This window comes from Engystomops pustulosus, chromosome 4, assembly GCF_040894005.1.
Source record: "Engystomops pustulosus chromosome 4, aEngPut4.maternal, whole genome shotgun sequence".
Lineage (NCBI taxonomy): Eukaryota > Metazoa > Chordata > Amphibia > Anura > Leptodactylidae > Engystomops > Engystomops pustulosus.
The window spans coordinates 181,902,385-182,479,100 of record NC_092414.1 but is presented as its reverse complement, the minus strand read 5'-3'; the positions used below and the strand labels follow the sequence as shown (position 1 = coordinate 182,479,100).

Genomic DNA, 576,716 nt, shown 5'->3' with positions numbered 1-576,716 from the left:
TCCTTTTCCACCCCTTTCAGTTAAAATCTGGGGAGAAGAAACACTTTAGAAAAATGAAAAAATCCCTTTAACTTGCTAGGCTACAGATGGAATATACATATAGGATGTTTACATCCTGTACATTTCAGCTACGGAGAAGTTCTATAATTCAGTTGTTTGCTTTTCCGTGGTGAAATGAAAGATTTTACATGTAGAACTTCCCTTGTAACCTGACACACAAGGCCTTACAATGTTCACTGTTTATGGGAAGATAATGGGAATTTTTGCTCTCCTGGAAGAATGCCTACAAGGAGGCGTCAGAAATGTTTCACTGGTAATTTGCTTTGGCAATGTAGCTTTTCAATTCAATTACAGCTTGTGCTGCCTCATTATAATAATTATTATCATCCATTGTTAGACTCCTTTACATTTTTGCAGATCGCTGTGAAAATTTAAGGAGTCGTTCACGGAGGAAAATATATTGTTTTCTTTGCTTTTTTTTTACATGAACAATCGAATTGGCTCATTATGTAAGAGCCGTGAATAAGAATGTGGTATGTCCTTTTTCTAACACTCCATAATGTCAATTGTTAAAAGGTTAGTCTTTGTTCTATATGCAAAAATTGTGTGGATGCATAAACAATGGTGAGGGGAAACAATGTTTAATATGCCTCGTAAGGGTTGGAAACCAAGTGTAAGAGGGGAGATAGGCTCAATTTAGAAAGTCATATCACCTTTCAGACATTTTATTAACAAGGTTAATAAAATGATGGCTTATTCCTTTCTGGCATATACTTTGGAGAAGATGGACACATGCAAATATGGCAGAGAAGTGGAATATTATCATCTCGCGTTGAGTAAGTCATGGATGTTTGGATGTGTTCTGGAGATGAATAAGACTGCTATGGGCCATGGGCTGTAGGAATATTTTAGCCTCTACAAGTCTGGAATTCACTTCCTACATGTGATACCAGAATGAAGCTTCTTGGGGAATGGAGGATGTGTCCCTTCTCCAAACTTTCAATCTGGCGTTTCTGGATCTAAGAATGACCTTCAAAGCTCTTGAAATGACTCTTGTGTACATGTGTATCGAGAGCAGGAACAGATATACAAGGATTTCATGGCTGAAGGGCCTTCTCATTATAAAATTTGTTGGGTGGCCGTGTGCCCCATAAAATCTTGTGCCCGGGGCTACTGCCCAAACCACCTACATTATAATCCACTAATGGCTGTATCTTACCTTTCCTGTTGGCTCTGAGTGGCAAAAGATGATTAGCCTGGAAAATCCCCATAACTCCTTAATAAAATAAGCTATATGGGTGGTCCCCTGTTAAAGTAGACCTGACTTAAAGACGAGCCCTAGTTACAGACGGACCCCTCTTCCCACTGTGACCTCTGGTGAAGCTCCCTGGATATATCACTTTAGTCCCATGCTGCAATGATCAGCTGTAAGGTGTCTGTAATGAAACTTTATTGATAATCCTTTATTGATAGCTTTGATAATGCTTTATTGATAATTACAGCAAACAATATTGAAAATCCAGTTGTCACTGGGACAAAAATAAATTTTGTCTGAATCTATAATTATATACAGTTTTGACTTACATACAAATTCAACTTAAGAACAAACCTATGGGACCTATCTTGTATGTAACCCGGGGACTTCCTGTAAGTGTCTACAAGTGCTCCCCAGTGGTTGCCTTGTCCATTGCAGCCATTGAAGAATTTTGAATTATGTATTGAATGTGAATCAAATGAAGTTGAAATCCGTAATACTTTTCGAAGAAAAGCGTGAATTTAATCGAGTACGATTGCATTATTGGTAATAAGTAAAATATTAAACTGTAGGAAAATGCAGATCCATGTGAATTACTGTTAAAAAGTAGATTTTATTGAACGAGGTTGGTGCCTCAAGAACCAATTATCTCCTTGTATCCTTGTCCATAAGTGGTTTCCTTAAAGAGGGTGTTATCTTAAATTTTATTAAAATGTTGGCATGGACAGGAGTGAATCAGCTCACTGGGACCAGTACTTTAAAGACTAAGCGTCTGTATGCAGCAAATCAGGGCTTAATACTGATATGTAACCAACCAGGTCGGATAACATTTATGCAGCTGCAACACCCTCGCCGATGCAATGGCGAGGGAGGGTTTGCGAATACGTCCCACCTGCATGTAATCCCATTACACTACATGGTCCTTATAGGACATAGGGGTATTGCAGTGGTGAATCCTGCCTGGCAAGGCAGAGGTTAAGTATTTTGTATGATGCAAGATGCTGTTGTCCAATGATATGTGTTACATCCTGTGCTCTGTAAGCTGAGATGTGATTGGAGGAGCAGCCACCACCTGACCAAAGGGAGGTAATAAAACCCCCTGGCCAGGAATGTTCTGGAGTTCTTTCAGAGAGGATTCTAGTGGAGAGAGATTCCAGTGTAGGAGAATCAGTGAGTGAGTGAGTAATCTCAGTCTAGCCCATACCAGAGCAGGAAGAGCCTAGCCCCTGCCTCTGAAGAGTGGAGCTAATAGATTAGAGTTAGTGTAGTGAGGAAAAGGGGTATCATCTTACCTTTAAAGGTGATACCTGAAGCCCTACAGGACAAGCTGAAGCTTCCTACCAGGACACAGCTGCCTCCCAGCCTGCCCTATACATCCAGGCTGGTGAACTATCTCCTGAGGCTCCCTCCAACTCACATCTCAGCACTCCATCTACTTGTTAAAGGCACGTTGCTGCGGTTCCTGCCGGTTCAAATAAAGAACTGTAAGTTGTTTTCTTCAACTTCTGTCTCCGTCTGGTCCCTGCTAATACGGCTGCCTTCATCACCGGCACCCTGTCCATCACCCAGAGACTCACACTCGGAACATTAAGGGGTTGCCCCAGGGAGATCCGCTATAGCAGCCTCTCCCTCATCTTTTCTTGCCAACACCACCCTGCTGGAGACCTGCCAGGCTGTAGGACAGCCCTCCGGTTCCCCCGTACCAAGCACCGTGACAATAGCGTGCTTAGGCCGCAACCGCCAGCCACTCCGGTACCGCGGGCCCCGGCTGACTCCAGGCCTCACCTCAAAGGGCTAGGCCCCGGTGGGGGATGTTGCACAGCCAATCAGAACTGAATGCCCGCATGTAGTCAATAAGGGCTTAGTGACTGTATGTAGCCAGATAGAACTGTTGATATGTTTTATGTGATGTAACAAAACCTGGGTATAAACTTTTATGCCTGCTGGTGCCCCCCATCTTTTTCTGGTCTGCCCATGTTACAAAACCAAGGTTTTTATGATTAGTTATAACCCTTTAAAGTGATAAGCAGACCCCTTTGGGTCCAGTAACAGGTGTTAAACCTTTAAATGCTGCCAGCAAAACCACCATTTTCCCTAGGATCGTCACTGCCCATGATATCATCATGGAGCAACAATACTAAATGGCTAGGAATGGGTATTACCTGTGGGTACCTGAATGCTGAACTTATGGCTAAAGTTCGGGGACCTGAACCTGCAATCTTCAGCATGGACCTGAACATTGTGGGTTGGGTCTCCTCAACCCTAATTTTAAACCAAACCAAGAAGGGACAAGAATAAATACTTTATAAATTTGAGTTGCAACTAGTGATGAGCGAGTATACTCGTCCGAGCTTGATGCTCGGTCGAGTATTAGCATACTCGGACCGGCTCGTTGCTCGGACGAGTATTTGCCCTGCTCGATAACGAGCATTTAATTAAAAAAAAAAAAAGTAAAGAACAGTAAAAAAATACAATTAAAACATTTAATTTAATCATTTAATTGAAGAACACAGTGAAAGAACACTGTGCAGAATAGATTGCAGATGTTCGCGAACATCTGCGATCTGTTCCGGAGACACGCGTGCAGAACGGTGTTCTCCGCAATAGTATTCGAAGAACAATATTTGTAGAGAACAACTTGCAGATGTTGTCAAACATCTGCAAGTTGTTCTTCACACATATTGTTCTTCAAATACTATTGCGGAGAACACCGTTCTGCACGCGTGTCTCCGGAGCAGATCGCAGATGTTCCGGAGACACGCTTGCACGGTGCAATAGTATTTGAAGAACAATATGTGTGAAGAACAACTTGCAGATGTTTGACAACATCTGCAAGTTGTTCTCTACACATATTGTTCTTCGAATACTATTGTGGAGAACACCGTGTCTCCGGAGCAGATCGCAGATGTCCCGGAGACACGCTTGCAGAACGTTGTTCTCCGCAATAGTATTTGAAGAACAATATGTGTGAAGAACAACTTGCAGATGTTTCCAAACATCTGCAAGTTGTTCTTCACACATATTGTTCTTCAAATACTATTGCAGAGAACATCGTTCTGCACGCGTGTCTCCGGAACAGATCGCAGATGTTCCCGAACATCTGCAATCTGTTCTGCACTGTGTTCTTTCACAGTGCTCGTTCAGTTTTTAATTTTACTAAAAAATGCTCGGGTCTCCCATTGATTTCAATGGGGCTCGTTACTCGAAACGAGCACTCGAGCATCAGGAAATGTTCGGCTCGAGTAACGAGTACCCGAGCATTTTAATGCTCGCTCATCTCTAGTTGCAACCCATGACCATCTTGTTGTGTGTTTGCCTAGCATCAAAGTATTGATGAGCTTGATATCTAGTTACATTTATTCCCCCTCATCCCCAAGTTATGAGCCTGCTGGATCTGATGTTGTTAAATTTACCTTTATCAGGTATGAGGCCAATGCACATAGTAGCACTGAGAACATCCATACCCCATGAAGACTTTGTAGTATACAAAGATATATTTGTAACACAATATACACTCACCGGCCACTATATTAGGTACACCGGTACAACTGCTCGTTAACACTTAATTTCTAATCAGCCAATCACATGGCGGCAACTCAGTGCATTTAGGCATGTAGACATGGTCAAAACAATCTCCTGCAGTTCAAACCGAGTATCAATATGGGGAAGAAAGGTGATTTGAGTGCCTTTGAACGTGGCATGGTTGTTGGTGCCAGAAGGGCTGGTCTGAGTATTTCAGAAACTGCTGATCTACTGGGATTTTCACGCACAACCATCTCTAGGGTTTAAAAAGAATGGTTTGAAAAAGAAAAAACATCCAGTGAGCGGCAGTTCTGTGGGCGGAAATGTCTTGTTGATGCCAGAGGTCAGAGGAGAATAGGCAGACTGGTTTGAGCTGATAGAAAGACAACAGTGACTCAAATCGCCACCCGTTACAACCAAGGTAGGCAGAAGAGCATCTCTGAACGGACAGTATAAGATTGGAAAAACTTTGCCTGGTCTGATGAGTCTCGTTTTTTGCTGCGACATTTGGATGGTAGGGTCTGAATTTGGCGTCAACAACATGAAAGCCTGGATCCATCCTGCCTTGTATCAACGGTTCAGGATGGTGGTGGTGGTGTCATGGTGTGGGGAATATTTTCTTGGCACTCTTTGGGCCCCTTGGTACCAATTGAGCATCGTTGAAACGCCACAGCCTACCTGAGTATTGTTGCTGACCATGTCCATCCCTTTATGACCACAATGTACCCTGTAACATCTGATGGCTACTTTCAGCAGGATAATGCGCCATGTCATAAAGCTGGAATCATCTCAGACTGGTTTCTTGAACATGAGAATGAGGTCACTGTACTCAAATGGCCTCCACAGTCACCAGATCTCAATCCAATAGAGCATCTTTGGGATGTGGTGGAACGGGAGATTCGCATCATGGATGTGCAGCCGACAAATCTGCGGCAACTGTGTGATGCCATCATGTCAATATGGACCAAAATCTCTGAGGAATGCTTCCAGCACCTTGTTGAATCTATGCCACGAAGAATTGAGGCAGTTCTGAAGGCAAAAGGGGGTCCAACCCGTTACTAGCATGGTGTACCTAATAAAGTGGCCGGTGAGTGTATGTGTGACATAGGTCGCCTTTCCAGCAATTCCCCAGACTCTTTGTGCAGCATTTGTTGGCTGTCTATCAGAATAATAGAGAATAAGAGCGTGATGTAAAAGTCACGAAATAGAAATCAGACGGACATATCATCACAAAGACAAAAACACCTTTCTAGGCAAATCCTACCACCACCCATGTCGTAACAGATTGCCAATGTCTCATCTCATGCCATAAATTTATTTGCTTATATTTTGGCTTGTCACTCTCAGTAGAGTACATAGGAAGCTTGCCAAAATCCAATTAAAAAAGAATGAACCTGAGTATTGGACAGTAACTTCTTTATTATAAATTAATGTAAGACAGTTCAACAAAGACATATAATGGCAACAATTCAAAGAAGTTCTCATGAATCAGTCTGCGTACAGATGGAGCATGGTTCTTCCAGGTCGGTGGGTCATCTCAGCACCTGTTGTTTAGTACATTGATAGCATAGCCCACAGCTAATCATGTTTATACATCTATGAGTTATGCTAGAAAGTGGCTGAAGCTAATAAATCCTAAAACACAATGTCCTCTAAATCTTAAAGGGTCCCAGCTCAGATGAAGCTTGCATTATTTCAATAAATAACAATAATACAGTGGGTGTTGGACCAACTATGTCACCAGACTGGTTTGGTTTTGGGCTAAACCTAAGCGTATTATACAAGTTACCATACAAGTAACTCAATTTTCTCCCCTTAGCTGCCAAATGTGAATCTAGAATTTCACTACAGGATCACAAGAGGGCTTACTTTTGGATGAGATCCAGTTCTGGTGTGAGCTAGTCCAAGGAGGATGAAGTTATGTGGATCTTAGGCAACAGGAAGTTGTAAAGGTAATAGTCATAGACAGGCTAGATTCCATTTAATCAAAGAGTATTTCCCATGAGGCACTTCACAGTGACCTTTGTGGGTCCTCGCTCAGGAGGCAGCACGTGGGGAGACACCCAGCAGTCCAACATGCAAAAGGGCAGCAATCTAAAAGCCCAACCTGTGTCTATATGGGGCATACAGTAAATTGTGCCATCAGTTTTATTACTATAGTATATTAAAGTCCACATTAAAAGTATGATGGAGTCTTGTTGCCTTCATATATAAGTTCCAACAGATTATAATATACATGAAACCAAAGGTTATTGCTCTTACCTTCACTCAGCCCGGCTCGGTGTATTCCAGTGCATTCTGGGAAACTTCAGCACAGCAGCGCCACCTGGTGGACGTCGGAGGAACTGCCTTAATGCCCAGCATTCAGAAACGGAAAAAAAAATTCCCACAACTTTTATCCCTGCTTTCTTGTCAGAACTGCACTAAACCGAAGGCGACAATTAGAATAAGTTCATGGAATAGTAATAAATACAAATAAAAAGACCAAAGTTGTGGAAGTCAGACAAAACCAAAAAGGCAGCAAGGTACAAAATTGAAAGGTATAAAAGTATTCCAAGTACAGGCAATAGGTCAGGATCACAGCACAATAAAGCATAGTATACATAAACTGTAGTTGTTCAAATGGGTAGCTTGATTTTCATTTTTATCAGAAATTGATATCAGTAAGATAAGAGCACCACAAAGAACTGTATTGTCTCCTTTCTTGCTTATGTTGTTTACTTTGAATTTTCCTACTGAACTTGCCATCTCCTATGACTAATAATTGTCTCAGGCTAAACTACCCATAAAATGACCCAGTGATAACTGCAATAACAGACATTGGTGGTCATTTACTAAGGGCCTGAATCGCTTTTTTTTCGTCGTGATGCTAAAGCAATGTAGACTGAAGTGCAATGTAAGTGCTATGTAAACAAAAAAGCGATGTAAACGCATGTTCCCCGAAAAATACCGTTTTGCGCCGAATTGCCCCTGGTTTTTGGCGCACGCGATCGGATTTTTGACGCATCAGCGCCGGCATGCACGGCAATCGGGGGGCGTGGCCGTTGGAAAATCCAATGGATTCGGAAAAACCATGGTATTTAAAAAAAATAAATATGTTTCTCTTGACACGCACTTACCTGCGCCCAGGATAGGACGGTGAACTCCAGCGAACTCCGGTGGACTTCAGCGCAGCAGTGACACCTGATGGACATCGGGCGCACTACCTTAGTGAATCGCCGGAAGACGCAAATCTTCGACGGAGAATGCGCCGCTGGATCGCGACAGTACTGGGTAAGTAAATCTGCCCTATTGTCCATAAAGAATGGTGGCACTGTCTTGTATTGCTGTTTTTTGTTTTAACCAATCCTTTTACTAATCTTGAAGAGCCATTTTAAACCACCACTTTTCATCATCTTTATAACAAGGTACAATTTACTTGCTTCCTTTATGCCAATTCCTTATCCATCTATGTGTACGCTGCAGCATGTATGATGTTTTAACATTTATCAATGTAATTTTTTCCTAATACGTAACCTATGCTTATTTAAGCTTGCTTGAGGAGGAGGAGAAACAGGGGTGGTCTTCTGCTGCTGTAGACCATCCATGTCAAGCTCTGATGCACTGACCATTCCACCTGTGTAATCTATTGCACTAGAGACCGGCGATTCTGTGAAAATGAGATTTGCTGACAGCGGATTTCCTTACCGTGGAGCCATATTTCGCAATAATTCAATAAAACGACATAACCCCATTAATCTCATCGTGTTCTTTGTTGTTCTTGTTCCTGAGGAAATGGCCGGTGACCTTTGAAATGTCAAGCTCTATAAATGTTTATCCCTTTCTTTCAGTATATTGTTTTGTTCAAATATTTAGAAGCAGCCTACAATGGATCCGGAGTCATCCCTTGATGTCGGCTTATTCAGGAATATATTTATTTCAGCAAAGATTTGGCTGCTTAGATGTAGCTGGGGCAGGTTTCAAAATTTAGTGAAGCTTAAGATAGTTATTTGGTTTAAATTGTTCCATTTAGTTTCCATTTAAAAAAATTAATATATTTTAAAATTACACAAAATATAGTCTAATGACAAATTCATCCGTGTGACATTGATGGGAATGTTATCTGAATACGAAAAGTGTGTAGTAGGGAAGGCAAAAAGGAAAGACCAGAGAGCGCTCATAGAGTAGTAATGTTCAATTAAAATGGACAATAGGTGAGACAGTAAGAATGGGGCTCACCGATTGTGGTTGTGCTAGATCCAGGCACAACTCTAGTGGGAAGTTTTAAGGAATACCATGTGGTGCCACACCGGTCTGGGTCAGGTATATGGGATTGCAGGAGGGTTGTCAGTACGGCCCACACCGGTATTAAATAGAGGTCAGGGAAATCTTCATAAAGAACCATTTATCAATGTCTCGATAACACAATGCGTTTCGGAATCTTGAAAAATTCCTTTTTCAAGTGGAAGAGACTGAAGCTTTGCTGGTTAGTGTTCCACCTCTGATGATTGCCCTGACCTCTATTTTATACCAGTGTGCGCCATACTGACAACCGTGTGAGATGGCACACTAACCACCCAAGCTTCAGTCTCCTCCCACTTGAAAAAAGAATCTTTCAAGATTACTTGAAATGGGGTTTTCCGTCGAAGGCAAGTTAGGCCCTATCGCAATCTCCGTCAGCCCCATAGAGATTAATGGAGCAGAACGGTCATGCACAGCCATCAGCTCCATTAGTCTGAGGAGCAGCGAGGGGTCGGTCGGACCCCTCGTTCTCACAGTCTGTGGGGGTCTCAGCAATGAGATCCCCACTGATCAGCAAGTTAGGCTTCATCCCATGGATAGGGTCTAACTTGCCTTCATGGGAAAACCCCTTTAACTGTTGATGAACAAGATCAGAGAAACAAACTGATACTTATGACAAACAGAGGGTGATACAGGCATAGATGTTACCTCTTTTTTTAAAGCACTCTTAATTTGCAGCATTTCCAAACCTGCCTTTTCCACAGTGTTTTATAATGTTTTTCTACTTCTAGCTTTTTATATTATCCCCATTGTAGTATCTATCCTCTGTAGGAATCATATGTAAAGCAAAGATATTTTTACTATAAAACTACAATATAAGCAATTGTTAAATTCCAACTTTAGCATATAATTAGGTTTTATTATCTTTTGTACTAGAATCTTAAAGATGTGCATTCAAAATGTTTTAATTTTTTTTCACATGTTGTGAACAAAAGTTGGAGTCTAAATGTTTGAGGCATTGGTTGATCTTTGTCGTTCAGTCCACAGCTTATACTTGTGTGTGAACCACAAAACATGTAAGAATATATCAAAAAAGAAATTCTGCTGACCAATAAACTATAACCAAGGCCATCATATTATGACATGAATTATATTCTCAATAGGGAGAGGCAAAAGTCAGAACTTTATATAGTACAGCTGGAAAAATCTGCATGTTAAAGAGGCTCTCACACTTCTATATATGTCTATTTCCTAACTACTACACTTTTATTACCCTTGAAATCACAATTTTGGGAAGACTTTTTTGGAACTCTTCATTAGGTCGGTTGAACTTGGTGGACATTCCATTTAGTCGAACTAAATGGACATATGTCTTTTTTCAACCGTATGAACCTATTTAAGACAAATATGACTATATTTCTAGGGGAGGGGGGTTTGGTGTGGATCCCAGTCTATTTCAACCATCTAATAACCAAAGAAATGTCTCTAAATTAGGAGGACCCTGCTTAGATCTTTGTTTATTGAAGCACGTCCCAGGACGAAGACTGGGTGCAGGTGATATAGCTGCTTGTGGGGATTTGAGAACAACATAGTTAGGGCACATTCACATGGCCGTCTGCGGGGACGTACATGCGGCCGCAAATTTGCGGCCGCATGTACGTCTCCATAGACGGCAATAGCGGCGCGGCGCAGATGCGGTGCCACACATGTGTGGCACCGATCCGGCCCACACACCGCAAAAAGATAGAGCATGCTCTATCTTTTGGCGTGTGTGCGGCCGTGCGCCGCTATTCTCTATGGAGGGAGGAGGGGCCGCCTCCTCCTCCTCTCCAGCACACGGCGGTATGCCCGCACGGCGGGCATACCGCTGTGTGAATGTACCCGTATATAACAAACATGGAGTCAACAGATATTCTTTATGTATGATAACAAAGATCAAGGGTATACCACTCTCCTCATCCGAGCCAAAAATGGCCAAGGGGGAAGAGGAATCAACATCATTGATTCCTAAAGCTCCTGGGCCATTTGTGCTCTGAATAAGAGGGTGGGATACCTCCAAATGTGTTATCCCATTTGATCAATAATAAAAGCCATTATTGAACACATCACCCCCTGACATGACCATCCTGTAGCACCTTTCCACCCATTTTTGTTTCTATTCATATACTTCTCCACTGGATGGACAAATGCATCCCAGGATAAAAGACGCTGAGCAGCCAATAAGCACTCTGCTTTATACAAGCCCATGACAAGTAACACCCCCCACCCATATTGGATTGTGGACTGGATCAATTCTGGGCCCCACAACTCTTGAATGTACTACTACATAAGAGTACAGTCTGCTTTTCTGTTTCCTCTTCTATAGATTCTGTATGTCTGCTCATCAAGGTCAGCTCACTTTGATTTATAGGGGGGGAAAGTTATGGAGCAGTAAGGTAATTTTCCAGGTTTAATTAAACAGTTTTCTGCCACTGTAATTATGTACTAACTCTTATTATCATTAGTCAATGTCACAAGCCTTTTATTTGTTGTAAGCGATGTGACTTCAACAAGTGAAAAATCATTTTTGGAATATTTGCTGTTTAAAAATCACAATCCATCTAATTTCTAATAGGCGAAATACACCATTGTACAATATTTTATTTCCGTTTGCATTTTAAGTTCAAAGTTGAAGCAACAATTGAGCTGTAATTTGAGATTTTTTACAAAATTTTACAGCTCACTTTGTTACTTTAGCTTACAGGTATAAAGTGTCACCCTAGCATTACCGTTGTTTAGGAGAGCCCACTATCCACGCGCTAGAAGAGACTCCTGATAAGGCTTTCTGTTAGCATTCATGCTGAAAGCACAACTTACCAGCTTATCTCCTCCTACTCTAAGCATCTTGCATGGAGGGCCAGGTTAAGAGGAAGTCATGGGTAGTTGACCTCCGAGGGTGCCATCCCAACATCTGAATTGATGAACTTCCTTTTATTGTGTTTCTGCTGAGATTTTAAGCAAAAATGCTATGAAACTTAAATGCACATAGTAAGTATACAGTGGGGCTCATTTAATAAGGGTCTGCGTAGCGCATTTTCATGGGTTTCCTGACGATTTCCGTTTTGCTCTGAATTGCCCCAGGATTTTGGCGCATGCGACAGAAATGGGGGGGGGGGGGCGCCGTCGGACAACCCGACGGATTCGGACAACGTGCAGGAATTAACAGTTAGAAATGTGTTGCAAGACATGCACTTAGAAGCACCAGGAAAAAGCAGGTGAACTACGGCAGACCTCGGTGCAGAAGCGACGGATGCAAGAACTCGGGCGCATGAGCTTAGTGAATCGCGGCAGACCCAAATCCTAGTCGGAAAACGCACAGCGGGATCGCCACAGCACCGGGATCGCGACTGGGATCCTGGCTATGTGAGGAGGATAGGGTCCAGTGGATATTGACTGTTTATGGAGAGGGATCAGAAGGTGTTGGCTGTGGAAGGCGGAGGGAGACATGGAGTTGCTGGGAATATGAATGGGGTGTTAGATATGGGAGGAGATAGATCTAGGGGTGCAAGCTGGGTTAGAAAGTGGGGGATACAGTGGTTGCTGTTCGAGGAAAAAGAGACCTATGGATCCTGGCTTCTTATGAAGGAGTGGACACTGGGGTACAGGTTGTGTGAATAGGAAGCCTTGGACATTGAATTGTATGTAGCATTAGATACACTAAATATAGAGAGTCACTGCTCTTAATTGCTGATGTCCACAAAGTAAATCCCTACATTCAGTTCCTAATTTCCATTTAGATGTTCACTTTAATCAGCTCCCTTAGTCCATATGGAGGATCACAATCCCAGGTCCTGATGCCATTAAAGAGAATTATTACACTACTTTCATAAAGACATTGTCATCTACTTGTGGTCCTATGGTTGGGGCACAGACAGCGCTGGTTCCTGAGGATAGGAGTAACCAATGGACACAATGGGACACATTTACATAGGTCCTTGCGCCAGTTTTCTGTACATTCTTTCATGTGCAAACTGCTTGTACATGTATATAAGAAGTGTCCATGTCACATATACAGACGGTCCCCTGCTTAAGAACACCCAATTTACAGATGACCCCAAGTTACAAACGGACCTCTGGATATTGTTAAATACTGTACTTTATCCTTAGGCTACAATAAACGGCTGTAACAGTTATCAAATGTGTCTGTAATGAAGCTTTATTGTTAATCCTGGTTTTTATGCCAACCCAACATTTTTAAAATCCAATTGTCACAGAGACCAAAAAAATTATGGCAGGGGTTACAAATATAAAATATACAGTTCCAACTTACATACAAATTCAACTAAGAACAATTAAGAACAAACCTACAGAACCTTCTGCCTGTGGTTAGAAGGCCATGAATATGCTGACAAATTCACTTTAACCTTTTCTGTAGCTTTTCTATCATTATGAACTGACTTTATTACATTTGAGGAGTGAGTAGAAGTTTGTTTAGGGCACCAAAATTTCCTTGTCCTTGCCCTGATCTCATAGTAATGACATATGTTTGGAATGTACTTTATTAAAGGGGTTGTCCGAGAGTTATGAAAAAAACAAAGGTGGTCGGGAGGGGGCTGCTTAAAAAAATAAAGATGTACTTACCTTAAGACACCCTCTTCGTGTCCCGTTCTGCTGTCGCTCCGGTCCGCGCGCCATGTAAACAAACATGGCTGCCGGAGCAGTGCTGGATTCAGCTTCCGGCCAGACCCGACAACCATTTGGCCAGCATATACAGTGCTGTGAATAGGATCGGGTGGGCGTGTCCGACCGCGGCCGGCCAGAAGCTGAATCCAGCACTGTTCTGACGGTCATGTTTGTTTACATGGCGCGCAGAGCGGAACGACAGCAGAACGGGACACGAAGAGGGCGTCTCAAGGTAAGTACATCTTTATTTTTTTAAGCAGCCCCCTCCTCCGGGCTACCTTTTGCTTTTTTTTTTCATAACTCTTGGACAACCCCTTTAATGAAAATGGAAAGAAACACTATGATAAGACTCTTTACTGTCGCCCCCCTCCCATTGTTTAGATGTACATGTAGCAGGAAGGTTGGTACAGTGGGTGCAGTATTAGTATGGGGAGGACCATTGGGAACTAAAATAAAAAGTTCTTACGATAACATTGCATCCTGGGAACTGTAGTATTTGGAAGTATTAAGGACTGCAGAATCTAGAAAATGGAAATACAGATGAGTAGCGCCCTTGGCAATACTCCCATGCACAATGCAATTGAGAAACAAAGAAAAGTTAGTCGTTTGTGTTTATTTGAGCCATTCAGATAGATAGAAAGGGTTTAAGATTTTCAAACTCCTAGAAAATCCCTTTAAGCTCTCAGATATACACCAAGCTTACATATATTTGGATGGTTGCTGACTTTAACTCATCCCACTCTATAATACAGAGACAGCAAAGCTTAACTTGACATTTAGCACAGAAATGTAACTCCACTTGTTTCAATAACATTTCACCAAGTACTGGGAGAAGATATTACGGTAAATGTATCTGGAATTAAAGGAAAGACTTGGTACATTACAATATAGTCACACCCTGAGAACTTATTGCAGAAATATTCAGAACTGTTCAGAACAAGGGGGCACATTTACTTACCCGTCCTGCGCGATCCCCTAAAGTGCATTGTCCGACCGGAATGCACAGGTCCAGTGGATATTGACTGTTTATGGAGAGGGACCAGAAGCTGTTGGCGGTGGAAGGAAGATGGAGAAATGGAGGTGCTGGGAATATACATAGGGTGTTAGACATGTTAGGAGGAGGATCTGGGGGTGCAGGATGGGTTAGAAAATGATTGCAGTAAGTGCTTGTTGTGTAAGGAATGAAGGGACATTTGGGTTGAGCCCAGGCATATTGTCGGGTCGGCGGTCGAACATCCAATCTGGCCATGGCCAAACCTGAACACTGAACCTGGACCCGGTTAATGGATCAGTTCATCTTTTATTATGAGTAGACCCAACCTTTGTATACAGTACAAAATTAGTACAAAGAATAATAGCAAATGCATCATACCATCCAATGAAAAATGTGACAATAGGACCTCACATGTACTATAGACTAAACTAGTTATTACAGTCTGTAGTTTTTTAATTTGAGGGATGAGCCTCCAGCTCCTTATTTATTCCTTCTATAAATATCATCCAACACCAGCAGAGACATCTTGCTTTATGTCACGAAATCTCTTTTCTAAATGGTTGAGCAGTTGACAGCGTTCTCACTTCCTTGTAATGAGCATGTTGCAAAGGAAAATGATATTGAATATTTACTAATAATGAATGTTCAACATAAAACAAGAATATTCTGTCTGTCTCATTCCTCAGACTGCGCTAATGAAGCATTGGCACCAAACGGATGGAACTGGTATACACCACCGGAGGAACAAACTGTTCACACTCTGTCAGAGCCCATAATCATGTGAAAATATTACTCTAAAGTATGTGTTATATTTTCTGTACCTCTCTCTCTCGCTAGAGATGGAGAATATGGTTTTTAAAATTTCGGATTCCATCTGCCACATGTAAACGAGGTGGGTAATTATGAAACCCAAATTTACAGAAATGAAGACACTGTATACATATTTTTGGAATAAAAAGGGAACATTATTTCCCTTTGTACCAAATTGTATTTGTTACAATTTAATCAGTTCATCAGAATACCAAAGAATGGCGTCATGTTCGGCTACATCTGGAACTGTCATAAAGAGTGAATGAAGTTCTGGAGATACCCCAGCGCTGTGTTTAGAAATTTCTGTTACTCCTATAGTATTGAATTGAGCGGAAGAACATCTACTCGACTTGCTGCTCCATCAATTTGTGTGACTGGGATCCCTGCTCTCATGAGGGGGAACAAGGGTTGGACCTCCACAGATCAGATTCTTATCCCCTATCTTTTGGTAGGGGTTATTCTATTATAATAATATTTTTTTTTTTTTATTAATATAGTGCCTTCAGATTACACAGCGCAGATTAGGCAGATATTGGCAAATTGGTCCCTGTCCCCATGGGGCTCACAATCTAATCAACCTACCAGTATGATTTGGAGTGTGGGAGGAAACCGGAGGACCTGGCGGAAATCCATGCAAAAACAGAGAGAACATACAACAAACTCTTTGCAGATGTTGACCCTGGATGGGACTTGAACCCAGGACCACAGCGCTGCAAGGCAGAAGTGCTACTCACTCAGCCACCGTGCTACCCATGCATCATTAAATGGTTAATAGATGCATTTGTAGCTTTTATGACATTTGAAGTAAATACTTTTAATAAAGGATTAATTCATTTCAGATCTACAGAGAAATAAGGAAAAAATATCCTATATGTATTCCATATAACATATAGAATAGTGCCGGGCCCAGAGCTGCTGGGAGGACCACATAAGGCTGTACATAGGGAATGCATGGGGGTGAGGGAGGCTGTATCTAATGAATCAATAGGGATTGAGATGGGCTTTATACAAAATAACCATGAGGGGAACAGTTTATTTTGGTAAACTAGGGAATATTTTAGCTTCTGAATTTTTAATGCCACCAAGGGAGTTCACTGCAAAGTGGCCTACTGAAGCTCTTTCGCCCAGGGGCCTACTGAAACGTGGAGCTGACCCTATGCTTCACAATGCTGGTTCAGCTCCGGTGATGAGCTAAATTAGCATTGCCTCCATGACGTACTACAGTATTACAGCATGGAGTGCTATTTGCCGATACCGTAATAGTATGTCAAGAAGCAACAGGTTAAACAACATACACATTTTAATGTAACCTGTCATGGCAATTCGGGGCACTAAATCACTCACAGGCTGATTTGGGACCCTAAACCACAGGTCCATATAGGTTTAGAGCCGCAAATCAGCATGGCAGGTCATCTGGTCCTCTTTAATAAAACCATTCTAAAATGGATACCCAGATTGATAACCGGTAAAAACTTAGGCCAAGCAGGTATGGACACAATACCTGTCCAAAAATCAAAAACAAAAAAACTCCACCCCCCTCTCAAACATCTATATTCAATAGATTTTACAAGTGTTTTTCAATATACAGGGTATACAAAAGTAAGAACCAATAAGCCAATTTGTTGCAAATGCCAATAGTAAGTAATACTGTATATACTCGAGTATAAACCAAGTTTTTCAGCACAAAAAAATTGCTGAAAAATCCAAACTTCGCTTATACTCGAGGAAAAAAAAAGTAAATAAAGTCCATACTCACCTTTTCTAATGTACGGCAGTGGCAGGTCCATACAAAGGTGCGCCGCACAGGCTATGCCGAACATAAGAAGAGAACCTGTGCGGGTGTTGGAAAATGTGAGCATTGACCTTCATTTTTATGTGCTGGGCATACTGGGGGAAGTCTGGCTGGCTTTATACTGTAGGAAGGCTGGCTATATACTGGGGGTGGCTATATGCTGGGGCTGGCTGGCTATATACTGGGGCTGGCAGACTATATACTGGTGGTTGGCTGAATTTATACTAGGGGCTGGCTGGCTATACATTGAGGACAGGCTGGATATCTTTATACTGAGGACAGGCTGGCTAGCTATATAATGGGGGCTTGCTATATACTGGAGGCTGGTTGGCTTTATACAGGGGGCTTGGTATATACTGTGGGCTGGCTTGCTGAATATACACTGAGGGCTTTCCTAATAATCAGGGCTGGCTGGCTACATACTGGGGAAGGGCTTGGCTATATACTGGGGGGGCAGGGGACTGGATAGCTATATACTGGAGTGCAGGGGGCTGGCTAGCTATATATTGGGGGCATCGGTCTGCTTGGCAATATACTGGTGCACAGGGACCTGAATATCTATATACTGGGTGGAAGCTGTGACCAATGCATTTCCCACCCTAGGCTTATACCTATAGGTTTACCCAGTTTTTTTGTGGTAAATTTAGGAGCATACAGGTCAGGTCAGCATATACTCCAGTATATAGTGATGGCTATAACTAAAATTTTGAGGACGATTAAATGTACCACTAGGCCAAACCTGGTCTAAACAAATCAGACCTGGCGGAGATGGTTTCTGCTTTATTCGAGACACCGTTGCATGTGGGCGCTAATTTTAAGACTGGCGTTTAAATAAATTCCCACAATTAACTTACAGTGGGGTATATCTAGTGTACAGGAGACTTTACTATTCTTGGTGTGAGGATTTAATTAAAATAATACAACATCTACCATTAAATACAATATCTATACAATCCTTGCCTCCTACAATGCTGACGGCAGCACATTCAAAGTAATTAAAAATGCAATTAAATCTTAATTGTTACATAGAAACAAAGAACAAAAACTCACAAATGTAAATGTACCGACAATGCAATATTAATCTATCATTCATTTAGATAGAATATGTATGACTAATTAAAAAGTATGGAAAATATATGTAAATTATTCTAGGACAGGTACAAAGTACAACGTTTAAACAATAAATGTCAGTTTGATAACTACAGAAGAAGTTGATGTTCAGTTAAAGGAAACCTACCACAAGGAATCTACCATCAAAAGTAGACCTGATGGTAGATCCATCCTTCCTGCTTCTGCCCTAATCTGTAATTTGATAATCCTGGAACATAACTTGTTAAAAAACTTTATTTTAGTAATATGTAATTGAATTGTACAGGCTCCTGGGGCGTGTGCTAGCCTTAGCTACCAGTACCTGTCCAGGCTAGTGCACGCCCACTGGCGGCTGCCGTTAATTTACATATTACTAAAATAAAGTTTTTAATAAGTTAAGTTAGGTTCCAGGATTATAAAATCATAGATTAGGGCAGGGAAGTGTAGGGCAATCTGGGGCATTAAACATAGGCAACTGTGGGCAGTGTCTATTCTAGCTTTTTTGCTGCCTGTGGCTAAACTTAAAAATGATGCCCCCCCCCCTCACGTGCCTAATGATGCTACTCTACACACTAGTAGTCAGTGACACAGACATTAGTGACATCCAGAATCTAGCACCTTACAGGTGATGAACTGCTCCATTAAGAAGAGGACTTCTTCACAATTTCTCCGACCCTGGTTTTTCTCTGTTGAATTCACAGTCAAATGTCTTTGGCTCCATGCAGCAGAACTCCACACTGTGCCCCTAAAATACCACAGTCACTTTCAGTATAATGGAACGTGTTCCTAATCTCACAAAATGACTGCTCATACTATTCCCCATATAAAAAAACCTCTATATAGCCACCTGAATAAATTATAGTATATACAGCACCCACCATCTACTGGATGCCATAATTTATTTATAACATCTCCTGTATACATACTCCCAAATTAAATGATTTACAGTACTCCATATAAGGCCACCCAGTTTGATTAAAATCCAGCCCCTATATACAGATACCTACATAGACTGTATATAGAACCACACAACCTCCACCAGTAGCACTTTCAATACACAGCCTCTAGTAAACATTGCCTCTCCCCCAGTATACACAGCCTCCCACAGTATACATAGCCTCTCCCCTAGTATACACAGCCTCCCCCCAGTATACACAGGGTCTCCCCCAGTATATATAGCCTCCTACCAAGTATACACAGCCTTCCCCCCAATATACACAACCTCCCCCCAGCATACACAGCCTGCCTCCCAGTTTGCACAGCAACATCTGTACACACAGCCTCTCCCCCAGTATACATAGCCATGACACCCAAAAAAAACTTGTACTCACATTTGGGCGTCAACCCCATGCGCTCCCCTGCAGCTCCTCTCCCAGTGGCACTGGCAGCTATGTCATCATGCACCCCAGCCCATGTCCTGCAGAGCAGGCAAATACGTCAGCCCCTTAAAGGCGTTGATGTCATTGATGTCCATACTACTGGTGGTGATATGCCACCCCTAAAAGGGGTCCGCAATTTGCCACCTGAGGCGGGGACTTCATTCCACCTCATGGCAGATGTGGTCCTGACTGTGGGTGATTTAGTTTCTGGGAATGCCCTGACACTTTCCCTTTAATAATAGTTTTCAATCTACTAGGACATTGTAGGAGAACTGAGCGCTCTTTTAAATTAAACGGTATAAAGGACTTCCTGATTAATTCTTGAATCCTCATTTAGCTACTGTATTCCAATCCTGACATCAACCAACTTTAATCTTCCCACCTCATGTCAACGATAAAGGGCACAGGACACCCAAGAGTCTTGGTTACTATGACACCCTGTAAAAAGGTAGACTGCGCTGGGCCCGCATCAAATCCATGGCTTTTTGCTTACTTCCCCGCCAATATGTGTCCTCTCAGGATGTCACACAATTATGTTCTCTCTCTCTCCCTCCACCACAGAGCACGACGCATCTAACCTGTGACTAATTGGGTACAAATTCTATCTGCCGTTTCCCAAACCCTGGAATACAAGTCTACGCTCAACAGGAACCCTTCTCCTTAACAAGCAGAATAATGACCTATGATGGGTGACATTAATATGCTGGAGAGGACAAGAAAACAGATATTTGTACACTCCGAACCCAACAATGTGGCAACATGGCGACAAATAACCTTGTTTACAGGGCAAAGAGGTCAATTACGATAATAAAAAAGACTATTTAATTAGCATATTAAGCGGCTAAATTAAGCTGTTATTTTTTATTACAAGATTTAATTTCTTATCATGTACAAAGTGTATGGTATTTACATGTAGAAATGAATGGTAGAAAATATTAGTGCCAATTAAAATATATATCTATTAAAAACGACAGTAATGTAACTAAAGTTTTTGAAATGACCTATCGTAAAGATAAAAATAATGGAAATATACCTCAATTTCTATTAACATTCTCTAATAAGACAGAATAAACAAACTTTTAAAAAGTAATAATATTAATACATATATAAATATACAAGTATAATAATAATAATAATATGACAACAATACATGAAGTATATAAAGAATGAGAAGTTATTATTATTATTATTTCCATTTTCAATATTATTAAATGAAAACTTCCCTGCCAATATGACATCCCCATTCAGGGCTATTTTTTTTGCGTAGATATTAGTTATAGATTTGCGCCTATAAAACTAATAATATTCGTGTGTACAGATAAATCAGCAAACTGTTCCTGTTAAACATTATTATTACAATATATACTCGAGTATAAGCTGAAGCACCTAATTTTACCACGAAAAACTGGGAAAACTTGTTGACTGAAGTATAAGCCTTGGTTGGACAATGTAGCTGCTTTTCTAATAAAGTGACCATGGTCCCCCCTCATCAATAAAATGTCCAGTAGTTTCTCCTCATCAATATAATGCCCAGTAGTCTCCCCACATGAATGAAATGTCCACAACAACCCCTCCAATAATAAATGTCCAGCACAGTGCCCTCATAAATATAATGTCCAATCAGAGTACCCCCATTAATATAATGTCCAGCAGAGTACCCCATATGATAATGTCCAGCAGAGTGTCCCCATTAATATAAGTCCAGCAGAGTGCCTCTACTAATATAATGTCAAGCAGAGTGTCCCCAACAATATGTCTAGCAGAGTGCCCCCATTAATATAATGTCCAGCAGAGAGCCCCATTATGATAATGTCCAGCAGAGAGTCCCCATTAATATACGTCCAGCAGAGTGCCTCTACTAATATAATATCAAGCAGATTGTCCCCAACAATATAATGTCTAGCAGAGTGCCCCCATTAATATAATGTCCAGCAGAGTGCCCCATTAATATAATGTCCAGCAGAGTGCCCCATTAATATAATGTATAGCAGAGTGTCCTCAGTAATTTGATGTCCAGCAGAGTGCCCCATTAATATAATGTATAGCAGAGTGTACTCAGTAATATGATGTCCAGCAAAGTGCCCCCAGTAATATAATGTCAGCAGATTACCCTTGGTAATATAAAGGGGAATGTAAAGGGGAATGCACGTCTCAGCGATCTGCCAGCAGCATAAACTATGAATTCATAATTTCTGTCCTGGCAGATCGCATACATGCGCTGTGGGAAGATGAGGACACCTGGCGCCAGTGTCGGAGGGTGAGTACTTAATTTTTTTATATACCTGAGTATAAGCCGAGTGGGGCTGAAAAGGTTTTATTTCAAACAGATATGATAAAAGGACTACACGTTTTGCATTAGCACTTACCGCTTTGTCAGCTAATACATATGTGTTTGAAATTAAACCTTACGAAATGGAATCTGTTCCTTCAGTGTATTCCGGAGTACCACATTTTTTGGCCAATTTTTTGGAATTCAAGCACCATGATGACATGGGGAGATCCCAGCTTGCTGTAGCCCTATGCAATCAAGCAACATCTATGGAATTAATCAAACAAGGTGAGGACATGTCCCGTCGACTGTAGATTTGACTGTTAATCTGTACTTCCTAATGCATTACCTAATTAAGGCCAATGAGGGAACTAACGGCATAGCAGCCAAAGCAGCTGTTATGAGGCCCACTTGAGAGGGCCCAGCCAGCCAAGTGTCTGTCAACTCTATCTGTGACCTTGGTCTAATGTCATGTGACCATGGTGACATCATCACAGGTCCTTGAGACTCCAAACATTAGCAAACAGTACGCCATGCACATATCTGACCAGAAAAAAAAAATCACAGCCGTCAGGGGTGCTTCTGTGACCCATGTGTGTGGACCTGTGTGCCTTGCTGTGCCCCCTGCGCCAGCAGCAGGTGCACTTACCTTGCCGCACGTCCAAGATTTAAAGGGCCAGTGCAGTGCTAATTGCCGCTGCCCACAAGGTGGTCTATAAATGGCCAGCCTCTTCCCTTATGCCCTGCCGGATCTTTGTGCCTCGTGCCTGGGAGAAATCTTTGTCTCTATGCCTTGTGATTGTTTTCTGAATTCCCATTGTGATGCCGGTTCTGTTCCCGACTTCGCTCCTGTGCTGCCTGACCTTCGGCTATGTCCCCGACCCTGATCCCGCGCTGCCTGTCCTGACCTCCTGCCTGTCCCAACTACGATTCTGGTATACAACGGTGTACTTTGCCTTGGCCGCCACCACGGACAAAGTCGGGCCTGTGGAGCGATCTGGTGGTACCATGACGCAGCAACTCCAACCCACTTTGCGGAGGGCTCTGGGGAAACACGGGTACCACTTAGGCTCTGCTCCCAGGTGTCAGCTTATGTCAACGTCCCTGATGATACAGAGGGTCCACTACCACTGATCCTGACAACAGCATGCCTGCACGGACCTCTACTTCTCTTCTTGCAGGCTGCTGTGATTTCATGTGATATGATATGCTGTGATTTCATGATATATATGCTTGGTGTACAGTTTGCTAATGTTAGGAGACTAAAAGACCTGTGATGATGTCACCTTGGTCACTTGACATTACTACTGCATGAATAGAAAGCATTGGGTGGAGCTGCTGGATTTAGCCCGAGGAGACCACATCCACTTTGACTCACTATAGACATCCTTGGATACCAGGTAAAATTAATGGGAATCTGAGGGGAATCATTTTTAGCTAAAAGAAGGGTATCATTTAGTTACTAGGGCTCTATGGTAACCTGCCACCAGCTGTATTTGTGAAAAATGTGGTGACAGGTTCTCTACAAGGAGTTGAAGGGAAAATCTCTGTGTCATGCACCTCCCCCTCAGCCCATGCACTTGGTATAACCCAGTTTTACAGAGCCTGTTCCTTTTCATAAAATACTAAAACTGCTAAAACTGAATAACACCCTCAAAAATGAAACTTTGCTAAAAAAAAAAAATTGGTCATTTATTCCATAAAATCTCTTCTCATTTCCATAAAAAGAGGGGCAGGGTCCACATCGCTTGACAGTCTCTTGCATTTTTATATTGTAATAAAAACAAGGTGAGAACATTTTGTTTTCCACTAAAAGAATCCCCTCAGGCTCATGTACAGACTTCATTTCAGTAAAATAATAACTAATGCACAGTACAGTTCAATCCGTTTAATATGCAATGTACCTGTAGGCACCGCGGTTTTGTTTGCATTTTCATGACGGTGCATAGAATAACATGTGCACGCGTGTCATCGGGGTTCAGGATAATGTACATACTAACGCTAACATAGCAGCTCGATAGAAATGGCTTCGATTTTCCTAAAACATAAACATAATACACAAGTAAATCATTCTGTAATACCATACTCCATCGATTGCCTTCAACTGTCTGGGGATTTATGAGTAAAAATGACATCTTAGCAGTAATTGAACAGGTTCTGTTATATAGTTAGTAATTGCAGTGCATTGTGGGAAGCAGAACTTGGCTCATACCGTACTGTGCAAAAGTTTTAGGCGGGTGACCAAAAAAATGATGCATAATAAGAATAACAGAATATGTGGAGCAGGGATACCCAAAGATAGATTTAGTAGTAGTAGTAGATAGTAGTACTTTTTCAATTGGTAAAGTAATTCTCCTGATTACATGGAAACATCGCTGTCTATAGTTGGGGATCAGTTCCTGCTGGAATAGATTTACTGGTTTGGCTTAATCCTGCATCATATCATTAGTGTCAGGCTTGCGGGATGTGGATCCGCTGGACCACTGCAGACGATGACTCAAGCCACTACCTTCTAAGTGGTACCCGGTTTTCACCAGAGCCCGCCGCAAAGCGGGTTAGACAAGCTGCGACGTGGTACCACCAGGTCGTTCCTCAGGCGTGACTTGTCTGCAGTGGTGGCCAAGGTTGAGGTACAGAAACAGCATTCAAGCTCGAGGTCACAGTCCAGGCACAGGGTCAGGGCAGGCGGCAGAGATGCAATGTCAGAATCCAAACCGCGGTCAGCAACAGGAGGTCCAAGCAGAAGGGTACGGAACCACAGAACTCACGACAGCAATACGGAGGGACACTGGTACACGGGAACACGAAGGTAGTCAGGCAACACAGGAACACGGAGGGACACAGGAACGCAGGAGACACAGGAACGCAGGAGACACAAATCGCAACAGAGCTTTCTCTAAGGCTGTGAGGCACAAAGATCCGGCAAGAGTGTGAGGAAGGTGCAGGGTTTTTAAAGGGGAAGTAATCAGCCAGTGCACCAATTAGCGGTGCACTGGCCCTTTAAATTTCCTGAAGATACCGCACGCGCGCCCTAGGAGGCGGGGCGGAACCTGGCAGCGATTCCGGAGCGGGGAGAGGTGAGTCGCGCCGGCACCGCGCCTGCAAGGCTCGGGGGGCACGGGTGAGCCCGCGACCCGCGATATGGGTCGCGGGACCACCCGTGACAATTAGCATTTGTGAAAGTCATGCTTAATGGTGAGGAGGCTGCAAAAGGTAGCAAAAGAGGCAATGTTTTCCTTATTCCATCTTGGAAAACGTATTTGCATATTTCCCAGAATCCCCCTGTGGAACATGAATGGCTGTAGGTCTTCACACCCATGCAGAGATGACCTATAATAACAAAGCCTATTTAATAAGCCTGTTTAAGGAAAGTTCTTACCTCTCAGAATTAGTCCCAAGCCTCTCACTCGGCTAAACCAATTCCCTACACTGAACTGATGAGATGCAAAGAAACTGAAACAGTGCTGTCTACAGTTGGGAGTGTGTTTTGTGTGGAGCATATAAAATGGTTTGGTTATTATACCGCATCATGTTCTGAGGCTTCCTGAAAGTGATATTTGATGTTAAGGTAGCAAAAGTGGTATTTCTTTCCTTATCCCATTCTGGAAAATGTATTTTCATATTTGGTAGAGTAATATCTCTGATAAATATTAATGAGTATCTAGATTAAAAAAAAGCTTTTTTTCAAGATTTGCTGTTTTAGACAAATAGCACACAGATGTATACACAGATGTTTTACTATACAAAGAAAAACTTCTGCTATGAATCGATGAAGTGTCAGAGGATTATTTATGTCAGAGTGTTTGCCTTTTTGCTGACATTGATAAGACAAAAATCCTGTAAACGATTGTAAATGCACTAATACCAATTCTTAATTTTTCATCCGTTAAATAATAATGCAGCCACTGAGGTGTAGAAAATGACATGATGGGATTTACACAATCCTATTGTCTATATTAGACTCATTAGTGGAGATTTATCAGGGCTGGTGCACCACGTGCACTCATTTGGAAACATTTACTTACCCGTCGCGATCCACGCCGTGCGTTGTCCAACGAGGATTTGGGTCTGCTGCGATTCACTAAAATTGTGCTTCCAATTTCCTGTATGTGTCGCTTCCCCGCTGAGGTCCGCCAGAGTTAATCTTCTTCTTCCCGGTGCATGTGAGTGCTGATCTTGCGTCACAATTTGCTTTTTAAATTCCGTGGTTTGTCCGAATCAGTTGGGTTATCCGATGGCCACGCCCCCCGATTTGTGTTGCATGCAAGCCGGCGCCGATGTGCCACAATCCGAATTTGTGCGCCAAAAACCCGGGGCAATTTGGCACAAAAAGGAAATATTCGGGAAACCCACCAGGATCGCGGTCTGTGGACCCTTAGTAAATGTGCCCCAATATGTGCTCTCCCTATAGCCTGCCACAATTCACTCCTGAACAGTTCCTGGTAACAGGGCAATTTTACTCCGGGCAGGACCTGGCATAGAATTGTGGGCCAGCGCAGACGGCCATTGGATACTGCAAAAGGCCAGGGCCTCCTGATGTATCCAGCGCACCAGAAGTGTAGGCTTCATCATCCACCGGGGAATGTTGTGCTGTCCTATGATAAATGTCCCCACTGTTCTACCACTGGGGTATCCTCCATAAATTGATGAATCAAAGAGGTCTGTGTGTATCTAGAATTTTTGGCTCCTGTTGACATTTAGATAAGTGTACAGCATAGGTAATTGTCTTAGAAGATTGTGATACAAGAAGTAAAACTAGGAAGGCATACTATACCTGTGTTGGCCAAGCATTGTGGGGCTAAAGTATTAAGAATGACACATTGTGCACCAGTCTTAAAAATCGGCGTACCTGACGCACCCATGCTGGAATTACTAAGAGGTTCCGTCCTCATATACAACAATGTCACCGTACAGGGGTAACAAGCATAATTTCTTTTCAGTTTAGGGATAAATTCAGAATGTTCTCTTGATACTGGATACAGAACAAGTACAGTAGAGGGATATTACACAAAGTAATGTCCCAGTACAGCAATATAACACACAGTGATGGCACGGTAATGCACAAAGTGATGTAACAGTACAGAAATAACACACAAAGTGATGTCACAGAACAGAGATAATACGCAGAGTAATGACACAGTATCAGAATAATAAACACAATTTCATAGTGCAGGGATAGTATGCACGTAGATGTAACAGTAAAAGGATAATACACACAGTGATGTGTGTATAGTAATGATGAGTGATGAGTAATACACACAACAACATCACCAGATATAGATAATACACACAGTGATGTCACAGTAGAAGGATAATACACACTGTGATGTCTCAGAACAGAGATTATACGCACAGTGATACGGTACAGGGATATTATGCACATTTCATGTTGCAGTACACATATAATACACACAGTAATGTAACAGTAAAGAAAAATGCACACAATTATATCACAGAAAAGAGAAAGTACACAATATGATGTCAGTACAGGGATAATACACACAGTGATGTCACAGTACAGGGATAATACACACAGTGATGTCACTACAGGAATAATACTCACAGTGATGTCACAGTACAGGGATAATACAAACAGTGATGTCACAGTACAGGGATAATACACACAGTGATGTCACAGTACAGGGATAATACACACAGTGATGTCACAGTACAGGAATAATACACAGTGATGTCACAGTACAGGGATAATACACAGTAATGTCACAGTACGAGTTAATACACACAGTGATGTCACAGTATAGGGGTATTATGCAAAGTGATTTCAGAATACACAGAAAATACACATAGTGATGAAGCACACAGTGATGTCACGGTACAGGGATGATTAATATATGATGATGTCATAGTACAATGATAATTAGCACCATGATGTCACCACACAGGATAACTTTCCCAGTGATGTCACAGTACTTGTATAATGTACAGTGATGTCACAGTACCTTTATATTATACACAGTGGTGTGTTACAGGGGTAACAAGCACAATGATTTCTTTTCAGTTTAGGGATAGTGGCCTTACATCCAGAAGGCTAAAGAAAAATGAAATGACATAAAATGAAAAATAGATCCCCTTCATTATCTGAGGGTACACACGAGAGAGAACCCCCTGAAATTTATGGAGACAGGTTGATTCTTATGAACAAAGTGCAGCGGCGATTCAGAGCACTGTGGAGTCTCCGCAAGTGATGGAAAAACATCCATTTCCTCTGACTAATTTCTTTGAGCAGCGGTGATTTAGTTTGTGTTTGCCGAATAATTAAATGATAAATCTTTCTGTGGAATGAAACTCAATCCAGAATATGCCAGGTCTGTGGAAAAGTGCACATTGTACAAAACACACATTTCCTGCAAGGGGAAGAGAGAAAAACAAAAAACGGTGGTGCGAGGAGTTTATTAGAGTGTCACAGAGCCAGCATTTACCTCCACAAAGCCAATCAATAGAGAAATAAACAAATGCGAGCGTTATAATATGCAATCCATCACCGCCCTGCCACTATGTCCACTATCTCCTGGATATAAGCCGAAAACACAGTGCCGAGGGCTGGGGATTTCCAGTGACAGACAGGAGTGATGGGCTAGAATCCTGCCTTTGTTCGGGGAGCGCAGCCATCTTCAGTCTATCACACTCTCGTCAGCTATTGATACGTATTTCTCCGCACAGTTCATCATCCTGTGTATAAGGATAACGGCTAAACAATGGGCAGAAGATACCGGCATCAATTAAAATATTGAGAGATAAAAAAAAGCCTTCAAGAGCAGAAAAATAATAACAAAATCACAAAAATCTGAAAGGCAGAATTGAAAATTGATATTTATTGTCATCTTGTTTTACTTTGTTATGTAAATGGACAGATCCAGAAGTGTAGCTTGAAGCACCTGTACCCCAGTGAGAGGACCCGTGACTGACTCCGACATATTGGGGCTGTGTATGGGGCTAATGGACTGCTGGTTTAGTAATCCCATTCGCCCTGTATGATTATTGTTCATAACAACATTAAAAAAATTACCTGCTGGTGAAGCCGGAGTAGTACACCCTGACTTTACTGCAAATAATGTAGGTACACAGTGTGGACTATGTAGCCATAGTAGTACACCCTGGCACCACTGGACAAGTAGATACACAGCATGTACTATGAAGTCAGAGTAGTACATCCTGGTATCACTGTGCAATCGTTGTAGGTACGCAGCATGTACTACGAAGCTGGAGTAGTACACCCTGGCATCACTACACAAGAGCTGTAGGTATGCAGCATGTACTACAAAGCTGGAGTAGTACACCCTGGCATCACTGCACAAGCACTGTAGGCATGAAGCATGTACTACAAAGCTGGAGTAGTACACCCTGGCTTCACCACACAAGAGCTGTAGGTACGCAGCATGCATGGAGTCAGAGTAGTGCACCCTGGCATCACTGTGCAAGCACTGTAGGTACACAGAATGTAGTTGTACAGTGAAGCCAAAGTTGTACACCACGGCTTCACTACACAAGAGCACCAGACTCCAACAAGTTTTCTTCCAGAATGGTCCTGTATTTGGCTCCATCCATCTTCCCATCAATTTAACCATCTTCCCTGTCCTTGCTGAAGAAAAAGCCCAAACCATGATGCTGGATCTGGTATGGACAATGTTTGTTCACACTACAAGAATAGGGAGACACAGGATTTCTCTGACTTGCAAAAGTGAAACCATGATGCTGCCACCACCATGTGACAAAGTTTGATTTTGGTTTCATCTGACCAGAGCACCTTCTTCCATGTTTAGTGTCTCCCAGGTGTCTTGTTTCAAACTTTATGGCTTTCTATGAGTTTTTATGGATTTCTTTGAGAGATGGCTTTCTTCTTGCCCCTCTTCCATAAAGGTCAGATTTGTGCAGTGACTGATTGTTGTCCTATGGACAGACTCTCCCACGTCAGCTGTAGATCTATGCAGTTCTTCCAGGGTGATCATGGACCTCTTGGCTGCATTACTGATCATTCTTCTCCTTGTTTGAGATAAAAGTTTAGAGGGACAGCTGGGTCCTGGTGGATTTGCAGTGATCCGATTCCATTTCAATATGATCACTCGCGCAGGGTTCCTTAGGATGAAAACTTTTTGTATCCACATCCGACTTTAAACTTCCCCTCAACAGTATCAGGGACCTGTCTGGTGTGTTCCTTGGTCTTCATGATGCAGAACCCTGAGACTATCACAGAGCAGGTATATTTATATAGAGACTTGATTACACACGGGTGGATTATATTTATTATTATCAGTCATTTTGGACAACATTGGATCAGTCAGAGATCCTCACTGATCTTCTGGAGTGAGTTTTGGAGTGATCCCCAAAATTTTGTTCCACTTCACAATTGTGTCCCACTTGTTATGGATTCTTCATCAAAAAATTACAATTTTATATCTTTATGTTTGAAGCCTGAACAATGGAAAAAGGTTGAAAAGTTCAAGGGGGCCGAATACTTTCGCACTTTACATTCAATATGAACAACATTCCACTCACAAAACTGGTAAAAGCACAAGATAATGTCATATTTATAATAGCTGCAAATTACCTTTTTTAGAAATTCTCTATTTAAATGAATAAAGACATGTCCCACCAAATATTTCCACACCCGCCTCAAGAAATAAATCAATACAATTAAAATTTGAAAGCTCAGCACAGACCAAACACAAATGAATACAAGATCATAATTGGAAAATGTAGAAGTGGAAGGGGATAATTAACAATTTACGCCGAACATAATTAGAAACAAATAGTTTATTAAGAAAAGGAACTCAAACACAAGGTTCTCGCTATTATGGGGAAAAAATGTAAATGCGACTATGTAAATGTATTCATTGCCTTTAAGCACAGGTGTTAGTGTGTGTTTTAGATTCTATTCCTTGTAATAATAACAATAATCATAATAAAACTAATAACTAAAATGAACAAAACACATGATAATCAAAAACACTTTAAACTTTCAGGAAAAAGCTTATCAGAGTGTTATAGAGCAAGTTATAGAGCAAGAGGAGCTGAACAGATTGTACAATATCCTATCAGAAGCCAACATGTTATAATGCAAAAGAAGGTGACTACATTGTACAGAATGGCCTATTTACATTCATAATAATAATAATAATAATAATAATAATCTTTATTAATATAGCACCATCAAATTCCGTAGCGCTTTGCAAATCATAGGGGACATATACAAATTTTATTTTTCATAACAGAGTACAAGAGATTGTACAACGGTCCAGCCATTCTTTCTAAGGGAACAATATAAAATAATTTAATAATAATAAATAATAATAATAATAATAAATAATTAAATAAATTTAAATTCTGCTGCTTGAACCAGCCATCAGCTGCCATCTTATTTACAGGGTCCAAGGTGAAAGTGACCACAGAGTATCCTGGAGCTTGGTATATATCTGATGATTGCTGAATCATAGATGGGAGGAGGACATAGGATGGATTAGTAAAGAGAGAGTTGACATTTCATGCAGTCCGTGAGTGTGATGAGAAGGGCATGATAAGGGTTTTAAGAGCAGGTTTGAAACTTTGGAGGGTGAATATTAGTCTGAGAGTCCGGGAAAGGGCATTCCAGGGTATTGGTGCAGCTCGGAAGAAGTCCAGGAGACGTGCAGGAGAGGTTTGAATTAAGGTAGAGATTAATCTAATGTCACTGGCAGATCGAAGAGCACGGAAAGGGCGATAGACTGAGATGAGAGAAGAGAGATAGGGAGGTGCAGAATTATTCAGAAGTTTGTTGATGAGGGTTATTATTTTAAAGTGAATTCGGAAAGAGACAGACAGCCTGTGGCACAAACTGGAGGCATGCATGTAGCGTCTGAAAGATGAGGCTCGCCGCTGCCTTAAGAATGGATTGTAGGGGAGAGAGTTTATTGAGTGGAAGACCGATTAGTAGGGAGTTACAGTAATCTAGTCGAGAGTGAATAAGTACAACAATTAGCATTTTAGAACTTTCAATTGTCAGAAATGTGCGGATTCTGGAGATGTATCTTGGATGCATGCGGCAAGAGAGAGCAAGAGATTGAAAATATGATGCAATGAAGAGGTTGGAGTCCAGCACAACCCCAAGACAGCCGGCCTGCTGCTTCGGTGCTATAGTGATCCCACAGAACAAGAGGTCAGGGTTGGGTCAGTTACTAGATGGTGGAAAGACAAGAAGTTCTGGGTGTCATCAGCATAAAGATGATACTTTCAGTGACTGTCTGTTGCTGGCAGTCTCTTTAAGTGACTGTCTGTCTCTGGCACTCTTATTCCAGTCACTGTCTGCCTCTGGCACTCTCATTCCAGTCACTGTCTGCCTCTGGCACTCTTATTCCAGTCACTGTCTCTGTCAATTTGTCTATGGGGAGATTTATCAGAAGGTTCAGAGAACAGAACTCCTCTAGTTGTCTATGGCAACCTATTAGAGCTCAAGTTTCATTTTCCCACAGCCATTTATAAAATTACAGCTGATCTCTGATTGGTTTCCGTGGGCAGCTGAAACAGTTTTACCTCAGACATTTCTGATAATCTCCCTCTATCTCTGTATCCCTATCCATCTTACCTCACGCATGGGCGTCTTATACTCATTGCCTATAGTAACCAATCATAGCTCAGAGCTCATATTAATGATATGTGGCAGAACAGCAACCAATCAGGACTCAGATTACAACAGCCACAGCAGCAGCAGCAGACACTGGCTCCTGTATATGGTGGTTAATACGTGGATTCTGGAAATTGCAGGGTGAAAAATTTGGCTCAAAACCTGGTTTATGACGTTCCCCGAGTCACAGTGAGCAGCTGTGCAAAATTTGGTGATTGTAAACGCGACTGTACAGATTCCTTTAGCGGATATACATATATACACACATACATACATACATACACTCAGCTTTATATATTAGATTTAATCTGTGGCAGTCCAGTGGGAGGTCTGACAGTAACATTATAAATTAAAGAAAAAAAATAATGTTTTACTAAATGTATTAATTCTTTTATCAACTGCTTATATATATAACATTTTATAAAAAAAAACTAAAATATCCGATAATCTGGCACCTGTGATATCCCATTGATGTCGGATGGCAAGTTCTTATTGTATTAAGTTATTAGTATAAAACAAAGGTAGAGATTGCACATAGCACAATCTGCTCTTGTATTGCTTCCCTTTTAATATTGTATCGCCTCCATCATCTCCTAATGTTTAATATTACCCCTCCAGGCCCACTTTCATTGGCGTGTGCCAGGGGGGCTTAATGCTACATTAGGAATGTGCTGCCTTGGAGCATCTGCTCGGTGCTGCTGTCACTTGTGCACTACTTTACTTTACTACTTTGCCTTTTGTTAATTTATTCATGTTTAAAGATTGCAGCTTCTGCTCCCTCTCTCTTCGCCTCTCGCCTTCTTCAGCATTTATTGTGAAAAATGATAGTATTCCCCATGGCTGCTGTAACATTGTTGATATGTAAAGATATTCTGGGTCTGACAAGGCTCACTGCGATTCCCGGGCTCAGCTGTGAACACTTCAAAGCCATTTTTCTAGCTTGTGTGTGTGTTTAACCATGTCAACATGCTGTCATTATCAAAATTTAATTGAATATTTGCAGCTAGGTAATGAAAGATCGCAACGGCTCCCGGTGACAGGGAAGGGAAATGATAAATGACAATGAGTACAGTTCTAGTCCAGGATGCGACTAGCTGGTGTCAGTGCACCTGTTACTCATGAGCTTCTCCCCTGCTGAGACATGTAGTTCAGCAACTCAACATGTCCAAGCAAAGGCTGAGTCGGGAAAATGGTCTAACCACCAACTAACTAAATAAAGCACAACACACAAATGGTAGTTGGAAAAGCTGATGGTGATACAATCTGTAAAATATAAAATAACATAAAATAACATAAACAACATGAATAACATCAACATCAAAAGATTGGTGGCCATGTCCTTGACAGTAAACCCCTTTGGTGTCATAATCAAAAATGTAATCTTCCAAAGCCCTGTATATAAAATAAACATAGTACCAACCAGATCCATTAGCTGAAAACCTCCTTGCTACGTGGTGATCACCATTTGTGACTGAAACGACCAATAGCCTCTCACACAGCCAAACTAGTTCCCTACACTGTACTGAGGAGACCCAACTAGGTCAAAACAGTGCTGTTTACAGTGGGGAGTCTGTTCCTTCTGGAATAAATGTACCGATTTGGCTTAATCCCACATGATGTTTTTAGACTTCTTGTAGGTCATACTTGGTGTTAAGGGGGCTGCCTTTCAAGGTATTGTCTTCCATTTAACACCTTGAAAAACATATTTGCATTCTTGCTAAGATTAACCATCAGCATTCAAAACTTGCTTCTCAGGATCCATCCCTTGGAGAGCATCAATGGCTGAAAGTCTCCACATGCAATTGGCAAAGTCTCCGTAAAGAGAACTCTTACTCCCCAATCTAAGTCAATAGCATCTCCCTCAGCCAAGCCAGTTCCTTACACTGTGCTAAAGAGACACAACCACATTGAAACAGCTCTGTCTACAGTTGGTAATTAGTTCCTGTTGGAATAGATATACTGGTTTGGCTTTTATCCCATGACCATGACCTGAAAGTCATGGTTAATGGTAAGGGTCACCTGCAGGAAAACTTATGTGAAATTTTTTTCCAGAATCCCCCAGTTGAGCATCAATGATCATAAGTCATCTCAGTGAGCACTTAGTCCCTGATTTTTGAGAAGCTGAAACATATAAAATAAATCAAAGTACTTGCCACTGTTTGTTCCATTTTGCCATCAATGTCTGTTGCCAAAAGCTCACCATCATATAGTTCTTGCATCCTACAACTACCTGCACCTAAAACACCCTCTTATCCATCACAGCTATGAAACTTGTTGCATTTGTTCCTCTCCCAACATTTCACATTAGTGAAAGCTAATACAGGAAAACAAAATAACTTGGCGAAGGTGGCCGGGATCAATTTTTAATCTGCCAAAGATGGTGGACCTTCGTTAGCAGACAATATAAACCCCTTATTGCTGCACCGCCAACACTTCAAAACCCCCAATCACCTCACCTCACATCATCCACCCACTATAAAATATCCATCCCTAATTTTTAACCATTCCCAGATATGCTTGTCAAGGCTATACCCCACCCAGCCTTGAACCTGCTCCGCACTCACATTACAGTGGATTAAAATGAATAGATGCACAATTTTCTGTTTGGTGGCTCCCAAAGGGTTTTCCTTGGCTTAAAAAAAATTAAAAGAGTTGTCCAAGGGTTTTTTAAACCCATGGACTACCCCTTTAATAGCAAATTCTTATGACAGGTCCCTAATTTCAGAATGGTGGGATCCAACACCCCACAGATTAGACATTCCCAGAAGGTAGGCAACTCTGTGTATTGGTCAGACTAAGTACTGCAGACTGGATTTTAACTGCAGTGGATTTCATGCCTAATAATAAATAGTGTTGGTGAATTGGGGTACAGACATATTTTGTGTCCAAGATGTGTCCATGGTGCAGTCATGCAATAGATGATGTCACAGTTTATCCCCTCCCCCTCCCTGTACAATGACCTCTATATAGATAACATTTACCCATCATTAAATCACTACTAACAATAGATGATGTCATAGCTTATCTCCTCCCCCTCCCTGTTGTTGGAGAAAAATCTCCTTACTCAGATGTGATGCGGTTTCAAATTAATGTATAGTACGAGCTGCTCGGTGAATCACTCAGACCTTCACAAGTGTTTTAGAGGATTCCAATTTATTTAGGTTGCAGACAGTTTTTATAGGTTCTTGAGACAAAGGAGCCTACTGACCATACCCACATTCCAATAGCCTCTGAAAGATGATCAGTGTCCTTGGGGGGATGGTGCTATTCATAGGGATCTTTTCTATCAATAGAGCCAAAGATCTTTGTATAGATACATGATAGAAGAACAGATTCAAAAATGGATTAGATTCCCTCACACTGTTCAATGACCTCTATATAGATAACACTGACCCATCATTACATCACTACAGACTATAGATGATGTCACAGCTTATCTCCTCCTCCCTGTACAATAACCTCTATATAGAAAACACTGACCCATCATGACATCACTACTGACAATAGATGATGTCACAGCTTATCTCCTTCCCTCCCTGTACAATGACCTCTATATAGATAACACTGACCCATCATTACATCATTACTGTCAATAGATGATGTCACAGCTTATCTCCTCCCCCTCCCTGTACAACTACCTCTATATAGATAACACTGACCCATCATTACATCACTACTGACAATAGATGATGTCACAGCTTATCTCTTTCTCCCTGTACAATAACCTCTATATAGAAAACACTGACCCATCATTGCATCACTACTGACAATAGATGATGTCACAGCTTACCTCCTCCCCCTCCCTGTACAATCACCTCTATATAGATAACATTGACCCATCATTACATCATTACTGTCAATAGATGATGTCACAGCTTATCTCGCCCTCCTTGTACAATGACAGCTGCTTCGGGCCATGATGCTCCTGTAAAGTATGTTTTAGATGCTGTTGGGAAGCTCAGGTAAGATGGAAGTCGACATAATCATGGACAGGAAATAGAACAGTACAATATTCAGTCAGGAAATAAAACGGATTGGAATAAATGGATATACTGTATTTTTCTGGTTTCAGGAAATAAAAATAGAGCTATATATTCTCTTTAAAATAGCATTATATTGCTAATTTGACTTGAAGGACATGTATTTTACTTTGGAAAGTCAAGTCGTGCTCCTTCCCGATAATGTCATGTTATTTCATATTACCATAGCCCTTGTCATCTCGGCTGAGATTGATTTGGATTGTCGGCATTTCTTACCTCCAGAAGTGTGTCCTGGAAGGAGCCTTCATAAATGTCTTAACATTTAACAAATGGAGGCTGGGCTAATAAACGTCGCATTCTAAACAGGCCGAAGTTATCTTCTCCATACCTATTACGGCTGCCATTCTAATCCCGCGCAGGTTCTTTAACTCTTATTCACTTTCCATCCACTTACGAAGAAGAGACAAAGTGACATGACCATTACCGACAAAATTGATTCATTTCCAAAGCAAAAATCCTTCCCTCTAATAATGTTCCTGTGTGCTCCTCCGCTCAGCCAGATTAACATCACTCTCAAAATTACAGATACCATCGTAAAAAAACTTCTTTATGGATAAGCCGAAATCGCACAAGTGTTTAGCCGTTTCTGTGTTATCGTGTTCTTAAGAGAGGCTTTGCTTTTAATTAAAATTGTAAAAAAAAGCCTGAGATCCGCGTCTCGGAGTGGCCTTGCGAGATTGTGTTTGCTTTAAAGATGCAGAGCAGGTTTATCACTTGCTAGAATTACTTCTTAACGACCAGATAGAGGGTCTGGGATGGAAATAACAAGGACATTTTTCATTGTATTACAGCATTGTGCATCCATATCATTTTCCATTTCTTCGTCTCGCTTATGGAGCACCAACATATTCTACAGCAACGTACAGAGATTATACCGCTTCATCAATACATATATAGAAGCAATGTTCTCCATGGCGCTATCCCGCTGTGCAGGGCGATGACAAATTTAGCTTTTTCCGAGGATTTTACTGTAAAAACAAGACTACAGTATGTATTAACCCCTTCCCGTGATGCCTTTTTAGTTTTTTTTTGCGTTTCTGTTTGCATTTTTTAACTTTTTCCATGTAAGGAACTTATTAAGGGCTTATTTTCTGAGTAAGCAATTGTACTTCCCTTTGGCATTTTTTAATATTCCATGCCATGCCAAGGTGGGAAAAAAATCCAAATTCAGTGAACTTGATGGAAAAACGCTTTTGCACTCTGTTTTTACAACTTTCACTGAGCCATTCAAATGACACCTCCTCTATATTCTTTGGGTCGGTTTGATTATGGGGGATACCAAATTTACATAAGTTCATAAGGTTAAAATAAATAAAACCTTTTGTAGAAGAAAATCATAATTTTGGTATATTCTGATGCTAATAACTTTTTCATACATTGGCACATGGAACTGTGTAAAGTGACTTTTTTTGCAGGACATGGTGATCCTTTTTTACTGCATTTCTAGACTCCCTAACAATACACTGCAACACTACAGAAATGCAGTATATTATAAATTCACTGGATCTGTGAAAGAGCAGACTGGCAGCTGGCCCCATCACAGAACCTGTTATGACAGCCACAGAATCCTACATTAGGGTTATGGCTTTGATAGCAACCAGCTGATGCCCACCAGTTATGTCAGTGGGGGCACTGGATGGAAACAAGATGGCACCAGTTTGGGCACTGTCACTTAAGTGCCATTTGATGGGGGCACTTTAGGGGTTAACACCCAATTGCCAGCTTCAGCTGTGGGTGTTAGCTGCATAATGCAGATAACCCTCGCTATATATGGACTGGGATCAACCCATGAGACCACTGCATACATCGTTAACCAACATGTGATGTATAGATATGCCACATGTCGGTAAGGAGTTAATATCAGAATGATACCTTCTTTATGTCAGATAACCTTCAAGTGATTTCAGGCCAGGGTATGATGGGGCTACCAGTGGTGGTGATCTTAAAGGGCCCAAACTCCATCTATAAAAATCCATGTGGAATGTAACATCAATAGGGTCAAATAATCCATAATATTTGTGTATCATCCTATACGATATAATGTGATTGCTCCTCTCACTTAAACTCCATTCCAAATGGTTTTGTCTGGAGCCGGATCTTGGGAGCCCATTATTTCATATTAAAACCTGGGTATAGAAACTGTTGAGGGGAGAACTAACAAACAGACCTATTCCTATTTTTAATTTTTTAGATGAACAAGATAATTCAAGGTCATATTGTGAAAGAGTCATTCTAACAAGTTTTGTTCATATTGTTTAAAATGCTACACAATAAGGGCATAGAAATGTTACATGTACTTTCAAGTATGATGGAAAATGGTTGTATTAGAAAAGTACCTCCAAAGCAGTAGAATAAGTTTAGTATTACAGACAATTGGAAAGACACATAGGGAAAGAAGGGGGGGGGGGGGGTAAAGATTTCACCATGTACAGATATTTTGAAAAACCTGTAACAGTAACTTTGGAGGAGGGCCATCAAATGCTCCATTGAATGGACCTCTTGCATCCTACAGTAGAGGTCCATATGAAAAGAATTGTCCACCTGCTTCCATTTTATCAGAGATGATACATCTAGCCTTTGTCAAGAGGTGTAAATTCAGTTTTGAAGCATAGCATCCCAAGGTTTGTGGGGAAAACATTTAGGAGGTACAAACATGGCTCTATAGGTATGAGGCGATCCGTTACAGAGGATACAACATTTTTCAAAGTTCTCCAACAAGGATTTATTGAAAAACCTAGAAAAAAAATGTGCTACAGTCCTGATCCACATCTCAAGAAGTATCAGATGTAATAACATAATAATGCAGGTATCTTATACCAAAACAGTAGTAATTTAAAGGCAACCTGTCATCAATAAGAGGCACAATAAACCTTACTCACCCACCACTGGGCATAAGTTGAAAAATGCAGCACATGTGTCCTAGCTGAAATCTGCCTTCAAGTCTTCTTTAAAGTGGTTGTCAAATTTTGGGAGGGAAGGATATTAAATAATTTAGCAATATACATTAGTAGTTCTGTACAGTTTTCTTGATATGTAGAGTGAAGCCTCCTGTCTTTTACCTCATCAGCAAGACCTTCCTGACAATAAAATGGCCGCAGATGGAAGGTCATGTGATCTCTGTCCATGGTCCATGACCAATCGCCCTGCCAGGACCTTTAAACTCATATCCAAGAATACTAGGAAAGCATTGTTTTAAACACTAAGCCACCAGTCCATAAGGACTTGCAGGTAGATTATTACCCTAAAAGCTCTCAACAGGTTCCTTGAATTTATAATATAGAATGGTTTTCTTCTGTTACTATACACAGCAATAATACATATTCATTGAAGACAAGTTCAGAGCTCTGCACTTAGCCATTATATATACAGCATTGAGGAAGAAAGTTGTAACACAAGATCAGTACGATGAGTAATACGCAGTGCCAAGAATGTTTCAAACATCACATCATAAGATTCATAAGTGGATTGGAGAATTGTCGTATAAGATACTCTACATAATGCCAGATCTGATTCATCGGACACAAAAAAGCCAGAGAGCCGGAGATTTCCTTTATTTGCTTAGATCTCATCAATGTAATGCCATTTCTATTGACCTTATGAGTCATGGGAAAAAATATAACGTATCTAAGTCAGAAAACCCTGAGGATATACTACTGAAAATTTTTTTAACAGGTCATAAGTGGGGCCCTCTTTCTATATTGGAAGGAAATGTCATGAGTGGGGACCTATCTCTATGATTGAAGGACAGGTCATGAGTGGGGACCTCTCTCTATGATGGAAGGACAGGTCATGAGTGGGGACCTCTCTCTATGATGGAAGGACAGATCATGAGTGGGGACCCCTCTCTCTATGATGGAAAGCCAGGACATGAGTGGGTACCTCTCTTTATAGTAAAAAGAAAGGTCATGAGTGGGGACCTCTCTCTATAATGGAAGGACAGGTCATGAGTGAGAACCTCTCTCAATAATGGAAAGCCAGGACATGAGCGGGGACCTCTCTTTATAATGAAAGAATGGGTCATGAGTGGGGACCTCTTTCTAAAGTGGAAGAATAGGTCTTGAGTGTGGACGTTTCTCTATAATGAAATTCCAATTCATGAGTAGGGACCTCTTACTGTAAGGGAAGCACAGGTCATGAGTGGGGACCTCTCTCTATAATGAAATGCCAGGCCAAGAGGGCGGACCTCTCTCTATATTGGAAGGACAGGTCATGAATATGGACTTCTCTCTATAATGGAAGGACAGGCCATGAGTGGGGACCTCTCTCTTTAGTGGAAGAGCAAGTCATGAATGGGGTCCTCTCTTTATAATGGAAGGACAGATCATGAGTTCGGACCTCACTTTTTAATGGAAGGACAGGTCATGAGTGGGGAATTCCCTCTTGTTCTCTGCGCATATGTTAAGCTTATATGAATAGAAAACCCAAACACAAATTGACAAATTCTTCCCTTTATTTCAGAATTTAAGTCTGGATATTACCAGACTTCACTTCATGCCCCTCCAGCAGATTAACCGTTAATTTCTCCATAGCAAGAGAATGTTTTAGACAAGGCTTTGTGTATCTGAACCTGGATTAATGTATTTATCCGTGATTTAGAAGGCACAATAACAGGCTTAAGCATGCAGCATGCCGCCTTATCAAAGTTCACTTACAATTACCCTTGCAGTAATCAGCCATTACCATTCCCAGACCCTAAATCCTGATACTGATGTGCATTTCCCTTGGTGTTAATTCTGAATGAAAGTAATTTATTTCCCCTGGATTACGTTCTCATTACCGGAGTTACTCAGACTGATAAATAATAGTATTGAGGATGCAGAAATAGATCTCAAAACAAACCAGTGCCATGTGATTCCCTAGAAGTGTCCAATATAGAAGCCATCACAGCTCAAATGGAACATACATGGAGCGTGTGTATGCCATGTATATTCAGTATTTTCTATGTATCTTGGCACAGCAAAAGTGTTGTACAGACGGTCCCCTACTTAAGGACACCCGACTTACAGATGACCCCTAGTTACAGACGGACCCCTCTGCCCACTGTGACTTTTGGTGAAGCTCTCTGGATGCTTTACTATAGTCCCAGACTGCAATAATCAGCTGTAACATGTCTGTAATGAAACTTTATTAATAAACCTTGGTCCCATTACAACATATAAAAATTAGAAAAAAAAAAAAACAATTATTACTGGAACAAAAAAAAAATTGTCTGGAGCTACAATTATAAAATATAAAGTTCCAACTTACATTTAAAAAATGCACAAAAGTATTTAATTCAACAAGTTTATTCATAAATGACAAAAAGAGACACATACAGTATAAAATCACTAAAAATTGCCACAATGAGGCACATGATCCCCCAAGGGGGAGGGGAACCAAGTCCCTATCCCAAGCACCACCCACACCCCAACCTCAAAAACCCTCTGATAACCCCTAGAAAAAAGTAATATGTAGATGAGTACAATATCAATAGATAACAAAGGATAAAGTGATCCAAAAGCAGACCACATATGAGATGAAATAGATCAGACTGAGAGGAAACAGATCAGACGGGGGGAGGGGAGAGGGCTGGAGTGTGGGATCCCATGGCTGTGGGACGTGTCTCCATGACAGCACCTCTCCGATCATGTGATCCGGATGGGCGCGCTCTGGTGACGCGTTTCCAGTGCATGACCTCATGGAATGAGCGTGTCACGCGGTGGCCGCGTCTTCAAGCTGGACTGCTGGCAGTGAGTATATAGCAGTGGATGTTACATTTTAACTCCTGATGAAGCATCAGCAAAATGTGCGTCGGGGTGTATTCTTTGGTCCCCCCCAGAATCGCCCATTGACAGCCTGTTATCATGCTTTCGGGTGAGTGTACTCTGTTTATGTGGACTTGTTGAAGCCAGAAGGTACCTCCGGTCTTCATTCCATACATGCTGTATAAAAGATATTTTCACCGCCGTTTGCTTTACTTTTCTGATAAGACTCTGATTTTGAGCTATTAATTATTTGTTAGTCTCTGGGCCTACTGTGAGGGGGGCTTTTGTACTCCATGGTTGCCCCTTTTCCGTCAGGGGCCACTAGTTTTCCCCTTCCTTCCAATTATATGGTATACATTGTTTATATTTATGTATTAATATTTTAATAAAGTAAATTATTTTTATTATTTATGGTTTTGCAGCTCTTTTTTCTTTGTTTTTTTTACATTTGATTATAAGTATAAATTTGGCAACTCTTTATTACACTACGCCCTTAAGAGATTGTGCATCTATATTTATTGCACTGTCCCTTTAAGGGCGATATTTCTTTTAGTTGGGATTGCATAAAAAAATCCCCTTTTACACTTAACCCTTCCTGTCACTTAGCTTTAGTGATATGAACTACAAACTAGACACACTTAATAGTTATTAATAATGTTTCATAATTGTTACTAGTTGGCAAGAAAAGGGAAGGGACAGGCTATGTGTTGGAGACTCCAGCATCCACAAACCACCCTAGACACGCGTTTCGCCTTTTCTTCGTCAAGAGGAGGGCCAGAAGTAGTAGGCTTTGTGTTCTGTGTAGTGGCCAGAAGTTATATAGCCACAGATTCCCATCAACCACAGCCGTAGTTGTGACTGCCAACTGCTACAGACCATGGAGCCACGTGTGGCCCATGGAGGTCATGATTCTCCTAACACTTTATATTAAATTATACAGACCCTTCAAGAGATCAGTCAACCGTCACTAGAAATACATCAATGATACGTAAAAGTGAGAAGCAAATCAAGACGTAGAAGTGTTACTCATTTTTGTTTTTTGATTTAATAATAGTTGCTGTCATCAATAGAAATATGTTTTTCGGACTCTGCCAAGAAATGCCAGGCCTGTCTCTTCATGTGACAAGTTATAATTTATGTACAGTATATTAAGCATTAAATAACAGATCCAAGAATTAATTTTGCTTGATGTTTTGGCTTAAATACACGTGAAATGTAATCTGCACAGGTGTCGACCGCAAACCTTTACGGCTCTTATAAGTTATGTTTCTGCTGCGCCAAATGTGCCAGGAATCTGCTTCATAGTCACTCAATGGCTATCCCTTCTGTTTGATCCCATTTCTCTGAAAAAAGTGTTATACTTATGAAAATGTTACATCTAACACGACAGAAGATTTCGAGGACCTGGATGGTGTTAGGATACATTTACACCAGGTATGTTATTGCCACAAATATTCTCCGTTAATGCGTTCCATGTTAGTGACACCCAAGAGCGAACCTGCAAATAGGACATGGAAGCTATTTTTGCATACTCTTAAAAGTATTCTGATAGAACAAAGCAAAGATGAGCTTCTGGTCTGTAAGGGTATCAGAAAAACAAATAACCTGTGAAATCATCATTATCTTTAGTTACAAGCCAACACTGATATTCAGGGCAGAAAGACCTCAAAGGAGCTTTCCTGTAGACTAGAAGTTTAAAGAAGTTGTAGGAGTTTGGATTGTTCTCTCCTATGCGCAGATTAGGGGGTAATAATCTGATTAGTGAAGGTTTGATTGTTGGGACCTCCACCAATCATAAACACAAAGTTCTTGTCTCAATAATGCATGGAGTGGCAGGTCAAAGAAGCTTCCTGCCACTCCATTCAATATGTTTTTTTTTTTTGTTTTTTTTAAAGGCCACTGTACATTGAGCTTGCCATTTTATGACACTCCCAGAGCATTGAGTAAAGCTGCAGGACCAGCAGCTCTATTAAAGGGGTTGGCCACTGTTTTACATAAGTTGTGCATGTGCCTTTACTGCCTTATAGATAATCCCTGAATGTTCATCAAGTGATTCAGAATTCCTGCTACTTACCATTGTATTGTGGGCAGACCCTCCATGTTTCTTTTTTTGATCCCTGCTGAATAGGAGAAGAGTATTGACTAGAGATGAGCGAACACTAAAATGCTCGGGTACTCGTTATTCGAGACGAACTTTTCCCGATGCTCGAGTGCTCGTCTCGAATAACGAACCCCATTGAAGTCAATGGGAGACTCGAGCATTTTTCAAGGGGACCAAGGCTCTGCACAGGGAAGCTTGGCCAAACACCTGGGAACCTCAGAAAAGGATGGAAACACCACGGAAATGGACAGGAAACAGCAGGGGCAGCATGCATGGATGCCTCTGAGGCTGCATAATCGCACCATTATGCCAAAATTATGGGCAACAGCATGGCCATGACAGAGTGACAGAATGAAGCTAGATAGCATCTAAAACATCCAATAATTGACCCTGACACTATAGGGGACGGCATGCAGAGGCAGCGGCAGCAGCGGAAGGCTAGAGAGTGGCATGGCGACATACCCTAAATGGACTCAGGCTTCAAACCAATGGGTGGCAGAGAGGAACCAAAGGAGGTGAGCAAGAAGCGCTCAAATAATATCGGTACATGATAAAAGTTTGCCAGTATATTTTGTGGATTACACAGCAGGGTGGCGACAAAGTTAACATGGAAGCCATGAAAACAACCCAAAATTCTGCCTGACACAGCTCGTTTGATAAGGGGACGATGTATGGAGGCAGTGAACTAGTAGTAGATTAAAGGTGCTGCAGTTAAAACTATGTTAGTTGGATCTTGGCATGGAGCTGGCGCTCCGCTGCCAGGCGAGCTTTCGCCAATCCAAGCCCCTGTCTCTAGGCTACTCCCCAAACAGCACTTCTAAGAACCTTTTGTATAAGATCAAGTGTAGTAGCGTTCTTATAAGTTTAGGATATGCCGGGTGAGGGGAATGTAAACAGATGCGCAAGAAGCGCTGAAATAATATCCCTAAATGGTAAAAGTTTGCAAGTATATTTTGGGGATTACACAGCAGGGTGGCGACAAAGTTAACAACTTTGATGTGGAATGCCCTGTAATAGCTCTTGGGCGGTGTGCCTTTTATCGCCTAGGCTCAGCAGTTTCAGCACCGCCTGCTGTCGCTTAGCGACGGCACTGCTGCTGTGCCTAGAGCTACCGACTGATGGCGCCATGCCCACGGATGGTAATTCGGAGGAGGAGGAGGTGGAGGAGGGGTGGGAGGAGGTATAGTAGGCCTTTGAGACCTGTACCGAGGTAGGCCCCGCAATTTTCTGCGTCGGCAGTATATGACCAGCCCCAGGGTCAGACTCGGTCCCAGCCTGCACCAAGTTAAGTGTAGTAGCGTTCTCATAAGTTTGGGATATGGCGGGTGAGGGGAATGTAAACAGATGCGCAAGAAGCGCATGATGCGCATGGAGCTGGCGTTCCGCTGCCAGGCGAGCTTTCGCCAATCCAAGCCCCTGTCTCTAGGCTACTCCCCAAACAGCACTTCTAAGAACCTTTTGTATAAGATCAAGTGTAGTAGCGTTCTTATAAGTTTAGGATATGCCGGGTGAGGGGAATGTAAACAGATGCGCAAGAAGCGCTGAAATAATATCCCTAAATGGTAAAAGTTTGCCAGTATATTTTGTGGATAACACAGCAGGGTGGCGACAAAGTTAACAACTTTGATGTGGAATCCATGAAAACAACCCAAATTTCTGCCTGACACACCTCGTTTGATAAAGGGACGATGTATGGAGGCAGCTATATGGACGACTTTTGGAGGTAGCAATGGAGACAACGTGTGGAGGCTGCTATGGAGACAATTTAATTTGGATAGTGCCTGTATGTGGCAGTCCCAAACATTTTTCAAACCAGAGGAGCAGGTAGGTGGCCCTCCAGTAAAATGGGATAGATTGAGTGCCTGTATGTGGCAGTCCCAAAAATGTTTCAAACCAGAGGAGCAGGTAGGTGGCCCTCCAGTAAAATGGAATAGATTGAGTGCCTGTATGTGGCAGTCCCAAAAATTGTTCAAACCAGAGGAGCAGGTAGGTGGCCCTGCAGTAAAATGGAATAGATTGAGTGCCTGTATGTGGCAGTCCCAAAAATTGTTCAAACCAGAGGTGCAGGTAGGTGGCCCTGCAGTAAAATGGAATAGATTGAGTGCCTGTATGTGGCAGTCCCAAAAATGTTTCAAACCAGAGGAGCAGGTAGGTGGCCCTCCAGTAAAATGGGATAGATTGAGTGCCTGTATGTGGCAGTCCCAAAAATGTTTCAAACCAGAGGAGCAGGTAGGTGGCCCTCCAGTAAAATGGAATAGATTGAGTGCCTGTATGTGGCAGTCCCAAAAATTGTTCAAACCAGAGGAGCAGGTAGGTGGCCCTGCAGTAAAATGGAATAGATTGAGTGCCTGTATGTGGCAGTCCCAAAAATTGTTCAAACCAGAGGAGCAGGTAGGTGGCCCTGCAGTAAAATGGAATAGATTGAGTGCCTGTATGTGGCAGTCCCAAAAATGTTTCAAACCAGAGGAGCAGGTAGGTGGCCCTCCAGTAAAATGGGATAGATTGAGTGCCTGTATGTGGCAGTCCCAAAAATGTTTCAAACCAGAGGAGCAGGTAGGTGGCCCTCCAGTAAAATGGAATAGATTGAGTGCCTGTATGTGGCAGTCCCAAAAATTGTTCAAACCAGAGGAGCAGGTAGGTGGCCCTGCAGTAAAATGGAATAGATTGAGTGCCTGTATGTGGCAGTCCCAAAAATTGTTCAAACCAGAGGAGCAGGTAGGTGGCCCTGCAGTAAAATGGAATAGATTGAGTGCCTGTATGTGGCAGTCCCAAAAATGTTTCAAACCAGAGGAGCAGGTAGGTGGCCCTGCAGTAAAATGGAATAGATTGAGTGCCTGTATGTGGCAGTCCCAAAAATTGTTCAAACCAGAGGAGCAGGTAGGTGGCCCTGCAGTAAAATGGAATAGATTGAGTGCCTGTATGTGGCAGTCCCAAAAATGTTTCAAACCAGAGGAGCAGGTAGGTGGCCCTCCAGTAAAATGGAATAGATTGAGTGCCTGTATGTGGCAGTCCCAAAAATTGTTCAAACCAGAGGAGCAGGTAGGTGGCCCTGCAGTAAAATGGAATAGATTGAGTGCCTGTATGTGGCAGTCCCAAAAATTTTTTAAAACAGAGGACCGGGTAGGTGGCCCTCCAGAAAAATTAAATGCATGAAGTACTATAGCAAGAGCCAGTGGGCCCTGTCAAAAAATAGCCAGTTTCCTCTGCTTTACTGTACAAAGAGGAGGAGAAGGAGGAAAATGAGGAGGAGGAGGAGGAGTGGATCAATTATTCAGGTTGAGCTTCCTTCACCTGGTGGAGATTGGAAATTCTGAGAAATCCAGCCTTTATTCATTTTAATAAGCGTCAGCCTGTCAGCGCTGTCAGTCGACAGGCGTGTACGCTTATCGGTGATGATGCCACCAGCTGCACTGAAAACCCGCTCGGACAAGACGCTAGCGGCAGGGCAGGCAAGAACCTCCAAGGCGTACAGCGCCAGTTCGTGCCACATGTCCAGCTTTGAAACCCAGTAGTTGTAGGGAGCTGTGTGATCATTTAGGACGATGGTATGGTCAGCTACGTACTCCCTCACCATCTTTCTGTAAAGATCAGCCCTACTCTGCCGAGACTGGGGACAGGTGACAGTGTCTTGCTGGGGTGACATAAAGCTGGCAAAAGCCTTGTAAAGCGTACCCTTGCCAGTGCTGGACAAGCTGCCTGCTCGCCTACTCTCCCTCGCTACTTGTCCCGCAGAACTACGCACTCTGCCGCTAGCGCTGTCAGAAGGGAAATACTGTTTCAGCTTGTGCACCAGGGCCTGCTGGTATTCATGCATTCTCACACTCCTTTCCTCTCCAGGGATGAGAGTGGGAAGATTTTGCTTGTACCGTGGGTCCAGGAGAGTGAACACCCAGTAATCGGTGCTGGAATAAATTCTTTGAACGCGAGGGTCACGGGATAGGCAGCCTAGCATGAAATCTGCCATATGCGCCAGAGTACCAACGCGTAAGAATTCACTCCCCTCACTGGCCTGACTGTCCATTTCCTCCTCCTCCAACTCCTCCAACTCCTCTTCTTCTGCCCATACACGCTGAACAGTGAAGGACTCAACAATGGTCCCCTCTTGTGTCTCGCCAACATTCTCCTCCTCTTCCTCCTCATCCTCCTCCACCTCCACCTCCTCCGATATGCGCTGAGAAACAGACCTAAGGGTGCTTTGGCTATCAACAAGGGAATATTCTTCCCCCGTCTCTTGTGACGAGCGCAAAGCTTCCGACTTCATGCTGACCAGAGAGTTTTTCAACAGGCCAAGCAGCGGGATGGTGAGGCTGATGATGGCGGCATCGCCACTGACCATCTGTGTTGACTCCTCAAAGTTACTCAGCACCTGACAGATATCAGACATCCACGTCCACTCCTCATTGTAGACTTGAGGAAGCTGACTGACCTGACTACCAGTTCTGGTGGAAGTTGACATCTGGCAGTCTACAATCGCTCTGCGCTGCTGGTAAACTCTGGATAACATGGTCAGTGTTGAATTCCACCTCGTGGGCACGTCGCACAACAGTCGGTGAGCGGGCAGTTGGAGGCGGCGCTGCGCTGCCCTGAGAGTGGCAGCATCTGGGCTGGACTTCCTGAAATGCGCACAGATGCGGCGCACCTTCGTGAGCAAATCAGACAGATTGGGGTATGTCTTGAGGAAACGCTGCACTATCAGATTTAACACATGGGCCAGGCATGGCACATGTGTCAGTCTGCCGAGTTGCAGAGCCGCCACCAGGTTACGGCCGTTGTCACACACAACCATTCCCGGCTTGAGGTTCAGCGGTGCCAGCCACAGATCAGTCTGCGCCGTGATGCCCTGTAATAGCTCTTGGGCGGTGTGCCTTTTGTCGCCTAGGCTCAGCAGTTTGAGCACCGCCTGCTGTCGCTTAGCGACGGCACTGCTGCTGTGCCTAGAGCTACCGACTGATGGCGCCGTGCCCACGGATGGTAGTTCGGAGGAGGAGGTGGAGGAGGGGTGGGAGGAGGAGGAGGCATAGTAGGCCTGAAACACCTGGACCGAGGTAGGCCCCGCAATCCTCGGCGTCGGCAGTATATGAGCAGCCCCAGGGTCAGACTCGGTCCCAGCCTCCACCAAGTTAACCCAATGTGCCGTCAGCGATATATAGTGGCCCTGCCCGGCAGCACTCGTCCACGTGTCCGTGGTCAGGTGGACCTTGTCAGAAACGGCGTTGGTCAGGGCACGGATGATGTTGTCTGACACGTGCTGGTGCAGGGCTGGGACGGCACATCGGGAAAAGTAGTGGCGGCTGGGGACCGAATACCGAGGGGCGGCCGCCGCCATGAGGTTGCGAAAGGCCTCGGTCTCTACTAGCCTATAGGGCAGCATCTCCAGGCTAAGCAATCTGGAGATGTGCACATTAAGGGCTTGGGCGTGCGGGTGGGTTGCACTATATTTGCGTTTCCGCTCCAGCGTCTGGGGTATGGAGAGCTGAACGCTGGTGGATGCTGTGGAGGATCGTGGAGGCGACGATGGGGTTTTTGTGGCAGGGTCCTGGGCAGGGGGCTGACTAGCAGCTGACACAGGGGAAGGAGCAGTGGTGTGCACGGCCGGAGGTGAACGGGCTTGTTGCCACTGAGTGGGGTGCTTAGCATTCATATGCCTGCGCATACTGGTGGTAGTTAAGCTAGTAGTGGTGGAACCCCTGCTGAGCCTGGTTTGGCAAATGTTGCACACCACAGTCCGTCGGTCATCCGGTGTTTCCTTAAAGAACCTCCACACTTCTGAAGATCTAGCCCTCGCCGCAAGAGCCCTCACCACGGGAGCTTCACTAGTTGACAGTGGCGCTGATGCACCAGCTCTGGCCCTGCCTCTCCGTCTGGCCCCACCACTGCCTCTTCCAACCTGTTCAGGTCGAGGACTCTCCTCCGTCTCAGAAGCACTGTGTTCACCCGGCCTCTCAACCCAGCTTGGGTCTGTCACCTCATCATCCTCCGATCCCTCAGTCTGCTCCCCCCTCGGACTTCCTGCCCTGACAACAACTTCCCCACTGTCTGACAACCGTGTCTCCTCATCGTCGGACACCTCTTTACACACTTCCACTACGTCAAGAAGGTCATCATCACCCACAGACTGTGACTGGTGGAAAACCTGGGCATCGGAAAATTGCTCAGCAGCAACCGGACAAGTGGTTTGTGACTGTGGGAAGGGTCCAGAAAACAGTTCCTCAGAGTATGCCGGTTCAAATGCCAAATTTTCCTGGGAGGGGGCAGACTGGGGGGGAGGAGGCTGAGGTGCAGGAGCTGGAGGAGTGGCGATTTCGGTGACATGGGTGGACTGCGTGGAAGACTGACTGGTGGTGGACAAATTGCTCGAAGCATTGTCAGCAATCCACGACATCACCTGTTCGCACTGTTCTGGCCTCAACAGTGCTCTACCACGAGTCCCAGTAACTTCAGACATGAACCTAGGGAGTGTAGCTCTGCGGCGTTCCCCTGCTCCCTCATCAGCAGGTGGTGTCTCACCCCGCCCAGGACCACGGCCTCTGACCCCTGCAGTAGTTGGACGCCCACGTCCCCGCCCTCGTCCTCTACCCCTAGCCCTCGGGTTAAACATTTTTAAAATGAGAGTTATAACTTTATTTTTTTTTTTACTTTTTTTTGTTTTTTTTTGTGTTTTTTTTTTTTTTTTTGTGTTTTTTGTTTTTTTTTGAGTTTTTAAAACCAAACAATGCTATCCTATTGCTATGGCTATTTTCTAGCCAAGTATCAAAGGAAGCACAGTACTATGCCAGATGAGATGACACTGAGTTATTGCCTAATAGAAATCCAACCCCTACTGAATTTTGCCACTTCGGCCTTTGCTATGGATATGTGCGCCACTAAGCGCAGAACACAGCGGTCGCAAGTCCCACTACAAATTGCTCAGAATTGGCAAGTACATGCACTGCAGAAACTACAGCCACCAGCAGATCAACCAGAAATCAAATATATAGAACGCTACTGTAGGCTTCAAGATCAAGAAGCTGTTTGTATTCTCCTATGGCTATTTTCTAGCCAAGTATCAAAGGAAGCACAGTACTATGCCGGATGAGATGACACTGAGTTATTGCCTAATAGAAATCCAACCCCTACTGAATTTTGCCACTTCGGCCTTTGCTATGGATATGTGCGCCACTAAGCGCAGAACACAGCGGTCGCAAGTCTCACTACAAATTGCTCAGAATTGGCAAGTACATGCACTGCAGAAACTACAGCCACCAGCAGATCAACCAGAAATCAAATATATAGAACGCTACTGTAGGCTTCAAGATCAAGAAGCTGTTTGTATTCTCCTATGGCTATTTTCTAGCCAAGTATCAAAGGAAGCACAGTACTATGCCGGATGAGATGACACTGAGTTATTGCCTAATAGAAATCCAACCCCTACTGAATTTTGCCACTTCGGCCTTTGCTATGGATATGTGCGCCACTAAGCGCAGAACACAGCGGTCGCAAGTCCCACTACAAATTGCTCAGAATTGGCAAGTACATGCACTGCAGAAACTACAGCCACCAGCAGATCAACCAGAAATCAAATATATAGAACGCTACTGTAGGCTTCAAGAAGCTGTTTGTATTCTCCTATGGCTATTTTCTAGCCAAGTATCAAAGGAAGCACAGTACTATGCCAGATGAGATGACACTGAGTTATTGCCTAATAGAAATCCAACCCCTACTGAATTTTGCCACTTCGGCCTTTGCTATGGATATGTGCGCCACTAAGCGCAGAACACAGCGGTCGCAAGTCTCACTACAAATTGCTCAGAATTGGCAAGTACATGCACTGCAGAAACTACAGCCACCAGCAGATCAACCAGAAATCAAATATATAGAACGCTACTGTAGGCTTCAAGAAGCTGTTTGTATTCTCCTATGGCTATTTTCTAGCCAAGTATCAAAGGAAGCACAGTACTATGCCAGATGAGATGACACTGAGTTATTGCCTAATAGAAATCCAACCCCTACTGAATTTTGCCACTTCGGCCTTTGCTATGGATATGTGCGCCACTAAGCGCAGAACACAGCGGTCGCAAGTCTCACTACAAATTGCTCAGAATTGGCAAGTACATGCACTGCAGAAACTACAGCCACCAGCAGATCAACCAGAAATCAAATATATAGAACGCTACTGTAGGCTTCAAGAAGCTGTTTGTATTCTCCTATGGCTATTTTCTAGCCAAGTATCAAAGGAAGCACAGTACTATGCCAGATGAGATGACACTGAGTTATTGCCTAATAGAAATCCAACCCCTACTTAATTTTGCCACTTCAGCCTTTGCTATGGATATGTGCGCCACTAAGCGCAGAACACAGCGGTCGCAAGTCTCACTACAAATTGCTCAGAATTGGCAAGTACATGCACTGCAGAAACTACAGCCACCAGCAGATCAACCAGAAATCAAATATATAGAACGCTACTGTAGGCTTCAAGAAGCTGTTTGTATTCTCCTATGGCTATTTTCTAGCCAAGTATCAAAGGAAGCACAGTACTATGCCAGATGAGATGACACTGAGTTATTGCCTAATAGAAATCCAACCCCTACTGAATTTTGCCACTTCGGCCTTTGCTATGGATATGTGCGCCACTAAGCGCAGAACACAGCGGTCGCAAGTCTCACTACAAATTGCTCAGAATTGGCAAGTACATGCACTGCAGAAACTACAGCCACCAGCAGATCAACCAGAAATCAAATATATAGAACGCTACTGTAGGCTTCAAGAAGCTGTTTGTATTCTCCTATGGCTATTTTCTAGCCAAGTATCAAAGGAAGCACAGTACTATGCCAGATGAGATGACACTGAGTTATTGCCTAATAGAAATCCAACCCCTACTTAATTTTGCCACTTCAGCCTTTGCTATGGATATGTGCGCCACTAAGCGCAGAACACAGCGGTCGCAAGTCTCACTACAAATTGCTCAGAATTGGCAAGTACATGCACTGCAGAAACTACAGCCACCAGCAGATCAACCAGAAATCAAATATATAGAACGCTACTGTAGGCTTCAAGAAGCTGTTTGTATTCTCCTATGGCTATTTTCTAGCCAAGTATCAAAGGAAGCACAGTACTATGCCAGATGAGATGACACTGAGTTATTGCCTAATAGAAATCCAACCCCTACTGAATTTTGCCACTTCAGCCTTTGCTATGGATATGTGCGCCACTAAGCGCAGAACACAGCGGTCGCAAGTCTCACTACAAATTGCTCAGAATTGGCAAGTACATGCACTGCAGAAACTACAGCCACCAGCAGATCAACCAGAAATCAAATATATAGAACGCTACTGTAGGCTTCAAGAAGCTGTTTGTATTCTCCTATGGCTATTTTCTAGCCAAGTATCAAAGGAAGCACACTACTATGCCAGATGAGATGACACTGAGTTATTGCCTAATAGAAATCCAACCCCTACTGAATTTTCCCACTTCGGTCTTTGCTATGGATATGTGTGCCACTAAGAGCTAAACACAACGGTAGCAAGTCCCCCTGCTAATTCCTCACAAAATGGTAAAAGATGCAAATTAAAATAAAAAAAGTAGAACGTTATTGTAGCCCTAAGAAGGGCTGTTGGGTTCTTTGAGAATCACTCCTGCCTAACAGTAAGCTAATAGAACACCCTAACGCTTTCCCTGAGCAGCAGCAGCTCTCTCCCTAGCGGCATCCAGAGACAGAATGATCCGAGCAGCGCGGCCAGCGGCTAGTCTATCCCAGGGTCACCTGATCTGGCCAGCCAACCACTGCTATCGACGTGTAAGGGTACCACGTCATGCTGGGTGGAGTGCAGAGTCTCCTGGCTTGTGATTGGCTCTGTTTCTGGCCGCCAAAAAGCAAAACGGCGGGAGCTGCCATTTTCTCGAGCGGGCGAAGTATTCGTCCGAGTAACGAGCAGTTTCGAGTACCCTAATGCTCGACCGAGCATCAAGCTCGGACGAGCATGTTCGCTCATCTCTAGTATTGACTCATCAGGCTTTCGCCCCTTCCTCTCCCAGGTTCTGTCAGTGTGCATGGGCTATAAAAAGAGATACACAAAGGATTTTGTCACATGGACAATTTGGAGCAGTGAGAGAGACAACAGCTTTCTGTGTGTAAGCATTGGGAAGTATATAGAGAACAGTGAAAGGCTCCACCTTCAAAGGAGCCCAAGACACAGTCAAATATACATGCAGAGACATGTCTAATGGAAGAGATGTATTGAAAAGTGGATAACCCCTTTAATTTATCAGAACATGACCCCTTTCTAACAAATGATTGAGTTCCTACGGTCAGATTCCTACCAAGATGTTTATCTTTTACCATGTCAATATGAGATGACAATACAGCTTGGTAAAACCCCTGTAAGTTGTCTCTACTTGTTGCAGAGACCATTGCTATAAATAATAAATATAGTTGGGGTCTGTACAGATTTGCATCTGTGGTACCTAAACATGTCATCACCTTCAGGATGCACTTAAGTGACATCATATCTATCCATCACATAGGCTGGTTGCTCTTCAGTCCAATCGAAGGGAATGGATTGGAGCTGCTATACCAACCATTGCTTTTGGGAGGAAATAAAGAAGCAACAGCACTTATCTGTGGACTATGGTCTCTTCATTGGCAAGGTCCTGGACAACACCTTTAAAGAAAATTGAAGAATTAAAGTTGATTTCCTATCATAAACACATACCCCCTAGATCAGTGTTCCTCAACCACAGGGCCACCGCCCAAGACCGGCCCGTGGAACACCTGGCACCAGGCCACTGCCGAACTCTCTAAAAAAATCAATGAACAATGGAAGCACTGCCTTGAGAAAGTGGCAAGTGTTGCAAAATGGCCCATCGGCTTAGCGGCACTGCGTACCTCCCTGTGTACCTGCTGTATAAATAAAGAAGACTATTTACACCATGGGTGAGTGCCACTTCGTCTTTTCTCCTCCTTGTGCATAAGTGTGGGGAAGGGGGCACTTCTTTGCACAATATAAGCCATTCATTTTAGGCCACCTACCCAAGCCCAACGATCCCTGGAAAATATCTATGGTCACTGCTGGTCCCTGGTCAAAAAAAGATTTGGGATGGATAGGGGATATAAGTCTGACTGTTGGAGACCTGGACCAATGGGAACCACCATTCCAAAACAGGGGCTTTTAAGTGCCCCCACTGCTTAATATGAATAAAACATTGACTGAGAAGCTAGTTGTTACAGATTAGAAGTTAGTGGTGCGATGGTCACGCATGGGAATCAGCATTTAACTTATATAGGGGACATTGGGAACATTATTTTATACGATTTCTGATTGGGCATACATGTATAGGAAAACTGCAATAACAATAAGTAACATTTATGCTATATAAATGTATAATAATACATGGTAAAATCTTCAGAAGTTTTTGAATTTGGTGTTACATTTTTACCAGGAACACAACTACATCCATTGTTTAAAGACATAGGTGGTATTTTCACCTTACTGGAATTAATCTTAAAGGAGAAATTTCAGGCCAATATTAAATTACATTTATTAATAGGTATCATTCATCAAAACTGTCTAACACAAAAAGTGGGTTTTGTTGCTTATAGCAACCAATCACATCTCAGTTATCAATCATTCTGGAAGAATGGAAGCTGCACTGTGATTGGTCGCTAAGGGCAACAAGGCAATTGTGTCAGCTAGACACTTTTGATGAATGAGACCCACTTGTTGGAAACATGTAGTGTTATATTCCTAATGTTATCAGCAGCTGTGGTCACATACTTCCAGTAATGTAACCCAATGTGATGGATCAAAGGGACATTTAGCCTCATAGAAACCAGTCACTACTAGTAGAGTCAATTGACAGCAGAAGACATAGTACAGATAAGGGTCTTTTGCATACAAATGAATAAAACCTACTGCATACATTACTAAATGCATTATATGTGCTATTCCCATGAAAATACATATGTCATTATAGTATCCGTAAAAAGTCCAACTGCTCCTAACAAAAACAAAACAAAAAACTCTGCATAAGCAGAGGGATTATGGCTGGGATGGGAATAAAAAGAAATAATGCTTACTCTGCTTTCACTTTCTATTTCACTCCAGCGCTTCCAGATTTTGGCACTACACCCAAAGTGAAGTTCTAGGGCAGTGGGAGCTAACCTGTGGCACAGGTTCCAAAGGTGGCACATAGAGCCATCTCTGTCGGCACCCAGGCTGTCACCCAAACACCTGGTTTGCTAGACAAGTTGAGCGACTCAGTGCCTCCTCCAACAGTCTTAGGTTGCCTGGGACTTGCAGGAGGAGCAAGGAGGAGGGGACAGAGCTGGTTTATCATTGGAGCTATCATCCTGGAATTCCTCCTGTGCAAGGAGACCCTAAAAGAAAACTATAATGATAATCCAAAATTTCCCTCCTTTTTACAATGTTATTGGTGTCCTCAAGACGCCAATATGACTGAAAGCTGTGGCAAAACAGTGAGCAATTGCAGTTTTGACACTTGGTGATAAATACGTTTTTGGCCGTAGTTTGGTAACTTGGCCTCTAAAAGGTTCACCATCACTCGTTTAGTGATGTTGGGACTCACTTCAGCTAATAAGTGGCCTCCTCAGACTTGGAGACTCCAAAGGAAGTGACTTCCCACGGTCAACAAAAGTGAGTTCAGAGGAGACCACTGAGTGGTCAAAGTGGGTCTCGTGATTCCCGGGACTTCTGAATGGATGCAATGTTGAAAACCAGAATTACTAAAATAATACAAGTAACAAGAGCTGAAGTAGAGTAATAATAATTTCTTTTGTTCAACAAACTCATCTTCCTAGATGTTTTCCAAATTCAGAGAAAAACACTTAACCCCTACATGCACCTGTAGTGACCAGGTAAGGGGTGGCCCCAATGCTATGCTGGGTCCACCAGACAACATAAGGGATGGTAAGGTATGGTGCACCCCAATGGGAAATACATCCAAAGAGTTAAGGTCTGCAGTGAACAGTTACCATCTTTACTGAAAAAATCAACTGCCAAGCAATACAAGCAAATCAAAAGGCTGATTTCTCCTATCTCCTCCCTGACAGAAGAAGGGTCAATGCTTAGGAAAGGCCTGATCAAGTTGTCTCTCTCTTCCTCAGAAGGCTGGTACCCTGGTCAAAGGCCAGGAGACCAGGGTGTACGGCAGAATATCCCCATCTCAGCTTCTTCTTCTGGTTGCTCGGGTAGACTGTCAGTCTCCCATCTAAGCTTTGATTCCCAACTGCAAGCCTATTCCCTTATTGCAGACCTGTTCCCTAACTGCAGTCACTAAAGACTAGAAATATTCTCCTTATATACTTTCTACCTGAGGAGTGGTTACATTTTACCACAAAATTAATGACAAGGTGTTTTCTCATAGACTTACATTGAGTCCCTATAATGTTCCAGAGATCTAAAGTGCAAACAAGTTTCCAGGATTTCTGGCGCTCGTTCTTCATAATTATGGCGCTCCCTGCACTACTCCGTCAAAGTGCACTACTTTTTCTGGTGCAGCTTTAACATGGGAAGTGCAGCACATTTCTGTCAGACTTTGCATGATAAATCTGGCACATGGTCCAACTGAGCACTGGAACTCCCATTTCAGAGCAGTATAGTTCAGCTGCGACACAAATGTGTCCCCTGCACCATAAATGTGTCCAGGACACTTCTTGAATGCACGTGCAAGCAGTTTGCACTGAAAAGAATGTGCAAAGTCAGACGGAAAACTGGCACAGGGGCTTGAAAAATCTGGGCCGTTATTTTTATTGTATGGTGAATGGCAAAAAAAATGCTAAAAAATCTTAACAAAAATTGATTTAAACATCATCCATCAAGAAAGAGTTAATACAATCTCATTAATTAGCTACAGATGCCCCAAAATGATGTACCGGAAAAGTGCATATCATCTAGCAAAAAATAAGCCCCCCTATGTCCACATTCAAAAAATAAAATCCTGTACAATGTGACAATGCAAAACCTCCTGTGAATGGCGCTCCTTCCATTCTGTGCTTGATGTGCGCCCATACAGCAGTGTACCACCACAAATGGTGTATCAAACTTTGTGGAGCTTTTTGTCATTTAATCCATTGTGAACGGTGAATTTTGGGTCCAAAATTAATGTACTGTCCAAAAAAACCTACAATTTCTCAATCACATCTTCATTTTGGGGGGTGTACCTTCCATAATGGGGTTATTTAGGGGGGTCTTACTATTATTTAATAATTATAATAACTTTATCATCCAGAAGGGAACTTAAAGATCCAGCGGTGGCTTCCCCGGCTCCCTGTGCACGTTCCTGCCGCATAGGGTGCGCGCACCGGCTCTGCCAGATTTAAAGGGCCAGCGCACCAATAATTGGCACTGGCCAGTTGCCCATCTCTATGTATATTCCCAGCCCCATCCTGTCTACCTTGCCAGATCTATGTAGCCTTACAAAAAGCTCCATAGCAATTCTCCTGCGTTCCTGTGTCTTCTGCATTCCTGTGTCTCCTGCGTTCCTCTGTCTCCAGCATTCCTGTGTTCCTGTGTATCCTAAGTTCCAGCCCGTGTGTTGCGCCTGCACCTGAGTTCCCGTGTCCTTTGTCCCATGTGCCAGTGTTCCCGTTACCATCTGCCTGGACAGCCGTTGCTGACCCCGGATTGAACTTGACGTTGCGTCTCTGCTGCCTGCCCTTGTGTCTGGACCTGACCGCAAGACTGTCTTCCGTTAAGGTACCTCGGCTGCCACCGCTGGTTAGTCGCACCTGTGGAATGGCCTGGTGGTACCCTGCCACAGCAAGTCCAACCCGCTTTGCGGCAGGCTCCCGTGAAGACCAGGTGCCACTTAGACTCCGGTTCCAGGTGTCAGCTAGTACCATCTCCTGCGGTGGTCCAGTGGATCCACGCATCCCGAATCCTGACACACATCCGCAATATACAGAATATAAAACAAACATCAAACATAAAATGTATAATTAAAATAGATCATACCCATAGTATAAGATATACATATAGAAAATACATAAATTTCACACATCTAAGAACCTCTCAGAAACTAAAAACAGACATGATGTATCCTGCCCTTCCTGGAACCATTTGCCATTTCTAATACAGATGGTATAATGATTTCTTATATCTCTTAGTCCTACACCTCATAGTTATACCCACTATTGTGAACGCTTTCCGAATAATTTCGGAACGATTCCTTGTAGAGATACAATTGCCCCAGGTTGTTATAGTAAAGGCAAACGGTACTCACCATTATTGTACAATAGAAACCTGCCATCATTATTCGTGATACGTTGAATGACCTTAATCTACGTAAGAAAAGCAGATGACTATTAGCTCTGCTACATACCTTGTCAGTATATTGATGCCAATTGAGTTTCCCAACTATAACGATGCCCAGATATTTGTAACTTATAATCCGCTACTTCCACACTACCTATACACAAAGGTCGATTTGCTTCCCCCTGCTTACGGGAGAAAGTAATTACCAGTTCTTTGGTTTTATAGACATTGAGCACAAGCCAATTATTACTACACCATTCTGTGAAAGCTGTCCCTCAGGCCTCTCAGTCACTTGTTGAGCAGGTGCCGCTAAACAGATTTTGGTGATTTTCATAAAAATGTGAACAATTGCACCCAAATTTTAAGCCTCATAACATTCTAGAGCAATGAGTGGATGCTTAAAAACCATGTCATCATAAAGCAGACATTTAGGAAATGGAAAATATGAATTAATTTGGTTGGTTTTAATATCTCCCTAAAAAGTAGAGAATTTAAAACTTTGAAAATGGAGAGTCTTTTGAGATTTTTGTTCAAATTTTTAAATTAATTTAAAAGTACAACGTACAATTTGTCATAAGTAAACAATCTCAAAATCCCCTAAATATGTTAAAGTGATCCAAATCTATAATCACTTATGCTGACACAGGGCAGGTCTGAAAAATGGGGCCGTGTCCTAGAGGCCAAAATAGTTCCTGAAAACTGATTAATCAACAGCTAAGTAGCAACAGACAATTTTAGAAAAAATATAGTTTATCAGTGCCCATCTGAAACAGACCAAACAGGAGGAACCATGTTTATGATCTCATAGAATCGCTTTAATCAATCAGCATCTAGGGAAGGGAAACTGAATTAATCAGCAACTACCTAGCAACAGACAAAATACAATACAAACACAAATAACTGCTTGACAACATGAGACGATATAGATCATCCTTATTAGTGGGCCGTTGCCACATGCGCAGGCTTCAGGCCTGCTGTTCTGCGCATGCGCAGACAGCAGAATTCTTGGACGAGGGGGTGCAGCTACGAAAAGCTGTGTGCCAAAGATTTTTGGTAGGAGGAACAAAGAGGCTACTGGGGCATGGAGTAGCCGGCGCTGAGGCTACATGGCGTGGCTACTCCATGCCCCAGTAGCTGCTTAAGAAAATGTACATATTTGAGTAATAAAAGTTAGCAAAAGATACCGGGGACATGAGGATTAGAACTTAAAAGGGCTATCCTCACGTCCTATAGATGTACCTACAATCAGATCTACCTTTTTAGGTTGATATGTGGTGGTAGGTTCCCTTTAAGATAAAGTGATCTAAAACACTATTGCAATTTTAGTTATGGGAGATGGTTGACTCCCTTTAAACTTACTTGTTTTCTTGCAATTACTGAATTTTCTGTAAGAATAGAATCAATGTAGTTATTATTTGTGCTGGATGTTTGGTGGATATCTGTCAATAATGTACAGTGTAGCCGGTATCTCATTGTTGTGAAGCTGCGGTAGCTGTGGAGTGCACAGTAATTGTGCCGTTACTATATGTTCTGCCTCTAATTCAGCAGCGTCAGGAGGATTGTAGTCACTTGTTAGCGAGGTAAGTAAAGCTGCACTGCAGGATCGGTTTGATGGTGGTTAGTGGTGCAGGGAATGCGAGGTCAGCACCTCCAATCTCAGCCAGTTATGAAACAATAATGGAAAAGTTCTAAGCGCAAGATAAAATACATCATAAATAGATGTTGCGGTAGACATCTCTGTTAGCAGATGTAGAACAAAGAGTCAAGGCTATGGTTCAATACCGACTGTCATCTTTAAATAGACCTTGCGTTCAGTCAGCAACGGGAAGGATAAAGCAGTGCGTTCATTGCCAACTCTGACACGACCAAGAACTAAAACCTAAGAAACTCGTAGATATATATGAAGTGTGGAGGTTATCCATTGTGTTTGTCACTAATCACTACAATAGATCTGCCCGGTTCAGTGTTGTGCTTCATTGCCTTAAAGTGTAACAAAATTTTAGAAAATGTAACATAACCGAATAGTGCGGAAAATATAAATACTAATAAATTTGGTAATATACTTTATAAATGAAATCTGACCCTTCTTCTTTCCCTGCCTTTCTTCCTTATATAAGCAGTTTCACCTTTTAGTCAATACATAACTGGCATCTTGCAGATAAAGAAACCTAAAAACATAGGGAGGCATTTGTCTTACTGGGGCAGATTTACTTACCCGGTCCTGTCGCGATCCCGCAGTGAGTTGTCCGACGAGGATTCGGGTCTGCCCCGATTCACTAAAATCGTGCGCCCAAGTTCCTGCATCCATCGCTTCTTCTCCGAGGTCCGCCGGAGTTCACCTGCTTCTTCCAAGTTCTTGTAAGTGTTAAATCCCGTGTGTTGTCGGAATCCGTCGGGTTGTCCGACGGCCCGCTCCCCGATTTCTGTCACATGCAAGCCGGCGCCGATGCTCCAAAATCTGATTGCGTGCACCAAAATCCCAGGGCAATTCGGCGCAAAACGGAAATCATCGGGAAACCCACCGAAAATGCACTCCGCGGACCCTTAGTAAATGAGCCCAACTGTGTTGCCTTTTTTTGCACCTGGTTTGTGCCTTTTTCTGTCTTATAATTTATGTTAGTTGTTTTTTGCCTTATTATATGTGTTTTGAAATGTTCATGCACAATTGTTGTGCACAACTGATTCATGTGCACTTAATTTCTCGCAAATTTTCTCCCCCACAAAGTAGATCTCATTTGGGATCAATAAGGGAAGCTGAATTACGAAAAAGGTGTGACAGAACATTCGGGGCTTCAGTTTTGCTATTCATTTGTGTTATTTTCCTAATGAAAAAGTGCTAGAAACCCTAAAAAGCGTACTACAAGTGCAAGTATCAAATCATGGCCAGAGCCAGATAAATAAACTTTCTCTTTTTTTGGAGAATGCTGCAAAACCTCTTTAAGAGAATAATCATCATACATTCTATCTTAAAACCTTGGAAATTCAATGTTTTATAAATCTGTAATATTTTTTTAAAGAATTGCCAAATATAATGGGACATAAAAAAAGAAGCTAGTATATGTGGTCTCTGAATTTTCCAAAGCGGTACCTTGAGGTTGTGATAATACTAGGGCAGCGCAATATGTCACTATTTTTAGCTACTAACCTGCTCATATAAATCACTTTTATTCTGAAGGAGAGTTTATAAATAAGATGATCTCAGGCGCTCGGTTCTTACAACTTGAACACCGTTCAAACCTTTTTGAAAATGAGTTTTTGGAGCAATGATCTCTGTTTTGACTTATGTTGCCCTTGGATTTCAGAAAACATTTAACCATTTTCAAAAATATCAAGTATAAGCCTAGCAGTACCAGTATTTTGTAATTCTTGACGTCTACTTTTAAGTATTTTATATAAAGAAATACAAAGAAATATCACCCCCCAAAAAAAGCTGAACTCGCCGCTGTCATTACTCAATGTAGAAAGCTAAAAGGAAAGGTAAAGAAGGAAACATCTGTTATTATGTCCTGTGACATATGGGGGCAGATTTATCAAGCAGTCTGAAAGTCAGAATATTTCCAGTTGCCCATGGCAACCAATCACAGCTCAGCTTTCATTTCACCAGTGCTCATGAATATTTTAAAGGGGAGCTGTGATTGGTTGCCATGGGCAATTGGAAATATTCTGACTTTCAGACTGCTTGATAAATCTGCCCCATGGAGAGAACACTAACCCAAAACAGCCTTTTTTTATGGACCAAACATGGACATAGACATAGAATATGCTTATTCTGACACAAAATCTGCAGTGAATCTGCATGTAACATATGTGGATAAAGTGCAGTTTTTTCAGCCATATTGAGGCTTATTTACTAACGGTCCTGTGGCCGCATTTTTGTCGGGGAACGTGCCAGGGATTGTGTCTCACACGATTGGATTGTGTCGCAATCGTGCCGCCTTTCACATGACACAAATCTGGGGGTGGGCCATCGGACTATCCGACGGATTCAGACTAAGCGCAAGATTTAACATTTAAATTTGTGTCACAAGCCAAGCACTTACATGCATCGGGAAGAAGAAGGTGAACTCCGGCTGACCTGAGCGGGGAGCGACACAGGATATTGGGCGCAGGATCTACGGGGATCTACAGTGCATCATCATCGGAGAGTCCAGATCAGGGACCATGACTCGGACGGGTAAGTAAATGTGCCCCATTGTATTGCAGATTTCTCTACTTCAGTTGGGAGGGGAGAGCTCCAATGTGAATCCACTGCACGAGTAGCAGATTATTTCCATGCCAAAACTCATTGACCCAGGGGCGTAACTAGGAGAGCTTGGACCCCATAGCGTATTTCTGCATGGGCTCCCCTTCCCCTTAAATAATTTGTACAGACATGATTATATAATCACACACATTTACACAATCAAATATGCAGACATTTATATTATATACACACACACTTACTAAGGGCAATGCGCCAGATTTCTGCAGAAATAGCACATTTTTTTCAGTGCAAACTGCTTGCACTGGTATTTAAGAAGTGTCTGCACCATATTTGTGTTGCACCCAACCGTTTTTTGGCATGGTGGAACTATTCTTCATGTGACACAAATTTCTGCACTGAAGGGGGCGTTCCTGTGCTCAGTCGGACCGTGCACCAGATTTAACATGCACTCGTCCGCGCTGTGCGTAGATTCTCTATGCAGAGCAAGCGGCTGCGCGTACTCGAATGCGAAGCCGTAGATACTGCGCTTGCTTAATAGCTCCGGCTTCGGAGCCAAGTACGCGCAGTCACCGGCTCTGCATAGATAATTTATGCAGAGCACGGACGAGTGTGCTCAGCTACTAGGTGCTGCACACCGAAGATCTCGTAGTAGGAGGATCCAGAGAGGCTACTAGGACATGGAGTACCCATGCCATGTAGCTTCAGCTCCGGCTACTCCACGCCCCAGAAGCCTCTTTCAGATATTTGCATATTTGCAATAAAACATTTAAAAAGTTATAGGCCACTCAAGGATTAGCCCTATAAAGGGCCTCATGTGCGGACCCATACCACTCCTGTACGGCGCCGTTGACCCATTGACGTCTATGGGGGACGTGCGTACGGCGTATATACGTCGGCCGTATATATACATACCCCATACCGTCATGTGAATATAGCCTAAACCAGAAAAACCTATTTCTCATTTATGTTCTGGACCCGCTTTAGGTTTTGGCTGACAAATACTGCTACAAAATACTGACAAAAATACCAAAAAATAAAACATGTATAAAGGAGAAAGTTGGATATTTCACCTCTATTTCATCTCTTTCGTGTAACACTTGTGTGTTCAGCTCAAACAACTACATCAAAAGCTGCCAGAAACCTGCGTGTGTGATTCCAGCCTAATGAAGCGGCCATTGGCGCAGTCATTTTTATTTCCTCATCTGACATTTGTGTTATTTGCTTTTACCCCTTCATCTGTGAACACATTAACCAGCAGAGGGTTTTTTTTTCTCTTTTATATTAATATTTCTACTTGTCGGTTATGTAATTGAGGAACTGGAATTTGTGATCTTTCTCCCGCTCCCCTATGTAGGTGCGAGCCTGTAAAATCACACAGCAGACTGCTGGGTCTTCGCTTGTCTGTTTGATCAAAATCACAACGCAATAATTCAGTCAAACACTTACACAAACAGATTCCGCTCAGTGGGCGGATTTGCTATTTTCCACCCAAAATCTACCACAGCTGTCAAAAGATCTGTTATGAAACAGGCTAATTTGAGCAGAGGAACAGGTAATCATCAAGTCAGCTGCTCCCGTCATGTTAAATACTGACATGTTGTTACAGAGAGCCGCAACGAGTGTGGTGTTGCATTTTGATCATTTCGAAGAATCATTTGAAAAAAAAAATCAACCCGTAGAGTATTCAGGGTTAACGTTGTTTCAGTGGCATAGCTTGGCCTTAGTGCACCGTTCAATGGGGGAGGTTTATCATACTGCGTCACTGTATGATGTGCAATGTATGATGAATCCCAATCCCTCGAGCACCGAAGAAGATATCAGAAGGCTGCCTCTTCCTTATGTATCTGCCAGCCGGCTGCGCTAGCGCACAATTGTACTGAACATAGTCTTAGGCAATAAAGAATGCACAGGTACTGGGGCAGAAATAGCATCCACCTACTCCAGCACCGGCCGCACCCCCTTTACTCCGCTCATCGCCCACTTGACATTGAGGTGGTGTGATTTGGAGAATAATCGCAAAGCCTGGAGTTTCGCTAGGCATCGCCATTATTTCAGGACTTGTATGCCAAAAAACTGATAAAAACCTGATAAAAGTTCTCCAATATGTAATATGGGTATTATAGGTAAGTAGGATGAGAAAAGGAAAACTATTCCTCCAGGCAGCTCCCTCTACATCAATGCTTGACATCCAGGAAGACTAGTTATATGGCATGGGATAATAGCCAAACCAGTAAGATGCTTCCAAGAGGAATAGACTTCTTGAAGAGACTTACTGGTTTGCATATTATCTTATGGAGGCATACTTTTCTTTTTCCCAATGCAAAGGCAATATTCATTAAGAGTTTAATTCTTCTTCCAAATACTTGAGTATTTGTGTAACAACTGTATTTGTCCTAATTTATGATACATAGATATTTTCAGAGGGTCCTGTGCAGGTAATATACAATTAACTCAGCAAGAAGTAGACAATGGGGGTCATTTACTAAGGGCCCGAATCGCTATTTTTCGTCGGGTTTCCCGAAAATTACCGATTTGTGGCGAATTGCCCCGGGTTTTTGGCGCACATGATCGGATTGTGGCGCATCGGCGCTGGCATGCACGCAACGGAAATCCGGGGGCGTGGCCATCGGAAAACCCGACGTATTTGGAAAAACCGCAGAATTTTCTTTAAAAAATGTGTCGCTTGACACACGCTTACCTGCACCCAAGATAGGATGGTGAAGTCCAGCGAACTCCGGCGGACTTCAGCGCAGCAGCGACACCTGGTGGACATCGGGCGCACTACCTTAGTGAATCGCAGGAAGACCCAAATCCTCGGCTGAGAATGCGCCGCTGGATCGCGAATGGACCGGGTAAGTACATCTGCCCCAATATCTCTTTATTGTCTTAATCCATCATGACATATCTGTACGTCATGGTGTGGCTGAGGCTGTCATTAGATAACTATAGCCTACAGGTCAAGTTTCTCCTTTCATATACAGCAGACACCTGTCGCTAACAGCCATGCTGGCTCCATCGTGGCATTACACCTTATGTGACACAATCAAAATCAACTGCAGTTATTATACAATAGTAGTCCATTAGCATTTCTATATTGGTGCCAATGCTTGCGCCCTATTCAATTTTTAATGATATTACAATGTACAAAGGCAACATTTTCCTCACGGAAGTATATAGTACAATCATGAATATCAGACAACCAGCATAAAAGCATCAACATAGGATAATTACATCAGCGTATCCCTTTATTGGTAGCTAAGGGGCCAATGCTGGATTATAGGTGGGCTTCAGGGGCACGTGATCCATGGCCTCCACCACTTTACTTATAAGAGAAATGTCCAATCAGCAATGTCCAACAGTCAGCACACAGCTGTGAGCTGACTGTCTCTGGGAGTGATGCATAGTGGCAATGCCACTGCGATGCATGTGAGCCTACACCCAAGGTGTTACAGTGGCTCACCAGTGAAAGCATGCCTGCCCAGTCATACTCAGTTGCATTGTGAATGCAGTGTACTTTTCACAATCTGCCCTGTATAGAAAGTGAAACCTAATTCCCCTCCTTAGTACTTAACACTGGTTGGCTGAACTATTAGCCAGCCAAGATCTAGCCAAGCAGCAGGGCCGGAGCCAGCACCAGGCATACCTGGGCATGTGTCAGGGCCCAGAGCTGCTCGGGGGCCCACACAGACGAATCTCAGTATATGATAAAACCAGGTGGGGCTTTATATAATTAAACTATGAAGAGGGCTGAATATACATTAATTAGACTATAAGGGGCCTGTATGTAATAGAGCAATGTGGGGCTGCATATAGTATAACCCATGAGGGGGCTGTATAGGCTGCCTGAGGGAACTGTTTGGTATAATAAACTTTCTGTATTTTTAATGCCGCCACTTGAGCTCACTGCCGTGCCAATCCGTGTCGGGTTTCCTTACAGATTACTTGGGCTGATCTATGAGAGGAGGAGAGAGAACTCTCAGGGAAGCAGTGGCATGTGGAACTGGCAATCAGTACTACTAGTACTAGCGTCTAGGCTGACATGTAAGGAAGAGAAAATTTAGAATATCACTAAAAATGTTGAATAATAATGTGTACCACTGTACCACTGACCCTAAAACTGGTATGTTACTGCCTCTAAGTGCTTCTACTACATAGCATTGAACAAATAGATGTAATGAACAGAGGAAAAATCTGTGTTGATGTCTCAGTTGGCCCCGACCACTTTATTAGCAAATGGATAAATAATATTATATATTTATATTTGTTTATTTTGACAGAACATTCTACCAGCGGATAAAAGTTCTTGGCTGGGACGGTAGACTCCCTTTAAGCACCTCTAGAGGACTTTCAAAAGTCTTGGAAGATTTATTTTATGCTTATGTGTCTAAGTATATGTGCATATGTGTCTAATCATATGTGGCATAAGAATCTTAGGGCTGAAGTGCCTCCCTTCATGATCTATCCAGGACACTTTTAACTTGAGTGGTTTCTTGGTATTGTACCCATAGAAGCCTTGGACCCTAGGTTGCCAATAAACCATCCATATTATGAGCCACTACTGAGAGAACCATGTGATCATGTGATTACCAGCCACCTCCAGTATTCCAATACTCCAAATTATGAAATAATATGTGGTTCAGGGCCTGAAGGGGGTATCATGGCAGAATATTACTGGAACCTATAATCATGCTCCTCCCTTCAGGACCTGCACAAAGTATATAATCCAATGAATCATCTTTGACTGGAGTCTTCCTTTAACCCTAATTTGGGGTGCTACCTCTTGTCTCTACTGTTCTTATGTATTACTCTACAAAACTATGTTAAAAATAAACCACAAGGGTCTTCTATAAAGAGTACAAACTCTACCCACACTAATGTAACACCGTAGTTGCATCATTTTTTTGGGCCTAAATTTCAAAACAAAATGACCACAACACAATGAGGAACCTATTATATGACATTATTTTGGGGTCGATTAAAAAACTTAAGTGAAAACTTTCCGGTAACTCTAAATCTAACTTAGGATTTCAAAAATGCAATATATATTCTGTCTAGTGTCAGCTGTTACCGCACTATAGACCTCTCCATCTTTACTTGGATATTAGTGGAGTACTAAACAACAGATTGCAAATGTCTGATATAGAGGGGACACCGCTACCTGTGTTTGTAAAGACAGAGATTTATGACGCTGATGTTGCTCTTACCTGTGTTTGAATGTACAGAGATTTATAGTGCTGATCTAGCGGATAGCCACAAACATGCTGACTCAGCACCACCAGGCTGGGATGTAAACACAGGGCTCCTGGACCGACTCAAATGACCAAAGGTTATGCAAAACCTATCTATCTATCTATCTATCTATCTATCTATCTATCTGTCTATCTATCTCATACCTATCTCATATCTATCTATATATCTCCTATCTATCTATCTATCTATCTATCTATCTATCTATCTGTTCTCTATCTTTCTCCAGCTAAGCCACACAGCTCAGTGTGTCCTCCTTGCTACGTCTCTATACACACAGTACAGTATTCCTTCGGCTGAGCTCTGGTCAGCGTTAAATACCTTATCCCTCAGGTTGTAGCTACCTAGGATGATGCAGATCATTTCTTTGTTTGCTTGTATTTCCCCCAGGCCTCACACTGGAAGCTGCAAATGTTAACAAGGATTAGGAAATGACTACTGAGGATCCCGGCTGGCAGTCCATATGTTTGTATGATCAAATCCAAAGGCAAACACATTTGCATATTTACACAGTTAACCTATGACGATGCGGCACTTGTGAGAATGAAATCAGCCTGTGTTAAGTGGTGCACAGAGAGTATCATCAATTATAATATCCTATGCACTGTAAATTATTCTTTATGCAAGACTCATTGTAATACAATCTTATCTCATCATCTGCTCCAGCTTTATAATTGCATATTTACCGATACTGTAATAGCCGTAATGCAAGAGATTGCACAGCTGGGCCTTGCCTTATCGTTCCTCTTAGATGGACATGTACTGATGTGTGTATGCGATGAGCAGATTTTTAACACAACACTGTTTTGTGGTATAATGTCACAAATCTGATTGATAGCCCGCAGGCGCTTAGCCGTGGGGCTAATGACTGCCTGCAGGTTCAGGCGTGAAAATTTTGCAAGGTTTTCAGCAGGTGCAGCATGGCCCCTTTAAGAAAAGTTTGTTTATACCCTGGGTACATGGTCTACGTGACTGGGGGTGGGCTACAGGTGTGGGTGGTATCTAGGGGTGGGCAAAAGTGATAAAGCAGGCTGCAAGTCTGAGCTCACCCTCTTTCCTGCGGATCTTCCCACCCTCCCTCCCCTATTTGTAATTATATCCAATGTCACAGCTGGCGGTTTTTATTTCGGGTATGTGACCTACATGCCCTCTAGAAGGCGGGCTCACGGGTGCCCGGGTTTATTTGTTATATGTTACAATGCTACTCTACGAGTAGGAGTTACTTATTATAAGTTTAATAAAGCTGTGGCCGACTCTCTAGTCGTCATACCACAAAGTTTAAGGTTAATTATGTGTCTGTGGTCTTTTTGGCTGAGTCAAAAGGGGACATTTGGGTGGGCCTATCTGGGTTTTGGGGAAAGGATATGCAGGCAGTCTTGGTCTATGAGTGTTCCCCCTGTGGTTGTGTTGAGATCTGCAACCATCCAAGAGTTTTATTAGCTTGTTGTAAAGCATCATTAAAACTTAGTGATGAGCAAATCGATTTGTTAATTTGTATATTTGGTACAAATCTGCTGATTATTTGGCATGAAATCTTATCCAAAGTTTTTCGCATTAGTTTTGGATAAAAAATTCTGCTTCTCGAAATTAGTATACATCCCTCTCTAGACCTGAAAAACACATTTTTTTTTATACAAAGGTCCTCTCTTGTTCCATTCATTTTATACAATTCTTTTAATAAGGGTTATGGTTAGGGTTTGTTAAAGTAAATCTACCACCAGGATGAAGGGCTGTAAACCAAGCACACAGAGATACTGGTGTGTGCCCCCTCTGCCAGGATCTGCTCTTATTCTAGTTTCTTATCCCCTTGTATTGACATGAAAAGGCTCATTTAGCTGTGATGTGTCTGCAAATACACATGACATTCTTTAATGTGGTAGGTTGGGTGGCCTGGCCCCCTGACACTCTGGGCCCCATAGCAGCTGCTATGACTTCCACCCCTGTAGTTATGCCCCAGTTTATGATTCTGGCTGTGTTAAGGCTAATTGTACCACACCTAGTACTTTTGCAGCTCTGCTCTGGTTCAGCAATAGTAAATCCACTGTGACTGACTATGTCCCCATCACCTCTGGCAAAGATTTTATCTGTGCAAAAGTATCCTGCCCACAGTTGGTTCATTGCAGGTTATAGATTTCTTGACTTGCTTTGTCTCTGTCTACTGATTTTCCATTCTTGGCATCTTCCGTTTAGACTTTTCCCACTGTTTTGTGTATTGGTACTTTGTAGCTTTCACTATTGTTACCCGGATTGTTGTGTTTTGAGTTGTTTGTCTGGGTTCGTTTTTTCACTCTGGACTCTCTTCCTGGTTGTCCTAAATCATTTACGACACGCTAAGGCAAGCAGGCATGGCTGTTAAGAAGGTGGAACTCAGAACCCACCGTCTTGTTTGTCGAACTTGATCCCAGTCCCTTCATTATAGTTTGATAAAATAACTGAATTCCCAATCAAATAACAAAACTCTATGTTGTGCCATTACTTCACTTAACCTTTGTTATGCCTGGGTAAAGTGTAATTTAAACATTTGTCTGTGAAGTGCTTCACTTTCTTTCATCTGTGGCCAAAGTGCATAATAATCTTTTTTGCACATAAAAATTTGCCTTTCTTTGCACCATGAATGTGGCTGCAATACACCGGACCTCATGGTCACACATAAATGCTCATTTAATAATAATAATTCTTTATTTATACAGCACACACAGATTACGCAGCGCTGCACAGAGCTTGCCAAATCGGGATCATTTACATATAAATAAAATGAAGATTTCTTTACATTCACATCACATGTTTTCTAATGAAGTACATTTCACCTACAGGTCCGTATATTTGGTTTCTATGCTATCATGGTGCTGATGGATTCCCTTTAAGTAGGGGCACCCTCCACGAACTGGTTACAGGTACTCGTGTAACTAGTAATTTCTAGAAGGAATAAAATAGAGTTACAAGAATTGTTTATGTAACTAAAATAGACCTGTCAGGGGAGGTCCCTCACTTTGGGATTTTTAGGACCAAGAAGAGGAAGGATACATTGGAGCAGATGTATTATACTTTCTCCATGTGTTTTATGGCACAGACTTTAGCTAAAATCTCCGCCATGTCTTGGTCTACACAGGTCCGGCCTGGCGGAGATTTCTTCCTGATCTTCAGGAGCCTCTTAGTTGATCTGGGACACCGTACAGCGGACTGGAGGGTAAAACAGCAGTCTTGATAAATTAATAAATTGCCCCTATTGTATCAAATGAAAAAACTTCACTAATTCTTTATGTATAATTAGGGTTTACTTACAATCCATTTTTTAAATTATTTCAAGTACTCTTTATGGCAAGCGCCGCTATGGAAACTTGATCAACGTCATTATAGGTCAAAATACACCCATTATTCCTCCTGTGGCTCTCATGAATGGTCGCCACAAAAGTAATGTGACCATTTTTGCAGCTGTAGATATTACACAATAGATTTTAAAAAATGTAAGAACATGTCTGATACAATGGGAAATTCATTGGTTTTGCAATGGGGGTGCTAGGAATAATTTCTTCTTCATGTTCAAAATATCTTAATCTTTTTGGTATTTTTCCGACATTTTTGCAGCCATTAAACCAGAACTCATGTTACTCTTGACCAATAGTGTTATATTCCCCTGCTGTCCCGTCTGTTCACATCTTTCTTATTGCAGAGTCATAAATATTGAGTTCTTTGAGTGATCTTATGAGAAATTTTGTTACTTCCTGGATGAGTTGTTGCAATGTCCTCGGAGTCATTTTGGCAGGTTGGCCTCCTGGAAAGATTCCCTTTGTTTCTTGATAATGTATTTCATTGTATTTCCATGTAATTCTCCAAATCTCTTTCCTCAGACTTGGCTATGTAACCCTGTATACACCAAATACAAATTTGTCTGATTGGTGAAAATGTAATATGTAAAGTAAAGTAATAAGCAACAATGTATCATCACTCTATATTTGATTACCTATTACTAATTGAATTGAGTTTCACCTAGCCAAATCCAGCAGTCCCAGTCCTGTCTTGTGTCTAGTACCATGATGCCTTTGTTTGGCCTGTGTACTTGTAAAGATATCAGAGTGATATCCTATGTATTCAGAGTTTTAATGTACATCACATATACTCATACAACACATTGCTACATGATTCTTATATTGAAGGCTTAGCATCATGACATCTTTATTTTGAATTTGGAATGTGTCCCCTCCTCTGTAATTGCAGTGTGGTTGCTCTCTTTCTCCCACCCTTCATGTTGAAGCAGCTTTAACCTCTTAGATGCTTTGGTCTATAGTAATGATAGCATCTAAGAGGTGTGGTAGTTGTGCCATTACCCTTATCGGCCCCTGCACTGCATCGTTCTAACAATGGCATCTTATTCTGTTACCTACTATCAGCTTGTCAGTGTGATACTAACAGGCATAACACATAGCAGGAGGTGCCAACATCAACATGGGCCCAGGAAGATTGTGAAACATTTGTTAGTTGTATCATTGAAGATAGATGGCTGTAGGTGAATAAAAGGGAGGGAGGAAAAGGTGGACTGTAAATTGTAACTAGAGTACCTATTGTTCTCCTTTGTAACTGTCCTTTATATGAGTGGTGACTTGTCCTTGGAAACACAGTGTAGAGGGTCTGGAATCCTACTGGGACACCAAGGATTAAAGTATTACAGACCAGATTATTGTCGCCAGAGAGATTTGACTGTGAATCTACAACCACCTTTTACAAGCATATTAATAGTTTGCCGTGATAAAGTATAGGTGGACCTCAATTCACTTCTCTTAAACCTATTAGAATCCCTTAATTTAACATTTGCATCCTAATTATATTAAAAGGCAGTGTTCCTAAAATACTGTTTCCCTTCATTCACGCTGTAACCTTAAGATTGGCCCTGTATGAACAATGTAAACTTACCTAAGATTTTGTTATTATTTTTATCGGGTAACATTGTTCCAGAGTAGTAGTGAATTATAATATAGGTGGTTTGGAGCAGGAGTTCAGTGCCCAAGCTTTCGGGGGAGCCCATGGCCACCCAAACCACACATCAAATTTTATGCTCAGAATGGCATTCACCCATGATATCCTCAAACATATGTTTCTGCTCTCAATTCACATGTACACAAGAGCTATTTTAGGACCTTTGAAGGGCCTCCAAATGTCCTAAAACCACAGATTGAAAGTAGGCAGAAGAGACGCATCCTCCATTCTCCAAGAAGCTTGATCCTATTATCATATGTAGAAGGTGAATTCCAGACCTGTAGGGGTTATAATATTCATAGTTTATATGGTTGAAAAAAAACACTTGTCCATCAAGTTCAGCCAAGGAAGTGAAGGGATTGGATGAGGAAGGGATTTAGGGGAAACAATTCTATATTTCATAACCATCAATGTTATTTAGGTGTAAAAAGGCATCTAGACTCTTCTTGAAGCTCTCTGCTGTCCCTGCTGTGACCAGCGCCTGAGGCAGGCTATTCCACAGATTGAATAATAAAAAAGTTCTCATAATAAAAAATCCCTGTCGCCTCTGGTGATTAAACCTTGTTTTCTCCAGATGTAAACAGTGCCCCCTTGTCTTTTGACAGCTCATACAGCTCATGGCCCATGGTGGTCTTAATCTGCCCCTGTTTCGGAGTGACTCAGATGCAGTACATTATACACACTATGTAAGTATTACTTATATCACAGTGTCCGGTGGTGAAATGTTACGGCAGTCTCATGCAGCTCAATGTATAATTAAAGGAGGGGAATAGTAACGGGGAGCAATTGTACCACATTCTGCTATATTGTGTCAGCGCAGAATAACATGGGTCTCTAATCCTGAAGTGGCAACTAATAAATATGTGACAACCGGCATTTCAGTAAACTAAGTTAATGCCAACTAGTGTGGTGCACCACAGGTAGAAGAGAGAAAATTATGTACTTTCTGACAGCACATCAAGATTGTGCTAGAGTCAGAGATATTTAATATAGCACCAATATGGAAATCTAATATATACAGCTGAGTGTATGTATGTATGTGTGTGTATGGATTCATAAAGTTTAATAACGGATTGGCTCGCCCCAATAAGTTGCCTCTTCAGGTCTCCAAACCCAAACACAATCTTTAGCTACACAATGAAGCACTTTTCCACATGGAAATGAATAGAAATTACATATATTTGCAAAGAAGCACAAAAAAATATGGTCTTTTTCAATGGCAAAACAAGAATCAAACACCAATATTCACCTTATCTGTGCATCAGGCAAAGTTCACTTTTTATTCCATTTTGTGGACGACGGGGCACGTGGGCTGAAAGAAAGGGCCACGCCCCAAAACATGACATAACACATGTGACACCACTCTGCTTAATGGAGTAGCCACACATGTTGTACAATCAGGTACAGTCATGTACAGAAACAGACAGTCAGGTATAGAGAGAGACAGTGACAGACAGTGAAGTACTGAGATACAGAGAAAGACAGTCATCTACAGAGAGACATTGAGAGACAGTCAAACACAAAGAGACAGTGAAAGACAGTCAGGTACAGAAACAGTCAAGTACAGAGAAACAGTGAGAGACACTGAAGTACAGAGAGACAGTGAGAGACACTCAAGTACAGAGAGACAGTGAGAGACACTCAAGTACAGAGAGACAGACAGGTACAGAAAGACAGAGTCAGGTACAGAGACAAACAGAGTCAGAGACAAAGACAGTCATAGACATTTATACACACAGACAGTCAGAGACAGTACAGAGACCAGTACAGAGAGACAGCCAGAAACAGAGAGACATCCAGGTACAGAGAGACAGAGTCGGATATGGAGACAGTCAGAGACAGAGAGACAGTCAGATACAAATAGACAGGTATAGAGAGGCAGCCAGACACAGACTGTCAGAGAAAGACAGTCATAAACAGACAGAGACAATCAGAAAAAAGAGAGAGACATATAAAATATTTTTTCGTATGCTTCCATTATTAACTGTGCAGGAGCAAGCAGCTCCAGCACAGGGTAAGTATTTAAGTTTTTTGCCCTGGCAGTTCCTATTAAAGCCCAAAATTCAATACATCATAGAATAAGGTTATCCCTGCCCTTAAAAAATTTTTGCCAGGAATTTAGGCATAATTACATTTGTAGACGGTAAAAAGATGAGACAAAAGACAGACAATAACATGGATATAGAAAATCATTGCAAACATTTTAGTTATTCCACAAATGTTTCCCCTTTCTTTTCCTAAAAAAATAAGAATATTGTTTTTTTGTTTTAATTCCTTAAAAAGAAGATGTTGGCTCATTTTTGCATTTATGAAATATATAAAAGGGTGATGTGGATGGCTCAACATTCATTCTCTACCAGGGGGAGATGGGATCAGTATCTTTCATTCATTTTGGGCATATCCAGAATGAGATATATCTCCTCCACTTGTTACATGATCAGTAATTCTATAGAATACATGTCATACTATATTTTCACTGTATTTCTGTTACGGGGGGAACATATGAGGTGTAGAACAGTCAGTCCTTCTATACCTTGAAGACAACAGTTCTAAGAGTTCACAGACCTGGCAGAGACCTGTGCACAGAGCCTGTAAGGCAGATCACGGAGTCAGTATATCTATGTATAATACTTCAGAAAAGCAGAGTCTAATGGAGCAGGAAACATCACTATCACTTTATATAGAATCTTTACTAAATAAAACTGTAAAATTGTCTTCTGCAGGAGACTTTTATTTTATAATCTATTCAAAGGGAACCTGTCAGGCCGTTTGGGACCACTAAACCGTTAGCATCATGTTATACACCTGGGATTCATGGTTCAGAACATATTGGGGAACATTTACTAAGGTCCGTGCTCCAGTTTTCTCTTGGATGTGCAAACTGCTTACACATGTATTTAAGAAGTGTCTGCGCCATAAATTTCGGCACTAAAAGGAGTGTTCTGGTGTCGAAATGTGTGCCACATTTATAATGTAAAGTCCCACAGAAGTGTGTCAAACACCCTATGTTAAAGGAGTTTGCCCATGAAAGAAAGTTCTCAAATATCAATCCCCTAGTAAAGATCATTTTTAACCTATTATTTTACATTTTTTTCTTAGTGTTATTGCTATGTTATCTCCTATCACTCAGTGATGGTCAGTGTAATATTCCAGAGTGTGAGCGGAGACTCTTTAAGCAGACACATTATGATCCCTTGGTGCTATGAGATGTGTTCTGAAAATGTGCTAAGATTATCAGGGTACCGGTTTATCTACACTTTCATTTACCTTCTGAACATTCTACTAGTATCTCACACTTGGAAAGAGAGATGATAAGATACATGAGATCCATATTATATATGACATCACATATGCTATCCCTTCTGCTATCACAGCCATTACATACTATCAGATCCATTACATACCTCCTTCTATCCTGGATAAATATCTTATCTGTCTGTTGCTTGTAGCTTTACTTTCCTCACGCTGTTGCTTGTAGAATGTGTGAGCTTGTCCTGGAATGCAATCTTGGGGACTAGAGGCAGAGAGGAGCTCAGTGCAGCATCAGACAGGAGAAAACTATGTCTGCCGACCCTAAACTCAGAAAATTAATGGTTGGAATGAGGGGCAACGGAAATTGTGTAGACCAGGACTAATAGAGACAGGTTGGAATTACACCTGTGAAATGTTGTATTTTTGTTAATAACATCAGATAATGGGGGTCATTTACTAAGGGCCCGATTCGCATTTTCCTGACGTGTTACCCGAATATTTCCGATTTGCGCTGATTTTTCCTGAATTGCCTCGTGATTTTGGCACTCACGATCGGATTGTGGCGTATCGGCGCCGGCATGCACGCGACGGAAATCGGGGGGCGTGCCTGTAAAAAAAACCCGACGGATTCGGAAAAACCGCCGCACCTGGTGGACGTTGGAGGAACTGCCTTAGTGAATCCCGGCCGGACCTGAATCCACCGCAGAGAGCGCACCGCTGCTCACCCACCACATAACCATTTATTTCTTTGCATCTGTTACCGATTAGCCAATTAGAGAAAAGTAATGCGGTTGCGGTTCTGCCAAGGATCCATGGTCCTGCACATACTACACCTTCTTTCTGCTGCCTGTGGGCTTAAGCAGGGGCTAGATACACATTGCTCACAAATGAATGGCCAACAATGTTACATATACATTGTCCCTTTGACAATTGTATTTTCAAAAATGTGTGCATTCATGGGAAGGGTTATCAATAAAGCTTCATTAGAGACATGTTACAGCTGATCATTGCAGTCTGGGACTAAAGTAATAGCATCCGGAGAGCTTCACCAGAAATCACAGTGGGCAGAGGTCCGTCTGTAGCTAGGGATCATATGTAACATATGTAAGTCATATGTACTTAAGTCGGGGGCCACCTGTAATGTAAAAGATACCGTACATACACACAGTATGTCTCACTCAGAAAACTCCATTTAACAGAAATCAATAAAACATGATTATAATGAAATGTCTGCCTCTCTCAGGGTCACATTTCGTGCAGCCCAATCTGGAAACCTATATACACCGCATCTCATATTCGCTCCTCACTAATGGCACACTTGTGTAATTGAGTGAAATTATCATGCCGCCTCTGATTATGGCATCTGACTTTAACAAATGATGACACCTCCAAATGAATAAAACAGAAATCATTATAACACATCAGTTCTCCGGTTTCAAGATGCACTCCGCTTAGAATACGTAATTTCCTTATTACTTGATTCGTTTATCATGGATTAAGACAAGAGAAGACTTTGATTTAATGGCCATTAAAGTCATCCATCATGCAGCCTTTTACAAGAATGTGAGCGTACCTACTAACACTTCCATTGTACACAACATGGTGGAGGAGAAGTGGTAAATATGTGACTTTCTGGTTCTACAGATCAGAAATATCATGTAGCACACATAGAAGATGTTTTCCTTCTAAAAACCCTATTAGTGGGAGTCTTTTACCAATATACATTCCAGCCAACATTGGAATGGCCCACCAGAGTACCAGAGGATCTTTTGGTGGACACAGCCTATTGACAAATATTAGACTCCATAGCAGTGGCAGATTAAATGTCCCATGGGCCCTAAGCTGTTCACATGAGAGCCCCCCAGCTTCCAAACTAGCCTTTTGGCCCAAGGTCTAATCTCCTCTGGCTGATGACAACACCCCAGCCCATACTGGCCCCTCTTTAATGAAATGTTCACAGCAGAGCCCCACTTTAATGAAATGTCCACAGTAGAGTCCACTTTAATGAAATGGTCCCTTTCAGAGGCTTCCTTTAACCCCTTTAATGTAATAGTGCTTCACATGTCGGGTGTGGGTGTACAGAGAGCACACCCCATAAAAGAAATGGTCATCACAGAGCTCCGCCTTGTACACAAAATGTCCACATAGAGCACCTTTGAAAAAAAAACCTCTAGACACACTCCCCACAGCTCTGTCATCTCCTCTTCTGAGGCCCTCTTTACAGAAATCGCCCCAGCAGAGTCCCCCCATAAATGAATTGTCCACAGCAGAGCCCCCCATAAAAGAAATGACCACAGCAGAGACCCCCATAAAGGAAATATCCACTGCAGGTCCCCGCTTAAATAAAATATCTACTGCAGGGCCCCCCACAAATGAAATGTCCACAGTAGAGCCCCACATAAATAAAATGTCCACCGCAGGGTTCCTCCTTTTACAGAACTGTTCACATAGAGAATCCTTGAAAAAAAAAACCTCTATACTGACCTCTATACTGACCTACTGCGGCTCTGTAATCTCTTCTTCTGGGCCGCGAGCAACACAATGACGTCACACGGCCACAACCCCATCATGTCAAAGTCTTGGCCGGAAGAGGAGAAGACAGAGCTGCGGGGTCAGAGAGAAGAACCCGAAAGGTGAGTATAGAGGTTTTTTTTAACCTAGCGATCTTCATATAGGGCCCGGATATGAAGTTCCACCATTGCTCCATAGATACAACAGATAATATCCTAATCTGGAGGCTGGTAGAGGCTTTTTCATATGGGACGAATACTTTGATCTGGCAGGACCAAGTACACTGATTCCAGAAATCCAATAATTGTCAGGTGGAGATGACATAACTATGCTATTGGGTCATACTTGGTCTATTACCCACCTGAATGAGATGGTTGACACCATTCCAGGCTGTTTTGTCCTGTAAGCTGGAGATTCTATATGAAGACATTGAATGGACATAATAAGAAAGGGCTTCACCTCATTGCTGGTTACTTACATTATCGATTTTTATAGGCAACTCCAGATATAGGGGAAAAACTTAATAAATATAGAATTAAATAAATAACACAAAGTTCCCAGAATGTATTTGCTGACATTTTGGGGAATAAAGCAAAGAAAAAAATGCATTTAAAAAAAGAAGAACGGCATTATAACTTTTCAACAGGATAAAATGCCAATATTGCTAAAAAATGGGAAAAAATAATTATACATTTGTGAAAAAAGAATGTCAGTAAAATATCTACAGCAATGCAAAAAATAAAAGCTCAAGACATTAGAATAAGAAGCTAAAAATGTTACTTGTTATCAAGGCTCTGTAAGTTTCTAAGGGAAAGGGGATAATTAAAGGGGTTATTTGGGATCAATTATTTTCTTTCTATCACTGCCATTCTATATTCTATCTTTAGATCCCAACGTGTCTGGCTACAGCTTTTTATTTACTCAAAGATTGTTTTCTAGTCCTTTATTTAATCCAGCAAGTACAGGAGCTGCCTTTGATACTTTGCTATACTTCCTTGGTAAGTTATAAATTTGCCCATAATCAGACCCTATCATTTGCTGCCACAGCCTTTGTTCTCTGCTCTGAGTAAAAGCTGTAGCAGACTCCAGGTTGAATATTTCAGCAATCACTCAGAGGAGAGGGTAGGTGCTGTGAAGCGGTTCATTACAAAGAGCTAAACACAGAGCATGACTAAAAGAAGCAACAATCCTGTAATAAAACCAATCCTATTTCCTGATTTGGTTTTGTTTTATTATTTTTACTCATTCTTAAATGGGTTTTCAGGGTAAAAAAAGAACCCTCAGGAATAAGAAAAAATAAAACACATACAGGCGGTCCCCTACTTAAGAATACCCAAATTACATACAATCCCTAGTTACAAACAGACCCCTGGATATTGGTAATTTACTGTACTTTAGCCCTAGATTACAATAATCAGCTATAACAGTTATCACAGGTGTCTGTAATGAAGCTTTATTGTAAATCCTGGTTCTTATGACAACCCGACATTTTTAAAATCCAATAGTCACAGAGACCAAAACATTTTTTGCCTGGAGCTACAATTATACAGTTCCAACTTACATACAAATTCAACTTAAGAACAAACCTGCAGAACCTATCTTGTACGTAACCTGGGGGCTGCCTGTATTTTTCTTACTACAGATATCTACAAATCTATAATCTTGTGTTACTCAGAAACTTCTTCTGAACACGTGGACCTATTGGAAGTTCCAGGGGATATCTGGGCCCACCTTATCCAATGAGTGGTCTCATTAGACAAGGGACATCACTGGTGTTATTCATGGAGAGATCCTTTAAACCTTTTGTCTTGCCTTTGTTGCCATTAAAATCAATATATTTGCTCTGACTGTAAGGATGGTGGCAAGGGGGTGCAGAATGACAGATAGGACAGTGAGCCCTTAGTTGAACCCGCCAAAGCTGTCACCAACCTACTTGTTTCACGCCCTAAAAGTGGAATGGGACAACCAAAAGGACAATGGGGGTCATTTACTAAGGGCCCGAATCGCGTTTTCCCGATGTGTTACCCGAATATTTCCGATTTGCGCCGAGTTTCCTTGAATTGCCCCGGGATTGTGGCGCACGGGTTTGGATTGTGTCGCGCGCGCACCAGCTTCCGTGCGCCACAAATAGGGGGCGTGGTTTTCGAGCAACCCGAATTATTCGGACAAGCCCCTGAATTTAAAAACCGAATTGTGTCGCATAAGGACCGCTTACCTTCACCTGGTCCAGCTCGGTGCATTCCGGCGCGATGAGTTTACTTTCAGCGCAGCAGCGCCACCTGGTGGACGGCGGAAGAACTACCTTATTAAATCCCGGCCGGACCCGAATCCAGAGCGGAGAAGCCGCCGCTGGAACGCGAATGGACCGGGTAAGTAAATGTGCCCCAATGTCTCCCTAAGCCACAGTGCAGACACAGAACAAGACAAACAAACAAATAACACAGAAGAATCATGAGCTGTCTAGGTCCTAACAAGATAGCAGGTACAGTACAGAATCAGTCCAGAAAGGGATAGTCAAGGGTACAATAGCCGAGATATATAACCAGAATACACGATAGATAAGCAGTGGAACACACAGAGGGAAACAGAGCTAAGGTTTAACCTATTACCAGCAAGGTCTAATGGGAGTGGGCAGGTACATAAGGGAACTCCTAGACTCACTTACCCAAGCAGAGTGGCAGAGCAGTCCATCACACCAGTAACCCTTTGACATGACTAAGCTAGAGGGAGCTGGGTGTGGCTGGGAAAAACAAACAGACAAACAATTACTTCTGATGAGATGATAACACAACAGATATTACACAGACATTTGAAATTATATTTATAAGAAATAACACTCTCCCCTGTACAGCTTCTTAAGTTTGGACAGAACCTCTATTGGAGTCTTAAAGGAATGAAAACTGACTTCCTGTCCATAGAGTCTGTGTCGGGAGAGAATCTAATTGCTGGTCATTAGGATTAAGCAGACCCGAAACTGCAATGTTCAGGTCCATGTTAAACATTGTGGGCTCAGGTCAGCCAGAAGTATGGTTTTGGCGTCACCCAAAGCTTTGCTAGGGAGATTTAATGGGTTACACCCACAAATTGTACTGGGTGTTACCAGCGGGAGTAAACATTCTGGATTGGGTACCCAAATAGAACTTTCAGGTTCGGATTCAGCCAACCTCGACAAACCCCAAACTGAATGGGTCCTCTCATCCCTTCTGCTCACATGAGGATGAGAAGAAACTAATACAGTCACTGGTAAGATGATAACTTTTAAGATGATTCATTTTAATTACAATGTAACAAAACTCTTCACAAAACATGTTTTCCAGAATGAAAGTAGCAGAGAATTACGTTGTCACACCATTGTTCCATAGTAGTTTATTGCTATGTAGATGCACAGTGTTTATCTGCTGTCTTTTGAAAACTTTTGACAGCACAGAAGAAGAAAATTACACAAGGTAATTCTGTAGAAAAATCGATCACAGGGAGTCTGCAGAATGACAGAATAAGGCCATGGGAGGCGCGATAATGTCTCTGCTTAACACAAAGCAAAACCATCAAAAAATGGAGCATACTGTAGAATAATAAAGAAGTTTTGTTATGAACTATATGTCATTCCTTAACTTTCCTCTTGTATGATCATGTCCAAATAAGGGTGTCATCTCAATGATTGTAATCTCAAGGATTACACAATGAGACAGATCTGTTATTATACTGTGTCACAAAGGGATTAACTTTGTTGGCATGTTGTAAATATGTAATAATGTATTGAACTGGTGAAGTTTTTTCTCAGTATAAAACCGCCTGTATTATAATCCACTACTGGACAGCGCCGAGAGAAGGTAAGTATACGTTTTTTATAGCCCCCACCAACCACCTGTAGATTGTTTTTAGAAACCCAGGGCTCAAAAGTACGGGCTGGTATATCTGTATTATTGTGAATCCTACTTCCTAGGCATCTCAGCTTTCTCTGAGAAAATCCCATCATACTCTTCAAAGTTTGGTGGACACCATTTTTTTCCATTTCCTACACTGCATGGGGGCATTTACTTTAGGACAAGTTGTGTTTGAAGTCGAAGTAATGCAATGACATATTTTTAATAGTTTTTAGGGATGGGGTAAAGGAATTTTTGAAAAAGATTTATTGTAGGGACCGGGTTGTTCTTTTTTCTTTTGCAGTATAGCAAAAACCATTTTTAATGCTGTACTTTCTTGCTAAAAGTTAATACTTTTGTGGCCATCCTCTGCAAATCGTTTTGTGGAGTGAAGGCACCAATATTAAAATCTAAAATGCTGTTAGGGCCATTCCTTGCAATCCTCGACCCACCAGTTTTGATGATTCAATCACTTTACAATGCAAAGATTGTAGGGGAATTCACACATGTAGGTTGCATTTAGACGAACGTATGCTCACACAGCTAAGGCCAGACGGGCATATGTCCGCTGGGATGGAGAGGAGGAGTGACCCCTCCCACCTCCATAGAAATGCAAGGCATATGGGCCACATGGGACATGTCCTGTCTTTTCCCCATGTACAGAGTGGTACGGTGCCCTACATACGTCCCACATAATGTTGTGTGAATGTGGCCTTAGTCAGAGATATTGGGGCACATTTACTAAGGGTCCGCGGAGCGCATTTTCATCGGGTTTCCCGACGATTTCTATTTTGCGCCGCATTTAACAGGGGTTTTTGCCGCATGCAATTGGATTTTGGTGCAATCACGCTGGCTTGCACGTGACACAAATCGGTGGTGGGCCGTCGGACAACCTGACGGATTTGGCCTATGCACAGGATTTAGAATTTCGAATTGTGTCGCTAGACCCACACTTACTGTACAAGCATCGGGAATAAGAAGGTGAACTCCGGCGGACCTCGGCGGGGAAGCGACGGATGCAGGAACTCGGGTGCATGAGCTTCGTGAATCGCGCCGGACTTCATCTTCGTCAGACCGGCCGAATCGGGGATCGTGACAGGACCAGGTAATGAAATTTGTTGAAGGCTCTGTTCCAGAGAAATTCATTTAATTGAATGAACTTGCTCATATAATAAAATAATAGAAAATTATACCGAAAAGATTTTTCTTTTTTCGGTAAAAATTCTAGATGGAGCATCCAATTCAGCAAGCATTGTTACAATTTGTTTAAGAAACATCCATTGCAACGAAAAACTAAAGAAGAAATTTTCAGAGTAAAAAGTTTATGCAGTAAATCAGAGTTTTTTGTAACTTTAGAGCTTTAGTGTGGTAAAAATAACTATAATGCCCTCTCGCTCTAAGTATTAATACTGCCTGTTAATGAGGAGAAACTAAGCAGAAACCAAGAAAATAATTGATTTGTTAATGTATTAAAAGACACGGTGCAGGGCATTTGGTGACATTTCTAGTTCATTAGAGGTAATCACTTTGTATATGTTTATCTCTGTATGTTACATAGTAACACATTTCTTTTACAAGGGATTTCACTGGCTATTATGATCAAATCATAAATATGCTCCTGTAAAAGACATAAAAAGTCTGTGTTTTATAATTATGTGACGCCTTTAGAAGGCTGCAGTTTATAACTGTACCTTAGTAGTCCTCCCATGTTCCATAAGGTTCCCTATTATGGAGTCATTCTTTACTAGAAGGATTAATGTAGCAGTATTTTACTTGAATGTAATAAAAAAATAATTTAAAAAATCAAAATCAAGGTTGGACTTGATGGACTTGTGTCTTATTCCAGCCTTATATAGTAGATACTGAGTTAAAGGTTGTAGCATCATCTTATGAGTTACATTTTGCTACATCTGTATCTCTCCTACCAATATAATTGATGATCTTGGGGAGCTTCTTGCAGTTCTAACTCTTGCTCTCTATGGTACGCTGGTGGCACCATGTTCAAGAGTCTATGAACCATCATACTGTGATGGACCATTGCCCATTTTGTCACCAGTTTAAATTTGGGTGATTTCCAAGTGCTCTTCTGGAAGACTATATTTCACCCTTTAATCTATATATTGGAATCTGGACTTTGCTGAAACAGGACAACAGAGCCACTACCATCTCAAGGTAATCTCTATACTAATGAGACAGCGAATCCATTGAAAAGCACTAGTGGGTTAGACAAGAAATGGTCAATGATAGGCTGAGGTCAGTGCAGGCAAAGTAGAGAAGAGGTACAGACTAAAGTAGGTAGCACTCCTGCCTTGCAGAGCTGGGGCTCTGGGTTTTATTCCCACCCAGGTCAAAATCTGCAAAGAGTTTGTATGTTCTTTCTGTGTTTGTGTGGGTGTGCTCCGTTTTCCTCCCACACTCCAAAGCATACTGGTAGGTTGTTTAGGGGACAGGGACCAATTTGGCGTAAATCTGTAGGCGCTATATAAATAAAGAATTATAATGTGGACAGTTATGTTTTCGGTCAGATCAAGCCAGGGTAGTCAACGGAGCCAGAAATACAGAAGCTCATAAATGAGTTATACATAAAGTAATGGCCAGGAACACATGGCCAAGCTGCAGCAGAAGTTTTACGGGACACTAAACAAATGGGGTCTTAACTCTCAGGAACATTGGTGTTTGGACTGGGTGGAGTCCACGGAGTTGTGAAGGAATTGGTCAAGGAGAGAGATACAGCTAAATGATGGTCAGCACAGAGGGTAGGGAGAATACATTTACGGACATCTGTGCAGGCATGAGCAGGTCCCATATGAGTAGTTCTTGTCAGCTTTAAACAAACTTTTGCATATTTTGTTATGAAAAGATCCCTAATCTCTACAAAAACTGCAATGGATATGATTTTGAGGGATTCAGCGCACTGAGCTTCCTAAGAAACGTTACTTAAGCTTTCCTTCTATACAGCCCTAAGTAAAAGTAGAAGAGGCACTCACAGCAGTAATCTGGAAGAATAAAAAAAGATCAGGAGAAGTGTCACGCTGGAGTCGGGGCATTGTATTTCTCCGTGTAATGAAGTGATTAAGCGTGCCGGAGCTTTGAGTCAGTCTAATGAGGATGGTTGTGACGCACCAAACTTTAAGAACCTATTGTATTGTGGAGAGGACAGAAGTGCATAGATTATCGCACTGACAAACTGCGCGCCGGTAATCATAGCTCCGGCAACGTAATTGAGTAATGATAACCCAAGCCATGTATAATTCCTATCTAGAAACTGATGTGCCGTTTCCACATACAAAGTTATTATTTTCATTTGCACTCCCTTCTCTTTATGTATTATTATTCTTCATTTGTTTCTTTTCTCTTTCTTCTGTTTCCATTTTCAGTATTACCATCTGAACGCCCACGCCCCTCGCATCCATGTGTGCCGGGCAGATGGAACGCTTGAAAAAACAGACATTTAAAATGTATTTAAGAGAAGCGAAAATAAACAATCGCTGGAAGCGGAAGACCTGGGGGTGTGCATATCGAGTGGGAACGAGGGGTCAGAACAAGAAGCTGGCAGGACACACCAAGTATACGTTGACAATGATTTGATACAATGTCATGAATAAACATTCATTTATGGGAAGCGACAGCTCCGAATGGTTGAGTTTGGTTTTTTTTGGATGCTGTTCTTAACTTTTTTAACACTTGATGGGCTGACAGGATAATTGGATTTTGAGAAGACAATCCTGTATATAAATTCCATGCGTGCAGAATTATTTACCTGGAGTATACAGCAAGGGAACAGATTTACCAATGTCTCTCCAACACAGATTACATTGTTCCATCTCATCCCACAGATGGGCTGTATTAAGAGATAATTAATAGGGTGATTACCACATTAGGAGAAATTCACTGCTATGTTCCAAAAATCATTGTGGGAAACACTAACATTATGGCATTGGTATACAGAACGGAAAATCTACTCCGTAATAGTAAAATGTTATTCTTATATAATAATCTCGAAGATATAATAATTGAAGGGTATAAAGTTTGTCTCAAGTTATCTTATAACTGATGCTTAGAATCCTTATTGCAGAATCCTGGAGCTAGGATCGATGGCACCGGAGCTGTGAATTGCAGAATTACATATGACATGTAACGACAAAGCGTTGAACTTGTAGCTGCCACTAGTAGGAGCTCTTTTATTAAGTTCTATGAATAAACATTATTGAGCGAGCGCTTACTAGTGATGGATGCAGAGTGCAGAATATCTCTGTTTCATTTGTTTGTACTGCACTTTTATTCACCCTGTGTGGGGCGCTGTTCACATTTTTTGATTGTAAGGAGCTATGTTTGCAATTACTTTTAACTAATCCTTTATGCAAAAGAAAAATAAGGGGCAGACTAAGATCAGAAAGACAAACACAGACTGTGAGCCCTAAAACTCAACCATCCAGACTTTTCCTACCTACTTAAACAAATCCACCCTAGGCGGTGGCCAGTAACTGGACAACAGTCCCTGATTAATTCTAAGTGATAACAACAGGCAAAAAATAGACAAACTAAGAATAAAAAAGTCACCAGAGCTGAGTTAGTTGCCTAAAGGTCAACAAAGTACCAAATCAATAGACAACAGGGATAACCAGTAAGATAAGCCAAGGGGTTAGACAATACCAGATATTATTAGCCAGAATAAACACCCTTGTTAATGACCTTTAATATGATGGCAGAATCCTGGTTACAATACTGATAAGGATAAGGATTCTGTAGGTTAGGAGACTACTGGGTGTGGTGCACAATAAATTAATGCTTCTATGAAGAAATAGACCAGCGTTCAGACAGGACAATAATTAGTGCATCCTCAGCTGAATTTTGTTGACTGAGGATGATGTTGACACAGATATTACACATAATGTTGGATACAGTTATACTCTAATAAGAAGATGTTAGCAGATTTGATCATACACATACAGCGATTAGTAGAAATCCTGGAGACCGGTGTAACTATACCTTTGTTTTTGTTGTTTTTTACAGCAGAATTGTTAAAATTCATTCTTATTCCTGAATTGTAGCTCCTATAAGTGCACTTGGGAGTATCTACTAACACTGCTGGGATCTTTCCTCTTTGCATTGAACTGCTGCACATTCCCTCCCTCTACTGTGAGTGTCTACTTTAGAATGATTCTGGTTGGATACTACAGCAGTCACTTCGGTTGCAGAGCATCACAGTGCTAAGAGCACCACAGGGTTAGGACTCTCCTCCAGTGCACTTAAGTAAACTACATTTCTGAATTATAAATCGTAATTAGAAATAAGTTCTTTGTGTATTTCTGATGTGCCTTTAAAGAGTTTTCTTCCACTTTGTTTCCTTATTTTACTCCAATATGGTTCCCCTATTGCATCCAAACATGACCGCTAACCCCCTGGCTATGAGTACTGTGTTTTAATATCAGCCTTAAGTCCAGTTAAGTCTTTAGTTTAGAGAGCTTGGTGGAGCAGCCAAGCACTGAGCACAACTGTAGTAATCAACAAGGCTGTATAGTAGTCGATAAGTCATGGAATTAGTGGACAGAGAATCAGTCTTGTTGTGCAGTACAGCAACTCAGTGGTTAGCACTAAAGCTATGCAGCATTGGGGTCCTGGGTTCAAGTCCCACCCAGATCAACATCTGCAAAGAGTTTGTATGTTCTCTCTGCATTTGTGCATATTTCCTCCAGTTTCCTCTTACACTCCAAAACATACTGGTAGGTTGATTAGATTTGGAGCCCCATGGGGACAGGTATTGATTTGGTAACCTCTGTGTAGCACTGCAGAATATGTTGGTGCCATATAAATAATTATTAATTATATTGAATACTAAACCCTTTACTTACTAGCCAGCTAAACTTAGTCTGAGCTATGCAATAGAACACTGTTAACCCACTAACAGTAGGTAGTCAATTAACCTTGCAAGCAAAAATAGCTTAATAAGTGAGGGACTAGATGGGAATCTGATCTCCATCTAAGGCCATTTGCCCACCAGCGAGTCTAAGTTCCATCCCAGGATATGAGACTGGGAAATCCTTGCACACAGAGCATTTTTCTTTGACCAAAATGGCTTGGGCAAGTGACCTAAGGCTACCTCCACACGAAGCTGGTCAACTCTTGTGTTTCTAATGTGAAGTCTCAGTACATTTTGAATACGTACATAAAAATGCATAAGGTTACTTGTCCCATGATTGACCTTGATATCTGGTCTAAAAAATTGTAAATTTAAAAAATCAGTGTTCTCACCGCTTTCTCTGGGGACACGTTTTCATCATTTATGGTAATCTGGAAGGTTGCACTGAAATAATTCTCATCATTCAAAAAAAAAATGTATTAAAAGAAATAGTATTATCAGCAGAAAAAATGAACTTGATGCTCCCGATATTCATTGGCAAGGCGTGTGATGGATAATTATACTGGTACTTAGAATATAGTTGTAGGACTTAAATGAAAGATTTAAAATATAGGGACATAATTGATAATTTTCCAGCTTTAATTAAATAAAATGATATTTTATTCATGTATTGAACGTGAATATTTTAAGCTCAGGTCTTATGTTGATGTGATTTAAACTTTGTTACTTTGTTTGACCTGAAATGTACTGTGGGGGATTTTGCTTAAAAACTATTCTGCGATAATAATAAACTAGTAGATCAAGAATAATACAAATGTATTGTCCCTCAACATGTGTGTTGTTACACTAGTTCTTCTACCAATTTCTAGACTAGTTTAATTGTAGTAGTGGAAGGGAAGACAGGGGACAGGACAGTAGAAATGAACCCACCAACTTTCTATACCTACTTATTGGGAACCCCCTAGGTGACAGTTGAGGACAAGAAAAACAAACAAAAAAAGTCACAAGTCAAAAACCTAGAGGACAATGAAGTATCATATCGATAGACTATAGGGATAGCCAGTAAGACAGACCCAGGGCTGATATTTGGGCTGTCCATTACCCTGGGCAGAGTATTGAATTTGACTGCATTTTTACCTTAAATGAACAACCACATTGTTGGAGAGTTGCAGTATGATATAAATTTCAATACACAGAAAAAAGGGTGCAGTTCCTGAGCTCACCCACAGCCCCTGAAGACTATTCCTACTCTGCAGAAGTGCTCAGAACAGATGACATAAAAACACAGAGGAAAAACATCTAGAGCAGTCAGGAAAACCGGGTCAAACCAAGATGACGGGTGAGGTACAGAATTGATAGGCAAAAAGTAAAAAATGTAACAAGATGCACACTAGTAGTAATGGCAAGTAGATGCAATATAGCAGGGGACTAGTAAAACCAGCAAGTTACGTAAAGCAGTTCCTGGAACCGGCCCCCAGCAGCTGACTGGCTTGGCAGTCCATAACTCAACCCACAGCTGAGACATACACTGATCTCCAAGATGACCTCACCCAGAGGGCCATGGAACTTTTACCCGATTTTTGCTGTGGTTGTGAAGTAAGAGGGTTTATTTAACTCTCCCCTTGAGAAAATGTGTCCCTTTTCAGTAGATTTTCAGAATCAGCATTATTACCATTATTATTATTATTACTATTCCCCTAAGATTTCCTCCCATACAGGTTCAGCTCTTACTCTTACAAGCACCTCCAAATATAATGTTTCCTCAAATACTTTGACTTATAAGAAGGGCTCAATTTACAGGGTTTCTCAGGAATCCTGGAAGACTCTACTGGGGCCAGGGCAGGGGTAAGCAAAAATATATACCTTGCTCCAGATCCTGCATCCAGATTTACAGCTCTCTATGGATTTTTGAGAAGTGTTAGGTGCCCCAGGAATTATATGGACTAATTGCCATAATAGCCTTAAACCTTCCAGAAGCACCTATGACTGTAACGAGACATCTACTATTCCAGCCTGCTACGGGCAGGATGTAATAGAAGAGCCTAAGAATGGTTATGTGAAAATGTCAGCTTATCCTGCATAAAATGGAATCAAACTATGTTTTGTATACTGAAGTATAAAAAAGTTACAGGTGTCACAACATGGCAGTGCAAAGATTTTTTTTCCCAAAGGTATTCAGACAAAAATTTTATATAGTATAGTGATCATAATTACCTGAAGGATAAAGGGGATATGGCCTTTGGACAGCACTGTGAAAGCTGTAAAAAAAGGAATTTCCACAGAAAAATAAAAAAATAAAAAAAGATATGGCTTTTGTAAAGCATGAAGTAGAAAGCAGAATCTTGGAATGAAGAAGTTAAAACAAGATTTATTTTAAGATTTCTATATGAGAATGCATCCCATTTTATGTTCACCCTAAAATGAAATCTACCATAAAGATCCATCATGGCCTATTTTCTTCTGAAATCAACTTTAAAAATTATGCTAATGATGGTAACACTTCCTCCCCCACCCCTGCTCCCTCATCCCGTGTCCTCCCTCTGCCTGCGCAGTGGAAGGGGGAACTGCTCTCTTGTAACGCCTTCCAGTGCCCTTCTGGTTCATTAGCAGATTTTGAAAGTTGATCGTAAAGAGACGAAGGCCATAGATAAAAAATCTAAGAAGATTACACAGTCTGATCAGTCTTCCCTTTGTGTATGCTTGATCCTGATGGTAGATTCACTTTAAGGACTGCTCTAAAATCCAGACACATAATGAAATACATGTGTCAGGATCTTCCTCTGTCCACAAATGGATAAGGTGGTGTTAGGTTTTTGCTTGTGTTTCTTGTGTGTGAACTGTGGCTAAGGTTTCTGTTGTGATTGATACAGCCACACCCTGCTCTGTCCACCAATCAGTTACTAGTCTGATGGGCGGCTTATCCAGTCTGCTGCTGGGTGAGTGTCCAGGATGTGCTTTATACACCTTACTATTACCTAGGACAAGCTGACAGTTTAGGGTGCCTCAGTTTATGGCTCACTATCTTATCTGTCCTCCCTTTGCCTTCAGCCGCCCCACCCTGCTTACCCATAAGAGCCATGTTTTGGAAAACTAGCTCAGAGCCTAGTGGATTCAGTCATGGGACTTAACATTTTTTGTGTTTTCCCCTGGTCTAAGGAGGCTGCATATTGGATTCTAGGACCCCTCCCCCAAAACTTCCAGTTAGAACCAGGCCCAAAACTGGATGTACTGGAGTATAGTGGGAATAGGGAGTCAGAGCAGGGTAACTATGGGTTTTTTCACCTTTAAGTTTATATATTCCATAGAAATGGACTATTTGACTGCTGGGTGTGAACCCATGTCTCACATTTTATACCACTGGGTGGTAACAATGTGTGCAGGGTTCCCTTCCCTTGAGGAATTAAACTGTAAGATGTGTCCACCTTTTTCATTTTTTTTAAAGATAAAGAAAGACATTGCAAGAGCCTATGTTGTAGAATCATGTTTTTTTTAAAAGCTGATCATCTTTTGCCACCCAAGAGGAATAGGAAGACTCATGTGATGAACGTAAGACTGGAGAATTGACTCAAAACACATGGAAATGGTGCTAGGAGATGCACAAAGGGACATAAACCTGAGACACATCCTGTTCTGCCGGATGGAAAACTTACTGTACTTCTGTAACTTCTTAATATACTTCAGATTGTTCCCAGCCTTTCTGTTCTGTGACGGAATGAAAGCATATATTAAAAAAAAAGCCTTAATCGATTCTCCATTACTTTTTAATTACCCTTCCCCTTGTTTCTTCACTCACAAAAATGAAACTTGTCAGACAACGAGGTTAATAGAACAAAGGGCTGAAACGTAATGATCCAAATAATTACATTTATAACTTAAGTTCATTGTGGTAACAATGTTAGACTTTGGAAAACAGATTTAAGCGACAATTTATAATGTACAAAAGAGGATTGTGACCAAAACTTAAAGAGGTCTTCCCATTTTACCAATTAATATTATGGTTTAGTAGCTGTAGCTCCCGACATTGTGTGGGATAGTAAATAACTGCACTTAGATATAACAAAATAGAAACAAAAATATTTTATCTGTCACTGACTGACAGTCCCTGTCACATCCTGTCTGTCTATCAGTCCCTGTCACAGCCTCCCTATCAGTAAGCCCCTGTCACAGCCTGTCCATCAGTCCCTGTCACAGCCTGTCCATCAGTCCCTGTCATAGCCTACCTGTCAGTCAGTGTCACAGCCTATCTCAATCCCTTTCACAGCCTGTATGTCAGTCCATGTCACAGCCTGTATGTCAGCATATCTATTAGTCCCTGTCACAGTCTATCAGTCCCTGTCACAGCCTGCCTATCAGTGAGTCCCTGTCATAGCCTGTCCATCAGTCCCTGTCATAGCCTACTTGTCAGTCAGTGTCACAGCCTGTATGTCAGTCCATGTCACAGCCTGTATGTCAGCATATCTATCAGTCCCTGTCACAGCCTGCCTATCAGTGAGTCCCTGCCATAGCCTGTCCATTAGTCCCTGTCAAAGCCTACCTGTCAGTCAGTGTTACAACCTACCTCAGTCCCTGTCACAGCCTGTATGTCAGTCCATGTCACAGCCTTTCTCAGTCCCTGTCACAGCCTGCCTATCAGTAAGTCAGTGTCACAGCCTGTCAATGAGTCAGTCCCTGTCACAGGCTGTCAGTCATTCAGTCCCTGTCACAGTCTGTAAGTCAGGTCCTGTCACAGCCTGTCAGTCAGTCTCTGTCACAGTCTGTAAGTCAGTTCCTGTCACAGCCTGTCAGTCAGTCAGTCCCTTTCACAGTCTGTAAGTCAGTTCCTGTCACAGCCTGTCAGTCAGTCAGTCCCTGTTACAGTCTGTAAGTCAGTTCTTGTCACAGCCTGTCACTCGGTCCCTGTAACAGCCTGTCTGTCAGTCAGTCCCTTTCACAGCCTTTCAGTCCCTGTCACAGTCTGTATGTCAGTCCCTGTCACAGCTTATCTGTCAGTCAGTCCCTGTCACAGCCTGTCAGTCAGTCCCTGTCACAGCCTGTCTGCCTGTCCCTGTCACAGCCTGTCAGTCCCTGTCACAGCCTGTTAGTCCCTGTCACAGTCTGTCAGTCAGTCCCTGTCACAGCCTGTCTGTCAGTCAGTCCCTGTCACAGCCAGTCTGTCAGTCAGTCTCTGTCACAGTCTGTCAGTCAGTCCCTGTCACAGCCAGTCTGTCAGTAAGTCTCTGTCACAGTCTGTCAGTCAGTCTCTGTCACAGCCTGTCTGTCAGTCAGTCTCTGTCACAGTCTGTCAGTCAGTCCCTGTCACAGCCAGTTTGTCAGTCAGTCCCTGTCACAGCCAGTCTGTCAGTCAGTCCCTGTCACAGTCTGTCAGTCAGTCCCTGTCACAGCCTGTCTGTCAGTCAGTCAGTCCCTGTCACAGCTTGTCTGTCAGTAAGTCCCTGTCACAGCCTGTCTGTCAGTAAGTCTCTGTCACAGCCTGTCTGTCAGTCCCTGTCACAGCCTGTCTGTCAGTCAGCCCCTGTCACAGCCTGTCTGTCAGTAAGTCTCTGTCACAGCCTGTCTGTCAGTCCCTGTCACAGCCTGTCTGTCAGTAAGTCTCTGTCACAGCCTGTCTGTCAGTCCCTGTCACAGCCTGTCTGTCAGTCAGTCCCTGTCACAGCCTGTCTGTCAGTTAGTCCCTGTCACAGCCTGTCTGTCAGTCAGTCCCTGTCACAGCCTGTCTGTCAGTCAGTCCCTGTCACAGCCTGTCTGTCAGTTAGTCCCTGTCACAGTCTGTCTGTCAGTCAGTCCCTGTCACAGCCTGTCTGTCAGTCAGTCCCTGTCACAGCCTGTCTGTCAGTCAGTCTCTGTCCACTCTCAGTGAATAATTGCTATTGTTTTTAGAACACAAAAGATAGCCCTTCTCGGACTGCCAAGGCGATATAGTAGTCTATTTACAAAACTGTCCTAAGACAGAATAGAGCCTTATCAGTCAGGCCTAAAACTTAACTTTTATTTCATTAGTAAGAATTCTAACAGCTTATTTATCACACTATGAGGCTGCTATCTATCCTAACTGCATTTAAAATACTGAGTATTCACTCAGCCTGTAAATACATAAGCGGGTCTCTGCAGTGACCCATTAATGAGACAGCCTCAGACGAGTCAAATTAAAAGCCAAACAGTAGCCTCCAGACCCCCCCCCCCCCCGAGATGTTTCGCCAGATAACCAGCTTCATCAGGGGATCGGGGCTAATGAGTTGTGGGAGGAGCTAGTGTAGGTATATATAACTTCAAGGTGGGACTACTTGTGATGGGCACCAATGCCTTTAAGTTGCTATTGGGGTTGCCTAGCAACGTGTTCTATAAAACTACAAGGAATTGATACAGAAGGTATATTGGGAAATTGTCTAATTTTTCATTACACAAATAATATCAATTATTTCCCGAAAGAGGGCAACACCTTTAATAATCAAAGCTCACCAGTTGGTATCACATTATTATTGAACTCAATACAATATTCCAATACTATTACCTGCACATTGTGTGACTTTTAGTCTATTTCATGCAGGGATCCTCTCTGAAGTTTGTATCAGTAGGTTGCAGTCTTCTCTGTGTTGCTGGGAGAAGACCTAGCTGCTGTGACTCACCCGAGCCGTAGGGGAGCCATAAGGTGTCACTTTTCCGTATAAGAGGACTATTACTATAAACCATGTAAAACAGTTGGGAGCCTGGCAAAGACTTTACACTGGGGCCCATCAGCTTCAAGTTACACCCAAGAAGTGGGGGATATGAGCCCTAACACTGTGAGTTATCTGAATCTAAAAACGAAGTACTTATGTAAAACATTCACCCCTCATTTCCCCACATATTATAATTTAGCATGACTCACCCCTCATTGTCAATAAGCTTCTTCCAAAAACCAAAATCAAAACATACAGAAAACAAAACACCTAAAATGTATAAGAGTACAACTATATGGGCCTATAGCTGTAATACATAATGATTGTAGTGTAATTGACAATCAGAGTTTCCGGTTTCATCTGTAAGCATTCAAAGAGTATTATTCCCTTACTTTATATCTATAGGTTTCCATATAACAATTGACATATGATTTACTGACTGGTAGAGAAAACAGAGACAGCCAATCATTAGGGCTAAGACGTAGATAATATAATCTCCAGACAGCCTGAGCTCAGCACAAAGTGCAGAGAGTTCCTTATTAGATAAAGAGGTTATTAAGAGTTTATGTGAGGAGTCATGTGCTTTATCAGGAAAGAAAGAAATTAGATACATAAACTACAGTAGATAGATAAATAGATAGATAGATAGATAGATAATAGATAGATAGATAATAGATAGATAGATGATAGATAGATAATAGATAGATAGATAGATAGATAGATAGATAGATAGATAGATAGATAGATAGATAGATAATAGATAGATAATAGATAGATAGATAGATGATAGATAGATAGATAGACAGTAAGATATAGATAGATCAGAGATAGATCCACTTCATCTATAATGGATTGTATATACATTAAGTAAACTTCTGCAATGCATTTCCATCCTTCCCTCACATATATCATACATCTCTCTTACCATACACCATGTGCCCCCTACTGCTAAAATAAAATATACATCCAAGCATCCAGCACACAACACACAGGTAGTACAGGCAGCGCACACGCTACAGGTGCAGGCAGTACAGGCAGTGCACACGCTACAGGTGCAGGCAGTACAGGCAGTGCACACGCTACAGGTGCAGGCAGTACAGGCAGTGCACATGCTACAGGTCCAGGTAGTACAGGCAGTGCACATGCTACAGGTGCAGGCAGTACAGGCAGTGCACATGTTACAGGTGCAGGCAGTACAGGCAGTGCACACGCTACAGGTGCAGGCAGTACAGGCAGTGCACATGCTACAGGTGCAGGCAGTACAGGCAGTGCACATGCTACAGGTCCAGGTAGTACAGGCAGTGCACACGCTACAGGTGCAGGCAGTACAGGCAGTGCACATGTTACAGGTGCAGGCAGTACAGGCAGTGCACACGCTACAGGTGCAGGCAGTTTAGGCAGTGCACACACTACAGGTGCAGGCAGTACAGCCAGTGCACACGCTACAGGTGCAGGCAGTACAGGCAGTGCACATGCTACAGGTCCAGGTAGTACAGGCAGTGCACACGCTACAGGTGCAGGCAGTGCACATGCTGCAGGTCCAGGTAGTACAGGCATTGCACACGCTACAGGTGCAGGCAGTACAGGCAGTGCACATGTTACAGGATCAGGCAGTACAGGCAGTGCACACGCTACAGGTGCAGGCAGTACAGGCAGTGCACATGTTACAGGATCAGGCAGTACAGGCAGTGCACACCCTACAGGTGCAGGCAGTACAGGCAGTGCACATGCTACAGGTCCAGGCAGTACAGGCAGTGCACACGCTACAGGTCCAGGCAGTACAGGCAGTGCACATATATGTTATATATGTTATGGAGAATATCATGTACATAAAACATAATTTCCTTTATTAGCTTATGAGTGGACGTGTTATGTACACTGTGCAGGACTAGCAGTGGTGTGCAGTTATATATCACAGTGCAGTATATGAGCTGAGACCTATTATCATTCTGCTGGGGTTAGGGTTTCTATTATAAAAATCACAGCATTAGATTTACATTCTTATAAACCCTGGACATCTCTCATCATCTCATCTGTGCTGGACAGCAATAAAGCCATCTATACTAGAGATTAGGCGTCTGCACATTGAGGTTTGAGCAGCAGCTTTGTACCAATGTCTCAGTGCAGTATAGCTCCTCAGTGAACGTTTCATCCCATGGACAGGTCCAGAACATGTTTCAGTCCTGGGCTGGGTAACTGCACAGCTGTAGATACAGGTATTGGAGCCTGATGCTGATATTCCAGCAGTAGACAGTCCAGTATCCAGCCTGAGACATCTCTTTAGATGGAGCACTGGAGAGGATTGTTCAGCTGCAGACTGCTCTCTCTGTAGAGGTGTCACTATTTGAGAGCTCAGCAAGGAGGTTTCAGCTCTGAACAGCTCAATATGCAGGTTCACGTCACTTCTTATGGAGGTTCCAGCAGCAGATAGCTCGATAGCTAGCAGAAGATATCATATAAGACTTCAGACATCCCTAAGGTCTTCTGGACATCGCCCCAATCAGATTCTTCTTCAGACTAATGTCTATTGAGGTCTCACCACTGGACAGCTCTACACCCAGGTAGACATCTCTATTGAGGTCTCACCACTGGACAGCTCTACACCCAGGTAGACATCTCTATTGAGGTCTCACCTCTGGACTGCTCTACAAACAGGTCCTTATTCAGGCGTCTCTTCAAAGGACTCACCTCTGGACAGCTCAATATTCCGATCAGACTTCACACAATAGTCTACTAAGGTCTCACCTCTGGACAGATTTCAGACCATTGTCTAGAAAGGTCTCACCTCTGGACAGCTCCACCTCCAGACACTTCAGATATTTCTACTAAGGTCTCACCTCTGGACAGGTCTTCATCCAGGACAATCAATAGACAGCTCTGCTTCTGGACAGCTCCACATCAGAATATTGTATGTTGAGGTCTCACCTCTGAACAGCTCCACATCCAGGTCCCTCATCAGTCTATTGTGTATTGAGGTATCACCTCTGGACAGCTCCACATCCAGGTCCTTCATCAGAATTTTGTGCATAGAGTTCTCCTTCTTGACAGCTCCACATCCAGGACAAGCTTCATCCATCTCTCTGGAGGTCTCACTTCTAGCTAGGTCTCATCCAGGTCCCGATATCCATTGAGGATTCAGTAGTGGCCATCTCCCCTCCAGCACTGAATCGGATCTAGTAGTGAACTACACTGTCTGCAGCCTATAGCCCTGCATGGAGGTTCAGCACTGGACAGCTCCCTGTTTAGGATGCAGAGCTGGAAGCTGCGTTTTTGCACCTAATACCCTCCTAAAATATTAACCCTTTCAAGTGCACCTACTGGACTGCACCTAGAGTGATTGTGCATGTGTACAACCATGACTGCATCACAGTAATACAAATGTCTCCTAGCACAATGCATCTCACACAAGCCCTGTAGATGCTGACACAAGTCAGCCGGCAAAGACACCTCTTCTACTCCATGGACAGAAGCTATCCTCCAAAACACACCCCCACCCAGCTTCATAGCACCTATTGGCTGAAGGCAAGGGCATAGATCATTAAATATTCAGCAGCTTCTTGTGGTCTGTGGCTGAGAATGCTGAAGCCTGGCAATGCTGCCAAGGGAAGGGAAGAGGAGGGAGGTATAGGAGGAATACACTACAGGGATTGACTGAGCCAGTGCAAGACTAAATCCTGGGAGTATGGGATGCAGAAGGATGTACAGGAACTAGGAGAAGAGAAATACTATTGTTCCAAGGAGAAGCAAGACAAGAAGCATCCACTATAGCAAAAGCAAACTAAGAAGAAGAAACACTTTTCTGCAAGCAAACTACAGGACAGAGAAGAGATGGTCTTCACCGCACTGGGATATTTGGAGTATTATTTGGTCAGCAATAGTCAAGCAGACCAATAAAGACTCTCCAGGGACATCACATAAGAGAGGGGAGAGCAACTCTCCTTGTGTATAATTTATCAGTCTGCAGTCAAGGGATATTGGAAAAACAATGTATCTCTCACAAGATAACCCTAAGTCTATGTAGAACAGATAGACCTAAGCAATGTTAGATATCACCTAAAAGAAGAGAACGAATGTGTATCCAAGGAATGACTCAAGAGATCCTGGAAAACACACACTGCGAGGAATAATCACATGCTTGTTCTGAGAACTGCTACATGGTACATCCAGTCCTGCAATGCCTCCAGCTGAACAATCCCACAGTGGATGAAGTATATTCCATAAGAAGACTGCAGCATCCTGGTGGTTAGGAGACCATCATAGGGCTGCAGTGTTCTAGAGACTGGGGATAGAGAAGACTGGAGATGGCTGATGGTGACCTGTGATGAGGATGGAGCCTCAATATTTCCGGACTTACCTGATACTTCTCTTAGCTGTAGGATTTTACTCAGTGGCAGCTGCACAAAGAGGTACATACGGAACTAAGTATATCATCAGGTGTTTGTGGGGAGGGGGGTCTTATGGGAATTGGAGAGTGTGGAGTAATGCATCATTGTGTTATGTTGTACTAGGTCCCTATATATTGCATTGGATACAGATATACTGTTGATATAGATGTATATCTAAAGTAGGTTTGTGATCATACCCTACAGCATGTGTAGGATTACATATATACCCTATATCCGCAGTCACATGCTGCCAGTTCATAGTGAAGCTTCACTGCAGAGTTTCCAAATGGATCCAAATGGTTAAACACTTTGTGCATCTCTCATCTACCTAAGGCCATGTTTAATTTCGACTTAGGCCACAGGGGAGTCAAAGCAATAAGACCCGGTTATATGTGATAACCGATATTAAACAATTCCTATATGAACCCAAGGCTAATGAGTTGCAGGCTTGACTAGTTCAATCTGTGTGAAACATGCGTGGGAAGTGGCTGCTCCAGTGAATACATTGAATGAGGTGTTGTAAGGACGTAAAAGGGGCTTCAGGTCTTTCCTTTTGAGCTAAGAAATTGAAAATATTTTTTAAAAAAACCTTAAAAAGTTACTCCCGGGATTGATGATCTCCATAACATATCCACCAGGGGCTTATATTGTAGCTCACTTCTTTGTATTGTATATCTGTTCTCTATAAAACTCAGAGAATGAGTAAGATATACATCTATATTCGCCATCTTATGGACTGAATTAGATCAACATTGGCTGATATTTTTCCAGTATACTTGCCGCGATGTATGTATTGGAGCACTACAAGGATCAGCATAGCACGTAATCGCTTATAGAGCCACAGGTCGGTTCTAATCTCCATATGACAATAAAGTGAACCCAGGTACTGAAATGTTAAAGTTCCATGGACCATAGGTGTGTTTCACTGGCTCCTAGATGGAGTGGATGAATATATATATATATATATATATATATATATATATACCGTGATACATATGTGAAAGTAACATAAACCTGATTGAGAGTGAGCACTGAGAAATCTAGAACACTTGCTGCTCCTGAATCAAGTCCGGTCTGTTCTGGACTCCTTGCTGCAGGTCTTTGTGTCCATCTATACAGTTTTCATAGAATTGGATAAATGTAGGGCACTATAGTGGAATGTGATATATCACTGCACAGTCTTGTGTTGTCTCCTGTACCAAAACATCATATTATCTGAGAACCCTATGTATATTATATAATAAATATATTACTTGGGTAACAATAAGCCACAAGGGGGTTTGCAAAAAAAATCTGTTTTAAAAATGATAAAAACTAAGTGCAAGCTCCTCAACTCATTTCTGATCATTTGTATTTCTTGTACCTTCAATAGGATCCAATCGATGGATCTAAAATGGTACATGAGGGATTCAACCTAACATGTACTTTGTTATACATATGATAATTCTACCAGGCTCTGGTGCTGAAGGTCCAGATGACTATATAGACCTATTTGCATAGAATCTGCGCTAATACTTGCTGCTGACTTGTAGAATGAACTAATAAAGGGAGTGTTGTACTTGTAATATTATGAGGATCCACCTATATGATGCAAAACTTACTACAAATCTACCAGCAATAAGTTTGCTGGAACTTGTAGTACTTGTACCTTTCGCTAACAGTGATTGTCTACCTGTGACATAGACAGCATAGTATTCTATATCTTCCCAACTTTACTCAGCAAAATAAATTATTTAGCCAACAATGTGTTCATGTTTCCATAAAGCCGGGATTTGTCAAAAAATTTTTAAACATTTTTTAAAAAATCTTCATTTCATTCCATTTTTTTGAGTTGTGGAGCTTGCACTTAGTTTTTGATTAATTCAAGTCTTAGGAAAGAGAAATTGTCTCAACCACCAACAAGGTACAGATGGTTGGAAATTGACAGAATATAGGATGTTTACTGTATCTCTTCTACACTATGTAATATATATATATATATATATTATTTTTTAATAATTACATCATTTTTTAAAATTTATGATTACATTTTTTATAAGACCTTGTAAGCTGCATTGAAGCATCCACATAAATTGCAGGTACTATGTATTAGACACTAGGGTCAGACAGTGGAGGGCAGCACTGGGCAGTGTTGAAGAATAATGTCATGTCTACAGTGCAGTCCTGTAATATGCATCAGAGAGAAGAACAATACATAACATTAGCAGGGTAACTATACATGAAATCAGACATGTACATTCATTCCTAAAACTTGTTTCTCCTAATTTGCAACTCTTCGTAATATTTGATTAATCGCATCAATTGAAGTTGAATAAAGAGTTTGCAAAGATACTGTTTGTTATAATTTTTTACTAAAATAAAGTCCTAAATTTAGTTCATTACACTATTAGACAATTCATACATAATCTTGTACGTTTAATTTGCATAAAGATTTATTGACCGAACAGGATCCAATGATATTTTCCATTTAACCAGGAGGAGCTTGAATCTGTGTATTTATGGTTCCGTATTTCATATTTTAGTGTTGTCCAAATTGTTGCCTTGCGTAGGGAAATGAACTAGATTGTAAGTTATGATCACTGTTCACATTGTCTTCCATGTGATCTATGGGGCTGAGGAACTACCTTACCTTAGAGTTGAGGTTCCCAAGAAGTATCTGTGCCCATAATGTGCCCTTAGTTTGATAACCCGTCTTTGTACTCTAATCTAACCAATTCCTTTTGTACCTGGTTCCCTTCTCTGCACCCCTTGTAGCTTATCTTTATCCTTCTCTGTAATTGGTGCCCAATATTTGATCCTATGATTCTCTTTCCATTGTCGGTGCTGTTCTAAAGATCTACAACCTAGAACACAATTGGAAATAGTTGGTGACTTTTCATTAGAGCCATGAACCTTCAAGTGACCCTATTTCATGCATATATACAAAGTATTTAGCAAAATGTTAGATACAAAGAATTACCCCCATTTTAGCCATGAAAATGACACATTTAGGACCTCTAGAGGGAGCTTGCAACTTATGGTATACAATATATGTGTGATCCCAATAAATAACCATTAACGCTAATGTATTCATTACATTCCAGAATTGCCACTACTTAGTCAAATATATTACAGAGTAAAGCATTGTTCTAGAGAAGTTGTCTTCTATTAGTAATGTTCAGGTGCTGGTTTTTAAACATATAAATGGTCAGTACAAAGTAATGGTAGCAGTAATGACCTTCTTGACCTAGTGGTCTATCCTGAGAGATGTTCTTCTCTATTCTATTTTTTTTCTCAAACAACAGTTTACTGAAATTAATGGTCTTCTCAATTTACTTGCATGATCTTAGTAATGGTCTTCTCTTATAAAAAGCCTTCTCAAAGTGATGGTTTCCTCAAAGTAATTGTATTGTCTTAGTAACTTCGTAACTTAGTAACATCCTCCTAAAAAGATGTTCTTGTCATAGCGATGGTCTTCTGAAAGTAAAGGTCTTCTCATTGTTATTGAATTGTCATAGTAATGGTCTTCACTTAGCAATGATCAAGGGCGTAACATGAAGCTATAATATATGGTTTATAGTACTAGTCTTCTCATATCGGAAAGTGACACCTTATGTTCCTCTTGGGCCCGGTAGAAAATGCACCCTCTGCACCCCATCAAGTTACTCCCCTTGACAGCTGGTCTTCTCGTAGCAATGTTCTTCTCAAAGAGCTGGTCTTCTTTTAGCAATGTTCTTCTCAAAGAGCTGGTCTTCTCTTCGCAATGTTCTTCTCAAAGAGCTGGTCTTCTCTTAGCAATGTTCTTCTCAAAGAGCTGGTCTTCTCTTAGCAATGTTCTTCTCAAAGAGCCGGTCTTCTCTTAGCAATGTTCTTCTCAAAGAGCCAGTCTTCTCTTAGCAATGTTCTTCGCAAAGAGCTGGTCTTCTCTTAGCAATGCTCTTCTCAGAGAGCTGGTTTTCTTTTAGCAATGTTCTTCTCAAAGAGCTGGTCTTCTCTTAGTAATGTTCTTCTCAAAGAGCTAGTCTTCCCTTAGTAATGTCCTTCTCAAGTGAGCTGGTCTTCTATAGGAATTCTCTATAGAATTTTCCTTTCGAGAGGGTTTAATGCACATAAACTCATCATAAATTGAAGCAAGTTTATTCAGACCTGAGTTTGTTTTTCATCAGACACCACATAGATGGCAGGTATTGGGATCAATGCTCCCGCTGCCTGTACTGTATTCTAAGTGGTGAATCCATGCTGCGTTCTGTCAGGATCCCTGCAGGAGCATCTACTGTATGTGTTCACTATTCCTCATGCACTTGCCTTAGTCAGCCCTTTATAGGCGCAGCAGTAGGACTTCAGTCTTCGTTATTCAAAGTAGGATCAGACACTGTTGTACCCTCTAATGAACGCTACATCTTGACAGCACATATAATATGATAACTATTCATATAGATAATGCAGGGAAGATGTTCTCAAGAAGAAATGACCTACGTTGCTGTCGTTTGTACCCGGTTGGAGTTGTTCTTCGGTGTCACATACAGATGCAACATTTTCAGGGGAATAACAAATTCAGCTACATCTGATTAGAGGGACATTATAATTCCCCTGTATAGTAATGTAGGGGTCCTGTATGTCTTAATCCAATTTTACTCTGATTTGTAATGGTAGGTCCTATAAATATTACCCAGGGTCATAGAGAGAACGGCTCTATAGAGAGTTTTCTTGCCCTCCACATGTTATTCACATGATCTTTGTGCCATTAATGTTTACTAACATTGCTTTACTTATGGTAAAGTTGTCTTTCGAGGATTCTCTTTATGCCATTTTTCTCAAAAAACACTGAAATTATAACCATATATGCCAGAGATATTAAGAAGATCAATGAAAAGGGATTCCAAAGTCCCTGAAATGAGGTACAAGGGACTGAATAAAGGACACAGAAAACGTGACCACTGCATACAGCATCATCTGTCATGGCACCCCAAATTTCATTGAATATTAATTAATTATTTAAAGGGTTTGTCCACGATTAGGAATAGTTTTTTATAACCTAGGGTTACCCTAAAACTACAAACAAACCTATACTGTTCTCTTTCCTCCAGTCCGCTATAGGGCGGTGCCTCCTCTTGTCACTACCAATCTCTTTTAATAAGGTTACAATAGTGACTTCACATTGATGGTGAATACCTGAGCTGTATACCACTGAGGCCAATGACCGGCTGCATAGGTCATTGTAATGTCACAGCTGTAACCTCTGTATACAAATATATACCAGCAGCAAAGGGGGGCACCATAATATACCAAAGGGGATGAGAGAGTAAAGAACAGCCTTTTTTCTTAGTTTATGGCATTATATGAACAAAAAAAATCTACTTTCTTCAACCATAGTAAGATTAAGATATAAAAATATCCCTTTTATACAGTAATGAGGAAAAAAATTCAAATGTAACTTTTTTTTTTTTTAATTAAGGTTGGTCTTAGCTGTATTAATGGCCAAGCTGCTTGCCGGTATATGAATGGGTTAAAAAGATTGAGGGATGTGGAGCTGCACATGCTTAGGCAGTCAGCCGGAGTAGTGAGAGACTGTGCTTACCATTCTGTGTGATGCCTCCTTGTATAAGCCATTAGCTTGGTGTTAGGCATATTGACAGCGACTGGGCGGTGATAGTGTTCTGCGGTAGACTATTTTCAGCAGAAAGATGAATCTGTTCTGTATAAATGAGCTCTTTGTGATCCTTTGGTTTTAACCACAATACACAAGAGCTGTTTAAATCAGCGCTTCTTGGAATTGTCTTAAATGTGTACAGTGCAAAGATAAGAATGAGATTTTTAAGAAATAGGAATGATCTTTGGATGTATCCCCATTGCACCTCCATCTGAAAGTTTGTTATATTTATTGGATAGTGAATTATATTGATTATTATTATTATTATTATTATTATTATTATTATTCAGTGCATTCAGAATATTTTCATAGGCTGGCACATCATGCTCAGGTATGTCACCCCCTACCTCTTCGCTGTGGCTAAAGTCTCCTGATGTATTCATTGGCCCTGGCACACATAGGGGCACATTTACTTACCTGGTCATGCGTGATCCCCGATCCAGAGTGTCCACCGGAATGCACATCTGCCGTGATTCAAGAAGATCGTGCCCCCGATATCCTGCATGTGTCGCTTCTCTGCTCAGGTCCACGTAGTTCACCTTCTTCTTCCCGGTGTATGTAAGTGCATGTCTTGCGACACAAATTTAAATGTTAAATCCTGCGCTTAGTCTGAATCCGTCAGATCGTCCAACTGCCCTCCCCCCATTTTCTATCGCGTGAAAGCCGGCGCCGATGTGCCAAAATCTGATCACGTGTAACACAATCCCCGGTGCAAACCCTGTAAAGTTGGGAAACCTGATGAAAATGCGGCTGCGGGACCCTTAGTAAATAAGCCCCGTAGAATTGTACTTTAACCTGTGGTCCTTTAGGCCACAACAAGCACAGTGTATAGCTAGCACGGAGGCTTGGTACAAGAACCGGCATACAAGCCTTCATAAATAACCCTTTGAATGTGTATTTTTAACTCAATTTATGCTATATGCATTTATAAAGGACCTACAGGCAGTCCCCGGGTTACGTACAAGATAGGGTCCGGAGGTTTGTTCTCAAGTTGAATTTGTATGTCGAAACTGTATATTTTATAATAGTGGATCCAGACAAAAAAAATTTGGGCCCCAGTGACAATTGTAGTTTAAACATTTTTTGCTGTAATGGGACCAAAGATTATCAATAAAGCTTCATTACAGACACCTTACAGCTGATCATTGCAGTCTGGGACTAATGTAAAGCATCCAAAGAGCTTCACCAGAGGTCAGAGGGGTCTGTCTGTAACTATGGGTTGTCTGTAAGTCGGGTGTCCTTAAGTAGGGGACCGCCTGTATATGAAATAAGGCCACATGATGTCCTTGTGGGGCCATGCATGCCCAGCCCTGATGCACTTCTGTTCCTTCATGAAAGCTTTATCTAGTCTACATTTCCTATTTTCTGTAAAACCTGAGTTTTCAAGGTTTCATCACCCAATGGGGAAATCTAAATTGGGCTCATGCAAAAATATTGGGGGAAACATATCATGTCAGTTTTACCAAAGTTTAATTCTATTCCTTTACCTTGGAACAATATTTGTCACAATTTAAACATTCTAGGAATGCGCTTTCATACAAAAAACAGTAAGGGAATCTTACTATGGGTTAAAACATAATGGGGCAGATTTACTTACCTGGCCCATTCGCGATCCAGCGGCGCGTTCTCTGAACAGGATTCGGGTCTGGACGGGATTTATGAAGGTAGTTCCTCCGCCGTCCACCAGGTGGCGCTGCTGCGCTGAAAATCATCTGAACGCGCCGGAATACACCGAGCTGGACCAGGTGAAGGTAAGCGCTTCCCAAGCGACACATTTTCGGTTATTAAATGCGGCGGTTTTTCCGAATACGTTGGGTTTTCGTTCGGCCACGCCCCCCGATTTCCGTTGCGTGCATGCCAGCGCTGATGCGCCATAATCCGATCGCGTGCGCCAAAATCCCGGGGCAATTCAGGTACAATTGGCGCAAATCGGAAATATTCGGGTAACACGTCGGGAAAACGCGAATCGGGCCCTTGGTAAATGACCCCCAATATATGAATTTTTGCATTTTTGCAGGCACCAAGTCATACACATTTTTTCAGCTTTACTGCAGCCACATATTCCAATGGTGGCAAGTTACTGCTGTCATTCATCTTAGAACTGAGTGTAATGGGCAAGAGAAAATTTGTAAAAAATTCTAAAACTTAAATTTATAAATTTAAAAATTCAACGAAGCCTCTATGAATCACATTTTGGATGATTTGCTCATCTCTCTATATAAATATAGCATATAAAGTTTACATAAGTCTGAAGTAGTGTAAGAATAAAGCGCTGATACAGAGCAAACCAATAAAAAAAACATAAACTGAATGCTGATCCGCCCTTAATGAGGGAGGGAATTTCTTCCATTTTACCTATGTGTCAAATAAAGCAAAATAAGAATCTCTCGAAATTTCCAGAAATATTGTTATCAAAAACTTCTGGTATTACAAAATTGTAGAAAATGATCTTCTCTCTCGTATTTTTTATTGTAAATAACTCCAAGTTTGATAACCCGTCCTCGTCCTCTAATCTACCCATTCCCTTCATAATTCTTATACACCGTATTTCATGTGTGGTCTAACTAGTGATTTGTATAAAGGCAAAACTATCTCCATATCAGGAGCGCCTGCGTCTCGCTTGATACAATTTGTACATCTCCCCCTCTCTTTCAGTAAAGTGAAATATTCCAAATATGAAGGAATTTCCGCATTCTTAGTTTTAATCTCTCTGGTTTGAATTATTTTCTTTTGTGTAAAAAGAATGGTAAATCCCATGACAGGAAAATAGAAAAATATCCCTGCGATGTTTTTCAAGGCTATTACAGGAGCCTGGCAGCTACAGTAGGCTTTGTAAATGATAACTCCCAGTAAACATGACGAGGCTGAAGACTATTGCCTCCTCTTGTCATCCGTTCCTAGGAGTCCAAGAACAAGATTATTGAACGCTAATTACAAATGAAAAGACGGGATCACATAGAAGAAGAATCACAGCGAATGTTTTTGTCTGGAGAAATAGACTGATATTAATATGTGTCTCATTGTTCCGAAATTGAACCTTTCGTCAAAGAAAAACTCCAGAAGGGAGATTTCTCACATGACTTCAGCCATCATGTCCTCGCTGATGCTCTCTCCAGTGGAAGAGACGGGTGGCACTCTTCCCAGAGAAATCATCGGAGTGGAAGTGCTGGGAGCATGCCATCATTAAGCCAGGAGATCCAATCCCCTGACTGAAGCTTCTGTTCCAGTCCAATCATTTCTCATTAGTCTGAGGGGGTTATAAATTAATAAATACAATGGGAAACTCCAGATCCCCTCAACTTCCTTAAACAGGCCTTGTCCACCAGATGTCAGGCGGGCAAGCACTGATAAATGTGTTCCTTAGTACAATCTGCTTAGCTCCTCCTGCACTATAACATGTTGACTGTGTATAGAAAACTGTAAAATGTTCTCAGCTCCTCTTGCTCTATAACATGCTGCCTGTAGAAAGGACACTATTAGAGATGAGCGAGTATACTCGTCCGAGCTTGATGCTCATTCGAGTATTAGAGTACTCGAAAAACGGCTCGTTGCTCGGACGAGTATTTCCCCTGCTCGAGATCGAGCATTTAATTAAGAAAAGACAGTGAAGAACAGTGAAGAATACAAAGAAAACAATGAGCACAGTGAACACAGGATCATTTAAGTGAAAAACACATTGCAGATTTATGGAAACATCTGCAATGTGTTCTTCACACATATTGTTCTTCACATACTGTTGTGAAGAACACCGTTCGGCACGTGTGTCTTCGGATAAGTTGCAGATGTACGGAAACATCTGCAATGTGTTCTTCACTGTGTTCTTCTTTCAATGTGTTACTTCAGTGAAAAATGCTCGAGTCTCTCAATGACTTCAATGGGGCTCGTTATTCGAGACGAGCACTCGAGCATCAGGAAAAGTTTGTCTCGAATAACGAGCACTCGAGCACTTTAGTGTTCGCTCATCTCTAGACACTATATATAATCGGCTGAGTTCCTCCTGATCTATAACATGCTGCCTGCAGATAGGGCATTATGTACAATCTGCTCTGCTCCTCCTGCTATTCAACATTTTGCCTTCAAATTGGACACTATATATATTTTGCATCCCATACCCAGTCTATAACATGCTGCCTGCAGATATTACACTACATACCATCTTGTCAGTTCCTTCTGCTCTATAACATGCTGCCTGCAGATAAGGCATTATGTGCAATCTGCTGAGCTCCTCCTGCTCTATAACATGCTACCTGCAGATACAACACAATGGAGCACATTTACAAAGATCTGTGCGCAAGTTTTCTGGCGGACTTTGCATATTCTTTTTAGTGCAAACTGCTTGCACAGGTATAAAAGAAGTATCCGCACCACAATTGTGTCTCACGTGACCCTTTTATGGCACAGCTGCACTAGTTTTCATGTAACACAAATTTCTGCACTGAAGGTGGCACTCCGGTGCTCAGTCGGACCATGCATCAGATTTAACATCCAATAGAATTGTGTAGCTCGCCCCATGTTAAAGGTGCATCAAAAAAAGTGGTGCACTCTGTCCGAGCAGTGCACAGGGCGCCAGATTCATGAAGAACCTGCACCAGAAATCCTGGATCTGGCGCCCCCTGCACACTACACAGGCAAACTGCACATAGTACATGTTCTTAGTAAATGTTCCCCACTGTTCCATCTCTTAAGATCCTCCTGCTCTATAATATGCTGCTTGGATAATGGATGCATTTTCGTGTTGAAGTTAGCACAGACTCTACATATGTCCTTCATATATATTAGAAAATATGATTAGTATTGAAGAAGAAAAACAATGCATTTTTTTTGTAATATTAACTACTTGATAAAAATCTTCTGCATTTTTCCATCATTCACTTGCTTTACTGTTTACCATGTGACTGTCCAGCACTGTAGAGAATATTGGCAGAAATCACTGTACAATAGATAAAAAGCAGAAATATTTCCTGTTCTATGATGTTTGCTTTATGCTTTTTTTTCTAATTATTTTTCTCCATTCCCCTTCTACTCTCTTCCTTCCCATAGATACAACTTTATCTTTTTTAAAGCTTATCTATTCCATATGGTGACTTAAAATTGTCTTTCATTAAAAAGTATATTATGCTCCAAAAACCATCATCATAAAGCTCTACACTCAATGTTACTTAGGAAGATTCTTGTTACTTTTATGCATTTGCAATATACCTTGAGATAGAAAAGCTAGAGCATAAAAGAAATGTAAAAAATGGCAATATCATCTGTAAACAGCCATAAACAATTGGCAAATACGCTTCATCTACAGCAAGAAAAATCTTCAAGTTTACCGAAAAAAATATAGAATTACAGTTAAACACCTTCATCGCAACAAATGATTACTTAAGATTTTATTGTTATCTGTAGTTATTTTATGTTGTATTTTATGTTTTATTTTAAGTCTTACAATAATAAGACAGGAGAAAAGTTGTAACATCTTCCTAGCATGATAAGTGAGAAGTGTATTTTATTTAAAGGGGTTTTCCTTGCTATGAACACTTACAGAAGCTCCTGTACAAAGGATAGGGAAGAGTGTGTCATCTATGGGGATATCATGATAACAGGGGCCCACAAATATCCCCCAGTGCCCCAAATATGATGACCATGCCCTGTCAGCACCATATGTACTTCTATAGGACTTCTATGGTTCCATCGAAATGCATGGAATGTTGGTTAATCATTGGAACCAATGCTACTTCCATATGAAACACCATGGAGCATGGCACTGGCAGCCCCTCATTTCTGTCAGTTGGACCACCAGTGATCAGTCAAATGTCCTTTGTTCTATAGATAATAGAAAAATGTGCATAATAGGAATACTCCTTTTAATACTACTACTTTATCTAGCTGTTGTAATTGTGCATTAGGTGCATTTCCATCCTAGACACCCTTGGAATATCCACTGTATATACCATAAATGTCTTAAGGCCTCTTACACCTGACTACACTCTTCAGCCCAGCCTGGAATATACGGCCAGGTGGAGAAAGGGGAAGGGAGCACTCCTCACCCCTCCCGTCTCCATAGGAACTTCAGTGGCCACGTCACAAATTTGGCCAAAAATAGTACATGATGTATATGTTTCGCTCTGTGACTGAATGTAATAGAACTCTATATAGGGGCTGTGTGTGACTAGATCACAGCCCCAATATGGTTGTGGGCATGGGGTCTAATGAATACTTTTAAATTGGGATCCCAAGTTCCCTTTACTCCCCGAAAGAACTAGCCGTTTGAATAGTAAAGCCGTTCACTTTTATGGGAGTTAGAACAGTAGTGAAACATATTTGATCAGCTATTTTTTGCACTCCCTTAATTGAATGGGGAAGGTTATTGTATAAATAACATGAGGATCTTATGGCATCCTATGACTACCGTACACTTAGGAAAGGAATACTCCTGCAAATGTTAGCTTGAAAGAGTTGGATGACTCTTACTCTAAACTATTCAGACCACTGTATATTCAGAAAAATGAGAAGTTGCTCGGCATTTATGAGGACATGTCTGGGTGAGCTTTAGGGTATGGTACAATATTTTCAGTGTTGACTTCTTAGAGGCAGGTCATCATTTGTGTCAAAGTCACCATTGAAGTCTGGGATCGGCTAAAAGTAGCATGTTAAAGAATAAGGGCAACACAAGAGCTCTAATTTTTATCCGCAAATCGTGATTTTTTGCTATCTGTTTAAGCAAGATGCCTTTAACATTTTTTCAACTTTTCATTAGGTCGGAAATAAAGCCATTATCATGGGCCATTCTTATGTGGGAATGACCGCTCTGATCTTCAGTCATTTTCATTCAGTTGCCAACAGAATTTACTTGAGATTCTGGGTTGGACGTGAATTATAATTATTTGTTGGGAGCTTCAAACTACGTTAATTGATTCACTCATCTCTAATTAAGAACACCTTCGATTCTTCTCATCCTCACTCCTTCCAGGCATCTTCTCGTAAAAATGTATTTAGTGCAGAGTCCATGAGGAGCATCCTAACTACTACAACTGTCAATGTGTTGGCCATGGAGATGGTTACGGGGCTAGCTACACTCTCCTATATAGAGGAGTCACCTCCTCAACTTCTTTCTTACAAACATCTGCTAGAGAAGTTGAACAATTTTCTTTACAGGTTTCACCCTTGAGACAATATATTATTAACTTTATCGTTTTAAAAGCTTACTCAACAAATTTTGCATAGATTATGTGAGCGTTATCTAAGAAAGATGCCTCATTCTCCATTTAACTGGCTCTTTTCCTGCTCCCATTCTTCGTAATTAACAATTTTTACTCTGCTTTATTCCATCTTGCTAACAAGCTTTAATGAGGTGTCAGATTATAAAGCACATGCAGTCCATGGAGAGCGGAGGGTGAGGGGTGCACAGAAAGTTAGCCACAGCGACAACTTTAGGGCCTGTAGAAAACTACTAAAAATACAGAAGATATTGGTTAACAATGAGAAATTGTTTTACCCCCACATGAGCACACTCTGGACTTTTGATTTATGCAAAGTTTGCTGAAAAGTTAACTATGTTTAAATGAATGGCCATCATGTAATACCAGGACAACTTGAGTGTGCCAGGGCACAAAGCTATACATTGTGATCCAAAACAGGTATTATTAAAATGTACCTTGATAAACCAGCATCTCAGCGTGTAAGACCTGAGCAATGATATTGCAATGTTTTACTATATAAAGAAATGTTTTATAATTATGGAAATGAGCCGTGCTTTGAGGGAAGTTGCCAAAGTTTTTTTGGGCTCTGGTTTCACTACATGATATACTTAAAGCACTTCTGCGATGCCCTCTGCCTCCTCCAGACCTTCCCCCCAGCCCCTTCTCCACAATTCCAGCGCATGTTCTGTATCATCTGCATTGTGCAGCCATTGGCTACTCACAGCAGCTGCGCAATCTAACCGCAAAGCAGCTTCGGAGTGAGTAACAGGCGGCAACGCAATGTAGATGATATGGCGCATGAAGAGCCTCGTGTTACCGGCTGTGGGAAGGACCAAAGGAGCCAGAGTGCAATGTAGAAGTGCTTATATTAGTCAACGAAGCCAGAGCCGAGAAGGGTTAAGGCCTCCTGGCTAATTTACATAATTCTAAAATTAGGTAATTCGCTTTAAATGAAAAGCTGACCTATTAGATAGAGACAGGCTATCCATGCGTCTAGGTACCTCTATGTACTTGTTACTCACTTGACATCTCCTGCTCCCCTTAACTAACTCTTCCCCCCAATAATTGGACACAGACGCTGTATGACAGTTGGAATAAATAGGCCACAGTATGATGGTTTATTAAATAACATATTAACAATAAATATTATCAACATCATTAATATTAACAGTATAAAGTGCTTTACAGACCGAACTGAGAGGGGTGATTCCTAGATGTTGGCTACCTGGCTACCCCAGTCGCACTGCACGGCTCCAGGGATGACAACTATGTCACAGTAACCCCCGTCCTACCGGTACCCATTAGTAACCACCGTCCTACCTGTACCCATTAGTAACCACCGTCCTACCTGTACCCATTGCCGGGTGGGAGCGCTATATAACCATCAGCTTTCATCTCCCTGTTAGTTATGCGCTCTGCCCCATCCTTCCATTATGCTCCCCTAAAGATCCCCCTCTGAGGCCTTATCCCATGGCTGCATGAGGAACTCTTCACCCTTCCTTCGTGCAGATGGTCCAAGAGGACCTGGACCTATATAATGCTAAAGGCCCCACCTTATCTCCCACCCGTTCTACTTCATTCTTCTTCCTCCCTTCTTCCACAATTAACCCTTTGCCTGCTTTACCCTTGACCAATGCGGGCATCCAGATAGAAGCTCCGCCTGACCTCCTTCCCTTTTGTAACTACAAATAAAGATAAAAAAACGTCATTGCGATATTGGTGCTTTGATGCTGGTTTGTCAAGGTAAATTTTGATGATAGATTTGATTTTATGTATTGAAAATATAGGGGGGGGGGGATTTATCCGGGCTTGTACGGCAGAATACCTGGGTACAAATAATCACTTAGATGTATTTCTTGGTCAGAGCTGGGAATTGGGACTTATTCCCCCTCTACGCCACTTAGGTATGGAGAGGTTGGTACCGTGCCGTGCCGTGGCATGCTTCAGTACATTTCTACATCCTGGATCCATCGCGGATTGAGGGACCGGCCAACATCAAGTACTGAGGCATGGAGCACCAACACTTGATAAATCTGCCCCATAGTCTGTATTGAAATTTTTGTTCTGGTCGCATAAACTTTTCCAATCTAGTTCACTATAAAAGTAAAGAAAAAAAAAACTACAATCTGTTTTTACTTTTTGAGGAAACCTGAGTTGTATGGTGCTTTATCCAAAACCTAGAATAACTCTTTTGTGTAATTTTCACATCTGTTCTCATCTTAGATGCAGGTGTAAGAATTGCTCATGGACTGCTGTGTCACATTAACCTCATTAACATACTGTTACTATTTTTTAACGTCTGTGTATCATTTAATTGTAAAAAAGGGAGCAGCGGCAAAAATAGCGCTGACTCAAGGGAAACGTTTTGGCTCCAGCGTGCCTGGCACCGAGCACAATAAAATCTATGCTGAGCGTCGAACAGGCCAGATTATTCAATGAACTGAATTGCTTGCTGTGTCGCTATAGAGCCTGGCAAGAATGGGTTAACCCTGCTTGGTCGATGTCGGTCTTATTCAGTGATTTATAGCTCAATAACCTAAAGCATTTTGTCTCTGTTGAAGATTATTTCCAACCGGTTCTGTAGATTGTAGATATTTTTATTAGACTTTATATTGTTTCAAAAGGGGGTCTACCAGTTACAAAACCCCCAAAATCGGCATTGTGCACGGCCCCTTATTTCTTCCAGGCATACATTTCCTGTTTCCCAGCATACTATCATCTCAACAAAAGTATAATTTTTTTATGCAAAATAGCTTTTGGGTGCACTGTGGGTGTGGCTGTGTCATCGGTTCTCTTTACATTATATTTGGTGCACTAGCATGAATGGCCACACCCAAAGTGCACCTGGAATATCATTTGTATCAAGTTCAAAATGAAAATGGCAGATTGCTGGAAACAGAAATGGTATTGGTATAAAGGTTCGGCTCCAGGTTTCATTAGCCCCTTGGGCGGCAGAGCCGCAGTGGGCCCCTTTGCAGTGAACTCACGTGGCAGCATTCAAAATTAAAAAATGAAAACTCCTGTTTCCTAAAATATTCCCTAAATATTCCCTTATTTACAGCTTTATGTGGGCCCCCTCAGCCGGCCTGGGTATGCCGACAACTGGCACTTGCCCGGCTATGCCCACTGCTGGGGCCGGCCCTGCTGGTACATGTGGAAAGCTTATAAAATATCATGCACAGTGTAATTTCTAGGATGATTTAGTTAAACGTACAAAATGAAGTGAATGAATCAACACTGCTCACCCTTCCCACATATGTTGAGTCATGATCCGCTTCGTCTGCAGGTAGTAATTATAGTATGTAACCAAGACTCTTCCGTCAGAGTGATTAAAACTTCATAGTTTATTAAAAATGAATAACATGACAAAGATAGCACTGCTGATGCGTTTCGGGTATAAGATGGCTTGAAACAAGAATTGGGGCCCTCTTTTGCCCGAAGTGAACTCTTCACATGACTAACTAGATACCGGTAGACTTCCATTTTATGAGTGTGCATAGGAATTTTTGCCAAACTATTCGGTAGTATGTGAAATATTAAATCTTTAAAACCTGTGGCATCTGCATTAAACTACTTTCCTCTATAGCCATACAATTAAAGGGATTGTCCAGGTTATACACAAACCTCGACAGGTATTGCCTTTCTGTCCTCTAAATTTCTATTCTTCATTTGCTGACTGCTATAGACAGTAGACTACTTTATAGTCACTAAACTACTGTATAATACAAGTTATACGCCAAATGATTACCAACAGGGTTGGCTGCAGATTCTAGTGGGCCCCTAGGTGACAGAGCCTCAGTGGGCCCCTTTGCAGTGAACTCATGTGGCGGCATAAAAAATTCAGAAACTAAGACAGTCTCCTGTTGCCTAAAATATTCCCTTGTTTATCATCCCAAACATCCCCCTCATACCCTATAGCCTTATGTGCCCCCCCCCCCAGCAACTCTGGGCCCTGGCAATTGACTGGGTATGCCCAGTGCTGGTGCCGGACCTGATTTCCGAGACCATTGATTGGTCGATAATAGAAACTGCCAGGACCAGTAAGTTCTCATTCTGCAGCATTTTGGGATAGCTCCACCTTGTTCTATACCTCTGTTATGAAAAAATAGATTTTGAAATTAATTGGTCCAGTTTGACATTAGCCAATGGGGGGCGCTCTATCCACATTAGATGGTTGCTGGTCACACAGAAAGGTTTGGCTTATGCTAAATGGGTTGGCTACTTATACAACACTTTAACAAAGTAACTATAAAACCATAATAGATTTACCCATATTATACTAACCCTGTTAAAGTTACCACCCGGAATTGCGGGTTGGGAACCACTGAGTAGAAAGACTCCGGCCTTCTTGTAATATCCCATTTCCCAATCGCTTCTGGCGGATAGATGGAACTGTGCAGACCTTACTGTATGTCATGATCCCCATATGTAGGAGGGCTATACAGATGTTATTACAGTGTCGGCGCTGCTGTACAGCCAGCCGGCAGGGATTCCTTGCATCATACATCCCAGTGATGCAAGGATTCCCAATCACTTCACTGTGATTGGTCTGTGGGATCTGACTTGCACACAGGTCTGTTTTCAGGGACCTAGTACATAAGCATAACAAAAATCCACAGGTGAACACATCAATTGTAATACATTTCAAATGAGTTTGAAAGTTTATTGAAGTGGCCGATCTTAGCAGTCAGTAGAAACGAAACGTATAAAGTTTTTTTAACCAAAATTTCTGTTCAATTGCTTTACCGGTGTAAACTAAACCAACCGATTGGAGTTACATTATGTGACAGATTTCTAATCCAGCATAAAATCCAGTGCAATATACCTGAATCCAGTGTAACTTACATTATATTACAAAATCTGCCCCAAAATACTGCACCGGTGTCTCCACACTGCGGCTCTGCGCCAGGCTCTATGGTCGTCTCCTCTCACATCCAGGCAATGGAAGAAAGAACATTTGCGTTTTGGAGAGAATGAGATGTTTCATTATTTATCATCTTCTTTCAAGCCGGTGAATAATTTGGGTCATAAGAGTAATAGATCAATATTCTGTACTGATGCCATTGGAGCAAATTAATAAGGGTATCATTTAATGGAGATTGAGCGTCAGTAAATCGTAGCGCACTGCCTTGAAAAATAGATGAGGTTTGTTGCTGAACAGCCATAATTAAACATCAGAGAACATTGCTATTTATTTCATTTGGTGAAACAGCGTCATTTCTACGTTAAGGCTTCATGACATTCATGACTAATGAAGAGGTCACCAACCGCACGCCGAAGACTTGTCTGTAGTGATAGAGGATACAGAAGAAGCAGGGAGAGGCTTATGCTACACTATACAGACTAAAGGCATATGAGCTACTGTATTGTGTGCTGTATAACATGCTGCCTGCAGATAGGATACTATGTACAATCTGCTAAGCTCCTCCTGCTCTATAACTTGCTGCCTGATAATAGGACACTATGTACAATCTATTCAGTTTTTCCTGCTCTATAATATGCTGCCTGCGGATAGAACACTATTTACAATATACTCAGCTCCTTCTGCTCTATAACTTGCTGCCTGATAATAGGACACTATGTACAATCTATTCAGTTTTTCCTGCTCTATAATATGCTGCCTGCGGATAGAACACTATTTACAATATACTCAGCTCCTTCTGCTCTATAACTTGCTATCTGCATAAGACACTGGGGCACATTTACTTACCCGGTCCAGTCGCGATCCAGCGGCGCGTTCTCTGCTCTGGATTCGGGTCCGGCCGGGATTTATGAATGTAGTTCTTCCGCCGTCCACCAGGTGGCGCTGCTGCGCTGAAAGTCATCTCACCGCGCCGGAATGCACCACCTCGGACCAGGTGAAGGTAAGCGCTCCCCAAGCGACACTTTTTCGGTTTTTAAATGCGGCGGTTTTTCCGAATACGTCGGGTTTTCGTTCGGCCACGCCCCCCGATTTCTGTCGCGCGCATGCCGGCGCCGAAGCGCCACAATCCGATCGCGTGCGCCACAATCCCTGGGCAATTCAGGTACAATCGGCGCAAATCGGAAATATTCGGGTAACACGTCGGGAAAACGTGAATCGGGCCCCAATATGTACAAGCTGCTCAGCTCCTCCTGCTCTATAACTTGCTACCTGCATATAGGACACTATGTAGAATATGCTCAGCTTCTCCTGCTCTATAACATGCTGTCTGCAGATAGAACACTATTTACAATCTACTCAGCTCCTCCTGCTCTATAACTTGCTGCCTGCTAATAGGACACTATGTACAATCTGCTCAGTTCTTCCTGCTCTATAATAACATTCTGCCTGCAGATAGAACACTATTTGCTATCTACTCAGCTCCTCCTGCTCTATAACATGCTGCCTGCAGATAGGACACTATGTAGAATCTGCTCAGCCCCTCCTGCTCTATAACATGCTGCATGCGGATAGTGCACTATTTACAATCTACTCAGCTCCTCCTGCTTTATAACTTGCTGCCTGCATATAGGACACTATGTAGAATCTACTCAGCTCTTCCTGCTCTATAACATGCTTCCTGCAAATAAAACACTATGTGCAATCTGCTCAGCTCTTCGGCCCCATACCATGCTGTATGTACATAGGGCATTATGTACAATTTAGTCACTTTCTCTTGCTTTATATCTTGCTAGGATAATGTCTGTGCTCTGCTTACCTCCTATTAACTATTAATCAGTCTGCTCTATAACATGTTACCTGCAGATAGGAAACTATGTTGGATGTGCTCAGCTTCTCCTGCTCTATAACACTTGCAGATAGGACAGTATGTACAACCTGCTCAGCTCCGCCTGGTCTATAACATTCTGCCTGCAGATAGGACACTATTTACAATCTGCTCAGATCCTCCTGCTCTATAACATGCTGCTTCCAGATAGGACACTTTGTGCAATCTGCTCAGCTCCTTCTGCTTTATAGCATGATTTCTGCAGGTAGGACACTATGTACAATCTGCTCAGCTCCTGCTGCTGTATAATATGCTGCATTGTATTCATCACTAAGCAAGACAAGGCATATTTTTTGCATAGTGTTTTCTTGTAAACATCTCCTTAGGACACTGCAACTAAATCACATTTCCAATTAGTTCATATCTTCTACTATTCACTGGGAGCTTTTCTTGCCCTAAGCGGATAATACCTGGCGTTCGGACACTGATTTCCGATTATCGCTAATCTTCTATTCCTCCGATCACTGTATTAAAGTGACTCCAATTTCATGTCCAGCTTCATTCCCAGAGATTTTAGCAGCCTGGCTGCAGAACGGAGATGGGAAATCTAAAGCGGCTGCAGATAAAAGGCTGGAGAAACAAAGTATTCGTGTCTCCTAGAGATGGATACAGAATCCGATCCCTGAAATACTGCAATCCCGTTCCAGCTAAATCAAAATGCAAATACACAGAGGAAATGTCGGCATTGATAAATCCTGCTGGTAAAACTCATATCATAGAAGTTGTACTGTACCATCTGGTGCCATCGCAATGTATCACCGCTACATACAGATACCCTGGCAACCCTCATTCATCATAACACAGACGCCAAACTCTGCAAGGCCAGAGAGGGAGCCGCAACCACTCATGGCGTTGTCAAGCCAAGTATCTACATTCATGTGGCTTCTGTTTTCCTACTTATAAATGCTCAGCAGGTTGTCACATATACCAGCGCTCCAGCTTTCCTGCGGATTGTGTCTGGTTCCTGGTAAAGTGTCAGGACATTGCGATTTATATTCAGCCTGTGCAGCCTATGGCTAGTGTAGCTGAATAGACGTGCGGTGGGTGCGTCACATATCGGACATTTTTCTGCTTAGGAATTATAAAGCCAAAACAAGGAAACATTAAAAGTACACAATTTTAATGCAGGAAAACACAGATAGTTTACAATAATGTATTTGGTTGGACTGTAGTGTCTAGAGCCCACCAGTATTATACTTAAGCCTTAGAATCAGGGGTGCACCAGCTATTAGCGAATTGAGTCTCTTGCCTCAGGCAGCACTCGGATGGGGATAGCATCAGGGGTGCAGTTAGCTGCTACAAAGCAGGACCTGCAACTTAGAAATAGTGTCTCTTTACATCTGGTGTTATCATGAGTGTAAGACACTGCACGGAGAATCAAATCGCAAAAGAAATACCTGATATATTACTATTGGATGGGGTGGAGAGGGCTCTATGCTCTAGCTCGCCTCAGGCAGTGTTTAGGCTCACTCCTCTTGGGGATTCATGCAAATAAGAGTGATGGGGACCCGAGAAATACAACAATAAGACAGGGGGGCCTAGATGACATCTCAGAATCTCAATGTTGGGGATATATCATAAGAGGAGATACAATTGTGATACTCCCCCTGCTGGCTTCTGATGCACCCGATATACAAAGAGGCTCTAGTCTGATTGTGCACCTGAGAGAAATGCAAAGTCATCCCCAACCCCCTCAATGCGTCTCCATGCCCCCTAATCACCCACTTGAAGTGCGCCAGCAGCGGGGTAATTCTCCCATATATTTATGTGGATGCTTAGGATGCTTGACACGCTAATGCAGCATCTTTGTGTGTACATTGGGGTGGGCTGCTAGGGGCCATTCCCAGTTAAGGGCCCAATTACCAACCTTGGGATTATGTTGCTCCCATGTGAGTCTGATCTTGTATAAATATATAACAAGCACATACACGGACCCATTTACTAAGGTCCTTGCGCCAGTTTTCTGACGGGTGTTGCACTTTCTTTCTAGTGGAAACAGCTTTCACAGGTATTTAAGAAGTGTCTGCACCACAATTGTGTTGCACGCAACCGTTTCGTTGGCACATTTGCACTAGGCATCATGAGACGCAAATCAAGGGGCTTCCGGCGCTCAGTCGGTTCTTGCCCCAGATTTAACATGCAAAGTCTGTCGCAAGCCCAATGTGCACCACAAAAAAGTTGGTGAAATCTGTCGGGCCAGTGCAAGGAAGGGACAGATTCATGATTTCTGGTGCACGTTCTTGATGAATCTGGTGCACCCAGAATTATACACGGGCAGAGCACTTTTAGTGAAGTTTACTAGATTCTTTATAAATGTGCCCAACAGTGTTTGCCCTTGAAATAGAGGACCTGATTAGTCTTATCCTCCAAAGGACGCCAAGACTCTAATGGTCATGGTCATGTACTGGAGAAAAATGTACAGTAGTGCCCTTGTTATTAGTAAATACTCAGTATACAGAATTCATCTACATCTTAAGTTGAATAACTCTGTAAATGCATTGCATTATTGGGTTAAGGTGGAGACATGTATTATAACTCACCGCATTTTCAGTTCTAGAGCGTTGCATTGGAATTTCCCAGGGTTCCTCGCTGGCTTTTTGTCTGAGTAGAGATTGATGTGGTGATTTTATGCTCTGGGAAGTGTACCACTATAGTGTACATGATGTTAGAGCTAACAGATGATCATTGTTCCGGCCAACAGGCTTGTTGACAGTTTCCATTTGCAACCAGCTGAGTATGAATGCTGCAGTGGAGGATGGTCTGGGTTAGGACAATTAACTTAGGGAGAGATTTAGGATATCTCTTTTAAATTGAGTCTCCAACAAAAAGATATTTGATTTCCACTGCGTAGTAGATTTATCTTTTGTTGCTTGACATTAGCGTTAAGCGAACCGCAAAGTTTGGGTTTGTACTGCTCTTAAATATGCAGTCGGTACTGGCACCAATTATGGGTGTTAGCTTTTTAAATGTCGCTAGAAAAGTCGCCAACATCATTTAAATCACTGCGGCTGAGGCCATTTTGGGGAGGTTTACTGCTCCTCCCCAAAACAGTTTCAATAGCAGTGGCATTTAAACAGTAAAAAGCCACGATCGGTACCAAGACTGATCACGGGTGTTACTGGTGGGGGTTCAGGTCTGGGTTCAGTATCACAACCCAAACAGATATTTAAAATTTGGGTATGGCTGAACTTATAAACCAAACTTGAACTTGACACCAAAATTATACTACTACTTGATCACTACTTGATACAGTAGACAATTTTTTCTTCCTTTTGGTTCGCTAACATAAAAACAAGAACTTTGTGTCAAATTTCGATGCCATTTCTATACAATAAGGTACCATTAATCCACTCCACCTTTAAGCCACACCCACCTTCAGAAAAGATCATAAGTCTGTCAAAAAACCCCTTGCCTCTATTTTGGAAAGTAGCAAAGGCTGTGAAAATTAGCCAAAAACTTTTAACACAAATAGAGGAAAAAATATACAAGCCCATGGTTGGCGCTTTTTCTTTTATACTAAAAAGGCTACGATACACACCCCCTACTAAAATATAGAACATTAACATGACTTCAAGTTTTTCCCACGAGAGACTTGTGGAGAACAACTAAAATGGGACACAAGTGAAGAGATATTCTCAAAAAGAATTTCTAAAAATGAAATCACTGAAATGGACAAAAATGATATTTACCTTCATCTACACTTTGTTTTTGTAAGTTTGCAATTTCAAGGAAGATCGAAGAGACATATGTGTCTGCCAAGAGGCGTCGTCATTAAGCGGAGATTGATTTCCTTGATCTAGTTAATGGTGGATTTACCAGTGCTTACAGCCTTAGTCATTACACTAGCTGAATAAGCTTGAGTCAGTTGGGCCTGACATTGCTGATAATCCTCTAACATCTCATTACACAGAAATGAGTTCAATTTCAGCATTAAATTACAGTGCAAACAAGGAGACGGAGACTGCAATGTGTTCAGTCAATGTAGTGGCAAGATGGGAATTGGTGCACACTACAATGAGAATGGAGACGGCTTGTGGATCTTACAATAGTGTTGTATGGAAAAAGCCAAACATTGCAATGTGTACTTTCCAATGTTATGGATATAGTAAAAGGTGGCAGCACTCCAATACAAGGCTTCATTGCTCTCTGGATAGCTCAGTATGCCATAATAGGTCAGTACTAGGTGGCAGCACTCCAATACAAGACTTTATTGCTCTCTGGATAGCTCAGTATGCCATAGGTGAGTACTAGGTAGGTACTAGATGTCAGGACTCCAATACGAGGCTTCATCGCTCTTTAAATAACTCAGTATGCTATAATAGGTGGGTACTAGGTGGGTACTAGAAGGCAGCACTCCAATACGAGGCTTCATTGTTCTCTGGATAACTCAGTATACTACCCAATGTAATGGGTATAGTACTAGATGGCAGCACTTTAATACGAGGCTTCATTGCTCTCTGGATAGCTCAGTATGATGTAATATGTGGGTTCTAGGTGGGTACTAGGTGGTGGAACTCCAATATGAGCCTTCATTGCTCTCTGGATAGCTCAGTATGCAATAATCGGTAAGTACAAGGTAGGTAGTAAATGCCAGCGCTCCAATACGAAGCTTCATTGCTCACTGGGTAGATCAGTATGTTATTATAGGTGGTTACTAGGTGGATACTAGATGACAGCACTCCAATATGATGATTCATTGCTCTCTGGATAGCTCAGTATGCTATTATAGGTGGGTCCTGGTTTTGTACTAGATGGCAGCACTCCAATACAAGGCTTCATTGCTCTCCAGATAGATCAGCATGCTATAATAGTTCACGTATATGTATAGGTTATGCAATAAGCAAAAGCAGTACAGAGAATAGAGCTACGTTTGCCATGTGAAGCTTCACCCCTCTTTTGCTTCAAAGGGTGAATATGTGATATCATATCATTTAAGCCAATGGGACCAACATCGCCTTAAAAAAAAGCTTCCTACTATGTATTGGATTGGTATTAGGAAATTGACCCTTTGCTAAGGTCGATGTAGTAGGTGGGTGTGAGAGATCTGCAGAGCAATGGTGAATAATTAATAACTAATAAATAAGATATACATACAAGAAAAACATAAGAAAAGACAAATTCCCTTTACTGATTTCTTGAAGATCTTAATGTGCTACAAACTACATTCCCTGCTGGTCTTTGCTTCACTTGACACGCAGGAGCCACCATCAATCAGAGGTTTAGTTGGGTCACTGCTGCCACTGATTGGCTGAGCTGTCATGTCCTATGTGTCAAAAGGGACCATAAGGCAGAAACCAGTAAAGACTTGGGCAGCATCTGAACGGGAGCAGAAGGGGATAAATAAATTCCATATTGTCTTGAAATTCCTTGAAAATATGTAAATAGAGGTTTATATAGGGACTCTTCAATACAGGAGGTTGAATTCCAACCATCCCGATCCAGATCTTCCTTGATATCTGCCATGGTAGGAAAGTCATGGAGGTCCTAGACACATTGGGACAGATTTACTTACCCGGTCCTTTCGCGATCCAGCGTCGCGTTCTCTGTCGAGGATTCGGGTCTTCTGGCGATTCACTAAGGTAGTGCGCCCGATGTCCACCAGGTGTCGGTGTTGCACTGAAGTCCGTCGGAGTTCACTGGAGTTCACCGTCCGTTGCTCGGTGCAGGTAAGCGTGTGTCAAGCAACACTTTTTTAAAAAGTTTTTCCCAATCCATTGGGTTTGCCGACATCCATGCCCCTGATTTATGTTGCGTGCATGCCGGCGCCGATGCGCCACAATCCGATCGCGTGCGCCAAAAACCAGGGCATAAGTAAGAGGTGGTCATTTACCCACGATCCCCTCCGCCTCTGTCAGAATCTTACCTACAAGTAACAGAAAGATCTGGTAGTTGAATTCCAACTTGACTGATTGATGGTTTTTTACCATGGTAGCAAGTAAAAAAAAAAGTCAGGACGCCATATCGAAAGCAGATGGTCTCCAGAAATTGTGAATTTGTCCAATTTTTGTTCCAATATGTATAGGGACCTTTCAAGATATAATATATCTAACTATCTATTTATCTATCTATGTAATAGAAGAAACAGCACTCCAATGCAGGTAATTGTAAGGTTAAAAGGTGGTGTCTTTATTCCAGAGTAACAAGTGGTGACGATTCGGCTCGGTATGAGCCCTCCTCAAACTGGAGAAAGTATCTATCTATCTATCTATCTGTCTATCTCTCTAGTAGGGGGGTTACTAATTAAGTTATTTTCACAAAAGTTCATCCCTATGAATCTTTGTGGGAAAGTAAAAGATGACTTATTAATGAGTTTCCCTGCTCCCTGAGTGTTTTATGAACCTCCTGCTCAGCAGAACTCACTAAACAGGCACCTGTTACATGGCTATTTAAAATATACTCAATCTGTTAGTATTTTGGCAGGGAGCGTGCTCCAGCACGAAGAACGAATGAAATAAATAAAGCGCTATTTATTTCTCCAGCACACAGTGCTCAAATATGCCCCGGAGGCACATTACAGACACATTATGGTACATTATCTGCAGATAATCCACCTCGCCTGCCTTAGATCAATGAGTGGCTAGCCCCTCTGGCAATGAAAGGGTAAAGAGGCCCATCTCTTGTCTGCATGGAAAGTGTTAGCAATTAACAACTCAAATGATTTATTAATATTTCAGCTATTAGTATTTTGTTTGAAAGATTCTCAGAGGGGAATGCCAGGCCTTCTGGAGGATCCGGCTGGTGTCCAACGTGCCACAAAGCAAGGGAGTGTCACATTTTATGCTCAATATGTTGAGTCTTTGATGAAAAATACAATGGTTTGAGCTGGGGATCTTCACAAACCCTTTGTATCTGAAGACATCAAGAGTTAGTGAAGAGGCTATTGGTTGATGGGAAACTATTATTAACCAGGACAACTCTGACATTTTGGTCTTTGCCCAATAATCACATTTACTATTATCCTCTCCCAATTCCCTGCTCAAACCATTGTATTTTCCATCAAAGACTCAACATATTGAGTATAAAATGTGACACTCCCTTGCTTTGTGGCACGTTGGACACTAGCCGGATCCTCCAGAAGGCAAGCTCTACACCAGAGCCCTTTATTAATTCTTATGTGGCAAAGGGGCCTATGACCGTCTAAGGTCGAACCGTTCCCCTTATGGCTCATCTCCCACAAACATGCAAGATTCACCTTGAGATCATTAGGATATATAATGTGATATTGGAATGCCATAAGGGCCATCCACCTATTTTGGGAGAATTACTGTGGAATTATTGGTTACAATTGATGGATCTTTATCTTTATTATCTCTTATCTCCTATGATATCAAAAGAACCGTTAGAGTATTCATCTACGAATGATCTGACCACCATAGTGTCCATGATGGATCTGCAGGACCTATCGTTTCATACTTGGTTTTTGAGGCTTCCATAATGGTATGATCCACTAGAGCAGTGATGGTGAACCTTTTGGAGACAGAGTGCCCAAGCTACAACCAAAACCCAATTATATGTTGCAAGCTGCCAACATGACAATTTAAGCAGTATCACAGGTTTTAATCGTATTGGCGTCCTGAGTTCACCAATACAATAGAAAGATGGAGAAATTTGGATTGTAGCTTCCCTCCAGGGTGCCCTGAAGAGGAAGGATCAGGGGACCCAGAGCAGGAGCTCCAATAACAATCCATCTCTATCCACACCTTCTTGCTCCTCCTTTAGTCTTGGCAGCCAAAAAGCGCTGAGCATAGCACGTCCTGGGCTGTATTGGATCACAGAAGAAAACCTTGAGTCCTAGCTGGCAGACTCTGTGTTGGGGTGAAGGCCTGGGTGCCCTCAAAAAGGGCTCTGAGTGCCACCTCTGGCCATAGGTCCGCCATCACTGCACTAGAGTAACAGAAGATTCCTGATGGAATAGAAACCTGGAACCAGTGGAAGCACAGCTTTATCAATGTCATGTGATGCCTTCAGTATTATAGAGAACATTGTTAACCTCACATTGCCACAAAAAAGTTGGTGATTTTGGCACAGGAGACATTTGCTCAATAATTTATGACTTTTTTCCCTCTGGTCACTGAACCTCTGAATGGTTAACTGGATGGGGATGAGCCTGACAGGTTTCTGGCAGATTCATCATTGTTAAATAGTATTCCAGCTGTAATTTACCCTTCTTTAAAGTTGAACTTGATTGGCTGCAATGGACAAAAACATTTTCATCCTGAACTGTACATAATTTGTTAATCCTTTGTTCTAACATCACCTTTATAGTGATTCCTTTGCTGGTTCTAGACATTGGTGAAGAATATGATGTTATTCCTTGTATCTGCTCTGTTATGACTATACTACATCTATCCCCGGATAGATTGCGCTTTGCTACATGTAACATCTGCACTTTCATGGTTTTCCCTTCCTTGCTGCGGGATTTACTATGCAATATGGCATACTAGATTTATTTTATTGCTATAATGGCAGCAGTATAATAACTTTTACAAGCACTAAAAGGTGTTTGGGTATGTAAGCAATAAGAAAAAGTGTGTTAACCATTTACGTGCACAGCAGGAAAAACAGTAAATCAGTTTGCAAGAGACAGACACAGGATTGCTTCTATTTTATTAATGAAATCCATCTATCCTATATTGATCTGAAATCTTTCTGTGTTGTTTCCTTACATATCCTTTACATATATCCACAGTATAGGTTATCAATATTCAGATCAATTGGAGTCTGACCAATGGTGAATATGACATTTCTGGGGCTCTAGGGTAAAGGGAAGTTAAAGGGCCCCAATAATGCAAAGATCATATCTGAAGGGTGGAGAATGGAGTCTATTTCCCCTGTTTAGATAAATCTGATCTTTCTATTATCTATCTCATCTATCTACCTATCCCATATCTATCTATCTATCTATCTATCTATCTATCTATCTATCTACCTACCTATCCCATATCTATCTATCTTCTATCTATCTATCTATCTATCTATCTATCTACCTATCCCATATCTATCTATCTATCTATCTATCTATCTATCTATCTATCTATCTATCTACCTATCCCATATCTATCTATCTATCTATCTATCTATCTATCTATCTATCTATCTATCTATCTATCTATCTATCTATCTTTATTGAACAAGTGGCAACATTTCAGTGTGAGACACCTTCATCAAGGCTTGATGAAGGTGTCTGACACCAAAACGTCAACCCTTGTTCAATAAAGATCACCTTTTTTTAATCTGGAACCCCAGAGTGCTGCCCGCTTTTTACATTTTCTGTCTATAACAGGACCAAACCAGGACCTATGGGGGTCCTGCACTCCTCCTTGTAGGGAGTTTTCATAACTGTGCTTTATTTCTATCTATCTATCTATCTATCTATCTATCTATCTATCTGTCTCATATCTTTCTATCTATCTATCTATCTATCTATCTATCTATCTATCTATCTATCTATCTATCCATCCATCTATCTATCTCATATCTACCTATTTATCTATCCATCTATCTATTTCTCTCCTATCTATCTCATATCTATCTATCTATCTATCTATCTATCTATCTCCTATCTATCTCTCTCCTATCTATGTATCTATCTATCTATCTATCTATCTATCTATCTATCTCCTATCTATCTCTCTCCTATCTATGTATGTATCTATCTATCTATCTATCTATCTATCTATCTATCTATCTATCTATAAATTTGACCTTAATTTTGTCTTTCCGGGACCTGCAGGCTCTGCACCCGTCTTTATCAGGAACTTGTACAAAAGGCTTCCTTGGATTTCTTCTCTTCTCTCATCTTCCATTTCACTCATATATATCTCACATATATCTATCTGCTCCCCTGCCTGGAGACTCCGACCTCCTGATATATCCGCCGGGCGGTAGGGCTGCCCCGGTGAACCCCTTTTACACCACAGTGCAGGCTATAGGCAGTGCACATGCATGGGGCAGGAACGCCCTACGCGGGCATACTGATCCATCGGATGTGCCACCTTCATATCTCTCAACACCCACTTGGCATGTAGTTGGCATAAAGGAGGGAAAATGTGCAATTCCTGTCCATATCCCGGGATATTACACCTATTTTGGGCCTGTATGCCAGAAAGCTGCCACACAAGCCCTGATAAATGTGCTCCTAATTGTCCGTCCAATCTTTACTCTACTATTTGGTGGAAAAGAAATAGCAAAAGTATTGTTTGCCATGGATTATGTCATGTACCTTTGGATGATCTCTCAGGCACCTTTAAGATGTGACATCCAGCGGCTGGTGGTCTTGGATCTTAGTCCACGGTTCTCAATTATCAAAAATTACAGTAAAACATTCAAAAAATGTGAAAGATTAAAAGAAAAACACAACTTTCCATGTTCTCCAAACTACCCATAGTACATCCTTTCCATATCACAAACACTTGATATCTTTATACAACATTCACTTTTTCTTGTCTCTGAACATGTAAAATGTACTTAACAGTAAAACTCCCCATGTTCCCCACTATGACTTATGGAAAATCAGACTTTCTCTTCATTCCTTACTGTTATCTGGAGAACGTATGCCTGTGCTTCTAGTGCAGGTCCTGGACAGGCGACACAGTATTTATATGAAATCCCTGCAGATAGAAAAATCGATGGCAATAAATAAATAACACACTCAGATATGATTTATGGGCAGCCTGAGGAAAATCACCCTGAAGAGAAAACCGAGGAGGCAGCGTTAACCCATTCAGGGGCTGCCGGTTTTGTTAGGTTGGTTAATCTTGATCTTCAAAGAAATAAAAATTGTTCGATCAATTTCCATCCAGAGAAATCTGCAGGTAACAGATAGAAGGCCATGGATTACAAGATCCCAGTATTGGCTACATGGCTTCTGTGTCAGGAACAGTGGACTGTGGAAACCCAAACTAAGACTTATGCTGTCTAAGGCACATGATGTATCCTTTAACTCCTTCTATGACTTTGTAATAAAACCTATGCTGTATCCTTCACCTGGAAGCATTTTGTGGCCAATCACAGAGACTCTAGAGATTTTTGTTGTGAACATAGACCATTGACCTACTCTCATCCTTCCATGGTTCCATGGACGTTTCCCGTACATAATTATATTGCTTGACTATTTCTGTGACAAAACAAAAAGTATATGGAGTTTTTGAGGACTTTCTTCATGGAATTGTTGCTCCCCTAATAAGTATTCCAGTTTATTCAAAACTTTTTAATTGTATAGAGACATGCAAGGACATCCAACCAACATCAAACCAACCACTGATATGTGAGTGGTTATGATGGAGAGGACGTGCAATCAGTCAGGAAAGCCCAGTCTTCTTAACCCAAGGGAATCCAGCAGGACACAGGTATGGCAGGAAGTCCTGAGTCCTGCTGTTGGAGAGTCACATGACCCACAATTCCTGGCAAACTTTAACAGGGTAAGAATAATATGAACAACCTATTAGGGTCTTATATGTACCCTGTCAAAGTATAAGTGTCCAATAACTTTAATATAATCTTGGTTCAATAACCTGTCTGCCTATAGTAGCCCTCTGGTGTGCTACACACGCGGCACAGCTTTCTCTAACTGCACCCCTGAGGGTTCCCACTTATAACACCAGTGGGCTGGTGACTGGCATCTACTGTATCAGCAGAAATATCACTAAGACTTAAGAAAATAAACAGTCATATCTTGTCTTATTAACACCATCTGTTAACAAATCCCCCTGAGGTCTTGAAAAATGCCCAAGAGAAAGTAAACGGAGGTAAAATAACAGGAGCTAGAGATGGAGAACATGGAAACGTCTGTGGTTGGCATCATCTGTCACTGAACTAGCTGTGATTGCCTCGAGGCTTAACTCCTTGACTACCAGAAAGAAATGACATCTTATTTAGCTGATAACAATACAATGTCTGGGCAGTGATTCCAACTTATTGTCTATTTTTTCCTGAAGTCTCTTTGCTTTTGATGGATCTTGTTTTGACTACATTTTTTGCTATGGTTTAGTTAAATACCCACAGCGGCCATACTGAAATGTGTTGTATGAGATAAAAAGAAAAATGACTGCTTTAGTTAATTTGAGACTAGAATGTTAAGCTTCCATAAAAAAGAAGCCATGTTTACTGAAACAGAACCAGTCATGTCCACAACCTATTCAGAGCCACACACCTTAAGCGGCGGTTCTATTGCAGATACTAAAAGTAATTATTAATAATAAAAATATTTATAATTCTCCAATATCAATTCTGTTTCTATTCCACATTGTTTTATAGATCTAAGATCATTTCTTACTTCCAATGGATAAGAATTAGTCCATGGTCCTGTGCTGAACACTTAGGTGCGGTATATGGCTGATTGCAGCCACAGCAGAGTAACCTGAGCTCGGCTTCTTGTATACTCCTTCTTCTTTAAAATAAAAACAAGTTTTTCACAGTGAAATTTCTGCTGAATTCTCTGTTACTACTACACACATTTACTTACCCCGTCCTGTCGCGATCCAGTGGCGCGTTCTCTGATGAGGATTCGGGTCTTCCAGCGATTCACTAAGATCGTGCGCCTGATGTCCACTAGGTGTCGCTGCTGCGCTGAAGTTCGCCGAGGTTTGCTGGAGTTCACCAACCTATTCCCTTTGCATGTGAGTGATTGATTTTGCGACACAATTCGTTTTATAAATTCCACGTTTTTTCCGAATCCATTGGGTTTTCAGATGGCCAAGCCTCTGATTTCTGTCGCGTGGAAGCCATCGTGATTGCACCAAAGAATCACGGCGGAATTCAGTGCAAATCGGGAAACCCGACGAAAGTGCGGCCATGGAGCCCTTAGTAAATGAGCCCCAATGTGTTTTAAGGTTATATGCAATCTAAAAAATGCATTTGTACCAGGCATTTCATGATATATCAGTCAGTCACTACAGGGGACACTGAAACTAATCCCTCTTTCCAGCTATCCCTGCCAGATTGCTTTGCCTGGCCCAAGCAACAGGTGACAACTAGTCAACTTTCCATTCCTCTGCCAAACAAAGTGCAAAACACTAATATAAAGACAGTTAAAACAGAGAATCACTGCCAGAAACAGGTCAGAACCAAGAGGACAATGTAGTACAAAATCACTAGGCAAAAGGATAGTCTGAATACAAGCAATACAATACAAAATGCACTGCAAGCTTGCTAAGTACTAATACCAAAGCAGGCAAAGAACATAGGGCAGACAGACCTCTCATGTGATGTCATGTCTGTCCCAGATTGGATTAGAAAATCCAGATATGACAGAACATCAAGGGAACAGAGTGAGTGGAGGGAGATTTTTTTAGTAACAGAGAGCTGCAGGAGACTGACGGCGTCCTTCAATTATCTTGTCTCTTGTCCACTTTTAGTTCAGCATCACGAATGCAGATCTGTAAGCCACTGCATATTCTCATCAGAGAACATGTGGTAGTCTGAGACACACCTCCAGTCTTCTTATTAGTCCAAGAGCTTTTCTTCTCCTCCTCCGTGGTTCTGCTCTTTAGGAAATGTTGAGTGTCATAAGTTTTTTTTACAAATATATGGAGGATTTTTTGGTAATATATTAGTGTGAATGAGACCTTGAGTTGTTAAACTCAACAAAAGTATTTCAAGCTCTTGTTGTCTTCTATACTACTATTGCCTACAGCTGTGAGCGGAATATTAAGCAGGAATATATGGCGTATTGATTTTTTAAACTGTGTGGTGATCCGTAAACTGACAGCAATCAGGAGGTTTATAAAAATCAAAGAGGATTTACAAACCATCGCCGTACTCCGGACGGTTCTTCATTTTTCACAATTAACATTGTGGGGGGAACAAAGCATGGAAAAGGCTTTTTATGTCAATTTATGGAGAGATTAGCCTCTGTTTAAAGTTATCCCCACTTATTTGGTCTTTAAAAGAGTTTTTTACATCAAATGCATCGGTGGTTATTGGAATCGAGACCTTTATCACGGGAAAGATGAGATTTTAATGATTTAAATATGGAACCTTATTACATTGAAAAAATGTTTACACAGAAAGGGGATTTGGCTTAATACCTTACATATAGCAATTTGTATTTTATGGACTCTGCAAATATGGATTTCATTATGTCTTGTGTGCTGTCAAAGAGATTAGAAAGGAGGTTTATAAAACAGAGGGAGAAAAATTTCATCAACCCAGGCAAAACTACTTAAGACTCCTCGCTTAATGAGAAAGTGTCAATTTTTATACATTGTAGACTAAAAGCACATTTCATGATGACTAATATGTTAAAGGAAATCTACCATTTGTTTTATACATTATGAACCAAACATACATTAAGAATGCTGTAGATACACTGATGCAGAAACATATCTTGTTTAAATCCCTGATACGAGTGGTTTTGCTGAAAAAAAATTATGATAATGAGGCTCTGTCGCTCCTGTCTTGGCACGTCTCCTCTTACCCTAATTATGTTCTGCTCCAGAGAATGATGTAATCACTGCGTTAACCCTGACAGGCGGCAGAAGTAATCAATCGCTGGACCATCCCCTAGCTGCTGTGTATAAGTCGTCCAGCTCAGTTCGATTAATCCTGTCTGGACAATTCAGGAAGCTCCTAAGGTCCTGAATTTTATAATGGTTTACAACAACTATGGTCGGATTGTTCTCATGAATAGCATCTCTTGTCTGCACACTACAGTACTCTCTGCCTCTTTCCCCTCATCCTTGCATTACCCATGTACCCTGATCATCTCAGCACAATGTCAGCACAGAGCGCATATCACACATTTCATAGCACAGTGGAATCATGAAGTGTTTGGTAAGAGAGTCCCTGCCCAAACTCTGGAATTTTACACTGACCAGTGATAGGAGCTAAAACAGCAATAAAACTGAGTAAAAGTATAAAGTAATCTAGTTAAAAATTATCTTAATTGTGAAAACATCACTAGGGGATAAAAATTTTAGACCTTTCTTTCATGGGCAAACCCCTTTAAAAAGGGCGGCACACTTCATCAATTTCTGTACTTTTGGCCTCAGATTTTATTTTATAAAATACAGATATAATACTCACCCCTGTTCCTACCTCTGGTTCCTCCATTCACTGCTGTCCACTGTTGGTGTAATGAGACTCAGCAGTGACGTCATATCAACAGCGGCTACCCAGACTTTAGCAGGAACTCACTGTCAACATAAAATCACTAATGAGCCTGGACTGGAGACATACTCCATGTTAGGTACTACTTCTTTAAAAATGTTTCCTCCACCTTTCCTCCACCTTAGGCCAATAGCACAATTTTAAGAAAAATATATTGCACCACCTTTGCCTACTCCATCTCTGCAACACTGATTCCTGGTTTAAATCTTTACTCTAGTCATTCGTTTCAGCACTTAGTGTAATAATTGGTCTCTCCCCTGTCATGTGGGTGGCACAGACCTGGAGGAGGCAGCACAGAACCACGGAATTGGTAATAGGGTACCTAAGTACCAGATAGGAAGCCAAAACTAGTGAAAAATTCCACCTGCAAAATGATATGTTGATATTAAGGGTTTGAGATAATGGAGGTGCCTCAAATGGGGTTGTCCAGTGACAAGAAATTAGCCCTTATCCACTGTCTATGAAATTGATGGAGATGCCAAGCACAATGGGGCAGATTTACTTACCCGGTCCGTTCGCGATCCAGCGGCGCGTTCTCTGAACAGGATTCGGGTCCGGACGGGATTTATGAAGGTAGTTCCTCCTCCGTCCACCAGGTGGCGCTGCTGCGCTGAAAATCATCTGAACGCGCCGGAATACACCTTGCTGGACCAGGTGAAGGTAAGTGCTTCCCAAGCGACACATTTTCGGTTTTTAAATGCGGCGGTTTTTCCGAATACGTCGGGTTTTCGTTTGGCCACGCCCCCCGATTTCCGTCGCATGCATGCCAGCGCCGATGCGACACAATCCGATCGTGTGTGCCAAAATCCCGGGCAATTCAGGGGAAATTGGCGCAAATCGGAAATATTCGGGTAACACGTCGGCAAAACGTGAATCGGGCCCTTAGTAAATGACCCCCAATATCTGGATATCCCCATCAGTGCCTTAGAGACCAATAGAGCAGCAAGGTATATGCAGACCTTGTGATACATCAATGAGGTACCCACAAATCAGCATATTAGCCCTTATCTTATAGATTGGAGCAAACTTGATTTCACTTGCTGCCCCTTCAAGATGTATAGAGCATATACACACACATACAGTGATAAATAAACACTTACAGTATATGCAGACACCATACATCGTTTACACATACAGCATATATATATATACACATCACAGATGCAGCATATATACATCATATATATATATATATATATATATTATGATACTTATTATGATATATAAATATTTATATTATATACATATTATGATGTACGTATAATGTGCAGCATAATATGGATATAATGATACACCTCCTCTACTCTTTAGTGTGTCAGGTCAGGTGATGGGGCCCCCTGACACTGTGGGCCCCATAGCAGTTGCTATGGCTGCTACCACTGTAGTTACACCCCAGAGTACAGCCTTATGGGCCCAGGTATGCCTAGTGCTGGTGGCAGCCCTGAAGATAATGTTAGACAAATCCGTAAATACATATGGTTGCCTTTAACGTTGCATTCCCTGGTGACTGGTATAACTTACAGACACCCCAGACATGTATCTCATACTGATAAACCGGCGCCTGCAGACAGGGCCAACCAAGTGGAATAATGGGCCCGGATTCTAGAGTGTATACAGATGGCACTGCCAAGGTTTGCTGCACCTATGAGCCGTGAATGCTGAACAGACCCACCTCAGACATCTCTCCTTTTTTCTAAGAAGATCAAGAATACATTAGAGGAGGATTTTGCTTTTAATAAATATTTCATGCCTTTCATCCTCTGGCGCACAAACACCCGTGTACCACACAGCATCGCTCACAGCTGGATTATGTTGGGAAAACAGATTTAGACCAGCTCAGCATAACACAGTGTTCCACATAGAACTAACCTCATGCTCCCTGGGGGCAACCTGCCCCACTAAACCTCCGCATATTACAGGCTCCGAACCATCTTAAAGTAACAACAGTTCATTTCGAAGTTTTAATGAGGCGAGATTCCATTATATATACCTGCAAGGATTTGTACATTTGAAAAATAAGTTATATTAGAATTATTCACAAATCACAATAGCTGTGGGAAGATTGAAAGGAGCTTAAGTCCCACAGCCATCTCATATGTTTGTTCTTGGGAATATCCAAGCTAGTCAATTATTTCAGCAATAACAACAACACCATCAACAGACTTAAGAAGGGATTGCAAAATTATATGGCAATACTGTAAATTCGTGCCATTCGAGACATTTTCTGAAGCAGCGATTGTTAATGGTAGGATTAGATAAAATATGTTCTGCTTAGCTGGTTATGGTGGAATCCCATAGTCTTACTGTGACTATTGACCGACCCAAGGAAAGTTAATGGAAGCAAAGTGATAAATCTGCCCCCAAGTACACCTTTCCATAATATGACAAAGAAGCTGTTGACTTACACTCCAATTGCCCCGAATCTCAATCACATTGTGATGTTTTTGGAGAACAAGGTCTGAACCATAGAAGCTACACTTAGGACACCTTCAAAAGCCACAGTGGGTTGGAGTAGTTTTGGTGGTACAAGTTGATCCTATACAATTTTGCTATAACGGTTGAAATGTACTTTATTGAAAGGGATTATCTGGTGGGTATTCACTGCTTAGTGATACTATTAACTTGTTATTCCTCTCCGGTTTGTCTGGAGTTAAAATTATTATTCTGGTTTGTGGGACCAGGAAGAAGTGTTTTTAAACTTCTCAAATGCTCTACCTTATGAGAGGCAGAATGTCATTGTATCTGGTGAAAGTGGTGAGTTGTATTAAAGACATTCAGTCCCTTCCTTGACAGTAGCTCGACTGAGAGGGTTGGATGTCTAAATTACAGCCACATACATCCCAACCCTGGCCACATGATGCAACAACACTCTAATTTTTTGGAGCAAGCTGTCATGGAACCTAAAGTCACGGTACGATTTAAGGAAGTGTAAAGGCACTGCTTCCTGGTCCCACAAACCTGATAAATTATATTGACCTCAGAGATAAAAGAAAAAGGGAAACAAGTTAATAGGCTGTTGAGTTTATATAAATCACTTGGATAGGTCCTTTAAAATGGGTTGTATGTTCTGTTTATGGATTGAATGTCATATAACCTGCTTGAACCTATAGTATTAAAACTCATATGACCAGATCCGTTCACATGATGCAGTGACACTCTAGGGGTCATTTACTAAGGGCCCGATTCGCGTTTTCCCGACGTGTTACCCGAATATTTCCGATTTGCGCCGATTTTCCCTGTATTGCCCCGGGATTTTGGCGCACGCGATCTGATTGTGGCGCATCGGCGCACGCGACGGAAATCAGGGGGCGTGGCCGAGCGAAAACCCGACGGATTCGGAAAAAACGCCGCATTTAAAAAAAGAAATGTGTCGCTTGGGACGCACTTACCTTCACTTGGTCCGGCCCGGTGAACTCCAGTGCGTTCAGATGCTTTTCAGCGCAGCAGCGCCACCTGGTGGACGGCGGAAGAACTACCTTCATGAATCGAGGCCGGACCCGAATCCAGCGCAGAGAACGCGCCGCTGGATCGCAAACGGACCGGGTAAGTAAATCTGCCCCTCTGAGTCCTTAGAGCCAGCTGTCATGGGACTTTAGAGTCAGGGTGTAATTGTAAAGCAGTGTAAAGGCATTGCTTCCTGGTCCCACAGACCAGAGGAATTATGTTAACCTCAGAGATACAAGGAAGAAGGAAGCAGGTTAATACACTGTTGAGTTTTTATAAAGCCCTTTAAAACATGTTGTTTGTTCTGAATGTCATATAAGCTGTTTGAACATTTGGTATGTCCTCTTACAGTATAAAAAATCCATTGTATTCTTATTTATTATCAGTAGGATATTCACAGCTTTGTAATGGAGATAGAAGCATGGCTATCCAGCTGTTGTATCACCTCATTACCCTGACTTGGGCAGTTTGAGAGATGACTGCTTCATCCAGAGCACACCTCGAAGAATCTCTTATTGCTAATAAACCTTGTGGTTAATCTGATTTTATGGCATTATTTTGCACTGGTTTTAATCGCTGGAATAGATGCGCTAGCTCAAAGGGTTTTCTGTTTTTACGATTATTGCGCGCAATATTTGCTGTTAAATAAGTAATAAGATTATCACCTATTGATGGAATGTGTTGTGTGTGATCTCTTACAGGAGATTAAGCAGATGGCTGTGTATTTTTAACCGTGGCACAGTTCTCTGGGCTTGTTTTGTAGGATCTCGCGTAAAAAAAAAATGGTCACTACTAAAAATAGTTCACTGACACCAGAAGAGACTGATAACAGACTAAGCACAATTGACATACCAGACATGTGATTATTGCATACATAAGAAAGTAATCTAGCTAAATGGGAAATTTATCAAGAAAGGAACTAGGGCACACAATACAGGACATTGTTCATCGAGCACGTTGACCTATTCTATCTAGAGGACCACCTAAGGAGGATGGAAATTATACCTCTGTAATTGGACTGGATTAAAAAAAAAATAACAATCTCAGGGAAAAGTACATTATGATCCTAACCAAAGCATAAAACTCGAGCTTTAAAGAGTTTATGGCAGCAATTTTGAAGTTGTTATAAAGAGGATGTCAGATTCTTGATGTATATAGACATATAGGGGGTTATTTATCATTAGGCGGATCTTTGTGACAGTCTTATGTTTATTTTTGGAGCTCCGCTGCCCATTGGATTCATTAAAGTGGCTTTGGATCTTTAATAAATGTTATTATGGTCTTCAGCCTCGTACCATGCTGACACTTCCACGATGTGCTGATGCACGGTAATGCGGCAACGCGTCATGTGATCAAGGAGTTCAGCAGGTGGGAACGAGCTAGGTGATTCACCCCACGTGGGAGATGGTGTAGGGCCGGGACCGCCGTCCGACTTCTGGAAGGGAGGATACCTTGCGCTGTAGGTCTCACCTGTGTGTTGGGGGATGAAACCGAGTGATTGGTTGAGCGGTGGCGGACCAGGGCGAGTCTTAGCCTTGATGGTATATATGGTATTTGAATTTACAGGTGTTATGCACCTGTTGGATATAGAAACCCCCATAGAGTTTTAATCACCATGCGTGGAGGCCGGAAAAAAAGCGAGTAGCGCGAAATGGCCATTGCCTTTTTTTCCATAAAAAAAGAAGAGATTACTCTCTATGGGATACTAGTGAGTGCCGTCCTTTCAAGTATACCTCTGTTTTCCCTGCTTATGGTCTATTTTCTCTCCCAGAAAAGTCTCAAAATACATAAAACATCCCAGCACATACAACAGCAGATGACTGGAGTGACTATGAGACTTTAAATGAGACTTTTTGCAAAAGTCTCAAGTTATGAATCTGGCTTTGCACAGTGTCGCACCAGCAGTAGTTCTATGTTTACACCAGATTAATGAAGAGGTAGAAATAGACCTGTGAAACTTTTTAGCAGTAAAACGTCTCAAAAAACCCTTTGAGGGTGTTATTTATCATTAGACCAGCTCCTTGGGACAGTTCTATATCTAATTTTGGAGTTACACAGCCCATTATATTCATTAAAGTGCCTTTTGACCTAAATGTCTATTTTATATCTGGGATTTTTTTTAAGGGGCCAAGGAGCCCCAGTCCAATACACATATTGGGGCAGATTTACTTACCCGTCCCATTCGCGATCCAGCGGCGCATTCTCTGCACAGGATTCGGGTCCGGACGGGATTTATGAAGGCAGTTCCTCCGCCGTCCACCACCTCGGACCAGGTGAAGGTAAGCGATTCCCAAGCGACACTTTTTCGGTTTTTAAATGCGGCGGTTTTTCCGAATACGTCGGGTTTTCGTTCGGCCACGCCCCCCGATTTCCGTCGCGCGCAAGCCGGCACCGATGCGCCACAATCCGATCACGTGCGCCAAAATCCCGGGGCAATTCAGGTACAATCGGCGCAAATCGGAAATATTCGGGTAACACGTCGGGAAAACGCGAATCGGGCCTTTAGTAAATGACCCCCATTATTCTATAATTGTTGTTTGGAATTTTTATATCACTTTCTCATTTATCATTAGGCTTAGCATCAAAAAAGTCAACACTTGCCAGCCTCTAAATATTCTTCTCTTGTTTCCTAAATCCCCTCACAGTTGAAGGACCTAACACCTTGTGCAAAACCTCCAGAATTATGGTAATTTGGTGCTTGTCAGTTTCATCTCCCATAAATAAGCTTTCTTTTACTTGAGGAACCTACCACTTTATCACCCACCTCACACACGGGTAGGAACAATCTTAAAGATTCAGCTTGTGAGAAGTATTTCAAGGGTTGCAGGTCTTCTTCTACCCTTGAATTTTAATGCATGTTTCCATTCTCAAAGTAGGATCAAACTCATTACTTTCCTCTGACAAGCCTGTTTGTCTAACCTGAGCATCCACAGCCTTTCCAGTGTAACTAATTCCTCTAAGGAATTAGTTTCAGATCTGTGAAATTCCAATGTATGCCACTTTTCCAATGCACGTCTAATTTGATTTTTAAAAAGTAGCGCAGTCACTCACCTCTGACCCACAGATCCATCAGGAAGGAGGGAGCTACGGAGGAGGGTTACAGGAGCTGCAGTAAATTATGCCGGCTTTTTCCCTTATTTGCCAGGACTGTATATATACAATATTTACATGTGCAACCTGATAACCTACTTCATAGATGAGGCGATGCTGAAACGGGGATCTATCTAGTCTCTCATTTACTGTGAAATATAAATGTTGGCAGGAAAATGCGGTGATTCCTTCTGATGTCTAGTCAAGTAAATGGAAGTAAAATGACTTGTTTGTAGGCAGATTCCACATGTAAGCATGTAAAATATCAATGTCTGCCTTTCTTTACATGTCGCTATTTTAATACTTTGGGATATTATTTCAGTGTTTTATAAGATAATGATCATTTTAAAAATACAGTTTCGCCATTTTTGGGCAAGTGTGGTGATGTGGCATAATCTTATTCATTTACATAGAATGGAAGTGTCAATACTTATAAAGGGTAGAAAAAAATACAATAAGATTCTGGCCCACTAATCAACACACTTAAAGGGGTATTCCTATCTTAAAGGACATCTACCACTAGGATGAAGGACTGTAAACCATCCACATTGACATACTAGTGTGTGCCCCCTCTGGAAGGATCCACTCTTCTTTGAGCTTCTTAAGCCCTTGTTTAAGCTTGATTTATTAACCATTTTTTTACTTAAAAACAAGGGATTAGAAGCTAAACGAAGAGCAGATCCTGCCAGAGGGGGCACACACCAGTATGTCAGCATGCTTGGTTTACAATACTTCATCCTAGTGCTAGATGTCCTTTAAACACTCCAGACTTATCCACATTTGTGTTGAAATGCATGGGTAAGTCCATGTACCTTGTAGCTGAATGCTGTTTGAAACATACATTTATAATCAAGAACTTCCATGTGCTACTGTGACAGTGCCTTCATTTGCCAGAGTTTTGGTTGTTACATAAGTGTGCATCTCGGGGATTTCAACCGAGGGCTATATGCTTGTGGCTATCCACATGGATCCGGTGGGCTAAGCCTTGTGCTTTTCAAAATAAATATATTAAAGGTGTGTGTCCTACTTTTGGGACCTGCACCTATCTTGGGAATGGAAGTCCACTGCCGTCTTTTCCGTAGCCGGGCTGAATGGAGAGGGTACCATAAATGCATGGCCATTCTTCCTTTACTTCTATGAGACTGTTGTGTGTATAGTCTCGGCTCTTGTTGGTGCTCCCAAGTTGAATGGAAATTGCCGCTCATGTGCTGTACGCTCTTTAAGAATAAAATTAAGTTGCATGTATGGATATCTAAAGTCTTAAACAGGATTTCCAGGAATTCTGGAAAATCTCTGTGGGGCAGCCAAAGCATTTTTACCCTTATCCTGCCCCCAGATTCTCATGTCGCTTCCATAGTTCTGCTCTTTGGCACTGGTGCCTGGGCAAAAGTCTTGGGACCTGCTTCAGCCATATTCTATTTTATAGAATATAGATAAAAGCTAAATAAAAAATAGTAAAGGAAAATTTTGTATTGTCTACAATTGTAATGCAGACTTTATTATGTATGTGAGGACAGATCAGAAGCAGCCTCCTCAGGGATGCAGAACTTTTTCCATGGATGTGCATTATTTATATTCACTATCTCTATATGTAGGAATCTCTTATCTGTGTTCACAGAGGACAGTTGCCTTAATACTACACTGTACTACATAGGATGTGTGTGATCACCCGCCAGACAGAATCCATAATCACATAGCACTCAAGAGAGTCTATCAATATGGATGACACCAAAACTATACCCTGAGTAAAGAGAGGACAGGAGGGATGGAACACAGATTACTTTGTATTTGTGAATAAAAACTGCTTGTAGATATACATTGTATATTCTATAAAGGGAATATAGATATCAAACATATTATGGCCACATGGGCAATGTGACTGCAGAAAGAACGGAAAAACTAAATTAAACAATAACATTTCCAAAAGTTTATTGTGTATCTTTTCTTTCCACAGATGTGTTGTGTAGACCTACGATCTTAAAGGGGTATTCCCAAACAGCCTCTTTCAGTTCTGATGTTTATAATTTCGTTTGCCCCAGGATTCAATGGGGGTACCATGCTGACCCACTCTATGGCCGTTCATCCATCCCTTCGAGCCCCTCCATACCCTCTTGCAGGTATAATGTAGGACAGGATGAAAGAAATAGTTTCCAGCTGAGAAGTCATCCAGGCAATATTCAAGCTTTATTAGTTTTATCCACTATACATCTCAATGGTACAATAAAAGCCATGATGTAGGACAGGACAGAACCTCCAGATGGGGAGATGTTCTCTACAACTACTACCTACATAAAATTGTTTGTAAGGGCCAAACCATGCCCCTATGGTACAAAAACATGCCAGAGCAGGTTACAGCTAATCCAAACATCTGTCTAAAAAAGAACTGAAAGACTGGGAAGACTATCCAAGAAGTCCTCTTTCTGGAAAAGTCACACATCCCCTCAATGCTAGTTAGTACAATGGTTTTACAAAGTATTCTGTATCTGGTTTGGTCTAGATACAGTTTGGGGACTGATTAGATTTCGTTCAGAATTGAACCGGTCCATTCATTTCATGAATTGAGGATTGAAGGACAAAAATTGTGTCACTTCCCCTTTAAATGTGTTTGTATTGGTGACAAATAATGGGATATAGTTACAGATGAGCTATCCGGGATACCATTCAATAAGTCTGGGGTCAGTGGATATTATAAGGGGCACTGGACGCCAGTGTTAGAGCTTGATACCGAGCAACCTCCTGTGGAATGACATGCTGTATTCTGTAATGTAATGTGCCTGGTGTTATGAAAAACTAATTTTGGACTGTCAGGGAACTGTACCAATCTGTCCCTTTTCGCAAACAATTTTTCCTGGGAGCTTGACACTCCATCAATACAAATAATGGGAAAAGTCTCCCTGAAGTGAATTTTTAAAAGTTGACATCTGTGTTCTTACCAGTGGCATTCTATGTGGATCTAAAATTTCATTTATCAACATCAGTTACAAAGACAAAAAAAGAAAACACATACTTCTCTGGTGACAGAGCGATGTTTCCCATCTCGGATCGTAACTGGAAGAGTATTGGCACCCTGTAAAACAAGTTAACCGATAATCCTCTGCTATATTCTTCCTGTTCAAGCTCAGATACTTACTGTCTTCATGTAACACTTACATATTATATAGCGTTGTACAATGATTATTTCACATAAATGGGAACAAACCATCCATAATGCCTAGTTTTCGTCATTTTTATGTATCTAGAAATACATGAACATTTCTTGTCAAGATTCCATTGAAAATACTATTTCTTATTAATAAAAATATTGTTGCATAATAAAGTATTTTTTTTTTGTAAATTCTTGTTATTTCTACCACTAATCTGGCAGATCAAGGGGGCTGTGAGCTCATTGCTGAATTCATGCCCCCTTCATAAACACCACTCAGTGGTAGGAAGGATGTGCCAATAACATTGCCTATAACCATTGATATGGGAGTGGTTTCAATGGTGTGAATACAGTAATGACTACATGGCCTCCTCCATACCCTGGAAGCCAACATGACACGTGCCGTCACAGGAAACCCCAAGATCTGCTTTGGCAGGTCACGTGACCAAGGTGAGTACAAAATGTGTGATACAATTAGAATCTTGTACTTACCTTGGTAAACGTTCTTATTAGTGGGCAACACCTTTCTCTGCTCAGGATGAATTTTTGTTGTTTATTAATTGACCAAAACTAAATGGGTTTTGCGGGTGTACATTAATTACACATCCATCAAATAAATCCTCAATATCATCTTGATAATCAGTGTTCCTATAATTATGAGTTGGTTGGTCTAAAATCCACATGACTCTCCTACCACTGATATGAGAGTGGTCACCATGATGGGCATAGAGCAATAACTGTATGGCCTCCTCCGTCCCCTGGAAGTCAGTATGACATGTGAATCCAACCCCTTTCTCTCCTCAGGGTGAATTTTTGTAGTTTATTGATTGACCATAATTAAATGGGGTGGTAACAAATCCATCAAATAAGTCATCAATATCATATTGATCATTACTGTCATTAGAACTATGTTCATGCTTCTTTGGTTTAAGAAAAGTTAATTTTTAGTTCTTTTTCATTTTTATCATCTGTAAAAGTTCAAAAATAAGTTCAAAGATTAATAGTTTTCATATGGACTCTCTTAGGGGACAATATGCAGAAAACAGAAGAAAATAAAAGGTATTTCTTTCAAAGTTTTTTCTCAATTAATACATTTATATGATAGATTGACTGGGACAATAACAATGTGCAGAGAGCAGAACATTCATTATGATATAGCGATGATATCCGAGCACCAGGCTGAATGCTATATGTGTATCTCTGCAGTGCTGTTATTTTCCGGAGGAAGTGTTTAATGGTCAGGCGCCGTAGTCTACGTAAGTAAGTGTGTCTGCACAGCGCCAAAAGAGCTCAATTTTCACAACTCAAGTGCAATTTAGGGTAATTTTTATGTCAGGAGTTCTGTTCTTCTGTTTATCCAAAGATGTTTTAAGCTTTTAACGTAAGAGAGAAAAAGGATGAGAAAAACACCACATTTTGCTGTGTAGGGAATAACTGTGAGGATTTAAGAGAAAAGGGAGACAGTTTAAGGGATCTGCAATGTTCAAGAGCACAGTGTGTGAATTGTGTGAATTCTGTACTTATTTTTAAGTTATCTGTGTTACCCTGTGGCTAATAACAGGGGCATAACAGCTGCTATGGGGCCCACAATGTTAGAGGGCCCCGACATATAACCTGACATATAAAAAAATGGAGGATATGCACTATTATATACACAATATGTGACACATTATACAACATAATATGTTTGTTACAATGCATGTCTTCTACAGTAAACAGCATGAATCGGCTGCTCAGATAAGAAATGTCAGGGGAGGGGACAACAGAATGACAGGACTAGGATCTCTAATTATTGCCGTGTACTTCAATCCATAAAGAACAGAAACATAGGGGCACTATCTGAAAGCCTTCATTTAGATATTAGATGCCTTTACATGACGTCCAGAGATGACGTTTGTCGTACATAGAAGCATATAGGTGGTGCTCTGCGTTTAGCACAAGACAAGTCCAATAAATAATAGAAGGAACGGGAAACGCGGCCACTCAGCGTTTAAAAAGTCTTCTTTATTTCATCATCCATTAAAAGAAATCCAATGGCACAGACCAGTCAGGATAGAGGTGGGAGCAGGGGGTTTGGACAAGGCGACAGCCGTTTCGCGCTCGTCAGCGCTTTCTGTTCAGCGCTTGTCCAAACCCCCCCGCTCCCACCTCTATCCTGACTGGTCTGTGCCATTGGATTTGTTTTAATGGATGATGAAATAAAGAAGACTTTTTAAATGCTGAGTGGCCGCGTTTCCCGTTCTTTCTATTATTTATTGCCGTGTACTTCCCCCATGTGGTCAGACAGATCTGTGTAGATCTGGGACAGATCTGTGTAAGTGTATACATGTGTGAGCATGATTGTATAAATGTGTGAGTATACAAATATGTATATTTTCTGAGGAGGCTCCATGCAGAAGTCTTCTATGGGGCCCTGCCTCTCCTAGTTAGGCCCCTAGCTAATAAACAACTATTATGGCTACCAATCTGTTGTCAAGTTGAGGAGATGATTAGAAAGCTGGGTGATAGTTCTCAGTGTAGAATTGAGGTTTTTTTGGGCCCCATAGATAACATTTTTCTGAGGGCCCACCCTTCATAACACCTTACAAAATAGATTCTAGTATCCTCTAACTTGGGTTGTCATTTGATGGTCCTTTGGGGTCTATTAATGTGATTGAGCATATGTCCTCCTGAGGATCCTCTGTTGGGCCAGTCTAATACTGGTTGTTCTTTTATATTACTGCTCACAATCTGCCATGTAGTTTTTGTATGGGATCTTCAGTGTAAAACTTGGTGGATCACTGAAGGTCCAGTCAAACTCAGGTTAAGGAGCCATTGGTGGGTAATAAGTCATAACATCCCCATGCAAAAAGAATAGTATTTCATGCTACCCATGGAAGTTGGGGCCCTGGCTGAGATTCTGAACTCAAGAAGTTATTGAAAAACTGACGTGTACTACTCTTCTGCCCTTTTCTTCCCTCCAGCCACCCATCATTACTGATCTCTATCTGTAGTATCCTGAGAGGGCGCAGTGGTAACATCATGTCAATTGGAAGTGACCACTGCAGCCTGCGACCGGCCTCTGCAGTGTTATGCTGAGGCAAGTACCTGGGTGCAATGGCCACATGCCACCAGCATTATGTCACTTTGGGAGCCTCTGTTTAAAACAAAAATTATTGTTAATGGGATATACCATATACGTTTTTTTTTTTAACATGATTGCATCTCAAATCATGGTCTTAAGATTTGCTTGAGATTATGCATTTTTGTTTTATTTTTATTGGTAAGGCAACAGACCATGGGGAAGAGTTGCAGTCATCCTTGACTTTAACTTTTTCCAATGACTTATAGGGGTTGGCCAGTTTACCTCATGGTGTTAGTGTGGGGGACAGGATGTGAGGCAATGTCATTTACCAATATACAACTCCCAAGAGTTTTGTTCCGCTTTCTTGATATGCAAAGTGAAGTCTCCTTTACCTCATCAGTCGGAGATTCCTGTCCATAAAATGGCCACAGATGAAGGGCCATGTGATCTCTATATGTCTATGAGAAATCAACCTTTCAAAAATGTAATCTTATATTCATATATACTATCATATGGTCCTGGCAGTTCCTTATCAAAAAGAGACCACATGACCCTCCATCTCTGGCCATTTTATGGTCAGGAATCTCCGGCTGATGAGGTAGAAGACAGGAGGCTTCACTTTACATAACAAGAAAGTGGAGCAGAACTATTAATAGATGTATATTGGTAAATTACCTGATATTCCGACCCCCCACACTTACATACATTACAAAAACATGAGGTAATGTGGCCAACCCCTTTAATGACTTTTGTTGTTTGATATTAAAGTGCAGTGTGCTCACTGCTGGGACCTCCATGATTCACAAGAACAGGAGTAACATTCCCACTAATCGATGGATTACCAAGTCAAGCATGAGTCCTGCTAATCCATTCAATATTGTGGGAACATCCAGAATTGTTTTCCGACACTCCCTAGTCAGAAATTGGAAGTGTCAGAGATACCCAAATGCTATTTTTGCCGATTTCAGATTCTTCCACAGTGTTAAATGGAGCAACGAGACATATGCTCCACCTGCCAGTCCATCAGGTAATGAGAAACCTATTCTCGTGATCAGTGGGGCTCCCAGCGTTAAGACTCCACCTGATCTGATTGTTATCCCCTATACCAGTGGTGGGAAACTTATGGCATAGGTGCCAGAGGTGGCACTCAGAGCCCTTTCTGTGGGCACCCAGGCCTTTTCCCCAACACAGAGTTTGCCATATAAGACTTAAAGCCGCCTCCCGTGGTCAATATAGCCCAGGATGTGCCATGCTCAGCGCTATTTTAAAGCAACATCCTTGGTCACCAGGACTACAGAAGGAGCGAGAATCCAAATTTCTCCATCATCTTTCTATTGTATTGGTGAACTCAGGACGCCAATACGATTAAAGCCTGTGATACAGCAGGGATCAATAAGTTACTGCTTAAATTGTCATGTTGGCACATATAATTGTTATGTTGCGACATATACCGGTAAGTGGGTTTTGGTTGTAGCTTGTGCACTCTGTCCCCAAGGGTTCGCCATCACTGCTCTATACTGTGGAAGGATAACAATACATTTTGCTACAACCCCTTTAAGGATGGCTACTAGCCTAATTTCTATTGCTATATTAGATCAGCCTGCGAATGAATGTCCTTTCACATTTTTGCATTCCCTCTTTGATATAAATGTTTCCTTACTACTTTTGTTTTAGTACCTATTATGCTTATCTGCCACACACTTTAGCTAATTGTAAAATTAGTAAATTTAATGATAAAAAAAATAATCCTGCATGCCATCTATTAGACTCGTAGCGCGGTCATGAATATTTTTAGCTTTCTGCTGTTCGCGAGTTATAGCCCCTGAGGGAAGTTTTATAAAGGTTACGATTCAGGGACAGTCTAACAATTGTTAACACCATGAATTCCCAGGGTCCGGAGAGGCGCATGTAAAATAACAAAACGAACGCACGACACAGACCTGAAATCACATATATGTCAGCCCCCGGGAGTATAAAATGCTGAAGATGGTGCCAAAGCTTGAACGTATTTGCCTCTAATTCCTGTTGCTTTGTCAGCAGCCGGCGGGTATTGACTATACCATTATGACGAGTAGAACGGGATCCATGTAATCCTTCATTCAACCGCCCATTGCAATATCACTAGATAAAAGCTGCTCAATTCCCCTGGTAATTCCCATCCATTCAACTCCAGGAGTAGTCGGAGGGGTGATAGTACATTATATAAGAGATTATATGAGTTTTCAAAGTAGATTTTATTATCCTATACTGAGCCCTTACGGCCTGTTACGCGCCTCGCGTTAACAATGACAATACTGCCCACCTCATTAGCTTTCCGTAGCGCAGAAATGTCTTTTCGCAAGGGATCATATCTCAGCCGCAGCAAAGTATAATTCTTAGGGTTGGTCCAACAAAGGGTCTAACGAGAGATATAGAGAATCCAATTTTCTCTGAGATCAATAGATCTTCTTCTAATATACTGCATCACGAGACATAATGCCGTGAATTGCTGGAACGGGAGAAAGTTGAGCGAGGTAACAAACTGCTCTACAATTCTTTAGTCCCTTATCGGATAACAGTGCGCTCCATAATGGTCGAGGTTTACATTACAAGGATTGGATTAGACAGGTTGACACTTTAACCACTGGTGCTCTACTCCATTCTTTGTTAAAGGGGTTTGTACTTTGAGCAACTAATTGATATTGTTTGTGTAGTGAAAAGTTATACAATTTTCCTGGATACTTTCTGTATCAATATGGGCTTTTCCCCTGGCAGTGCACACTAAGTGGAGGAGTACCAAGTTATAATACTTTCTGTATCAATTCCTTGCTTTTTCTGGATCTCTGCTTGCTGTCCTCCTATAGAAAGCTTCTATGTTTGGATCCAGTGGATAGAAATCTATCCATGGTCATGTGATGTCACACAGGTGCAAGAGCAGTTAGTATCACACAGCTCTGATTACTCTCTGTGATAATAGTAATTATATATATATATATATATATATATATATATATATATATATATAATGATATTATTATTATTAATATAATGTTACTGTCTGTGATAATAGTAATTATATATATATATATATATATATATATATATATATATATAATGATATTATTATTATTAATATAATGTTACTGTCTGTGATAATAGTAATTATATATATATATATATATATATATATATATATATATATATATAATGATATTCTTATTATTAATATAATGTTACTCTCTGTGATAATAGTAATTATATATATATATATATATATATATATATAATGATATTATTATTATTAATATAATGTTACTGTCTGTGATAATAAGGACTCGCGCACCTGGGTGTCTGTCACAAGACACATAGAAGCTTTCTATAGTAGGACCGCTAGCAGAGATCTCCAAAAAAAATGTTAGGAATTTATACAGAAAGTATATAGGAAAATTGTCTAACTTTTCATCAAATTAACAATATGAATTATTTGCTGATAGTGGACAACCCCTTTAAGGACAATGGCATAATTCCTAACAATAAGTGAATTTGTATCATGAGAAACTGAAGTCCTAACAAAATTTGAGAAATTTGTAGTCACTAAATTTCAGCTAAATAATACCGTATATACTGATTTTTATTTAGCTGAAGGAATTGAGGGACAGATTCAATGCCAGTGTCCGACTGGGCACTCTATATAATGTTTTTTTTTTCCTTGACTTCTGAGGTCCACTATAGTATTTATAGTGTGGGCCCAACGGAGATTCTCCAGTTATCTAGGTGTTTATTAGGTGTGTATGTGCTGTATGTGCGTGCATATGCTGTATGTCTGTATATGGTATTGTATGTATGTGTGTATACACTGTATGTATGTATATGTGGTGTGTTTATGTTGTGCATATGCTATGTGTCTATTTGTATAACTATATTAATGTGTGTATATATGGGTGTATAAATGTGTTTGATTGTCACTCATATGTGTGAGTATACAAAAATGTATACTTTATAAGGAGAAAGGGCGACTCAATTCAAAAGTCTGCTATGGGGCCCAGCCCCTCCTAATTAAGCACCTGTTAGCTTCCCCATAAATATAGTGCCATACAATTCAATACCTAAGGCAGCCTTTGATAAAACCTATCCCTTAGAAAACTATCCATGTCTGCAAAAAAAATTACACCCAAGTCGGTTATATGTGAACATCCCCTAATATGACACCTGCACAACTAGTCTTTTTTACAGCTTCATTTGCATGCATACTGAATGACTGAAATATTCTTCCTGAGAAGGATCAGTGCCTCACAGGAGCACCATATGGTGACACACCGGGTCTATAGCCGGTATACAAGCCCATGGAAGAATGATATATTACTACTGAGAATCTGTCACACTCTTCGTAAAGGCAATGAACATTTTTTTTCCTCTGAGGTTTCTAAATAATGATGGCTTTACCTATAATCATGTTATTTTCTTCATCAGTATGTTATATTTTGGGACTTTAGATGTAATTCTGTATATAGCGCTGGTACAGTGCACACTCAGATGGCGGCAATCACAGTGGAGGCTGATTTAATGTTTGCATTACTTTACGTTACATTGTTTTAAGATGCATCATTTTCAGACACATATTCCACGTCTGTCTCAGTTGCTGCGTTTTTATGATTTCTTCTTCCATTATACAGCTCGTAATTGATTTCTCGGATACAGTTTGTCTGGAAGACAGAGCGCACTTTAAAGCAGTAGCAGCACCTGTTACAGAGTTAATTACAACTTCAATAAAGCCAAATTGCTCACACATACAACACTTGCTCTGCTGTCTTAAGCGCAAGGTTCATAAGATATGTTAATTAGCTTTCTTAATATAGGCTAGATGCCAAAGGCCACAATACATGAGGCCGGCGGTGTATCTCGTGGTTTCTGGGGCGGGATAGGACCCAATTAACTTGTAATATGTTATACTCAGATGAATCGTATTGATGCACATAATGTTTTCTACCTACTGTGCAGAATTATGCCTTAACAAAACTAATATATTCAATGTTTTATACCTACTTTATTCATATCCAATTTTTTAACGGAATGTGGCCATTTTCCTATGCATATTTTTCTAACATACAGGGGCACATTTACTAAGAACAGTGCAAACTACACTAATTGCAGTTTGTCTGTGTAGTGTGCAGGGGGCGCCAGATTCAGGATTTCTGGCGCCTGTTCTGCATGAATCTGATGCTCCCTGCACTGCCGCGACAGAGTGCACCAACTTTTTTGGTGCATCTTTAACATGGGGTGTAGTTGCCCAGCAGTCCCGGCAGATTGCCGGACAAGTTGCCGCCATGTTGCACCATTCTATCGGATTTTGCTTGTAAAATCTGACGCACGGAATGATGCCCACAAAAGGGTCATGGGTGACACATTTGTGGTGCTGAAACTTCTTAAATACCTGTGCAAGCAGTTTGCACCAAAGAGAACATGCAAAGTCATAAAGAAAATTGGCGCATGGCCCTTAGTAAATGTGCTCCACAGTATTTATACAGCTTCAATCAAAAGTCCCAGCACACCCATTTATTCCAGAAACCAAAAATTACATATCTGAATAACCCAGCAAGGCTGGAGCATGGTCGCCATCTTGTAAAACAATCATATTGGATCGAGTTCAAGTATTTCCAATAGGAAGGTGGTCATGTAAAATAAGAAAAAAGACCAAAAATTGGTTGCCGGACTCAGATATGTAATATCCCTTGTGGTTTAAAAATTTTCAACATGGAATGTTGCAACAACAAGGGGCGACATTCACTTGAAAGTATGGCTATGTGGCTCGTTGACTATGTTGCTAAACATATGGTGCTAGATTCCATCATTATGAACCCCCAGTAGAATCTGTGAAGGTCTTCTTTGATATCCTACATGACCACCTTCCCATTGAAAAAAAACTTGGCCTTAATCCAAAATGGTGGTTTTCCAAGCTCCAGACTTTGCCTAAAAGTTGGGCTCCTTACCAACTGCTTTCTGGGGTATTCAGAGATGTAGTTTTCCCTTTAGTTTCTGAAATAAAAGGTTGTCCTTTTGACTTGCCCAGCATTTAACTTCCTTTTTGGACTCTAAGGGTCATATTTATCAACCGGTTTACATTTAATATGAAAGGATGTGGCTTCAGAGAAGGGGGTTTAGTGTGACTAGATACATGGCTTAAGCTGCATCGTACATTAATTAAAATGTGGTGAACTTTAATGGGGTGAGAAGGAGTTGAAAAGTAAGACTAGATAGTCTTCAACTATGTAAGATTTATAATTCTGCCCGGACACTAACACTGTCTCAATTTTCGAAATAATCCCCCTGTATAATATTTTTATGTATCAGGATAATGCATTCTACCATCTCAAGTTTCAGATATACCATACTATACAGCCCACTAATTCCAGTTACTTACAACTGGGATGCACCATGATATCTACTTGAACTAACTATGCAATACCTCCACAACAAGTCCCATAATCCTCCACTTTCCTCTTTGCTCAAGGTTCCTGCTGTACACTACTACCAAAGTTCAAATGAGGAGCTCATACTAGTTTTTAGTCTATAGATGTGATAGTGATTCCCATAGGGGTCATTGATGTTTGGTAGAGTAACAGCTGAGAGGAGAGCCTCTCCGAGGTTGGACCCACACATAGATCAAGTATCTATGTGATTTTTATTTTTTTTGAGATGTAAACAAATATTAGCAGATACAGTATGTTAAAAAAATATTATATGTACTACCTAATTTCGGAAGCTTAAATAATACATGAAATGAGCTATGGTCATGTGATGAAATTCCTTTGCAGTCCCCCTGATATATACACTCTCTACTCTCCCCACCACCCGCCAACATCGATTCCATGTCAGCTGCCTCGATATTGATCAGATGGTTAAAAAAGAAAATTGCTTTTATATAGTATGAAAGCAGCGCCTCACAGTTGGAAGGCGTAGCTATTTAGATGGTGTCTCTGAAAATTAGGATTTCTTTTTTCCTATTTTTCCCACTTGGTAGTCAGTAGCTTTGTTTTGACTTTGAGGGAAGTCTATGAGAAATTCTGGAGGATCTTTCCAATTACTTAGTGCTGTACTATACCTATTACTCTCATTAGAATTGTTCAAATAAATTGTCGACAGGGTGGAGACATCAACTAGCAGCAGCCTGATGTCAAGTTAGTCATTATCTTCTAAGAAAAATGGCTTCACACTGATTTACAATACATGATTAGTGTTAAGCAGACCTTAAACAAAGGTTCTGTCCCCCAAACCTGACCCCAAAGTCCTGAGCGAAGGATTGGCTCTCTCCAACTTAGTGTATAGGCGTAATCAACATTTTCAGTGGCAATTAAGCAGTTAACCACTGATCGTGCATGTTACTGTTGGATTTTAACATTTGTCTGAACCCGAATTTTAATTGGTCCACTTATCACTAGACAAGACATGTATTGACTAAAAAAAGACATGTCTAGAGGGATGAAATACTCACTGTAATCAAAAGTATGTGAACGGATGCTATCATAAATAAGGGGTTTAACAAAAGTTAGGGTTGAAAAATTTCTACCAACCCATTCACTTCAAAGAAAAATTTCTAGAATAAATTGAATCTAAATTCCCATTGTGATAGTGATGGTTAGAGAAATAGATCAGGCCTACGGTAACAGAGAAACAGAAGATCCCCATGTGGGCCTGGGCTCCAACTTAATATGAACATAGAGGTCAAGCAGGTGATAACCCAATTTGAAGTCTTACTAGGGTCCAATTCCCAAGCGATGATAAAGAATAGGCTCCCAAAATTCCCTTGCCCAGGAAATTCCATTCTGACACTGGACACATGGCTATATAAATATTAAAATATGATTGAGCCATGTAACAAATGGTATAAGAGGAATCTACCACCTCCATCACTGTAGAGAAATGCAAGGTGATTTCCTAAATAACTTTATTATTTCTGTCCATTATAAGGTTTCCAAGATATGCTCAATTGAATCCATATGCTAATGATGGTGTTGATGCACCCAGGGTTGGCCTATTCTTTTCATAGAGCAAATTTCCTGCTTATCTGCCTAGTCCAGGTAGGAATAGCACTGCTCCAGGTCCTTAAGAGACACTTAGTTGCACCAGCTACCTCATTAGCATGTGGATTCAAATGGGAAATTCAGAGAAATTACCTAATGGGCAGAAATAATGAAGAGATTTTTGAAGTCATATTCCACCTCTATAGAAAATCCTACCAACAGATTATTATGCTTTGGCAGGTGGTAGACTATGGTCCCATGGAAACCAGCTGTCTTAAAAATCCACTTTTCTCAATTCCGGGGTAAATTACTAAAACGTCCTCCAACAAATGATGAAGAGAAGATTCTATAGTTTTACAAATAGGCAGGTATTGGTTTATGAATAAGCTATAATCATCATTTACTTCTATTTTGTTTTCCATGTATTTATACATACTTTTTCTGTAACCAATGGGAAGATAATTTACACAGCTTGTCCAATCACACATCCTCCGCTGTGTATGGTGTAAGTGTATGGTGTAAGTGTGTAGAATTGCACAGATGTCTATAATTGTGAGTTTCATCAGCTACAATGCAACCAATGTTCTTCCACTGTCTCCTAAAGAACAATGATTTCACGCCTTGATCTACCAGGATTATGTATTTTTTTCCTTGTTACTTCTACATTTTGTTTTAGTTTGTTAGAAAACAAATAGCGTTACATGGTTCCGACCACAACCTTACGGCTCTGGGAAATTTCTGCCAGGTGAAGTTATTTAGTAGCTGCAAAGTAAGCTGTAAAAAATAAGCAAATCTCCAGCGTTCAGCTAATGGAAGACAACCCTACAGGATGCAAACACCCATTACGAGTCGTAACGCAGAGCAGTTTGGTAAGAATTGTCTTTCGCAAGGTTATTTCCCTTTATAGAAGGCCGTGTGTCTCTATTATACCTTGCCATATTTCCTGCACATCAGAATACATTACGTCTAGAGTAGATGTTCCCAGAATGTGTCTTTCTCAGCAGTCGGTAATAAAATACATAGTCATATCAGCTCTACATACTGACTTTTATCGGTGTTATGGAATCTAATGTTTGGTATATAATAGAGGGAGATGCATAAAAAAACTCGAAATAATAAATATGTAAAAGCAAACATAATAGACAATCGTATAAGGAATCATAGCACAGAGGGAAAGATCTCTAAGTTTTAGATAAATCCATAATTCTACATCTCAATGAATAACTTAGAGTTGGGCCCTTTCTAACCCCTCAACGACTTGGCAGTTTTTTATTTTTGTGTTTCCATTTTTCGCTCCCCTTCTTCAAAAACTCATAACATTTTTATTTTTCCATATAAAAATGCTTTATGGGAGCAAAAATGCTAATAAAATTGCAAGAATTTGACCCCATATCACATTTGGATGTACATATTCATCAGGAAATGCAATCTGTTGCCACATCCCAACATACATCCTAGCGATCACCTGGGCTCAGCTGGGATCACGATACTTCTGATACGGACTGTTTAACCCTATAGATGCCACAGCCATGGTACCTATGGCAGTACCAGGTGCTGACTGCTTCCATGGCAGGCCTGGGGTTCCATCAGTAAATGCCGGTTAAATTGTGCTTTCAGCACTGTCTAACGGTGCTCCTATCAGCCTATACAAATTATATATTATACATTAGTGATCACTGGTTCATGTCCTACACTGGAACAATATAAAGCAGTAAAAAAGGATAACTTGGGGGGGGGTACTACTATTTGGACCTCTCAGAGTCACTTGAAAGCTGAATAGGTGCCTGTAAATATATGTTTTGGTAAATATGATTTTCATAAAAATTTTAAAAATTGCACCCACAATGCTAAGCTCCATGACATTCTAAAAAAAAAAAAAAAGAGAATGCATTTGGGTGTTATTTGGGTGCCATGACTGCCTGAGAAGCAAAGAACTTAGAATTTGAAAATTGAGAATTTTTTGCCACATTTTTCATTACTAAATGCAAAAGAAATCATCAAAACCTTTCCACTAATTTGAAGTACAATATGCGATGAAAAAACTATCTCAAAATTACCTGGAAATGTTAAAGCGTTCAAAGGTTGTATTCACTTATATTGAAGGGGAAGATTTAAAAATTGGGCTTGGTCCAAAAGCCCTAAAGTGGCTCAGTCTTTAAAATTTTACAGCGGGGAAGACTGAAATAAATTTAAATGCAGTGAAACTGATGAAAAATGCATCCAGCCATTCTTGTGTGCTCCATTTGACACCTATTCTTCATTTTTTGGGTCAGTACAATCACTTCGATACCAAACTAATTGGGTTGTCCACCTTAAGCATATTACAGCATATAATTAATAATGTTTGTCCACCAAATAGTTATTAAATTTTCCAATATACTTTCTGTATGAATTCTTCACAGTTTTCTAGATCTCTGCTTGCTGTAACAAAAAGCTAGTTGTGTGATGTCACACAGGTGCACGGCTCATTAGCATCACACTGCTTTGATTAAACTGTGTGTTATAACGAGCCCAGCACCTGTGTGGAATCACATGACTATGAGTCATAAACCTCTCACTCAGCTAAACCAGTTTCCTATACGGAAGAGATGCAACAACATCCAAACAGTGCTGTCTACAGTTGGGAGTCTGTTCCTTGTGGAATATATATACTGGTTTGGCCTTAATCCCACATCATGCCATTAGGCTTCTTGAAAATCATGCTTGGTGGCTGCCTTACAAATTAGCAAAAGAGGCAATGTTTTTTTTGTCCCATCTAGGAAAACCTTTCCCAGAGTCCTCTAGTGGAGCATCAATGGCAATAAGTCTCCACATGCCTGCAAGGCGGCCTTAATTGGCAGTCTCTGTAAGAACAACTCTTAACATATTTTGATGCCTATAGCTAAGCAATACTGACCTGTATGTACAGACTTGTGTAAGGTACCATTTTTGTGGCATAAGATGACATTTTCATTGCTTAAATTTTTATCTCTACTTATTAAATTTTTATGAGTTACCGAAATGGCAGAAAAGTATTTCAGACATTTAGGCATTATTTTCTGTTACAAGGTTTACTGGCAGATATAAAATCTTTTATATTTTGATTGATTGGGACTTTAGACATGTTTATGATACTTGAGCCCTAGGGTGTCTTGTCGCTTATGCTATATGTTGCTTTACTTCTGTATTGCAGTATATGGCATTTTTGCTCATGATCTGTATCAGTTTGTCCCTGATGGACCATTACAGATCTGATTGAATGACAGTCCCTGTTGTTAGAGTTTACTGCGATATGCAGCATACACCCAGGCTATATGGAGAGGGTTCAGCCTCTTCATTTTTTCTAATGGCCTCATAATTTACTATTATATCCTGAGTGTTTTAGGCCCCCTGAGTGGTACCTCTGAGGATATTCTCACATTTAATATTTATGACTAGGGATGAACGGATCCGTTCAAGTGTTTGGCCGGGTTCTAAACACCAACACTCCACCAGAGCGGTAAAACCCACGATCAGTGCTGGCACCAATCATTGGTGTTCTAGTTTTAATACTGCCGACGTAAGTGGTGCCATTTATGCTCTCCAGGACATCACAGACGAACGACAAACCTAGACTAAGGGGCAGCAAGCGAAGCTGCTGGCAGCAATTATAGATTTTCTACCCATGATCGGCCTTGCACTGAACACCAATACCAAACTTCTGTCGGAAATCATGTCAGAAGCTACTCTCCACGGCATGTGCCTTACAGGTGAGAGTCAAACCCATGCTGCAGTAATGTGGGGCATGCTCAGTGTGCCTTAGAGAAGGATGGGTGGCAAGCTTTAAAAAAATGTGTACTTACCTCTCCCGCGCTGCCCCTGACCCAGAGACGGGTGGGTGTGTCAGACCAGCGGAAGTAGTCTGTGCGGAGGTGCCGTGCCCCTGTAAACAAACAGGAGCACAGCACCAGTGGAGGCCGGCACAGGAGACAAGGAGCGCCGGACGGGGTAAGTACACAATTATTTTTTACAGAACCCCCAAACACACATCTCTAGCTCTTAAAGAAAGTCAGACAATCCCATTTATAAAACAAAACCACAATGTTTAAGTCATCTCTAGCTTAATATTCCATTACGTTACGCCTGTATCAGCAAGACTACAGAACGATCACAAAAGTTGAAGAGGTAAAATGAAAATACAGATGGGGGTCAGGGGCATTATAAATCTGGGCGACGTGCTGCCACTGATAACCATGTCCTGCAGTTTATGCTTCACAGCACCAGACATTACATTTTAAAAGGAAATATCAAGGTGCAGATTTTCCCCCGGAGCTGCATTTCTACCCTCTCACTTCTCGAGTCAGCAGGAAATCTTGTTGTGGCGGTGTTTTTTTTTTTACTTGCTTATTCTTTTTAATTTTATTCCCCCCGGTGTTATGTTTACATCCTTCCCTCTGGAGATCTGATGATAATTGGCTTACTGGGACTGGGGCACCTGCCCAGCACTGCTCCATCAGCACTTAAGTCTTTACACATTGCCGCAGATCATTGCTCTTTTGCTTTGACACATATGGAGTTATTTCTGAAACTCTGCCTCCCGGAATAAAGAACAGATTGTATTTCTTCATGAAGACTTTTGCAGATTCAGTTTTATCATTCGAGCCTCTGATAGAAAAACAACAAAAACAAATGTGGACTTTGACACCCCCCTATTTCACTTAGCAATGGAATTGTCCATTTAATTATTAGCAGGAGGGAAATACCACCTACCACAGAGCCAGGAAATGTCAAACATGATTGATCAGTGTCAAGTTCTTGATAAACAAATCTCAGTATACTCAATAAAAGACTCGCTGAGGCGGGAAACAGAACGCTTTCCAGAGAGGGACTTTCTGACATTTATTTAGATCAGACGCAGGGAACGCTGCCAAATGGAGAAAACTTGTATTGCCATTTACTCTATAAAGTACGGGGAAGGACAGATCAACCCGAATGACACCGATAGATAAAAGTGACAAAACATTTAATCTGTGATGGATTTTGGGATGATCATCTACAAGACCAAGAAGAGTGTTATATTCGGCCTAGGGGGTTAAATGTTTACGAACAATATGAGATTGAAGTTAATTGGTGGATAGGATTGCAATAGATTTTAACTATCTTTTGCCCATATTGGCCCATAAATTTCAGCACAATTGAATTTTAGATTTTAAACAGTCTGAACAGCTATTCTTTAATCTAGCTAGTCTATAAGGACTCTTTCCCATTGGCATTGGTGCTCAGCTACGTTTTGTCTCCGTGTCCACAAAAAAACCTGAAAGTTTAAGATTGCTTTGAAAACACCACAACTGCTTTTTCAGCCTCATCAGTTTAAAAAAATTGGATGTTTCATCAGTTTCTTTGCGCACATATAGACTTCCATTGCTTTTCGTGAATCTGTATGAAAAATAGGACATGATTTATATTTTTCTTAATGGACAGTGAAAATAAAAGCCAAAGTGAAAACACGGCTAGAAATCAACTGCTTTGTGAGTCATCGGTGGAAATCACTGAACCACGGACGTGAAAGAGCCCTTACTCTGTGTGATGCCAGTTTCATATAGAGGCACACTAAAGTATGTAGATTAGTGTGGTTCTATACCAATCCAGTTCCACCAAACTATTTGCAGATACCACATGCCAAAATTATTTTACAACACTGGAATAAATGGGATGTCACTTATTTTGGGCCCTAATGGGATGACAATTGGATAAATCACTATGCAGATTCACAGAAAATTACCAAGGTTTAGCCTCAAATTCATCTAGATGATGTAATAAATATGTAATGATTAGAGATGAGCGAGTATACTCGTCCGAGCTTGATGCTCGTTCGAGTATTAGCGTACTCGAAACGGCTCGTTGCTCGGACGAGTATTTCGAATGCTCGAGATCGAGCATTTACTTAAGAAAACACAGTGAAGAACAATGAAGAATAGAATAAAAACAATGAACACAGGATCATTTAAGTGAAGAACACACCGTTCGGCGCGCGTGTCTTCGGATAAGCTAGCAGATGTACGGAACATCTACAATGTGTTCTTCTTTAGTGTTCTTTCAATGTGTTCTTTCAGTGAAAAATTCTCGAGTCTCCCATTAACTTCAATGGGGCTCGTTATTCGAGACGAGCACTCGAGCATCGGGAAAAGTTCGACTCGAATAACGAGTACCCGAGCATTTTAGTGCTCGCTCATCTCTAGTAATGATCTAATAAGTATAAAGGAAGAGATCGGAAGAGTGGATGCAGGTCCCCCTGTTTATGAAGCCCTATTGGTTCTCTGTTAAATTCTAGAATGGTTTTAATGGGATCATGAGTTGCCCATAGTAGTAATATAGAAATATACTCTATTCATAAGGGATTTCTGTCTCGACGAACCCCAATAAATTGTAAATTACCACCTAATATGTGGATTTAACATTATTATCCAGCCTGGACTCTGGCAAAATGTAAGAAAAAAAAAAGATTTCTTTGTTGTTAGAGATATACTCTGCTTGTTACCGGAGAACCATTTCTGCAAGAAATCTCTGCGCCAGTTCATTGCGTTCCTGTAAAATAGGAGCCACAAGGAATTGTTTCCGAAGAAGAAACTATCAATTGCCCATTTCAAGTCGTCAGAGGATCTTTCTATTCTCCCCAGAAATAGGAGCGATGAAGCAAGAACCATATACTCTAAAATCCCAATTAAGCATTATCCCATTATAAAGGCAGCAAACACCTACCCCCAAACAAAGCAAGAGCAATTAATCACCCATTAAATGATAATTAACTAATTAAACATAATTAACCAATTACATTGAATAAATCAGACATCCAAACAGATAGCGAAGTAGAATCCAGACTGGGAATTTGCTAATAAGATCACGTATTATCGAACTTAACAATGACAATAAACTGAAATGATATCTAAATCAGTATTGGCAGCTGAATGGGGACGAGAGTTGTGAAAATGGCTGCAGACGTGGTCGGCATCACAAAGTCTACGCCACGCTGATAGGAGACATGTTTGATGAAATTACACGCTTATTGTGGTGGAAAGCTTTCACTCTACTTAAATAAAATGGGGCGTCCTTCAACAGATTAAACAATTCTTACCATGTAAAGCAATAAAAGGAAACCTACCACCACGGATCTACCTATAAAGGTAGATCGGGTGGTAGGTGCATCTATTGGACGTGAGGATAGCCCTATTAAGGGCTAATCCTCATGTTCCCGCAATCTTTTTAAAACCTTTATTTCCATAATATGCAGATTTTCCAAAGAGGCTACTGGGGCGTGGAGTAGCTGAAGCTGAGGCTACAGTCGCTCTGGCTTCAAAGCAGTGACCGTGAAGCCAAAGGCCTGCTGTTCTGTACATGCGCAGATGGCAGGCTTCGCGACGAGGGTGCGCAGCTCCTCATAGCAGCGCCCTGAAGATATCTGGAAGGAGGATCAAAGAGGCTACTGGGGGCGTGGAGTAGCCACCATGTGTAGCCTTAGCTCCCGCTACTCCACGCCCCAGTAGCCTCTTCAGAAAATCTGCGTATTAGGGAACTTAAAGTTTTGAAAAGATTGCCCTTATAAATTTTGGCAACTACCCTTATAATATACAAGACATTTTCCTTTTATTTCACTGATTCAACAACTATTTTTGCCTCTTGTTAGATCTTGTCACTTTTGCCTCCTTTTAATCAAATCCATTAAATATTTCAAGCTAAAAAGGAATAATTGAATATTTATCAACATTTCTTTATTTTAAGACCTTTTTAAAAAAGTTAAAGGGGCTTTCCAGGTTAAAAAAGTTGATAATTTACCAGAATAGGTCCCTAATATCAGATTGTCGGATAAGAGACTCCCAAATCCAGTATGTCCACAAATCAGTTGTTCTCAGTAGTTAACAGTCAAATAATGGTATAGTAGGCAGACTATTGGGTATAGTGGGCAGACCATTCTCTGTGAAGTGGCTAAAATGAGTCATTGCAGTTTAGTTCCCAATCATTTGAATTTGATGCGCAGTTAATGGGGCACATGTATTATGAGTCTTTCTTTTTCCATCTGTTTGTTGTTTGTTTTGTGTGATTTTTTTTCTGTTGATCAGATGTATCTTAGCAATTTTTCCTTATTGATACATCTGGTCAGTAGTGGATTATAATATAGGCAGTTTGGGCGGTAGCCTGGGGCCCCAGCCTTTTAGGGGTCCATGGCCACACAAACCACCCACCAGATTTTATACTGAGAAGGGCTTTCACCTAATGTACACAAGAGCCATTTCAGGACCCTTGAAGGTCCCCCAAAGTCCTGCAACCACAGATTGAAAGCAGGTAGAAAGGACACATCTTCCATTCCCCAAGAACCTTGATTCTAGTACCATATGTAGGAAGTGAATCCAGACTTGTCGGGACTATAACATTCATATAGCCCAGGACCCATGGCAATCTTATTCTGCCTTTGCAAGTGGTGTTTGGTTTTGAGTGACTTTGTCTAAGCCCATTTCCATGCCTGGCCAGGGGCAGCCTTTGAATTGCACCAAAATGTACAAGTTTACAACTTTTTTAAAAGCCTTTCACATCTGGATTCAGGTGATAACTCAGGAGACACCCCAGAAATTTTGAAGGGAGACCGTCTTAGACGCAAAAAAGTTGCAAATATGCACGTCTTGTGAAAAGTCACAAAAAATAAAGAAAAAAGCAAGGTGTGACCCATGTGCCTCTATGTATTCACTGATCGATTTGCCATATGTATTCTTATTGTTTAAGCTTACCACTTCCCCAATTTGTCATTGAGTTTTTGGGCCAGCATTGTTGGATTTTTTTTATCTAGTATGGAGTTTGCACTTCTGTTTGTTATTTTATTGTCACCTATTATTTTATAGCTGAATTTATATGACTGAAATTTGTGGTTGTCAACAATATACAGTGGTAATGTATTAATCCCCTTATTCAGACTTTTTGCATAATTTGCACCAAAAAACTATGTTAAATCCCTTGCGCAATGTTTATGAAGGCTTTTAGAGCAGTTTTTGCCACTTTCCCAACTTGTCCGGCTTTAAGGATATGGCCTTTGTGAAAAGGGCATGGTCTCCAGAAAAGGAGATGTGTTTGGGCAGGAAATAGTCTGTGCGCCAAACATGAGGCAGTGAACCAGATTGTGGTGCACAGTTTAGATCATCCAAAAGAAGGTCAACAGTCTTATACGGCACCAGATTATACCATCATAGCTCTACACTGGCGGACCCTACATATTGATACATTGCCCCCATTGTATTGTATGTATGATATTGCTATACCAGTTTTTTTTTTAATAAGAACTGGGTTGTGGGGTAACTTTTTGTATTTTTTTTTTTTTTTGCTTTTCTTTATGTTAGTCTGGAACATTGTAACCTAAGCACGGAGTACGACAAGTACGAGAAGATCCACATCAATTATTCACAAGTGTGTAGAGGCAGCACCGACTATGATGTTACAGTAATTATAACGGTAGCTATAAAAGTGGAATTATCCAGCGGTAGACGGATAAGGTCATTTGTTTTACAATGCTCCATATTCACATTGCTGTACATAAGGTAAGTTGGGGATGAAATGAGGCTTTTGACATATAGTGAATTTCACAGACAGCTGGAAAAGTGAGGCTTACAGGAGCATTAACCTTTGAAGCAAAGCATCCTGCTACCGAACAGATGTAAAACAGTCACTAAGGTGCAGTCCGGAGAGGAAGAGTCATAAATCCCCGACTGCTCCGGCTGAGTGACACCTCTCAATGTGCCGGCAGTGCAGCTGTAGGTGGGAGACGTTTATTCCCTGACCCCATAAATAACATGCACTTAAGCACACGCATTTTTACCTGACATTTTCTCAAAAGTGTTCTATATATTGGATTAGAAATAAAAGTCGATGTGGCAAATCGTTTAACACATTGACTTCCACCTGCTATTAGTTGTGTACACAATATTCTAATGGAGACCCCCTCTACGCAAAGTGCTTTCCAATGGATGACTCATAGGAAATCCATGAAAAAATAAATGATGCCATTTCCATTGGAGTTCTGTTATGCTATACATTGCACATTCAAGGTCTAGGAGTCAATAATCTGTGATAAAAGGAACTTTACGGCCCTACTGTATACAAGATGTATACAACACCATAAACTTCAGGTGTAGCTTCCCCCCTAGTACTGTAGGTGTTAGTAGATGGTTAGAGTCTTCAGTATCTAGACTTTGATATACATTTAACTGGGATGTTGTAGATACTTTACACATTTTGGGCATTTAACTTCCCTTCTTTATGACTTCATACATTGATCGCTCTAAAACTGGCCCCCTTAAATGATATCCAATGGTGCTCTAGCTGATGAAGACAGAATATCCACCAGATCTTTGAAAGGAGTCTTGTGCTATCTGCATTATGGTGGCCACAGTGGATCCTTTATGGTCTGTTAGTTGTGAAATTGAGACTCAAGGGGCAAAGCTTGTTTTTCAATCATATTTTACTGATGTTCATTTGGATTAAGATCTAAAATTTTTGAAGACAACACTGAATAATTCCTAAACACTTTAGTGAGAGTTCCGACATATAAGGCTTAGCTGGCCCATACAAAGAGACCAGTTCTAGGTTGGGGACTTCGGGTAGATGCTGGGTCCGAGTGGTTCCTCTCGGAGGGGGTTAGGTGGATCACAAAACAGAGAAAAAACAAAAGCGCAAGAAGACTCAAGTGTTTCGTTGATATGACAGAGATAGGAAAAAAAGATAATGACTCTCACTTGGTGTTTGGAAGAGTCTAGGCGTATCAGCGAGCAATTATGCTCTTAGATGTTTTTAGATGTTTTTGGGCATCGGGAGACGCTGACAGCCACGAGATTCAGGTTTTGGTCCGTTCTCCCAGGAAGATGGACCAACAAGCCGATACAATACAATACACGTGGAATGGGAGATCTCGTCAGTCACGGCGCTGCGACATCCAGAAGCCACTCGCAAACTATAGGTAGACTTTTAACTGTTTTTATTGGATCACTACGTGTTTCGGCCCCGATCCGGAGCCTTCCTCAGATGTCAAAGAGTATATAAACTTTTAACTGTTTTTATTGGATCACTACGTGTTTCGGCCCCGATCCGGAGCCTTCCTCAGATGTCAAAGAGTATATGTCTTTGACACCTGAGGAAGGCTCCGGATCGGGGCCGAAACGCGTAGTGATCCAATAAAAACAGTTAAAAGTCTACCTATAGTTTGCGAGTGGCTTCTGGATGTCGCAGCGCCGTGACTGATGAGATCCCCCATTCCATGTGTAATGTATTGTATAGGTTGGGGACTTGGTATAGATTTTGCATTGTGTAGTATAATATAAAATATATATTACAAGGCCATAGTACAGAAACTTTACCATTTGTACAATCCCAAAACTCTGTATTGAGCATACAGTTATTATGTTCAGGGATGAGGAGACCCATTCAGGAACCGAAAAGTTCTGACCAGGTCCAGGTACCAAACCTGAACGCTGAACAATCGTGGGTGTTACCCATTAAATGCTGGCATGGTCCCCACCAGAATTTTACCCTTTGATGGTCGCTCCTCAATGTCATCACAATCGTAAAGGTGATTGAGCACCATAAAGGTGTCTGTAGTTTTTCTGATTGGGTTACAACAATAACCAGATTGGGATAACCCACAATAGCAATAATATAGCGGTAGCACCTCAGCATAAAATTTCCAAAAAAAGTGTTATATTTTACTTACAGTCCATACAGGAACACTAAAACCGTATCACACGGAACCCATCGAATGTTTTACCTATGGTTTCTCCCTTTCAGATTCATTTGAGGAACCCTAGGTTCATCCTTCTTCTCAGTTTTCATGCCCGATGAAGGTATAATGGGTATTCCATGATTATATATCCTCTATAGTTTCATAAACATAATGCTATGTCTATTAATTAAAAAAAACACCCTCCTTGATAGGGTATATTTACATGATGGAATTTGGCACTGATTTTCTGCCAGGAAGTCAAAATTCACTCTCAAGCTTTCCAATGCAGATTTTGCAGATCTTCTCACACTTTTTGATTTATGGATTCCAATCCATATAGGAAATGTTGCTGTAGCCTCCTATTAACTCCTATGAAATAGGGAATTGGGATCTTATTGTCAACCATTGAAAATCTGTTCTAAAACTATGCGAATCGAAGACGAACAAATTTATTTGGTGGTCCCTAAATCGGGTTGGAATCTGCCATTTTTTAGGCACTGATATGAATCTGAATATTTTACTTTGGACAAATCTTTCGAAATGGTCATCCATTCCAGAAGGGGGATCGGGGGAGGAAAAAATTCGGAAAGGAAAACTTTTTTAAAATATATAGGCGCTTTTCATGAATAGTAGTTCTCTGTTAAAAATAAAATTAAAAATCTTTTGTATCCTCCAATTTCCGAAAAGAAATTTGTAACATAAATAATAATATTAATAATATCAATAAATGCATTGACAAAGAACAGATAAGCTGCTAGATGGTAACGGTTTTATTTGATGGCTTGGAGGCATCTCACACAACACTGCAGAAATTTTTCATATGTACTATAATTATTATTAATGTAGTAAACCAGTTACTTCCTCTCTAGACAATACGGAGGACGCGCTCAATATACAGATCATGTCTATTTGTAACGGAGCCGTCGTATGTTACCATTCATGTGTTTATCTTCTAGTCTAGTCCTCAAAGCTTTACAACCTACGGCCTCTGCAGTGATTTACTCCATGTGTCAGGCGGGGGAAGCAGAGAACCGGGGAAAACTTTATTTTATTGACAAAATATTCCTGCAAAGTGTTACCCTGCAGTGCGCTGAAAGACTCGGCAGCACTTAGGGGACCCAGACCCTTTTGCCGGCTTCTGATGGAGGACTCAGTCCTTGACACACTCCCGTTAAGTGACTGCAATCTGCTGTCTCAAATTTCTTAGAAATGAATTATATTGATCAATAAATTGCAGCCACTGCACATGGCGGGGGGTTCCCCGGCCCAGCTGGGTTAGCACTGGTGAACAATGCTGCTAGTGGAGGCTAAATTGATTGGTTTCAATCCAATACTCCCTAGAAGCATCTGTCCTAAAAAGCTATCGAACCACTGGAACAACGCGCTCAACGCTGTGGTTTATCTGCAATGACACAGTCTGAGGTCTCATCAGCCCTACAAACTAGAAATAACCAAAATGCAGAATCAACATTGTTGTCCTAATTAACCTGTCATGTAGAACATGTTGTCTAAAGTGCAGTCAGTGTGTTATAGAGCAGGAGGAGCTGAGCAGATTACAAATAGTGTCTTATCTGCAGGCAGCATGTAATAGAGGAGGAAGAGGTGAGTAGATTGTATATAGTGTCCTATATGCAGGCAGCATGTTATGTATAGAGCAGGAGGAGCTGAACAGATTACAAACACTGTTCTATCTTCAGGCAGCATGTTATAGAGCAGGAGGGGGCTGAGCTGAGCAGATTACAAATGCTGTTCTATCTACAGGCAGCATGTTATAGAGCAGGAGGGGCTGAGCTGAGCAGATTACAAATGCTGTTCAATTTACAGGCAGCATGTTATAGAGCAGGAGAGGCTGAGCTGAGCAGATTACAAATGCTGTTCTATCTACAGGCAGCATGTTATAGAGCAGGAGGGGGCTGAGCTGAACAGATTACAAACGCTGTTCTATCTACAGGCAGCATGTTATAGAGCAGGAGGGGCTGAGCTGAGCAGATTACAAATGCTGTTCAATTTACAGGCAGCATGTTATAGAGCAGGAGGGGCTGAGCTGAGCAGATTACAAATGCTGTTCTATCTACAGGCAGCATGTTAAAGAGCAGGAGGGGCTGAGCTGAGCAGATTACAAATGCTGTTCTATCTACAGGCAGCATGTTATAGAGCAGGAGGGGCTGAGCTGAGCAGATTACAAATGCTGTTCTATCTACAGGCAGCATGGTATAGAGCAGGAGGGGCTGAGCTGAGCAGATTACAAATGCTGTTCTATTTACAGGCAGCATGTTATAGAGCAGGAGGGGCTGAGCTTAGCCTATTACAAATTAGGTTCTATCTATAGGCAGCATGTTATAGAGCAGGAGGAGCTGGGCAGATTACAAATGCCATTCTATCTACAGGCAACATGTTATAGAGCAGGAGGGGCTGAGCTGAGCTTATTACAAAATGATGTTTTATCTATAGGCAGCATGTTATAGAGCAGGAGGAGCAGAGCAGATTGTGCACAATGCTCTATCTGGAGACAGCATGTTATAGAGCAGAAGTGGAGAAGATTTCATGTAGAATCCCATCTACAGGCAGCACCTTGTAGAGCAGAGGCAGCTAAGTAGCACATGACCTTGTACAATTGTGCAGATGGGTGGAGGGGACATATTGAAGTGTCTGTCCCTCAATAAGTCCTCAGCCATCATTAACTGTGATCCCTCACCTCCTCCCTTTAATCCATACTTTCCAATCAAAGTATAAAACAACTTGGGCAGAAAAATGGATGAAAATATTGGTATTCAAGTCTTTGGTTGGATTTTATACATATGTTAATTTGTAATACAAAAAAAAAACAACTAATGAACCAAATAAACAGTTTTTTTCCCTGTACCCCATGGAGTAGAACCAAATTCATCATTCAGAAATTCTTACAATTATCCGCCCTGTGATTTCTGTAAATCAAAGATTATTATCATGATTAAAAGTTGTACTATGTGAACATTATTTTTGTAACTTTTCTGTTTATATAATAATTTTTTCTAATAAAATTTTGTTTCTGAAATTGAATGTCTAGAATATAGGTTCCTGTTAATAATTTACACTTGTAAACACATTGCGGCTATGTGAGCCCCATCAATGGCCTCTAATTCAATCCAATGTAGCAGCAGGGGATTCTAATCTGTGGCTGCAGGCTCATGCTGCTGGGCTACAGATGTGCAGCTATAAAAAAATTCCCTTCATTAAATGAAGTTGTTTTTATCTTGCAATACACTATTTATATAATTTCATTATGGGGAAGAAAATACGTTGTAGGCCTGTTTTTCTAATATTTAATAAAATGACTGACCCAATCAAACAGGACCATAGATAAAAATGTTTTGTCCCTGAAGTTGAGCTTAAATCTCTCTTTTGAGATCTTAAACTTGATGTCTGAGGTAAAAGAGTAGTGAATGCTAACAGGATGCCGAGGAAAGAGAGTGAGAGTCATGATTACTCTGCCCACCTAAAGTGATTGGCTGTGAGAGCCATGACTACCCCACCAATACACAGTGATTGGCAGTGAAAGTCCTGGTTGCCCTATCCACACATGGTAATTAACAGTGAGAGTCGTGATTATTCCACCCACACACAGTGATTGGCAGTGAAAGTCCTTATTACTCCACCTACACACTGTGATTGGCAATGAGAGTCCTGGTTACCCTGCCCACACACAGGGATTGGCAGTGAGAGTCCTGATTACCCTGCCCAAACATAATGACTGACAGAGCGAGTCCTCATTACACCGCCCACACACTGAGATTGGCACTGAGAATCTTGATTACCCCGCCCCCACACACAGTGATTGGCAGGTAGAGTCCTGGTTACCCTGCCCACACATAGTGATTGGCAGTGAGAGTCCTGGTTACCGTGCCCACACATAGTGATTGGCAGTGAGAGTCCTGGTTACCCTGCCCACACACAGTGATTGGCAGTGAGAGTCCTGATTACCCTGCCCACACATAGTGATTGGCAGTGAGAGTCCTGGTTGCCCTGCCCACACATAGTGATTGGCAGTGAGAGTCCTGGTTACCCTGCCCAAACACAGTGATTGGCAGTTAGAGTCCTGATTACCCTGCCCAAACATAATGACTGACAGAGCGAGTCCTTATTACCCCGCCCACACAATGTGATTGACAGTGAGAGTCCTGATTACACCACCACACACTGTGATTTACAGTGCTCCAAATATCATTGTGTGTACTGTACATAGATGCCGGTCTCCTATCTTCCAGTCCTGTTTTATATCCTGTACAATGTGGTCTCTAGTTGTTACACATATCCTTGAACATTTGCAGGTTTCCATCTCTTATTCTGTCTGTATAGTAACATGGCACTTGGTTTATGACTTTATCATTGTATCCATGCAGGAACACTAGCAAATAATTTCACATAAAAGGAGTGCAAGACGATAATGGGTTAAACAAGCAAACAACAATAACAATCTGTTTTACTATAAACTTATTAAGGAATAAATTGGCCCATTTGTATTAGAGAATCTGTAGATCCATTTATAGGTGTGGGGTATGTATATATTACATATATGATGCTCATACAATTACTAAACATTGCTACTGCCTATGTGTCTGTCACTCTGTCTATAAGTCTATGGGTCTGTTACTGTTGTAGTATCCTCTTGTCCTATAATTTCATTAGGATCTCATGACTCTATTTCTGTAGCTTCCTACAAGTATACAATGTATTTCTAAACAATGTACTGCTTTGCTGATTTTGGGATTTTGCCCAGATTGGGAACTATTGGCTCCAGTATCTGCATCGTACAACTCATTGCATGAACAGGCTGATAACATCTGATAGGCATCACAGTTTATTTCCACAGAGTCTATGTGAAATCACAGAAACATATTGAGCTATACAAATTCAAGATGATTTTATTGTGGACATGGCATCAAATATTCAAGGGTGAGAAACATTTCACAAGATCTCTCAAGACCTTTATTGTACATAACGAAGCTTTGGATTTGGGAGACTAAAATTTTGGCATGTATTACTATTTCTTGTGGTGGCACAAGACAGGCCTCCACAATAAGAGGCATATGCCATGACTTGTGGTACCTTTACATGCTGTAGGTAACAAGAGTAAAATATTGGCTATATTGGGCAGGCACTGTGACTATTGGCAACTGTGTGAGGGTACTGTGACTATTGGCTACTGGGGACGTGCACTTTGACTATTGGAAACTTTGTGAAGGTATTGTGACTAAAGGCTTCTTGGGGCAGCAAGTGTGACTATTGGCAACTGTGTGGGAGTAATGTGGTTATTGGATAGTGGGGGCAAGTGCTGTTACTATTGGGAACTGTGTGAGGGTATTGTGACTATTGGCTACTGGGGACCTGCACTATGACTATTGGGAACTGTGTGAAGGTATTGTAACTATAGGTTTCTTGGGGCAGTCACTGTGACTATAGGCAAATGTGTGGGAGTAATGTGACTATTGGATAGTGGGGGCAGGTGCTGTTACTTTTGGCAACTGTGTGAGGGTACTGTGACTATAAGCTTAAATTCCCAGAACAACTATAAATGACCCCATATATTTTTCAGTATATTCAGGGCCAAAGGGCTCTCTTTAGCCATGTCTATGCAGCTCTAACTTCCTCTACCTCTCATTTACATGGATTTTATACATTTTAGTCTATAATAAGATTATTTCATTATTAAGTCAATGCCAGCCCTTGACCGCAAAGTTGCTTCTTTTCTGTATCACCCCCCTAAAGCTATTCTAAGCCCCATTGTCACTTCTTCAACCTAAAGGGACACTGGATCCTCTTCGTTATCCCTGTGGGAGCATTGTATGAGTCAGGAATATAAAAAGCACCTATGGGGGAATCCATGCATCATGACCCCCCCCCCCCCTCCATAGGCATTGCACAATATAGCATTTTGGAGTGTTCTTCTTGATTTCTATTTTACTTTATTTTATACATGAAATTTGATTTTTACAGATACTGTATAATGGGAGGAGGCAGAATGGATGTCACCCTAGGAATAACCCTTACAGTCCAATATTTTTGCAGCGCCGAAAAGCAATTCACTTAACCCATTCTTCAGATCCCAGAAGGGTTAATAGATGGCGCCTTAAAACAGCTGACACAAGACAGCCGTAATTTCATTCCTGACCGCGCTAGATGCTATCCATTTTCTAGGGGAGCGCCTCGAAAGCCGAGAACATTTCAGAAAACGTAAATGCTTTCCAGCTTGTACGGCAGAGCATCGGCGGACTGAATTATACCTCTTCCCCGACTCCTTGATTACCATATACTGATATTGCTGCAGGGTGTAATATAAAAACCAATGAAATTGAACTCAATATGAACCATGACAGTCGTCCTTAATGTGCTCGCGCCTCAGCCTTGAATAGCAGCCTAGCACTTTATTACTCTCAATGTGGATAAAGTGATATATAAGGTTTCAAATGGCTGAGTAAGTGAAGCACATTGTCTTATAGCGGCAGGTGACGGAACGGCGAGACGAGTTTATTTGCTTAGTGTACATGTGTCGAGATCCATAGTCATAGACACATATATATATATATATATATATGTGTGTGTGTGTGTGCTCTATGATATGCAGCTCCTCCCGCAGAGATTTACCATTGTGTTTGTAGAACCGCAATAGACCAGATTGTGTTTTCTCTGGAAATACATTAAGTTAATTTCTATTTAATGTTCCCATGATGATAACTCCAGTTTTAATGGAGGAGAATATGCTATGATACAGGCTGAAGCGTAATACTGTACACATGTACATGGCACATGGTGATGGATATCATGATGAGCTCCACATCTCCTCTAATGGCTAATGGGGTTTATAAGCTGCCGGTGTCCTAAGGGATTGTTGTTACACCGTTGCATTGGCTCCTTTGATTTTTACTATTATATTCTGACACCATATGTTGCTTATTATCCAGCGCTTTATATAATCGCTGAAAATTTTTGGAGATATACATAAGAGATCTTGAGACTTAAGAGATGCTTGAACAGAGGGGAGCTGCATTATACGCAAGCAAACTATTCAGCTCTGCACAGCAAAACCAGAAGCCTCAATGGAGGAGCATGTACACCGAGGGATGAAGTGTAAAAATGGATTGTTCACTGAATAGAAGTCGGACCATCAGACATTTCCATCCATCCATATTGCTCCTTTCTTGTATAACATCATGTGAATCAACTTCCCTGCCTGTTTATCAAGTGTGAACTTGTCTTTATGAAAATTCAATGAGATCTACTGGAAGTATAAAGTGGAAGGAGCTAAACAGATTATACATAGTGTTCTATCTGCTGGGAGCATGCTATAGAGCAGGAGGAGCTGAGGAGATTATTTATGGTGTCATATGTGCTAGTAGCATGTTATAGAGCAGGAGGTACCAAGCATATCATACATAGGGGGAAATTCATCAAAGCCAGCAATCTGTGTGCCCCGCACACCCGCCACGGAAGATTCTGAATGTGTCGTTCCCGCTTAGGTCTGCTGGAGTTAACCTTCTTCTTCCCGGTGTATGTAAGTGCTTGGCTTGCGAAACAAATTTAAATGTTAAATCCTGCGCTTAGTTCAAATCCGTCAAATCATCTGACGACTCGCCCCCCGATTTCTGGTGCGTGAAAGCCGGCGCGTTTGCGACACAATCCCTGGCTCGATCCTTGAAAAATCGGGAAACCTGACGAAAATGCGGCCGCTGGACCCTTCATAAATAAGCCCCAGTGTCCTATCTGAGCAAGTTATAGAGCAGGAAGCGCTAAGCAGAATTTACACAGCGCCCTATCTGCAGGCAGCATTTTAGAATGCAGAGGGAGCTGAGCAGATTGTACATAATGTCCTATCTGCAGGTAACATGTTATAGAGCAGACAGATTAATAGTTTTAGAGAAAGCCTTAGCATAACTTTTGCTTTTGGCTTTGGAGTCCAGTGGTTGATACTACTGTATAATTGAAAGCTCTGAATGTATGTTTAATGTACGAACAATGAGTATTACTTACGAATACCACCAAGGAAAAGGCTAAACTTATTTAATTATTACAGGCGGTCTCCAACTTAAGGACACCCTATTACATGTGACCCCTAGTTACAGACGGACCTCTCTGCCCCCTGTAACCTCTGGTGAAGCTCTCTGAATGCTATTTCTTTAGTCCCAGGCTGTGATGATCAGCTGTAAGTTGTCTGTAATGAAGCTTTAGTGATAACCATTGTTCCGGCACAAAATTTTGTAAATCCAATTTTGACAGGGACAAAATTTTTCTTTTTTTCTTGAATTACAATTAGAAAATATACCAGTTCTGACTTGCATACAAATTCAACTTAAGTACAAACCTAAAGAACCTATCCTGTACATAGCCTAGGGACTGACTGTACGAAGCTTGTCTGCTCTTGGTTTACCATCTGCCACCAACAGATCAAAAACAATCGCTTGATGGAGAAAACTATGGAAGTATTTACTAAAGGGACACTCCACTAGGCGGTTCATGGAGAAGTCAGATAAATATTCGCCCTAACCAGTAAAATTGTATATTTGTCCAAAGATGGAGTTGGATCATGGGCTAATGTCCTTTATGCATGGTCCTACAAGTCCTTGGGGGTCATTTATCTTTACTTTTATTCCAGTTTTTCTTTCTTTTTTTGAGACTGTTTTTGGCACATTACAATTTTTGCACCATTTGGGGACATTTTGAATTGTCCGCCGGACATTGTCAGTAAGACACATTTATTTTACTAAAGTAAGCAGCTCCTAGTGCTACCACAGACGCAGCAGTGTTACAATGATAGCGTTATCAGAAACCTCTGACAACGCTAGCAAACACTGCTGCGATGTACACTAGAAACGCCGGACCGCTCTCAAAGCGCATTCATGAGGGGGGCGGGATTAGGGGCTGTGACAGCATGGCAGTCACCGTCGGCCTATGGAGTAGGCGGGGCGGTCCTCATGAATACACCAGACCGCTTTAAGAGTGGTAAAGCATTTCTAGTGTACATCGCAGCAGTGTCTGCTAGCGTTATTGGAGGTTACGGATAACGCTAGCAGTGTAACATTGCGGCATCTGTTGTAGCACCAGGAGCTGCTTACTTTAATAAGCAGCTCCTAGTGCCGTTTTTAAGTGTGACGGGTCCTCTTTAAGGAAAATTTAGAAAATGGAAAAAAACGACTTTATACTGGTGATTTGTGCGATATTTGAGATAAGAGATCTGAAAAAAAAAACATTTAACACAAAGGAAAAAGTGAGATTGATAAATTACCAAAGTAGCAGACAGAAAAAAGAAGGGCAAAAAGTAGCTAAAACAAACAGAGATGATAAATGACCCCCATTGAGCGCATTTTTGATCTTTAGCTTGTCCAAAACTCGTTCTTTTAGAAACTTTCTTTTATTTAACATTTTCCAGATATCATGGGTTGCTCCAGTCCGACATTACTGAATGTTTCTTTCGTATTGTAAGAAGATTTCCATGAAATATAATGATGTAGATTCCTAGTGCCCTGTGTAACCTGCTTCATTCAGCCACCTCTTCCGTTGGTCGCTCACGTCGGCTGCGGTTGGTTTTTTTAGAGACGAATTGCAGATGTTCAGGTTCAAAGTGCTCTCATTTAATGAGCGAAAACAGAACCGTGTGTTCAGGATGTGAAGGACACAACTAGGTAAGGGAATAATCTCTAGGGATGGGAACGCTTGTGTTATGATCTTTTGTTACTGCACAAAATGCTTTAATTTCCTAACTTTTCCATATCCTTTTGTTAATAGAGACTATAATGTACAGTAAGAACTTCTTCAGATGCCACCTACGCGAGAATTGTAAATCAGACTTCTAGAGTTGGTTGTAGGGTCTTTGTTGGCCAAAATCTGGTAGAATGGAAAATCCATTACATGAAATTTGGATTGAAAAAGAGGTGGTCTTCTCAAATGAGTTGCTTCTTGAAGAGATTTCATGGTATATTTATTGGATCTGCTTATCTTCGAAACTTCTACAAGGAGGAGTCTTCTCCAGCTCCCAAGCTACAAGTCATACATCGCTTATTATGGAAGCACTACCTAAAAGCTCACATTTACATTCAATATCCCCATAATAATGTATAATTTCTGCTCATTCACTTCAATTTATAACATGGAGGGACTTGATGTACTTCATAGATGATGAATGTGTTCCCATCCACTTTATTATTATGATTAGAGATGAGCACTTTTTGAAATATCTTCTATATTAACATCTACCACCAGGATTGTAAACCAAGAACTCCAACATACTGGTGTGTGCCCCACTGGCAGCATCTGCTTTTCTTTTAGCTTCTAATGTCTGGTGTATAAAAAAAAAAAGTTTTGAAAATTATGCAAATGAGCCTGAGGTGATTAAGGCTCCATTACCATCTATGGAGCCTTTCAGGTTTATTTCATAATTCTTAAAAAACAAGGGCATAGGGAGCTTAAAGAAGAGCAGATCCTGGCAGTGGGAGCACACACCAGTGTGTCTATGTGCTTGGTTTACAATCCTTCATCCTGGTGGTGGATATCCTTTAACTCCATGGGACACATCAACCTGATTCATCGCCAACCAAGACCCGATGATTTAAAGGGAACCTACCACCACAAATCTACCTATAAAGGTAGATCGGGTGGTAGGTGGATCAATGGGACATGAGGATAGCCCTTTTAAGGGCTAATCCTTACGTCCCCGCACTTTTTTAGTAACTTTTATTAGCCTTGTATGCAAATTTTGTTATGCGGCTACTGAGGCGTGGAGTAGCCGCATCTGAGGTTACATGGCGCGGCTACTCCACGCCCCGGTAGCCTCTTTTCCCCTCCTACTCACCATCTTCGTCCGGCGATCCTGCCATCTGCGCATGCGCAGAACAGCAGGCCCGCGTCTGCGCGGTCACTGCTCCGAAGCCGGGGCAGCACAGGCGCAGGCCTGATGTTCTGCGCATGCGCAGATGACAGGATTGCCGGACGAGGGCACGCAGCTACGAGGAGCTGTGCGCTGAAGATGTTGAGTAGGAGGGGAAAAGAGGCTACCGGGGCGTGGAGTAGCCGCGCCATGTAACCTCAGATGCGGCTACTCCTGGCCCCAGTAGGCGCATAACAAAATTTGCATACAAGGCTAATAAAAGTTACTAAAAAAGTGCGGGGACATGAGGATTAGCCCTTAAAAGGGCTATCCTCACATCTCATTTATCCACCTACCACCTGATCTACCTTTATAGGTAGATTTGTGGTGGTAGGTTCCCTTTAATTCTTACATCAATTTTTCTACCCAACCAAATCTTTGCAGTCAAACTGACTTTACAATTCACAAAGTGGACTGTGCAATATCTATATGAGGTCACAGCTAAGCTTTGTACTGTATGTGGGGACCATCACACAAAGCATTAAGTTACTATTGTGGTAAAAAACCAATGATGCCACGTAGAAATATCAATCTTTCTGTCCACAGGCGACTGGTGAAAAGACCTGATTTACCTCCAGAGAGTTAATGTGGACTATTTCTTTCTCTGGAAAACTGGGTCCTTTAGCCGTAATAGATGTTTCCTGCCAGTATCATGGCTATCTATAGGCTACCTTCCTAGTCGGGCTTCAGGTGCAGCATGCCTTTGGGGCACACAATCAATAGTGACAGCATCATGTGAGATTTTTGTCATTGTATCTGGCAGCGCTTTATGCTCCCAGGAGATTACAGGGTTCTCCCATGGCTTCAATCTAGTATTTCTATTGGGATCTGCCAGAATAGAATGCTTGTATACAGCCTTTTTATTTTCTGGTCGCTATAAGCTGTATGGGGTCTTATTTTTTGGGGAGCGAAATGTAGTTTTTGATAGTGCCATTTTGGGTTACATTTGTCCTACTGTTGAACTTTTATTAACCATTTTTGTGCAGTTAAAATATAAATAAGGAAAACAATTTTTTTTCCAATACAACATTTAAAATTATTATGGAACCTAAATATTGCAAAACCTTTTTTTTCTCTTGGTCAATGAGAAAAGATACAGTGATTCCATAGCTTTAGAGTTTTTTTTTAATTAAATGACCTTCATTTCTATAATCATCAAGATCGCTGCTGTGGGGTGCCGACGGATGCAGAGTTCACTACCTCTGTACCCGCTTAGTCATCGCGGTCAATGTCTGACCGCAGTGTCTTAGGGGTTGAACACCATAGATATCCGGTTTTCTTATTCCTGGTGTTAGTGCCAGGGTTGGGCTGTGATAATGCAGCAGGACGTGGCAGCAGGACACTTTGCAGCGCTGTTAAAAGACGTTGCATCAGATGTACTACCTTAAATGGCTGCCTTAAAAACCTGATACTGCACTCATTAAGGTGATGTACATATATATTACTGTCTATATTACTGTGTATTGTACTAGTATTCCCGGAGATTAAGTCCCCTAGTTGTTTTTTGTTTGTGAATGGAGCAAAATCAATAGCGGTATTGCCCTTCTATCAGAAAATAAAAAAAAAAATATTTTCAAATATATTAGCAAAAATGGTACTTCAAGCGTAAAAGACAGAGCCACACTCATGAGTAGTCCAATAATTCATTAGGTGAACAGGTACAGAGTAGAGGATGCTGAAATGCGGCATCTTTTTCTCTTTATCCAATTACAAAATAAAAGTTTGGAACCCTATAGATGAGTAGCTGTCTCCTAAGGTTCAGGTACCTGTATACAGTTTATTGAGAGGTCCGCGATCACGTTGTGGTGTGTCCTGATGGGGTCCCGTGACAACCTTTAAGCCTCCTGGATCTTTTTGACCTACCCATCTTGTAACATTCCTTATTTTTTATCATTTTTCTTTTTGTTTACTGACTTTCGTTACCATGTACATCAAGGTATTTTCCCTTTTCTTCGATCCCATGTACTAATTCTAATGTTTTAAATATTTGGGGTACTGCCGCATCCCGGGGTGACCACTTTTTTTCCCTTCATCCTAAGCCTGTCTAGTGTTTATCAATATACATCTAGGTCTTATAATTGCACTTTCTGGGCTTGTGTAGATATAACACTAGATAAGATTCATATTGTGTATCATGCACGATTATGCACTTTATATACTTTATTACAAATTATATGTCTATTATGGTTATCATATAACCCTCTTTTACTGGACACTGTATGGATATTGTGAATTCACTTTTTTAACATAGGCGCCGTAATTTGGTGTGATGCCATCCATGCACGAGCGCACATTTGGGCGCAACGGACTCGTATCTATCTAGCTCCTTACAATGTGGCGCACGCGCACATATGTGAAGCTGATGCGCATGCGCATAATTTTTGATTGTGTCGCCACGACTGCGCATGCGTATAATATCGCGATACTTCAGACGCATAGGATTTGGCGCATGGGGTGCGTGGGGCGCCTCCAGCCATTTTTTCTACTTGGTAACCGCAGCTTCCCCTTTCCCTAGGCTCTTGTCACCTCCCTTTGGCTGTTCTTTGAACCTACACAGGTTGTGATCCATGTGCATTACTTTTGACTATATTATTGCTTGTTGAGCATTTTCACCTTAGGGTATTTTTTGGTGACTTATATAGGGACTTCTGCAGGAGTCTCCGCTTTTCCTAGGGCATTAGATACCATACTTTCATATTTAGTGGGAATTGATTACAGATATTTATGGCTGTATGTGGATCGACTCACCTTGTCTTGATCCACTTGTTGTTGTTGAATGTGTGTCCTCACACTTTTTAATTGTTTTTAAGGTTTTCCTTGATGTATGTTATGTGAATAATGATATTTCAATACAATTTGTACATATTTCATTCCAATGCATACTAGCTTTTTTCTCTTCTTATGTCCCGTGACAACTGGTTAGTGCCAGCGTTATCCCTACCTCTTTGCATAAAAAAATGGTTTACATGAAAATAAAATTCCTCTTAAAAAATTCATAAACAAACAAACAAACAAAAAAAAAAACAAGTCCTCATATGATACAAAAATAAATAAAAGTTCCAAGTGAAGATAACAAGTTATCTAAGGGAGTACCGTATTATTCAGACTATAAGGCACAAGAAATCCTATGATTTTCTCAGAAATATAGTCCAGTATGCCTTATATATGAATCATACTTACAGACAACAGCTGCCTTGTACTGTGCACAGGTCTGCCACCTGCTGGTCATTCATCCTTATAATCAGGTGCGCCTTATAAACCGGTGCACCTTGTATATGAACCTAGACATTTTAGCAGGCATTTATTGATGGTGCGCCTTATAATCTGGTGCGCCTTATGGTCCAAAAAATACTGAATATAGAGTTTCAATTTTTTTACTAGGATGAACCAAAGATAACCCAATTATTTTTTGTGTGAATGTGTTAAGTTTCATACAGCGCCACCGCAGGGAAAATAAAATATTACAAGGCTAAATTATTTTTACTGTAAATGTCCTAATAGGGTTTCCTTGACAAACCCTTTAGGCTGTGCTCGATATTTTGTATTTTCCATGTGTCCTTACTTATAATTATTGCTTTGCTTTATGTATATTCACCCCATTAATTAACCTTCTATTCGGTAAGGAGAAAATGTGTTTTCTACTCCTGACCTGCCATCTCATCGCACGACCTTTTACTGCATAACATCCGTCTTTGTGAGTCCTCATATTAACATTCAATTAGGAACTTATAGCTGTTTGTACCCCAGAGAAGCGGAGATGGATCATGTCGCCGGCTAATCTCTGAGCATAGTCTTCCGGTGTATCTATGAATGTCAATATACATCCCTATACATTGTGCGCGGGTAATGATGCAGACTCAGTCATCTTTGCTGACATATGGCAGTATTTGAGTTTATAGCAACAGATGGATTTGATCTGTGCACGGATCAGCGGAATAACTTTTTAATATTTAATTTCCATTGAATCTTTAATATCACATCTAACTAATTGTACTGCCGTATTTCTGCCAAGCCGCTTCTATGCAGAGACGGAAAGTGAAAAGTGACAGGAGAGTGGTTAAATTGAAACAGTCATTGCAGGGAATAAAATGTAATTACTTCAGAGGGGATTCTTCAATATTCTCATTTAACTCTTTCTCTCCATGCTCTAAAAAAAGATAGGAATGAATTTGAATGGAGATTTATTCTTGTGTAATTGTCCTTCAATATGACCTTCATTTCTCCCATGACGCTAGCTTGATTATTATTATTATTATTATTTATTTTACTATCTTGTTATTAATACAGTTAAAAAAAAAATTAAGTAAAATGAAATATTTCAAGATTTTGAGATCAAGTTCGTGTGGAATTAAATTTAATTCAATATAATGAAAGGACTAAAAAAAAAATCAAATAATAAGTAACCATGCATATATACAATACATATGAATCCCTTGATCAAGCTGGAGTAGATTGTTATAGCCCAGTATGGACCACTACACATTCAACTATGGTTTTGCCTACTTAATTTTGAAGGAATAAAAAAATGATCATATTCTTCAGACCATAAGATGCACCTTTGAGAAAAAAATCTTATAAAAAATGCCTTTGTTTAATAGTCCAAAGGTCAGGAGGATCCAGCACTGCCAGACCCTACTGACCACTATCCTGGGGATCGGGTGAAGTGCTAAGAAAGCACTGCACCTGATCTCTGAGAGAGCAGAGCCTCTGAAGGACCTACAGTGATGTCAGAAGCATGTAAGTGATTACACACTTCCCGTATCACTGCAAGGTCCTTACCAGGGGATGGTTTTAGTGAATAAGTTGTGGATATAACAGGGTATGAAGAAGAGCTGTGTGTGTGTGTGTGCGTGTGAGAGAGAGAGAGTGTATTAATGTATCAGTGCTCAGTCTGTTCCTATTAGTGAGTGAATGTAAAAAGAAGAGTGTGAGTGAATGGTTGTAGCAGAATTGTGTGTAAATGAATGGCTGTAGCAGAGCTGTTTGAGTGGATATATCAAAGTTGCATGAGTGGATGTAGCATAGCTGTGTGTTAGTGAATGTATGTGGCAGGGCTATGTAAGTGGATGTAGCAAAGTTGCATAAGCGCGTGTGGCAGAGCTATCTGTGAATGAATGGATGTAGCGGAGCTGTGCCTGCTGTACTTGTCTGTGACCATCAGAAAATTTTTAATTGGTCTCAAATATATTTCTCCTTTTTTTGAATGACCCAATCTGGAGTATGTCTTAAAATAAAATCACATATTCATGGTCCAAAAAACACAGTAAGTTCTAAAGCTAATTTCATTTTGTAGGGAGCAAAGACTGCGTTTCAGCGTTCCACCAGCTATATGTTGATTGGAGTGCTTGGGGTTTTATTTTTTACTGTTTTTAAAATTTATATATCTGCTGATTTATTCAAACTGAAAGCCCCTTCATCTTACCCCATTCTTGCGGCTCGGCTTCTTCGAAGCATTATGCAACCCCTGGGAACCCCAAGTACAATGGGTAATATTGTGAACTTTAGACATCTGTCTGGAGATCTCAGGCCTTGTGATCCATACTTTTATTTTTCACCTGAACTTTCACTAGATACACTAGACTTCAGCATCTTTATATGAGATGAGTGGAATCAGCCATTACATACTTTCACTCTCTGCAGCTATGGAGGAAGAAAATGACTGCATACATTATTGCTTTTTAAAGAGAAAGATTGAAGTCCTAATATTTTTTCCTGTAGCAAAATTGAAGTAATAGATGAGATAAGCTCACACCTCTCCCAGACACCTCTCCAAAAAGTCCATTATAACCCAGCTCCTGGAGCCTATTACATGTATTTCTCTTGCTCGGGCTATTGCATGCTATAAATGTAACTGCTAGGACTCTCGATTATGCCTTGTGATGGTGGGAAATAGCCATCAAGCTATTGCTCTCTTGGGTATTCTGCTTCCAATATTACAAGGCAGGCTCAGGCAAGTCGTGTTTTATGTTCCCTAGGGGGGAAACTTTCAATGAGCTCTAATAACACCAGCAAACACACTGCAAGCTAATCCTGTCTAAGTTAAAGTTAATACTAGCTATGTATAAATAATGAGCAGTGCGGAACGGTGGATGAGTTAGGATGGTGTCTGTAAGGTCATTTACAGGAGAGTTATTGCTGAAGAGATAACGGGAAAATCAAGTCCTTCCTGTTTTAGCTGCATTACGGGTATGTGGATTGCATTGTGAAGGAGAACAAAAAATAGCAGATAGCGTACTGTATACATTTCAGGTTTTCTGGAACATTTGGAAAGTCAATCTACTTTGTCAACAAAAAAAAAAAAGAAACTACTTTGTGTTTTTCTATGATGTTGGTTGAGTAGTATGATGCTATGATGAAAATTGGATCCACACTGTCCAAGACTTGGATTGTGAACTTTACTCCGAAAGAAGGACAGACCTGCAGAGTAAAGGGAGGCCGCCATGAAATGGCCTAGTGGGAGAGAGTAGTAATCAGGGAAGGGGTGAGAGATTTGGGGTGAATAGGGTTTTGGGACAAAGTGATGAGGAACCATTAGCCCTGAGAGTTGGGGTATTTTTGACACAGCGCTATTGGCAGGTTGGGGGAGAAGGTCATTGGAGGTGTCGGAGTTATAGAAGACTAGGAAATACATAAAGAGTTGCTCTTTTCCTTTAAAATTTAGATTACGCTTTGGTATTGCAGATTGGGCTCCTGCTGAGTGGTGTCCCGGGGGAGGTCAAAATGGATGATACAGCCATCCACAGGGATTGGTGCCCTTAATTCAGATGTTGTGGTTGGGGGTAAGTGAACAGAGTGGGCAGATTGGCACATTGAACTTAATGTAGCACCCTGGATCTCCTCCTCCTATTACTGATGTTATTAAAAAAGAGGGGTCTTAAAGTCATGAAATCATTGAGATTTTATCTAGATACATATGTAGCTTATTTTTATGGTTTTGATATTGTTAGTTTAATATTGTGCAGTTTGGAATAAAATGGCTGTTGTGGCCAGATTACCTAAAGCCTGGTATTTGAGTCTTCTTTCAGATGATGATGAATCGGTGTTGATGGGCATGCAATCTGGCAAGCAGTCATAAAGGCTATTGCAACTGAAGTCAACAGTACCGTGCAATGTAGCTTTTTAGAGTTAACATACATTTCAGTTACAATGTCTGCAAGGATGAAAAATTTGACAGAGGACAATGGGCATTTTCTGGCCACATCCCTGTAACTCCCCCTTTAGTAACTGCTGCGGATGATGTCAAATTTCCATTTGAAAAAAAATTTGAGAAAAAACTGAACTGTTAAACCTATGTTTTTCACACTCTCCAAATGTAATAAGTATTAGTTTATAGCTCCACTATTATTTTGATGTGATCTTTAAGGGGCATTCACATTAGGTTCAATTCATCAGCATAATACAAATATTTTTTTTCAATTGGATGTTACTCAAATATGTACCTGTGTGAAGATAACTTCCCATAAATGTAGCCAGTCATCTTTGAATACGACCACCACCACACTCTTCCAGAAGTTCGGGACATTCACTATTGAGGTGCCTGACCATCTAGATTCAGCGTTCACCACTACAGGATGGCTGTGGGAAATACAGTAACTGCCGGTCAGTTAATTATTTTCGTTGCACAATCAGTCCAGCAGTGGTGGTTGTATCCAAGGACAGCTGTTTTGTTTCTAAGGGCCCACAGGACTTCATTTATGGGAAATTATTTCCACCATGGTACAAATTAAATGTTAATGCCCAGATGAGAATACCCCTTTAAGGTCTAGACTCTCTATACATTCGTATAGGAGCATCACTGTGATGCATTTTAAAATATGAGTAAGAGTACACTACCCTCCTATAGCTATAACATAGTCAATATATGATGATCATAGATGTCCTGCACTGTGATCATCCTTCTGAACAAACTAGAGGTTTGCTTTAAGTTGGCCTTGTGCATATGATAAATCTGGCCAAATCTGCTCATTTGGTGCCATCTTAGTTGTAGGATGATGTGAATCTCTTCCCTGACACCAGATTTTGATGAAAAAAAGGGATACCCTTCCATTAATGACAAAAGAGATGTCTACAAGCTTATTATTCCTCTCCCCTATTGGGAATGCATGCTTGCTTAGCAATTGGCCAAATTAGGTTTTGCCCAACATCTAATCAAAAAGCAAGGCCAACTTTATTTTCAACCTTTAGAATTTTCTACTTTTCTTAGACTAGACCGAGGTCACTTGAAATTACCCAGTAAATACCTTACATTTCTGGTCTTCTGTCCTTCAATCTAAGACTTCAGGTAACAGTTTTGAATGGTTACTCATTTTTCGATAACAGTTTTTAAAGGCACTTACATCCAGTGGTAAATAATGCTTTCCAGGTTTTTGAAAATCTTTTTTCTATTCTTACCTGTTCTTATTTCTCTCATAAGTGATTTTTTTCATGTGTGATGCAGGAAAGCGGTAAGGCTTGGATGCCAAGTTCTAGGTCACTCTCTGATTACAGTGTGTACGGGTCAAGCTGGTCTTGGTTCTCTCAGGATAAATGGTCAGACAACAATTACTCCAGCTGCTGGAGGATGTATGTCTCTTTTTATCACTGATGATGTCCTATATAACAAAAAGTATATACAGTTGGTGGAAGGATAGGATAAATCACGATGGAACAGATATCTGCCCTCCATCACCAGCAGAAGAACCACATCTGTCACCACTTCAAATTCAAATGATAAAATATTGACTTTAATAGAATCTATATAATTGTAACATTAAAATATAATGAAGCTGACATTCGTAAGAAGATAATATAAAATAGTAGATATATGGAAGATCAGAGTTAAAAAAGATTCAAATCCATCATGTCCAAACTAAAGTCCTATAGTGTGAATCCAGAAGAAGGAAAAAAAACTAAAACCCAACCAAACTTCCCAACCCAACACCCTATTAACAAAATATTTTGTTCCCAAAACTTATGATTTTATTGTTTCAAGAAGAACTTTAAGGCCCCTTTATGGGGGTTATTTTTCATAACCTGGTGCACAAGTCCTGCCCTGTTCTGGCGTGACCGGATACATCAAGACGCTTCGTGTTGGACTGGGTTTCCTTTGGCCCACCAGAGAAAAATCAATCTGGGGGCCCACTCTTCATTATCCCACATGAAATATACTCTAGCAGCCTTCAAATTATGTTGTTTTCTGATGGACCTCTGAGTTTCAGTATTGGATTGAGCCAAGGCCCACCAGAGGATGCTCTGGTACTCTGGTGGGCCAGTCCGACACTGCGCACGTCAGCCAACTTCCAGTAGCCACACCCCTCCATACCCCCCTGCCGTGAAGATGGCAGAGAGGGGAATAATAATCACAAGAGTTAGCTACAAGCCACAGAAGTGGCACAGAACATAAGCCCTGGTAAACACCCCCTATGTCTCTATGCTGCTACTTCTGTGTTTGAAAAAAGCGGGAGATTTAGGATTTATTTTTGGACCTCAGCTGTTGTGCACTAGACAGTAAAATGATAAGAACCTGAAGACCATGTGACCTGTGCAGAATGTACTCGGTCTGTCTTCTGAATACACTCACAGGACTTTTATCCATATACACAGGGTATTGGGTTACATTTATGTCTTACAGAGACCGCAAACAGTCTTTGTAACACCTCCGCTAGGCTTTTACTGGCAAGATACAAATCATTAAGGCTTGGCAGAGCAGAGCACTTCATTTTATATCGGAGAGGCAGAAGACAGGGTAGTTACAGATGTGTCAGCTTGGTGTTGTCTTCCACCAAGTCCTGATGTGTCTTCTAGGCTCAGAAATGCTTTGGGATTGTTTTATATTAACAGCTCATCATAATGTAATACAGCAGAACAGGGGTGTACAGATCCAGCATATACATCAAAGTGGGAATAATGGTGAGAAACCAAAGAGTATATTTACATATTTTCCTATATCAGCTTGAAAAAGAGACATTGCTAGCCTCAAAATGCGTAGCCAATGGTAGCCAAGTAGCTTTTAGAATTTTATTGGCATATATAAACAAAAAAAGGATTTTTTAAAAAAAAGATAGACTTTTAAGTTCCAAAGAAGGCTTTAGAGCACCATGAGAATAGGAGCGCTCCAACACATCTCCATATTTTCCTGCATATTTTCTATGAGATGGGCCCGATCGAGGATCCGAGGAAAGGAGCAGACCTGTGGTTGCACCTACACATTATAGTAGTTATGTGTTGAGCATAAGAACATCAGTTTAGCAAGTATTATCTTACACACATAACTGCTTTTACCAACAGTGTTACCCTAAGAGCGCTTTTCTCTGGCGTTTTGTCTAGCTATCCACTGGCACGGTGGATATAGTAAGAGGCTCCCCCCATATTTTCTATCCGGAATGTGCACTCCAATGCTGGAATAAAATCTCTGCCAGGTTAGATGTGGCAGATATTTCATACTATAGTCTCCCCCTTGTCATGCTTAAAGTGGGGTGTGGGGGGGAACCAACAATAATGTCCAAATTAGGGCTTTTTACATAGCTTTCTACAAGATATTTTAATTACCCATTTGAGTTTTATCCATTCCACTCCAAAAATTTTTTGGAATCTGCAAATTATTCTTGAGAATCCATGTTGCTTTTTATATGGATACAGAAACCACACAACAGACAAGAACAGATAGTGGTTTGATCTTCTGGCAGATACTTAACATAATAAAATGCAAATCCAAGCATCAGCCTAGAAATTCTTCCATGAGCCAATGGGGCAGATTTACTTACCCGGTCCGTTCGCGATCCAGCGGCGCGTTCTCTGCGCTGGATTCGGGTCCGGCCGGGATTCATCAAAGCAGTTCCTCCGACGTCCACCAGGTGGCGCTGCTGCGCTGAAGTCCGCTGGAATGCCTCGAAATACACCGGCCTATCCAGGATGAAGGTGAGTGAAATTTTCGCGACACAATTTTTTTTTAAATGCGGCGGTTTTTCCGAATACGTCGGGTTTTCGTTCGGCCACGCCCCCCGATTTCCGTCGCGCGCATGCCGGCGCCGATGCGCCACAATCCGATCGCGTGCGCCAAAAACCCGGGGCAATTCAGGTACAATCGGCGCAAATCGGAAATATTCGGGTAACACGTCGGGAAAACCCGAATCGGGCCCTTAGTAAATGACCCCCAATGTGTCCACCAAAACAAATCAGCTTCACTGTGCTCACTTATTGTGTTGACCAAATTTTCTAAGATATATGAGTCCCAACATATGTGAATATGTGTCACATTCACACATTTACGTCTCGGTCAATACTCAGTATTTGTGTGGAAATGGGCAAAAGAAAATAAATTGAAACCCACACGTATCCATTTAGATACTTTGGATATTGCTATATATATGGATGTAAAAAACAAGAGATCGTTCCCATTGACCTGCGAGATGTGATAGACCGTGACATGTAATTACCAATATTCTTCCTCATAACCATGTTTATGTAGGCACTGATGAGATGTATAGTCCACTATCAGGGTCCCATCTGGCCCCAGGAATAAGGGTCAGCACATTGAGGCTCTATTATTATGTGCTAATACACTCGCCATATCTTATGTACACATTAGCTTCCCACCAGGGTTTGGTGAAATGCATAGACTCGGTGGACCTAGTCCCTGCGGTAATATAATCCTTCAATTATAGAATGAAATATTAAACACAAGTAATGGTGCAGAAGCCGATATTACTTTACACACATACAGTGTATTCATTTCATCGTAACCTCATGCAATCACATTGGCCTCTGAAGCATTGCAGGCATTCAGATTAAGATCAGAAGACCGAAATGTGACCCTGCTGCAAACTAAGGTGTGCATCTTCAAGGGCGGTGAATTCTGACAGATGACATGTATTATTCACAGGAACCCAATCCATGGTAAAGCAGTTATCTCTGAAGATCTAAAATCTGCAGCCTGAGAGGAGCAACGTGTGGCATCAGTCAGTGACAGAGGTTTGACTAGACCAGGGGAGAAAAAAAAAATCAAACTTGGTGTCTACTACTAGTAGGGGCAAATTTAGACTGCTATGGGCCCTGGGCTGTATGCATATAATAGCTACACATCCAAAAATCACTTCATATGGTACTAGAATCAAGCTTCTTAGGGAATAGAGGATGTATCCCTTCAGCTGCTTCAAATCTGCAGTTTCAGAACCTTTGGAGGACCTCTAAAGGTCCTGAAATGGATCTTGTGTACATGTGTATTGAGAGCACAAACAAATGTATAAGGATTTCATGGGTGAAGGTCATACTCAGTAAAAAACTTGGTGGGTGGTTTTGATGGCCTTAGGCCCCTTAGAGGACATTGGCCTTGGGCTACCACCCTGACCACCTACATTATAATCCCCTCCTGGATTCTATTTCCCCATCTATATCCTGTGACAGGGTATCCTTGCATGTGTTGATCTCAATAAAGTACTGGGAATACCCTTGCCTGCCATCTTATCTTACTCTTTCTTTCTGACATGTTTCTTAACCCTTTATCTTCACAGCTGTTTAGAACATTCTCACATTGTTATCCCCTAGCAATGCTTACACAGTAAAGATCATTTTTAACCCTTTACTTTACATTGTTACTATTACTCAGTAATGGTCAGTGTAATATTCCAGAGTGTGGGCAGGGACTCTCTAAGCAGACACTTTATGATCCCTCTGTGCTATGAGAAGTTGTGAGCTGAGAATGTGCTTAGATTATCAGGGTACAGTTTTAGCGGGAATAAAAAAGGAACTGCACATCAAATAATCCTACAAATAGATTTAGATCCATTTTAATGGGTAGCCTTCACCCGCACCTCAGCATGGACCATCAAATTCACACCATCAAGGGGCGGACACCTCATGCATCTGCTTTCTCAGCCCAGATTTAACAAAGAACATGGAGCCCCACATCAATCAAAGATTTCTGGCCGATCCAGAGGAAACATGGACATCCTCTATAAACAGAAGCATAGTAGTTTCTGTGTCTTCTGTGGTCCCTCAGCCACACCTCGGAAGACAGTGACACTTTGATGTCATGTAGGAAATGGTAACATACAACAGTTGATATAAATGCATTTCAGTGTGTTGTATTACTTCATGACTATCATTTTCCTAATAGGAAAAAACTGAATTAGGTGGCCTTCAGTTGTATCATGTTAAGGACAACTCTCTTCTAGACTCTAAAAGTATCTAATCTCAGGAAAAAGGTGACTCTTCTCAGCTCATTTTTACGTGACCTCGGAGGACAGTGACACAGTGATGTCATGTAGGAAATAGTAACATACAGCAGTTGATTTAAATGAATTTCAGTGTGTTGTATTACTTCATTACTATTATTATCCTAATAACACTACAAGACTGAACTATATGGCCTTCAGTTGTATCATGTTACTGCCACTTCTCTCCCGGACTCTAAAAGTATGCAATCTCAGGAAAAAAGTGACTCTTCTCAGCTAATTTTTTTTTTTTTAATGAGTGAGATTTAACATAAAAAGGGAATTCTAGAATGGACATTTCCTATCCTATATGAGGGGGCTCCGAGTTTAGTGATGTAAAAGTTGTATTACTAGCTGTGGCATGATTACTGTACAGTATATTCCTGTATATAGACCCTGCACATGTCCAGCGTCCAGATACTCAGAAAGGATGTCCTGGAAGCTCACTACAATTAGATTTGTAGTTGTTACTATGGAAATCCAGATCCTCTATTCTCCGGGTCAGCACTTTCGGAGGACGGTGAGGAATTCCTTGCCTCAGCAACTGGAAAACAAGAGATGTAATAAGTGAGTGTTTAAGTAGGGAGATATTATGAGCAGCTCAATGGTCGTTGCCAGCGATGTCTTCTCAGTCCACGTTGTAGTCGCAGAAACACCATGACAGGGAGCTTTTTAATATTTAATTTTAGAACATTTGACCATTTTCTATAAAATCTCAAATACTATTGTGCAATGACTCATAGAATGATGAGGAGAGAAAAGTTACAGCGCTGAATGAGTCATGTAATGGGGAGATTATTGAGGTTTATGAGAAATGATAAACTCGCTGTCATCAGCTTGTGACCAAATAAATCTTACTTAGGAACCTACAAAACTTCTATGCACTTTCCTTACTCCTAAGATGCCCCCTACTATTAGGATCAAGGTTGATTCTTTTAAGCTACGTTGATATATACTCTTTATCAACCATTTTTTGGCCTTGCGAAAGAAAATCATAATATTTTATTGTGTTAGATTTTTGTAAATAATTGATCATTTGTATTATTATGATTCATTTGTAAAAAGATTTTTTTTCGAAGACCAATCCCAGCACTTACTGTTTTTTTGCCAACATGATTGACCCCAAACTCAAAGAAAGAAGTGTTACTTTTTAGAAAAAAAACCCCACTAAAATAATAAAAAATAAGTACAGGTTACCTACAAGATAGGTTCTGAAGGATTGTTCTTAAATTGAATTTGTATGTAAGTCGGAACTGTATATTTTTTTTAGTTATAACCAGGAATAACAATAAAGCTTCATTGCAGACACCAGTGATAACTGTTATAGCTGATCATTGTAGCCTAAGGCTAAAGTACAGTAAATTACCAATTACCAGAGGAGCATTTGTAACTAGGGGTCGTCTGTAAGTCGGGTGTTCTTAAGTAGGGGACTGCCTGTAGTTTGGAGAGTTTGATATTGCATATATATATATATATATATATATATATATATATATATATTTCTGCCAACTGCATCTAACAGCAGCTTTCATTGAAAAACACAGTACAAAATGCACATGTGAAATAATCCTTATTGAGTGAGTGATTAGGGGTGGCTTTCCCATAATGCAACCACGGAAGGAAGAAACTCCATTCGTGGGCATTCAGTCCAGAGTTGTGCAGTAGGTATCCTCAGGTATAAGTTTGCTTGAGACCTAAAAAATACCTAATCCGACTCTGTGTGCGAAGTCAATAGAGCTCTTAAAGGTGACAGTTGATCCCTAATGGTCCCATTGGTGATAGATCATGGGATCAAATTATCATTGGAGGTTCCCTCTAAACAAATGGATGGTCAAAAACTGGGCAGAAGGTAAAAATGCGAAAACGTAAGGTACTGGCCCACATTTATCAAATAACTGTGCAACTATGTGCAGTTTGCCCGTGTATAGGGCAGAGGGAGCCAGATTCAAGTATCATAGCATCATATCTCAAAAGTCATAATCCAGCCTCAAAAAGTTAGACTTCATGGACAGTACAAACCCTGGCAGCTGGGTCTCTTTCATGATTGTCATGGGTGCCCCTGCGGTCCATGTCTCGGATGGCAGGTACACCCGTGCCCTTCTCCGTTGTGGCGCTGCCCCCCAGTTACAGAATCAAACTCAATTCTCCACACTCCTGCTCCCGTCCGGTATGGTCTGTACCTGTCCCTGCTCCCTATGGTGTGCACGCGCCGAGACTCTAGGATTTAAAGTGCCAGTCCACTGACCCCGACCCCGGCATTGCCATAAATGTTATAATGAAATTCCACAAAAACCATACCATGTAGTCTTATCCAATAAAGGAAAAAATATTTGCAAAAGTCAGACACAAAAAAAATGATTTTGTTTATTTTGTCAATGACAGATGTCTTAGTGTTTTCCATCCCTTTATATAGTGTGGCATTCGTCTTTCACCCACTCCTAGATGTTAAAAGTTGCCAGCTAAAATAACAGAGAGATAGAAGAAGCTGAGGATGTAATGTAACGTCTCCATAGCAAATTACAGACAAGTATGGAAGATGATACCTCTTGTAGTGTGACGGCCATTTTGCCAGAGCCAGGAGATGACCAGAGTCAGGGAAGGGCATGGGGCTTAAGTACTATTATTAGCTGAGTTTCGGCTTGGTGTTTCATGCAGCTCTCAGGGCAGTGATAAAATGTATTAACACTATTCCTGCCGGAAGGGTCTGGCTTGTGCGACCAGTTCCACCAGAGATTTATGGTTCCACTTCTCACCAGGAGCAGTCATTCTGCTTCCGTGGCTTGGCTCCAAACATCCACTTAACACATTGCAATTGATTTCTCAGGAACAAACTGTGTCTCATGAGGTGTTTAAAGGTAAAAAGGGCTTGTCCTCCTGTCGGCAAGCCAGCAATGGCTGCTCTTAAGTGTTGTCCCCTAGTCTCCCCTGCCGAGATGTTCATATGTGCAGAAGCTTTTGTCGTCTAAGCTTCATAACCTTCTTATTTCCATGGGGAAGCTGAAAGCAAAGACCTTATTTCTCTCTCTCTCTCTTTTTTTTTTTTGCTTTGCACCTTTATGGCGTTTTCTCTATTGATGCATAAAATGGCTCAAGAAAACACAGACTGGCACTTTTGTGTAATCGGAAGCCGCCTTTTATGGGTTAATATCTCCTGTGGTGAAAGCACTCAGAAGTTAGGAGCTGTTAGTGCGCGGCTATAAAGCTGGAAAATTTGCTAGAAATCCCATTTTAAGTCTCGATGTCAGCAAACGTGTGTGACCTTAGACATGTCAGTTCATTGCTATGTGTTCCCTTAACAAGAAACTAAATGCAAGCAATGCAAAGAATATAGTTATCCCCGTATAGAAGTGACAGCTCAATGTCACACCAAGAATCTAGTGATGGAGGAAACCCCTTAGATTTCCAACACATAGATAAGAATATGAACTAATAATACTCACATATTATAATGTAACACATCTTATTTATTCATTCTAATTATTATCCTGCAAAGTTGATCCATCAGAAAGAAAATCCTACATGTCGAAGACAATTTTCCTCATTAAGGGGAAGGATTCCTTTCGGACTCTAAATCTGCCAATCTGTATAGTTCTCTGGAGCAATGATTCCTCAGTAGGGTTGAGCGGACCTGAACTGCAAAGTTTGGGTTAGTGTGGAACTTAGTGGTTTGGGACCCCAAGACCAACCCCAAACTTTATCAGAATTATGGGTCTGGATCAACATACCGCTGGTAATGCCAGCAATTGCTTCTTGCACCGATTACGGTCGTTAACTGTTTATATGCTATTGCCAAAGTGGGCATTTAAATTGATCCAGCACGTAATTACAGGCACTTACATGCTGGCAACACTGTGAGTCGGCATTTTTGGGAGGATCAACACTCCACAACGAAGTCATGGGGAGCACCAATGTTCCCAAAATGGTGAAGCGCCATGTCAACAGCACATGCGCCACATGGATTATGCATTTAAATACCGCTAGCAACTTTTCAGGCGGCACTCAAATAGCTGACACTCACAGGTGTTGTTGACACCCTGGGGTGTCGTACACATCTCCAAACCCAAACAGAATTTTAAGAACCCTTACAATTTCGGGTATAGCCAAGTTCGCATGAACCCCAACTTATAAGGGTTCGGCCATCACTAGAAATTTAGTATCTGCAACACATAATATTATTACACTTAAGAAAGATGTCCAGGCGCCATTATACGTGTCATGGGGTTACTGCTCTTACAGTAAAGAATCCTTTTCTATGTATGTGTATAAACCTTCTTTTCTCAAGATGAAGAGGGATTTGTCTTGTTACATTCACAGTCCTGGGTATGAATAGATGATGGAAGAGATTTCTGTTCCAAAAACAGCGCCACACCTGACCATGGTTAGTGCCGGTATTGCAGCTCAGCTGTATAGAGATCAATGGAGTTTAGCTGCAATACCACACACTTCCTAAGGTCAGAAGAGGAGCTGTTTGTATAAAAAAACAGGCATTAACTTTCTGAATTGTTTACATGAATACATTATACATTGATATTGTAGCTCACTTCATCCAAATTAATTTTATGTCACATTATACACTAAAGTAGTGAGTAATCTGCCTCATTCTATAGTCACGGACAGCATTAGACATGATGATCAGCTATGGCTGGGACTAGGCGTTGGCATGCACATAAATATAACAGCTGTTCATACAGAAATATTTGTAGTTTTTATTTTCACTATATATTTTTGGCAGACAATAGGATAGGATGCAAGAAAGCGGAAAATTGAAAACCTTTTCTAGAAAAAATGTTTTCCTACCTACAATTTATTAAGATCTTCTTCTGTTTTTCATACCAGAAAGAAAAAAAAACTAATTGTCTTGTAACGTTACCTGTAGTGGCATCAGCCTCAATGTCCACATTAATGAGTATTTCTAGGACCTGTGCAAAATTCGGTGGGTGCTGGTGCAGGGGTGGCTAAAAAATAATAATGGGTACTGCTTCAGCTCCTGGTTCCTGTTTTCTTCCCATACTTGGGGGTTTTGACCTGGAGCTGGCTTCAAGTTGCAAGCCAATGAGCAGCCTCTCTGGACATGGGGGCAATAAAGTTAGTGATGCCCATGATCATGGTCATGGAAGTGATGAAGGCCATTCATTGATGTTCTTCCTAGGAACTGAGAACCAGAGCTGGTAAGTAAAGGACCCAAAGGGTTTCCCAGAATTCCAGGTAAAATGATTTAGGACATCCTTCTCCACCATCTTCATGAATGCCGACCATGTTGCCCCTCTAACAGCCCATAACTGTTGACAGTACCACTTTCCTTTGTGCTTGGAGCAATAGAGGATATCATCAATCTTTGCTTTTCCTGGCTTTGATTAGAGATCAGAGGTAGTCACACCACAAATTGAAATCTAATTTATAGCAAATATTATAAACTGATATCAATGACGGCTAATGGCCTTAGGCAGGTTCAGGCTGGACCACCAGAGAGGCAGAATATTGTGGACATTAGCCAGAACTCTAAAACAGTCAACCTTAGAATTTCAGGCAATGACGACTTGGAGGCTACTAAAATCTAAAACCTGAGGGCTAATGGAATAGGGACCCAAAAATAAGTTTATCTAGTGGACAATCTTTTATTCTGGTGGACAATAAACCATTTTATCTGGTCGTGGTCGACCCCAGGACCACCAACCCATATCCAATACTGGCTTCTAAAATGAATCTGTAGTCTGAAATATTTCATCACTTATTTCCAAAAATGTATTAAACCTGTATGAATGATGAATATTCAACAATTTTTTTCATCCTTAGGAGATTTGATATTGAAAAAGACAGATTTTTATACAATTAAAGTTGTGCCCTACATAGAAAGAACTATTCTGTTTCTCCTGGAGTTTTATAGTTTTATGTAGCCTAGGAAGAGGAAGTGTGGTGTGACACTATCTGCTGAATCAGACTTCTGTCTGCAATGGATGTTCTCATTTTCAGTTATTATTAGTAAATATAATGTACTTTGTCAAGGATTGGCCTTCAAACTCTACAAAGAAGCGTCCTAAAGTCCTACGGGATGACAAGAGCCCAGAACAATGAGCCATGTACATTATGGCCTGCTGAGTTTGTCCTTCTGACTACAGGTTATTGCAGCTACAGTGACACTGGAAAGGCATATGGCCCATTAAGTGTGATCTTTTTACTGCGGAGCAATGTCGCGATGCAGACAACATAGTCATCAAAGGATCGTTCACTCGCCTGTGTCCCTTCTGTTGAGTCACATTGAAATAAACACAAATAATTCTATTTCCCTGAGAGTCTATGGAATCGGAGAATGACAAAATACATGACCCATGAAGTTTATTAATGATATCGTACACAGCCGAGAGGAGCCGGGACATATTTTACTGCTCGGTACTAGAGCTGGTACGTAGCATCATATAACACATATGACAAATAACTTTTATTTATCCTCTCTTGTTTCTATGGCACTAGCATATTTTAGAGCTCTGTTGTAAGGATGCACATGTATCAAGCCTTGACGTTATAGGATGTTCATGTGGATTGGATTAATTTCTTTGAGACAACTTTCCATCATGGTGGCCTAAAAAATTGCATTAACATCTACAGGAATCCATAAAAATTCATCTTTATATTAAATAATCAAAGATATAACATACCTCCTTACAAAGTTCAAAGTCCAGCCTCCAGACAAAGGCTCTCTACATGTGCATGACCTCTGAATGGGACCATTAGTCTGGTGGATTTGATCTGTCCTATAGCATTGGACACGGTGGCTAAGTGGGTAGCACTTCTGCTTTGTGCAGTGCTGCGTAATCTGTATGCGCTATATAAATAAATAATTATTATTATTAAAGCAGTGATGCTGCAAGGGCCACTTTTAGACCTTAACGATCATATACCATCAAAATCTAGCAGGGCCACTTACTCATAGATCCAGGCACTGTGACTGTGGTAATCTTCCTATATTTGTAATCCATGGCCTCCTTCCTTTTAAAAGCAACTTTTAAAATTAAGCTAATGAGACAGAAGGGCTACGAGGGTGGTAACAGAGCTGTGCTGCAGCTTCACAGCCTGTTATAACAGCAGGGGACTGGAGTGCCTATGAGACTTTTTATGGAACTTTTTGCACAAGTCTCAAGTCAAGAATTAGTTTACACCAGATTAATGAAGAGGTGGAAATGGCCCTGTGAGACTTTTTAGCAGTAAAAAGTCCCCAAAAGCCTTCACTGCGACTTTGTTGAGACTTTTTTACATCAAAAAAACCCAGCAAAACCAATGATAAGTAACCGCTTATGCTTTTGCCTTGAATGTTTCTTTAGGAAATGTTTGGCCCAATTTTATTTTCCTTGTCTCTGTGGTGCAGGGGCAAAGGTTAGTAGCCTGCATGATTTCAGTGCTGATGAATTTACAACTGTGCCAGTGTGCATTATGATGATAGTCACAAATGCTAATGGCTGCTCTTAATGCATTCAGCACCACAGAATTGTGGACAGCGCTCACATTCACTGACATAGGCAGGAGAGATTTTCCTGCTTTTCATAGACAGAACATTAAAGCCAAAGACAATGGAGAGGAACAAACAGTACAGAGTCAGCTTTTAACCCTCTGTAATGTCACCTAAGATCCTGCGATCTCCTACTGTTGTGAATTTACATATTATATGAAATATTCTATTTAGAATTGCATCTTTTATTAAGCAACTTGGGCACAAGATGCAAAAATAAATGATGTTAGTGTTTAAGAAACTTACAAGTTTTACCTTGACACAAGACGCTATGAATGAGTATGAATGAGGCAGAGTAAAAAAAACAAAACAAAAAAACAAAGGCCCGCATTTATAAAGTTTTCTGTCTGACTTTGCATTGGAAAGAACGTGTATTCTGCTTGCACATGTATTTATGAAGTGTTTGCGCCAGTTTTGTGTCGCGGCTGCTTTGTTTGATGCAGTGCAGGATACTCCAGATAAATGAAGACTGTGAGCCAGTATTCAGTAATCTGACGCCCCCTGCACATTAGTGAGACAAACTGCACATAGTGCAGACTGCACTACCTTTGATAATTCTGGGCCAAAGTGTCTACTATGTCTTGCAAAATGAAAAAATTCAAAAAAAAACTTGAAGCCCTGGACTGGAGCAAACAGCCCAGCAATGCACACCAGACTGTAGTTAGCCAAATCCTATCAAGAAAGAGATTACTAGAGATTATTACTATTACCAAACAGTAATAGGCATGTGCCATACGTAGAAAGGGCACAGTAATGTTGTGCAACCATCCGCTCTTAACAAATACAATACCGAAAAAGGAAGGGAAATGAGCACCGATGGTAATAATAAAACCACAATTTTATTAGGTATAATTAAAAAGGGTAACATGTAACAAGACAGAGTGATTACGCAGCAAGCATATGTGGGTGCTGAGCAGCAGGAAACGTTCAGTGAGCTATAAGATTATAAAAATATAATAAGCAAAGTGCCAAAGTGCATAGAACTGAACATACAATAAGGAAGTATTATTGCATCACAAGTATCAGTCGTACACAGCCATAAAAAGTAGTGGTAATACCTTAAATCCAGTGACAGTAAAGTGCACAGAAGGGCCGCTGCTCAGCACCTCCCTGACACGTGTTTTGTCCTCTCAGTACTTTGTCAAGGGGTCTAGATCTATAATTAAGTGTCCCTGGTTTATCGTGCTTAATTTTGATAGTAGATTTTCTTTAAAAACTGTTATAGAGGTAGTCTCCAACTTAAGAACACTGACCTCTCTGTCCATTGTGACCTCTCTCAATGCTCTCTCAATGCTGGTAATTTACTGAACTTTACCTCGTGGCTGCAAGAGAACTCAAAGGTGTCTGTAATGAAGCTTCATTAACAATTCTTGTTCCCATGCCTCTAATTTAAAAATCCTTTGGCCACAGTAGCAAAACTAGGAGAGGCAGGGCCCCATAGCAGGCTTCTGCATGGGGCCCTCTTTGCCACTTAAATATACATATTTGTATACTCACACATGGAAGTTACAATTACACATTTTTACACGATGTGTAACATATAGAGGATAGACATACTCATACAGTGCCATATACAAACATACAATATATATATATATATATATATATATACATACTATCCTTCAATTTATACAGACACCATACACACTATATACATACAGCTTATACACATCCCAGATACAGCACATGCACATCACATACATTATATATTATATACATATTATGCACAACATAATTTATATATAATGGTGCACATCCTCTATTCTTTAGTGTCAGGTTGGATGACAGGGCCCCCTGACACTGCGGGCCCCATAGCAGCTGCTTTGGCTGCTACCACTGTAGTTACGCCCCTGACAGGAACAATAATAATGTTGTCTGAAGTTACACTTACAAAATATTCCAATTCCGATTTACAAATTCTACTTAAGAATAAACCTATAGAACCTCATGTATGTACTACAGGGACTGCCTATATGTGAATATATGTAAAATAATTTAATGTAGTGTCTACAGTTTTCTTTCTGAGCAACTTGTGTACATTTTGTCACAATATTATGTTCTATTTCTCCCATAATAGGTACATGTAAACTCCCACAAATAAACCCCTCATTTGATGGCTATAATTGAGCTCCATGCTGTGCCGCCATATGTCTGGATTCGTTATGTCGGAGGCACATTCCTAGATCTGGCTCAGTGATATACTGTACATAATTGGGAGGCCTCCACTTAGTGACCTGACATTGAAATATGATTTTTTGCTGTGATACTGACACGGAACAAAATAGGAGACTGTTGTGTACATGAAAGATTTAACATCGGGCAGCGCTCATGGAAATCTGAGCACTTCTAATTACTAAGATGAAATTCTGTTTCTGGATGTCACATTGGGAAACGCATTCATTTCTCATAGTTGTGTTAGCACCCTGCGCCCAGCAGGGGGTACGGATTTGTCAGAATACTGCTGGCACAGGGAATCGTGTTGCTTACTACGCTATGTTTTCTGACGGGCTTCACGACAGAACATTAAGAGGTTTGTGCAATGCAGCAGCGAGGTTCATCGACTCCATCCCACCCTTTATCCTTTGAGGCGATTGTACTTTGCTGCGCTTGTCTCATGTCATTATAGGAAAAAATGCTGCGTTATATATCTATTAAAAAGTTGCCTGCTGTTTTTTTTTCTGACTGGTTACAAGCAAAATAAGGGTCATATCTAGGAAAGATGTTATTCCTCTGCTTATCGCATTTCATCATTGCGTCCTAATTTGTGTTAAAACTCCTCAGAGGCATGTTAGGTGATTCATCATTTTGCTGTGAGTTCCGATCCCTTCCCTACTTTGCCAGCAGTTTTAATTTCTCAGCGACACATGTCATCTGCAGCGGTGCGGAGGAGTGTATATTATCCCGAAAATACCATTAATGCAAGAAAAGAAGAAAATGAGGGTAAAACTATATTTTTCAACACATTTGATAAGGCAGCTGATCAAAAGTCTTCAATATAGTCCAATGATCCAATCTGTAAGTGTAACCATATACGACAGCCCATGCACATTAGATATAAAGGGAATTTGTCATCAGAAATTAGCCTAGTAAACCACTAGCAGTATGTTGTCAAGCAGCTGAGCATCTTCTAGATCAGTGGTGGCGAACCTATGGCACGGGTGCCAGAGGTGGCACACAGAGCCCTTTCTGTGGGCACCCAGGCCTTCACCCCAGCACAAAATTTGCTAGACATGACTCAAAGTTTCTTCCTCTTCAGGGGACCTTTGAAGGAAGATACAATCCAAATTTTCTTTCTATTGTATTGGTGTCCTCAGAATGCCAATACGATTAAGACTTATGATACAGTTGGGATCAATAGGTTATTGCTTAAATTGTCATCTTGGCACTCTGCGACATAAAGGTAGGTTTTGGTTGTAGTTTGGGCACTCTGTGTCTAAAAGGTTCGCCATCACTGTTCTAGATGATGTTTCTTTCATGGCCTGGAGTGGTGGCATCATCCAGAAACTCAGCTTTAAAGTGAGAAGTAAATTGGTTTTATGAAGTCAAGGAGGCGGAGAGTTTAACACTGAAGTCAAGCTTCCCCTGCCTTAGAATGCCACTTCCCCTGTAAGTGGTGGTCCTACATCCAGGAACATCATTGATCAGATGTCCTGAAGTATAGCACATGATGTTAATTAGATGAAAGGAGGTGTTCAGAGGCAGGAATAGTTTAACTTCAATGATTAACTCTCCACCTCCTTGACTTTATACATCTAACGTACATCTCACTTCAAATTTTCTACATGATTCCACCAAGCTGGGTCTTGAAAGAAACATGATATAAAACCTGCTTAGATGCTTGACAACATACTGGTAGTGTTTATTAGGAAATGCTTTTATAAAGGGAACCTGTCATCAGAAATTAGCCTAATAAACCACTATCAGTATGTTGACAAGCAGCTGAGCAGCTTCTAGATCATGTTTCTTTAATGTGTAGTGTGGTGGAATCATACAAAAAATCCACTTTGAAGTGAGATGTAAATTGGTTTAATGAAGTCAAGGAGGTGGAGAGTTTAACACTGAAGTCGACTTTCCCTGCTTCAGAATGTCCCATTCACTGTAATTGATGGCCCTCCATCCAAGGACATCATTGACTAGATCTCCTGAAGTTCAGTGCATGATGTCAATCACATAAGAGGAGGTGTTTAGAGGCAGGGAGAGCTTGACTTAAAGGAAACCTACCACTTCTGAAGGTAGGTATGAGATGTAAACACCGGGCACCAGCTCAGGGTGAGCTGGTGCCGGAGCTTACCTTAGCTAGTGTTTTAAACCGCTGTATCGCGGTTTAAACACATTTTGATTTACAGCCCCGAGGTAGCTTTGGCGCTGCGCGCAGCGCCGAAGCTACCTCGGGGCTGTAATTCAGAATGTGTTTAAACCGCGATATAGCGGTTTAAAACACTAGCTAAGGTAAGCTCCGACACCAGCTCACCCTGAGCTGGTGCCCGGTGTTTACATCTCATACCTACCTTCAGAAGTGGTAGGTTTCCTTTAAGTGTTAAACTCTCCGCCTCCCTGACTTTATACATCCAGCTTACATCTCACATCAAAGTAGATTTTCTGGATGATGCCTTCAACCTGGGCCATGAAAGAAACATCATCTAGAAGCTGCTCAGCTGCTTGACAACATACTGGTATTAGTTTATTAAATATCTGATAACAGGTTTCCTTAAAAATAAGTTACAAACTACACCTCCCAGTCCCCTCTGGCATCCTCAGGTCTTTACTACATACAAGAGAAGGGCAGTAGTTTAGCTGTAGCTGCAGAGCTCTGGGGATGTGCTACATCATGACAATTATAACCGCAGTGACAAAGTCTTCTGTAGATCTATTTGTAGTCATTATCTTTGTTACTTAAGTTCTGAGAAAATTAATACCACCACCTAAAATTGTTGTTCTAAACCTTGATCCCTGCATTGGATAAATGTGTACCAGCCGTCCCATACTTCTTTTAGGTAATCCCATTCAGATGCATCCAGCAGAACAGAGGTTAAGGTTATTTACTATTTCCAGGCGCCTACAAGTTCACTGTTAATGGTGCGTCACGCTGGTTTTAATTAGTCTTGCTCAGCACCGTGATGGGTGTAGAGGGGGGAGGATTAAGAAGGCTAATGATCTGCATAGGTTCTCCTATGGCTCTTTAACAGCTTTAGCAGTCAAGGGGTTATAATGTACTATATGCCATCAACTTTATGGAAGCGGAGCCCCTACTGAGGCTGTATGGAGGCAGCTTTATCAGAGTGCTGACAGCAAGGCCTCCCTCCGCAGGCTCCAGTCCTCTTCCCATCTGCAGCGAGCAGGCCTGATAGCATGCAGAGAGCCATGGCGCGTGCCTACCTGCGGCACACAGTCAGCTTCATTATGTTCTCTTATCATTGTGCTTTTGTTATATTTGTATTATTTGTCCAGTTCTCTATTACTTCATCACATACAGTACTCAAAATCCTTGTTAAATATTTGCCTTGCTACCTAAAAATGTACTACATATGTAAGAGGGGATGGAATACATGGGCAGATGTTTCATGTCGCATTTGTAGGTAATATTCACCAAAAGTGGCGATATTTTACCCCTATCATGGCAATGATATTTTCCTTAATCTAATAAAAAGGCAGTTCCCAGGTTACATACAAGATAGGTTCTATAGGTTTGTTCTTAAGTTTAATTTATATGCAAGTAAGAACTATATATTTTATTTTTGTAACCCTGGCCAAATTTTTTTGGGTCTCTGTGACAATTTTGGATTGTCATCAGAACCAGAATTAACAATAAAGCTTAATTGCAGACACCTGTGATAACTGTTATAGATTTTTATTGTATCCTAGGGCTAAAGTACAATAAATTACCAACATTCAGAGGTCCATTTGTAACTAGGGGTCATCTGTATATCAGTAGGGGACCATCTGTACTTACATCATTATGGTACAATTAAAATTCACAAGAAGACTGGGGGTATTTATCACCACTTGCACGCCTGAAAACAGGCTTACAAGCTGGGATTTATCTGCGATGCTTGTGCAGAGATGGAGATTGTGAATACTTCGCAAATAGTGTGCAAATAGAAACCATGGAAACCATCAAAAGTCAATCGTACTTAATGGTTATTAATTTCATAGCAAATAGGGGCATGACTTTAAACTGTCAAAACTTTTAGGCTTTGATAGTCACTATTATAAAGGAGTTGAATTAAAAGAGTGATCTCCCATATATGGCACACTTTCATTTCAGACAATCTATATTAAAACAGTTGCCCTACATACATTCTCTACTGCATATGGTATTATAATAGAAGAGGTCATATGTTTCTTGTTCAATGTGCAGCTACATCTTTCATCTGGAGGACCGTGTATGATTACGACAAGCTATTGATTTAAATAGATGGTAATACTTAACTTCCCCTCATGAGGCACTGCAGGTAAACTACGCATGTACTGCCAAGTCTCTCTACAGATAACAGCTGATAACAATGGGGCTTACAGGGGGACACTTTGTGATAGACTATTTGTCAAATGGTCATTACTCAAAGCAAAGACTTTCACTTTAAGTAGATATATTATAGTGTTTTGATGCAGGAACACTACTTCTACTACTGAACAAAACCCATTTACTTTCATGTATGAATTATACATTGAACATTTAGTCTCCATCATGCTGTACAGTCCGTCTGTATAGACCTCACTTCTACGCTTGCCTTCCATCATCATAATTGGAAGAATTTATAGTGCCGGCAGCTGTGGTGGGTGGGGGAACATCCCCCCCGGGTGGACGCGGTTTTAGTTATTCGCTAAATTAAAAGCAGTAGTATTATTCAGCTGAGTTTATTGACTATCCTTGTGTGTCTGGTTAACCAGCTGCCAGGCGGCTGGAATATGATGAATATGTCTTCAGTCCAGTCACTTAGCTTTCCTCGTGGTGAAATACGTCAGGCGTGATTTATCTTACCACTCTTATCCCCAATGCTCCATGAGCCCCCTCTGCAATATCCAGTTCCTTCCATCTTTTTTTCCATATCAGGAATAAGGAATGAAAACTGCTTTGATTTCATAGAAATGTACAGAAAGAATGGAGTGGGTAATGTGCAGCTATCTCTGCTACTCTCAGTGAAAGTGAATGGAAAAACAGGAGAAAGCTGAGTGGTCCACCCTCTGTGAACGCTCCCATAGAATTGAATGGAGTGGCAGACACATGCTCCTCCTGCTGCTCCACCTATTATTGAGATGGAAAACCAATTTTACAGATAGGTGGGGATCTCATTGTCATGGACAGTTGAGGTCCCAGTAGTCAGACCCACTCCGATCACCTTGTTATCCTCAATCCTGTGGATAGGGAAGAACCTTCTAAATTGGTTCAACCCATTTAAGCTTTTCATCTTATTGTCCATGTTAGATGAACCCCAGTGGATGAAAGAATAGTTAACCTATATTATTTACTCATGAGAATTCAGGGATAGTTATCCTGGTTGTATCCTGGAGTGTGTCGTTCAAACAGGACACTTCAATGGACTTGGGTCCCTCAGATTGATGGGGACCCTGAGATTCTAAAGGATGGGGATTAGCATCTTTAGTAGTAAACTTTCAACTTACCTCGTACCACAGTGTGGCATCACAGAAAAAAACATAGTGAAGAAAAAAACATAGTTCACCTGACAGAATATCTCAAAATCTAATATCACTTAACTCCAGGTATGTTAAGCCAACAGGAAAGATTATGGAGGACACATTCTTAATGACACGAGAGATATGACCATCATACACTCGACCATTGAATGCTATCCATTGAGAATAGTATAATATATTTACACTGAATGAATTACACCATAAGCATACATAACGATACTACTAAAATTATATTACCTCTAGTGTATTACCTCTGCTATTACTACAACTAATAGTAAAACACTGTTCTTAACATAGAATATGATTCCTGCAATACATTTAGGGGAAACATATCAATTCACACGAGATTAAAGGAACACAAATACTAGTCCATAAGATTGAAACCTGGCCAAAATAATAACTATGCAAATTTACTAAAAACATGCTTTTATCCCCTGCTAGTCAAAGAATAACATTAGAATAGCGCCATCTGCTGTTTCTATTAAACAATCTTTCTGTGACCACTTTGGTAAATGTCCACTTTTTATTTGCCTATTTGGGTATAAGAAGATCCCTGTCAGGCTTGCGGGTTGTGGATCCGTTGGACCACTGCAGACGATGACTCAAGCCACTACCTGGGACCGGAGTCTAAGTGGTACCCGGTTTTCACCAGAGCCCGCCGCAAAGCGTTCCTCAGGTCGTTCCTCAGGCGTGACTTGTCTGCAGAGGCGGCCAAGGTTGAGGTACAAATACGGCAATCAATCTCGTGGTCCAGGCATGGGGTCAGGGCAGGCAGCAGAGAGGCAACGTCAGAGTTCAATCCGGGGTCAGCAACAGGAGGTCCAAGCAGATGGGTACGGGAACACAGCACACAGGACAGCAGCACGGAGGATCACTGGTACACGGGAACACAGAGGAGGTCAGGTAACACAGGAACACGGAGGGACACGGAGGGACACAGGAACGCAGGAGACACAGGAACGCAGGAGACACAGGAATGCAGGAGTCACAGGAACACAGGCTATTCGCAGTAAAGCTTTCTCTCAGGCTGTGAGGCACAAATATCCGGCAGGGCTTACAGGAAGAGGCAGGCTATATATAGAATTGGGCAATATGGCGTGCGCCAATTAATGGCGCGCTGGCCCTTTAAATCTGGAGAAGGAGCCGTGTGCGCCCTAGCAGTCGGGGACGAATGTGGACCGCGGAGGGGAGAGAGCCGGGAGCCGGGCCAGGTGAGACGCGCTGGCGGGGGCTGGGCAGCACGGGACCACCCGTGACAGTCCCCTTATGTGGTGAGCCATCTATAGCAGTCTATTAACATTGGATCTTCTTGGTCTTCTAAGTGATCTGTGTCTAATCTTACCTTTACACGGGTTTGGTAAATGATTATATTTGCTTGTTTCACCAATTTACTTTATCACATTAAGATATAATGACAAAAACCTTGGAAGACCACCAGTCACAGCATGAACAAAGACAGACACATTGGGATCATGTCAACCAATCAGAGCTCGGCTGAGCTAATGACAGCTGTAGGAAAATGAAAACTGAGTTTTGATTGGAATAGTTCTGCTCTCAGACACTTTTGATAAATCTCCACTAGTGATGAGCGAGTATACTCGTCCGAGCTTGATGCTCGGTCGAGTATTAGCATACTCGGACCGGCTCGTTGCTCGGACGAGTATTTGCCCTGCTCGATAACGAGCATTTAATTAAAAAAAAAAAAAGTGAAGAACAGTAAAAAGATACAATTTAAACATTTAATTTAATTGTTTAATTGAAGAAAACAGTGAAAGAACACAGTGCAGAACAGATTGCAGATGTTCGGGAACATCTGCAATCTGTTCCGGAGACACGCGTGCAGAACGGTGTTCTCCGCAATAGTATTTGAAGAACAATATGTGTGAAGAACACATTACAGATGTTTGGCAATATCTGCAAGTTGTTCTCTACACATATTGTTCTTCAAATACTATTGCGGAGAACACCCTTCTGCACGCGTGTCTCCGGAGCAGATCGCAGATGTCCTGGAGACACGCGTGCAGAACGGTGTTCTCCGCAATAGTATTTGAAGAACAATATGTGTGAAGAACAACTTGCAGATGTTTCCAAACATCTGCAAGTTGTTCTTCACACATATTGTTCTTCAAATACTATTGCGGAGAACACCGTTCTGCACGCGTGTCTCCGGAGCAGATCGCAGATGTCCTGGAGACACGCGTGCAGAACGGTGTTCTCCGCAATAGTATTTGAAGAACAATATGTGTGAAGAACAACTTGCAGATGTTTCCAAACATCTGCAAGTTGTTCTTCACACATATTGTTCTTCAAATACTATTGCGGAGAACACCGTTCTGCACGCGTGTCTCCGGAACAGATTGCAGATGTTCCCGAACATCTGCAATCTGTTCTGCACTGTGTATTTTCACTGTGCTCGTTAAGTTTATAATTTTACTGAAAAATGCTCGGGTCTCCCATTGATTTCAATGGGGCTCGTTACTCGAAACGAGCACTCGAACATCTGGAAATGTTCGGCTCGAGTAACGAGCACCCGAGCATTTTAGTGCTCGCTCATCTCTAATCTCCACCCATATATAGTGGTTTGCAAGGACTTTTAGGTGGTTTGCAGGGAATATTTGACCCATTTCGTGTGGAGGGGTGTGAATGGGTCATGTCCAGCAGCAGAGTGGGCCACCTTATGGGCATTCCTGCCTGTGCACTCGCTAAAGCCTGTGCCCATTCAGCCTTGGAAGGCAGGTAATATTGCTATTCTACGACCAAGCAGCTATCCATCTGATACATTAGGAGGCTGGAGCCACCTTATCCGGCATGGCATTGGGGCGTGGCTTATGTCATATGCCAGTACACAATTCTCCAGCATATATGACCCCCTTAAAGCTTAATTTATCAAAACTTTCTGAGAGCAAAACTGTTGTAGTTGCTCATGGCAACCAATCAGAGCTCAGCTTCCGTTTTATAAACTGATGTTGAAAAAAGAAAGCTGAGCTCTGATTGGTTGCCATGGGAAAATATAACAATTTTGTTCTCAGACACTTCTGATGTATTTTATGACTGATTTGGACAAGTCCATACATTTAGTTGCCAATTGTTAACTTGCTGATTTCTAGAAGGAATGAAAGTGGAATGAAACAACGTAGGGACACATTAAGCATACTAAAGCTACCCTAGGCAGTCTTGAAGAGAAATATGAATGGTCTCCAATGGTTAGCTTAGTTAATGCCAAATTTCAGGAATTTATGACACAACTAAGATTTTGTGGCATTTCTGGCAAAACATAGTCCACATACTTTGCCATGCAACTAATAAAAGTCTCTCAAACCAATCCGAAGCCATTGATGAATTGAACTCATAAAGCTTTTTGGTAGAGAGATTTGCAAACAGATTAATATACCGTAAGGAAAATCTAGAACAAAAAATACAGAATTGGTATTTCATCAGGAAAACAAGTATAGAATAAAATAATAACATGTCAGGCATAAGAAATAGTTGTTAAGCTACAATTTGGTGAAATGTTAATAAGATATTGTATTGAAATGAAGTTTGACCAATGACATCTATGATTGCTGATATCATTCCCCATATATTGCTAGTAATAAGGGAAAGTTTTCTCATACTAAAGGTAATAATAGATTCTTCTCGGGCTGTTAATATCGAGCTAAGAAACGGATGTGGTCCTGCTAGAAAGGTGTCTGCACGGCACCACCCCTATAAATCAGTCCCGCGAGCTCCGAGCTGAAGTGTCCTTTCTCCGCCTGCCATTTGTAGAATTGTTCTCATTATTAATAAACCAATAGACGATCTCTCCCCTTTGCAGTTTGTGTGTGAAATCAATAGGAAATGTATATGGATCACAGGAAGCACTTAGCTCTGCAATAAAAATGGAGAATAAATGGTAATATGCTACAAACACAAGCGGGCGGCTGCCAAGAGAAAGAGGTGCAAAATGTTAAAAGATCAAAGATAAAAAAGTAATTGATGATTTATTGTCTACGGCATAAACTTGCCCGATTTGGTCACCTCTGTATGTCACAGATGAGGGCCCAAATAAAATTCTAATGAGGACAATGAAGGACCAAATGCCAAAATTTCTTAAAATCTTAGTTCTGCAAGGGACATTGAGATTGCACAAATACTTCTGATTTTCTGCACTTTCCTGGGCAGAAGTTCCATAGAGATTCAGTCTCAGCCAAAGCACTGGTACTTAAGCCCCAGGGATAGCAAATTTTACCTCCTTTGGTCCACAGAAGAGATGTCTGATGGTCTGAGGAGAACACTCATAGGCTGAAGTGGGTCCTATGATGCTCCAGAACTTCTGTATGAGTGCAGTATCCAAAAGTAAAGGGAAACGAGCTGTAACAGGGCAAGTATACTTTCTATTTCCCATCCCTGCCCCATAAGATCATTTGAAAGCCCCTAAAACATTTCTACAAAATACAAAGGGTTCAGTGCTATTAAGGTCTTCATGTACATGACTACATTATAGATCTATGTTTAAATCTCTTATATGGGGCCCATCGAAATTTACAGACTCATTGGGGGTGGTTTCTCAAGTAACAATTCTTGGTGGGGGACAATGGGCACAGAAAGAAGTGGGGAGGGCCATTGCTTGTGCCAGCTCCTCATCAGCAGGTAGGGTGTGACAAAGAATTGACCCAGTCACATGGTTGTAGACTCTAAGTTTATCCGGCACTACGTGGAGGTTGGGGGAAACATCAATGAGACAACTCTTGATAAATCCCCCTAAAAGTATAACTAAAGTGATCTTCTCCTACTTCACATTGAGGTTATACCCTTTGATGAAGAATACTATGGAAGAAGAAGTGCTTACAAGGCTGCATTATAGGCTCTGCAGCCACAAAATTGCTAAATATGCAAAATCTATAGTCATAGTGTATGACTATGATAAAAAAAAAACTTTTAAAAAAGATTTTCTGCGATATCCATCTTAAATGTTAGGAAGCTTAGAAAAATGTACCAAATTTTAGTCTAAATTGTCAACAAAAACAAGAAGCAAAAGAACAAACTTTCAAGCAAAACAGCTTCTATTACTTGACAGGTTAAATTTCCAAAAAATAGCGTGAAATGTTTCAGTTCATCACAGTGGAATCACTGTTAGCTTGTAGGAACTTGTAGAAGCGCTACCATCGATCGTGTAGCGTCCTGCTCTGCTGTATACCCAGTGCTCTTCAGCTGCAACAAAAAGTTTGTATATCAACAAAAAAAAGCCCTAAAACTCAGTATTACCTGGTGATTTAACCTCCGGTTACTCCACCTGTCTTAGGGCTATTCCATACACATATATCATTGTTTCTTTTATTTTTAAACTCTTGTGTAAAATTGTACGTGTTTCTAGTTTTTTATAGTGTTTTTTTTTTACAAGTTTTATTTATTTCTGCAAGTTTTATTCCTTTTTTTCAGGGGGTACTCTTCTTTGTGTTTTTTAACACTTTTAAACCATTTGTGGTGTTAAAGTCACACATTAACCCAACACAAGGTAATAAGAGGTCGTAATAAAGCAGGGAATTATCCCAATATAGAGTGGAATGTTATTCTTTTCTATGACAATTTGCCTCTGATAATGTAACATTTTAATTTGAATAGTTGAAAAAATATGATATATATTACTTTCTTTCAGTTATTTTATTGCGGTAAGTTTTGTCAAGGTAAAAAAAAAATAAAATGAATCATCCAAATACACCATAAAAAACTAAAAATATTCTACTTTATTTAGACTTTTGTGGCACAAACATTACTCTACAACATCACTTTACAATAAAAGTGGTGGGTTTTATCTCCTACAACAATATTTTAAATGTTACATTTTAAAAAAAAAGACAAATGCAGCAAAACCAAAAAATTTCCCCCCATTATACCCCCTCCATGCCAAGTTTGCATGGAGCAGTGTGATAAGGGCTGGCTGTGTAGGTGGCTGGTTTAGGCTTTCTTGCTCCATGCCTGTGCACTGCCCATGGCCTGCGCCAGTTCTGCATGAGGGTTATGGCACAATTCTGCGCCAGGACAGACTTGGCATAGAACTATCAGGAGCGCAACACCCTCCGGATTCAGCAGGTGTTGGGGGGCAATATGCTGGTGCATATTAAATCCCTCCCTTAGTATTGCTGGGACTGTTTGTACTATAGTATCTATAAGAAACGGCTGAGTTTAATAATATTCATATTTTTCTATATCGTAATATACGGTAAATTGTTGAGTCGTTTTGCCTGCCATGCTCCTCGGTTTGCTATACAGCATTCTCCCTATTGATTTACGGTTACTCCCTTGCAGTCTGTTGGTTTTAGTGTGAGTGAAACGTCCGGCCACCTTAGTTGATAAAAAACACAAGCATTGGCCTTTTAGATTTTGCTGCATTAGCACTAAGGTTATCAGCTGCTCCTGCTTTGTGTAGAGCAGTGGCTCTCAGTATGTTACGCTTTATGTTCTATGCATATCTCTGTCCTGGAGATCAGTTCGGACAATTTGGTTTGCTACAGTTCAGCTTGGATTGAGTACCATGTGATTCGTTTTCCTCTGTTGAACATACAGTACATGTGTTTTGGTGTCATGATACTCATGACGAACAATCAGAGCTCTGCAGTTTGGATATGTGTCACTGTAATACTGCTTTAGGTTACTTGCCACCAAGTCTGAAGAAGGTACTAAGGGAAGAATTTATCAGTGCTTGTGCACCAGAATCCCGTCGTACAATATGGGCAGTTCCTGGCATTTAGCACTGTGCCTATTTCCAACCTTAGGCCAGTTCCATGCCAAGTGGGCATGGAGGTGTGCAAGCGGGGGACATAGCGGCTCTGTGGGCCGGTAAACCTGTTCTATGCAAGTTCGGACCTTGCATACAAATACCGGTGATGCAAATACCGGTGATGCCATAGCCTCCTCGTTGCCGGCATACCTGGACTTGCTCCCACCACTGAACTCAGATCTTGTATTTGTAATAATAATAATAATAATAATCTTTATTTATATAGCGCCATCAAATTCCGTAGCGCTTTACAAATCATAGGGGACATATACAACTATATTACATTACAAAGAACAAACAGTCATATGGAACAATAGGAGTGAGGGCCCTGCTCACAAGAGCTTACAGACTATGAGGATGAGGGGGTGAGACAAGAGGTTGTATAATGGTCCAGCCATTCTTTATAAGGGAACAATATAAAATAATTTAATAAATAATTTACTAAACAACGATGTTGCTGCTTGGACCAGCCATCAGCCGCCATCTTATTTACAGGGTCCTAGGTGAAAAAGACAGCAGAGAAGCCTGGAGCTTGGTATATATCAGCTGTTTGCCAGATAACAGGTGGGAGATAGGACATAGGATGGATTAGTAAAGGGAGAGTTGACATTTCATGCAGTTAGCGAGTGTGATAGGCTTGCCTAAAGAGATGGGTTTATTTGTCAGACTGTTTTGATTTACCTCCTTTGTCTGTAGTCTACAGGCATTGAGTTTTTATTGGTTTGATGTGGCTAATGCTTATCTATTCTATATTGGATTTGTCTTTTAATTGTATAAGTCAAAGTTAAGTTTTAGAGATTTTTTTCACCCCCCTGGTTACTTCTTTGTGTATTGCTCTGGTGCAAATGTTACACCAGACCATTTCCTTTTCTGTGAGTGAGTAATAATTCATAATGGACTAAAACAGCTTTTAATATACACAGTCTAAAAATGTATATATAAAAAATTTGTCATAACTGTCATTATTTAAAATATCTGAAATGAAGTGTCTAAACGAATGAACACATGTAACATTGTATCTCTGTTGTTCTCTACTAGACATCAGTGCCGATTCATTCCGTATAAACAGAAAATAATTACCGTTCCAATTTTTTATGAAACAAACACTCCATCCCTCTGATTATTTTGCAAAGATGAAAGCAATTTTGTAAAGATTTGGATTGAACCAGTATTTGCACCGGAGTTGTATTTCAGGTAGAAAAAAGTCATTCTGCAGAATTAATTTATGCTAAATGACTTTTATCACTAGAGACCCATTTTAGCAAGATATGGAAGTCGGAGTCATCAAATGAAAGGGAAAAAAAAAATCTGGAGGAAAAATAATTACTCATCAGCATTGGACTGGCAGGACAGTGTCTCTTCTAAGCGGAGGGCTTGCTGTAATTAACACAGAGACGTGCCCCCGTGTTTTGTAATTAATAGCATGTGAACGGACACTTTGTCACTCACATCCCAGACGCAGAATTTCTGCTTTTTTGGCTTTTATCTGGAATATGAGCCATGAGATTATGTGCCCTTTCTATAAGACAAGGGTGTAACTACCATTGCGGCAGCCATAGCATTTACAATCAGCACACTACGGGATGTAATACTTCCTCCCCTCTTCTTCTATTTGTTCATGGGGGTAAAAAGATAACAGCTTAGGTAGGTACCATTTAAGGCATAACTAGGGCCATACACCTTGCGTTCTAGGGGAGGTTAATGCTTGTAAATTATCATTAGTTGTGAAGCTATTCCTGTACTTGATATTATTTATAAGAAATTACATTAATTAGTAATTCTCATTCTTTCATTCTCATTCACACTGTTTATGGACACAATGGATGCAAACAAGCAACCAGTGTCGACAGGCTCACCAGAGTCCCAAAACACACTCTAATGGGCCCAATGAAACCTGTCACCACCTTTTGCTAAAATCTTGGCTTTGCAGGTTCCCACTGAGCCCTTATACCACAAGTGTACCCTTGTCTCACCTAAAAAAATCCCTGATCCAAAACCGATACAATGTACTTTGATTCACTAACTGGTATCCAGGCAGGTAATCTAGCAAGTTGAACTGGGTATGGCCTGTACGGGTAAGTGGAGCTGCTCTTCCCCACCTATAGTATGTAGTTTACTCAGTAATACATACCAACTGCCAGAACATTTATATAGGATGTTCTATAAGGTTTAACGCTTTCTGGAGTATATTAGGGATATTGTGAACAGGTCCAAAATGAGTCTGATAGAACAACGTGAGAAAAAAAAGGAACTTATCAGAGGTGGTACCACATTTTATTGAATTCCACCAAGGCATCGTTAAGATCATTTGCCATTGAACAAGTTCAACCTCTGGTGACGGGGCGGCAACAGATCCAAGGTTTTGTGGGACTGCGGAGCCTATTGGGTCTTTCGCCTGATTACTAGGTTTCTTAATCCTAGGAATGAAGCATAAGCATGAAATTATGTTTCATTACTGAATCATATCATTGAAATCTATATACCCACACTCGCGAGTGATAATAACGAGAGTTTGGTTACAGAAAATTTAATATATGCCTGTGGTTTTGGGTTGAACTCTGATGGAACACGCATTGGGGTTCATTTACTTACCCAGTCCATTTGCGCGTTGTCTGACGTGGATTCCCGTCCTAGCGGGATTCACTAAGGTTGTGCGCCCAATATCCGCTGCTGCGCCAAGGAGTTCACCATCTTTTTCCTGGTGCATGTAAGTGCATGTCAAGCGACACAATTTTTCTTTTAAATACCGCAGTTTTTCCGAATATGTCAAGTTTTCCGACGGCCACACCCCCCATTTCCATCGCATGCAAACCGGTGCTGATGCGACACAATCTGATCGCGTGCGCCAAAACCCGGGGCAATTCAGCGCAAAACGGCGCAAATCTGAAATAATTGGGAAAACCCGACAGAATTGCAGCCAAATGACCCTTAGTAAATGAGCCCCATTGACTGTAGCTGGGATCAGGGATATAAAAATGCATATCTAAGGTATATGTATTGTCTCAGCATTACATCAAATGTAAAAATGTTGGATCATACCATTTACGTTACAATTATGACTGTTGGGATCAAGTTGTTTTTATGTATTGTGTTTTATACATGTATGCATTGTTGTATCGTCATCTGTTCCATGTTTTTTGAACAATACTCAATCGTTTAGGTGATCGGGTTGTGGTTCGTTACACGGCACATCTACTGATGGAATCCAATATGGAGCCACGACTAAGGGCGTTGTATATGCCTGAAACGTGTAGGTCCGCCTTTCCTCTTACGATCAACGGAATATGTCTGTATACAGTTTTATCCATACAACGTAAAATAAAGATTGGAAGTAAAGGAAACATTTTTTTAAATGCCACTTTTTTCAGTGTCTTTTGTTGTGTGTATATACCTGTATAAACAAATCAGTTTCCTTTCCCAATAACAACAGTTTTCTGTGTCACTACTACTAACCTGTACCCTATAGTCACCAGCTTAGGGCAAGTCTTTGCATAGGACATGTGCCCAGGCTCAGACTGCTTATTCGACAGCCAACTTTCATACACTGTATTCAATCCCCAGTCAATTCCTAGGATTTCAGAGTTATTTATGGCACATTTTTCTCACCGGAAGAGGCCTGGGCAATAAGGTTCTTTGTGTCCCCATGAGGATGTTTGATGTACTGTTTTTATGTCCATTTTCCAAACCTCTGCCTATTTATAACATGTGAGTCTATTCTACCTGCGCTGATGAAAACAGGGGACCACTTATGCATTACCTTGGGAGTAAAAATGAGTCAAACCAGTTCATTGGCACAGTGAGTCCACACCTGCTGCATTTTACTAAGAATTTACTATACTTTTATGATTAACACAAAAAGTTTTTATGTAATAGTGTCTAACAGTTAGAAAGTGTAAGTTTGGACTGCACCACTGCTCATCACAGTTGCTCAGCAGAATCTAGAAATGATTTATTCCATGAGCATGGACCAAAGAAGGTTCTTGCTATACACCTTGTAGTTCATCACTTCACATATGATGGCTCAATCTACCACCAGTGCCGGGTTACTGAAAAAAGCACGAATGATGCGGCATCTTATACTAAATTTTTCATTGCTCTTTAGGCATGTCATATCAACAATGGCCATTCCTACATTCAGAATATTGTATTTTATAGGGGCTTCATTGATTACTTGTTCTTTAGACTTTCAGAAGATCATCAACAGCAGTTTCACCCTAAAATTATTTTAAATAGAATTTAATTCTTGGACATTGTCTTGACCTTCCACAACATTTCTCAAACACTGGGACCTTTAGCAAGGACTTGGCGAGAGAAATGGTGGGATTCCAGAGTTCCTTGTTGTTAAAGGAAAGGCAACCTACTATAGCCCTTTCTGGCATGACCTGGTACCTCTTCCTGGTTGTGGCACAATTTCGGTCAATGCCTGGAGTCTCTAAAAAAGTAATTGCCTTTTTGTAGGCCAAGTCCTCCCGCACCCAGATTTCCAGGAAGGTTGCAACCTTGTGGATGCTCCATTGAACTTCAACTTTGATTCCCCAGCAGGAGGACCGGCTCACCACTTGGGCAGCTAATTTTTAAGAGAGGCTTTGGCAGAAATTCTACTGGGTGAAGTCAAGCCAGAATGGGCTGCAGGAGATCAGTCATGGCTTCCTCAGATTTATATGATCAAATCAAATTTTTGATATATTAAAAGTGCTCAGGAGTTCAGGTGTCCTTGGTGTGCAAAAGATCCCTAAATTATTTCAATATACATGGGAAGAATAAATCATAAAATAACATAAATAACAGATTTTGGGGAGTTTAAAAATTTGACAACTATACCATGTACATCTTGAAAAAGAGCGTAATACACATAAAAAGTCATGGAAATTTGAAGTAGATTGAATTATATGAAACCTCTTGACACAGGGCACTTGCTACATGCATGAAAATGAATGAGAAGCAGCAATAAGGTTTCCATTACCCATAAGGGTCATATCTGCTTTCATCTACAAAGTCACAACGAAGAACTATATGAATTAAACAGAAGCTCCAGTCATTACTTGCTCTGCTCGATATTTCATACATGGATTTCTACCAAATGCTAGATCAAAGATGTCTCACCAGAAGAGTCATATTACCAAAGAGGCTGAAAGAGGCAAACTCCACATCCAACCTTATTAATATTGAGTATTCATGTAAACACAGCGCTTCCAGGCTGATCCTACCGGAGATGAATTGTATAAAAATTGCAAACATTACAGTATATCTATAGAAACTATACAGAGCTCTTGAAGGCGCGGTTAAGGGGACATATTTTTGTTTCTGCCAGGAACTGATAAATTATCCATAAGCTGTGCCTGTGTAGCAGGTTTGCAACATTCAACTCGAAATGTGCCTCGGTCTACTTAGTGCCCTACTCAGAAGAAAGAACAAAAACAAAGCAATGGGGCAGATTTATCACCGTTTCTACAGTGTAGAAGCAGTGAAAGAATCACAAATTTTTGTGCAAGGCAAGAAATTGTGATTAAAGGGGTTGTCTGAGTTCTTGAAAAAAACTAAAAGTGGCCGGAGGGGGCTGCTTAAAAAAAATAAAGTCCTACTTACCTTCCGGTGCCCTCCGGTATCCAGCGCTGCTGTCACTCCGGTCCGGGCGCCATGTAAACAAACATGGCCGCCGGAGCAGCGCTGGATTGCAGCGCTGCTCCGGCGGCCATGTTTGTTTACATGGCGCCCGGACCGGAGTGACAGCAGCGCTGGATACCGGAGGGTACCGGAAAGTAAGTAGGACCTTTAAGGTAGCGACTACACCCCTTCCATGCCAGCGGGCGTAGAGGGGCACAAGGCCGCTGGAGTTGAGGGATACGTAATTTCGAAAAATCTGCAAACTTTTATTTGACAGTTTTTATGCAAAACTATGCCTCTTGATGGGGGCTATGATTTGCTTTGATATATTCCCCCCAATGGTTTTTATAGAGACATAATAAACACGGTAGGGGGCGGGGGGGTTATAAATTACACCAAAAAAAAATGGCTGCAGAATAAATCTCCCCAATGAATTTCATCCATAGCCTACATTGGTTTTCTGGCAGAGGTTATAGAAAATACCATGGGCAGGGACATTCACGACCCCACCTGCCCCACTCCCTTTCACATCCTCTTTCTAAAAAATTGTCATGTGGGGCAGAAAACAGGTTAAAATGCCTAAAATGCATCTTTTTTACATACATTGGGGCACATTTACTTACCCGTCCCGTCGCGATCCCTGCTGTGCGTTGTCCGACGAGGATTCGGGTCTGCCGCGATTCACTAAGATCATGCCTCCAATATCCTGCATCTGTCGCTTCCCCCGCTGTGGTCCACCGGAGTTCACCTTCTTCTTCCCGGTGTGAGTGCTGATCTTGCGTCACAATTTAGTTTTTAAATTCTGCGGTCTGTCTGAATCAGTCGCATTCTCCAACTTCCACGTCCCCCGATTTGTGATGCATGCAACCCGGCGCCGATGCGCCACATTCCAATTGCGTGCGCCAAAAACCCAGGGCAATTTAGGACAAAATGGTAAAAAGTCAGGAAACCCAACGAAAATGCATCCGACGGATTCTTGGTAAATGTGCCCCATTATCTGCCAAAAAACTGATAAACAAAGCATGTCCAATTCCTTCCAGTAATCTTATAGTGTTTCAGTTGACGGATTACTGGGAGGGGCTGGTGAGGAACCAGCGGTCATGGTCCACATTGGCACTAATGACAAAGTAACAGGTAGGTGGAAGGTCCTTAAAAATGATTTCAGAGATTTAGGCCATAAGCTCAGGGCAAGGACCTCAAAGGTAATTTTCTCCGAAATACTGCCTGTACCACGTGCCACACCAGAAAGGCAGCGGGAGATAAAGGAGGTAAATAAGTGGCTCAAAAGTTGGTGTAGGAAGGAGGGGTTTGGGTTCATGGAGAACTGGGCTGACTTTTCTGTCGGCTACAGGCTCTACAGTAGGGATGGGCTGCACCTCAATGGGGAGGGGGGCGCTGTTTTAGGGGAAAAAATGGCTAGAAGGTTGGAGGAGTGTTTAAACTAGAGACCTGGGGGGAGGGCAACTACACTTGTGCAGGGCAAATAGACGGTATACATAGAGAGCTGGGAAGAGTCATAGTCCATGGGGGAGGAAGGGGGGCTGGAATGAGATTGGGGAATAAGGACAAAAGGAATACGGACAGGAAAAACCATATAAAGTGTATGTACACAAATGCCAGAAGCCTCACAAACAAAATGGAGGAACTGGAACTCTTGATGTTGGAACGGAAATATGATATAGTGGGTATCAGCGAGACATGGCTGGACAGTAGCTATGACTGGGCTGTTACTATAGATGGTTATAGTCTTTTTAGAAAGGATCGTATAAATAAAAAAGGGGGAGGGGTTTGTTTATATGTGAATTCTTGCCTCAAGCCCGTCCTGCGAGATGACATCAGTAACGCAAATGTGGAGTCCCTATGGGTGGAGATAAGAGGAGGGAAAAAGAATAATAAAATATTACTAGGGGTTTGTTATAAGGCTCCAAATATAATGGAGGCAGCAGAGGAAATGCTGATAAGTGAAATGGATGCGGCTTCAAAGCATGGTGAAGTACTTATCATGGGGGACTTCAATTCCCCAGATATTGACTGGGGGGCAGAAACCTGCAGGTCCTTCAAAGGTAGCAGGTTCTTGTCAACAACAAAAGACAATTACCTGTCGCAACTAGTCCTGGAGCCAACAAGAGGGGGGGCACTGCTGGACCTTATCCTTACCAACAGACCTGATAGGGTATCAAAACTACAGGTTGGGGGGAACCTGGGGAATAGTGATCATAATATCATTGATTTTGTATTACGCTTTACTAAGCACGTTAGTGAAGGGGCAACCAACACTCTAAACTTCAGGAGGGCAAATTTTCATCAACTAAGGGAAGACCTTAAAGGCATAGACTGGGATAATGCTCTCAAAGACAAAAGCCCCCCCCCAAAATGGGACTTTTTCTCATATATTCTGAAAAAGTCCTGTGAGAAACACATACCTTATGGGAAAAAGCATAAAAGGAACAAGAAAAAGCCTATGTGGCTAACTAGTCTTGTAAGGAAAGCAATAAGCGAGAAAGATAAAGCGTTTAAGGTGCTAAAACGTGAAGGTAGCGATGAGGCATTACAGGATTATAGAGAGAAAAATAAATTCTGTAAAAAGCAGATAAAGGCCGCAAAAATAGAGACTGAGAGAAATATTGCCAGGGAGAGCAAAAATAATCCCAAATTATTTTTCAAGTATATAAATGATAAGAAATTAAAAACAGAGAGTGTGGGTCCCCTTAGAAATAACATGGGGGTCATGGTGGAAGGAGATGAGGAAAGGGCCAATCTACTGAATGTCGCCTTCTCAACTGTCTTTACCCAGGAAAATCCTCTGGTGGAAGACACAATGAGGAATAATGTAAATTCTTTTTATAATGTCAACAGTTTAACCCAGGAAGAGGTACGGCGCCGCCTCGCAACCACTAAGATAGATAAATCACCTGGGCCAGATGGCATACACCCCCGGGTTCTGCATGAATTATGTACGGTGATAGACAGACCGTTATTTTTAATATTTGAAGATTCACTGAGGACTGGTTATGTTCCACAGGAATGGCGCATAGCAAATGTGGTACCAATATACAAAAAAGGATCAAATAGCGATCCTGGAAACTACAGACCCGTAAGTCTAACTGCTGTGGTGGGGAAAATATTTGAGGGGTTTATTAGAGATGCTATCCTGGAGTATCTCACTGTGTACAACCTTATAACCCAGCGTCAGCATGGGTTTATGAGAGATCGGTCCTGACAGACTAATCTGATTGGTTTCTACGAGGAGGTAAGTTCAAGACTGGATCTGGGGGACGCTGTGGATGTTGTATATCTGGACTTTTCAAAGGCATTTGACACCGTGCCACATAAAAGGTTGGTATATAAAATGAGACTGCTGGGAATAGGAGAAAATCTGTGTATCTGGGTAAGTAACTGGCTTAGTGATAGAAAACAGAGAGTGGTCATTAATGGCACATTCTCAGATTGGGTTGATGTTACCAGTGGAGTGCCACAGGGGTCAGTATTGGGGCCACTTCTTTTTAATATTTTTATTAATGACCTTGTAGTGGGTTTACACAGTCAAGTTTCAATATTTGCAGATGATACTAAGCTGTGTAAAGTAATAAATACTGAGGTCGATAGTTTAGCATTACAGAGGGATTTGTGGAAGCTTGAGGGATGGGCAGAGAAATGGTTGATGAGGTTTAATGTAGATAAATGTAAAGTTATGCATTTGGGCCATGGAAACAAAAAGTATAATTATGTTCTAAACGGTCAATTACTTAGTAAAACTGAAGCTGAAAAGGACTTGGGCGTATTGGTGGATGGTAAACTTAATTTTAGTGACCAGAGCCAGGCGGCTGCTGCTAAAGCAAATAAAATAATGGGATGTATCAAGAGAGGAATAGATTCTCATGATAAAGACATAGTTCTGCCCTTATACAAATCCCTGGTCAGACCACACATGGAATATTGTGTACAGTTTTGGGCACCAGTGTATAAAAAGGATATAGTAGAGCTGGAACGGGTGCAGAGGAGAGCAACCAGGATTATTAGGGGAATGGGGGGACTAGAATACAATGACAGATTACAAAATTTGGGATTATTCAGTTTAGAAAAAAGACGACTGAGGGGAGACCTCATTACAATGTACAATTACCTGAACGGACAGTACAAGGATCTCTCCAAAGATCTTGTTATACCTAGGCCTGTGACCAGGACAAGGGGGCATCCTCTACGCCTAGAGGAGAGGCGATTCTACCATCACCATAGACAAAGGTTCTTTACTGTAAGAGCAGTGAGACTATGGAACTCTCTGCCGCAGGAGGTTGTTATGGCGGACTCTATGTACATGTTCAAGAGAGGCCTGGATGACTTTCTGGAGAGAAAAAATATCACGGGTTATGGGGATAAAACATTTATTTAATTCTTGAAGGTTGGACTTGATGGACTTGAGTCTCCTTCCAGCCTTATATACTATGATACTAGTACAGGAATAATACACACAGTGATGTCACAGTACAAGGATAATACACACAGTGATGTCACAGTACATGGATAATACACACAGTGATGTCACAGTACATGGATAATACACACAGTGGTGTCACAGTACAGGGATAATACACACAGTGATGTCACAGTACAGGGATAATACACACAGTGATGTCACAGTACAGGAATAATACACACAGTGATGTCACAGTACAGGGATAATACACACAGTGATGTCACAAAACAGAGATAATACACACAGTGATGTCACAGCACGAGGATACTACACACAGTGATGTCACAGTACAGGGATAATACACACAGTGATGTCACAGAACAGAGATAATACACACAGTGATGTCACAGTACGAGGATAATACACTCAGTTATATCACAGTACAGGGATAATACACACAGTGATGTCACAGTACAGAGATAATACATTCAGTGATGTCACAGTACAGGGATAACACACAGTGATGTCACAGTACATGGATAATACACACAGTGATGTCACAGTATAGAGATAATTCACTCAGTGATGTCACAGTACATGGATAACACTCAGTGATGTCACGGTACAGGGAGAACACACAGTGATGTCACAGTACAGGGATAATACACACAGTGATGTCACAGTACAAGGATAACACACAGTGATGTCACAGTACAGGGAGAACACACAGTGATGTCACAGTACAGAGAAAACACACAGTGATGTCACAGTACAGGGATAACACTCAGTGATGTCACGGTACAGGGATAATACACACAGTGATGTCACAGTACAGGGATAATACACACAGTGATGTCACAGCACAGGGATAATACACACAGCAATGTCACAGTACAGAGATAATACACAGTGATGTCACAGTACGAGGATAATACACTCAGTGATGTCAAAGTACAGGGATAATATACACAGTGATTTCACAGTACAGGGATAATACACACAGTGATGTCACAGTACAGGGTTAACACTCAGTGATGTCACAGTTAAGGGATAACACAGTACATGGATGTCACAGTACGGGGATAATACACACAGTGATGTCACAGTATAGAGATAATACACACAGTGATGTCACAGTACATGGATAACACTCAGTGATGTCACGGTACAGGGAGAACACACAGTGATGTCACAGTACAGGGATAATACACTCAGTGATGTCACGGTACAGGGATAATACACACAGTGATGTCACAGTACATGGATAACACTCAGTGATGTCACAGTACAGAGAAAACACACAGTGATGTCACGGTACGGGGAGAACACACAGTGATGTCACAGTACAGGGATAGTACACATATTTTCTACCTTAATGGAAGTGCATACAACTGTATGAAGAAGATGGCTAAGTTGCAAAAAGGAAACACTATAATTTGTTATATATAACTGAGAGCCATGGAGAATCAGGTTTTCCATTCACATATCTTAAATAAAAATGCATCAATTTCCTATTATGTGTATGAGCCAGAAATGTTGGCATTTAATTGTCTACTGTGTCTTTTCGCAACATCAGTGCCAACGGCGTGCGATGAAATGCGCACCAAAACGAATCACTTCCTGCCCATAGAAAATAAAGTTCAAAAATCAAGAACCTTTATCTGAGAATAATGGTGATATGGATGCAATTCTACAGTGCGAGGATTTTCCTGGTACTAAATAGCTCGAGGGAGGGATTTGCAGAATGGGAGAAGAAAAAAAAGGAACTTTTATCAAGCAAATTTAAATTACAAAACAGAAAAGCGCCATGCGAGATTCCAAAGCCTTAAATGCAATCTGTCTATTTAATTGCACGCTTTTGCTTAATTAGCATAACTGCTAAGCCTGGAAATATAATGACTCATCAAAACAACAACAGCAGAAAAAAGCTGAATCTAGATGAGACCCCGGCACCCCCCGCTTATCTGAGACTCTACACTAGACAACACATCCTATCCACATGCACAAGGGCGGTAAGGCCGGATGCCAACCATCAAACCGATTCTCGGGGTGGGACGTTTTCTTCCATTTTTCCCGGGTCAGTTGTACCATTATGGCATTACAGATCCTCATGAAGTGTAGTCTATGAGTGATCTGTGAGACGCAATTCAGATCAGGACATTCTCTACTTTTTAACGGAACAGTCACAACAACTATTAGAGTTGCACCCTTGGGCACGGACGCTATAAAAAATAAAATGTTAATAAAATACGGGCATCACACAGCCATTGTGGTTAGGAATGAGCAAATCTATCCATTAGTTCATAGATGAGTATAAATATGCAGGGATGAACGCCCATGGCCGACTCGAACCTTTATTGCTGCCTGAAGAGAAAATTTAAATGCCGCCCCCCCCCCCCACACACCCTCAGGCGGCCCACCACTGAACCATTGAAAGGGAAATCTTCAAAAATCACCTACAACCTGATGAGAATATGCTGACAACATTAATATCAATTGATATAATCTCACAGCATTACCTGCTGGCTGACCCAACACATGGGGAAAGCTGTCACACACACTAGTAGTCAGTCAGTGACATCTAGTACCTTACAGGATACAATGTACCCCATCAGGAAGAAGACTTCATTACGATTTTGCCCAGCCATCATTTATCACTGTTGAATTCACCACCAAAAGTCATCAGCTCCATGCAGCACATTTCCACACTATGCCTCTAAAAAATCTACAGTCATTTACAGTATAATGAATCATGTTCCTAAAGTTATTCCCCACAAAAAATATCCTTTATATAGCCCCCCCCCCAAAAAAAAAAATTATAGTACGTACAATACCCACAACTCATATATACCAGGCCCCTTGAACTGATTACATACAAAATCCCATAATGAATATAAAGCCACACTATGGACCTCAAAAACATGCTCCCCAGCTAAATTATATACGATAATCCTTATCCAACCACCCAGTTTAATAAAAATATAGCCCCTATATATAGATACCCATTCATTTATTATATACAGCCAAGCCACTCCCCTCATTTAATAGAATATACAGCCACCCCCTCCATAGATGGTATATACAGCCACCCCGTCCTCTACCATTATGTATAGTATATACAGTCCCCCACCAGTATGCATATATAGCCCTCAGCCAGTACATAGTATATACAGTCCCCCGCCAGTATATACAGCCCTCAGCCAGTACATAGTATATACAGCTACCCCCAGGACATAGTATATACAGCCACAACCCAAGTACATAGCATACATGGCCTCCCTGCGGAAACTATATACAGCTACCCCCAGTACATAGTATATTCAGCTGTAGTTAGGTTCTACTCTGGCGTAGCATCACAACTTTCACAACCCCACACCATAGCCACTTAAACATAAAAAAACTGATGTGAGACCCCCAAGTCATCGGATGCCTCTGTTCTTGAGCAATATTCAGACATTAGCCATCCACCACCGTAGCCCTATGAGCAAAAGATTCTGCACTGCAGTCAATCTCTCCTTGGATGAATTAGCTGACAACAGAGAACAATAGATTGTATCCCCTTGTCCATAGACAGTTTTTCCCCAGATATCTATTGGCTGATCAATAGAGATCAATAGATCAATCAATATATACCATTATCTGCACCAGTAGATGATTTGCTTAGCAAATTATGAAGGACTCTACATAATATTACTCATAGTGACGCAGTGAAGGGGTTAACTCTATGCTGAATCCCCCCCCCCTAATCTTCGTAAACAAAGTGGCAGATCTGCTGAACTCTTTTTTTTTCCCCGCTGCATAAATACACATCTCGGTTTAATGTAATGATCCCGAATCAAAAACAACAATTTGCCAGAAATTCTGTGGAATCTGCAATGTACCAGAACACAAATGAATAACAGACATGCGGCTTCTGATATTCTCAGTACTTTTATACATCTTAATATATTCACATTATAATAGGCAGTCTGCAAAGCGAAAGTACTATTTAAAGGTTCCTGTAGGGAATTTCTGTGCTGGAGCGGATAATTGAGGGGAGGGAAAGTTTTTCCCACAGATTTTCATTACATTAATAAGACAGTTTAAAATGGGGCACTGAGAGGTTTTTCTCGGCGTGTTGAATACATCTTTGGAAAATGACTCTTTCCTGCGAATAGAGCGAACCCGAGCCAACACATTATAGGGAATCAGATTTCAAATTGTTTCACCGAAATAAACATATGCATTGGAGTTCAGAATCTCATATTGGGCCTATTCATAATTACATAGTCAGTAAACGCTTACCAAAATTTTATTTACCAATTGTTTTCTCTTAAAACGGTAACAGAGTGAACTAAGAAATTGATATTGCAACATTTATTGCCCGAAATGACTTTCAGACGATCAATGTTGGAGATGCTATAGAAGCAATTACACGAAAGGCAAAGCTCTTCAATGATTCTCATAAGAGACTAAGGCTACATTCACACTAACGTATGGAGGATGTATATACGGCCGACGTATATACAGCCGATACACGTCCTCCATAGACGGCAATGGGTGCACGGCGCACTATGGGAGCGGTACGGTGCTGCACACGCTCCGTACCCGGGAAAAAGATAGGACCTGTCCTATCTTTACCCGTAGTACGGCGCCGTGCGCCATAACTTCCTATGGAGAGGGGCGGGGGTGAGCTGCGCTCACCTCCTCCTCCTCTCCCCGTGCACTGCCATTGCCTGCTACGGTACGGTACGGGCGGGCAATGGCAGTGTGAATATAGCCTTAGGGCGGATTCACAGGAGCGTGCTTGGTACACGGAAACGGGACTGTGTACTGGTCGGATTTCATGGAATGAGCACAGCGTATCAGAGAGAAATATGATGTAAGGAATTCCTGCTTCTGGGCGGACAAATGATTTTGTTCAGTGCATGGACGATTTTGTTTAAGCCACGCCCCTTCCCGCAAGGCCAAGTCCCATTTCCAAAGGTCGACAAGTCGACTAGTCAAAAAAGTGGCAAAAAGAGTTCTTGAAAAATGTGGTACAAGGCGTTTTTTCGGTGCAATACCACCAGAATTGTGTAGCAAGTGAATTAATACATTCCCCCCATTGAGTTACTCAGTAACAGTCACAAGGAAATATAACGCTAAAGAAACAGCTCCCAACAGCAGCAGTGGATTCAAATATAGGCGGGAGCCCATGCCTTCTCACTCACCAAATTTTAAACAGAGGAGGTCTATCACCCATGAAACCCTCGTACAGTACATCTGTTCCTCCTCTCAATACACATGTACACTAGAGCCATTTTAGGACCTTTGATGGTCCAAAGATCCTTAAACCGCAGACTAAATGAGGGTAGAAGGGACGCAACCTCCATTCCTCAACAAGCTTGACTCTAGTACCATATGTAGGAGGTGATTCCAGACTTGTAGGGGCTATAATATTCATACAGCCCAGGGGACCATGGTAGTTCCTGCATAACAAAATATATATTTGACAATAAAATTAATTTTACAATCCATACTAGAGACTGCAGATACTAAAGACGGAGTGCACACACACAAACACACTCAGGTCCTAACTCTCTTCCCGAAAGCAGCAAACTGATTGCCCATATCCTAGCACTTAGCAAATAGAAAAAGGAAACATAATTTACCTTTCGTAAATCCTTTATTCCAGCCGTGTTAGCGTTTTTACGTTACCTTGTGGTGACTGTTTTCCGGATGACCTGTACACAACCAAAATGTCACAACCTAATGCCGTTAGGGTCCAAAACAGTGGTGTCCATCAGAGACCCACCCCGGCAGAGGGGTGTAACAGTCAGCAGCTGGTATCTTAATGCTGAATCTATTCCTGTCCGCTGATTTTCAATGTACTGTTTATAGAATTAGTCCCTTTTAGGGATGAGCAGAACCGTTAAAGTTAGAATACTCACCTCCACTGGTAAAACCGGCATGTTAACTCGAAAAGTTAACACCCGTAATTTCTGCAACAGTTGCGGGTGTTAATGGTGGAGGGAGAGCCCAAACTCTGAGCCCAATCGTCTGGCTGAATTGTGGGTTCGGGAATGCGCATCACTAGTCCCTTTCTATGGTCATATGGGTCATCTAAGGCTTTATGACCTTGATACAACTACACCCTGTGATTCCCTTCAGGATACATCCCTGGTGGCATAATATTTGTACATCATCACATGAAGGAAATCATGCCTAGCCTAAACACGGGTTTTGCACTGACCCTTGTACTGGACAAGGGATGTGACTACTGTTCGTAGAACATTCCTGGTACACGGCTACTGTCGTCATGTTGTTCAATACAGTGAAGTTGCTCCAATATCCTCAAATATCCTCCCATTCCTCCATCAGTCATTTTGTTGGCTCACAAGGAGCCAATGACATCCCCGGGGTCACCATTACACAAATGACAAATCAGTGGTAATGACAGAACAGAGACACGAGGAGCTCGTATATCAGTGAGATTGAGGGTTTTCAGTTCATTATAACTAACATTCATAAACAACCATGAATGTGACATTTCTCCTCTATCTAAATGAAGGTTCTGCTTCTTGCAAATTGTATGTGAAAACTCAGGAGACGATCAAATTGTCTTACCTCAATCCACTTAACCAGTTCTCTACTTCTAGCAACGGAGAAAGGAATATTTGTTAATGTGTGTCACAGATGTCTAAGAACTAGGCCTTCTCCAGCTAATTTCCAAAGAGGGGAAGCTTCAAATAGATTTTCCGGGAACTTGAATTCATGACTTTTCCTTCGGATTTGTACAGGCGAGTCGAGTTGCAATTCTTGGCATCCCCAAAATTTAGATGTTTTTCGATGCTTCTTGTTTTTCGATGCTTCTGGCACCAAAACTACACAGTGGAGGAAGTAGAGGGCTCTATCCACTGTAAAGTGGCCCTCTGGGTGTACTGCATCCCAGGTCCCATTCATCCACCGTAAAGTGGCCCTCTGGGTATACTGCATCCCAGGTCCCATTCATCCACCGTAAAGTGGCCCTCTGGGTATACTGCATCCCAGGTCCCATTCATCCACCGTAAAGTGGCCCTTTGGGTGTACTGCATCCCAGGTCCCATTCATCCACCGTAAAGTGGCCCTCTGGGTGTACTGCATCCCAGGTCCCATTCACTTAAATAGAAGCCTCTTTAAGCCATTTATTGACGGACTTTTTGTGGCATGAGCCAAAACCAAGATGCTGTTTAGATACACCAAAAAATAGTTTGAATATATTGCTATATCCCTTTCAATTAGCAAAGGTCATTAAGAAGCAATGAGGATTTAACAATCGATTCATTTTCTAAAATCCATTGTCTGTAGATGGACCATGACTGTATCCTAGTTGCACGATGGTTAGACCAACCATCCTTATTGAATGAAATTCAAGATTTATCTGGTGTAGAGATTTGTCTAGTAGATGACAGCATCCTCCAACTTTTTCAGCTCTGTATGCCCTAAAAAATCATTTTGGGATGACAAAGGAACATGCTGATATTTCTTGGCGCCAATTTAAGCTCTGTGTCTGTATGTTCTTATGTGAAGAGGGTTCTTTGGATCCCTCTTATAGGATGTTGACTACCCAGCACTATAATCTGCTGGCAGCTAATTGTAGAACAGTGCATAACGCTATTTTCCAGAAAACCTTTTTGAATATGCTAATGAGGCAGTTAGTTGACCCAGGTCATGTCCTCATCATCCAGAGCCTTGCTACTCCTGCCTAAATCCCTTCCTTTTTCTTCCAGTGCTGTCCAAGACCAATCCATCTGGCGTAGAAAGTAGTATAATAGAAGTGCTCTGATAATGACACAGCCTTGGTGCACCAACAAGCTCATTAACATACATATTAATTCGGAATAAAGGTCATTTTTAGAATCACAGTGCATTGTATTTTACAACAGATTATAAGACTTGGGTAGACAGAAGACCCAATTTAAACATTAGGGTCTCGTGGTAACTATATTTTTTGCATTCTTTGTAACAAAACCCCTATAGGACCAAGTGTCTTCCCGTGGTATGAGTCAGTCTTGTTACTGTAATGTTAGATGTTCAGACACATAATCTGTCTGACTGTCCTCTCCTTACGTGTGTATCACGGGTGACTTTTTTAGCAGCTTGGACAAGATCTTTACTATCTTTAAGAAGATTCTGTGACACCTACAGTAAGTCGATGCATCCTCGAGCGAGTGTGTATTAAACCATGACAAGGAAAGGCTGCATATCCCTCCATTGCTTTGCCTTGTTAAAGTAAAAAAGTGGCATTTGTTTTCGACTGCCAAATGTTTAAGAAGCTATTTCAACTGAAGAGATAGGAGAAATGGAGCTAAATTGTATCAGTCAAGCCCCAGTTATATAGGAAGTTTTTGCCTATTAGATTCAATATTGTCTCATCCAAATTGTGTCTTCCTCAGACAACCCTACTCTTCCCCGTCTCTGTTGATTTGCACTTATTTTTATATTAATATTTATATGTCTTCGTATAACACTTCAATTACTGAAATTATGTTTGCAACATAAAATTTAGCTCAAAGCCAAACCATTATCTGTTATTTCACGATGAGCTGAAAAACCAACTGACTTGTTAAAATGTTTCAGAGTATTTTATGCACAATGGTCTCAGTCTGCTAGACGGAACTTAAAAAACGAGGTAAAACAGATGGTGAATGGAATTTAGATTTATTGGGTTATTTGGGGTGATACAAATGATGAGGATATAGCAACAGTTAGATCCAAAACAAATTCAGGCTCATCATTTTATTTGGAATTTAAAAAAAAAAACTCAGTTGGGGGGGGGGGCGGTTAAAACTGGAGCTTTGAATGTCAGTTTTAATCCCCCTACCCTGCCCAATGGAGCCCTATATGCCTGCTATACTAAGAGAGGCGTTGGCCTCTTAGTATATCCCGAAGTGATCCCGGCTAGGTCTGACCCCACAGAGGTTTCAGGTTTTACTGGTAGAGACTATAGTAAGTAATAGTAAATACAGCAAACTGGGTCATTCATGCTTTTCCCTTGTCCCCCGCTTCCCTCCCTTAAATTGGCATGCAGGGTGGAATTCCAACAAAAGGTGGTTTGTGGCCTTGTCTACCAGAAAACTGGTGGAAAAGCATAGAAAGTTCCCACTGATGTTTTAAGGGACTTACCTTTGTGTATGTCCTGTTGGGAAATAAAGACATTCCTCTATATCAGTGATGGTGAAACGTTTAGTTGCCAAATGCCAAAACTACAGCTAAAAATCTGCTAATTTATAACAAAGTGTTGACACAGTAGTTAATTCAGGAATTTATTTCTCGGATTATCATTGTTGCTTCAATTCAGAGTCCCCTTGAAAAGTAGGGCAGGAAATCCAATCATCCAGCCCTTTGTCCACACCTCCTTGCTCCTCCCACTTTCTCAGGAAGCCCAGGAATTCCCTGCGTTACCAGGATTCCCAGGATTGGCTTGGTTGCCACTTCTGGCCATAGGTTTGCCACCAATGCTCTATATTCATGTATGTTTGAGCTTAAAAGCTGCAGGATATAGCATCTCCAGGCCTGCCTGACTCAAACCATCTATTCATCAATGTCTATCTATTCATCAATTCATCAATGTCTACAATTCAATATATGATCACAACAATCTAGTAAAATCCTCAACATCCAGTCCCATCACATCCTCAATGTGGCCATGTATAGAGAGATAAAGCATAAAAATCTCCATCAGATGATCATGTTGTTTCTACCTCTGGTCATTTCATATAGTTTATCTTGGGATATTATTCCAACATCAGTAGTAAGGAAGGGAGTATTATTTACATTCCTTGTGAAAGGGTATAATGTATGATAAATCTATATAAGTAAAAGAATAATACCCCCTTGTCAATAACAGATGATCACCCAGGGGTGAGGGGACCAAGTTTTTTAAGAAATTAACTGCTTAGTAGGATATCTTCATTATAAAACAGTGCTGCCCCTTTGTTAACCAAGTTTCATAGTTTTTCTTTAAGTTTTTGTAAATTTAGTCTGTATAGCTTATAACCATGGGATTAAATCGAGTATATTGTACTCCATAGCAAACTTTTATTGCCTGCCAATGTGTCGTCAGACCTACTAGCTTCTGATGCACATAGCAGTGGCTCAGGTTCAATGGTGGAGCAGGGAGCCAGGGTCTATGCGTAGACAGCCACTGGGTGGCCTATCAGGGACCCTTCCTGCTTAGGCCTAGTAGCAGTAGTTAGGCTAGAGCTTTTAACCCATGTCCATTACATTAACTCAATTTTTTTCTGAACAATGTTAAAACATTTGAGGACATACACCACTTGGATATACATTTCTAATCAACCCATTTTCTTTCCATTGCTGATCAAGTATTGATACTTCATGGGTAACGTGTACATTCTTCAAATGTGTGGCTAGAATACGGACACACAATTTGACAAGGCTGAAGGCATCTGAAATGGCTTTTGCTGCATTTACCAAGGCTTTTAGACAGTCTTTGACATCTAGTACTACTTTTAAGTTGAGGGATCAACATTTTGCTCAGTAGACTAGACCAGTGATTTTCAACCAGTGTGCCGCGGCACACTAGTGTGCCGCGGCACATGGTTGAGTGTGCCACGGGGAGCCCCTGTGTAGCGCTGCCACCGCGCCCCCGTGTTTTGGCCCCCATACTTACCAACAAGGCCCGCGTCGGCGATCCGCCCATCTTCCGTAGCTCCTGCACCGCGCGGCCCATGTCATGTGACTGACACGACCTGACGTCAGGTCACGTAAGTCACGTGACATGGGCCACGCGGTGCAGTAGCTACAGAAGATGGGCGGATCGCCATTAGGAGAGAAGTTACGTGGACGAAGACATCAAGGGTAAGTATATAAGGTTATTATTTGTATAAGGAAGGAAGCTAGGGTCTTTTTTTATTATTAGTAAAGGGAGGCTGGGGCTTTTTATAAGTTAAGGGGGGCCTTTAGGGCCTTTTAATTAGTAAAGGGGGGCCTCTAGGGCCTTTTAATTAGTAAAGGGGGGCTTCTAGGGCCTTTTAATTAGTAAAGGGGGCCTCTAGGGCCTTTTAATTAGTAAAGGGAGGCCTTTAGGGCCTTTTAATTAGTAAAGGGAGACCGCTAGGGGCTCTTAATTAGTAAAGGGAGGCCGCTAGGGGCTTTTAATTAGTAAAGGGAGGCCGCTAGGGGCTCTTAATTAGTAAAGGGAGGCCGTTAGGGGCTCTTAATTAGTAAAGGGAGGCCGCTAGGGGCTCTTAATTAGTAAAGGGAGGCTGCTAGGGGCATTTAATTAGTAAAGGGAGGCTGCTAGGGGCTCTTAATTAGTAAAGGGAGGCCGCTAGGGGCTCTTAATTAGTAAAGGGAGGCTGGGGATTTTTATTAGTTAAGGGAGGCCTCTAGGGCCTTTTAATTAGTAAAGGGAGGCCTTTAGGGCCTTTTAATTAGTAAAGGGGGGCTTCTAGGGCCTTTTAATTAGTAAAGGGAGGCCTTTAGGGCCTTTTAATTAGTAAAGGGAGGCTTTTAGGGCCTTTTAATTAGTAAAGGGAGGCCGCTAGGGGCTCTTAATTAGTAAAGGAAGGTCGCTAGGGGTTCTTAATTTGTAAAGGGAGGCCGCTAGGGGCTCTTAATTAGTAAAGGGAGGCCGCTAGGGGCTCTTAATTAGTAAAGGGAGGCCGCTAGGGGCTCTTAATTAGTAAAGGGAGGCTGCTAAGGGCTCTTAATTAGTAAAGGGAGGCCGCTAGGAGCTTTTAATTAGTAAAGGGAGGCCGCTAGGGGCTTTTGATTAGTAAAGGGAGGCCGCTAGGGGCTTTTGATTAGTAAAGGGAGGCCGCTAGAGGTTTTTATTAGTAAAGGGAGGCCGCTAGGGGCTCTTAATTAGTAAAGGGAGGCAGCTAGGGGCTCTTAATTAGTAAAGGGAGGCCGCTAGGGGCTCTTAATTAGTAAAGGGAGGCTGCTAAGGGCTCTTAATTAGTAAAGGGAGGCCGCTAGGGGCTCTTAATTAGTAAAGGGAGGCTGCTAAGGGCTCTTAATTAGTAAAGGGAGGCTGCTAAGGGCTCTTAATTAGTAAAGGGAGGCTGCTAGGGGCTCTTAATTAGTAAAGGGAGGCCGCTAGGAGCTTTTAATTAGGAAAGGGAGGCCGCTAGGGGCTTTTAATTAGTAAAGGGAGGACGCTAGGGGCTTTTGATTAGTATAGGGAGGCCGCTAGAGGTTTTTATTAGTAAAGGGAGGCCGCTAGGGGTTTTTTATTAGTAAAGGGAGGCCGCTAGGGGGGTTTTATTAGTAAAGGGGGCCTTTTATGACTGTTTTAGTGTCATTTTGTGCTATTTTGGTTGGTGGTGTGCCTCAGGATTTTCTAAGTATAAAAAGTGTGCCGCGGCTCAAAAAAGGTTGAAAATCACTGGACTACACCAACTAATAGATGGTGCAACGTACGACTTGACAGTCTCACTCCGCACTGGTCTTATGTGCGGCATTTTGATCCTCCATTTTCTATAAGTATATTCCTATATATGAAAGTAAACATAAACATTAATTCTAGTTTCTTGGCAAACACATCTCCATAATTAATACATGGAAGGACTCTCTTAGACGCTCCTCCAACACCAATGTCTGATCAAGATATTTGTGATAAACAAAAGCTTGTAAAAAGCTTAACATCATAATTTTCCCCTTCATAAGAGAACAATTGCATTGTTATGGAAATAGACTACAGAACTATAGAAAACAGAACAGAAAATACAAATTGTTTTGTTTCTAATTCACATTAGTTGTGCAGTTGTTAGACTAATTTCCCCACAGCAGAATAATGACAGATCGAAAGATTGACTATCTTTTGTGTAAAGAAGAATGGCTTAATAATGAAGGCAGTTCCTGTAGAAATGCAAATTGTTCCAATGAATATACAGTATAGAACAATGTACCTCACCTTTTGAACCCTTTCGTACATGGGAACCCCCCAACAGTAGTAGTTTAAGGCTACTTTCAATGTGCTCACTATTCACAAATTTTAGTTTAGGTTCGGTGTTCGGGCTCACCCCTGCTGGTAACATCTGTAATAAGTGCTGCCACCGATTGCCGGTGTTACCTCTGGCGGTATTTCAACGCATTTGATGCCACCATTTAAATGCTACTGGTGACTTTGCATCGGTCATGGGTGTTCAAGAAGTTTGGGTACCCAAATCTTTTTTCAAGTTCGGCTAAACCTGACGAACCACATTGGCTCCGCTCATTCCTATTTATAAACCCTACAGTATGACTCTAATGCTAACTGGCTCCAATAGGCAAAAAAGAGCAATTCATATGAGAAAGTTGGACGTCTGAGACTTCTGTTGGCTACACACATTTATCTTTTGGTTAGAGCTAGGCCTTGAAACACCACAATGCTAAACATGCTTATTTTTCTGATGGCTATCTCTCCCAGCTTCCATTAACATGCTTATGTTGTCAAAAGGGAAAGGATATAAAAAATCTTTCTTGAGAACAAAACAATTGGTCTTGTTATCAGAGGAGAACCAGTTGTCAACTGTTGGGCTAAAGCTGTGTAAGGCTCGGGAGACACGAAGTGGACCTTACAGGTCCCAGTAGGAGTTGAGTCAGGGCCAAGAAACTGGCTACGAAGGAGGCAGTTTGATCTCTTTGACTTTAACAATTTAAGCATCATAAAATCCTAAACTTTAACCTGTGCACTGAGATTTATCATGAAAACTGTGGGACATATCTCCTCCCCTCAGGAGATCATTAATCTTGTAATCTCAGAAGTTAATATAGGTCAGTATGTAAATGAGGATATAGAGAAATAGCTGTTACATAGTTTTACTTTTACTTAATTCACACTAAATACAGAGAAGACATCATTTTATATAACTGGAGCACAATCACTAGACCATATTCATACAATATTATACAGGCGTCTACCGTAGATAGAGCTGAGCCGCTGTATCTAAGCTGCCATTATATAGGCATCCACCTTACACAGAGCTGAGCTGCTGTATCTACAGTATCTATGTGCTAGGTTCGCTGCATTACTGATCTTCGGCTAAAATATACATAAATGAATTGGGATTGAGGTATAAAAACATACTTTGGGTCTCTGTCCCTAATTTTGTTTAGGATACTGCCAATGAATCTGGATGTTAGTTATGATAAGCCATGTGAACTATTAAAAGGTATTGCACATGAACTTAACCTTTAACTTTGAGCCCCTACCTCTTACATGCCTGGATCTAGCCTTACAAAATTAGCCAAAATACCTCTGTAGTATATGTAGCATGTGATTGACAATGGGCTTTGGTCGAAGGTTCCAGTAAATAAAGGAAATCTACCATTTGGTTTTATGCATTGTGAAGCAAACATACCTTGAGAATGCTGTAGCTACATTAATGCAGAAACATATCTTGATTAATCCCTGATCCATGTGATTCTTCCCAAAAAACAATTATAAAACTCAGGACCTTGGGAAAGCTGCGTTGCATGCTAGGTGCCCATCATACACACATTGGGGGATATTTATCAGGACCTCTGCGCACCGCCAGTGGCGCAGAGGCCCTGAAATAATCGCAAATGCTAGCTTATTGCTAGCTTTTGCGATTATTTTCCCCAATCCGCCAAGGGGCGTGAAGGGGGGGGCGCGGCCGGCCGAGCGGGGGGCGCGGCCGGACAGGAGTGGGCCGGCGCGGGGCGTTACTGTCCCCGCGCCTGCGCACTCGCTGCTGCCGGCGACTTTTCATACGTGAAAAGTCGCCGGTTGCGTTTTTTTCTACGCAAGGCCCTGCCTGGCGTAGGAAAAACACTGCGCAACTGGCAGCCCGATACATCAAGAGGCAGAAGCCTGTTCATGTATCGGGCTGCGAATTTGCAGCGGCGGGGCTATCATAAATATCCCCCATTGAATGGAGCTTCCTGAATTGTCCAGACAGGACAAATCAACCTAAGCTGAATGACTCAGCACAGCACCATCACAGCAGCTGGGGGATGGTGCAGTGATTGATTACTTCTGCCTGTCAGGGACAATACAGTGATTACATTGTTCTCTGGAGCAGTGCATAATTAGGGTAAGAGGAGAAGTGCCAAGCCAGCCACAGAAGTGACAGAGTCTCATTATCATATTGTTATAATGGTTTATTCAGCAAACCCACTTGGATCAGGGATTAAACAAGATATGTTTTTGCATCAATGTAGCTACAGCATTCTCAAGGTATGTTTGGTTCATAATGCATAACAGCAAGTGGTAAATTTCCTTTAAAGTTAGTCATGCATTTTCCATATTCAAGTAAGCACGTGTTTGATAGTCTTCTTCTGAGGCGGAGATGCTAAGTAGAAGAGAACAGCTGACGCTCAGGCATGGTAGTAAGATGAAAGAGCAATATATTTGCTGTGTTGGCAGTTCATAAATTTATTATTGGTTGTAGTAGCTTTGCCTCCTTTTACTCCTCAAATTATCACCAATTAACTTTATAACTCTAGGAGTAAATACCACAAGTTCAATAAGCCAATAAATCATGAGCTGCTGAATACATTAGCACAACACAGACATCATACAGGAGCTGATTGATAACCGTGAAAACTACACCAGGCAGGAGAGCTGCCCGTGCATGGTGACAATAAATGGGAACATCTTCAGAAACCAAGTCTCTGATCAGCAGCAAATTACAGTTACAACTAACAAATGCACATTTTCAATTTATTTCTCTGTAATAAAAAATGTCCCAAAAATACATGATGTTTCAAGCTGCTGCGACATTAGAATTATTAAAAAAAAATATATTGCAAAGGATAAACACTGCAAATCTTCTGGGTGAATAGAAATGATGACGCAAAGATGACTGTAGTCTCCTATTGTCATTGCCAGAAGAACATGTTGTTTTGTCTTGGGGCTACAGAGTTTTTGCTCTTGAGTATGTAGTACAGTTCTCTACATCAATGTGACAAGGTTTTTTTTAGCACCTAGGGCTAGTCATGAACATTGGCTGCTGAGGTCACACCAGGTCTAAGGTAAATTATAGATAACGTAGACCTTTGTGGAATTCAGCAGGGGAACTCACAGAAGTTTCTGGTAACTAGTCTCCTATTCTATAAATCTTGCATAAAAAGCTAGATAGATAGTCCTAGTAGCCAACACACAAAAAAATGTACGCCAAGAGACAAAGAGAGTGTGTATAAGCAAAAAGTACAAAAATACTTTATTTTATCATAAGCAAAATCAATAGATCACACAAAAAAAAGATCAAAAACACTAAAAATTACATCAGTACATAGAAAATGACCATGATAAGTCTGTACAACAAACCTCTCACAAAAAATCCATATTTATAGGAATGGAATTTCCTGTAAAAACAAATACCAGCGATTAAATAAAGAATTCAGCCATGTCCTATTAACACCTCAATAAACACAACATTATCTTGTCCTAACCAAAGGTTATGATAGTAGTAAAAGGGAAACAAAGACACAGCCTACAGAATAGAAAATAGCCTGGCACAAAATAGATCCAATGTAGGAAATATCCAGTGGTTTAATGCAAGAAGGAAATATAGCGATGTGATGGTACAGGTACCCCATGCGTTCCATCGCTGATACAACTTCTTTAGGGGTTCTTCACGAAAACTATAGGGAAAATATGATAGATATAAATAATGGGGCTTATTTATCATACGCCGATGCACGATAGCCCCGCCGGTGGTCTTGCGCAGAGCGATACATCAAGTGGCTAAAGCCTATTGATGAATCCAGCGGGGTCTTGCGCAGCGTGTATTTCTACAGCAGGCCCTACCTGGAGTAGAAAAAAATGCAGCCAGCTAGTGCGCAGGCGTGTGGACAGTAACGCCCCACTGGCTTTCCCCCTTCATGCCTTACTGGTGTGAAGGGGGCGGATTGGGCTGACTAATGGCAAGTGCTAGCAATAAGCTAGCATTTAGGATTATTTCAGGGCTTCTGTGCAACTGACGTGGGTGAGGCCTAAATGGGTTTATACATGTTAGATGTACAAGTGCCTATCTTTTCCAACTTACATGGAAAGTTTTGGGAGATGCATATTAGAAGTATAAGGGTGGCTATCTCTTCCAACTTACCTATAAACTATGGGGGATACATGATAGAGGTATAATGGGGATATCTATTTTCCAAATTACCTAGAAACTATGGGGAGATACATGTAAGAAGTATAGTGGGGGCCATACAGAGTATATACTGTAAGGGTAAAGATAGCAGAACCCCAAAACTATCCCGTGACACATTAGAATGTCATCCATTCTCACACTAAAAGTGATTGTTCTATTGTTAAAGAACATCTACCATCAGTTTACTGGTAGCTGTGTCTTAATAAGAAGTTGATGTTCCTCAGGACTTCTTTTATTATAACTCTATATGGCACAATATAGCATTATAAAAGTTCTTCTAATTACCCTGGGGCATTTAGGCTACATCACCCGAGTGCCTCAGTGAACCTCATATTTTAATTTATGCATTCTCCCTTTAGTACTAGCAGTCCCGGCCCCCAAGCATGATTGGGAGGGGTCCACTATTGTAACGGGGGGGGGGGGGTGCATAAATCAGAATATGAGGTGCTAGGATGACATAGCCTGAGCTCCCAGGGTAATTAGCATAACTTTTATAACTCCAATTTCCACAAATATGGTATATAGAGTTATAATAAAAGACATCCTGAGGAACATCAACTTCTTCTTAGGACAGTAAACTGACGGTAGTTGTCCTTTAAGCAAAAGTTGAGTTGCGTTTTTCTTGGTGGCATTCATGGTCAGTTTTATATAACAGAGAATTACACAGAACATTCACCCTATATAATTAGAAAAGTTGCTATAAGACTATACTTTTGGATACACGTAGCCTCAATGTCAGCAACAAGAAAATGTGACATCCTTGACAATAATGGCTATTTACTATAAAAAGTCTATCTTCAAACCTCTTGACCCATCGAGAATGTAATTAACCTCCTCCAACTGCTCAAAATCCAGACTTCAAGGGGAAAGAAAGCAATGTGTCTTCTTCATCTCCACAGAGATTGCCTGTAACAGCAGCTTCATCTCTTAATCCATATGGAAGCCAGGAGCCCCTCCCCAGTTAGTTCAGAGTAGTAGGAGATCTCAAAAATTGTAAATTTAGTGACTCATTCATTACTGAAAAGACAACTTAAAAATCGAATGGGTGGAAAGAAGGAAATTTTTGGTATTGCAAGGCAGATGAGCTTTTCAAACAACTGAGTTGTCCCCATAGCTACAAGTCCTAATCCTACTGCTCCTCCTATACAAAAGATTTACATTAGTCTTGTGAATTTATAATACTGGATGTGAACGATGAAAAGCTTTATTCTACAGATTACAGTGCTATATTTAGAATATTCATATAATGCTATTTGCTTGCTCCATTTATGATCTTCCTAATGTAAGTTTTATTACCCACAAAGCAGTTCATCATGACATTGAACATATGCAGGTCTTTACATTCATAACATGACAATGTATCTAGGTTATCATTGAATATAAGTAACGTTACTTAAAGGGCTATTCTCATCTGGGCATTGATGTTTAATTCTGGCATATATATACATTGGAAGTATGCCAGCTGAATGTTCAGGGCACAGTTTCCCCCACGTCTGACAGTCCAAAATTCTAGTTTGCTTTGTCCCAAAATATATTATTTGTTTGGACACCCATACCTCACTCCAGAGAATATGGAAAGAATCTAGAGCTTGGTTTAGAAGAGTCTTCAAATGTGTTAAATTGCTCCCATTTTTAAAACAAAATATTAATTAAAAATAGGCTTAAAAAAAAGAGAGATAAGGACATGAAAAAGTGTCTGACACTTCTTGCCAGATACGTTACATCTCTGATATGGTGTGAGCCAGTGTGATAAGTTCTTTTTTTACTTGTTCTACCTGTCGGATCTAAATTTGTACATATACAACTAATAATAGGCAATAATACTTCTCATCCATTGTGCTGGAAAATTGCAATACATAAAGAAACTAACGATCTTAGACCCTAGTCTATTTTGTGGATATATGGTTAAGTTTGATAACACAACCCTTTATATCTATCTATAGATCTTCTCACACACAATGTGCAACTTTCTTGGTGGTCAATGAAAAAAAAAATTCAAAGCTGCAGATACATCTGTCCCATTTTTTGCTAATATTTCCCTTTTTATTAGGTCTTATTCATTTTCTATAAGCAGTTTCGGACTGGCCCACCAGAGAACCGGAGGATCATTTGGTGGGCTCAGGCTCTAACAAAATACTAGAACACAGAAAATTCTTAAATACACAACTAGAGATGAGTGGATCGAAACGTTCTGTTTGGTTTCGGGGTTCTGGTGCGTCCTGTCTGACCAGGGTATATTGCTGGATTGGTGGCCAAACAGACAATCTGGCAAGTTGACTGTAGTCAATTAGCCATAGCTATTATTAGTCAGTGGTGTACCCCTTGCCAATAACAGCTCTAGCAAGTTGGCTAGGAACGTCAATATGCCAGATTCACTATTTGGCCTCCAATGTCTGGATCACACAAGTCCGGTCATCTTTAGACACAACCCAAATTGAAGGATGCTATACACAAAGGGTTGACGAAGGGTAGGTTTCTAGAATAATTTGAGCCAGGTAACCCAAGTCAGACACTAACTATAAGGTAGATGGTGCACATCTTGAGTGGCAACTACTATTAAAAAGTTGGGAGGGCTCCTAATTTTGACTGAGACTCTAAAAATGTGTTCCACTTGTATAGGCTTGAAGTCAAACATGAGTCCAAAGGGTGCCCAAGAGGGCGAATAAGATATAATTTACATATGAGGAGCCCGGTATTGTAAGTGATAGAGTCTGTGTTCAGATTTTTTCATCCTTACATCTTATAAAAGCAGTGAAATAACCAGTTCTTAACCCTTTTTTTTTACAATAAATATGACAACATTGACCAAGCTGTTTATTGCGCCATAGGAAAGACATAATAATGGATTTCCTCTACTCTACACTGTCGCAGACTTTTCTTATCTATACATTTCTAAAGCTGTCTAAACTTTGACTCCATTCAGATTCAGTGCATCATGCCGCTATGTGCAGGTAATATCTTCTCCCTAGCACTGAGCTGAATGCTATTCTTACTACCTGGCAATTGTGCATGTTTATTTCCCTGCTGAGCCTAAGGTATGATTCACTCAGCCCAGTGGTACGCCACTCTCCGCAGCAGAGGTAACAGCGGTGCCCCTATCATAACGTGTAATCACAGTGAGTCAGTTCCTCAGACTGGCCACAACAGAATTATGCAAAACTTGGAAAACACTTAGCCCTGGAGATCAGTATGGAAAAATATAATAAGCCAGCAAAACAATATACATTCATTATATTTCATATTGTCCTGCTGTTCACAGCTGCAGGGCACACAGACGAGTGCTGAAATGTTGTGTATAATGGCGGTGCACTTGGCAACACATTTGAATCCAATGTTGTTTTCTCAGTTTTTTTTCTTTCTGACGGTCAATTTAGATCATTCCAGCGCTGGCATTGCAATACTCTCCCAGCATTATTCTGCATAGCACAATGTGTAGGCAGGGGTACTCAGTATACATGGAGAAGTTTATGGGACACAGCTGTATTAACAAAGAGACAATGGCGTCATCTCCCTGCAGCAAGTCTCATTTGATGCATTTAAATTTTGTGTCTGTTCACGTGGAACTGTTATTGTTTGCTATTATTTTCTTCTTTATTCTTTTATGATTTTTTAGGCAAATTGTAAACATTAATCAAACAATTAGTGACATTTTACAATATTGTATCATCGAGGACAGACATGGATGGAATATTAAGGTTTGACTAAATATACAAATAATTCTTAAAAAAGTAAACTAGTAACTGTGAATGGAGCCAATGGTGATCTGTTACCCCATATGTTAAATGCCATTGCTAAAGGGGACAATTTATGTTTAATGCATCCCATGCAGTGGCTTGGTGCCCCAGCCATTGGGATGGCTTACAGACAATTTTCAAAACTGTAACTAGGGAGAAACAGAATGCCAACTTGCTGTAAAGGAAATCTACCACCAGAATCAAGGATTGTAAACCAAGTACACTGACATACTGGTTTGTGCCCAATCTGGAAGGATTCGCTCTTCCTTTAACTTCTTCAGCCCCTGTATTTACAAAAAAAGATTTGAAAATTTAGCATATGGAACTGAGGGGCTCTGGGCTCAATACCCTAATGCTCATTTGCATAATTTCAAAAACTGTTTTTTTTCAAAACAAGGCCATAACTAGCTAAAAGAAAAGTGGATCCTGCCAGAGGGGACACACAGCAGCATGTAAATCCTCGTGGATTAAAATCCCTGATTCTGGTGGTAGTGTCAAGTTCACGCAACCTCAGATTCTCTAATAACTCATAAAAGTCAGAGGTGAGCTCATTAGAAGAAATCAGACCAAGACAATCGTATGGTATAATATCTCAACCTCTGCAAACTGATGCCATGAAGGCTAGGCAGATGTGAGCTGCTTTATTTGTGTCACAAAGTATTATACAGAAACCTTCAGTGGGGCTGGGCTTGGTTACTTAGGGATTAAGAAGTAATGTCCATAGTCCATTGGTTGGTAAATTATTACCTGGGCATTGCAGACATTGTAAACATTGATGTGCAGAGATGTAAACAGCGGCTGTTGGGGGTTTTGCATTCTTCAGCCAAATAAGTGAACTTTGATCAGCTTCATCCATAGTCAAACATCTTCTTAGTTTCAACACTCTGCAAGTATATGAAAAATAAAAACATTTTCATTAAACATAAAACAATACTTCACAGTAGATCTACTTCAAACTGTATCAGTGTCCATAGGATGCTAAAATAATATAAAGTCATGACAGAACAGGGAGCAATACATTTCCCATTTGGAGCAAAGCTGTGCATTAGAGGATCCCCGACACATACTATAACTTGGCTTGGGGCCACAGAAATTGCTCCTGTTCATGTGCAACATCCGACCACCGTGCCTGACCTAAAGGCTTGGGGGAAGCTAGATTCCCCAGGTACCTAAGTGGTTGGCTTTAGCAAAGCCTAGCGCTGGACTGGTCACGGTCACTTGGTCTAGGTGTAACAGGCCTCATTGACACCAGGCAGGTCCAGCAAGCGTATTGCAAGATGAGAGAGATACTGCAAAAAGGTGGAAGTAGTTCTCCCTAGGGCACTCCCACTCTATGCATGTAAAAGGGATCCCCAGGTAGATGGTACACTAAAACATCAAATTACTCTTCCTTTATTCCAGAATTTCAACACAGCAAAGATAAAAGGCTGAAGTAGAGGTCCTATCTGCCAAGGTATAGGTGCAGAGCTGCAGCAGGTCTGATGGGGCTGGATTACCCTCAGGTGTGACAGCAGCAGCAAGTCTACAGGCCATATGTCCTCTCACATGGAGTTCTCAGAAGAATCTCAACAATCTTTGTAAACCTTTAGCCATAGTGAGAATTAAAAAACTTCTTTGTGGGCAGAGCTTAGAGGCATCCACCAATAAAAAAAACTTCAAGGCAGATCAGGACTGACATTAATTCGACTCCCATCTACCCATCCATCACCATAGGCAGGGCTGGCCCCAGCACTAGGCATACCGGGGCAAGTGCCAGGGCCCAGAGCTGCTGGGGGCCCCACATAAGGCTGTACATAAGAAATCCATGGGATTCAAGGGATATTTTAGGAAACAGGATGATTTAGTTTCTCAATTTTTAATTCTGTCATGCTCGTCTGCTGCAAAGGGGCACATTGATACTCTGTTACTCAGGGGACTACTGAAACCTGGAACTAACCCTGTTTATAGATACCCCACCTGGATCCCAGAACAGATTTCTATTCCATAACTTTCCTGAGCAGTCAGTATCCACTCCCTCTAATGACTGAGAATTTATGGATAAACTCTTAAGCTTTCTGTAATTACCTGCATCTTAATTTTCCATTATTATTCAATATGTGGTGCGAGGCGAGAGTATAATAATGTGTAGAGGAAACACACTGCTAATATATTTCTTACCTTGGATGGATTGTAAAAGCCATAAAAGTTTTTTTTTTTCTCACTCTTTCCTTCCATGAGGAATTAATTAAAAGTGTTTAAGATAATATTTTATTTTGATACATAGGTGGAGTCCATGCATTACTTCACAACCATAAAATTTACCTGTCGAGTTACCATAGTCCAAGGTTCTGTATTCGGGCTAAGAAAAAGTAGATTAAGTGGCAGATTCCCCAAGGCAGGGTGATCCAGAACTTGTATCTTGTAATCCACTGTATGGCCTCCTTTGTTGAAGTTTTGTAATTAACTGTAGAGGCTACTGGGGGCGTCCTCTCAGCTTCTGGGAGCTGCAGTATCTTTGGCTATTACACAATCTCCTTAGATTTGCAATGATGCCCCCTTGGACGTTTGCAATATGTCCTATGGTGATATAATCGGCCTACTAGTATGTGCAGTAGATCTCAAACTGCAGGGAAATGAGACATACTGCGCATGTGCAAGCTCAGGGGGTCATGTAATAACCAAAGAAACCAGAGGTCCCAGAGACTAAGTTGATGTCCCCAGTAGCCCCAGAAGTTCATTTTCATGTTATAATACACACGTTCTGGATCACGGCCACCATAATAGTCATGTGCATGCGGCCTAAGGAGAATTTCTCAATCAAAAGAGGGAAATTGGGACACATCCAACAGGATAAAAACACTTTATTCTTCATTCTTTAAAAGGCATACATCTGTGTGTAAGTAGGCTTGTCTATATACCATGACTTCCCTCTTTTCTGAAACTCCTACCTATATGATCTTTTCTCTGTTTTTGTTCTCAATCAAAAGTCAAAACTTTAAACAACCCCCCCCCATACACACACACAATATCCAAAAACAATATATTAATATATATTAATAATATAAGTTTGCTCAACAGGATCTAAATATGATTATTCTGATGCATACTGTAGTAAGGGATACCAAGAGGCAGTGGTGACATTGCCACTTTTCTATGGGTGCTGCATTTAGGTTGAACACGCCCCCTCTTATATCAGAGGAGGCCTAGTGGTACAATATGTGTAGTTACACTATATCCCGCCATCTTTCCTTCTGCCCATTGGATTTTTGGTTCATGGAATTTTATCCGGATTGGAAACTTGTATGAGGATTTCCTAAATTCTGCTATCTTTGGTAGGACAACATTTTTAGGATGTGACATGTTCAGTCTCGTACTGTCCTTATCAGAGTGTGTTGGGAAACAACCCCTTGACAAAACAAATAGTACCACTTACTCGTCTATTCATATTTTCTTTATAAAATAAATATAATTTTATTCCACTTGCAAGTATTTATTAAACTAGACTTAACTAAACTAGAAGTGTCAGGTCTACTGCAGCCTGGGAAAGCCAAAGTCTGGTGGTGAATCCATTCTTTTTGAAAGTTTTTCTATGACTTCATTTTGGTGGACAGCATATCACACGTATATGTATTCTGCCAAAATATCCATCATAGCTGCTTCAAAGATAACACATTGGTGGTTCTTGACATCTAAAAACATTGTTCAGCATCTATGGAGGGTCAAGTGCCACTTAACTTGACTAAAGTCTGAACAAAATAGTTGTTCTCAAAACATCGACTACAATTCACCAACTTCCAAGATGTGCATTAAGTCCATCTTATTTCATGTATAATCATCCGCTGCTTCAGGATTTGGATTTGTACCACATCTTTACATAAAGAAACTGGGGGCTGATGAAGGTTTTAAATATGGAAATGAGACATTAATGGTTTCATGGCAGAAAACATTGAGTATGTGCATGAATAAGAAGCAACAGATGTGTATCCTCATTGTATTCTTATTCTTCCATTCTGAAATGATGAGGAGTAGAAATCATTGATGTCAAATCTCTCTTCCCCAACCTACATCTTAAGCTATCACCGGGACCTAACCATCCTTATATTGTATTGCTTCACAGATCTTTCTATTGCTTGGAATAGGAAAGTATTTTTTCTCTGTGTCTTAGGCTTGAGTGATTTAGACAGAGCTCAACGATTTCATTAGTCAACTAGCTGCATGATTGTGTCTTCTGTACAGAGAGCAGTGGATCATTAAAAAGTATATGTAATTACGAGAGCCATCAAGCATCTCAATGACTATTATTCCCCTTGACTTTTTCTAGATTGTTTCTCGTCTACTTTCTACCAGTTAGGTAACAGTAATAGAAGCCACTGTGGTGATAAATCAATTATTTGCACGTCTTCCCATTCGTGATGGTGGGACATGAACTCTTGGAGAGTGCCAAGGAGTCCTGAGCTTGTTCCTGAATCAGGATTAATCACCTGTTCATCACCTTGTTTCTTTTGTTATATTATATGAAGCTTTTTTTCCCTTGTGTTAAAGTCAATCTCAAAGATTACTTTGCCAGCTCCTCCTAAAACTGGGTACAATACATATTTATGGAAATACTTTAACAAAATTCATAAACTTCACCTGTTATAGACACTCTTGGGTGGACATACTATGTGTGCGTGAAACTTTTATTCACTCCTCTGGGTAATAAATCTTGGGCAAAGAAGGTTTTTATCAAGACAGGAAAAAGTGCAAGCCCTGCACTTACATAACCTTTGTCCCTGCCCACTTATTGTCCCAGAGTTAAATCACGTGTATCAACTGGGTGACAGTCTCTACCCAAGGTTCATGAACAGAGCAAGACAAACAAAAGAGACAGACATATAATGAGGTCTGGCAAATCAAGTCAGAACCAAAATAGCGGTGAGGTACAATATTGTAAGGCAACGGAATGATCAAGGGTACAAGCAAAGGGTCAGAAAACACAACAAAAGCACAGTACAGTATTCAGTTAACCAAAGCCAGAACTATGCCGTTTCTGGACACCGCCCCAGAATCTGACCTCACATTGGTCTTATTTTGAAATTATTTAATTGAAATTGAATTCCTTAACCAAATTCAAGCTAAAGAACTCATTTGTGGCATTGAGAATTTTTCATATGATGAAGACAGGGCAGACCTATATGGTAATTTTATTCGCAGACACAAGCGCAGATGATGAACAATAAAGGGTTATGTAGGACAAGGTTCAACGTTACATGAAATCGGCTTGGGTCTTACAAATGCCTGATCATGTATAATTTGATCATTGCGCCAGGTATAAGCTATCATAAGATATTGACGTGTGTGTTTCTTATCTGGCGGTAAAATCAGCTGTGGGATAGAGAAAGTAGAGAGCGATCGGATGTCTTTAGAATCATTATCAACCACAAAGCACATACGGGATCACTTTGAGAAACATGTCAACCTTACAGATTAATGGATAGATACTGAACTGTAGGAAGGTAGATACAACGGAAAAGCATTCAGCTTTATCATCTACATTCCAAAATTTCTGCAATTACCCGTAGTCATGTTTGCCAATATATATTAGTTGAGTTATCTGGTGATAAGGCACAGACATAAGAGTATTTGATTTTGCTTCTGTGTTTTAGCGAGCCAAGGTTTCATGGAGAACCCTATCCCCTCACCTCCTCCCTCTTTCCCCTAAGACAGGAAAGATTAAGTTAAGCGGGGATTCCTTTCCAAAATGTTGCAGCTGTCACCAGTTCGATCCTCAGCTCTGGCCGTCGTCCCCGCCTCAATGCTCGCTTTCCTTCAGCACTCCCGGCATATGTGGGTTGTTCACTTCTGAGTCCAGCTGGCAATGCCAGTGATTATTTTTTAAAATATTAATAAGAGTAGCGCAGAAATATATTTCTTGTTTACAAAATGTACTGGTAGAGGAAGAGGGTGCAGTACATGCCCAGCATGACATACACCATCATTAGATGTAGGGGAATTTGGTTTTTCGTATAAATGTGTTCTTAGGTTTTCTATGGTTCATTAATTTGGACCTCATGGAAGAGAAAAAGAATTAAAAACAAATTAAATCAGTCTAGATCTGTAAAACTTTTAGATGGATTAATCCCCCAAAACCTCAAAGCCTATTCAATGTTAATACAACATATGTCCATTTTCAACTGCGTCTGTTTTGTTGCCATTACTATGCATCTATTATACTGTATCATCAATCTACTATGTTTCAAAAAGTACTAATAGGAACTTGATCTTGTAATAAATGACTGGTTCTAAAAGTCAGTGTCCAGCTGGAACTTCCGAGCGAAGCGCTTGGCAATTTCTGTTAGCTCCATAGGGATGAATGGAGCAGAATGGTCATCAGCGGCCGTCTGCTCTGAGGGAACAACAAGGGGTCCGATGGAGGTATGTGGGACCCCATCGAACCCCTTGTTTTTGTGATCTATAAGGGTCTCAGCACTGAGACCCCCATTGATCAGCTAGTTAGGCCCTATCCTGTGGTTAGGGACAACCTTTTTTTCCTGGGAAAACTCCTTTAAGAACCCACACTTTATTGTATCTTTGATTTGAAAGTAGGATTTTTTCACTTCTACTCTTCTAACATAAAATTCTATGAAGAGGAGATTGTGAGTAGGTAACTGCTGGAAGAGATGCAGAGGGACTGCCATTTCTAAGTTCTCATGTGACCAGCACTTTTTTTTTTTTATAATTTGCTTTATTGGTAGCAGGAAGACAGTCAGAAGCTAGAAACACAGTCCTCGTCACATCAACAAGATACATGAAGAAAAAATAAAAGTGTAACAATGGGTAATACAGTATATGTATCAGGAATGACAACACATATCATTCATAATCAATTTAGATACTATGCATAAGCATCAGGATTCCAACCTCTACCACCCTCCAGCCAATTTTATATTTTAGGAAATAGAGAACCCTATGACCCCTCAGGGTCTCCACTAATGCTCCCCCCCCCCCCAGGAAACATAGAAAATAGAAATGGAACAAAGAACAGGATGTGAAAGGCTAGAAATAGAATAGAAATAGTAACGGGGGGGCTAGCTGAAGGGGGAAAAAAAGGAGGGGGGAAGGGAGGGATTTAGGGTACAACAAGGGGAAAAGTACAGGGGGGGGCATCCAGACCAGGAGGGGGAGGGGATAACCAGAAGAGACAGGAGGAAAGGCCATCCCATCATCTCAGAGATTGTCTATTCAGCAGATTGCTGGAAGAGGAGCGACCATCACTTTTGATTTTTTGTCTAACAAGAAATGACTTACTAGCATCTTCCTTACCCCTGACTTCTCCATAGACTGCTATAGGAGAGGCAGAATACGACACGGCTGGTGGCATTATAGATTGAGATTATGATTGAGTGAGTCCATTAAAGATAGATCCAGTGTTTGTGATTCCTCTATACAATGCCCAATAGACGTGCAAATGATGCAAATGTATAACTTTTTTTCTTCCTAAATAAGAGCTAGTTTTCCAGAGCGTTGTCTGGTCCATTAGACTCCCTACATAAAATATAAGTTTCTACAGGCAGAAGAAATATTTCCCCTTAGCGAAACATAAAAGCTATTTTGCCAAGTCAACTAGCAGCCTGCTCTGCACTGATAAAGAGAAACTCCCAACCTGCTTCCTGCAAATTCATGGCGTCTTTGAATGGAGACAATTCTGGGTTGGCTAGTGACATGTTACCAGGACCTTAGAAGGATCACATATTGTTTCATAGGTTTTTTATCTAATCCAAACTCCATACATGAAAAAACTCTATACATGAACATCATGAAAGCAGCCATTTTTCTGTCCTGAAGGACACAGTGCAGCAGAGACACAGAGACACTTCATAAATACACATGCAAGCAGTTTGCACGTACAAAGTCAGACAGAAAACTGGCGCAAACATTTTAATAAATGTGTGTGTTTGTGTGGGGGGGGGGGGCTGGTCTTCTCAGATGGCTAATATACATTGGGGCAAATTCACTAAGGGATGTGCGCCCGTTTTGTGCACAGGTATGTAAAAAGTGTCCGTGCTATATATGTTATATGTGCAGCACTCAACCTTTTTGTGGCGCGGCTGCAGTATTCATCATGTGACACAAATTTCTTCACTAAAGGGGTGTTCAGGTGCTCAGTCGGACCGTGAATCAGATCTAACATGGAAAGTGTGTTGCACGCCCCATGTTAAAGGTGCACAAAAAAAAAGTGGCAGGTGGCGCAAGATTCATGCAGAACGTGCGCCAGAAATTCTGAATCTGGAGCCCCCTCCACTATACACAGGTAAGCTGCACATAGTACACACTGCAATGTGTCCAATTGTATATGGTAGAAATTAAAAGCAATTAAAGCCTGGTCTGTATAAGGTGGTGGTCTTCTGATGTTTTCCTGTACCTAAACGGGTCAGTCTAGCTTCATCGTATGAATTGTTATTATCATGACATGTTATACAATTATTTGCTAAAAATGAAAAAAAAAAAGCCCTATTTGGTGTTGCAGTATAAGGGTACATTCACATGGCGTTCTTCACGCGGCGGCTGTGGTGGCATGGTCTATCTTTTCCCGGTGTGCGGCGTGGAACGGTGCTGCTGTGCCGCCATTGCCTTCTGTGGGGATGTATGTGCGGCACATATACATCCCCACAGACGGCCGTCTGAATGAGCCCTAAGGATGCTATACTGTGTGCAGGTCACATATAGACTTTACCAGAAGTAAGTTTGGTTTCATTATTAAACAGTGCTCTAGACCCATGACGGTGCACTGATGACTGAATTCACCTCGTCCTCCCCGCCTGTTGGTTGTTTTCTCAGCTTTCCCTCATGCGTGAGTGTTTCAGTCTATTATCTGAAGCGATGTCATCCATAAAGCATCACGCCTGTCAGACTCTTAACTTTCCCGTCGGAGAGGACGTGAATCTTGCTTGGGTATAATAGGACTTTTCAGACGCATGAAGCCTGCTGCTGCTGCTGCGGTTGCGCTCTTCTGCTGACACTGCAGCCATACCAAAGGCTGACGTCTCATAAATCTTTACCGATTGACTGTGCAAACAGCTATATCCTGGCAGGAAACTCACAGAAGACTGAATATCCATAAATGGGCCTTATTCTCACATGAGCGAAAGACACAATCAAATTTGGGAGGCTTGATAAGCAGGAGTGAGACATGTCCGAACACGCTGCATGAATGTGATAACTTTATTTCCCCTCTTTTGGATAATAGAATAACCAGATACCGACCACCTGTCGATGGAGTTTTTTCTCTGTCACAAATTGCAAGGGGAATTGATTTTTCGTCCTTTATGGTTGCGCAGCTGGCAGTGCAATTTTCTTGCTGTCACCAGGGTATTTGATGGGAGGAGTGTGACCTATGCATGGGGACATTAATACATTCTTGGAAAATGAGCAAAGGCAGATAAAGCCTCATGTCCTGATAGAGAGGCAGGTCAATTTAGTGTATGAGGCCACAGCAATATTCACTCTGAGATACCAGAGACGGAGCTGAATGGAAGGAATACATTGTGCCAACTATAACTCGGAAGTCTAAGTGGAGGATTTTAACTCCTCCAAGTCTTTATAGTTTGGGCTTTTTTAAGCTTGACTGTAAAACCTGGACATCTAACCAAGGAGTATGTTGTTGTTCTGACTCTGTCCTGGTTGGAAGGAAGTTTTGTATTGTAGGATTTCAACATGTTACATACTTTTGTTCTCAGTAGGGAAAGGGCTTGGTCAAGCATCTGTGTGGGAAAGATGAGCAAGGAAATATATGTGTTGACTAATAAGATGACAGTTATCTACAGTAACTTGTACAATCAGTAATATTGAGCAGACCCGAAGCACAAAGTGCAGATTTGTACTTGACTTTGTGGTCTCGGACCCCACCTCGGACTCGACCTTGAACATCATTAGTTCCGCTCCACCTCTCGTACATTAACACCTGCGAACTGTGCTGGCACCATCGTGGTTGTTAACTTTCTAAACGCCGCTGGCAAAGTCGGAAGGTGCATTTAAATTACCTACAGCCAGGTACCAGCACTAATGCCCACAAACTGTGCTGGCACCAATCGTGGGTGTTAACTCTTTAAAAGTCGCCAGGGGGATTTAAATTAGCCACGGCCATGCGCCAGCACTAACCCGCCAGCACAAGGAGCTACCATTTTGGGTAGGATCGTCGCCACTCTCCACGGACTTTAGTTAACACCCTGGCACTGATTAAGGGTGTTACTGGTTAGGGTACCAAACTTGGACCCGGACAGCTTTTTTTAAAAATAGAGCAAGGTCAAACTCAGCCAAACTCAAATTTCACAGGTCTGCTATCACTAATGACCAACTTAGATTTTTTGCATTTGTTACTCTACATAAAAGTAGAGAAGGGGGACTAAACAGGATCAAACATGGCATACATTTATAGTCCAAGTTAATATATTAATCCTTCTCATATATTTCAGTCAAGGAAAATGCTTGTTTTGCAACTTTTCCTACTTCCCCCGGCTCCAAAAATGATATCCTCTCTAAAATCTCTTCTAGAATATGACCAATAACAGTTATGTCTGGTGATAGTTTAGCACAGCCATTATAATAAGTATAACCATAAGTGCTTTGTCTATGTACTGGTGAACACTTCTTCTATGTACATTGATGGTTTAGTTGGTAAGACATTTCTTATAACATGGTTTGCAGTAATGAGAGTGCCTAATGTACCTGCACCTGCACACTTTTTGCAGTATGCAATTTTAAGCTTAAAGGGGTATTCCTGGAAAAAAACATACTCAAATGGATCATTAAAATATAAGCTAATATGTAATTAGTTGTTATTTTAAATGATGCTTCTCTTAGCAGAAGAATGTTGTGGCCATATACTATAATGGAGAATTAAAATGCTACTGGCTCTTTAATAAGTCCTGTGATTTTGTCCCTGTTGAGGAGACACAGGACAGAAGATGGCCGCTGGTCACATGTCCACATGTACATCATCACTGGGGCAGAGCATAAGCGGGAGGAGCTGTTACTCAGAACTGTGGGATCATGAGACATGTAGTTGTAGAAGTCGGCCGTCTTGATAACTCTGCCTACTTTTGAAAGTCCATACAATTTTGTGAATCATAAAAGCAAACTGTTTAAGCTCAATTTTGTGATTAATGACATTGGGGCAGATTTATCAAGCTGTCTGAAAGTCAGAATATTTCTAGTTGCCCATGGCAACCAATCCCAGCTCAGCTTTCATTTCACCAGTGCTCATGAATATTTTAAATGGGAGCTGTGATTGGTTGCCATGGGCAACTAGAAATATTCTGACTTTCAGACAGCTTGATAAATCTGCCCCATTGAGTTTTGTATTTATTTATAGCATTTTGGATTTTTGTATCAGATGTTCATATTTTCAGCATACCCTGAAAAATTGATGATGAATTAATGTGAGTTGCACGTATTTCAGAACTGTAAAAATCTTATCATGATGACATGATAAAGACCAGTGGAAACTGATGCACTGCAATCACAGTTTGACTTTCATAGAGATGAAAACGATCCTTTTGCTGATGTTGACAAAACAAATAATGTGACCTATTATGTTATGTATAATTAGAGATGGGCAAATCTTTTCATAGAAATATGCCATTTTTCTGCCACAAAACAAAACAAGACAGTAGCTTTCCATTACAAAAGTGGTGTATTAGTGGACCAGAGGGGATTAGATACAAATTCTCAGGACAAATGGATCAACATTTGCTTTGACCAAACAAATTTAGACCCAAACAAAATTTTTTGAGAATTCCATTTTTTAATGATTTGGATTTCCAGTATTGTTTCAAAGGCCATATGAAATATAGTGTCTCGGGTGCTCCCGTGACCCAAGCCACGGACTCACCCGTTCCCCTCTCCGTGCTTCAGTGGCCCTGCAGATTCACTTTCTTTTTCCCTTTCCTGCTCTGGCGGTCGTGTGCACATGTCCCCATGCCCTAGGGCGTGTGTGTGCCACCTCGCGAAGATATAAAGGGCCAGCACTTCATTGATAACCCGTCCTATCCCTGCACAACCCGCCGGATCTTTGTGTCTCATTGCCACTGTGAAAGCTTGGGCTGATATTGTGATTTCCTGTTGTGACCCCAGCTCTCTTATTGACTTTGATCCCGTGCTGCCTGTCCTGACCTCCTGCCTGTCCCCGACTATGATTCTGCTATACGACTTTGCACTTTGCCTTGTCCGGCACCGTGGTACATCACCATCCACGGTGATTCAGTGGGTCCACTATCCCTGGTGCCTGACATATAGTCATGTTGCACTACAGGTTTACAACAAATGGGATCATGGAACCAACAATGCAAACTTTTATCTGTGCCCAAGAGAATGCTGATGCTGTAACACATAGAATTTATTAAGATACCAAATAACCCCATGGAAACTTATCAACTCCTGTTGGCACCTAAAATATAAGTTTGAATTTGTAGTATTACAGTTGTAATGCAGTGCTTGTGGGCACTTTTAACCCCCCAAAACTTTAGCCAACCCAACTCCTCTAGCTTATAGTATGATTTTATTGTATTTCAGAATATTTTAGGTGCAAAATGCACTTGGGTCTCTTTTAGGCATACAGAATATTTTGTTCAATGAACTAGTTATGTATTTTCTACAAAATATGCCTGTTTCCACTAGTTTCTTTGAACATATGTCCTTACACAGCTCGTTTTGTACCAGAATACAGTCTTTCACGAGTGTCCAGTCAACAGGTTACAGTAAATTTAGGATTTTGACTTTGAAAAATCTCTTTGGGAGCCGAACCCAGATCTGGACGCTAACGTCTAATGTAGTTCAGGGTCGGTACAAACCCAATCTTTGTGGATTGGGTCCGCTCAACAATACTAAATTTATCCACACTATGTATTATACAAATGTTTTACAACATAGCATTATGACTTATTATTAGTAATGACTAAGAGATCCACCTCCAGAGGATCATAACATGAGATTGGATGGTTACAATATCCCATATTTTAACCTTTCATACTTTAACCATATACAATACGGAGAAAATGTTTTATTGCCATTTACATTTTGGCTGCCCTGGCCCATCCATAACTCCTTAAACATAGTCTGACCTTTCACAGCAGTAAATGTCTCACACAATAAAATGAACCTTTGGAAGAGGCCCCTCATCTGTTTTGCATACTGATTTGTCATGTTAAATACTGTGCAAATGATAAAGATTGTGGTAACAGTCAGGGTTGTAACTAGGAGAGGCAGAGCCCCATAGAAGACTTCTGAATGGGGCCCCTTCTTCCCATATATAAAATATACATATTTGCATACACACACACGTGAGTTACAATCACACACTGTATATACACACATACATACCGTACCAAATACACAGACATACAGCTTATACACATCACAAATGCACAGACATATAAAGCATATATACATCGCATATACACTTACATACAGCAAATACACACATACATATGCAGGGTCACCTGCAGGTTTCAGTAGGCCCCTGAGCGACAGATCCTCAGTGGACCCCTATGTAGTGAACTCATGTGGAAGCATTCAAAATTCAGAAACTGAAAAAGTCCCCTGTTCCCTAAATATTATCTAGTTTATCAAAACAAACAACCCCCTTGTGGTTATTTTATATACAGCTCCCACATAGTTATTTTATATGAGCCCTGCTCTCACCCTATGGATTTTTTAGGTACAGTCCCGTCACCCTCATGGATTCCTTATGTACAGCCTTATGTGGGCCCCCCAAGCAGCTCTGGGCCACAGCACTTACCCAGGTATGCCCAGTGCCCAGTTGTTGGAGGGGTCAAAATGGTGGGGGTCCTGGGGATTGTGCCCCGGGAGCCCTCCTCATAATCCAGCAATGTCTCTGAGTGATGTACACAGTGATATGATGGCTCACATAATGATTTACAGAAATAATAAAAAAAAAATATGTAGGACTTGGATGTGCTGAGTATGTATTATACCTACTTATAATTCAAGTATTAAATCTTTGTTTTGCCGTGCATCTGAAATTTATGATACATCATCTCCCACTAAGTGATATTTACTTTCCTTCTGCAAGAGTTGTGGGTAGAGAGTCTGTCAGAAAGTCTTTTTAACCATTTCTGGTTGATTTTAGATGAATTTAGACAAGTTTTCAGGGAAAAATAGCCCAGGTATTAATCAGCCTATCAGTAAAGATGCAATGAGAAATCCATGCAGTGGATTTATGTTCAGTCCCCCATAAGGTGCTTTGCCCTTATGTACAGCGACATAGCACAATAACAAATCAATAGAAAGATAGCGCATCTCTGATTGCCTGCCAGTCACGTGCGGCCATTAGTCTTCTTATCTTTCCATTACGTTTTTCTTATGGCGCAGATTTATATTTGGGTGTACGTGGATAATTAGGGTTCCTTGACATTTCTGTTAGCTAAATAAAAAATGTGCATCTACGATGGGTGATGTATATTTCCAATCTCTCAGGTTGAAATAAATATACAATCCCTCTATGTGGAGGGCAGGAGATTACCTGATACGTATCTTAATAAGGCATCTATCAGCAGAGTCTGGACATTAGGATAACATGGGAGATATGAGTGTATCCTGCGGAGCCTGAAGCCATGTTTTCTTTATCATACTTTATTTATGTGGAGTCAATATACTTGCTCACTCCTCTATTGCCCGGCTGAGATGTGTATCTAACGGGTAAATATAAGATGACCATTAACGTTCTAATTTCAGGACATCGGGAAAGCAAATGGGCACTATTGATACATTTAATAGGGTTGACTGCTTTGGATTATCGAAGGGTTTCTAATCCTTTCACCAAATGTGATGTTGCTTGATCCCAATTATTCTGGGTCATTCATGTCCCCTATACAGATAAGAGAAACGTGTAACAAACCAATATTTTCAACAGGACCAACCTACTATTTATTTGTAGGGAGGTCCGGTCTCATTCTAGAATATGATTTTGAGGAAAAAAAGGTTTGGGGTAGTTTGGGCCTAAGATTGTGTTATTTATAGGGGTTTGTGCCCCAATGATACGTGTCTGCTAAATACAGAACTGGAGTTGGGTTGTAAAAGAGTGGAGTTCAAATCATTCGGACCCACTTGTTTGAATTTTTTAATTGTAAGGAGTCTTAAGCAATGCTAGTATTAAACTTGATGCAGAATTTTAAATCTTATATGCTTAATTAAAAATTAAAATTAAATCCAAATAATATTTTTTAAATAAAATTTTCAATATTCTTTTTTCATACCAGGAAGCAACAATGGGGAAGCCGTTCCCGATTCAGCGCCTTCTTCTCTGGGTACTCTTCCTTACTTCCAGATGGAACCTGAAGATGCCTACATTATCAAAAGCAATCCCATCATCCTCCGCTGCAGAGCCATGCCAGCTATACAGATCTTCTTCAAGTGTAACGGAGAATGGGTACACCAGAATGACCACTGGTTTGAGGAAAGCATTGATGAAGGCTCTGGTAAGAAATTTTAGTTGTTTAGGGGTTTTACCTATGGACATGTTCACACTTTTAGGGCTTGTACAAAACAAATAAAGCATTCACAGCTTATAGTATATAATATAATGTAGACTTTTAGATTTCTGTTGGGGATCTGCAAAGGAATTTCCCTATTGTCATTCATTGGAACTATTTGTTTTTTTCACTTTCATTGTCAAGAATACTCATGTATTTTTTTTTTAAGATAATATGTAGGGTACATGTAATGTTAGAGTGTGTTCATTTATCTCCAGCCAAACGTAACAAGATTGATGACTTTCAGGTGAGTCTCTGATGCACCCATGTTACCCCTCTAGAGATTATAAAGCCTCTAGGCATTGCTCCTTGAGTGTGACTTGCTCACAGATGACTGTCTCTGGGAGCGATACACAGTGGTGGTGCCACCACATGCTAAGCTCAGACGTTGCTGTGGTGTCTCTGGGAGCAGTCTATAGAAGTGCACTTCCAGAGTAACATGGAGTAGGTTGCCATTTCTCTTTTTTGAACAGGGCCTAAACCTCAACCTTACTCTACCTACTTATGTAAAATAAGCAGTGGCGTAACTAGAAGCTGATGGACCCCAGTACAAAGTCTGTGCCAGGCCCCGACTATAATGTATGGTTTATAGTAATAGTCTTCTTATATGGGAAAGTGACACCATAAGAGCCCCCTAAACCTCTTGGGCCCAGGTGCGACCACAACCTCTGCACCCCCTTAAGTTACGCCGCTGAAAATAAGTCCAACTGCAATGAATTCTCACAAAAAATATATATATAAACAACATGTCTGACTATTTTTAAGAAAACAGATTTAAAATGCATTGCACAAGCTTATTCTGAGCTTGGAATATCGATGTGTGATATGTATTCAATTATAAAAGGGAAGAGCAATGCGTTGTTCGTGTGATTTATGTTGTGAAAGTGATGAAGGATGTATGTTGCCATAGAATGCACCATGCTGTGTGGTAGTTTCTCATAGTTAACAATCTCCAGTATATGAGTAACTGGAAATGTGTCACCAAGCTGCCTGAAAATAAATTCAATTAAACAAAATCTGACGTCCAAGCATTGTTCAGCCGTCTGCGGGATTGACAAGAGAACATCCTTTTGACAGCGGTGATTAACGAAGCAGGAAAGTTTCCTTCCACGTCAGAAAGTTAGCACCTGTCATATTAACTTCTGCCTTATTAAAGGGAAAAAAAAAACAACAACAAAAAATGTATTAATCTAATGTCTGGCCGGTAAACCTCATAGTGGAAACCAGAAGATCAAAGGAAAAAAGTAAGTCACAGATATCATCGGTTAATCACAAGCCCATCAACAAAAGGACATCTTTGTATGTTATTCAGTCAACAGTGGTAATGATCGGACCCGACAAAGTTTGAGTACTTGAATGTCCGGGAACTTTAAAATCCTGAATCCTTAAAAGTTCCCATTTGCATTCCATGTAGGAAACCTTTGCGTAGTTGAAATCCTTGACATTCGCTTCCAATGAAGATGTGAATATCTGCTGCTAAAACTTCTTGCTGGGATATCATACAATGGGGGGATTTATTAATTCTGTCGCAACCTCGACAGTCAGCATCTGAAATCAGACTACGGAAAGCATAGCTCGATGTATTGAAGTAGCGCACGGCTGTAAGTAATGAATGCGCAGATGGAACTAATCAGTTGGGCACCGTAAAAATGAGATGTGCGCCAAAATCTTACATGGACTGCGCCTGTTTTTTTAAAAAAATTTGATTGCAGACCATTTTTTTCCTGGTCTATTTTGCGGCAAAATTTGCACCTAAAAATGCCAACAAACTCCACATAAATGTGGTGTATGATGTGGAAAATATAGGCCATGCCTACTTGCGCCAAAAAAGACGGAAGAGTCGGGATAGTCGGAAAAAACGTTTTTTCTGGTGGCAACTCATTATAAATGATCCACAACAAATATGCACCAAAAAAATGTGAGTTCCCGACACTTTTTTGGCGCAGATACGATGATACACCTGCCCCAGTGTCTACATAAATCAAGTGCATGCATGAGCTGAAGGTTCCTGGCACATGTGCGGTGAAGGCAGAGCTGTCCCTCCTGGCTACCAAAACCACTGCATATACGCCGTGCACACTGGGGGAATTCGTCATTATCTTTTTTGTCTATGCTTTGGCGCAGTTATGGTACAAATGCTCATTTGCAACTTTCCATTTCACTAAATGCATCAAACAGAGGACAGTGCAACTCACTTTAAAATGCGTCAAATTCATTATTTGCTTAAACTGTTTTTCACAGTACTGAACTGAATTCATGATTTGCGATTTGGTGTAAATTTTCATTTAGGAGCATGTTTTGGCGCCATATGAGAAAAAGGAGAAAAACCACTACCAAATTTATCAAGACTAATTGCTCCTTAGAGGGACATGTGCTCCAAAAAAAAGAACATTTTATGACAAATGTATAAAAAAAAAAAAACAATGTTGTGAGACAACCCCCCCTGCCCCCCAAAAAAACAAAAACAAATGCACATATAGTGGAGGATTCAACAATGTGTCTCAGGTTCTACCAGTTTCTAGCTGGAAAACACTCTTCTTTTGCTTCCCCCTAATGAATTTGTTTATGGAAGATTAAAAGAATATAATAATTCCAGTAATAGTTTGATATTTGCGGAATAAATAATGGATTACTCTTTAACAACAAGCTTTTCCCATTAAGTGCATCTGCACAGTTCAACCATGTAGTCAACTTTTAGCAAGCCTAACACATAAAGGAGCTACAAGAGTAAAACCACATTCATTATCATACAATGACACGTCCTTAATGCAGCCCTTCCTCTCCTAGTCTAATTTCTCCGCATTCTCTTTTACCATGCGTTCCCCATTTTACCTTGCCTTCAGACGTGGAGTTGCTTAGCAATTGTGTGACTAAAATCATCAAAGAACATTCATAAACTATATCAAGCCTTTTCATCTAGATCCTTCTTCACCCTTCGCCACAGATTATAGATAAGAAAACACACAAAAGGTTATGTCTGCGGAATTTACACTCTCCCTTCAGCATTCTTGTGCATTAAATAATAATGGCCCCAATAATAAAAACTCATAGAATTATCTCTTAACCTCCAGGTGTAAAGACGCCTACAAAAAGGAAACGTGGCAAATCAGAATAATAGCAAAGTTACCTGCGTAATGAAACTATTCAAGGAAGGAAAAACACTAACTAAAAGCTAACCACAGAATGATTAACATGGGTGATGAATAGTAACTGCCATGGATTGAGAATACTCACAGGGGGTCATTTATCTTTATTTTTCTTCCTTCTTCTGTCTTTTTTTTTTTAATTAATACATGACAATTTTTGCGCCGTTTTGGGGACATTTTAAAAAGGGCACAGAAGTCCGACAGACATTAGTTTATCGTCAGTAAGACAACTTTGTCTTCTACTACAGATTTGGCACAAAAAACTCTAGACGAAACCAAACTTAAGGAAAACTTAGAAAATGGAATGAAGCAGCTTGAGACATGTGTGCGACATTTTTCAGACATTTGTAACAAATTTGGCAAAAAAAGATCTGAAAAAAAGGAAAAGGTGAGATTCATAAATTACCAAAGCAGCAGGTGCAAAAAAAGACAGGAAGAAATAAGCCAAAAACAGAGATAAGATAAATTCCCCATTGAGTGACATTATTAGCCCCTAAATGACCGCGTCCAGAAAGGGCTTAAAGACCAGATTTTTCCACTCTTTCAGCTACTAAATGATTTTATTTTTTAAATATTATTGTTATTGCTTGTTTTATCTGAAAAAAAGTCAAGCTTCTACCTCAAAGTTGGAGATTTCAGATTTTCGCAGACGAAGGTGAGTATATTCAGAGTAGTTTTAAGTGCTCCAAATAAACAATAAAAGAGCTATTTTTGACCTTTCTCCTCTTTATCTTTCGAACATCCACTGATCTTCATTCACAACATCTCATAAAGAAACATTGGATGTGTTCTTCTTCCAAAAATGATATACTGAGGAAGGTAGATCTCAATAGTGTAACCCAGTATCACTTAGGCCACATTGAGACGGTCGTTGCCCGCCGTACCGTAGCACGGCGGGCACACGGTGCCCAGGAGAGGAGGAAGAGGTGAGTGCTGCTCACCCACGCCCCTCTCCATAGCCTTAGGTAGAGTTTAAACATTAATTATACTCACAAAGTATGCTCGACCCTGGGTTTCGCCGTAAGGCATGCCCCGGAAGATGCTTTGCGTCGAAATCCAGGGTCGGTCAAGGATGTCTGCTGGCTGTTGATTTTATATGTTGCACTACTGAGATCTGCCAGTATATTTTTGGGAGAAGAATGCATCCATCCGTATTGTGATTGTGGACTTTGCAGCATTTGTATATGAGATGGGGTGAATGAAGATCAGTGGATGTTCAAAAGATAAAGAGGAGACTAGTCGATAATAGCTATTTGTATTGTTTATTTGGAGCACTTAAAACTACTCTGAATATACTCACCTTTGCAAAAATCTGGAATCTCCAACTTTGAGGTAGAAGCTTGACTTTTTTCTTTTTATTTGGATTCTGTTTTGTAAAGGTTGGACTTGCCTTTGGTTGGAGCTCCCTCCAGTACCACACCACCTTATACTAAAAATGATTTTTGTCCTTGTTGTATCTGCTGGTGATTGGGAGAAGTTACTATAGCATTTTTTTGCAGTTTGAAAAGAAAATACTAAGATGTGGACACTTTTGTTCATTGATTATTTTACAATAAAAATTCTTATTTAAAAAAAAAGAAATTATAAATAAATTCTCCAAGTAATTGGGGTTATTTTAGCTGTTTAGAGCTAAGGCATTTGTCGCTTTATAATAATAATATTAATAGCTGTTGGATGCTCTAAAAATATTAGAACTATCTTTACACAAGCCATCAATTTCTTTAGACTGTTTTGGGGCACAGTTCCTGGAGACAGAAATTGGTCAAAGTCCATTGAACTTCCAGCCGGGTGCAAGTACCATTGGTGTGTGCGAAAACCAGGAGCTGTAGAAGGGTAACTTATACATAACTTAGCTCTCAGGGGGTTTCATGATTTCCATAAAACCTCTATAATCTGTTCATATACATTACATTTGGTGAAACTGACCACCATTTTATGTGTTTGTAGCAAATTCAATCTTTTGGCATATGATAAATAAGTAATGAACTGGGCATTTTGAATTTTAATGTCTTGGCCCTCTGTTGTAAGGGTATGTAAAAAATACTGCCAAGGTATGTTTACAACGAATAAGGAAATCAAGATGTGAATTAAGCCTAAATAGGTGAAATGGTACAGCCTTCGGTCAACCAAGTGTTTGGCCAACAAATGTCTATGGAAAGCCTAACTCTCTGTTTTAGGTTGGACAAAGTTTCAAGCTAGCACTCACCATAACTTCTGATCTTGACCACTGGTGCCTATGGTGACAGCATGGATCTCTTCTTCTAAGTATGTCTGGAGTGGCAGAAAGTGGTGTAACAAGACAACTGTAGGCCTTAATGCAAACCTATGATCAAGACCCCGATATTGCTAAAGTCTGACAACCCTGCCCCACACATTATACTTGAAAATACATATAGCAATGTAATCAGCGATGAAGCAACACTCTGTATCATGAAGAAATAGTTGTATAAAGTGAATAAAGTCACTATTTCTTTACAATACGGAGTGATGCTTCATTGCTGATTACGTTGCTGTGGTGGGTTGTGTCTGAACCCGATCTGAAGATTTTTTGCACCCGTTTTTCTCTGATGCACAGTGCTGCTCTACAAAGATTTTTTTGTCTAACTGAAAATACACATATATGCTGCACCGAAATCTACTCACAGCACCATACTCATACATCCTATAAAAGGTGACCAACAAAAGCCGTCCTTATTAAGACACTTTCTTTCTACTCCATCATTAGTTAGATTTCTATCCGCAGCAACCTCCACTCAATAAAATGTCCAGCAGCCTCCCCACTATAAAATATTTGGCAGAAGCTTCCCCTCAATAATAAAATGTCTAGCAGTCACAGGGCACCTTGTTATAAAAATTTAAATAAACTCAGTACTTACATCCAATACTTCTCCCCCGGCATCCCGTGCAATAGGGTGGACAGAGACAAGTCTGTGGGCTCTGCCGGCCCTCATAATATGATGTCACACAGACAAGCCTCTGCCCGTGTGCTCTGACAATCAATTGTATGCGTGTCTTACATGCATACAATTGATTATCTTCTGTATCATGGGCCTGCATTGTGCCGGCTGGCAGGCTATGGGTCCCTTCCATCCTGAGGCCCAATTGCGGTTGCACCCAATGCAACAGTGATCAATATACTGCTGGTGGCAGGTCACAGGTCATACTGTAATTCCAACCCCTTTAAGTTCCTTATTGTCACTTCCTTATTATACAACCCCTTCTACTATAAAGCAGTATTGTATATGTGTTTGATTTTCTTTGTATAATTCAGTATTTTACAACGTTACCCCAGGGATTTTGCTGATGTTGTTAAACTATTTATTTCTCTGACAAACATACTTACCTTCTGAACAGTGTGAGGACTCATTTACATACATATGTAATCGGAGTCTTTGTTTTCATAGAAGTTACTATTTTATTTTGAAAGACTGTGTGTAGCAGAAGGTAAAAATAGCAAAGATAGCAGAAATAAAAAATTATGGGAAATACCTTAGATAGAAAAATGACTTTTAAGTCAGGATAATGAGAGATCATAGTCAAGCTGTCAGATTAATTATAGGCTGCAACAATCCGGACTTTAGTAGTTTGTAGGGGCTTTCATCTCATACTAATTGTGCTGTTACTTTAAATTGTCAAATTTGGTTCACACTTATCAGTCTCAGTCTTTCATTTCTATCCATTGTTTTAATCTTTCCACTGTTGCATTTCAAGAACCAAAACAAAAATCTAACTGTGAAAAAACGAATTTTTCAGACCCCTTTAAAGTTTTCACTCTTTGTTTCATTGCAGCCAATTGGTAAGTTCAAAAGTTATTTTGTTTGCTCATTAATGTGCACTCCCCCCCCCCCCATCTTGACGGAAAAAGACCAGAAATGTAGATATTTTAGCTAATTTCTTAAACAATAAAAATGGAACTTTCACAGGGTCATAAGTATTTAGACCCTTTATTGTGACACTAATATTTAATTCACATGCTGTCCATTTCCTTCAGATCCTCCTTGAGATGGTTCTACCCTTTATTGGAGTCCAGCTGTGTTGAATTAAACTGAATGGACTTTATTAAGAAGGCACATATCTGCCTGTGTAAAACCTCACAGCTCACAGTGAATATCAGAGCACATAAGAATAATGAGGTCTAAGGAACTGCCCAAGGAGCTTAGAGACACATATCTGGCCAAAGTTAAGAATTTCTGCAGCTCTCAATGTTTCTATAAGCACAGTGGCCACTATAATCCTTAAATGGCAAAAGTTTGGGATGACCACAACTTTTACTCTACCTGACCATCCAGCCAAACTAAGCAACTGTGGGAGAAAAGCCTTGGTGAGAGAGGTAAAGGATAACCCCAAGATCAGTGTGGCAGTGCTGCAGAGATGCAGTAGGGAAATGGGAGAAAGTTCCACAAAGTCAACTGCAGCCTTATGGCAGATTGTGCCGACAAAAGCCTCTCCTCAGTTCAGGACATATGAAAGCCGCATACAGTGTGCAAAACACATGAAGGACTCACAGAGTATAAGAAATAAGATTATCTGGTCTGATGAGACAAAGATTGAACTTTTGTTGTTAATTCTAAGGTCTCATTCACACAGGTTGTGTGTGGACGTATAATCCTTATCCTTACAGTGTATTGTGCATGCACAATACAATGAGAAATTTAAAGGAGTCTAAATACTTTCTGTACACACTGTAGGTTTCTTTTATCTTTTACCATTTTCACACAGTGAAAATGCTATAAGATATTTATTGGAAGAAGGACCAAAGCAGATTGTACGCAGTATCTTAGCTACAGGAAGCATGTTATAGAGAAAGTGGAGCTGAGCAGATTATACACAGTGCCCTATCTGCTAGGTGTACATTATAAAGCAGAAGGAGCTGATCACATTGTATATAGCGTCATACTTGCAGGCAGTATGTTATAGAGCTATGCAGGTTGTACAAAGTGTCCTATCTGCAGGCAGAATGTTATAGAGCAGGAGGAGCTGAGCAGATTGTACAAAGTGTCCTATCCGCAGGCAGCATGTTATAGAGCAGGGGGAGCTGAGCAGATTGTACAAAGTGTCCTATCTGCAGGTAGCATTTCAACTACCCCTGCTCTATACAATACCGTCTACAGATACCATAGGAGGAGATTTTCTTGAACAAAGTGAACAAAATCTAGCTTGCAAATTCAAGCTGAAAAAGTGTTCCTCTCAGTACATTGGTATAGTTAACCCGGGATATAATAGGCCTATGTATGATTTTTTGTTATTGCCTTTAACATTATGCTAATGAGCCTGAAGGGCATACCGGGTTGTTACCAGAGCCCATCATGCTTTCGCTTCACAGACTGTTACAATGTGCAGGATCACTTCTCCTCCCACTGTGTGAGATTACAGCAGGCAGATGGAGGATGGTAGTGCTGAGGGAGAAAGGGCGAGGAGGAGATTGTGTAATAGCCTGTGAATCTGCAGCCCAGAGGAACTCTGGTTATTCCCCCCAGAGCCCGTCTGGCTCATTAGCATAATGAGTAAGTAAGGGTCCCTGGTTTATCATGCTTGATTTTGATGGTAGATTTCCTTTAAACCCCCTTATTAAGAATGTGGTTGTACAGATGGTGCAGATTATGGGGTAATCATGGATGAAGATACTGGTAGCTCCTTGATTCTTACTATTTTAGCCAAAGTTTTCCCATCTCATTCGATCTGTTTTACACCCTCCTGTATCCCCCTCCTGAGCAGTCATCGCTCTCCAGCCCTGGCACGCAGATTGTCCGTGTCCAGATATATTCAGCGGGAGGCGGCGCTCAACCTGTAAATGGATTTTTAAATTGCTGGAGGCGAGACATTCACATTAAATCTGTCCCTTCTGAGTGGATAATTTTGTGGAAGGAAACAACAGCGCGGAGCACTTAGCAATGGGCGAGGAACATGACAAAAAAGGGGCTTGTCTGACATTTCTGAGGGTTTCTAATTAATTTCTTCACTTATTTATTCCAAAGCAAAGGCCAAAAAGTGACAATTAGACAAGTTAATGGAGGCCATGGAAGTATCTCATTGTGATGGCATTATACTCTATCAAGGAGACCTGAAGTGATCCTGCATCTCTTCCTCCTGGAGATAACTGAAGATTTACTATACTTGGAATATTTCACTCATAATCAAACTTTTCAGAATAATTGATTAACTAATGTCTGGACCACAAAATTCATTACAATGGGTCCTAAGCCCCGTTCCTGTTGAATGAGTATGGACCAAACATCATGCATGATGGACCATTCAATGTATTCTCCTCTTAAGGCCTCATGCACATGAATCTATGGGGGCCCTTGATCCATTCACAAAATTTATGGGACCTGGGTATGCTATAGTGAGTACACTCCATCTCATTACACTGCTACCTAGGTGGGCCGCTGCTGTGCATAATATAGGACGTGTCATATACTTTGCCATACGCCGGCAGGGGCTGCTCTACTCTCAATGGGAAGGGGTGAAGAGCGCTCACCTGCACTCAGCTGTATACTCATCCAAGGCTACAGGGCAGGCTAGAATACTTTCGTGTGCATGAGGCCTAACTAAGATGGTATCAGGAGAGAGGATCTTGGGAACCTCATTTTAGTTATAAGTCAGAGGTCACTCCACCAGGCAGGTGAGGAATCTATATATGGGAAATATGGTCCCAAATCAAATCACAAGGAGAACCAGCGTTTCACAGTTATCTATTGTATTAGAGAAAATTCCATTTTTATCTTCACCTAAGTCTTTTTGCACTCGGAGCAGGATCTCACCTTCTGGTGCACAATGGGGCAGATTTTTTGCAATTTTTTCTTTAATTTTGCATTTAATTTTTTTTGGTGGATTTGAAAATGTATTTAGCAACTTTTTGATAAGTTCTCCTAAGCTCCTTGTGGACTAGTTTTCTGGCAGTGCACCTAATTCATCTGTGAACTATGCAATGTATCAGCACATCTGCAGGATTACATTACTGTCCCCATCAGGTGAAGGCAAATGTTTTGTATAGATTGTGCCACAAACTTCAGAAATTGCACAAAAAAAATGCACAATAAAGGAGTACGATTTATAGGAAATCAGCCCAAAGATAAATAAAAGAGCAAAAGTGCCCATAACAAGACAAGAAAAAATCCGTGTTCAAACTGCAAGACTAAAGATACTGCCAATGTTTCTTCTTTATATTATTATTATTGCATCACACGCTGGTGCATAATAAATCCCCTTCTGTCTATTGGAAATGATGATTAAGATTAAAAGGGACAGAGCTGGATAAGAGGGAGCAGCATAGAAATAAAACAGGAGCATCAACAGTCAAAGCCCCAACCCCAGTGCATGGAGAAGGAAATTTATGTAGAGATTGAAATTTTCTCCAAAATGAAATGTTGCTTAGAATTGGCAAAGATAGTCCTAGGAAACTTACAAAGTGCTTGTATTATATGTGTAATTCTGAGACTTGATTTTGATTAAGAACTCGGAATGAGTTTGAAACATGTAAACCCGTAACTGTGGTGTGTTCTGCATTATGTAGAATCAAGTTTGTGACAACATCTTCTACTGTGTTGAATTCGCTGTATTTATCCATTTTTCGGCACAGGCCGGTGCTGCTATATTTTAATCAGTGTGATATAAATTTGTGGCATAAGTTTGTGGCGCAAGGGAAGGTGAAGGTGAAACAGAACTAGACCAGCTTTTGGCTGCTCTATTTGTGCGCCGAAAATTGTGCCACAACACCAGTTAGAAACATAGCAGCGCTGAAAAAGTGTTGGATTCACAAGCGGTGACACAATTTTGCCCTCAAAAACAGAACAAATTGTGAGAATCAGAAAACCTCAAAAATTGTGGCACCGACACTTCAAAAATAAGGCACAAGAGATGAAGCAAGTGGGAAAAAATGTTGCCTATTTTCTTTTTGAAAGGCAATGATAAATGACACACAAGGTCTCCTGGAGATACAAGGTTCTGTTGATCTTGTAGCTGGATCCTATAGTGCAGTGATGGCTAACCTATGGCACTGGTGCCAGAGGTGGCACTCGGAGCCCTTTCTGTGGGCACTCAGGCCATCACCAGAGATGACTCCAGGTATCTTCCTGCAGTCCCAGACATCCCAGGACTTGCTGTGCACAGAGCTATTTTAAAGTGACAGCTCCACCTGGGACTATTTTCTGCTTTATTGGTGTCCTCAGGTGGTGGTATCAATGAAAACTGTGACAGAGAAGGGAGTATAAATCACAAATTAAATTTCTGTGTTGGCACTTTGCGATAAATAAGCGGGTCCTGGTTGTAGTTTGGGCACTCGGCCTCTAAAAGGTTTGCCATCACTGCTATAGTGTCTTTCCTGTAATTTGGAAACTTTTAGACTCCCTATAAGATAACTCAAAGGGTTTATCTTCCATAAATTTGAATAGAGCTCTGTTACCTCTTATTATTTGCATAGCACCAAAGTGGCACCTTGTCTTAATGTACTTGAGGATTACAATGACTTCTGCATTAGCATGCACACGTCTGCACTCACTGAGCCTTGTAAACTGCTTTGAAGACTGGAGACGCGGCTCCATTTATCATCCCTGTGCCTTCACAGCCCCAGCCAGGTGCAAAGGAAGAAAACACATTTGGCAAGAGAAGCCCCAGCACACCGCTGCTGATGGACATTTCAAAGCAGTGATAATGAGCAGGAGATAAGGGGATTATGGGAACATATGCTTGGAAGAAGCGTTGTGACTATTAAACACCAGGTTTAGGCCAAACAAGGCTGGTGTCCACATACAAGATAAAGGCTGCCTTTTTAACTTCCACGACTGGAACAGCATCATCCATCGCTCTGTTCTCCCCATCTGCTGTTTGATGATTAAGGGGGTTTTAGTAGATGCAGTGGATAAAGAGAGTTGTCTCCATTTCTGATACATTTCTGATACATTTTTGAAAAACCTATAAAATGTGAGCAAGAAGGGAAGACATTTTGTATACATTGTACTAATGCTATAAAGAGAACCTGTCACCTAATTTCCACTAATAAACTTCCCATAGTTCCTATCCCGGGAAAATAAACTTAGCAAACCTATCTGGCACTCTGCTAGAAGAAGCAACAGAATACAAGGTGTTATTGATATTTCGGGCATCTTCCTCATTCCCCCTTCTTTCAGCTGACATCATACTCTAATCTGCTCTACAAAGGGATGGTTGAATAAGGGATATGCTGCAGGTATGGCCTCTGGTAGCGAGTTGCATGCATAAGACACCAACCTTGTGACTTGCTGCTCCTTCTGGTATGGTGTTAGGTAGCTTTACGATTTCATTTTCTGGGGATAGGAAGTATAAATTTTTTAGCTAAAAACAATGTAGGGACAAATTAGCATAATTTTATGGCAACTTGGCATTAGTTTTATTAGTGAAAATCTGGTTACAGGTTCCCTTTAAAAACTCAGAATATGAGTTAGGACCTAGATGGGTACATATCAAGTTGCCAGAGTCATTTTAAATGGCACGTCCACATTGGATCAATGTTGTCAGTGGGGCACTTTAGAGGGATGAATACACACCACCACCTCCCGCACTGCATATAAAAAGATTTTAACCCCACCTTCTAACCCAATTTTTTTAACCTTTCAACAATTTAACACTTTTAACCCCACCTTTCTTGTTTCAAGAAGTTTTGTAGGTTCAAATTAGGTTCTGTGTGTATTAAGGGCTTGTTTCTGTGATAGTCACAACTTTAATCGGTAGCTTCATGACTAGAGATGAGCGAACATGCTCGTCCGAGCTTGATGCTCGTTCGAGCATTAGCGTACTCGAAACTGCTCGTTGCTCGGACGAATACTTCGCCCGCTCGAGAAAATGGCAGCTCCCGCCGTTTTGCTTTTTGGCGGCCAGAAACAGAGCCAATCACAAGCCAGGAGACTCTGCACTCCACCCAGCATGACGTGGTACCCTTACACGTCGATAGCAGTGGTTGGCTGGCCAGATCAGGTGACCCTGGGATAGATTAGCCGCTGCCCGCGCTGCTCGGATCATTCTGTGTCTGGATGCCGCTAGGGAGAGAGCTGCTGCTGGTCAGGGAAAGCGTTAGGGTGTTCTATTAGCTTACTGTTAGGCAGGAGTGATTCTCCAAGAACCCAACAGCCCTTCTTAGGGCTACAATAACGTTCTACTTTTTTTTTTTTTTATTTGCATCTAGTACCATTTTGTGAGGAATTAGCAGGGGGACTTGCTACCGTTGTGTTTAGCTCTTAGTGGCACACATATCCACCTCAAACACCAAAGTGGGAAAATTTAGTAGGGGTTGGATTTCAATTAGGCACAGTCTGCCATTTTTCCTTTTTTATTTTACGTTTATTTTGTTTAATAACTCAGCGTCATCTCATCTGGCATAGTAGTGTGCTTTCATACTTGGCTAGAAAATAGCCATAGGAGAATCCAGTGTCGGACTGGAGTACCTTGGGCCCACCAGAGAAGTTTTTTGGGGGGCCCACCCTTCATGTAATGAGAGACTACCTGACTACTCCTAATTGAAGTGTAAAACACGTTCTGGCGGATTTATTAGAAACATCTAACATTAGATGCAGGGCCAGAACCAAGCCCAGTACATAACTGCAGCATTCAGCCAAGCTTACTATATACATCCCCACCCCCTACAGCAGCCATTAAAGCCACCCCCTCCCACCCCCTACAGCAGCCATTAAAGCCACCCACTACAGCAGCCATCAAGGCCCCCTTCCCCCTGGCTCTCCCAGAGCTGCCATTATGCCATCACAGGGCCGAGAGCTGCCACTCACCTCCGGCTCCGGGTGTAAGCTGTTATGCGCACGCGCCTCTGTCAGGCGCCGCACGCTCCTGCCCTACTCACAAGAGCAACCCCCCTCCCACCCCCTACAGCAGCCATTAAAGCCACCCCCCTCCCACCCCCTACAGCAGCCATTAAAGCCCCCCCTCCCACAGCCATTAAAGCCCCCCCCTCCCACAGCAGCCATTAAAAGCCCCCCCTCACACCCCCTACAGCAGCCATTAAAGCCCCCCCACCCCCTACAGCAGCCATTAAAGCCCCCCACCCCCTACAGCAGCCATTAAAGCCCCCCCTCCCACCCCCTACAGCAGCCATTAAAGCCCCCCCTCCCACCCCCTACAGCAGCCATTAAAGCCACCCCCCCTCCCACCCCCTACAGCAGCCATTAAAGCCACCCCTCCCACCCCCTACAGCAGCCATTAAAGCCCCCCCTCCCACCCCCTACAGCAGCCATTAAAGCCCCCCCTCCCACCCCCTACAGCAGCCATTAAAGCCCCCCCTCCCACCCCCTACAGCAGCCATTAAAGCCCCCCCCTCCCACCCCCTACAGCAGCCATTAAAGCCCCCCCTCCCACCCCCTACAGTAGCCATTAAAGCCCCCCCTCCCACCCCCTACAGTAGACATTAAAGCCCCCCCCTCCCACCCCCTACAGCAGCCATTAAAGCCCCCCCCCTCCCACCCCCTACAGCAGCCATTAAAGCCCCCCCTCCCACCCCCTACAGCAGCCATTAAAGCCCCCCCCTCCCACCCCCTACAGCAGCCATTAAAGCCCCCCCCCTCCCACCCCCTACAGCAGCCATTAAAGCCCCCCCCTCCCACCCCCTACAGCAGCCATTAAAGCCCCCCCTCCCACCCCCTACAGCAGCCATTAAAGCCCCCCCCCTCCCACCCCCTACAGCAGCCATTAAAGCCCCCCCCTCCCACCCCCTACAGCAGCCATTAAAGCCCCCCCCTCCCAACCCTACAGCAGCCATTAAAGCCCCCCCCTCCCACCCCCTACAGCAGCCATTAAAGCCCCCCCCTCCCACCCCCTACAGCAGCCATTAAAGCCCCCCCCTCCCACCCCCTACAGCAGCCATTAAAGCCCCCCCCTCCCACCCCCTACAGCAGCCATTAAAGCCCCCCCCTCCCACCCCCTACAGCAGCCATTAAAGCCCCCCCCTCCCACCCCCTACAGCAGCCATTAAAGCCCCCCCCTCCCACCCCCTACAGCAGCCATTAAAGCCCCCCCCCCTCCCACCCCCTACAGCAGCCATTAAAGCCCCCCCCTCCCACCCCCTACAGCAGCCATTAAAGCCCCACCCCCTACAGCAGCCATTAAAGCCCCCCCCCCACCCCCTACAGCAGCCATTAAAGCCCCCCCCCTCCCACCCCCTACAGCAGCCATTAAAGCCCCCCCTCCCACCCCCTACAGCAGCCATTAAAGCCCCCCCTCCCACCCCCTACAGCAGCCATTAAAGCCCCCCCTCCCACCCCCTACAGCAGCCATTAAAGCCCCCCCTCCCACCCCCTACAGTAGCCATTAAAGCCCCCCCTCCCACCCCCTACAGTAGCCATTAAAGCCCCCCCTCCCACCTCCTACAGTAGCCATTAAAGCCCCCCCTCCCACCCCCTACAGTAGCCATTAAAGCCACCCCTCCCACCCCCTACAGCAGCCATTAAAGCCACCCCTCCCACCCCCTACAGCAGCCATTAAAGCCACCCTCACCTCCTACAGCAGCCATTAAAGCCACCCCCTCCCACCCCCTACAGCAGCCATTAAAGCCACCCACTACAGCAGCAATCAAGGCCCCCTTCCCCCTGGCTCTCCCAGAGCTGCCATTATGCCATCACAGGGCCGAGAGCTGCCACTCACCTCCGGCTCCGGGTGTAAGCTGTTACGCGCACGCGCCTCTGTCAGGCGCCGCACACTCCTGCCCTACTCACAAGAGCCGCGGCGTCCGCGCTCTGATGCTGGCGGGGGCGGCGCTTGCGTACATCGTTGTGCGCAGCGCGTCTCTGCCAGCAGCCCTGCTGGGGAGTGTCCGACTCCCAGCTGTGATCAGGTGCTGGCGGAAACAGCGTCCGCCAGCTCCCGGTGGCCCCGGCAGCCCGACTCCACTTCTGAAGTCAGCGTCGGTACTTAGGGCCCACCGGAGGTTTCTCCGGTAATCCGGTGGGCCAGTCTGACGCTGGGAGAATCCAATCGGCTTACGCCTACAGTAGCGTTATATATTTGATTTCTGGTTGATCTGCTGGTGGCTGTACTTGCTGCAGTGCATCTACTAGCCAATTGTCAGCAATTTGTAGTGAGACTTGCGACCGCTGTGTTTTGCGCTTAGTGACGCACATATCCATTGCAAAGACCGAAGTGGGAAAATTTAGTAGGGGTTGGATTTCAATTAGGCACAGTCTGCCATTTGTCCTTTTTTATTTTACGTTTATTTTGTTTAATAACTCAGCGTCATCTCATCTGGCATAATAGTGTGCTTTCATACTTGGCTAGAAAATAGCCATAGGAGAATCCAAACGGCTTACGCCTACAGTAGCGTTATATATTTGATTTCTGGTTGATCTGCTGGCGGCTGTACTTGCTGCAGTGCATCTACTAGCCAATTGTCAGCAATTTGTAGTGAGACTTGCGACCGCTGTGTTTTGTGCTTAGTGACGCACATATCCATTGCAAAGACCGAAGTGGGAAAATTTAGTAGGGGTTGGATTTCAATTAGGCACAGTCTGCCATTTGTCCTTTTTTATTTTACGTTTATTTTGTTTAATAACTCAGCGTCATCTCATCTGGCATAGTAGTGTGCTTTCATACTTGGCTAGAAAATAGCCATAGGAGAATCCAAACGGCTTACGCCTACAGTAGCGTTATATATTTGATTTCTGGTTGATCTGCTGGTGGCTGTACTTGCTGCAGTGCATCTACTAGCCAATTGTGAGCAATTTGTAGTGAGACTTGCGACCGCTGTGTTTTGCGCTTAGTGACGCACATATCCATTGCAAAGACCGAAGTGGGAAAATTTAGTAGGGGTTGGATTTCAATTAGGCACAGTCTGCCATTTGTCCTTTTTTATTTTACGTTTATTTTGTTTAATAACTCAGCGTCATCTCATCTGGCATAGTAGTGTGCTTTCATACTTGGCTAGAAAATAGCCATAGGAGAATCCAAACGGCTTACGCCTACAGTAGCATTATATATTTGATTTCTGGTTGATCTGCTGGTGGCTGTACTTGCTGCAGTGCATCTACTAGCCAATTGTCAGCAATTTGTAGTGAGACTTGTGACCGCTGTGTTTTGCGCTTAGTGACGCACATATCCATTGCAAAGACCGAAGTGGGAAAATTTAGTAGGGGTTGGATTTCAATTAGGCACAGTCTGCCATTTGTCCTTTTTTATTTTACGTTTATTTTGTTTAATAACTCAGCGTCATCTCATCTGGCATAGTAGTGTGCTTTCATACTTGGCTAGAAAATAGCCATAGGAGAATCCAAACGGCTTACGCCTACAGTAGCGTTATATATTTGATTTCTGGTTGATCTGCTGGTGGCTGTACTTGCTGCAGTGCATCTACTAGCCAATTGTCAGCAATTTGTAGTGAGACTTGCGACCGCTGTGTTTTGCGCTTAGTGACGCACATATCCATTGCAAAGACCGAAGTGGGAAAATTTAGTAGGGGTTGGATTTCAATTAGGCACAGTCTGCCATTTGTCCTTTTTTATTTTACGTTTATTTTGTTTAATAACTCATTGTCATCTCATCTGGCATAGTAGTGTGCTTTCATACTTGGCTAGAAAATAGCCATAGCAATAGGATAGCATTGTTTGGTTTTAAAAACTCAAAAACACACAAAAAAAAAAAAACACAAAAAAAAGTTAAAAAAAAATTAAAGCTATAACTCTCATTTTAAAAATGTTTAACCCGAGGACTAGGGGTAGAGGACGAGGGCGGGGACGTGGGCGTCCAACTACTGCAGGGGTCAGAGGCCGTGGTCCTGGCCGGGGTGAGACACCACCTGCTTATGAGGGAGCAGGGGAACGCCGCAGAGCTACACTCCCTAGGTTCATGTCTGAAGTTACTGGGACTCGTGGTAGAGCACTGTTGAGGCCAGAACAGTGCGAACAGGTGATGTCGTGGATTGCTGACAATGCTTCGAGCAATTTGTCCACCAGTCAGTCTTCCACGCAGTCCACCCATGTCACCGAAATCGCCACTCCTCCAGCTCCTGCACCTCAGCCTCCTCCCCCCCAGTCTGCCCCCTCCCAGGAAAATTTGGCATTTGAACCGGCATACTCTGAGGAACTGTTTTCTGGACCCTTCCCACAGTCACAAACCACTTGTCCGGTTGCTGCTGAGCAATTTTCCGATGCCCAGGTTTTCCACCAGTCCCAGTCTGTGGGTGATGATGACCTTCTTGACGTAGTGGAAGTGTGTAAAGAGGTGTCCGACGATGAGGAGACACGGTTGTCAGACAGTGGGGAAGTTGTTGTCAGGGCAGGAAGTCCGAGGGGGGAGCAGACTGAGGGATCGGAGGATGATGAGGTGACAGACCCAAGCTGGGTTGAGAGGCCGGGTGAACACAGTGCTTCTGAGACGGAGGAGAGTCCTCGACCTGAACAGGTTGGAAGAGGCAGTGGTGGGGCCAGACGGAGAGGCAGGGCCAGAGCTGGTGCATCAGCGCCAAATGTGTCAACTAGTGAAGCTCCCGTGGCGAGGGCTCTTGCGGCGAGGGCTAGATCTTCAGAAGTCTGGAGGTTCTTTAAGGAAACACCGGATGACCGACGGACTGTGGTGTGCAACATTTGCCAAACCAGGCTCAGCAGGGGTTCCACCACTACTAGCTTAACTACCACCAGTATGCGCAGGCATATGAATGCTAAACACCCCACTCAGTGGCAACAAGCCCGTTCACCTCCGGCCGTGCACACCACTGCTCCTTCCCCTGTGTCAGCTGATAGTTCAGCTCTCCATACCCCAGACGCTGGAGCGGAAACGCAAATATAGTGCAACCCACCCGCACGCCCAAGCCCTTAATGTGCACATCTCCAGATTGCTTAGCCTGGAGATGCTGCCCTATAGGCTAGTAGAGACCAAGGCCTTTCGCAACCTCATGGCGGCGGCCGCCCCTCGGTATTCGGTCCCCAGCCGCCACTACTTTTCCCGATGTGCCGTCCCAGCCCTGCACCAGCACGTGTCAGACAACATCACCCGTGCCCTGACCAACGCCGTTTCTGACAAGGTCCACCTGACCACGGACACGTGGACGAGTGCTGCCGGGCAGGGCCACTATATATCGCTGACGGCACATTGGGTTAACTTGGTGGAGCCTGCGACCGAGTCTGACCCTGGGGCTGGTCATATACTGCCGACGCCGAGGATTGCGGGGCCTACCTCGGTCCAGGTGTTTCAGGCCTACTATGCCTCCTCCTCCTCCCACCCCTCCTCCACCTCCTCCTCCGAACTACCATCCGTGGGCACGGCGCCATCAGTCGGTAGCTCTAGGCACAGCAGCAGTGCCGTTGCTAAGCGACAGCAGGCGGTGCTCAAACTGCTGAGCCTAGGCGATAAAAGGCACACCGCCCAAGAGCTATTACAGGGCATCACGGCGCAGACTGATCTGTGGCTGGCACCGCTGAACCTGAAGCCAGGCATGGTTGTGTGTGACAACGGCCGTAACCTGGTGGCGGCTCTGCAACTCGGCAGACTGACACATGTGCCATGCCTGGCCCATGTGTTAAATCTGATAGTTCAGCGTTTCCTCAAGACATACCCCAATCTGTCAGATTTGCTCACGAAGGTGCGCCGCATCTGTGCGCATTTCAGGAAGTCCAGCACAGATGCTGCCACTCTCAGGGCAGCGCAGCGCCGCCTCCAACTGCCCGCTCACCGACTGTTGTGCGACGTGCCCACGAGGTGGAATTCAACACTGACCATGTTATCCAGAGTTTACCAGCAGCGCCGAGCCATTGTAGACTGCCAGATGTCAACTTCCACCAGAACTGGTAGTCAGGTCAGTCAGCTTCCTCAAGTCTACAATGAGGAGTGGACGTGGATGTCTGATATCTGTCAGGTGCTGAGTAACTTTGAGGAGTCAACACAGATGGTCAGTGGCGATGCCGCCATCATCAGCCTCACCATCCCGCTGCTTGGCCTGTTGAAAAACTCTCTGATCAGCATGAAGTCGGAAGCTTTGCGCTCGTCACAAGAGACGGGGGAAGAAGATTCCCTTGTTCATAGCCAAAGCACCCTTAGGTCTGTTTCTCAGCGCATATCGGAGGAGGTGGAGGTGGAGGAGGATGAGGAGGAAGAGGAGGAGAATGTTGGCGAGACACAAGAGGGGACCATTGTTGAGTCCTTTACTGTTCAGCGTGTATGGGCAGAAGAAGAGGAGTTGGAGGAGTTGGAGGAGGAGGAAATGGACAGTCAGGCCAGTGAGGGGAGTGAATTCTTACGCGTTGGTACTCTGGCGCATATGGCAGATTTCATGCTAGGCTGCCTATCCCGTGACCCTCGCGTTCAAAGAATTTATTCCAGCACCGATTACTGGGTGTTCACTCTCCTGGACCCACGGTACAAGCAAAATCTTTCCACTCTCATCCCTGCAGAGGAAAGGAGTGTGAGAATGCATGAATACCAGCAGGCCCTGGTGCACAAGCTGAAACAGTATTTCCCTTCTGACAGCGCTAGCGGCAGAGTGCGTAGTTCTGCGGGACAAGTAGCGAGGGAGAGTAGGCGAGCAGGCAGCTTGTCCAGCACTGGCAAGGGTACGCTTTACAAGGCTTTTGCCAGCTTTATGTCACCCCAGCAAGACACTGTCACCTGTCCCCAGTCTCGGCAGAGTAGGGCTGATCTTTACAGAAAGATGGTGAGGGAGTACGTAGCTGACCATACCATCGTCCTAAATGATCACACAGCTCCCTACAACTACTGGGTTTCAAAGCTGGACATGTGGCACGAACTGGCGCTGTACGCCTTGGAGGTTCTTGCCTGCCCTGCCGCTAGCGTCTTGTCCGAGCGGGTTTTCAGTGCAGCTGGTGGCATCATCACCGATAAGCGTACACGCCTGTCGACTGACAGCGCTGACAGGCTGACGCTTATTAAGATGAATAAAGCCTGGATTTCTCATAATTTCCAATCTCCACCAGGTGAAGGAAGCTCAACCTGAATAATTGATCCACTCCTCCTCCTCCTCATTTTCCTCCTTCTCCTCTTTTTTGTACAGTAAAGCAGAGGAAACTGGCTATTTTTTGACAGGGCCCACTGGCTCTTGCTATAGTACTTTATGCATTTAATTTTTCTGGAGGGCCACCGACCCGGTCCTCTGTTTTAAACAATTTTTGGCAGTGCCACATACAGGCACTCAATCTATTCAATTTTTCTGGAGGGCCACCGACCCGTTCCTCTGTTTTAAACAATTTTTGGGAGTGCCACATACAGGCACTCAATCTATTCTATTTTTCTGGAGGGCCACCTACCTGCTCCTCTGGTTTGAAAACTTTTTGGGACTGCCACATACAGGCACTCAATCGATTCCATTTTTCTGGAGGGCCACCTACCTGCTCCTCTGGTTTGAAAACTTTTTGGGACTGCCACATACAGGCACTCAATCTATTCTATTTTTCTGGAGGGCCACCTACCTGCTCCTCTGGTTTGAAAACTTTTTGGGACTGCCACATACAGGCACTCAATCTATTCAATTTTTCTGGAGGGCCACCTACCTGCTCCTCTGGTTTGAAAACTTTTTGGGACTGCCACATACAGGCACTCAATCTATTCAATTTTTCTGGAGGGCCACCTACCTGCTCCTCTGGTTTGAAAACTTTTTGGGACTGCCACATACAGGCACTCAATCTATTCAATTTTTCTGGAGGGCCACCTACCTGCTCCTCTGGTTTGAAAACTTTTTGGGACTGCCACATACAGGCACTCAATCTATTCAATTTTTCTGGAGGGCCACCTACCTGCTCCTCTGGTTTGAAAACTTTTTGGGACTGCCACATACAGGCACTCAATCTATTCTATTTTTCTGGAGGGCCACCTACCTGCTCCTCTGGTTTGAAAAATTTTTGGGACTGCCACATACAGGCACTATCCAAATTAAATTGTCTCCATAGCAGCCTCCACACGTTGTCTCCATTGCTACCTCCAAAAGTCGTCCATATAGCTGCCTCCATACATCGTCCCTTTATCAAACGAGGTGTGTCAGGCAGAAATTTGGGTTGTTTTCATGGATTCCACATCAAAGTTGTTAACTTTGTCGCCACCCAGCTGTGTTATCCACAAAATATACTAATAAACTTTTATCATTTACCAATATTATTTCAGCGCTTCTTGCGCATCTGTTTACATTCCCCTCACCCGCCATATCCTAAACTTATAAGAACGCTACTACACTTGATCTTATACAAAAGGTTCTTAGAAGTGCTGTTTGGGGAGTAGCCTAGAGACAGGGGCTTGGATTGGCGAAAGCTCGCCTGGCAGCGGAGCGCCAACTCCATGCCAAGATCCAACTAACATAGTTTTAACTGCAGAACCTTTAATCTACTACTAGTTCACTGCCTCCATACATGGTCCCCTTATCAAACGAGCTGTGTCAGGCAGAATTTTGGGTTGTTTTCATGGCTTCCATGTTAACTTTGTCGCCACCCTGCTGTGTATTCCACAAAATATACTGGCAAACTTTTATCATGTACCGATATTATTTGAGCGCTTCTTGCTCACCTCCTTTGGTTCCTCTCTGCCACCCATTGGTTTGAAGCCTGAGTCCATTTAGGGTATGTCGCCATGACACTCTCTAGCCTGCTGCCGCTGCCTCTGCATGCCGTCCCCTATAGTGTCAGGGTCAATTATTGCATGTTTTAGATGCTATCTAGCTTCATTCTGTCACTCTGTCATGGCCATGCTGTTGCCCATAATTTTGGCATAATGGTGCGATTAAGCAGCCTCAGAGGCATCCATGCATGCTGCCCCTGCTGTTTCCTGTCCATTTCCGTGGTGTTTCCATCCTTTTCTGAGGTTCCCAGGTGTTTGGCCAAGCTTCCCTGTGCAGAGCCTTGGTCCCCTTGAAAAATGCTCGAGTCTCCCATTGACTTCAATGGGGTTCGTTATTCGAGACGAGCACTCGAGCATCGGGAAAAGTTCGTCTCGAATAACGAGTACCCGAGCATTTTAGTGCTCGCTCATCTCTATTCATGACCCAAATCAGGAGCCTGTGCCTTAAGGGTAAAGTGAGCTGCTCGAGTGCAGCTCTACGCATGCACATATATATTTTAGTGGTGAAGCAATCATGCTATATAATATATGATGCCATATGTATACAGTCAGTCCCTGACTTAAGAACACACGACTTATGGATGACATCTAGTTACATCCAGACCTCTCTGGTCACTGTGACCTCTGGTGAAGCTCTAGTCCCAGGCTGCAATGAAAAACCAAAATCAAAACCTACAGAACCCATATTTTTTTAACAAGTTTTACTCTATGAAATTTATATGCACCTTAAAACTTAAAAGATGTTTGTGTCTTTTCTGCACTAAAAATAATATTAATTAATCAGCTCCATTGTATTTTTTTGCAAAACTAGATGATAAAATAATAATCTGAATTCCTTAATACAAAACAAATTGAATCTCAACTTTGAGGTAGCTATGTAATTACTGTATATCTAACGTAGAGCTTAACGATTCCCACCCTCCCCACTAATTTCTTATTGTTGCTGTATTTTGTACAGAAGAAAATTGTTTCCAAGTTGATATAATTACTTCGTTATTATATAGCGTAATAGAATGCAAGTCTTTCATGTTAGGTAAGCATAAGATGCTTACACCGGCTCGGTGTATTCCGGCGCGTTCAGATGATTTTAAGCGCAGCAGCGCCACCTGGTGGGCGGCGGAGGAACTACCTTCATAAATCCCGTCCGGACCCGAATCCTGTTCAGAGAACGCACCACTGGATCGCGAATGGGCCGGGTAAGTAAATCTGCCCCAATATCTTTATTTTTGTTTGTTTTTTTCTTTCTTTTTTGGCGATAATTTGTGAGACTTTTCAATGCGATTTTTAGAGTTTTTTCTCAAGTACACCTTTTTCTACACATGGCATATCTTTATTTTCCAGATGTTTTCTGCGACTTTCAATTTATGCATCACTTTTTTAGCTTACATCCGCAACTTTTTAGGTGCAAATCTACACCTTGTCCAGGTCAAGTGCAGAAGAAGGTTTTTCTTCTCTTTGTCTCTGTTTTAACATGTAAATTGGAATTAGTTGATTTTCTTTAAGGGTGTGTTCACATGTGACGTTTACGTTTTTAAATGCATTGCAGAAACACACGCGTTTTACATTTTACTATGCATTTGGCTGGGTAAAAAGTGTTTTTTTTTTTTCTTCATTGCTGGAAGTGTAACCAACTGTGAAAATGTTAACTCAGCTGCTTACACTTCCAACGAAGAAGAGAAACGCTTTCAATTCAACCAAACGCAGAGTAACACACATGCGTTTCTGCGATGCTTTGCAAAGTGCCATGTGCACCCAAATATGTTGTCATCTCCCTGGGGCATGACTACAGAGCTTAAAAAGGCAGGCCATGGTCTCAAGTCCATAATTCACAGTTTTGTCCCCTCCTGCATATAACCCCCTCATATGGCTTCAGTCTATGAAAGTCTAAAAAAAAGCCAAAATTTGCACCTACCAGGATAAGAAAACCTCAACATGTATCACAAGAAAAAAGTCATGATCATACATAAGGCACAAAAAATGTCTCATTTGTACACCACCCATCCCCCCCCCCAAAAAAAAAGTAAGATACATGTCCGACTGTGTTAAATTTGGCACCAGAAGCTTTGGTGTCTTGATTGTTGAGCCCCAACTAATATAATGGATAGGTCATGAATACCAAGAAGCTGTAAAATATTGTCTTTATGATAAATTTCATCAGTATCCAAACATTCACATATGCATAAAAATATAGCAAAATTTATGTATTTTTGTTTTGCAGGTCTGAAAGTTCTAGAAGTTCTGATCAATGTAACCAGACAACAAGTGGAGGATTTTCACGGCTCTGAAGATTACTGGTGCCAATGTGTTGCTTGGAGCAATCTGGGAACCTCCAAAAGCAGAAGGGCATCTGTGCGCATAGCTTGTAAGTATTGGCCGGCTTCTTGCACCAGTTTTTTAGAATTTCCTAGGAGCTTTGTGTATGTCAGATTTATTATAGTGGCTTAGACAGCTTGATACGTGCCGCATATGAGGTGTTAATGTCAGCTGCAATCGTGGGCAGTAAAGGAAATTTCCCATCTGTTTTTATGCATTGTGAACCAAACATACCTTGAGAATGCTGTAGCTACACTGATGCAGAAGCATATTGTGATTAACACCTTAAGGACCAGGCGTTTTTTGTTTTTGGATTTTCATTTTTCACTTCCCACCTTCAAAAATCTTTTTTTTTTTTTCCATGTAATGAGCTGTTGCATAACAAATTGCAATTCATAGAGACGGTATTTAATATTCCATTCCATGTACTGGGAAGCGAGAAAAAAATTCTAAATTAAGTGAAAATGACATAAAAATGCATTTGCACCATTTTCGTGTGGATTTGGATTTTACGGCACTAAGCGCCCCAAATTACATGTTTACTTCATTCTTTGGGTCAGTACGATCACAGAGATACAATATTTGTATAGATTTTATAATGTTTATATACATTTACAAAAAAATTTATTTGTACTATCTTTCATACCCCCTAGGGTACTTTAACCCTAGGTTGTCTGATTGATCCTACCATATACTGCCATACTACAGTATGGCAGTATATGGGGATTTTGCACATCATCTATTACAATGTTCAAATCGCACATTGTAATAGATAGCCTAAAACATGACAGCCTCGGATCTTTGTGTGACCAGAGGCTGTCATGGCAACGGATCGCCACTCCCCGATGACTTCAATGGGAGCGTCGATCCGAGCCAAGATGATGGTGCCCAAGCGCCACCAGCTCGTTAATGACGGCAGCAGCTTTGCCAGCGGCGATCAAAGTTGCTAGCACCAATCGCGGGTGTTAGCAACGAGTGTTTGCTCCATTGTGCAGAACACACCCGGTGAGTATGAAGAGGGCTCAGCCCGTGATCCCACTTAATACCAACCCATAGTAACAGGACGTTCAGGAACATCTTTTTGCGTTAAGGGGTTAATCCCTGATCCAAGTGCTTTTGCCCAAATAACAATTATAAAATTCAGGGCCTTTGGAAAGGTGGGTGCAGACTGGCTGCCGTACATAAACACATTACACTGAGCTTTCTGAACTGTCCAGACAGGACTAATCAACCTGAGCTGGATGACTCATACACAGATGCTGGGGGATGGTGCAGCGATTGATTACTTCTGGCTGTCAGGGGCAACACAGTGATGATGTATTCTTGGTTTATACTGGTCAGGTCAATGCTGGAGCAGTGCATAATTTGGGTAAGAGAAAAAGTGACAGGGCAGCCATAGGAGCGACAGAGCCTCATTATCATAATTTTATAATTATTTTTCAGCAAAACCAGTCAGTTCAGGGATGAAACAAGATATGTTTCTGCATCAGTGTAGCTACAGCATTCTCAAGGTATGTATGGTACTTAATGCATCAAAGCAAATGGTAGCATTCCTTTAACAGCAAGGGGTTGAGCCAAACCTAGACACTTACTTAAATCTGAACTTTGTGGTCTGCTCAACACTATTCATGTCTAAAATGGAGATCTAGAAAACTGTGAGGAATTGAATTGTATTGGAAAATTGTATAACTTTTCATTACACAAACAGTAGCAATTATTTGCCGAAATTGGACAACTCCGGAAGACTTTAGCTCTGAAGGCTTCAGAGATTATTGTAGTCCTGATCTATAACACGGGCTGCAATACAATGTACAAATGGATTATTTTTTATTTAGATGTAATCTATATCTTTCAGTAAACTAAAGGAGAACTCTCTCTATAACCTATTCATCCTATTATAAAGTGCCCGGTATATTTTAGTGTCCAATTTTGTTTGCTATTGACCTTGAATGCATGTGATAAGCTGTGCTAAACACAAGCTTCTCCTTCTGATGCTCTACAGCAGCAAAATATATTATATTCAGGGTTGGAATTGCTCAGTGAAGGCACATTGTCCCCAAGGCAGCTATTTCTTCTGTTAGTGCCTCTGCGGCCCTGGATTCAAAGTACACTTGTGCTGAATAAGAAATGTGCTAAAATTCTTGTTTTCTAACACAAAAGCTCATTTCAGACACAGCAGGGTAGTTATTTGGCCTTTTTCTCCCTACAGACTTGAGGAAAAATTTTGAACAAGACCCTCAAGGAAAAGAAGTCCCCATTGAAGGAATGATCGTTCTCCACTGTCGACCACCAGAGGGGGTGCCCACGGCCGAGGTTTGTAAATGACTGTGTCCTATGTGTTAATGGTTTATGTAGATGTCCTATCATTTAGAATACATGGGCTTCTAACTTACGGATGATTGTTGCCTGATGCCGGACAATATCAGAGGGGTAATTCTTTTTGATAATATTTCAAGGCTGGGTCGTGAAGTATCCTCAATGAGCCTAATTTATTGTAGCCTCAATTTGTAGTGTGGAGTCTTTACATATATGATCCATTTTGTCTTTTGTTTTCATGATTGTTACTTTAGTAACACATATGTTGTTGGTTTGTTAGTCTTATATATAAGGTTATAGGGAAGCCTCTTGAGAGATGAGAGAGCTCCGTAGTACAGATCTGCAAAGACTTTGTGTCCTGTATTGTGCTTGGTAGCAATACTTCGTAAAAGGGAATTCCTACTACAACTTTAAGAAGTACAGTATACCAAGGTCCAATAAAAAAAGGACTACATTTTTTTGAGTGCCATCCAATAGTTTTCTACAACACTTTACTATGTGCCGTGTCCATGTGCATTAAGAGAGTTGAGGTACTATGCTTAATTATGCTCTGTACATGAGATATTGCTGGGGGGACTGATCACTGGGACCTTCAAACTACAAGTGTTTCCAAGTATTCTGAATAAAGCACTTCCACAATACTGGGCCCTTTTGTTACAGCAGAATAAAACCCAATTTGGAGGCTACTGAGACCTTTATACAAGGGGTCGATGGAGGACCTTACCATAGAATTATTTATTTTGGTGGAAAAAAATCCACCATCTACTATCAAGATCAAACATTATCAAGGTACACTTACTCATAGATCCAGGCACTATGATTGCGGAAATCATCTTATATTTGTTATCCATGGCCTCCATCATACTAAAATCTACTTTTTCAATTTTGCAAGAAGTGCTCTGGGGTGCATTACCCCAGTGCTCTAGCTTCACAGGCTCTTACATTGTTCAGAAAGATTTTCCACTCTTAATTCGATACTTCCTGTTAACAAAAGATTATAGCAGATGTAGGCAAGGCAGAAGTGCTGAGGGAGGGAAGACATTGTAACAGCCTACAGCACAGGTCGGCTCAGTTAATACCCCCATAGAACTTCTTACCATATATATATATATGTATATATATATATGTACAAATATAGGAAAATTACCACATTGTCACATTGGTCACATTGCCTGGATCTATGAGTAAGTGTCTGTGATTTGGATTTGAAGATTTTCTGTAAGGAACCCCAGTACCACACAACAAGAATGTATATGTCCATCACAAGAAGTAAGATCAAATTCTTGTGAAAGCAGGTGTTGCTACCAGACATCTAACAGGCCTTTATAGGATCATGGATAGAGCTTTTATGTGAACATTTGCTCAGCTGAGTTCAGTAAAGTGACTTTCAATACATTCCCAGCTCTCTGAAATGCTTCCAACTGCTTATAAGATTTCTGCTTCTGGAACTAAAGGAATACAAATTCCAGACCAATAGGCATTCCATATAAAGAAGATCTATGTTTTTTTCGTACATGCTGGGCATCATCAGTTCTGGACCATCACCTACTGGATGACCATAAATGAGCTCATGAAGTTTCTCTAGTGTGGATTGCATGAAAATTAAATCTTGTTGAGATATATTAGGATCTTGTTGAGATATAAGAGCAGTGCAATGTATGGAATATAGGATTGTCACGCCAGCCATTGCCGCAAATGTTAAGACGATTTTCTGTTGTATTGCACTGACTCTAAATCTGAGTCTTCCTTGGACATAGCAATTAATTAGCAGTTATCTACCATTCCTTCCACTGCTCTGCACATAAAGAGATCCATGAGCCCTTGACATATTGTCAGGGATCCTTCTCTTAAGTGATAGATACTTGGTCTGTTGCTACAATTTTCTTTTGCACCAGATATAGGACTGTCATTCATGGCATCTTGACTGGCAACCAGTTTCGGGCTTCTTGTGTCTAGCTCAGGGTGATTTTTTTTTACTTTTGTAAATCTTACTTTATTTAATTCCACTATACTTTGCAAATGGTTTTAAAGTGATTACCCCATGAAGAGGTTTCCATTCCATACTCCTCTAAAGAAGGTAGCAAAGTCGACCAGGAAACAAAAAAACATCTTTGTAGTTCTGTCCCCCCCCCCCTTCCGATGTCCACCAGCCTAAATGACCAACGCAAAAAACTTGTTTTGCACATATATTCATGTCCATGAGGGCTTATTATCCATCGACCTGCTTAAATCCATCTGTTAACGCCACTTTCTCTAAAAGCATTCATATAGAATTTTCCCTCACACCTGCCTAAAACTTTTGCACAGTAATGTACCTCTTGCTATATGTAAAATTATTTGGGAAGGTTCAACATAACCATGTAGGCGGTTATTGTTCCATCATACAGGAGGTTTACCTGCACATCTACTTCAGGCGGTGGCCAAAAAGTTCCTCCAATGAAAATTGAAGGACTCAACACAGTGTATAACTTTATCCTGTGTATTAGTCTTGTCACTATATACAATCTAGAATTGGATGATACATAAGCATTATTTCCCGGAATTGCATCATCCAACTCTCTGTAGACATCTCTTCAATAGGTTAAAGTCTGCGCAGATGCTAGTAAAATAAAGATATGAGCAGAATGAGCCTCTCCCTGCATAAGTAGCTGACACTGCAGCCGCGATATGGATGGCAAGGCTTAATGGGCTCTTTGGAAAAAATGCAGGTTTTCTATCGTTACTATGACAGTCATTTATTCAGTCACACTAAAAGCACCGGCTCCGGCACTAGAAGAACAATTTGGTTTTCCTTTGAACATTTAACTTGTTGATGTGAACTTTTAAGAACATTTATAATGCAAGAAAACACAATCTCAACACAAGACACTTGTTATTTCATGGAAACCAATTTATCGGCTCCAAAACAATTCATTATTTGTGAGACGTGGGTTATTCTACATCCCAGGCGGGAAAACCCATCACTCCTTGAGAAAGTGTTGTGAGGAAAAAGAGATGGAAATTTGATGTTTTAATCTGCGGTCGAGAGTTTTTCTCATTGTATAGTATTTCTTGTCATCTGTTCCAGCACATTCCTATTTTGCCCATTCTCTTCTTACGATTTTACATAATTGCTTCGACTTAATTTGACTTTGAGAAGAAAAACTGCAATGATTTAAAGTTGCTTCGTCGCACTTGGCCAAAGTACAATTCTGTAGCTCACCAATGCAAATCTACCACGATCTATAGTACTCAAAACTAGGGCTAGAACCTAAAGATGTCTAGAGAACCGAAGATCTCAACATTGACATACAAGGGGGTTCTTTACTGTAAGAGCAGGTTTCTACAATGACAAAGCAGGGGGTTCTTCATGTAAGGACAGAGAGATTATGCAACTATTCACAAGAAGACAAGAGTTCAAGAAGAGCTTGGATGTCTTATTTAAGTGTAACAACATTACAGGTTATAATATATTCAAAAAGTAAAAAAGTTCCACATAAAAAGTTCCAAAAAACACTACTCACCACATAAGATGAGGCATAAGTACGAGTCACATTCTGCTGTAAGACCAAATCATGAGTATAATATTGTATATGTTTGTGGGGCTCACCAATGTACAATCACATGTAAACATTTTTTTCGCAACTATTTGCAAATTCTTTAAAGGGTTTTTCCAATTAAGCTCATGTTTTTGTAATGTGTGCGTAACTGTGTGTTTGGGGGGGGGGGGGGCAGGATATTAGATAATTAACCAATATACATCTATTAAAAGTTCTGCTCCATTTTCTTATATATGAGAAAAACAGAGCAGAACTTTTAATACTCACACACACATACACACATTACAAAAACAGGAGGTAAAGTAGCCAACCTACCTACCCATAGCTGAAACTAATTTATTTCAATAATAGTATCCTAACCTTAGTTTATGACCCTAGGATCCCTGTCAGTAACCTGCTGACCAGCAGTAAAATTATTGGAACTCCACCGCATGATTGTGAAGGGGGATCTTGGGAAGGTACTAGTTGGCAACACTCTTCATATAGATGTTATCCCACAATATATAAAAATAAACTTTGGAGGTATATATATTTTCATCTACTACTCATCCAGATCTTGGGAACCAACATAGGTTAAGGGGCCACAGGCAAATTCATTTGTGGGAAACTCTGGGCTTATAGTTGCTCACTTTCTGGAGATGGACCATTGATCTAGGATTTTATTTTGAGTGCTTCCTCTAGTAAAATGCTACCCAAAAACCCAAATACGGCTTAGAGTTGACTAGTTTACAGAAGTGTTACCTACACAGCATATTTTTCATGCTTCCACCACCCCCAAACCCTTTGTTACATCACAAGTAAAATGACATATAATTATCCACTATTTTAGCACATACGTAGCTGATGGATCGGAGCAGGACAGCTAATGCTAAGCAATATAGTTCTATTAACACATGTGATTCACAGAATAACAAATGGACCTAAAAACAATAAATTTGTAATAGCCTCAGTGAGGCAGCTTGTGATTAACTGGAGCTCTATCCGAACATGACTGATCTTCACTATTAATTATCACAAAGAGCCACACAGATGGAAAAAGAAAATAAATTGCATAAACTACTCTGTGGCACGGATCTGTGAGGCTTCATAATAGAGGCGGCCATTAACTATTTTTTTTTTGTCATCCGCGGATGATTACAGAGCTTATTTTTCGACTGTGAAAGATACTTTTTATGATTTAAGACATTCAAGATATTTTTTTTATAGTTTGTATTTTCATGGATTACCCATTATTGTAATGGGACAATGACTACCCCTACCTGCACCAGATGAAACTGCAAGGTATGGGCAGAGAAGAGCAGAGGCAGATTAAGACTGCCATGGGTCCTGGGCTATATGAATATTATAGCCCCTACAAGTCTGGAATCACTTCCTACATCTGGTACTAGAATCAGCTTCTTGGGGAATGGAGGATGTGTCCCTTCTGTCTACTTTCAATCTTCAGTTTCAGGACCTTTGGAGGTTCTTCAAGTGCTAAAATGGCTCTTGATTTCATCTATATTGAGCAGGAACAGATTACATGGGTGTAGGTCCTTCTCAGTATAAAATTTGGTGGGTGGTTTGGGTGACCTCCAAGAAGGATTGGGCTTCGGCCTACCCCGCAAACCACTTATATTACAATCCACTAGTGGAGAGGAAGAAATACATAGTTTGCTCTACACTGTCGAGAACTTTTAATTTTATGTGAATAGCTTCACAAAGATGATGTCTTACTGGTTATAAAGATTAAAAACTTGGTAACCAGCTGGTTGAGCATCTCAAGTACAGATCTGCTCTGATGAAGACGTGGAACATAGTTTAACATAGCTCAGGAAAACATCTTAAAAACACTCCATTCTGAATTCTGTAACTTAAAATCGACCTTTATAGCGATAAAAACTGTTTTCGTAAGTGAATATCATAGGTGAACATAAGAATCTCAATTTTATGTTGTATTACTCTTCTTCCTCTGCTTTTTAGGCTGCTTTCTTCCTTATTTTTACATAGTTCATATCACAAATAGAAACAATGGGGGACATTTATCATAAGTTTCAGAGTTAAACTATCCTAGTGGACCATGGAAACCTGTCAGAGCTCAGCTTTTATTTTATAAACAGTGGTGGGAAAATGTAAGCTGAGCTCTGATTGGTTTCCATGGACGACTAGAACAGTTCTGCTCTAAGAAACTTCTAATAAATCTCCCCTATATTCATATCTAGTATACACACAAAAGTCTTTGGAGAGGGGAGAGGGGTTTCTTCCAGTAAGTATATTATTTATTACATCACCATCAATATAACAAAATCTTAGTAGATATCCAAGTCAAAAGTGCGAAGTATAACAGAGCTAAAAAAGTGTCTTGTTTCTCTTTTCCCCTAGCCTTCTCAACCCCCCTCCTCTAATAGACCTTCATCCCCTTACCCTCTTCATAGACCTCTATGTAGAAAAGAGCAATGTAGCTCAGTATATTAAAGTTGTAGCAGGTTTCATACATTCACATTTACTCTCAATTAATTACATTTTTCTTTTATTGAGACTATTGATCAGTGATTGGGCAGGCTGGAATGATAGTGGAAGTCTTTCTTGTATTTTGCCTGAATAGAAGTAATTTTATGCTTAAAGGGACTGGCCATTAATTAAAAAAAACATACAAGCTTAAGTAAAGGACCCTAATATGGACACCCATATTGTACTCACCCTGGTAAAGTTTCTCTGTAGTCCAGCTGACTTCCTGTGATGTCCCCTGTCGGATGAAGAGGACTGTACACTCATTACTGTATGCAGAACCCCTTCATGATAATCCCGCCCATATCAGTGGTTGGAAGGATGTGTGGATGTCCAGGGCGTGCCCCTCCTATCATTCAAATACAAGGAGTGCTCCTGAGGCCTACAGAAAAATTTTACAAGGTTAAGTACAATATTGAAGACCCTATAGGTGTCATCTACCTACACCAGTAAGTACCTAGTTCGGATTGAGTTGAAGTGTAGACAATAATTCCTAAATGCTGGTACACCTCATGAACAGCAGAATGTCGAGGGCAGCACTGTGGCTTAGTGGTTAGCATTACATCCTTGAAGTGCTGGAGACCTGGGTTCAAGTTCCAGGGTCAACATCTGCAAACAGTTTGTATGTTCTCTCTGTGTTTGCGTAGGTTTCCTCCAACACTCCAAAAACATACTGGTAGGTTGATTAGATTGTGAGCCCCATGGGGACAGGGACTGATTTGGCAAGTTCTGTGCAGCGCTGCGAAATCTGTGTGTGCTATATAAATACAGGAATAATAATTATAATAATAATAACAACAATGGCAACTAGCCAACTAGCTGTTTTATAATGTATGGGAGTTATGGGACTGGCTGTTCTGTAAGATTTTCCAGAAGTCCCATAGAATACAATGAATTGCTGGGTGAGTTTGTATTAAGCCATATGACCCACCTTGGATTAGTATGACCCTATATTAGCCATATTCACAAAATTAACTTAGACAAAATGCTAACGTTGGGTGCATAGGTGTGGAGATCCACCGATGTGCACCAATATTGCCAAAAGGAGAGAGAAGACAAAAAGCGCGAGAGATTCAAGTGTATTCTACTGGGAGTGAGATATGTGTAAAAGAGTGACTCTCGCCTTATCCAGTAGAAAATGGAGCATGTCATAGATCAATTAAAGAAGAGGATCTAATGCCGACGGGACTCCTGGTCCGGGCATCTAGCAATGACGAACTTGGCAGTGTAGTGAAGATCCACGAGTAGATAGTGAGTAGATAGACTTGTGATCATAAAATATTTTTAATAGGAAACACTACGCGTTTTGGCTCCGGTCCGGAGCCTTCGTCAGTTGAGAAATTACATATTTCTCACCTAACGAAGGCTCCGGACCTACTCAGTGAGTAGATAGACTTGTGATCATAAAATATTTTTAATAGGAAACACTACGCGTTTCGGCTCCGGTCCGGAGCCTTCGTCAGGTGAGAAATTACATATGTATTACATATGTAAGTTCTCACCTGATGAAGCCTCCGGACCGGAGCCGAAACACGTAGTCTTTCCTATTAAAAAATACTCAGTGAGTAGATAGACTTGTGATCATAAAATATTTTTAATAGGAAACACTACGTGTTTCGGCTCCGGTCCGGAGCCTTCGTCAGGTGAGAAATTACATATGTATTACATATGTAATTTCTCACCTGACGAAGGCTCCGGACCGGAGCCGAAACACGTAGTGTTTCCTATTAAAAAATATTTTATGATCACAAGTCTATCTACTCACTGAGTGCAGCAGCGCCCAAAGGAGCGGGACAGTACCTCGAGTACCTCGTGTATCTTCACAAAATTAACGTGCAAATTTTAGTTAAGAATATTGTAGCTAGGGCCTGAAAAACCAGAAGAACTGTATAAAACCTCATTCCCTTTTGGATGCTATTTGGGAAGGAAACCACCAATGCAGAGATGGAGACAACGAATGTATTTAGGCGTTTGTCGTAGTTTCCATCCCTTAGCGAAGCCATTGATTTAATTCACCTTGCCATGCATATGCACTGAGGCACGGGCTCATTTGCAGACAGACACTCTTATCTGCTCAGATTACTCATCCGGTGTCTGACGGCAAGCCCATGATATCTGCCAACAGTACAAATTGCCAAAACAACAGCACATCAGTAAATAAGAGTGTCGTTTTAGAGACAGACGTGACATCAGAGATAAACCTTAAAACAATCCCACAGCGAGATCTCTCAATAAAGCACATTTGACTAAATTGTTTAATGTCTTAATAGAAAGCTAATGGTCTTTGAAATGGAAACATTTGATTGGTTAAATACTGGTAATTAAGGGGCATTTAATGCCTGCTTGGAGCGGAGAGCATTTAAAAGGAATTGTTTCAGTAATGAGAAAATTGTCGAAAGGACCCGTATTGATAATTCCCATTATTTAAGGAACTGATGGTTTGGATTTTATCATTTGGACTGGTATTTTATTCATATCATTGAACTCAGAGCTTAAGAAATGAGCTGGAATGTCTTCTGAGAACATTTTCTCCTTGGAAAGCATTAATTCTCATTACTCAGAGCGTTACACCATTTCTAGGACGTTAGGCATATGCCTGAAGAGGTTTGAGTCAGCAGTAGATATAGAAATTTAATCTGGGTACAAAATCAAAGAACATGTATGAGATGTAAAACCAAGGAACGACCCTTGGATTTTTGAAAGGCCTTGACTCATCTGCGTCAATCAATAGTTCCACAATATCTTAAAGGGGAATTCCCAAACATTTTTTCTTTTTCGCTCAACCAGAACAACAGTAGATTTAGATTTATTTAAACTTTATATTGTCTCTTGTTGCCAAAATTTTCTCCTTTTTTCTTCATGTGTTGAATTAAGTGACCACAATCTGACTTATTTAAAGGGGTTATCCGAGGGTATAAAAAAGACCACTAGTGGCCGGGATGGGGCAGGTTATATGGGTTTTTTGATACCCTCGGATAACTCCTTTAAATCGCTCTACTTTTTGGAAGCCAGTTTGTCTGCAGAAATGTAGAATGGTGTCACATCCTGCTTTTCCCTCCTGGACTGCATAGATCACAAAGGACGCCTTCAACTCAGTGTCTTGTGTCTCAGGCATTTGAAGGTTTGTAGGCTCACCGGGCTTTGTAGCAGCAATTTTAGGAGGAGATGGATGTAGAGAAACAGGGGGCATTTATGAATGACTTTCAAATGGAAAACTAGTGGAATGTTTTTCCCCTTACTGCACCTCTTACACCTTTTTTATGAAGGTGGTGCCACAATATTGGTGTTTTCCGACACTCACAACTTGTTCTTTCTTTGGGTGGATAATTGTGGCACCACTTGTGAATCTGACACTTTTCAAGTGCTTCTATTTTTCTGGCTTGTTTTGTGGCACAATTGTTAAAAGCTGGGAGCTCTATTACACCTTCATGAATGCGGAGACAGTTGTAAACTTTATGTTGATGCACCAAAGCATTAATCCCTCGCTCCACAAACTTACATCCCACTGAAAATTATAGCATACTTACAGCGCCACCCTGCTCCCAAATTAATAACCCCCCCACACACACACAGAGTTCAAGATGGCACCTGGTTGTGGCACAAACACTTCCAATGGTTTTTACATTGTAGATTTGTAAACAGGACATTTTTGAAAATTAGCTCTAAATACATCATTGTAACCTTACTACAAGGTGCTATATTCAAACTTAAACTTGAAATGAAATACGCCAAGTCTTCCATTTTGACTAGCATATACCTAGCATTGAGAAGACACAAACATGTACTGCAGCAAGACGTTTGGGTTTTAAGTTGATGGACTGTTGATGAACCAACTTTTATTGATATTTGAAGAGGTCTCACCCGAAATGCTCTTCTAACACCCGCAATCAATGCTGGCAGTGAGGATCCTGCCATTTGCCATAGAAGACATCATGGGGAGTGATGACCATAGGGAAAATGGCAGCGGCTTAAATGGAATTGTACAGTAGCTTTCCCGGTAGAATTTAAAGGGTTAATAAACACGGTCAATGCCAAAAACAATCACAGGTGGTAGCGGATGGTTCTGGTTTGTGTACCTGAACCAAGCTTTTTTCACAGTTTGCCCAAACTCGCTGAAACTGAATCACTGATCCCTATATATGCCCCCTACATATATACATAGTTAAGGGCCATCGTTTTAAATCACATCTAGTCATTCGTCCTTAGTTAGAATCTATGGAGACTCCTCTACATTTAAATGGATGAAACAAATCATGCAAAGGATTATTGTTTCATGCCATCCCATCTCGGTTTATCCAATGGGTGAGATAATTTGGTTTCTGGTCTAAGCACTTATTCTTATTGTAGATGTGGAATGTTCTTGTTAACCAGGTCATAATATATTGTTCCTATGATAATCATCCTGAACCCAAAGAGTTAAGACCTGCATACACTACACAAGCTCATATGTTTTACCAGGCGTAGAACATTACCTCCCAGATTTGCCAAATTAATATTTAAAATATTTGCTTTCTGGTTTGTAGAATATTACAAGATGCTAGAACAACATTGAAATGATCATTCTGAATAATACATTTACTTGCGGAGAAAACCTACATTGCCCCGCTGCTACACGTTGGATACAAGTTGGCAAGATACAGCACATTTAAGTTATATGATCATTATGCTATGTGAACAGGGTGTTCTGGGAAATACCAAGTCTAGAATTTTTTATATTCATACTAGATACTAGATTTTCCGCTATCAGTTGAGTGTGTGGTAGGGGTAGGGGGCCATACATGACAGAGCAACTTCATTATAGTTTGTGGTATTGAATCCCACTACAATAAACTGGCTCCTACAATACACATGTACAGTTTGGGTCCATTTGTGGTAGCAAGATTTTCACTCTAGTGGACTTGACTTTGCCATGTAATGCCCATTCATTGGGATAGGCCAAGTCATACCATATTAGACAGCTACACTAATAAGTAGTAAGAAGTTGCACCATTTAAAGGAGATCTACCATCAAACTCAAGCATGATAAACCAGGGGAACTTGCTCATAGAACCAGGCACCGTGACTGGTAATCTTCTAATATTTGCTATCCATGGCCTCCTTCCTTATAAAATAGGCCTCTAAAAGGGCTCTATGGTGCATTTCTAGAGCCCCTCCACACTCCCTCTGCACTTCTCTCTTCCCTCTGCTGATGTCATCTTACACAATGTAAGGGAAAAATGCTCCTGCATGATGTAACAGCCTGTAAATTTATAGCACGGGGGATCTTAGATATGCCCCCAGAGCCCTTCTGGCTAATTAGCATAATTTTAAACATTGATTTTAGAAGGAAGGAGGCCATGAATAACAAATAAAAGAAGATTTCCAAAGTCATGGTGTCTGGATCTATGAGTAAGTGTCTCTGGTTTATCAGAATGGATTTTGATAGTAGATTTCCTTTAAGAGGATGCCTAGATAAAATAGCAAATAAGAACTTAAAGAATTATTGACCTTAGTTGACACAAAAACTGCAAGATTTGAAATTTCTTTTTTATTATAGCTGGTTATATGGAAAATCAAAAATCAAAGCACCAAAAATTATCATTTTAAAAAGTTGATTTAAATTGTATTTATTTTTGAATAACACTTTCCCTTTAATCTTTTTCTGGTATTCTGAGTTATCTGTACATGTGGTGTATTCCAGACAGTTGGACGCCAACATATCACAAGAATCGGTGATAAATGTATATTTCTGAACTCTGTTAAGGTTGGCCTTATTTCACCTACTCGGCTGGTGAAAAATTAATTACTCAACAAATAAAATCTTTTTAATGAGGTAATCAGGCAACAAGTCGCGTCTGTCTGATACTATTTCAGGTCTTTAGCTCAAGGCAAATTTTTCACTGAACTGATGGCGGGAAAGAGACAAGAAGGGTCACCGCCTTAACCCCTTACTGCCGGCATATTCAGCAGCTTGTAGAATTAAAAGAAAGAACAGTAAAAACAAATCTGAGGCAAGAACATTGGCTCACTGATTACTATAGTGGCTCAGTGGTTACTATAGTGGCTCAGTGGTTAGCATTGTTGCTTTGCAGAATTAGGGCATCTGGTTTTAACTTGACCTAAGGCAAATTCTGAATTGAGTATGTGTATTCTTCTCACATTTAAAGGGGTTGTCCACTCATCTTTTTTTGTAATGTGTTAAGTGTAGCGAGCCGGTTATTAGGTAGTTAACTAATATACATCTGTTAACCATTCTGCACCGCTTTCTTGTTATGTAAACTGAAGCCTCATCAGCCAGACATTTCGGAGCATAAAATGGTTGCAGATGGAGGGCCATGTGATCTCTGACTGTCCATGAACAACCGTCCTGTAAGGACCTTATGATAGTATTGATGAAAATTAGATCAAGGTCCTGTTAGGGCAATTGCTCATGGTCAGAGATCACATGATCTGCGGCCATTTTATGGTTCATCATACCAGTCAACTGCCTCATGGTTATTATATATACAGCCCTCACATGATTATTTTATATACGGCCCCTTTCACCCCCATGGATTCCTTATGTACAGCCTTGTGTGGGCCCTCTAGCAGCTCTGGGCCCCGTTACTTGCCCGAGTATGCCCAGTGCTGGTGCCGGCTCTGGATGGGAGGTTGGTGGTGGTTGTGTTATTGGTTTCACACAAGGAGAGAGGACATAAGGGAATTTATTTTACCGTTTGTATGAAATATTTTTTATCATTGTTTTGAATGTTTATAAAAAATTCCGACAACAGGAACGAGTTAAAAACTGAAATTTTTTAATTCAGTTATAAAGCAAACAGCGTCTGCAGATTTAGTACAAACAATCCCGTATGAGAAAAAAGATCATAAAAATTATATTGTTTGTGTTTATTGTGGGAAATTAGAGAAGAAAATGCCTGTTCTTGAAATCACTTGTAGTTTTTTGAAAGCAAAAATTTTAAATATTTGCAGAGTTCTCTAAAACTAATAGAGATAATGATGGATATAAATATATATGTGGGTTCCTTAGGCAGTATTCAAAGGGTTTAGGTTCAACTTTATTCCCTTGCCCTGTTTTAAAATTTTGGGCAAGAACATGTGGAATTGTTACCACTAGATTTGTATTGAATAGTCCAATACGACACAATCTAGAAGTGGACATAAAATTGGTAACTTTGTCTTACTCTGGTCCTTCTTACAAAGACTCCATATTCAGCATTGGATTGGATAGCCAAAGACCATATAGGACACACCCCCAGCTGGTAGTACCCAGTTATAAATTTGTGCAAAAACTTCAACATCACAACACAAGCTCATTGGCCATCTAAGCCATTCTCTTTTTGGAGTGAGTGAAGTGGCCTGGCTTGTGATACTATTGGGGAGAAGAAGAAATGAATGAGCCACCTTGAAGCAAATACCTGCTACTTCTGAAAGACACATCATGACACTCAGTAGCTTGATAGCCCTTAGGTCTAGAGAATTCAACAAGTCCTGCCATTAAAAACTGATTTCTTAAAGTATTTCCGAAACAGTAAGCAATTACTTATAAATACTCCTTAACTTTGTGATATGTTGTTGGCTTCTTCCTAACTTTATAAACTTTATGTTATATTTATGAACTGAGTACCTGCTTTAGTTGAAATTTGCTTATTCACCTGCACGTTCAGAGCACAGACGGCAGTCCAAGTCCTATATGTTGTCCCTAATCTTGCGTCCTGTTGGTTGTATACTTATTAACAGATCCTTCCTTAACTCATAGACACAACCATGTAATCTGTATGTAGAACATACAAGTATACTTTATTGTTTTTTTAAGGTTTTAATTAATTGGCTTTATTTCTTTGATACAGAATGATGTTGCATTGTAGCTTTCTTTAGGTTCTACAGTTACAATTGGAAACTCATTCTTCTTCCTTCAGTCAAGTGGTAGAGATAAGAAAGAAACAGTAATAGACTATTGTTCTACACAGATGTAATCTAAGGGAAACTAAAGAATTGTCCTGCTCTAATCGTTATACAGGAAGCATAGTCTGCCTATGACACAAAGGAGCTGTGATAGAGGATGTGATGCAACCATTACTATGTCAGACATGTGGAAATTGAGAAGATTTGGATATTAATAAGCATGTGCGACTGGAAAATGAAGTAAAAGGATAATACTAAATTTTACTAACCATAAACAGGCAATGGAGGATTAGTAACCTCATTTGTTCATAAATGTAGAGATAACAAACATGGACATATGTGTGGCTTATAAGCTACGATGAAGTGTGTGGGCTCAAAACATCTGATGTCATACCTGTTCACCTGAAAGAAAATATTAGTAGTGTTTTAGCTGCATATAAATTCAACCGGCTCCTTGACAGCTCTGCTCTTTCAGACGCAGTGATGGACTTGTGAGACTTCATGGTCACTCCCTGGTACAGTGGTGACCCTTATGGTGTGGACAGTTCTATTTTGACACCAGATAGCTGAAATAGGAAGAGACTAGTGAAGAGCCGACACAAGAAAGTTGGAAAACTTTTGGCTTTGCCTAACACGGGGTTGAAAATTCTGTATGTTACAAGTTGGGTACCCGGACATGAACCCCCACTAGCAACACCTTCCCATATTTAAATCCTAGTGGTGTTGATGTAATGTCATCGGGGAGTGATGAATGTCCCCCAAAATGGCATTGCCTGAAGGTAAATCAAGGGGGACACATGTCACATTGATTTATAGAGTTATATGTTATAAAGTTATAGAGATTACACCCACAATTGGTCCCAGCAGTTTATCAAGTGTGTCATTGCCTGGGAGAGAGTGGCCGTTGTTGAGACAAACCTGGTACCTATCTTCTGACTCAAGTTCAGATCCAGGTTCAGGGACCCGAACCCACCAAGTTTGACATGAAGGGTCCATTCAACACTAACTAGTCTCTGTTAGAGAAGGACTTGAAAAACATAAATCAGAAGGGGCAGATTCTTTTGGCAGGGGTAAAGGTGCAGCTTTTGCATGGTTACTATACAGTGGGGAAAAAAAACTATTTGCTTCCATCTAGGTCCCATGCACAATTTCTGTGCCAGAAGTAACCTAAAAACCAATGACCAATCCTGATACTGATCATCTTTCATAAGGATGGGTTATGAATATTGGCCAGAAGACCAGACAGCTCTTCAAAAAATGGAAAACTGCCCCAGAAAATATATTTTGAGTCCAATACTTACACAGAATAATGTATTTTTTTCTAACTTTGTTTTAAAAGAGAATAATTTATGATGTTCTTTATTTCAATGCCATCATATAGTATGCAGCTTTTTATAATAATTTACATTCAAGTACATAAGGGGTTCCACAGTATATTGTATCGGAAGAGGTCTACGTCCCACACAAGGGAACAAAGACACAACATCTTCGTCATCTCCTCTTCAGATGTGAAATCTGGACTCCACAACTCATGAAACATATACTTGAGTGATTGACTCTCGTTGAGTATGCCTAATCAGTCTTCTTTAGTGTAATCAGCTGAAAGTGGGTTTGTTTATTGATTTTATGCTTTTCAGCTGCCTGCTAATGTTCCCTTCTCTCAGAGTTTCATCTCAAGCCTTTTCTCCTATTCTAATGTTACATACAAGACCTTCCTACTTCAAAGGTTGCTCTCTTTGATTCTGCCCCCCCCCCCAACTTCTCCCTTTATGACTATCGTCATTGCATTTTCAAGATGTGTATGGCCAAGTGCGGGTTACTTGTAGGCTTATCTGTGACTGCACTGAAAATATCGACCACTATATGAATTTCGAACAAACATGGGAAGAGAAAGTGTTTAGGCCACACAAGAGGGGCTGCAAATGTAATATGTAACTCCATCTGATTGCACTACTACTATCATTTTGCTGATAGAGTGGTGTCTCAATCATGTTCAATTGAAGTTCAATTACCCGCGCACAAGTACTTATCTCCAGGATGATGGTGATGATGGAGAGAAAATTGGAACAAATAATCCAATTCTGTCAGGTAATCTTTAAAATCAAAAGAAGCAAGGAATGCATCAATCTATAGTCCTATTTCTATAAGCTTCGGAAAGGTTGTCCTCAAGCAACACAATGTGAATAGGACAAGTAGAATATAACTGCTTCACATTGGCATACATTTGTATTGCCAAGGGCCATGGATGTCTATGGGCTTGAAGTTCTGAAAATTGGTTACATATTGGTTTTAAATATATAAGAACCAGGATTTTATCAAATGTACAAATTAGTTGTCTTCCTCCTTGGTTGTAACTGTTCCGCCTTGTAGAGACAACATTGGTCTATTCTGGGAAGAGACATGCCAATTAGTTCTATTCTACATAGAAGAGCGTTGACCCACTAATGTCACTCATAGGTAAAGTACCTACCCTAAAAGTACCTACTAGAGATGAGCGAACATGCTCGTCCGAGCTTGATGCTCGGTCGAGCATTAGGGTACTCGAAACTGCTCGTTACTCGGACAAATACTTCGCCCGCTCGAGAAAATGGCAGCTCCCGCCGTTTTGCTTTTTGGCGGCCAGAAACAGAGCCAATCACAAGCCAGGAGACTCTGCACTCCACCCAGCATGACGTGGTACCCTTACACGTCGATAGCAGTGGTTGGCTGGCCAGATCAGGTGACCCTGGGATAGACTAGCCGCTGGCCGCGCTGCTCGGATCATTCTGTCTCTGGATGCCGCTAGGGAGAGAGCTGCTGCTGGTCAGGGAAAGCGTTAGGGTGTTCTATTAGCTTACTGTTAGGCAGGAGTGATTCTCAAAGAACCCAACAGCCCTTCTTAGGGCTACAATAACGTTCTACTTTTTTTATTTTAATTTGCATCTTTTACCATTTTGTGAGGAATTAGCAGGGGGACTTGCTACCGTTGTGTTTAGCTCTTAGTGGCACACATATCCATAGCAAAGACCGAAGTGGGAAAATTCAGTAGGGGTTGGATTTCTATTAGGCAATAACTCAGTGTCATCTCATCTGGCATAGTAGTGTGCTTCCTTTGATACTTGGCTAGAAAATAGCCATAGGAGAATACAAACAGCTTCTTGAAGCCTACAGTAGCGTTCTATATATTTGATTTCTGATTGATCTGCTGGTGGCTGTAGTTTCTGCAGTGCATGTACTTGCCAATTCTGAGCAATTTGTAGTGAGACTTGCGACCGCTGTGTTCTGCGCTTAGTGGCGCACATATCCATAGCAAAGGCCGAAGTGGCAAAATTCAGTAGGGGTTGGATTTCTATTAGGCAATAACTCAGTGTCATCTCATCTGGCATAGTAGTGTGCTTCCTTTGATACTTGGCTAGAAAATAGCCATAGGAGAATACAAACAGCTTCTTGAAGCCTACAGTAGCGTTCTATATATTTGATTTCTGGTTGATCTGCTGGTGGCTGTAGTTTCTGCAGTGCATGTACTTGCCAATTCTGAGCAATTTGTAGTGAGACTTGCGACCGCTGTGTTCTGCGCTTAGTGGCGCACATATCCATAGCAAAGGCCGAAGTGGCAAAATTCAGTAGGGGTTGGATTTCTATTAGGCAATAACTCAGTGTCATCTCATCTGGCATAGTAGTGTGCTTCCTTTGATACTTGGCTAGAAAATAGCCATAGGAGAATACAAACAGCTTCTTGAAGCCTACAGTAGCGTTCTATATATTTGATTTCTGGTTGATCTGCTGGTGGCTGTAGTTTCTGCAGTGGATGTACTTGCCAATTCTGAGCAATTTGTAGTGAGACTTGCGACCGCTGTGTTCTGCGCTTAGTGGCGCACATATCCATAGCAAAGGCCGAAGTGGGAAAATTCAGTAGGGGTTGGATTTCTATTAGGCAATAACTCAGTGTCATCTCATCTGGCATAGTAGTGTGCTTCCTTTGATACTTGGCTAGAAAATAGCCATAGGAGAATACAAACAGCTTCTTGAAGCCTACAGTAGCGTTCTATATATTTGATTTCTGGTTGATCTGCTGGTGGCTGTAGTTTCTGCAGTGCATGTACTTGCCAATTCTGAGCAATTTGTAGTGAGACTTGCGACCGCTGTGTTCTGCGCTTAGTGGCGCACATATCCATAGCAAGGGCCGAAGTGGGAAAATTCAGTAGGGGTTGGATTTCTATTAGGCACTAACTCAGTGTCATCTCATCTGGCATAGTAGTGTGCTTCCTTTGATACTTGGCTAGAAAATAGCCATAGCAATAGGATAGGATTGTTTGGTTTTAAAAACTCAAAAAAAAACAAAAAACACAAAAAAAAACAAAAAACACAAAAAAACACAAAAAAAAACAAAAAGAAGTAAAAAAAAAAAAAAAGTTATAACTCTCATTTTAAAAATGTTTAACCCGAGGGCTAGGGGTAGAGGACGAGGGCGGGGACGTGGGCGTCCAACTACTGCAGGGGTCAGAGGCCGTGGTCCTGGGCGGGGTGAGACACCACCTGCTGATGAGGGAGCAGGGGAACGCCGCAGAGCTACACTCCCTAGGTTCATGTCTGAAGTTACTGGGACTCGTGGTAGAGCACTGTTGAGGCCAGAACAGTGCGAACAGGTGATGTCGTGGATTGCTGACAATGCTTCGAGCAATTTGTCCACCACCAGTCAGTCTTCCACGCAGTCCACCCATGTCACCGAAATCCCCACTCCTCCAGCTCCTGCACCTCAGCCTCCTCCCCCCCAGTCTGCCCCCTCCCAGGAAAATTTGGCATTTGAACCGGCATACTCTGAGGAACTGTTTTCTGGACCCTTCCCACAGTCACAAACCACTTGTCCGGTTGCTGCTGAGCAATTTTCCGATGCCCAGGTTTTCCACCAGTCACAGTCTGTGGGTGATGATGACCTTCTTGACGTAGTGGAAGTGTGTAAAGAGGTGTCCGACGATGAGGAGACACGGTTGTCAGACAGTGGGGAAGTTGTTGTCAGGGCAGGAAGTCCGAGGGGGGAGCAGACTGAGGGATCGGAGGATGATGAGGTGACAGACCCAAGCTGGGTTGAGAGGCCGGGTGAACACAGTGCTTCTGAGACGGAGGAGAGTCCTCGACCTGAACAGGTTGGAAGAGGCAGTGGTGGGGCCAGACGGAGAGGCAGGGCCAGAGCTGGTGCATCAGCGCCACTGTCAACTAGTGAAGCTCCCGTGGTGAGGGCTCTTGCGGCGAGGGCTAGATCTTCAGAAGTGTGGAGGTTCTTTAAGGAAACACCGGATGACCGACGGACTGTGGTGTGCAACATTTGCCAAACCAGGCTCAGCAGGGGTTCCACCACTACTAGCTTAACTACCACCAGTATGCGCAGGCATATGAATGCTAAGCACCCCACTCAGTGGCAACAAGCCCGTTCACCTCCGGCCGTGCACACCACTGCTCCTTCCCCTGTGTCAGCTGCTAGTCAGCCCCCTGCCCAGGACCCTGGCACAAAAACCCCATCGTCGCCTCCACGATCCTCCACAGCATCCACCAGCGTTCAGCTCTCCATACCCCAGACGCTGGAGCGGAAACGCAAATATAGTGCAACCCACCCGCACGCCCAAGCCCTTAATGTGCACATCTCCAGATTGCTTAGCCTGGAGATGCTGCCCTATAGGCTAGTAGAGACCGAGGCCTTTCGCAACCTCATGGCGGCGGCCGCCCCTCGGTATTCGGTCCCCAGCCGCCACTACTTTTCCCGATGTGCCGTCCCAGCCCTGCACCAGCACGTGTCAGACAACATCATCCGTGCCCTGACCAACGCCGTTTCTGACAAGGTCCACCTGACCACGGACACGTGGACGAGTGCTGCCGGGCAGGGCCACTATATATCGCTGACGGCACATTGGGTTAACTTGGTGGAGGCTGGGACCGAGTCTGACCCTGGGGCTGCTCATATACTGCCGACGCCGAGGATTGCGGGGCCTACCTCGGTCCAGGTGTTTCAGGCCTACTATGCCTCCTCCTCCTCCCACCCCTCCTCCACCTCCTCCTCCGAACTACCATCCGTGGGCACGGCGCCATCAGTCGGTAGCTCTAGGCACAGCAGCAGTGCCGTCGCTAAGCGACAGCAGGCGGTGCTCAAACTGCTGAGCCTAGGCGACAAAAGGCACACCGCCCAAGAGCTATTACAGGGCATCACGGCGCAGACTGATCTGTGGCTGGCACCGCTGAACCTCAAGCCGGGAATGGTTGTGTGTGACAACGGCCGTAACCTGGTGGCGGCTCTGCAACTCGGCAGACTGACACATGTGCCATGCCTGGCCCATGTGTTAAATCTGATAGTGCAGCGTTTCCTCAAGACATACCCCAATCTGTCTGATTTGCTCACGAAGGTGCGCCGCATCTGTGCGCATTTCAGGAAGTCCAGCCCAGATGCTGCCACTCTCAGGGCAGCGCAGCGCCGCCTCCAACTGCCCGCTCACCGACTGTTGTGCGACGTGCCCACGAGGTGGAATTCAACACTGACCATGTTATCCAGAGTTTACCAGCAGCGCAGAGCGATTGTAGACTGCCAGATGTCAACTTCCACCAGAACTGGTAGTCAGGTCAGTCAGCTTCCTCAAGTCTACAATGAGGAGTGGACGTGGATGTCTGATATCTGTCAGGTGCTGAGTAACTTTGAGGAGTCAACACAGATGGTCAGTGGCGATGCCGCCATCATCAGCCTCACCATCCCGCTGCTTGGCCTGTTGAAAAACTCTCTGGTGAGCATGAAGTCGGAAGCTTTGCGCTCGTCACAAGAGACGGGGGAAGAATATTCCCTTGTTGATAGCCAAAGCACCCTGAGGTCTGTTTCTCAGCGCATATCGGAGGAGGTGGAGGTGGAGGAGGATGAGGAGGAAGAGGAGGAGAATGTTGGCGAGACACAAGAGGGGACCATTGTTGAGTCCTTCACTGTTCAGCGTGTATGGGCAGAAGAAGAGGAGTTGGAGGAGTTGGAGGAGGAGGAAATGGACAGTCAGGCCAGTGAGGGGAGTGAATTCTTACGCGTTGGTACTCTGGCGCATATGGCAGATTTCATGCTAGGCTGCCTATCCCGTGACCCTCGCGTTCAAAGAATTTATTCCAGCACCGATTACTGGGTGTTCACTCTCCTGGACCCACGGTACAAGCAAAATCTTCCCACTCTCATCCCTGGAGAGGAAAGGAGTGTGAGAATGCATGAATACCAGCAGGCCCTGGTGCACAAGCTGAAACAGTATTTCCCTTCTGACAGCGCTAGCGGCAGAGTGCGTAGTTCTGCGGGACAAGTAGCGAGGGAGAGTAGGCGAGCAGGCAGCTTGTCCAGCACTGGCAAGGGTACGCTTTACAAGGCTTTTGCCAGCTTTATGTCACCCCAGCAAGACACTGTCACCTGTCCCCAGTCTCGGCAGAGTAGGGCTGATCTTTACAGAAAGATGGTGAGGGAGTACGTAGCTGACCATACCATCGTCCTAAATGATCACACAGCTCCCTACAACTACTGGGTTTCAAAGCTGGACATGTGGCACGAACTGGCGCTGTACGCCTTGGAGGTTCTTGCCTGCCCTGCCGCTAGCGTCTTGTCCGAGCGGGTTTTCAGTGCAGCTGGTGGCATCATCACCGATAAGCGTACACGCCTGTCGACTGACAGCGCTGACAGGCTGACGCTTATTAAAATGAATAAAGGCTGGATTTCTCAGAATTTCCAATCTCCACCAGGTGAAGGAAGCTCAACCTGAATAATTGATCCACTCCTCCTCCTCCTCCTCATTTTCCTCCTTCTCCTCCTCTTTGTACAGTAAAGCAGAGGAAAATGGCTATTTTTTGACAGGGCCCACTGGCTCTTGCTATAGTACTTCATGCATTTAATTTTTCTGGAGGGCCACCTACCCGGTCCTCTGTTTGAAACAATTTTTGTGAGTGCCACATACAGGCACTCAATCTATTCCATTTTTCTGGAGGGCCACCTACCCGGTCCTCTGTTTTAAAAAATTTTTGGGACTGCCACATACAGGCACTCAATCTATTCCATTTTACTGGAGGGCCACCTACCTGCTCCTCTGGTTTGAAACATTTTTGGGACTGCCACATACAGGCACTCAATCTATTCCATTTTACTGCAGGGCCACCTACCTGCTCCTCTGGTTTGAACAATTTTTGGGACTGCCACATACAGGCACTCAATCTATTCCATTTTACTGGAGGGCCACCTACCTGCTCCTCTGGTTTGAAACATTTTTGGGACTGCCACATACAGGCACTCAATCTATTCCATTTTACTGCAGGGCCACCTACCTGCTCCTCTGGTTTGAACAATTTTTGGGACTGCCACATACAGGCACTCAATCTATTCCATTTTACTGGAGGGCCACCTACCTGCTCCTCTGGTTTGAAACATTTTTGGGACTGCCACATACAGGCACTCAATCTATTCCATTTTACTGCAGGGCCACCTACCTGCTCCTCTGGTTTGAACAATTTTTGGGACTGCCACATACAGGCACTCAATCTATTCCATTTTACTGGAGGGCCACCTACCTGCTCCTCTGGTTTGAAACATTTTTGGGACTGCCACATACAGGCACTCAATCTATTCCATTTTACTGCAGGGCCACCTACCTTCTCCTCTGGTTTGAACAATTTTTGGGACTGCCACATACAGGCACTCAATCTATTCCATTTTACTGCAGGGCCACCTACCTGCTCCTCTGGTTTGAACAATTTTTGGGACTGCCACATACAGGCACTCAATCTATTCCATTTTACTGGAGGGCCACCTACCTGCTCCTCTGGTTTGAAGAATTTTTGGGACTGCCACATACAGGCACTCAATCTATTCCATTTTACTGGAGGGCCACCTACCTGCTCCTCTGGTTTGAAACATTTTTGGGACTGCCACATACAGGCACTCAATCTATCCCATTTTACTGGAGGGCCACCTACCTGCTCCTCTGGTTTGAAAAATGTTTGGGACTGCCACATACAGGCACTATCCAAATTAAATTGTCTCCATAGCAGCCTCCACACGTTGTCTCCATTGCTACCTCCAAAAGTCGTCCATATAGCTGCCTCCATACATCGTCCCTTTATCAAACGAGGTGTGTCAGGCAGAAATTTGGGTTGTTTTCATGGATTCCACATCAAAGTTGTTAACTTTGTCGCCACCCTGCTGTGTTATCCACAAAATATACTGGCAAACTTTTACCATTTAGGGATATTATTTCAGCGCTTCTTGCGCATCTGTTTACATTCCCCTCACCCGGCATATCCTAAACTTATAAGAACGCTACTACACTTGATCTTATACAAAAGGTTCTTAGAAGTGCTGTTTGGGGAGTAGCCTAGAGACAGGGGCTTGGATTGGCGAAAGCTCGCCTGGCAGCGGAACGCCAGCTCCATGCGCATCATGCGCTTCTTGCGCATCTGTTTACATTCCCCTCACCCGCCATATCCCAAACTTATAAGAACGCTACTACACTTAACTTGGTGCAGGCTGGGACCGAGTCTGACCCTGGGGCTGGTCATATACTGCCGACGCAGAGAATTGCGGGGCCTACCTCGGTCCAGGTCTCAAAGGCCTACTATACCTCCTCCCACCCCTCCTCCACCTCCTCCTCCTCCGAATTACCATCCGTGGGCATGGCGCCATCAGTCGGTAGCTCTAGGCACAGCAGCAGTGCCGTCGCTAAGCGACAGCAGGCGGTGCTGAAACTGCTGAGCCTAGGCGATAAAAGGCACACCGCCCAAGAGCTATTACAGGGCATTCCACATCAAAGTTGTTAACTTTGTCGCCACCCTGCTGTGTAATCCACAAAATATACTTGCAAACTTTTACCATTTAGGGATATTATTTCAGCGCTTCTTGCGCATCTGTTTACATTCCCCTCACCCGCCATATCCTAAACTTATAAGAACGCTACTACACTTGATCTTATACAAAAGGTTCTTAGAAGTGCTGTTTGGGGAGTAGCCTATAGACAGGGGCTTGGATTGGCGAAAGCTCGCCTGGCAGCGGAGCGCCAGCTCCATGCCAAGATCCAACTAACATAGTTTTAACTGCAGCACCTTTAATCTACTACTAGTTCACTGCCTCCATACATCGTCCCCTTATCAAACGAGCTGTGTCAGGCAGAATTTTGGGTTGTTTTCATGGCTTCCATGTTAACTTTGTCGCCACCCTGCTGTGTAATCCACAAAATATACTGGCAAACTTTTATCATGTACCGATATTATTTGAGCGCTTCTTGCTCACCTCCTTTGGTTCCTCTCTGCCACCCATTGGTTTGAAGCCTGAGTCCATTTAGGGTATGTCGCCATGACACTCTCTAGCCTGCTGCCGCTGCCTCTGCATGCCGTCCCCTATAGTGTCAGGGTCAATTATTGGATGTTTTAGATGCTATCTAGCTTCATTCTGTCACTCTGTCATGGCCATGCTGTTGCCCATAATTTTGGCATAATGGTGCGATTAGGCAGCCTCAGAGGCATCCATGCATGCTGCCCCTGCTGTTTCCTGTCCATTTCCGTGGTGTTTCCATCCTTTTCTGAGGTTCCCAGGTGTTTGGCCAAGCTTCCCTGTGCAGAGCCTTGGTCCCCTTGAAAAATGCTCGAGTCTCCCATTGACTTCAATGGGGTTCGTTATTCGAGACGAGCACTCGAGCATCGGGAAAAGTTCGTCTCGAATAACGAGTACCCGAGCATTTTAGTGTTCGCTCATCTCTAGTACCTACCCATTAACAAAAAGTCAAGTATGGCTTGGGGTAATGGTATTACTACAGTGATCCTTACACTGTAAGAGAAAAAACACTGATAGTTGAATAATCCTTTTGGCTGCTCTGTGAATTACAGTGTTAAAGTACAGTAACACATTGAGGAAAATTCCATCTGAGGTCTAAAGATAGGGTATCCCCATACCTCAAGCCAAGCTAAGAAGCAAAAAACCTGTTAATTCAAATCTTTCAAAGGCTTTTGTTGTAAATGTATGCTTCAGAAAGTTTGCACTTTACAGAAAGTCAAGGATAACTTTGCTACCTATACTGTATATTCCTCAATATTGTAATTCGGATAATATGTACAGTAGGTCACACTAAGTATGGTCTAACTTTATGTTGAGTGCTTTTCATGGCCTTCAATGCTCAACAAAGAGCATGTGTAGGAAAATCATTTTCATGAGAGTAAACAATGGTCTTTCTACAAGAATAGAATCTCTAATGTTCAGCGTGGAAGCACGGAAAGAAGTGTGAAGTTACGGAGTTATGTCACTGAGCATGAGTCTTGGCCTTATACATTATGAATATGTTCTTTGATGATTGAAAAAAACTTTGATAGAATGATGGCTTGGTGAAAAAATCCTTACAGTTACACAGCCATAAATGTAATATTCTACATTGCTAATTGTGGTTTTTTAACCTGTCCATGATGCACCAATTTATGGATGTACCACGACAAATATACTCAAGTATAAGCCTAGTTTTTCAGCCCAAAAATGTGCTGAAAACTCAAACTTGGCTTATGCTTGAGTAAAAAATATATATCAAAACTCACCTTTCTGGCTTCCCCCATTGCTGTCTATATACTGGGGCAGGGAGCTGGCTATTTAATTGGGGATATGGGCTGCCAGGCTATATACTGGGGGGCAGGTGCTGGCTATATACTATGGGGCAGGGTCCGGCAGGCTATATACAGGGGAGGCTGTGACCAATGCATTTCCCACCCATGGCTTATACTCGAGTCAATAGGTTTTCCCAGGTTTTTGTGTTAAAATTAGGGGCCTCGGCTTATACTTGGGTCTGCTTATACTCGAGTATATACGGGTATGTCTGACATATTTCTTTGATGGCTGTGCAAAATTTGGTGACTGCAAACACGATGGTGCAGATTCCTTTAGCAGACATACATACACATACACTCAGCTTTATATAAAAGATATATATTATAGCCTTATAGCCATAAATTGGGTCTATCTCAACCGTGTGTAGATAACATGTGTCAGGGCTCACACCTATGACCTTCTGTAACGCCTAAGCAAGGTAAAATATGGACGTGCCGCAGAATGAGGCCAGCATTGTACTGAATACACCTCTGTGACAAGGTACACAGGCCCCAGAAGCATGCTTGCCCGTCTTATTCACCGCACAACATATGCTCTTCATCATTTTCTTGGTGCCCAGGCTGCAGGCTTGATAATGAACCATTTCTATTCTCTGCAGCCTCTCATCTCTTCTACCCTGAAGTGCTGCACTCTCCTATCTTCTAAATTGCCTTGTATTAGCATTCTCCAGATGTATGTTAGGAACTCACTCTACGAGCACACAAGGCTGTCATGTCCCCCCGTCCCCAGATCTGGCTCCTTTTCATGTCATTCACCTGACTTCTATCCCATATGATGCCATATTTACAGCTAAATCTATGGGACCTAGTCGGCATTGCTGAGTATCTGTATAGTGGCAGTTATTTTTAGTAACACATAATGTTTTATTTTATGTTCTATGTTCCTTTTATCTCAAATCATATCCTATCTTCCAGTTCTCTATTATTCCTATCATCAGGAGCCTGTAATAGGCAGCTGTAGTGTATTGTAATGGCGGCATGTGATTGTAGAGTCTTTCAAAATCACTCACTGGCCAATGTAATGGGACCTATGTTTAAATTAGTTCTGTTATATTCTACTTTTTGCATAATTGTATAATGTTAGCATTTACCGAGCATGACGCAGTATTATTATTTCGTTTTTGCTTAGTGAGTTGCCGAACAACATGAATTCTGTAAATGAGGTAGGAGTGATAGTAGCTATGGCATTTGTATAAAAGTTTTGACTGGTAAGAGATACTGGGTCTGACTAATGTGGTTGTAAAGGGAAGCTGTCATCAGGAGCCCTTTTTCTGCCTCGACCATGTCCCCATAGAGAATAGCATGCACATTGAGAAAGTGGCTTTATAATAAAACTGGGGTTTTCTAATGAAAAGAAAAGTTAGATGAAACTTCACCTTTCTCAGTGTTCCGTGTCCCATGGGAGTGGTCAGTGAGGAGTGGTTTTCCCCCACCCTCAGGAAACCCCTCAGCCATGTGTCTATTTCATGGGAATTTTTTTAAATTTGAAGTAGAAGCATAACAGAGCAGTTTCCCTATGGTGGTGGTGGTGGTGGGGGGTATAAAACGCTTCTCACTGGCCCCTCCAATGGGGCATGGGACACTGCTCTGCAGAGAGAATGGTAGACTGTCATAACTTTTCTTTTTATTGGAAAAAAACTAGTTTTATTATAAAAGCACTCTGGCAATGTGCACACTATTCTCTATGAGGAAATTGGGGAGCCAGAAAAAGGGCTCCTGATGACACTTCCCTTTAATAATCAGCCAGGTTCTGCAAGATGTGCCAGGACTGAAGATCTTGCAGCTTCATAAGAATAGTGCCACATCCCAAGCACTTGAATTAAAATCTACTCAATAATATAGTACTTGGCACTCAAATGTGATGCAATCGTTTTTTATTTACATTTGATTTTCGGTATGCAATCAACAACAAAATAACGCTTAAGTCAATTCACATGACCTTCATCAGTAAAGAATTGCCCATGTGCAATCAGATTGTTCACATGGGCAATTCTTTACTGATGAAGGTCATGTGAATTGACCGAAACGTTATTTTTTTTTAAAACTGCATATCGAAAATCAAATGTGAAAATTATCCCCTAAATTCATGTGTGTGGAAAGTAGTGAACAGGGGAAAAAATTCAGGCATGTGATACAATTTCCAATTTTTTTAATGTTTTGCATACCAGTGTATTCATTGTGTGAATTGATACACTGTGATACTATAGAGAGATACAACTATATGGTATGGCCAAGGGTGCACCATCCACAAGGAGAGTTGAGCCTTTTGCCTCAGGACCTGGCTCCTAAAAATAGTGTCTCTTGACACGTGATGCCAGAAGGGTGTGATACACTGCACGGAGAACCAACTTTCTAAAATAACTAGATATGTCACATCGGGATGGGGCCTCAGACAGTAGAAAGTTTAGATGCATCCCTGGGTATGGCTCCCCTTGCTCTAGGTGCAGATGTGGGCTTACTTTATCTTCTAGCTAATACATGGACACAGGTCAATAATGTCAGAGACTTTGTGAATCAATGCTGTAAACCTGTACCTCACAGGGTCATAGCAAGTGCTCAATTAGTAAAATAAAGTTCATTACATATTTTAGAACTCATTGGAATTGGTAGTCTAAGAAGTTCTAAGTTGAGTTATCTAGCCAATCTATTGCATTTAGGGGATGTAAAGGCTTTTTTCAGTCAATTGTGTAACCATAAGACTTATGCACTTATGTACCTTGAATTCATTTTAGAAATCCCTGTACTGTTCTTTAGAGAGACTTAACATGTGCTCTGATGGTTACGTGAAGTTTATTGAGTATTTTAGAATTTCTTGAAATTTATCTTCTAAGAGGCTATAAGATACTGCAACATATGTGCCCCTTCAGCTTCACTGCTACCCTCTGCCCATAAAGTATGACAGAAGAGGTGCTGCTGACTGTGATTCTGTACTTAGTTTGCATTTTGTCCTGCACTAGTTTGCACACTGTCTTATATCACTCCTGGCTGTCTTAATTGATTCCCAGCAGACCCATCTGTCTCCTGCTGACTTTGTTCTTGGTGGTAGATGGTCAACCTAGATTCAATGCACTTATATTCCACCGCTGCTACTCTGGTTTTCAGATTCTCAGTGAGGTGCCCCAATCATTCTCCTTGCTGGGATTTAGATAATTCATAAGAGTATTGTCTGATTATATGTGCTTGCTTTAACACTCCTTTGGAGCTTTCTAGTGTTTTATGGACTTTTCATGTCTTCTCACCATCCATTTGTTTCTTGATTCTGTACTGCATTGTCCTCTTTTCTGGGTATGCTTTTATTTTTTTTGTCTCATTGTTTTCATAGAAAGAGAATATTGACCAGTCGTCATTTACCATGTAGCGTAGGATCGGCAAGTAGGTAGGAGCAGCTGGTTGGGTCTTGCTTAGGGTTTGCAGTCTGTCTTGTCACTTTCCTTTTTAATATAATGTCTTTTCCCATAAAGTGACATTACAGATACATTATGTAGCCAATTGATCGCATACAGGTCAGGTTTCGTGGAACCTTTGTCAGTCAATTTTGTTACTGATTGTTACTAATTTTGTGCATAGCAAAGTCATAGCAATTCTTTAGTTTAGTGAAGTTTATTGAATCTGCTAGAACTTCTTGGAAGTTATCATCTAAGAAGTTCTAAGATACCTTGTCTAGCAAAACAATTGCATGCAGGTCAAGGCATGTGGAGGCTTTGGCAGTCACTTGTGTAGCTTTAAGATTTAGTAGACTTGTATAACTCAAGAAATCTGTAACAATCTGGGTCTGGTTTTGGAGTCTAAGTGTTGCAACTTGGCTTTTGCGGGCAAGAATCGTAGTCAGGAGGAAGCCGGTGTTTGTAGCACAATAGAGAAGCTAGCAGAACAGAGGAGCAGGCAGGTAGCGTAGTCAGGAGGAATCCAGTGGTCGTAGCACAGAAGATCAGCGTCAGTTTTGAGGAAGCAGGCAGGTATCGTAGTCAGGAGGAAGCCGATGGTCGTTGCACAATAGATAAGTCAGTCGCAGGAGAGAAGGAGACAAGACAAGCTAGACTACAGGCTGGAAGCACAATAATCTTGCAAGGAAGTGTAATCAAGGAAAGAGTGGAGCAAAGTCAGGGAAACATGAACTAGGAACTGGAAGATCAAGAACTAGGCCAAGGTTCAGCACTGGAGCTGTCCAGAGAACTGCATAGCTCAGTTGATAGAGCTGTAGCCTGGACAGTGGAGTCTGCTGGCTCAAGTCCTGACAAAACCACTGTTCATCGGAGAGTCTTATGGTGTTTTTTATTAGTTTAGTGAAGTTAATTGAATCTGCTAGGAGTTCTTGGAAGTTATCATCTAAGAAGTTCTGAGATACCTTGTCTAGCCAAACAATTGCATGCAGGTCAGGGCTGGTGGAGGCTTTGTCAGTCAGTTGTGTAACTTTAAAACTTAGTAAACTTGTGTAACTCAATAACCACTGTTCATCAGAGAGTCTTATCATGTTCTTTATTTATTAGTTTAATGAAGTTTATTGAGCATCTCGGAACTTTGTTCACGTAGAAGAAGTGTTCCCTCCGTGTAAATAACTCTCCCCAGATTTAATACTGTTTTACAGAACTGACACCAGTCAGAGTTCTAATGTGCAGCCCTCAACAGCTGCAGGCAATAATACAAGCCCAAAAAACACAAATCTAGCAAGCTGACAGATACTTCCAAAACCTCCAAGTGTTACTGTGGCAAGACAAGAATGGCATACACACTGAGCTTGAAACTCTTCCAAATAATCAGCAGTCTAAACCTCCAAGCTGACATCTGGTTGGATCCTGACAAGACGTCTTTTGAAGTAGCAGCCAGACCACTTCCTTGGATCAGAAAGAAATGGAAAAAAAATTGTTTAACCCAACCTGCCAGAAAGTTGCATCAGTCAGCAGATGCTCAGATACCGCTGTGACGCTCCACACTAGAACTCAGATTCCTATAGATATTCATGTCTCTCTCCAAGTCCTGGGCCTGTTACACGTTACATCACTGAATTACAAGAAGACTTAGGAAACGGAAGCACAAAGTGCGGGCATTCATCAACCCTTTGCATGAATTTACTGGTGATAATTTTACACGTTTTTTTTTTAATGTATACATTTATACACTGGGAAAATGTAATTAGCACTTTGCAATCATTATGCTTTTTTAATGCTCGATTTCAATGCATGAACTACTTTCATCCATATGAAGATGCAAACTAGAAACGAAAGGTGGCTTTAACATACAAGATATATCCAGCACAACGTTTTTGTGTAACCAGTTGAGCGCCATACTGGGAGATCTTGTACCATAGATAACGTCAGTATGTATATCCTATAACAGAGATGTTTGATATTGTCCTATGTTACATTAAGGGAATGTGATATCACATTCTCATATCAATGTGATAGTCTATCTATCATAATAATAATTGGTGCCACTTCTGTGCATACAATGTGTATGACGTCTTAGGTCCATTTATTCATTGGCATTGCCTAGTTCTTTATAGACCCAGTTCCCCAGGGATATCAATAAACAGTGGACGAACACTTTTGCTTCAGACTCTACCTACTTAAGACTGAACCGGGGGCATGGGTTAAAGGGGTATTCCCATCTGGGCATTTAAATTTAATTTAATTCATTTGCTATATGTAAACATTTCTTTAATTGGATGTTATTAAAAAATATGTTCCTATGTGAAGATAATTTCTCATAAATGTAGTCATGTTGTCCCTTAGAAATGAGATAGCTTCCACAGATACAACCACCTCACATTTTGGCAGCAGTGGCCAGAGATGGGCTATTGAGTCCTGCCTGACCACCTGGTTTCAGCGTTTATTACCACAGGACAGATGTGGGACATGCACTAACTCCTGGACATTTCATATACAAAAACTTTTTGTTTCTTTGTGCAATTCCTCCAGCAGAGGTGGTTGTATCCAGGGACACAGTTTTGTTTCCAAGGGACAGAATGACTACATTTATGAGAAATTATCTTTTTTTTATTAATGACATCTAATTGAAGAAATGTTTATATATGGCAGATTAATTAAACTGAATGTGAATGCCCAGACAAGAATACCCTTTTAGGTTTCTGCTGCCTGAGGCAAGCTATAGAATTGTACCCCACTCCAACCGATCCAGAAGACAACATTTTTTTAGCAAGTGGGTTTAACATGTAGCATATCACATGCATGCTGACATTGGGAGTGAAAAGACACTATTTTTAAGTGTCAGGTTCTGCTAAATAGCTGCTGACTGCACTCCTGATGACACCTGGTATCTTGCAGGTGATGCTGCCTGAGGCATGAGTCTGAACTCACCTCGTGGCTGGTGCACCCCAGGCTAGGGGCTGTAGGAAAGTGATGCAAGGGCCTAACCCCATCTATTTCAATACTGTTGACATATTCTAAGAGGCCTATTCCTCTTTTCACCATAGCATCAGTGTCTCAAAGATCAAAAATAGGACCTGTCATCTCATCAAAAAAACTTTGATCATTTTTCATCTTTCCATTCAGAGGTGTGTCCTAACCAGTCTCACAATGACCAATCAGCACTATCATTATCAGATTATGTAGAGATATGCCTCTTGGTAACATCCTGTGATTAATTCATTCATCAGTAAGGATGAACAGAGGAACAGCACAATGCCAAAAAATGTGGCATCTTTAAACACCATGTCTAACCATATAGAAACCTTATAGAACATCTGTTAACTTTCTTTCAAGATCCTTGAATTAAGAATCGATTTTCCCTCCAAAGGAAAATTTGAAGTTTCCTGTATCCATTCCTAGATGAACCATCTCAAGAGAATGTGTATCCATGTGATACATTTAAGACTCAAGCCCATGTGTTACACTGCTACAGCGACTGAGGCTGGTGAACGGGCAAGAGATTCATCAGTTTCTTATTTTGCCTACAGTGACAAACTCATTTAAGCTTCTCTGTCAAGCCATGAAGAATGGAGGGGAAAAGTCTGTGCCATTCTGTGTCACTGCTGTGCTAGGGACAACTAGGATCAATAAGACTAATGGCTTCTAGCTTTGTGTGATAGTCAACCAGGAGGCCCCGTCCACTTTGTGTCCAAGTATCTGATGGAAATTTTCAAGCAGTAAAATCTATACTTAAAATGGAAAGATTCTTACTTTTTCAGTATAAGCAACGAATTATTGAAAATAATACTTTTGACGGCTATTAGATCTCTTACTTTTGGCAACAGAACAGCACATTTGAAAAGTAAGTTTCCCTTTATTCTTAGCATCAATCAAATGGAAAAGTCAAACCAAGGTGCCCATTCTCCTGTCCAGACCTCCTAACATCCCCATTCTGTAGACCAGTCATACAGGGTTTCCCATTCTGCTGAGCAGTCATCTTGGGTCGCCATCCTAGAATGTGCATTCTACTTTAAACTGAAATGCAAACTCAATTGTAATTATACTTAGTATAATTAGTTTTAGCTCTTATTTGAGGTTTGAAATGAAATCAAAATGTCTCAATTAGGGATAAGCAGTCCGAACCTAAAAGTTTGGCTCTGGCCTGAGTACTGAAACTTAAATGCTCACCCACACAATTAAATCCCTCAATGTGTGCTGGAACTGATGGTGGTTTTTACCCTTTAAATGCCACCAGAAATACTACCTGCAGCAGCCATTTTCCCTAGGATCATTACTTGCTGTCATAGGTATGCGGTTGATCTCTGGTGTTAGCATCAGTGGTGAGCCCAAACCCAAATCTGCACTGTTTGGCATGAACCAACTCAACCCTAGTCCCTGTCCACATATTTAGAAAACTGTAGCATTACGTTGGGCAGATTCAATGACCCTAAACTAGACTTTTTTGTAATGACTTTGTATGAATTTTGCCAATACTGTATAATGTAGAGCGGAAGTTCAGGTTAAAGATTATTACAATTGGAAGATGTGCCGTTGATGCTTCTCTTCCACTTCTTCTTTCTACATCCACTTCCTTATAAGTCAGTTACAAATTATTCTTAATGTATAGATATACCTACACTGAATAAGTGAATTCCAGACATAAAATGAGGTAACCACCACTGGTGAAAGCCTGTAGGCTTTAACATGTGGGACTGCTTTTCCCTTTGTCGCTAAAAGTCTTTGTATTGGCTTCCCATCGTCTTTCTGTAGAGCCTCAGGCTGAACTTTTATCTGACTGCCCTTACAGCCATCATTACAATTTAAGACATGGCCAATTCTCACTCTTATGTAAAGCAATGCCTGAATGGGACACATCATCCTTGTCTCAGTGTAGCCATGTTTTCCCTGATCCTTAAGACTGTATGATCACACAAATGAAGGTCTTAATACCCAATCACCGAGAATGTCCTTTACATTAATTTCACCCTCCAAGAGCAAACACACTGACTAGATCTTAACGACATTTCGGTACAGGGTCACAGCTTTATTAATGATCCTGTAGATAAGGTCAAGAAAGACATGTATCTATCAAGCCCTAGCTACAATAAAACACTGTTTAATTGGCGGAGATGTTCATTCTTTCTCTGAAGTCATATTGATCCAGGGGGAAGCTAACAAATAACATCAATGAAGCATTTTCTAATTATGTCTAGTAAGAAAAAAATACAATTGAATTGCCCCATGGATCAACATCATTCACCAGGGCTTCTCAGACAAGACCCTGCCGATACAAGTCTGCCATTTCTCCGAGTGAAATCTGTCTATAGGTTGTTCTAATCTGAATGACTGTTATCAGTTCTTTATACGCCCTGGTTATATAGTGTAAAACTGAAATATTCTATAAGTAAAATATGATGTTCCTGTAATTCAGTAAATGTGAAAATGTCGATAAAAATCACGAACTGGGGTTTTATCTTCTGCGGAGAGCATATGTACAAATCCTGTATCTCTCCGAATGGAATTAGACTGTAGACTTTTGGTGTATCATAGTATTGTGGGCACAATGATGCACAATGATGTGTGATAAACCAGAGACAATGACGTGTGATAAACCAGGGACAAAGTCAAACCAGGCAAAATCAGAGTCCGGGTGTGAAGTCTGACCTTTTCCAATGTAGAACTATCCTCTGTACCCAAAATTTGTGACACTCAATTAGACTGTTTCATCCTATGTATAAAAATGATGATCATTATCACCTGTCTGGTATAATGGCCAAGATTATAGAACTTGTATTGTTCAGAAGACAAAGAGCAGTTACATTAAACATTGACTTCATTAGCATTTTGTGTTGTTGTTTCATTCTTACTTTGAATTCATGGTTGCCATACCTATACAAACATTTTTTTACTACTGTGAGGTATATATACAACTAGTGCAATGGCAGAAAAAGATAACGGCACTCACCGGTTCCAAAGATGGGAAAGTAAATGCAGGGAGGTATATAAGCAACCTACGGCAACGGGTCCGTTTCGCGCACTGCGGCACTTACAACTAGAGTTGTAAATATACAGACCTAGACCTGGGCATAGCATACCACTGGCTGGAGAAAGGTATGGAGAGCGCTCCTCATACCTCACCTCTTCATAGAGAGCCATGCAGCTGGGCCGTACATACAGCAGAAGATAGAGAATGCTGTATCTTTTCCCCACCAATGGTACGGTCCAATTAAATGGCCATAATGACCTTTTAAGTAAATGTGGCCAAGTGCTACCCATACCAAAACGGTATGGTAAGCACACAGCCCCCCCCCCCCCCCAAAAAAAAAAAAAAACTGTTCTGAGGCTCTGAAAGGAAAATCACCAGATTCATGTATATTCTAAGGCTCTGAAAGGAGACATAGGGGCATATTTATCAGGACCTCTGCACACCGCCAGTGGCGCAGAGGCCCTGAAATAATCGTAAATGCTAGCTTATTGCTAGTTTTTATGATTATGTTCCCCAATCCTTCACCTTCACGCCAGTGGGGCGTGAAGGGGCACGAAGGGGGGGGGGGGGCGCGCCCGGCTGAGCGGGGGGTGCGGCCGGATGGGAGTGGGCCAGCGCGGGGCGTTACTGTCCCCACGCCTGCACACTCGCTGCTGCCGGCAACTTTTCATACGTGAAAAGTCACCGGCTGCGGTTTTTTCTACGCCAGGCCCTGCCTGGCGTAGGATAAACACTGCGCTGCTGGCAGCCCGATACATCAGGAGGCAGATGCCTCTTGATGTATCGGGTTGCGAATTTGCAGCGGCGGGGCAATCATACGCTGGCGCACGAGCGCCAGCGTATGATAAATACCCCCCATAGATTATATACGATTCTGGTAATATTCGGGCACCAAATTGATTCCAAGTATTTTCAGATAGGTGTCTCATGAATCTTGTTAAGACAACAATATTGTAAGTCTTATAGATTCGATAAAATATTCATTGATTTTCATGGACTTTTGATGGTTTCCATAATTTTGAACCATTTGCCATTAGGCTTTTGTTATTATCAATATTAGCAATTATTAGCAATTTCCATGGCAATTAAATTATATTTGTTCAGACCAATTAGATTTGGACCCAAATCAAGTCTTACAAGACTTTGAAAAAACTTAAGTGAAGGGAATCTGGAATACTTTGTCATCTTCTCATCTCTTTATACAACATGGCGTCTTAGCACTTGACCATGACTGTACTATGTGATAGCACTTCTTCTTAGTGGTTAGGATATCCGTGAGCAGCTGTGGTGGTCGTGCCCCTATCATCAAGGCTTTCCATGTCTTTTTTGTTTAGATAATTATGCGTGCCAGTCTGCGGCTAGGATTTAGCTCAGATACAGAAGTAAATTATTATTGATTGGTAAATGCTGTGACACCGCAGTTAAGGTCTTAGAAAAGAGAAAATGAAGGAGTGATCCGTTAGCTTCGGGTCCTTAAGACAACAGCGGTTTATAAGGCTTGTGAAATTCTGGTGTAAGCATCAATAAATACACCTAAATTACTGTACTGGCTCTCCGCTATGTTTACCGAGACGGGGAGCTTTGTATGCAGGAGGTGCCCTGTGCACATCATTCATAAAGCTTTCTGTCACAGCTCGAAGCTCAGCAACTTAAAATCTGTCTTTTCTTGGGATAATAAAAATGTCCAGCGCAGTTTACCAGAGATGTAAATTTACGTTTTTAATTTGCCGGCATGAACCAAAGAGAATAACTCTGGCTCTGAGGGGAGGAGGGCGTTTGTCTCATCACTGATAGAGAAAATTGTACATCAGGCTAGTCCATGGTTGTAGCTACATAGGGATCAACATCTCGAAGGGTCCAAGTCCATGCATAGGAAAGGTACAGTCTGTGATCGGTATATAAAAATAGAGCCCCTTGCGCTCTTGTTTTGCCCATGTCTCCCTGAATTACTTTTTGCATTATACTTGTACTGAACATGTCCCATCGATATTCTGAGATCAATGCTGTACCATACCATAATGCTGTATGGTGATATTATCTTTTTTTCTTTGATGTTACCTACAGTTTTGTGCATTTTTGTATACATTGTTTTAGTGCAAATTATTTTTTGACCAACAAAATAATTGAGTACAGGTACCTCATGTGACATATAAAATTGTCTATATATAGAAGGGACATTGCTTAAAGAAGACCTGTCAGGTTGATTGGGCACCCTAAACCAACTACTGGTGCTTATAGAGTAAGGGTTCCAAATAGTTTAGGGTTCCAAATCGATCTTTCTGAAATCCTTACATGTAAAAATATAAAAAAAATAATGTTTATACGTACCTAGATGTGAGTCTAATGAAGCACATTGGACTCACATCTTCATATCCCGTGCTGGTGAATCCTCTCGCATTGCGGGAAATGAACCCGGGACAGTATCCTGGATTCACAGAGCTTGCATAGTAATATACCAGCTTCACTTGTCGAAACACACAGATGCTAATGGTGATTTAGCCACCATTGCTGTGAGTGTTTTAGCATCCCAAATCTCCCTGACAGGTTCCCAAAACTACTTGTGCGCCAATTCCTTCATATTTTTATCGCATATTCAAAATTTACATCACAATGCTGTAGTATTGGACTAGATGGATTAAATAAGCACCACTTTGAAAAATCTGATAAAAATGTCTAATTTCTTTATGTGAACTTACACAACTATTGTCTGAGAATTAGACCATAATAGCATACTTTCCTTAATTTGTTATTAAACCTCTACCTCAAGATTTCCTTTTGTTCACGATGTTCAGCCAAAAACTATCGCTCCCCAGTCTGAAGTCAATCATAAACTTTATTTGGTCACTTGCCTTTTTCTGCCTCCAAACTTGGTATGTTTGGACAACACTAATATAATGAGTATAACTTTCTGTAAATTGTATAATAAAAGGACAAGCAGGCAGCTGTAAATAGAGACAATGTCAATTAAAGGAGAGATGTCATCAAGAAATTCTAAGCCTAACAACAAAAAAAAAACCCTGGTGTCATAAAAATAGCTGTACTGCACAGAATTGTGCAAGGCACTGGAAAGGAAAATCCACCACCGTATTTCTAAGAGCATAAAAAATTCTAAAAGTTTTAAACTTTTTAATATACTTCATGAAGCAAAGCAGCTTATTTGTACATTTGTGCTTATCTTTCTCCTGTAGTGAGCAGTATATCTGAAGTCCTGTGCAATGTATAGAGGAAAGAAGGCTAAATAAATCTTTCCACTAATGATTCTGTTAAGATTTCACTATTCAAGAAGTATCTGTAAAGAGTTAAGTTATTGGAAACTTTATCAGGTTCCTTTATCTGTGAGTGGTCTGTTCGTACAGGACAAAAAGCAGATTTACACAAACTGCAAAATAAGGAAGAAAGGCATGGGAAAAAGAAGGACACAGGAACAGATTTCTTCACTAAAGTATATTATAAAAGTTTATTATTATCATATGCACTATTCATTTATTCAATTTTGTTGAATGTTTTATTACTCTTTATCTATGGGGTTACCATCTAATGATTAACAGTATTTGTTTTTCAACATTCTCATTTATTAGCTAAAATTTGGAGCTTTTATACCCACTATTGCTCCTGTTATCAACCGCCACTATGACCAAAGACCCCTTAATAATAAAGGAAACCGTTATTTACCAAAGCTTCCTCTTTTTCCTGAACCGTTTGGTTATTTAAATAAAGCAGGCAAACTGAGACTTGTGAAATACATAGACGTAAATTGGATCAAGATCAATAGTTGCAGCTCTTTCCTACTTAAAAATCCTTTTCAGTGTGCAGAAAGTTAATGAAGGTTGTCATTGTCACAGTAGGGGAAATATTTTTCAATGGCACTGACCAGCCCATGGGAAGCCATTCATTTTCATTAGTAATTTTACTATCAGATCTTAAGCCAACCTTCCTACATACAGTTTTTCTTCTTCACAATACAATGGAAGATTTCCTAATTTTCTAGCCTTCTGCAGCGCTGTTTGTATGACCGATGAAGAGAACTACAACATAATGTGCCTCTTGTTGAGAAAAGCCATTACAATGCCAACGCAGAGCTGACATGGCAGACACTGTACTAATTTCTGTTATGACTTTCGTCATTATTTTTTTTAGAAAGGGAGAACAAGCAGCAAATCCTTTAATTACTGCAATTATAGACCTTTGTATGTGGAGACTCAAAGCCTCTACAGTCTTGGAGATGTCATGGATAGATCAGACCAGCTTTACCGCTCCCCAGGCGACGTCTTAGCTAAGGCAACCAACACAAACCTGTGCACGCTGTGCGCTATGATTTGTTCTTGTGAGCGATGTTGATAACCTTAACCCCACAGCATGCAGGACGGTGTCCCCAGCACTAGGAGGAATAAAATTGGAACAGGCGTAGGCTAGGAAGTGTGTAGACTTTTTATGTACTGTACAGAAATTGTTCATATTACAGTTTTACAGGCTGGGCATTACAGTTGATAAGAAGGACAATGGAGGATCAGAAAATGGCTTATTGCAGTTTCCTAATTTTAAACTTTGCAGCAGTTCAGCCAGAAATGACCATGTTAATTGAATTTGATTTATTTTTGTATAGTTTTTGAACATGGCCTATTGCAAATATCAGTAGTACATCTGCAAACAAGTACATTTCCAATATATAATACCCTATTTGCAGACTGTGGCACCTTCCGCGCATCCAGAGGTGCCATTCTCCTTCCTCTGCCATAGAACAAACAAATGTGACGAAGCTTGAAATGCACCTGGTAAACTGCATTGTACTAACAACACACCCACATTTTCTATGTAGTTTTGGATTTTCCATTTTCTTCTACTTTACCTTTAAGAAATAGCATCAAGGTCACGTAAACACTGTAGCAGTTGCCAGGCCATGCTGCAAATGCAATGTAATCATGGGATAATTCATTGCTGTGAATACCATAGTAACATATTAACAAGTCAGCACAGAGATGGGCAATTTTCGGCACTCCAGCTGTTTGCTAGCTGTGTCTCCCCTGGCTGAACATCTTGGAGACTGTAGTGCAGTAACAGCTGGGGCTCAGAAGAAGCCTTGATTCCTCTGCGGAGAGGGAAACAATGATGGGAAGTCTATCTTACTGGTTGATAGGCTGAGTAAATTATCCTTAATGCAAACAGGAGACCTCTCATAGAGCCTTACATGTAGCCTAGCAGATAGCAGGTGAGGTGGAGTATGCGGTATATTTATTCAGATATTTCGATGGTTTCTAGGCAGCCCTTACCGGATTCTGTTTGTACATAATAGAAATGCACTTTGCTTCATATGGGGTGACGAATTATAAAAATCAGAGGTAATGTGGAATTGGATTTTTTTCTCCACTCGGATTGAATACAATCTTCCTATTCATCTGCAAACTCATCTTTTCTCTAATACGCACATTTGTAGGGTTATTGCTAGGGTGGTTCAGCCCTGATAATAATACTATGCATTAATAATAACAAGGAGGTAGCTGCTCTGTTCGCTCTTGTCTCTTAGAGTAAAAGGGGTCTCTGCATCAAAAGAAGCATTTTAACCCTACTGTCTGTACACTTATGTATAAGAGTCTGGATTTTTACCTTTATTGCATACAAATCTCAGTTCTCCTGATGTGCTTGGCTGGATTTAAGTCTTGATGCTTAATAATAACTGGAGAGAAGTAATATAACATAGGTAAAACATCGTCATTACATTTTTTATGATTTAAAACAGAAAGCTACACATAAGATGCCAATTCCCATTCCCAAATGAAAAGTATGGGAGAAGACATGCTACTGTTAAATTGATTTCCACCACACTCGTCTGTGTCAAGTTCTGCCCTTGTTCACACAACCTCAGGTTCTCTAATTACTGATAAAAGTCACAGAATGAGCTCAGAAGAAATCAGACCAAGACAACGTATAGTATAATATCTCAAAGGATTTTACAGAAATCTTCAGTGGGCTGGACCTGGGCATAGCTAGTTAAAGATAAGAAGCAATATCCATAGTTCATTGGTTAGTAAATTATAGGCATTGCAGAAACAAAAGAAATTCTCCTTGTAGTGGGCAGTATCGTAAATCAGCCAAAGCCCACAATCTTTTCACTGCACAGCAGAGTGTTATCGCCCTGTTATCAATCCTCATCCACAGCATATGAAAATAAAAGCATTTTCATTAAACACATAACAATACTTCACATCTGTCTCCTGTTGACTTTGTCCTGGGATGCAGATGGTCAAGCTAACTGAGATGGACAGATGCCTCCTCTACTCAGATTCCTTCCCTATTAGTGTGGCTTGTCTGCATGTCAAGGGAACAGTCCAATCATTTTCTGGATCGAGACCCTGAGATCTCATAATAGGATTGTCTGCCTACTTTCAAGTACTTGCTATAAGTTTTTTTTGGACTTCCATTTTCTTTGTAAAACAAAAAGAATGGACGGCACTCTGTGGTTTGTGGTGTACTAGGGAACATCCTCACACCTAGTCCAACATACAAAAAATGTTGAGAAAGGCTTGATGGGCCGAAACACGTCCTATTACTGAATGCTGTTATGCCGATAATGCTAAATAAAGAATATGTGAGTGCTGGGATTTTTTTTTTCACTTTTCTTTGAGCCCTGGCTTATCCTATGACTACCAATTTGTCTCTTGATTTTGTAATGCATTGTCCTCTTAATTTTGAACCATATTTTTGCAACCAGTCTTCTGTGTTTTCTTTATTCTGTTTTTCATCTCTATGTTTTCACTTTGCGGCAGGAAGAGAACTTTAACCGGTTGTCACAGTCTAGCATAGAATAGACAATTAAGTAGGGGCAGTTGGGTTTAGTCTTGCTTAAGAGCTCACTATCCATCTCTGTCCTTTCTATTTCCATCCATTGTCCTTTCCCAAACAGCAGCATTACAGATGTTCCACGGAAGGTCATAAAACAAGTTTCCATCAGCAGTTGCATTGGTTCAGTTGTGGTAATGCACCTAAATGAAGAAGACATCAATGAAGCATAGGGCATCCCTGCATGACTTTTTTCAACACCCCATGACTCATTAATGTTTTTTTTGTATAAAGTATTCAATACCTCAATCTCGATAATGTTACATCTGCCATAATAAAGAAGGATATTGTGATCATTGGGATCCTGTCTCTGTACTAGAAACATATTAGTGAGGATTTGTGGGTCTAAATCCTCATGACACATTGGGGCACATTTACTAATTGTCCGTCGGACGCATTTTCGCCGGGTTTCACAATTTTTTTCAGATTTGCCCTGAATTTCCCCTGATGCACGCAATCGGATTGTGGCACATCAGCGCCGGCTTGCATGCAAAACAAATCAAGGGGCGTGGACATCGGACAATCCGACTGATTCGGACAAACCACAGAATTAAAAAAAATTAATTGTGTCGCAAGATCAGCACTCACTTGCACGGGAAAGAAGAAGGTGAACTCCGGCGGACCTCAGTGGGGGATAGCGACAGATGCAGGAAATTGGACGCATGATCTTAGTGAATCGAGACAACTCCGAATCCTCATCGGACATTTCGGATTGGCGGCGCCAACGGGACATGTAAGTAAATGTGCAACATTTTTTAAATACTGGGGGTCATTTACTAAGGGCCCGAATCGCGTTTTCCCGACGTGTTACCCGAATATTTCCGATTTGCGCCGATTGTACCTGAATTGCCCCGGGATTATGTCGCACGCGATCGGATTGTGGCGCATCGGCGCCGGCATGCACGCGACGGAAATCGGGGGGCGTGGCCGAACGAAAACCCGACGTATTCGGAAAAACCGCCGTATTTAAAAACCGAAAAAGTGTCGCTTGGGATCGCTTACCTTCACCTGGTCCGAGGTGGTGCATTCCGGCGCGTTGAGATGATTTTCAGCGCAGCAGCGCCACCTGGTGGACGGCGGAGGAACTGCCTTCATGAATCCCGGCCGGACCCGATTCCAGAGCAGAGAACGCGCCGCTGGATCGCGAATGGGCCGGGTAAGTAAATCTGCCCCACTATCTGATAACACATATCTCTTATAGCTGAAAACAAAAACTACTTTTTGAACACCATTGAAAATGTAAAGTTAAAGTTTGCTTCATCTATATTTGGATAGAAACCTAAAATTGGAAACTAGGAAGTAATATTTCCTCTCTAGCTCCTCTATACTTTTATAATTCTTTAGAACTGAGAAGATACATTTCTTCTCTTTTTATGATGAGCCAAATTTATAAACTCTTCTTAGACTACTATATACTAGCCATAATGCTCAGTTCTGTAACAGCTGGAGTAGAAAACTTCCTTCATATATCTATCTACCACAGACATTTTTACATACACGCTAGTGTCTATAAAGTCTCATAAACCAACTTATATTCTATCATTTATAGTATTGCGCTGAGGAAGCAGATGCAAGTAGATGATGATATGGGTAAAACACACCTGTATTATCCCAGGCATTGACAAGTGTTTGAAAGTGACTGCTAAGGCAACCCCAACTCCCCCCCCCGCGCAACTTTAATTCTTGATTTGACTTTACTAGCACAAGGAGTCTTTGTGTCTATACACTTCATACCAAAGACTAAGTAGCTTTTTATTAATCTGTAACAACTCTGAATATGCTGAAAAAGTCCCCAATGACAAGGAGCCCTCGGTAGGCCGCCTCTTTTCCTATCCGAAGCTTTCTCTGTATTCAAATGAAGCCATCTGAGCGGCAATATACAGTAAGACAGCTAATGAATGTGTCTCCTGAATATCAAATATGCAATCAACTGCACCTCATTAACTCAACCATTCAAGCCATTAACAGCTAACAGAGCTTCTTGCTGACAAGAGAGCGATGAAATACTTGTACGGCTCCGTAAGAAATTGGGACTGGACACTAGGACATAGAAGTGATTATCTGTCGTACTTCACTGAATAATTGGCAACCCAGGTTTCTGCCTTTATGATTTTATATATACTTTCTTTAGATTGTAGAATTCAGTTTCCTCTTAAAGCGACCTTATAATAAAATCTAATGTAGTTAAAATCTTTGGTGTCCGTTTCAGGTGCAGTTCCTCTGATTTTTAGGCTTCTTTGTATGAAGCAGCGCAGGCTACTATGCACAGGAGTTTAGGTAGTCTCAGACACTCCTCTTTCAATTACATGTTTAATCCAAAAATTAGGGGAAGCTTCTCAGATTACCAAAGCACATATGTACAGGTCTGAGATGCTTAGAATACATCTGTCTAAATAAGCATTGGACAACTCTATGCAAAAATTAGTAAACATAGCCATTACATTTTTTAGAAGTTATTCTTTTCAAAGCCCTTTTTTGTCAGCTTGGTCAGAAACCACTAACTTGCTCTCAGTAGAGTGCTGTGCCATTCAGATCCTGGTGGACCTTCTAACCAAAGGATCCAGTGGTAGAATAACAAGTGGACCAGTCCAAGCCTGTGTATAGGGGAGCCTGAGACACCTTCAGACATCGGTAGATGAGATATTTCATGCTGCTCTTGGATGGGCTAATCAAGAACAGTGAGAAACATCTCAACTACCAAGGCACTATGTGAATAAAGTTGTCAGAGTCACTCCCCTCTATGTGCTTTGGTTGTCTAAGACACTTGCCATGTCTAAAGCTGATCTTAAGTAGTGATGTGCAGGCCTGTAAGAATTTGGGCAAACTTTAATTTAAAAACCCTACTTGCACTGATTGGGGTGCTTACTGCTTGGATGCCACTGGCAAAATCAGCAAAGACATTCAAATGGCTACGGCTGCGTAAGCACCAACAGCGCCGCCATTTTGGGGAAGAGCATTGCTCCAGATGACAAAACTCTCATGTTATTCTCATGTTATATCAAAAACATGACAACAACAAATTCCAATATGGGTGTCATCTATGTCCATCCATTACTTAGCCACTAGTCACCCTCACACCTGACCACAGACTTGAGGACCTGCCTGAAAGGTCATCTAACCAAAGAACCTGTGCACATTTTGGAAGAACAACGTTGTAAAAAACATCTACTCAATTACTTTTTAACATCATGTATACTAGATATTCTGACCTTTTTTTGGGGGGGGGTAAAGGCATGCATTAAACAAAAACAGTTATAATATCACATAGAAAAGATAAAATACAGTAACAAATTTGTTTTCTGCAACTTAATGCAAGGTATATACAGGTCAAGGTATGTATCAACAATACTAAGGACGCGGTAGTGTCCGAAACGCGTTGGATTATCCTCTGATGTATGTCCATTTTAAATTTTTTCTAAATAAAATGAAAAAGTTTTAACAAATAAGCCAAGTCTCGTCTAATTGAAGCTGGACTACACCTGTTTGCACATGTATCAACAATATAGCATGACAACTATGGTCTACAGTTGTCTCCCACCATCTCACAGTCTTTCTGAATGATGTTTGTCCACTGAGACCCATCACCTACCATCCAATTGTCCAAAACTAATATCAAACTGCTGTTTGACATAAACTTCCTTATCTCCTGCATGTATTCTTATCCACTGGCAGCTGTTGTCCTCCTGATTTATAGTGCTAATAAAAGCGTCTTCCAGTTTCTTACGGGTGGAATAAGGTCGGATAGCCATATTCATTTCTGACAGTGACATTTTTAATTGAAAGAAATTAAAGCACAGGAGATAACGTTAACCAGCCAACACTCGATAGATGCCAGGGGTAAAATGAGTGATAGTCCACTTATACAAATGTGTCCCTAAATAGAAATAGGAGAAAAATATGAAAAACGTGAACCTCAAGAGGAAGTGCTAATTGGAGGATGACTAATTATGCAAATGGGACTCTTATATGAGAGTTATATTTTCATTCTTCTTCATTTGTCAGGCAGGGGCTTCCATGGCAGTCAAAAATCGCCTCTTCCTTTAACCCTTACGGTTATGGTATACGAAGGACATGAAAGTCACCGTGACACTTATATTTAGTCATACCGAGCTGAAGACAATAGACTGAGAAGCTCTTTAGCAGACCTATGGGAAAAACACAAATGAATTCTTATTTTTAATGTGTGGGTGATGAATAGATACAATCAAGGATCCATAATAAAAGATGTCTAATGGTATATACAAAGGGTTTTCATCAGCTTTGCTCTCTCGTAATGTCACCGGCAATGGCACTCTCTATTTTCTAGCTCGAGGTGGCGTTTAGCCCTGAAATATTGTTAGCTATGATGGAAAGATTAATTAAAAAGTGAGAACAAAGACACTCAGGACTAAAATGACGTGAAACTATTATTTCAGTCTTTTACTGCTTTGAATTTTTTCCAATAAATATATGAACTCGTATAATAAAAGGTAAAAAAAAATATAATTGTCAGACTCCTAGTTTGAAGGACAATCTAAACAAGGTCCTCATTGTAGAAGTATTATGTGATATAAGGCTAGGATTATGGTGTTGCTATGAGCTTACAGATGCTGAACTGTGAAACTATCCTTCCAACAAACTGCAGAAATCCGTATTTCAGGGCTTGTACCTAAAGAAAGGAAAGACAATATTTGGTGATATTGTTCATTTCTAACAACTTTACATTCTACAGGTTCTGTCTATTAGTTAGTCGTCCCTCTCTGTGATGCTGAGTGAGCTGCTGTGGGCATTCCATTCCATTCCATGGAGTATTAATAAAATCTGTTAGCTTCATGAACGTCTGTCTATCCGTCTAGAAAAATGAAGTACAGAAAAGATTTTAGTATCGAAGGATACAGAGCCGGACCAGCACTGGGCATACCCTGGCAAGTGTCATGGCCCAAGGCTGATGTGGGGGGCCATATAAGGCTGTACATAAGGAATCCATGATAGGGGTGAGTGGGGCTTTGTATAAAATGATAAGCCAGGGAATACTTTAGGGAACAGGAGACTTTTTTAGTTTCTGAATTTTTAATATTGCCACTTAAGTTCATTGCAAAGGGGAGGAGGAGCTGTCGCCCAGGGGTCTACTGAAACCTGGATAGGTTGAGGCCCTAACAGGAGAATAGTAAACGAACACTAAGAATGATAACTATGGACGAGCAAACCAGGGACAAATTGGAAACTTAAGGATTGAAAAGTCTTAAGTTCTATTTTGAAGTATGATGTGGTCTGGGTTGGGTGCAAGAATCGATACCTACTGGAGTATTCCTTGTTAAAGGGAATCTGTCAGCATAAATTGCCCCTATAAACAACCATAAGTATCTTGTAAACCAGAAATTATGAGATATGATTAGTGATGTCCCGGATGAAGGGCCATCAATCACAGAGAGAGGCTTTCTTAGGCGAGGAGAACTTGACTTTAGTCCAAAATTCTCCTTAACTTTATACAGCCAATTTACATCTCACTTCCAAGTTGTTTTTCTGGATTATGTCACTACATGAAAGGAACATGATTTGAAGGATGTTAACCTGCATGGAAGCATACAGGAAGTGGTTTATTAGTTCAATTTCTGCTGACAGGTTTCCTTTAATTTATGAGACAAGCTCTAGGAACAGCAAAATGAGTGCATTGGTGATATTCACATTAGGTTACCACTGTCCCACACATGACGGTCTTCTGGGACTCATCACTGATTGGCTTAGTGGGAATTCTACCAGTAATGTCAATGGCCAATCAAATTCTGAGGGTGACCTCTATTAAAAAAAAGGTCTTAAGTAGTGTTCTTAAAATGGAAGCTCATATTCTTACTGTACATGGCTAAACCACATCTGCCCTAAGGTATAGTGTCATTTTTTATTCAGGTAGCGTAGACTCAAATTTACCTAGAATTATTTCCAGCCACCAATCGCCAGAAGTTGTCCATCGTTCAACCACTAGACATGTTTACAATCACTACAAGGAAAAATGATGTTGTGTTAATTCCTCTCCACCTGGAGAAATCAGATTTCTCTTTGTTGATGGGGAACTAATGTATTTCGAAGGAAAATGCTGTATTTCTGTCAAAAGCAGTATGTCTAACATTGCCAGCGCGGATAATTGATCTCAGCTGTGGAGTAGTACTCTCGGGTTACTTACGCCAATGCTTGTGTTAATGTTTTTCACTTTACGGGTTACGGTAGTACAAGTCATAAATACTGGACATTTAACTTTCAGAGTCTATGTGCTCTTGATACTGCTTAGTATGCCTCATGCATTTCAATCTACCAGCAGATTTTTACAATATCTGCCAGTCCCCGGTGTGGCCTGTTGGCATCTCTCAGTTCTTATTGCAGGTGATGGGATTTCAGGATAGAAAAATGAGGTGGATAGCGCTGAGGGAACTATAATAGAGATAGGAAATACAGGATAAATGAGACGCGGAAGGCAGAGTCTAGATCATCTGTGGCCTAGGCTGGCACAGAGTTTACTTGTTCTGTAAATTTAGTTACTGGAGAGGTTTGTACATTAGAATGCTGGATTGACACAATTGGAAGATCTCACTTACCTCCAAGGCTTCGTGATTTGGAATGATGAATGTGTTCGCTCTGAGAATTTTCCCAACAAAGCTCATATTATTTCACAGCATTGAAGCACTGACTGGACAAACAAGAAACGTGTGGGTGACTCAGTCTGTCTTCTTCTTTGCTCCTGTAACCTCGGAGATGATTTAGTAATGTATTTTTCAGTGTGGTTTATTTTGAGGCTTGTCTGTTGTATAATATTTATAGGGTTACTTAATATAGCACCACATTTACACAATGTAGCTCAGTGTACCCTGAAATCAATGAGTAAAATTGTCTCTTTACAATGGTACCTGGATGTACCAGGGAGCAAGTGTACAGTCAATTCATGACGTGTTGGAACAAGGAGAAATGGGCAAGTGTAAGGATGTGAGTTATGGTAGACCAACAAGCTATAGTGTCACCAAAACAGTAGGTTGTGTGGTTCTTTGTAATGGTTAGAACCTACCAAAAGTGAACCAAGGAAAGAAGAAACAGCCACTGGGTCTCCAATTTAGAGGGGGAAATCTAAATCATCTGACCATTGGGTATGTCCACCTTTTAATTCAGATGCGTACCAATTCTTCTAGGCACAATTTTTGAAGGAACTCAGCGGGGAGTTTCTTGGAGAACTTCTCTTCGCATAATCCCAGACAGACTAGGTGATGTTGAGATCAGGGCTCTCTGTGGTCGATAATATCACCACCAATACTCCTTATTCTTCTTGATACGGGTTATAGTTCTCAAATACATTGACTATTTTTGACATTTGACTATTAGTTGTCCTGCTGTGGAACACATTTTTAACAAGTCTATTTATACTTCTATTCCTGAAAGTGTTCTAAGCGTTCTTTCTTTGTAGCATATTTTACAAGCGTGGCTAAAACTTTTGCACAGTACAGTAACTGATGTAGCGTGCCTATTTTACCTACTTATGTAGGAAAAATTTCTTGCTTAGCCAGTGCGTACGACACGGTCTCCTTGTCCTTTCCTGCAAAAGTCATTACTCACATGTTGACAGTGTGTATTGAAACTGATGCATTGTTAGCCATGTATAAACAGCTTCTTACAATCCAGGACTAAGGCCACAGTGTTTTACAGTTCAACTCTAAAGACAGCCTGCAGCTGTACCAGAGAGGGGGATTTATGTCACAAACACAGACAGATGGAGTGGGCTCTCAAAACAGTGGGTAAGGGAAGAGTTAGGGGTGAAAATGTAATATATATGCAGCAGAGACATGGTGCAGGCCTCGGTAAAGCTGTCGAAGTAGAATTTGGCAGACAGACCGGACTCATTTGTATGGGAACATAGAGCATCCACGCTGAGAAATGTTGGTATATCTGACCTTGGGTATTTATTTAGGGACGGTGATAGTGTCGGTCACTATTAATGTAAATCTTCCTTTGATCTGTAGCATTACTCATGCTTCGGCCTCCATGCTGCAGAACTTTGAAAACAGAATCATTACATGTTGAGATGTTAGACTGATAGAGCTGGGGGCACAGGGAGGGAACACTCACACTCTTTAAGAGTCTGTCCTGAAGCGCTCACATGTGTTTGAAGTACAGTGTCGAAGAAACAAGGGACTTAATTTCTTTTCAAAAGCAAATATTTGAATGTCTTTTATCACTAGGTTCATCTACTCGGAATTCCCTGCTTCGCTTTGATTCTGTGGCATGAAGAAGAAGCAGACTTCCATGTCTTGTACTAAAGTCTAATCCTTTATTTTAAAGTCCCACAAGCTTTTGTTGTGTTGATTTCTTTCATTTTGTGGAGCTTAGTGCTTGCACGTTGCAACAGGGGTTGGAGTCACACTTTGACGTGATAAAAACTTGCAACGTCTATGATCTGTTTATAAGCTTATTTCCATAATTCCTTCTAATACACAAAGTGTGGACTTTGTTATCTGGACTTTAGATGTAGAAGTGGGTACTCTCCAAGATGCCAAAACATTGGTTGCCATTTGAGAATGTGGATGGATGTTGATTAACTCCATATTTTCAGCCAAGTCCTTCAGTCATTGATCATTTTGGTGATTGCAGGAAATTACAGCTGATAACTCCTTGTCCTCCTTCTTCCCATACATGAAATACTCAGTTTTCCATCACAACAGCGATTTCGATTTTATCTACACTTGAGGTTTGTGCACATAGATGACTGAATCGATAAATCACAAGAAGATATTCTGAAGTTATCTTAGATGATAAGTAGCAATCTGGAAATCCTCATTCGCATCAGAATAGGCTTGATTTGCAGAGATCTTGGTCTACATCCTCCCATCACCCTTCTTCATCCCTAGAGAAAGTTTGATTTAAACACTAAACTCGTGCAGGTTTTACAGCAGAAGGAGATAATGACAATGAACAAATAATTTATATAGGTGACCACAGTTGACCTTGCTTGAAGCGTAGTTCCCGATGTCTAGACCTCCTTCTTTCCATTTGGTGTCTGTCTGATTTTTCCAAATATCTGATGGCTCCCTACTGGATGGATTGCACTCCAGACTTAGGTCACTGTGCAGCCACCTACAGTACAGATTTATATATAGCTCTACCCAGGTAATTCTTATTTACCATTTATCCCTAAGGGAGATGGGCTACGTACAGGCTATTTGCTTGTCCTAAAGTACTACCCTTTGGGAGCTTGATCTCTGTTTTCATTAACTCGTTAACCTTGACCTTAAAGCAGATCTTAGACTCACTGGATAGGATTTGTTCTACTGACATGCCATGTGCCCCTTTAAGAATACAGATTACAGATTAAGATCTATTACACTCAAATTTCTCTCCAGCTTGGCCATATTTGTATTAATATTTTTCTTTCATTCTCATTAAAGGTAAACTTTTCTAAAGACTGAAATTATTGACTGATAATTGATTGGTAGAGAACCAACCGCTAGCACCCCCATAAATCAGTTACTTATCGCAGCTGGTTAACAGAGTATGTGAGTGGTCAAATCAGGTTACTGTAGATTTGAATGGGGACTGAGCTGCCGTGACTCAGTTCTACCACTACACCGAGGTGGAGCTGTGTTCATTTTGTTACATTGGGGCTCATTTACTAAGGGTCACGCTGATCACTTTAGTTGGACTTTGAATCTTTTTCGGGGATTGCACAGGTGTCCGTGCTCAGATTTTGGTGCACGCGAATCAGATTTTGGCGTAGCTGCACTGGCTTCCATGCGACGCAATTTAAGGTGCATGTCGTCAGACGATACGACTGATTCAGACTGAGCGCAGGATTTAACTTTCATATTGTGTCGCAAGCTAATGCACTTACATGGGCCACTAAAAAGATGGTGAACTGTGTCGGACCTCAGCGGGGAAGCGACACATGCAGGATATCGGGTGCACAATCTTTGTGAATCGCGACAAAGTGCATTATCGCCGGACAATGCACTTTTGGTGAACTCCACGGACGGGTAAATAAATATGCTTCATTATCTTTTTATGAGGACTTTGAAGTTATGTCCCTTTGTGCATCATTTATACTACTGGATACTGATTGACTACAGGAACTGCACTTCGAGGATCCCATATTTTTATCTTCATATCTCATCAAATATAGTATTTTCTAGAACAGGCTCTTCTTTGCTGCTCCTCACAATTCATAGATCAACAAATAATTAAGTTTTCACTCCAGAATAAAGTCAGTATGTGTTTGTCAGCTGTCACTTCATCTCATGAATTGAGTTTCTAGAAATAACTCGCTATGCGGCGCACCCTATTCTTCACCTGCATTTACAACAAGCAGCGCTGTATATTAACCCCTGCTCTCCTGAGCCATTCTATAGAGCTCTTTTTCTTGCAATGCCAGATGTATATCATCAACACGTTCTGTAACTAAGGGTAACACGAAGATGACACATATGTCAAAACGAACACAATCTCTACAAAAGATATAGCCATTTGCATGAAAGGGAGAGTGAAGTGCATTTTAATTATGTAAATGTCTTAAGGAATGGTGTGAGATTAACCTTTAATTAACATAATAACACAATCTATATGTAGATCAGATAGAAGTCATAACCATCAGAAGACTTGTCAGATACATGAGTTTTGTCATCCACAGTTTTTTCATACTGTGACAGATAGATTAATATTCACTGCAAAACTCTTAAAGGGATCTATATTGAATCAGTTGTCTTCTCTACAATCATCTTGTAGTTAGATCTATATAAACTCGTCATATAGTCAGGAAGGAGAAAAAAATACCTCTATAACTTGTGTTTTACCAGAAAGAAATGAAAAATATAGGAGTGTTACAGATCAAACATGCTCTAACACTGGCCTAGGGATCTCCGATGAAGAAGAAGTATAGATATAATGTGTAGTTGTGTTGGAACTGGAAGAGGTCTATACTAAATATCATTGCAATGTCATAACACATAACCAAGGTTTTATTATCCATACTGTAGTGAAATACCATATACTGTAACTTGTGTTTTATTTGTTTAAATGTATCATTAATCGCGACCTGTGACAGATACTCAGCTTGTACAGCAAAGGGCTCATTCAGGTAAATGTGGTCGGTCCGTGAATCCCGGAACGTGTGGTGGCTAAAATTCATGAACCGAACACAGACGACAGGACTCTGTATTATAGTGATTTATAAAACAACATGTCTCTTCTTCCCTGCAGAACAGCTGTGCATGGACCAATTTTAGACAAAGTGGGGCCCTGGGCAAAACTAAAAGTGGGGCCCCAAAATAAAACTATTTTATGAGCAGTCACAGTCAGTAAGAGGCTCCTTTAGCCCTTCACAATAATAACACTTTGTAGTTACACACAGTAGAAGGTAAGTATCTGTAATATGGGACTGTAGGAGAATCTTATAGGAGATAGACAGATGATGGGGAGATGGATGATAGAAGATAAATATTATAGAGATTTATAGATAGATGATAGATTTATAGATGCAGAACAACACAGTAGATTATATATAGATATATAGATAGAAAATAGAAGATAGATATGATAGATAGATAGATAGATAGATAGATAGATAGATAGATAGAGTAGGAAAGAGATAGAAGATTGATTGGTTGATAGATAGGTAGATAATTCAACCAAGGGGTATTAAAAAAGCAAAACATCCTCTGCCTACAAAAGTCCACATGCAGGGGCCCCTCTAGGACAGAGGGCCCTGGGCAAATCCCCAGTTTTCTGCCCCCTAATGCCGACCCTGTGGAAGATGGGACTGTATGTATCATATATCTTTATGATGCACATAGTCACATCCTCTGCACTGACTTTGATCCATAAAATCCCAACGTCAATACGATCCTAGATTCAATACCCAAACTGGGTCATCTGTTTTAGCCCAAAGACTGTCAACCATTGAATAGAACCACCCATTTACTCTTAAGTTGGAATTCTCAAGCTGAACACAGTGTTGAATATGGGACTCCATGTATCATAGTGATATATGATCATATGGCTCTTCATCCCTACAGAACAGAGGCACATGGAAGAAGGGACTCCTTGTATAATGTATATCCCTATGATGCATGGAGGCACCTCCTCAGCACTGTGTTTGAATCGATCTATGAAACCAGTACGATCACGAACGATGGTCAATTGTTTTAGCCCACTTTTAACCAATGCATAAAACCACCCACTTGTGTCTTAAATTGGGAAGTAAAACAACCAAATACGATAATTTCTGTTGTTTGTTCTCACCTTTACACAAAGATGAAATAAAAGTTACAGTTTTTTTACATTGGTGATCAAATGTAATGACAAGTCATCAATGCTAGATTGGTGGGAACCACAAAAATGTTAACTATATACAGGAGATACTTATAATTCTAATCCGCACTAAACCTACTAATGGCTGTGGCATGAGAAACTGTAGAAAAAATTATTTTTATCATGTTTTTAGGCTTATGGGGTTCTTCTAGACCGAATCTGAAATTTCACTACAGTTCTAGAATATCCATCCATACATGTGCTTTTCTGAGCCAGTCATATGATCTAAATAAGATTTGGGCACTTATTGGGTAATATAACTATATTAGCCACCATGACAAGAAAAGGAACAATTATTTTGGCATTGACGTTGACTTCATCAAGAAGTGTAAAAAATGTACTATACGTAAAAGGTACGTGTGAACTTCCTATAGAAACCTTGTTACAGGAGTCAGATGGATCTAATTGTAAATATCACCACTCTACAAATAACATATCACCCGAATATGAAGTGACAGACACTGTCGAACTGTCAGCAAAGTACCGCCTAAAAATATTCCTGCGACAGCTCAATGTGATGTTGACTCTTAAATCCCCATTTGTGCATCACAGATCTCATCTAAGACTGAAAAGCCATTTGGGTAAAGTCTGGTAGAGTAATGAGAATTCTGCTAACCCTGCTCCAGATTCCCAGGGGTGGTCAGGCTAAGCGTGTTCCTTTTGTGGCAAAGGTCGTTATCTTGGTAAAAGTTAATTAAGTCACAGAAAGCGCACCACTGTCTCAGCTCAGGCTTACATCCTATGCCCCAGAGTGAGCGAAAATTGCTGTTTGCTTTGTTAAAGCAGACCTCTTGTCGAGAGACAAGTCTAGTGGGACATGATTGCCCCAAGCACAGGGAATGGTGGCCAGTAATGTTCTTGTAGCACCTCAAGGGTTAATTATATCAGCCCTAAATGCCAATCGTTTTAATTACATTGACAGCGGTATACCTTGGACACTCCACTGGGCAACTTAGAAGAATTTTCTTTCATTTCTTTATACAAATATATTATATAATACATTAATTTTTTTTTACATTTACTAAAACTGAATGTATAATATATTATTTACGAAGAGAGACAGAAAAGGAGTATAATCTGTAACACTTATGACCGTTTGGGCTTTAGCACCATCCATTGTCCTTAAAGTACAGCTGAGGTTCTGCTGATGAATGTAAGTTTTTTCTTAGGTAAGAGTCTGTCCTCACTAGTCTGAACACTACTGTATTCCATTCTTGGCTGACAGATTCTTCCTCCTCTCACACTTCTCCCCTGCTGGACTACTTTGTCAGGAAACTAGGAAACTGGTCCAATTAACTTCAGAACCAGGATTCTGACATTTCACATAAGGTTTTTTAACCTGTATTTGTGATAAGTATAATTAGTAGCTAATTGGCATCTGTTTTCTGTTTTGGGGGACTTTTTACCCTGTTTCGGCATGTCTTTTGACTGTCTGTTTTACCTATAGATTTTGTACTGCATTGTTCTCTTGGTTCTGATTTGTATATGTCAACTAATCTTCTACATTTGTATTGTCCAGTCTTTGTCTCTAATTGGGGACAGATGGGAAGAGGATTTAGCCTTAGGGCTGACTAACTTTGTGGGAAGCCAGGATGCTGTACTATCTGTGTTTCATTACATTTTCAAGAAGAGGCTGAATTGTGGTTTTATTTATGAAAACTTTATTTACAAAAAAACATTTAGAAGCAGTAATATTTCTAGCTAGTTTAAAAGGAGAGGTAGGAAGACACAGTTTAGAGATTATTTAAAGGGATAAATAGGTTAATAGATGACGGCAGTACTATCTGTCTCAACCTTAATTACAAGGAGGAATAGATCAGATTGATTGATTGTACATTCTTATGGCATGGATGTAATACTATCTGTCCCTATTTCTTTTGTAGTAGGAGGGAAGGAAGTAGAACTGTCTATGCAAGGTTTTGTAGAAAATTGGAATGATATAATATATTGTGCATGCTGAACACATTGCTTCTGCATGGTACCATATACACTCAAGTATAAGGTGACCCGAGTATAAGCCAAGGCACCTAATTTTACCACCAAAAACTGGTAAAACCAATTGACTCAAGTATAAGCCTAGGGTGGGAATGGAGTTGGTCACAGCTTCCCCAGTATATAGCCAGCAAGCCCCCAGTAGTATATAGCCAGCCAGCTCCAATGGTGTATAGCCAGCCAGCCCCCAGAGTTATATAACCAGCCAGCAAGTCCCCACTAGTATATGACCAGCCCCAGTAGTATATAACCAGCCCCCAGGAGTAAATAGCCAGCCTCCTGTAGTATGTAGCAAGCCTCCTGTAGTGAATAGCCAGCCTCCAGTAGTATATAGCCAGCCTCCAGTAGTATATAGCCAGCCTCCTATAGTATATAGCCAGCTCCCTGTAGTATATAGCCAGCCTCCAGTAGTTTATAGCCAACCAGCCCTCTGTAGTATATAGCCTGCTCCCTTTAGTATAAAACCAGCCACCCCCCTTAGCATATAGCCAGCCCCATGTAGTATATATCCAGCCCCCTGGAGAATATAGCCAGCCCATGTAGTGTATAGCCTGCAAGCCCCCAGTGTGCCCAGCACATAAAAATATAAAATGAGTACTCACCTTTCCAACGCTCCCGGCAGGTCCTCTTCTTACTTCATGTGCACCAGTGCCAGATCCATATCAGTGACAGGTCTGTGCTCATGGCCCAGCCGATGCACAAAACATGGCATCAGCAGTAGCTGACACTGGGGCACATGAAGTAAGAGGAGGACCTGCCTGGGGTTTCGGAAAGGTGAGTACTCACTTTATTTTTTATATACCTGAGTATAAGCCGAGTGGGCAATTTTCAGCACAAAAGTTAAAAAACTCGGCTTATACTCGAGTATATACAGTAATTATGTTAAATATTTAACATATGTAATTGTTACATATTTCTTAAACATGTAGTTTTTCCATACAAATCACATTGATCAGGTGGTACGTGGCACAGGCGTAGCGCTTTTGTCCTGCTAGAAGTTGTGTACTCGTCTTTTACATGCCCTGGTTTGTTTTCTCTCCTATGTACATACAGCAATATCCTATGATTATAATGAGAATAGCACTAATTAGCATTAGCCCCTTGTTGGAAATGTAGGCATGAATTAGAAGGCGACTGGAGACTCTGCCATCTTGTATTATGTGGCGAGAGTAATTGTATTTTGATTAATTGTGTGTGTTTCTTCCTCCGAATTTCTGTAGCTGTTCTTAGAAAATTAGTTGTGACTGAGCTATGAATCAGTAACTTTTTATTCAAGTAGAAAAAAAAAACTCCACAGGAAAGTAAGCAAACATCAGCAATATATTATGTGTATGAATATTCACAATTTTTGTATTAAACACTTAGCAAGCCGCTCCTTTCCTAACCCCCGCTGAGGTGAGCGACTAATGTGTCACAACTGTGACAAACCGCTACAATCAACAGCAAATCTAAGCAGCTAGGCGGAGATTCTAGGGCTTAGTGCATTATTCTTTAAGGTATTTAGATTATTTTTACTATTCTACATAGTATTCCTGGATAATTTTTACTCTAAGCAGTAGCATAAGTTGAAGATCTTATGCGCCAATAGAAAATATGTACCAAATTCCCCAAATATGATATATTCTTTATGGTACAGGTCTCTTCATATGTAAATAAAACACCTTGTCGGAAATTTAAAGGGCTATTCTCATCTAGGTATTGATATTGAATTTTATTCATCTGCTTTATACATACATTTCTTTAAATGGATGTTAATAAAAATAATATACCTGTGTAAAGATAATTTACCAAAAATGTAAACTTAATGGGGCAGATTTACTTACCCAGCCCATTCGCAATCCAGCGGCGCGTTCTCTGCACAGGATTCGGGTCCGGACGGGATTTATGAAGGTAGTTCCTCCGCCGTCCACCAGGTGGCGCTGCTGCGCTGAAAATCATCTGAACGCGCCGGAATACACCGAGCTGGACCAGGTGAGGGTAAGCGTGTCCCGAGCGACACATTTTCGGTTTTTAAATGCGGCGGTTTTTCCGAATACGTCGGGTTTTCGTTCGGCCACGCCCCCCGACGCATGCCGGCGTCGATGCGCCACAATCCGATCGTGTGCGCCAAAATCCCGGGGCAATTCAGGTACAATCGGCGCAAATTGGAAATATTCGGGTAACACGTCGGGAAAACGCGAAGTAAATGACCCCCAATGTCCTTTAACAATGAGATAGATGTCCCTGGATACGACCACCACTGCTAGAGAGATTACACAAAGTGACATATAGTTTTTGCATATGAAATGTCAGGAGTTACTGCATGTCCCACAGCTGTTCTATGGTAATGAGTGCTGAATCCAGGTGGTGACAGAGACCTCAATAGTGGTCATATCCAAGGACAGCCATCTTGTTTCAAAGGGACAAGAGGGCTACATTTATGGGAAATTATCTTCACACAGGTGATATTTTTTTGCACATCAAAGAAATGTATGTATATGGCAGATTAATTAAATTATTTGTGAATGCTCAGATGAGAGTATCCCCTATAAGGCTCCTAGGCCCAGTTGTGAGGGCTCCTTCTGCATTCCCTCAAGTGTTGCACCCCTGGGTTTTAGCTTGTTATCTATATATTTATATTATATACTGTAAAAACAACACAAACTCTTCTCTCAAGTTCAACTTCCGTAGTTTGACACAAAATAAATGTTATACTTTTCTACTCTAATATCTCCACTGGTATATCTTACTGTACATTACATCCTAAACATGTATAGTGTTTTTGTTTTCCCAACTTCTCAAAATTATGGTTTCCGATGTAAATAATGAGGGAGACCCTTTAAATGTTCTTTGACAGCATTGAATGAAGCCTATTTGATAGGCGATGGAACATGACAAGGTCCCTTACATAAGCTGCTTTATGAATACTGCAAGGTTAAAGCAAGTTTTCTAAGATTAGAAGTTTCCATTTTTAGTGCCAGGAGGCTCCAAGTGACATATAGAAAACATGACTTCTAACCTGATTTGCTCAATCTCAAACATGTTATATCTATATTATACAGTGTTAGGTCTCATTCACATGGCCATACTGGGAGCAGTGATCCGGTTGCATGATTTGTGACCAGATCACAACCCCGAAAGACCTCTATGGCTTCCGGACATGGCCCGGTGACCTTATGGTGCATCACAGCACCGTGATTGGGTTGGGCAGCCGTGCCACAAAGTAGTACATAAGTTTTAATAAAGAGACAGGTCTATCAAATACTTTTTAATATCTTAGAGTTCAAATAGGTAGAAGATCCAGCACTCAGACAAAACAGGCAGTTCTGGGGTTATGTACAAGATAGGTTCTTTAGGTTTGCTCTTAAGTTGAATCTGTATGTAAGTCGGAACAGGTATATTTTAGAATTATATCTCTATACTAATTTTATTCTGTCCTTGTGACAAGGATTAACAATAAAGCTTCATTACAAACACCTTACAGATGATCATTGCAGCCTAGGACTATAGTAACAGCATCCGGAGAGCTTCACCAGATGTCACAGTGGGCAGAGGAGTCCGTCTATAACTAGAAGTTGGAAGATAGCGAACAAGGGACACAACAGCGCTCATAGGGTGATAACGTTGATTCAGGGTTTCAGACGTGGTTAGACAGTCGCTTACCTGGTTTAGTTGTGCTTAACCATAAGGCACAACTCTCGTATTGGCATGTCGGGTCTTAATTGGGGTCGAGGTGCAGCCAGCGTAATTGGGGTGTCCAGACACGAGGTGCTAGTTCGGCTGGAGTGATAGAGTCGGTGTAGAGAGACCAAAAGCAGAAGGCGCACGACAAGACAGGATAATGGTTCCAAATAGGTTTTCCTTTTTATTGAATCGTCAAGGGTACACAGAGGATACACAACGCGTTTCGGGGAACTGTGGTCCCCTTTTTCAAGTGGATAAAAAATCAGTCGCTGGAGGGATGCACGGGCCCGTGCATCCCTCCAGCGACTGATTTTTTATCCACTTGAAAAAGGGGACCACAGTTCCCCGAAACGCGTTGTGTATCCTCTGTGTACCCTTGACGATTCAATAAAAAGGAAAACCTATTTGGAACCATTATCCTGTCTTGTCGTGCGCCTTCTGCTTTTGGTCTCTCTACACCGACTCTATAACTAGAAGTTGTCTTTAAGTCGGGTGTTCTTAAGTAGGGGAATATTCCTGAATATTCTTTCCATAAGCCTATATTCCAATGCAAGTAAAAACATGAGCACTACAGGTAGCGATCAATCCATTTCAACACACCCCGTAGCTATGATTACAATCATGAGATCATGGCAAAGGTGTGTGCCGAAATGTGTTGATTGCTACCTGTGGTGTTCATGTTTTTACATGCATTAAAATAAAGGCTTATGTTCCTGGAAGAAATCGGCTGTCTGAGTGCTGGATCTTCTATCTTTTCGGATGTGTTGACTATTTTCCTACATTGTTGGTCAAGAGGAAGGCAAAAAAAATATGCCATTAGCTGCATAAAAACAGCCCCATAGTGAGTAATAATGTACTGCCTTACTCCAGATTATAGAACAGAATGAATGCCCGGATTAACAACCTGTTCAATAGATTTGTTATATATAGTTAATATATTTGTCATGTTTTTGTATATTCTTTAAGGTTATACATGTTGTATTACTAAAAGGCTAGGAACATGTTGTATGCAGGCGGTCGCCTACTTAAGAACACCCGACTTACAGACAACCCCTAGTTACAGACGGACCTCGGGATGTCAGTGATTTACAGTATGCCAGCCTTTGGCTACAATAAACAGCTGTAACAGTTATCAGACGTGTCTGCAATTAAGCTTTAATGATAATCCTGGTTCTTAAGACAACCCAACATTTTTAAAATCCAATTATCACAGTGACCCAAAAAATTTTGTCTGGAGTTACAATTATAAAGAATACAGTTCCGACTCACATACAAATTCAACTTAAAGGGCACCTACCACCCCGATTCTACCTATAAAGGTAGAAGGGGTGGAAGGTGGATGAATGGGACGTGAGGAGAGCCCTTTTTTGGGCTAATCCTCACGTCCCGGGTGTCTTTTAGAAAACTTTATTGCATGTATATGCAAAATTTTTTGTGCGGCTACTGGGGCGTGGAGTAGCTACTCCACGCCCCAGTAGCCGCGTTACTGCGCCTACCAGGTAATCTTCGGCGCGCAGCTCCTGGTAGCTGCGTGCCCTCGTCCGATTCCCTCGGCATCATGCGCAGTAGCTCCAGCCGCGGAGCCGCAGGCGCGCAGCCGAAGGCCTGTGTTCTGCGCATGCGCAGAATGCAGGGGACCCGGACGAGGGCGCGCAGCTATCAGGAGCTGTGCGTCGAAGATTACCTGGTAGGCGGAGTAACGCGGCTACTGGGGCGTGGAGTAGCCACGACTAGTAGCCTCATGTCCGCCTACTCCACGCCCCAGTAGCCGCATAAAAAAATTTGCATATACATGCAATAAAGTTTTCAAAAAGACACCCGGGACGTGAGGATTAGCCCACAAAAGGGCTATCCTCACGTCTCATCCATCCACCTACCACCCCTTCTACCTTTATAGGTAGAATCGGGGTGGTAGGTTCCCTTTAAGAACAAACCTACAGAACCTATACTGTAAGTAACCCAGGGACAGCCTGTACCTTCATCATAAGCAATGGAAGCAGCCAAAGTGCAATTTCTGTCATTTACAAATTCAACCAATAGACCAAGCTGGCACCACCTATAAATCTACACCACCCGAAGGTTTGTACCTACTTGGTATAACCACTGGTGAAAGCTATACAACTCATGGATATTATACCCCAATATTAAATTGAGTCATATTCGAAAACTTCATTTTTTTCCCCTTTTTTCATCTTCAAAGACTATTATTACTAGCAATGCCATGTACTAAACCTTCACAGCCATTGAAAAACCACAAGTGTCAAGGTGCTTATATAAATTGTACAACTGTAATTGTACATGGAAGTATAACAATGTTGCTACAGGTCCATACCAATGAAACAAATACACATAAGCACAAAAGAGCTGGTGTCTATGGATAATGGATAAATATGATGGATAATACATACAATCACCGGTCAGTATCCAGAAAACCTTGGTAAGATGTATTATCCATCATCTTTTCCAGGCGTATATTGCCTCTGACTTTTGGTGCAGTATTGTTAGTATTCTTTATAGTTTAGTGTTGGAAGTGTTGGCTGGCACGGTGGCTGAGTGAGTAGCACTTCTGCCTTGCAGCACTGGGGTCATGGGTTCAAATCCCACCCAGGTCAACATCTGCAAAGAGTTTGTATGTTCTCTCTGTGTTTGCATGGGTTTCCTCCAGGTCCTCCAGTTTCCTCTCACACTCCAAAACATACTGGTAGGTTGTTTAGATTGTGAGCCCAATCTTATTATTAAGATGATTGCCTGATAATTATTTGGCCAGTATCCCCACCATTTATGGGGAGGTGACTGGGTGTGCTGGTATATTGTGACCAGACCCAGGATTATGCACAGTTTGTGGTGCTATTTTAATTGTTTTTAGAGTTATGACATAATAAAGCTTTGATATATTTCTCTTCTACATGCGTTGGTATTATTCTTTTTTGGGTGGTTAATACACACCAGCTCTGTGAAGGTGCTTATATACTCAGTAAGAAGTTCCCTTATCTCATTCATTGGATTAGTCACCTCCAGTGAGACAAAAGAAATTGTCCCCTATAAATAATCCCAATAAAGGAAATATCCAGGCATGAGTCCTCTTCCTGTAATGATCAGGATCCTTCAGCGATATGTCCTTGATATACAGTACATTAACAGCAATTTTTGGCTAACCTGCAAAGAAGGGATTTGAAGAGCTTGGGGAGAAAATCAAGAGGTCACTGAGCTTAATGTCCCACCTATCTTCTCAACAGTGAGAAGCTTGGAAATGTTCCTTCAGGGTCAAGTAGAACATTTAGAATCCTTCATGGATTTTCATAATCTCAATGAAAAGAGACTTTGGACTGTGTTTGGTACCTAGTTTCCAAAAAAATGCGGTCATGGTCATTCTTAGGTCAAGTTGTAGGGATATTATATTGTATTTCTATGACAAAGCCGGGCAGAGATGTCACCATTAGAAGTGAGCTGAGCTCTGACTACATCTGTGATAGCTTTCAAAGTAATCCCCAATAAACCTATTAGTGTAATATACACCAAGGGATCTGTAGATCAAGGAGGTTTTTACTATTAAATTAATGAAAGGAAAGCCATTTTATCTGGCATCAGATGGTGGCAATTAAGTTTTTTTTTCCCCTCTGTGATGTGTTGGAGCTTTTGATAAAAGTAGAGTAAGATTGTTACGGGGATATGCCGTATTCAGAAATACTTATCTCAATCTCTCGATTTTTTGTCATTAAGGACTTTTTATATACCTTGCGGCAGGAATAGAGATTTTTTTTTTGAGTTTATTAAATGATCGAAAAGTAAAATGAAGAAAAATATTAGAAGAACCAAACAAGAACCTGACAATGTGATGTAGAGGATACAAATTGCGCTTTGCTCAATGAAGACTGATTAAAGGATAAATCGGCTCGATGTGGAGTTCTTAATGAAAAATTATTCCTGGAAATAAATTGTGGTGTTAAAAAAAATAAACTTGTGTACTTCAAATTATGGTCGTTTACAAATGTTAGAAATCACATACCATACAATAAGTAGGCATTGCTACCGTACAGTGATGGGCGCTAGAACAAAGCCAAAGTCTTCAGGTAGATGGAAATTTATAAATGTAGACATTATAAATGTAGACTGGAATATGGCCAATGAATTATATACAATCTATTCAACTCCTCCTGCTCTATAACATGTAACCTGCTGATCAAACCCTATATACAATCTATTCAGCTCCTTCTGCTCTATAACATGTAACCTGCTGATCAAACCCTATATACAATCTATTCAGCTCCTTCTGCTCTATAACAAGTAACCTGCTGATCAAACCCTACATACAATCTATTCAACTCCTCCTGCTCTATAACATGTAACCTGCTGATCAAACCCTACATACAATCTATTCAGCCCCTTCTGCTCTATAAAATGTAACCTGCTGATCAAACCCTACATACAATCTATTCAGCCCCTTCTGCTCTATAAAATGTAACCTGCTGATAAGACCCTACATACAATCTATTCAGCTCCTTCTGCTCTATAACATGTAACCTGCTGATAAGACCCTACATACAATCTATTCAACTCCTCCTGCTCTATAACATGTAACCTGCTGATTAAACTCTACATACAATCTATTCAGCTCCTTCTGCTCTATAACATGTAACCTGCTGATAAGACCCTACATGCAATCTATTCAACTCCTTCTGCTCTATAACATGTAACCTGCTGATAAGACCCTACATGCAATCTATTCAACTCCTTCTGCTCTATAACATGTAACCTGCTGATAAGACCCTACATACAATCTATTCAGCTCCTTCTGCTCTGTAACATGTAACCTGCTGATCAAACACTACATACAATCTATTCAACTCCTTCTGCTCTATAACATGTAACCTGCTGATCAAACCTTATATACAATCTATTCAACTCCTTCTGCTCTATAACATGTAACCTGCTGATAAGACCCTACATGCAATCTGTTCAACTCCTTCTGCTCTGTAACATGTAACCTGCTGATCAAACCCTATATACAATCTATTCAACTCCTTCTGCTCTATAACATGTAACCTGCTGATAAGACCCTACATACAATCTATTCAACTCCTTCTGCTCTATAACATGTAACCTGCTGATAAGACCCTACATACAATCTATTCAACTCCTTCTGTTCTGTAACATGTAACCTGCTGATAAGACCCTACATACAATCTATTCAGCTCCTTTTGCTCTATAACATGTAACCTGCTGATCAAACCCTACATACAATCTATTCAGCTCCTTCTGCTCTATAACATGTAACCTGCTGATCAAACCTTATATACAATCTATCAACTCCTCCTGCTCTGTAACATGTAACCTGCTGATCAAACCCTACATACAATCTATTCAACTCCTTCTGCTCTATAAATGTAACGTGCTGATCAAACCCTACATACAATCTATTCAGCTCCTCCTGCTCTATAACAAGTAACCTGATGATAAGACCCTACATACAATCTATTCAGCAATTTCTGCTCTATAACATGTAACCTGCTGATCAAACCCTAAATAAAATTTGTTTCTTGCAGATAGTTTGTATTATGGTTACAAGTTTCATTTTAAAACATGTGTTATCAAAAATGAAAGGGGTTAAAGGGCAGGGACACAAATTTTGTGCCAAAATCTCCTACTACAGGTGAAACAGAGAGGACCTAAATAGGCAATACCCTGTATGATGACTATAGCTTGAAATTTTTTTCCGTTCCCTTCCATCTTTGGAATTTTTCGCTCAGGAAGACAAACACTATGTAAATGAGTTTCACAATGTGTCACTTGTACCTGTTAAAGTAACGTTATTGTGAAATGACATGTAAGTACCTGTCGTAGCCTCTTTTATTACTCTAATTTAATAATCAGGACAGACATGAGTGAACATCAAACGCTGCTAGAATAAGCTCCCATTATATAACATGTACCCTAAAAAGAAGCCAATTGTGATTGTTTTACATGTACCCTGACAGAATTCATTGTTCTCATTCATCAACATTCACAAAAAAATGATGGAACAAAGTTTTTAGCCGGAATAACATTCTTAAGTCTATATATCTATTATTTCTTGCGGGAATATAGGTCAGGAAGAATACCTGCTTAAGGATACAAGTAGCATGACTAATATAAGACATGGCCTCTTTCTGCCAGTCCTGGCAATGGCTGACTCTGGTTCTGCAACTTGACCCGATGTAAATAAATAGGGGTAGGCTACGATATCAGCCACAGCCATGATTAAAGGGCTGATACTGTCTAAAAGTTCAAGTGCAAAGTTAAGAAGGGTAGTAATACAGTGGAGTCCCAGGCTCCCCCATACCGTGCCCATCTTCCTCAATCACATGTTTTAACCCCTACGGGACGCAGCCTCTTTTGGCCTTAAGGACGCGGCCCCATTCTTCAAATCTGACCTGTGTCACTATAAGTGGTTATAGTTTTGGAACGCTATGAGATATCCAGGGGATTTTGAGATTGTTTTCTCGTGACACATTGTACTTCAAATTAGTTTAAAAATTTGGATGAAATCTTTTGTGTTTAGTTATGAAAAAAAACAAAATTTGGCAAAAATTTGGAAAAATTCTTTATTTTCAACGTTCTAAATTCTCTACTTTTGATGCAGATAGTCATAGCTCCCAAATAAATTCATAACTTACATTTCCCAAGTGTCTGCTTTATGCTGGCATGGTTTTTTAAGATTCCACATATTTTACTAGAATGCTCTGAGGCTCAGAATTTAGGTATCATTTTTCACATTTTTTGTAAAATCACCAAAACCTGTATTTAGATGGACCTGCTCAACTTCTAATTGACACTGAGAGGCCTAAATAATAGTGAGACTCGTAAATTACCCCATTGTGGAAACTACACACCTCAACGTATGAAAAACCACTTTTAAGAAGTTTGTTAACGCTTTACGTGTTTTATAGGGGTTAAAACAAAATGGAGGTGCAGTCTCCAAATTGTAATATTTTTTCACAATACACTCATTTTGGGTGGAAAATTAAACATTTACAATGGATTAAATGAATAAAGGCTCCACAAAATTTGTTACCCAATCTCTCCCGAGTACACGGATACCCCATATGTGCTGGTAACCTGCTGTATGGGCGCACGGCCGGGCATAGAAGGGAAGGAGGCGCCATCCAGATCAGATTTGCTATGTCACATTGTACAGGCTATAATTTTTTTCTTTTTTTTATTGTGGACCTATAGGGGCTTATTTCTTTTGCCACATGAGATGCACTTTTCTGGTACGTAATTTGGGGGAATCTATAGGCTAATTGGTGAGATTTTATTAACTCTTTGTTGGTGGAGGAAATGAAAATCATCACTTTTCAGGAAGATTTTTATGGGTTTTTTTTTTTGGCTGTTTACCATACCATAAAAATAGTATATTATTTTTATTCTATGGGTCGCCACGATTACAAAAAGACCTCATTTATATAGATTTTTTATTTTTTCCCATTTTTACTGAATAAAAAGTAATTTGGCAAAAATGTTGTTAATTTTAGCATCACCGTCTTTCATATGCATAACTTTTTTATTTTTCGCCTCACAAATCTTGGAGCTTTTTTTTGTTTTGTTTTTTACGGGGTTCACTTTGCGGATCTAATAACGATTCTGTTTTATTATACAGATTGTTACGGACGCAGGGATACCAAATATGTGGGGTTTTGTGTATTTTATTCAATTGTACTGAATAAAAACCAATTTGGAGAATATCTTGTTCATTTTAGCATCACCATCTTTTCATATGCATAACTTTTTTATTTTTCGGCTGACAAATCTGGTTAGGGGCTTATTTTTTGCGAGAAGAGTTGTTCTTTTTAGTGGGCTTATTTTGGAGTGCATAACATTTTTTAAATGACTTTTTAGAGCATTTTTTTATAGGGTATTAATTAAAAATTATCTTTTTTCGGAACGTTTTTGCGGGTTTTTTTCTACGGCGTGTACCGTGCGGGTCCAGTAACGATTCTGTTTTATTATACAGATTGTTACGGACGCGGCAATACCAAATATGCAGGGTTTTTTGTGTTTTTGTGTTTTTTATACTTTATTAAGTGTTTTTATGGGAAAGTGACATTTTAGGGGCTTATATTTTTATGTATTTATTTTTTATTTATTATAATGTGTAGTGTTAACTGTTTTTGCATTTTTTTACTTATACATACTTGAACTTAAACCACTGATGCTCTGATCACTGGTTTAAGTTCAATACACTGCTCTACAATACTATTTTATTGTAGAGCAGTGTAAACTGTCTGAGCAAGCTTGCGCATGCTCAGACAGTTTACAGTCAGACCCGGAAGGGGTCTGGCTGCCATGGAGACCGGGCAGCTCCGGGGCACATGCCAGTCCTCGGAGCTGCCCAGAAGTGGATCGGATCCCCCAGGTAAGCGGCACGGGGGATCCGATCCACAGCGCAAACACCCTTACACGCCGCGGTCATGTTTGACCGCGGCGTGTAAGGGGTTAACACCCGCGATCGGAGCCGGCTCCGATCGCGGGTGTTAGCGCAGGCTGTCAGCTGTACTAGACAGCTGACAGCCGCTGCTTCTGGTACTGGCTCCGTTCGTGAGCCGGCGCCAGAAGCAGGACGTTATAGAACGTCCCCGTGCGCTAAGCATCTAGCCCCGGGGACGTACTATAACGTCCTGGTGCGCCTAGGGGTTAATATAGAATATAACACAGGCAGTTTGGGCCGTAGCCCTGGGTCCAAACCTTTTAGAGGGCTATTGGCCACCCAAACCACCCACCAAATTTTATACTCAGAAGGACCTTCACCTGGATAATCCTTGTACATCTGTTCCTGCTCATGTACACAAGAGCCATTTTAGCACCTCTGAAGGTCCTCCAAAGGTCCTGAAAATGCAGATTGGAAGCGGGGAGAAGTACACATCCTCCATTCCCCCAAGAAGATGATTCCTGTACCATATGTAAGAAGTGTTCGGAAAAGTACCCGGATGAATGTGATGCCAAGCATTTTAGAAAGTGTTTTTGTGGTCGTGTTAATACATATTCCACGTGGACTAAACACATGATTGTCAGGATAACAGTCTTAAGAGGCAGCTGCCTAGATCCATCAGAACCACAATAATGACCAATGTCACTTTTACTGTGTCCCTTTTTACCTGCATTTTAATCCCCCCCCCCCCAAAAAAAAAAAAAATATGACCTGAAACGGCAATTATCCTGCCACTGAATATGTTAAAGCAAAACAGGAGGCAGCAATGGGGTATAATGGCCTAATATTTGTCCTGCTGGTTATATTGAATGACATCGCTCATGACATTAGTTACATGAAATTGTTGCCAACCGGCTAATAAATGAATATACATATATGCAAATTGTGTAGGTGGAGATATGAATAGAAGGTTTTCACTTTTCTTGCTTCCATAGGAAAGATTACCTGCCATGGTACCACTGGACTGTAAACCTCTCATCTAGAAGAGGCTGATCCAGAGCAGCCGATCCATCGCTTGTACAAATGGTTAATAAAGATGATTCTCCGCTCACCTGCACGAACTGGCGTTAGCACTTTGTCATGAGGCTGCCTGGAGGCAGATAACAGGACAGGATATTACTGGCTATGTAGCATAGGAGAGGAAGCAATGATTGCCAGCTTAGCTGGCTACCCCAATCCCGATAACGCGGCTGCTGTCAGGTCTGCCGCTGTCGCGCACATCCGTCACCATAATTGAGGCATTGGGTCTGGCAGCAATTTCCTGATGCCAAGTAGTTACCAACGTAGGATCACGACGACGCAACGTATCAGTGAGGACATAACACCAGAAACGGCGTAGGGGTTTAGGGTGTATCTTGTCACCGCTATCTGGAAGCCTTCATATTGTGTACATATTAAATCAGAGTGAAACTTGATGAGATGAAGACACAGAAAATCTGATCATGTTCGTTCAATATTTATTAAAGGGAACCTGTCACCAGGGACCTCATTTTCACTAAAGACAGGTTGCAGAAGCTTATTACACAAGCAGTGCCAATCTGTCTTTCTGCCTTTTATAAGCATTTGAATAACAATATAATTGTGTGTTATATCTTACCTTGCACCCTGACAAAATCCTGGGGTAGTCTCAGGGGTTGGGCTTTGGTTTGGATGCATTTCAAAAAACAGCATGTGCCTTGTCTGTGTTACTCACTCCTCAGCTCTCAGCCCCCACATTTGTGCTCCTGTAAAGCTCCACCTCCTGCTCCTTCTCATAGGTCACAGCCTGGTGAGCTGACATCAGCGGGGGAGGGACAGAGCTGTACAGGAGCACAAAGATGGAGGCAGCCTGCAGCTTAGACAAGTCACATGTTGTTTTTTGAAATGCATCCAAACCAAAGTCCAGCCCCTGGGACTACCCCAGGATTTTGTCAGGATGCAAGAGTAAGTTATAACACACATATGTCCTTTCTAGAATTCCCTCTTTTATCTGAAATCTCACCCTTATGTCTCTAAAAAAAGGGAGAGAAAGAGTAGGGATGGGCGGACCCAAATGGAAAAGTCCAGCTCAACACCTACCTGCCGGTAACGCCTGCGATCAGTGCTGCCGATGGCTGGCGTCAAAGTCACCGATATTTTGCATGATATTTATATGATAATGATGATGATATGAGTGTGATATTGATATGATATGGGATTACACAATGATTACATCATCCTCCGGAGGAGAAACACTGGAGCCAGGCAAAGGAGCAACCGAGCTTCATTATCCTGAATTGTATAATTGTTTTTTCAGCAAAACCACTTAGCACAGGGATTAAACAAGATATGTGCCTGCATCAGTGTAGCTACAGCATTCTCAAGGTATGTTTGGTTCATGATGCATCAAATCAAATGGTAGATTTCCTTTAACTTCCTGTATCTCGGTTTCTGTAGATAATGTAACCACAAGTGATACTCCCCCGGCAGCCTCTAAACTTGACTATTTCAGGCAAAACATGACTTATCTCAGCTTACTTGCACATAACTTTGAAAGATGACTTTAATAATTAAACTGGTGAGCTTTCATATAAAAGAATGGGTTTTAGATAAGGCATTTCATACTCTTTGTGTGGGGCAAGAAGGTTTATTGGGTAAATGCTGGTGACAGGTTCCCTTTAAATAGAAATTTTTACATAAAATGTGAAAATACAGTGTATGTATAAAATTACCCATAATATAGATACTAAGCAGTCATTTCATATTTATGTAGGATACTGGGTCTAGGATTAAGACTAGAACAACTTTTATAGTAGCATCTGTTTTAGCAGCCAGAGGTTATCGAGGAAAATATAAAATACAACAGTGTTGTACTGTACATATAAATTATATTAGGGCAGCATGTTGGCTTAGTGGTTGGCATTACAGCCTTGCATCGCTGGGGACCTGGGTTCCAGTCCCAGGGTCAACATCTGCAAAGAGTTTCTATGTTCTCTCTGTGTTTGCATAGGTTTCCTCTGGGTCCTCCAGTTTCCTTCCATACTCCAAAAACATACTGGTAGGTTGATTAGATTGTGAGCCCCATTGGAGACAGGGACTGATTTGGCAAACTCTGTGCAGCGCTGCGTAATCTGTTTGAATTATAATTATCCCCTACATAAAGAACAATATATAATATGAATAAACAAAAGGAAATTAAGTAGTTGGTCATAATACCACTCCAGATAATGAAAAGGGACATTGTAAGACTCTTTCGCGATGGAATCTCATGCGGATACGGTTTGCGCTCATAGTGCATCACTGAGCTGAGACATTAGGGTTCATTTACTAAGTGCCCGATTTGCGTTTTCCCGACGCGTTACCCGAATATTTCCGATTTGCGGCGATTGTACCTGAATTGCCCTGGGATTTTGGCGCATTGGCGCTGGCATGCACGCGACGGAAATCGGGGGGCGTGGCCGAACGAAAACCCGACGGATTCGGAAAAAACGCCGCATTTAAGAAAAAAAATGTGTCGCGAAAATTACACTTACCTTCACCAGGAATAGGCCGGTGAATTTCAGGGCATTCCAGCGCGCCTCCGGGGAACTTCAGCGCAGCAGCGCCACCTGGTGGACGGCGGAGGAACTACCTTAGTGAATCCCGTCCGGACCCGAATCCACCGCAGAGAACGCGCCGCTGGATCGCGAACGGACCGGGTAAGTAAATCTGCCCCATTGTGACCAAACTCTGCTGAGCATGTACAGAATAAATGAGAGTTATAGAGCAATGTGTGAGCTTCTGCGGCTGACGGGTGAAGTGAGTCAAAGCAGCCGAAATATGGCAACCTGTCAGGGTTAACCACCTTCATTTGACTTAGGGGAGCTCTGTGTACTTTACTTTATGGCTACAATATTCATTGTAATGTCGACAGGTTGTGTTTGGGGTAATAACTTCCTGCACGGCCTTATAAAAAGTAGATTTGATTTGGAATAAAGCCAGATCATAGGTGTCAAAACCAATAGTCACAAGCATCAATTAAGGTTACGAGCAGAATATTGATGCAGGTCCAAGACACTAGAAACACACACGGCAGGCTATAGACTGCGCGCTATACAACAGCATGCATGTCACAGGCATCTGCAACTGTGCCACCTGCAGGGGGAGGAAGGGACTACTTTGCACCAGCTTTGCACCAGCTTCTAGGATGCATTAAAAGAGTCCAGAGGTTCAAAAACTTGTCTGCTTTATCTCCAGACAATGGGTAGTGTGCATAGCTCCATTAATTTTTATGCATCTGAGCTGCAATACCGCTACTGACCATGGTCATGTGTGGCGCTGTTTTTAAAAGAAAGTAGTAGCCATTGTTTTCAACACCTGGAAAGCCTCTTTAAGGAGGATATTAACTGCCGATATTGTGCTAAGAAGGTTGCTAGATATTTCCTGAAATATACAAGACAGGGAATAAATGTCTTATTGTTGATAACCCCCAAATCAATAAAATAGGAATTTCTGTTTAAATGTAGTATTGGTCACATGTGCCCTGGTGCCCCATTCAATCACTTTGGGACATGAAGAGAGTCATGTTATTTATCATACATCGGCATATGATCGCCCTGCCGAGCATTCGGTGCAGCAGGATACATTAAGTAATAAACGCAGTTGGCGAATTTTCACATATGGAAATTTGGTGGCTGCAGCAAGTGATGCCTGTCCATCACGCACCTCCACACCCCCCTGGATGGAGGAAATAAGCACAAGTGCTTGCAAAAAGCTAGCATTTGCGATTATTTCAGGTCTTTTTCCATATTTTTGCTACTTTTTGAGCTCATTTGATATATCTGAGGCTAAATTTGTGACTTTCTACGCCTAGCAATGGTAGTCGCGCAAGTTTTTTCAGTGTTGCATCTGATATATCTTTACAATCCAGATGTCGATGTATGAATATGTCACAATTTTGGTGCAAATCTTGGTTTAAAAGTAGCAAATAAGCTCCAGTCCTGACCAGGCATAGAAAAAACTTTAGAAGAAGTTGCAGAAAAGTTTGAGACTTTTTTGGGACTTTTGTGCAACTTTTTAGTTAAAAGTCACAAAAATCCCAGAGACTCAGGATGCCTGATATATCAACCTCTAAGATAAATCACTATGTATAGCAATATTAAGGAAAAATTCCAATATACCAGATAGGCCAGTACTAGCCTCTCATATGATGCATCTCTAACCAACAATAACAAAGACCAAAAGCCAGAAAAAACGAGAAAAACGCCCACAAATGTCCCGACTAAAAATAAATGATCCTCAAAAGTCCCTTCTTGTATGAATGGCCACTTCATCCATCCCCTCCAGTAGAAAGACCCTACGGATCACTGTTATAGTGGTGATCGGATAATATATTCACCATGTATTCTGTGGACATGAACTTTGACCCTACAAGAGGCAAATATAACATCACATATCATAGGGGAGAATTCCCATGGGAATTTTGCTGTTCACCTTGGAGCTCAGTAATAGCAGTAATGTTAAGGTTTCTGCATGGAAATGGAGATGCATAAATAAAAGATAATATAACAGTGGTTGTCTTGGTATTGTCCACATGTTTCAAGGCCATTTTTTTACAGAAAAGATAAGAAAGTTTTAACAATTGACTCCAGATATAAGGTCATTGGAGTATCTTTCTGCTAAAATTATGGGGCTCATTTACTAAGGGTCCGAACGCCGCATTTTTGTCAGGTTTCACAAATATCTCCATTTTTCCCTGAATTGACCTGGGTTTTTGTCTCACATGATCGGATTTTGGCGCATTGGTGCCGCCTTGCAGGTGACAGAAATTGGGGGGGGGGGGACCCTCGGACAACCCTACGGATTCGGACAAACCGCGGAATTTAAAAAAGAATTTGTATCGCAAGATCAAGCACTCATATGCACCATGAAGAAGCAGGTGAACTCCGGCGGACCTCGGTGCAGCAGCGACCCATGCTGGAACTCGGACACGCGATCTTAGTGAATCGCGCCGGACCCGAATCCTCGACGGACAACGCACCACGGGATCGCGATGGGACCGGGTAAGTAAATCTGCCCCTATGTGTCCACAATATCAGACAAAATGGAACAATGATGAGCGGAAAAACACACAAAAATTTGCTCCCCAAAAAGTTTTCACAGTAAAACTTTCACCATAAAACAAGCACAACATATGATGTGTATAATGTGTACATTTTCTCACTGCTTTAGTCATCACCAAAATAATCATAAATGCCCCTTTAATACCGCAAGGAACTAGTCTGTTTCAGTCCAGGTAGTATTTGTTTTTTTACCACGTACCATTTCTCGCTCTGTGGTCACAACAAGTCACCACCAATCAGATACCTGACTCTTCAGATAACTTGTTTTCTGATCTAAAGTAATAAAACTGAAGAGCACATTATGGGACTACATACTGCTTAGGAAGTGTGCACCATTTGTTTCCTTTGTGGTGCAAACTCCGACTAAGCAGTAACAGCCCCTTCTGGTGCACATTTTTTCTATCTTGTCAGACACATAGCAGCTGCAACACAAAACTGGCGCAGACACTTTGTAAATACATGTGGATGCAGTTTGCATGTTCTTTTGAGTGCAAAGTAAGACAGAAAACTGGTGCAAACACTTTAATAAATGTGGGCCACCCTGTTTGGTTTGATTCGACAGATCAGGTACCATGTGGTCGGTCTCTCACAGTAAAAGGTACCCTCTTCTCTTTTTGATGGCACAGCTAGTGAGGACCAATCAGAACTGAGCAGTTGGACATTTAATGGAAATCTACCATCAAAATGTAGCATTAAGAACCAGGGACACTTACTCATAGATCCCGGCATTGTGAATGTGGTAATCTTCTTATATTATTTATTCATAGTGACTTTCCTTACAAATGTAATGTTAAAATTTTTGCTAATGAGCTCTGTGGGGTTTTAACAGAGTTCCTCTGTGCTATAACTTGACAGGGTATAACACTATGCAGGAGCACATATCACCCCCTGCTGATAAGGGGGAGAAGTGTCCTGCACAGTGTAACAGCCAGTGATACTGCACCATGAGGGGCTCGGAGAACACCCCCACAGCACTTATGCCTCATTAGCATAATATTAAAAGTTGATTTTAGAGGGAAGGAGGCCATGGATAACAAATATAAGGATATATCCACAGTCATGGTGCCTGGATGTATGAGTAGGTGTCCCTGGTCTATCATAATCGGTTTTGATGGTAGATGGTACTTTTTCATAACTTCTGCAGTGGAAAAGTGAAAAGCCGTCAAAGTTAGCTGAAGGAAACCCAGTAGTGGAAAGATGCCCGGTATCAATTACTCTCTGACATTTTTTGGTAGGACAACAGCTAATTCAGTTAAAGATCAGAAAGTGAAGTAAAGGTGACCCAGTACTGTACAGTGTAGAGGGGACTTTAGTAACTATGTACACTTATGTACACCCTAAGGCTACTCTCTTGACTGTGAAGTATCGTCTCTCCTGCCTAGATCCAAGAACTATTAATCCAGTCTTAGAAGGTCAAACTTAACCCCAGACTCCACTATTACGGTAACAACCTTCAAGAGAATCAGACCAATCTAGTGCCAGAGCAACTTCACCAATTTTGAGACTTTCTCTTTTGTCCTCCATGTGTCTTCTTCTCTTGATTTTCAAGAACATAGACTTTATCATTATTTGAGTTATAAATCCAAGAATTAACATAATTTCCGCTACCATAGAAAAAAAAATACACTGTACATACTAATATTAACCGAACATCCCAACAGCTGGCCGGGATTGTATTAGCGCCCGGAGAATGTAGCCGTAGATGTCAGTAATAACTCACTTTTGGGCCTCTCAGCACTGACAGGCTATAAGAACAAACCTTTAATTTGCTGCGAATACAAATTATCATGGCAACTTGAGCTACCTCTGATGGTGCCTAAACATCCTTCCCCAGACATCCAGTAAATTAGAAAGCAAAAAAAAAAAAAGATTAATTAGAAGAACTTAATGATGTTTCCATTAATGTCATCCCATCTGTGTGATCAGCCCCAAAAAGACATCATTTGGAGATTAGATCTCCCTCTGTGATACTGGGAGCTGTATCTGTAGACTTTCCCCAAAACACCTCCACATATGTTTCCAATCATTATGTGGAGCGCCAGAAGAATACCAATCATCCTCCGGTAATTAGGACGGAGACAATAAGGAGGGGAATGGATTTCTGATGGAGAGGGTGCATGATTTAGCAGACTCAAGGACATCTGCATCACGAAGCTACCGGTCAGATCGAGAAATGGGTAGACAGCAGAATGGATGGATAAAAGCGTCAGTAATCAAACCTGCCATATGACCTGTGTGTAAGACAAAAGAGGAGAGAATAACACCATCCTGATAAAAAGATGCTGCAGCCATCGGAGAGGTGGGGAGGCAGGGAGGAGGCGCGGAAACAATCACAGGTGCAGCGAGGTCATCGCTGGATATAATGTTCATTTTCCACTGAAATTACACGTTTCTCTGGCACAAACAGACACAAACCACGATGCACTTAAAGGGAGATTACTTTCTGCAATATAACAATACAGGAAGACCTTGAACTGAAAGAAAGAAAAGCATAGGTTACTTGATGGCTGTGTGATTGTGGACTCCTCTGAATTATGCATGTTCTTCTATCATGTCAATTGTTGTCCACGTGATTTATGCGTGTTCAAGTGTGCATGATGTCCATTTAACTCTTAAAGGAAATCTACCACCAGGACCCATGGCTGTAAACCAAGTACACTTACATGCAGGTGTGTGCCTCCTCTTGCAGGATGTCCTATTCTTAGCTCCGTATTCCCTCCATTTTTACAAAAAAGGGCTTTTAAAATTATGCAAATGACCCAGGGGAGCTCTGGGCTCTGTCAACTGTTAATTATGCATACATCCATGAAGGCAGCTTAGATGACTGCGCCTGCTTAGGATATGCTGGCACCTGGGTGATGTTACCAACTCTCTGGCTGTGAGGGAAGGAGGTGAGGAGTAAACCCAAAATAATTTACAGATGACCAAGCCCAGAGCCCTTCAGGCTCATGTGCATCATTATAAAAGTATATTTTTAGTAAATCAAGGGCACAAGGAGCCAAAAGAAGAGTGGCTCCTGCCAGAGGGGACACACACCAGCATGTAAGTGTACTTGAAAAAGCATAAAAGATAGAAAAACCAAGCGGCACTCACCCAGGTACTCTTCATTTATTTACATTTCGTAGGATAGGGAGGTCTGACAGGACATATCACGGCAACGGGCCGTTTCGCGCACTCCTGCGCTTTGTCGAAGACGCTGGTTTCAACAGCTGAGCACCATACGCGATACTGCAGAAACCCGGTAGATGTTACAAGTGTCATTGCCTACTTGCTACAGCACACAGGTCCGGTAGTGCCGACGCATGCTTTGGATAGTGTGCACACTGTCCTATATAGACTCTTTTTGTATACTCTACTGTAAGTGTACTTGGTTTACAATCCTTCACTCTGGTGACAGGTTCCCTTTAAGATGCTATTACACCATTGACAATCAGAAAAAGGGGCCCGACAACTCCTGCAGATGGTTGATCCCCTCTGAAAAATACAAATGTTTAAACACTTAACATTAACAAGTTTTATTTAAGATTAGAGATGAGCGAACATGCTCGTCCGAGCTTGATGCTCGGTCGAGCATTAGGGTACTCGAAACTGCTCGTTGCTCGGACGAATACTTCGCCCGCTCGAGAAAATGGCAGCTCCCGCCGTTTTGCTTTTTGGCGGCCAGAAACAGAGCCAATCACAAGCCAGGAGACTCTGCACTCCACCCAGCATGACGTGGTACCCTTACACGTCGATAGCAGTGGTTGGCTGGCCAGATCAGGTGACCCTGGGATAGACTAGCCGCTGCCCGCGCTGCTCGGATCATTCTGTGTCTGGATGCCGCTAGGGAGAGAGCTGCTGCTGGTCAGGGAAAGCGTTAGGGTGTTCTATTAGCTTACTGTTAGGCAGGAGTGATTCTCAAAGAACCCAACAGCCCTTCTTAGGGCTACAATAACGTTCTACTTTTTTTATTTTAATTTGCATCTAGTACCATTTTGTGAGGAATTAGCAGGGGGACTTGCTACCGTTGTGTTTAGCTCTTAGTGGCACACATATCCATAGCAAAGACCGAAGTGGGAAAATTTAGTAGGGGTTGGATTTCAATTAGGCACTAACTCAGTGTCATCTCATCTGGCATAGTAGTGTGCTTTGATACTTGGCTAGAAAATAGCCATAGGAGAATACAAACAGCTTACTTACGCCTACAGTAGCGTTCTATATATTTGATTTCTGGTTGATCTGCTGGTGGCTGTACTTTCTGCAGTGCATGTACTAGCCAATTCTGAGCAATTTGTAGTGAGACTTGCGACCGCTGTGTTCTGCGCTTAGTGACGCACATATCCATAGCAAAGACCGAAGTGGGAAAATTTAGTAGGGGTTGGATTTCAATTAGGCACTAACTCAGTGTCATCTCATCTGGCATAGTAGTGTGCTTTGATACTTGGCTAGAAAATAGCCATAGGAGAATACAAAGAGCTTACTTACGCCTACAGTAGCGTTCTATATATTTGATTTCTGGTTGATCTGCTGGTGGCTGTACTTTCTGCAGTGCATGTACTAGCCAATTCTGAGCAATTTGTAGTGAGACTTGCGACCGCTGTGTTCTGCGCTTAGTGACGCACATATCCATAGCAAAGACCGAAGTGGGAAAATTTAGTAGGGGTTGGATTTCAATTAGGCACTAACTCAGTGTCATCTCATCTGGCATAGTAGTGTGCTTTGATACTTGGCTAGAAAATAGCCATAGGAGAATACAAAGAGCTTACTTACGCCTACAGTAGCGTTCTATATATTTGATTTCTGGTTGATCTGCTGGTGGCTGTACTTTCTGCAGTGCATGTACTAGCCAATTCTGAGCAATTTGTAGTGAGACTTGCGACTGCTGTGTTCTGCGCTTAGTGACGCACATATCCATAGCAAAGACCGAAGTGGGAAAATTTAGTAGGGGTTGGATTTCAATTAGGCACTAACTCAGTGTCATCTCATCTGGCATAGTAGTGTGCTTTGATACTTGGCTAGAAAATAGCCATAGCAATAGGATAGCATTGTTTGGTTTTAAAAACTCAAAAAAAAACAAAAAACACAAAAAAAAACAAAAAACACAAAAAAAAACAAAAAACACAAAAAAAACCCAAAAAAAGTTAAAAAAAAAAAAAGTTATAACTCTCATTTTAAAAATGTTTAACCTGAGGGCTAGGGGTAGAGGACGAGGGCGGGGACGTGGGCGTCCAACTACTGCAGGGGTCAGAGGCCGTGGTCCTGGGCGGGGTGAGACACCACCTGCTGATGAGGGAGCAGGGGAACGCCGCAGAGCTACACTCCCTAGGTTCATGTCTGAAGTTACTGGGACTCGTGGTAGAGCACTGTTGAGGCCAGAACAGTGCGAACAGGTGATGTCGTGGATTGCTGACAATGCTTCGAGCAATTTGTCCACCACCAGTCAGTCTTCCACGCAGTCCACCCATGTCACCGAAATCGCCACTCCTCCAGCTCCTGCACCTCAGCCTCCTCCCCCCCAGTCTGCCCCCTCCCAGGAAAATTTGGCATTTGAACCGGCATACTCTGAGGAACTGTTTTCTGGACCCTTCCCACAGTCACAAACCACTTGTCCGGTTGCTGCTGAGCAATTTTCCGATGCCCAGGTTTTCCACCAGTCACAGTCTGTGGGTGATGATGACCTTCTTGACGTAGTGGAAGTGTGTAAAGAGGTGTCCGACGATGAGGAGACACGGTTGTCAGACAGTGGGGAAGTTGTTGTCAGGGCAGGAAGTCCGAGGGGGGAGCAGACTGAGGGCTCGGAGGATGATGAGGTGACAGACCCAAGCTGGGTTGAGAGGCCGGGTGAACACAGTGCTTCTGAGACGGAGGAGAGTCCTCGACCAGAACAGGTTGGAAGAGGCAGTGGTGGGGCCAGACGGAGAGGCAGGGCCAGAGCTGGTGCATCAGCGCCAAATGTGTCAACTAGTGAAGCTCCCGTGGCGAGGGCTCTTGCGGCGAGGGCTAGATCTTCAGAAGTCTGGAGGTTCTTTAAGGAAACACCGGATGACCGACGGACTGTGGTGTGCAACATTTGCCAAACCAGGCTCAGCAGGGGTTCCACCACTACTAGCTTAACTACCACCAGTATGCGCAGGCATATGAATGCTAAACACCCCACTCAGTGGCAACAAGCCCGTTCACCTCCGGCCGTGCACACCACTGCTCCTTCCCCTGTGTCAGCTGATAGTCAGCCCCCTGCCCAGGACCCTGCCACAAAAACCCCATCGTCGCCTCCACGATCCTCCACAGCATCCACCAGCGTTCAGCTCTCCATACCCCAGACGCTGGAGCGGAAACGCAAATATAGTGCAACCCACCCGCACGCCCAAGCCCTTAATGTGCACATCTCCAGATTGCTTAGCCTGGAGATGCTGCCCTATAGGCTAGTAGAGACCGAGGCCTTTCGCAACCTCATGGCGGCGGCCGCCCCTCGGTATTCGGTCCCCAGCCGCCACTTTTTTTCCCGATGTGCCGTCCCAGCCCTGCACCAGCACGTGTCAGACAACATCATCCGTGCCCTGACCAACGCCGTTTCTGACAAGGTCCACCTGACCACGGACACGTGGACGAGTGCTGCCGGGCAGGGCCACTATATATCGCTGACGGCACATTGGGTTAACTTGGTGGAGGCTGGGACCGAGTCTGACCCTGGGGCTGCTCATATACTGCTGACGCCGAGGATTGCGGGGCCTACCTCGGTCCAGGTGTTTCAGGCCTACTATGCCTCCTCCTCCTCCCACCCCTCCTCCACCTCCTCCTCCGAACTACCATCCGTGGGCACGGCGCCATCAGTCGGTAGCTCTAGGCACAGCAGCAGTGCCGTCGCTAAGCGACAGCAGGCGGTGCTCAAACTGCTGAGCCTAGGCGACAAAAGGCACACCGCCCAAGAGCTATTACAGGGCATCACGGCGCAGACTGATCTGTGGCTGGCACCGCTGAACCTCAAGCCGGGAATGGTTGTGTGTGACAACGGCCGTAACCTGGTGGCGGCTCTGCAACTCGGCAGACTGACACATGTGCCATGCCTGGCCCATGTGTTAAATCTGATAGTTCAGCGTTTCCTCAAGACATACCCCAATCTGTCTGATTTGCTCACGAAGGTGCGCCGCATCTGTGCGCATTTCAGGAAGTCCAGCCCAGATGCTGCCACTCTCAGGGCAGCGCAGCGCCGCCTCCAACTGCCCGCTCACCGACTGTTGTGCGACGTGCCCACGAGGTGGAATTCAACACTGACCATGTTATCCAGAGTTTACCAGCAGCGCAGAGCGATTGTAGACTGCCAGATGTCAACTTCCACCAGAACTGGTAGTCAGGTCAGTCAGCTTCCTCAAGTATACAATGAGGAGTGGACGTGGATGTCTGATATCTGTCAGGTGCTGAGTAACTTTGAGGAGTCAACACAGATGGTCAGTGGCGATGCCGCCATCATTAGCCTCACCATCCCGCTGCTTGGCCTGTTGAAAAACTCTCTGGTCAGCATGAAGTCGGAAGCTTTGCGCTCGTCACAAGAGACAGGGGAAGAATATTCCCTTGTTGATAGCCAAAGCACCCTCAGGTCTGTTTCTCAGCGCATATCGGAGGAGGTGGAGGTGGAGGAGGATGAGGAGGAAGAGGAGGAGAATGTTGGCGAGACACAAGAGGGGACCATTGTTGAGTCCTTCACTGTTCAGCGTGTATGGGCAGAAGAAGAGGAGTTGGAGGAGTTGGAGGAGGAGGAAATGGACAGTCAGGCCAGTGAGGGGAGTGAATTCTTACGCGTTGGTACTCTGGCGCATATGGCAGATTTCATGCTAGGCTGCCTATCCCGTGACCCTCGCGTTCAAAGAATTTATTCCAGCACCGATTACTGGGTGTTCACTCTCCTGGACCCACGGTACAAGCAAAATCTTCCCACTCTCATCCCTGCAGAGGAAAGGAGTGTGAGAATGCATGAATACCAGCAGGCCCTGGTGCACAAGCTGAAACAGTATTTCCCTTCTGACAGCGCTAGCGGCAGAGTGCGTAGTTCTGCGGGACAAGTAGCGAGGGAGAGTAGGCGAGCAGGCAGCTTGTCCAGCACTGGCAAGGGTACGCTTTACAAGGCTTTTGCCAGCTTTATGTCACCCCAGCAAGACACTGTCACCTGTCCCCAGTCTCGGCAGAGTAGGGCTGATCTTTACAGAAAGATGGTGAGGGAGTACGTAGCTGACCATACCATCGTCCTAAATGATCACACAGCTCCCTACAACTACTGGGTTTCAAAGCTGGACATGTGGCACGAACTGGCGCTGTACGCCTTGGAGGTTCTTGCCTGCCCTGCCGCTAGCGTCTTGTCCGAGCGGGTTTTCAGTGCAGCTGGTGGCATCATCACCGATAAGCGTACACGCCTGTCGACTGACAGCGCTGACAGGCTGACGCTTATTAAAATGAATAAAGGCTGGATTTCTCAGAATTTCCAATCTCCACCAGGTGAAGGAAGCTCAACCTGAATAATTGATCCACTCCTCCTCCTCCTCATTTTCCTCCTTCTCCTCCTCTTTGTACAGTAAAGCAGAGGAAAATGGCTATTTTTTGACAGGGCCCACTGGCTCTTGCTATAGTACTTCATGCATTTAATTTTTCTGGAGGGCCACCTACCTGCTCCTCTGGTTTGAAAAATGTTTGGGACTGCCACATACAGGCACTCAATCTATTCCATTTTTCTGGAGGGCCACCTACCCGGTCCTCTGTTTTAAAAAATTTTTGGGACTGCCACATACAGGCACTCAATCTATTCCATTTTACTGGAGGGCCACCTACCTGCTCCTCTGGTTTGAAAAATGTTTGGGACTGCCACATACAGGCACTCAATCTATTCCATTTTACTGCAGGGCCACCTACCTGCTCCTCTGGTTTGAAACATTTTTGGGACTGCCACATACAGGCACTCAATCTATTCCATTTTACTGCAGGGCCACCTACCTGCTCCTCTGGTTTGAAACATTTTTGGGACTGCCACATACAGGCACTCAATCTATTCCATTTTACTGGAGGGCCACCTACCTGCTCCTCTGGTTTGAAAAATGTTTGGGACTGCCACATACAGGCACTCAATCTATTCCATTTTACTGCAGGGCCACCTACCTGCTCCTCTGGTTTGAAACATTTTTGGGAATGCCACATACAGGCACTCAATCTATTCCATTTTACTGCAGGGCCACCTACCTGCTCCTCTGGTTTGAAACATTTTTGGGACTGCCACATACAGGCACTCAATCTATTCCATTTTTCTGGAGGGCCACCTACCCGGTCCTCTGTTTTAAAAAATTTTTGGGACTGCCACATACAGGCACTCAATCTATTCCATTTTACTGGAGGGCCACCTACCTGCTCCTCTGGTTTGAAAAATGTTTGGGACTGCCACATACAGGCACTCAATCTATTCCATTTTACTGGAGGGCCACCTACCTGCTCCTCTGGTTTGAAAAATGTTTGGGACTGCCACATACAGGCACTCAATCTATTCCATTTTACTGCAGGGCCACCTACCTGCTCCTCTGGTTTGAAACATTTTTGGGACTGCCACATACAGGCACTCAATCTATTCCATTTTACTGGAGGGCCACCTACCTGCTCCTCTGGTTTGAAAAATGTTTGGGACTGCCACATACAGGCACTCAATCTATTCCATTTTACTGCAGGGCCACCTACCTGCTCCTCTGGTTTGAAACATTTTTGGGACTGCCACATACAGGCACTCAATCTATTCCATTTTACTGCAGGGCCACCTACCTGCTCCTCTGGTTTGAAAAATGTTTGGGACTGCCACATACAGGCACTCAATCTATTCCATTTTACTGCAGGGCCACCTACCTGCTCCTCTGGTTTGAAACATTTTTGGGACTGCCACATACAGGCACTCAATCTATTCCATTTTACTGGAGGGCCACCTACCTTCTCCTCTGGTTTGAAAAATGTTTGGGACTGCCACATACAGGCACTCAATCTATTCCATTTTACTGGAGGGCCACCTACCTGCTCCTCTGGTTTGAAAAATGTTTGGGACTGCCACATACAGGCACTATCCAAATTAAATTGTCTCCATAGCAGCCTCCACACGTTGTCTCCATTGCTACCTCCAAAAGTCGTCCATATAGCTGCCTCCATACATCGTCCCTTTATCAAACGAGGTGTGTCAGGCAGAAATTTGGGTTGTTTTCATGGATTCCACATCAAAGTTGTTAACTTTGTCGCCACCCTGCTGTGTTATCCACAAAATATACTGGCAAACTTTTACCATTTAGGGATATTATTTCAGCGCTTCTTGCGCATCTGTTTACATTCCCCTCACCCGGCATATCCTAAACTTATAAGAACGCTACTACACTTGATCTTATACAAAAGGTTCTTAGAAGTGCTGTTTGGGGAGTAGCCTAGAGACAGGGGCTTGGATTGGCGAAAGCTTGCCTGGCAGCGGAGCGCCAGCTCCATGCGCATCATGCGCTTCTTGCGCATCTGTTTACATTCCCCTCACCCGCCATATCCCAAACTTATAAGAACGCTACTACACTTAACTTGGTGCAGGCTGGGACCGAGTCTGACCCTGGGGCTGGTCATATACTGCCGACGCAGAGAATTGCGGGGCCTACCTCGGTCCAGGTCTCAAAGGCCTACTATACCTCCTCCCACCCCTCCTCCACCTCCTCCTCCTCCGAATTACCATCCGTGGGCATGGCGCCATCAGTCGGTAGCTCTAGGCACAGCAGCAGTGCCGTCGCTAAGCGACAGCAGGCGGTGCTGAAACTGCTGAGCCTAGGCGATAAAAGGCACACCGCCCAAGAGCTATTACAGGGCATTCCACATCAAAGTTGTTAACTTTGTCGCCACCCTGCTGTGTAATCCACAAAATATACTTGCAAACTTTTACCATTTAGGGATATTATTTCAGCGCTTCTTGCGCATCTGTTTACATTCCCCTCACCCGCCATATCCTAAACTTATAAGAACGCTACTACACTTGATCTTATACAAAAGGTTCTTAGAAGTGCTGTTTGGGGAGTAGCCTAGAGACAGGGGCTTGGATTGGCGAAAGCTCGCCTGGCTGCAGAGCGCCAGCTCCATCCCAAGATCCAACTAACATAGTTGCAGCACCTTTAATCTACTACTAGTTCACTGCCTCCATAATAATAATAATAATAATCTTTATTTATATAGCGTCATCATATTCTGTAGCGCTTTACAAATCATAGGAAACAAATACAAATGTAATGTAACAGAGCACAACATTTGTATGGAACAACAGGAGTGAGGTCCCTGCTCGCCAGAGCTTACGGTTTATGAAGATGATGGGGTAACACGAGGTAAAAGAATATTTAATGGTCAAGCCATTCTTCTTAGGGAATAGAAAAAAATATAATAAATGGAATTGCTGTCGCTTGAACCACTCAGCCGTCATCTTATATACCAGGTCCAGGGTGAATGGGACTGCAGAGAAGTCTGGTGCCTGTTGGTTGCTGGATAACAGATGGGAGGACGACACAGGACGGGTTAGTAGAAGAGTTAAAACTTCATGCAGTTAATGAGTGTTATAGGCTTGCCTAAAGAAATGGGTTTTAAGAGCACGTTTGAAACTTTGGAGGTTAGGTATTAGTCTGATAGTCCGGGGCAGAGCATTCCATAGAATTGGTGCAGCTCTAGAGAAGTCTTGGAGACGCGAGTGGGAGGTCCGCACTAGGGTAGAGGTTAATCTAAGATCACTGGCGGATCTAAGAGCACGGGTTGGGCGATAGACTGAGATAAGAGAGGAGAGGTAGGGGGGTGCAGCATTATACAGAGCTTTATGGATGAGGGTTATTATTATTTTAAACTGTATTCGAAAGGAGACTGGCAGCCAGTGCAGCGACTGGCATGAACTGTAAGCATACATGGTCCCCTTATCAAACGAGCTGTGTCAGGCAGAATTTTGGGTTGTTTTCATGGCTTCCATGTTAACTTTGTCGCCACCCTGCTGTGTAATCCACAAAATATACTGGCAAACTTTTATCATGTACCGATATTATTTGAGCGCTTCTTGCTCACCTCCTTTGGTTCCTCTCTGACACCCATTGGTTTGAAGCCTGAGTCCAATTAGGGTATGTCGCCATGCCACTCTCTAGCCTGCTGCCGCTGCCTCTGCATGCCGTCCCCTATAGTGTCAGGGTCAATTATTGGATGTTTTAGATGCTATCTAGCTTCATTCTGTCACTCTGTCATGGCCATGCTGTTGCCCATAATTTTGGCATAATGGTGCGATTAGGCAGCCTCAGAGGCATCCATGCATGCTGCCCCTGCTGTTTCCTGTCCATTTCTGTGGTGTTTCCATCCTTTTCTGAGGTTCCCAGGTGTTTGGCCAAGCTTCCCTGTGCAGAGCCTTGGTCCCCTTGAAAAATGCTCGAGTCTCCCATTGACTTCAATGGGGTTCGTTATTCGAGACGAGCACTCGAGCATCGGGAAAAGTTCGTCTCGAATAACGAGTACCCGAGCATTTTAGTGTTCGCTCATCTCTACTTAAGATATTTTCTAGGGCAAACATAATAATGATTCAGTCTTAGGAGATGGGCCATGGTCATGGTTTACCTATAAGTGCATCTTCCACTTTCCAGGTTTGTGACATGATGCCCATCGGTTGTATGTTATGAAATTAGGAACATAGAAAAAAACGTAGGGGGCCAATGCAGGGGTGAATAAAAATGAAAGCTTACTCAACCCATTCCAGCTCTCGGTTCCCACATCGCTTTGGTACAGTATTTTAATACTGCGCAAGATCGGAAGTTCTGGTAGTGGGTCACAGGAATCATTTTGGTTTCCTCAAACCACAGAACATCTCTTCCCCTAAGTTTCCTCTTCTGTCATGAGGATACTCAAATGAGTGGCTGCTTTACACAGTGAAGATATTCCAGCACTCGAGCAGAGGCTGATCACTTGGGTACCAGGTATTATCTCCCACCTGTCTGGTATTGATGACCTGGAAAGATAGGTCCTGGAAAAAGCTTTTGATTTGGAAAGTACTAGCAAGGGCTTCAAATTGGGATATATGTGAGTTTGTCTATATTTGTTATACTTCATCACAGTATTGTAAAGGAAGCAAAAGTGCAATTTTATTTTACTTATGTCCAATTATGAAGAACAGCCACATATGTTATACAAGTTTAAGCCATTGGCTTAGCTGATGGTAGATGATTTTTACTCACCTTCGTGTCCTGCCCCCGCTTTCTCCATGCTCCATTTCTCATGACTTTGTATGGTCGCATTTTGGAGAAAAATAATTTTATACCGCATGCAAAATAGCCCTCAGGCTCCGCCAAGATATTATTTATGCACACTCCAAGAGCGTTCTAAGACTCTCTTTTCAAATCTCGCGCTGGGCAGCAAGATGGCAGCCTATCGAATGTAAAAATTTTGTGCATGCGTGGGGTTACCTGATGTCTTGTTGCCAGCAATGGGGCTTTGGTCGCGGCTATCAGAACGCTCTCGGGGCCGTACCACCCGCCCGGGGGTTGTACATAAATTATTTCTTGGTGGAGCCTGGGGGTTAATTTGCATTTGGTATAATATGATTTTTCTATACAATGCGCCATACAGAGTTATGAGAAATGGAGCATGGAGAATGGGGGGACGGGATGGGGAGGTGAGTAATAATCATCTACCATCAGCTAAGCTGTAGATGTCCTTTAAGTAAGATCTTCCTGTACAGAAAATAAAGATGTATTCTTATATTGTACATTCCTCTTCATCAATTAGAAGTGATGAAAAATCAATAAGTAAAACCTACACTTTTAAGTGAGTGCATCCATAATGTGTCCCCCTCCCTCATTTTGTAGGGGGTGGTAAGGGGTTTTGTGGTCGCTAAGTCTCCATAAAATGGGAAGATTGTAGTGAAAATTATTGCTGGTTTGTCACATTTGTTATAATGAGAAATGTATTAAATCTAATGAAGTGAAAATCTGCTTACTGGAGCAGGGTGGCAGCGCATTGATTAAAGATCTTCTGTTCCTAGTGGACTAATTTAGACAATGCAGTAGATAAGGTAACTTGTGCCCCCCTTCTTTTCCGCCTATAGTGTCAGTGACGGTCTCTGCGCAATGAAGATAAATGTCTTTCTGTTCTATTGATGAAATAGTTCTGGTTTCAGAAGGAGAATACATTATAATAAAAGATACCTTTCTTAAAACTTCAGACATAAGTGGTGCAGTTCATGCAGCTGCTATACAGAACTTTTGGCATGACATCCTTGCAGCGCTGGGGTCCTGGGTTCAAGTCCCATCCAGGTCAACATCTGCAAAGAGTTTGTGTGTTCTCTCCCTGTTTGCTTGGGTTTCCTCCGGGTCCTCCGGTTTCCTCCCACACTCCAAAACATACTGGTAGGTTGAATAGATTGTGAGCCCCATTGGGGACAGGGACTGATTTGGCAAACTCTCTGCAGCCCTGCGTAATCTGTGTGCACTATATAAGTAAAGGAAATATTATTATTATTGAGTGAGGGCAGAGCCAAGTTAAAACAGCCCACTGGGTATGCCACTATTTCTCCCTCATATTGTGCCCCCCTTCACAGTGTGCTCCCCCAATCTCTGTCTCACATTGTGCCCCCTCACAGTGTTGCTTCTGTCCTCTGCTCCTGCTCCTCTATCTACCCCTCACATTGTGGCCCCCTTCATAGTGTTACCCCTCATCTCTTTTTCACATTGTGGCCCCCACACAGTATGCCCAACAATCTCCCTCTCCCATTGCAGCCCACTCAAATTCTCATCCCCTTACAGTTTACCCCCCATCTCCCTATCACGGTGTGACCCCCCCTTATATTGTACCTCGCAGGCCCCCCAATTAATGTGGCCCCTGAACTCTTTCCTTTCTTGCTGCTCTACAATAAAAAAAGGAATAAACCTTTCCTTGACCCCGAGTTGCTCTCCTCTCCTCTTCTCTTTGCTGCTGCCAGCTATGAAGCCTGCAGGGACTATGACGCCATATCATCTGCCAGCCTCTGCTGAATATAGCAGCAGCAGAGGCACTGTGGTGATGCAGGGAGCCAACCACTCTTTGCATCAACATTATATTCAACTCCGCAACCTGCAGACACCAATTGAGTTGAAGCCTCGGGGCATAGCTCCCAATGCCCCAAGTGAGCCCCCCAGCAGCTGTGGGCCCATACACTATGTAAGATTTCTGCATTTATAACAAGACAAATTTAGAAGCCCAAATTTAATGAAGATATCAAAATAAATACAGAACACAGACCGAATGCCCTAAAATAATTACAATATAAAACTCCCCAAACATCTTACAACACAAGAGTAAACCCCACATAAATACAGATCCCTCCTTTAGACAAATACAGACCCTAGAACAGACAGAATCATCAAATAAATACAAACCCCAAGTAGGAACCTTTCAATTAATCCAGAGCCCACGAAAAACTCTGGCTTTTTTAAAAGATTTTTGCCATGAATTACATAGAAAACCAAGGCATAAAAACCACCCCTCACCTGGGCACCACCTCCATGAAGCCACCTAATGGCCCAATATAATAATCTCCTGTAGGTGCTCCTGTTCATATAATCATAAAATGTGTGTAATTATTAGAATGGTCCTTATTTTTATTATTATTTTTATTCTTAAACGAGACACAAATATATAGACTTTCTTTACGGCTCACAATGTAAAATTTATGACTGGCAATTAGTCTTCTCCTTTCTTGTCAGGCATTTCCCACGTCTCGTGAGGGATGCACACATGGGTAAATTGGCTTTATTGTCTACCTTTTTTTTTTACCTTGACAGCTGCCTTAAGACTAATTGTATCTAACAATTCCCACCCAAGCTAATCATGTTGTGCGTTGCTTCATTCTCCGGCAGGAAAATGTCTGATAAATGACAATAAATTCCTGTCGTTGCAGCTTTCTGGTGTTGAGTTGCGTTCCATGTGCTAATTATAAGCCTTATTATGGATATTCCTAGACCTCACTACTGAGAACAAAGGAGAAGCAACTAGCGAAACTGCTGCACAATCATATAATTATCACATATTAATTGATGGTTTACTTGCCATAATAGCACATTTACCATAGGGCTTGCGGGTGTTTGTTTCCTGTTAGGGTATAACAAGCTAATAAGGGCACAACCCTACGATAACAGTGCACTGAGATATTATCTTCCCCAGTATGTCACTCAACGTGGCACAGCAAAGGTCTGAGAATGAATGGAAGAGATACGTTATTGGCTAATGTTATGTTACTTTATATAAAACTAGAGAATTTACTTAAAGGGAACCTGTCACCAGGAGACCCATTTTTAGCACTCCCCCAGTCCCCACAGAGCATAGTACATACACTGCCAAAGTGTTTTTGTATAAAAAATTGGAAGTTGCCTTTTGGGAGGGGCTGGAAAGGAGCAGCTCCCCCCACCCTTGGGAAACATGTGACCTATTCAAATATATGAATAACTCCCACTCAGGATTGGCTGTAGAGGAGCAGGGGGCGTCGCTAAGTGTTTTCATATATTTGAAAAGGTCACATGGAGAAGCTGTTCCCCAAGGGTGGGGGGGAACTGCTCCTTTCCAGCCCCTCCCAATTGGCAACTGCCTAGTCACACAGCAGATGCTAATGAAAGGTACAATATAACATATCTTTATTTATATTCATGTGACACTCCAAGGGTTTGGGACAAGCTACTGACATGATATGCCAGCCGTCTTTTTTTTCTCGAATGCACAAAAATGAATGACATACGGTTGGCACACTGACCTTTTCTCTGGACATACTGGGTGAATTTATTAAAGGGGTTGTCCACCTTAAGCACATTCCAGCAAATAATTGATATTGTTCGTGTTATAACATTTTCCAATACAATTTCCGTACCATTTCTTCACAGTTTTCTAGATCTCTGCTTCCTGTCATATATATCTGGAAGCTCCATCGTTTACTTCCTGTGGATAAACACCAGTCCAAGGTCATCGAAGGTCACAAAATGCATGGCTTATTATATCACGCAGTGTAATCGAGGCTGTGTGATGCTAACGAGCCATGCACCTGTGTGACATCACATGACCATGGACCGGTGTTTATCCACAGGAAGTAAACAAAGAAGCTTCCTGTTGTATCACAGGAAGCGGAGATCTAGAAAACACTGAGGAATTGATACAATAATGATATTAGAAAATGTAATAACTTTGCATTACACAAACAATATTTACTATTTGCTATAATGTGCCTAAAGTGGATGACCCCTTTAAGACTGGCATTTTGAAAACCAGTCATAAGATACACCCTGCCGGATGCACAGCAGCCAGGTCTATTTAGAGGCTCCGGCTGAGATCGGCTGGTAGAGACTATAGTATATATGGCAGGTCACAGTGTTCATGCACTCCATCCACCCTGCTCTCCACTTTGGTTGTGACGGGGTAGAAAAGCTTGAAAACATGCGGATATCAGGATTTTTATATGCCTTTAGTAAATGTCCCTTAGTGTATGGCTCAGAAACTTGCTGGCTGCAAAAACGGACAAGAGATCCGTTGAAAAGTGTCTTACTCTTGATGTACATACAGAGGAGCTTATCCTGAAACACCATGTAGAAGGTTCGGTTTGCTATAAGGTTCCCAGTAAGTAAAATGGAAAGTGAGTAGTTTGATTGTGAGTATCTTATCCCAATTTTTCTTCTCTTTAGTCCCAGTTCTCACATGTTGCTAAGGTCAATACAGTAATTCCAGACATTTAATACAGTTGATGACAATAAAAATCTGAAATTATACTTTATTTATTGGTGTATTTATTTCTAAGACTACGAGCATCGATCCATCGTGCTTCTGGTATCATAGAAGATCCTCATAGATATTTCTTGAGATTAGACATTATATTAAATCTGTAGTTATATTACATTATGAAAATCATTTTTTGTTAGCTAAACCTTCAATAATGGAGAATCATGTAATGTTCCTTGAGTAATGGCTCTCTGTGGAGGACACCTTTGGATCTACCAATTTATTATCATATCATATTACATTTGTGTACAAGCAAGATTGATCTGTGGACACACTGTAAGCAATTGGATCAATACTTCCATAGATTGTGTATGAGGGGGGATACATGTGATGCAGTGGTTCCTATGCTCATGAGTTATGTCATGTTATGGAAAAGCATTGTGGGTAATTCCCAGAAGGTCAGTGGGTTAGGTCAATCAATAAAAATGTCTTTCATTTACCTTTGTCCTGAAGATCGGTCTATTGTCAGGTCCAATAATAATCAATTCATCTGTATGACGAGTGAAGGTTTAGCTGGAGAACTTCAAGACATCTCACTTAAGTCAATTAGACATTCTTAGAATATTAATGGTTTGTATTTTATGCAGTGTTTTTTTCAGATTAATATGTACATGTCTCTGAAAGCCAAAGTCTAATCTAAAGACTTGACTCTCAAGTAAGAAGAGTTACCAATGGCCTGATCTGTCTCTTTAGTGCATCTGACATCTAACAACATGTGTAAAAGTCTGAATTTACAGTAACCACGACTAGCATTGTAATAGGGACATTCTTTATAGAATGAAAATCACACAGACCAATTGTTGTAAAGCAGTTACCTGGTAAAGTCATTACATTCTGGCCACCTTTGCTCCAATGTTTCCTGCTTGTCTATGAGTAGTTTACATGCCTGCAGAAAAGATGTCCAAAGGGGTGGGCATGTAGAATGATATCCAAAAGGGTGGGCTTATTAAATGAAATGCAAAGAGGTGGACATATAGAGTAACGTCCGAAAGATGGACATGTAGCATGATGTCCAAAAGGGTATACATGTAGAATATGGTCCAAAGGGTGGACATGTAAAATGAAGTCCAAAGGTGTGGACGTGTAGAATAACTTCCAAAGGGGTGGACATTATGAGTGACTTCCAAAGGGATGGACATTTGGAATGACGACTAAGGGGGTGAACATTTAGAATGCTTTCCAAATGGGTGGACACATGGAATGATGATCAAAGAGTACAAACATGTAGAATAAGGTATTTACAGAAACCACCATTGGAATTGTAATAGCAAAATAGGTAAAAATCCCTTTAAAACAATGTATCGATGTGACATTCAATTTGTAAAGAAGATCTCTATTACAAGTCTTGTCACGGTTACTGTTAATACCTCATTCTACATGTGGGTGGACATGAAAAAAGACTTCCAAAAGGGTGGATATGTAGAATGAATTCTGAAGGGGTGGAGATATAGAATGACACCCAAAAGGGTGGACCTAGAGAATGACATCCAAAGGGGTGGTCATATAGAAGGAGTGCAAATATAGGGGCACATCTACTAAGGGTCCACGGACCACATTTCCACCAGGTTTCACAACTATTTTCGATGTGTGTCGCATTTAACAGGGGTTTTTGGTGCACATGATCGGATTTTGGTGCAATCACGCTGACTTTCATGCAACACGAATAGGGGGCGTGTCTGTCAGACAACCCAACTGATTCGGACTAAGCGCAGGATTTAAAATTCAAATTGTGTCGCAAGACAATGCACTTACAATCATCTCAACCACTATGCAGAGAAAGGAGCTGTCTGCTTCTTGTCCCATTCCATCAGCTTATCTGTGTGGGTGCTGGGTGTTGAACTCCACCGATCTGATATGTTGACCTATTCGTGGGATAAATCATTCTTAAGTGTTATTTGCACATTTGGGAATGGGCTTTTTAATTAGATAATCATTGATAATACGAGCTTTCCTAAGCCGCCATCTAGATCGTGTCTCGCTCGCTCAGTGATCGCTCCTCGCATGTAAAACCACTTTGTACCACGTTGGGCATTTGGCCATCAGACATTAAATTCCATTTAGCATCGCGGTCCATGTTATGGGCCAAACTGCTCTTAAGGGTCTAATTCAGTGGGTGAAAAGAATTGCAGATCACAGCGCGCTCTTTAGCCACCGCGGCGCGGCCTCCTCCTCGTATGATTTAAGCTGGTTTTCATAATTACCTTCTGTAATTGGAACAAACACATAATACTAATTCACCGCCCGCTGCCCCTCGGTGAGGAAGCTCAGTTAATCCATGGCTGTCCTTGCATCTCTCCGGCACATTATGTGATTAGCCTGTGCTGTTGCACTGATGGGAACATTTTCATTCCGAGCAGGTTCGGTACTGGGAGAGGAATTGTTTAAAGCGTGTGGTTTATTACAGACAGGGGGCCTGCAGTTCATGATACAAGCATTAAAACATCCTTAGCGGCTCTAATCCTCTGAGAGCCGGGTATTTAACTGTGTGTGTGCTCTCAGCGAGTCTTCATAAGGAGGGACTATCATTATAGATATGGAAACGTATCCATGCAGCAGTGCCGACTTTGTCCTTCAACGCTTTCTGCAACACAATGAAGCAGCGTCACCTAAAGACATATAGAAAACTGCTGATACGTTATTTAAATACCATGTCTTAAGAACGGTGCTAAAGCTGTCCCTTATCTCCCCAGAATAACAAATTGTCACAATATTATAATTTGGTTCTCATGACAAACCCAGCTCTGCTGCTCTGCCATCTCAAGAAACACAATAAGAAGCATTTCTTAGGCCCTGACTCCTGAATTCTGGCTTCTGAAAGGGACTGTAATGTAAGAAATCCTTTATAAAGCTTTTATTGTGGATAAAAATTGGTCCATGGTCATGTGATGTCGTACAGGTGCATGACCCATTATATCCTTGGTCATGTGATGTCACACAGGTGTACAGCTCATTATTTCCCTGGTCATGTGATGTCATACAGGTGCACGGCCCTTTATATTTCTTTTCATGTGATGTCACACAGGTGCACACCTGGTTATATTTCTGGTCACGTGATGTCACAAAGGTGCAAGGGTCATTATATTGCTGTTAACATATGTAACACATTTGCACGGCTCGTTATATCTCTTTTCATGTGATGTCACACAAGTGCTTGTCTGGCGCACACGATCGGATTTTGGCGCAATCACGCCAACTTGCATGCAACACAAATTAGGGGGCTTGGCCGTCCAACAACCGAACTGATTCGGGCTGAGCGCGGGATTTACAATTCAGATTGTGTTGCAAGACATGCGCTTAAATACACTGGGAAGAGGAAGGTAAACTACGGCAGATTGTGCACCTGATATCCTGCATGTGTCGCTTCCCCGCTAGGTCCGCCGGATTTGTGTTGCCTGAAAGTCGTCGCGATTGTGCCAAAATCCGATCGTGTGGGCAAAAAAACCCTGTTAAATGTGGCGCAAATCGGAAATAGTCAGGAAACCCGACAGAAATGCAGTGTGCGAACCACTATTAACTGTGTCCCATAGAGTTTACAGTGTCATCGACATGCAAATGGCTCACGGTGACAATAATTTCACTCTGCTATGTTTGGGAGGCTTCTCCTCCTTTTAGCTCAACCAATACACATGCACCATCTAGCAAAATAAAACCAGCCAACTACTGGAGCCAAAGAATCCAGGAAACAAGAAAAACGGGAATTAAAGGTCCCAAATGACTGCAGCAATGCCTTAAGAATTTTAATGAGTTTTGTAAATTGTAAGGTTACTGTATTTCCTAACAATAATACTTCTAAGTATTTTTGATGTACAGTGTAATTACCAGTAAAAATAGAAGGACTCCATCCCCAGTGGAAAGACGTCCATTCTCCCATAATGACCACTTGAAAACAGAAGTAAAATTTAGTAATAATGAGCTCCCTTACAAATTAAACCCAGTGTATGCTCAAATTTCTCCATCACCTAATTACATAACCCAGCATCGGCTCGCGCTAATGACCACTCTCAACGAAACTGCATCTAAGCTGACCCTCGGCTGAGCCACAGAGATTCATAGAAATGTTGGATAATGATTAGAGATGAGCGAGCACTAAAATGCTCGGGTGCTCGTTATTCGAGACAAACTTTTCCAGATGCTCGAGTGCTCGTCTCGAATAACGAGCCCCATTGAAGTCAATGGGAGATTCGAGCATTTTTCAAAGGGACCATGGTTCAGGAATAAAATGTGTTATTTAATTGAAAAAGAATGTCTTCTGATAAGTGATCAGATGTATGCAAACATCTGCAATCTATTCTTCACTGTTCCGCGCGTATATTATCTCCCGACAAGTTAGCAGATGTGAAGAACAGAAGAATGAATAAAGAATAGTGAGTGAAGAATAGAATAAAAACAGTGAACATAGGATCATTTAAGTGAAAAACACAGTGAAGAATAGATTACAGATGTCCGGCACATCTGCTTACTTGTCGGAGATACGCTGTCCCGGGATCCGCTCCTCTTCTTCCACTGAAGTCTCCCCGATGTCTCCCTGCTGCGTGCGATGTCTCCCTGCTGCGCCCGATGTGTCTCTGCTGCGCCCAATGTGTCTCTGCTGCGCCCGATGTGTCTCTGCTGCGCCCGATGTGTCTCTGCTGCGCCCGATGTCTCCCTGGTGCGCGATGTCTCCCCGTTCCGCGTGTATCTTCCGACAAGTAAGCAGATGTGCCGAACATCTGTAATCTATTCTTCACTGTGTTCTTCACTGTGTTTTTCACTTAAATGATCCTGTGTTCACTGTTTTTATTCTATTCTTCATTGTTCTTCACTGTGTTTGTTTAATTAAATGCTCGATCTCGAGCAGGGGAAATACTCGTCCGAGCAACGAGCCGTTTCGAGTACCTTAATACTCGAACGAGCATCAAGCTCGGACGAGTATACTCGCTCATCTCTAATAATGATGCTTTTTCTCTGCGTATTCCCATCAATAACTCATAGTCACTGTGGTCTGAACAAAAATAAGAAAGAATCAAAAATTGTAAATGTTTTAAGTGTAGCGGAAGACGAACTAGTCAGAGAAAGGTAAACAGGGAGAATATTGCTAAGGAATACAAGTTCTGTATGTGGCTTTTATTCTTTCAGGTAATGGGACTTATTAATCATTGCTGTTCAAAGAGTCGCAGTCTGCGGGCATTGAACATTTTTGGAATGCAAGGCCATGGTGGGCAAACACCGTAATATATACTACTTATGATATGAATTATGGGAAGACACTATGAATCTCATTACAATGGCTCAGCATGTATCTCTTTCATCTATTATCCCTTGTATAAAATACCTCTGTTCTGCACAACGTTTTATCTTTTGTTTTTCTGCCTTTCAGACTATGTCTCGTATCACAGACATCCTACGGTGTCACTAAATTTTAATCAACATTTTCCTGCCTGGTGCTTGTAATGTGAAATTTAAGGTGGCCAGGTTACATCAACTAGCTTGCTGCATAGAATAGAATAGAATAGAGAGGAGAAGGATTTAATATGCCCAATAAGGGTAAAATATTGCACCTTTAATTGCATCTTCATACATCATTACCCGACCTTAAAGGGGTGTAAGAGTTACCAAAAATTACTCCCTATCCATAAGATATGGAATAACTTGCTGATTGGTGTGGAACGTCAACAATCACAAGAATAACGGTTCCTATTTTCTGTATATGAATGGAATGACTAGAGGCTCATTGAGGACCTTCCTTTTACTACTAAAAGGGTGTCAGAATTCTCTCCACTTGGTGAGTAATGCACTGCTCTCATCACCTTAAAGGACATCTACCACCAGGATAAAGGATTGTAAGCCAAGCAAACAGACATACTGGTGTGCGCCCTCTCTGGCAGGATCTGCTCTTCTTTGATGCTCCTTCTTATGCCCTCATTATTACAAAAACAAACCTTTAAAATAAAGTAAAAACGTCTGAGGATCACTGAGCTCCATAGGTGCTAATGGAGCCTGGAACACCTCAGGCTCATTTTCATAATTTTTAAAGCCTTATTTTTTCATAAAAACACAACCATAAGAAGCTTAAAGGGATTTTCACACAAATGAAAATTCTCAAGTTTCAATCCACTAATGATAACACAATAAAGATCATTTTTAACCCCTTACTTTACAATTTTACTCAGTTTTATTGCTGTTTTATCACTTAGTGATGGTCAGTTTAAAATCACAGGGTGTGGACGGGGACTCTCTAAGCAGACATATTATTATCCAACTAGTTCTGTGAGCTGACAATGAGGTTAGATTATCAGGGTACAAGTTTTATATAGACTTTTATTCAGCTTCCGAACATTGTACTAATATCTGACACATAGCAAAAGAGAGATAAGACAGATCAGAGATTATGAGATCCATGAGATCCCTATTGTACACAATGACAGTCAGCTCTCCTACATCTCTGCTGTTCCCCAGCACACTAGATCTGCTGTGTCTTCCTCCCTCTCCCCAGATTAAGAACTTATCTGGCTGTAGCTTGCAGTTCTTCTCAAGTTGCTGCTGGCAGGATGTCAGTGTATGTGTATCAGTGAGAGCTCCATCCCATTGGGGTGGGGTTAGAAGCAGAGAGAGATAAATCGCAGCTACAGATAAGAAACTTGTCTTCGTGGGAATACCCTTTTAAGGAAGAACAGATCCTGCCAGAGCAGGTGCACATCAGTATGTCAGTATGCTGGGTTTACAGTCCTTGATACTGATGGTAGATGTCCTTTAAAGGGGTTACATTAGAGCATCATGGATGCTCAGTATGGAGGGGTTACAGAATCCACATAGGTGGGTTCCATTAAACCCACTCAAGTAGCTATACCTCTCCTTTGTCCTTTATGCTTTCTACATTATGGGGGTCATTTATATATTTATTTTCCCATCCCTTTTTGCACCTCATTTGTCTTTGTAGTTTCAGTTCCTTTTCAAAAGCAGTTTATTTTTAGACTTTTTTTTTTGCGCAAGTCTAACAAAAGGTGCAAACTTTTGCATAGCTGATACCATTGTCTTTCTTGCACATGGACAGGACTGGAGTGTTTTTGCACAATTATTTGCTCCCTTTTAGAAGCAAATCAATGTCAAATCAGATGCAAACATAAGGAAGCAGGAGAAATACAAAGACAAATGTATGCACAAACCAAGTTTACAGCTACACGGCAAACTCCAGTGCACTGCTGGAAAAAGGCGTAAAAAATTGTGCAAATACCCCAATGTGCCCCAAAAGTCACTAAATTGCAACCAAAAACCTGCATTAGACTTAGATAAATGTGCCCCTATCTTTATTAAGTGATTCCTTCTTGACTTTCTCTATCTATCTGTCTGTCTATCTATATACTTGTGTATCTATATACGTTGTGTTCAAGCAGCACACAAACAAAGGTGCAGGTGGGTGCAAGCTCGCTGAGACCCGGCTCCAGGTCCTTCAAATGTAATACACGAGAATCAAGCAGCACTCCAGGGCGTCAATAGTTAGGTGAAGAAAGTGAAAATGCTTTATTCCATGTTCAGAAGTACAACAAGGTACAGCAGCAACGTTTCGGCTCCAATGAGCCTTTTTCAGGCTCGAAATCTAACCCAATTAGATTTTTGGATAACTGGAGGGCTGCCTCCTTTTTTTCCATCATTATCTATTCCCCTGTATTTATCTATCTCATATCTATCTATCCATCTCATGTCTTTCTATCTCATATCTATCTATCTATCTATCTATCTATCTATCTATCTATCTATCTATCCCATATCTATCTATCTATCTATCTATCTATCTCATATCTATCTATCTATCTATCTATCTATCCCATATCTATCTATCTATCTATCTATCTATCTATCTATCTATCTCATATCTATCTATCTATCTATCTATCTATCTATCTATCCCATATCTATCTATCTATCTATCTATCTATCTATCTATCTATCTATCTATCCCATATCTATCTATCTATCTATCTATGTATCCAATATCTATCTATCTATCTATCTATCTATCTATCTATCTATCTATCTATCTATGTATCTTCTATCTAGCTCCTTCTAGTTACACCCTTACACACGACACAATGTCTATACCAGTAAATCCTGGGACCTCTCTATTGGATACACACATTCAGCAGCTTCAATCTTTGAAAATAAAATAAATGTACCTTATTAAAAAGAAATCCCATCTACTCCTGCCAGCGTCTCCTTTACTTTTCTGCTCCAGAGATTCTGTCCTTCTTAGGCTCGGCACACCAATTAAAAGCATTTGGGGGGGGGGAACCAATAACTTAACTAGAAAAGCACAGATGCACATACACAAGACGGTTCCTTCAATTTTGCGAGGGCAATGCATGAGAACCAGGCTCATAAAGATAAGGGGAGAAATTGGAAAGAGCCAAGGCCGATTGGAAAAGAGAGGAAAAAAATCTAATTATTGCATAAAAGAGCCTCTGAAGTTAATTTAATGCTAATAAAACCAACCTCTTTCGAAGCCGCAGATGAACAGAAAGAGGAGGTGCGGAGGAGGATGGGGAAGGTTAGACGTTTTCTACCAAAGAGCCTTGGTATGAGGTGAAATAGACATTTAGAATAAACAGGGTCAGTAGATTCAGTTTGAAAAAACATTTAGGGGTTTTGAAAAATGTAACCAATATCTTAAAAAATGTATAGGTTAATATAGATTAAAGATGTGGTTGTAGGAGCAGGAAGGATCTGAATATGCCAGACTCAGCTCAATGGAAAGACATTTCTTTAATGAGGCAACTTTATGACTGGACTGTGTAACTTTTACAGGCATGGGGGAGAACAATATAGGAATAGTTGTACAGCTGTATAATAACAGTTTCGAAGATACATGTAGTTAGTGTGGGTTAGTTTAACTTACAGGTTCCTTTTAAAATCTATTCAGTTAAATATATGAGCCAAACAGTGCAAAAAATTATCTTCTGCACATACTGGGATGCTAACACATTGTGGTTTTCGACAAGCCCTTGATTACATTTAAGGTATTGTAATGGTTTGGTTGGTCATTGGTTATTGAAAAGTCAACTTTAGTGGGACTAGCTGTCCCACTAAACTATATACATGTTATGCTCTACATTGTGTATGTGTGTGTGCATATACTGTCTGTGTGAATATGGTATTTTAAGAATTTGTGTATTTGCTGTATGTGTGTATATGTGGTGTGTATATATTGTTTATATGATTGTGCTGTATTTGGTGTATATATGCTGTATGTTTGTAAATGGTACTGTAAATACTATGGGGCACAATTACTTACCCAGCCGGCGGAGATCACGCAATACGGAGTGTCTGACGATCATGCACTCCGGCGCAATTCACTAAGATTGTGCGCCCGATTTACGGCATGTGTCGATTTCCCAATCAGGTCCGCAGGAATTCACCTTCTTCTTCCAGGTGTATGTAAATGCATTGTCTTGCAACACAATTTTAAAGTTAAATCCCGTGCTCAGTCCGAATCCATCAAATCCCCCGACTGACCGCCCCCGATTTCTGTCGCATGAAAGCCGGCGCGTGCGACACAATACCCTTCTAAATGCCTGTCCCATCGGGGCAATCTCAGAAAACGCCGGAAAACCTGACAAAAATGCGGCCGCGGAACTCTTATTAAATAAGCCCCTATATGTTTGAATACATGTATATAAATAGTATTTATATAATGCATGTGTAATAATATGATTTATATATACTATTTGTGTGTATGTGATGTGTATACACTGTATGTATAAGTACATAAATGTATACGCATGAATGTAAAAAAAGCAATTGTATATGAATGAAGAACTGTATGTATATGTATATAAGTATATAAATATGTGTGTATATATGAGTGTATAAATGTGTGTGATTGTGTAAACATGTGTGTATTCAAATATGTATATTTTTTTAAGGGAAAGGGGGCCTTATTCAGAATTCTGCTATAGGGGCCCCGCCTCTCCCATTTACGCCCCTGTTCCCAAGTCCCCAATTACAGATGATCATTTATTTTTACAAGTGTATAGGTTTTATCTTTAGAGGTCTTTCTACATTTTCTTCTATGACTTACATGGATGACATTGGCGGATCTCAGTGATGATAGTGTTAATGTCTGGCCCTGTCTGTACAATGACCTCTCCCTTTAAACTCTTCCCATTCATTTCGGAGTCTTTCCTCTTTATCTCTATGCAGCAGAATGAGACGTGGAACATTAGCTTTATGCCTACAGAATATTAAGCTAATATTAAGTTGTCACAAATCAAACATTATAGAGAAGCCGTGTCGCTTTAATATTTGAAAGATAGGAAAATTATTATCGATATAAGCAGTTTAAAAGAAATTTCACCTCTCAGCACTGCAGTGGTTAATATAAATATATTACTGATTTATATTCATATTCTAGATATAGTTCCAGAGCAGAAAATAATTGGTAACCAACTCTTAAACTACATTTGTCTTGAATCTTGATTTACCACTACCCGGAAAATATCCTCAATAAAAGGGGAAGTTTTGTGTATGTCCTCTGAGCACAGAAACATGTAGAAGAAAGTGTGCTGCCATGGGGCATAGTCATTGATCACAATCACTTAAAGGGAACTTAGATTTGTGTCCACCAGGACAACGCAGTCACCAATCTCTGCTACCAGCAAGCCTTGAACCATTTGTGGCAGTAATCGTCAAGTTAAAGGGAAACTGTCACCAGGGACTAAAGACAGATTGTAGAAGCCCATTACAGCTGCCTTTCTGCTTTCTATAAACATTTGCAATACAATATAAATGTGTGTTTTAACTTACCTTGCACCCTGACAGAATTCTCTGTTAAGTCCCAGGGGTTGGGCTTTGGTTTTTGAATGCATTTCAAAAAGCAACACATGACTTTTCTGTGTTGCAAACTCCTCAGCTGAGAGCTCCTCAGAGGCTGAGAGCTGAGGAGTTTGCAGCACAGTCATGTGTTGACAGATCAGCTTTCGTAGGTGCTAGAATGCTTGAAAGAGAGCGTCATACTGTATGACCTTGTAGGGGATGTAATATGTATTAGAAAAAACTTTCAGAAAAAAAAACTTTTGTATGATAACATGTAGTGAAAATAATTCACTTTTGGTAATTTTTTGCGTATTTTCGTAATTACGAGCTTTACAAACAGGGTCATAAAGGTGTTAAGAAATAATTGGATTTACTGTGTATTGTAATTAATGTTTAAATCAAACTTCAGATTTTAAAATATGTAACTGAGGAGAAAATAGAGTACATAGATATTTTATCATAAATCAATCTAAAAATCATATCACAACCCAAATGTATCATCTTACCCGAGTATTACCGCAAAAGTGTTAGTGCCATGTCGAAGCAGGTAACCTCATAGTAGTGTTTCTCCATTAAAGTCTATGCTTTTGTCACATTAATAATACCACCGTTACAAGGTATCGTCCAATGCCAGCGGAAGTAACCAAAACCAGACTTACCGTCATTGCAGTTTTCTTCTCTTCCTGTTGACGTGTTGTGATTGACGGACTACCCGCTTTCTACCGGGGACGTCCATGACGATCTGGGAGCTTAGGATTCTTCTTGTTATCTTTGTAGGCCATTTAACAAAGATGACATATTCTTCAAGGTTGCAGCTCCAGAAGCCTTGCCAGAGTGTGAATATTCTTGGTTTCATGTAATATATAAGTCACAATGTATATAATAGCAGCAATGTGTGTTAACAGGAATCCAACCGCTATAATGTTCAGTTTTCAAAGGTTTTCTTATATTTTTTTTTATTGCCAACAAAAAGAAATAAACATCGGCTCAAAATACACAAAATAACAAAGTCAATTCTCCATTATGAGAATCTTCTATTAAGTATGTATCCTGCGGAGTGTTACCATATGAATGTATGCAGGAGCGACTATTGTGTTCGATGATGCTGCCACATCCAGGCCTTGTGAGAGAGCTACAATATGGATTGTATATATTCCTGATGCAGTGCTATTTGTCATATAGCCTGTATACCGAGATCATGACCCGTGGCCAGGGAGAATCAGTATACAAACCGCTCACATAAAATCACAATGCCTTACATTTCTTATCTCCTAATGCATAACCTATACAAAATGTAAATATGTTCAAGGCTTAGGTGGAAAGTGACTAATGAGGTTTACAGCTCCGGAGAAATGTTAGGTTATACACATGGAAAAAGAAAAAACCTGCTACAGTTTCACAGGAAAGGGATTGAGAATTTAAAGGGGTTTTGTTAGAAATCCTGTTTATCCTTTAAGGGCTGGGCAAGAGTGCTGAAAAAAGTTTAACTTTCATACTCCAGCCCATACCAGTCTTTGGGTCTTCTGCACGGATGAAGGTCAATTAATCCACTTTGGCCAATCACTGGCCTCCTCAAACTGCGGGACAGTACTTCCCAAGTGACATTCTTTAAAAACTTCTCAAATTTTTTGAGTTTTAGTAGAGAGCAAAGATGGCTGATGTGATAAAGTGTATCAAACTTTAAGACTGATCTCTTTCGTAAACCTGGGGTTGTAAAAATGGACACCCTTCTTTTTAGAGGGATTTTCCATGGGATTTTTTCATTTCATTTCATTTGAGAGTTCAATGACCTGGATGCCTTTCTTAAAGTGATTTTCTAGGAATTTTGGGGTGGCAAGAAAAAAAAGACTAAAATGTAATATTGTCCGAAAAAAGTGTATCAAATGTTAAGACTGATCTCTTTCATAATCCCGGGGTTGTAGAAATAGACACACTTCCTTATAGAGGAATTTTACATGGAATTTTCATTTCATTTCATTGGAGAGTTCAATAAACCTAAATATCTTTCTTAAAGTAATTTTTTTTAGGAATTTGGGTTGACTAGATAAAAAGATGTGTTATTTTCCAAAACACAAAGGTCTAGGATCTTTTTGTATTTTGCAAGGTTGTTTATCTACACCTTTAAAGAAGCTGATATCTTTAAATATTGAAGCGAGTTGTGGAACCTTCTAAATTTTTTCAAGAAAAAAAAGTATTGTTACTCTGCTTTGGCTCCCAGTTGCTACATAATTGATGTAATTCCTGTTTTCCCACCTGATCGGCCAATAAGTGGCTACCTCCTGAGACCACATGAGATACCACTTACTTTGCTGTCCCCAGTTTCATTAAGGCCACTCATTAACGACAGTAGGTCTCATAACCCTCTGGGTGCAGTCACACGGTGCAGTTAAAACTGCATCGCATTCAGCTTTGAGGGGGTTTTAGGTGCAGTTTTGTCAATTTCACAGGTGAAAGACATGAACTGAATTTGATTTAGAAGGAGAAAGCTATTCCACAAATGTCATTCACCTGTTGATTTGATGTCTTTCACTTGTTAAAATAAGTAATACCACCTAAAACCAACCCAAAACTAATTGCGATGCAGTTTTAACTGCAACGTGTGACTGCACCCTCTGGGACTTCTGGTAGACACAGTGGTGAAAAGCAGAGGTTCTGGACTGATGTGAAAAGGGTACTCTTTCTTTGTCAACCTTGCCCAGCCTCCACAAGGTTCTCCATAATTCCTGGAAAACCCTTTTGAATGTTACTACTAGTTCTTACAATTGGGGAGATTTCTCGTTGTTGATACAATTATTTATTCAGATTGACTGACATGGAATTTTTACTTTGTGATGGAAAACATTGGCTCTATGGTGTTGTGTCCTTCTTCAGACTCAGCTTTACGGAATAGTAAGCTGAATTAGATGTACATAGGGTACGTTGAAAGGGGTGGAATTTGATGCACATTTGGATCATTTATGTCTCGTCTGGACATTTATGCGTATCTTTTCTGGTTTTTTCGAAGAAGTTTTAGACTTTTTTGATTTATCATAGAGGCTGATATATCAGGCAGCTGATTCTTTGGTGTTTTTGCAACTTTTTAACCATAATTTTTCATAGAAAATCAAAAACATCACAAATTTAGGCGCAAATATATCAAATGTGCCAAAAAAAGTTGCAAATATAAGAGAAAAAAGAGCAAATTCTAGGATAAATTCTAAGATAAACTCTCATACACTATGTTTTTTTTGTTGAATCCATGAGAAAAACAAACTCAATGACCTCCCATTGAAGAATTACTCCTTGAGTGTACCATGCTTACTTACATACTACCATATAGAAGTCTGGAGGAGATGAGTCAGGCCATATCCATCATTCATTAATATCAGGTAAAAAGTCATCATGGATATCAGCAGACACTGAGTCACTTTATTTCAGGCAGAAAAACAAACCTTGAGGTTTCAATAAAAGCCTTTTCAAGCTGTTCTGAAGTGTATGATGTATGTTGTTACATAACTATAGCGCCATATGTATAGACTTGTGTTATTTTGTATGTATGATGATTCCTCCCCTCCGGTGGTGTTGGTGTGTCTTTCTCTTTCCAAAATACATAAGATTTTGTGATTTTCTCTTTATGCTCTCAGAATCTCATCAGCCTTAGCACACACTTGTAATTTATGGAGACTCCCTACAGTACAGCTGTGGTTTTACATAAATGTAAATATCTGTACGTATAAAGCTTTAACAATCTGTCCAGATGCTTCCAAGAAGATAAGTGCGCTCCACATGAACGGGTTAAACAAAACAATGCCGCGAACATACGTGATATTTTCTATCAGATTCTCCCTTGTGGGGTTGTTTATGTGTTTTTTACGTGATTTTTCCTATATAGCTAAGCAGTTGCCTAGTGCCCCCTGTTGTGATGCTATTGCTATTCTCAGTATTTCTTACAGGTTTTAATCACAATGTGCTTTTTCCATATTTTTACTCCCAGATGATTGGCTCACATACAAAATACTATATAATTATAAGAGGACTGCCACGAGGGGGCGAGAGCTTTATATTTCTGAATGCCTCCAAGTTGATACGATAGTATATTAAAAGGAATTTATCAATGTTTGTTATTCCTACTACACTCTTTATCTAATCGGTGCTGGAATGAGAAGTTAATTATTTTTAAGCGATGCGTCTTTAGGGTCCGTCCACATGTTCAGTTTTTCAGATGCATTTTTTGATGCCCAAATTAGGAGGAGCAGCTTTTCTCAATGATATATTTTCACTCATTATGGTCCACACCTGCATTTGGCTTCAAAAATTGCATCTGAAAAACTGGACGCTGGATGCACCTTTAAGGAAATCTACCATCAACACCCATCATTGTCAACCAGGGACACCTACTCATAGATCTTTAGATTCATAGGGGGAGATTTATCATCATGTTTCTACTGTTCTGGTTGCCCATGGAAACCAATCAGAGCTCAGCTATTATCTTATAAACAACCGTGGGAAAATGAAAGATGTGCTCTGGTTGGTTGCCATGGGCAACTAGAACAGTTCTGCTCTCCCCCATAGATTCACTGTGACTGGGCTAATGTTATTATATTTGTTATCCATAGTCTCCTTACATCTAAAATCAGCTTTAAAATTTATTCTAATAAGTCAGAAGGGCTCCAAGAAGTTGTAACAAGAGCCGAGTCATGCTGCAGCTCCACAGGCTGTTACATTGTAAAGGAGCATGTCTCCCTCTCTCCCCCTGTTCCCTCAGCCCTTCCCCCTCCCTCTGCCTGATGTAATCTCACACAGTGGGAGCCGAAGGGCACTTCCAATTGGAAAAAAAAATGATATGCTCTATTATGGATGGTTTCAAGATGGCAGCCATTTTTTGGCATAGCCCAAAAGATAGGTCCCCCAACCAATTTTTTGCTGGGGTATTTAAATATGTAAGTTTCCCTTTTGTAACACATATGTTCTGCCAATACTGATGACATCATTATTATGATACATTATTTGACCTGTCAAAATGTGATATTATTTAGCTGACTACGAGGGTGCCCTAGGTCTCACTTTGAGGTGTGTTCTTACTAGGGCACCTCACCATATTTACTGTACATTTACACGCAATTCAACAAACTTCCCTCTACCTCCATCTTGGCTTCATTTTATGATGCACATAAAGATGTAGCAGAGTTTACTGAGTCATTAGCCTTTTTTTTGTTTTTTATGTTTTTTTCCTGACGCATATCAATAGTCCATGGTCTCCCTGAGCTATTTTCCTTTTAATGATATGGGCCATTGCGGCTAGTGAGTTGACCATTTGAAAGGTCTTTGCAGTGAGGCCTGTAGCTACGGCTTAATATCTTGGGAAACAGATCTGTCAGTTACGGTTCTGCTTCATGAAGTCTTTACCTAGCACAGTGTCAATTCCACAAGTCTTGATGTCTGGATGGAGTAATGGGTTTTCTCCACTTCTGACTGTAACAAAACCAGAGGGAACGTGCTATAAAATATTCACATAGAAGATGTTTGAAGGGGGAGTAATCAAAGTTATAAAATCTAATATTGTCGCTACTTTATATCATCAATGAGGTATTGGTTATAGGGGTTTCTCCTACTATAAACACTATATAGTAAATATGTGTCTGATTTTAGGGGGGTCTGACTACTGCAAGCCTTAGCAATCATGAAAATGGGGGCCTTGTAGTGCCTTATGTATGACTTGTAAACAGGGGTATTAATTCGGCAATATCTCCTGGTTGCATGGGATGTACCAGAACCCTGATCCTCAACTCAAAGTTTGGGTCCACTCATCTCTTCTTATGTGGGCACATGGAAGAGCCCATTGTCATAACTGTTATGGGTCCCAGTGATCAGACTCTTAACCATTATCATAGAGATAGGAGATTTGTGCATATTGTGAAAATCCCTTTTGGGCCCCTGTGAGGGTCCTTGTGGTCTGGCTCCTAGAATCCCTAGTCATCAGGCGAATGGGGACTGACAAGCTCTTCATATATAGGTAGAGCTAGAGGGCATGTAGAACCATGGGAGACTGCTCTCCTAAATGTCCTATTAAAAATGGATTGTTGGTTAAGCATGTGCATCAGAGCTCGGGGAACATGGAAGCCCCCATTATCAGGGATCAGGCACTTATTCATTATCATATAAATAGGGGATGATGGGAAATCAAGGATCCCAGTAGCATTGGTAGAGTTTGTGTTGGCCAACCATGCCCTTCAGAGTTTATGAGGAATGCAGAGGTATCAGTGAGTCCACATTATTGTGTCTGCTAAGGGTCCCAGTAGTCAGGGTCTTATAAACTATCATGTGAATAATGGATGTGAGTATGGTGGGAAAATACCTTTTGGGCCCCAATGGAAAATTTATGACAGTCCCCCCCTCCCAGGGTCTATCTAAAACTGCAAAACATACAATGCATAAAGTGTTTAATTCTGCATAATCCATGGACTTTTTCCCTCTGGACCTTACAAACCTCACACTTTAAAGATGCGAATACTCCACAAGATGTTGAAACCGGGCCAAAGTGTTACAAGAATTGTTAACATTGATGACTGCCATAAAAACCGGGCATTACATCTTCATTCCCACAAAATGGGCCATAAAATAGAATAGTATAAAGCATCATCAAGACCTTGAAATGCTTTCAATCTGACCCTGCATTGACCAGCTATATTTACTCCATGTCATGCCTTCATTTCTAATATGGCTTTATTTGCAGTTACTGCTTCTGTTGTTCTAAATCTCGCACCGTTATATTTCTCCAACACCTTTAAACTTCTAACTATGAATTACATAATAGAACTTGTAGTGGAGGAAATACGAGAGGGAGCTGGAGAGATTGCTTCGATGCCATATTATCCTTCCTCTTGTGTTTGGAAGCTGCATGTACTGTAATACTGGGAACCAATAGAACTCGGGTTATTTTAACTTTGACCTGGTTCTTCTTCCAACTAAGCTATAAACCCTTTTTCAATGCATTAGACTTCAAAATACAAAGAACCACAGAGGTGTGTCCTGACATGCCCTCAGTATGGAGCTACATTATGGGTAGTAATATCTGTACTGTAAAATGTTTCCATATGAGCCAGGAAGTTGCTTTATTATTCAGCAAAATCGCATGGATTGGTTTCAATGAAAATCTGCCATATTGGATTAGACCAATGACAGTCAGAATATCATTAAAGAGGTTGACCTGATGACCCTTACAAGCTTAGCTCCCGTTCAATTGGGTGGTTGCTGTGGTGATGTATCACAGCTCGGCCACTACACAGGCAGATGAAATTTGCTGATTGATGTAAGACTCTCACCATTCGACACTGATGACATAACAACAGAATTAACAGATTTAAAAATAGACATTTAGACATTAAAATAAGACATTTATTGAAGCATTCAAAATGGTTATTGGGCATTTATGATAATACTGTTACTTATTAAAATGATAATAATAATATGTTTTTTAATTATGTGTTTCAGGTTGAATGGTTTAAAAATGAAGAACCTATTGACTCCCTGCAGGATGAAAATATAGACACCAGGGCAGATCACAACCTTATCATACGACATGCCCGCCTGTCTGATTCCGGGAACTACACATGTATGGCATCCAATATTGTCGCTAAGAGGCGGAGTACATCAGCTACAGTTGTGGTGTATGGTAAGGAACTTGATATTACATCATTACATTACCAGTCAAAATCTGGGCACCAAAGAAGATAATGAGCAGAATATCAGGTCAGAATTCCCATGACAAATATTTTAAGTTCCAGTATATACATTTTGAGATGAATTTGGCATTTTCTTTTGGAAGAAAACCTCTCTAAAATATGACTTTTCAAAGCAACTGGTGGGTTGTTATCCCTGGACCAAAGTACTCCTTATACAGGCCCCATTGTCGATTGGGGTGTCTAGGGACCACCAGTAAAATTAATTCTAGTGGTCAACAGTACAAATATTTCTTGTCCTAATTCACTAATTTCTGAATCTTCCCAGATATCTATTTTCTTATGCCCACTGCCTATTCATGGCTTTTAATTTTGGTTATAGGGCCTTGTCAGTTTACTGAATGGCTCTTGCCCCAAAAGGTGGTAGAACTTTTAAGAGAATTAGCAATGGAAGTCTGGGGCCTACATAAATAAGGTGGGGCCACTGAGGGCCAATACTATATTGATCTTTCTCTGTGTATAGATGACATTTCCGTAATCAGATGTTTGTACACAATTCTGAACTGGATAGTAACTGCCTAGGTTACTATATGGATAAATGGATTGAATGTAGTGTTGTTTGTTGCCTATCTTTGTATAGTAAAGTGGGCCCTCTTTATGCATGAGCAGAATTAGCAAGGGGCCCACCATGGTTCAGTGGCCCACCGGAGAAATCACCTGTTTCCCTCTGTCCTATTCTCTTTGATTTCAAACCCATGACCCTTGTGCATCATGTATAACTACTGAGACATCCCAGATCACTTTGAAGAAGTTATCCTTTCAAAGTTGTCTTTCTCTTTCTTTTTTGTCCTCATTTTACCTGTGAACTGTCTTAAAATTAGAAAAGACATTTACAAGTCTCACCACTTCCACAGTCCAGTTCTCTTGTTTCATTTATCATAAGAACCCAACATGAAAACCTCCATGACAGGGAATGTCATCCATTTATTTATCTCCTCAGCGTATAAAATCTTGATGCCTTATCCATATTTTATAAGAGCAGCCTTTGGTCCACACACTCTTCTTCTACCAGCTGGGCACATGAATCACCATCTTTATCTACTTCCATACACATGTCCAGGTTGCTGTGTATAAGAAAAGCCGGATGTACTTTTGCACTCCTTGATGTGCATCATGAACACCCACTAGATTCAGAGGCCAAAAACAGACATTTTACACTCTGCCCTAAGAAATCTTTTAGAATGAGATCTTATGATTTGGCAGGCTACAGATAACTACTAAAATCTGAGTCATATAACAAGCTTTGGAAGAAAAGGTCATCCACATTGATACAGTCTTCCCAAGCATGACCTAAAAAGGAAGATACTTATCTCTGGGTGAAGCTTTCATCTCTTTAAAGATTTCATGCAGGGAGTAAGCCATAAGCCTGCTTCATCCCCAAACATATGGCTAACTGGATGTGCCATCTAAAGAAGAATTATTTTTTCACAGGCCAAAGAACAAATAGGCAAACTTTATGTCTAGCGATCTTATAACTATCCATTTCAATGACCCAAATGTAACTAGTGACTTGTACTTGTATTTTCTTAAAACTTGGATAGGGTAGACTAGAAGAAGTATCTAATGCCGATATTACCACAAACCCTACTTGCATTTAGCACAATAAATGCAGGTATAATGAAGCTGACACTGATGTTTTATACCAGGACATTTCCAGAGATCAATTGAGAAGAGCAGATTTGGAAATAAACAAACCATATTTATCTCTATGTTCTTGTGATAGATATGACAGCCTATCAAGCATTTTTCGATTGTAAGGGCAGGACATGGACAAGGACAGTGAGCCCTCCAAACTGTTCCTGCCTGATTACTGGGTCCACCCTAAACAGTGACCAGTAACAGGCTGTCATAACACAAATGGGATGTCCAAGTCACAACAAGGTATCATGCAAATCACAAAATCAAATAGACAGAAGAATAGTCAAGGATGTAGTCAATATCAAAAACAAGAATAACAAGGGATATCAAGAAAAGCACTTACAGAAGCCTGGCAATTCAAACTATTTGAACAGTAAAGGAAGATGGTGCACATGGGGTTTAAATTAGAGTGCTCCAGGAGAGAGAGACAGAGCTCAGAAGGTGTGCAAGCCTTAACTCTTGCTGGTCCAGAGCAAGAATTGCAAAGAGTTGGCAGTCCAGCAAATACAGTTCTGTTTAGACTGCTGACTGAAGCACCTGATAGAATAAAGCGCCTTCCTAACCTGATAGTTCGAACTGCAGAAGACTCAGACACAGATGTAACAGCAATACATGTTTGTGTTTTGGATTAATATTTTTCATGACAAAAAGTTAGAAATTTGTATCACAGAAGGAGCATCCACTAACCCCACGTCAGTGAAATAAAGAAGCGTAAGCTGATCTTATGAATCCCCATAGTAGAAGGGCTGCCAGCGATCTGTTACTTTTCTACTCTCTTGTTACTGGGAAAAAGTTAGTTACTAAAGACAGCCCCTTTAAAAATAATCTGTCACCTTTACTGACATGTCCCCTTTTAATTTTATGAATATATTGACATAGTCTAAGCTGACCATAGTCTGATACTGCCAAATCAATATCAACCCAAAGGTCCTAATGGTTTGATGACTTCGCTTTACTAGGACTGAGTTAAAAAAATTTAGTTAAAATAAATCAATAATACTTACTTAGTATTTGAGCTGCTCAGCCTAATCAGACCAATCTCTGGTGCCCCCAATGACTGCGGTTCAGTGAAACCTGGCACATCTACCTCAGCTTCATTGTTTGGAGGAACTTACCTACATTAATATAAGTGTTCATTTTTTTAAGTTTCATTTTTTAATGCCGTCCTACACAGTGCTCACATAGGGCAATTTGAGTACATAAAAAACAGTGGGAGTTTTAGTGTCTCAAAACATCCTGACAGGTTACATTCAAAGCTTGCCCATCTCCAGTATTATACATATCATTGCTGATGAAGGACTCTTTGGAGGTAGAAGCAGTGACATATTAATCACTCTCTAGAATTCCACTTATCGGAGGCAACTGACCTTAAATCTTTGATCACCTAGAAGTCATCATCTTCCCTTGCATTATGCCACATTGTGACAAGTCTATTCCACAGACCTTAATAACCATGTATTTGTTAATGTTTTCTTTCCCTTTAACACCTCTTCTGTCAGTTAAGTGCTTCAACTTGCAGGAAGGGAATTAGCCAGGGAACAAGAAGTTCAGATTCTGTTATTCTATTAATTACTCCAATTACCAGAATGTTACGCATGATGCTTGCTTGTAATAGAAACCAGCGTGCGGTGGAGAGATCCAAAAATACCTGGACCACAATTCCATATGATCAATATTATTTACACTGTATCCCACTGTGTAAAGCCTTAAGGGATTGCAGAATTTACTCCACCACCCTCTTACCTCTCTGCAGCTAGCTGCGCTCGTGTCAGGCTAAAGTATGTACAAGCAACGTGCAGCCTGCCCTTATCCCTGTGTACACCATGTCCCAGCGCATACTGAGCAGTCCTGGGGTGCATGCATCACGTGTGCGTCATCCTCTACAATTCCAACTCTGACAGACGCACATTCAAAGGGAAGCTGTCAATCATCACGACACCCTGGTTTCATTTACATCACATAACCATTTTAACTCACAGCAGTAGTACCTGGTAAGTACTAGCTTCCACGTCCCAACCAGGCAGGTAAATTATTGAGAAAATGTCAAATACAAGACATTCCCTGAGGCAACTCGTGGTGTTTTAGTAGAATCATAGTTGGCTACTTGTCGCCTATAGACAATGTTTTGCTTATATAAGTGTTTACGGATCGTAAGTACCCTATGTGTCAAAAACTGATGATAATCTTTGATAATTCCTTTCCTATTGATATGCCTTGAGGGCACTTGCTAGACAAGATCGGGCAGGAGTCTTTGCAAAGGTTAGAATGTTAAAGCAGATATTCACCTGTGTGTTTTAGAGGGCTACCTATGAGGGTGTTTTTTGAGTTCATAAATATCTTCACTTTTGCCCCCTTACACCACTTGTATGTTGTGGTCATTTGTGGTGTAAAAATAATAATGAACTCATATTCAACTCATCATTACCATATTCAACTCATCATTACCACCAGTCCGATAAGTCATTGCTGTACTCTGCTGGCATATAGAGCCACAGTGGGGCCTCCACTCATTGATGTGCTCTGCTGGCATATAGAGCCACAGTGGTGCCTCCAGTCATTGCTGCACTCTGTTGGTATATAGAGCCACAGTGGTGCCTCCAATCATTGCTGTACTCTGCTGGCATATAGAGCCACACTGAAACCTTCAGTCATTGCTGCACTCTGTAGGCATACAGAGCCACAATGGTGCCTCCAGTCATTGCTGCAATCTGTTGGTATACAGAGCCACAATGGTGCCTCCAGTCATTGCTGTACTCTGCTGGCATATAGAGTCACAGTGGTGCCTCCAGTCATTGCTGCACTCTGTTGGTATACAGAGTCACAATGGTGCCTCCAGTCATTGCTGAAATCTGTTGGTATACAGAGCCACAGTGGTGCCTCCAGTCATTGCTGCAATCTGTTAGTATACAGAGCCACAGTGGAGTCTCCAGTCATTGCTGCACTCTGTTGGTATACAGAGCCACAGTGGTGCCTCCAGTCATTGCTGCACTCTGTTTGTATACAGAGCCACAGTGGTGCCTCCAGTCATTGCTGCACACTGTCGGCATACAGAGCCACACTGGTGCCTCCAGTCATTGCTGCACTCTGTTGGTATACTGAACCACAGTGGTGCCTCCAGTCATTGCTGCACTCTGTTGCTATACAGAGCCACAGTGGTGCCTCCGGTCATTGCTGCAATCTGTTGGTATACAGAGCCACAGTGGTGCCTCCAGTCATTGCTGCACACTGTCGGCATACAAAGCCACCTTGGTGCCTCCAGTCATTGCTGCACTCTGTTGGTATACTGAACCACAGTGGTGCCTCCAGTCATTGCTGCAATCTGTTGGTATACAGAGCCACAGTGGTGCCTCCAGTCATTGCTGCACACTGTCGGCATACAGAGCCACACTGGTGCTTCCAGTCATTGCTGCACTCTGTTGGTATACTGAACCACAGTGGTGCCTCCAGTCATTGCTGCACACTGTCAGCATACAAAGCCACACTGGTGCCTCCAGTCATTGCTGCACTCTTTTGGTATACTGAACCACAGTGGTGCCTCCAGTCATTGCTGCAATCTGTTGGTATACAGAGCCACAGTGGTGCCTCCAGTCATTGCTGCACACTGTCGGCATACAGAGCCACACTGGTGCTTCCAGTCATTGCTGCACTCTGTTGGTATACAGAGCCTCAGGGGAGACAATGGGTTGGCAGTGTGCTCCCTCTGCAGCCTCTGGCTATGGCTTGTTTCAACATGACACAACCAATATGCCTCTCAATGCCAACAGCAGTGATGGGATGCACTACACTAGAATGAAGTAAGCATACACCAACTGAGAAAGAAAACTTATAAAGCAGAGCAAACCCTTCAACAATATCTATCATTATACAAGAATGAGAACAATGGAAAGAAAAAGCAGATTCCCTCATAACAGGTTCAAATGTAAAACTCTTCAATTATTAAGTCAATAGTGGAAATCTATTAATACTAACAAGCTGGATGCTATTCTACATTTTCTCTGACCTCTTAGTAGATCAGGTCAGGTCATTTAAGACCAGTTCTTACCTGTTGGTTATTTCATCTATAGTCTCTGGCGGTTTTCTAGCAGAGACATTAGTGGTATAGTGGTAATATGGTGGAATTGGGGCTTTATATATGCCTTGTTGGCCAAAAAACTGTCGGACAAGGGCTGTTGAATTTCCCTTAACATAAATGGCGAAAACAAAAGATGGTCTTCTTGATCTGGTTTAGACATTCATTCTAATAGTGCTTTGACTTGTGCATCCTGCCCAATAATTGCAGTGGATAACGGATAAAAGGTCCTGCCTAGCAAATATGTTCAGTTATTGTTCGAGGAACATGGCAAAGATTTCATGGGGAGTACTTGTTCTCAAGTTTCAGATTTACAAAATTGTACAAAATTGAAAGGATCTGCTGTTGCTGTTTTGGTGCTATATACTCTGTAGAGCAGAGGTCTTGTGGAATCTATATCTTGATGGATCGAAGTGAGTCATAACATTTATTATTATGGCTGATTGGTATAGTAATAAAACCCGCTACATCTCTCTGATCGAGCTCTTTTTTCAACTGCAAATGGTGGTTTATATTTCCTTTATAGCGACTCCTTTATAAAAAAAATATTGAGGTGCTAACCTTGGAATTCCCGACAGGTTCCCACTGTCAGTCAGCCCTCAGCATGCCGTAAGCTTGTAGCCAAGAAGGACTGAATGAAAAGTTCACTGGCTGAAACTATTGATTGTGGCTGAAATATGTGTTTCTTGTAGCAGAAATGTCAGGATACATGTGAAGAAAATAGCTGTCAAGGAAATTGGGGAGTAAAAGAGTCTGACTAAAGCTTTAAGGTAAATAACGCATGAGAAAAGAATATTTATTCAGGATACTGCTGTGAGATAGACTCTACAAACTTACACAAAATGTCACCGTTTTCTATAACGACGGGAGAGGTCATTGAAATATCTATGATGTCATCGGGTTCAATTGAATTCATAGAATTTGAAATACTGGTTTCAATAAAAAAACAAAAATTATACTTTTAAATTTGTGTTTGTTGGAATTCGGTGTATAAGATGTGTTTTTTCTTCTATATTCCTAGTGAATGGAGGGTGGTCATCATGGCTAGAGTGGTCAGCATGTAGTGTAAGCTGTGGCCGTGGTGTCCAGAAACGTTCCAGGACCTGCACTAACCCAACGCCTCTGAATGGTGGCACCTTCTGCGTGGGATCCTCTATGCAGAAAGTTAGTTGCTCCTCACAGTGTCCAGGTAAGTGGCCCTGTTACTTGTATACTAAAGATCTCCTTGTTTCTTATGAGCTTTATGATTGGGGAGAAGTTGAGAGTATTTGGCACCAGGTAAGGCATTCTTGGCTGCCTGGACAATGACATATGAATAAGGTTTTAGGAAGAAATGTTTGAAGTCATCTTTAGCTATTATGTATACTTTGAGTGTATCTTATCTTTGCAGTTTGTGTTGGCATATTGACTTTATATTTATTGTTTATGGGACTATTGGAGCTAGACGAGAACATCACCTGGCTATCTCTGACAGACCCATAGATCCAATAGTTATCCCATTTCCTGTGGATTGGTGATGACTTCTGAACCCAACCACTTCCCATTTTAACTTAAAATTAGGTGAGGTTATTGAAATACTGTAGATTGAGGGCCTCCATGAACAGTTGGTCATGATAATCATATAAGCTCTGAAATGTAGCCTCATAAGACCAATTTTTGTTATCTCACCTGAAGGTAGCCAGAAGACTCACCAATGTCCAACCAGGCCATAATTGGTATAAACCTTGGTGTATGGTGTGCTATGTACGAAGTGCGAGATTGTTCAAGTTTTTTTTAACATTTTCCATTGACTCTAGAATCATGACAATAGTTTTTCTAATTGAATAAATATGCCATTGATACATCCTTAGAATATGTACAACTCCAATGTGTTAAACCACTAAGTAGCTTGCATTTCAATACATGTAAAAGCCTTATCTGCTTTGTTCTCAGGGCAAATGCTTTTCAGGGACTTCTCTAAGAGATAAGGCGATATTAGCAGAGAATAATGCCAGCTATGAATGCTGAAAAGTCAGCAGCTGTGCCATGAACAGAGACCTCAGCTGGCTCAACAAGTTAGCTTGTTAACTACATATTACAGATTGAAAGGGAAATAGTTGATAGCTGGAAACAATTATATAAAATATGTTATCAAGATAAAATACTGAGGCAGCATTTCGGAGTTCCTTAAAATGGCTTCCTTCCAATAGAAACTGAGAGAGGATCATGCCAAGAAGTCTTGTAGGGACAATGTGATACACTCACAGATTTCCAAAGCTGCAACTCAGTTACAACTTGATGTAGACTGGAGTTAATTCATGTTGCAGTCAACAGTTTTTATGGAGGTGGTAAAAGGTTTTAAAGTACATGGTTTGACCTCCAGTTCAAGTTAGAAAGCTGAATTCTATCAAATCTAAAATATTAATATTATTTCCCTTTCTTTCTAGTAGAAGGGCAATGGAAGGAGTGGGGTGAGTGGTCGGCCTGTAGCCCAGAGTGCGAGCACCAGCGTGAAAGAGAGTGCACAATACCTGCAACAGCTAATGGAGGAAAGCCGTGCGACGGGATGAGCCAAGAGTCTGAAAACTGCACAGACGGACTGTGCATTCAAGGTGAGCAACGTGAGAAGAACTATGGTTTATAATCACATTATAAAACATTATTTAGCAGAAATCTTCAATGAGAACAAAGTGGATATGTTGCAAAACAGCATGCCCAAATTCTACATCCCAAACATGGCAGAGTGTTAAAAAGCCATTACTCACAAGATAGTTGGAGATGGAGCAGTGGGCATCCAGATAGTAAGATACTCCGGATAGTAATTATACTTAGAGTACTATACAGTATCCATATATACAGTACTTAACACGGGAGGTTAACTGTACAGCTTCATGGACCCTTAGATACTAAAAGTAATTCTTTACTAATACTGGTAACTTTATGGTCACTCATAAGCTTGGATTCTTTCCCTTTAAGTGAATGAACCTGCACAATTCACACATCCATTAATTGATCCTGGTTAAGTTTAAGCCCCATATTCCTCCATCTACAAAGCTGCTGACACAAAGCCTTGCAGTGATTTGTATTTAATATATTATTGCCACCGACGCCGCACACGTTCTTCATCCCCGATGTCAGGCTTTGGCCAGAAAGTATTTGAATTATTCAGATGACCAATGCATTAAAACATTTGCTCTGTCACAGAAATGGATGACACAGATAACAAGTCAGGCTTTCACCTTTCCTCTGGGGAAAGACAATTGTTTCTTAGAATTTAAAAATTGGATTTCTGTCCTTGACGCTGGTAAAAAAAAATTATTTTCAGGAAAGTAAGACTAGTAGATAGACAGTATTCCTCAATGAATATAGTTTCTGATGATATGACCCCAATGTGTCTAATCTGAATCTCTCTCTCTCTCTCTCTCTCTCTATATATATATATATATATATATATATATATATATATATATATATACCTTGACAAATGGTTATACTCATCTTTAGTATTTTGGATATGTCCGCAGTATAGGTAATAAATACATGATTACTGTGGGTCAAAATTATGCCCCACTGTGGGAGGGGTTGGGAAATTTTACCCTGCCTCCTAGCATGCGTCAGCTATATATAGAGGCTCTGGATCCTGATATATTTCCTGCGCTGCCAGGAAACTCCACGACAGATTCTGCACTATTATTTGACCGAGTTCCTGGGGCAGGATATAGCTAATGCATAGATGAAGGGCAGGAACACCCCACACTAGCTCACTCCACTGCTAAGAACAGCCTTCTTCATGCCCCCCCCCCCCCATGGCCACCTGATGCTCAGATAAATGCCCTCTACTGATTTCCTTCCCACAGGCAGTCTGAATGCAGAGTTATCCAAGTATGTGTGGCCATTCTCCATTCTAGTTCATGGCAGCTGGTTGGAGGACCCCTGTTCATAAGATGCGGGTCTATCATGTATTTATAACATAACCTGTGAATATACACTGAGAATACCCCTTAAACTGACCCTACAATGCCTGATAGACTATGACTTACTAAAATATATAGTAAATCAGAGCACAGTAGTTTTGCAGTACAGGCAGCCCCAGACTTAAGAACACCCGACTTACAGACAACCCCTAATTACAAATGGATGTTGGTAATTTACTGTACTTTAGTCCCAAGCTACAATCATCAGCTATAACAGTTATCAAATATGTCTGCAATTAAGATTTATTGTTATTCCTGCTTCTTACGACAACCCAACATTTTTAAAAATCCAATTGTCTTGGAGACCAAAAAAGCTTTGTCCGGAGTAACAACGATAAAATATACAGTTACGACTTACATACAAATTCTCCATGCAAAAAACAGATATAGATACTCTGTCACCAATGGATGTATAATATCTTAGCAGCACTATGGTAAACAGTTAAAACAAAAATATTTATTAAAGTCTTTCCAAAAAACTTATAGAAACGTTGCTCACACCAAGGACGACCGACAGACAAAACACGCACCAACAAACACACCCTAGTGTACATATATATCACAATTTCTTCGGTGCACAAAATATAGGTATACAATTAGATTTTGACCTGTATAGTAGTCAATGCAGTTAGTCATATACCTACCCTTCGGGTCACTGGTTTGTCAGACCCACAAGGGGTCTTGCTTACCCATAGGTTTTATCAATTCTGGTATTTGGGCTGGGAGGGAGCCTCTACTTTATTCTCCTAGAGATGGTTGGGGAGGATGTGATTTCCTAAATAGGCTCACCTTAGTTCCCCAAAAAGCTCCCGCCCTTACAAGGCCAGTCCCAAAGCACTTTCCCTTGTCTTAGATACACATCACACCTCCCTGACACGTTTCCACCAAAGTTTCATCAGAGGGAGAACTTCTGCAAACATATAGCCCAAATTTAGGAAGTCTATCTCCAGGTACAGTCTTTCCTAAGTAGGGAAGGAGTGCCTTCACCCACTTCTGTGCATCCTTGTGTTCACACTGGGTTGCTGGCGATATTTTACATACAAATTCAACTTAAGAACAAACTTACAGAACCTATCCTGTACGTAAGCGGGGGACTGCCTGTATTTTATACATGCATACAGTGCTCACAAGTTAAAGCGTCTTTTGGATCTGAAAAAGAAAAAAATATCTACAATGTGCAGTTTAGAAATAACCGAAATTGAAAAACTAAATTAAAAATTTAATATTGATATATCTGTATCTTTTAATATTCTTACATTATAATGTAATGGTATAATGTTATTCAACCTTTCCCATCAACATTATCAAAACATATTAAAAGTGAATGTATAAAAGTCTTATGTACCACAAAGAAGTATCAACAAAAATTAAAGCTCCTTTGGAAAAAAAAAATGAGGATGTGAACATTTGCATTAAATTCGGATATTTGAAAGCGTAAAGATCTAAACGGTATTCACAGAAGAACTTTAGGGATCCAGTATTGTGCTATAGTTATGGCTTGGCAAGAGGCTGTATTCTGTGCACATACAGTACATTTCACCATGTTCGAGAAGACATGCATTACACTACATCTATATGGTAATCACTACTTATTAAAATCAAAGGCATCTGATCTGAATAGCATGGAGTCGCCTCAGTAATAATGACCTATAAACCTGCACCTTCAGTGGTCATTGTACTCTGCCTGAACCCATTAAAATATTCCTGTATTTTTCATTCAGAAAATGTATGAATATTATTTAACTCAACTGAACCTTGCCTCATCATTCATCCTTGGACTTAGTATCCTCCAGCTTTTAGTGTCCTTCCATTGACAAATTAGCAACTGATACTCCACTATTGTATTCCTCAACGAGATTAACCATAAATGAGATCTGCCATTACACATTGTTCAACTACCATTTTAGAACTGTCTCAATATTATCATGTAGGTCCCCTTTGTGTCCTCAAGTGTTGACATGGACTTTACAAGAGCCTAAAAGAAAATCTACCATTTGCTTTTATGCATTATGAACCAAACATACCCTGAGAATGTTGTTGTTACACTGATGCAGCAACATATCTTGTTTAACCCATGAACTGAGTGGTTTTGCTGAAAAAACAATTATAAAATTATGATAGTGAGGCTCTGTTGCTCCTGTGGCTGCTCTGACGCTCTCCTCACCTTTATTATGCACTGCTTTAGTCTTGTCCAGACCAGCATAAGCCAAGAATATGTCATAACTGTGTTGACCCTGACAGGCAGAAGTAATCAATCACTGCACCATCCAATCCCCCAGCTGCTATGTATGAGTCATCCAGTACAGGTTGATTAGTCCTGTCTGGACAGTTCAGGCATCTCTTTTATTTACAGAAGCCAGTCTGCACCCAGCTTTCCCAAAGCCCTGAATTTTATAATTGTTTTTGAGCAAAACCACTCGGTTCAGGAATTAAGCGAGATATGTTTTTCCATCAGTGTAGCTACAGCGTTCTCAAGGTATGTTTGGTTCTTGCATAAAAGCAAATGGTAGCTTTCCTTTAAGGTATAAGTGCATAAAAGTGCATTTTTAAGTGCATAAAAACAAATGGTAGATTTCCTTTAAGGTGTGCTATGATATTTCACACCAACATATTAGCTGCAGATCCTTTAAGGTCTCTATGTATATCCCAATGATTCTTAGTTGGGGTGGTTAGCTGGTTGGGAGGACCCATTTTATCCTCATAATGAATTAACGTTGATGGCACCTGGACAGCGGTAGAGCAGATGGCAGAGATGCATGGGTCCAAGGGACATGGGGAGAAAGCAAAAACTTAGGTCATGGCAGGCAGGTGTAGTCAAAATCCATTTTATCTGGTTTCAACACCTCAATTGGGTCTCCTGTTTCAGAAAATAAATGTTATTGTTTGTATGAGGAAAAGTTATGCAATTTTCCAATATACTTTCTGGATCAATTCCTCTCAGATTTCTAGGTCTCTGCCCTCGTGTGACCAGAAACAGGTTTCTATCCACTGGAAGTAGACATCGATGCTTTCATTGAATTACAGGAAGCAGAGTAGAAAACCATGAGGAATTGAAACAAAAAGTATATTGGAAAACTGTATCATTTTTCATTAGACAAACAATATATTTGTATAAATGAAATGAGAATATCCCTTTGAATACAAGGATGGAGTCTTCACTTTCTGGCTATTATTGTATATATTTTCAAGATCAGATTCAACAATATTTTGGATTCGCAGTTGGACATTCTCCAACTGGACAAGGTTAAAGTATCACATCACAGGTCAAAGTTACTACTTAATATAATTGACACTTTTGGGTGGTATGAGATATGGCGAGAAATAAATAAAGATAAGAGGATTTTCTCATATTTTTCAAAAACGCACAAAACCTTTTCACGGTTGGACATGGCATTCACCAATTCCAGTACACTAAAATTGTGCTATAACTGTATGTATGGGGTAAGGGGGGTCTCAGACCACGCACCATTAATTTGTAGTATAAAAAGCAATAATAACGGACATATTGGGTGGTTTAGGATAGGGCCCTCTTGGGTTGATACATTAGGGAAAAGTGAGTGGGTAACAAGACAAATCAAAGAATTTTTTGCGTTAAACAAGGGGTGTGCTCCCCTTCACACAGTCTGGGATACTGCGAAGTCCTTTATAAGAGGTCTATATAAGGCCCAAATTTGCAGGTACCGGTTAGAATCTAATAAAAATATGAAGGAACTGGAAAAGAAGATCCAGTCGCTGGAAGAAAAATATGTGGGGGAGCCTACTGAGCAAAACAGGGTTATTTGGGAAGAAGAGCAAGCTCTATACTCCGATTTAGTTTATATACAAGCCAATAGAAAAATTAGCGCACAAGCTAGACGAGGCTATCTTGAGTCCAACATGCCAGGGAAAGTGTTGGCGAACCTTATTAAAGAAGGTAAAAAACGCACCAACATTAGAACTATAGAGATTTTCGGAAGGGGTATTACACGTCAGCAGGAGGAAATTCAGGAAGCGTTTGTTCAATACTATGAAAATCTATTCAACTCTCAACAGGTACTCCCCCCAAATGACATCACAGAATACATCTTAGATTCTCATCTCCCGCGTTTGTCAGATCAGGAGAGACTTTCATTGGATTCTCCGATAAGTGTGGAGGAAGTTTATAAGACTCTGTCCCTCACAGCTAGGGGTCGCTCTCCAGGGTTAGATGGGATTCCTTTTGAATTATATGATCTATACAAAGAAGAATTGGTGGGGCAACTCCTGGAGGTTTGGAATCACTCCTTTGAGAAAGGGGAGCTTCCCCCGTCTATGCGTGAATCCCTTATTACACTGATTTTAAAAAATGGGAAGGATAGCCTGAAAATGGATTCATTCCGCCCCATTTCTTTGATTAATACGGATAATAAGCTCCTGGCTAAATTATTAGCAGATCGTCTCAAAAGATGTATTAGGAGTATTGTTCACAGGGACCAGTGTGGCTTTATGCCTGGCTGTTCTACGATGGACAACCTCAGGAGATTGTTTCTTAATTTACAGCTTGTGCCCGATAACCCTGGGGAGCGTACCATTATGATGTTAGATGCTTCCAAAGCATTTGATACAATTGAATGGGATTTCTTGTGGCCCACTTTGAAAACTATGGGGTTTGGCAATAAATTTATATCTTGGATCAAATTATTGTATACATCCCCTTCCGCTAGACTCTCTATAAACGGTAAAATCTCCCGGCCCTTTAATTTAAGTAGAGGAACAAAACAAGGGTGTCCCCTCTCACCTTTATTGTTCGCCATTGCACTGGAACCCCTGGCATGTAGGATTCGTCGGTCGCCTGACATTGTTGGTTTTAAACAAGGAGATGTACATGAAAAGATTTCATTATACGCGGACGATATCCTTTTGTTTTTGGGCTCCAACGAATCAATATCGAAGGTATTTTCAACTTTTAGTGAATATGGCGATAGGTCCGGGTTAAGGATTAATTGGCAAAAGTCCGCGTGCCTTCCAGTGGACCCATTAAAATCTTTTACCCCGAAGGACATTAAGATCATTGAACCTGACAGTCAGGTAGAATACCTGGGGATTAGGGTATCGGTCAATATCAGGTGCTTTATTGAAAATAATATTAATCCCGTTTTAGGCTACATTAGAAGTAAAATAAAAACCTGGAAAAAGCTACCCCTCAACACGATGGGTCGGATTGCGCTGATTAAAATGCAGTTACTCCCTAAGGTACTATATGTTTTGTCTGCCGCCCCGATCTGGATACCGGGGAAGATTTTTAAGATCTTTGATTCTCTCTTTCGTGACTTGGTCTGGAGGGGAAGACAGCCTCGTATGAAGCTGGAGGTATTAAGGCTCCCTTATGACAAAGGGGGTCTTGACCTTCCTGACATGTATGTCTATTTTCTTATTGAGCAGATAAAGCATATATTAACATGGGACTGCTCTCCATTGGCGGACTCCCCTATAAGGAAACTGGGAGGGGGGGATAAAGTAAAATTCAATATTTTGGAAGTTTTAGAAACTGGCCTTTGGAGTGGGCTGATATTTAAACGACGATACCCTACTCTCTCATTGATGCATCAAGTATGGAGGGAGATTAAAAACCTATGGCACCTTAATGATATTCTCCCATTTACCCCACTATGGAAAAATCAGACTTTATCTACCCCTAAAATCAATACGGAACCATGGATTGCGAAAGGGATAATTTATATTTATCAGTTGATGGAGAATGGTAGTATGAAGTCATTTTCTAAATTACAGGAGGAATTTCAGATTTCGCAATCTTGTTTTTTTTCCTTATTTACAACTGGCCCACTGGTGGAGTTATCTTTTTCAAGATCAGATTTTGTGAAAAGGTGACTATCGTAGCTTTTGGCTCTGTCCGTAATATCAGTCAGCTGATCGAGGGGTTGCCAGGGTGTTGTACCCTCATTAATTCAGATATTGGCAACTTTTGATATAGAAAGGTCATTGAAAGTGGTTTTCTGGACATAAGTACTACTAATGACCTATCCATAGACCTTCCATCCCCTTGTTGTAGCACACTGATGAAGAGCATAAGGAAGCTAAAAAAAAAGCAGATCCGGCTAGAAGGGGCACATACCAGTATGGCAGTGTGCTTGGATTACAATCCTTGATCCTGGTGGCAGAGGTCTTAACGGTCAAAATATAGGCACCTAAAAAATTTTATCCAGTTACTCCCTTTATACCCTGGATGACTTCACGGGTCACAGGTTTCTAGGGCTGAACATACAAGGAAGAATAAACGTACTGACTGTAGTATGTATTTATTAAAACAGCAGTATAAATCACATTGCATAAAAGAGAATCGGAGAACAAAAAAAATTACAGTTTGCCAAGGAAAGGTCAGTACTTCCAGGCAGTAATGGGGCTATAGTTTTCATCTCTAGAATAAAGCACTGAGTTATTGCCGATGAAGTTGTTTGAAGAGTCATATGAATGTTGAAGTTTTTTTTGAAGGAGGTTATTGATGGTATGAAAAGAAGATCGATACGCCCAAGAAAGGATTGTGTAGAGGTAAACAAAATAAGACATTCTAAGTAAATGAGATGGACAGTAAGATCCCAACATTACAGTAAGGTTGTAGCGAAGGAGCTGAACTGAAACTAGATGGAGAATGTCAAAATAATTTGGGATATTATTTCTGAATAAATAAGCAAATAAGTCAACATTTCTTGAAAGTTTATCATGCACAGATTCTTGGGTCCTGTTGCATATTTTTTTATGGGAAGTACATACATCAAGAAACTGAAGTTGAGCCAATGAGAGTGCTGAATCAGCAAATCCATTCAAGCTCACTATGGTAATGCTCACTCTCATCGGTAACAGCCGTAATCAGGGCTGGCTCCGATTGCTGGTGTCCCCCTTTAAATGGTGGCATTAAAAAAACTATCACCCCAAAACTGTGCCAGCACTGATTACAGTTGTCACTGGCGAGTGCTGGGCTGAACATTGAACCTGCACTTCTTGCTGAAGTCTTGGTTCAAGGACCTTTACCCACAATGTTCAGCATGGACCCAAACATTGCAGTTCAGGTCTGGTCATCACTACTCAGGATTTGTGGGAGAAGCCCACAAGCAGGAATGTAGCTTTACATAGTACAGAAGATTATGTATTCTCACCTAGTTACTACTGTATCTTTTTATAGATTAGGTCATTGATAGGTGATCTGGGTGATAGGGGTGTTGCATCTATTAGGAGATATAAATAGAGGGCCCTGTTTGTAGTATGTGGGTCATGCGGCGGCACTAGAGGTGCAGATCACATTGAAGTACATGGGCAGTTGTCAAGGCAGAGGTGCAAAGTCAAGGTCAGGTCCATGGTCACAATGGGAGATCAGAGGTGTAACGTAAAGAACACAGGGGAATGGAGCAAAAAGCTTTCTCTGAGGCATATGAGCACAAAGATCTGGCATAGGTTGATGGTAGCAGCTGGCTTACATAGAAAAAACAGAAGTGGCTAGTGCAAATCAGTGGTGCGCTGGCTCTTTAAATCTTCCGGAGCCTAGGGAGCAGAAACACACGCACTGGCCAGCTGGGATGGGAGCAGCAACGCAGAGAGGTAAGTGACAACCGGGGGATGGGGCACTGCCACAGAGAGGGACACAGGTGTGCCTGAAAGATGATACATGGATAGCAGGGGCTCCCGTGACAGCAGTGAGTGGTTAGTATTAATTAAACAGCATATGCATCGTTTTTTTTTTCGGTTCATGTTTTAAAAAACAGGAAAAATAAGTATGTTTTAGGGCAGGGGTCAGGAACCTATGGCTCGTGAGCCAGATGTGGCTCTTTTAATGGCCACATCTGGCTCGCAGCCAGGGTCCTTTCAGGGGGGGGGGACTGGTCACCGGTGGAAAAATAAAAAAAACATGTACTCACCTTACCGATGCTCCCCCACAGATCCACTACTTGAAGCAGTCTGGTCAGCGGTGTCAGCTCTGTGCGCGGGGTGGCTGACTGGCTATAAACTGGGGGTTGCGGGCTGGATATATACTGGGAGGCTGGATGGCTATATATTGGGGGGCTGACTGGCTATATGCTGTACAAACATATTGTACGGCTGTCGCAGAATTATATTTAGAAATATGTGGCGCTTATGGTTCTCTCAGCCAAAAAGGTTTCTGACTCCTGTTCTTGGGTCTAAGAAACTCCCCAGGCCTAAATAGGGATGACTAGAGTCAGAGGATCTCAGAATCCTTAGGTCTTGTTGATTGTTCTTTGTAAGCAGTGGGCAAGGTAAAAGTTGGGCAAGGTTGGACACTGAAGTGTATTTGTGTTTGAAAATTGGCCCTGTTAATTCCACATGTTGGGTAAAACTCATACAATAGGACTTGCCACTGGCCACTTACAGCAATTTCAAAAATGATTCCCCTGTTGAAACATCTGTAATATTTTCTTCCAGAATATATTCCAGAAACCAGGTGGGTATGATCTGATTCAATGAATCATATCCTGTTGCCCAAATTCCAGAAGAAGTTAATGTTGAGCACCACCAGAAGTCATGTGTGTCCTTGATATGTCAAAGATGTTTTTGAAGGACAGAGGCAGAGGGGACTTTGATGTATAGAGACAGGTTGTTATGTTTGAGTGGTATATAGCACCATAAAGTATCCCCTGAAACATGACACGGTTAATTTCTCCTTGACTGTGAGATTCATATCTTTACCATTCCTAGAGCATTTCAGAAGAAGGGTAATTAGTCTGTAAACATCATAAAGCCACTCTCTAGCCTTACATTAGGGTTTATAATACACAGTGCAGCATCAAAACCTATTTATCATACAAATGTTATCAAAGTACAAGAGGCCTAATCTGTGATTACAACGGGGCTTATCTCCACTGAAAGGCTGATCCGCATACGGCAGCCATTCAAGGACTACAGTTAATGGTGAATAGCTGCTTTCTGCCGCCTCCTCTCCATCACTGATTGCAGATGTGGAGGTGAAAGGATCTCAGCCCTTCATTCATTATAATAGCAGCAAGGTCCCAGCAGCACAAAACAGCATCTGTTATCACTCGGGCGTTCACATTTTTTACTTTGTTAGAAGAATTTTAATTTCTCCATACTGACGGGTATCTGCATCATGTCTGATCCCACTTTTACCATTGGTTTAATATTCACTTGAAGTACAATACATATTGTATGTTAATAAAGAAAATAAAAATAAGGGATGTTTAAGGAAATGTATACATACAGATTGTAAACTATTCATATTATAATAACTATTATAATAAAGGTGGTATGGGCAGTAGCCCGGGGCCCAAAGCTTCTAGGGGGGCCATGGCCAAACCACCCACCTAATTTTATATGTTCCCCAAGAAATCCTCACACATCTGTCCGTGCTCTCAATGCACATGTACACAAAAACCATTTAAGATTAAGGGGATATAGAAGAAACGCATCCTCCATTACCCAAAAAGCTGATTCTAGTACCATATGTAGGGAGTGATTCCAGACTTGTAGGGGCTATAATACAGACCAGGGCTCATGGCAGTCTTAATCCACCCCTACATACCGATGGTAATGGTCATGAAAATTGCTTGACTGAGAAATTTATGTTTTGACGCCCTTGGCATGTAAATTATGGATGGCTTAACCCCTTAACGACCAGGCCCTTTTTTGTTTTTGCATTTCCATTTTTCACCCCCCATCTTTAAAAATGCATACCTGTTTTATTTTTCCATGTACAGAGCTGTGTGAGGACTTGTTTTCTCTATAACAAATTTCCCTTCATTTAATATTCCATGCCGTGTACTGGAAAGCAGGAATAAAAATTCCAAATACAGTGAAATTGGTAATTAAACCCATTTGCGTTCTTGCACTATTATTTGTTGGTTTCACATTAACCCAGGTGGCACAATTAATCAGTGTCCAATTAGGAGATTCCTACTGCCTCATATTGTAAACCACCAACACCACTTTCTTTAAATAGTTTTAAACAGCAACATGATAAACAATACGAGTAAGATTGAAAGTATTCTTACTTTGGATCAGTCCTTTTGGAGAATGCATTTCATTAGTTTTTGGCGTTCCACGCTACAGCAGGGCTTAGTTCACCGAGGCATTAGCAGCCTTTGCATTAAATGCATTTGCATAATTTCCTTGTTGGCTTGGTTTTTATGACTTTCAATGTATGTCTCAAATCACATGTCTCCTATATTCTTTGGGTCTGTATGATCACGTGGACACCACATTTATATAGGTTTTATAACGATTTCATACATTTACAAAAATTAGAACCACCTGTACAATCTATCTGATCTAGCAAGATCCTGCGGGCTGCGATCTGCTCCGCTGCACAGGTCATATACTATTTAGTTAGGATCATATACTATTTAGTTAGGTCAAAATAAGCTTAGTCCTTAAGGGGTTAACTGGCCGTAGAAGGTCATGTGACCTTCTCCTGTCCTGAGTGAAATAGAAGCGCTTTTAGGTATCTAGCTCTGTGTAATGGGCATGTGTATACAGCGTTGGTGGGGGGTCGCCATTTAAAGGCTAGAATCGTCCCTGGACATAGATCCACATTTACTAAAGCCTTTGCACAGGAAAGAATGTGCAAACTGCTTGCACATGTATTTATTAAGAAATGTCCGCAACACGTTTGTGTTGTGGCTGCATTATACCCAACGTGACACTAAACTCTTCAAATAAGGGTGGTGCTCCAGTGCAGAGTTTGACCGTTGCCGCATTTATTACTGCTACTAGACAGAATTGTGTTGCACGCTCTATGTTAAATGTGCACCAAAAAAAATGTGGGCCATATTTTGCTATTTATCAGCTAAGGTTTTTGTTAAATAGGTGCTTGTTTTTTGTAGAATAATTTGCCTTTTTCAAAGCGCCAGATAAAGGAGATGTCCCAAATCACAATGGTACCAAATCTATTCCATAATATAACTGTGCCATTGCGTACTTAATAATGAGCATACATAGGGCAGAGCTGACATACTGTAGCTATGGCATCTACATTATGAATACAATAGCATAGAACTTTATCACAATGGGAAATTATGTTGTACAACACAGATCCAGGCAAATTATTTCACAGAAAAAAAAACAAAGAAAAAACAAAATAAAATAGTAATACATTTATAACGGCTGGTGCCGGTAGGGAAGTGTAACAAGGCTACCAGTTAAGTACTTTGATTTAGAAGTACAAAAAGACAAAAAACAACAAGAGAGGGCATCGCCTTGTGTAATATCTTCAAGGTAAAGGGTAAAATCCAGGTGGGTAAAGAAGCTACTCACCTGGTTACCACTTGTTGTCTCTGGGGAATAAATGTCCTAAATAGTCGAGGAATCTTTCTGGATGGTTTGTGGTTTGCAAAGCAACTCCCAAAACTATAAACCCGGTAGCTCAAGGAGGAACTGGTAGAATGTTTTTTGTGTTCTTTGAATTTACTTGAATAACTTTTTTTGCTTGCATGTGGATTTGACTGTCCAATTTATTTCTATTTTTATTAATAATGAACATTTTGTGATACATGGAGGAGAATCCGTTTTTTCAGGTGCTGACGCTATATTAGGTTATTAGCGCCCTTTATTAGTTCCTTCTTTTTTCCCCTTTTTACTTTAAATACATTGATTTGACCACTGTCTGGTTATACAGTTCAAGTGCTTTAGGAATAAGTGGAATTTTGTCGTCCGGCAGCAGATCTAATGATATCGATTGCTTATGGTTCTCTGTTGTTGTAACACTGTGCTGTATAATGGATGTGTGTTGTTTACAGCTATGGACTCAGTTTCTTCAGGCATTTGTTGTGAAGTCCTAACCACTGATGTCGGGAAGATCAACTTAGCTACATGGCATGTTTGGTTATACAAATTATGTATGAAGCGAGTTATTTTGAGAACATATCAAGCAATAGGCTCTTACAAGACTCTATGGGATTGGATAGACTGCTCGTATTGTGAATATTGTATCCTGAATGCTCTGCAGATTCATAGAAATAAGTGCAGAATAATATGCTATGGTTCTTGCTTTGCTTAAAACTTGGCAAATTCCTCAAGAGTATTTAGTTCCTCTGTCCCTCAATAGATATCGCCAGACAGCTCCATCTGACAACCGGCATGTGGCATCCTAATTACTGTGTTGTTTGCGTCTATGTTCTTTTGTACCGAGCTGTACACCATGGGCAGACATGAATTCAGACTCTCAACTTCTCCATGGTGCAAACACCTGTGAGGAAACTGCTTCCCTTTTGTGATCGTTGAATATGTATGAGTCTGCCAGGCCCCTGGGCCAGCACAAGCTCATGCCGAGAACTTAAGAGGAGAGTCTTACATGGCTTTACAGAGCTAAGAAGGCATTACTAAACCTGGAAGGAGAGGTGAGAGTGATGGCTATATATTAGAAGATGTATGATTCTCTTTAGACCTTCAATAAAACTAAAAATGGAAAAATTAAGTTAAACCATATGGAATATCTCAGACATATCAGTTTCCTCACAAAGTTGAGGACTGATAAAATTTTATATTCTATTATTTCAAAATGTATAAAGGCTTTAGTCCATCATCAAAAAATGAAAAATTTCCTATTAGGACACATGACCATGAGTGAGGCTGATTTGCCCCTGTGTCGAAAATCACATTACTAGTTCAAGAAAAAAATGCAAAAAATAATTAATTTTAAGTAAAACCTGTCCAGTAAACAGTGTAACCACAACCAGACTTCATAGTAGCTGTCAGACAGGGTACGTGATGGCGAACTCACACTGTAATGTCCCAGCAGTCTATAAACCTGCCTAAAGCAGATAAGTCGCTGATAAGGTTGAACCAGCTTCAGGAATGTGCTATCAGACCCTGAGAGACCCTACATGTGGATATGAGGGAACTTACTTCGTCTGCTCGCTGCTGGATGGTGGAGCGGACTGGTTACAGGAGCTCCGAGATAGACCAGTGTTGACACAGATGGACAAACAACAGATACAGACAAACAAGCAGAGTCCGTCAGAATTTGGGCAAAACAAAGATGGCAGCAAAGATACAGAATCAAATCATCAGAGAGAGGTCAAGTAAACGTAGCAGAGGTCCGTCACACTGAATAGGAAGTAATAACACAAGATAACATGGAGCAATCATGAGTAGACTAGTAGAGCAAGCAATGTGTAAGGACACTGGGCAGATATTTAAAGGAATTCCTAGATGCTCCCTCTAGCAGCCAGACTGAATTGGCCTTCCATCGTTCTAGTAACCTTTGCTAGACGGGCTGGGCTGCAGAGGATTAGGGTGTGGATCAAACAATCCCAACTCAACAGAATCCTTAGTCACAGTTCACATACACAAAGCACTGACTAAAATAAATGGCTTTCAGGCTGCCTTCGATAGACAGAAGACAATGCTGGCACTGATTTAACATAAATACAATTTGTTATATAGTCATATGCATGTAGCCTGACCTACTTCATTCACAAAATCTAATGAAAAAAGGACACTAAAAAAAGCTGTTCCATAGAAGTTTGATCTGATTTTATAGTTGACAATAAGAAAACATGACATGCTTTGGGCCAGTGTCACCGTTCTTCACATTTTCTGGTCTGAAATATGTTACATTAATAACACAAATATAGTCTACTATCACAATAAATGGAAATGGATCTACTGTTTGTATGGATATGACAGCGGTTTTGTTTTGTGGCCATTTCTGTGTTCTTTTCGGATCATGTTGTGATCCCATCCGATGTGGTTGTTTGACATGAATGACCTTTCAACTACAGCACCTGAGAGTGTTTTTTTTAAAAGATCAAAAAACATCAGATCAACTTTTTCGATCAATCACTGCCTTTAGTTATTGTTCCTTTCACTCTTTTGGGAAACAGAATTGTACATGGTCATCAAATATCTCCACTGAGTGTCCAGTTTTAGTCTGATCCGCAGCCCACTTTATACAATGACACATAATTTGTAGTAACACGATATAGACATAAAAGCGTCATTGTGTTTTGCCTCGCGTCTTCCTACGACAGGTTGGCAATCAGTTTATGATTAGTTACATCCTCTCTATAAAAAAAGCCATTTTTATCCTGAAACTCAATCAAGATATCTTGTTTCTTATAAAGTGCTGTCAGCATCGCAGCCTTGGCCACACTGTGTGAGAAGATAAGAGCACAAAAAGCATATAATTGCTATTTGTGGAAATTATTTGTCCATCAATCATGAAATACAGTCCTGTATTTTATCAGACACTTTTACACGGGAAGCTTTTACATATTTTTCTCGATGCCTTTGAAGACTGGTGCCAGTTTAACTGATTCGAGGTCAGTGTTTCGATATATCAAGAGACTTTGACAAATGAAAAGCTAAAGATACCGGGTTTGACAACCGTGGGCACCTGCTCCACTTTTCAATTTATTTTGATAAATCTTCACCAAGGCATCAAAATTGTGGATGAGTCATAGGGCCATTAGCAGTCATGCAACGTCACAGACGGTGTGTGCTCTCAGGTAAACGTATAGGTAGGAGATGACAAAACAGCTGTGTATTCTGAATTTTAATGATACTCTTGTGGCCTTTCCCATATACATGAGTCTACAATTTTTTAAAATATGATTGCCTTGATGTATGGTTTACAAGAATAAAGACTCTCTTAGGAGAACAAATTTGTTAACGATCAAGCATTGTGCGCCTTTGTATAACTTTTTAAAGGAAATCAAGCAGTTCAAAAAAAAAAAACTACAAACACTCATCTCCGCTCCTCTTGATGTTGGTCCTGGTGCTGTCCTTTGCTAGTCTTGACACGCCGGGATCACTTAGAAAAGAAACTTATAATTAGCAGTACGGAGTGTGGGGACAAAATGTCCAGTACTCAGGGCTTCTAATTATGCACACCCTCACCACCTTCTTCTCCCATGCTGGTGAAAAATTCTCGCCTCATGCAGGCCAAGGGCATGGGTGGTGCATAATAAGCAGTCTGGAGCGCCGGACATCTGGTCCCACACTTCATGCTGCTAATTGTAAGTTTCTTTTGTAGGTGATCCTGGTGTGTCAAAACTAGTGGAGGACAGCACCGAGATCAAGCTGAAGAGGAGCGGAAGTGAGCATTCATAGGTTTTTTTGTTTTATAAACTGGTTGCTTTCCTTTAGTGACCGCTGTATCGGCTTTAAGGGTACCTCTTCTGATGCAATCTGATTCTACAGCGCTGCATCAGAAGAAGATTGTAGGATCTATCATCCTTTTGGTGTATAATCACAAACCTGGATCAGAAAAGCTTAGATCCCAGGTGTTTAACCCCTTAGAAACTGTGGTCAAACATGGGCCACGATGTGCAAAGGGAGTGAACACCTTCTGTCACTTTAGAGTCAATTAAAAAAGTTTCTAGAAGATGGATACAATTAGATCTTTTTATATAAAAAATTTATTTCTTAGAGGACTTTACAAGGATATATATAGAGAGTTGAGTCGACACCCGCCAGCACCAATTACACGTGTTACCGGTAGTGGAGTATTAATAGAACCCAAACTACTGACTGAAATCCACGTTTGTGGTTTCCAGAAATAAATTGGTTTGGATCAATTCATTTTGTACCTGACCCAATCTTTTGAAAAACTTGTTACATTTGTTTTATTTATATTATGGGTAGAGATGAGCGAACATACTCGTCTGAGCTTGATGCTCGTTCGAGCATTAGCGTACTCGAAACGGCTGATATTTCGCATGCTTGAGAACGAGCTTTCACTTAAGGAAACACAGTGAAGAACAGTGAAGAACACAGTGAACACAGGATCATTAAGGAACAATGACACATTTTATTGCAAAGCCTTGGTCCCCTTGAAAATTGCTCGAGCCTCCCATTCACTTCATTGGGGTTTGTTATTCAAAACGAGCACTCGAGCATCGGAGAAAGTTCGACTCGAGTAATGAGCACTCGAGCATTTCAGTGCTCGCTCATCTCTAATTATGGGGCTTTTGTGGTTTTTTTGCAGAATGCTTCTGATTTTTTATTTATTTTTGGGCAATTTTCCTTTTGTTCCAAGTTTTCCACAATTTTACTACTTTTGCCAAGCAATTACATCTGGTGGGTACTGGAGTGGTTTTGCTAATTTTTTTGTGACTTTATAGGCGTTAAATCATGTGATAAATTATGCGTAAATGTCTACCGCAGACACAGTTCAAAGATGAATTTGGCAGAAAACTAGAAAACCAGTGCACAATGAGCTTTAGAAAGTCACAAAAACAAAAAAATGGAAAGAAAAAAAAATGCAAATGAAAAGATACATCTGCCCCATGTGTGTACAGAATATTCTATATATATATATCTGTATGTACAGTAAGTAGAGGATATTTTTGTGGTACTTTGTTTCGTTTTAACTTAGATTATGGTACTTCATTAACTTAATCTTAATCAAAAGGACTGGGCTATAACGTTTTGGATATATTATATTGCAGTGATCTGGAAAAAAACTAAGAGTGTTCAAAAAGTTTCTCAATTTTCAGTCATTGGAGTGACCAGTTTATAAGTGGAGTGACAGAATGTGAATTTTGCATGCTTCATGTTCCTTTGCTGTTTTATGCAAATACATATGTCACATATCAGAAAATCTTTAAGCTAAATCAGTCCGAATATTAAGTACAATTTTCTCCTATTTCTTTTTTTTTATAGAGAAAAAACCACTCCATGAGATAAACCCTGAAAGTAAGTCACTCTTTTATTATTTTCTACTAGGTACTATAGAGGTCAGGTAGCATTCAATATACAATGGTGCGGTTCTGAGTATGTAGGGGGCACTAATGGGGGCACACGGGATGTCACAGCATATAGAAAGGAGGCTACATGGAGGAATGAGTTTTTCATGTGCGCCATATTCTGCAGTATGAAGGGATCATACAGGGCTGACATTTTTCAATATTCACCCTGGAACATTCACTATCAATTTCAACATGTAATTACCTGTCAACTTACTTGTATGCAAGAAATTAAGTCCCGGTATCCTGGAAACCTCAGCTTTTGTCCCTAACTGTTTCTTTGACAAATTCTGGTGAATGGAAGAAATTTTTCTTTATTTTGCGATAAATTATTATATACAGCCCTCTTGTGAACAGCTATTCAGAAAACTATTTCAATTCAACCTATTTGATTCAATTTGGATAAAAAGCTGGTTATCTGTATGACCTGCACATTGCCCATTTTTCTCCAAAGAGTTGTAGGTACTCTACTTACAGTGCATGGTGCTCTGTATTGTATTATCCAAAAACCTGGTCATAATATAGAATCAGGGGCATAACTACAAGGGTAGCAGCCATATCAGCTGTTATGGGGCCTGCGGTGTCAGGGGGCCCAGCATCTGACCTAATGTGGAGGATGTGCACTATTATATACATATTATACTGTACATTGTACAACATGCTATGTATATAACAGTGCACATCCTTCACAGTGGGCAGGTCAGATAAGAAATAACGGGGAGGGAGTAGCAGACTCATAGGACATTGTATGTGTGTATATACTGTACTGTATACATCAACATAGCAAAAGAAAAGCGCTACTCACCAATCTGTGCAAAGTCCTTTTTATTGATAGAGGTAGAGTATAGGGAAGGTGCGGGGCCACGGGCTGTTTTGTGCTTCTCAAGCTGTTGACATCATCCGTCCGTGAATGTCATCAAGGAAACAGTGTAAACAACGTTCTACGCTAAACAGCATACGTTGTAGTGCAGAACGTTGCTTACACTGTTTCCTTGATGACATCCTCCGGCTCTCATGCATATATTGTGCACGACGCAAATGGATGACGTCAAGGGCTTGAGAATTTGCTAGTAAGTGCAAAACGGCCCGTCGCCAGGCCCTGCACCTTCCTTGTACTCTACCTCTATCAATCAAAAGGACTTTCGCAAGGATTGGTGAGTGCCACTTTTCTTTTTCTATGCTGTACACTGACTGAATATCCTCAGCGAAGCACCACCATTTGCATCGTCTAAGAATTCCTGTTTTGCTTTCGTATAGCGTTTCCTTCAGGGGCGGCTGTTGGTGCCTTTATGATAGTGGATGGTTCTGAGAATCTTTTTGCTTTTTTATTTGGCACAAGTGTGTGAATTTGCGTGTTTAAATCTGAGTTTGGACACCCATATCGGGCACTATGAGATAGTGGTTATTGATGTTACTCTTGACCTCCTACAATGCAAATCCAATATTTTTAGGTTCTATCAGGTTCAAGTTTCCAGAAGACTCCATTCTGCAATCAAACTTAGGGAAACTTATTTGAACTTTAGATAAGGCTTGGATGAATAACATGACTGTGATCAGCGAGTTATTTCAAAGGCGAGAAGAGGGCAACTCCTACTAGAGTGACAGAGAGCTAAATCTCTTGAATGATAATTCTGCTGACCAAGAAAATGTTTTTGAGACAATGAAAATATAAATGTCCCAATTATGGATTCTTGAGTGATCTTAAATAAAAAATGTACAAAAACACAGAAAGCATTGGAGTAAGAAAAGTAAACCACCTGGCTAGTTGTGTCCTTGAGTGGCATATTTCCCCAGGTACCCAAGCTAACTTACCTCCAGTTTGATTAATTCCCTACTTTTCTCAAATCTAAATGGCCTCCATGCTAAGCACAATGGACAAATCCTTTCACTTTTTTGATTTCTTCAGTTTTCCTGCTGATCTTCTTGAATGTATCCTGATTACCCCATTAGTAAGTAGGTTTTTAAAGCAACGTGATGTATTTTTTGGAGTTCAGACTTTACATGAAAGATGGGTGTAACCAGATCTACTCTATGATTTGTAAATCAATTCATGAATGACATTTCTTCTTTATTAGAATGACTCAATGTAGAGTACAATACAGAAAGACGTCTAACACGATGTTCTCTTTGCGTAGACATCATCTTTGACATACCTGCAGCAGTTGTCAGCTCACAAAATTACATTTATAATGAGTTAAATACATGTTAAATATTCAGCATGTTATCATAAAGATCATAAGAAAATGAAATGAATGAAATCCAAAATTCCGATCATAATCAATCAATTGAAAGACTTCTTTACGGTGATGCCATCCAACTTCTTTTCACTTAGCTCAGAGGTCAAATCCAATGGAATTACTGGGATTATCCAATCCCCAATGAAGCCTGGAAGCAGGAAAAGGTTTCCTCTTAACTTATAATACTACCTAGAATAAAATTACTTGGAATGCTATGGAGAAATAAAAGAATTAATAAGACGTAGGGCACCTATCAGCACAAAGGATGGGTTAAGGTTAAGGTCTTGAATAAGGTAGAAGGCCAAAGTGGTTGCCTTCATAGATCTAATAATCATAGTAATCAGAGATTATAATCATATCGTAATATGCTAAGACCCTGTGTTAATAATTGGGTCTCTTGATCTCAATTCAATGTTATATCTATAAAAATGAGCTTGGGATACAGTTGGTCCCCTACTTAAGAACACCCGACTTACAGATTCCTAGTTACAAACGGACCTCTGGATGTTGGTAATTTACTGTACTTTAGTTCTAGGCTACAATGATCAGCTATAACAGTTATCACAGGTGTCTGTAATGAAGCTTTATTGTTAATCCTGATTCTTATGACAGCCCAACACTTTCAAATACAATTGTCACAGAGACCAAAATAGTTTTGCTGGGCTTACAATGATAAAATATACAGTTCTGACTTACAAATAAATTCAACTTAAGAACAAACCTACAGAACCTATCTTGTATGTAACCAGGGGACTGCCTGTATTTACATTTGATCAAAAAACAACCAGAGGTTCATAGGGGTTTCTGAAATCTGATAAAGAAGGCATATTTTTAGAATACATCTTTAATTTGAAATTGTGGTAGTCCAGATTTCGGGCTCTGTGTAGTGGTCCTGTTGATCTATTGCAGGAAAACTCTCATGAACACAATGCAGAGCTGAGCTCAAATAGTGCATTACAGTGAACCTGTCACCAGGAATGTCATTTTTAGCTGGTTACCTGGCTCCCTACCAGTAGTGTGTGGTGAGTTCCAAGGGGGTAGGGCGGATAGCTGCAGCCTGCATATTATAGGAATTGGGGAAGGATGAGGTGCAACATGAGTGAGGAGGAGACTGTTACAGGCACACTTTCCACACAGTGCTGGCAGGAAGCCAGGTAATGTGAATTAAGCTTATATAAGCTACTGAAATCACTCAGAATGCTGACAAAGGCATTTTTTTTAAAATCAGCATAGTATTGGCTATTGGAACATGTCAGCAGCTAAAATCATATTCCTGGTGACAGGTTCACTTTTAGGCCACTACAGTATAAAGTGTATGGCCCTTTTGCTTCCAGCTTTGTACACTCTGCTGATTTCACCTAGTAGCAGTGCTAGATATTATGATTGTGCTACCACCAATCTCTGATTACAGATGGTCAGGATAGACTATTAATTGTTAGTATTGGAAATCTTGGAGTTCTTGAGGCTCAATTAAGTATTTGTAAAATGATCCATAACTATGATATTATTAATGCTGGTATCTTGTTATATAAGTGGGTGTGTCTGCTACTACTTTAACCATAAAGCTATATTGAGCTGTAGACATTTCCAATAGTATAGCCTTCTTCTAGTTACTCTTATCATGACTTACAATGTTCTCTATTAGGTAGCATCATATTCATGATGTTTGCCTATTCCAGTAGTGTTTCTTTATATGACATTGGGATTGAATCCTCCGCTCTTGATAATTTTGTAATTCTTTGCCATATCTCAGTAGCTATTAAAAACCTTATTATGGTGATATTTTTTTTTATTGGTGTAGCTACTGACTTATCCTCCAGGGTCTTCTTTGTGAAAAGCAGACACATACCTATGAAGTGATTCTATAAAACGTTTTATGTTCCTTCACACAAAAGGATCGGGACCTCATTAACGCCCCAATGTGTGTTAAACACCCTGTCAATACGCAGATAGGATTCAGCTGCTGCCACATCCCTCTAAGTGAAAGCTTCTCCTCTCTGAAATAAATAAATGCATCAATAAAGTCAATACCGGTGTAAGAGATATGAAGCCCAATGTCAGCTCCTTCACAATAGGAATACCAGGCCTATTCTATGTTACGACACTGCGGCAATTCAGCTAAAAAGGTGCTTGGCTTAACAGCACGTGAATCAGCCGTGAAGCAAAATCAAAGGCAATTATGGAGATAATTGAAGAACAACCTGTTCTGGTAAATATCAATGATATGCACAGTGTGTCTCAGGTGCCAGAAGCCTGCTATGATAGATAGGACTGCATGGTAAAGGAGACAAAACTCTATACTTGACATTTTATTTAACCTTTCATACTCTGACTGTACAATGTATTAATTGTTATACAGTTTACTTTCATTGTTGTGTCTTTGGAATTAAAATACGTAAAATTAGATCCAAAATTACCATGAGGATGCATAAAATGGCCCTGTGTACTGTAGTGTCAAAGTCGCTTAGTAGTTAAGGAGCTTACTTTGACCCAGTTCTTTCGGTCTATAAAAGGGGGTCTCCAAAAATTTATTTTTTAATACATGGCTGGGGGTCTTTAAAAATAGGAGCTTACCTCTTCCGGTGCTCCCTTTCTCCTGTGGTGCCACCTGTCACTTCTAGGCCTCTCTTTGTATCATCCCGACCACTGCGTGCATCTTTTACTACATGAGTTTCAAGCAGTAGCAGGTGCACAGGAGTGGTAGGAATGGGATTGTGGATATAGAAATTTTTCTATAGTTCCATTATGTCTTTAAATCCATAAAAACAATTTAATAACTGTTACAAAAAATCTCAATATTCTGAAACCATTAACTGCAATCAGTGCAGGTAAATTGTGGCCAAAAGCCTGCATGTTATGCTGGGTCTGGGAACGTACTAGAGACACAGAGAGAAACATTGAGCCCTGAGACTAAACCCTTTCCCAGTTGTCCCTGGCTATTTGCTTGCCCTATCCTTGGTGGTAAGTAGGCAATAAGTTGACAATAAGTTCCCTTCTTGTCCCAAAGAGAAAACACAGAGACAAAGAAAAGACAATACAAACATAGACAGATAAACGCCAAATAAGGGTAAAAACCAAGAAGACAATGCGGTACAAAATCACTAGGTAAAATGGAAAGTCAAGAATACAGAAAAAGGGTCAATGATACCAGAATACAGAATGACAAAATTGCATACGAAGAGTAATGATCCACAAACAAGAGTAGGGTCTACAGGAGACAGACAGGTGTGGTGCAAATCAATTAAGGTTTTCAGGAGAATGAAAACACTGGTGTTCAGACTAGGAAGTGGAAAATGAAACATTGTCAGCTGCACTCTACTAAGGATGTTGCAGGCATAGACAAAACACCTTGGTTGAAGGTGTCCCTTTTTGGTATCTGCACTGTGTCCCCTTGGTCTTATACAGGTTGAGTAAATGTGTGCCTTCTTGTACAGTCCCATAGAGTATACACGTGTCTCTTTTGTGTGAACCAAGAAGTCTACCACTTGTACAACACATCGCACCCATTGTACATAGTTATTATTTCTCGCTTCCATTTGAAGACGGCTTGACTTGTATTCCCTTTTTCTAATAAAGCAGACCATTTCAACATTTAATTAAACCCGTTCAAGAATATTCCAATTATATTATTGTCTTCCTATTTCCCTTCCACCATATTATTCGCATTACTCAGAGCTTATATTCAATAGCCTGTCCTCGCATCTTCACTTTCCATCAATGTCCTATCAGAAAATATAATTGCTGTAAGATTAAAGTCACATTATAATGGTATCTATATCAGAAAAAGACATTTGTTTTGTGCAGCAGTAATATCTCAATGGAGGAAATGCTTTAGTTTAGCATTATGGTAGTTTTTCAGGCCCCAAAAAAATTGATAATTTATCTTCACGTAGCCCATCAATATCAGATTGGTTTGGTGTCTGACATAGCTGATCAGCTTTTTTCAGCAGAAAATAAACTGAGCATTGAATGAGAAGTAGACACTCCATTATCGGTGTAGTGGCCATGCTGAGCACTTGCAGTTCAGCTTCAAGTAAACTACAATTGCATATGACCATTGCACAAAGTACAAAGCTGTTTGCTTCCAATTTTAAAAAAAGCCCCCAGTATATAGGTAGCCCCAGCACAATGCAGCCTCTCTCCACAGTATATAGGTATTTCTGGCACAATGCAGCCTCCCCCAGTATATAGGTAGCTAAGGCACAATGCAGCCTCCCCCTTAGTCAATAGGTAGCCCTAGCACAAGGCAGTCACCCAGTATATAGGTAAACTAAACACAATGATCTTCTTTCCCCAGTATATAGGTAGTGCCAGCGCAATGCAGCCTGCCCCCTAATCAATAGGCACCCCCAGCACAATTCAGGAACCCAGTATATAGCTATCCCCCCACAAAATGCAGCTGCCCTACCCCCTAAATATATTACCTCCCCTCCAAGCAAATAGTTAGCACCAGCACATTAAAAAAATAAACTAAGTACTCACCTTCCGGAACTCCCCTTGGCTTCTCTTCCATTTTCTGCAGTAGTGCAACCCATCTCTGTGCGCTCAGTCATAGTTTGCATCATAGTGCAAACTATGATGTCACAAGGTGCCTTATCGTAGTGTGCATGCTGTCCGGGCGCATGACGATCGGTCGCTGTACTCGCTATCAAAGGAAATACAATGATTGGACCCAATTGGGGTATTTTTCATACATGGTGAGTCAACTCTGGACTCTGGAACTTTATAGGCCTGGGGAGGAACAATATAGGGGTAGTTTTACTACCTCTGTATAGCAGATCTCAAAGATATGACATGTTAGTGTGGGCTAGTTTAACTGACAGGTTCCCTTTATGCCACCTTATCCAGGTTTTAATATGAAATGATCACCAATATTTTCTGACTCCCTTTTAAGACTTGTTATGTCCTTACAAATTAATTCTAACTTTAATTTATGTACAAATATCTATGGGACAATGACTTTGCCCTCCGCATTAGAAATTGGAATGATGTACTACAAAGAATGGGAGAAACACATAATTATTCTAGTAAATGAAAAACAAAAGCTTAATCCCGTCATGATTAATCTAAAACTAAACTTGCACAAAGAGTGAATCTCGTAACAATTAGTGCAGCAACAAAGGAAGGATATATCAACAATGGATAGCAATGAATCCTAGTTACAATTAATTCGCCAAGTACAAAAGATTTCTAGCAGCTGAAAAGAAGGGATTTGTCTTTACAATTAAAGTTAATTGAACGTTGTAAATGTTGGATCATACAGATTGGAACGGTTCACTTTCAGGTCATGTGCTCTTGATTTTTGAATATTTCTCAATGTTTCTTTATGAAGATCAGATCCCATGAGATTTGATATTTAGCTTTATTTTTGTTTTCAAAAACATTTGTCGCTTAAAAAATATGTAAGCACTGTCTATAGTGATGGCAAAGCCGCCTCTCCTCTAGGTGTAGAGGATGCCCCCTGTCTATGGTGATGGTAGAACCACCTCTCCTCTAGGTGTAGAGGATATCCCCTGTGTATGGTGATGATAGAACCACCTCTCCTCTAGGTGTAGATGATGCCCCCTGTCTATAGTGATGATAGAGCCGCTTCTCCTCTAGGTGTAGAGGATGCCCCCTGTCTATGGTGATGGTATAACAGCCTCTCCTCTAGGTGTAGAGGATGCCCCTGTCTATAGTGATGGTAGAACCACCTCTCCTCTAGGTGTAGAGGATGCCCCCTGTCTATAGTGATGGTAGGACCGCCTCTCCTCTAGGTGTAGAGGATGCCCCCTGTCTATGGTGATGGTAGAACCTCCTCTCCTCTAAGTGTAGAGGATGCCCCCTGTCTATGGTGATGGTATAACAGCCTCTCCCCTAGGTGTAGAGGATGCCCCCTGTCTATAGTGATGGTATAACAGCTTCTCCTCTAGGTGTAGAGGATGCCCCTGTCTATAGTGATGGTAGAACCGCCTCTCCTCTAGGTGTAGAGGATGCCCCCTGTCTATAGTGGTGGTAGAACCGCCTCTCCTCTAGGTGTAGAGGATGCCCCCTGTCTATGGTGATGGTAGAACCTCCTCTCCTCTAAGTGTAGAGGATGCCCCCTGTCTATGGTGATGGTATAACAGCCTCTCCTCTAGGTGTAGAGGATGCCCCCCGTCTATAGTGGTGGTAGAACCGCCTCTCCTCTAGGTGTAGAGGATGCCCCCTGTCTATGGTGATGGTATAACAGCCTCTCCTCTAGGTGTAGAAGATGCCCCCTGTCTATGGCGATGGTGGAACGCCTATCCATCTGTGCTGCACTCGGGCACAGACATCACATACTGTTTGGCAGCAGTAGTTCCCTTCTATGTCAGTGTTGGTCCGGTCCATCCCTTTCTTTGTCCTGTAGACTCCGCATTGTTGCCAATACTTCTCCATCAGGTACAGATTGGCATGGAAACTTTTCCCAGCCATGACTTATTTCTGCAGAATTTGACACCCAGGTGACTGTGGCCTCTGTAGAACATCTCCACTTTCTGTCCCTAAAAGATCACAGTCAATACAATGTCTCCTAGATAACAGCTAAGTGCTCCACAATGTACCCGCTGCACATACAGATAATACACTGCAACCCATCAATATACCATAAAATAATCAACCATATAATTTTCCCCTCATTAATTCTGTAGCCCCAGCATACTTTCCCAGCCAATATATATCCAGCCAGCCCCATAGTATTTAGCCAGCCAGTCCTCTACCCCCAGTATATATCTAATTCCCCCCCTGTTGTATATAGCCAGTGCCACCGTATTATATAGCCAGCCTGCCCCCCCTGTAGTATATAGCCCGCCTGTCCCCTTGAAGTATATAGCCAGCCTGCCCCCCTGTAGTATATAGCCAGCCTGCCCCCACCAGTCTCAGAACCTGTCCTTGGCTCGATGAAGTCAAGGTGCGGTTGTCAGTGTTCGCACCACGCATCAATTAGTCATGGACAATCCTCACTCTTGTTCTGCACATGTTATGGTCAAGTATAGTGACATTATAAGACAAGTGTTATTAGAATAATAACAGCAAATTTGAGGAAATTGCAGCTTTCTGACCCTCTTTCACCTTGCAGTAATTAGTATAAATTGCCTTTCATTGTTCTGTTTCCCACTTTGATCTTCTGCGTGTAACAGCAGAGAGTAGTGTGGGAGGAAACGCACTTTGTACGATTTTTGTAATTTGCAGAATTTTTACATTAGTCGGTCTGTATCATATCCCGCTGGAGGGTCATTTTTCTATCATTCAGTTCTAAGAAGTTATATCTCGGCAGCACATCTACTAAGATGTCATTTTCTACATGTTGTGCTGTGTCAACATTGTATCTTGTGCATATAGCAAGAAGAGATAAGGGGACATGGGAAAATTGGAAGCTTATGGAGTCATCTTGCATATGTTTTACTGATAAGATGGTACATGGATGTGCCCAACTCAGTGAGAGAGAGGACATGACTGGGATATAGGGGCACATTTACTTACCCGTCTGGAGGAGTTCCCCGAAAGTGCATTGTCCAACCAGAATGTTTTCGGACCGCGATTCACTGAGATCGTGCACCCGATTTCCTGCATGTGTCGCTTTCTGCTCTGGTCCAACGGAGTTCCCCTTCTTTTTCCTGGTGCATGTAAGTGCTTGGTCTTGTGACATAATTTGAAAGTTAAATCCCGCACTCAGTCCGAATCAGTCAGAACCTTCGATGGCCCGCCCCACAATTTGTGTCACATGAAAGCCAGCACAGCCGTGCCCAATCCGATCGTGTGAAACACAATCCCCCATTAACCCCTTAACGACTTGGCCTTTTTTAGTTTTTTCACTTCCATTTTTCACACCCCACCTTCAAAAATCTATAACTTTTTTATTTTTCCACACAAAGAGCTCTGTTATGGCTTATTTTCTGCGTAACAAATTGCACTTCGTAGTGACGGTATTTAATGTTCCATGGCGCGTACTGGGAAGTGGGAAAAAAATTCCAAATGCAGTGAAAATGGTGAAAAAACACATTTGCGACGTTTTCTTGTGGGCTTGGATTTTACAGCTTTCACTGTGTGCCCCAAATGACATGTCTACTTTATTCTTTGGGTTGCTAAGATCACAGGGATACCACATTTGTACAGGTTTTATAATGTTTTCATACATTTAAAAAAATTAAAACCTCCTGTACAAAAATTTTTTTTTTGATTTTGTCATCTTCTGGTGCTAATAACTTTTTCATACTTTGGTGTACGAAGCTGTGGGTGGTGTCATTTTTTGCGACTTTTGATGGCGTTTTCATTGCTATCATTGTTAGGACTGTGCTACCTTTTGATCACTTTTTATAAATTTTTTTATATTTTCCAAAATGGCAAAAAAATGTCATTTTTGACTTTGGACGCTATTTTCCGTTACGGGGTTAAACGCAGTGAAAAACCGTTATTATATTTTGATAGATCGGACATTTTCGGACGCGGTGATACCTAATGTGTTTATGATTTTTACAGTTTATTAATATTAATATCAGTTCTAGAGAAAGGGGGGTGATTTGAATTTTTAGGTTTTTTTAATATAATTTTTTTTTTTAAACTTTTTTTTACTTTTACTTTAACTATTTTTCAGACTCCCTAGGGTACTTTAACCCTAGGTTGTCTGATCGATCCAACCATATACTGCCATACTGCAATATGGCAGTATATGGGGATTTTACTTCTCATTCATTACAATGTGCTGATAGCACATTGTAATGAATAGGTTAAAACGAGACAGCTTCGGGCCTTCGTGAGGCCCGATGCTGTCATGGCAACGGATCACCGCTCCCCGTGACGTCATCGGGGAGCGAAGATCCGCGCCAAGATGGCGGCGCCCATGCGGCGCCATCTTTTTGAAGCCTCCGGCAGCATTGCCGGAGGTGATCGCGGTGAAAGCACCCGCGATCGGTGCTAGCACCGATCGCGGGTGTTACCGGTAAGCCTTTGCTGCAATATGCAGCAAAGACTTTCCGCCTATGGAGAGGGCTCGGCCCGCGAACCCTCTCCATGCACCGGGACCCGGCGCGCGCCGTACTAGTACGGCGCGCGTCGGGAAGGGGTTAAATACCTGTCACAGCCGCGCAAATCCCGAAAACGTCAGAAAATCTGATGAAAGTGCGGCCGCGGACCCTTAGTAATTAAGCCCCATAGTGTTGAGTTTCCTGCAGAAAGGATCTGGTTGTAAACCCTATTTAACCCCTTAAGGGCGCAGGTTTTTTTGTTTATTTTTTGCTCCCTACCTTCAAAAAAAAAACTTTTATAATTTTCTGTGTACAGAGCTGTATGAGGGCTTATTTCTACATAACAAATTGCACAGTGATGGCATTTATTATTTCATGCCGTGTACTGGATGGAGGGAAAAAATTCCAAATGAGGTGAAATCGGTGAAAAAACACATTTGCACCATGTCTCGGTTTTTATGACTTTACAGTGTGCTCCAAATAACACCTCTACTTTATTCTTTGGTTCAGTACAATCATGGGAATATTACATTTATAATGTTATATTGTGTTTTAATACATTTTTAAAAATTAATTCTTATGTATGAAAAAAGAAATGTGTTTAGCCATTTTCGGACATTAAGAACTTTTTCATACTTTAGTGTATGGAGCTGTGCAGGGTTACATATTTTGTGAGATGAGCTGACGTTTTCATTCCTACCATTTTGAGGACTGTAGGATCTTTTAATCACTTTTTTTTAACTTTTTTTATAAGTTGCAAAATGGTGTTTCAGACATTTGGGCGCTATTTTTGTTTACGGGGCTGATCACCAGGAATAATTGTTATTATATTTAGATAGACTGGACATTTTCGGACAAGGTGATACCTTGCAAGTTTATGTCCAATTTGGCAAGCTCTGTGTAGCACTGTGCAATCTGTGTACACGATAGAAATAAAGGAAATATTATTATGATTTTACTTGTTTATTTACTTGTATATTTATATCAGTTCTTGGCATAGGGGGGTGATTTGAACTTTTAGGTTTTATTATTTGTGTAATTTTTTTTCTTACTATTTTTCAGACCCCCCCAGGGTACTTTAACCCTAGCTTGTCTGTTTGATTCTGCCATTTACTGCCATAAAACAGTATGGCAGTATATGGGGATTTTGCACATCATGTATTACAATGTGCAAATCATACATTATAATAGATAGGCTGAAATGAGACAATCTCGTCTTTGTACACAAATGTGTACAAATGATATAAAAGTAGACCCAGTACTTGAGGGCTCACAATCACCTCCCTGTTCCTAGTGCCTGCTGCTCTCCTGCTGCACTCAACTTGTAGGTCCAGTGATCACATCCCACTAGGAACAATGAGCAACTGCAGCCAGAGACTGTGATGTCCATGAAGTGTTGGCTCTTCATAGATCATGACTAGTGATGGGTGGGCCTTGACCCATGATGGAAATTGAGGGTTCGGGTCTCCGAACCGGTCCTCTAGCAACAAGTTCAGGTTTGGGTTTGGCCACCCCGCCTGTGCTGCTGGAATGCATGTTCCCTTTGAATGAACCATTTGAATTTGCATGTGCTTTCCATTATTTTCTAGAAGAGTATCACTCCCCACATTGTCCTGGCCTGCAGCATTTAAAGGGAACCCGTCACCAGCAGTGTAATTTTTAGCTGGTGAGAGGTTCCAATAGCCTGTGCTATGCTGGTTTTAAAAATGTCTCTGTAGTCTGAATAGTTTATATAAGTTTAATTCCCATTACCTGGCTCCCTGTCAGCAATGTGTGGTGAGTCCTGTGGTGGGGCAGCTGCAGCCTGTGTGTGCCTTTGTGAGTCTCCTCCACACTCATCCATTCCCACCCCACATTATGTCATGTGCACTGAGGAAAAAGGCATGACAGCCACACACAGGCTGGAGCTGCCCACCCCGAGGACTCACTGCTGGCAGAGACACAAGTTATGTAAATCAAACTATTATAAACTACTGAAATTATTCAAAATTCTGACAAGGCATTTTTAAAATCAGCATAGCATAGGCTATCGGAACCTGTCACCAGACAAAAATCATATTCCTAGTGACAGATTCACTTTAGATTGTAACACCACCAATTGTCGCCAGCTCCAGTCCCGTGTGTTACCAGAGGTGGTGAATGCTACCCAAACCCCAACTTCAACAGAACTTTCAAGTTCTCGACTGAACCTTAACATGTTTGCCCCTTCCTAGTCATGGCACCGTAGGTTTCCCTTCCCAATGGATGTACATGGGACTTGCATCTATCAGATATAAAATTCTATTAATGTTTTAAGTAGGAGTTTTTAATGCTAAAGTTATCAGTATAGTTTCAATTTAGCGCCGTACAATTTAGCATGTTTCGGCAAAGTTGATATTTCCATAATATTTCAGAATAGTCCATTCTTTCCATATATAATTGTGCCATTAGTCAGCTGAATAGACCGTGACGATATTAGCCATATAGAAATCTGCTTATCTCAGTCACTGGGCTGAGATCATCTTCTTCCAGCTTAGACTCCTCCGCAGTTTAGAAATACAATGTTTTATTTCTAACACTTGGGACTCGGAGCGACATCCTTGAACTGGTTATAGGAATATAAAATCTTTTAAGAGGTTTACAATAAATTGCCTGCGGCAACGATCATTTATTACATTGTGTTTTAGAGCCGCGCTAACAAGCAATCCGAATGGCAAAAAGACGACTTTCTCATCAAATACAAGTGGAGAGTGTAAATGACTTAATTTTAATCAATTATGTTTTCTAATGTAGGAAACAAAATCTTCCTCTCCGAGCTTCTGAGCATCTCAAATTATCTTCAGGTGCATTGCGAACGTATAATCACCTTTAATAGAAACGCTCATTTTGGGTTAATATACATTATCTATGTGTTTTCTAACATTCACGCTGGTGAGTGACACAGACACAGTCCCCATGAGGGGAATCACTGCTGTTTTTGGTAGAATATGTATAATATTTGCCGATGTACTTATGTTGAGTAATCTAAAGCAAACAGCCTCCTGCATGTTAGTGTGTTTATTTTCCATTGCTCTCAATGCATTATGGTTGAAATCTCATTTGTTTGGATGGGCAGGCTCTGCCAATGGCCTTAAGCCCGATGGATAATCCAAAGGCAGTGTGCATTCAAAGAGAGAACATTAGGGACAAATTCTGTATAAAGTAAAATTATGGAAAAATGTATGTAGCCAAATTTTTTTGAAATTTGACCATGCATTACCCAGGCATAGGAGTAGTAATAGTATGAGTTTTAATCTGGCCATATTAGTAGTATTTGTCCATTTCAACACATTGGGGCTCATTTACTAAGTGTCCGAACGCTGCACTTTCGTCGAGTTTCCCAAATATTTCCGTTTTGCGCCAAATTGCCCCAAGATTTTGGTGCACGCGATCGGATTTTGTCGGATTGGCACCAGCTTGCACGCAACAGAAATCGGGGGGGGGGGGGGGGGGGGCAGTCCGTCGGGCGACCCGACGTATTCGGACAAACCGTGAAATTTAAAAAAGGAAGAAGAAGGTGAACTCACACGGACCTCGGCGCAGCAGCAACACAGGACGCACGGATCTTAGTGAATCGTGCTGGACCCGAATCCTCATCGAACAATGCTCCACGGGATCGCAACGAGACTGGGTAAGTAAATCTGCCCCATTGTCCATCTAATGTGCATGTCAGGCTCCCAACTCAGCCCCACAAAAAATAATACTGTATACAGTATTCATCTATTTAATCTTCCACCGATCCAGCACTTTGCCGGTCCTGCATAGTCTGTGTTAAAAAGCTGGCAGAGCTGATATGGCATATTGGCCTGTAACTAGGGATAAATGGACTCGTAAAGATCTGATTTTGAGTTTGTGGGGTGGGTGGCTAAGCTGCAATGCTAGACCTGAACACAGAATTCTTGCTGAAGTCCAGATTCAGGTTTGCTCATCCATCCGTAACCACATGCATCCCCTACTGGCCTCACCGGTGATATAATGTTTGTATGGAAGTCACTGCTGAGACCAGTGATTGGCTGCACTGGTGACCTCTCCCAAATGAAGCCTCATAGGTCAAGTAGATTAAAAGAGAAACAGAAATGTTTAATAAATTGCTATGGTAAAAGCATATTTTTAGGGAGTGACTCAATGAATACCAGCTTTTACACCACCTAACTACCATCACTTAGGTAGGATATGAAATATCAATGCATTCCATAAATAAACATTCCCAATTTAATTTAAATCTTTCCTCTTGGCCTTTTAAAAATCACCTTCAAAGTCATATGCAAATGAGCTTAGAAGAGTCACTTTAAAAGTTATCTACCACTGGGATGAAATACTGTATGGAAATGAGCCTGAGGGTCTCTAGGCTCCCCTCAGGCTCATTTCCTACAATCCTTTATCATGGTGGTAAATGTCCTTTAAAGTCACTTTAAGGCACTTGAGTGGGGGATGACACTTCAGACCTATCACTATGCATCTGGTTTCATTATAAAAATGAAATACATGTTGTAGTGCAGTAGGCTACAGAATTGAGATATAGACAAATACATAGTTGGAAGTGTGCACTGTAGATAAAGATCCAATTGTTAACTATATATTTTATTATCTATATCTCAAGTCTATAGTTCACACAAGAACATGCCTAGTGTGCTCTGAAATATTAAATTCTCATCTTTACAATGACACCAGAACAATGGTACTAATTGTGAGTTTTATCGCAACGATGAAAGGATATCTAAAATTCTACTTGAGACTACTGAGAGTTTAATGATGTAAAAGCTGGTGACAACCATTGACAACCATCGTAACTCTAGCAATTGCTCCTCGTGATCTACCTCCACCCTTAATACTGTACAGTGCAAAAACACATAGATAGGTCAAGGCTTCAAGTGGGTCAATTGATGTGGTAATAAGTAGTTGGGAGGTTGTGGATCCTCCTATATACATCAGTGTTATTTTCTCATTGATAATCCTCTCCTTGGCCATGAGTGATTCCTTCTCATTAGACTTATAACATGGACCACAGCCAGTCATTATTTATCTGATAGATACACTCCTGCTATAATAAGTCCGGATAAAGAGAAACTAGAACATGACAGGAAGTGTTTTCATTATCTTTTATATGATCTCCTAAAACTTTGATAAAAAGATTCACAAGATCATTGAGTCACTACCAAACCATTTTCTGGCCAATTATGCATTATCCTTTCTGAATATAATCTTTAATTGAAATATAATCCTTGACTGCTTTCCCGCTTACTGCGGGCAGTGGGCAAATTTGAAGCATAAAATTCTGTGAGATTATCTTTTGAGTACATACAAGTGAGGGAAGGGTATGGTATTTCAGAGATCTTCCGGATTAGTAGGAGATGTTGGTTGTGCGTGGACTCGGCATGGATTTATGGGGAGAAATGACTTTTAATTGCAGCCTAATACTCTTAAATCTGTGAAGGAAATGCCTTGATCATGAAGGTTATACTGTAGAAAAGCTTGATAATATGGCCACCTATGAATGTAAAGGTCTCCACGTGTATGAGAAACAACATGTTACCAAAACTCGTGGGCGTATGATGTTATGGGGCCTTCCATTTCCCCCCATACATACTATATGGTGTCTGGAATATTGAAGATATGTTGAGCTTTAACAATCAAGATTTGAATTCTTAGGGTAGATAACATAAGTGTGTGGTGGCATCATATGGAGATCTGGGCAGTGGGGCAGATATGTTATTTGTGTGGCCATTTCAATACACAGCTCTTCACAGAAGATCTGGAGGAGAAGTAAGAATGGTGGTGTCAGCTCTATGTAATATCATATTTTCATTAGCCAATACCAACCTGTCTCTGCTTTTGGAGGCAAAGTTGGAGAGGCTGTAGTTATGGGATATTAGCTAAAGACTACTGATGGCATGGTAGATCTCCTCCCTTGAGTCATACTCTTAGATAAGATTATCCATCAAATAATAACATCTCATGATTAGTGAATGGAAGGTTCTACAATATATATCAATATAACAATATTAATAATGGTTTTCTACAACGATACAATAAACTTTCTCCTGTAAACCAACTCTTTATAAAGACTTTAGGTTGACTCAAGTCAAGTCTTTAAGTTGGCCCCACAGAACTCAGCTGTTCGATGCTGTAAGCAGAAGGATGCATGCTGTTTGCAGTGGCCATGCTTCGTTGATGCAGGCTAGACTCTCATTAACTAAAATGGGAGGCACATCTACAGCTACAAAGCATGGGCAAACCCCATGCAACCATCTGCTTCTGGATCCATGTTCTGCTAGACCTAAACTGATAAATAGTGAGGTGGACAGTTGTCACTACCCACAGACTAGATATTGATGGGCCCATACTGAGAATGGACCATCAAACTCAAATATTGGACAACCCCTACATGATTTTATGCTCAATCCATTATACAAAAAGGTAGCAGCAGTCAATCCAAAAAAGGCAAACCGATTCTGAAGGACCCAATAACCAAGTGAATTAGAGAAAATCTGTATTTTTAATCTACTGCTGGAGTACAATAAGCTATTACGGGTTCACGATGGATATGAAACGAGGTAAGGTTGTACTGTATGAAGTTAGCTGTAATTACCTATGAATGAATAATACATATGTTAATATTGCCATGATTCGAGTGATATTTAAAACTTAGCTTTGTAACCGGATCTGTATTGTTGTAGCTAATGTAATTTGAAATTTGTTAAGTTAAGGCAGTTCAAATGATGTATCCTACCGCGTCTTATAAGAGGGTTGCATTATAAGACTCAGCGGGAATTCATCAAGGTAACTTTTTAAAGCAAACTTCAAATAATTAATCTTTCCCTCAACATTCATCTGTGATGAAGAATGTGTTAAGGAATCACTGTGCCGGCAACAACTGAATGCCTAAATACTTCACTTTCTTCTATGGAAGCTACTGTATATTGCTCACATGTAACATACACTGTTGTTAGGAATCATCTTGTCTAGAAAATTTGTAGTGCTCTCCTCTACTAGTCAGAGATATATCCCCTATTTTTTGGGGGGACTTTCCAGGAATTTATGGACAGGGGTTAGCTCTTTCAATATCAAGTATGTACTTTATGTTCAATTCCATAGACACAGTGCAAATAAATAAGAGACAACAGTAGTATTACAAATGGGCGTCAACAAGTGTTCTTGGGCCCCAAAGTGTCCTTGGGTGCTTATTAGAGCACTATGCGTATGCATCACCGTAATGTTCAGGTCCCTGCCAAACGTTACAGGTTCTGGTCCTCCAAAACCCCAATCTGGACTTCGTCTGAAGTTCAGGTTCTGCTCCACTTTTCCCACAATTAAAACCTGTGTGAGTTGTACGTCATATTTTTCAACATAGCACTCAGAAATACAATTTACTTACTAAGATACAACTGGCTGCACACACACATGTGGAGCCAACCCGTAAATTGGTGACACCCAGCTATTAGCCATAACTGTGATTGGTCAGGGGGGCACCCCTAGTCATTCACAGCCATGGCTATTGGCATCAATTTGCTGTATTGGCTTCATGGCTGCACTATGTTTGAGTTGCATGGGACACACCCCAACCCAGATTCAAAACTCAAACTTCGGGTCTGCTCATCTCTACTCCTGATCCCGCTCTATACATGCACAATCACATGTGTTCTTAGTGGGGTTGGATTATCTACATTGCGAATAAAGGATCAGCCATGAAACTCAGCATGTCTAATCGTTCTTTTCTACTGCATGATTTTTGAGGTCCTGATGGGACCCCCTTCACCAAATAAATGAATAAAATAGTTAGCGAAATTGATAGGTTTGGTAACTTGGCTTATATTTTAGCTGTGCCCTTTTAACATTTACATTTAAGAGTGTTATGAAAAGTTTTGGTATTTGAGGGGCTTCCTGACTATGTTGTTGAGTCACAGCTCCTTTCAATGTAATTATTGTATATATTTATTCTTTCTTTGGAGTTTTCATGTAAAACTGTATATTTGTTACAAGCCTCTATATATATTTTAGCCCTTTTCATACCGGCCAACAATGTTTGTTCCCTATAAAGTCACTAGTCTTGTCTTGATCTGTACCGAGTTCTATCATATAAAGCATGAGTTTCTTTCTGACATTTGACCACATAGTCCCTCAGTGGTGTTGATTTCACAGAGCGACTCAAAGTAATCTGTCTTGTTTTTTCCCCCCTCCTTCTTTATTTTCTGTACAGGCGCTGAGAATGCTAGTGACATTGCTCTGTACTCCGGTCTGGGAGCTGCCATCATTGCTGTGGCGGTGCTGGTGGTGGGAATTACGTTGTATCGAAGGAGCCAGAGCGAGTATGGCGTGGATGTTATTGATTCGTCTGCCCTGACAGGAGGCTTTCAGACTTTCAATTTCAAAACTGTCCGACAAGGTTGGTTTACTATGACCTTGGGCTCCTTTTTCACCTAATGAACTTATCCTGCAGGTTTTCTTTCCATACATCTATACGGGGACACACGAGCCTTTAAGTCTATCGGTATTTCAGGTTTAATGCACATCACTCAAGTGAAGCAATGTAGTAATGCAATCAAGTGTAGCAACCGAGTGAAATTTACCAAATCATCTAATATGTCTGCCTATTCTGGGGGTAGCATTACAGTGAATTTGTTCAATACGCAGTTGTAGCAAGCTTTAACTTGACTTTCGCTGTTGTTGGGAAATTTACCAGTGAAATATCAAGTTAAAATCTGCTGTATCTTTATTATAAAATTAATAAATAAATCTCAGTAGTTTAACCTGACACTTACCCAGGTAACTACACTATATTGTACGGTTTCATCAATCCTTAAATGTGTTGGCTATTTTCACAAAACTTTCCCAAGGTAAGTACAAATATCCTGGTAAAGTTCCTGTAGACCATGGGACTTCTGAGGTGACCCTAATAGGGTCTTGTGAAGACCATGGGACTAGTGTTCACGTGACCCACTGGCAACAGGACTTCCTGTGACCTTCCATGTCCTGCTGGCCTTCCGGCGGATGGAGGGTGACGTGCAGTCAATACTCTATGCATGGCCCCTTGTGATCACCACTCCCATATTACTGCTATGGGAGTGGTTACGACAGAGGGGTCATGAATTCAGCAATGACTGCGCATCACCCTCCAGAAGACAGCAGGACATGGAAGGTCACAGGAAGTTGCAAGACCTGCTGCCAGAGGTTGATGTGAACCACCAGTCCTGGGGTCTTTACAGGAAGTTTACCAGGGTAAGTGATATAATGATGACCCTGTTGTAATTAACCTGGTAAAGTTTTGTAATAGTGGCCAACCCCCTTTAACTGGGTTTCCTTCATTGAAATCAATAGCTTTTGTAGTGTTATATCCTAAGATGGAAGATTAGCATGTTATTGTACATCTGTAGAGCAGTTTATAAAGTCAGCTGTTCCACTCACTTAGTCATGTACATACAGACCCTGGTGCAGAATAGTGTCCCTTGTACTACAGGTATCACAGAATCCTGGCGCATGCCTGCAGCATTTTATTTTGTTTGCTATATATTTAGTTCTGGCTTTGGAAATTGATTTATTGGTGCTTGTACATGCATGTACTAGGATTACTTGATATCTGAGTATTGGAGACTGCAAAACGCTGTTCATCAGAGGCAGCTTGTGCTAAAATAATCGAACCAATGTACACCGCCATCTTATTCATGGAACGGTAAAAGGTGAAGAGTTGCAACTCATCAGCATCCAATTTTTATTTGTATACCGTATTGAAAAATAAAAAACCAGAAAAGGACAGAAAGGGTAAACAACAGCTGGAAATATCTTTCCTCGGAAATATCACCCGATAAACCTGTCAAGTTAGCGTAATCTCCATGATTACTTCTAACAGTATTAGGATAGTTGTCTACCTGCACAGCAATATCAAGAACATGAAATACTAAGCGATGCCTCAGATAAAGATCAAAAAATGTCATCAGTGACGATAACATATGATCACATGTTTGTAAACGGCAGATGGTAGGTGCGGAGGGGGATCGGGGAACGTGAGAGCCGTTCGGGCTATAGGTCCATGCACCTTCCCTTTCATGTCTGCAGTTTCACACGTTCTTCATCTTCTTTGTTGATTTCCTTGTGTGATGGAGTTATTCTAAATTCAACCCCAGATATTCGGAAAAAAGGTGGAGGCCCCTATTTCTTTTCTTCCCCCGCCAGCTGTTTTCTGGATTTCAATGTAAGAGAATTATGCATAGGATGCAAAACACTACTTAAAGATAGGGAACAGTTCTCGCTCATTAAGGAAAGAGTCTTGTTACACGGTGTTCTTTAGCAATGGAGAAGAATAAATAAAATATTATGCTCCGGGAAGGCTCCAGGCTAAGAGAAAAATGAAAATATTGGCTTTTTTATTATGATTTTTTTGTAACTAGTAACTTTCTCTTCCCTGGAGATGGGTCCTGAAACAATTTAACCTAATGAATCTAGAATCCATTAGACATGATCTAGGTCGGTGACACATGGATGGTGTGACTGCTGACTTCTGGGCAAGGCCTTTTTTCTAGTGTAAATTGTTGCAGCTCATCTCGTCTCTGTTGTAATGCTGCACATAGCCTGTTAAGCGGTGTGTTGCTGTTCATTATTTAATAGTAGACTAATGTAGGATGAAAGTCCATCAATTTAACCTATACTCCTTAAGTGTTGATGCAGTGAAAGGCAAAAAATCCAATTGGGCCAGTGCCCTTTAATCCGTAGAGGAAAATATTCTATATTCTAAATATGTCAGTCATAACATGTCCCTTCCCAAAAAAACGGTTTAATCCCACATCATGTCATTAGGCTTCCTGAGAGTGATGCTTAATGATGAGGGGGCTGCCTTACAAGGTAGCGATAGAGGCAATGTTTTCCTTGTCCCATCCTGAAAAACTTATTGTCATATTTTCCAGAATCCCCTAATGGAGCAACTATGGTTATAAGTCTTCACAAATCTGCAAGGCGACCTTAACTGGCAAAGTCTTTGTAAGGAAAACACTTACTCCCTGTTCCTATGACAATTACGCTTTCAAGGAACGTATCCAGGCCCCTTTTGAACTTGTTTGGTGTCTCGCTCTTCACAAGATTTTTTGAAAAAAATTTCCATAGTCTCACTGATCTTAGGCCTCATGGAAATGAACATCTGGTGTTTGACAGTCACAAACAATGGCTCATGGTCACTATTTTGCAGCCTATCTGTCATTGGCCAATCACAACAGAAAAAACTGCCCAGGCCTCGGGTAGGAATAAGACCTGCTCTATGATTTAAAGCTTGTCGGCTCATTTATGGGGACATGGGATCCATAGCCAGAAGCAAATGGGCACCTTTGCTGGCTACTAAACAAAGGCCATGTCCATGAAGTCTTAAAGGGGGTATGGAGGCAGCCCATTTGTGTTGTATCCCCATCAAGATTAAATATTTGTAAGTGCCCAATGCAACAAAGCTTCTTAAACCACTACCAGAATACCAGTATAATGTCAAACAGCTTAACACCTTCTAGTTTTTATTTCGTTCACGATCCAGTGTGGTGGCATCATACAGAAAATGAACTTTGAAGTGAGCTGTGAAGTGAAGTCAAGGAGGAGGAGAGTTTAACACTGAAGTCAAGGTGGGGACCTCTGAAAGTCTCCTCTTCTGTGATTGACTTCGTGCATTGGACTTCAGGAGATCTGGTTGGATCTCTGGATTTCTGAGGAAGAGAGAGCTTGACTTCAGTGTTAAAATCTCTGCCTCCTTGACACTATACAACCAATTTACATCTTACTTCAAAGTAGATTTTCTGGATGATGCCACCACACTGGGTCATGAAAGAAACATGATCTGGAAGGTGTTCAGCTGCTTAACAACATACTGCTAATAGCTAATTAGGTCAATTTCTGTCGACAAGTTCACTTTAATAGATGATATTGATCAAAGGGGTTTATTCATATTGGGGTTGAGAAGGATTTTCCCTGTTTTTCCAGGTTGGACATGATGGACTAACATATTTTTTTCAACCTTATCTACTATAATAATTTGCCTCTGTATCAGTTACCTTAAACCCTAAGTTACACCAGGTTGCACCTGAGGATATTCGAATCATTGAGAGATGGGGCTCAGGTTAGTCACCCAATTTCTCATCTCCTGAACCCGTACTGGCCACAGGCAAGCTTAATATATATATACTGTTATATATAGAAGTTATATGAACTTCTAGAATAAACTATGCTCCATTGCTATATATTGTATCTGTTGATGTTACTAATGTTAATTGAAACCTTGACATACATTTCTTACATCCCATTGCGGATATTGAGACTACTAGCAATAATTTGGCTTCACATCAACACACATATTCGCTTATGAAGGGGTTACACTAAACATATATATTCTTTCTTCTTCAGTATGTCTCTAATCAGTGTGACATTAACATAAATCCATATTCATGAGTGTTACATGACAATGTCAGGCTCCTTATTGAGCCTATATGCCCCAAGTCTCCGTCACTTAAGGCTGACGAAAACACAAGCGTCTGATCAGTCGGTGCCTCGCTCTTCTCGTATCTGGCTTCCCTAATGCATTGATGTGACATATTGGATGAGAGATGACTTTTCAGATATTTAATCAGTGGATTTATCGGTAATATAAACAGCACTTTCCTCATATAGTCTTATTAATGGAATTGCTCTTTGGGGCAACCAAATCAGCTGCCACGTAGAGCATAGACTGATCAGGATGATTTCAGTGGAATCTTTAAGTAGACAAGATGGAAATTTGGTTTTAGATGCAAACACTACATACATTTGGCCTTAATAGACAATGGAGACCTGGAAATTTAGTGCACAATGGAGTCCATTCTTGTGATGTGATTAGTAGGTTTCTCATGCCTTCCAAAGAGAAGACTGATAAGTATCAGTATATTATCTAAAAAGTGCACACTATGTCCCATATAGAAAGAGCTTATTCCTACTTCTATTATTTTAGGAAAAAGATGTTGGGTGTTACATTTAGTTATCCAGACCAAATTGAGCAAGATTTACTTTACTGAAGCTCCTGCTAATTTTTTTTAAGATTTGATTCAGGTCCGAATTGAACCGGTCCTATCTGATATTGCTACAGTTCTCCTATAAATTGGTATATTACCTCCTCTAGTCCTCTAAAACACTGATTTTTTTTTAACAAAAAGATTCAATCTTAGTTAGTTAAATTTTACTTTAATTTTTTTTTATGTTTTCATTTTCTCTCACCTAGCCCTCCTCCCTTAGCTATGGGGCGATTAACATCGAAGTGAATCATAAAAGATGTCTAAAAAAAGGAATCACCCCATCTTTAAAAGTGGGCCTTCGAACTATATATTTCAAAAATATCAATGTACAATTAATACCATTTGTGAGATTCCTAAACATTGTGTGATAGAAGCCAAATTTTACGATATATAAGTTTAAGTTATGTGGAGAATGAATTCTAGGTAAAAGTCAAAATAAGCATAGCAGGACTCCTAGTGGAGACATTGGGAGTCCTGATGACCTCTCACACACAGTGGGGCAGATTTACTTACCCGGCCCATTTGCGATCCAGCGGCGCGCTCTCTGCGCTGGATTCGGGTCCGGCCGGGATTTATTAAGGTAGTTCCACCGCCGTCCACCAGCTGGCGCTGCTGCGCTGAAGAGCATCGGAACGCACTGGAATCCCCCGAGCCGGGCTGAGTGAAGGTAAGTGCAATTTTCGCAACACTTTTTTTTTTTTTTAAATGCGGCGGTTTTTCCGAATCCGTCGGGTTTTCGTCCGTTAACGCCCACGATATCCGTCGCTTGCATGCCGGCGCCGATGCGCCACAATCCGATCGCGTGCGCCAAAATCCCGGGGCAGTTCAGGGGAAATCGGGGCAAATCGGAAATATTCGGGTAACACGTCGGGAAAACGTGAATCGGGCCCTTAGTAAATGACCCCCAATGTGATCATCAGTATGTGCACAAAGAATTATGTCAATTACTGTGTGTGGGCAGGACTCTCACTGCCAATCATTGTCTATGGGCGGAGTAATCATGACTCCCCCTATCAATCTCTGTGTGTGGGCAGAGTAATCAGGACTCTCACTGCCAATCACTGTGTGTGGGCAGAGAAATAAGGACTCTCACTGTGTGTGAGTGGAATAATCAGGACTCTCACCGCCAATCACTGTGTGTGGGCGGAGTAATCAGAACTCTTACTGCCAATCACTGTGTGTGGGCGGAGTAATCAGAACTCTTACTAACTCTCACTGCTACACACTGTGTGTGGGTGCAGTAAAAAGGACTCTCACCGCTAATCACCGCGTGTGGGAAGGGTAATCAGGACTCTCTGGAATATCTTCTAGGAGTCCAACCAGGATTTACTGCAAAATCCTGTTCCCCATCTGAACTTCCGAAGCTCAGTTTTTCTCCATCATGGTACCTTTTTGATTGATCTTATGTCCTCCCACAGTCAGATCATCTCAATATTCTTTACTTATAGGCAGTAGTGATGAGTGGACCCGTAAAGATTTTGAATTTTAAAACTTGTTCGGTCAACCAATCAGTGACATCCGCGTTTGGCAGCAGCACTGATCGAGACTGTTTATATCACATAGGTAAAGTTGCATTAAAATTCCTGCGGCAACATGTGCGCCATCACTAATGTCCGCAATCTATTCCCCCCAAACTTCTGATGATCGGCTCCACTCACTGATGGGCACTGCTCTGTCTGTTAATAGAGTTAATTCAGGGTAGCCATTCTAGGACCCACTAATATTGGGATCAGGTGTTGCAAGGTGACTCTTGCCTATTAGATAAGCAGGAAGAAGGGTTAGCTCCTAAAGGAATTCTCCTTTAAGAAGTGAAACCTTGGGTATTAAACCATTTCAGAACTAGGAATACATTTGCCAGTCACATATCAGCCAGAAAGTTACATTACATTAAGTTGAGCTTCTGTAACAAAGTAGCAAGCTGGCTCCAGCCATGCATAATAGTGCAGTTATGACATGTGTATCAAATATAGATAGAGGGACCATAATGGAGAAGACATGACTCGGTGTGCAAGTGCGTAGTAAAATTACATTTACTGGGAGACAAATGAGCGCACTCTCTGTAATTCCCTTAACGCTTAGGTGGCTTCTATCGCATAGGATTTAATGGGATGGGTTTATGTTAGAAATCCTTGTGCTATGGATTTGCAAAGTTAAATAGGCTTTATGCATAACTTTAAAATACTTGGCTTTTATTATTTTTCTCGCTAGATTTTTTTTTCTCATACATTCAGCGTTTGTATTGTCATCTTCTCCTTTGTCTTGTAGGTAACTCGCTTTTATTGAACTCGTCTCTTCAACCTGACTTAACAGTGAGCAGGACCTACAGCGGTCCCATTTGTTTCCAGGATCCTATGGACAAAGAAATCATGACTGAGTCTTCAATATTTAACCCTCTCACAGACATCAAGGTCAAGGTGCAGAGTTCCTTTATGGTTTCACTTGGAGTGACCGAAAGGCCCGATTTCCATGGAAAGACGATATCAGGGACCTTTCCACATGGTAATAACAGGTGCTTCGGTACCCTACACAACCGAAATAAAACGCCCTATATCCAGAACCTGTCTTCTATATCATCCAAGTCGGAAATGAGAGTCTGTGGAATTTTTGGACATCAAGGAGGACGACTGGTTATGCCAAATACAGGTATTTTTCTTTTACTCTATGCAACTAGGTTAAATGCACATTTAAGGAAATTACGAATGAGACGTTCCCACCAGGATCTGACAAGGATGAGACACTTATTTCTCTGCAGAGTGGTATTGGTGCAAGGTCCTAGACATGTGGTCACAATGGTCCTCTCCTGGCTCATAACAATCCAACACCACCAGTCTAGGCTAACAGTGGCATTGTAAGAAGTTGGCTCACACAAGTGTTAGGATACCCCCTAGGGCACTCCTGGCTGGCACACCAGAGTCTGACAAGGATCACAGACTTATGTCTCCGGAGTAGAGCGGTCTTGGTGCAAGGTCCTAGCTGTGTGGTCACAATGTCCCTTACCTGGCTGATAACAATCCAACCCCACCAGTCTAGGCTAACAGGGGCATTGTAAGAAGTTGTTTCACACAACTGTAAGGATACCCCCTAGCGCACTCCTGGCTGGTATAAGGAGGCCAATGAGGGTGAATGTTAATGACACATAGACACACAGAGAAACCATATATTCCAACTCAAAAGCCTTTATTCCAAAACTGGGGTCCTCCAGCAGTAACAATGATGGCACCAAATCTGTCTGGTATCAAGATGAGTGGAGGTAAAAGGGGTAAACTGTGGCTTATGCTTGGATTTCTCTCTCGAAATTGACGCTGTAGCACACAAAATATCTTTTGGCTGAATAAGTCTTTTGAAGATCTGAAGTGAAGGTCTGCATACTGACTCACATTGCACTAGTCTTCTCTTCATACCCACTTCTCCAAAATCCTGCCTAAAACTTGAGAGGAACCCTTATTATTAACTTCAAGTTGTCCCTTCTTGAAAGTTCTAGGTGACCAGCCAATCGATATCCCCACCTGCTATCATGTGACTGGTTTATCAAACATTTAACATGAACATTAATATATTATAATAAGACAGTGTTAACAATGGCCAGCAGGTGGCTTTGGTACTCCAATAGTGTGCCGATGGTTAATGGCAACATTGGGTTAATCAGATCCTCTTGATCAACACCACATCCATTGCAGAAAATAAATTAGTAGACACCCAACATCTGGACTACTACACTAACATTATGACGTGTGACTAGATTCTCCACTTTGGACAATCTACCTGTTGGATGAGTCCTTTGAAAACAACTGACCCCAATAGTGATTGAGTATTCAATTTTCTTGCAGCGCCACCCCAGGGGATATAATGAATTACACACTACCTATTCAAATCAGTGGATTGCCTGTATATTACATGACATGCCTGGTCACCCAGCGTGTGAGATGTTCTTGGTGCTCCATTCACTTCTGGTTAGGAGATAGGAACTTTCCATGATGGGCCATGGAGCTCTGAGCTATATAAAGTTATATTAAAAATTACATGTTTTAGGCAATTTTAAATAAAAGATAGTATTGTACAGTATGGTATAGTACAGTAACATACATAGAGAGAGTATATGAAGCACACAGGGGGCCACATGCTCACAGCGATGTGCTGGTTGTATGCATTGTATGTCAGTACAGGTGTGAACAGTGACACGGTACATAAATAAGTTAGGACTTGTTAGGAGCTGCGCCTTGTTTATCAGCTACAACAGTGAATAATTTACAAGAAATACTAGTAGAGTCGTGTCTTGAAATAGATGTCCTTTGTACATACAGATACCTCACCCTGATCATGTACAGAGGCCAGGACAATCCATGTTGTAGATAATTTATAAGTTCAGACTAAAATTCTCCAAATGCAGAAGCATGAAATGAGGTCCCCTGTGTTGAGCGGAGACGTATGAGGGTGTCACTCCATTGTACATGACACTGGTCCAGAAATATTTTGCACCCAGATACCTCCATAACAATGTACACAAGGGATGAAAGGGAATAAACGCAATGTTACCTAACATGGAATAACACATCACAGTACAAGCAGAGCTACTACTAAACATAGACATGTCTTACTACAGGGGCAATGAATACAGCAATGCAACACAGTAATGAAACACTATGGAAACCGGCATGGTGAGATCACAAGCAGAGGTGCGTCACAGTGCGAGGATAATACACACAGTGATGTCACAGTACAGGGATAATACACACAGTGATGTCACAGTACAGGGATAATACACACAGTGATGTCACAGTACAGGGATAATACACACAGTGATGTCACAGTACAGGGATAATATACACAGTGATGTCACAGTACAGGGATAATATACACAGTGATTTCACAGTACAGGGATAATACACACAGTGATGTCACAGCACAGATATAATACACACAGTGATGTCACAGTACAGAGATAATACACACAGTGATGTCACAGTACAGGATAATACACACAGCGATGTCACAGTACAGGGATAATACACACAGCGATGTCACAGTACAGGGATAATACACACAGTGATGTCACAGTACAGGATAATACACACAGCGATGTCACAGTACAGGGATAATACACACAGCGATGTCACAGTACAGGGATAATACACACAGTGCTGTCAAAGTATAGAGATAATACACACAGTGATATCACCGTACAGGGATAATACACACAGTGATGTCACAGTACAGGGATAATACACACAGTGATGTCAAAGTATAGAGATAATACACACAGTGATGTCACAGTACAGGGATAATACACACAGTGATGTCACAGTACAAAGATAATACACACAGTGATGTCAAAGTATAGAGATAATACACACAGTGATGTCACAGTACAGGAATACTACACACAGCGACGTCACAGTATAGAGATAATACACACAGTACAGGGATAATACACACAGTACAGGCATAATACACACAGTGATGTCACAGTACAGGGATAATACACACCGTGATGTCAGGGTACAGGAATAATACACACAGTGATGTCACAGTACAGGGATAATACACACAGTACAGGGATAATACACACAGTGATGTCACAGTACAGGGATAATACACGCAGTGATGTCAGGGTACAGGGATAATACACACAGTGATGTCACAGTACAGGGATAATACACACAGTGATGTCACAGCACAGGGATAATACATACAGTGATGTCACAGTACCGGGATAATACACACAGTGATGTCACAGTACAGGGATAATACATGCAATGATGTATCAGTACTGGGATATTTCTCCTAGTTAAAGATCTGACTTGGGTTTCTCCATTGCTGCAGCTCTTCCCCATGAATTAAATGCGATATAGATAAGTATAGAGGACAGCGGTGGTGATATCCGCATCCTACCATACGTGCACATGCAGCGCCATCTATCACATACTATGTATCTTATTACTAGATTATATTAATAGCTCTGACAACCCAGAACTGATCATTACGAGAAATAAAAATAGTCGCCACTTAATGACACGATGAAGGGTGCCTGAGCTCCTCTCTGCTCCAGCGCTGGAGAAGTGTTGATAGATGGGGCAGCCCTTGTTCTGTCAGTACAGAGAAGAAACCTGAATACAATCAACATTTCGGTGACACTTCATGGCTGTCACACAAAGACCCATAGACAGGTGACGGTGACACAGCCCCCTCCCGCTGCCTAATTCACAAGCATATCACCCACCTTTCAAACCTGTCTTTTTCCATCTTGCATTCTGCTCCTGTATATATAAACTATGTGTCAGGACTGGCTCCATGCCATCCGCGGGTAATTAGATGCTTCCAATTGCTTCCTCCTGGGAAATGAGCTTTGGCTGGGGGCAGGTCCTCCGGTGCTGTGTACTCGTCCTATCTGCTCAAATTGGGACTAAACTTTCATTTTATAATAATAATAAAAAACAATGTATTTCTTATTACGGTATCATATACACAATATATTCGAGGGAATATGCTAACGGTATTTACTAAAGGTATGTTCCTGAAGTAAGTAACCCCTACACACATACACTGCTCCTATAGCTATGAGCAGAGCCAGTGCTGCACATTGAGCCCTTCACTTAGCAAAGACAGTATTTTAAAGTTTGTTTCTAAAGAAAAGTGTTTTGTTAAATACAAAATGTTCCCATTTGAAATGTAGACTATATAATAGAGCAGGAGGAGCTAGATAAGATTGTTCGTAATGTCCTATCTGCAGGCAGCATGTTATAGAGCAGTAGGAGCTGAGCAGATTGTGTGTAATGTCCTATGTGTGGGCAACATGTTGCAGAGTGGAAGGAGCTAAGTAGATTGTACATAGTGTCCTATCTGCAGGCAACAAGTTATAGAGCAGGAGGAACTGAGCAGAGTGTGTAGAGTGTCCTATTTGTTTGCGACATGTTATAGAGCAGGAGGAGCTGCGCAGATTCTACATAGTGGGGGTCATTTACTAATTGGCCGAATCGCTATGTTTGTCGCTTGACACACGCTTACCTGCACCCAAGATAGAACAGTGAACTAAAGCGAACTCCGACGGACTTCAGCACAGCAGAGACACCTGGTGGACATCGCCGGAGAATGCGCCGCTGGATCGCGAATGGACCGGGTAAGTAAATTTGCCCCAGTGTCCTATCTGCAGGCAGCATGTTATAGAGCAGGGGGAGCTGAGCAGATTATACATAGTGGCAGTGTACATAGAGCTGAGCAGACTATATATACGGTCCTGTCTGCAGAAAGCATGTTATAGACCAGGAAGAGTGTGGGAATATATAGTTTCATTACAGTTTTAATATATATTTAATGTACCTTAAATGTATTATATAAATCCTGCTCAGTATGGGCTTAGCTGTTGTGCTGACACTCTATTATTATATGCACATATATCAAAGGAAAATGTCAGCTTCTGATTAGGACAAGCCCCTGGACTTCTAATAACCAACAACCGTGGATATCGCATTATAATATACAGTACATCAATGTAATAAACGCGCTGCAGCTACATAACTTACTGTACAGATAACGCCTTCCAGACTATTATAGAAATAATGAACGTCTCATTAACAACATAAACATTGTTTCAGTTCAATTCTAATTATTTGCAAACCAATAAAGTATTAATTCTGTAACAAATTATCTATGTGTAAGTACTTATAGGATACGGGAACATATGAGATGTGCAGATCACTACATGTATCTCTCCAGCAATGTTTCACCGGGTTACTTGCTAACAGTTTATCGTATTTTTCAGTTCTCCTGAAGACAGAATACATTTTGCAACATAATAATAATATTTATAATAATAATAGTATTAATAATAATAATGCATTAAAAATAGGAAGCCTGTCCAGGAATATAAGAGACACAAAAAAAAAAAACTTAACATGTAAACAAAATTGCCCATAAAATAGCATGCACATGCCGGAATCGATACAATTAAATGTGGATGTGTCATCATGGTGTTAAAGGAAATGTATCCCACTAAACTACTAGCTCCCTCAGATGGGGCATGAAATATCCTTTCTAGAATTCCCTGTTTTATGTGATAAATTACTAATTTACCTATAAAATAATCTCATCCAAAATAATGTAAAAACGAGCACAGAAGAGTCATATTTTGGCTGATGAGTCAAGTTTAGAGGCTACAGTGAGGAGGGGGAACTCTAGACACCCCTATATTGGGTTCTATAGTACCCAAAAACATGGCATCATATTAAAGATACTAATTTCATCTTTTAGGCTTGTGGTTCTGGAGCTACAGAACTGGAAAAACAGAAAGGTAAAAGATGGCAGAAATTAGAATTTTATCTGCAGCTCATAGAACCACAATTCCAAAAGATGAGATTCTTATCTTTAAAATGACATCAATATTATGTTTATTTGTGCTATAGAAACAAAAAGAGAAACATCTGAACTGGACTCTCATAAACTACTAGAGAGGGCTGATAAAATGATAGAATATGGTGTTAGGTTCCCTATAAAGGGTCTTCCTAATTTCCTCTTAGGCAGAGCGGTGTGAGGTGCCGAGACTTGTGTGACCACATTGGCATCTTTCAAAAAAATAAGAGATATAGGGGCAGATTTACTCACCCGGTTCTGTCGCGATCCCGCGGTGCGTTGTCCAACGAGGATTCGGGTCTGCCGCGATTCACTAAGATTGTGCGCCTGAGTTCCTGCATCATTTGCTTCTGCGCTGAGGTCCACCGGAGTTCACCTGCTTCTTCCCGGTGCTTGTAAGTGTGTGTCCCGTGAAGCATTTCTAAATGTTAAATCCCGCGCGTTGTCGGAATTTGTTGGGTTGTCTGTCGCCCCCCCCCCCCTTTCCCCATTTCTGTCGTGTGCAAGCCGGTGCCCGGGGAAACCGGACGAAAAGGCGCTTGGCGTACCCTTAGTAAATGAGCCCCAACACTACTGTGTTGACTTCTTCTGGGTAGATGTCAGTATAGCATAACTTTTCCCTTCACACCATACATTGCTCTCACCTAACATTTATTGTAATTCTGTAATCCAAATTTTTGGAAGTTTGAATACTTTTGATGGAAACATTGACCTTGGAGAGAGTAATCCGTCTTCGGTCTCCTTCATCCTCAGAACTGTTGTATGTCCCAGAGTTCCCAGCTGACCATACCGGCAGCCGACTGATCCGGTATTCATGGCCTATCCAGTAGAGACTATGAATTAGAATAACCTCCATAGCACAGGAGTTTCACTTTAGAGGACATTTACCATCAAGATCAAGCAGCATAAGGGACACTTACTCATAGATCCAGGCACCGTGACTGTGGTAATCTTATATTTTTTATCCATGGCCTCCTTCCTTCTAAAATCAGCTCAGCTCTGTGGAAGGGGGGTGTTACCAGACCACCTCTGTGCTGTAGCTTCACAGACAATGGGAGGGATGAAGTGCTCCTGCATAATTCAGGAAACCTGAAGTACAAAGGGGCTCTGGTAATGCCCCCAGAGCCCTTTTGGCTCATTGATATAAGTTGATTTTTGACGGAAGAAGGTCATGTAGTCACCATTACAGTCACGGTGCCTGGATGTATGAGTAACTGTCCCTGGTTTATCGTGATGGCTTTTCATGATAGATATCCTTTAAATCCCATGCTGCTCATGGAAAAGCATTGTCGAACATTTACTGTAGCACTCCAGGAAAGTCCTTAGTGTTTCCATGGCAAAAAAAAAAATCCTTGGTACTATCACTGTGGATGTGCTGGAATGAACAACAGGAATATTTTGTATTCAGCCTGTGTCTAGTGACTTTGAAGCTTAGATACTGAAGCTATCCATGGACTGCCTTGTGGTATATTAAATATATATTACTATTTCACAACAGACTACTGGCATCCAGCTCCTGGTAAAGAGAAAAAAACTAACCGGTGCGGATGGCTAAAGAAACTACAAAAGTCAGGTCACATCAATAAAACATCTGCTCGGAAATATGAAAGTTATACAGTATAAGAAGTCAGGATCTGACGCTTCCCGTTATAGTCATCACCTATTATTTGGGGTTACTGAATAGTTATACATTAAATAAATGCTCTTGTAATATGACAATAGTTCTAACATCGCTATAAATAGCATGGTTTATGAACATGAATTTTAAGACAGTAGCTCCATTGTATGACTGAAATAGAGGATGAACACTGTCTAAAATGTTCTCTATAAACTTTGTAGACAGAGAATATAGAATTTTATTGATCTCTCTCTATGTTTGCATCAATCGCAGAAACAGCAGCAGCCTGGAGGACAATATACAGCAGTGTTTATATATTGTATATATACCTTATATACTCAAGTATAAACCAAAAATTATGCTGGAAAAAGTAACTTCTCTTGTACTTGAGTCTATAAAAAAATTAACACATACTCCCCTTCAAGTCCTCTTCTTGTTTCCAATGCTCCGGTCCCTCTTTGGGTCCTTCGGGTCCTCTTTGCATCCTTCGGGTCCTCTTTGGATCCCCATGCGATGCTGGCGGCAAGCATTTGACGTCATTGTGTGTGCCTGCCGTGCACAGAGACCCAAAGACGACTCGAATGACCTGAAGAGGAGCCTAAGGACCCGAAGAGGCCTCGGAGCATCTGAAGCAAGAAGAGGACCAGCAGGGGTCGTTGGAAAGGTGAGTACAGTGTTCATTTTTTTAAAGGCTTGGCACACTTGTGGCAGGGGCTTGCAACTATATACGGGGGGGGGGGGGAGAAGCGGATGGAATTGCCATATACTGAAGGGCTGGTAGTCTATATACTGGGGGACTGGCAGACTATAAACTGGGGGGGGGGGTGGCGTTCTATATGCTGCTGGAGCTGGCAGGCTATATAATGGGGGGCAGGGGGCTGTCTGGATATATACTGGGGGGCAGAAGCTAGGAGACTATATACTGGGTGGGAGAGGGGGCTGGCTGGTTATATACTGGAGGTGCATGGGCTGGGAGGCTATATACTGGGGGGGCAGGGGCTGTCAGGCTATATACTGAGGGACAGGGGGCTGGCACGCTATATACTGGGGGATAAATACTGGGGGACTATATACTGGGGGCAGGTGCTGGGAGGCTATATACTGGGTGGGAAAGGGGGCTGGGAAGCAAAGCCAACGGGTCTGTGCATGCGCAGAGCACACGCTCAAGGCGGCGGGGGTTCGGCTCTGAAGCCGGGGCTACTGCCCATGCGCAGACCCATTAGCTTCCCAGATGTGTGTGCTCATCTCCATTGAATTACATGCTGAAGATAGGGTAGGAGAGCTACAAAGAGGCTACCGGGGTGTGGCGTTCTGCTCCACCGCGCGGCTACTCCACACCCTAGTGTAATTTGCACGCTTCATGTAATTTGCATATTTACAAGATAAACTTTTTATCAAGATATCGGCCACTCAAGATTTTGAAATAAATAGTATAGGACTTGTTCCTAATAAAGGAATCTACCTTATTAAATAGATCCGTGATGATAGGTTTCCTTTAACAATATAGTCAGTGTAACTCTCAGCCAGTACTGCTATTTTCCTCAGTAACACAGTTTAGTAGATATGTGCCCAAAAACATAATCCTAGAAAAGAATATGAAAGATGAAAAAGGACATTGTATTTTGTCAACTGTGTATCACAGCAACATTGTGTTCCGTACTCGCTTTCACCATCACAATGAGAACCCCACAGAGAGACAGATTCTAGACTTGATTTTGTGCAGGTGTCAAAAAGAGGAAAAGAAAAAAAAAGACAAAAAATAAAAATAGGGAAAGAAGTGAAGATAAGAAAACAATGTGAGGGGCTTCAAGCTGCAGCGAGATCTTGTTTTATTGGGAGAACGACAGCCGTTCAAAGTATAGGAACCGAGAAACAGACGTTCAGAAACACAATAGTTAGACAATTTAGTCGCCCCGGGGAGCCGAGGAAGTGTCATTTTAGGCCTGTTGGATGTGGAGGAGGGAGGAGGGGGAAGCGGGAGACACAAGTGCAACATTGACAGAAAATGACAGTATCTGCCCAGTGGTTGGAAACCATCAGCTGCCAAGTGACCAATCTGCCGTATATCCGAGAAAAAAATTACCCCATGGATGGAAGGGTTTACTGCCGTCAGTGGTCATCACATGGCAGCTCTATAGAGAGGACCCAGGACAGACTTAAGGGTTAACAGGACACATGAGGATCATAGCTAGGGTATCGGGCTCCTCTCTGACCTGCTGTCAGCATATGAAGGTAACTACCTGTAGTCTGCGGCTTAAGTACACAATCTGTTCTTTGGGTTTGTTCTTAAGTTGAATTTGTATGTAAGTCGGAATTGTATATTTTATAAATTAGCTCCAGAGAAAATTTGTTTTGGCCCAGTGAAAATTAAATTTTCACAATTTTTTGTTGTAATGGGACCAATGATTATCAATAAAACTTAATTACAGACACCTTACAGCTGATCATTGCAGCCTGGGACTATAGTAGTGTATCCAGAGAGCTTCACCAGAGGTCACAGTGGGCAGAGGGGTCCATCTGTAACTAGAGGTCGTCTGTAAGTCGGGTGTCCTTTAGTAAGGGACCACCTGTATACAATATATATATAACCTGACAAGGGTATAGGAAAAGTTATGATCCAAAAATAAAATGCCTTAACATTATGGACTTGAGTTAAGAATGAGATAATTGTGCTGTAATGAATGTATGTAATAATAAATTGGTCCCGATGTAATACTGTATGCAGCATTCTTGTGAAGGCCTGTGACTTTAGTGCAGACAATAGGGCAGATTTACTTACCCGGTCCATTTGCGATCCAGCAGGGCGTTCTCTGCGGTGGATTTGGGTCTGGCCGGGATTCACTAAGGTAGTTCCTCCGACGTCTACCAGGTGGCGCTACTGCGCTGAAGTACGCCGAGGCCCGCCGGAATGCACTGAAGTTTACCGGCCTATTCCTAGTGAAGGTAAGCGCGTGTCCCGCAACACTTTTAATTTTTTTAAATGCGGCGGTTTTTCCTAATCCGTCTGGTTTTCGTTCGGCCACGCCCCCTGATTTCTGTCGCGTGCATGCCAGCGCCAATGCGCCACAATCAGATCCCCGGAGCAATACAGGGAAAATCGGCGCAAATCGGAAATATTCGGGTAACACGTCGGGAAAACGCGAATCGGGCCCTTAGTAAATGGCCCCCAATGAGATGAATGCCCATCCCGCCCATCCCACTCCACACCCCAGTAGCCTCTGCTGTCCAGCCTCCTTGCACATCCTCGATGTACTGCTGATCTAGCTTGTGTTTAAGCATAAGCTGTAGTCTCGCCACTGGCTTTTTCGGAGCTCTGCATATGTGCAGTAGCTCCAGCTTCAGCGACAATGCGTGGCTTTGCATAGGTGTGGGCAGACCATCGAAGAAGCCGGCCTAAACTAAAGCTTTTGCACAAGCAAGATTATGAGGATGTGCAAGGAGGCCGGATAGCAGAGTCTACTGTGGCATGGAGTAGCCTTTGGTCCCACAGCACAGACAGGATAATTTGCATAAATCGAAGATAAAGTTTTTTTTCAGGTTTGTCTATATAAAAGTTGAAAAGGCGATGTCTTTATTCCATCGTGATGGGTGTCGACATTTTGGCTTGGTATGAGCCTTTCCTCTAAGTTACAAAGATAGATATGGCCTTTCTAGAGCCAAAGAAAAGTTATGTTTTCCTAATTCGCTAAAGAACAGCTTGGATGAAAATGTCAGAAGAAGAGTGAAGAATTCAGGCGATACCTTTTTGAGGCTAACTGAGTATATTTGATGGTGAACTTTAGAGAATACTTTTTCTCTTGATCAGACATGATGTTTTGGCTGACGAAGAGAACTAGTATTCTGGAAAGCTCACCATCAAATATACTCAGTTAGTCTCAAAAAGGTATTGCCTGATTTCTTCACTCTTCTTCTGCTCTCCATGGCTAACACAGTACAAATCTCCACTACATGAGAATGTCAGGGCCGATTGTCTACTGTTCGATTACTTTCTCTGGACGCTAATACCGTTTAGGTAGGCCACAGCTCTGCTTCTCCCTGGTTCCCTGAACAATGTGGTGTCCCTCTGATCTCCAAGGACTTATGTCATTTCATGGATTACATTATGGACATAAACACCGCCTGGCTGTATAACATTAACACTCCACAAGGCCTTTCCATTTTTCATGCTATGACTTCTTAAGCTTTACAATTTTTGCCACTTCCAAAATATATAAAACCTTAGTGTTTACTTTCCATGCTGCTCCATGGTGTTAATGTCATGGCTGATGGTTGTGGCTCTGTATTAATCCATATAGTGTATACATATATCTTGGAAGCTGATAAGGTCGTGCTGTAGCTGAGAATTATGGATGTGTAATAGGGGCTAGACTCTACGTTGTGCTTTATGATTTAAACATTGGGGCTCATTTACTAAGGGTCCGAACACCGTACTTTCGCCGGGTTTCCAGAATATTTCCGTTTTGTGTCGAGCTGCCCCGGGCTTTTGCAGCACGCGATCAGATTTTGGTGCATTGGCGCTGACTTGCATGCAACAGAAATCGGGGGTGTGGGCGTCGGACAACCCAATGGATTCAGATGGAATTTAAAAAAGGATTTGTGTCGCAAGATCAAGCACTCACATGCACCAGGAAGAAGAAGGTGAATTCCGCCCCAATGGCTCCAAATCACTATGTTCATACTGCAAACCGTTCTACATTGCCATAATGATAAGTACAATAAAAACAACCTTTCTAAAGAGGGAGCATGAAATATTGGATGTTTGCTGTTTAGTGTGATCTATCATTAAACAATCAAAGAATGTAGACAACGTGCTGATATTCGTATATTCTTCCCAAAGCACTTAGCTCAAGAGAGGAAGCTGCAAAACTTTAAGAATATTTCTTGTGCTGTTTCTGTATGGAAACTACTACATATCCTAAGGGAGACACATAGGCAATAGGCCCCATTGCAAATATCGACATGGGAGGGACTTTCTTCATGTTGCTGGTCATCCATTGTTAAAGGGTCATTTCCATTCACATTTAATTTATTTCATTTGCCATATGTAAGCATTTCTCATAAATGTTGTCCCTTAGAAACGAGATAGTTTCCTCAGATACGACCACCCCATACTCATACAGCGGTGGCCACACATGCGCTATTAAGCCCTGCCTGGTGGTACATGCAGTATCTCCCGGACATTTCATATAAAAAAAACCTTTTGTTTCTTTGTGCAATCACTCCAGCAGGGGTGGTCGTATCCAAGGACACTGTCTTTTTTCTAAAGGACCATATGACTTTATTTATGAGAAATTATCTTCACACAGGTAAAAAAATTTTAATAACATCTAATTGAAGAAATGTATATATTTGGCAGATTAATGAATGTGAATCCCCAGACGAGAATACCCCTTTAAGGAAGACAACAACATGACCATAAGACTTTTCTAGCTTCCACTTACTTTAAGAAATTATCTACAAAGAGTAATCCCAACTGGGAATTGTTTGAAACATATATAAGATGATAAGGGGGAAGCTAGTCCTAACATGTGACCCAAGCCAATCAGAGCAAGGTTCATGGATCCCCTACCTTATACCTAATGTACAATGAAACAACAAGCATTCCTACTTGCACTCAAAAACAAGTTAGGTTGGAAATGTACTACTAGCTACTTCCTAAAACACCACCATTTTCTAGACCCCATTGTGTGGCCTCCAAAGTTTTGGTCCATTCAAAGAAAACCTAGTCAACATTGAAAATAGACGTCCATTGACCCAGAGCAGATGATGAAAACGTAAGTGTCATCTCTGGACTCATGATTGTACATGTTTCGGTGTTTCTTCTTTGCTTGTGAAATTATTGAATGGAAACACGATGACTTGTTCAGCTGCCAGACTGAATAAAAGGCAATGCTAGGTAACAGGTGTCCGGGTTAATCAAGGCTAGCTTGTCGGAGGACACGGGAGAGGAATAGTAGCAGCTTCTTCTAGGGTCTACGGCAGAGACTTGTCACACTCTGCATGGTATTTGGATATACGCTTGGCTGAACGCTAAGCTGTATTTGATCATTTCCAGGCTAATTTCAGATTCTTCTCAGGGATGAAAGTAATGAGTAAATAGATGTGTTCTCTGAGATAGCAGGGCAAATGCAGGAGAAGGCCTCCCGACACACTGTGTGCACTTTGGGCCATCGCCCAGTACAAGGCTACATTTACATTGGGCTCAGCTGGCTCAAGGAACCAAATTGAATTAATTGTGATGTAGCCAGGAGATATTGGCCCTTGTCAGAATCCTGCTACCAGTCAGCAGAGGATGTTCATGTTCTAAAATACAGACCCATTCTGTATATTTTACCTCTCTAATACTGCAAAGTTTAAAATGAAGGAAAGTAGGTAGACAAATCGTAGTTAACCAACTTAACCAACTTAAGTTGAATTTGTATGTAAGTTGGAACTGTATATTTTATAATTGCATAATTGTAGCTCCAGACAGATTTTGTTTTTGTCCCAATGACAATTGGACTTTCTAAATTTTTTGCTGTCATGGGAACAAGGATTATCAATAAAACTTCATTACAGACCCCTTACAACTGATATGCAGTTAGTTGTTTTTTAAAATTTTGTTCCCTTTAGCAGAAAAATGCTGTGGACATACACTGTAATGAAGAATTAAAATTCTATTGCCCCTCTGATCAGTCCGTCCACATCACATGTCCTGCACCTGCCTGGGCAGGTCATGTGATCATCACTATGTTTGGCTGTAGTCGGTTGGTTGCAGTGCATCCAGTATGGCCAGTGTTGTGGTGCGACCAATCTCAGTGAGGTAATGTGCAGTGATGGCAGTTACACATCATTACTATGGTAACAGAGCAGGAAAGTTAGTTACATCATCACTGAGAGCAGACCATAAGAGGGAGGAGAAGTCACTGAGAACTAAAACTAGATCATGGGACTTGTAGTTTCCAGTGGCGGCCATCTTGGTGATAATTCTGCATACATTAGAAAGCCCATAACATTTTGTGAATCATAAAGTCAAACTATTTATGCTCCATTTTGGGACTAATGACATTGAGTTTTATTATATTCATTTATTTATAGCAGTATGGGTTTTTGTACCAAACGTTCATATTCCCAGAATGTCCCTTTAACCCTTTCAGGACCTGGCCCTTTTTTGTTTTTTCATTTTCATTTTTTACTCCCCATGATTAAAAATCCATAACTTTTTTATTTTTCCATGTACAGAGCTGTGTGATGGCTTATTTTCTGCGTAACAAATTGCACTTCATAGTGATGGTATTGAATATTCCATGCCGTGTACTAGGAAGCGGGAAAAAAATTCCAAATGCAGTGAAATTGGTAAAAAAACGCATTTGTGCCGTCTTCTTGTGGGCTTGGATCTTACGGATTTCACTGTGCACCCCAAATGACCAGTCTACTTTATTTTTTGGGTCTGTGCGATTATGGGGATACCAAATTTATATAGGTTTTATAATGTTTTCATACATTTAAAAAAATTAAAACCTCCTGTACAAAAATTTTTTGGGGGATTTTGCCATCTTCTGGCGCTAATAACTTTTTTATACTTTGGTGTACTGAGCTGTGGGTGGTGTTGTTTTTTGCGGATTTTGATAACGTTTACAATGTTCGACCTTGTGATCACTTTTTATAGAATTTTTTAATTTTTTTAAATGACAAAAAAAGTACCATTTTCGACTTTGGGCGCGATTTTCCGTTACGGGATTAAACGCAGTGAAAAACCGTTATCATATTTTGATAGATCGGGCATTTTCGGACGCGGCGATACCTAATATGTTTATGATTTTTACTGTTTATTTATATTTATATCAGTTCTAGGGAAAGGGGGGTGATTTGAGTTTTTAGGGTTTTTTATTATAATTTTTTTTTTTTACTTTTTTAAATTTTTATTTTTAGTACTTTTCAGACTCCCTAGGGTACTTTAACCCTAGGGTGTCTGCACGATCCTATCATATACTGCCATACTACAGTATGGCAGTATATGGGGATTTTACTACTCATACATTACAATGTGCTGATAGCACATTGTAATGCATGGGTTAACCCGAAGTAGCCTCGGGTCTTCGTGAGACGCGCCCACGCGCCGCCATCCTTTTGCAGCATTGCCGGCGGCGATCGAGGTGAAAACACCTGCGATCGGTGCTAGCGGGTGTTACCGGTAAGCCTTTGCTGCAATATGCAGCAAAGACTTACCGGCTCTGGAGAGGGCTCACGCGGCCGACCCGTGACGTGCTATTACGTCACGGGTCGTGAAAGGGTTAAATTAAAGCAGAGCATTGGATATCTAAACACGATGGAATCAGTTTTAAGTCAATGGAGTTTTTATCCTAGATAGGGCTAACGGGGAACTGTAGAAACCATACTAACCATACTCCAGTGAGTAGCAGGTTATGGACTCACTAGGTCACCTTACCATTCTGTTCAGTCTGTTGGATACTCTTTCACCCTTATGGGGAACTGACTTTTGTCGTGATTAGATGATTATTAAGGGGTTCACATACAATACATTAAGACAAGAAAAAATACAATTACAAACACAAAAACCACAGTGATCAGGAAACAAGTGGAAGGAGGAATCTGCCTGTGGGGGTTCACAATCTATATGGGAGGGTAGATGGAAACACAAGGTGAGGCACCGTAGCAGTGAATTTATGTAGTATTTTAGACAATCCTAAAAAGATAGTTTTTTGAGATCACCAGGTGTTAGACGGTCAAAGGATGGAAGTGAGAAATATCATGGGTTCAACATAGAAAGGCCAGGGACAAGCAAAAAGAAAAAGGAAAATGTGAGGGAGAGAACATTTTATCACCAGATTATTCCTGCTATGGCTAGGAGCCAGTACAGCCAGAGAGCCAATGTAGAAAGATGGACCCAGGAAGTGTGAGTGTAAGGAGGAAGTCAACTTTGCCGACAGGGAAATGTAGCATGCCAGTGGCCATGGACAACCAGCATTACAAAGCCTAAATTTTCTTCCAGTATTCAAAATATTTCCATATTTGTTGAACAAAAATTGCAATAATTACAAGCGATGGTCAAGATGGGTTAAGGGCTATATATATATATATATATATATATATATATATATATATATATATATATTTTATTTTTTTTCTGGTGATATTCTCCTGTAAAATTGCATTAATAAATAGCCTGCTGCTGTATATGCTGACTCTTATCTTGCGCCCACACAGCATAATATAACTTGAGAAAGTTGCGCGTCTCTCTTCTCACCAGAGCTTCCAATCAATAAAAAATGATTGATATAGATTAGGAAGTGACTGATGAGCTGTGTCACCCATTAACACCTCCCAAAGACCACCAGCCGTTCAACGTACACATTACCGCTCATCGTTAACATTAATTGTTCTCGACATTAACTTATGCAAATGTTCTATAAATCCATCAAACAAATTTCCATGTTGTAAAAACACAATAAAGTTACTCATCTAGCGAGGTTCTGCACATGGAGACTCTCTATTGATTATCCGCCTTCCTTTATAGCGCCGCTTTAATTGATGCCACAATTAGTCGTGAGTTATCATAATATTACTATTACTCTGTAACAAATGGGATAACATTGGATGGTGTTTATTGAGCAAGTGCCGTCTTTAAAAGAACTTGCATTAGAGAATGGAATGTGTATTAATTTCTCGAAATGGAGATTTAATGATGTTTTAAGAGGTTTTAGCAACACTGATAGTACCCAATACATTCTGGCCATACACTATTTCCTCGTCTCAGGCTGCAGTGTCCAGATTATTATATCACAGCTGTCTACTGCGACGATAGACTTGGTGCTTGGCAAATTGATCAGAGCGGTAGCTACAATATAGAGGTTGTAGGATGTTCTGTTTTATAAGCCACTTGAAAAGATGTAGATATAGTAGACTAAAATGGCGCTTATGGAGGAAATCAAAAGGGATAATGGGTTTTGCCAACTAAGTCAGATGGGTGTTAGTTTTTTTTATCCAGTCCTTAACTTAATACTGGAACCATGTAAAAGGGGCTTGCAAATATTTTTTGCCTTTACTGGCTTGTAGATAATGAATGTTCATCAATTGATTCTTCAGTCCTGCTACTTACTTTTGTTCTGTGTGCAGAATCTCCATGTTTCTTTGCCCCCTGGCAAAGCAGGGTACAAAATGTAAGTTGGTGTGTCATACAGTGTGGAATTGAGTTGTGGAGTTTGACCTCTGGTGGGTATTTTCTGTGATTTTATAGTGGCTAAGCCTGTCAGTGGATATAGGGATAGTACCAGTATGTGAAACCAGTGCACAGCTGCAGCACTTTAATCTGCTTATTGTGGGTGCTCGCCCGCCTGGGTGCTTCGACTCTCCACCCTCTAATACACAAATGCAAAAATAGGCCGCACACCAAATATAAAAAGAAAGTAGGTACTTTATTCACCCAAGTGCTACGTTTCGGATCCTATTCAGAATCCTTTCTCAAGGGCTTGAGAAAGGATTCAGAATAGGATTGGAAGCATAGCACTTGGGTGAATAAAGTACCCAACTTCTTTTTATATTTAGTGTGTGGCTTATTTTTGTATTTTTATCTCCCTCTCTAGTTATACCCACACTGTCCATTTATTGCATTTGAGTGTTTTTTTATGGATTTCATGTGATATTTATTTTGCTATTAAAGTTGAGATTTTTCAAATGAATTGTTGGATATATGGAAAAAATTATTTTTCTCTCATGGAGGTTAGATTGGGTATTGTTTCTCCATGCTTCTTTGTTTACATGTCTGCGCTCTGCTGAATAGGAGGAGCAAAAGCAGGAGATTGTGGCTCAGGTTTACTATGCAGTCAACTGGTTTCACTAGTAATGTTTTCCGGCACTAATTGTACCGGCACAATACTGTGCACAGAAAGAGGGATGTACATTTGTGGTGGACGCCGCATTTATGTTGGTATCCTGACATAAATGTATCGCACACCTCTTAAACTGAGTGCACTAAATAAAAAACTGCATTTTGCACACCCTTTGGGTTGGGCCAGATTAATAAAGACTGTTCTCCGGTCTTCATGAATCTGGGCACTCTGGAGGAAGGTAAGGCAAACTGCTTTAAGGACACTATTAGTAAATCTGATCCTATGACTCATTCTGCCTATCCTTCTCCTCTTACTGTCTCTGTCAGTGAGGAAGGACAATGAAAAGAGAGACATAGTGGATTATGACATGAGGAAGGCCTGTAGCAGAGAGAGAGAGGGGAAGCTATGTTTGTATGTAGAATTAAGCATGGTGAGACACAGAGACATATACATTAAGAGACATGTCTAATGGTAGAGATTATTGAAAAGTGGCCAACCTCTTTAATGTCTTATCACATAAAAAAATGAAAATTACAGTGGAAAGTGTGTGTCATCTATTTTGCTGGCAATGCTAGAACTACAGTTTAAACCATGAGTGGTTTTGTTCAGCTGCTTCTCATTCAAAACAGTAGTCAAAATTGAAGCCTCCTTAAGACTGGAGTTTACTGCAAGTAATTGAGGAACCTTTTTAGTTGAAATTCCTTGAACTGGAACACAGTTCTCTATAATCTGCTTTGTTTGCTGACTTTTCCTTGCACTTATAATTTTGTGCCATGTTGCCATCTTATTGTTACAATGGTTTGCACTTTGATAAATGATTTTATTCCGCACACTCTGACTAGGTTTTCTGACTATGCTTATTTGTCTTCCCTTTACCTCATCCTTCATTTTGTACAGTGTAGAATATGTTGCCCAGTTGACAGCATGCATTAAAGGTGGTCATTAGAGATGAGCGAGTATACTCGTCCGAGTATACTGCTCGGTCGAGTATTAGTATACTCGGACCGGCTCGTTACTCGGACGAGTATCTCGCCGGCTCGAGATCGAGCAGTAGATTAATAAAATAAATTGAATAAAAGTATTTTTATTGTAAAAAAAAAAAATTACACATGTTTGCAGATGTTTTACTTGTCAGAACACATTGAAATAACACTATTCTTCACTTTCCAGGTGTTCGCGCGTGTCTCCCGCTAAGTTAGGAGTTCGGAACATCTGGAATGTGAAGAATATTGTTCTTTCAATGTGTTCTGCACTTAAATGGTCCTGTGTTCACTGTTTTTAATGTTTTAATTCTATTCTTCACTTTGCAGCTGTGCGCGCGTATCTCCGAACCTATCGGGAGACACGCGCGCACACCTGCAATGTGAAGAATAGAATTAAAACATTAAAAACAGTGAAAACACGAACATTTAAGGGCAGAACACATTTAAATAACACTATTCTTCACTTTGCAGCTGTGCGCGCGTATCTCCGAACCTATCGGGAGACACGCGCGCACACCTGCAATGTGAAGAATAGAATTAAAACATTAAAAACAGTGAACAAGTGCAGAACACATTGAAATAACATTATTCTTCACATTCCAGATGTTTGTGCACATCTCCTAACTTAGCGGGAGAAACGCGCGAACACCTGCAAAGTGAAGAATAGTGTTATTTCAATGTGTTCTTACAAGTAAAACATCTGCAAACATCTGGAATTTTTTTTTTTTGCACTGTTCTTTTACTGTTCAGTTTTATTAAAAAAATGCTCGGGTCTCCCATTGACTTCAATGGGGCTCGTTATTCGAGACGAGCACTCGAGCATCTGGAAAAGTTCGTCTCGAATAACGAGCACCCAAGCATTTTAGTGCTCGCTCATCTCTAGTGGTCATCAAATTTGAAGGTATAGGTGGGAGGATTAATAACAGGGTTTACCTGACCTGAGTGTGGCATTCTATACAATTGGCTTCTTTGGGGACATTCTTTTGTTCCACTGGAGAATTGAGTCCTGTATAGGTAGCCGAGTGCCATAGACAATTGTCCTGGATAAATGACCAAACATTCAGTGACAAAATAGCAAGACCCCAATTAAAGTTTTGTAACATAAATAAAAAAATGTCTATATTAGACAATATTTGAGGACCCTTTAGCACCGACAGATGTATGGAGTGCTCTGTGGGGTACATATGACCATCTGTGGGGTACCGCTGGTCATATACCCCCAAATATTCTATGGGTACCAGCTTGATGGAACTTAGCACAACTTAAAGCAATGAAATTCCTCATCTCCTATGTATTGCCCTTCACCGTCTCTATCTGCATTGCTCCCAATTCCAATAAGGACACATTTGTTAATAGAAACACATAAGGAAAGGACTATGAAGCTAATATTTAATACATTCTCTAGATTAACATATATAGTAATGCATTATGCAGATGTATTTTAATTCTTAAGTATGGATTAAGGATTTATAAGGCGAATACTCCAAGGCAAAGGTTATTAAAGTTGTGAGAGTGTGTAGAGTGTCCTGTCATGTACTATGTAGGGAGATGAAGTTTATTGATGTCTGTTCTAGTCAGGCATTCTCTCCCTGATTTTATCTCTAAGCTCCGTCTTGTTATTTTCCAGGGGTGAGCCTGTTGATCCCGCATGAGGCGATTGCAGAAGACAACTCATGGGAAATCTATCTGTCAGTCAATCAAGGGGAACCAAGGTAAGGAGAATGATGGGCATGTGCTAATGGAAACAAACAGAACAGTCTGAAATGAGAAAAGTGTTCTTTGTTTCAGGTCAGTGATACAGAATGATTGGAGTGGGAGCCTCGAATGGCTCTAGTTGGATCTCAAGACAAGCCCTCCAGATAGAATATAAGTGATTATTTTTATATAGTTTAGATTCAACAATAACCAAAACTACAAATTCAGATTTTTTTTTTCATGAAATGCAAGAAGTAACACCATTCTCTGGCTCATTTGTGCAAAAAAGTAATGTAACAAGGAATGATAGAGTGAGGCAGATTTACTTATACTGTCTAAGAGCTGAACAAATGTGGACTATATGGGGCACATTTATCAGGGCTGAACACTGAAATGGGTAAAATTCTTGGTTCATGGGCAGAAATTATGCCTATTTTCAACTTTACCCAATCTCTATGCCCACTTGGCATGAATGGGGGTGCAGTTGGTGGCAAAGTGGGCCAACGTGGCACCTTCCTAGCACAGGCATGCTTACAAGCTATAGCCTGTGCCCGTTCAGACACAGGCTATGGTGCAATACAGGCCAGATGGCGGGTCTTACTGGTGGGGGTACAAACTGATTTTTAAAATTTGGGTCCGACCTTTAATGGGTTCCCTTATGCAGATTGTTTGTAGTAATAGTACTAATTTTTAACCCAATAATCACAACACTACATTACAAAACAAGATCTTATACTTCTATGCTTATTGCAAAAGTATAGTTTGATAGTAATCAGTATATTAATATTGATATAGTGCAAGAACAAATTAGCTAAATTATTACAGTAAAACCACACAAATTATAATGGGCTAATTAATTCCTACCAATTAATTTCTATGAATGACTTCTGCTATTGGCTGTTCTGTAAGAGCTCCATTGATTATATGGGTCCTCCAGGACAAGTCAATATCAGAAGCCCAAGGCTGTACAAGGCATCTCTCGAGATCCCCTCTTCTGTTATTCATGAAGAACTCCTTTGTTGAAACCCCAGAAACGAGACGTCTGGAAATAATTTTCAAAATGCTTTAAAAATTGTACTGGGAATAGCCTATCATATCTTCTTGTTAGACCATGAATCATCAGTTGTTTTGTGAATTTCATTTTACAATGACATTAGGTCAGTCAAACCCACCAATTTTGTTCATGCTTGGTCGATGGTCAACCAACATCTCTCCGTGTAAGAAAAGATTTGGGTCTGTTAAATTTTAACATACTTAATCCATTGTTCCCTAGTGGGGCAATTTTCTCAAAGTGCATCTGGCAGGGGATTTCTCCCACCTCGATATTGGGAACGTGTACATGCTAGGTATATACTAAGGATGCATGTAAAGTATGTTGTCAGTGTGTTAGATATAGCTATAGAAGGAAACAGATGAAAGCATCTGGTAGTACAGTATCTAAGTGTAACTTTGGAGCAAAGTCACTCCATCTCTGTTATATAACAAACAAACTTGTTGCCCTTCTATTCAAAGTTCATCATGTCGCTCCGAAAAAGCCATTGCCTTGCTGTAGATCTTCTGATAAATCCCATTACAATGTGTAAAAGAGGCAACGTCTCCTGTTAACAGCATTCTACAATTTGCCAGTAAAACCACACGGGACATACTGATCACAGCTTCACGATCTAACAAAGACAGAAAATGCAGCAGCCAGCCCTCCCTTTCCTCCAAGAGAAGTTTACAATGCACATCCTACAGTAGGTCAGAAGGCGAACAATGGATTTTGGTAAATGTATTCACATCATTAGTGTACAATGAAGAAGGGTAGCCATGTTGTATGTTGCAAAGAATAAGAACATACTGTATAGTAACAATGGAGTCATACAGAATCACTTAATCAATTGTTTTTAATATATGTAAATAATGTGATGCATCATTTTTCCATCATATCCCTGGTGTCGTACTCCCTATGTTGGAGAAGGCAATTTCCGGTGAAAGTAGCACATATACTATAGACAAGTTTTGTCTGTGCACATTTATAGTAGACATAAAGTATATGATCTGAGGCCTTATTGTATTCAAACAGTGACAACTGATAAAGCTGTCAGGGGCATGTTACAAGCTGAGATGGATTAACAATGGACACACAACGGCACACATCCCAAAATTGGAAGATCTTGGTTCTCCTCATAAGTAAACAGCCAGTTTGGACAGTCAGGAAGATGTAGTATGCCAATCGGCGACCCTTGTTTTATTTCCTACTGCAACAGCATCTCTGGGATGTCAAGACAATTTAAAGGGACACTGTCTCTCAATAATATTTTACAGACATCACTTTTGCAATTTGTTTAACACAAACAAACAAGTTATGTAATGCCAACTATGAGGGCATCTATTATTCATTATAAGAGGCAAAGCCATGTGTTGTATTAAAGACGATTTCCAGGAGCACCTTATACAGATCTGGTCCGGCTGTCATATGGTTCATTCCAGATTACCTTGGGCAACTAAACTGTAGTTACAGACCAGAGCTCTGCCCTAATGAAAGATGTGCTAAAAAAAGAAAGAGCTGAGAAGCAAGATATGAAGAAAGATAATCAAGTAGAGGTGGTCATCCTAGTCCAACCTACAATCTAACAGTGGTGGCCAGATAGTTGGGAAAATGTTAAAGGGTTTGTTTGGGATCTCTTTTTTTATTGTTGACATGAGGTGTTAGTTAAAATATTTGGACTCCTAGCTTTAATTGGACTCGACCCACAAAGTGTGGTGACCCACCAAACTTTGCAAGTTCGGTTCTTCTCCAACTTTGGATCTGGGATAACCACTAGTTATGCCCTAGATTGGTGCTTGCATCAATTTTGGACATTAACTCTTTAACTGCTGCTGGCAATGTCCCATTAATTTAAATGCTGATGGTGACTCTGGTAGCAGCATTTAAAGAATTAAGACTCAAAATCGGTGGCAGCAGGAGGTGGATGTTTCTGGTCTGAACCCAGTCGTGAAGAAAATTTTTACATTTCAACAAACTACTCATCACTATGGACTAACCTTTCCAAATAAAATCAACCAATTTGAAAATCATGCCATCCAAAAACTCTAGTCTGATAAAAGTAAAACTATAAGGGTTTATATGGGTTCAATACAAAATCAAAGAAGATGATGCATGGTACACATAACATTCACTTTCAATACTAACGTGTTTGTTATGCATGATCCTTGTTATTCGCTATTTTTTCTTATCCATGACTTCTGAACATCTGAAAATTTTACATTAACTGCACAAAAGCCTCGGTTAGCCATGAATGAGAAGAGCTTCCTTGAATCTTTTTTGTTAGACAGATTCAACAACAACATGTCTACAGAAATGAAAAGCCTTGACTACGACACCTTATCAAGCCGGCAAATTCAGTCTTTTCAAGCCCATTCACCTCTTCATTAAATTAAGAGACAGAACTTATATGGTTCCCATCTGGACTAGTCCAGACAAGTCCCTGATAAGGACACAATGTTTTCACCTATTTTCTATAAAGCTGTTTAAAATACACTCTTTTTTTATCAATGTCTGGTATATAGATTAACTGAATTACGCCCCTTGCTGCTGTTATCCCGGAGTGGGAAGAGATTATTTTTAATATCAAGCATCAAAAAGTCGTATCTGTGGCAAACCAGGCAGGAAGCACAGGGAGATGGGATAAGATATCTACAAACAATATAGAACCATATAGAAGATGACTTTTACTGTCTTGCAAAAAAAAATTGACCAAAACATATTCTGTAAAAAAAATTGCATGAACAAAACATTAATCTTATGACAGTCTATCACTATTCTAACTAGTGATGAGCGGACCCCAATCAGCATTGCAGGTACGGTCCCCCCAAACCCCAACCCCTACTTCAGTCAGAATTTCTGATTGGCTCACTCCCTTGCCATTTAGCACCTCCTATCAATGTTGACTATTTCAAATTACCCCAGCAACGTGCCTGTCTCAATTTTCACAGAGGTCGACTTTCCCTGATGACCTCATGGGGAGAGTCAATGCCCGTGAAAATGGTGATGTGCTTAGGATACTTAGGTGCTGCCGGCAGCTTTGCCATGCCATTTAAAGAGTTGACACCCACGATCAATGCCAGCACTAATCTCTGGTGTTAAATAGTGAAAATTCAGGCATTAATCTTTCTCTTTTTGCCTTCTAATTATTATTATGTCATGTCACTGCATTAGTCTGCACCTATTTATATGTATATTTCCACATAATTTTTATTCTTATTGCCAGATAACAGTATCATTTATCACTCTCAGTTTAGCAATTAGAAATGGTTAAAGTAAAACAGGTTTCTTACAGGGTTTTGCAGCTCACAAGTATATCATATGTGTTTGACCCCCCATTATTTACGTGCATCAACATATAGTTGTGTCCTTCCTACTTGATCCCTTAACCGGACATGTTTATAAAGCACAAGATGATCAGTTAACTTTCTAATTTGGGGGCCCCTTGTACCCCAAATGAATGATGCAGGAGTTTTAATCGATGCTGCGGCTTCATTCATTCTCCAAGGCACTGACAGGAGCAGCCGATTCCTGCATTATCTCCGCCAGTGCCATATAAATATATAGAGCAAAAGTCATCATCTGTGACCAGCTGGTCTGTTCATTTGGGGTTACAATGGACCTTCAGTCTTCTTATCCACAGTAGTCCCACCACTGGATATAGGCTTTAGTGCTTATTTTTCCATTATATAACATTACATATAGGTACGTTTTGTATATTCTGAACATTTTTGTACAATGAATCACTCACGGTTATGAAGAGCTATTGTGCATTCTTATTCATGTTACTTTCCCCTACCAACTGATTGAAGGCGGTGGAAGGCAATACAATGACTGTATGACAGATATCTACCTACCAAAACCATATACTTTATTTAGGAAGCATATAGTGAGAAGGCCAATATAGTCCACAGTATAGGGAGTATCATGTTGTTTTATCATATGGCACCAGAGAAAGCCATCAATGCAAAGTCATAACAAAACTTGAAATACATTTGCAAGTCTTAAACACACTGCATTCATAGAATACTGTCATATAAGATACATTACAATGTAAACTTGCACACACAGCTCTTTGGGTCCCCTAATGCATAGCAGATATAAAGCATTCCCAATGGGACGCAAAGGGATATCAGATCTGCTGACTAGATAAGATTTGCAGGATCGGGATATACAGTGAACAGTGTATTGTTGGTGATCAATATGACCATATGACCTATAAACACTGCACTTCTTCTCCTTTTATCTCCTCTCCTATCTCTGCCCATTCATCAATTTCCTTATCTGTTACGCTCTCCATTTTCCAGTCTATCGGCTATATTCTTCCAGCTGGGAATCAAGATCCTGTCTTATGTTCTCCTTCTTCCCTTTCGCTCTCCTCTATACTTCTGCTGACCTTCTTTCTCTTCTTGATGGCTCCATTAATGGTCCCCTGGGACTCTCTTCATACTTTCATGTATCATGAATGGGACCTAATGGGTTTTTAGCACCTGTCTGTGAATTAAAAGCTTTTACCAACTGGAAAGGTGAAGAAGAAAACTGCTATTAAATGGGAACATCCACAAGGGACAAAACAATCCCCAAACACCACTTTTGTGTTTTCACATTTCTACGTTCAACACTTTTAAGATGTTATGCCCTGGAGCAACACCAGCTGTATATACCTAAAAGCATGTATAGAGCATTACACAATCCTATTCTAGGTCTTTACACAACTATATATATACATGTACATGAAAAGTTCAGCTTGGTGGAATATCTTGCAAAATGCAAATTGGATCAAAAGATCTATCCAATATTACCGAACTCGGCCCATCTGGGCAAGTTCAAAATTTGAAAAGGAACCCCCATTGTTTTGCAGATTTAGATTCCCCAGGAAAATTCACATTAATTTTACCAAGGTCAATTTTCAATTTTGGTGACATTTCACCCAAAATGGAAACGTGCGCAAAAGCATTGAAAAGGGGAATATTTTGATTCAATTACACACCATATGAAAAATCTGAAAATAGACAAATGTAATATTTTTTATAAAAGCTTTCCAATGTTGCCAAATTCAAGCACTTAATGTAGAACATTCGATATTGGAAAACTTTGTAGACAATGAAAAAAAAATCCCATCTTTAAGTTAATCAAGCTCACATTAAACTAGCCCACGTAGAGAACAGAAAACTACTATGTCCACGTCGTTGTTCCTGCCTTATGCTGAATTTAGTTTCTACATACAAAATGATATTTCCTCCGCTTCATCCTTGGGGTGTGGAAATAAATAGTTACATTTAGTATCATTGTATAGATTTTTAAGAAATATTTTTTTTTCTGTTTTCAATCCGATGTCTATTTCACTAGATATCCTCAGTTTCGAACAATTTTTTACCCATTATTTTCAGCGATTACAGCTCTTTCTTGTGTCCAGTGAAAAACTGGAATCCTTGATTGAATCAATGTAATATTTCCAATCTGCAATCAAAAATGGGGGTTCCCATTCAAGATTATAAAGCTGTCTCCTACCACATGCCCCATAGGTGGAGGTTGGAGGCTGAGTTTGGTTTAATTGGATAGATCTTTGAAAAATATTTGACCCATATATTTTTCCTTTTGATCTGATGTATATTTGGCAAGATATAACTGACCTTGCTGTAACACCCTGTATTTATAGACATGCTATAGCAATAAACTGAAATTCCACAAATTTTTCTTTATTTCTTTTCTGTGTTCCCATTGTGTCTCATATGGAGGTGTATGTAAAAAAATTGTCCCGTCCTGTCCTCGTCTTCATTTCATCAGTTAGTTGTTAGTTGACACAGGGGCTTGACATACATGTAGCAGATTAGCAAGTTGATGCTATTATTAAAAGTCTTTCAAGGGTTGACTTTAAAGTAAAGCAGATAAAAAATAAATAAAAAAATTCTGTAAAACATAAACACTAACACTCTTTTCTTTAAAGTATGGCATGGCTACTGCCTGCATGCTGTATGATAAACCTTCAAGATTTACTCGATGCCACAAACGAAAGCCCTGTTATCCAGCTGTCAGAGAATCTAATCCCGAGATTACATTGTCCAGCCAATACTAGTATATAAAACCAATCAGGCGTGGACACCAGAAAACTCAGTGTTTAGTCATCAGAGCTTTAACCGCACTCCGAAAAGTAAGAAGAGAATAAAGGGGAAATCGATGTAACTAGAAATAATAGAACTCAACTCTGTTAGGACAAGACTCACAACTTCTCCCAGGGAATATCATAATATTGTGTAATATTTCACTATGATTTTAAAGGTTGGAGTGGACATGTCCTCTTTGAGGATAATATAATTCCATTAACATGTCAGCGTCTAGGCCTATAGGAACTATTCTTCATTTATATGAGACTGCTGACGCTAGGATTGTAAAACCACATTAGATCAAACTTGACGTCTCTTCTTAAAGCTTCGATTTTTCCCTGATTTTATCATATACCAAGTCAAACGATGTTGAAAAAGGAATACGTTGTTAGAAAGCTGGTGATGGTTGATGTTGATTCTATAACCACATTTTGTTATGTCTTTTTTACTTTCTTAATAGTTTGCAACTGGAAGGTTCAGAGGTTCTTCTGGGACCGGAAGTGACCTGCGGACCTCTTGATATGACCTTCTCTACTCCTGTGGCCTTAACCATCCCTCACTGCGCTGAAGTAAGCATTGAGCATTGGAACGTCCGGCTCAAAAGAAGATCACAACAGGGCAAATGGGAGGTAAGTGACAATGCAATATCTACTCTATTATCTATTAAGATGAAAAAAACTAATACCTTAAATCAGTTAAAGAGAGGAGAACCTACTTATATAATTCAGTCATAATCGGGGGCAAATTGGGAGGCAAATACAGTCAAGTTTCAGCAAAGAGCTTATGAGTTAAGTAAACATTTGCAACCATCCGAATGTTAAAGCATAGCATTAATTGTAATCAACCATGTACCATGTTTTCACATTTATACAACATAAAGATGACTAAATCTGTAAATATCATCAATGCAATGTCAACTTTATCTATGAAAAATGTACCGGCAGTTACAGATAAATATTCACATTTGTTGCTACTAAATTAAGCCCAAAATTAAACTCCTTTAAATAATATTTTTTAATCCTTCTACCAAAGAATATGAGGATAGATTTGGTTTATCAGTGTACAAAGTTCCAAAATTTGCTCATATCATTATAAATACCAAAATCAATGGGTTCATTTTAATGAAGATGTGTCCACCTAATATTTTGTTTTCATAAGCTACAGACAGTATGCAAAATATTGGTTTTAATTAGCAATGAGCAGACCCAAAGTGCTATGTTCGGGTCTATGCTGAACATTACAGATTAGGATCCTGAATAGAGATGAGCGAACACTAAAATGCTCGGGTACTCGTTATTCGAGACGAACTTTTCCCGATGCTCGAGTGCTCGTCTCGAATAACGAACCCCGTTGAAGTCAATGGGAGACTCGAGCATTTTTCAAGGGGACCAAGGCTCTGCACAGGGAAGCTTGGCCAAACACCTGGGAACCTCAGAAAAGGATGGAAACACCACGGAAATGGACAGGAAACAGCAGGGGCAGCATGCATGGATGCCTCTGAGGCTGCCTAATCGCACCATTATGCCAAAATTATGGGCAACAGCATGGCCATGACAGAGTGACAGAATGAAGCTAGATAGCATCTAAAACATCCAATAATTGACCCTGACACTATAGGGGACGGCATGCAGAGGCAGCGGCAGCAGGCTAGAGAGTGTCATGGCGACATACCCTAAATGGACTCAGGCTTCAAACCAATGGGTGGCAGAGAGGAACCAAAGGAGGTGAGCAAGAAGCGCTCAAATAATATCGGTACATGATAAAAGTTTGCCAGTATATTTTGTGGATTACACAGCAGGGTGGCGACAAAGTTAACATGGAAGCCATGAAAACAACCCAAAATTCTGCCTGACACAGCTCGTTTGATAAGGGGACCATGTATGGAGGCAGTGAACTAGTAGTAGATTAAAGGTGCTGCAGTTAAAACTATGTTAGTTGGATCTTGGCATGGAGCTGGCGCTCCGCTGCCAGGCGAGCTTTCGCCAATCCAAGCCCCTGTCTATAGGCTACTCCCCAAACAGCACTTCTAAGAACCTTTTGTATAAGATCAAGTGTAGTAGCGTTCTTATAAGTTTAGGATATGGCGGGTGAGGGGAATGTAAACAGATGCGCAAGAAGCGCTGAAATAATATCCCTAAATGGTAAAAGTTTGCAAGTATATTTTGTGGATTACACAGCAGGGTGGCGACAAAGTTAACAACTTTGATGTGGAATGCCCTGTAATAGCTCTTGGGCGGTGTGCCTTTTATCGCCTAGGCTCAGCAGTTTCAGCACCGCCTGCTGTCGCTTAGCGACGGCACTGCTGCTGTGCCTAGAGCTACCGACTGATGGTGCCATGCCCACGGATGGTAATTCGGAGGAGGAGGAGGTGGAGGAGGGGTGGGAGGAGGTATAGTAGGCCTTTGAGACCTGGACCGAGGTAGGCCCCGCAATTCTCTGCGTCGGCAGTATATGACCAGCCCCAGGGTCAGACTCGGTCCCAGCCTGCACCAAGTTAAGTGTAGTAGCGTTCTTATAAGTTTGGGATATGGCGGGTGAGGGGAATGTAAACAGATGCGCAAGAAGCGCATGATGCGCATGGAGCTGGCGTTCCGCTGCCAGGCGAGCTTTCGCCAATCCAAGCCCCTGTCTCTAGGCTACTCCCCAAACAGCACTTCTAAGAACCTTTTGTATAAGATCAAGTGTAGTAGCGTTCTTATAAGTTTAGGATATGCCGGGTGAGGGGAATGTAAACAGATGCGCAAGAAGCGCTGAAATAATATCCCTAAATGGTAAAAGTTTGCCAGTATATTTTGTGGATAACACAGCAGGGTGGCGACAAAGTTAACAACTTTGATGTGGAATCCATGAAAACAACCCAAATTTCTGCCTGACACACCTCGTTTGATAAAGGGACGATGTATGGAGGCAGCTATATGGACGACTTTTGGAGGTAGCAATGGAGACAACGTGTGGAGGCTGCTATGGAGACAATTTAATTTGGATAGTGCCTGTATGTGGCAGTCCCAAACATTTTTCAAACCAGAGGAGCAGGTAGGTGGCCCTCCAGTAAAATGGGATAGATTGAGTGCCTGTATGTGGCAGTCCCAAAAATGTTTCAAACCAGAGGAGCAGGTAGGTGGCCCTCCAGTAAAATGGAATAGATTGAGTGCCTGTATGTGGCAGTCCCAAAAATTCTTCAAACCAGAGGAGCAGGTAGGTGGCCCTCCAGTAAAATGGAATAGATTGAGTGCCTGTATGTGGCAGTCCCAAAAATTGTTCAAACCAGAGGAGCAGGTAGGTGGCCCTGCAGTAAAATGGAATAGATTGAGTGCCTGTATGTGGCAGTCCCAAAAATTGTTCAAACCAGAGGAGCAGGTAGGTGGCCCTGCAGTAAAATGGAATAGATTGAGTGCCTGTATGTGGCAGTCCCAAAAATGTTTCAAACCAGAGGAGCAGGTAGGTGGCCCTCCAGTAAAATGGAATAGATTGAGTGCCTGTATGTGGCAGTCCCAAAAATTGTTCAAACCAGAGGAGCAGGTAGGTGGCCCTGCAGTAAAATGGAATAGATTGAGTGCCTGTATGTGGCAGTCCCAAAAATGTTTCAAACCAGAGGAGCAGGTAGGTGGCCCTCCAGTAAAATGGAATAGATTGAGTGCCTGTATGTGGCAGTCCCAAAAATTGTTCAAACCAGAGGAGCAGGTAGGTGGCCCTGCAGTAAAATGGAATAGATTGAGTGCCTGTATGTGGCAGTCCCAAAAATGTTTCAAACCAGAGGAGCAGGTAGGTGGCCCTCCAGTAAAATGGAATAGATTGAGTGCCTGTATGTGGCAGTCCCAAAAATTGTTCAAACCAGAGGAGCAGGTAGGTGGCCCTGCAGTAAAATGGAATAGATTGAGTGCCTGTATGTGGCAGTCCCAAAAATGTTTCAAACCAGAGGAGCAGGTAGGTGGCCCTCCAGTAAAATGGAATAGATTGAGTGCCTGTATGTGGCAGTCCCAAAAATTTTTTAAAACAGAGGACCGGGTAGGTGGCCCTCCAGAAAAATGGAATAGATTGAGTGCCTGTATGTGGCACTCACAAAAATTGTTTCAAACAGAGGACCGGGTAGGTGGCCCTCCAGAAAAATTAAATGCATGAAGTACTATAGCAAGAGCCAGTGGGCCCTGTCAAAAAATAGCCATTTTCCTCTGCTTTACTGTACAAAGAGGAGGAGAAGGAGGAAAATGAGGAGGAGGAGGAGGAGTGGATCAATTATTCAGGTTGAGCTTCCTTCACCTGGTGGAGATTGGAAATTCTGAGAAATCCAGCCTTTATTCATTTTAATAAGCGTCAGCCTGTCAGCGCTGTCAGTCGACAGGCGTGTACGCTTATCGGTGATGATGCCACCAGCTGCACTGAAAACCCGCTCGGACAAGACGCTAGCGGCAGGGCAGGCAAGAACCTCCAAGGCGTACAGCGCCAGTTCGTGCCACATGTCCAGCTTTGAAACCCAGTAGTTGTAGGGAGCTGTGTGATCATTTAGGACGATGGTATGGTCAGCTACGTACTCCCTCACCATCTTTCTGTAAAGATCAGCCCTACTCTGCCGAGACTGGGGACAGGTGACAGTGTCTTGCTGGGGTGACATAAAGCTGGCAAAAGCCTTGTAAAGCGTACCCTTGCCAGTGCTGGACAAGCTGCCTGCTCGCCTACTCTCCCTCGCTACTTGTCCCGCAGAACTACGCACTCTGCCGCTAGCGCTGTCAGAAGGGAAATACTGTTTCAGCTTGTGCACCAGGGCCTGCTGGTATTCATGCATTCTCACACTCCTTTCCTCTCCAGGAATGAGAGTGGGAAGATTTTGCTTGTACCGTGGGTCCAGGAGAGTGAACACCCAGTAATCGGTGCTGGAATAAATTCTTTGAACGCGAGGGTCACGGGATAGGCAGCCTAGCATGAAATCTGCCATATGCGCCAGAGTACCAACGCGTAAGAATTCACTCCCCTCACTGGCCTGACTGTCCATTTCCTCCTCCTCCAACTCCTCCAACTCCTCTTCTTCTGCCCATACACGCTGAACAGTGAAGGACTCAACAATGGTCCCCTCTTGTGTCTCGCCAACATTCTCCTCCTCTTCCTCCTCATCCTCCTCCACCTCCACCTCCTCCGATATGCGCTGAGAAACAGACCTCAGGGTGCTTTGGCTATCAACAAGGGAATATTCTTCCCCCGTCTCTTGTGACGAGCGCAAAGCTTCCGACTTCATGCTGACCAGAGAGTTTTTCAACAGGCCAAGCAGCGGGATGGTGAGGCTGATGATGGCGGCATCGCCACTGACCATCTGTGTTGACTCCTCAAAGTTACTCAGCACCTGACAGATATCAGACATCCACGTCCACTCCTCATTGTAGACTTGAGGAAGCTGACTGACCTGACTACCAGTTCTGGTGGAAGTTGACATCTGGCAGTCTACAATCGCTCTGCGCTGCTGGTAAACTCTGGATAACATGGTCAGTGTTGAATTCCACCTCGTGGGCACGTCGCACAACAGTCGGTGAGCGGGCAGTTGGAGGCGGCGCTGCGCTGCCCTGAGAGTGGCAGCATCTGGGCTGGACTTCCTGAAATGCGCACAGATGCGGCGCACCTTCGTGAGCAAATCAGACAGATTGGGGTATGTCTTGAGGAAACGCTGCACTATCAGATTTAACACATGGGCCAGGCATGGCACATGTGTCAGTCTGCCGAGTTGCAGAGCCGCCACCAGGTTACGGCCGTTGTCACACACAACCATTCCCGGCTTGAGGTTCAGCGGTGCCAGCCACAGATCAGTCTGCGCCGTGATGCCCTGTAATAGCTCTTGGGCGGTGTGCCTTTTGTCGCCTAGGCTCAGCAGTTTGAGCACCGCCTGCTGTCGCTTAGCGACGGCACTGCTGCTGTGCCTAGAGCTACCGACTGATGGCGCCGTGCCCACGGATGGTAGTTCGGAGGAGGAGGTGGAGGAGGGGTGGGAGGAGGAGGAGGCATAGTAGGCCTGAAACACCTGGACCGAGGTAGGCCCCGCAATCCTCGGCGTCGGCAGTATATGAGCAGCCCCAGTGTCAGACTCGGTCCCAGCCTCCACCAAGTTAACCCAATGTGCCGTCAGCGATATATAGTGGCCCTGCCCGGCAGCACTCGTCCACGTGTCCGTGGTCAGGTGGACCTTGTCAGAAACGGCGTTGGTCAGGGCACGGATGATGTTGTCTGACACGTGCTGGTGCAGGGCTGGGACTGCACATCGGGAAAAGTAGTGGCGGCTGGGGACCGAATACCGAGGGGCGGCCGCCGCCATGAGGTTGCGAAAGGCCTCGGTCTCTACTAGCCTATAGGGCAGCATCTCCAGGCTAAGCAATCTGGAGATGTGCACATTAAGGGCTTGGGCGTGCGGGTGGGTTGCACTATATTTGCGTTTCCGCTCCAGCGTCTGGGGTATGGAGAGCTGAACGCTGGTGGATGCTGTGGAGGATCGTGGAGGCGACGATGGGGTTTTTGTGCCAGGGTCCTGGGCAGGGGGCTGACTAGCAGCTGACACAGGGGAAGGAGCAGTGGTGTGCACGGCCGGAGGTGAACGGGCTTGTTGCCACTGAGTGGGGTGCTTAGCATTCATATGCCTGCGCATACTGGTGGTAGTTAAGCTAGTAGTGGTGGAACCCCTGCTGAGCCTGGTTTGGCAAATGTTGCACACCACAGTCCGTCGGTCATCCGGTGTTTCCTTAAAGAACCTCCACACTTCTGAAGATCTAGCCCTCGCCGCAAGAGCCCTCACCACGGGAGCTTCACTAGTTGACAGTGGCGCTGATGCACCAGCTCTGGCCCTGCCTCTCCGTCTGGCCCCACCACTGCCTCTTCCAACCTGTTCAGGTCGAGGACTCTCCTCCGTCTCAGAAGCACTGTGTTCACCCGGCCTCTCAACCCAGCTTGGGTCTGTCACCTCATCATCCTCCGATCCCTCAGTCTGCTCCCCCCTCGGACTTCCTGCCCTGACAACAACTTCCCCACTGTCTGACAACCGTGTCTCCTCATCGTCGGACACCTCTTTACACACTTCCACTACGTCAAGAAGGTCATCATCACCCACAGACTGTGACTGGTGGAAAACCTGGGCATCGGAAAATTGCTCAGCAGCAACCGGACAAGTGGTTTGTGACTGTGGGAAGGGTCCAGAAAACAGTTCCTCAGAGTATGCCGGTTCAAATGCCAAATTTTCCTGGGAGGGGGCAGACTGGGGGGGAGGAGGCTGAGGTGCAGGAGCTGGAGGAGTGGGGATTTCGGTGACATGGGTGGACTGCGTGGAAGACTGACTGGTGGTGGACAAATTGCTCGAAGCATTGTCAGCAATCCACGACATCACCTGTTCGCACTGTTCTGGCCTCAACAGTGCTCTACCACGAGTCCCAGTAACTTCAGACATGAACCTAGGGAGTGTAGCTCTGCGGCGTTCCCCTGCTCCCTCATCAGCAGGTGGTGTCTCACCCCGCCCAGGACCACGGCCTCTGACCCCTGCAGTAGTTGGACGCCCACGTCCCCGCCCTCGTCCTCTACCCCTAGCCCTCGGGTTAAACATTTTTAAAATGAGAGTTATAACTTTTTTTTTTTTTTTACTTCTTTTTGTTTTTTTTTGTGTTTTTTTGTGTTTTTTTTTTTTTTTTTGTGTTTTTTGTTTTTTTTTGAGTTTTTAAAACCAAACAATCCTATCCTATTGCTATGGCTATTTTCTAGCCAAGTATCAAAGGAAGCACACTACTATGCCAGATGAGATGACACTGAGTTAGTGCCTAATAGAAATCCAACCCCTACTGAATTTTGCCACTTCGGCCTTTGCTATGGATATGTGCGCCACTAAGCGCAGAACACAGCGGTCGCAAGTCTCACTACAAATTGCTCAGAATTGGCAAGTACATGCACTGCAGAAACTACAGCCACCAGCAGATCAACCAGAAATCAAATATATAGAACGCTACTGTAGGCTTCAAGAAGCCGTTTGTATTCTCCTATGGCTATTTTCTAGCCAAGTATCAAAGGAAGCACACTACTATGCCAGATGAGATGACACTGAGTTATTGCCTAATAGAAATCCAACCCCTACTGAATTTTGCCACTTCGGCCTTTGCTATGGATATGTGCGCCACTAAGCGCAGAACACAGCGGTCGCAAGTCTCACTACAAATTGCTCAGAATTGGCAAGTACATGCACTGCAGAAACTACAGCCACCAGCAGATCAACCAGAAATCAAATATATAGAACGCTACTGTAGGCTTCAAGAAGCTGTTTGTATTCTCCTATGGCTATTTTCTAGCCAAGTATCAAAGGAAGCACACTACTATGCCAGATGAGATGACACTGAGTTATTGCCTAATAGAAATCCAACCCCTACTGAATTTTCCCACTTCGGCCTTTGCTATGGATATGTGCGCCACTAAGCGCAGAACACAGCGGTCGCAAGTCTCACTACAAATTGCTCAGAATTGGCAAGTACATGCACTGCAGAAACTACAGCCACCAGCAGATCAACCAGAAATCAAATATATAGAACGCTACTGTAGGCTTCAAGAAGCTGTTTGTATTCTCCTATGGCTATTTTCTAGCCAAGTATCAAAGGAAGCACACTACTATACCAGATGAGATGACACTGAGTTATTGCCTAATAGAAATCCAACCCCTACTGAATTTTGCCACTTCGGCCTTTGCTATGGATATGTGCGCCACTAAGCGCAGAACACAGCGGTCGCAAGTCTCACTACAAATTGCTCAGAATTGGCAAGTACATGCACTGCAGAAACTACAGCCACCAGCAGATCAACCAGAAATCAAATATATAGAACGCTACTGTAGGCTTCAAGAAGCTGTTTGTATTCTCCTATGGCTATTTTCTAGCCAAGTATCAAAGGAAGCACACTACTATGCCAGATGAGATGACACTGAGTTATTGCCTAATAGAAATCCAACCCCTACTGAATTTTGCCACTTCGGCCTTTGCTATGGATATGTGCGCCACTAAGCGCAGAACACAGCGGTCGCAAGTCTCACTACAAATTGCTCAGAATTGGCAAGTACATGCACTGCAGAAACTACAGCCACCAGCAGATCAACCAGAAATCAAATATATAGAACGCTACTGTAGGCTTCAAGAAGCTGTTTGTATTCTCCTATGGCTATTTTCTAGCCAAGTATCAAAGGAAGCACACTACTATGCCAGATGAGATGACACTGAGTTATTGCCTAATAGAAATCCAACCCCTACTGAATTTTCCCACTTCGGTCTTTGCTATGGATATGTGTGCCACTAAGAGCTAAACACAACGGTAGCAAGTCCCCCTGCTAATTCCTCACAAAATGGTAAAAGATGCAAATTAAAATAAAAAAAGTAGAACGTTATTGTAGCCCTAAGAAGGGCTGTTGGGTTCTTTGAGAATCACTCCTGCCTAACAGTAAGCTAATAGAACACCCTAACGCTTTCCCTGACCAGCAGCAGCTCTCTCCCTAGCGGCATCCAGAGACAGAATGATCCGAGCAGCGCGGCCAGCGGCTAGTCTATCCCAGGGTCACCTGATCTGGCCAGCCAACCACTGCTATCGACGTGTAAGGGTACCACGTCATGCTGGGTGGAGTGCAGAGTCTCCTGGCTTGTGATTGGCTCTGTTTCTGGCCGCCAAAAAGCAAAACGGCGGGAGCTGCCATTTTCTCGAGCGGGCGAAGTATTCGTCCGAGTAACGAGCAGTTTCGAGTACCCTAATGCTCGACCGAGCATCAAGCTCGGACGAGCATGTTCGCTCATCTCTAATCCTGAACCCAGACTTAAGCCAGAAGTTTGGGTTTGGTATTTGGACTCCCAAAGGTCCAGCACCAATCATGAGTGTTGCACTAGGCACCTGGGAATGGCTATAGAGGAGCAGTTTCCTCCCACCGCTCCTCCATGTGCCCTTTATAAATATATGAATAACTCCCTTTACTTGGAAGTGGCAATAGATAAGCAGGGGGTGTCGCTAAGCCAAGTGATGGGCATTTTCATATATTTGAAAGGGACACCTGGAGTAGCGGTCTCCCAACGGTGGGGGGGCACTGCTCCTCTATAGCCACTCCCAGGGGACAAGTGCCTAATCACAGAGCACATGGCATTGAAAGGTACTATATAACATATCTTTTTTTCTTTGGCAGTGTATGAACTATGCTCTGTGGGGACTAGGGGTGTTCTAAAAATAGGTCTCCTGGTGACAGGTTCCCTTTAAATTGTGATGAGTGGACCGCTCTACTGGATTTCAAATGCCGCCACTGGATTTTAGAGCGGCATTGGTAATTGGTAATTGGTACCAGAACCAGTAGCGGGCGTTACTGTCAGGTAACACCCGCCCGTAGCAGGCGTTAATGTCAGGTAACACCCATTCGAGGATTGGCTGAACTTGGGGAACCTGAACGAGTCAGCCCCTACAATAAATGTGATATTTTAGGGGCTGTGCAAGTTTTACACCTGATGTTCAACATGCCAAAATTACTAAGAGGTTCCAACCTCATAGCAACTCATGTGTGCCAGAATTGAAACTAATGCAAGGTCTGGCCTATAACCTAGCTCGCCTTTTTCCCCACCATGCCGAAAAGTGACTCAAAATGGGCCATGTACCAAAAATCTGGATCGCCAGCCATGATACTTTTGCATCAATTTATTTAAAAGACTTCATGTAAACAGCAAAGATTTAAACAATTATGTTAAAAAAAATCTAAATGAAAAAGAAATCACTAAAATAATAAAAAAATCTTATCTCTTTGAACACAAGTTTGAAGTACAGACTTATTTCAGCAGATTATGTACAGCATGTGCCATCCAACCTATGAAATTATGAGTTGTAGCTATCTCACAAAACCTGATGTTTCCGCTGAGGTAATATTTTTCTGCATCAGTAGTCCAGGATCACAACATAATTCTTTCCAGTTGGTTGCTACGTTATAAATATTTTTTGTGTAGTATAAAAAATTATTGCCAACAGATAGAGCGGAATATAGTCCAATGAATTGAGCAGTGGGTGATGCTCATAGGAAACAAAATATGCCACGTTTTTTTTTCTTTCCAATATATCTAAAATAGAAAATTAAGTAGATTTACAGTAATAATCTTAATGTTAAAAAGATTTTATACTTTTGTGTACACAGCTCCTGTGCAGACTCACTGCAATGACAACACAAAAACCCTGCGTAGCCTATACTATGTCACTATACTATTTTTACCACATATTTGGACTAGTCTAAAAAAGGAAAGAATGTGGAGTTACAAAATATCAGCAAGGTTCCCCAATAAAAAGAAACCTTTTTAAACATTTATCTATTGATATCCATAAGTGCCCATAACTTTCGGAAAACAACCTTCCTTTGAGTTGAATCTGAATGTTATGGCTGTCATTATGAATCATAACCAAGCCTGTTCCTTTGTTTTGGTGTGGATGATGCTGCTAACATCATCTATTGGACACTAGTGTTGGACATCGGGTCATGTGCCCGTCAGATACAATTATTTTGGGGGCCCAACCACGATCAGTCACTAGAAAACAGACGCTTATAGCAGTGCTGGCAAACCTTTTAGACACCGAGTGCCCAAACTACAACCAAAACCCACCTATTTTTCGCCGATGCAACAATTTAAGCAATAATGTATTACTCCCTGCTCTGTCAGGGAGTTTATACTGTATTGGCACCTGATCACACCAATACAGTAGAAAAAAGGAGAAGAAGTTTGGATTATCATTGTAGCTTCCTTCTAGGGTCCTGGGCTTCCTCGGTCTGCAAGAGGCCTCGAGTCCTGTCTGGCAAACTCTGTCCTGGGGTGATGGCGCAGGTGCCCATAGAGAGGGCTCTGAGTGCCACCTCTGGCACCCATGCTATAGGTTCACCACCACTGGCACCCATGCCATAGGTTCACCACCACTGTTTTATAGCCTCCAAACTTGGTTGTCTTCTGCTGGACGAGCTTGGATCCTCTGGAGAATCCTCTGCTAGGAGACTCAAACACTGTCAGCTTTTTCAGTGAGCTTTCCTTCTTCAAGGGAAGAATACTTATGATCATTCTGCACATGGGCAGGTCCCTGGAAATGAGGTTGGGTACATATCTTATGTAGTGAACACTAAGGTTTATGGTGCATATGGAGACCAATGGTTCATGCACCATAGGTTCCTTGAAAATTATGGACACAAAATTTGCCAAATTTCTTATTTTATAACAGATTTTTCATCATCTTTTATCATGTCAATGAGTACTTGATTAAATGACCAATGCAATAAACTCTATGTAATGTATGTAAAGTTGGAATTATAAGAAAACTGAACCTAGCTCTTTATCTCTTCTTCAGGAAGTAATGTCCACTGATGATGAAACCACTTCCTTTTACTGCCTTTTGGATCCCTTTGCTTGCCATATATTAATGGACAGCTTTGGTACTTATGCTTTGGTGGGGGAACCTCTCACAGACTGTGCAGTTAAGCAGCTCAAAGTAGCTGTGTTTGGCTGCATGTCCTGCAATTCCTTGGATTATAACCTGAGGGTTTACTGTATCGACAACACCCCATGTGCATTCCAGGTAAGAACCTCTACATTTCTAAGTCTATAACATTTGGTTATGGTCAAATATTTGTTTCGGTTATCTCAAATGTATGAACGCAAATATAGTGGAAAAGTTCTACTAAACATCTAAGATTATTGTTGGAAGTTCAACTTTTATTTATTTAAGATCACAAAGTTTACATGAAGTACAAATAAGCTGGGGGCTGAAATAAAGATAAAATGGCATAATATATTATTGCTTTACCCCTTATCACCAAATCCCCTGAAATTTTATGCCTCCTTAACAGTTGTAAGAGGGATATGACCAATGGTCTGGTCCCTTCTCCTGTGTTTGAGCTCAGAGGGTCAAGTTATGGAATAGAAAATTAGTTTTTTTGTTTTATACTGTATGTATTTTAGTGTTTCATGGCGGTGGCCAGGAATTTTGGTCGTCCCTCTCTTGCCCAGTTTAACTGGGAAGAAAAAAACAGTAATCAAGGGGAGAGCTCAGGAAGTGAAACTGAGCAAGTTTAGTAGCAGTAGAAATTGTGGACATATTCATGTCATTTACATATAAATCAAACTAGTGATTTCTAACATTATGGATATAGATTTTATTTTCTTATAATGCAGGGAACTTTACCAACTCCTAAACTTCAATAGCCACGTTTATGTTAAAATAGTGACCATTTGGTATACAAAGGGGGACATGTATCATAAGTCTGTCTTTGTCTGTCTTTGTTTTGACACTTTTCATGGCTTTTTTGCTGATCAGATGTATTGATACATGTGGCATTAGGGCTGTAGTGAATTTGTGACTTTTTAAAACAAAAGTTTCAAAAAGTCTCCAAAAATCACAAGCAGTTCCCCAACTAATTTCTAAGCCTGGTCAGGGGCAGCCGAAGATTTGCGGCAAAATATGTGACTTTCACATCTGTATTCAGGTGATAACTGAGGGAAAACTGCAGAAAACTAGACAATGGCAAACCTTGAAGAGAGACTGTTTTAGGTGCTAACAAAAGTTCCAAATGGACACAACCTCTATGAGAAGTCTCAAAAATTTAAGTTTGATACATGCCTCTCATAGAGTCAGTAATTGACTTAGCATAGTGTTTTTCAATTGTGTTGGAAAGATATGAAACTATCTTTTTTAGAAAGATTCAGAAAAAAATGGATCACATGATAAAAGTTAATGGCAGACATTCAGAATACAGGCGGTCCCCGACACCCAAATTACAGATGACACCTAGTTACAGACAGACCTCTCTACCCACTGTGACCTCTGGTGAAGCTCTCTGGATGTTTTACTTTAGTGCCAGGCTGCAATGATCAGCTGTAAGGTGTCTGTAATGAAGCTTTATTGATGATCCTTGTTCCCATGACAGCACAAAATTTTGAAAATCCAATTACAATTATAAAATATATCAGTTCTGACTTAAAAAGTCAACTTAAGAACAATACCAAAGAACCTTTCTTGTACGTAACCTGGGGGTTGCCTGTAGTCACATGGGTCTGGGGAATCTCTTACATGTAGCTTATGTACAAAGCTGCTATGAATTGAGCAAAAAAATATCATACATATAAAAGACCAATTTTGGCAAGATCTGAAAAACCTAACCTGGCAAGAATTAGAAGGATCAGACATAATGGGGCAGATTTACTTATCCGGTTCCATTGCGACCCCGCGGTGCGTTGTCCAATGTGGATTCAGGTCCGGTGCGATTCACTAAGAACGTGCGTCCAAGTTCCTTCTTGTGTCGCTGCTGCGCCAAGGTCCGCCGGAGTTCATCTGCTTCTTCCTGGTGCATGTGAGTGCTTGATCTTGCGACACAAAACCTTTTTTAAATTCCGTGGTTTGTCTGAATCCGTTGGGTTGTCCAACGGCCACACCCCCCGATATCTGTCGCGTGCAAGCCAAAATCCCGGGGCAATTCGGCACAAAACGGAAATATTCAGGAAACCCTACGAAAGTGCGTCCAATGGACCCTTAGTAAATGTGCCCCATTGAATCCCACTTTATCTTTAAGAGGAGACTGGCCAATGCTAGAGGTACTTTGCAGCCACTATCTCACCTCTGCCCATTCTAAATACAACCCTCAAGCTGAACATTCATGTGTTTACAAAAGTGAACATGAATGAGTTTTTGTCTGACAGCTATTGAAGGTGTACGGCTACATAATAAAGCATAATAAAACTACTTACATCAAATCAACACATAACGCAAAGCCTATTTCTTCTTCCAAGATGAGATTACGCAGCCTCATACAGCTTGAAAAGTCACAAGATCACATGGATTTTAACAAATTTTGACACCGTGCAATTCAAATGAGATTGCATTCAGTTTCTATCAGCGAGTCTGTGATTAAAATTTGCAAATGAGAGTTTATGCGCTGAGTAGTTTCCTTTCTAGGATCCAGTTGTTCATAGAAGAGACACCAAAAACTGAAAAAAAGGTACAATAATGTTTGGCAAGGGTGGAACCAGTACACGACTTTGAAATTTGGTTCTTCACACCTGATGCCTGTGTATAGATGAGAGGAATAATATCTTATATGCTTCTATACACACAGCCACTCTCAATTTTTCTATTTTGATGATCCTCGTGTAATTTATTCTCTGGAAGTAGAGATTGGGCGTAAAAAAAAATTAAGCACCGGGAAAGATTTCTGGAGCAAAAAGGTGTCCTCCTCCCCGTACCCTCTAAAAATGATCAAGCAGTATAATCATTGGAGATGCTACAGAGAGCACAGACTGTGAAAGAGGAGAAGGAACACTTTTCCAGCCTGAAAATTGCATTCATTTTAATCGGAGACAAAAGGACAACGTTTCAGTCTCATCAGGTTGATCATATGAAGGACAAATCAAAGCGAATCCTCTGCCTTTGTTCTTATAATAAAATGAGAGTGTCAAACATAGCAATTGCTCACTTTCCAAAAATGATCTATGTTTCCGATGCGCCGTGTCCTTTCCTAAAGACGCCGGTTCTCTGATGCACATTCTGGTTACTCTATATGACCTAGTATTGTACATACCTGTAAGCTATCGGGATAAACATAATGTACTGCAGCTGTCTTCACCCCTGAAATAGCTTCAGCTCCGAGGAATAGTATTTGCAAACTATGGAAACAAATGTGTGGTGATTACCTTGCACAAGCTCGGGAAAAAAAAAAACAACAAGGAGGTTAATTAGGCTTCCGAAATGTTTACCGCGTAGTTCAGGAAGTGTTATTTTGAGCAGTTTTAATTGCTTTTTTAGTCACATTTGTTTTTTTAAAGAAAAAAAACTATTCTCTTAAATCACATTCTGGAAACAGAAAGATGAACTTACAAAGCCCAGTCAAGCAACATGCTAATGAATGTGGAAGTCAGTGATGGCCCATTTTACTGATTTTGACAATAGCTCATAATATGTGAATGTTTTCAGGGATGAAGTTTAAGTGTCTGGGTCATTAAGGATGACGTGAAGAATACACTGGTTCTCCTGACATTGTAAGCTTTCACCGTACAGTGATTTATTTTATCTAAAAATATGGATGACCTTCCTCAATTTTAGGTCCTTATCATCATATTGGTGGTGGTATAAATACCCATATCCCTCACAGATCAGCTTTACTCAGCAGTAGTGATGAGCAGAACTATTCTGGTTTGTAGAATTTTGCCAAACTTTGAACAACAGTTTGATTCAGGTACCCAACCGTGAACAACCCCTGGTTACTGGCACATATTGTTGGCGTTAGCCCCTTAAATGTTGGCAGCTGGTGTTTTACAATTTGTGCCGACAGAGCTGTATATTAAATTTAAATGCTGATGGCACATGTGTGCTGTCATTTTCCCTAGGATTGCCATTCCCTGATGATGTAAAAGTGGACATAAATAAGTATAGAAGTAGGGCATCCTAAGTATAGGTCCTTATCATGATAATTGTTGAGAGGGGGGACGATATTCCCGAATGTAGGATTTTATTGCCTAAAAAAATGATATTGAGCTCTTATAGGGGTCATGACACCTAGTGAGATGTTGGTGATAGCATAGAGCTACATGGTCATATGGTATCATACTGGATTGGTGAATACTAATATAGGAGAGTAAAGTGAAAGTTATGTGACATTCTGTTGAGACTCAAATCAATAGTATATCCCAATCAATATGACCCCTAGCAATCAATATCATTTTTTAGGAGATAAAATCCTACATTTGGGAATATTGTCCCCCCTCTCAACTGTTATCATGATAAGTACCTATACTTAGGATGCCCTACTTCTATACTTATTTATGTCCACTTTTGATTTTATCATTATTTCTTAAAGTACATCTAGACTAGACTGCCCCAACTTAGCTGCTCATTAGGGTCATTATGGTCTCTATGGGATGGCTCCATCTCATTACCTATAAACACCCCCACTCGCAAGAATCTCCCTCGTTTTGCCCGCTCATCTGCAGACAGCCATTGAAGTCAACCCACTGTTTGCAAGTCTTGAGTAAGCGGGATCATGGAGTTCTTGCGCAGTCGGCTGTATACCAGTGTGGTTGCACAAGGAAAGTATGATTGGGGCAGGACATCCAAATGGCAAAACTTGTCAGTTTACTGGACCTAGGGACTTCAAAGATGTGGTATGCACACTTTTGCAATTATTAAGTATTTATTTTAAGCATCTAAAATAAAGTAGATCAACATTTTTTAGGTTGGATTGCTTAAAAATATTTTGAGATTTAATTTATACATCACCTATACATATCTATTTATCTCCATGGATCAGACTACAAACAACCCCTGTGTGTAGTCTGATCCTGTAGTTACTTGCTCAGCTTTCTCTTTTGTTTTAGAACAATAAAAATGCTCTTATAAAAGCTTACAGGAAGTTGGTAAAATGGACATTTTTGCACAATTACCAGCATTTGCTAAGCATATTTTGTATGTAAATTACACTGTCAAACTATTACATGTATTCAGTCTTTTTCTTATATTTAGATTTTTTGATGGAGTTAGAGGAGTATCCTGTCATTTCACATCTATAGAATTTCATTAAAAGGATTTCATAAATTCTCATACTCGCAAAGAAGAAATTTGTGTAAATGGAGGCTGAGGATTCACAGTGACAGCTTCCTCTTAAAAGCAACAAAAATATAATTTGATTTTGCAGCTTGTCAACTCTGAAAAATAGCAACGATTTCAGAGCCAAATCATTTATTGCTGGAGTTATACCTTTGAGTTGCCAACATTTGGCAAGTATGCCCATAGGCAAGTCATGCTTCTTATCACAGAAAATAATATGCCTGATATGCAAGAGATTTAGGATATGTCTACATTGGACAGAAGGTTTCTCTGCCAGCATACACAGATATAAGTTTTTGCAACTTTTTCTTTTGTTGGAAAAACAAGCTGTTGGGAAAATGTGTCCTCATTCAAGCGAAACTCCGATATTTTCGTTCACAAATCAATAGCTTTTGGAATGCAGGACAACTGTGTCTACTGCTTTAGTTACCTATAACCACCAGCTTCTTTACTATCCTCCTCAGTTTAGCCTGTCCCTGCAGTAGCTGTGTCCACTGGCTGCGCCACCTATGTCTGTAAAACAAAGGGGCTTATTTACTTTCACGCAACACAAATCTGGGGGCGGGCCGTCGGCCATCCGACGGATTCAGACTAAGCGCAGGATTTAACATTGAAATTTGTGTCGCAAGCCAAGTACTTACATGCAACGGGAAGAAGAAGTTGAATGGACCTGAGCGGGGAGCGACACATGCAGGATATCAGGCGCAGGATCTACGTGGATCGCGGCACAGTGCATCATCGTCGGAGAGTCCGCATCGTGCCTCGGACTGGTAAGTAAGTGTGCCCCAATATCTTATATACTGGATGGATTGGGAGGTCATGTGATGATCTCTGTGCGTAGCTAGCAAAAGAGCAATGTCTGTGCAGATCTGTGAATAAGAAGTGTCCTGGAAAGAAAAGTGAGGTACAAGGGTTCACCTGTTTAATATGAGTCCCTCAATGCTAGTCTGTGATTCTGCAGAACGTTCGCTGTCTCTATCTCTCTGCACTTCAAGCTGTGTCACCAGTGGGGGGGGGGGGGGTGAGCAAACACCAAACCTAGACTTCTGCTCATCCCTACTTGTAATATATCTAATTAGAGCAGAGTGCTATTTCTCCTACTTCTCCACTTACTATGGCTCTTATCATCCTTCAGCCTGCTTTTCACTCTGAAAACTCTGCTGAATTATTAGTTTCCAGCAACAAGGGTCATCTCTATTCAGAGTGGAGGTGGTAGTGAGACACATTACAAATTATCTTTTTCAACTTTTTCTAAAAAATCTAACTGTGTCCTCATTTAAGCAAAACTCTGATATAAATATGTATAAATCAATAGCTTTTGGGATAGGACAACTTTGTCTACTACTTTCATTACCTATTTCCAGCAGTTTCTTTGGTATCCTCCTCAGTTTAGCCTGTCCCTGAAGTAGCTGTGTCCCCTGGCTGTGCTACCTTTGTCTGTGAAACAATACTGGATGGAGTGTATACTGGATGGATTGTATACTGGGTGGATTGGGAGGTCCTGTGATGATCTCTGTGTGTAGCTAGCAAAAGATACTGGATACTGGATGATTCAATTATTTTTTTCTCGTGACAATTAAAGAAATGAAGTAGAAACTTCATATCTGCATCTAGATGATCCATTAAAGATCATATGTGCAGTATCGTGAATGAAAATTCATGTCTGTCATACTACAATTTTAAGATCTCCATTTTTCTTTTCTCATAACATTACATAAGACAGAAAGACAAGCTAAATATACAACCTCAGCTCCGCTATGAGGGAATTCTGCATTGTAATATCAAATGTTTCTATATACTTTGTAATACAAGTCTTCATCATGTACTTTGGGTTATAGACATATAATATGGACTGCAGGCTACAAACTTTGAACAATTACTTTTTAATTCGGAAATATTTTGGAATTACCAAAATACTGACAGGTCAGGCTTCAGTCTGCGTTAGCAGTTCTGTTGAGAGTCTATCATCATTACAGAATGCTGCTCTATCTTTCTCCATAAAATGATAGATATCATAACGTATCCCAGCAGATTTCATAGTCATCATTGATGTCCATCATGAATTAGACTCGCTATCATTTTCAATTTTATGCCCCTATGATGAAAGAGAAAACCAGAGCAGACAATGGGGATGTGAAAAGAGCCTGAAAGGGGTTTTGCAGGAATCTAGAAAATCACCAAGGAGGTCGGGGTAGAAGAGAAAGAATGCATACTTACCCTACAGCGGTTCCTTGCATCACTCCAGTACAAGGCACAACCTGAAGTTGGAGGGGATCACAGAACCCACTTTAGCCAAGCAATACCTTGCAATACCTTGCCGCTCGTTAGATCATGCGGGTCTAATGCAATGGTGGGGGGCTTCAAAGGTTTCCAGACACAAAGGGGCTCATTTGCTAAGGGTCCGCGGACCGTATTTTCATCGGGTTTCCTGATGATTTCCATGTTGTGCCGCATTGAACAGGGGTTTTTAGCGCACGTGATTGGATTTTGGTGCATCAGCGCCGGCTTTCATGCGACACAAATTGGGGGACGGGCCGGCGGACGATCTGACGGATTCGGACAACGCGCGGGATTTAACATCACAAATTGTGTCACAAGATCAGTACTCACATACACCAGGAAGAAGAAGGTGAACTTCGGCGGACCTAAGCGGGGAAGTGACATATGCAGGATCTCGGGCGCACAATGTTGGTGAGTCACGCCGGACTTCATCTTCGCCGGAACGTCCGGATCGGGGATTGCGGTAGGACCAGGTAAGTAAATGTGCCCCAAAATCTTAAATATAGCTTTAAACTACACCAGAAAAGGAAGACAGTAGACTCTCACCCAGTCACTTGAAACAGAGCTGTGTATTAGGGGATGGGGAATGTGGTAACAACTTTTTTTGCAACCCCTAGAATGCTAAATCCACCCCTGCTTACAGTGTATTATCTAAAAAGCTATCAAGAAACATAAATGTGCACAGTGGAATAACACATTCAGCCCTGCTACATCTGCCCAGTAATAAAAGATGATATCAAGGTTTGTCACGCCATAACCCGATTTAGTGGAGGCTGAGGTGTATCATGGATCCGTGTGCCGGTTATTAGGATTCTGCCTGCATTCCATTACAGCAAAACGACAGCCGGAGTAAAATGTGGCCGCGGCTGACACTAATAGCTTTATTCTTTTGTCTTTATATGCGTTTTATGATCATTTTAATATAGCGGCCAAGTAGGATGACATTATTCCAAATGCCACTCAAACACCTTATAAAACCCTGTGGGTTCATCCTCTTATTGATTTCTCCTGTTGCTGTTGTAGGAAGTGCTTTCTGATGAGAGACATCAAGGTGGACAGCTGCTGGAAGAACCAAAGTTGCTTCATTTCAAGGGGAATACCTTCAGCATCCAGATTTCTGTTCTCGACATCCCCCCCTTCCTCTGGAGGATCAAACCATTTACTGCATGTCAGGTAGGAGAAGCGCTCGTCTTTGCTGCTATAGATCTCTTCTCTCCTGACGTACTGCAGACGCGCCGAACAACAATCTAGACTTTCGCTTTTTTTTTTTTTTACTTAATACTCATTGATTAATAGCTAATGCATTTAGTGCTGCTGGAAGGGGATCAGATGAACAGCAGTAATGATTATTAAAGACTCCTGAATCCATCATCTCTCTCATGCTAGGAGTATCCCATCCCTGACCGAAGACAATAGCGTCAGCAGATTTGGGAGGACAGAACAAGTATGGGAAGTAGAGGTGTGTAGTATAATAAGCTAATATCAAACATGCTTCTAGAAAGATCCAGCAGCACTATCTGATGTACTATGGTGGGTGCAGGCGTCCTAGGATCGGGCCTCAGATTCTTCAGTAATAAAAATCCAATAACGGGCAGCACTCCAAATTGGGAAGAAAAGGTGATTCTTTTTTATTCCATAATGAGCAACTACAGCAACGTTTTTAATATCAAACATGGTGACCACATGTACCGTGTGACTGGCTAAGACATTTGGGATGTGAACCAAGCACTTAGGTCATATATTTAGGAATATTTGAAAGGGAATACAATGGATGGGGACTGATTTATTTTATTACAATGAGAGTTGTTACATAAGTGAGTGATGTATCTTACACCATGCATCATGATCCAGTGTATTGTCCAAAGCCCACCCCTTGCTCACTCCGGATAGATATTTGGCAGCATGGGGGTAGCCTGGCCAGAATTACAGGGGGGCAGTGCTCCCGCAAACCCCAGCATGAGTATAACATTTCCCAAGAGTGTAACACCCTGCACCCAGTGATTTCCTCAGCAGTGACTTTTCCTTGAGGGGACCCCCCACTGCTGATCTTCTGCTGCCCCCATGTGATTCTGGCCAGGCTACCCCCATGAAGGATCACATGTAAGTACAGCACCAGGAATTGCGCATATTTTTCACCTAAAATAAAGTTTAGTCACAAAATCATGCCGGCACTCACAAGTGATTAACATGATGAAGGAACTCAACTCATCACAGATGGTTTCAGCTTGTTATAATTCAGGTGCAACAATCCTCATTGGGTTGCAAAACTAAAACTAGTGTGCGACAACTGTGTTAGATCTGGCCCAAACAGTATACAGACACTTACAGCACATGCACACATACACAGACACTCATATAGAAAGATGATATCTAGATGCTCACATATAATACAGACAAAACAATGCAGTACATGTACCCACAGATGGATTCACACATTCAGTGAATGCCCACAATCATCATACACAGACCCTTATATAGAAGGATAACAGATAGATAGATGATAGATAGTACACTTACACATACATGGATACATCAATATGGTACATACAGTACACATACAGTGCATGCACAGCAAACAGTCATGGCCAAAAGTTTTATGAATGACACAAATATTATATTTTCCCATGATCTGTTGCCCTCTGGTTTGTCAGATGTTTTTATCACATACAGAAATACAAGTGCAATCATATTATGAGTAACAAAAGCTTTTATTGACAGTTAGAATGAGTTACTGCAGTAAGTCAATACTTGCAGTGTTGGCCCTTCTTCTTCAGGACCTCTGCAATTCTCCCTGGCAGCTCTCACTCACCTCCTGGAGCAAATCCTGACTGATAGCCGTCCATTCCTGCACAATCACTGCTGCATTTTGTCACAATTTGTTGGTTTTTGTTTGTCCCTCCGTCTCTTGATGATTGACCACAAGTTCTCAATGGGATTAAGATCTGGGGAGTTTCCAGACCATGGACCCAAAATCTCTATGTTTTATTCCTTGAGCCATTTAGTTATCACCTTTGCTTTATGGCAAGGTGCTCCATCATGCAGGAAAAGGCATTGTTGATCACCAAACTGTTCTTGTACGGTTGGGAGAAGTTGCTCTTGGAGGACATTCTGGTACCATTCTTTATTCATGGATGTGTTTTTAGGCAAGAATGAGAGAGCAGATTCCCTTGGCTGAGAAGCCACCCCACACATGAATGGTTGCAGGATGCTTTACAGTTGGCATGAGACAATACTGGTGGCATTGCTCACCTTGTCTTCTCCGAACAAGTTGTTTTCCAGATGTTCCAAACAATGGAAGGGGATTCATCAGAGAAAATGACTTTAGTCATCAGTCCTCAGCAGTCCACTCCCTGTACCTTTTGCAGGATATCAGTTTGTCCCTGATATTTTTTCTGGAGAGAAGTGGCTTCTTTGCTGCTATCCTTGACACCAGACCTTGCTCCAAGAGTCTCCGCCTCACAGTGCGTGGAGATGCACTCACACCTGCCTGCTGCCATTCCTGAGCAAGCTCTGTACTGCTGGTAGCCACATCCCCAAGCTGAAACACTTTTAAGAGACGGTCCTGGCGCTTGCTAGTCCTTCTTGGGCGCCCTGGAGTCTTTTTGGCAACAATGGAACCTCTCTCCTGAATTCCTTGATGATGTGATAGATTGGTGACTGCGGTGCAATCTTTCTAGCTGCGATGCTCTCCCCTGTTAGGCCAGTTTTGTGCAGTGCAATGATGACTGCACGTGTTTCTTTAGAGATAACCATGGTTAACAGAAGAGAAACAATGATGCCAAGCACCAGCCTCCTTTTAAAGTGTCCAGTGGTGTGATTCTTACTTAATCATGACAGATTGATCTCCAGCCCTGTCCTCATCAACACCCACACCTGTGTTACTGGAGCAATCACTGAAACAATGTTAGCTGCTCCTTTTAAGGCAGGCCTGCAATGAAGTTGAAATGTGTTTTGTAAAAATTAACATTTGTATCATTCTCAAAACTTATGGCCATGACTGTACACATGCACACATACTCATACTCATGGATAATTTGCATTCGATTACCAAGAAAGCACAGAGTAAATAGTAGGTCTGTGCAGAAACTGTAGGCACAGAAGGATCGGAGAATGTTTGTAGATCTTTCATATTATACTATTAACAGTAAATTGAAATAAAAATGAGATACTTGTTAAGATGATTTCTATTTATGGAACAGCTCTGTAAATGAAAATGAAATTAAGAATTTTCCATATTCTAATCATAAAAATATAATAATTCTTCAAAGTTTTTTTTTTTTTATAGATTGTGACAGATTTTTCACATTTTTAAAGTTTTGAATGTCACTCATTAAAAAGAACGCTTCATAACAGTAACATTTAGTAAGTACTGCACATGTACGGTACATTTGCAATCACGATTGAACTGGAACTAATTGTCAAGTTTAGCGCCGTGGTTGCTTGACAACCATTTACACAATGCAACACTCAGCACGTCATTTCCTCTCAGAGAAAGCAATCATTGTTTTGTAAAAGATGTTTTATCATAAAATGATTTATATTTGTGTATCTGTTGTTTAATATGTCACAGTTGAGTGGGCAATTTTATAAGAAGTACAGGAGAAAATACTGCAAGGTCCTTTGACCTATCCGTTTCATTGTGATGTCACTTCCTAAACATGTGACACCAGTTTTAAAGTTTTAATATGTATATTAGTTTATGTCATTTTTACCTGATGAAGGCTCCAGACCAGAGCCAAAACACGTTGTAAACATAAAAACACGTTGTAAACATATATTTCAATAAGAGCAAGAACTATAGTTGGTAGACGCAGTGCCCTCAGAGGAAGAGATTATATGTGTGTAGTGTGTAGTCTGGTGTGTTGTCCTCCGGAAACTGTGGACTCATCTTCAGGAGAGGCTTCCTTCTGGGAGGACAGCCATGCAGATGACTTTGATGTAGTGTGTGGCTTTTGCCCTGAACACTGAAAAGCTGAACCCCCACCTTTTAACAATGGGTGGATCATGTTTACTAAATTTTCGCCATGTCCTTTTCTGAGTGGAACCTCTCTTGTTAAATCACTGTATGGTCTCAGTTGCAAAATCTTGGCAATATGCATATAGCCCAGCACATCTTTTTGTAGAGATCCTTAGAATTCATTGCCATGAGATGCCATGTTGGGCTTCAGTAACCAGTATAAGAGAGGGTAAAAAGTGGTAACACAAAATTTACCACACCTTCTTCCAATTGACACCTGAGACTTTCTTAACACTAACAAGTCAATGAAACGGAGGGAGGGAAATCGGCTGCTTGTGCACAGCTTTCACATTTTCTCTTAGGTGTGTACTCACTTGAAGTTAATTTTAGGGTGAGCCAAATGTACACTCTTAAACAAGTTGTACCATGAATACTCTATATGATCCCACAGTTGTCCCATGAAAAGATATATCACAATATTTCAGATAAAATGATGCTCACTTTACTAAGCCACTGTATGTCTTCGTATAAGCTGTGAATCTTGCCCAGGAGTGCTTTCACATTCAGTAAACATATGCAAAGTGAATGAATAAATAAATACCGACACTTGGTGTTACCATCCTTTTCCTTCAAAACAACATCAATTGTACAAAGTTTTTGAAGGACCTCAACACGGAGGTTGTTTCAAACATCTTAGAGAACTTACCACAGATCTTCTTTGGATGAAGTCTTGCTCAAACCCTTCTGTCTCTCTGTGTGATTTCACACAGAGTCCATAATGTCGAGATTTGGACTTTAAGTAATTTTCAGTTTCATCCTATATCTCCGGACAAGCTATGTCCTCTAAAAAAGCCTTACACCAGCATAATTGTTGGGAATACCAATGAGATGGCGTTGCACGTATAACTATAATTCCTTGACTCTCTTCCAACATAATGTACGATATACATAGACTTGTTTTTCCCCAAATAGTTTTATAAGTCAAAATCCATCCTATTTTCAAACATAAAATGGAACTTCAGGGTGCTATGAAAAGTGAGAGAGGCATTATAACAATGTAAATTCTTGGGCATTAATCTTTATGGTGTATCCAATTCATACACTGCTAAAAGTTCCATGAGTGCCGTAGACCTAAGTAACTATTAAAATTTACTACTTAGAGATAAAATGCAGATGAAAGAACCATTACTTTATAACAGCACAGTATATAAAAAAGGGAAGTGATATGCTGAAGTATCATAAAACCCGCCGGGAAGAAATGGCGTACAGAGGCTGCGGTGATTTAGGGAATGGGGCCTTAGTTTTAGAAACTCAAAGGCATTTTAAGGGTCGCGCAGAATTATGGTTTACCGTGAGGTTGAAGCAACGAAGAATCTTTTTATCTCCGACTTCTGAATAAGAAAACTGAATTTTTACAGTAATGTATTCAGCCGGCCGCAGTTTTCGCCGTGTTTATGACGCTTTTAGTAAAAAGAATTAAATAACATACATATTATATCAAATTCTAGCGCTCTGCCTGTCACAAGCAGTGACAGGCCTAATGTAGGCACAATAAAGAAATATTAGCTTTGCTTTTAAAATGGTAGCAATTTTTAGCAGACACATGTAAGGATTGCATTGTGATTTCTGTTATGGCTTTCTTTCCGCGGCCCGTCGCTGCCATCAGCTGCGTACAACGCAGTGACTACATTAAGAAGCTATTTATATCATGGCTGAAGAACTAATGGATTCTGAAAACAGCAAAAAACCTTAGTCGAAAATAAAATTTCAAATATGTATATACATATGTATGTATTTGTAGACTACAATAGAAGCGCAACAAACCTAATGTAAGCAATAAAAAGCATTAAGAGACAACATAAACAAAAACCTAAAGCTCATTCCGAATAATATAATTATCATTAGACTCAGCATTATATGAGATTTTCTCTTTCCTATTGAACACAACCTAAACCTGTGGTTATCTAAGCTCAGATTAGTAGAACAAAAACCTTTTACAACTAAATCGGTGTATAAAATGTAATCTATAAATGTAAAACAGAAAATAAATCACAGAAATTATATTTAGTTTTTTTCTGTTGTTCCAGTGTCTATTGTAGCTTTAGCGATGTCTTCTTGTGAAGGACGAGTGACCTGGGCAAAGCTGCCACAATGTAGATGATATGTGTGTGCACAAAAAAGATAAGGGTCAAGGAGTAAGAGTTCTCTACTTGTAGCCATTGATGCTCCACTAGAGGATTCTGGGAAATATAACCCATGCCTCTTTCTTAACCTTGTAAGGCAGACCACTTACCATCAAGCATGACTTTCAGGAAGCCTAGTGACATGATTGGGGATTTTATTTCAACAGGCTTGATCATCTGCAGTCTGAAAACCTGGAAAACCTCTTTTGTGATGTACGACATCATCAAACTGTACAGTTAATGCCATTGACATGAAGTATTATGGAGTAGTATTATCATAAGATCCTAGAAGATTGTCCCACTATTAGAACCTGTCATTGCCTATTAATATGATATGCCTGTTGACAGAATATGCTGGAGGTCAACCAATGGGACCATCAATGATGGTGAAAAAGCCAGACCTCTGTGAATATTATTTTGGTCAAGTGAACCAATAAATTCTACCTTACGCAGCACCATAGAAGTGAATATTGTGTTGGTCTCGCATTAGCACTGCTGGCTCCAATCACAGAGGGAATTTGGTTCTCTTTACTCCCAATCGTTGCTCGAGAGGCAATAGGTTATAATGATCAGGCAAAAGAAAGAATATTTTCTTCAAGAGAGTAGACTCAGTAGAGCAGTAGATAAATCCTAAAACACCAAGTAAATTCAACAAAAATAAAATAAAAAGTGTCTCTGCTGCAACTCTATTCGAGGTTATTTTATATAATCAAACTTAGACACAAAGATAGTTCTATCTCAGCAAATATCTATAATGGAAATAGTCCATAAAAAGAGCTTTGCACAGTAGGGATGTCTCCGAATGCCTCCGAAAAAAGCCTGAATTTGGTGAAACATGGGCCGGACAAAATGTCCTTTGGATTGTACTGATTTTTCAATGTGCTTTATTATTGGAAACTTTGTGAGTATAATTTAAAACAGTTTTAATACTTACCTTCTCAAGAGGTTATGCACTATGGATCCATCTTGATTATATTTAGTCTTAGAGAGCTGTGGACCTCGGGAGGGTTGACTCAATAGGTAGATCCCCATAGCAAGAAATCTGAGAAAGAGGCTAGAAGCAAAGGGGGGCATTTATTAGAGTTGTCAGAGGTAAAACTGTTCTAGTTGCCCATGAAAACCAATCACATATGTTATTTTATAAACAGCTGTGGGAAAATGAAAGCTGAGCTCTAATTGGCTGCCATGGGCAACTAGAACAGTTCTACTCTCAGACACTTCTGATAAATCTCCCCCTTGGATTCATGCACAGGTTTTGATGGACTATTTATATTACTAATATTTGGTGAGACCGCATGTTATTTGTGCTGGATTTTGATTATTAAAATCACCTAAATGATGCTGCAGCAGAGATACTATTTACTACAATGATGAGCCAATTGATTTAATGTCTGGATTAAAGGGGTTGTCAACTTTGCTTCATGCTTCCTGTACATGCTTCCAATGTATGTCTTAGGACCTTAAAATTAGGACATGAGGTCCTAGATGGTAAAGCATGCACAGACTAGTCATGGTCACTTGGGATCACATGACCACATGCTTCCCCTGCCCTTTTATGGACAGGAAAGGTAGCTGATGATGTAAAAGGCTTTCCTAAACCAGAAGCTTTACTTTCAATTTCAAGAAAATGGTGTAGAACATGTATATGTTTTAATAATAATAATTCTTTATTTATATAGCGCACACAGATTACGCAGCGCTGCACAAAGCATGGCAAACTCCCTGTCCCCATGGGGCTCACAATCTAAACAACCTAACAGTATGTTTTGGAGTTGTATTGGTACCTTTTATTTTGCACCCCAAAAATTACAAGGAACATTAAGTAATGTGGCAAATCCCTTTAAAGGGTTTACTTAAAATTTGGAGCTTGTGTTTTTTGCCATACAAGACTTATCAGATATATGATACTCTATATACAGTACAATGCCTAAATCAAAATATAGGGGGACATGTATCATAGTTTGGTATCTCTGAGGTGAATTTTAGAGACTTTTGGCTGCTCTTTTTGCGCCTTATTATGATCCTGTCTTTTTACTTGGTATACATGTTCATCTTTGCCTGTCCTGACAGGCGCAAATTTTGGATTATTTTTGCGACTTTTTGTTGCAAATGTCTCAAATCCACATGGACACAAACCATCTGAGGGTGTTATATACAGGAGAGGATACAAGCCATGTAAGGGGGTTATATACAGGAGAGGATACAAGCCATCTGAGGGTGTTATATACAGGAGAGGATACAAGCCATGTGAGGGGGTTATATACAGGAGAGGATACAAGCCATGTGAGGGGTTATATACAGGAGAAGATACAAGCCATGTTAGGGGGTTATATACAGGAGAGGACACAAGCCATGTGAGGGGGTTATTTACAGGAGAGGATACAAGCCATGTGAGGCGTTATATACAGGAGAGGACACAAGCCATGTGAGGGGTTATATACAGGAGAGGATACAAGCCATGTGAGGGGGTTATATACAGGAGAGGATACAAGCCATGTGAGAGGTTATATACAGGAGATAACACAAGTCATGTGAGGTGGTTATATGCAGGAGAGGATACAAGCCATGTGAGGGGTTATATACAGGAGAGGATACAAGCCATGTGAGGGGTTATATACAGGAGAGGATACAAGCCATGTGAGGGGGTTATATACAGGAGAGAATACAAGCCATGTGAGAGGTTATATACAGGAGAGAACACAAGTCATGTGAGGTGGTTATATACAGGAGAGGATACAAGCCATGTGAGGGGTTATATACAGGAGAGGATACAAGCCAGGTGAGGGGTTATATACAGGAGAGGATACAAGCCATGTGAGGGGTTATATACAGGAGAGGATACAAGCCATGTGAGGGGTTATATACAGGAGAGGACACAAGCCATGTGAGGGGGTTATATACAGGAGAGGACACAAGTCATGTGAGGGGGTTATATACAGGAGAGGATACAAGCCATGTGAGGGGTTATATACAGGGGAGGATGCAAGCCATGTGAGGGGTTATATACAGGAGAGGACACAAGCCATGTGAGGGGGTTATATACAGGAGAGGATACAAGCCATGTGAGGGGTTATATACAGGAGAGGATACAAGCCATGTGAGGGGTTATATACAGGAGAGGATACAAGCCATGTGAGGGGGTTATATACAGGAGAGGGTACAAGCCATGTGAGGGGGTTATATATAGGAGAGGACACAAGTCATGTGAGGGGGTTATATACAGGAGAGGATACAAGCCATGTTAGAGATTATATACAGGAGCGGATACAAGCCATGTGAGGGGTTATATACAGGAGAGGACACAAGTCATGTGAGGGGGTTATATACAGGAGAGGACACAAGTCATGTGAGGGGGTATATACAGGAGAGGATACAAGCCATGTTAGAGATTATATACAGGAGAGGATACAAGCCATGTCAGGGGTTATATACAGGAGAGGACACAAGTCATGTGAGGGGGTTATATACAGGAGAGGACACAAGCCATGTGAGGGGGTTATATACAGGAGTGGATACAAGCCATGTAAGGGGTTATATACAGGAGAGGATGCAAGCCATGTGAGGGGGTTATAAACAGGAGAGGACACAAGCCATGTGAGGGGGTAATATACAGGAGAGGATACAAGCCATGTGAGAGGTTATATACAGGAGAGAACACAAGTCATGTGAGGGGGTTATATACAGGAGAGGACACAAGCCATGTGAGGGGTTATATACAGGAGAAGATACAAGCCAAGTGAGGGGTTATATACAGGAGAGGATACAAGCCATGTGAGGGGTAATATACAGGAGAGGACATAAGCCATGTGAGGGGGTTATATACAGGAGAGGATACAAGCCATGTGAGGGGTTATATACAGGAGAGGATACAAGCCATGTGAGGGGTTATATACAGGAGAGGACACAAGCCATGTGAGGGGGTTATATACAGGAGAGGACACAAGTCATGTGAGGGGGTTATATACAGGAGAGGATACAAGCCATGTGAGGGGTTATATACAGGGGAGGATGCAAGCCATGTGAGGGGTTATATACAGGAGAGGACACAAGCCATGTGAGGGGGTTATATACAGGAGAGGATACAAGCCATGTGAGGGGTTATATACAGGAGAGGATACAAGCCATGTGAGTGGTTATATACAGGAGAGGATACAAGCCATGTGAGGGGGTTATATACAGGAGAGGGTACAAGCCATGTGAGGGGGTTATATATAGGAGAGGACACAAGTCATGTGAGGTGGTTATATACAGGAGAGGATACAAGCCATGTTAGAGATTATATACAGGAGCGGATACAAGCCATGTGAGGGGTTATATACAGGAGAGGACACAAGTCATGTGAGGGGGTTATATACAGGAGAGGACACAAGTCATGTGAGGGGGTATATACAGGAGAGGATACAAGCCATGTTAGAGATTATATACAGGAGAGGATACAAGCCATGTGAGGGGTTATATACAGGAGAGGACACAAGTCATGTGAGGGGGTTATATACAGGAGAGGACACAAGCCATGTGAGGGGGTTATATACAGGAGTGGATACAAGCCATGTAAGGGGTTATATACAGGAGAGGATGCAAGCCATGTGAGGGGGTTATAAACAGGAGAGGACACAAGCCATGTGAGGGGGTAATATACAGGAGAGGATACAAGCCATGTGAGAGGTTATATACAGGAGAGAACACAAGTCATGTGAGGGGGTTATATACAGGAGAGGACACAAGCCATGTGAGGGGTTATATACAGGAGAGGACACAAGCCATGTGAGGGGGTTATATACAGGAGAAGATACAAGCCAAGTGAGGGGTTATATACAGGAGAGGATACAAGCCATGTGAGGGGTAATATACAGGAGAGGACATAAGCCATGTGAGGGGGTTATATACAGGAGAGGATACAAGCCATGTGAGGGGTTATATACAGGAGAGGATACAAGCCATGTGAGGGGTTATATACAGGAGAGGACACAAGCCATGTGAGGGGGTTATATACAGGAGAGGACATAAGTCATGTGAGGGGGTTATATACAGGAGAGGATACAAGCCATGTGAGGGGTTATATACAGGGGAGGATGCAAGCCATGTGAGGGGTTATATACAGGAGAGGACACAAGCCATGTGAGGGGGTTATATACAGGAGAGGATACAAGCCATGTGAGTGGTTATATACAGGAGAGGATACAAGCCATGTGAGGGGTTATATACAGGAGAGGATACAAGCCATGTGAGGGGGTTATATACAGGAGAGGGTACAAGCCATGTGAGGGGGTTATATATAGGAGAGGACACAAGTCATGTGAGGGGGTTATATACAGGAGAGGATACAAGCCATGTTAGAGATTATATACAGGAGCGGATACAAGCCATGTGAGGGGTTATATACAGGAGAGGACACAAGTCATGTGAGGGGGTTATATACAGGAGAGGACACAAGTCATGTGAGGGGGGTATATACAGGAGAGGATACAAGCCATGTTAGAGATTATATACAGGAGAGGATACAAGCCATGTGAGGGGTTATATACAGGAGAGGACACAAGTCATGTGAGGGGGTTATATACAGGAGAGGACACAAGCCATGTGAGGGGGTTATATACAGGAGTGGATACAAGCCATGTAAGGGGTTATATACAGGAGAGGATGCAAGCCATGTGAGGGGGTTATAAACAGGAGAGGACACAAGCCATGTGAGGTGGTAATATACAGGAGAGGATACAAGCCATGTGAGAGGTTATATACAGGAGAGAACACAAGTCATGTGAGGGGGTTATATACAGGAGAGGACACAAGTCATGTGAGCGGGTTATATACAGGAGAGGACACAAGCCATGTGAGGGGGTTATATACAGGAGAAGATACAAGCCAAGTGAGGGGTTATATACAGGAGAGGATACAAGCCATGTGAGGGGTAATATACAGGAGAGGACATAAGCCATGTGAGGGGGTTATATACAGGAGAGGATACAAATCATGTGAGGGGGGTTATATACAGGAGAGGACACAAGTCATGTGAGGGGGTTATATACAGGAGAGGACACAAGTCATGTGAGCGGGTTATATACAGGAGAGGACACAAGTCATGTGAGCGGGTTATATATAGGAGAGGACACAAGTCATGTGAGGGGTTATATACAGGAGAGGATACAAGCCATGTGAGGGGGTTATATACAGGAGAGGACACAAGTCATGTGAGCGGGTTATATACAGGAGAGGATACAAGCCATGTGAGGGGGTTATATACAGGAGAGGACACAAGTCATGTGAGGGGTTATATACAGGAGTGGACACTACTGTTAATTTGGGATTTAACATGTTGCATTTTTAATGCATTTTGAAACCTATTACAACAGTTGAGGAGAGGTGATTTTCCTAATTACATTACTGTAGACACGTTTTGTAGACACAAATGTTAACAGTAATGAAATAAGGCAAATCACCTCCTCAGCTGTTGTAATTAGTTTCAAAATGCATTAAATACGTGTGACCTCACCCTTAGAAGTAACCAATTAAAAAAAAAAATTTGGACAAAAGAGGTTACTGTGAAAAATGTTAAACAGTTAAAGCATGTTAAATAATTCCAATTTATATGTTAAAATCGGGTCCATGAAAAAAAAACTTTCTTTGCACCTGCCCTGGACCAGGTGCAGATTTGCACCAAAAAAGGCACAAAAACGGCAAAAGTAGCACTGAACATCTGGAAAACAAAGATACGTAAAGCACACTGCACAAAGGTGCAGACAAGGCATACTTGAAAAAGAACAGAGTTAAAAATCGCAAAAATGGTGCAAAAACGGCAAAAGTCGCTAAAATTTGACAATTTGCCTAGCTGAAAATATGATGTGCCCCATAGTGTATTTGAAGGTTTCCTAAGAATCCATCACTATTATGCTGAGATATAAATACACCATGTGCACTAGTTACATCGCAATTATCGCTGCCAATTTTTATAAATGTGCCCCATAGGTTTTTTTTTAGCTGACAACTGCAAAAGTTTTCTTTCTGTACTTTTTCTTCAATCGGCAATTTCCATTCACTAGTAGGCTTAAAATATTCTATTATCCCTCGCTTCATTTTAATAGGGATGTCTCTGGGTAATTGATCCCAATTTCTTTCTAAAAAAAGAGGACAATTCTTGACACAAAGACCTGCTCTGGATTAAGAAATTTCAGGCTAAAGAAAGGAAATAAAACCTTTAAAAAGTCAAGCTATCACCAAGGGGTTAACGTTTAGACTTTATCTTGGTGTGGCCAGAAAGACGAGGAGATCAGTAAAGCTTCTCCATTTCAGTTAATCTTTAAAGAGAACAAAATTCTGAAGTAGCTCAGCCGAGGCCTTGAGGGTTTAATTCCTAGAAGCCTATGTCAGACCTTGATAGCCAGCCCAATAAAAAGGTATCACTATTTTAGAACATACTTTTTTATTTTATACTTTAGGCTTGAGAAGTCTCACTCACTTCACGAACACATCAATCACCCTGTATTACTGGCTCAGCAGAGACTGGGCTTTCAACTCAAGGGGTTTTTTTTTCTACCTTTTTTATGAAAAGACAGTAAGTGATCATCTTCTTTTAGTCTCCAACATCGCTCTTCCCTTAGTATCTTATATAAGCCATAATAGTGAGAAACATGAAGGATATTTTCATAACATGTGACATTTTCTGCATTTAATAACCTGCTCTTCTGTAGGAGAACATGAGCTTAGCAAGACATTTTTCCACCGTCTTCTCATCCAAGCCTGCTATATTAAAAGGGGTTTTCCAAAGAAACATGGTAGGCTCTATCCACAGGATTGCTCATGGTGTGGGTCTCAGTGAGAAAAGAGGATCCAATTGAGTCCGATGTACCCCCTTTGGACCCCTCGTTGCTTTCCAATATGAGCAGTGCAGCTGGTCGCCCATGGCCGGGCTGCCCTGTTCACCTAGGAGAGTGATGACAACGTTGTCACATTGAACCCTCCCGTTCTTGTGATCTGTAGAGTTCTCATCACTGAGACCACCCCCAGATCAGCTGGGGGTTAGGCCTTTTCCTGTGGTTAGGGCCTAACTTGTTTCGTGGGAAAAACCCTTCAAAGCGGTTGTCTGTGTTTAGAAAAACATTAGGCTAGGGGTGTATAAAAACAATAACCATCTTATACTTAACTCTCTCCATGCTTAACCCATCTTTCCATAGCAACGCTAGTTACAGCTGTCTTGTGTATGTATAAAGAGGTGTGCATTCATGCAGCACCGACAACGTGCTTACTGCGGCAGCCTGGATCTCCTGCTCCATGCTCTATTGATGCAACGTCACTACTGGCCTCTGTAAAGAGGCTGGCAGTAACGTGTTTTGCTGCTGGTGAACAGAATTGTGGAGAGAAGTAAATATAGGATGTTTACTGTTTTAATGCACCCCCCATCCACTTTTTTAAATCCTGGGAAGCCCCTTTGGGTAGACCCCAGAGACATTACTAGAGATTATTGGACTCCAGTGCAAAATCAGTACCAGGCCCTCAACTATACCGCATTGTATATGCTGAATATACATACATGCTCAATTTGTATGGTTTAGAGACACCTTATGAGCTTCTCAGTCCATAATTAACTGTAAACCCTGGTTGACCTCTTAACCAACATCTATTGATGGAGGATTAAGTAGGCACCATGTACCGTAGCCCAAATGCTAATCTCTCAGTCTAGAAGAATACTGCATATTTTACATTATATATGCAGTATTTTTTTTTTACTTTTGAAAATATATCTTTTTTTTTAACACCGTGTTCCCTCAATAACTGGGGCATCAGTGGGAAAAAACGGACTCTACCCTGTCAAAGGAGTTAGCAGAACAGGTCTGAAAATGCTAAGATTACATATATATAGGCCCCAATAGATATTGCTGATTGTTTTATCTATATCAGTTTATCACTCTCATTGCATGTTATATTGGCTAGACTGTCAGTAAGAAGCCAGATGACCAAAGTTGCCTCAGATGGACCTTTCTAGGGGAATGGGAGGGACTAGAATACAATGACAGATAACAAAATTTGGGATTATTCAGTTTAGAAAAAAGACGACTGAGGGGAGACCTCATAACAATGTACAAATACCTGAACGGACAGTACAAGGATCTCTCCAAACATCTTTTTATACCTAGGCCTGTGACCAGGACAAGGGGGCATCCTCTACACCAAGAGGAGAGGCGATTCTACCATCACCATAGACAAAGGTTCTTTACTGTAATAGCAGTGAGACTATGGAGCTCTCTGCCGCAGGAGGTTGTTATGGCGGACTCTATGTACATGTTCAAGAGAGGCCTGGATGACTTTCTGGAGAGAAAAAATATCACACGGTTATGTGGATAAAACATTTATTTAGTTCTTAAAGGTTGGAGTTGATGGACTTGCGTCTTTTTCCGACCTTATATACTATGAAATAATCAACCTGCTTTTAAAAATTAAAGAAACTCTAATGCCATGCTATGCATGTGCAACGGTGTGACAATAAAGCCCACAACTATGGGATGCACATGTATGATAGATTTGAAATTCCTCCCAAAATTTTTCCTCACTTTAAAAAAACTCCTGTTGTGGGGAAAATATTTGAGGGGTTTATTAGAGATGCTATCCTCGAAGGTAGTCCTATTCCCGATACTGATTGTATAGCAAAGTAATGCCATACAGTAAATGTTCAATTGTTGTTGATGTCAACTCTGGGACCAGTGAGTATTTGAAGAACAGGTGTCCCCTGCCCACAATCACATAGCCATTGTAAGAACAGAGGTGGCCCTCGGTGGTGGTGGTTTTCTTTTTTATGATTGTTATGAGAATAGCAGCGGGGCTTTTGGCTCTAGCTGTAATAAAGCATATGAAAAATGATTTTGCAACCTATTTAGCGTTCTAGTCTGAAGTGACAATTTGACCCTCAGCACATCTGTAGATTATCTCAATTTCCCTAAATTAACATGGAATTAAAAGTGAGAAATAGAGGATGAAATCAAAGTAGATCTTTATACAAATATGAAAACTGTTCCCTTTTGGCCTCACTGCGGTATGTTTTATGCCATTATGAATTGAGTAAGCTTATGCTGTCTTTTCATTCTGCTTAAAGACATGTTCCTCACTAAACACAAGATCAAAGTCTGCTTAACATTTCAAAAGATTCCGCCATCATCAAATGGCGATAATCGAGAATCCAGGTATGAATCAGTCCGGCACTTCACATCTCCATATCTGGTGTCAATTTGCAGATTGTTGAATACTTTCATACCTTGCATTTCCATGGATATGTCCACAGGACAACCATTTGTTACTTTATCAATGTGATAAAAGATTTTTATGAAATATTGTTGAGGGTCTGCCCTTTTCTGGACAAGTGAATAGAGATCAATTGCTGTATTAGACGCAGCCCATGGACAAGAGTTCTAATGTCAGAAATTCACTTGAATAAATGTATCCCCATCTTCATTCTGCAGTAGTCTTAAAAAAAGGAAAAACTAGTTATGGATCTATTCACCTTGATGTTAATAGCTTTCAGTTGACTATTACTCAGTCTATGAGCAGCTGAAGATCTTCAATAGACCTAGTGATGGAAGTTTAGGATTAGAGCTTTTAGGATGTAGGGGTTGTTGGCAACTAGTGACAAGGGGAACCATTAAAAGATATAATCTGTTTAAAAAAATAAATCTATGCTTCTCTTGATGTTGATCCCGAGATCACTTAAAAAAGAAACTTATCATTTAGCAGGCCGGAGCATGGGGACAAGATGTCCGACGCTCCGGCTGCTAATTATGCATGCCCCACACCTCCATCTCCCATGCTAGGAGAGGGATGTGATATCACGTGAGAGCATGGGAGAAAAAGGTGCAGGCAGCGTGCATTATTAGCAGCCCAGAGCACCGGACATCTTATGCCTATGCAACGTGCTGCAAATTATAAGTTTCTTTCTAGGTGATACCGGCATGTCAAGCTAAGCAAAGAACAGCGCTGGAAACAAGATGAAAAGGAGTGGAGGTGAGTATCTGTATGTGTTTTTAATTTTTTTAATTGGTTGATTTTCTTTAAAATAGCAATATTACCCAGTTAGGTTGAAAAGAATTTTAATATCCCGTTTGCACTGATCGTTGCTGTTAACTGTATAAACAACCGCATACTTGCTGGTACTAAACTATCGGTAGGGTCATTGCCACTAATAACGTAATCTGACAGTTTGTTCTCTCTGTGTTTGCGTGGGTTTCCTCCTGTTTCCTCCCACACTCCAAAACATACTAGTAGGTTGATTAGATAGTGAGCCCATTGGGGACAGGGACTGATTTGGCGAGCTCTTTACAGCGCTGCATAATCTGTGTGTGCTATATAAATAAAGGAATTATTATGGGGAAGCTATGATACTAACCAAAATAGTGCCCATTAGCTATTTAAATGCTGCATCATGAAGAGTTAATGTCGATAATCGGTACCAGTACCAAATGTTACTGTCAATGAGCCAGGTGGTAGTATTCAGAATGCTCTCAAAGCCATTTTAAGATTTGAGAAAGGGTACATTTCTTATCAATGAATGGGTGATGAAACTTTTATCAACTGGACGTGATGAAAGTTGCACTACCAAGCAGGAAAAAATATATCAGATTTTCTTCAGGTCTGATGACATAAACCAGTTTACGTCAAGCTCTACATCTTGATTTCACTGCGTAGAAAACATATAATTTTCATCTGTTAAGCCCCCAGCCCCCCCGCCCCCGCCGCTTTTTGGTATTTATAACATGTATAGTTTACTATTAAAGTGAAACTCTCCCTTTTTGAACCATACAACTTGTATATCGTATTTATCAGTAATACTTCTTCTTATTGTTGCTGAAAACAGGCATTTTGGCTATTACATTCTATCAAATGGAGATATTACATTTTTCCAGATTTTGTCATTTGTTAATATTTGAGAAAAATATGTCCTGTGTAATTGTTACAATTGAAATAATCATTCATAAATTTGTCTGGGACGTAATATCACATTGCCCTTCATTAAACTAGATTTATGTAGTGGTCTGGAACGGACGTAAGCCATCGTAACCTGCTGAATAATTGTAAGTAGCTGCGTATAGGTTACGGGTCCCTTCTGTGTTATTCACCATGTAAATGAGACCAGGTGTCAAATCTTGTATTTTACAGGAGTCTTCTGTCTCCTTTAGCAAAATTCACTGAAGCAGCACTTATCGTAGTGCAACCTGCCTGAAGCAACCGAAAGTAGCTGATGGCATTGCCATTGCTTTATGCATGATCGCTGTCTTACTGTTCGGAAATTGCTATATGTATGATGCTTTTTTTGGTTAATCCTAGATTCCTACAACATTGTTAAACACTAAAGTAACATCTTTTATTCATATTTTATGTATATTTCTATTATATCAAAAATAACCTTCATAAAGACTGGAAGAAATAATATAATGATTGTACCACCTTATCACCTCTCCATATAATCAGTTATAAATACTTTTTACTAGGATAAACCATATCAAGTGATCATAGTCAACTATCTCCATCAGTCCCATAGGGTCAAAATAGAGTCAGGCTCAGTCCTATAGAGACTCAGATCAAATAGGGGGCAATCGGACCTTCTGTTATTGTTGCTCTTTAGGGGGTTATATTGGTAGGACCCTTAGTGATCAGAAAATCATTTTTTCCCTTCCTGTAAGGAGATGGATAGTTTTTTAAGGTTTTTTTGTGACAACTAGTGATGAGCGGATTTAGTCAGTCTGGCTTCAGCAAGTTCAGATAAAAACAAGGAACAAAAAGTTTGATTTCGGAACCAAAACACATTGCTAACAATGTGATTGGTGAGGGCATCAGGTGCAGGTGTTAACCCTTTAACTGATGCTGTAAATACCAGTGAATCATCATCTTCTGTAAGAGTGGCATTTAAAATGTTGACACTCGCAATAGGTGCCATCACCCAATGCGGGTCTTAGTGGTGGGTGTGAAAAGTTGGTTGATGGGTTGCTCAACAGCTTTCCTAGGTTAGCCTGGATCCTGAACCCGAACATCTGTCTGAAGTCCAGGATCTTGGACCCAATTTGTAGCCACTAAGGTCAGTAATTGTAATTGTAAAAGTAATGCAAAAGATGTAGGACCCCTGGGGGTCGAGAGTGGTGGTGCTGGAAATCTAGGAGATATAGGAATATTTTTACCACTTATACTGCACTTAATTGGGTAAGGGTTCACCCATATTATAACTACCCTGTTTAAGTTTGGAGCCACAAATCACAGAACCCACTGGCACCTAGGACCTTCTGACCTCCTGTGTCCTGTTGGCTTCTGTCTGTCAAAATGCAGTGTACAGTGATTATTTTCTGCATACCCCCTTCATCAAAACCACTTCCATATCACTGGTTAGAGGGTCAAGCAGTGAAATTGTGCTTGGCCCCCTCCATCTACCAGCACAACACAGGGTTTCACAAGAAGTTCCATGTCCTGCTGCCATCAGGTCACTTGACCCACGGCTCTTGGCACTGAATGCCAACCTGTAACAGCGTAACTATTATATGATATCTGTGATATTGTACCTTTCATCTTTTTCACATAATATGAGTGAACCTATTACGGGCTTTTACTTTTTCTGTGAAATTTCGGTATAAATGGCCTACAACAATTTTGGAAAGATCCCTAAAATGTGGTATCACTGACTGCATTGACTCTAGTTATCAGGTGAATATACTTTTGTGCCAGTAGGTAGATAAAGCTGGTAGTGGCTCCTAATCACTCCGCAAATGGCGACATTTCCCGTAGAGAAAACTCATGTGCAGCTGACTCTTTATTAGCAACCTATAAACAGTAAAAGCAGACATAATTATGCTTTACTAGTCAACTAACACTCAAGGTATTAATCTGACGTTAAGTGTAGAAATAGTAATAATATCGCAGAGAGCATTAGCTACAAATGGAACGCCAGTTGAAGTGTAATTAGGATATGTTCCCAATGTAATCAGCATTGTTTTATGCTGTGAAAAGCCATTCGCCTGTAAGAAATATACACTCTCTAATAGGAGAGGACTGGGTATGGCGCAGGCAGGAGTGCTCAAAGTATTTGGGAAATTGTTCTATTTTAATTCTTATTATAATGAGATTTCCAGCCGCCGAAAGGAATTATTGGGCCAAGGAAAAACATAATTATTTATTTTACATCTAAAACTGCTCGTATTTTGCTTTTTTCAATCTAATTACTTAGTATTAAGTATTAAGACGTGTTTGGATAGGGGCTGAGCAAACAAGTTGGTCTTGATTTTGTGCCTTGTAAGCAAAAGTCAATGAAGAACAAGGGGAGCAGTGGAGGCTTGATGTTAAGGTGAATGTGGTAAAATGTTTTCAATAATCAATCATTTTTACAAGAAAATTTTGGATTATATGTATTAATGGCCAATGCTTGGGTGCCACATTAATAGACACCTGATATCTGATACTGTAAATTAGCCCTTTCAAGTGCACCAGGCTGCATGATAAAAAGGAGATATTGAGGATAACCAGATTGAAAACAAGGAAAATGAGGCACCCACCTCTCAGAGGTAGACAAGCTGACACTAAATAGTCCTTTGTCATTAATACAGTCTGACCCAATAAGAACGATAAGGAAAGACACATCTGTATATTTAACTGTAGATTAGGCTCTTGTACTGCAGTCCTAGGCAGGGGCAGATTAAGACAAATATCATACAAGTCACTTCCTACAAATGGTTCAAGAACCAGCTTCTTGGGCATTGTAGGATGTGTCCCTTCTGTCAGCTTTCAATCTACAGTTTTGGGGCCATTGGAAGACCTTCAAAGATCCTGTAATGGCTCTTGTGTACATGATTATTGAGAGCAGGAACATATGTATGAGGATTTCATGGGTGAAGGCCTTTCTCAGTATAGGATTTGGTGCATAGTTTGGTTTGCTACTGGCTACCTAGAAGGCTAGGGCCCCTGACTACCACTCAAACCTCCTACCTCTCCTCGGCACATAGATGTGTCTTTCTTTATCTTTCCTATTAGGTAGATTATTTAATGCCTTTCCAGAGGTTTAAGAAGAATGTTTTGTGACACATTCTCAGAACAAGTCCCCTTTTTGCTAAATTTTTGTTAATAATAGAACAATATCATTGTATAGTGCATGGAACCACCCCCACTTCAGTGTAGCTCTTAGTCTCAAGTGCTTTCAGTAATTTTAGGTCAGAATCACTGGAGACAAGAAGGGACCACTGAAGCAAGTTGTGGGTATAAATGGTTTTCCAAAGAGGCAAGTAATATTTTTTTCTTATTTTTGACAAACCTCTTTGCACCGCTTTGCAATTTGTTTTTAGGGTATCACATCTGTTTTACTACTAGAAATGATACAACTCTAAAAATTTGCTTAGTGGTTTACACTTATGTCACTTTTGTCTCAAATGGTGAACTGGGCAGGTCGATAAATTACTAATACAGCTTATATATGCTCTGTATTTTCAGCACAATGGACAGGACAAATAATTGGCACATTGTACAGTAGCTGTCCATGGTGCTGCTGTATATCATGACGTGTCCCTATTACTTTATTGCAGGTGCTGTCGTTGAATGTCTTTGTCTTTATGTATTACAGGAGGTCCCGTTTTCTCGTGTCTGGTGCAGTAACCAGCAGCCACTGCACTGTGCCTTTTCCCTGGAGAGATACACGCCAGCCACCACCCAGCTGTCTTGTAAGATCTGCGTCAGACAGGTCAAAGGCCATGAGCTGATTCTTCAGGTACAAACATCGATTCTGGAGGTAAGATAGCACCACGTTGTAAATTTGACAACACACTTTTACCTTACACAATAGGTATTTTTTTTTGTCGAAAGCTGATCTTTATTTCTTCGACATGATCTGCAAGTAAAACGAACACAGTAGGTCAATACGTAATTCACCATCTCCAAAAGAAATTTGACCCATTATTACCAATTCACCAGTAAAAATAGATAAACATTATTAATGGAAATATGTCAGGGGATTTTTCCATATGCAATTATTAACAAGGACCTTACCCACCTCTGCTAACTCCACTTCACTGTACAGTTCAATAGACAAAAATCCCAATAATTACAACACATTTGTGAGTTTTTGGGCTCCTTACTGTCAAGTGGGAGGAGGCAGGTTATCTCCTCTAGCCCAGGACCATCTACCTGATAGAAGAGAACATAATCATCCTGGTTACAAAAATTAATTGTATTAATTGCTTGATAATAGCAGGGGGGGGGGGATCTAAACTATCTGCTGCGGGCCATAGAATGAAGCCCCACTCCACCCCATCCAGTAGTAATCTATTAGGTTATTTTTTAGTAAGAGGGTTCCCCATGCAGTATCTCACACTCATGCTGAGATTGGTGTGAAGAGATACTAGTTTTAAGAGTCAGGTCCTATTTTGATGGTGCCCCCCATTTTACTGCAAGTGTTGCAACCTGAGGCAAGAGGCTAAACCTGCCTCATGGCTGGTGCACCCCTGGATAATGAAGAGGACTGCAGAAAATAAATTCTGTGCCAAAATCAGTGGAAAGACTAGGAGTTGCAATTTGTGTGAAAGGTCCTCTTCAATAAGAGTAAAACACAGTAAAAACATGGAAATAAAAAGTAAATAAATGGGATAATTATTAATACACAATTAAAATGTAATAATAATAAAAATAACAATACCACTACTGATTATAATAGTAATAATTAAATTTAAATCAAAGTTCTACGAGAGTATAGACATGAAAGAGGGATTTCTGCCTGGTTTTTATGCTTTTCTACCCCAGTGGACAACAAATCAGCCTGGGAAAAAAAATACCAGGTAGCATTCACAGTCATAAGGGAAAGTGAATCTGCAATTTTAACTTCACCAAAATTCATATTCATCAAAGTGGCATTTAAAGCAGAAGCCAGATAGAAGGTGCGAGAGAAGACGGGGCCTGAAATTGATGTGAGCTGTCTCCAGTCAAGATATCAGCATTATTAACTGTCATTTCTCTCACATTAGAGCAAAGTCCCATCTGCCAGCTACTTCCCCGGCCTCGGAGGATTGGTACATGTGGCGTGTGACTGCTACCTAGAGATCATTTTATATCCCAGTATGAATAGGTTCAGCAAAGGATTAATAATACAGATAAATGCATTATATGACATAGGTCTTTGTCATGTTATGATGGATTGCTATGGCTCCAGATACAATGTTCCCTCTTGTTAGCAGCCAACCCCCCCCCCCCCATATCAGCCCTATAGATTCCCATTCATCAATCCCTGCCCCTGTAGCAATGCTGTATATAATGGGCCATTAGCTGCCATTTGCCTCCTGTATATTATTCACCCTCCATGTCTCATCCAATGACAATTGTTGCGTTGCCATCACCGTACACCCTTGTGTGCAAGTGTTTTTTGCGGCTGCCTTTTAAGAAATGGACGAAACTACTTATATAATAATCATATAAGACACTAAAAACTCTAAAGCAACCTAGATAATGACAATATTTCTGAAATAAATTCCTTCATAACAATTCAATATGGCCCCATATAAATCCATGGAACTCTTGACTTTTATAATGCATATTGCCATTTAGACGTCTCTATATAAGAAGGATATAGTCCCAATATTATAATATAAGTATAATAGAAGTACTTTATATGGCAAAATTAGATACACTATGGTAAATTATAGTATATCCCTCTATGTGCTTTAAACTGCATCAGTGTCGTCATAAAACAGTTTACTCTCAGATCTACTATTTAGATCAGAGTGGTTTAGTAGGGGTGCAGCTCGGACTTTACTGCCAAAGCAAAGAGGCTCCCGGCACTGTAATTTACTCTTCACATTTAAAAGACTAAGACGTATGGGGGATGTATATACCGCTGCAAATTTACGGCCACATATATGTCCCACATAGTTGTCTATGGCGCCCGGGCTTGGTACAGTGAGCACACCGTACCATGCCACGGCTGCAAAAAAGATAGAGCGCTCTCTATATGGAGAGGGGAGGGGCCAGCAGCGCTTGCTTGTCCTCCTCTCCAGCGCACCCGACGTGTGTCCGTACAGCTGGCAGGCAGATGTTAGTGGGCCTGTACCTTGAGGGCCATTTTATGCCCGAAACAGCAATGCAAAAATGCAAACAGCATTTTCTGTTAAATTTACAGTGCTGGGAGATTTTTTTTTTCGTGTTTCGAGTTACCAGTAATGTCCCCCACAGATCTCAGTATAATGTCCCCCACAGCGTTCCAGTATATAATGACCCCCAAAGCTCCCAGTAAATAATGTCCATTGCAGTCCCCAGTAAGTAATGTTCTCCACAGTCTCCAGTAATTAATGTCCTCCCCAGTCCCTAGTATATATTATCCCAACATACACCAGCATATTATATGCCCCATAGTCCCCAGTATATAACTGCCCTAACAATCCCAAGTATATAGTGGTCCCCACAGTCCTCGGTATATAATGTCCTCCACAGCCCCCAGTATATATTATCCCAACATTCACCAGTATATTATGTGCACCATAGTCCCCAGTATATAATGGCCCTAACAATCCCAAGTAAATAGTGGTCCCCACAGTCCTCGGTATATAATGTCCTCCACAGCCCCCAGTATATATTATCCCAACATTCACCAGTATAGTATGTGCCCCATAGTCCCCAGTATATAATGGCCCTAACAATCCCAAGTAAATAGTGGCCCCCACAGTCCCCAGTATATAATGGCCCCCGCAGCAACCAGTATATAATTGTTGACAAATCCCTAATATATAATGTGCCCCCATAACCCCTGGTATATAATGTCCACCCAAAGCCACCAGTCTTTTTTACAAACTATATGCTCATAATGACTTTCAGATTTAGGTAGAACAGCTTTGTTTAAACAGCTTTGTGGCTGTTTCCTTCAGGTCTTTAGCTCTTCGGTGAGTGGAGCATTCTTGTTGTTCATCTTGGAGCTGAGTGTGTGTCAGGTATGGTTTGAGTGATGAATGCCAAACCAATCAGCTGCTGGGGCGGTGTCCAGGACCTACCCACATTTCTTAGTTGTTATATTGCTTACTCTATTGCTATTGCAGTGTTCTATTGCCCTTGATACATTCTTGATGATACTTTACCTTGCTACCATCTTGATTTTGACATTGTCATCCTGACTACAAGTCTGTCTTGTCAGCTCCTCTTAGATTAGGGGATGTCGACCAGTTGCTGCCCATAGGTTGCAAGTAGACAGGGACACACATTGTGGGCCAGTTCAGGGCCTCCGGTCCGGTCTTAATATGCTGGTCCACCAATCTGATGTTTGGTGACACAGCACCCAGCAATCCCAACAATCAGATACTTTTGTCACCAGACGCTTTATAGGGGATAAAGTATTTTGCCAATGATCCCATATAGTTTATCTGAAGTGTCCGGCGATGATTCTGGGGGCCTACTATCCATCATCTCCATGCGAATAGACATTACCAATTTTTAAATTAGATTGTTCTCTGCTGTATCTTAAGCAGTTTAGGTAAGAGCATGGGCCCAATGGAGTATCCTTTGGTACTCAGCAGTGTCGGAATAGCCCACCAGTTATGGTGTCATTCACCTATCCAAAAAATGACTCCCAGTGCAGAAAACTAAATCTTAAAACATTAGATATTAGATGACCATAATTTTAAAAAATATTATGCTCTGTACCCCATTACTTTTGCACTGGTCATCTCAAACCAACAGTCTGCACTTACAGAAGAATTCGATTCGATTTCTCAAAGCCATATTTTTCAATGTATTTTATACTTTAAACAAACGGACCCTTTACCTTTAAAATACTGTAAACCTGGATTGGAAAGACTTGTGCTGCAAAATGACATTCTGGATTTCACCGCCCAAAGGCAAACTCCACAATTGCACCCTCATGTCCTGTTCTTGCGAAAACACTAGCAGTCCAAACGTGTCTCTGATTCATAGCAAGATTTATTTTGCTAAGTGAGATCCTGGAGGTAAGAATCCCGTCCTTCATTTCAAACAGATTTGTTAATGCTGAATGCCTGATTCCTTGTCTCAGGAGGTGATGGGGAAGCAGGATAGAGACGGCTGCATTCTGCTGCCAAAGAGAACAGCTTGCTTGCTTTACAGTCCCCTAGGGTATCCAAATGTTTTATCTTAGATGTGCAGATTACAAAACCTACCATTCCCCTGCAGATTCCAGCTAAACTGAGATGGCAGCTTATGCACCTTCACCACCTCAGTTCTGTGTTCTCAACACTGAACCTTGTGATACCTAGTACTGTCAATGTGGCTGGTCAAGTGATAGGGAGCACCAGGTACATGCGGCAGGGAGCAGGTGTATATGGTAATAGTGCAAATATCATCAAAAAAAAGCACAATCCAGATTTTCGAAAATCCAGGTACTTTATTTTCTCATATAAAAGCCATGCAGGAATATAAATAAAATATGAAGACGCATTTCGGACAGAAGCCCTAATTTATAGCAACATCATTATCGCAAAACACATACTAGAAAACCATTATCTAGAGACTAAAAATTAGACAGCTTTAGACAACTTTCAGCTTCTGTTTTTTCAGCTTGGAAAAAAAAATTTGAATATTTGAAAAAATAATGCAGGTATCTGATTAATGTGTATAATACATACAATAGCTCCACCATTCATGCCAAGTCTTTCTGACTGAGTGCGTCGTATACCTCTAACTGTGGACTTCAGCCTCCTGTCGTTTCATGTACAGGACCTGCAGAATTCCCCTTTACTATATTTCAAAACCTTCAATTTTGCTCTCAGCATATTAGCAATATTTAGATTATTAATGCTCTAATACAATTAGAACAATTGCCTACACGATTCTTTCATTTATTTCCACAGGTGCTGACTTCTTTTCACAGGTGTTGAATGTCTTTTACGCTGGCTTGTTTTACATAAGCATTATGGTATCATTAATTCCTAATTGGCTCTTCTAATTAGAATCTCTTGTATGTTCCCATGCAGAACGAGCGGGAAACCATCACTTTCTTTGCACCAGAGGACAACAATTTCCTGGCACACACTGGTCCGAAAGCCTTCAAAATCCCACACTCCATCAGGCAGCGGATATGTGCGACGTTCGACACACCTAACTCCAAAGGGAAGGACTGGCAACTGTTAGCGCAGAAACTTTCTATCAACAGGTGACTGGTTTTCGCTCACACCCAACATGTCTTCATTTGGGCTTAGCTAGATGCCCATCCTGACCTACATCTCAATGGGAGGTCCATATTCTATCTACAGCATCTATCTATCTATCTATCTATCTATCTATCTATCTATCTATCTATCTATCTATCTATCTATCATCTACATTTCTTTCTTTCTATATATCTGTCTATTTATGTGATTGTCTGTCTATTTATATGTATATATATTATTTATTACGTACATACAGGATACGCTTTTTTATAATATGTAAAATTTTCCATGTAAAACATATGCCATGTAACAGAAAATATATATTTATTATTTACATATAAACAATGCATAATATATACATCAGACAAAAAATAGATAAAAAAGTTAAAAAGGGGGGGAAAACAAGAACACATTAACATTTATTATGGTGTTTTTTGGCTTGGGTTGCCATTTGTTTTCTCGTGCGCCCCCTGCAACCTATTCATTATGTGTCGGCGGCATAAATTTTCTCTTTTTCTAATTTTTACAACCTAGTCTCTCAATATAAATTAGTCTCTCAATATGGGTGCAGCTTTTTCTCCTCAACATGTTTTCATTACTTCTCAGCACTTTTTTTTGGCGCAATTTGTATCACACAATCAGACCCACAAAAAGCAAGTATTCCAAGTTCTTTAACACCTTCATGAATGTGGAGAGTCATTTCAGACACTTTCTGCCATGTGCCAAATTATCTAGACTTACAACACAATCAAAAATCACAGATTAAAAAAAAGCACATAATTTGTTTGCCCCAAAAAACGGACCTGGGGACACAAATAGTAAAATTTATTTTAGGGTATAACAATACTCCAAATCCGATCAAACCAATCCAGGAATAAATGACTCCTCTTTACAATTCTTCTGAAGGAAATCTAACTTCAAAATCCATCATGATAAATCAGGGGCACTTACCCATAGATCCAGGCACTGTGACTGGGGTAATCTTCTTATATTTGTTGTCTATGGCCTCCTTCCTTCAAAAATCAACTGTTAAAATGATGCTAATGAGGCAAAGACACTATGGACGTGTAACAGAAGCCCTCTTTCTTCTGATTTCATAGGCTGTTGTTACACTGCTGCAGTGCATCTCAGTTCCTCCCTCCCCCCTGCTCCCTCAGAACTTCCTTTAATCTCAGCAATAATGAGCAGTGGGAAGGGGGAAGTGCTCTTTCAAAATGTAATAACTAGAGATGAGCGAGCACTAAAATGCTCGGGTGCTCGTTATTCGAGACAAACTTTTCCAGATGCTCGAGTGCTCGTCTCGAATAGCGAGCCCCATTGAAGTCAATGGGAGACTCGAGCATTTTTTTGCTAAAACAGAACAGTAATAGAACAGTGTTTAATAAAATATTACAGATTTTCCTGATGTTTTGCTTGTTAGAACACATTGAAATAACACTATTCTTCACTTTCCAGGTGTGCGCGCGTTTCTCCCGCTAAGTTCGGAGATGTTCAGAACATCTGGAATGTGAAGAATATTGTTCTTTCAATGTGTTCTGCACTTAAATGGTTCCGTATTCACTGTTTTTAATGTTTTAATTCTTTTCTTCACTTTGCAGATGTGTGCGAGTATCTCCGAACCGGGAGACACGCGCGCACACCTGCAATGTGAAGAATAGTGTTCTTACAAGCAAAACATCAGGAAACATCTGTAATATTTTATTAAACAATAAAAACACTGTTCTTCACTGTTCTTCACTTAATTTAATGCTTGATCTCGAGCAGGGGAAATACTCGTCCGAGTAACGAGCCGGTCCGAGTATGCTAATACTCGATCGAGCAGTATACTCGGACGAGTATGCTCAATCATCTCTAGTAATAACCCATTCCTCTGGGAGCAAGCGCTATGGTAATCATACAGTACAGTATATGTACAGTATATATACAGTATATGTCAGTGCAAAAACAAGAGATTATGGAATTATTCAAGATTGAAGCTTGGCCAAAATGTTTCTTTAGACTTGATTCCAAATCTTTTAGGTCAGAGCCAAATATGTTTTAACTGTCCTCGATTTTGGTAGACAAACTATGAAAATTGGGGACTGTAGACAACTAGGGTGACTGCAGTTTTGACCATTTAAAGCTACAGATTGTGTAATGGAATTTGAGAGCTGCGTAACCATGTGTTAGTGTGTGTTCTTAGCGACTGTAGGATAGTGAAATGTTTATTTTTAATCCAGGTCTGTACTCTCAGAGTGATTTCTGCTCTTTGCACTGCACTGTTCCACAGCCCCTCCCTCTGCTCTGAGTGACTGCTTTAGTATCCAACCAGAGGCCTGCTTCTAATAGCCAAGGGAAGGAATTGTGGAGAAGCATAATCCAAAGAGTAGAAAGCTCTTGAGGATGAAAGACCTGCCCTGTGTCCCTTCAGAGCTGCAGACCTGGATTGATAGGATTAACATTTCGCATCTTCTGCTACACATCTCTTGATGGCCAATATCTAACACTATTTTCAACCTTGCCTGGTCACATTGGCTGACAAAGTTCCTTTAAAAACATATACCTGATATGCATTATCTACATTATTGCAGAATGGTTTGTTTAGATAAAGTGGACTTCTCCAAACCATATAGGACTGGATATTCATTCATGTTAGCTTCATGGGTTGTAATTACCCTCTGACAAGTATCTGTTCCTGTAAGGTACATAGTGGAGATAGCCTTGCAGTCACTAAGAGCAGACGTTGCCAGACACATTCATTTTCCTTTGTGCTCTAAGAAGGGGCTTTTCCTGAATACGAATAATTACACCAAGACGTCTATGCTCATATAGACTTGGATGTCTGAAGGCTATCACCACCCACAGGAGCTTACACTCAAATGTCTAATAGAACTCATTTTTCAGGGCTAGATTTTTAATCTATAAGAATCATAATAAAGATGTTCTGTATTTTCCAGCCCCTCCCAAGCATTTATATATATTCATGCCTCCAGGCCAATCCTGATGAAGGCAATATTAATGGTTGAGCTTTATTACTAAGCTTTCCTTTGGGGGATTCTAATGAACACATCCTGTTGCTGAAAAAAATTAGATTTATTCTGCCTCCCAGCTTTGGAATACATACATAAATAAAGAGTTCTTTCATACGGGCAAATATATGGATCACTGTTGATGATGGATAAAGTGTAATCCAGACCGCTAGCACAGAAATTCCCAGAGAATTGGAACTAGGTGAAAGTTTCTGACATTTAGGGCTTGATAGATGCTGACATCGCTAAGTTATGGGTATGGAAATTTACAATTATGTACATTTATGCATAACTGGTGGCTTTCTACCCTGGCTTGTACCTTGTAAAGTCATTATTCCCTTAGGCATCACACGCTTTCAGCTGGGCACGTGCACTGTGGTGTATGGAAGTACCTGCAGCTCTTTACTGAGGATAATAGTAAAAACAGGAAGCGCTCATAGGGTAATATTGTAAGGTAATAGATGAGTAATAGGGTTAGATCTTTTGCTCACCTGGTAGGGTTGTGCTCGACAAGGCACAACTCCAGTAATAGTGTGTAATGTAAAAAGGTCAGTGGCTGCCGATGCTTCAGTGTGTTCTCCAATCACAGGGGACTAGGCTGGTTGGAGTCTGAGAATTAAGCGGGGAAAGGCAGAAGCGGTGGGCGCACAACGAGACCGAATAGGAATTTGTTCCAAAAGGGTTTATTGAACAGTTGGAAGTGGGTCACAAAACATCACAACGCGTTTCGGGGAATAAAATCCCCTTTTTCAAGTGAAAAGAGACTTCAGTCTCCGGATGCTGATGAAGCGTGTATCCGGAGTATCACGCTTCATCAGCATCCGGAGACTGAAGTCTCTTTTCACTTGAAAAAGGGGATTTTATTCCCCGAAACGCGTTGTGATGTTTTGTGACCCACTTCCAACTGTTCAATAAACCCTTTTGGAACAAATTCCTATTCGGTCTCGTTGTGCGCCCACCGCTTCTGCCTTTCCCCGCTTAATGCAGCTCTTTACTGTCGCTCCATAGAACAACATAGTCTCCCCTAGAAAACAATGCAAAACTGAAAAAAAGCATGAACCCAATCGACCAATACCTTCATATGAAAAACACACAAATCATATATCGTAAAGAGCACATATTCCATTGGTTTAATTCGTTGTCTGTTTTGTAAACTCTCTACCCAATAAAAGTACATCTGAACCTTAAACCTCTACCAGATAAATAGTTATAAACTGAGTGTAGACCATACAGATTACGGGGGTGCCTACAGACATACAGTACTTGTGTAGTGCACTGCATGGTCATTAAAAACATATATGAACATTCACTCCTCCTCCAGTAATCACAGTGGTCCCTATTTTTGTCCCTTTTCTCCCAGTAGGCACAGCAGTGTCTTTTTTATCTAATAATTACATTAGTCCCTACTCTCCTTCCTTTTTGCCTGTATGCATTGCAGTGCCCTCCTTCTATAGTGATCATAGTTGTCCCTACTGTTATTCCTTTCCCCCAGTAAGCACAGCAGTCTCTCCTTCTCTTGTTTTCACAGTAGTCCCTACTCTACTTCCTTCACATCACTACCCTCGGATCACAGTAATCATTTTGCTCCTCCCTTTCTCCCAGCATGCATAGCAGTTCCCTCCTTCTATAGTGATCACACTATTCCCTAATCTCGTTCCTTTCTCCCATTAAACACAGCAGTACTCTCCTTCCCTTGTGATCACATTAGTATCTACACTACTACCTATCTCTTAATAGGCATAGCAGTGCGCTTCTTCTCTATAGATGACAGTAATCCCAATTCTACTCCCTTACTCCCACTCTTCACATCAGTACCCTTGGATCACAGTAATCCCTACTCTCCTCACTTTCTTCCACTAGGCACATCAGTCCCTACTCTCCTTCCTTTCTAAAAGTATGCATTGCAGTGCCCTCCTTCTATAGTGATCACAGTAGTCCATACTCTCCTCCCTTTATTCCATTGGTCCCAACAGAGCTCCCAAGTTTTTTATATTTCCTCTACCATGAGGGGTCCCTTTTCTTCTTACAGTCCTCGAAGCAAACCTCCATAACAGGCATCTCCTTCTTTTCCTCAATGATCACACAAATATCTCTTTACCAAGATATCTAGATGGGATTCCCTTCCTTTATCCAATCTACCATATTAGGATTTCTTCTTTTCTCACACTAGAATATCTTTTTTTCTAACAGGCACGATAGACCTCTCATTTTCACATATGCGCCTCTAACCACCAGTACATCTTCCATCACATCTGGGTCCAGAAGGCATAAGGTGTACTATAAAAAAATACATTATAGTTGGGAGACCTGGAACGGATTAAGCATTTGGGCCCCACAGTTTTTAGATTTGGGGTATTCCCATGACACACCCCTTCATGTGATTAACCATGTCTGACTGCATTATAAAACTGTTGTTCTTAGGGATACATGCAGAGATATAACATATAACAGAGCTGTAAGTTGTAGTCGCCCATTGCGTGTTCCCTGCCTAATAGGATGTGTAAAATAGTGGAATTGATTAGTTTCATAAAAGAAATAATGTCCTGATATGGTGTCGTTCATCTTCAACATATGTTGTGGTAGGCAGTTTGCAAAAAAGACAAGGGGCACATTTATTTACCCGTCCGGAGGAGTTCACATAGTACGGAGTGTCCGACGATCATGCACTCTGGCGCAATTCACTAATTCACGATATTCTGCATTTGTCGCTTCCCCGATCAGGTCTCACAGAGTTCACCTTCTTCTTTCTGGTGCATGTAACTGCATTGTCTTGCTACACAATTTGAATCTGAAATCCCGCTCTCAGTCCGAATCAGTTGAATCGTCCAACGGTCCGCCCCCTGATTTCTGTTGCATGAAAGCCAGCGCAGCTGAGCCACAATCCGATCGTGGGTGACACAATCCCCAGTTAAATACCTTTCACAGCGGCGCGAATCCCCAAAAATTTTGAAAATCTGACAAAAGTAGGATCAAGACTGTCATCTTCTTTAGGCCAATGGGAATAATGTAAACAGGGGTCCAACCTTTAGTGGAATTATAGCCGGTTGGATAAGGGAAAATTAACTGTAGAAAAGAACAGTATTTAATCCTCGGGTCAAGAGCATGCCATGCGTCTTGTACTCCTTCTTCTGACAACCTTGAACTGGGTCATCCAGATCGGTCAGCCTTAGGCAAGTCAGACATTGACAAACTTCACGTCTATTAGCATAGAATGCTTCATTATTTTCTAGATTCAGGATAATGTTTTCTGGGAACGACCACCTGGATTGACAGTTTAAGCTCTAGAAGTTAGGGGCTAGTCTATCATCAATTTTATGGATCCAAAGTCTCAGCTACGATTACAACCTAAAATTACAGAAGAAGCAGCTAATAAGAAGTAGAGAACATTTGGGCTAATAAATGTTTCCTTCACATTGTCATCTTCAGCACCTTCTTCCAAACACTCTGCTTAGTCGTCATGTTTCTAAAAACCCAATTTCAGCGTGTGCTTCGATCTGGCCTTTTATCTTCCGATTTACAGGCAGGGTAACACAGTACAGCTTGTTTCCATTTGAGCAGTGCCCGCTTTGAAAAATAACGTTGCCAAGATGTTTGTGATGGGAATAGCTTGCAGCTCAAGTGGCCCTACTGCCGGTTTGACATTTCGCTCTGCGATTTGATTATTTCCTGTATTCTTTTTGTCACCGGGTGAGCATTTTTTTTCTTAAAAATAAAGTCACAGCTGTCTCCTTAAAAGGAGCAAAGAAAAAAAGAGGCTTAGAAAATTGTGCCTGCTTGGCTTTTCAGTGATCAGTAGGCAGAGTGCAGATCACCCGGTAGTCATATATTTGCGCAGCAGAAACCGCTTCAAGGGCCAGCAGCCTTTCCTGCGTGGTATTATTCATATTTTCTAATCTGCAGGTGGGTTTTAAATGCTCCAAATCCGAGCTGTGCACCTGCTGCCGTAATGACAGCACAGGGCACTCATTTCTATGCCGGTACAGAGGAGATCTAGCCAGTTCTGGCTGGACGGGTGTACCGTGCCATTGGCAGTAAAATCTATAGGTGATGTCAGGGTGATTTAGGTTTGACTTGCTTGATGGGGCCGTGCTGAAAACAGCATCCCATTTATATTGCAAAGTTATTTTGTTCTTGAAAGTAAATTGCAGCCATTTGATGTACTGTCAAAAAGCCTCAATCTTCTCAGTCAGTCACATGGAGCTGGTCAGAATCATACTGTAAAAAAGAGGAAGAAATTGGGAACAGACTCACGGATGTAGGGTTATTCTAAATGCAGCTCTAGCTTACAACCTATTGCACAATTTATGTCTTGTTAGTATATTTTGATGTTATACTATTCAATAGCCAAACAGAATTTTACATATGTAACCTTCTACTATAATGGAGACTATAAAACTGCTGTAGGATTTCATCACCCACAGTTTCCCTTCGCAGATGTAATCTTCTCAAATTTTCTTATCGGCTAAACAAATTTCAAGATGATTGGTGTGACATGACCAAGTTTTTTGGGAAAAAATATGATTTGGTGATACTTGACTATAAGGTTTCTATCCCACATATGTCAAGGTGCAGCCACATAGAGTTATAGAGTCAGCCAAAATGACTAATCTTATTGTATCGTATTTATCTCTAACTATGTAACTTAGCCAAGGTTCTGTAAAATGACTGGTTAATAACTGTTGTAACAGGCATTGAGGAACCAAGTAAGCATTGATACCAGAAGGTCACCCAAAATGGACGTCTTAAAGACTGTGCTGTAAAGTAAGCCTTTATATTAACAGATTGTCCATGTGTTTTTGATGGGGAAAGGGCAATAAGCAGTTATCTATATGGGGTTTAAAGAGGTTGCATCATTTTTGAATGTCCTGAAGATATCCTGTAGATATCGGTGGTGGTTCCAGCAGTCTGATCACGATTATGGGCCCCACCGGTCACGAAAGCTAGTTTTCCCTTCTCAATAATTGATGGAGTGGCATGGTCAAGCATGCTTCTTGCTACACAGCACTTTTACAGAGAGTGAATGGAGATGAAAGAGAGAGCCGGAGATACTCAAGTGCTGTAGTTAGTAATTTCCAACATTCGCAAATCGATGAATGAAGTAGAAAGATACATTCTCGACCTGCCGCTCCATCGATTGGTGAGAAGAGCATCCCCATTCTAGTTATCCTCAGGAGTCCATACCTGTGATTAATGGGGATCCCAGAAGTAAGACCACCACAATCATATTGTTATCCCCTATTCTATGGACACCTGATAACAACCAAACATAGTACAACCACTTTAACTACAATGAGTATAAAGAATAAGGATTAGATGGATGTCCAGAGTCATTTAGTGTTACAAGTAAATCTTACCTTCCTTTCTATTCGATTGGGGACTTAGCAAGTTCTATGAAAGCATCAAGTGACAATAAAGAAGAGGAGAAAATGTCAACCAATTGGTGTACAAACCATTAAACACAGAAACTTTATAAGGGGTGGCGTAACCCATAAAGCAAACCATACATTTCATGGGGTCGCAGAGATTTGGACACCCTTCCCCCCACACACACACAAAAAAGGGGGAATTCTATATTAAACTTGGTATTAAGTAACGAAGCCAGTCTATTCTGTTTCACATATGCTTTATTCTGCAATAGAGTCACAAATGTTCTGTCATTTAGATTTCAGCATAAGGGAATTTTGGGTCGCCAAAATTTATGAATTCTGGTAAAAGGGAACATAACCTTTGTATTGACGCATCAAAAAATAATCAAAGTACACCAAAATTACTTTCTTAAATAGTGCTATTCCCAGGCATGATGGTGCCATACTATCTGTGCCTTGACAGAATACCTGACATCTTTTTTTACCTTCCCTTTAGTGTCGGACTGGGTTTCCTTGGGCCCACCAGAGAAAATCAATCAGGGGCTCCACTCTTCATTATCCCCCAGGAGATGTACTCTAGCACTCTCCAAACTGTGTTTTTTTCCTATGGACCTCCTATGGGGTTCAGTATTGGGTTGAGCCAGGGCCCACCAGAGGATTCTTTGGTACACTGGTGGGCCAGTCCGACACTGTTTCCCTTCATCCAGTGGCACTTGGGTTTGATAAAGATTCCAAGTCGAAACGTCACACAAATATATGTACAAAGCCACAATAAAATGTTTTCGGATGTAAGCAAGTTGTTTTGGAGTACTTGGATTATTTTTTGTTTACTAAGGAGTTGGATCCCTTTCAAGTTCCTTCTACTACTACAAGAGTGCGATATAATAATAATTGACACTCTATATTTACCCAGTAAATATAGTTCCCTGGTTACTAATGTCATATTCTGCCATAGCAATACCTTCCCAATATCTAAGATGTCCATCATTCGTGCAGATCACAAGAAGACTAGCATGCCCCCACCACTTTGGACTACAAGATTTTCAATAACTGCTTGAACACAACAATATTATCTTATCTTATAGTAAACTTCCAGGGTAGGTCGGACTTTAAATTCTCATTCTGTTTACTTCACATCAACTCAATACACAATCATAATATTATTTACTTTCACACTTGTATTAAAAGCATACTTACCGACAAAGGGTGCCATGGTAACATAAATTTGAGTGACAGGATATGAATGTCTTTGGATGCTGCTTTATGCTTTTATAAACAGTCTTGCTACTCGAAAGAATATAAGTATAATTCACAGGGCTTCAACCCTGAGTTCACTGCATGTGACAAGAACGATGGCTATTGTGGTGGCTATTTGCACTTTGGAGCAGACAGAGATCTGTTTCATCTTAGATAATGCCCCCAACACCTCAACTTATGTAAGTGTTTGTATGATGACTCTCCAATGATGCAGCGGAAATGTGACATCATCTTGACTTACCCTAAATGACTTAGATTAATTTCGAATAGAAGCATACACCACCCAATGCCGAGTCACATCCATGAACGGATGTCGATTGTGGGTACATCGATTGCACAATGAAGCCGGGGTGTACTGCTTCGGCTTCATTGGATTACTGCACAGGTACGGGGAGCACCAGGTATGGGTCCGATGTTCCTCTAAAGATATTTTTTAATAGCAGTCATAGAGAGAACTCCAGCAGGGTGAGTTGCACCACGAAACCATTAGTCCATAAGACTTGGTGATCATTTCAGGAAGTATGCGGGAGAAGGAGAGGGGTACATGTGGAGAAATTGGAAAAAGCATGAACAATGAATACTGTTTAATTACTTTATGATACATGTGCTTTAAAACAGTGGCCCCAACCTTTTTGTAACCAGGGACTTGCTGCACTATTTTTTTTTTTCCAGGGACCGGATAGGGAAAAAATTACTTCAGTCCATATAATGCCCCCTTTTCTGCAGCGACCCCCATATTATAATGCCTCCTGTGATGACATCATCATATCTTCTCAATGTAGCTTAGCATAGCTTGATCACGACACAAGACCGGGTGTTCCATGCACTGATCTTGGGCCATGGACCAGTGGTTGGTGACCGTTGCTTTAAAAGCATGAGGGATTGATATCTGTTATTCTAGTCTATTGCAGATAAAGGGCAGCTACAGGATATAACATTTTGACCTTGAAAGTGACAAGAAATTGAAAGAGCTTAGGCCGTGACACCTTCAATTTCTGTAGTACATTGCACGTTACAGCCTTATACATAAACAAGTATTTGAGAGATCCACCAGGGGGGCCAGATGGAGGCACAAAACTAATCTCCTAAGTACCATCCTTATTCCCTAAAAATCACTTAACCAAACAGTGTTAAGAGTGTTGTACTAATAAAGCATATGGCACTGCCTTACTGTCTCTCATTGGCAGTCAGAGAACAATAGGGTAGACGGCACTATCTACAGCACTGTAACCCATTCTCCGGAAACCTATCCACCTCCCATTACAGGACGTAAGATTCTCCGGCCCTCTGCTAATACAGGACGTGGAATTCTTACTGGAAATATTCCATGTGTGGCCTGACAGTGACTGAGGTCTTCAATAGAACTTTCCTATTGACAGAAGGGGGAATTAAACTACGGTAATAAGTGAATGAAACATTTATGCCAGAAGGGAGCTGTTATACTGGAAAACGGTCTTATTTTCTACAATAGTATTGCAATCATTTTGTAAAAGGCAGTGTCTCTCCTGAATGACTAAGAAGCCAATACAGGGTTTTAAAGCAGATTTTTTACCCTTATCCAGTAATCGTAAAAGGCTTAAAGGGAACCTGGCAGCAAAAATGACATGGTAAACTCTTATTACTACCTTAAGGGAACCTGTCACCAGAGTGCTGTTTTTATCAGGGGGCAGGTTGCTATAGACAAAGTACTGTATATGCCAAATATGTTTTTAATTTGATTGAAATAAAGTATGTAAAACTTTACCTGGCTCCATGCCAATGATTCCTGGAGGGTGGAAATTTCAAATCAAAACTTCTGTCTGCTCTGTAATATATTCACTGCCTCCCCCCCCCCCTTCCACATCCTCTCCTTGCCATGAGATGCCGTAGGGAGAGGTTGTCTGCAGTGGGGTAGGGGTATCAGCCAGGAGAGCAGTGAATATATTATACAGCAGTTGGACTTTTCCTCTCTGGGACTTGGCTGAGACATCAGGTAAAGTTTCACATATTTTATTTTAAATAAATATAGTAGTATGGCAGGCATACATCGGCGCCGGGGAAAGGAGGAGGGGGAGAGTGCTGCTGACCCTGCCCCTCTCCATATTAATACACAGCGCATGGCGGCATATTCCGTAGAAAGATAGAACATGTCCTATGGAACGGTACGGTGCCACGAAGTGTTGAAGTGTATGGGGGACGTATACATGCCGTATATATGTCAGCCTTATATACGCCCTCCATACGTTCGTCTGAATGTAGCCTAACACAGACATTTGTAAAAAACATATTTGGCATGTACAGTACTTGGTCTATAACAACCTGTCCCCTGAAAAAAAGGTACTCTGGTGACAAGTTCCCTTTAATAAATGCCCCCTAATAAATGCCCCCTATGTACAAATGCCTTCTACTTGCTTTCAGTTATTGAATACTGAGTTACTATGTTTGTCTTCTGTTTGCAGGAACTTATGTTACTTTGCAACAAAGAACAGTCCATCAGCCGTCATCTTGGACCTTTGGGAAGCACGGCATCCCTATGACGGGAGTTTGGATTCTTTGGCATGTGCATTGGAGGAGATAGGGAGGACACAAACCAAACTGTCTCTGGTTTCAGACACTCATTCAGAGGATCCTGACTTCAGCTACAGCAGGCAGAATGGACTTTGAGAGGATATGTTTGTCCCGGATTGTGGAGACCTATCTTCAAGATGGATTCCAGTCTTCATATAATAAGACAGAATGCAAGAGGACATAAAATGGCGTCATCATTTAATTTGTTTTCTACTTCAGAAATAAGAAAATGGAGGTATTGATGATAAAGACAGCAGGGCTGAAGACATGTAGTCACTCTGCATATCAGCTTTGCAGTATTTTTTGAAGGAACCTTAATTGTGCAAAAAGGTCTCCAGAAAAAGCCATCCACCAGCTTGGGAATTTGGAAGCTTAGAAGCTAAAAGCTTCCTTCTTCTCTGTGGTCTATAAAACACTTTAACAGAATGTGGTCTTTGGTCATTTAAATCACCATCTCAAGGTCAGGGCTGAAAATAGAGATGAATTTTCATATAAAAAAGGACATGTTACACTGTATAATGATGCTAAGTAGACTCCTTCTGTATACAGCTTCCCCAAGCTGCTTTGCCTTAGAGAGAATAGAATGCAATAGCCAACACAATTGATAATCCTTGGCATGTAGATTTTGTGTGATGTCTTTGCAGGACTAATTCCCATTGTACAATGCAAAGTTATTACTGCTACCAGTAATTGCAACTGTTGGCCAAAGTCAGTGTTTCGCAGGTTAGCATTCCTTTCGCAGAAGTGTTTCTCGGACAGTGTGTAAATATATTGTGCAGTGTAGTCGACTATCAATAGAACCAGAATTTAAAAAAAAACAAACACTCAAAGAATATCTGTCCATTGCTCATGATATAGAAATTATTTTTGTTTTTACTTTCTTATACTATTGTTAAGATACACCACTTAATCACTATGTTACATTCCATAAGCTGGCCATACACATTGGATCAATGTTGGTTCAATCCACTGACTTTGGCAGAATCAACCAATAACCTAAGGTAGAAATTCCAACTGTCTATTGACAAAAGATTTTGAGTGACCCTTTACAAAAATGTTGGGTGTTAGGCTTCTTTTCTGACCCTTGACAAAATATTTTCAGTGGTAGGCCTCGCCTCTGTTTCTTGACAGTATATACAAGGTGATAGGCCTCCTTACTTTCCCTTGACAGCAGATTGTGGGTGGGGGGGCCTCCTCACTTACTCTTGAGAGTATATTTTAGTTGGTGGAATCTACCAAAGGTTTTCGACTATAGTTGCGGGATTCCTGTACTGCATGTCAATATTCGTTGGGTATCAGGTTTACTTACTGTCTCTTGTCAATAGATGTTGAATGGTAGGCCTTCTAACTCACCTGATGTTGGACGTTGAGTCTGCTTAATGAATCTTGACTGTAGATGCTGGATGGTGGGTCTCCTCCCTAACCCATCAGAGTAGATATTGGATGGTGATCGCTACCAATGGCTTTTCACGGTGGTTGTTGGATGGTAGAAGATGATGTTAGCTGACCTCCTGGCTATTCCTTGTCATTTTGATGTTAGGTAAATACAGGATCCGACATTTAAAATGTGAAATCTATTAATTTCATGGGACAAAGCAATCAAAATAACTATTTACTAATGTGTATGACCAGCTTAATGATGTCACCAGTTTAAGATGTCATTATTAAGCTTGCTAAATAAGTAGACCAAACAATGGTGTGGAACATTTGGTGTTGTCAAATGATTTGCTACATAACAATTCATAGTGTTCTCTATAGTTCTGTACTGGATTTTACATAAAGATGCCTTTTAATTTCAACGCTGGATGGTTTACATGTGAGCCTGTAATTTTAGTCAAAGTATTAATGTGAAATAGAAAGTTGAAAGATTGAAAATTCCAGCAGTGCAGATGTGGAAGTAAGCGGGGAGTCATATTAGAGCTTTGATGCTTATTTTAAACACCTACTGTTATCACAGGGGTCTCCCAAAACTTTAATGTATGTCTAATGGTATCTAAACTCGTTTGTAGCTCAGTATGGAAAAGCTACAGTGTTAGCTCCTAATGATAACTCTACTTATCCTGAACCAGCTGTCCCTAAGAACAGAGAATTAATATCTGGAGTCGGACCAATAGGACTCTTTTTAGCAGTTCAGCGGTGTGGATCTGATCATAGACAATCAGAGACTTAAAGGTGTAGCAAATGTTAAATTGACATTAGTCTGTCCCCCGTCCTGTAAAAAGAGAAAACTTGTCTTTAGAAGAAGAACCCCATAACAGAATTTCCCAAATCTTCCGCTGTTGGCTGATATCAGCTTGCTGAGCTTTACTAAACTAGATTCTTGGTACTGGAGCGCTGCATACAGTGTCATACAAAAAGTACACCACAAAATGGCAAACGTTATACAATCTTAATATCAAGAAGACAACCCAATACTAAAGAACCATAGACCCCCTCCACATCTACTCCCAATGGTTACACAATATAAGAGAAGGTTTATTTCTATGAGGAAAACACAAGGGCTATCACTGAGCCATGCCAAGTATTTAGCATATGATGACCACCATCAAAGGTGGTAGCAATATTAAGTATTCTTAAGCCAAGTGACTAAACTACACTATTTTAAAGGGAACCTGTCAGGACGATATGGTACATTAAACCATCCACAGGTCCTTGTGGACCGTGGTTTAGTGTTCCAAACAACGCTGTTTGATATTTGCGTATTTGGAAGAAAAAACTACAATTTATAGTTAACTCATCTCCTCATTCCCTCTGTGCCTGTGCATACTGACAGATAAAGCCAATGTATTACACCCTAGTTTCACTGCACAAATTATGTAGCTATGGCGCCTGTGCAGTATAGCTGGGATACTGTTGCAAGAGGAAGCGCCAGTCCAGGATCTGAAAATGTGAGTCCAATGTGCCTCATCGGACTCACATCTAGGTGAGCATACATGTTTTTTTTATTATTTTAAATGTAAAGACGTAAAAAGGACGATTTGGGACCCTAAGCCACAGGTCCATAGGGATCTGTAGTTGGTTCAGGGTCCCAAATGGACCTGACAGGTCTTCTTTAAAATTGGTATCTGTATAGCTGGAGTGTGAATAGCTGAGATTATTAAGTCACTAATTATCCCACCTCAAATTCTTAAATTATTTAGAAAAACAAATTTGTGTCAATTTATTCAGACCTGCACCCAGGATCAAAAAGTGGCAACAAAGGGTTCTGCATCTTTTTTTGCTTATTCGTACAAAAAAAAAATTAGAAACATTTTACGCAACTTGCAGCACTTTAAAAGTGGGGTTGGTTAGGCCGGTGAGTTGATGTACACCCAATTCAAGTTTTACTTTTTAGAAAGTCACAAAGAGTTTTAATCTCTAACTAATTTGTGAAGAAAATGGTGTATTATCTGTGATTATGTTGATGCAAACTTCGGCAAATCTTAAACTCATGATAATTTTCTAACACTGTTTTACACAAATGACATTCTAGAATCCTAATTCTACAAATCCCAATAAAAGTTTTTTTTTTAAATGGCTTAATACTTTTACTGTAGGTTCAAGGTAAGAAAAACCCAAAATGTCCCTCAAACCTTTTAAAACCTAACCCCTACACAAAGCAGCTGTTTGGTGCTATGTAAACACAGGGTGGGGAGCCCAAAGCAGTTGGGTCGGTGTGCGATTAGAGGTCAGAACACTCACCACCATTACTGTAGTTCTGTCCTTCTATTAGAAGGAACAAAAGCACTGTCAACGAGTTTGAACAAAGGAACCAAAAAGTACAATGTTTCGGTCATCCTGACCTTTGTTAAGTTAAATCTGTATTGTGCATAGTAGGTAATGCAGTATGGTGGGGCAGATGTGTATTTCTGGATTGCGGTAGCAATAGGGATGCAGAGCCAGCTGCCTACAACTGTGTCTGCTTGTTTACATGGTTCCAATTTATCATTGCAGGAACAGGAAGTCAACACCTCTTGATCAACAATTGATAGGATTCTCGGCCAAAACTATTCAACACTTTTTTATTTAATTATTCTCCGACGAGGATTTGGGTCTGCCGGGATTCACTATGGTCCGTGCGCCCAATATCCACCAGCTGACGATTCCCCGCTGAGGTCCACCGGAGTTTACCTGCTCCTTATAAGTGCTGACCTTGTGACACAAATTCTTTTTTAAATTCTGCAGTTTTTCCGAATCCGTCGGGTTGTCCGACGGCCATGCCCCCCGATTTCTTTTGCATGAAAGCCGGCGCCAATGCACCAAAAATATGATCGCGTGCGCTGGTTCGGCGGAAATCGGCGAGAAACCCGAAGAAGGTGCGCAATTAAATGAGACCCGTTATGTTATATATGAATACCCATACTAAAACAAAGAGGACTTTGAAACATCTCTAAATACTCTAAATATAAGAAATGATCTCATCCACCCATCAACCTTGATTCATCACGAGCACAAGATACTTCTCTGGTAATGAAACATGACTTCATCGGTTTAATTAAACACAAACTAAAGGTAAAGTTCAGAAGTGTCAATCACAGAACAAGGGAAGAAAATTAGGATAATAAACAAGTTCAGAATTCCTTCTGTAACGGGAACAAATTAAGGATGCTCAAATTCACACAATGTCAGGCTATGGAAGTTTTTAAGGTGTTTCTAGGCCATGTATGCGAAACTGAAGAAAGTAACAGCTGCTATTAAACATGTTCCAAAAGCAAAAGAAGACAATATAACTAGATGAAATTAGTAGTAAGTGCCCCCAATGCACTGGAAAACAATGCAACTCTTCTTCTACACAACCAGATATATAATCAATAGAACATCCAAAAAGTACAGTATCTCTATATTGTTTTACCCCCTATACAAAGGTTGGCCATACAAAAATAATAAAATTGACTGAAAGGGCTGATTTTGACTTTTTGTCCAACTGTCAAATACTTTCTAAAAATAGCCAACTTTGTCTGCCAAGTGGGCGGCAGTGCCCATCTGCAATTCTACACCAGGCCCTACCTAGAATAGAATTGTGCTTTAATCTGTGCTAGTTAAGGCCTGAACATAGGTTACATCTAGTATACAGGAGCAGAGGCAGAAAAGGACTGGTCACCTCTACTGCCAGGCACACCCCTTTCACACCTCACCATGTCCACTTGGGGCTTATATAAAGTCGGAAATAAACGCAATTCCTGGAGTTGCACCATGAAATTTGGTTATTTAAGGGCTCGTACTACAAAAACTTGCTAACGAGTCCTGATAAATATCCTCCGTTGAGTCAATAGTAATCGCTGGAACCAGGAGAATACACACTGGCAGCAGATCAAGATCCATTTAAGGTTTTTGGTCACCCTAAACACATCTTATGTCCGTTTTAGTTTTATAGTTTGAGAAAAATATTTAAATCTCTTTTTCACATTTACATGGAATCAAACCCTTTGTCGTCCCAAAAGAACCTCTTCTCTTTGGCTCCTAAAACGTGAGGTTGGTAATACTCCATTTCCAAGCATAATGCTCTCTTCTTTCCTTTGGATCAGTGCCTCATAGAGATAAATAAAGCTTGGGTAAGCTGCTAACTGAACCTCGATTCCGGACAGTAAGTTATTTTATGTGTACTGTATGTGACATATGGTCATGGCCACCACTTTTCTGTAGACAACTTAATTCCAATGCTACTAAATGTAGTAAGTGCTGTACATACAGCAACCCAGTTCATTATATCTCATTATTTCCCAATGTAATTAACATTTTTCACTATTGATTTTCCTTCTAAATTAAGAACCCTACGAAGATCTCCAAGCTCATTGACTTCCATCCAACATGTGTTTGGAAATATCATGAAGGATATGTGTTCCATTTATATGTGATATTAAAATGTTCTTAATATTTATATTTGGACATTATTAAAAAATAGTGTTTTAGCAAATTCCCCTTAACGGGGTTGCATGATTATGAAAAAGGGTTCTGCTTTTAATAGGCACAATATTGATCTTGTACATGGGTTGAAATATTAAAGGAAATCTACCACATGAACAAAGTATTGTACACAAAGTATTGAAAAAAGATTGGTTCTCCTTTTTTTGTAATAGCTTCATTTGGGAGAAAATTATCACTAAAAATTATGCAAATGGACCTCAGGGGCTCCTTTCTATGTCATAGAAGCCCATTTTGGCTCCGTCGTCTGCTAATTTTTCACACCAGCTCACATTGTAAGCCCTCGGGCTGGGGAAGGTTGGGAGAAGGTGGGCAGTATTGCCAAACGGAGGCATAAATAAATAACAGTATATGGAGTCAGAAAGGGTCTTTGTAATGTAGAGAGGAGCCCCTGAGGATTATTTGCATAATTTTAAAATACAATTTTTGCCAAAAGTAGGTCATCACAAGGTAAAGGAAGAATGGATCCTGTTTTCTGTGACACAAAGCAGGATGTGTTAAGTGTAGCCCCTTTACAAAGTATGGGCAACTAGTGGTTGTTTTAAAGGAATAATCACCAGATTGATACCGATCTATCTAGGGGCAGTATAAATATTACAACACTTGCTTCTTCCATTTCCAGCTTATGTCCTACATTGACTCAACTCAACAATGGTCAACCATTGAGAAGTCTTTAATGTTCTTAATCTGACAGCTCCACCTGCAGAAGGAGAACTCTATCAATCAGTAACAGAAAGTAAATTGTAAAAAAATGCCTCATTGTGATTTTATGGAAACTACTTTGATGATTAAAAAAAAAAGTGCAATAAAAATTTTTGCTATTTCTTCATACTAACCTTAGCACTAATCTGGTGAAAGATCCCTTTAATAATCACTACATCTGGTAACATAGAACTGTACAGTATATATACTCATTTATACTGTAGTTTTAGATACGACCTATGGACAAGAGTGACCCCGTTTTTGGAAAACTTAAAAAAGGATGACCTTATTTCTTAATCATGACATTCCCTTTGGCCTTAATATTTGCTTTTTTGTTTGTTGGGCTGATGTGGTTTAGTACCTATAGTACTTTGCACCCTGGACAAAAATAGATAGACTAGGAAGAATTAAAATAAAATAAAAAATAATAGCGGACTATTTTGGGGAATAACAGGTTCAAAAACTTCTGAAAGTCACTGGGATCCACATTATGATGCGATTTAGGCTCCCATGGCATCTAGGTAGTTATTCAGCCTCTAGACCAATCAGCAGACGCTGTTCTTGGCTGTATACTGTACTCTCTGTGCCTTGTCCAATCAACAAAAATCCTGAATGTTACATATGAACACATGGATGGATTCCTAAAAATAAATAAAGAAAAGTGTGCACTTGCAACTTTTTATCAGCACATGTACATAACTCTATAAATATATATAAATGACTATATATATGAATATATTTGGTAATGCCAAACAGCTGTGTTATATTGTATTGAAAATTACCAGAAATACTGAGACAGTCTGGATGTTTTTCTTTTCTTTCTGTAGAGTTTGCAAAACTTGTATGGCTGCCGCCTTTTGAGAATAAATGTACAGAAGTCAATTCTTGCATATTATTTACTATTAAAGAGGGTCTTTTATCCATGACTTTATTGTCTTCTTCAATGACTGTGAACATGTGTGGTTGAAAATCCATACCTTACATGCAGGATCAGATTAAATGGAACATGTCAGGGTATTAGGGGACTCTAGACCTACTATAGGTCCTTATAGACCTGCATTATGGTTTAGTGTTCCAAGTCAACCTTGAACCTAGAACCGTTTTAGCCACTATAATAGAGATTAGTCTGATAAGGTGCATCAGACTCATCTTTGAGGATCCCAGTGCCTTGGGTTATTTTAATGAAACCAGCGTGGTACACCTCAACTTTAATGCACCTCTGCACCAATACTAGAATTTTGGACACTAAACCACCAGTCCATGGCTTAGTGTTCCAAATCTCTCAGAGTGATTTCCTTTAAAGGAGTTGCCCAGTATATTAGTAGACTATCCTCTAAGTGGCAAGAAGGCTACACCAGTTCCTCACACTGAACAGATATTTTTCTAGCCTAAAGGAGTCTCGAAGCACTTTTATCCATGAGAAAAAGACATATCCAGCACATGGCAGGTAAGAGTATTTTGAGAAATATCTTGTTAAGAACTAAGAGTTCACCTTACAGAGACTAGATAGCAATATTTGGAGATTACCATCTCATCAATAGATGATAGGGAACTAGATTAGCTGAGTGAGAGATGAGGGTCATGAAATAAGAGTTTTCCTTGCAGAGACTTTGCCAATTAAGGCCACCTTATAGGCTTGTGGAGACTTACATCCATTGAAGCTCCACTGGGGGATTCTGGGAAATATTCAAATATTGATGTACTGGTTATACTGGAATAGTTATACTGGTTTGGCTTTATTCCCACATCATGTCATTAGGCTTCATGAAATTCATGCTTGATATCAAGGGAGTTGCCTTACAAGGTAGCGAGGCAATGTTTTCCTTATCCCAACCTGAAAAACACTTTTGCGCATTTCCAAAAAATCCCCCAGTGGAACATCAGTGGCTATAATTCTCCACACGCCTGCAAGGCAGCCTTCATTGGCAAAGTCTACATAAGCAGAGCTTTTACTTCCTGATCCTTAGCTTTCTCTTAGCCAAACCATTTCCCTACCATCCATTGATGGGAGATGGTAATTTCGAATCTCAAAACATCTTGTTATACTTGAAATTTTGGGAATCTGATGTCTTGAGTTGGGAATTTGTTCCTTCTGGAAGCCATAATGAATTGGCTTCCTGATGGTCATGCTTGATGTTAAGTGGGCTGCCTTACAAGGGCAGTGTTTTCCTTATCCCATCATGAAAAATATAAAAACATGTTTATTTCATACCTATCAAAAACATGATGTTGCCATACAAAGTGAAAAACTGGTGTTTTGGACAAAGCAGTCCTTAGTCATTGTCAGGATTGGTGGTAGTGGATACTCTGGACCACCGTGGACGATGATGTAAGCCGACACCTAGGACAAGAAGTCTAAGTGGCACCCGGTGTGCACCAGAGCTCACTGCATAGGGGGTTGGAATTGCTGCGGTGTGGTACCACCTGGTCGTTCCACAGGTATGACTTTGTCCGCGTATAGAGGCCACCACTGCAGTTACAGCTTTGGGCACAGAGGATACTGGTTTTAACACAATGTACTGTAATTCAGCTGGAAAGTGTGGTGGATGGTTGTCAGCCCCCGCCAATTTGATATCCATAGCCTATCCTGAGGATATAAATTCATGGACACAATCTTTTGAGGTTGGCAAGTGTGAAGTCCTTCATTCTAGCTCTTAGCAGAGATCCTTTGAGATCAGAATTCAGAAACTGAGTTGATTAGAAATGGAAAAAAAATGTCTACTTATTGATGATATTTGAAGTATTGAAGTTGTCTTATTATAATAATCACTTTTAATATGCAGATTTCCCCTGTACATTATCCCCAAATAACAACTGGAGGAGTCAATGCCTGTTATTACAATAAGTAAAAAAGTAAAGCATGTTATTGCCTTAATGTAATATACACTCACCGGCCACTTTATTAGGTACACCTGTCCAACTGCTCGTTAACACATAATTTCTAATCAGCCAATCACATGGCGGCAACTCAGTGCATTTAGGCATGTAGACATGGTCAAGACAATCTCCTGCAGTTCAAACCGAGCATCAGTATGGGGAAGAAAGGAGATTTGAGTGCCTTTGAATGTGGCATGGTTGTTGGTGCCAGAAGGGCTGGTCTGAGTATTTCAGAAACTGCTGATCTACTGGGATTTTAGGGTTTACAGAGAATGGTCCAAAAAAGAAAAAACATCCAGTGAGCGGCAGTTCTGTGGGCGGAAATGCCTTGTTGATGCCAGAGGTCAGAGGAGAATGGGCAGACTGGTTCGAGCTGATAGAAAGGCAACAGTGACTCAAATTGCCACCCGTTACAACCAAGGTAGGCAGAAGAGCATCTCTGAACGCACAGTACGTCAAACTTTGAGGCAGATGGGCTACAGCAGCAGTAGACCACACCGGGTGCCACTCCTTTCAGCTAAGAACAGGAAACTGAGGCTACAATTTGCACAAGCTCATCGAAATTGAACAGTAGAAGATTGGAAAAACGTTGCCTGGTCTGATGAGTCTTGATTTCTGCTGCGACATTCGGATGGTAGGGTCAGAATTTGGCATCAACAACATAAAAGCATGGATCCATCCTGCCTTGTATCAACGGTTCAGGCTGGTGGTGGTGGTGTCATGGTGTGGGGAATATTTCTTGGCACTCTTTGGGCCCCTTGGTACCAATTGAGCATCATTGCAATGCCACAGCCTACCTGAGTATTGTGGTTGACTATGTCCATCCCTTTATGACCACAATGTACCCAACATCTGATGGCTACTTTCAGTAGGATAATGCGCCATGTCATAAAGCTGGAATCATCTCAGACTGGTTTCTTGAACATGACAATGAGTTCACTGTACTCAAATGGCCTCCACAGTCACCAGATCTCAATCCAATAGAGCATCTTTGGGATGTGGTGGAACGGGAGATTCGCCTCATGGATGTGCAGCCGACAAATCTGCTGCAACTGTGTGATGCCATCATGTCAATATGGACCAAGATCTCTGAGGAATGCTTCCAGCACCTTGTTGAATCTATGCCACGAAGAATTGAGGCAGTTCTGAAGGCAAAAGGGGGTCCAACCCGTTACTAGCATGGTGTACCTAATAAAGTGGCTGGTGAGTGTATATAAATATATTTGTGGCACATGTCCAGTGATTGATTTCTACAAAAAGTTTCCTATTGCAGCGACTGATGCCGATCGTGCAGATTTGACTTCTAAGGGTTATTGACAGAGTAAGAATTTGTAATATGTCACTCAGAAGAAACCAACAAATAACATTGCTGTGATAATGGGTAAGGATATAAAAGGCAGGGAGCTTATGTGGTTTCTTTATTCTAGTATCACTTCATTTGGGGAAAACCAGGGTTGGCTCTAGGCCTCATATGATGGTATTAAAAATTCAGAAACTAAAACAGCCTCCTGTTCCCTATGAGTTTATCATACCAAACAGCCCTGTTATGGTTATTTTATATACAGTTTTATGGTTATTTAATGTAAAGCCCCCTCATCCCCTATGGATTCATTAGAAACAGCACCCCCACCCCCATGGATTCCTTATGTATAGCCTTATGTGAGCCCCGGCACTTGCACGGGAATGCCCAGTGCTGGCGTCGGCCCTGGGGAAAACATCCATCTGTTGCCATATATGGATAATTTTAGCTTTTCCTTCAGTTATAAAGATCTCAGACCCAAAGTGAGTCCACCACTAGATGTAGGCCTAACTTTAAAGGCTCAATTATAGACTCACAGGGTAGCTACCTAAATATATCATTAGAAATCCTTGGAGAAGAGTTCATTTGCATATTTTCCAAGTAAAATTTACTGTGAGCCACCCAACACCAGCATTATGTAGGGCACCTTACAGGCTTTTCCATTATTTCTTGTGTTTTGGAAAAAAAACTTTAGAGAAAGTTTTTTTCATTCACTGCAAATTAACTTCTCGTTGCACCAGGAGGAGGGCATGACAGCAGAATCATCCATTTTCTTATGTCTACACAGTTTTTCTAACATGGATGTCAATCACTGTGTAGACGATGTAATGGCTGGCAAAATAGTGTGCAGTAATGGGCAGCATAAAATAAGTGCATCAGCTGACACAGCTCAGACCTTGGTGCACCAATGAGCTCATTTTCATAATTGTATTTTCTCTATGATGACAGATCATTGAAAATTGGGAATGTTATGTCTGGAAAGCTTACAAAGTGTCTTTCATTTGTGGGTTGTTATTGGAGATAGTATAATGTGAATAGAACACATGGATAGACAACAAACACAACACAGTGGATAGAAAATCCGACGGATTCGGAAAAAACGCAGCATTTAAAACAAAAAATCTGTCGTGGAGCTTGCACTTACCTTCACTCAGCCCGAGCCGGTGAACTCCAATGCGTTCCGATGCTTTTCAGCGCAGCAGCGCCTCCTGGTGGACGGCGGAGGAACTACCTTAATGAATCCCGGCCGGACCCGAATCCAGCGCAGAGAACGTGCTGCTGGATCGCGAATGGACCGGGTAAGTAAATCTGCCCCACTGACCCTTATCATGAATGGGACCACACACCGACCCCGATGTACGTTTCAGCCGTCAAGCCTTCATCCTAGTCATCTGGTCAAATAATGATTTACAGTTAGATCATTCATTTAAAAAAAAAAAACTAAAAAATCTCTGAAATTATTCAGAAAGGTCTTTTATCTAGTCAGTTGCCATTCCTGTCCATAAAATGGGTAGAGATGGAGGGTCATGTAATCCCATCCAGGACCAATCTCCTTACCTGAATCTTAAGATCTTGATCACATGAACCTCCATCTGAAGCCATTGTATGGACAGGAATGGCAGCTGATGACGTAAAAGACATTTCTGAACCAGGAGCTTTACTTTATTTATCAATAAAGCAGAGCAGAATATTATATGATAGTGACCAACCCCTTTAACTGCTTCATGGCTACCATTTGGATCCTTTCTAATTGGATTGAGTAGGGGTAACAGACATGGGTATGCCAATGGGATAAAGGCCCTGTTCAATTTTTCATGAGAATTGATCTATGTTGACTATCCCTGACATATATAACGCCAAAATATTTTATACAGTAGAAAACATAGCAGACCCAGCTGGACAGTAGTGAGTTAAATAATCTTGTACCTGCACCACTCCTTGTGTAGTGAAATAGACCCCACAGACTTTGAAGGGTTTAAGCAGCATCCTTCTGTACTATCCAATCACTGAAATAGTTATTGTTCCCCTCAAGCTCCATCGGAAACCGGAGAATTTCCAACAACAGAATTAAAATGCTAATTATTTCTGCTCTCTTTGTACTCTTCTGGGGATATGCATGCTACTGAGCTCCACGAAACATATGTTACAGGAAGAAAGGATGCTCCGCTCATACAGACAGGTTATTCATCCACTTGGCTCCATCCTGTAGCTGTGCTGACTCAATTATCCAGTGAAGGTTAGGGATCCCATAAATTCACCATCTAATGACTCCGACGAGGTAAACAGAAGCAATATAGGGAGATTGACAAAGCCAAATACATTCTTTTGTTGGTAAATTGCATAAAGTCATCAGAGTATATGTCAAAGATGGAATAAGCTTCTTGAGACGGTGTGGAGAATGGTCCAGATGTGTCCAAGGACTTGACTTCAATGGAGCACATTTACTAAGGGCTTTGCGTTGCACTTTTGACGGACTTTGCACGTTCTTTTAGGCAAAAACTGCTTACACAGGAAGTGTCTGCGCTTGGATTGTGACGCACAAGACCCTTTTGTGGCGCAGCTGTGCAGGCCTCCAAGCAACACACGTTCCGGTGCTGTTGCGCCAAATTTAACATCCAAATTGTGTTTGCATGCCCTATGTAAAAGATGAACCCCAAAAAAGTTGGTGAACCCCCTCGGGCCAGTGCAGGGAAGCGACAAATTCTTGATTTCTGGTGCACATTCTTAATTAATGTGCTGCACCCAGAATTATACACGGAACAAGAACTTTAAGTGACGTTTCCGTCTTCATAAGTAAATGTGCCCCAATATCTTGTGCGACCAACTCAGTGGAATTTTGTAACAAGTTGATAGTCTGCAGCTCTGCGAAGCTGCGGGTGGCAACACATGGGCCCAGCACATGTATCTGTAGGGGTGTTACTGAGGGCTCATCAGCAGAGTAGGATGTAGGTGCTTCTATCCTAGACCACAAGCTTTGCTTTTGGTATAAATGTTTTATGTAACACAAGGACGACATGCTTGAATAAGAACTTGCGTGAAAGTTCAAAATGTGTCGCTATGTTGTCTTTTTAAGGAATAGCAACCATCTCCATGTTTGTAGCACCCTTGTGTATTTTTAAGGAATCCCTAACAAAATTCATTAAAGGTATTAGAATGTTGGGTACTTTCTTGACTTTGTCCATTGTCCATTGTTCCGGGCAGCCTATGAGGGACCATGTGAAGTGAGCACACATATTTTTACTTCACCATGTGTCTTTTTCTAGAGATTCTTTGCGTTTATGCCTTTGTTATCATAAATCACCACACGAAGAGTTCTTGCTAATCCACTCATCATCCCAGATGACCATTGGGGATGTTGTTACTAACATAGTTATTACCATAGATCTTCACTATCAGTGCTATTACTTACTCATTCATTACCTTAGATCCCCACTATCTGTGTTAATATTTAGGAAATATACACTGGCGATGCCACCAACAACAGTAGACACTGGTTGTATCATAAAAGCAAAATTAATATAGAATAAGGAGATTGAGCTAGTAACTGGCTAGCAGGGCCGGCTCCAGGTTTTAGTGGGCCCCTGGGCGACAGAGCCTTAGTGGGTCCCTCCGTGGACCGCCCTCCAGTGGCCACACTGCGCCCCCTCCCCCTGCGGACACACTGACCCTGGGGACACACTGATTCCCCCCCCCACACCCCCCCCCAGGGACACACTGAACCCCCCCCCCCCACCCCTGCGGACACACAGAACCCCCCCCCCGGGGTACACACTGAAACCCCCCCCCCTGCGGACACACTGAACCCCCCCCCCGCTCCCCTGCGGACACACTGAACCCCCCCCCTGCGGACACACTGAAACCCCCCCCGCTCCCCTGAGGACACACTGAACCCCCCTGCTGACACAATGACCCCCTCCAGACACATTGAACCCCCCCCTCTCCCCCTGTGGACACAATGACCCCCCCTGCTGACCTGCTGACACACTAACACCCCCCCTCCCTCTGTATACACACTAACACCCCACCCCCTCCCCCTCTGTATACACACTGACCCCCCGCCCCCCGCAGACACCCTGACTCCCCTCGGAAAAGAAAAAAGAAAGAATTCACCTTTCCTGGATCCCCCGGAGCAGCGCCTGCAGCTGTCTTCGGCCTGGGCCTCCCGTACGCGCCGGCTCTGAAGCCGGCACACGTGATCCGATGACGTCATCATGTGCGCCGGCTTCAGAGCAGTCGCATACCCTGCGGAGCACTGCATCGTGGGAACCGGGGCAGGTGAGTTTTAGATTCTGCCTCTATGCTGCGCTCCCGACCAGCGCAGCATAGAGGCAGAAAAGTGATCGATCCGGATGGTGATCAATTGTACCAGTGTCTTATAGCGACACTGGTACAATTGATCCGGGGGCCCGAGTGGGCCCCTCCAGTACCCCGGGGCCCCGGCACTTGCCCGGGTTGGCCGGGTGCTGGCGCCGGGCCTGCTGGCTAGAGTAGCCCTCTTTCTAGGTATACACATAGCTACACATATATATATATGTGCATAAAAATATGCAAAATAGATCAAGCACCTGCGCTAATCCTGAAAAGTTAATGTCGGAGGCTAAACAAAGGAAGACAAAGAAGCAAAGTAGACAAAGAAATAACCAGTGGTGATAAGGGAACCTATAGAACATGGCCCAGATTTATCAAAAGCGAGGCAAACTGTACTAAGTGCAGTTTGCCTCACGAATGTGCAGGGGGCACCATATTCTTAAAAATACTGATGCACAGTCTTTAATTATATGGCCCCCCCCCCTGCACTGCTTGTGAAGTGTGCACCATCTTTTTTTTTGGTGCACCTTTAACATACAGCGTGTGACACAAAACTGTCGAGTTGCTGTATTAAATGTGTCACAAACTCGGACTAAGCAGTAATACTCCCCTTTAGGTGCACATTTTTTTGTCCCGTTGGAGACCAGTGCGACCATTACACAAAACTGGTGCAGATACTTCTTATATAAATGTGCAAGCTCCAAAGACATTCTTATCAGTGCAAGGACAGACAGAAAACTGGCATAGGCAGTTTAATAGATTTGACCCTCTGTCTAAATAGGATGTGGGTAATTAATACCTGTGCCAGATTCATAAGGGGCGGCCACCACAATTCATGAATCTGGCGCCCCCTGCACACTCCACAGGCAAACTGCACCTAATGCTGTTAGCACTGTTTTTGATAAATGTTGGCCAGTGTGCCCTTATCACTATCGTTTTTATCTACTTGTACACATTGTTGTCTAGCATCCAGCATTAGTTTTTTAGGATTAGCGTAGGTGTTTTATTAATTGTGTTAATACTTACACTCAGTACAATAGATCCCCACTGCCTGCTTTTTTTTACTAACAGCTAATTCCCCTGGATCCCCACCTTCTGTGTTCTTACTAGCCCCCTCATCATAACCCTAGATCCCCATATGTTGAAAAACAGTCACTTGTTAATATGTTAAAGGGGTTGGTCACTTTACCTCATGTTTTTTGTAACGTGTGTTTAAAGAGAACTTGTCACTAGATTGCTATTTTTATCATAGGGCAGGTTGCTGTAGACAAAGTACTATATATGCCAAATATGTTTTTAGAAAATGTCGGGGTTATATGGTGTTTGAAATATTTTACAAGAGATGCCTCAGCCGAGACCCAGAGAGGTAAATTTCAAATTACAACTTTCGTCTTCTTAATAATATAATTGCTGCTCTCCTGGTCACTTTTGGCTCCTGCCCTTCCCTCCCCATAATGAATTGTTTGCTCACTGCAAATCTCTCCCCCCTGCATCTCATTGTAAGGAGAACACAGGAACAGGCTGGAATACACACGAGCACGGGAACGGGAATGCAGGAAGACACAGGAATATCGCTGGGAGACTTTCACAATGGTATAAGCACAAAGATCTGGCAGGGAATGCTTGGAGACACCAGCCTTTATCCATTTCCTGAAAAGGGCCAGCACCAATTAGCGGTGCCCTGGCCCTTTAAATCTTCTGAAGCCGGTGCGTGCGCGCCCCAGAAGACGGGACCGCGTGCGCAGGGCCGATGGACGGGACTCAGGAACCGGGAGAGGTAAAACACAGCGGGAGGGTGCTGGGGCACACCGAGGATCACAGGTAATCCTGAGATGTGGGTTGCGGGAACACCCGTGACAAAATGGAAGTTGTCATTTGAAATTTTCCTCTCTAGGACTCGGCTGAGGCATCTGGCGGGGAGCCAGGTAAAGTTTCACATGCGTTATTTCAAACACAATAAACCAATGACATTTTTCAAAAACATTCTGTCCCTTGATAAAAAATAGCACTTTAGTGAAAGGTTTCCTTAAGAGTGGAGGGTATTCGGTAATTTCTCAATATACATATATATTATATTAATGAAACTATGATAAGGTCCTGGAAGGGTGATTGTTCATGGACAGTTAGAGATCACATGATCCTCCATCTGCGGCCATTTTCTGGTCAGGAATGTTTGGTTCATGAGGTAAAAGACAGGAGGCTTCACTTTACATATCAGGAAAGCAGTGCAGAACTATTCATAGATGTATATTGGTAAATTACCTTATATCCTGTGCTCTACACTTACACACACATTACAAAACACATGAGGTAAAGTAGTTAACCCTTCGTTATTTGTTTGAGGAGCAGAGGGAAGACATGGATATATCAGTGGAAACGGGCCATTACATTGCTCCTGGGTCTCTGTTGTGCATCCTTGGTGTATATAATGTCAAATGACAAAACCCAAGTTAACATTTATATTTTAATACTAACACTTCCAGTTTAACCCACTGTTCCCTGAAATCTCACATCAACATTTAAATCATCTCTTCCTGCAAAATGACACTAAAAAAAGTAGCGGAAATATCGTAGGAGATGAAAGGAACTGCAAAACACAGTAACTAATAACCTTTCTTTATACCCAGTCAGACGCTGTCTATGTTGATTAACAGAATCGGTGTCAGCTTTGCTGCTAGGCCTAGGCGCGCGCTCCGAGCCTTCACAACACAATCCTTCTAATTACTTTTCCCAGACGGCGGGTTAAAGATATGCAGTCCCACGGTGGCTTATTTCTTTCCAGTGGGTTACTTTTACTCTCAATACAATTCAATTTCATTTTCTCAGAAGTGAAGGCGATTTTACATTTGCTTGAAGGAACTGATGGATTGTGATAGAGATGAGCTGATGGTAATATGATTATAGTCATTAGTTTTATGTTGCATTATAAAAGGGCAGTAGGAACACAGGAGATGAGATACTATATTAACTGGATTTTAGATTCAGATTTTAAAAAGTAAGAAAGAACTTGAAAATAATAGAGGATAAAATGCTGGTGTGTCGTAGTGGAAGGTACAAAAAATTTTTAAGAAACAACATGAGAAAATGGCAAAGTTTTCTTTTAGACTATTAGTCTGTAAAATCATTTCTGGATAATCGGATAAAGTGTCATTGATAACCATGAAGTAGAGATGTAGGGGAGACAAGGAGAGACAAAAGAGCGCTCCTATAGTGTGTTACCCTCGTTATATTTGGATTTATTGTGATGTAGTGATACACTCACCTTTTGGATTTGTGTAGGTAGGGCACAACTCCTATTGATGCTTGGACTTAATGCCGCTGCCTCGTTCCGCTGCTGGCTCCCCAAAGGTCCATATGCAGTAACTTGAAGAATAAACAAATAGCATCTAGGAAGGGTGCGTTGCTCTCCTATTTGGAACGTTTGTAAAGGAATCGGCGCTAACTTGCTCAAAAAGGACGTTTTTTTAGCAAAAAGTTTCTTTTATTTAAGCCAATTATGGCAATAAAATATAAAAGAATTAAAACAATAAAAGGAATGACCCGTTTCGCGCTCGTGCTGAGGGCTTCATCAGATTCAACTGAAGCACTCAGCACGAGCGTGAAACGCGTCATTCCTTTTATTGTTTTAATTCTAATTTTATTGCCATAATTGGCTTAAATAAAAGAAACTTTTTGCTAAAAAAACGTCCTTTTTGAGCAAGCCAGCGCTGATTCCTTTACAAACATTCCAAATAGGAGAGCAACGCACCCTTCCTGGATGCTATTCATTTATTCTTCATTGATAACCATGGACTTTTTTATTTATCAGTTATGAGTCAGTTACTTATTTACTTCCACGCATATTTACTTGAGGGTGTGACCACGCGTTCCGTTTTTCAGATGCAGTTTTTGATGCTCAAACCAGGAATGGAGTAAAGTAGGAGGAGGAGCAGCGCCTTTCAATTATTTGTCCAAACACATTTACATCCACACCTGCTTTTGGCTTCAAAACTGCATCTGAAAAACTGAACGTGTGGATGTACCCTCAAGGGGTAGTCCCGCATTTTATTGTAATCCCCTATCCACAGGATAGGAGATAGCAATCTGATCCATGAGGATCCAATAGCTGGGTCCTCCACCAACCATCATAACAACACCACTTCATTCAATTAGTAGGATTATGATCCCTGTTTTCATGAGAGGTGGAGGTCCTAGTTGTCAGCCTCTCACCAAATTGTGTTCCGCTATACTATGGAGAAGGGACTACAATCGTATTTTGGACATTATCTAATATACAACTACCAGTGTGCTATCAAGCAGATAAACACTTTCTAGATCATGGTTCTTTTATGGTCCATCATGGTGGCATCATCCAGAAATTCTGATTGCAAATATACAATATGCAAATATGTTGTCTAAAGTCATGGAGACTCCATCCTGAGGTCAAGCTCTCTCCATTCCTGGTGATATCTCTTAATGGAGAAATGTCAATCACAGCAGAGGGGGTGACCTGAGGCTGGAAGAGCTTGACTTCAGTGCGAAACTCTCTACCTCCATGATTTTACACAACTAATTATCATAATATATTAAAGTTGATTTTCTGAATAATGCCATCACGATGGTCCATAAAAGGAACATGACCAGGAAGGTGTAAAGCTGCCTGATAATGTACTGGTAGTCATTTATTAGGTTTATTTCAGCTGACAGGTTCCCTTTAAGCCAATAGTAATCCAAGATTTGAGACTCTACAAGTGTCATCTGCTGATATTAATGTCTAACATAACATAAAAAATATGTAATTACTTAATTTTCCCTTAAAATATTTCCTTTATTGTAAACAGCGTAGAGGAATAAATAAAGTTATAAAGGAAAAGTTGAAAGCCTGTGTATGAGCATACACATATATAGTCTCCATTTCCATACAGCGTGTCACACCAGTGCCATCCCTGCTTGACATTCCTCCCACAGCTGCACAATTCTGATGCCATTTTTAGTATTCCAGTCACCCGTCCCATACAGTCTTTGCTTCTTGTTCTATCTAGGCCTTTGATTAATAAGTCATTGTGATAAGTAGAGCTGCAGTAGGAGCCAGGATTTTATAGGGCTGTAGGTGTTCCTATTTTGACTTTGACATTGCTGTGGGGCATATCCAAAATCTTTGTATCTCTGCTGCCAGATCTCTGACTTATTATGAAGCCATATCCAAGAACTTTATTTATCCATGATACATATTGTCTATGTATGCCAGATAGAGTGACAGGTAATGACTTATCTCTAATTACAGATTTACCCCAGAGTAAATCCAGCAGTCTGACTGCCATGTCCAGCACAGCTCCTCTTGGCTCCTCCTAGCAGCGTGTCAATGACCTCTGCCCTCCCACACATTTTGCACAGCAGTGGCACCGCCTGCTGATGTTTTAATGTTTGTGCAGGCAGATCACATAGCCGTGCCTCTGCCCACACTGCTAGGAGGAGGCTCGATAAGCGGCAAGGAGAAGAAGAGCTGTGAGGGAGCACCGGAGGGGGGGGGGGGGGGCAAGTGTAGAAGAGGAGCTGTGTGGGAGCACTGGGGGTAAGTATATAAGAGGAACTGTGTGGGAGCACCGGGGTTAAGTATAGAAGAGGAGCTGTGGGGGAGTGCCGAAGGGTTATTATTTAAGGGGGAATGACTGCTGAGAATTTCATTAGTTTAGAGCCATGGCTACAGGCCATTTCATTAGTGCGGGGGCATGGCTGCAGGACATTTTCTTAATGAGGCGACTATTCAGTGCTACATTCGCGGTGGTACAAAGGATCCACTACCACAGATCCTGACAATGTTTCTGGATGCTCGACGATCAATTACAGTGAAATGGGGAGAGCTTCAATTCAGTACTAAATTCTCCGCCTCCTTGACTTTATACAACTAATTCACGTCTTACTTCAAAACTGATTTTCTTGATGATGCCACCACAAAGGACCATGAAAGAAACATTATCAAGAAGGTGTTTAGCTGCAGGACAACATATTGGCAAGGGTTAATTAGGTCAATATCTGCTGACAGGTTCCCTTTAAAGGGTGTCTACCACCTCCCAAAGAACCTGACAAGTAAGACTAATATTGTGTAGTTTTTTTATAGGTTTAACAGAATTACTTTTCTGGCTTCCAAGCCTTCTGTCATTTCCGCTAAAATACAGTTTTTATCTTTTTGCAAATTAGGGACATGGCTGAACCTGCAGTTGCCCCCATTTTCTTTTCCCCTATTTATAGATACAAATCTTCAATTTGAATCCATTCAATTTGATTTGAAGATTTAGATTGCTTTAGGTGAATCTTTCAAAATTGTGGCCTCATCCCACAGAATGAGGAAAGAAGTGTGGACAAGGGTAAATGAAAAATACTTGGTAATAAAAATTCTTAAAAAGTCAACAAAGGAGAATTTCATTTTTGTGATTGTCTCTTTGCACCATGTCTGTTAAGCTTCTCTTTTTTAATCATAAACTATATATTAAAAAAATGTATAAAAAATTCTGGACCAACACTGATTCAAACCGTTTCAAGTCGAATTTGAAAAATTTGTTGAAGCTTCATCTCTAATTGGACTTTTTGAACACTCTTAACATTGTACTATACAGGTTAAGTTAGTCAGTCTGTAAAGGCAACAGGAATCCATGAATAGATGAATAGAGCTTGTTGCCTATGACTAGATGTTAGCCGGGTGGCTTGGCCTCACATGACGCTAAAGATAACACAATCTATTGTTACGTCCAATGTTCCTATTTCCATATTTTCTCTACTTAATGTATATCCATAATACAATCCTTCCAAATCTCGTAAAATAATGTATAGTTACACATTTGCACATCTGAAAAGATAACACAATCTCGAGGGTTAAGACCAGAATACGAATTTCATGTTGTTCTCAAAGCAAATTGTTTATATTCTTCTTCTGGCCTTCAACTCTGGAAATGAAATTTCTGATGTAAGTGAGGCCTGTTGTTTGCTAATTGGAGGAGCGCTGTTTGGTCGAGGAGTATTTGGGGAGAATTTGAGCCTAAATCAAACACGTAATGTACTTATTCTGCAGTTTTCCTGCTTCCCCCATGGAGGGTGTAATGAATAATCCATAAGAGGAAGAGGCTTTGCAGAAACACGGACAGTACTTTAAACACACCGAACGTGGCGAAGAGATTGACACAAGATTTCATTTCGGATGTCCCTACAGACGGGATATTAAGACACCGCTATCTAAACAGAGAAGGCTGCTAAGAAAGCTATCAAAACACGTTGAAAATGAAGGATAAAGTTGTGGAGGTTTAAAGTAAAGAAAGTGTTTTCAGTCAAGATCACGCTTAATTCTGTCTCCGCAGATATCAGACACTTCAAGTCCTATGCTGTGTCTGCCAGTCACCTGGGGCGGATGAGATCCTGTTTTCCCCATCATTCATTTCTTATGCAGATTACTCATCTGTATTCTACCAAAAAGGCACACATGCAAATAAGGAAACTTAAAGGGGGTCTACCAGTAGTAGTGACCATAAAAAGCCAAAACACTGTTAGGTATTTCCCCTAGAGATCTTGGAGTGGTCAGGACAGGAGCGCCTGTCACTGTAAGTAGACAGGGGCCAGCATTAACATACAATGCCATGGGTGTAAGGGAGCCCCGGAGGAGGTGAGTATAAGATTTTTAATGTTTTATAGCCCCCAAGCTTTGTATAATTCTTTTTTAAAGCCTGGAATCCCTTTAAAAACTTAAAGACCCAAATTAAAAATCTGATACGGGTCTTACAACTACCACATTCTGTTTATATTATTGGTGTCTTCTTATGTTGTAGAAGAGCCTGCGTGCACTAAGGCTCTTTCACAAAGTAACCAGTAAAAACTGGGAATAGTGTAATAGTGTATCAATAAAACTTAACTTTGCCACAGACAAATGCAACAAAACCACTAAGGGTGACCAACCATATAATCTCTGATCAGTACGAGTAAGAAAAATATGTCATGTCACCCGGTTTGTTGAAGGCAGATAAAGGAGAACACAGGACAGGGTCACACCGGTGCCAGGTCACAATGTATTGTGTCATCCAGGAGGATGGTCTGTCCCTATCACACCCTGCAGATCTATCCTGCTGTCCCTGCGACTACCGCCCTTGCAAGGGCAGTACCTAGCTTTCCATGTATTTTACCTAACATAACATCCTGAAGCATTTCTGGAGCCGATGGATGGCAGATTCCATCAGGGAATCAGCGACATGAAAACTGCCTTTGACTGCTGTCAGCATATCCCTACAGTCATGGGTTACATCCGTACGCAGTGGTGCCATTACGTCCAGACAGCAGTGTCTACAAAACTGGATTTTTAAACATAGCGGGGAGATATCCGGGTGTGTATCCATAATTGTACCTCCTCATCTCGATGGGCCCAATTTTTGAGGTCACCATATGTCCAGCCTGATTCTGATAGGTCCGGTCCCAGTGGGGGATCCACGTGTTGAAACCTATGTCTCTGTTTAGGACAGGTTAATTTGGTGAATCGCCATCCTGCATAGTTTACACCAGCTGCCCATCATCTTCCGCCACCAGTCTCCAGGGTGACAAGGAGTGAATATTCTCCAATGATATTGCCCAATTCCCTGTTCGGTTCCAACTAGAGATGAGCGAACATGCTCGTCCGAGCTTGATGCTCGGTCGAGCATTAGCGTACTCGAAACTGCTCGTTGCTCGGACGAATACTTCGCCCGCTCGAGAAAATGGCAGCTCCCGCCGTTTTGCTTTTTGGCGGCCAGAAACAGAGCCAATCACAAGCCAGGAGACTCTGCACTCCACCCAGCATGACGTGGTACCCTTACACGTCGATAGCAGTGGTTGGCTGGCCAGATCAGGTGACCCTGGGATAGACTAGCCGCTGCCCGCGCTGCCCGGATCATTCTGTGTCTGGATGCCGCTAGGGAGAGAGCTGCTGCTGGTCAGGGAAAGCGTTAGGGTGTTCTATTAGCTTACTGTTAGGCAGGAGTGATTCTCCAAGAACCCAACAGCCCTTCTTAGGGCTACAATAATGTTATACTTTTTTTTTTTTATTTGCAGCTAGTACCATATTGTGAGGAATTTGCAGGGGGACTTGCTACCGTTGTGTTTAGCTCTTAGTGACACACATATCCACCTCAAACACCAAAGTGGGAAAATTTATTAGGGGTTTGATTTCAATTAGGCACAGTCTGCCATTTACTTTTTATTTTACGTTTATTTTTTTAATAACTCAGTGTCATCTCATCTGGCATAGTAGTGTGCTTTCATACTTGGCTAGAAAATAGCCATAGGAGAATCCAAACGGCTTACTTACGCCTACAGTAGCGTTATATATATTTGATTTCTGGTTGATCTGCTGGTGGCTGTACTTGCTGCAGTGCATCTACTAGCAAATTGTGAGCAATTTGTAGTGAGACTTGCGACCGCTGTGTTTTGCGCTTAGTGACGCACATATCCATTGCAAAGACCGAAGTGGGAAAATTTATTAGGGGTTGGATTTCAATTAGGCACAGTCTGCCATTTCCTTTTTTATTTTACGTTTATTTTGTTTAATAACTCAGCGTCATCTCATCTGGCATAGTAGTGTGCTTTCATACTTGGCTAGAAAATAGCCATAGCAATAGGATAGCATCGTTTGGTTTTAAAAACTAAAAACACAAAAAAAAACAAAAAAACACAAAAAAAAGTTTAAAAAAAATTAAAGTTATAACTCTCATTTTAAAAATGTTTAACCCGAGGGCTAGGGGTAGAGGAAGAGGGCGGGGACGTGGGCGTCCAACTACTGCAGGGGTCAGAGGCCGTGGTCCTGGCCGGGGTGAGACACCACCTGCTTATGAGGGAGCAGGGGAACGCCGCAGAGCTACACTCCCTAGGTTCATGTCTGAAGTTACTGGGACTCGTGGTAGAGCACTGTTGAGGCCAGAACAGTGCGAACGGGTGATGTCGTGGATTGCCGACAATGCTTCGAGCAATTTGTCCACCAGTCAGTCTTCCACGCAGTCCACCCATGTCACCGAAATCGGCACTCCTCCAGCTCCTGCACCTCAGCCTCCTCCCCCCCAGTCTGCCCCCTCCCAGGAAAATTTGCCATTTGAACCGGCATACTCTGAGGAACTGTTTTCTGGACCCTTCCCACACTCACAAACCACTTGTCCGGTTGCTGCTGAGCAATTTTCCGATGCCCAGGTTTTCCACCAGTCGCAGTCTGTGGGTGATGATGACCTTCTTGACGTAGTGGAAGAAGTGTCTAAAGAGGTGTCCGACGATGAGGAGACACGGTTGTCAGACAGTGGGGAAGTTGTTGTCAGGGCAGGAAGTCCGAGGGGGGAGCAGACTGAGGGATCGGAGGATGATGAGGTGACAGACCCAAGCTGGGTTGATAGGCCGGGTGAACACAATGCTTCTGAGACAGAGGAGAGTCCTCGACCAGAACAGGTTGGAAGAGGCAGTGGTGGGGCCAGACGGAGAGGCAGGGCCAGAGCTGGTGCATCAGCGCCAAATTTGTCAACTAGTGAAGCTCCCGTGGCGAGGGCTCCTGCGGCGAGGGCTAGATTTTCAGAAGTCTGGAGGTTCTTTAAGGAAACACCGGATGACCGACGGACTGTGGTGTGCAACATTTGCCAAACCAGGATCAGCAGGGGTTCCACCACTACTAGCTTAACTACAACCAGTATGCGCAGGCATATGAATGCTAAACACCCCACTCAGTGGCAACAAGCCCGTTCACCTCCGGCCGTGCACACCACTGCTCCTTCCCCTGTGTCAGCTGATAGTCAGCCCCCTGCCCAGGACCCTGCCACAAAAACCCCATCGTCGCCTCCACGATCCTCCACAGCATCCACCAGCGTTCAGCTCTCCATACCCCAGACGCTGGAGCGGAAACGCAAATATAGTGCAACCCACCCGCACGCCCAAGCCCTTAATGTCCACATCTCCAGATTGCTTAGCCTGGAGATGCTGCCCTATAGGCTAGTAGAGACCGAGGCCTTTCGCAACCTCATAGTAGCGGCCGCCCCTCGGTATTCGGTCCCCAGCCGCCACTACTTTTCCCGATGTGCCGTCCCAGCCCTGCACCAGCACGTGTCAGACAACATCATCCGTGCCCTGACCAACGCCGTTTCTGACAAGGTCCACCTGACCACGGACACGTGGACGAGTGCTGCCGGCAGGGCCACTATATATCGCTGACGGCACATTGGGTTAACTTGGTGGAGGCTGGGACCGAGTCTGACCCTGCGGCTTTTCATATACTGCCGACGCCGAGGATTGCGGGGCCTACCTCGGTCCAGGTGTTTCAGGCCTACTATGCCTCCTCCTCCTCCCACCCCTCCTCCACCTCCTCCTCCGAACTACCATCCGTGGGCATGGCGCCATCAGTCGGTAGCTCTAGGCACAGCAGCAGTGCCGTCGCTAAGCGACAGCAGGCGGTGCTCAAACTGCTGAGCCTAGGCGATAAAAGGCACACCGCCCAAGAACTATTACAGGGCATCACGGCGCAGACTGATCTGTGGCTGGCACCGCTGAACCTGAAGCCAGGCATGGTTGTGTGTGACGAGCGATTGTAGACTGCCAGATGTCAACTTCCACCAGAACTGGTAGTCAGGTCAGTCAGCTTCCTCAAGTCTACAATGAGGAGTGGACGTGGATTTCTGATATCTGTCAGGTGCTGAGTAACTTTGAGGAGTCAACACAGATGGTCAGTGGCGATGCCGCCATCATCAGCCTCACCATCCCGCTGCTTGGCCTGTTGAAAAACTCTCTGATCAGCATGAAGTCGGAAGCTTTGCGCTCGTCACAAGAGACGGGGGAAGAAGATTCCCTTGTTGATAGCCAAAGCACCCTTAGGTCTGTTTCTCAGCGCATATCGGAGGAGGTGGAGGTGGAGGAGGATGAGGAGGAAGAGGAGGAGAATGTTGGCGAGACACAAGAGGGGACCATTGTTGAGTCCTTCACTGTTCAGCGTGTATGGGCAGAAGAAGAGGAGTTGGAGGAGTTGGAGGAGGAGGAAATGGACAGTCAGGCCAGTGAGGGGAGTGAATTCTTACGCGTTGGTACTCTGGCGCATATGGCAGATTTCATGCTAGGCTGCCTATCCCGTGACCCTCGCGTTCAAAGAATTTATTCCAGCACCGATTACTGGGTGTTCACTCTCCTGGACCCACGGTACAAGCAAAATCTTTCCACTCTCATCCCTGGAGAGGAAAGGAGTGTGAGAATGCATGAATACCAGCAGGCCCTGGTGCACAAGCTGAAACAGTATTTCCCTTCTGACAGCGCTAGCGGCAGAGTGCGTAGTTCTGCGGGACAAGTAGCGAGGGAGAGTAGGCGAGCAGGCAGCTTGTCCAGCACTGGCAAGGGTACGCTTTACAAGTAGAGATGAGCGAGCACTAAAATGCTCGGGTACTCGTTATTCGAGACGAACTTTTCCCGATGCTCGAGTGCTCGTCTCGAATAACGAACCCCATTGAAGTCAATGGGAGACTCGAGCATTTTTCAAAGGGAACAAGGCTCTGCACAGGGAAGCTTGGCCAAACACCTGGGAACCTCAGAAAAGGATGGAAACACCACGGAAATGGACAGGAAACAGCAGGGGCAGCATGCATGGATGCCTCTGAGGCTGCTTAATCGCACCATTATGCCAAAATTATGGGCAACAGCATGGCCATGACAGAGTGACAGAATGAAGCTAGATAGCATCTAAAACATGCAATAATTGACCCTGACACTATAGGGGACGGCATGCAGAGGCAGCGGCAGCAGGCTAGAGAGTGGCATGGCGACATACCCTAAATGGACTCAGGCTTCAAACCAATGGGTGGCAGAGAGGAACCAAAGGAGGTGAGCAAGAAGCGCTCAAATAATATCGGTACATGATAAAAGTTTGCCAGTATATTTTGTGGATTACACAGCAGGGTGGCGACAAAGTTAACATGGACGCCATGAAAACAACCCAAAATTCTGCCTGACACAGCTCGTTTGATAAGGGGACCATGTATGGAGGCAGTGAACTAGTAGTAGATTAAAGGTGCTGCAGTTAAAACTATGTTAGTTGGATCTTGGCATGGAGTTGGCGCTCCACTGCCAGGCGAGCTTTCGCCAATCCAAGCCCCTGTCTCTAGGCTACTCCCCAAACAGCACTTCTAAGAACCTTTTGTATAAGATCAAGTGTAGTAGCGTTCTTATAAGTTTAGGATATGGCGGGTGAGGGGAATGTAAACAGATGCGCAAGAAGCGCTGAAATAATATTGGTAAATGATAAAAGTTTATTAGTATATTTTGTGGATAACACAGCTGGGTGGCGACAAAGTTAACAACTTTGATGTGGAATCCATGAAAACAACCCAAATGTATGGAGGCAGCTATATGGACGACTTTTGGAGGTAGCAATGGAGACAACGTGTGGAGGCTGCTATGGAGACAATTTAATTTGGATAGTGCCTGTATGTGGCAGTCCCAAAAATTTTTCAAACCAGAGGAGCAGTTAGGTGGCCCTCCAGAAAAATAGAATAGATTGAGTGCCTGTATGTGGCAGTCCCAAAAAGTTTTCAAACCAGAGGAGCAGGTAGGTGGCCCTCCAGAAAAATTGAATAGATTGAGTGCCTGTATGTGGCAGTCCCAAAAAGTTTTCAAACCAGAGGAGCAGGTAGGTGGCCCTCCAGAAAAATTGAATAGATTGAGTGCCTGTATGTGGCAGTCCCAAAAAGTTTTCAAACCAGAGGAGCAGGTAGGTGGCCCTCCAGAAAAATAGAATAGATTGAGTGCCTGTATGTGGCAGTCCCAAAAAGTTTTCAAACCAGAGGAGCAGGTAGGTGGCCCTCCAGAAAAATGGAATCGATTGAGTGCCTGTATGTGGCAGTCCCAAAAAGTTTTCAAACCAGAGGAGCAGGTAGGTGGCCCTCCAGAAAAATGGAATCGATTGAGTGCCTGTATGTGGCAGTCCCAAAAAGTTTTCAAACCAGAGGAGCAGGTAGGTGGCCCTCCAGAAAAATAGAATAGATTGAGTGCCTGTATGTGGCACTCCCAAAAATTGTTTAAAACAGAGGAACGGGTCGGTGGCCCTCCAGAAAAATTGAATAGATTGAGTGCCTGTATGTGGCACTCCCAAAAATTGTTTAAAACAGAGGACCGGGTCAGTGGCCCTCCAGAAAAATTAAATGCATAAAGTACTATAGCAAGAGCCAGTGGGCCCTGTCAAAAAATAGCCAGTTTCCTCTGCTTTACTATACAAAGAGGAGGAGAAGGAGGAAAATGAGGAGGAGGAGGAGTGGATCAATTATTCAGGTTGAGCTTCCTTCACCTGGTGGAGATTGGAAATTATGAGAAATCCAGGCTTTATTCATCTTAATAAGCGTCAGCCTGTCAGCGCTGTCAGTCGACAGGCGTGTACGCTTATCGGTGATGATGCCACCAGCTGCACTGAAAACCCGCTCGGACAAGACGCTAGCGGCAGGGCAGGCAAGAACCTCCAAGGCGTACAGCGCCAGTTCGTGCCACATGTCCAGCTTTGAAACCCAGTAGTTGTAGGGAGCTGTGTGATCATTTAGGACGATGGTATGGTCAGCTACGTACTCCCTCACCATCTTTCTGTAAAGATCAGCCCTACTCTGCCGAGACTGGGGACAGGTGACAGTTTCTTGCTGGGGTGACATAAAGCTGGCAAAAGCCTTGTAAAGCGTACCCTTGCCAGTGCTGGACAAGCTGCCTGCTCGCCTACTCTCCCTCGCTACTTGTCCCGCAGAACTACGCACTCTGCCGCTAGCGCTGTCAGAAGGGAAATACTGTTTCAGCTTGTGCACCAGGGCCTGCTGGTATTCATGCATTCTCACACTCCTTTCCTCTGCAGGGATGAGAGTGGAAAGATTTTGCTTGTACCGTGGGTCCAGGAGAGTGAACACCCAGTAATCGGTGCTGGAATAAATTCTTTGAACGCGAGGGTCACGGGATAGGCAGCCTAGCATGAAATCTGCCATATGCGCCAGAGTACCAACGCGTAAGAATTCACTCCCCTCACTGGCCTGACTGTCCATTTCCTCCTCCTCCAACTCCTCCAACTCCTCTTCTTCTGCCCATACACGCTGAACAGTAAAGGACTCAACAATGGTCCCCTCTTGTGTCTCGCCAACATTCTCCTCCTCTTCCTCCTCATCCTCCTCCACCTCCACCTCCTCCGATATGCGCTGAGAAACAGACCTAAGGGTGCTTTGGCTATCAACAAGGGAATCTTCTTCCCCCGTCTCTTGTGACGAGCGCAAAGCTTCCGACTTCATGCTGATCAGAGAGTTTTTCAACAGGCCAAGCAGCGGGATGGTGAGGCTGATGATGGCGGCATCGCCACTGACCATCTGTGTTGACTCCTCAAAGTTACTCAGCACCTGACAGATATCAGACATCCACGTCCACTCCTCATTGTAGACTTGAGGAAGCTGACTGACCTGACTACCAGTTCTGGTGGAAGTTGACATCTGGCAGTCTACAATGGCTCGGCGCTGCTGGTAAACTCTGGATAACATGGTCAGTGTTGAATTCCACCTCGTGGGCACGTCGCACAACAGTCGGTGAGCGGGCAGTTGGAGGCGGCGCTGCGCTGCCCTGAGAGTGGCAGCATCTGTGCTGGACTTCCTGAAATGCGCACAGATGCGGCGCACCTTCGTGAGCAAATCTGACAGATTGGGGTATGTCTTGAGGAAACGCTGAACTATCAGATTTAACACATGGGCCAGGCATGGCACATGTGTCAGTCTGCCGAGTTGCAGAGCCGCCACCAGGTTACGGCCGTTGTCACACACAACCATGCCTGGCTTCAGGTTCAGCGGTGCCAGCCACAGATCAGTCTGCGCCGTGATGCCCTGTAATAGCTCTTGGGCGGTGTGCCTTTTATCGCCTAGGCTCAGCAGTTTGAGCACCGCCTGCTGTCGCTTAGCAACGGCACTGCTGCTGTGCCTAGAGCTACCGACTGATGGCGCCGTGCCCACGGATGGTAGTTCGGAGGAGGAGGTGGAGGAGGGGTGGGAGGAGGAGGAGGCATAGTAGGCCTGAAACACCTGGACCGAGGTAGGCCCCGCAATCCTCGGCGTCGGCAGTATATGACCAGCCCCAGGGTCAGACTCGGTCCCAGCCTCCACCAAGTTAACCCAATGTGCCGTCAGCGATATATAGTGGCCCTGCCCGGCAGCACTCGTCCACGTGTCTGTGGTCAGGTGGACCTTGTCAGAAACGGCGTTGGTCAGGGCACGGGTGATGTTGTCTGACACGTGCTGGTGCAGGGCTGGGACGGCACATCGGGAAAAGTAGTGGCGGCTGGGGACCGAATACCGAGGGGCGGCCGCCGCCATGAGGTTGCGAAAGGCCTCGGTCTCTACTAGCCTATAGGGCAGCATCTCCAGGCTAAGCAATCTGGAGATGTGCACATTAAGGGCTTGGGCGTGCGGGTTGGTTGCACTATATTTGCGTTTCCGCTCCAGCGTCTGGGGTATGGAGAGCTGAACGCTGGTGGATGCTGTGGCGGATCGTGGAGGCGACGATGGGGTTTTTGTGGCAGGGTCCTGGGCAGGGGGCTGACTATCAGCTGACACAGGGGAAGGAGCAGTGGTGTGCACGGCCGGAGGTGAACGGGCTTGTTGCCACTGAGTGGGGTGTTTAGCATTCATATGCCTGTGCATACTGGTGGTAGTTAAGCTAGTAGTGGTGGAACCCCTGCTGAGCCTGGTTTGGCAAATGTTGCACACCACAGTCCGTCGGTCATCCGGTGTTTCCTTAAAGAACCTCCAGACTTCTGAAGATCTAGCCCTCGCCTCAAGAGCCCTCGCCACGGGAGCTTCACTAGTTGACACATTTGGCGCTGATGCACCAGCTCTGGCCCTGCCTCTCCGTCTGGCCCCACCACTGCCTCTTCCAACCTGTTCTGGTCGAGGACTCTCCTCCGTCTCAGAAGCACTGTGTTCACCCGGCCTCTCAACCCAGCTTGGGTCTGTCACCTCATCATCCTCCGATCCCTCAGTCTGCTCCCCCCTCGGACTTCCTGCCCTGACAACAACTTCCCCACTGTCTGACAACCGTGTCTCCTCATCGTCGGACACCTCTTTACACACTTCCACTACGTCAAGAAGGTCATCATCACCCACAGACTGTGACTGGTGGAAAACCTGGGCATCGGAAAATTGCTCAGCAGCAACCGGACAAGTGGTTTGTGACTGTGGGAAGGGTCCAGAAAACAGTTCCTCAGAGTATGCCGGTTCAAATGCCAAATTTTCCTGGGAGGGGGCAGACTGGGGGGGAGGAGGCTGAGGTGCAGGAGCTGGAGGAGTGGCGATTTCGGTGACATGGGTGGACTGCGTGGAAGACTGACTGGTGGACAAATTGCTCGAAGCATTGTCAGCAATCCACGACATCACCTGTTCGCACTGTTCTGGCCTCAACAGTGCTCTACCACGAGTCCCAGTAACTTCAGACATGAACCTAGGGAGTGTAGCTCTGCGGCGTTCCCCTGCTCCCTCATAAGCAGGTGGTGTCTCACCCCGCCCAGGACCACGGCCTCTGACCCCTGCAGTAGTTGGACGCCCACGTCCCCGCCCTCGTCCTCTACCCCTAGCCATCGGGTTAAACATTTTTAAAATGAGAGTTATAGCTTTAATTTTTTTTAACTTTTTTTTGTGTTTTTTTTTTTTTTTTGTGTTTTTGAGTTTTTAAAACCAAACAATGCTATCCTATTGCTATGGCTATTTTCTAGCCAAGTATGAAAGCACACTACTATGCCAGATGAGATGACACCGAGTTATTAAACAAAATAAACGTAAAATAAAAAAGGACAAATGGCAGACTGTGCCTAATTGAAATCCAACCCCTACTAAATTTTCCCACTTCGGTCTTTGCAATGGATATGAGCGTCACTAAGCGCAAAACACAGCGGTCGCAAGTCTCACTACAAATTGCTGACAATTGGCTAGTAGATGCACTGCAGCAAGTACAGCCACCAGCAGATCAACCAGAAATCAAATATATAACGCTACTGTAGGCGTAAGCCGTTTGGATTCTCCTATGGCTATTTTCTAGCCAAGTATGAAAGCACACTACTATGCCAGATGAGATGACGCTGAGTTATTAAACAAAATAAACGTAAAATAAAAAAGGACAAATGGCAGACTGTGCCTAATTGAAATCCAACCCCTACTAAATTTTCCCACTTCGGTCTTTGCAATGGATATGAGCGTCACTAAGCGCAAAACACAGCGGTCGCAAGTCTCACTACAAATTGCTGACAATTGGCTAGTAGATGCACTGCAGCAAGTACAGCCACCAGCAGATCAACCAGAAATCAAATATATAACGCTACTGTAGGCGTAAGCCGTTTGGATTCTCCTATGGCTATTTTCTAGCCAAGTATGAAAGCACACTACTATGCCAGATGAGATGACGCTGAGTTATTAAACAAAATAAACGTAAAATAAAAAAGGACAAATGGCAGACTGTGCCTAATTGAAATCCAACCCCTACTAAATTTTCCCACTTCGGTCTTTGCAATGGATATGTGCGTCACTAAGCGCAAAACACAGCGGTCGCAAGTCTCACTACAAATTGCTGACAATTGGCTAGTAGATGCACTGCAGCAAGTACAGCCACCAGCAGATCAACCAGAAATCAAATATATAACGCTACTGTAGGCGTAAGCCGTTTGGATTCTCCTATGGCTATTTTCTAGCCAAGTATGAAAGCACACTACTATGCCAGATGAGATGACGCTGAGTTATTAAACAAAATAAACGTAAAATAAAAAAGGACAAATGGCAGACTGTGCCTAATTGAAATCCAACCCCTACTAAATTTTCCCACTTCGGTCTTTGCAATGGATATGTGCGTCACTAAGCGCAAAACACAGCGGTCGCAAGTCTCACTACAAATTGCTGACAATTGGCTAGTAGATGCACTGCAGCAAGTACAGCCACCAGCAGATCAACCAGAAATCAAATATATAACGCTACTGCAGGCGTAAGCCGTTTGGATTCTCCTATGGCTATTTTCTAGCCAAGTATGAAAGCACACTACTATGCCAGATGAGATGACGCTGAGTTATTAAACAAAATAAACGTAAAATAAAAAAGGAAAAATGGCAGACTGTGCCTAATTGAAATCCAACCCCTACTAAATTTTCCCACTTTGGTGTTTGAGGTGGATATGTGTGCCACTAAGAGCTAAACACAACGGTAGCAAGTCCCCCTGCTAATTCCTCACAAAATGGTACTAGATGCAAATAAAAAAAAAAAAAAGTAGAACGTTATTGTAGCCCTAAGAAGGGCTGTTGGGTTCTTGGAGAATCACTCCTGCCTAACAGTAAGCTAATAGAACACCCTAACGCTTTCCCTGACCAGCAGCAGCTCTCTCCCTAGCGGCATCCAGACACAGAATGATCCGAGCAGCGCGGGCAGCGGCTAGTCTATCCCAGGGTCACCTGATCTGGCCAGCCAACCACTGCTATCGACGTGTAAGGGTACCACGTCATGCTGGGTGGAGTGCAGAGTCTCCTGGCTTGTGATTGGCTCTGTTTCTGGCCGCCAAAAAGCAAAACGGCGGGAGCTGCCATTTTCTCGAGCGGGCGAAGTATTCGTCCGAGCAACGAGCAGTTTCGAGTACGCTAATGCTCGAACGAGCATCAAGCTCGGACGAGCATGTTCGCTCATCTCTATTTACAAGGCTTTTGCCAGCTTTATGTCACCCCAGCAAGACACTGTCACCTGTCCCCAGTCTCGGCAGAGTAGGGCTGATCTTTACAGAAAGATGGTGAGGGAGTACGTAGCTGACCATACCATCGTCCTAAATGATCACACAGCTCCCTACAACTACTGGGTTTCAAAGCTGGACATGTGGCACGAACTGGCGCTGTACGCCTTGGAGGTTCTTGCCTGCCCTGCCGCTAGCGTCTTGTCCGAGCGGGTTTTCAGTGCAGCTGGTGGCATCATCACCGATAAGCGTACACGCCTGTCGACTGACAGCGCTGACAGGCTGACGCTTATTAAGATGAATAAAGCCTGGATTTCTCATAATTTCCAATCTCCACCAGGTGAAGGAAGCTCAACCTGAATAATTTATCCACTCCTCCTCCTCCTCATTTTCCTCCTTCTCCTCCTCTTTGTACAGTAAAGCAGAGGAAACTGGCTATTTTTTGACAGGGCCCACTGGCTCTAGCTATAGTACTTTATGCATTTAATTTTTCTGGAGGGCCACCTACCCGGTCCTCTGTTTTAAACAATTTTTGGGAGTGCCACATACAGGCACTCAATCTATTCAATTTTTCTGGAGGGCCACCTACCTGCTCCTCTGGTTTGAAAACTTTTTTGGACTGCCACATACAGGCACTCAATCTATTCCATTTTACTGGAGGGCCACCTACCTGCTCCTCTGGTTTGAAAAGTTTTTTGGACTGCCACATACAGGCACTCAATCTATTAAATTTTTCTGGAGGGCCACCTACCCGCTCCTCTGGTTTGAAAACTTTTTTGGACTGCCGTCTGCCACATATAGGCACTCAATCTATTCCATTTTACTGGAGGGCCACCTACCTGCTCCTCTGGTTTGAAAACTTTTTTGGACTGCCACATACAGGCACTCAATCTATTTCATTTTTCTGGAGGGCCACCTACCCGCTCCTCTGGTTTGAAAACTTTTTTGGACTGCCACATACAGGCACTATCCAAATTAAATTGTCTCCATAGCAGCCTCCACACGTTGTCTCCATTGCTACCTCCAAAAGTCGTCCATATAGCTGCCTCCATACATCGTCCCCTTATCAAACGAGGTGTGTCAGGCAGAAATTTGGGTTGTTTTCATGGATTCCACATCAAAGTTGTTAACTTTGTCGCCACCCTGCTGTGTTATCCACAAAATATACTGGCAAACTTTTATCATTTACCAATATTATTTCAGCGCTTCTTGCGCATCTGTTTACATTCCCCTCACCCGCCATATCCTAAACTTATAAGAACGCTACTACACTTGATCTTATACAAAAGGTTCTTAGAAGTGCTGTTTGGGGAGTAGCCTAGAGACAGGGGCTTGGATTGGCGAAAGCTCACCTGGCAGCGGAGCGCCAGCTCCATGCGCATCATGCGCTTCTTGCGCATCTGTTTACATTCCCCTAACCCGCCATATCCCAAACTTATAAGAACGCTACTACACTTGATCTTATACAAAAGGTTCTTAGAAGTGCTGTTTGGGGAGTAGCCTAGAGACAGGGGCTTGGATTGGCGAAAGCTCGCCTGGCAGCGGAGCGCCAGCTCCATGCGCATCATGCGCTTCTTGCGCATCTGTTTACATTCCCCTCACCCGCCATATCCCAAACTTATAAGAACGCTACTACACTTAACTTGGTGCAGGCTGGGACCGAGTCTGACCCTGGGGCTGGTCATATACTGCCGATGCAGAGAATTGCGGGGCCTACCTCGGTCCAGGTCTCAAAGGTCTAGTATACCTCCTCCTCCTCCCACCCCTCCTCCACCTCCTCCTCCTCCGAATTACCATCCGTGGCCATGGCGCCATCAGTCGGTAGCTCTAGGCACAGCAGCAGTGCCGTCGCTAAGCGACAGCAGGCGGTGCTCAAACTGCTGAGCCTAGGCGATAAAAGGCACACCGCCCAAGAGCTATTACAGGGCATTCCACATCAAACTTGTTAACTTTGTCGCCACCCTGCTGTGTAATCCACAAAATATACTTGCAAACTTTTATCATTTACCGATATTATTTCAGCGCTTCTTGCGCATCTGTTTACATTCCCCTCACCCGCCATATCCTAAACTTATAAGAACGCTACTACACTTGATCTTATACAAAAGGTTCTTAGAAGTGCTGTTTGGGGAGTAGCCTAGAGACAGGGGCTTGGATTGGCGAAAGCTCACCTGGCAGCGGAGCGCCAGCTCCATGCGCATCATGCGCTTCTTGCGCATCTGTTTACATTCCCCTAACCCGCCATATCCCAAACTTATAAGAACGCTACTACACTTGATCTTATACAAAAGGTTCTTAGAAGTGCTGTTTGGGGAGTAGCCTAGAGACAGGGGCTTGGATTGGCGAAAGCTCGCCTGGCAGCGGAGCGCCAGCTCCATGCCAAGATCCAACTAACATAGTTTTAACTGCAGCACCTTTAATCTACTACTAGTTCACTGCCTCCATACATGGTCCCCTTATCAAACGAGCTGTGTCAGGCAGAATTTTGGGTTGTTTTCATGGCTTCCATGTTAACTTTGTCGCCACCCTGCTGTGTAATCCACAAAATATACTGGCAAACTTTTATCATGTACCGATATTATTTGAGCGCTTCTTGCTC

General features: G+C 41.5%; 1 protein-coding gene and 1 long non-coding RNA gene across 4 annotated transcripts; one reads left to right on the top strand and one right to left on the bottom strand.

Moving 5' to 3' along the window:
* Window positions 1-98,678: 98,678 nt before the first annotated feature.
* Window positions 98,679-546,863, top strand: UNC5D (unc-5 netrin receptor D). 3 transcript variants are annotated; one of them, XM_072148810.1, is made up of 17 exons: window positions 98,679-100,711; window positions 259,863-260,081; window positions 285,018-285,161; window positions 287,322-287,425; window positions 397,636-397,816; window positions 404,612-404,779; window positions 406,017-406,181; window positions 424,149-424,181; window positions 443,647-443,832; window positions 450,722-451,099; window positions 471,857-471,941; window positions 479,516-479,684; window positions 491,389-491,616; window positions 499,936-500,085; window positions 521,624-521,788; window positions 526,980-527,158; window positions 539,226-546,863. In XM_072148810.1, the coding sequence occupies exons 1-17, from the start codon at window positions 100,627-100,629 to the stop codon at window positions 539,428-539,430; spliced, it is 2,844 nt and encodes a 947-aa protein (XP_072004911.1). In that variant the 5' UTR covers window positions 98,679-100,626; the 3' UTR covers window positions 539,431-546,863. The 3 variants fall into 3 exon arrangements, with proteins under 3 accessions (XP_072004911.1, XP_072004912.1, XP_072004913.1); XM_072148811.1 differs by having other exon boundaries at window positions 98,680-100,711; window positions 406,020-406,181; XM_072148812.1 differs by lacking the exon at window positions 424,149-424,181 and having other exon boundaries at window positions 98,680-100,711.
* LOC140125716 (uncharacterized) lies at window positions 389,464-394,602 on the bottom strand. Its single transcript, XR_011854711.1, has 3 exons — window positions 394,543-394,602; window positions 390,825-391,010; window positions 389,464-389,545 (listed from the first exon to the last, which is right to left on the bottom strand). It is a non-coding gene; the product is annotated as an uncharacterized lncRNA (long non-coding RNA).
* Window positions 546,864-576,716: the final 29,853 nt, after the last annotated feature.

Excerpts from the sequence above, each read along its gene's own strand:
- UNC5D (XM_072148810.1), top strand. The coding sequence starts at position 100,627 with ATGAGGATGGAGCCTCAATATTTCCGGACTTACCTGATACTTCTCTTA. Across the intron at positions 443,833-450,721 it reads TTTCAAAACTGTCCGACAAG|GTAACTCGCTTTTATTGAAC; the intron begins GTTGGTTTACTA and ends TTTGTCTTGTAG. Across the intron at positions 471,942-479,515 it reads GTCAATCAAGGGGAACCAAG|TTTGCAACTGGAAGGTTCAG; the intron begins GTAAGGAGAATG and ends CTTTCTTAATAG.